The sequence below is a fragment of the Sarcophilus harrisii genome, chromosome 5, assembly GCF_902635505.1.
Source record: "Sarcophilus harrisii chromosome 5, mSarHar1.11, whole genome shotgun sequence".
Taxonomy (NCBI): domain Eukaryota; kingdom Metazoa; phylum Chordata; class Mammalia; order Dasyuromorphia; family Dasyuridae; genus Sarcophilus; species Sarcophilus harrisii.
This window is the reverse complement of record NC_045430.1, coordinates 256,499,540-257,076,255: the sequence shown is the minus strand read 5'-3', so window position 1 is coordinate 257,076,255 and position 576,716 is coordinate 256,499,540. Positions and strand designations below refer to the sequence as shown.

Here is a 576,716-nt window from a genome sequence, read left to right as displayed (position 1 = left end):
ATGCAAAGATAATTTTTAACATTCACCTTTGCAAAACCTTATGTCCCAAACTTTTCTCCCTCCCTTCCCTACCCCCTTCTCTAGATAGCAAGTAATCCAGTATATGTTAAACATGTGCAGTTCTTCTATACACATTTCTACAATTATCATGCTGCACAAGAAAAATCAGATCAGAAAGGAAAAAAATGAGAAAGAAAAAAAACAACAACAAAAAGATGAAAACACTATGTTGTGATACATACTCAGTTTCCATAGTCCTTTTTCTAAATGAAGATGGCTCTCTTCATCACAAGATCATTGGAACTGGCCTGAATCACTTTGCTGTTGAAAAGAGCCACAACTATCAGAATTTGTCATTGTATAATCTGGCTGTTGCTGTATACAATGTTCTCTTGGGTCTACTTACCTCACTTAGCATCAGTTCATGTAAGTCCCTCCAGGCTTTTCTGAAAGCCTCCTTCTGATCTTTTCCTCCTTCTGATCATTTCTTATAGAACAATAATATTCCATAACATTCATATACATAACTTGTTCAGCCATTCCCCAACTAATGGACATCCAACCGGTTTCCAGTTTTTAGGCAACTTTTTAAGACTATAATGGAGGAAATGATGACTTGTATGGTTATAAACAGTTTTGTCTTTAGGAGTTCTTACTAATTAAAGCTCAAGTGTAATCCCTTTCACTATTCTTAGTGAGAAAGAATATTGAGAACTGGGAAATTATTGACCTTTGGGCCTCAAATCCCTCATCAATAAGATAAAAAGCATGCACACAGACACAGACATAGACATAGACACAGACACAGACGCACACACACAACCAAGTAACTGTCATGCTCAAAGACTTATAATGCTCCCTATTACCCCTAGAATGAACACAAAGGATGTTACAATCTAGCTTTGGCCTACTGTTCCAGGCTCATTTCACATGAATCTCCTTCATACCTTTGATTTTTCAGTCTACCTGGCCTTCTTAGGATCCCCCTGAACTTTCCATTCAGTTTCTTACTCCATGTTTTGGCAGAGATTAATTCTTATGCCTGGAATTTCTTTCCTCATCTTTTATACTTTCTCCTCACTTTTTACAATGATTTGTACAATGTTCAGCTCAAATACAATTTCTTAAATGTTTCCTGATATCTCTAGTTAATTCTGTTTCATTTTGTGTTTCTCCAGTAGAACGTAAGCTTGCTGAGGGCAAGAATTATTTTTTGCCCCACTTTTTTGTATCCCTAATGCTTATGCAATATCTCGCATGCTGTTGTTGCTGACCCTATGGACTGTTGTCCACGGAGTTCTCTTGGCAAAGATACTGGAATGGTTTGCCATTTTCTACTCCAGTGTACCTCCATTTTACAGATGGGGAAATGGAGTCAAATAAATGATTAGTTAGGATCACACAGCTAGGAGGTGTGTGAGGTCAGAAATGATCAGATCCCCATTTCTTTGAAAAACCCAATCAGGCATCTAGTCACAAATTTATCAATTTATAGTCTGCCCATCTTTGTTCACTCTGACATAGGTCCAAAGGAGTGTGTGTGGAGGGAAGTGAGCTTTGTTTTTTGGGTATTTTAATCTGTTCAAAGACTATAAAGTCTGTCTCTGAGGTTCAGAATGGGGTGGAAGTATGCTTAACAAGGACTGATCAAGTGTCCCCTCCTGGGATAAGCCTTTTAACAGCAGCTGCTATCAAGCATGCCTAGAGTTGATTTCAGTGCTATTCAAGTGTCATGCTAATTCTCTTTAAGTGTGAGCTGATGGAATGTAACACTTTGGGCCCTCCTGCCACTTCTAAAGTGGTGTTTATGCTATATCGTAATTTGGTCAAATTATCTTTAGCATCATTGAAAACGTAAATTCCTAGAGAGAAATATTGGAGGGATTCAACATTCAGATGCTATGGCTACAGAGTCCAAATCATTCACCTCATTCACCGTTACCCATCTCTCCATGCTTTCCCCCCCTCTCATTCAGAAAAATCTCTGGAATCTAACCAAGGAGTAGTACTCTGGAGAACTAGGCGAGTAGTGGGTTGGGAGGATGGCGGGACTGAATGGTGGGTTAACAGTGTCAACTGTATTAACTTTGCTACAGATGAGAAAACATTAGGTCTGCTTTGGAAGCAGTTTCGTAGACCTACTGATATGAGGATATTTAGAAAGGCAACATGAAGTAATAAATCAAGATTGAACCTTTCAGTCACAAAGGCTTGGTTTAAAGTTCTGCTTTGATGATATCTTAAACTCATCATGTCCCAAACTAAGTTATTCTTCCCATTTCTGAACTTGGCTGTTACTATTGAAAATATCACCATCCTCTAGGTCATCTAAATTTACAATCTAGACGTCATCCTCAACTCCTCGCTACCTCCCAAGTTCAATATGCTGTCAAATCTTGTTGCTTTTAATTTTGTCATCTTTCTGGAACATGCCCCTTTTTCCTTTACACTGCCCCTACTCTGATGGAGTCTCTTATCACCTAACATCTAGATTATTATAATAGCCTGCAGGGTAATCTGCCACTAGTCTCTCCCCGCTCTAGTTTATCTTCCACTCAGCTATAAAGTGATCTTCCTAAAGCACAGGTCTGACCATGTCACTACCCATCTTCTCTAAATAAATTCCAGTATTTCCTTATCACTTGCAAATATGAAATCCTCTGTTTGAGATTAAAAACCCCTTGTAATTCAAAAGAAGAAAGGTATGTGACAAAGAACTATTCAGCACCATGAGCAGCACCATGAACAGAGATATGAGCTCCTGGGATCTTCTCTGATGGAACAATGGACTAGAAAGTTATAGATTACAAATAAGAAAGAAAAATCCCAGAATTCCTCAGCCAATTCAGTCTATTAGATCTGATCTAGAATAAACCTCAAAGCTGGATTTTTCTAGTCCTCAAATGAGTCATAGTTTTTTGGGTATATTTTCTGGGATCATGAACTGTGTTCTAGATTCATAAGCCAAAGCTAAGCAGGAATGAAGGGGAAAAGAAGAATCTTTTTTTGGGAGGGGTATAGCCATAGCTTTTATCTCTATTTTCAATTTTTGAAGGAAAAGCATAGACTCAACCATTGCATTTTCACAATAGAATTTAATATTTAAAAATTCCTTGAACATCATTGTAGAAATTTTTTTTCTAACAAACTGAATTACTATTCTTTTGAAACATCTCAGTGTAATAAATCTATCTTGATTTAGTTAATAGCCAGTGATTGCTCCATCTCTAGAATCATTTTACTGATTAAATTCCAACTTTTTTTGTTTTTGTTTTGCTTTTTTCAAATTAAATTCCAACTTAACTAGCATCTTGAGAGAAATATGATTTAACACTAGCATCATTGTCTGGGAAGTATAGTTATATAGTATGAAGTTTTTTTTTTAAACCAATATAATTCTTTAATGACTGTTTAAAATTTTGTACTTTGGGACAATGATGACAGATACTTACAATGTGGTTTATAGTTTATATAGTGTTTTAAAAGTTAGTAGATATAGAACAGGAAGGGATAGTTGAAGATAATTTAGTCCAGTTTCCTCATTTCTTGGTGAGGAAACTGAGACCTTAAAAATTAAGTAGCTTGCACAAGATCTCACAGATATTCACAGTATCAAATCCAACTTTTCTTTCCACTATAAAATTCTTTCGACTCCCCTTAGTTTTTCACATACACTATTTCATTTGAGCATTCCAGCAACTTTGTGAGATAAACACAGCTCATATCCTCCTCCTCCTTTTTTTTTTATTAAGAAGAAATTAAAAATATCAAAGAACATGCTTGAAGTCACACAGCTAATAAGTGTCAGAATTGGGATCAGAAACCAGATTTTGTAAATCTTGCTCTAATGTTTTTTTCTATTACAACACATCTTAGTTGGCTTCATTTGTGGTTTTATTAATGTTTAAATATTATGCAGAAAAATTTAAAAAAAATTTGTTTAACATAATTTTAGTTTTAAATATTGTACCTTTTCTCTGTCCCTTTCTGGAAAAAATATTTCTGCTAGTATTTTATATTTATCTAAGATCTTAAAAGTTTGAAAAATACTTCCCCAAATAGTATAAAGAAGGTATAATTTTTTTAATCTATATGTTCAAGATGAAGAAACTGAGATAAATGAAATGATTTGCTCAAAGTCCCACAGTTAGGAAGTATCCAAATTGGAAATTCAGGACTTGAAGTTCAATGCTCTTTTGGCAACAAGTGCGACTACAATGAAATCAACTCTGTTGGTAGTCAGTATAAGCTTATTGATTATTTGACCCACTCTCACCTTCCAGGCAGCCAGCCCAGCTTCATCTTTAATAATTTAACAAATTTAATTATTCCTATTAAAGCATTTGAACAGTGATTTCCTGTATAATCTAGAGTTCAGAAAAGGATAGGTTTCTGTGCACCCTAAATATCTTTTCTTCCAAAATGATACTTTGGAGTAAGTTCTTCTCTTCCCTATGTAATTATCAGTTTCCTGCTGTCTCAATCTCTTTCCTCATTTATTGGTCCTGTGACACTACTTTTCCCAGGTTCGAAATTCCCTAATTAAAGTTCTAGTAAGTTCTCCCTCTCCTATCAGATCATAGACCATTTATGCCCGTCCATCTTGTGGAATACTTGTGCATGTACCTCTCATAAATCTGACAAAGGATTTCACAAAACATCTTGCTTTCATGACAATATTCCTTTAGGCATATCTGGGATAAAAGAAGGCCTTAGATCAAAAGCAGCAGTCAAATGAAATTGAGATTGGAAAGAAAAGAAAACCATAATGTGATCCTTAACTGGGATCCTTAATCGTTTGCCTGCCACAAAAAAACCAGGGCAGGTGGGACAGTGATCAACATTTAAAATCCTAAACAAGAGCTTGGGTATTAATTTTTAAAAAGACAAATCAATGATGCTTCTAGAAAATAATTTTATGAATACTTTGATTGGTTTGTTATTATAATGTTAAAAAGGGACTAGTTTTAAGATATAACATCAAAGAGATCTATAGTTATTTTAGAGACTGACCTCGTTAAATAGAAAAAAAAATGGATGGAAAATGTACATTACACAAGCCTTGACACATCTTGAGATGGGCTGCCCAATGTGTTAGTCTTTCAGTATATATATTTTAGGCAGATATTATAGAGAGATGAGTTATGCTCAAAGCTGAGTATAAAGAATTGGATTTAATTTGGAAAACTGGGCAATATTTTAATTCTTGCTGGGATAAAAGCTTATCTTTTTAAAAAATAACATCACTGTTCTCTGAGTGTAGTTATATAGTTTCAAATTATGAAATACCATTGTAATTGCAAGTGCTCCAAAGGACAATTGGAAAGCAAAATGTGATGGACATAGATAAGATGCAAGATAATATCAATAGTGACTTGCATGCAATTAGAAGAGCAAGTAATAGTTTGCCTGCCAGATTTACAGGTAAGGGAAAAATTTATGAACAAAGAAGAGTTAGAGAATATTATGAAATGCAAAATGGATAATTTTGATTAAATTAAAATTTTTTTACACAAAATACAACCAACATTAGAAGGAAAACAGAAAGTTGGGGAACAAATCAGAAACACTGATAAAGGTCTCATTTCTAAAATATGCAGAAAAATGAGTCATATTTGTAAGATTACAGATCATTTCCCAATTGATAAATGTTTAAAGGATAGAAATAGGTAGTTTTCAGATGAAGAAATTAAAGCTATCTATAGTCATATAAAAATGCTCTAAATCACTATTGGTTTGAGAAATGCAATAAAAATAACTCTGAGGTGTCACCTCATACCTATCAGATTGTCTGTAATGACAGAAAAGGACAATGATAAACATTGGAGAAGATGTAGAAAAATTGGAAAACTAATGAATTATTGGTGGAGTTGTGAACTGATTCGACCATTTTGGAGAGCAATTTGAAGCTATGCCCAAAGGGGCTATAAAACTATGCATACCCTTTGATCCAGTAATACCACTACTAGGCCTGTGTCCCAAAGAGATTATTAAAAAGTGGAAAAGGGCCCACTTGTACAAAAATATTTATAACAGCTCTTTTTATAGTAGCAAAGAATTAGAATTAGAGGGATGCTTATCAGTTGGGGAATGGCTGAATAAAATGTGGTACGTAGATATAATGAAATACAATAAGAAATGGTGAGTAGATGGATTTCAGAAAAATTTAGAAAGACTTGCAGCAACTGATACTAAGTGAGTAGAACCAGGAGAATTATCTATTGTAACAGCAAGATTATGTGATGATGAATTATGATGGACTTAGCTCTTCTCAGCAATGTGGTGATCCAAGACAACTCCAATAGACTTGGGATGGAAAATGTGATCTGTCTCCAGAGAAAGAACTATGGATTCTGAATGTAGAACTATGGATTCTGAAGGTAGATCAAAGCATACTATTTCCACTTTTTAAAAATCAAACATGTTTAATATAATTGGACATGTAAAACCTATATAAGGTTGTTTTCCATCTTGACGAGAAGATAAAGGATGGAAAGAGAAAAAATATGGAATTCAAAAATCTTAGAAAAGTGAATGTTGAAAACTATTTTTACATATAATTGGCAAAAAATACAACTATTGTGACTTGAATGGGAGAAGACTTCATCAAGCATATGAATGCCTACAAGATAGACTAAATATGTAGTAAGAGTGAGGGATAAAAAATGAACAGCTAGTAGCATTGATATACATGAACCAGCTATAGAATCAAAGAATTCATAAAATCTTATGAGGACTTATGGAAAGACAGACAAAATTCACACAGAAGTAGAAGACAATATATGTGGGATGAAAGATAGCCCTAGAGAATGGAATCCTCTGGATTTGGAGGACCTAGGCACAAATCCACTACTGGTGCTTACTACCTATGTGACTTTGGGACAAGGAATTAAGGGAGCTTGACTAGATGGACTTGGAGGTAATTTCTAGCTTTAGATTTATGATTTAATCTGTACTTTTAGTGGCAATAAGCATAACTTTTGGAACCATAGATCTATTGAACTCCAGATAGACAGGCAGCTAGGTAGTATGGTGATCAGAACCCTAAACCAGTGTTTAGGAAGATCTAGGTTCAATTTTGGCTTCTGCTGCTTACTGGCTGTGTGACCCTGGGCAAGTCATTTAACTTCTGCCTGTCTCAGTTTTCTTATCTATAAAATGGAGACAATAAGAATACCTACTTCTCAATGTTGTTGCAAGGTCAAAAAAATGAGATAATGAATGCTTTTCAAACTTTAAAGCACTATATAAATGTTAACTATACATTAGACTGAACTTTAAAGTGGGGACTGCCTTTTGCCTTTTTTTTTGTGTGTGTATTTTTAGCACTTAACACAGTGTCTGGGACAATGAAGGCACTTAATGAATGCTTATTGACTGATTGAAATATTGAAATAAATCCTTTGGGTCAACTTTGGGCTCAGAAAAAGACATCATTTTTCCTTGTGATTACTCAGAAGCTTTTGAATTCCTGAAATGCTTAAGAAAAGTTTCACATCTCTGAGCTATAATATAGAAGCCTCATTTTGGGGGATAAAAATAAAATACTATTCAAATGAAAATCACCCTATTTTCTAATCCTTGCTGAGATGAGAAAAATAGAATTAGAAACTAAAACTTTTGTCTTTCCCTTTGCTACATTGCTTTGTGTTTCTTTGTTTCTTTTTATTTGTCCATTTACTCCTAAATGGAGCTCTAATCCATGAAATTTCCCTTTCCACAAAGCTGCTCTTGCTTTTCATTCATTCTAAGGATATCTTCCATCTACTCTGTATTTATTTTGTACATACTGATTCATATATGTAATCTCCCCAGTTAGATTTTAAATTGTTGGGAGACAAAGAGTCCTTTAGCTTTCCTATATAAACCCATTCTTCGCAAATCTCTGGCATATAGTAAATGCTTAATAAATACTTGATTAATTCATCTTGCATAAAACCAGTTTCCCAACTTATAATCACCTAACTCATGAAGGTTTCACACATAGGATTAACAGTGGTAGCTCTCAATAGATCTTTCTTTTCCATGACCCTTACACCACCTCTACCAATGTTTTTGGAGTTGTGGAAGGAGGAAAATTGCCCAGCTTTGGAAGTTGATAATGAGTACCATTTCCTTGCCATGCCAGGAAAATTCAAGAGTCAGTGCTCACTGTGGTTCTCAGACGGGTTCGGATTTTGGGGCACAGTCTTTAGGGATATTATTTATCCAATTACATCTATATATGAGTCAAATTCCTCTCCTCATCATGTTGTGAAGATAACCCTGGTTTCTCAAAGCTAGGTCATCAGATTCCAAACATTGGCAGGTACTAACGAGCGGAAAAGACATTGAGTATGGGTTTTGGCAGTAGATTATTAGTCATCCCTGAACCAGTCTAGTTAAATCAGGGAGAATCATTTCAGAAACTAGGTTTCTAGGCAGTGCTTTCTTTGAACAAACTAACTTGTGAAGCTGTCTATTAATTTTGTAAGGTACGGAGGAGTCAATCTATATCAAAAGAGAATATCCTCATTCTAAAAAACATCCAAACCTTTGAAATATTTGCAAAATTGATTTTTGTGGAGGCTGACATGGAAATCACTATGATGATTAAGGAATAAATTTAGGAAAAAACTTAAATGGAGAAAGACATGGAGTATATGAGTTGGTTTTAGCCTACAATCAACAATGAATTCCATGAAAGAAATGGTTCAAAGGACATCTCTAAAGACTCATATGATTGAAAAAGTAGGCCTTCTGGTCAGAGAGAGAGAAACAGAGAGAGGGAGGGGGAGAGAAAGATATATCATTAGCACTTACTATATGTTAGGTACTCTGTTAAATGCTGGGCAGGGACATTGATCCCATCCTTCCAACATCTTTTTGCGTTCTGTTTTTCCCATTCATATGTAAAATCCTTGAAAACAAGGTTTTTCTTATTTCTTATTCCCCATATTTGTAACCCAATGCTCAGTTTGAGGGCCAAACGTGTACTGTCCAAAAAGACTATTATTTTGTGGAGAACTCACATAGGGCAAGCTCTCACGTGGTGGTCAGAAAAAGCATACAAAGACATTCTCAAGACCTCAAATTGTTTGGAATTGATTGTGAGACACTAACACAGGACCACCCAGTATGGCACACCCTTATCAAAGAAGGTGCTGTGCTCTATGAACAAAGCAGAATTGAAGTAAATCAAAAGAAATGTGAAATGTGCACATTTAGAGACTGTGCCCCAAATGTTCACATGAACTATTTTTGTCCATCCTCTGGTAGAGCATTCCAAACTTGTATTGGTCTGATTAGTTATAATCAGTCATACTATAATTTGACTCTAACATAGTGATGTAATTTTGATCCTCTATGAGATTGATGGACAACAAACAATCCCAATGTTCAGCATGGTGCCGGTGTGTTGTTAAATACTTCTTAATGACTTTTTTATCCAAATTCTCTGTCTTTCAATGTCTATTTCTCTCTCTTTTTCCCTGTCTCTATATCTATGTATCCATCTATCTATCTATCTATCTATCTATCATCTATAGCTACATCTTTCTTTGTCCTCTTGGTTCTCCGTGTCCTCATGTGTAAAATAAGGGGTATTGGATTAGATGGTCTTTCAGGTTTCTTTCAGCTGTATAGTATACCCATGATACGATAGACATTCAAGTACTTCCATAAATATATGACTGTGAGAGCTTATCTTGATTTCATCCTGCTTTGCAATATAATTTTTCATCAAAGCAGTGTGCTTGGAATTTTGGTTAGATCAGGGTGTTGGTGATGTATTGTTAACATTAGAGAGCTTGCCAGGTGAATAAGCCTGGATTATTTAAAATCTGCAGAGTTGTCAGAAACCTAGCTCAAACTCTGATAGGGATGAAGAGAGAGGTAGTTTATTCAGATCTTTAAGGAGAAAGATGCTTCATTCTATCTCTCTGTTGTCTTGGCTAGACTTTGGTGGGGGGTGAGATGAAAGAGAACATGTTCACAGGAGTTGTAGCTGGTTTTTTTCTTCTTAACTACTTCTATATTGCTTTTAGAACATGACCAAGTGTATCTCATGAAAGAGATACTATAACAACCCTTCTCTTTTTGCATATTGAAAGAGAAATGTACTGAGTATTCAGATTTTATTAGAAAAGATGGCTCACATCTTAAAAGAAACAAAGGCACTTTGAAAATCCCCTGATGTATCAATCTCATCATTTAATAAAGAGGGCAAAACACTTTATCCTGGGCTAGATTTCACTTTTTTGTCACTGAAAGTTTTCCTTTTAACCCTCTGACTCTTTGGCACATATATAGACCCATTTTTCTGCCACCTTATTCCCAAGGAGAAGTTTTAGATATTGCTTGAAGCTTGACATTAAACAATTATTTTTCTTCCATCTGACTGTAAGCACCCATCCATTTCTTCAGATGACACTAGCTGTGTTTTTATGTCTCTTTTCATGAAGACATGAAAAGCTATGAAATATATTTCACCACCCCCCCCACCATCCACCTAGACAGATAACCTTTAAATCTGTCCTCCTTCCCTGGTGTTTACAATTGCTCTTCCTCAGAAGAGGTCAAATCTCCAGCACAGGAAGAAGAGAACAACTTGATATTGCAATTATAGGGAATACTATTACTGTAATTACTGTTCCATTTTGGAGCTTCCTCCTGCCCCCTTCATGTTTTTTCCCCCAACATTAGTATAATAAAGAATGTTTGAGATTGGCTTTTAAAATCCCAGTTATATTCCCCCTCATTTCCTCTCAAGAAAATGCCTTTTGGGTTTCTGAATAAGGGTTTTTCTGCATGAATTGAGCCTGATAGGAATGGGTGCAAACCAGTTCATCATTCTAGTTATGGTTAGAGATCCAAATGAAGTCACTAGATGGTACAGTTCAGAGATGTCTGGGCCTGCAGTAAGGACCTGAATTCAAATCTAGCCTCAAAAACTTGCTAGTTATATAATCCGGAGTAAATCATTTAACCTCTGCTGCAATTTCTTCAATTAGGGATAATGATAACATGCTTTCTCAGGGTTGTTTTGAGGATCAAATGAAATCCTCAAATAATTTGTTAAGATTTATATGTATATATCTCACTTAGAATAGTATCTGACACAGTAAATGCTAAAATGATTATTGCCCACTCCCTCCCTTCCCTTCTCCTTCCCCTTCCCATTCCCTTCCCCTTCCCATTCCCTTCCCCTTTCCCTTTTCCTTTCCCTTCCCCTTTCCCTTCCCCTTTCCCTTTCCCTTCCCCTTTCCCTTTCCCTTACCCTTCCCTTTCTTTCCCTTTCCCTTTTCCTTTCCCTTCCCCTTTCCCTTTCCCTTTTCCTTTCCCCTTTCCCTTTTCCTTCCCCTTCCCTTCTCCTTCCCTTCTCCCTTCCCTTTCCTTTCCCTTTCCCTTCCCCTTTCCCTTCCCTTTCCCTTCCCTTTCCCTTCCCTTCCCTTCCCTTTCCCTTCCCTTTCCCTTTCCCTTCTCCTTTCCCTTTCCCTTCCCCTTCCCCTTTCCCTTCCCCTTTCCCTTCCCTTTCCTTCCTTTCCTTTCCCCTTTCCCTTCCCCTTTCCTTCCCTTTCCTTTCCCTTCCCTTTCCCTTTCCCTTCCCCTTTCCCTTTCCCTTCCCTTTCCCCTTTCCCTTTCCCTTTCCTTCCCTTTCCCTTCCCTTTCCCTTTTCCTTTCCCTTCCCCTTTCCCTTTTCCTTTCCCTTCCCCTTTCCCTTCCCCTTTCCCTTTCCCTTTTCCTTCCCCTTTCCCTTTCCCTTACCCTTCCCTTTCTTTCCCTTTCCCTTTTCCTTTCCCTTCCCTTTCCCTTTCCCTTTCCTTTCCTTCACCTTATCTTCTTCCTTCCCTTTCCTTCCTTTCTCCCTCCTTTCTTTCCTTATCCGTAATCCTTTCCTTCCTGATTTTCACCTTCACATTAGATCACTTCCTATCTGTCCATTTCCCTTTGCCTTTCTTGCCTTTCCTTTTCCCATTCCCTTCCTTTCGACTTCCTAATTATCCTTCCCTTTCCTTCTTCCTTTTATCAATGAAATTTTGCCCAGATTTTGAAGACAGAAATCAAACATGTAAGTCAAGATTAGATTTTGTAAATTAATGGAGGATTTTGGTTTCTTAATCTTTCATGTCCTCTATGCTATAAAGGGTAGAATATTGATAACATCTAATTTATAGAGTCTTCACCTTTATGTTAAATCTATGAGAGTTGCATATGCACGCAATTCAAATGAAATTATGTATAAAGTTTCACCCTGATAGATTTTTGAGGAAAGATGGAAAGATCTGTTAGATTCCCCAATCCTCATCCTATCTCATGTTCTGGCAGAGTACTTATAATATATAACATTAATTTGGTTTAGTTTTTTTAAAAGTATTAAGCAAATACTACGTATACAGACAGTATGCAAGGCACCAGAAATGCAAAGGCAAATAAACAAGAAATTCAGTCTTTGTCCTGAAGGAACTTTCAATTTTGTGAGGGAATCTTTTTATTGGGTTGAGAAATTGTCAGGAGGCCTCTCTTAAATTAAAATCTAGAAAAGTGACACTTAAACACACTAGATTATAAGAGAAGGCACATCTGAAATGGGACTTACACTGAGAGTGTTGTAAGGGCCAATGATTTGGGGCACTAACTCATTTTGCTGGGCCAATTCCTCAATAATTCATTCTGTCATAGCTGTGTAGTTTTTGCCAATTGTCAGTTCTGGAAATAGTGCTTGAGGTTTACATTTTTGGGAAAACCAGGACTGAGTAAGGTTCAGCCTCTTGACAGTGGTAATTTCCTCTGAGAAGGGCATGTTTGTTGAAAGTACCTTCTACTGGCAGGTATTATGACCCCACAATGACTAGATATCTTAAGTTTGTGAAATAGCTGCCAAGGTTAGAAAACATCTATCTGATGATTGGTGTTTGGGCATTTGGGCCCAGGAAAAGAAATGCAAAGCCCAAGAGGCCACCCGAGAGTAGCACGTGTGCTTGCTGCCATGTGCGGGAAATCACTATTTTTGTTGAAGTGAAGGAAATGAGATCTCCCTAGAAATCAGTCACAGGAAATATAAGGGTGAGTTCAAATGGTCCCAAAATGATTGACAGGAAGAGAAAACATCTGAAAAAAATTTTTAAACAAAATAAGAAAAGTTAGCTTTCTTTGTTGTATAAGTTATTGCTCGTTTTTCCTTTAAAGTGGATGGTAGGTATGCGTGAGTCTTTCACATCTTAAAAAGCTTACAGTAATAATTCAATATCTCAAAGATATGTGATTTAAATGGTACAAGTTCTCCTTTCATTGACACATATTATAAATCCTTTAAGATTCAATGAATAGTCTTCACCAACATGGAATTATGATAGTAATATGTCTCTCCAAACTTAGCCAGATTGATCCTTGAATAATAGACATATAGCACATCTTTGGACCAGAGTTTAAAACCATCTTATCTTAGAAGAATTCTTCACAGTTTATGCTTTTCTAGTGCAGCCTTAGAGAATACATCATCATGTCCCAGACCATGAAGAAAAACTGCTATTGTAATAAACATATCAATATATTTAGCAGATTTTTTGGATTATGTTCTGAGTGTGAAGCAAGAAATACAAGGATACAAATAGAATCACATCATAAGGATACATTAATAGGATTTAATGTGTTTGAACAATTTCCAATCTCACTCAACATACCTACATTTAAAGGTCTATTATAAGACAACAGAAAGTATTTGCTATGATCCATACTTCTGATCAGATATAGTGATATATGTTGATGTTTTAATAAGAATATTGGTGATTCGAGGGGAATCACATAGTAACAGCACATTGCATGATGAAGAATTGTGAATAATCTAGCTATTCTCAGTAATATAATGATCCAAGATAATCCTAAAGAACTAATGATGAAATCCTAAAGAACATACTATCTGCCTCCAGAGAAAGAATCGATAATGTCTGAATACAGACTGAAGCATACTATTTTCCACCTTCTTTCTTTTTTATTCAATTCTTCTGTATAAAATGATTAATAAGGAAATGTTTTATATTATTTCATATGTATAACATGTCTGACGGCTTATCATCTCTGGGAAGAGAGAAGGAAAGGAGAAAGAATTTGGAACTCAAATGTAAAAAATGTTTTCATATGTAATTGGTGGGGGAAATATTATGTAAAAAAAGAAAATTAATGATTTGCATTGAGGAAATGTCATTAAGGCTAAAAACTATCTTTATTCATTTTTATAGTATAAGCACTGAAAAAACATTCATAATCCCCTGTAGCGACAATCAAGATCACATAAATGAATATTATCTGTGGTTAACACTTAGCCTGTGTTCATTTGGCTGCAGATAATATGTAGTTTGATGTATAGGCTTAGTGCCCTTTACACTGAAAAGGTCTTAAATAATTTAAGCAAGAGGTTAAAAAAAGAATTTATAGGATTTCTTCGGAATTTAAGAATTTAAGTTTGGTTCCTGCTGGGATGCTTTGCTAGGGAAACCCTTTGAAACACCAAAGGTTTGACAAGAGTTTGAAATCAATTCTTGGAAGAGCTGTGTTTTTGACCCCAGTTGCCTTCTGAAGCACAGAAGGGAAAAAAGGATGCCCTTAATATAAAGGTGGTTACTGTAGGCAGGGAGACATCATTTCATCAAGCAAGGAAAGGATGTTGTCCAGTTGTTTTTTTAAAATACCACAGTCCCTTGCTGAGTTACCTTAAGAGTAAGATTCATAGATCAAAATTACATGGAGAATGCTATGCTATACACATGGAGAATCCTCTAAGAGAGGTACACCACAACTCTCAAAAATAATATTTTTGGAAATCAGCTGTCCATTCATCCATTCAGCAAGCACTTATTGAGTGCCTTCTGTACACGAGATAAGGTGGGCAGTGAGGAAGATGCAAATATATATTTGGAGTGGTCCCTGTCTGGAATTTGTTTTCCATTCCATTATTGATTCATCATTATATATTATATGTTATTATTACATGTTATATTATTATTATTATTATATATTATTATACCATATTGGTATAATTTAATTGATTCTCACTCATATATATATCATAGGCACATTGATTTAGATTTGAAAGGGATTTACAAAGTCAACTAGTTCAGCACCCACATTTTATAGATGAAGAACTTAAGCTCTTGTAGGTTAAAATGATATATCCAATGTCACATAAATGGTATGCAGTAGGTCCAGGACTCAAATATGGATCATGTGATTCTAGATGTAGCTCCTTTCTATTGTACCATGCTTGCTGCAATCAAAAATAAGATTTTAATTAGACAAACTTAGCTAGGAGGTATACGACTTTAAGTAAATTATATCTTTTATATAAGCATAGAATTACATCCTTTTTTTCCAGCATTTATGTGAATCCTGAGAAATCTAGTTTCATTTGTCATGCTTTTGTTGTGGATTCTTCTCATGTTTCTTTATTCACTTTTCTTATAAGGTATTTATTATTTTTAAACTTTTAGTTACCCATTATTTTTTTCTAAAAATAGTTTTATTTTCAAAATATCTGATAATTTCACCTTTTTGGTGTTGCTATTACTATTTTAAAAGGGATGTTGAAGTGGTAGGTTCTCTTGTTACTTCTTATTCCTTTGTATTCTCAGTTAAAAGTTCATTTCTAAGATAACATAATGACAAATTGGTTCTTGGTATAGTTGGGAAGGAGAGTAGGAGGAGAAGAATTCAAATATTACTATCATGTTTTCATCAAGGGAATTCATTAACTAGAAGGGGAGTGCCATTGATAGAAACAGCAGGATTAACAGAGTTTGGTGTGAGAAGGTTATTCAATTTTGGACACGTTAGTTTGAGATAAAGGGATAGAGGTACACAAAATTTATGTGTGTGGAGACAAACTTAATAGCACACAAAATGAGCACTTAGTTTTAGGAAACTAATGGTATCAGAGTTGTCTGACTATCAAAGAAAGTTGAGAGGTCTAGGAGAATTAGAATGTAGGAAGTACTCTTGATTTAGGCAATAAAGAGATCATGACCATTAAGTAGAGCAATTGCAATAAAGTGGTAAGGATGGAAGCCAGACTTCAATAGACTAAAAAGTGAGTACATAGACTCAACAACAACTCACATTTCTATATTAGTTGTCTGATTTATGATGTCCTCCCCTCATAATGATTCTGTGATGTAGGAAGTACATGTGTGAATATTGTCATTTTATGGATGATGAAATTGAGTCACTGAGACATAAGATCTCAGGGTCACATAGTTGGTAATTATCAGATCCAATATTTGAAACCAGAACTCTTCTGTCTAAGTTGAAGTAGCAAATTTTTATCATTCCTTTGAGAAGTGTGACTGTGAGCAGAAAGAGAGACATCGGGGACATGGGATAATAGCTTGAGAAGGCAAAATGATTGATCACATCTTTTTTTATTTTGATGGACTGACTATGAATGCCAACTTAGGTCAGAGTAAGAATGTGCTGTGATTAGAGTCCTTTATCTGAATGTTCTAAATATTGTATTCATTGAAGAGCTGGGTCAACTGTGACTCTGGACAGGCGGCCAAAAGACAATATGATGTTTCTTGCCAATTCTGCAATTCTCTATTTAGATCATTTCTGTTCCCCACAAAGAAACTGTTCAGATTATGTTGTGTTTATGGAGGCTTTTAGCAATTCACAAAGGAAATCTGCAAAATGACATAGTTGCTGCTGGCTGTCTGAATATGGAGGAGATGGGGTATGATATATTAAAAGAGAGGAATGACTTTAGGGTCAGATTCTGCTGCAGGTGTTACCTATCTATGTCATCTTGGAGAAATCAGTTCACATCTCTGGGTCTCTGAATTTGGATTAAGTGGCATGTAAGTTGTTTTTTTTCCCTCAAGATTTATGATCCTATGACAAGAAAAAAAATGCTTTGGTACAAATATTGAAGAAAGTTCAATGGATTTAGATGACATCAGTGAATAAAGCACTTTGCCTGGAGTCACTAGTTACGTGATCTTGGGCAAGTCATTTAACCTTTATCTGCTGGAGAAGGAAATCACAAATCACTTTAATGTCTTTGATGAGAAAATTCCCTGGACAGTATTGATGTACTGTGGTACATGGGGTCATAAAGACTCAGGCAGGACTGAATAACAACAATAATAGTATAAAGCTTTATAATATTTTCTCATGCATATGTGTTATTCTCATTGATTATATTGTTTATATGTTATATCCCATTGATAGCTCTAGAAACTGACATTTTGAAACTTTCTCATTTCTATCTCCTCTTCTAGGATTTCACTTTTCTGTTAAATATTTTCTTTTGTTTTGCCTTTTCTAGAATGATGATTGTTATTTTTGTCAGAAATAACAGAAGTAAAATGAGAGTCGAGTATTTCTTCCTTCACTCAGTCATCTATTATTTAATCCTCTTTAAGCAGGAGATCTCTTGCTTTTCCAATCTTCTTTCCCCCAATATAGCACAAACAAAACAAAGCAAAACAAAACCTCAACTCAGAACTAATTTCCCCCAAAGTCATTCCCAATATAACTTTTGATTTCTCAATTTGAACCTATACTCTTAGTTGGCTCACCAGAGGATGGAAATTACTTTTTCTCTTCAGGGTTCTGGGACAACTTAAGGGATGGAAATTGATTTCTAATATTATTTCTCACATGCTTCCATCCAGTAGCTTCTCTAATCTAATTTAACCAGCTCAAATCTTCCCAATACCCATAAACCAATTAATATCAATTCTCCTTTTTATAGGATTATTTCCTGAGAAGATACAGGATGGACCTCTTCAATTCCTTGCTTCTTCCCTAAATCTAAGAAACAATTGCACACAAATAAATACATATGGTACTCAGAAGGAAGTGGGCTTATGCTTAGAGAGCACAAATAATAAAGGGCTAATTCAAAACTTTTGTTTTGATTTGATCAAACTTGTTGTTTGATTAGAGGGCTTTTTCTTTTGTGACGTCTTCATAATGTCCTCCTATAATATGCATAGTTCTCTGCTGAGCTCTAAGTGTCAGGGAGTCCTTGAAGAGTACTGAAACTGTACTTTTCCATGATTCTTAGTGAGCTAAATTGTTTTTTATTGGTTCAGTCTCTTTATGATAACGTGGTTTTTGTGGGATGAGGGAGAAAAAGGTAGGAAATGGAATCTGCATCTCTTCTCTTCTCGCTACAGCCTCCTGGTATAGGATTGAGGGATTATTGGAAAATGCTTACCATCACCTCCCTCTCTTTATACTGTCTAGTTCCCTCAGTTGATTATTCCATACATGTTCTGTAGTCCCAATTCACCTCTACCCCCACTGACCATTTGATAAAATAGAGGTGTCTAGGGATTGCCTACATCCAACCTGCCTTTGATTGATTGACTCCACAATTCAATCACAGAGATTGCCATCACATCTGACAGAAGCACGGAGAGACCTGTTAGTTATGTCAGATGGAGTTGGGGTCTGGGTCAAATCCTTCTTACATTAGCATCCCCATTTATTTTGTTCAATCCTTCATGATATGCTCTCCATTTAGAAGCTTCTTCCTCTCTATCTTTGCCTCTTGAAATTCTATGCATTCATTAGGCAATGAATGAATGAATGAATGAATGAAAAGCATTTAATAAGCAGTTACTGTGTGCTAAGTACTTACATTCTGATACAGGACAGTGCACATAGGAAAGAACTACAACATTCTCTCTCTTTTTCTCTCTCTCTGTCTCGTCTCTCTCTCTCTCTCTTTCTCTCCTCTGTCTCTCTCTCTGTCTCTGTCTCTCTGTCTCTGTCTCTCTGTCTCTCTGTCTCTCTGTCTTTGTCTCTTCTCTCTCTCTGTCTCTCACTGACACACACACACTCTCTCTCTTTCTCTCTCTCTCTCTCTCTCTCTGTTTCTCTGTCTTTGTCTCTCTCATATTTCTCTCTCTGTCTATCTGTCTGTCTCTGTCTCTCTCCCTGCTTTGTGTGGTGTGTGTGTATGTGTGTGTGTGTGTGTGTGTACAATGCTGAGAACAGAGTTGTGTATACAGTGGCACTCAACAAATGTAGAAACATTCAAGAATGAATGAAATTGACTTTACAGACCTTGGGCCAGTTAGTTTCAGGCACATTAAATATGTACTAGGCATAATTTGGTTTACTTACAAAATGATCATGTTTGATATATTTAATTTAAAAGGGGAGCTTGCTTTAGTTAGTGATTCCCAATTTACTAATTGAATTTGCTTTTAAATATTTTAATTTTTAATATACTTGGAGCTACCAGCTGCTGTATCTAATATTAACTTTTTTTTGTCAGTTTATGAGCAATAGGCAAAAACTGAAGTAGAAGGAACTATAGATATCATAACCTGGATTTAGTGACCTGTAAAGTGTCAAGTGTGTATATAAAGCAAGCAATTAAAAAAAAAAGAAAAAAATTCCTTCACTCCTCTCCTTTCACCTCCATGACGATTTTTCCCACCTGCAACTTTGTATAGTCAGTCTCATTCTGATCTATTTATGTAATCTATTTTTATTCCTTTTGATACTTTAATTTGATTATTACATATTTTTGAAAATTCATGCATGGCTTATATTGAAAGAAGCATCTCTACCCTTTTATAAACTAATTTGTTTCCAGATTTTGTGGGAATATTTATGTTTTCTTTTGGAGAAGATTGAAGAACCTGAAACAGGTAAGAAGTAGAGGAGCTGGAGGTTGTACATTGCAAAGGCCTTGCATTCTTTCTGGAAGGAATTCTGCCAAACATTTTCTGTATTACATCCCTAGGACACATGTTCTTTGTGCTTCAACATTTGGAAAAATCTTTCCCAAATCCAGTCCTAAATATGCTGCTTCTTTGGTTATCCTGCTCAGGTATAGGAATTATGGATATTTTATTGTGCTTTGTAGATATTTATAAATTGAAGGTTTGTTGCATTGGGCAAGTCTCTCAATACCATTTTCCCCAATAGCATGTGTTAATGTGTCTCATATTTGGGTAATTCTCACAATATTTCAAACTCCTTCATTATTATTATATCTATTTATGATGATCGTGATCAGTGATCTTTGATTTTACTGTTGTAATTGCTTTGGGGCATCACAAATCACTTTCATATAAGGCAGCAAGCTTAATCAATAAATATTGTGTGTGTTCTGGTTTTTATTGAGTGTTGTTTCCCGTCCCTCTTCCCCTTTCCTGTAGCCTCCCTATTCCCTGAGACACAATAATATTGAAATGAGGCCAATTAATAACCTTACAATGGCTTCTAAGGGTTCAGCTGAAAGGAAGAGTCAATCGATCTGGCAAATTTTATTGTCTTATTTTAAGAAATTATCTCAGAGCTACCCCAATCTTCAGCAACCACCACCCTGAGCGACAGTCAGCAGCCTTCAACATTGAAGCAAGATTCTCCACCAGGAAGGTTACTATTCAATGAAGATTCAGATAATGGTTAGCATTTTTTAAAGTAATAAAGTATTTTTTTAATTAAGGTATATACTGTTTTTTTAGACATAATATTATTATACAACAGTATAATAACTTTTATATGCTCTGGGAAACCAAAAAAATTCACGTGACTTTATTGTGATATTTACTTTATTGTGGTAATCTAGAACAGAACCTATAGTATCTATGAGGTATGACTATAATGCTCTTCTCACTTCCATTTCTGACTATGAATAGAGAAGATTGACAAGATCATGAATTATCTGAAAGCAATTCTTCTTATTTCTTGATAAAGTCATTTACTTTCTTTCATTCTTAAATTTGATAATAAGCATTTGTGTGAAGTATTTAGCAAATAATTTATCTAACAACATTTCACTGTTTGAGTCATATGTAGTGATCACTGGAGATTGTTTTACACACAAATCTTTGCATATCATAATTTTTATAAATCCTTTTTTTAAGAACAAGGATTGTAAACACTTTTTGAGAATAAGGGCTATAAACACTTACTCTCGCAATTCTTGTCATAATTCTAAATTAAATCCATAATGCCTTCTCCATTTTCAATGGAAAAAATGAAGCTTGAAAAAAAATCCTCAGAAAAGAATCCTTTTACCTTATAACTCATAACTTTATTCTGAGCAATGTAGCCGGGCTTGACGGTAGCTATGAGCTCTGGATGATGGTTTTCTTTGTTGCCTTTAATGGCGGTATACCGGCTTAAAATAAATTGCACAAGAAATTTTTTTTTCTACATACACCAGGATGAAAAAGTCTTTTAAAACTCTTGAATTAAAGGCTTAAGTTTAAGATAAATGCATCAGGAATCAGGTAAGTTATTGCTAAACATAGCCTTGCAAATGAATTTGCCACCAGGTCTATAGTTCTTCACAGGGCCAATTCTTGACAATTTTTCAGCTTGATAGGATTTTCAGAGCTTGCATTTGTCTGTGGAAACCTTTGAGAAATGGGGGTCAGCTTCACACTATTATCATAGGGAGTTGTTGAGACAAGGCTTCAATAAAGCTTGGTTCACTTCAGAGAGGCTCATTATTAGCTTGGCTGCAAGGAAATTATTTTTTTTTTTCAGTCACAGTCCCTCTTGAAGATCATCTAGTAAGTTACACCTGGGGTATAACCTATGTTTCTGGGAGAGTACTCACATATGTCCAAATGATACCATAAATTCCTGAGATCCTGAAGTCAGAAATAGCCAATTGGATGCTGAAGATGTGCCTTATCCAGAGTATTTTGCAAACTTGTGGTTGCTAATATTATATACCCTTTAATCTGAATCAATAAGGATACAACAATATTAACACCACCACCAGCTGGAGAATGTTTGGATAAATTATAGATTAATTATTTTCTTGCAAACCTTGGATTTATAAGACTGTGAAGGAGCCTAGACTGGAAGAATGTACCTTGAAATTCCACTCCTTTCCCTCCCCCCGATCCCTAAGGAAAGCACTGTGTACTGAAGAGTGGACTTGATATCCACTTGGAGAACAAGGAGAATCTGGGTTCAAATCCAGTTTCTGACAATTACCAGATGCATGAATCTAGGCAAGTCATCTCATTTCTCTGAGCCTCAGTTTCTTAGAGATAATAGCAATATTTGCTTGGATCACACCAACTTTATAGGGTTGTGGTGAGGACCAAATGGGACATATGCAAAGTACCTCAAAACACTATGTATTGCTTGCTATTATTATTTTGGTCCAAATTTATGATTTCATTGGTATCAGAAGATCCTGGTGAGTAAACTACATGTATCAATGCATGTGGGCAACTTGCTTGTAACTTACACTCTTTTTAAATAGGTTAAACCTATTTCCATATTCATCATGCTGAGCAGAAAAATCAAATCAAAAGGGGAAAAAATAGACAGACAAATAACAACAATAAAAAGGTTAAAATACTATGCTTTGATCTGGATTCAGTCCTCCATAGTTCTCTCTTTGGATATGGATGGCATTTTCCATCACAGGTCTGTTGGAATTGCCTTGAATCATCTTATTGCAGTTGAACATCATATAATCTTGTAACTGTATACAATGTTTTCTTGGATCTTCTCACTTCATTTAGCATCAGTTCATATAAGTCTTTCCAGACTTTTCTGAAATCAGCCCCCTGATCATTTTTTAGAACAATAATATTCCATTACATTCATATGCCATAATTTATTCAGCCATTTCCCAATTGGTGGACATCCATTCAATTTCCAGTTCCTTGCCACTACAAACTTTTTTTTTTTGCACATATGGCTAGTTTCCCTTCCTTTATGATTTTCTTGGGATATAGACCCAGTAATGGCACTATTGGATCAAAGGGTATGCACAATTTGATAGCCCTTTGGCAATGGTTCCAAATTACTCTGAAGAATATAGTCTTACTAAATAGCTGGCATTAATATAATATCTACTGTGTATCAAGTCCTATGCTTAGCATTTTACAAATATTGTCTCATTTGATCTTCACAATAACCCTGGAAGATTGCTTCTAATATTATCCCCATTTTATAAATGAGGAAATTGAGGCACAGAAATGTCAAATGTCATACAGTTATTGTCTGAGCTCAAATTTGAACTCACTTTTTTGTGACTTCAGGCCCAGGGTTCTATCCACTGCACGACTTAGGAGTTAAGGCACAGATCACACAGCCAGTAAGTGTTAAGAGTCGGGACTTGAAGTCAGATCTTGATTCCAGTTCTCCTCTTTAGACATTCCACCTGGCTTTGTAATTAACTCTGCAGGATCATAAGTGCTCTATAGATTTCCTGGCTTTCAAATGCTATCATTTATTTCTTAGAAATTTCATTTTAAAAGACGACAGTGTCTTTTGTGAAGCACCCTTTTCAGTAAAATAACTATGTGTAAATTTTCTTGCCCTTGATATATTATCCTCAAATAGGATTAAAATGACTTTTTTAGAATCACACAGTATTTATATCTCAAATCAGGTCTTCCTGAGTCCATGGCCAGTGCTCTTTGCCACTGTGCACAATGTTCATAGAATGAAGGCTGATAGAATTTGATGACTAGGTGATGATGAACAGGAGGATCTCACAATCTGTTCTCCATCTCTTTTAGTATTTTTTGCTTCCTGAAGAATAGCCAGTAATGTCAGACGTGAAGTGGGTACATTGCAGGGAGCTGTTCTTCAGTACCTAAAAGGAACTTTGAGCCATATGGAAAGGAAGGTTTAAATAAATGTTAAAGTGTAGAGGGCTGAAACTCTTGAGTTGATGCACTGAGGTCCAGACAACCGAGCACTTAAGGCTAATTACTCATTGGACAATACTCTATAAGCATATACTTGGAAAATGGCCCTTCCCACTATCCTGTGCTGGCTGGATAATTGGTGTATACAGACAATTGTAGGAGGGACTAGGGGGTGGAGTAAGACTAGCCAGGGTCACTTTGGCGGTAGATGAGGAAGAAGGAGATCGTGGAGATTCTGCATCCATCCAATTCACTCCTACCTCTAAAGACCAAAAATAAAGACTAAGGACTTTTGCTTATCCTGACTCCAGCTGATTCTAAGGTACCCAGGGTGCTAACACGGCCATCACATTAAAGCATTACTAATACATAGTTTTTGTCCTTCTCTGGGTAGTATTAACACTTTTGCTCAACGTGATCATTAGTTTGTACATTGTTAGCTACAGAAATTATTTGCAGAGATTTTGACTTGATCTAGTGAGATGAAGAGAAATTATAATTTTTCCTCCTATCCTGGAACTCCCCTGAAAGAAGCTGAGATGCCTCATGGATTATATTAGTATTTTACTTCCAACCATCCTATCTTTCTATGACATGAAATCACAAGTACCCCAAAATGCCTGTTTAGGCGTTCCTAATAAAATCCTGCAAATAGGTCATTCATCATTTAGAGAATCACCTCTGAGCACCTCCAGCTGCCATCTCATTTCCAAGGCTTTGTCAACATTTGGGCTGCCAGTATGACAGCAGTGGCCTTTGGCAGGAGCTTTGTCTATGATCCTGGAGTCAAATGATGTCCTATGAGCAGTCACCACAGCCCATACTAATCAAACTACCTGGAAGAGATGTGATGATGTTATCAGTATAGTCTAACTCCAACCACTGATGCTTCAAAGCTAATGCATTTTTTTTTAAAAACAACATCTTGATCAAGAACAATTTTTCTTGCAATCTGGCATGTTTGATAGTCAATCAGTTAACAAGCATTTAGCGGTAGGCTCAGAGAATGGACTTCTCAGATTCAGAGATAAAAGAGCATTGAATCTCACATCTGGAGCTGGAAGGACCTCAGAGGTTATCTAGTATTTAATTTGACACTGTCATTTTATAAAGCCTAGATAGTTGAATTGACTTTCCTAAAATCATACAGGTAGCAGCTGAGGGATTCAAATCCAAATCTAATAACTCATAAGCCTTAGTTTAGGATCCTCTTGCCATATGTAACATCTTAGAGATCAGCTAGTTTGATCCTTTCATTTTATGGTGGGGGAAAACTGAGGCACAACAAATGGGACAGTTGAAAGAATCCTGGATTTAGCATAAGTAGGTTTGGATTTACATCCTGGTTCTGTCACTTACAACTTGTGTGGACTTTAATAAATCACTTCTGGTACATCTTTATGGCTTAGTTTCCTCTTTTGTAAAATGAGAGATTTTAGGGCAGATAGATAGCCTTCTAGCTCTAAATTCTGTGACTCTAAATATCTTGCCAAGAGTCACATAGGATGTTATTTATAGTTTGGATTTTCAAAGATGGGAAGAAGGGTTAGAAAATAGACTCAGGTCCATTTTAGCAGGTTGGCGACTCCTACTCATTTTGCTATAAAGTACCTAGGTCCACCCACTTCTCCATCTGGAAAAGGATACAAGTCAAGTTTCCAACTTTTACAAAAAATTTCTCAACCCTCTCCACCCCAAATTTCATATCATGCTCTAAATATTTAAGTTGATCTAGGATCACATCAGTGTCAATGTTTTCCTATTTTGCCCATTCTGAGCAACCCTTATCAATGTCTTTCCATAAATTTTGTCACAGAGGAGTCAAGTCAACATGTGCTGGGCTCTCCTCATATTCTCATATTCTTGGGACCTTGAGGATACAAATGAAGCACACCAATTGCTTATCTCTTATTCTTGTCCTATGATTATTCTATCTTAACTTTTTATCATATATTTCTTTGACAATCAACAAAAATTGATAAAAATAACAATCAATGTGGCGCCTAGTGGACGGATAGAGGGTCTTAAAGCCTGAAAAAACTAGGTTTAAGTCCTGCCTCTGAAACATACAGGTCGTGAGACCCAGAATTCTTTATACCAGGGTTTCTTAAACTTTTTCCACTTGTAACTCCTTTTCACCTAGGGAGATTTTTACATGACTCTGGGTGTACAGTTATTTAAAACAGGTATACTACTGTATGATCATGGCCAAAAGGATGGTATTTTGTTGGTCTCATTAAGTCAATTTGGAGGGAGAAGAACTAGACTTGATTTCAAATCTCGAGTCTCCAATCATGAACAGTTAGCTTACTTTTCACTTCACTTTCACCCTCAATTTCCTAACTTCTGAAATTGGAGAAGTTGTATTAGTTAATAAAGTCCTCTCCATCTTCAAATCCTAGAAAACCCCATGCATGATCTAATTTCCCTTACCTAAGGATCTCCAGGTATACATTCATCTTAAAATTCAATGTCAGGAATAAGAAAAAAAATATCCTCTCCAGATAATGTTGGTATTGTGAATCAAATGGGTCAGATCATCGATCCAAGGGTGGAAGTGACTTTAAAAGTCATGTAGTCTGATTCCCCAGTTTTTCAGAGGAAAAAGGTGAGATCTTTAAAAGAGAAGTGACATGCTCAAGACCACACAGATAAGAAAGGGCAAAGCTATTCCTTGAACCCCTATATTCTAAATATAGTAGTATTTTTTTCTTTGCATCCCAGTGATCCTCATTGACTTCTTCCGTATGTTTTATAGAATTAAATAAAACCCTGACTAAAAACAATTTGGCTGTTGGAAAGAGGATAGAAGAAAAATTGAGGGTGGGGTTGGAAGGCTCTTGTGAAAGGTAAGCATCCAAAATATAATTGGAAGACAGTTACCTAGGTTACAATGAAATTCTACCTTCTTGATTCTATCAGTTACCATTTTTTCCTTCCACTGAATCATTTGATGTACATTATTAAGACTTAATGTTTGTCTACGGTGTAAGAGAAGTGTGAAAAATAAAGCCTACAGTTCCTCCTCTTCTCTACTCACCCCATCCCTGTCTCATTGCACCAAACCATCCAGGAGTCCTTTATTGTCAGTTAACATCTTATATAATAGAGTTAGATGCCTTTATCTTTCAATGACCTTGAAGAGACATGTACCTCCCCATCCCCCTTTCCCTCCAGCCCACACCCCCTGTTGTGTGTCTTTGCTTAATCAGGAGTAAAATTCTGTTTGTTTCTATGTCACCACCCTCTGTTCCTCATTGTATAGGGATGGCTTTCTTTGAGAGGGGCCGAAAATACCATGGGTCTGAAATTCAATCCCTGATGAGAGAACTGAAAAATAAAAGCCAAACCAAGTCTCTTGGAAGTTCAAATTCAATTCTAGAAACTGAAAAAAAAATCAGTACAGGATCTATTTATGGAAATGCAAACTGCTCGTGTACACCAGGGTGGACAGTAGGGGGAATTGTTCTGTTGAAAATGTGAGCACAGAACCTTCCCTCACTGTCTCTCGCTTTTAAATCCCCTTGCAAGCAGCTGATCTTTGACTCATAGAGTTTATTTACTACATTAGAGTGTACCATGTTCTGATGCAGGGTAGCTCCGATTTGCTAGACTTGTCATAATTTGACAGAGGCTGGATTCAAATTTCAGTTCCATATAACAGCAACAAGAACAACTATAATAATAGATATCACTTCTATAGTATTTTAAAGATTCCAAATACTATCTTTTTATTTTCATAATAACCCTGGGAAGTAGATATTTTTATTATCCCCATTTTATAAATGAGGACACAGAGACAGACCGAGGTAAGTCATTTAACCTCTTAGCTGAGATCACGTAGCTTATAAATGTCTGAACACTGGTGAACTTGAACTCAAGTATTTTTAAAAACAGGGTCAGTGCCTTATTCACTGCTTCACCTGGCTGTCTCATTGCATAAACTTGGACATTCACTCTCTCTCTCTCTCTGTGTCTTTTCCTTCATAAAATAAGGAGTTTAGACAAGATGCCTTATAGCTTCAAATTTGTGACCCTAAATTACAGTGATCTTAAGTGATTTCCTAAAGCACAGATCTGACTGTATTTCCTCTACTCAAACTCTAGGGAGATCCCTATTGTTTTTAACATTATAAATCCTTCTGTTTGGGATTTATGTACCTAGCACATAGTAGGAACTTAATAAACATTTGTTAATTTGTTGAACCTATTTCCTAATCTAGAAATAGATCTCCCCACCGTGGGGACATTTGCCCGACCGACAGCATTAATCCGAGTAATTTTCACACTAATGGGACTCTTTTAAACCTACTGTGAGAAAATTGGGACAAGGAATCACAGAACAGTCTGTCAATTTATATTGAGCTAAGGGAGTCATTTGGACAGTGGAAGGCTACTTACCGCTCCTCCAATTCCCCTGTCCCCACCATATTGCCATGACAGATTAACAGGCTTCTTAAGCTATAGTTTGACAGCTGGTCTCAAGGCATCATTAAAAAACATGGAGAAAAAGCTTCTTGACCTCATCTCTGTAGGGCTTCAGAACTCCTCTCTCCAGCACACCCTATTACTTTTCTATTATGCCATACCTGGCTGGAGTTTCGTGGTAATTGAAGGACTGTTCCATGTTCTAATAAATTGGTCCCATCCCCCTCCACCCCTTTCTACTGGCCAGGTCTCCATTGGTAAAGGGAAACTGAAGGTAGAAGCAAAATATTGATATCATTCATGGAAAAACAAAACCCTTCTGCCTGGCATGCTCTGGCTTCAGTTGGAGTATTTAATTTCATATTCAGTGCTCGAGATAATTTCCTCATTTACCCTGTTCACTTTGCTAATTCCCTAATTATTTTCCTCTTTTTCCATCCGTTGTTCGCTCTTTCTTTCTTGATATTTGAGTTTCAAATATTCTTATCTCCTCTCCTTTTTGCCCATTACCTGTAACCTAGGAAACCGACACACACACACACACACACACACACACACACACACACTTCATTTTCCTATTCCCTTTTAAATGCAGCCTTCACTTCCTTCTTTGTGTCTGATCAGGATATTTTTTCTTCTTCTTTCTTGTCACCTGATCTCCTGGACAATAATTCTCCTTTGAAGGGAGGAAAGATACGCTATATATAGGCGTGGGGTAAAGGTGGGTCAGCACTTTCTTGACAACAGATGGAATCACACTGGTTTTATGTTTCAGGAAAATGTAGTGTTCCGACCAATATGGTCTGTGCTGCAGATGGGAGATTCCAGCTGACTCATCTCATGGAATCAATTGAGCTTTGATTGCTCCTATGTGAAAAAAGAGAACAACATGGTTATAGAATATCAGAATTTCAGAGTTGGAAGGAGCCCCAGTGACCATCTAATCTAAAGCAAATCTGCAAATTTTCCCTTTCTATACCACACTCAACAGTTGATTATCAAGGCTCTGCTCAAAGACCTCCAGTAATGGGAAATCCTCTACCTTCAAAGCAACCCACTCAACCCTGACATAACTGCAATTGACAGGGAATTGGGCTTCCCTCATTTCTATCAAGCCTAAATTTACCTCTTGGCAGTTTTTACCTTTTGCCCCTAGTTCTTCCCTCAGGAACCAAGCAATACGAGTAGAATTTTTGTTCCACGTCAAATATGTCTAAGTCTTCAAACACAAATTTGTTCGCTGATTGATTTATCCAGTGGTGGAGGTGGGGAAGGAGATAGTGTATAAAAAAAGGATTGGTGAAAATTAATATCACTTCTAAGCTGTGGCTTATCAGCTCTGACAGCTAGCTTGAAGCTAAGAGAAGAAAACAATGAGGGGAGAATGAAAGACTTGTTTGTTTGTTTGTTCTGTGTCTGAAACTGGAAAGAGCCAGAAGGGATAGTGAGAAGAAAGGAACCAGAGAGAAAAGGAGGAAGGGAAGTTAGGGGAGGGGGGAGAAGATGCTGTGAAAGCATTACCCTCATGGGCTGCTGCCTTGTTGCTTTTGAGGTTGAATCTGTGGTGCTCTTTCATTTAGGTTTTTGTCTTCTTCCTGTCTCTATAATTCCTCCCACCACCAGAAATCATTGCATTTGATTTTTAAAGTGATCAGTAGAAAGCAAGGAGCTGCTTGAATAACCCTGCTAAGAACAATTCCTGGGATTTGATCTTTAAGGACAGGACACCCACACAGACTTTGGGTCCGCTCTCTGACTCCCTTTTATCACAGGTTAGACAGATAGAGAATCAATGAAGAAGGAGATTTTAAAAAATGGAATGTAAGTATAAAATCACTGATAATTATGCTTTTTGCAGAAGTCTATTGTTCGGTGTTATTTCCCCAAATATCTTCCCTTTCCTGTATTCTAACAAAAAAGCTCAAATTTCTTCGATTATCAAGCCATCCACATATTGGAAACATTTGTCGGAATAAAGAAAAGGGTTAAGATGGTCTTTTTACTATCATATCCACTATCCATTGTTTCCTTCATGCTAAGGATCATAAATCTAGAGGTGAAAGACACTGTGGAGATCATCTATCTTGAAAGAGCATCATCTTGTCATCTCCAATTACCTGAAACTGAAAAGAAGCAGAGGAGAATATTAGATCTGGAAGAGACTTTAGAAAAACCTAGTAGAGCTGCAAGGGTATTCAGAAGCCTTCTAGGGACAGAAAAGGAAAATGAGGTCCAAAGAGGTGAAATCACAGGTCCTGGGTCCCCCAGACAGTGAATGGTAGAGTCATAGAGGCAGCACTTGAATTCAGATCCCTTGACTCCAAATCATGTTCTGTTTTCATTAAGTTGCATCATATTATATGAAAATTAAGGGGGCAGCTAGGTGGTGCAGTGGATAGAGCACCAGCCCTGAAGTCAGGAGTTCCAAAGTTCTGAGTCTCAGACACTTAACACTTTCTAGCTGTGTGATCCTGGGCAAGTCACTTAACTCCAATTGCCTCAGGGAAAAAATTAAGGGGAAAACTCTTTCTTTGCTCTTCACAAAGCTAGCAAATGATTGAGTTGTGACTTAAACCCATGTTTCTTTACTCCAAAGCCGTGGGTGATAACACTTACCATTGCCAACTCATTTTGTTGGCTGTGGGCAGAAGGGATGGAGAGTTGGAGTGTGGGGGGAGAGACACAGAATCAAACAAACTGGTGTTTGCATTTAAGGGCTAAAATCTAGGGAGTAAAGATCAATTATGAAGAGATAAAAAGAATACAAATACAATGGCAATCCATTGCTACATGGATATCATTGGTTTATGTGTATGAGAAATCATAACCTGTGTAGAACTTGAAAAAAGGATCATAGGATGCTAAAATCCCAGCTGGAAGGAACCTTAGAAGTCATGCAATGCAACCTTTTCATTTTACATATGAGGAAACAGACCTAGAGAAGATGTGACAGGTCATATAGGTAGGAAGGAGAAGAGCCAGAATTAAAAATAACTGGCAAACTGAAAGTCATATAAACAGCAGAACAAGGAACAAATACAGGACTCTGTCTCTTATATTGTATAGCCCTCCAAATCTTAAAGCAATACTTGTGACTCAGAGCGGTTAATTGATTTGCCCATGAGCACACAGCTTGTGAGAGTTAAAGGGAGAATTTGAACTCAGATCTTCCCGACTCCAGATCCAGCTCTCTATCCATTTTACAACACGAAGATTACATAAATAACAGATCCTTAAAATACAATAAAATCATATAATGTCCCTCAAATTGTGAAATCAAAATTGCCATTTATTTCCTTCAGAATATTTATATAGCACCTATTTTATTTCATGTGATACAATCATCTTGGAGATAGATGTGATTATACTTATTTTTCTGGATGAGTAAACTGAGGCCGGGAGCTATCAAATGACTTGCTCAGGGCCAGAAAGGCCAGAAGTTATTTCCTCGACTCCAAATCCTGGGCTCTAACCACTCTATACTTAGCTACCTCAGGATGAAAAAGAGAAGAAAAGGAAAGATACTTATTTTTTTTTTCTTGTGAACCATCTTCCTACCCAATTCTGTAAACACAGAGATTATTATCAAAGAAGATATTTTTAGCACATCATCTTTTTGTGGAGGACCCAGATCTTATGGCTACATGAATGACCAAACCTGGTAGTAAAAATAACATGCTAAAAGCAAAAATCTTCTGAAGGGAGATAAAAAAAAAAAAACACTTCTTTAGTTCCCCTTTGAAAGGGAGAATTGTTCAGGGAGGCTTGAGGTTTAAAAAAAGAAATCTTCCAATTGACAGACTACAGAAAATCTATGGTGAAAGCCCCAAAAACCTGCTTTTGGGTCCAAACAGGAGCAGGCAACAAAGCCTAAAGACAATAGGATCCCTGAGTTCAGCTAAGCTTCTGTCAGCTCAACTATATTTTGGGGAATAATTAATTATTCAAGAGAATGGGTGTATTATCCCCTTTCGTTTTTTCCCCCTAAGTCTCCCTAGTAAAGAAGAAGATCAGAAAAGTTGCTGAGATAAGCAGACTTTCAGGGAACACACAATAAAAAGCAAGTCAATGAGCCAAGCGCTGTCTGAAGTTCGGCAATGGCCGATTTCTCCAGGGGCCGGAGCATCTTTCATCTGGGCCTTTTGTGCAGATGCTCAGACACCTGCCTCCAAACAATCAAAAAGATCTGACAGGCATTCAGGGGTCAGGCTGGAGCAATAGAAATGTCAGATCCCATATTCTCAGCATGCTACTCTGAGCCTCAGCTCTCTCATCTGTACAATGGGGATAATGATCACAACTACCTTCATGAGACTGTTGTATCAAATAAGATGGTGAATAAAAAGGACTTTGGAAACTTTGATGAGCTATATAAAAGTCAGATGTGATGAGTGAGTATTTATCCAAAGGCAGCATGGCCAGGTAGATGGAAAGCTGACATTAGAGCAAGAAGACCTGGGTTCAAGTCCTGCCTCAGACATCTACTAGCACTTAGCCTTTCAATTCTTTCAGACCATACATTGCAGAAAGTTGCCTCATTTACAAGATCCAAATCCTTTATTTATTGTTCTTAATCAATTTAATAAGAATAATATAGTAATTATTTATTAATTTAATATTATATTTACATTAATTAATTTAATAATTATGTATTAATTAATTATTAATAACTATAATAGCTAGCATTAAATATAACACTTTCAGATTTGCAAAGTATTTTACAAATGTTATTTCATTTGGTCCTCACAACAATCCTGAAGATAGGTGCCGTAATCAGCCGTAGTTTATAGATGAGGAAACAGAGGCAAGCAGTGGTTAAGTGACTTTACATACACCTAGTGTCTGAGATTAATTGGATTTGACCTCAAGTCTTGACTTCAGATCCAGCACTCTTTCCTCTGTGTCACCTACTGCCTTTCAAACATATTGACACAGGGTCAGCTAGATGGTGCAGTGGATAGAGAATTGGCCCTCAAATCAGGAGACTTGAGTTCAAATCCACTTTCAGACACTTAATACAATAACTGTGTGACCCTGGGTGAGTCATTTAATTTGAGTCATTTAACTCAAATTGCCTTGCAAAAAGAAAACAAGCATATTTATACAGCACAAGGCACTGGTTGGAGTCAGTTCAAAGAGAGTTGTTTGGCTTATATTGAAAAATGTTGGAATAAATCTCAGAATAGATTATTTTGTTTGTGGAGATGATGTTTGAAATCAGGAGAGGATGAGATTTATGACAAAGGAATGGAGAACAAAAGACATATTAAGAACAAAAGACACATTAAAAGAAAAATCTGAAAAATTGTAAGTGATCTTTTCAAATTTTTCTTTTCAAAGGGTTTTCCTCATAACAATGTAGAAAAGCACGTTTTATTTTATTTTTCCTTTTCTAATTTCTTTTTTATTTTTCCAAAATTTATTATTCATTGAGAAATCACAGGCCATAGAATTTAAAGTTAGAACAATCTCAGAATGCTTCTAACCTAATCAAATTGTTGTCCAAGTCCCTCAGGTAGTTGGATTATGATTCAGACTGAGAGGGTCTGATTACAAAACTATTGCTGTTTCTACTATATACCACATTAAAACCCAACAGAGTTAGGAATTATTAGTAGGTTTGTCAAAACATTTTAATTCAATAAATATTTATTACTAACATTTATAGAACGCTTTAAGGTTTGTAAGGGACTTTACAAACATCATCTCATTTTATCCCATAAGAAGCAGAGAAGGAAGCTGCTAGAATTATCACCATTTAACCGATGAGAAAACTGAGGCAGAGAGAAGTTAAGTGACTTGAGCTCAAGTTACATAACTAATAAATGTCTGAGGCTGGATTTGAACTCAGGTCTTCCTGATCCATCCCATTTTCTATCCACTGTGCCATTAGCTGCCTAGTACGTATACAAGGGAATGTACTAGGTACTGGAGACAAAAATGGCCATTGTTTTTGAAGAGTTTACATTCTGCTGAACATTAGGGGAGATATGTAGGAGCCATCATGTTACCATGGCATGATGGGAAAAAACACTCAACATACTATATGGAAAAGAACACCAGATTTGTAATCAGAGGTCCTGGATTCAAATCCAAACTGTCATTTTTTTGTGAGCTTAGGCAAATCCTTTAACTTCTTTAGGCTTCAGTTCCCCATCTGTATCATGAGGGAGTTAGACTGATAGATTCTTACTTTTGAGTTTTAATGACATGTTCCTATAAAATAATATTAGCCAGATGCCAGAGTCAAAACATTTTAGATGCCAGAGAATCTTAGGAAAGTTTAACAACAAGTGGGATCAAGGAAGACTTCCTATAAGGTTGAGGCTCAAAGATCACAGGAGTCTAAGGGGCAGCATTAAGTAGGGAGACCATTCTAGTAGTTCAGGATAGCTTATGGAAAGGTTTGGAAGTGGAATATTTCAATATCACTCTCTGAGATGGCAATCGTCTGTTTAATTTGAGCAATGTTAATTACTAAAAATTACAATTTCTCTGTTAAAAGTTAATTGTCAAATTTCTATTTCACCTTCTGCTGTGCAGACTCATTGACAAATCCCCAAACTGGGCTGTGAGGTTGAATAAATTGGTGTTAGTTAAAATTTCATGTGTTTTCCTTCCTTCGTTTCCTCTTTTTTTCCTTCTCTCTCTCTCTCTCTCTCTCTCTCTCTCTCTCTTTCTTTCTTTCTTTCTTTCTTTCTTTCTTTCTTTCTTTCTTTCTTTCTTTCTTTCTCCCTTCCTTCCTCTCTTCCTTCCTCCCTCCTTTCTTCCTCTCTTCCTTCCTCTCTCCTTCCTCTCTCCTTCCTTTCTTCCTTCTCTCTCTTCCTTCCTTCCTTTCTTCCTCTCTTCCTTTCTTCCTCCTTTCCTTCCTTTCTTCCTCTCTCCCTCCCTTTCTTTTTCTTTCTTTCTTTCTTGGTCTCATTTATTCATGGTATATACTTTTGCAAAATTGTAGTTTCGTTTATTTTCATCAACTCTAGTGGGAATCTTGGTAGAATAAATACAAGAGAGTCATATTTCTACCAAGACTCCCATTCCCTTTCAGCTTTGATATTATAATAGAGAGGACTGAACATTATGCATACAAGTCTCTTTGTATTAAATCATCAGTTTTTGTGTGTGTGTATGTGTGAATGTGTACAAAAAGAAAAGTGCCTTTGGGAAAAAAGACATGACCAGATGAATTATTTCACTTGAAGCCAAAGATTTTCATCAGTGCTCTTTGACACTTTGAAGGATTCATGTTTTTGTCATTGTGGGGACATTGTCCAATGAAGCAGATTGCACCTTCCTCTGTTTTTCTATTTTGTGCATTGTCTTGGCCAAAAAATTTCTTATCTGGTAGCCAACCTTCTGGCAATGAACTTTTCTGTATTGTTCTGGGCTGTTTCTTGGATAATAGACATGCACTTAATTATTTGGTCGACACGAGCATTTTCCCTGTTTGGTAAGAATTTGGTTCAGAATCCATTCACCTTCCTTTCTAAAAGCCAGATCACTCCCATGCTAAAGTAGAAAGAGAATTTTTATAGTGGTTAATCTGAAACTGAGATTAAATTCCTTATAAGAGAAATAATATTAGAACAGTTCCTCAAGATCCTCATGGTGACTTTTGTATTTTATACTGAAAGGATCACATCAGGGCAACTAGTTGACACATAGGGTGCTAGACCTGGAGTTAGGAAGAAGTATGATGAAATGCAACCTTATGCATTTACTAGTTGTACAACTTTGGGCAAGTCACTTAATCTCCATCTGCCAGAGTTTCCTCATCTGTAAAATGAGTATGATAATAGCATTCATCTCCCAGAGTTATTGTGAAGACAAAAAAAAGATAATATTTGGAAATCACTTTGTAAGCTTTAAAGCTTTGTATAAATGTCAACTATTATTACAGAGAACCCCTTTGCCTCAGTTTATAAATAAGAGATTATAAAAGTTAATATAGAAAGACCATATAGTAAAGCAAGTGGAACATTGGGCTTGGATTTAGGAAGACCCAGAGTCAAGTTTTACCCTCAGACTTACTGTCTATGTGATATAGGGCAGGTCACTTGATTTTTCTGAACCTCAGTTTCCTCATATGTAGAATAAGCAATTGGTGGCTTTTAGAATCTCTTCCAATTCTAAAGATATTGCCTAATGCTCTAATAAGAGTGATTTTTCTCTCGGGCATAACTGAGCCACCAAGAAATAAAGTGAGGGGTGTTTCATTTCTTCCCCCTTCCATTACACTTCTTATGTACTTGTTAAGATCGATATAACTTTTAGTCTGTACCCATTGGTTCTTAGAGTGCATCTCTTGCTGTCCATTAAACATGGGAAGGGACAATTTGAAAACAAAATGGCAGTTTTTAATGGCTGTTTTCTCTAACAGTTTTGTCATGGTTCTGCAACCTCTGTCTTACAGGAATTAAGAGTGGCTTATAATGAAGGTATAGTTAAGGACAAAGCAGTCACTTATCTTGTGCCAGTCTTCTTTACCCTAAACCTTTCTTGTGCTCTATGTGTAAGACCATAGGGACACACACACACACACACACATACACACACATACACAACATAAACAAGCAGCAAATGCAAAAATAGAAATATATTTGTCAGAACTATAATGCTGGGACATAAGGAAATCTCACCCCTCTTTCTTTCTGTCAGTATATTGCATTATGCTCAATTCTGCAGTCCCAGCAGAAGAGCCAGCTTAAGAGATTCCACCCAGAAGATTTGGATTAATTAGTACGAGTGTTTCTCTTATCAGTATTATGAGTATCAAAGAAGCCCATGATGTCTTTTGTGAGGGTTCCTGCCATGAGCTGCTCTCCTACTCTTCTTTCATATCAGCTGCCATACCTTCCTGATCATAATAACAATGGATTAGATAAATTAGTTATTAATATAATAAAAGTAGCTCAAATTTGCCAGTAATATCAGTTTTTCTCTCCTACCCGACAGAATTATGTTTAATTCAATAAACATTTAAGAAATATCTGCTTAATAATTTTCAAAGTACTATGATGAGTCTTTGGGATGTGAAGATGAAAAAAAAAATAATGAAACAGCCCTTGTCCTCAAGGAGCTAATATTTTACTCTACAAAAATTTATTTGATTCCATTCTGATGTCTTCCAATGGAAGGTTCCCTACAGATCAGCTTACTGGGCTGAAAGAATGTAGCTTGATATTTAAAAGGTAAATGTAATCATGAATTGGAATCAGGTAATACATAATTTTTTTGAAGCCTGCCATTCGTTCAATAATTTGCTTTATTTCAGGAAAGCTAAAAAGGCTTCTTGGGGATAAAATGAAAGGTAAAAATAACCCCAGTTCTCAAGAATTTGTTCCACAATATTCTATATCTTATTATTTTACTAATAAGCTGAATTCATTTTATATCTATTCAATGCCAATTAAATAAGCAAATATCTGTGCTTGAAAGATTAAGGAGCTAAATCAACCTTTGGAGCAGATTTGATTCAGAGAGTGAATTAGGATACATGGATCAAATTATTTAAATGGAAGATTGAAAATAAAGCAAGTATGAAAGTAGTCTATAATTAAACTTCAATTTAATTAAAACAACATTTATTAAATGTCTACAGTGTGCAAAGTATTTTTCTAAGTCCTACAGAAACAATGCAATCTAAGAGTTAAAGATATAGTAGGGAGGATGGCACATATACAGATAATTAAAACATACATTAATAGTTGCATTATCTTGTATCATTTTCATACAACCCCTGAAAACAGGAAAATTATTATCTTCACTTTACAGATGAGGAAATTGAGGTACACAGAGATTAAGTGACTTTCCTAAGATCATACATCTAGTTAAGTGTTGAGGCTGGAGTTGTATTCAGCTCTTGACTCCAGGCTTAATTCCTTATCCATTGTGCCCCCTCTACCATGAAGATTATCTTGCTATCTTTCTAATCATTCTCTTCACCTGGATCAATATCATCTGGACCTGATTTTATCTGTAGAAACCATGCCCAAGTCCCCAAGGAACTCGGTTTTGGAAGTCCTGTCATAACGCTGAATGGTTTTGATTAGTGGGCAATTACAAGACAATTTATTTGGCCCACTCATCATATCTGACTAACCTAGACTGGCTCATGTTTCACATCCTAGTCATCTACTTATCTGTCCTACCACACTTAGCACAATATTTAAATCAAAACTAATAGCATTTTTGAAAAAGGCACGCCAATCAACAGTCCTATATATCATTTTCTTACCCATACTTCCCCAGTCTCCTAGACTCAGACCCAAAGTCCCTGCCTGGGCTGATGTTCCCCTACATATGTTCCTTGAGTCAGGGTTTATCACAGTTACTAAATTCTTGTGGCTTGCTTGATAAAATATGACAAAAATTATACTTTTCTAATGGCATCAATACTTCTTTGATAAAATATACATATAGATGGATACACATATATGTATAGATATACATATGCATATATACTATATATAGATACATATATGCATGTATATAAAATGTATATATAATGTGTATATATATATATATAAAACCTAGAAGTAATCCTGTTTGAAGGAGGGACATCATAGACTTCTTTATATCAGAGGAAAGCTAGTTGCTTCTTCAAACACAAATCACACATTGAAAATCAATGTCCAAATGCTTTATTTATGCTTTTCATCTTTTTCATCATTCTTTCTTCCAAGCATAGTATAGTACTTGCTGACTATTCCCTTGGAATAAGGAAATTGAGCAAAACAAATCCTCACAGTAACTGAATTTGACAGCCTGTATAATTTCTATAACTGTATTCTACCACGTCTCTACTGAAAGTAGGGAAATGTGTCATGTTCTGGAACTAAGGTGGGCCACTGCATTCAAGCGGAATTCAGAGTTCATAGATTTAGAGTTGGAAGGGAACCTAGAAGCCATTAAACCCAAGCCCCCTTGCTTTAATAGATGAGGAATCTGAGATAGGTTAGACAATTTGGTAGGGATTACAGTTAATAAAAGTCTGAGTTGGGATTTAAACTTAGGTCCTGCCTGACTTCAGTTCTAGAAATCTCTCTACTGGGCCACCCTAATGCCTTTTAATGATGTTTTATTTTCCATTATTGTGATTATTACAAGAGTTGTCCTTATGGTTTTGTTTCTTTCACTTTGCTCATTTTATGCAAATTTTAAACTAATGTTTTCCCAATCTAGCCGTACAATTTCTATCCGCGATACAATTTTCAGAGCCATGAAGACTCATCAAGTCCTAAGTAATGCTATTTACCTCAGCAAGATTGTTATATGGTATTCTGATTATCCTGTTTAGCATCTCTTATTTCTTACCATTATGTTAATCAATTAGTATTTGTTAAGCTCCTACTATGTCCCAGACACTATGCTAAGTTTTAGGGATACAAAGTAAAGTAAAATAGTCCTTACTCTCTGGAAGCTCATGACTGAATGGGGGGAGACAGCATGAAAAAGATATGCACAAGCTGGATGAATTCAGATAACCAAGAGAGGGAGAGACCAACCTCAAGGATGATCAGGAAAGGCTTCTTGTAGAAGGCAAGAATTTAGTTGGAACTTCAAGGAATAGGAGGAATCTAGGAGGTAGAGCTGAAAAGGAGAATTCCAGGCCTGAAGAAGAGCCATTGAAAATTTCCTGGAGTTTGGAGACAAAATGTCAAGTCCGAGGAGCTGCATGAAGGCCGATGTTAGTAGATCATGGAGTATGTGGGGGAGAGTAAGTTATAAAGATGTTGGTTAATGGACCCAAAGAATACAAGTAGATGCCTGGAACTGTTATCCTCATCCTTTCCCCTCTCCCACTCGATGCCCAAGGCAAAGGCATATTTCCATAAATGATAAACAAAAATTAAATAGAAATGAAAGGCAGAATTTATGAAAATATCCTGAAGTTAATTTTTAAATTTTTGTTTGGCTGGTCCTGGTTCTCCTAGGCTCAGAACAGAGCAGCCTGTTTTCCTGCTGCAAGAGACAGGCAAAGGTGAAAGGCAGGTGTGTTCTCTGGCTGAAAAATGAATTATCTGCTTGTAAACTGATTTTTACATCTCCATATATATATATATATATATATCTCCTTTATATATATATATATATCTCCTATATATATATATATATATCTATCCTATATATCTCCATATATATCTCCTTTATATCTCCATAGATTCTATCCCATGCTGCCCATCCTAGCATTTATTCTGCTTCTGTTTTTCACTGGGATCAGTTTAAAGTTGTGGTTTATCTTTAAGGAAGAGTTAGAGAGTTGTGTGTGTGTGTGTGTGTGTGTGTGTGTACACACACACACACACTATATATATATATATATATATATATATATATATATTGCTTTGATTTGAGCCTTAGATGTGGATTAATGTAGTGGTTTCTGGGGATTTATGGGCAATCTCTCCTGGATCTATTATTAGCCCTCACAAATCTATGACAGGTATGTGCAGTCACATATAGTTCATCCAAAATATCACAAATGTGAGGGCAGCCTCAGATCTTACACTTTTTCCTGACCCTCATTGAGGCTCATGCATTATTTGACTCCATAAACAGCTGGTGAATTGACTTGAACTTCTAAACCAGAAAAAAATACTGCAGTTAGGATGCTAGAAAGGATGAAAGAGGTTTACATTTTTTTTCCTTCCACTGGATTCAAAGGACGCTTCACTACCGAGAATTTGGGTTGGGCTGGACAATCTGCAGACTCTGTCGAGAGCTCTCATTTCTGCCTTCTCATGCTTTCCTCTCAAATTATTTCTATTCTTATAGTGCCCCCTCCTCATGCACATGGCAAGCATACAAACATACATACATACACACATATATATAAAGAAACATGCATAAAAAAGACACAAATATCTGTCTCTGTACTAGAACTTCTTCACCTTTTTCACATTTTTTACATGATTTTTACAAATTTTTACATGACCTAAGGTATATAGGGCCATAAAATGGGCATATGAATCAAACATTTACTGATAATAAGTCATAAAGAAATTTGTTTTAAAATAGTTCTCTGGCGTACATATAATTTTGTCATTTATTAAAGAGAAAAGCAAATGTGCACACTAGTGAGATAGATACATTTGTTTATTTTTACATAAAGAATTAAATCCTGGTAGAATATTGGATACTTTAGAACAGAGAACACTCAGAAATCTTTTACTGTTGTCAAACTTTTTACTACTCCCACATTCAATTACATGACTCCCTAAGTAGAAGCTTTAAGAGTATACGTGTTTGTAATATATATTACATATAAAACTATCACTATATATTATATTGTATATAAATATAATATGTATGTATATGTAATATATATGTATATGTGTATCTAATATATATAATGTGTATATATAATATATATATAAAATGTGTATATATATATATATATATATATAAAACTATCTATCTGAAAACTGGAGAATTATGATCACATATTAGGTAAAGGAGGACTTTGTGTGATCCTAGATATAAACAAGGAAGGACTTCATTGGTATCTAGTCCAACCCACCATACTATATAGATGATAAAACAGGTCCAGAGGGGTGAGGTGAGTTGGCTAAGGAAGAACTGGAATTTTCTTAAAGCAATTAAGTGCATCTTGAATCCAAGGAAGCAAGTCTTGAATGGGTCTGAGAAACATTCTGGGAAAGAATAAAAGAGAATAAAGAAGGAGCAAGAAAGAGGAGAGAGTAAAAATAGGAAAAAAGAATGGGTAAAAGAGATGAAGAGTAAAGAATATATACAGCAAAGGTGCGATGGGGGCATGTAGGAGATTAATTTAATCAGGCTAATGATAAAAGTGTTCTCTGAGTCTTCTTTAATGCTTGGTATAATTAGCTGTACCTGTTCAGATCTTTTAAATCAAGAAAATCACATGAAAGAATGAAAAAAAAATCCCTGAATAGCACGGTTCCCTTAAGAGTGCTCAATGATCAAAAAAAGCTACCAACGAGTAAGAGTATGAAGGCCAAGGAAGACTTCTGAAAGAAGAGTACAATGTGATAAAAATATCTGGGTCAAGAAATGAGATTTAAGTCATCCTCATTTTCTTTGGGCAAAAGTCAATAACCTTGATTCAAATCATTGGGTGTAATTTCTTTTTCTCAGAGGAGTTAAAAAAAGATCTCAGAAGACCATCTAGTCTAATCGTCTTATTCTAAAAATGAAGAAATGAAGATTCCGACAGACTAAATGAGTTACCTAATGTGACGATTTGATCTGAGAGTTCACTGCTATAATGAATCTGCTTAAAAAGGGAGAAAACTCCCTTTATAACTAATAGTCTTAGAAATTTTCTTAGGTCATTGGAAGGTTAAGGGATTTGCTCAGGGTCAAATAGCCAGCATTAAATGAAGGGAAGATTTGAACTAAGGTCCCCCTGGCTCTGAGACCAACTTTCTATTCATCACACTAGAGTTGCTAACCACATGGGTTGAATACTCCCAAGCGCAACCCAAACCAGATTAAAAAGTATGGGAATATGTTTCAGAAAGCAAATAAGAAAATAATATGATATGTTAGTTTCTAGATTGATGTGTCATCCAAGGGATTCTTATGTATGGTAATTCTTCTATTTGTGTTTGACATTCTGCACTCACTATAACATTTACCTTTTGTACAGAGTGATAAAGTGGTAAATAGGAGTGCAGGTGTGTAAATCTAGATCAGCAGACTTCAAAGTTTCTTTTTCCTCATCTCCCAGGGTCATAATGCTTCCTAGTTGTTTTCATTTTCTACAATTTGATTCAATTCAATAACATTTAAGCACCTATTATGTGCCAGACAGTTTGCCAAGTTCTAGGAATGCTAAGCCAAAAACCGAAGAAACAATTCCCTCTCTCAAGAAACTTATATTCTTTTGGGAAATCTCTTAACAAAAATCTTTTTCAACATCCCCCAAAACATTTAGGATGCATACATGACTTAACAGAATGTCTAGTCTAGGTGCAGAAGAAAGACTCTTCTGGTCAAGTACTTAGTGAGCCAATTACCCATTTAAATACATTATTAGATAGCCCTAGAAATAATCATAAAACATTTGACATATAATTCAGTCAGTAAACTTTTAGTATTATGTGATCTACCAATAATCGAAGGTCCCTCAGGGAAGGTGTGTCTGGATTTCTTCACAGGCTCCCTCACCTGTCACAATTTTGCAATCAGTCAATTAATTAATCACTATACAGGCATTTATTAAGGAGCTGAAATGTTCCAGGGAATGTACTAGGTTCTAGAGAACATAAGAGAGAAAATAGTCCCTAAACTCCAGAAGCTAACATTCTAATGGGGAAAACAGAACATACACTGATAAGCATAAACAAAATGGAGACAAAATAAAAAAGGCTAATTTCAGAGTGGGATATGGATGTAAAAGATGTGTGGAGTTCAAAGTCATAAGTCATAACTAAATGCATAACTGGGTGAGGGAGAGTGAAGAATATGGGTAACTTCATGATGAACTTTGTTTTAGAAATGTTGAGTATGCGATATCTATAGTTCATTCATTTAAATATATATAATAGTCATTTGGTAACATGGCAATGACATCCAGGAAAGAGATTATGCTCTCTGAATTTGATTTTAGAAATTAGCAGAGGGGGTTGCTGGGGAAAAGCCTACAGGGGGGTTGTTGATGCAATCAGTCAAAGTTGTCACAAACTCTTCTGGAAAGATTTCAGAAGAGAACAAATTATTTTTTTGGGAAGCTGATTTTCCATTCCTTATTCTATTTGAGACTAGTTAAGCTCAATGAAAAAGAGGTATTTTTTTTGGAATACCCAAGAGAGCTCCTTTTGATGTGCCCAACTTCATTTTTTCTAGAGGGTTACAGTGGTTTCTGTTTCATGGAAATGGTGCCACGTGATCATTTCAACTGATAGCATAGCACTTCTGTTCCATTTTTACCTTTGGATAAACTGAGAACCAGATAAATTTAGAGCAGAGTGGTATGATGGGAAGAGGGCTGGTCTTATAGTAAGGAGTTTCAGGTTCAAATCTGATAATGCTATTTATTATCTCCATGTCCACAGACAAGTTAGTTATCTCTTTGTGCCTATTTTTCTTCAAATGGAAAATGGGAATAACCAAAGATTACCTAATTTATGGAATCATTGTAAAGAAAGCATTTTGGCACTTGCAAGGGATTAATTAAAATTAATTTTAAAAAGAATGAATAAAAATGAATTAAATAAAATTTAAAAAGAATGAAAAAAAGCAAGGACTAATGTGAGTTATTCTGCCTTTTATTTTCTTGGGTAGTCCCAAATTCTAGGCATGCATCCAAGGCTCAAAGAAATTTTAGGACATCTGTTGTTTTCTTCTCTGAATTTCTATATTGTCTGTATTATTGCACTAATAACAAATGCGGCTGTTGGTTGCCCTAAACACCATCTCTGTCCCTTTTTCTGAAATGTATCATCTAATAGTATTTACATTAATTATGTGTGGTAAATCAGTCACTGAGGACAACATTTAATGGCACTTCTAGGTACTTAAATATAGAAGAACTTTTCCTGAATGTCAATACCCATTCCTAAACCCTAAAGGACAATCATATCAGCATCAGAAGGTACCTGATTGCTCTGAGATAGCAAACTTCAAACTTCTTTTTTGTTTTCAATTAAAAATATGAAAATTAAATTAAATTAAAAATATTAAAAATATTCAAGTTATAATTTTCCTCCCTCCATTCAGGCCCTTCTCCACCCACTGAGAAGGCAAACAATAAGATACCCATTATACATATGAATTCATTCAAAACATAGATTTCAGATTCTTGATGGACATAATTATCCAGAAAGGAAAGTTTGAGGGATTTGAAATGCCTAAGTATAGTAGCAAGTCATTTTTACAAACCTTCGATTGTGGTGTGATGTACAAAAAACAATCTTAAGGGATCAAGAAATCCAGGGTTCAAGTCCTTCCTTAGACGCATAAAAACTATGTGAATCTGGCCAAGTCACATGAAATTTATATTTTCTGGGCAGCTAAGTTGGAGAAAACCTGCATTAATAGGAAAAAATGTCCTTATTCAGAAATCTTTATATCAATGGAATCATAGGCTCAGTCCTTATTCTTTCACTTTCACAAATGAAATTGAGTCATTGTTGTGATAGTCTGTCCATCCTAGGTTCTTGTTAAATCTAGTTATTTTTAGATGTATTTACCTTTATGCCCTCACAACCAAATCCCAAAACTCTTTAGAAATAAATACAAAAGAGACAGTTTTTAGACTTCAGTCATTTATATTAAAATTGCTTCTGTACATAAAAGAATCTAGCTACTTCTTGACTAGAGAGCAGACACAGCTAAGAACTGCTACAACACTCAAACAATCTGAGCCCAGTTTTGTTCTTAGCAAAATATTCCTGTCTCATGTCCTGGGGAAAACAACTGTGGGATGATGATTAAGGTTGTGTCATCTGAGACCTGTAGATAGGTGCTATGGGATTAGAGTAGAACATATTTTCTTAACTGAGATTTATATCCATACAGGTAATTAATAACCTACTTTATTTCAGGCATTAAACTAAGAGTTAGGGATATAAAAATAGGCAATGGATAAGGTTGGCCCTCAAGGACCTCACAATCTGTTAGGAGAGACAACTAGAAAACAAATAAAATATGTACAAATATTCTATGAACAAAATACATAGGAACTAATTGATAGAGAGAAAGCAGTAGAATTAATAGACTAGGTGATTAGTAGATAGAATGTTAGATCTAGAGTCAGGAAGAAATGAGTTTAAATTTGGCCTCAAACCTTATTTAGCTAAGTGATCCTAAGTAAATCATTTTACTTGCCTCAGTTTTCTCATCTATGAAATGGAGATAACATTTATCTCTCAAGGTTGTTGGGAGAATAAAATAAGATATTTGTAAAATGCTTTGCAAACTTTAAAGTGGTATATGAATGCTACTATATTATTATGATTACAGCTGCTACTGTTACTATTACTACTACTTCTATTATTGCTACCACTTTTTCCTCCTCCTCCTCTTCATCCTCCTCCTCCTCCTTCTTCTCCTTCTCCTCCTCCTCCTCCAATTATTCATTTCCCTTATGAACCACTGTCACCTTCACAGATGGCTTTCCAAGTACAAACTTTTCTCTGCTTCAGGCCTCAAACTGAGCACAGCACGATTCAAAAGTCAAAAATTGTGACCATATCCACATAGGAATCTGTGACACTTTGTGCTTCTCGGTCAATACAAATTCTAGTTTCTGGAATCTGTTCACAATGCAAGTCTTCAGCCCACTGGAGCTGTCACATTACAAACTAACAACTTCCTTCCAAAGCCTTAAAAAAAGTTCTGTTTCTTTCTCAATTGCTGTGCATGTACTCCACTTAGGTGAGGTATTATGATTTAGAGCTTGGGAGAATACCATTAATAGGAAAAGATGGAGAGATGTGGGATTGTCAAAAGTACAATTAGATAGAGAGGGAAGGAAATAGAAGGGAATTTAGGTTAAATAAAAACAGAAGATATCAATGGAATTTATTTTAAAAATAATACAGTTAGGTAGATTCAGAACTAGTTACATGATCAAAATCCCAAATATCTGTGATTTGAAAAACACCAGCTTGAAGAAGGTATCCATATGGAAATGCTCCAAAGATTTGTGCTATATTATGGGCCGCCTAAACATTTTTATCCTGACATGATTGGACATTTAAAATAATCGGACACTTAACCTCCATGTTTTCAGAGGAGAATTCTTATTTAGATATGGCTGGGGCTAGAGGACCTTTGCCTTTTCTTTCAACTCTGAAATTCTGTGATATTCCTTCTTATTTATAGGTTGCATGTAAATCACATTAAAGAAGAAATCCCTCCAAACCTTGAGGAACAAAAGAACAAGTCACTTTCTGTACTTTTCCCCACCTCAACTTTTAAAAAATCTTTCTTTTGAGTTTCTTAAAACATTAAGAAATATAGAAAGTAATGCATATCAAAGTTCTATCAACTAATTGCATAATTTTCACAGCAAACAGTGACCTTGAATTCATGTCATATCTTGTTTACCATGTTGTTCTTTTTTCTCTTGCATCTGGCCCTTTAAGTGGGATTTTGATGGGCAATGGTACCATGTTTCTGATGCATTTCATGTTTGGCTTTATGAGGGAACACTTGGCAGGGGGACCTGGCAGTGACTGAGCTAAATCACAAATGGCACTTCCCAATATATATTTTTCCACTGTGCCTAAGACCCTGGCATTTTCAATGTAGTTATCCTGTGTCCTCAAGGCAGGTGATAAATTTGTCAGCCTTTGAGACCTAGAAGAAAGATTTTTGGGGAAGAAAGACATGTGATTTCACTAGTATAGAGAATTTCCAGTGGGGAAAAATTCCTCCATAAAAACAGGAAAATTATAGTCTTAAGGATTGCCTTTAGCACTGAGAGTTAAGTAACATACAGGATCATTCAAACAGTATGTCAGAAGCAGGATTTAAATCCAGATTTTCCTGACCCGAAGGGCATTTCGGTATTACTTTAATTCAACAAGAATTTATCAAGTACCTATTATGTGCCAAATGCCATATTTCTTCTCAAAAGAAATTTAAAAAACCCCCTCCAAATGCCCCCTACTCTGGTCCCCTTCGATTTTCTATGACTGTTTCAGAATAGCAGGAGAAGATACTAAAGAATCTCATAATTATACCCTGTTCAGACTGTCTACACACATTAATTTAACTGTTGGTATGATCAATCAAGGTAGACAGACAGAAAGATAGGTAATTACATAGAAATACAGAAAAATATATGTATATAGATAGGTAGGTAGATAGATTAAAGCATTTATTATATACTTACTCTATTCTAGACACTGTGTTAAAGTTCTGGAGATACAAATACAAACAAAAAAGGAATCCCTGAATCAAGTCCTGCCTTTGATATATACTGGCTGTATGAACTTGGGCAAGTCATTTTTACTCTGACTGAGAATTATTCTATCTTGATTGGTCAAACAACAGTTAAATTAATGTGTGTAGACAGTCTGAACAGGGTATAAGAATTCTCAGGGTATAAGTTTCAGTGAAAGTATAGACTTGCTTTTGTAGAAGGATTTCCTCCCTGGGAACTCCCTACACCAATAAAACCAGAGATCTGGCTCAAAAATCAAAATGAAGAAATTTGAAATGTGAGATTCTTGGGCTGTATCAGTATTTATATTCTTGCAACAAATAAAAGCTGATGATAGAAGTTGCTGCTTAGTGGCAAGATAACTTAAAAAGTCTTCTTGCAGAGGCAAATAAGGGTATTAGAAGAGTTCATTTTGTTGTGCCACCAATGGCAATAAAAAACAAAATTTTATGGTGTCATATGATTAATAGAGATCAGGATACTTTCATAATATAGTTGCAGCTCACACAGGAACACATGTTACAAAGGATGAAGAAATAAACAGTTGTATGAAGATCATATTCTTCAAATCAATACATATGTCACTATACTATGACTTCACTGGGAATGTAGGCACCGTGGAGAATGATAAAAGCATATATTTGGAAATGCCATTTGTGAGTAAGAAATGAAAGAAGCTAAAGGTTGGTCTTTTGCTTAGATATTTCACACCATATCATGAATATTTTCTTCAAAAGTAGTCAGAAGACACTGGGTATAATGAGCATGAGCATCATCAACATCAGAAGAACTGAAATTATGATGTATTGATGGGAAATTGTGTGGGAATGCATTTTAGGATACGCTGTCTACATGCAGTGAGGTCACTGATCCATTAAAACTAAATTGGAAGAAAGATCAAGTGGGAGAAAAAGCCACTGAACACAATTACAAGAATTTTGTTTCAATCTCCTAAAAAAGCTCTGTTGATTCTGATAAATGAAAAAAAAAAGTTAAGATAGAGTATTATTTGAAAAATTTAAAAGTCGTAAAGTAGTCATAACAAGAGAAAAGACAAAAGTATCCTAAACTTCCTCAGCAAACACACGCTTTGCTACTTTGCTAAATAAAGGAACTTGGAAGCCCAAAGGAATAATAGTGAAGAGTACAAATTAATTGGTAAACTAATTCAGAGGTATGATGCTATAAAAAGAAAACAGAAGGACAAAGGGGAATATGTGTTTGAAAATTGTGGTTTAAATTCCAATTAAATCAGACCATAGTTATGTTAAATGTTTGAGCTTGGACAAATCACTTCCCTTATTTGGGTCTCAATTTCCTTATCTGTACAATAAGGAGAATGCATTAGATAATCACTAAGGTGTCTTTTAGCTCTAAAGCTATGACTTTATGATATTCAACAACATCCTGAGAAGGAAGGTCTTGATATTACAGCAATTTATCAGTGAGATTCACAATCATATAAAAGAAAACACAAATGTATATTGAATGTCATGATTATGACAGGTTCATAAGAATGGTCCATTGATTTCATTTGTAATATAATAATAAACATATCTTGGAAGACACTTTAGGAGTATTGAGCTGGGATCTTAATTGAAAAGGACAAGAGTGAGCTAGATCAAATTTGGGGAAATTGATAACGATTCTATGCTACTTTCTTCTCCTAAAGCACATATTTTTAACAGTAATATTCCAATGAAGAGAGGTAACATGACATTGTGAATAGAGAACTCACAGTGCTTTGGGTGCATCCTCTCTTTTTAAAATTTAATATTTTACTTTTTTCCAACGACATTTATAAATTCTACTTACCTAAGTCTAATCATTAAGGCTATTTTCTTCAGTGAGTTTTTGTGTATCCTTTTTACCTTTGGTCAATTTACTTTTTAAATAATTCTTTTCTTTTGTGAAATTTTGTACATCTTTTTCTATGTGGACAGTTCTGTTTTTTAAGACATTATTTTCTTCAGCAGACTTTTGGGCCTGTTTTATCATTTGAATGAATTAATGAATATATCCATGAATTAAGAATATACAAGTGATGAAAACACTGATCATTTGGGAAAATATGGCCTTAATATAGTCTAATGTACTGAAGTATTGGGAATGGATCTTGATTTCATTAGTATAAAAATTCCCAAATAAGGAAATTTGCTCATCCAATGGTGGTTAGTATTTTTTTCTAAGACTTATGGTCCTAGAGAGCTATCTGAAGTACTAAGAAGTTACATGATTCGCCCAGGCTATCTATCTATCTATCTATCTATCTGTCTATATTGGAGGCAGCTATTATGCCAAGTTATCTATACATTATGGCCCACTCATACTGCTTTTATAAAGACTGATAGTTTCCTTGAATTGGATAGCAATCAGTTTATAGACTTATGTTGGACTGGATTTTAAGATTCTGAGATGCAGAATGCACGGTGATATTTCTGAAAGAGGTTATGCTATTGATTATGTACAACATCTTGTCTGGGGACCTTTCTCTTAAAAGAAACATACCATGTATTGGCGAATCCATTATGTCAAGTGATTTCTCTAACAAGTCAATAAGTCAATAAGTATTTTCTAAAATCCTCTATGTGCCATACGTTGTGCTAAGCTCTTGTAATGAGAAAAGCAAAAGACAGCCCCCATTCTCAAGGAGACCCTTGGAAAGAAAGCATTCTATTTCTCTGATGGAATGGACCCTTGAAGACCATGTCCTGAGTTTGTGCCATATAAGAATTGGTTGAAAGAAATGGGGAAATATGTAATCCAGAGAAATGAAGAATTGAGGAGGGTGAAACGTGATAGTTGTATTCAAATATTGCGAGGGTTGTCATGTAGAAGAACTTTAGATTTATTTTGTTTGATTCCAGAAAGTAGAATCAGAAACAAAGGGTAGAAGTTGTAAAGGGACAGATTTAAACTTGATGTCAGTAAAAACTTCCTTATAATTAGAGTTATCCAAAAGAGGAATGAGCTAGCTTTGGAGGCAGTGGGTTACTACCTATTCTTCTAGGTCTTCAAAAAGCACTGGATGAATACATGTCATCATAGTACTATGATGATGTGATAGTAGGCAAATCTTTTTGGATGTATATTGAACGAGATGGACACTGAAATCCCTGTTATTCTGATTTATCTGGTTCTATTAAGTGAATCTTTTCGATTCAGGTAATTTGTATTTTCTTCTAATAAAAATCAGCAAGCTGTTTGAATCCATCCAAGAATACTGTATTCTCCCAAGTCATCAAGAAATTAATGTCCTATTCTTTCTTTCCCCCTTAAGTAATATTTCAACTTATTATAGTTTAATGATGATCATGCTTTCATAGCCCCAGAGGGCTTTTCTAATTGACTCCCTCATCATTTTGTTTAGAAAGCACTTTTATCTAATTCTACCCTCAGATTAAATTCCCAGACATACCAACATGCAAACGACTTGTTGCTTTTTCAGACCCAGAAGTAATTATAGCTAAGGTAGATAATTCTAGTTTAGATTGAGAATACCACCTATGGTTTAGAATTCAAGATGTTTTCTTTATTTTGGAGAAAGAACGAATAAAATTGGCAAAGTAGAAGTGACCAATCTAGATGAACCTTTGTGTAATATCGGGCTGGCTTTCTGGAGCTCCTCCAGATGGGTCTCTGTCTCAGCAGGATAGTCACCACAAGGATGGTCAGGAATAGAGTCTAAAGTCTTTATTGTTTCCTTCACAGTCTGTATCTGTCACAGTCTGACCCAGTCTGACTCAGTCTGTGTCCCCAGTTCTCTCAGCCCTTAAATACCTTATTACAATTATATCATTACAGCATACTAAGTACATGCCAACTAGTGATTATATCATTACATCAAACTAGAGTGATTATAACATTATATCATACTAGATATATGTGAACTAGAGAACCATCATCTCATCAATTCCAATGAGTTAACACCTTATTGTAAGTATCCTTGTTTCAAGTACTTATCTCCAGAGTTCCAGCCCTCTATACCTTTAGACTCCAGAAAGTCAAATTTCAACAAAATTCAACAAAATTCAAGATTTTTAAAGTTCCCATTTTGTCCTAGGAACTTTAATAGTTTCTAGAGATGCAGGCACAAAAAATGAACAATAATCCCTACCCTTAAGGAGTTTATGTAAATACAATATAAGTATAAAGTATATAAGTAAATACAAAATGAGATGAGGCAGGAGAGAGAATTAGTAGCTATGAAAACAACTGAAAAGTATGAAGTCCTATTTAAATGTAGTGTTATTAATTCATATAACCTTTCTTTACCCTAGGCTCCTCATTTGTAAAAATGGAACAATAATTACATTTACCTAGGCTGTTTGAGGACCAAGTGAGATATTTATAAAGTGCTTTGCAAATCCTAAATGTTATATAGTTACTATATATATATATAGTAACATATAGATATATATATATAGTTATATATCTATAACTATATATATGTTATATGTTTTATATATATATATATATATATATATATATATATAGTTACAGTTAATATGTTTCAAGTTTGATTTTGAATTCAGGTCCTCCTGAATCCAGGGCTGGTACTCTATCCATTATACCACCCAGTTATCCAGCTGCTCTGTATTTACATTGACTAAGTTCAATTTTGAAGATATCTCTCATAAATTAGTCTTTTTTTCGGCTTGTTCTATGACCCAGAACTTCCCTTGTAAACTTCATACTATGACTTAGATTTGCTTCTATTATCGATGAATGGCCAGGCTAGGCTTTGTTCCTCCATGTCACAGCTTGGCTCTTACTTTGCCATGATCCCATCTTTTGTGTGGACTGGGGACTCATAATAATTCAAGAATATCTCCTTCCAGAAAGCTTGGTTCAGGAACTCCTCCATGGGGCGTTTTTGTCATTAGAGATTCTTTGTTACTCAGCCATTGACTTGTTATGGATGCCATCTCTGGGACTGAGAGGTTCTCTGGCAAGAGCTAAGAAAGATGGCATTAGTTCAGATTCTTTCCCCCCTGACAAAAGAACAAGTCTACCCTTTGTAAAGCCTATCTACTTTTCTTATTTACTTTTCTTTTCTCAAAGAATAACTTCATGCTTTTTTCCATCCTTTATAACTGTGAGGTCTTTGGATGCAGAGGGAAGAATGGATTCCTTCATATTCTCAATAGGGACATAGTGACTGCTTCCTTCAACTGTGCATTTGTAGTTTAGGAGAGGACTTAGCCATCACCAGGAAAAGGCCATTAAATGAATCTCAACTGAAATAACTTTTTGGCCACTGCATATTTTTTTTTTTGTATGCTCAATAAAAGAGGGAAATTGAAGTTTCTCCTGTGCATGACAGATTTAGTGAATTACTTTTCCTTTAAAGAGACTACAAAGCTGGAAGAATAAGGGAATCCCTTTCATATTTTATATAGAAGTTATTGCTATATCTTCAAATACTATAAGTTTATTATTATGCATTTTCTATGCTTTAGAGCTAGAAATATTTTGCCTATTTGATTCTAGTTATCATAAAATTCATCATAGGAAGTATTTTCCATTTCAATATAATTCAGGGGTTCTTAAACTGGGATCCATGGCCTTGTTTAAAGTTATTAAAGTATTAAATATTACAATCCATAAAATGTTATTAAATGTTTATAAAAAGAAATATTTTCCTTATTTCAAAACAATAGCCTTTCTTTGCAACCCTATCTATTCTATTCGGCATATCTGCAAACATTATTTGAGAAGGGCTCCTCCACATGCCTCACCAGACTGCCAGAGGGATCCATGACACAAAAAAGATTAAGAACTGCTGATCTACTCTAGTCTATGCCAGATAAAGAATTTTTATTATGCTGTCCTTGATAGCTTTTGTTTGAAGACTTCCAATGAAGGTAAACTTATTACTTTCAATGGCATACCATTTCTCTCTTGGAAAGATCTGTTTTTTAGAATTCTTTTCTTTATGTGTTTAAATGCTTTTGTGGAGGCCTGGAATTGATCGGTGGAGGAAGCCTTTATTCCTTCACTCAGAAAATGATTGGATAAAAAATCTTGCAGACTACAATTGTCTCTGTCCATGGTATTTGACTCTGAATGGGACTTCCCTTTTGGCCACTGCTCTCTATTTTTCCTTTGCGTCCACTCTTTTCTCTTGTAAGGTTGGGAATTGTCTCAGTATCAGGCATCCTCTCTGGTTGGAAATGATGACAGTTTAGAGGCAAAAGAAAAACATTGGATCTATTTAAACTTAAGTTTTTGGGAACCCAGTTTGTATAAATCCACAAATTATTAATGAAATCATAATAGTTCACCAACACCCCCAGGCAATCTTTTGGTTGCCAGACTGCAAATGAGACTTCTGAGGTGGGTAGATTCTGCATATTCAAATAGATACCGGCTTTTGCAAATTCATGCTTTCTGGTCCCCAACTAAGATGCAGATAGAGTTGTATTTGTGATTGCACATAAAATTTATATAAGAGAAGACACAGCTTGAAGAAATGTGGGCAAATAAAGGTATGTCCAGTAACAAAAAGGCACAGAGAGGAAGAAGTTGCAGAGAGAACATCTTTCCAGAGCCTTCCCATAGTTCTTAAAGAGGAAGAGTTACTTTCTGGTAAAAATCACTCTGTGTTCTTTTTTCTGTAAATGGGCTATTGAACTGCTAAACTGACCCTCTATCTTTCGTTTACAATTCCAGTTACTAGAGCAATGGGACTTTTGTGTCTCATTCCTCTGCTCCTCTCTTTCTCTGTGTCTCTATGTCTCTTCCTCTCTTCTCTTTCTTTCTTTCCTTTCTTCTCCTTTCCTGTTCTCTCTTGTCCTATCCTCTCTTCTGTCTCTGATTCTCTTTCTGTGGGTCTGTTTCTATTTTTGTCTACATCTGTCTGTCTGTCTCTCTCTGTCTCTCTCTGTGTCTTTCTCACTCTCTCCCAATTCTCCCTCTCTTTCACACACACACACACACACACACACACACACACACACACAGATATGTATGTGCATGCACACAAAATAGTTCAAAGACTCCCATTGTAGGAGAAAAAACCTCCTCCATGTACTACAGAATCTGAGATCATCTCTATAGTTCCATAATTCCTTTCTGGAATGGAAAAAGCTATGAAGTTCCAAGATGACTGTGACTGCCAGGTGCATTTCCATCTAGCCTAAGTTTTAGCTCTCTTTCTCTTTTCGTTTCTTTCTTGTTCTTGTTCTTTTGTTGTTGTTGTTGTTGTTCTTCTTTTTCTTCTTCTTCTTCTTCCTCTTCTTCTCCTCCTCCTCTCCCCCCCTCCTTCTTCTTCTCCTTCTCTTCCTCCTTCTCCTTCTTGCTCTTGCTGTTCTTGTTCTTGTTTTTCTCTTTGCTCTTCTTTCTTCTGCCTCCAAACATTGCTTCTAATTCTCCTTTCTGAAGCCAAGTGGAAAAAAGGATGATCAGAATGCTCCAAGCTGTAATTTGGACCCCTACTTGGAAAACTTAGAGGACCAGACAATAGTTGTACACATGGACAATAGTTGTTTGCACATGGACAATGAGTCTGGTCCATTTGGGAAACAACAACAGAAACAGCAGCAATAATAATTGTTTCCATTAACATTGCTTTAAGGCTTGCAAAGAACTTTACATTTGTTATGTTATTGACTCTCATGATACTTCTGGGAGGTAGGTGCTCACCTATATTATAGATAGAAAACTAAGACTTAGTCTTGTCAACAAGCTTTCATTAAATCCCTACTATGGAGGACATACAGTGCTAAGCTTTGGAATGATTAAGATGATTGGAGTTGCAGATTTTTCAGTTCATTGCTTCCCATATCCCTTTTTGTTCTTTACCACATGTTTGAAAGTTGAGGTAATGAATTGTAGTGGGTTTGAATGACCAAATTGAGTTGTTGTCTCTGGTCACAATGATGGGAATCAATATGATAGATACTTGTGTTCTCTATAAGGGGGAGCTAGATGGTGCAGGGGATAGAGCACTGGTTCTGTAGTCAAGAGGACCCATTTCATGAATTCAAATCTGGCTTCAGATACTTATTAACTCTATGAACCTAAGCAAATCACTTCACGTTCTTTGCTTTGGTTTCGTTATCTGTAAAATGAACTCAGAAATGAAATATCAAACCACTCCAACATCTTTGCCAAGAAAACTCCAAATGGAGTCATGAAGATTCAGTCATGACCAAAAAAAAAAAATTAACAGCAGCAGCAGCAGCAGCATCGCTGTGCTCTCCTGCAAAAATTTACTTTGTATATATTCATTTGTGTTCGTATTGTCTCCCTGATAGAATGTCAGCTTCTTGAGGGCCTGCTATTTCTCATTTTTGTATTTCTTAAGTACATGGAAGAATTCCTGGTACATAAGTAGCATTTAAGAAATGCTTCAGATGACCAGCAGGATGATTTCAGAGAGGCCTGGAGAGACTTACACGAAGTGATGCTGAGTGAAATGAGTAGGAGCAGGAGATCATTATATACTTCAACAATAATACTATATGATGATCAATTCTGATAGACGTAACCCTCTTCAACAATGAGATGAACTAAATCATTTCCAATGGAGCAGTAATGAATTGAACCAGCTACACCCAGAGAAAGAACTCTGGGAGATGACTAAGAACCATTACATAGAATTCCCAATCTCTCTATTTTTGTCCACCTGCATTTTTGATTTCCTTCACAGGCTAATTGTACATTATTTCAAAGTCTGATTCTTTTTGTACAGCAAAATAACTGTTTGGACATGTATACTTATATTGTATTTAATTTATACTTTAACACATTTAACATGTATTGGTCAACCTGCCATCTGGGAGAGGGGGAGGGGAGAAGGAGGGGAAAAATTGGAACAAAAGGTTTTGTAACTGTCAATGCTGTAAAATTACCCATGCATATATCTTGTAAATAAAAAGCTGTAATAAAAAAAGAAATGCTTTAAGAATAATTACTGTATTTTTATTCTGAAAGATCTAAAACAAACCCCAATTGAACCAGCCTTTTTTCCCTCTCCACTCATTACTGTACAAATTTTGGTTCTGCCTTCTTTTAAAAACCATTTTCAGTTCTGTATAGACATATAGAAAGGAAGGGGAATATTTCCAAGTCAGATGTTGGAATTTTGATAGGGTCTTAGCATTGCAGAGAGTACTTGTGGCAATTTTCTAAGCCTTCCTGATGAATGAGAGTTAGTAGACTAAAACCTTGTTATAATCCAATATCCATTTCAGTAAGCATCACTTGTCAAACAGGAACAGATTTATCACAGTTCAGAAAGAAACTTACATGCTGCTGATCCCTACCTGTCAACTCTATTTTTGAAACTCCCATCAATCAGAAAAGATGAGCCATGCATTTTACTCATATTTTTATCTTTTCGCACTATTCACTCAATTGCTTCTAAGATTCCCTTCTCTTTCACAATAATTAATGTACAATCAGATCATGGAGAGACCATTTAAGCAAGGCGAGAACATGGAGAATGTTTGGTATCCTCCCCTTTACTAAAAGAAGGGATTTTAAACTTCCAACTTATATATGTCCAGTAAAAAGAAAACCAACAGTTCCAAAATTTATTTTTTTGGGGGAGAGTTCATTTTGTTTTGTGGTTAAGAACCAATTAATTAAAAACCATGTGAACATATAAGCATCCAACAAACATTAAGTGCTTTCTAAATATAAAGTATTTTACTACATATTTAGAATATTGTTCAGCTCAATTATTTGTGGATAGAATGCCAGCCCTGAAGTCAGGAAAAGGTGAGTTCAAATATGGCCTCAGATAGTTTCTGCATGTGTGATCCTGAGCACCTCACTGAATCCTCAGTTTACCTCCATTCCTCATGTGTAAAAATGGGCTGAAGAGAAGGCATGCTGAAGCAGATGGCAAATTACTCTAATATCTTTGCCCAAAAAACCTCAAATGGAGTCACAGAAAATTGGAAATATTTGAACAACAAGAATAAAGCTCAGGCAATCCAGTACATTTTAGTGATAATTTTTCAGTAACTCAGTCTGTGCTCCTTCCTATTCTTTCAATTATTATACATTCTGTATGTATATGAACATACACACATTCTATGTGATTGTACTTAGTGCATATACTAAACTTCAGTTTCTTTTTCTTTCTTTGAATTAGTTCATCTTTCTGAATATTCCTAATATTCATCATTTAGCAGAGTGATACAGTGCTTGGTAATCCTGGAACAGCACTATATTTCCTTGACCTTTGTGCATTTTGGTTTTCAGCTGGCGGCTATTGTTTATAACTCGGCCTTTTTTCTTTAATTAGTTCATTTGGGTGAATTCCCAATAGGGGAATTACCAGGTTAAAAGGCAGGAACAGTTTCATAATCTTGCTGTGTGGTTCCAACTTGTTGTCAGGAAAGTACCATTTGGTGTCAGAGGATAAATGTGTTTGTTTCCTTCCCATTCACATTAGCATTTAGTTTTTATTGATTTTTGTTTAGTTGTTTAATTATGACTTTGTTTTAAAATGTGTTTTTGATGCCTTTTGTTTTTAATCATCATGTCTCTTAAAAACTAACAAACTTCTCAGCTTATCTTCCAGACTTATCCTTGATTCCTCTCAAAGAAAAACAAGCAAAATCACTCAATTTAGTGTCTACATCTGACAATTTATACATCATTCTGCCCCCTAATCTCATTGCTCTCTGGGAATATTATCTCCCTTATTGATTTCTAAATTGTTATTGATATTTAGTTTAGCAGCATTGAATCTTAGCACTTGTAATCTTGTATGGTCCTAATGAAGAGGGAAGTCTGTTTTATTATTAGTGAAAGAGTATAGTAAGTTGAATACTAGTCCTGGGATCAGGAATACTTTACTTTAAATCCAGCCTCTGAAACTTCCTAGCCATATAACTCTGATTAAATTATTTAACCTCTGTCTGCTTCGGTGTCTTCAACTATAAAATGGGGCTACTAATTTTCTTATTTTCTAGGATTGTTGTAAGAACCAAATGAGATAATATTTGTAAAGAACTTACTAAATTCAGTGCCTTGCACATAGTAGGTACTAATAAATGCTTGTTACATTCCTCCCTCCTTTCTCATTGTTTGCTCTCTAGGGCCATCCCTAGTTTTTCAGTTACTAGAAGTTTGGTTTTATTTCATTTATTTATTTTACATTCATTCATTCATCTATCAATCTATTTATTTATATTTTTATTTATTTAATTTATTTTTATATTATTATATTGTATTTTATATTATTTATTTTATGTATATATATATATATATATATATATATATATATATAATTTTATTGTAGTCATTATGTATGTTGTTCTTTTGGTTCCATTCCTTTAAACCATGCAATTCTTTTTACATTTAATGTGCAATTCTTACATGATTAACAAACCTGAATATTTTGGATGACTTTATTATTTGTGTTTCCTCCTTTGTTAACTGCTTTTCTGTATTCTTTGATCATTTTTCTGTTAGAAAGTCCAGTTTTCATAAATTTATATCAAATGAGAGGTATCAATTAGTATCAACTGGAGAACATTGAATTTGGAGTTAGGGATCCTGGGTTCAAATTCTGATTCTGCTACTTGTTACTTTTGTGACTTTTGTTTTTTTCTTACATCACAAAATTTTTCAACTGAGCCTTCTTTTCAACTCTGATGCCTTGAGAATGAAATTAAGGAGGCATTTTGCCTATTGTAATTTCCAGGGACATTCATTTTTTCCTCCAGTTAATATTTTTCCCCTAGACTTTTGATGCTACAAATCAGAGAATTTAGCTTTAGAAAAAGAATGGGGGAAAAGGCCATTTCAAAATGAAAGAAAATTTATATTAGCATTTAACACTGTCAATTTACAACTGGAAAGGAGCTTTGGGAACGGCTCTGAATTTTATTCCTAGATTGCTATCCTAATATTGAATGAACAGAAGGTCTGTTGTTGGCCATGGTCCTATCATGTCTTTGCTCTCCTCTAGGGTCTAGCCAGGAGTATACTCTTTTCCTGCTGCTTTCCAAATGCCTTCCATATACCTTAGGCAGCTACTAACAAATTCTTTACAAACAGCCATAGGAATCATCTGTCAAAGAGAAGATGCACCCCATTCCTGCCCTATTCCAGAAGGTCTTCCTTCTGCCCTTGGCACTCAAAGTCATCAATGAAATCAAACACAAAGGACTCCCATGATTTCACCTGGCACCTTGATATTGCATGAACATAATGGTGAGAATTCGTCCAGAAATGATTACCTCCACTACCCACCGTGTGGGGACTGCAGGGTTTTGTGCAACACATCTCCAAGCTGCTCCTCCATTGTTGCCAGTAGTAAGAAAAAACGCCCCTGCCATTTTCAGTGTCTATACCATGACACAGAGACAGATCTAACCTGTCTCTGATAGCTAAATGGAACCATTGGATGGACCATTTTTTGGTCAATTCTGTTTTTGTGCAAGTAGTAGTGGGATAGAAGGCTTGGAATATGGAAGACTTGAATTTATGTATCAGCTGTGACACTTTCTAGGTGTGTGGACTTGGGTTTTCATGTGCTTCAGGAAATTTTCCTCAGAATTATCTATTAAGTTATACTTAATAAGCTTATAATGTGTATTTATGAAGAGAATTTCTCATGATGGTGAAATTACAGATTCTTCCTTATTTCTGGATTATGTGTTATCTTGCTACTTGACTTCTGAGTTTAATCAAATTATCTCAGTGATAACTTGAAATCAGGCTTTAAGTTCACTCTTGCAGCTAAATGGCCCAGTGCTGGACTTAGACTCAGGAAAGACATGAATTCAGATTCTGCCATAGATACTTACTAGTTATGCATTTCTGGGCTCAAATTATCCAACAGGAACATCTGGAGAGCCTTGTAATGGAAAAAGAAGCCTTTTTCTCCTTGGGTTCTAAGTAGTATATCCTTCCTGATAGCATATGATTCCTTTCTTGATATCAATATTCAGTTTAGCAAAATTGCCTCCATCATGTGCCTTTATATCTACTTATGTGTGGAAGATTCCTTTCTTGAGTTCAAAAGATTCACAATGTGGGGTGGGGGTGGGCTAAAGGGCACTGCTATTACCAGCGATGACTTGCACATTAGAAGTGTCATAAAAGATGTCATCATGACCTTTTTAGAAATATATTTTTATTTCCCCCAATTGCATGTAAAAACAATTTTTAAACATTTGTTATTTTTTTTAGAGTTTGAGTTCTAAATTCTATCCCTCTCTCCCTTTTTTCTTCCCTCCCTGAGATGGTAAACAATCTGATGTAGGTTGCACATGTGCAATCATGTAAAACATGTCTATATCAGTCATTTTATGCAAAAAGACTTGAACAAAAAGCAAGAAATGAAAAAATGAGAGAAAGAAGAAAAGAAAGAGAAAAATATTATACTTCAATTTGTGTCCAAACAATATCAGTTCTTTCTCTGGAGGCAGAGAGCATTTTTTCAGCATGAGTCTTTTGGATTCGTCTTGGATCATTGCACTGTTGAGAGGAACTAAATCATTCATAGTCCTTCACTGAAAAAATCGCTGTTACTGTATACAGTGTTCTTCTTGTTTTGCTCCTTTTACTTTGTATTACTCCATGTATATCTTTCCAGGTTTTTCCATCATGACCATTTTGATCGGCAAAGGAGGTGAGCAATGTTGAAGGATAACAGACGGACAGTGTACATGTTATATTGGTATTCCTGAAATAATGGACACTAAACAGAATGGGGAAGTTTAGCTACTTGAGTATCTATTTAAGAGAGGATTTATAGGCATATGTGGACAATGCTTCAGTTAAAAAATTTTAAGTATGGGGAGACAGTATGCTTGATTCTGAGGATGTAAAAACAGAGATAAAACTTTACACCCTCAAGGATTTTACATTCTAATTACACTGAATGAGAATGCTCTGATGGATTCTCATCTTCACTGGTGTAGGAATATCTACTCTGAAAAAAATCATGGGCCTATTGAAGAATTAAAGAACTGTGTGCACTGGGAAAATAAAAAAAATGGATAATAATGTTATTTCTTTTGTGTTAGTAGAAGCCAATTAGAGCAGTCCTTAGATTCAGATATATTTTGATCAAATCATTTCTTGCAGTACAATAACACTAGAAGTCTAATAAAATATAGTTAGCCTATGAGTCACATTGATTAGAACACAGGTTACATTTCCTTCTGCAAACCTGGTTTCTGTAGAACTTGTGTTATTGCTTTAACTGGAATTGTTTTTCAGAATGTATGCACAATATTGAGACTCCTTGACACACACATATAAACGCATATATATTTTCTTTCAAAGATATCTAAGATGACTTATATGTTGTGAGGATCTACATACTTGGAACAATACAATCATGTTCTTAAACATCAGTATTATAAATGGATTTCATGACATTAATGGTATACCAATACTACAATTATTTAATTAGCTTTGATATCCATCAGCTCAAGATAAAATGGAGAAATAATTTAAAAGTTGAATGATTTGTAGGTGATAAATGGTCAATAGATATCTTACACTGCAAAATAGTCTGCTTTTTAGGTAAATTCCAACAAATTCCAAATTTCCAAAATTCTGAATTAGTACAGAAACTACTGGTCTAGCTCCCTAAACCATAGTTTGGAGGATAAGACTTTCAAAAAGTAATTAAATATTGTGTTGATGCTCTTTTTTAAATAGCAAAGTTATTTACCATTGTTTTCCCCACAATACTCTTGTAGGAAAAAAAATAAGCAAAACCAACAGACCATGAGTTTCTGACAGTGTATGCAACTCTCTGGGTGTGTAGACCACCACTTCTTTAACCCAAAGGAGGAAAGTATTTTCTCTCCTTGATTTTTTTTAGAACTTGGAATGATTTTTACATTTAATCTGAATTCTAATTTCTTTTGGTGGCATTTAAATATAGTAATTGTGCAAAATTTTCTCTAAGCTTTTCAATCCATAGACATTCAACTTTTGTTTCTGGTTTTCACTAGTACAAAAAATACTGTTCTGAATATGTTGGTATATAAGGTATCTCTTGTTCTATCATGATCATTCCATTTTGTCTTCTCCAGTAGTGTGTCCTCGCTACCATCCCTATTCTCTCACTAATCTTCAATCTCTTCCTGTCTAGTGCCTGCTTTATTATTATCTATAAACATATTATGTCCCTTTCCCCTCTCAAACTCTTACTTGATCAGTTCATTCCTAATTCTTTCAAGTCCCAGCTAAAAGTCCATCTTGCATCAGCCTTTTTAGTGCCCTCCCTCTGTTGATTATTTCCAGTTTAATCTGCATATAGCTTGTCTATAAATTGATACTTACTCTAAATTGATATTTTAGATTGTGAACTTTCCAGGAACAGAGATGGTATTCTACTTTTCTTTGTATTAGTTCATGAGGAGGCTTGGACAAGAGGTGCTCAAGATGGGCAGTCATAAATAGATGTGTGATTTACATTTTTGGAGGGCAATCTAAGAGATCACAAATTCATCAAAGCATTCAAATGTGATCTTTGCTAATTGTCATAAATAGTTACTCTTTTTTTTATTTTATTTTTTTATTTAATAGCCTTTTATTTATAGGATATATACATGGGTAACTTTACAGCATTAACAATTGCCAAACCTCTTGTTCCAATTTTTCACCTCTTACCTCCCCCCCACCCCCTCCCCTAGATGGCAGGATGACCAGTAGATGTTAAATATATTAAAATATAAATTAGATACACAATAAGTATACATGACCAAAACGTTATTTTGCTGTACAAAAAGAATCAGACTCTGAATTATTGTACAATTAGATTGTGAAGGAAATCAAAAATGCAGGTGGGCATAAATATAGGGATTGGGAATTCAATGTAATGGTTTTTAGTCATCTCCCAGAGTTCTTTTTCTGGGTATAGCTAGTTCAGTTCATTACTGCTCCATTAGAAATGATTTGGTTGATCTCGTTGCTGAGGATGGCCTGGTCCATCAGAACTGGTCATCATATAGTATTGTTGTTGAAGTATATAATGATCTCCTGGTCCTGCTCATTTCACTCAGCATCAGTTCGTGTAAGTCTCTCCAGGCCTTTCTGAAATCATCCTGTTGGTCATTTCTTACAGAACAGTAATATTCCATAATTTTCATATACCACAATTTATTCAGCCATTCTCCAACTGATGGACATCCATTCAGTTTCCAGTTTCTAGCCACTACAAAAAGGGCTGCCACAAACATTCGTGCACATATAGGTCCCTTTCCCTTCTTTATAATCTCTTTGGGATATAATCCCAGTAGTAACACTGCTGGATCAAAGGGTATGCACAGTTTGATAACTTTTTGAGCATAGTTCCAAACTACTCTCCAAAATGGTTGGATTCGTTCACAACTCCACCAACAATGAATCAATGTCCCAGTTTTCCCACATCCCCTCCAACAATCATCATTATATAAATAGTTACTCTTGATAAAGTTTACACATTTTCCTTTGCTTTATTTCAATAGCAAAGACACCACCCCTTACACCAAACCATCCCTTTCACCTTTGAGGAATATACCCCAAAGACTAGCATATTTTAAATCACTAACATTGTATGGAAGAAGAAAAAAAGACGGCTAAGTAGTGGTGCATAAAGTGCTGCGATTGGAGTTGGGAAGATCTGAGTTCAAATATATCTTCATATATTTACTAGAAGTATGATTTGGGTAAGTCACTTTATCTCTGTCTTATTCCATTCCCATAACTGAAAAATAGGGATATACACTTACCTCAGAGGGTCGATATGAGAATCAAATGAGATGGTATCTGTTAACCACTCAGTAGGATGTCTGCCATATAGTAGGTGCTTAATAAAAACATGTTCCCTTCCTTTCTGTTTCAAAAAACTCATTCAAGGAGCCAATGAACTGTGTTCCCTTTCCTCTTTGTCTAGCTATCATCCAAAATCCAAATCATTCCCGAGACTTTTAGCTCATTCTAAACTTCTATTTTCTAATTTGCTTTACAAAACCATTTATATATACAACTCATAATTTAATATCTGTTATGTTCTGCTAGAAGTTTGCTTTAAGTAATGTCATACACAATTAACTAATATTGCCACTATAATTCTGCAATAAAGTCAAGATCTGAGCTCCCCAATTACATCATTCAGTTCACTGCTCATGTAGTAAATTAATTTAAATACAAGAAGCATTTTCAAGTTCTCATTGTGTCCAGAGCTCTGTGCTAGGTACTAAGAGAGATAAAAATAGATAAGATATGATCTTTTCACTCATGGAAGTTGCTGTGATGGGGGATATAATTCATAATGGAAATGCCTATAATAATAAAAGTGTAGAAGTATTGGAGAGGTAGAAAAGAATAATTAACTCACATTTCGTTAGTTCTTTAATGTTTACAAAGCACTTTCATGTAGTGTAAGTAGTTTATGATCTCACAGCTAAAAAGCCTGGGGGTCAGGCTCACATTCAGGCATCTGACTCCATGTTTTCCAGGAGTGACACCATGTCAGCTCCTCTCTCATTACCATTCTATCTTTTCTCTTCAACTGTATCCTTGGACTAAATCCTCATGTTCCCTAGGTCTTCTAGGTGAGCTTTGGCCTTGATTTTTTGGGGGCCCATTTCATTTCTAGGATACTATTTTCTTTCCTTGCCACCATAACAATATCCTTGTGCTTTTCTAGCTTCTTTTCATGTGCTGTCTCTCTTTAGAATGTTACTTCCTTGAAGGCAGGGACAATCTTGTTTCCTGTATTTATATCCATGCATCTATAGAATACAGAACTATGTATCTCTTTATCTATCTACCTATCTGTCTTATCTATCATCTATCCATCTATTTATCTGTTTATCTTTCTGCCCATCTGTCTATCTATCTATCTATTCATCTTTTCATGTATGTATGTCTATATATAGAGACATGTATGTATGTATATATCTAATCTATGTATCCTTCCATGTATGTATGTATGTATATACATGTTTATATTTATATAATATTATATTACATATAATATAATATTATATATATATTTAATCTATCATTTACCTACTTATTTACCTACTCATTTATAATTATCCATTACTCATTCTATCCTCTATACCGGGTTGTCAAATGTACTATGTAAAGTCTTCAAGCAGGAGAGTAGATGATAAGTTGAGTTAGGTTTAAAATGAAGGGCAGAAATTTAACATTTGAGGACAGGGAACCAACATATTCTTGACTCAGGAAACAAGATATTAGATTCTATGTCATCAATGAATCATACAACTTTCAGACCAATTCTCCATTTCATTTTTGAGTTCCTGAGGACCAAAACAAATTATCTAATGGTGACAAATGAATTTAGGACTATTCACTTATATCAAGTTCATTCCCATTATTAACATTTTCCTTATGGAATTAATGGTATCTTGTTTTGTCATTTTACTAAATATTGTATTTTGTCAGGGTATAGTGACAGCACGTGTGTATGTGTGTGTGTGTGTGTGTGTGTGTGTATGTGTTCTCATTTGTTATTTTCACATACTAAGCCTTTGCAATTGAATTGTAAGCTTGAATTGTTCTTAAAGTTCTTTGGAAGCTTTCCAGTGTTTGGAATGTTATAGGTGAAAGCAGAAAAAACAAAAAATAGAAAAAACATAAATAGAAGCTAGATTAAAAAAGTAATAAAAATTTTATTTTCCCCAATTTCACAACATTTTTTTGGTTATAAATGTACATTCATTTTTAAAATTTCCTTTTGAATCTCTCTTTGGATATGGATGTCATTTTTCATCAAAAATTTATCGGGATTACCTTGGATCACTGAATCATTAAATCTGTCATAGCTGGTCATCACAGTATCTTGCTTTTGGTGTTTTCCTAGTTCTGCTTGTTTCTGAATCAGTTCATGTAAATCTTTCTAGGTTTTTCTAAAATCAGCCTGTTTATCATTTTTAATAGAAAAATAATATTCTTTTACTTTTATATACCATAACGCAGTCAGCCATTCCCCAATGATGTCATCATTGATGATGACACCTACTCATTTTGCCAATTCTTTATCACCACAAAAGTAGCTTCTACAAACATTTTTTGCATTCATGGGCCCTTTTCCCTCTTTTATGATTTTTACGATCTCTTTGGGATACAGACCCAGTAACGGCACTGCTGGATCAAAGGGTATGCACAGTTTTATAGCCCTTTGGGCATAGTTCTAAATTGCTCTCCAGAATGCTCACAAACTCCACCAATAATGTATTATTATCCTAGTTTTCCCCACATCCCCTCCAACATTTATCATCTTTTACTGTCACCTTAGACAACCTGAGAGGTGTGAGGTAGTACCTCAGAGTTGTTTTAATATACATTTCTCTTATCAATAGTGATTTAGAGCATTTTTTTCATGACTTAGATGGTTTTAATTTCTTCATCTGAAAATTGTTCATATTCTTTGACCACTTATCAATGGGAAATGACTTATATTCTTATAAATTGGACTCCATTCTTTGTATATTTTAGAAATAAGACCTTTCTTAGAAATACTGGCTGTAACATTTTTTCCCCTTGCTTTCTGATTCCTTTCTAATCTTGGCTGTGTTGGTTTTGTTTCCACAAAACCTATATAACTTAATGTAATTAAAGTTGTCCATTTTTCATTTCATAATGTTCTTTGGTTATTCTTTGGCCATAAATTTCTCCCTTCTCCAAAGATCTGATAGGTAAACTATCCCTTGCTCTCCTAATTTGCTTATAATATCATTCTTTTTTTTTTTTGTCATGCTTTGATGTCCTTTTCTTTTTTTTTTTTTATTTAATAGCCTTTTATTTACAGGATATATACATGGGTAACTTTACAGCATTAACAATTGCCAAACCTCTTGTTCCAATTTTTCACCTTTTACCCCCCCCCTCCCCTAGATGGCAGGATGACCAGTAGATGTTAAATATATTAAAATATAAATTAGATACACAATAAGTATACCTGACCAAAACGTTATTTTGCTGTACAAAAAGAATCGGACTCTGAAATATTGTACAATTAGCTTGTGAAGGAAATCAAAAATGCAGGTGTGCATAAATATAGGGATTGGGAATTCAATGTAATGGTTTTTAGTCATCTCCCAGAGTTCTTTTTCTGGGCATAGCTAGTTCAGTTCATTACTGCTCCATTAGAAATGATTTGGTTGATCTCGTTGCTGAGGATGGCCTGGTCCATCAGAACTGGTCATCATATAGTATTGTTGTTGAAGTATATAATGATCTCCTGGTCCTGCTCATTTCACTCAGCATCAGTTCGTGTAAGTCTCTCCAGGCCTTTCTGAAATCATCCTGTTGGTCATTTCTTACAGAACAGTAATATTCCATAATATTCATATACCACAATTTATTCAGCCATTCTCCAACTGATGGACATCCATTCAGTTTCCAGTTTCTAGCCACTACAAAAAGGGCTGCCACAAACATTCGTGCACATACAGGTCCCTTTCCCTTCTTTATAATCTCTTTGGGATATAATCCCAGTAGTAACACTGCTGGATCAAAGGGTATGCACAGTTTGATAACTTTTTGAGCATAGTTCCAAACTACTCTCCAAAATGGTTGGATTCGTTCACAACTCCACCAACAATGCATCAATGTCCCAGTTTTCCCGCATCCCCTCCAACAATCATCATTATTTTTTCCTGTCATCTTAGCCAATCTGACAGGTGTGTAGTGGTATCTTAGAGTTTTCTTAATTTGCATTTCTCTGATTAATAATGACTTGGAGCATCTTTTCATATGACTAGAAATAGTTTCAATTTCTTCATCTGAGAATTGTCTGTTCATATCCTTTGACCATTTTTCAATTGGAGAATGGCTTGATTTTTTATAAATTAGAGTTAATTCTCTATATATTTTGGAAATGAGGCCTTTATCAGAACCTTTGACTGTAAAAATATTTTCCCAGTTTATTGCTTCCCTTCTAATCTTGTCTGCATTAGTTTTGTTTGTACAAAAACTTTTCAGTTTGGTATAATCGAAATTTTCTATTTTGTGATCAGTAATGATCTCTAGTTCTTCTTTGGTCTGAGAGGTAAACTATCCTGTGTTCCTCTAATTTATTAATAATTTCATTCTTTATGCCTAGGTCATGAACCCATTTTGACCTTATCTTGGTGTACGGTGTTAAGTATGGATCAATGCCTAGTTTCTGCCATATTAGTTTCCAATTTTCCCAGCAATTTTTATCAAACAGTAAGTTCTTATCCCAAAAGCTGGGATCTTTGGGTTTGTCAAAGACTAGGTTGCTATATTTGTTGACTGTTTTATCCCTTGAACCTAATCTATTCCACTGATCAACTAATCTATTCCTTAGCCAATACCAAATAGTTTTGGTAACTGCTGCTCTATAATATAATTTTAGATCTGGTACAGCTAAGCCACCATCATTTGATTTTTTTTTCATTAATTCCCTTGAAATTCTTGACCTTTTGTTTTTCCATATGAACTTTGTTGTTATTTTTTCTAGGTCTATAATATCATTCTTTATGTCTAAATCATGTGTGAGATGTAGGTCTATGTCAAATTTCTGACATTATTTTTCAGTTTTCCTGGAAATTTTTCTGAAATAGTAAGTTCTCATCCTAGAAGCTGGAGTTTTGGGGTTTATTAAATACTAGATTACTATAATCATCGATTATTTCATGATGTGTATTTAATCTATTCCACTGATCCACCACTCTATATCTTAGCCAGTACCAGGTGGTTTTGATAACTACAGCTTTATAATAGAGTTTTAGGTCTTGGTAGTGCTAGGTTACCATTCTTTTCATTTTTTCATTAATTCCCTTGATGTTCTTGACCTTTTTGTTCTTCCAGATGAATTTTGTTATTATTTTTTTATATCTATAAAGTTCTTTATTGGCATTTTGATATGGCAACTGAACAAATAGACTAATTCAGATAGAATTTTTAGTTTTATTATATTAGCTTGGCTTACCCATGAGCAATTGTTTTGATCTGTCTATTTGTGTGAAGTATATTGTAATTGTGTTCCTGGGTTTTTCTTGGATGATAGATGCTCAAATATTTTATTTCATCTGCAGTTATTTTAAATAGAACTTCCCTATCTCTTGCTGTTGGGCTTCATATAGAAATGCTGATGATTTATGTGGGTTTATTTTATATTCTGCAACTTTGCTAAAGCTGTTAATTGTTTCAATGTATATGAATGTCTAGTATCTTGCAATTAGATGGACAATCCTTTGAAAACACTGAGTTACTCTATTGAATAAGTCTTTTAGTATACGTATCTTGAGCAGATAGCAGTGAGTTAAGCCCAATATTGATTAGGAGGGAAAGAGAAAGCTGGTTTGCATTTGGAAATCTGTACAATGCTTTTGAAAAGCCCCAAAGCTTCCTGACACAAGCGTTCATTTTTATAACACCAATATTCTTCTACTGAAGTTATTTAGCTCTGAATCCTGAAACACTATAGTTGTTGAGGAATCTAAACCAAATTCCCCAAAGGGGAACCCTCGAAGGACAGATATGATGGTTATAAGTAGGCTATGATATATTACTAATAATTACCTCTGTGCAAGAAATAGTGGAAAAGTTATCACCCATGTAACTTTTGTTTGGGAAAGGAGAACAAAGGCTGATGGATGAGTAGCACATACATTGTGCTAGAATTCCCCTCCACACACCCCAACTTTATGAGAGAGAAAGTAAATCATCTGGTTTTGGATCTTGAGGAAGAGAAACACAGTCTTGGTAATTACCAGGTTTACTGATACTCTGGAAGCTAATCAATACTGTTATATGAATAGGAATATCACTATGAGAAGAATACAAAGATATAGATACTGATCAGCTGCACCAGCCACTGAAGTGTTAGCTTTATGTTCTGATCTTTGAAAGGCTAAACAATTTACATGGTCAGTTGTGGAAATTCCCCTTGCTTGGAATTACAAGCAGAGCTAAATTGGCCCAGGAGTTAAGGAGAGTGCCATTTTATATTCAGGAGAGAGACCCTTTTTCAAATTCAATAAAATTGAATTCAATAAACATTTATGAGCTAATAATATATGAATATAATGAATATATGAAATAATACATAATTATATGATATAATAATTGTGAAGTGCTTAGAACAGTGTCTGGCACATAGGAAGTTTTACATTAATGTTGGCTGTTGAGACAAAGAATCTGCCCCCTGCCCAAGGCTGAGTAGAACACAACAGGCTTCCCCAGTTGGGTAGGATCTGCACAAGATTGAAGAGAAAATAAATATAATCTAATTATTGGCAATGTTCTTCAGATGCTGACTGAATAACCTATAAGGAGCTGATTTCTAAATGAGAAAATGTGAAGAGAAAAAATCCTGGATCTTTCTAGGAAATGGTTATCAATATAAGAGAAATAATCATTTCTCACCACGGTATGCTTTTGGCAACCTTACAGAAGAACATGCACCGGAGTGTGCAGGATGGACTGAGCTGGTTAGGTTGCAAGTGCTATCACTGGAGGAGAATATTCATACGAGACCACAGATTTATTGGTGTCTCTGAGTTAAAGGGAAAAAAAGTAAATGGCAGGTGTTATGAAAATATTAATAACTTGAATACAGGAGAGGCTCAGTTTCTGAACATTAGCTTGTTTGTCTTAAAACTTGCAAAGTAGCTTTATTAACAGTAACTTCATATTCAGTTGCCAAGTTTGAGTAATATTAATTATAGGAATTATATCATAGAACAATGCAGTGCAGCTCTTGTCTCAATTTGCCAGAAGACTGAAAGATGCTAAGAACAAACTGTGTAAAAATAAACTCATTTTTTAGAACTGTATACAGACCTATTCAGCTAATAATATCAAGCAGACAGACTAATGAGTGTGATGTTATTAGCGTGAGCTATTGAGAGCTTACTGGTTTCAAAAAATGAAAGGGAGTAAGTTTTTGACTAATGAATGCTGCACTTTCTCTCCCCCTCTCTTTTTCCCTCTCCCTGCCTGTCTGTCTGTCTGTCTGTCTCTAAATCTCTGTCTCTTTCTGTTTCTGCCTGTCTCTGTCTCATTATCTCTATCACTTGTCCTTCTTTCCTGTCTGTCTGTCTGTCTGTCTCCCTCTGGACTGAGATTCTTTTCATTGTGTGACAAAGAAACACATCGATTCAGTTTTAAAATGCTTTGACAAACACGTAAAGTCTTTAGAAATGTTAAGGACATAAGGCAGAGAGCTGTGGAGTGTGCTTTTCTCATGGAACTATGGAGCTAAAGAAAATAATATTCTCTGTTAAGGGCCTGCATATGTGGTTAAAGAGAGAGTTTTTCCTTCCCCCTCACCAAACAAATAATGACCCTGTTTTGCTGCTTCCTAATCTGCTTAACTCTACAGAGCTTTCCAGATCTGCCTTTACTGGAGTGGGCATTTTACCCAGAGGATTAAATTAAAGAAAAACAAGATTGTCCAGGTCTTAGTAAGCAATGCAGGAATAGGTGAGGTTTAATTTTATAATGGCAGACTTCTCAATGGGAAGGGGGTGGGGGGAGAAAGGGAGAGAATCGACTACTCAAAGTTTTAAAAAATTGTAAAAATTGTTTTACTTAACTGGGGAAAAATAAAATATTAAATTAAAAATAAATAATTTCTATTATATATAGAGAGAATATAATTATAATGGCAGAGTGAAGAATATTTTCCATAAGTTCTGAATCTGTCCTTTTGAGGGACCCCTCTAAAATAGTATGTGTGAATTCAGATGAAGCAATCCTGTGTGAAAGTGTTTGGTAAACACTATACAACCTAACAGGTGTGTGTGTGTGTGAGTGTGTGTGTGTGTGTGTGTGTGTGTGTGTGTTGTGCTCCAGAAAAAAAAAATGTCATATGCCACGATAGATAACCAGGAAGTTTGACTGTTTAGTCAAACCTTTCCTCTGAGAGATGTGCTTTTAATCATTTGTCTTGTCTTTGCCTTCTATTTTTATACCTGGGCAGCTGCTTTCTTTTCCTGCCTGGTGGAAGACAGATGTTGTAGCTTTTGAGCATCACACGGGGTTTGAGGAATAGCTCATGATGGAAGGGGACAGGAATCCTTTTGTCACCACTCATCCCTTCATGGAGGTGACCTTGGACTCTTTTTCAGAATCTCTCTCCCCAGGATGGTGATATTTGGCTATTGAGTTATTCATCTTACTGTGGGATGACAGCGCTGTTCTGGAGGAAAAGCATTTTGAGAATTTAGAGTTAAAGATTTCAGAAATATTTACTTCTTTTATTTTTAAAGTACTTTCCCACCTCCCCACTCCTCTGGAAGTGAGCTGTGGATTCTCTCAATCAATGCACTGTTCTCTACATTCAGAAGTTCTGGGAAGTTTTCTTGTATTATTTATTGCGTTATGATATCTAGGGTTTTTTTATCATGTTCTGAGAGAATTAGTTATAGTTATCTCTTCACATGTTGTCAGAGTCAGTTGGTTTTACTTGTATACAATTGTTTTTTTTTTTTAAGATGTCTCTTTTTTTGATTTTTAGACAGCCATTTCTTTTTCAGATTGTTGTGGACTATGGTCTGGGTGAAGGAATTTGTGCGCCATAATGAAAAGATTGATTAGCTTTGAGTCAGAAGGCCCAAGAGAACTTAATTAGGGTGGAAATCTATATTTTCTTTCACGACATGACTTTTATGGGAATGTTTTCCATTGCTTTGAGAGAAGATCCTAGCTGTGGTGTGTAAGACACTTTACCTGTCAGAGTATCAGCTTTTTACCTGCATGTCATGCTTGAGACCCTCCTCACTCTGGAATCAATTATAATCTCTTTCTGAATCATGATCTTTTCTGAACATCGCTCATGACCTCCTCCTGATATGTTTACGTTTACTAGCCAAGCCAGAGGACACTCTTGACAATGAAGTATCAATGAAGAAGCATTACAGCAACAGAACATAAATCTCATAAATCTTGAGTCACTTTTCTCACATGGACACACTTTTAGTGCATTAAGAATAGAAAAGTATAGGGTTAATGCATGGACCATGCACATGTATGAACATGTATTACCAGAGCAACTCTGTGAAGGAGATGGACACACAAGGAAAACATGATCAGAACATAGACACACACACACACACACACACACACACACACACACACAGAAGGTTAATTGACATTTCCAATGATGTAAAATTGCCAACATCTCCCATAAAAAATAATCATGTTGGGCAAAAAATTGGAAATGGTGTCCATCAATTGGGGAATGGTTGGATAAATACTGGTATATGATTGTTATGAAATATTATTGTTCTATGGGAAATGCCAAGCAGAATGCTCTCAGGAAAAAAAAAAACCTTGGAAAGTCCTCCATGAACTCAAAGTGAAATGTACTGTATATAAAGTAATAGCAATGTTCTGGGAAGACCAGCTGTAAATGACTCTGCTATTCTTAGCAGTACAATCATCCATGATTGATACACAGAGAATAAGCTAATTGTCTGAATATAATTTGAAACATATTCTCTCTCTCCCCTCTCTCTTACTCTCTCTTTTTCTCTTTATTCTCTCTCTTTCTACTCTCTCTCTTTCTTCCTCTCTCTCTGTCCCTCTTTTACTGTCTGTTTTTCCCTCTCCCCTCTATTTTTCTGTCTTCCCTCCCTCTTTCTCTCTGTCTGTCTGTCTGTCTGTCTCTCTCTACTCTCTCTTTCTCCTCTCTCTTACGCTCTCTCTTTCTACTCTCTCTTTCTTCCTCTGTCTCTCTGTCCCTCTTTTACTGTCTGTTTTCCCCTCTCCCCTCTATTTTTCTCTGTCTTCCCTCCCTCTGTCTGTCTCTCCTCTCTCTTTCTCCTCTCTCTTTCTTTCTACTCTCTCTCTCTTTCTTCCTCTGTCTCTCTTTTATTGTCTGTCTTTCCCTCCCCCCTCTGTTTTTCTCTTCTCTCCCTCTTTCTCTGTCTCTGTCTCTCTGTCTCTCTGATATTCTCTCTCTCTCTCTCTCTCTCTCTCTCTCTCTCTCTCTCTCTCTCTCTGCCTCTCTCTTTCTCTCATCCAACTCTCTTTTAAATTTTATTTTTCTTGAAGGTTTTTAAAATTAGGGTAGGAAGTCTACATTTTTTTTTCACAACATGACTTTAATGGAAATATTTTATATAACTTCACATGTGATTTCTTAATGGGGGCTGAGGGTAGGGATAAGGAAGGGAATCTGGAACTCAAAAGTTAAAATAATTGTTAAAATTGTTTTAAATGTAATTGGGGAAATATCAAATAAATCAATAAATTTAAATAAGAAATGGGCATTTTGTTCTCTGTTGAGTCTTTTTACTTCCAGGACCAGCATAGTCTTTGAGGACTCTTCCTTCTTTACTTCAAAGATTGTATGAACCTAGGTGTCTCAGCGGCTCTCTCCTAGCCATCCCATCTCTGTTACAGCTGTTTTAACTATCTATCTTCTGGTACACCTAATCTTATGTAACAGCCTCCAAGGCCATTGTGGTTAGCAAGCCTCTCCTGCAATGGAGGGTTGTGACTGTTTCAACCAAGTTTTTCAGCTATCTCCACCAGTTAGTACAAAATGCTGCAGCTAATAAATCTCTTCTTCTGACTGGTCTATATACTTTTTAGCCCATTATGATGATTCAGATATATATTTAACTTAATTTCTTGCTTTAGAACACTTGTTACATTATTTTTTATTCATTAGAGACATTCAGCCAAAAGGTTATGAAGATCTTTTTAAAAGTTCTTTTACAAGTTTTTAAAGACCTCTCAAAATCTATAAAGCTCTCTTCAGTCATTCTTCTCAGTAAATGGCTAAAAAGTTTTTCCTTGAAGTCAGACTAATCAAATTGCGAGTCTTAAAGATATTTATTAGAGAAATAAAATGTGATTGAGTTCTTGTCAGTATTCCCAATTACTTAATAGCAAATAGTTTTTAAATGGATGATTTTGTTGTGAACCAGTAACCATACCAGAAAAATGAAAGAGAGCTCCCACATAAAACTTTACTGTTTGAGACCAATAACTTATATGGTGCAGAAATGACCTTGGCTTTTAGAAAACTATGCCAAAAGACTACAAACTCCTGCCAATCTAGAAAATGTTCAAGTATATATTCTACAACAGATGGCATGTCTTTTATTCAAGGACCACCCTAACTCATTTTGGAGAGACTCATCATTTAGCTAGCTGCAGGGTGACAAAACTTTCTACTACAGAAACTCTTCTTTATAATTTAATTTAATTTGATTTTCAATTAACAGGCTTTTTCCCCTCTCCCCTTCCTCCTTTTCCCAAATTAGAACAGAAAAACCAAACCATTTTTAAATACATTGACTTAGATGATTATAAAAAATTTGAGCATCAGTCATATCCAAAAATGTATTATTCTACATAGCGAATCCATAATCTCACTTTCCTCTTTATACCCTTGCAAGAGACATGTAGCATGCTTTATCATCAATCTTCTAGAGTCACAGCACAGGAACTCTTAAAGATTATTTACTAAATTATTGAGGACTTATGATTTATATAACTAAAGATAGTATCCACACTAGCACAATCACAGATTTTTTTCTGTAAGAACTGAAGAAATTTGAAATCTTGAGAACATTAAAATAACTCATTATTATTGATATCATTCAAGGGTTTTCACTTTTCTAAGATGACTCCTAGAAGATTGGCTAATATGATGACAAAGAAAAATGTCAAATGTTGGAGGCATGTGGAAAAATTGAGACACTGATATACTATTGGCAGTTATGAACTGATCCAACCATTCTGGAGAGCAATTTGAAACTGTGCCCAAAAGGCTTTATACCATGCATGCTCTGATCCAGCAATACCACTACAAGGTCTGTATCCCAAAGAAAATGTTTTTAACTGGAAAAAAAACTATTTGTAGAAAAATAATTATAGGAGCTCTTTTTGTGGTAGCAAAGGATTGGAAATTGAAGGGGATGCCCATCAACTGGAAAATGGCTGAACAAATTGTGGCTAGAATGATGGAATACCATTGTGCTATTAGGAATGATGAGCAAGATGCTGTCAGAAAAACCTGGGAAGTCATTATATGAACTGATGCTGAGTAAAATGAGAAGAACCAGGAGAATATTGTACATAGTAACAGCAATATTGTATTATGATCAACTGTGAATGACTTAGCTATTCTCAGGAAAATAATGATCCAAGATTATTCTGAAGAACTTATGATGAAAAATGCTATTCTTCTCCAGATCCAGAGGAAAAAAACCTGGAGTCTGAATGCAGATTGAAACATACTTTTTTAAACTTTATTTTTAGTGGGTATTTTTGGGCCTTTTTTTCCCCTCAAAATATTAATATAGAAATATGTTTTGCATGACTAACCATCTATACTCTACATAAAACTATTTGTTTTCTCAATAAAGAGGGAAAGGCAAGAGAGAATTAAATTAAAAAAATTAAAAAGTACTAAAATTATTTTATAATATTATTATTATTAATATATTAAAATTATAAACTATATTTTAATACTATAAATAAAAAATTAAATAAATATATTAAAATAAAATATTAAAAAGATGATTCCTAGATAACTGCTTGTTGACCATCAGGGTCCCTTGTGTCTCTCAAAATATGTGGCTGTACTTTTCAACTAGCTGGATTTTGAACATGTTTTCTCTATCACAAAAAAGGGATAAGGAGGTAGAAGTTGATCTGTGATTTATTTATACAAGCAATAATAAAACTATCAGTTCAAATTGGCATTTTTGAGGCAATTTACTGTCTTAGCTGCCTGGGGCACTGATAGATTAAGAAACTTGCCCAGCATCACACAGCCGGTATGTATCAGAAGGATTGAACTCAAATCTTCCTGGTTGGTCCGTCTACTGTCATGCCCACAGAGGCACAAACACATGCCTAAATATATGCTAATTTCAGCAACTAGCATAAATCAGAGATGCTGCAATAAATTTTACAACTATCCTGGTATAGACCTGGTGCCATATTTTCCAGATATTTTCATTGTTTTGCTGCTTCCTAATCTGCTTAACTCTACAGAGCTTTCCAGATCTGCCTTTACTGGAGTGGGCATTTTACCCAGAGGATTAAATTAAAGAAAAACAAGATTGTCCAGGTCTTAGTAAGCAATGCAGGAATAGGTGAGGTTTAATTTTATAATGGCAGACTTCTCAATGGGAAGGGGGGGGGGAGAAAGGGAGAGAATCGACTACTCAAAGTTTTAAAAAATTGTAAAAATTGTTTTACTTGTAACTAGGGAAGAGTAACTCACTGTTGAGCCAGAAAAGACCTTAGTAGTTGGATCAGGGGAGGAGTCACGAGAGTAGAAGAGAGGCAGCAACAGAGCTGAACTCTCCCAACATTCCCCTCCAAACAACTTTAAATTATGCCTCAAATCAAATTTTGGAGTGACAGAATCACAAACAGGTAGGAAGAACAATTTGGAGATTCATTACAGAATACCAAATAAACCAAAAAGAACTTGATATCCCAATGCTGCTGTCCCAAAGGCCATTTCTCTTCCTTCTTCAATAAGTTTGTTATTTGTTCACAAATTTTCTCTTCTCCCCAACTCCTGACTTCTACTAGGGGACTTGTATCTATGCATAGACGGATGCTCAAACACCCTAATTACTCGATTCCTTAACATTTTCACTTCCCATTAGCTATTTCTCCATTCTAGCTCAGTTGCCCACAAAAAGATCCTATCCTTGATCTTGCCATCACCTACAAATATATCACCCTTATGTTCAAGAATTTTCAAATGCTCTTATTTTACCATAATGTACTGGCTTTTCACCTCTTCCTTTGTCTTCCCTTACAAAATCCTACTCTATCCACACAATTTAATCCCTTGATCCCTTAATTCTCTCCTAAGACATTTCCTTTGCACTAGCCACTCTTTTCTCTCTATTTTGATCCGTTTGTGAATAATTCAACTCTACTGTCCTTTTCTCTTGAATCTCTAAGCTTTTTTTTTTTTTTTTTAAATCATACCTCTAATTCCACCCAACCAGACCTCAGTGTTGGGTCACTCCCATTCCTTGCCTTTACTACTACATATACCTATTGAAGAGGTGCAACAGACACCAGGAGTGGTAAAGGTGAAATAGATTCACAAGAGTATATAGTTAGCAAAGAAAGGGCTTTTTACCAATTAACAAGAGGAAAGACATGTTTCCTAGTGGAACTCACAATTAACTAGGAGAAAAAGAATGTGCCATGAGGTGGGGCAGACTAAATCCATAGAAGAATTTAGCACTCAAAAAAGAGTTAGCTATAATAAGGAGAGAGACACCATGAAACATGGAGGGAGCGGGTGAGAAGAAAGATATCATGTGTCAATATTCTATGATGGTGTGTGGAGGGATTCAGCAAAGATGGCATAGGCCAGTGTAAAGGGGAAATTTAACCTTGGAAGTTTGACATTATAATTTAGCTTTCTGATTGGAGATAATAAGGTGGGATTTTCCAAGACTTTCACAGGGATGAGACTGTAAGGCTGAACTGATCCCATTGAATGCCCTTCTTCCCTGTTTGCCTCAGGAAATCTTATCTGTGCTTTAGGCAAGAACCTATTGGCTGGGTACTACAGAGGTTACATCCTATCTGGAGAGCCTAATTCCCGCATCTGAGTCTTCACTTCTGATTACATCACTACATCTTCCCTTCCATTTGTGAGTGAATCTTCACCTCTTATTATATTTTATAAGGTGTTTCTTTTTATAAGGTGTAACCTCTGATTATATTTTCCCCTCTATAAAATTTTTGTTTCCTTGTTTTGCGTTAGCCTAAACTCCATTTCTTAGGTTTCAACTTCATTTTTTTTTTATTTAAGTTTCATACCTCTGTGGAAACTAAACCCTCATCCAATTCTCACATAGCACATCTCTTCTCAACTCAGCATCCCACTCTCTACAGTGCCTCTTTCAAAACTTTTCACCCCACTCAAACTATAAATGACTGCCCTTCTCCCACTTTTCTCAGATGAAAACCTTGCTTCATAATTTGCAGAAAAAAATGAAATCATTTACCATCAACTATTTCTTCTTCCCCTATTTCTCATCTCCTATCACTTAGATGCCTTTTGTCACTTTACTCATGTTTCACATGATAAAGTACTCTTGTTTTTTTTTTTTTTTTGACCAAGGCTAATCCTTTTACTTATAATCAATCTCATTCCATCTTGTATCCTCCAACAAGTTGCCTTCTCTGCCCACTCTTTACTTATTTTCAACCTCTCTCTTTCAGTTGTTTCCCCACTATCTACAAATATGACCATGTCTCTCCTATCCTGAAAAATCCCTCACTTGAGTTATATAACTTTTGCTCTTTGTGGCTAAACTCCTGGAAAAGACCATGGACAATGAATGCTTCCATTTTCTCTTCTCTTACTCTCTTCCAAACCCTTTAAAATCCAGCTTTCTGACCTTATTTTCCCCAGATACAAGTGATCTGTTAGTTGCCAAATCCAATGAATTTTTTTCAATCTTCATTCTTTTTGACCCCTTGAAGCCTTTGAAACTGTTGATCACTTCTCCATGATACTGTTTTCTTTTTGATTTTGAGGTTACTATACTCTTATTCTCCTCCTACTTAGCTGACCACTTTTTCTCAGTTGCCTTTGCTTAATCCTCTTTCATTTCATACTCTCTAACCTCTGGAAAACCAGACTTTGATAAAGCCTATTGGGAGTCAAATGGATTTACTTGGCTATGCCTCTATGACTCTGGCTCTCACTGATTGACCAGTAATAGGTCCCAGTCCAAGCCTCACTTGGTCATTGTTTGAATTTTGATACTCAGAGGGAGCCTAAATAACAGTTGGTTCTATTCTGGACAGAAACCCTGAGGGTCTCCACTTCCCAGATTGATTTTTTTTGAGTAGGCAAATTAGGCCATTTTTTGCTTCATTTCTTATCTAACTTTAAATCACTGAATCACTGAATGGGTATTGACTCAGATGAATTGTGATTTGGGAAAGACTTTTACTTAAAAAGACCAATGTCTCTTCATTATATATGGGGCCCTCAGTCATTCTGACTTATGTCTTGCTACTATTCTGGAGGAGAGAGTGAGACTGATGACTTTGGGTAGCCCCGTTTCACATAAATCCAATGCATTTGTAAGTCAAGACATTACCTCTTGAAGTCATTGTCTTGGAAGAAGAAAAAGAACAGCAAAAAGAACAACAAATGGCAACAACAACCTAACCTTACAGGTTCCTCATTGTTCTGTCCCAAGTCCTCTTTTTCTATACTGCTTCACTTGGTGATTTCAATAGCCCTCTTGAATTTAATTACTATCTCTACACTAATGATTTTCAGATTTACCTCTTCTGTCCTAAACTCTATCGATTTCCAATTTCCCGTTTCTAACTGCCTACCAGACATCTTGAACTGGATGTCCAGTTGACATTTCAAGTTCAATATGTCCAAAAATAGATTTCATTGTTTTGCCCTAAAATCCTTTCTTGCTCCTATCTTCTTTGCTACTTACTGTAGAGGGCAACACTATCCTCCCAGTCCCTCAGGCTAGTGACCTAGGTCTCATCCTGAGTTGCTCACTGTTTCTTACCTGTCATTTCCAATCTCTTCCAAAAGCCTATGGATTTTATCTTTGCCACATTTCCATATAGACACACAGATGTATATATCTACATACTTATATATCAGTATTTATATCTATCTATCTAGGTATATTTATAATCCAACTGGCTGTCTATCCTTGTGTCTGTCTGTCTATGTATCTAGCATCTATCTATCTATCTATCCATCTATCGGTCTGTCTTTCCATCTAACTACCCATCTGTCTATGGAGCCTTCCTTCCTTCCTTTCTTCTCCAGGAGGAATACTTTGGTTCAAAAAGTTCTAGGATGGTGAGTAGGCAGCATATCTATGCAGGATGAATTGTAGTACAGAGAACCTAGACACAGGGGTCTTCAAACTATGGCCCGCGGGCCAGATGCAGCAGCTGAGGACATTTATCCCCCTCACCCAGGGCTATGAAGTTTCTTTATTTAAAGGCCCACAAAACAAAGTTTTTGTTTTTACTATAGTCTGGTTCTCCAACAGTCTGAGGGACAGTGAACTGGCCCCCTATTAAAAAAGTATGAGGATCCCTGAAAGTAAAGTCAACTTATTCTCTGTTTCCAAGTTTAGAGCTATTCCATTAGGTCTAAACAAAGAAAATACTGCTGGTACTGATTTTGCCCATAGTGCCTTCAAGCAAGAAAGCAAGCAGCAATATAGTTTACTTTAACACCTTTCATTGGTGTGTTTCTGCAGTTTTCACAAATGCTAATCAATAGTTCACTTTGGCAATACAGATGTGTGGTGGTTGGTGATTGTTAGACACAAATTAGCTTTTGAATTAATCAAGCAATTTTTTGGATGTAAAAATAAACATCGACTGGCCTAATGAAGTTTAGGATTCAAGGGTGAAAATGAGAATTTGGTGTATCCATAAGATCCTAACAGCAGGAAGATATCAATGGCTTAAGGTTTAACTCCCAATAGGAAATACTCCCTCATGTGATAAGTCAGCAGTTCTTTCATCAATATAGCCAAGGTTTAAAGTGAGAGAAAGTAGACTGTAGAATGGACTTTTAAGTCAGTCTGTCCACTGTTGAGACCTCCATAAAATGACTAAGATGTAGTCTGTCTTACACACCTGACAAATGCAGTTGTTAATCTGTTTAGTCTTGATTGGAATCAGTGGACCCCATGGAAATGCACGGGAGAGTGTACTCTGGTGTTGCTACTTAGCAGGACCATTTTTAGAGATAAGTGGATGAAATTAGTTTTTAAGCCAATGGATGTGATATAGAAAATGTATGTGTGTTTAAAAAAGACATCACCAACAAACCAATAAACCCTGACATTTAAAAAAATAATGCTGAATAGAAAGAAAAAAAGATGTTTACACAGAAGCCGTGATAACACCCAATGAGGGAACAGTGGGTGGGCTGAATAAACAGCCCAGCAAGCAGCAGGCTTATTGGCACTGGAACTGGAAAATAGAATGAATGCCAAGCTGTTTCTTGTCTCTGCATTCTGCAACCCAATCAGTGAAAGAAAATTGTCACCTAGGGTCCCTTGCCAATCTCACATTCCTAGGAAATTATGGGTAGTAGCTTCTTTTGTTTATGCTCAAGTAAATGATATTTGTATTAGGTTAAGAATGAATACCATACATAACAAGGTCTGTGCTGCTTCTACAAAACTCTCATCACATCATACCCCTTCTGCAGAATGTGCAATGGCTCCCCATGGTTTAGTTGATAAATTTCAACTCCAAAGTCTTATAGACAAGGTTCTAGCTTCTTTATCCAACTTAATCAGTGTTATTTCTATCACAGATGCCTTGCCACTTAGTGAGGTCCCCTAGTACCTCAGTCACACACCATGGGTTTCCTTTTTTCCCCCCTTTTATAACTTATAATTTAAGAAGTTCCCAATATACTTGAAAAACTTATCATATAGTGACGAAGACTAGTGGTAAAAAAAAATGAAGCAGAATCCAAACACTGGACCCTCAAATGAAGAAATACCATTTTAAACACTGGATCCCAGAAAGTTTCAGTGTCATAAATCTGCATCTAACAAATGAAGATTTTGTTGAGAATACATAGTCACTCTTTGTTATAGGTGGTGACATATTTGTTCCTCCTCATCAAACCTTTCAAGAATCCTTTTGGGTTTTAGTATCTCTATGGCCCTTCACAGTTTCACCAGTTCAAAAGTTCTTTTCAATACAGCCTTTTCTTGCATATTCAAGACCCTGCGCTTGATTTCAACTCTAGAAACAGTTCATTTCCTGAGGTTTTCTGCACCTGTAATTTTGGAGCATTGTCGGTAGGCTAGTGAGGTTTAGAAGGGAGACATATTGTATTCAGCTTGTATTCAAGAAATGGTTGTGAGGGATGCTATTGCCCCATTTGGTGTTATAAATATTTATTTGTGCTGTACCAAGCTCTACAGTGCCTAGTGAATTATTTACAATGATTCTGGAATAGTTTTCAATGAACCTACTTGAGAAATTTTCTCTTTGGCTCTGGTAGAACATATAGTATGTATTACCAGCTGGCATATTGATGGCAAGCCTAATAACAATAATAAGATCATGAATGTAGAACTTTAAGACTTTCAAAGCACTCACTTGATTATCACAACAATCTAGGTAGGTAAATCTTATTATTTCCCCATTTTACAGAAGATGAAACTGAGGGAGACAAAAGTAAAAGGGTCACAGAGTCCGAGGCAAGATTTGAACTCAAGTCTGGCACTTTATCCTTTTCTCCCTAGATGCCTTATGCTCTTCTCATTCAAATGACATTTCTGCTATCAGACTCAATGTTGTGGACCTGATGAAATCTGACTTCTAGGGTGAAAAGAAGAATTTTCATTCTTCTCATCCTTTGCCTCCTGGTCTTAACCATCTCTCCTGACACATCTAATGGAAGCTCAAGCTCAGAACTTTCCACTAATTTGTCAGCTACTGGATAATTGTATAAATGTTTTTGTTTTTCAAAAGCTTTCATATTTTGGAGAATGGGTTGTGTGGATATAGCGTAGTTACTTTCAAGGACTCTAATGTAACAGATCTCAAAAAGCGTACCACAGATCCAAGGCTGTTTGGAGTTTTGCTAGACATCCAGGAAAACCCCAGCCTTCACTCCCAGATGCAGTTGGCTGCTTGAACTTCCTGGCTTGGCATCGGGGAGATTATGAGAACAGTAATATCTAAGAAGTTGAAAATGAAACAGGGGAGCTATCTGCTCCCCTGTGAATCAAAGAAAGAAGGAGGTGAAGAGGTAAGGAATGGAAATAAGAAGCAAGGAATCTTTCTAAAATAGCAAATTGAATTTATTATGTACTTAAAAAACAAGTTGTACACAATAGAGATTCATGATTTCATATATCATCTCTTTTGGGGATGCTCTCCTTTTTCTATGGAAATGTTCTCTTTTTTCAGTAGTTCATTAAATTCAGAATCAGAAAATTAAAAAGATGCAGAAAACAAATAAATTAAGCACAAAGAGATCAAGCATATCTCTGAGGTACTTTCCTAAAGCCTTCCTTTCATACTGATCGACTAATCATGAAACATGAAATCTGAAGAGCTAAGCCATAGACATGGAGACCTGATGGTTTATATTGCCAACTTAAAATGCTCAGCATGCCTTGTTAATGGCAAACAAAAGGCTAGGTTATAAGTAAAAACAATTTGAAGTCCTCTAATAGTGCAACGGAGTCAGCGACAGTGACATAGAGTCCCCACCTTGGAGTCAGGAAGACTCATCCTTCTGAGTTCAAATATAGCCTCGGACACTTCCTAGCTGGGTGACTATCACTGGGGAAGTCACTTCACCTTGCTTGCCTCAGTTCCTCATCTATAAACTGAACTGGAGAAGGAAATGGCAAGCCATTCCAGTATCTGTACCAAGGAAACCCCAATGGAGTCATGAAGAGTTGGACATGACTGAAAAATGACTGAACAATATTGGAGATAATGAAGGATTCAGTGGGCCCTTATGGCAACCACTCATTCCCAAGTGTCTGATGCAGAGTTCTTTATTACATAGGAATGGCTCAAAAAGAACAGCAAACATGATTGAAATATTATGCAAGGTTAAGTCACAAGATGGCACTAAAATGGTTGTACCTACTCAGAAGAGCCCTTGATATTAGTTTGCTAGGGCATTATGCTCAATTCTGGGTATCACAGTGTAGGAAAGATGTTTGGAAGCTGTCAAGGAGGGAATTCAGGGTGGCAAAGAGCCCCAGGATCATTTCGTATCATATGAGCATTCACTGAAGGAAAGAGAAATGGAAAATTTTAGTTTGTCACCTCTCCCCACCTCCATTCAAAAAATCCCTTCCTCCTAGAAGCATTCTAAGCCCTTTGTAACTTATTCCTCTCTTCCCTTTCTCATTTTCTTTCACCTTGCCACCTACCACATACTTTTTGAGCTAATGACACTGGCCTTTGTTGTACCATAAACAAGACACTCCAGCTCTTGGTTCTGGGAATTTTCCTTGCCTGTTCCTTCGTGGTTGGATATACATGGTGGACAAATTTCTCCATCATTTTTTAAAGCCTAGAAATCAAGTTCTTTCCCTCTCTGCCTTCTGGCTTTGCTGGATTCCTTTAAGTTTCAACTAAACTCCCACCTTCCATATTAATTCTTTTTTGATTCCTTTAATTCAAGTGCCATCCTTCTGCTAATTAATTCCTAAAACTCTACCGCTGAGAGTGAACTCTGTTGGGGTAGCCACGTTGTTCAAATGCCCAATGTCTGTTTGCCTAAAAGACTATTTTATGGAGAGCTCACACAAGGAAGCACTCCCATGGAGCTCAGAAGAAGTCATACAAGGACACTTAAGGTTTCTCAGAAAAACTTCACAGTCAATTGTGAGATACTGGCATAGGACCATCCAGCATGCTGGGACTACACCAGAGGGTATTGTGCTCTATGAACAAAGCAGAATTGCAGTAGTTCTGTGAGATGGCCAAATTTAGATATCTCTTCACTCTAACTGTTCATATGGGCTATTTGTGTCTGTCCTGTGGCAAAGCCTTCTGAGCTCAACTGGTCTGATCAGCCACAGTTTGAAGTATTGTACTTTGACCCCAACATAATGACGTTATTTTGGTTCTCTTTAAGAACACAGTTTAGGGGCAGCTAGGTGGCACAGTGGATAGAGCACCAGCTCTGAAGTCAGGAGGACCTGAGTTCAAATCTGACTTCAGACAATTAACACTTTCTAGCTGTGTGACCCTGGGCAAATCACTTAACCCCAATTGCCTTAGCAAAAAACCCCCAAAAAACAAAAAACAAAACAAAACAAACAACAACAACAACAAAAAACAAAAACAAAAAACAAATAAAAAAAAAACAGTGCAACAATCAATCATCACCTATTTTCTATGTGGCTTGTTTGTACATATTTGTTGGCTTGTTATCTCCTCCTCAATCTGTGAGCTCTCTGAGGCTTGGGGACTGTCTTTTGCCTCTTTTTGTATCTCCATTGCTTAGCACAATGCCAGACATTTAATAAAAGTTTATTTATTGGCTGACTTGAACAGATTTAGGAGGACACTAGTAGCTGTTGTGAGGATTTTTATCTGGAAATAATATTAGACTTATTCTACTTGGCCACATGGGGTAGAAGCAGGAGAACTGTAGAATTTGTAGAGACAAAATTTGGTTCAATGTAAGGATGAATTTCATAATATTAGAGTTGTCAAAGACTGAAATGGGCTTTGGGAAGGGAAAATTGAATGATCCCTGAAGGATTTCAGAGAGGTAACTTGTTCTGGTGTGGGTCAGACTAGATAGTCTCCAGGATCACGTTGAGTTCTGAGTCTGATGGATTCATCATTGTACCAATCCAGAAGTGCTCTTTTATATTTGGTGGACATTTTAAGTGAAAGCCTTTCTTAACCTAGAGCTCTTAGTATTTGAAAAAAATGTAAGCAGGTTTCACATATGTAAGCCCCTGCCTCTGGGAACCACTCAGCTCTGGGATCCTAAGCAAAGATCACTGGATCTTGCGTTGGATCCATTGCCCCAATGGATGCCCAGATGAGGGATCTGGAAGAAGCTGCATAGATATACAGGATTTTTTTTTGATACTTATTATTTGGCACAGTTTAACTGCTTAAACAAATGACTTATTTACCAGCTTATTGACTGATTTCACTGTTGATTTGTTTGCTATCAATACATTATTGTAGTCAACTAACTATGAGTAGCATTTTTCTTTTCATTTTGAGGAAATCCTAATTGCTTCATATCTCAGATTCCTCATTTACAAAATAAAAGAACATTATCATTTTCTGAAAAGCTTTTTCTCCAATACATTGTGAGGATAAAATAATATAGATTTGTAATTCTAGGGTTAAACCGATTAAAGGCTGGAATGAATAAATAAGACATAGCAGAGTTTCTGAAATACAAAGTTTGATAACTCCTTGGGTTAAGAGGAACATTATGTTCTTCCATTCTCTCCTCAGCTATTGCTTGATTCATGACTAGTTATTTGGAATGGACCTTAGAAAGGAAGAGAGAAAAAGGAGAAAAAGGAAATACTGAAGAAGTGCATAGTTGTTGATAAGAGATAAAGAGAAGGTGGAATCTAGATGAAGTAGGAATTCACTTAAAATGCACTCTAGGGACTATAGGGAATGAAGGGAGTATCGTAAAGAGAAAGATACTGCCAAATTGTGGTTAGGATTTATGAGTGGTAGCTTTTGGGGAAATGTTAGAAGCAAGAGTGTGATTGTAAATGTTTAATGACCAGCTCTCTGAAAAAATGTATACACAATACAGTTTTAAGTTTAATTTGCATTGTTAAAATTTTTCTCCATGACTTTCTTTTAAAAATTATTTATTTAGAACTTAAATTCAAAATAAAAAAAGAGAAAAGAGAAAGAAAAAAAATAAAACAAAACATTGTCATGTGCCTAGAAGAACATCAGGAAGGATCCAAAATACAGAACTATAAATTTCCATTTCAAGAAAGCATGTATAATAATAGAAGATATTGCATTAATAAGTGTCCATATTTTCTTTGCTTTCTTGTAGGTTTTCTTTTGTTCTCTATGATGCACTTTTTACTTTATTCTTTTTTCTCCTTTCTTTCCTTCTATTTCCCCAAAGCAGCTTATAGTTAAGCACAGATGCATTTATGCTTATATGAATATATCCACACCTACACACACACACATATACCTATCTACCTACTACATACATACACATACACACATACATATTTGAATGCACATCTAAAGCAATATTAAATATGGTTGACATATAATGTTGATTTTACTCTTGATTGAATCTTTGTTATTTGAATTTGCCTAATGATTACTACTTTTTTTTTTTAACCAATTCTACTCCTGATCATTGTTATTATGCTTGTGTATGTCTCATTTCCCATCTCTGCTATCTTTTTCTTATTTTCTACCTGTTAACTTGCCTTGCTTTTTCTCCCCAAGGATCCTTCCCTTATCTTCTCCCCTCAATCTTTTTACTCCTTTTTTATCCTATTTCCATTAATCTCCATACTTTTTCCCACAATAACTTTCTTAAATCTAGAAATCAATAAAATAACAATCTTTTTTTTAATAGCCTTTTATTTACAGATTATATGCATGGGTAACTTTACAGCATTAACAATTGCCAAACCTCTTGTTCCAATTTTTCACCTCTTACCCCCCACCCCCTCCCCCAGATGGCAGGATGACCAGTAGATGTTAAATATATTAAAATATAAATTAGATACACAATAAGTATACATGACCAAAACATTATTTTGCTGTACAAAAAGAATCAGACTCTGAAATATTGTACAATTAGCTTGTGAAGGAAATCAAAAATGCAGGTGTGCATAAATATAGGGATTGGGAATTCAATGTAATGGTTTTTAGTCATCTCCCAGAGTTCTTTCTCTGGGCATAGCTGGTTCAGTTCATTACTGCTCCATTGGAAATGATTTGGTTGATCTCGTTGCTGAGGATGGCCTGATCCATCAGAACTGGTCATCATCTAGTATTGTTGTTGAAGTATATAATGATCTCCTGGTCCTGCTCATTTCACTCAGCATCAGTTCGTGTAAGTCTCTCCAGGCCTTTCTGAAATCATCCTGTTGGTCATTTCTTACAGAACAGTAATATTCCATAATTTTCAGATACCACAATTTATTCAGCCATTCTCCAACTGATGGACATCCATTCAGTTTCCAGTTTCTAGCCACTACAAAAAGGGCTGCCACAAACATTCGTGCACATACAGGTCCCTTTCCCTTCTTTATGATCTCTTTGGGATATAATCCCAGTAGTAACACTGCTGGATCAAAGGGTATGCACAGTTTGATAACTTTTTGAGCATAGTTCCAAATTGCTCTCCAGAATGGTTGGATTCGTCCACAACTCCACCAACAATGCACCAATGTCCCAGTATTCCCACATCCCCTCCAACAATCATCATTATAAAATAACAATCTTTTATGACATTTGCCAATTTCTGAGATGTGAAAACCTCCAGTAAAAATTTAATAATTAGCTCTCTGGGCCAATATGAATTGGCTTGATCACAGTCATGTTTGGAAGAATGGTAGCTAAAAGGGCTATGTGTACTGATGTCTATTGTGTTAAAGGGAAGGAAGGCACAAGGGATCTTATGTGACTCTAGAAAGCTGAGTTAGTTTGTAAGTTTACAATATCACTCCTTGGACCTACAAATATATTGAATTATATAGAATAGCAAAGATTCTTAAATACTTTTTAAAATCTTGATCTTGATATAATTCTATAGTTTTCCTTATGTATGTAACAGCTCTAGTTCTTTATGTGATGTGGCAGGAGGCAGTGACCAGATTATGAGTTTAACAGCTAATATAGTATGAAACCTGCAGTATTAGAATATATGCAAGGTATAGTATATTCTATCAACATTATATAGGGTCTTCCCTCTGTTAATTATTTTCTGTTTATCCTGACTATGGCTTGCTATATACATACACACACACATATATATACATACATATGTATATATATATACACACACACATATATATATATACATACATATGTATATATATTTACATGTTGTCTCTCTTTTTAGCCTACAGACTCCTTGAGGGCAGAAACTTATTCTGCCATTTTTTTTTTTTTTTGTATCTCCAGAACTTAGCACAGTGCCTTACACATAGTAGGAGATTAACTGAAGCAGATTCTCTAATGGGGCATCTCAAGTTTCTTCTGAGCTAATTCAGTTTTGCTTTGCACATAGATCACAGCACTTTCTCTGATGAAGGCCATGCTCTCACGGCTGGATGGTTCTGTGCCAGTGTCTCCCATGTCATACAATCAATTTTAAAGTTCTTAAGAGAGACCTTGAGAGTGTCCTTGTATCACTTTTTCTGACCATCAGGTGAATGCTTGCCCTGTGTAGCAGAACACTCTGAGTTCATATTGGTCTAATCAGCCACAGATGGATCCACTAAGCTGACTCTAAAAATACTCATTGATGTCATTTGGGTTTTCTTGAAGAATGAAAAATAATAACCAATCAAGGATGTTATAAAATATTATTGATTGATTTAGCTATTTTCTAATACATGAGCATTTGATTTATTTCTGTCTTTTTTTTTTTGCTATCACCCACAATATTGCTATAAATATTTTAGTTTATGCAGGGCCTTTTAAAAAAGTTACTGGCCTCTTGGAGTGTATGCCTAGTTGTATAATATCTGAGTCAAAAGGAATGGACATTGTGCTATTCACTCTCTGCATAATTCCAAATTGTGTCTTAAAAAATGACTGGGTTGAGGGGTAGCTAGATGTCTCAGAAGATAGAGCCTGAATTCAAATCCAGCCTCAGACTTAACACTTACTATCTGTATGACTCTGGGCAAGTCACTTCAATTGTTTCACCAACCCCCCCCCCCCCCCCCCCCCCCCCCCCCCCCCCCCCCCCCCAAAAAAAAAACAAAACCCACAAACAAAAAAATTAAAATTCCCCTCAAAATGGTTAGGTCAATTCAGTGGTCTATTAGCAACTCATTAGTGTGTCCATCTTTCCGTACTGACTTCAACATTTATGATAGCATTATTTTATCATTTTCTCCAATTTTCTGATTGAAACTTCAGTCATTTTGATTTTTATTTCCTATTTGGTGACTTTAAGACAGTTTGCAAATCTTTTGAAAATTTTTCATATACTTTGATTATCTATTATCTATCTGGGGAATGTGCTTGGACTTACAGATGTTTTAGTTTCTTGTGTAATTTCAATATTACTCCCTAATAGAAAATATTTAATGTTAATGTTTTAGCAGCTTCTTTCTTTTTTCAAATTATTTACTTTAATATTGTTTATGCAAAAGTTACTTAATTTCAGGTAATCAAAATTCTCTATCTTATCTTTTGTAATCACCTTTGTCCTTCAACTTATTGAGAATTCATTGTCCAGCTATAACTTGAAAGATCTGTTTCTCTTCTAGTTTTTTTATATGATCTTTAATATTTAGATCATATATTCATTTAGAGTTTATTATGATATAAGGTATTAGCTGTTGGTCTAGGTCTAATTTCTACAGAACACTTTTTAGTGTCTCTAAAAAATTCTTGTCAAATAGTAACTTCTTTTGTAGGCAATTTATGTTTCTATATTTTTCAAATATTGTGTTATTGAGTTCAATTTTTATTGTTGTTCTTTTTCATTTATTTCAGTCATATCTGACTTTTTATAGACCCCATTTGAGGTTTTCTTTGGCAAAAATACTGGAGTGGTTCACTATTTCTTTCTCTAGTTTGTTTTATAGATGAGGAAACTGAGGCAAACAGTGGTAAGTCACTTGCCCAGGGTCACACAACCAGGAAATGTCTGAAATCAAATTTGAACTCAGGACATCCTATCTCCAGGGCCACTGCTCTATCTGCTGTGCCACCAAGCCACTCTGATTAACTCTAGCTTCATATGTTTTGTCTTCATCTAATTTTGTATTTTTAACTGATACTAAGGAGTTTTGATGATGCTTGTTTTAAAATATATGCCTATAGAGGCTTATTGTTTCTCCCATTAAGTTGTAAGGTCCTTAAAAATATGGAACATTTTACCCATTGTATTTGTTTTCCCCACTTCTAGTACAGTGCCTCTTAATAAATGGTTGTTGATTAATTGATTATAATATCATTTGAGATCTGGAAGTCCTATCCTTATTTTTATATAATTGTTTCACTTGATAGTCTACATTGCTTGTTCTTCCAATATCTGTTTACTTTGTTTAGCTCTGTATAGTATCTTTCTTATTTTGAGGGCTCTGGTACATATTAAGTGCTTAATAAATGCTTCTTGGCTAACTAACCCTATACATTGATTTTGATAATATTGTCATTTTTATCATACATCAGTATGATATCTTGACATGACTGTCACTGTTCTGTTCATTGTGCCATCCTGTCTCTCATTTGAGCCAGTTTCTATGGAGTTGGAGCACATGTTGAAGCTGTAAGTTTAGACTCCTCAGGATGTTACTCATTTGAGGACTGCTCCATGGTCAAGTGGTGAAAGCAGTAGGGAGAGTTTGTAAATTGCTTAGACTCATTTTCAAAACACTAATCAACATAAGAGTCATGGAAATATATTTTCAGATGAAAATTCTAATTTGGCCTAATTATATTTGAGAAATACTATGTATCTTTCCATAGCAACTAATATTGATGAAGAAGTGAGGATTTTGACCCACTAAGGACTTTAAAAAAAAAATCTATATATTGTAAAATATAAGGTCACCAAACTGATACTTAGTGGGTATGAATAAAATGCTCAGAATGATAAATTAGATCTCTCAACTTTCATTGAGATCTTAAAATCACATTAATAAAGATTTAATTTAATAATAAAGTGACATAGATGTGAATCTACAAAAATCAATTTAAAACAAAGCTAAGGAATGGCATTCGTAATGTTTTATGACACTTGGCAATTAACTGAAGATATCTTACAATCTGAATAGAGGCTAATAATTTGATTTAATTAAAATCACTTCCCATACATCATTAGGTAGCCTGATTCTAGTGGGTGGATTTAATTTAGGTAGGAGAAGAAAATGGGGACTACATAGAAACAAGATTCAGAATATTCTTCTTTCTTTCTCATAGCTTTTCAAGACAGTAAAAGCTTTCTTGCTATTCTGGAACTGACATATTAGTTTTAAAACTAGGGTTATAGGTATTAATCTGGCCATCACCTTTGGAAATTGTACTTCAGTGGAAATCAAATTAGATTGCTTTTTGGTTAAATTAATGGAAATTATAGGCTGATCTCTAGGATATTTTCTTTGTCACATAAAAAATCCAGTCCCCTGCTATGATGTGGAGATAGTTTCTGTTCATTTGGGAATGAAGAGGAAATTTCATTCTATAAATATTTATTTTTATTTGAAATGTTTTAATTAAAAATAGATGCACATTAAACACTAATTATATTTACATTTGATCATAAATGAATGTACAATTGAATTAATTTCAATGCATAAAATATTTTAACAATTTTTACTCATTCTCTCTCATGTTTATCAGGATTCTTTACCTGTTCATTCTCATTCATTTTTCCTCTTATATGATGATAGCTAGCATGCATTCCATTCTTTTGGCTTAGCTTCTTGCTTTGCATTATTTCGCACAGGTTTTTCAAGTTTTCTTTGTATGCATCAAATGTATTAGTCAGTTAAACATTATAATATTCCATTTTGTCAATGTATTGTTCTTGTTGTTAAGTCATTTTCATTTGTGTCTAACTCTTTATGACCACATTTGAAGTTTGGTTTTTTTTTTTTTTTTTTTTTTTTTTTTGCCAAAATACAGGAGTGGTTTTCGCCATTTCCTTCTCCAACTCATTTTACAGATGAGGAAACTGAGGCAAACAAAATAAAGTGACTTGTTTAGTGTTTTAACACTAGTAAGAAGATGTCTTCCTGATTCCAAGTCTGTGTTGTATCCGTTGCACCACAAACTGCCCATTTTATATCATGCCCATTATTATATCAATATACTATAGTTTATTTAGCCATTTTCCTACTGTCAGATATTCAGGTTTGTAGCATATTCTGGGGTCAGGATGTTCTGATTAGTGAAAGCTCACCATATTTAGCTGGCACCAGACCTAATTATATTTCACCTTGGTCATCTTTTCTCCATCTACCTTATCATATGCATATTAATCTTTTCTTCTCTTTTCTTTCCTTTCCAAACCATTTTGCTCTGGGAACAGTAATTAAACCAACACTACCATTACTTCTGGAATTAGCATGTCACTCAACATGTCCACCCACCCTTTGATTTCCCATATCTCCTTGACTGCTATTCTTCTGAATATGTTGCCTTTTCTAATTAGGCTATAAACTTCTTGGGGAGGGGAATGGAGATTATTTAATTTTTTATTTTGCATTCTCAGAGCTTATTACAGAGAAATCACACATATAGCATATGTGTAATTAATGATTTTAATAATATCACTGGGTTAAAATATTTTCACACTGTTACTCTGCCTGTCCAGATTGCTTTACAAAAAAGATCAGGCAAATTTACTGTTCTACTAGGAGACAATGAATATACCTACACTTTAGTTACATGGAATTTTGCCTAATAAGTATGAGTATTATGTGTGAGGATTAGGATTGTTATTTATATACATACACATAATATATAAATTTAATAATATAATAATGATAATTAATAACATGTAAATGTTATTAATGATTTATATCACTAAGGTAAAACATATATATAATAAAATTATATATATTGATATAAAAAGATCGATACATAGACAGATAGATAAATGAATGGATGGATGGATGGATGAATAGGTAGGCAAATAGATGGATGGATGGACGGAAGGATGGATTGATAGATAGATATCTCACATCTAACCCATTACTTATATTGTATGGTGTTGTGAAGATATGTTCAGTTTGTGACTGTCACTAAGACACTTGGCAGATTTGAGAAACTCTAGAGTACTATACAAACATAAGCATTATTTAGAGAAACTCAGGAAGACTTGTATGAAGTCACGATAATATGTTGGCAAATGAACAGAGCCAAAAGGAGAATATAAAGAATAATAGTACACAGTGGAGAGATCCGGACTTGGAGTCAAGATGATCTGGATTCAAATTTTACCTTTGGCATTCACCAGTCGGGTGATTTTGGGAAAGCCATTGTACCTTTTTTGGGATGATAGAGTTCCTACTCTTTCTTGACCCTGCCATCCTCTCAAACTGGCATCCTTAAATGTCTTCCTTTTTTTTCATCAAACTTATAGAAAAAGTTCGATGTCTGTGCCCACTGTTTTCATCTGATCTTTTTCAGCTCTCTGCAGTCTACTTTCTGACTTCACCATTCAACAGAAACTATTCTCCCATTACTAGGAATTTCTGGGATTCAGTACTTTGTTTTCATAATCTATGCCTATTCAGTTCTCCCATGTAGATGATCATGTGGATAAACAAGAAAAAGCTAAGCTCAGGGAGTGAGGATATATATTCTCCCATCATTCCCTGCATCCTCGGTTTTTTATAATGCAGATACAACTAACCTAAATTTACATGGTCTTGGAAGCCCTCCTTTAGAACCATACATGTCATTTCTGATAAAAAGTGAGCTCCTTAAAACCAGAAATATTTCAATTTTGTATTTCAATCTCCATCATCTAAGCTGTAATAGCACAGGTTAGGTACTTAATAAATGCCTATTGGTTCATTGGTCAAAATTTTTTGTTAAAATGTTTTCTAGGATAAATAGGTAGGAGGAATACTCTATAAGCCATATTAAAGGGAACTGAGGAAATCGTACAGCTTGTGTATGGGGGTACAGCTTGGGGAAAAGCAGCTTAGGAATACTGCCTAGAGACATACCTGGGGTGGGTTATTGGGTGTTTCATTGTTAATGTTTTATTTCCTTATCCACCAAATTCTACCAGCAGTGCTAGGAATATTATCATACCTGCTTTTCAGTTCCAACAGTAGTGACTGAGTAATTGGCTTGCGAGTTCAAGGAAAGGGCTACATAAACTAGTAGATTTTTTTTTTTTTGATAATGAAGTGACTCATTTCTTCATTTATAGTGATTCATTTACTTTGCACATTTTAGCAACTTTTAAACACCCTGATAATCCAACATTGAACAGTCTTTTTCTCCCCCAACCCTTAAAAAATGTTTTGGCATTTTCTAGAGACACTAAGAGTGATATGAATACATATGCTATGATAGGCAATGGATGGGTGGTCAATTTGATGATGAATAGTATTTTTAGATTTTGGTAAGTTAGTGCCTTATTATCTATATTATATTAAATTATATTATATTATATGTACCTGGTGAACTAATGAGAAAGATAGAGAGGGAAGCAGACTGGAAAAAGTTAAAGAGGCTTAGGTTGGTAGTCAGGAGACCTGGTTTTGCGTCTCAGTTCTATAGTTACTTTGCTACCATGACCACAAGGAAGCCATTTCATCTCTGTGACTCTTGGTTGTTCATCTACAAATTGATGGCATCAAACTCTATGACTTTCAAGGAACTATCCAAGTTTTCACTTTATGACTCTTTGAATTTACTGGGCTTGAGAAGAAAGAATTTCTTGGATGGAGTATATGTTTGTAGCAATGGAGGAGGGAAGGCATGAGTTAACCCTTCACAGACCCACAAAACAGCTGGGACAATGAAAGGCAAAATTGTTGTGTCAACATTAGAACTTTGGTTAACTTTGCCACTGGGTGGATTGACCTAGGACTCAGATTGTGGGTCCTTTGTGAATGAGGAGTATAATAAGAATTTTTAGACTCCTGAAATTTCAGGCAACTCTTTTGCTAACTTTTTACCCTTCTTGCCTAGTAGTTTTTATACATTTGTAATCTCCTTAAGCTGCTTTTGACTGGGGAATATTGTAATTCATTTTTAGTAAAAAGATTGAATATATATATATATATATATATATATTTAACTCTGAGACTCTGAGTGTCCTACTGAATCAGATAGAGAATTATTGGGAAGGATTTAAAGCTAGAAAGTGATCCAAGAGATTATTTACTTCAATGCTCTTATCTTTATATATGAAAAACTGTATTCTAGGGAGATGATATGACTTTTTTTGTATTCACTAGGATTTAGCTCCATCTGTTAGTCATCAAACAGTTATTAAGTGCTTGCTCCATGCTAGATGCCAAATTAAGTACTGTGTTTAGCATAAAATAATAAATATCTTATTATATATAAATTATAATTTAATTTATAAATGTTTATTCATTGTTATTTTGACTGGTGACTTTTGACTCCATATGCACCATTCTACCAATTATACCATATTGTCTATGTCCCCCAGCCCTCACAGGTTTTAGATACCTTTGTGTCAGGGGAACCACTTTTTGCAAGGTAGATTTAAATTTCAGGTGATATTTTATAGCCATTTCCATGATCCATCTTATTGATGCTGAGTTCATTCTTGATTTCCCAGAATTAAATGGCTTGATGGTAAAATTTCTTTTCCTGATCTAAAGAGGCTGGTAGAGCAGCATGAGCCGGAGGATGATGGGTAGGGTTTGAAGCTAGAGGAATTTTGTCCCTTATTTCCTATGTGACTTTGGAGTCCTCTCTGGTCTTTGGTTTCCTCATCCACAAACAAGGGGATTAGACTAGATGATCTCTCTGCACTTTATATTCTAAATGTATCATTCTATGAAACTCTGGGTATCGAAGATGACTTTTTACCTACCTTGGAGGGTGCAGTGTGTTTTTCCAAAAAGAAAGTTAGACCGTGCTTTCTCCTTCTTGTAAAATAAACTTTGCTGTGGAATAAAATGCCACACTTTATGCCTGGGTTTAACCATTACAATTTGTTTATCCTCTTTGTTAAAGCTTCTTTCAGGCTTTAAATAGAAAAGGATCTTCTGTGTGGGGAGAAGCATAAAAGGTAATGTTTGCATTTTATTGTCCTTTCCTTGCACAGATCTGAAAATAATCATGATGGGACTACATTTTGGGCAAATGATAGAAGATACACCAACATCTGCACTTGCTTGAAAGACATTTCTTTTTGTGACTTTCTTTCCCCTAGTTCCATGTCTCTGAATTAAACATTTTGGCTCCAGGGCAATTATCTTTGATAGTAAATCTGTCAGGAGCCCAGATTTCCCAGTTGCAACAAAAGCCATGTCCATTTGCTCAGTTTCTGATTTTTGAAGATTGTTGTTTGAACATGATACTTATCAGTGGTCTCTTGAACTTACATAATACTTCCCATTCTTTGAGGAGCTTACCTCATAGACTCTGTGTATGATTTCATAGAGCCTCAGAGACCACCAAGTCTTTTTATCTGAACAAAGATTCCTTTTACAATACCCAAATATCTGATAGATGGTCATCAAGCCTCTATTTGAATACTTCTAGTGATGGTAGTAAGAGAATCCTTTTCATTCTTCTTATTCATGTTTGGTTGTTCTTCAATCATGTCCAATTCTTTGTGACTTCATTTAGGTTTCCTAGGCAAAGATACCATAGTCATTTGCTATTTCCTTCTGTAGATCATTTTAGAGATGAGGAATTGAGTGGATTAAGAGGATTAAGTGACTTGCTCAGGATTACACAGGTAGTAAATAGCTGCATCCAAATTTGAACTCAAGTCCTCTTGATTCTAGGACCAGCACTCTATCCACTTCACCATCTAGCTCTTGGACAATCCTAATTGTTAATAAAGTCTTCCTCCCATTAAATCTAAATCCATCTCTGTACTATGACTTCTCGTTGCCTTTCTCTGGTTGCCAAATTGAACAAGTCTCATCCTCCCACCGCATTACAGTTCTTGAAAAACTTAAATTCATCCCACTGTATTTTCCCAGGAGCTTCTCTTCTCTAAGCTACACTTCTCTAATTATTCCAAATGTGATGGCATACTAGTCTTCATTATCTTCCTTAGGACATACTCTGGTTTATCATTTTCCTTCTCAAAATAGAGTTATGAGCCAGAGGTGATCCTGACATTCCAGATGTGTGTCTAGCTAGGCAATCTATAATGCCGGGATTCTCTTCTTTTCTTATATCAAGCTTTGTAGCTCTTTATTTCCCTCATAGAGTACATTACTCACAGGTAATTCTCCCTCTTGCCACATCAATAAGAAACCATCCACACACAATTTCTCTTTTTCAATATTTTTTGTTTCTATTTTTATCATTTTCTTTTTCAATTTCTGAAAAAAAGACATTTCTCCTTGATAATGCTAAATCAGGGAGTGGTATGATGGAGAGAGAACTGGTTCTGGAGATATTCTGTAACTTCTAATCCCACGTATGATTTTCACTATCTGGGTGACTTTGAGTGAGTCAGTTAACTTCTATGGACTTCAGTTTCCTAATCTAGAAGGTAAAAGGGAAGGATGTTAGAAGTTAATCTCTTCTAACTATGATTAATGATATGCTAAGGACATTTGTGCTCTTGATCCTTGCTAAATGCAAAAAGTCAGTATCTCTTTTTCTACTGGGTTGCTAACTCCATAAGAGTTCCCAGCATTTTCACTATCTCTCTTTTCCCACTTTTTTTCTTATATTTTCAAATATTTAAAAATCTCTTTATCTTGCAAAAAGGATCTTTACTTGAGCCTGTTCACCCCCTCCATCTATTTTCCTGTTTTTCTCCTTTAGAATGAAAATCAGGACTGGAAAAAAAATTGACTCAAGTCAATATGCATTTATTAAGTATGTCCTCTGTGCCAGGCACTGATAAGCACTGAGAATACAGATATAAGCAGATAAAAGACAGTTCTTGTTCTCAAGGAGCTTTCATTATAATGGAGGAAGACAACAAATAAAAGAGATAAAGGTAATTGCATCAGAAGAAGCAGCCTATACTAGAGAAAGATTATTAGACTGAAGAGGGTAATTTCCAATGTGAGAAATCTAGGGGAAACAAAGCTTCCCAATCAAGAAGTTTCTATGGCATTCTAGAGAAAGTCCAAATCAAAAGTATAATAGTATCTTGCCTCTTATATTTCAAAAGAGGAAATGGAGGCCCAGAGAGGTTGTGATATGCTAACGGGGTCCAGAACTGGTAGTCAGAGTCTTGATTTATGCTTTTTGCATTGCCTGATATCTTTTAGACAAAGAGAAATCGTTGAGTTCTGGGAACTGTTTAATTTTGGCTTGGGTAATGAGGCTGGAGGGAAAAACGGACAACATGATCCCTGCATGATCCATGTCCCACACTGAACTTTGTTGCCAATGATCAGAGTTTTCCCGTAAACCTAATAGAGAGCACTTGAGTTATTAATGCGGTGGCTTATCTTTGGAAAACCTGACAGCATTCTCTCCATAATCTAAGGCTATTGTCAGAGTGCCCCAGTGAGGGTGTGGTAGGAACTAAATATATCTCCAATCCATTAGCCGCCTGCACTCATTATTATTTTCAAATTGTTTTCTTTTTCCTTTCAAAATGCTTGAAGGTCATTCAGAATTTGTCAACCCTCTAAAACATTCAGGGCTTACTTCACTCCTTGAGACAGCCATCTGTGAATTTACACAATTGTTCCACTTTCCCTCTGTTGATTATGTCTTATTTTTATTTACTTATTTTTTCTAATGGTTGCCGGGCATTATTTTTCATCTCAACTTAATTTGTGCTATCCCTGGCATTGTTGGCTAGCAGGTGTACTTAGTTCTGAAGTAGGTTATTGTCTTAATTCATCAACCATGTGGCCAATTAATTAGCCTAAATTCTTGAACACCTGTCAAGTCTTGCTGAGTTGGCTGTTTCTCCTCCCTCTGTTCTTTATTTCTTACTTTATCTTTCTGACTAGTTCTTGGTATAAGATCAGCTTTGGGTGATCTAGAGTTTTGAATCAAGTTACAGAGTAAAAAGAAAATGGAAATCAAAGCATCCGAAGTCTATGCGTTTTAGAAGACATTGTGTTGAACTCAATTGGCATGTATTTGTAAAGTGGCTACTATGTACAAGGTATTTTGTTGTATGCTGAGAATTCAGAATGAGAAAAAAGCACAATTCCAGCTCTCAAGAGGTCATAGAGAGGGATAAACCAATACATGAGAGCTTACATTTATATAGTGCTGTAAGACTTACTGAATTTGTATAAATTCAGTATATTTGTCTCCCCCCATGCAATATCCACACAAAATTCTAGAACACTTACTATTATAAGTTCATAATATTATTTGGGTTAGTAGTTATATATGCCCAAATCTAAGGCACAACCATTGTGTCTCTATGTCAGATCATCCTAGTTGGATTAGTATTTATATATATTCAGATCTAAGCTATGACCACTGTACCTCTGTTTGAAATGTACAAACCAATTCAAAGCTAAAAAGACATTTTAAAAAACTGACTGATTGATTCTGTTCTTCAAGATATAGGTCACTTCTCCTGCCTTTAAATTCCTTTCTCTTCAGAGAGCCAAATCTTGTAACAAACAAAGGATGTTGAATTTATTAAAAATATTTATTTATAAATTCTTATAATAATTATTATAATTTGTATATGTTAAATATAATCATATATAATAATCATCTCCTTGAGTTTTAGTTTCTTCATTTGGAAAATGAGAATAATGGCATCTATATTATTTCCCTCACAGGACTATTGTAAGGATCAAGTGCGCTGATGTATGTGTAGAGATGAATGATTGTTACTTGGGTTTGCCAAAATTCTAGAGGCCCAAAGAACCCAAAGAATAAATAATTTGTATATATGCATTTACATATAATATATAAACATAAAATTATACATTTTATAATTTGAATAATATTTGTATATTTATTTATATATTAAATCTAATATTATTTATCTATTTATAAATTTATGGGTCATCAATTTAGGATTTGAAGATATCTTAAGAGAATCAGCTAATCCAGTCTTCTCAATTCATTGACCCAGAAAATGAGACCGAGTGATTGACTCAATGTCACATGGATAGTTTTCATCAAAACTTGAATACTCATCCTTTGACTCACAAATCAACACTATTTTCACTACATTATATTAAAGGTATTGAGTTAGGTAATAAGGGTTGCTCAGCAAATATCCAGATAGCTACCACTTCCCATGCTTTCAAGGTAGACTTCAAGCCAAATTGTTTTAATTTAATTAATAGAAACTGAGACTCAGAGAGATGACAAGTTTTGTCTATGATCACACAGCTAATAAATTTCAGAATCAGGATTCAAATTCAGGTCCCTTATACTTCCAAATTCATTGTCATCCCCACTCTTCCATATGGTCCCTGAAACTAACAGGTAGAATATAGGGTCGAAAATGAGAAAGCAAAGGAGTGATCCAGACAAAATGATTCAAGAAAGTTGGAGAAATCTCAAAGACTAAAATGTTCAGCTGATGGGATTGAGGAAAGTTTCAGGGAGAATATGACATCTGAGTTGAAGTTTGAAGCAAGGGAATTTCAGCAGGCATTGCTGTGGAGAGAATATGTCCTAGAGATGTAGGATAGCCTATATGAAATGGTCGTATATAAGTAAGGGCAAGAGTACTAGTCTGCTCTGCTGGTAATTTAAGGGGCTTGAAGAGGAATGTAATAGTGGAAGGAGACTCCTCTTTCCAATGTATAGAATGTGTGATTTATTAAGGAGTGGAGACATTTGATGTCATGTCCTTAGGAGGCTGGATTTTGTGAGGGATCGTAAATCAGAACTGGAAAGGATTGTAGAAGAAATCTGGTCCAAACCACTTACGTTACAGATGAGGGAACTGAGGCCCAGAGAACTGAAATGACTTGTTTAAGATTGTCCAGAAGGTAAATAAAGAGATTGAATCCAAAGTCAATGCGCTTTCCTTTTTCCTATGCTGTTTCTGCATGAGATTCATAATTCAGCAGCTCTGTCAAGCACCTAGTACAATGGTGGGTATATTGGAGACACTTAAATATTATTGATTGCTTGGTTGATCTAACTACAGAGAAAAGGGGAAACTCCTTAAATTCCCACTGAAACAGAGTGATAGGATAGATCAACTTTCAAAGACCCCAACAATAAAAGAGAAGCCTAAGTACAGAGTGATTCTTTCATGATATAGCTCTTTGAAGATTGTTATTTTTGAATTGGGATTCTGAACACATAGATTTAAATAAAGCCTAATTCAAAGATTACGGGGAGGGTTATAGAAATGTCTGGCAGACTCATATTTTCTATGCCTTTGTTTTGCAAATAAATAAGGATTTCCTTCATGAGAAGTTTCTGGAAAAGGTAAATGGTAGGTAAAAATTCATATAGACTTTTTAAGGCTGTCTGGCCCTATTCTAATCAGGGACAGGACATATTCTCAGGGAGGACTGTCCTAAAAGGGGTATGGTCAGTAGTACATCCCTAATGAATTTCTTAGGTACCATATAAACAACGGGGCAATTGATGATTAATGGAGCTTTAGTTTTTTTTTTTTTTAAACTGTATGGGACAGTTAGGTAGTGCAGTGAATAAAGTCAATATTAGTATCAAAAGAACCCCAGTTCAAATCTGGCCTTGGACATTTAATAACTGTGTGCCACAGTCATTTAACTTAATGTCACTTAATCCCTGTGCTTCAGGTCCTCATCTGTAACATAATCTGTGGAAGGAAAGGTAAGAAAACCCCAAATTGGGTCATGGAAATTTGTACCTGACTGGAATGACTCAACAGCAACCTTCCTCTATGCTCGGCTCTGAAAGGAAAAGGGAATCAGATTAGAGAACAGTCTCAGAGTCCATCCTGACTTGGTTACTCTCCACTTTGGTTTGGGCTGGTAGCTTGTATTGCTCAGTGGTTGTTTAGGCTCACTGTTGTCGATTTAGTTTAGCACTTTTCTATATTGATGATCAAATCATCAATAACTAGTTTACTAATGAGCCTTTGCAGTAACATCCAACTCCCCACCACCACCCCAAGGCAACTGGGGTTAAATGACTTGTCCAGGGTCATACAGCTAGGAAGTGTTAAGTGTCTGAGGCCAGATTTGAACTCTGGTCCTCCTGACTTCAGGGCTGGTGCTCTGTCCACTGCACCACCTCGTTGCCCCCGCATCAAGCTTTCTAAAAGTATATATAATAAGATAGGCCCAGATTTCTGATTTAATATTCACTGAGGCTTCAGAATAAACTGGAATATTTTACATGAGTTTTTGCCCCCACTGAAGGGACACAATCTGTTGGTTGGAAGGTTTGGATCATACATAGATGTCCAGAGTTTCCTTGAACTTCTCAAGGAAATTTGAACATCATCATGCACTAGAAAGTTACTTCCCAAGAGGTAAGAGGCTGCTGAATCTGTTAAATGGGAGACCATGAAGACTATATCATCCCAGGGCTCTTCAGGGCACAGTTACTTTCCAGGGATGTAGATCTATGAACACTTTATACTGGGTTAAGAACTCTGGGATATCTTCCTGGTAAAAGAGGAGATTCATAGTACGGATTCATAGAGATATTTATAGACTGGGAAACTGCTTCTGGTCATGGCTAGTGCCAAGCATTCTCTTCTCATTCTCTCAGCCTCATTCAGCCCATCTGCCAAAATGGTTTTACTGGGGTCTGGTCCACTGTACATGCTACAGCTTCTTGAAGTCATAGGTGAGAGTTAGATGATGGGTGGACACAAAAGGTAGATGACCAATGCTGAAAAGGGCTCAGCAAGCCCTCACACCAGAGATGCTATTTCTCCTTGAACACTCCATAAATCCCTGTTGATATGTCTATCCCAAGTATATGAAGATGACTTTGGGTAGAATGGTCTGATGAGAACAAATTGTTCCAATGGCCAGTAAGGTACCTGAAGCAGCTATGGCAGGAGTCCTCAAATACGGTCGCAGGCCAGATGCAGCTGCTGAGGACGTTTATCCCCCTCACCCAGGGCTATGAAGTTTCTTTATTTAAAGGCCCACAAAACAAAGTTTTTGTTTTTACTATAGTCCTGCCCTCCCACAGTCTGAGAGACAGTGAACTGGCCCCCTATTTAAAAAGTTTGAGGACCCCTGATATGGAGTACTTAGAACTTACTCAGACACTGAAGACCCCAAGATCATCCATTGCCTTCTAGGACATTGAGAATCTTAGCTTTTATCTTGCCTCTGGACTTTATGTTCCCACTGTATATATTTATATATGCACTAATTGAATCTACTATGAGAATGTGAAATTATCTCTTTGCACTTGTATCCCTCATGCTTATTATAGTCCCTGGCACACAGTAGGCACTTAAATATATGTTGATTAATAGAGATGGACTTTGAGGTGCTTTCTATTTGTAGATATAGCATCCTAGGAGTGCTCCTTGGTAATTAAAATCAATAAATGAAGTTGCTTCTCCTTCATTTGTTGGTTTTCTCTCGTGTTTTCTTTTTCTCCCTCCTACTTTTGTTCTCTGCTCTTCCTTCTCTCCTTCAAACCAGGCTGTGCTAAGGACAGAAAGGGCAAGAAACAAAAGGCATGATGGGTAAATACTGTTCTATTTTGTATTTTATCAACCATTTTCAGGCTGTTTCTTCTGTTGAGTTGGGTCCTGGCTAGGAAGTGAGTGACAAGTGTTTTCAAACACTTTCATCTTCCTCAAATGCATGAGAATCAAGTCACTGGAAAAATTCATTGACCCCTTAGCCTCAACTTCCTATTACTATAGCTTTTCTTAGAATTTTTCTCCCTCTGCCCCCTTCCTTTCTTCTTTTTTCCTGGAATATGACTGAGAAGCATCAAGGTAGCATTTTCTGCTTCAGAGAAAAGTTAAACAGCTAGTTCTTTTTGTTTCCATGGTGCTAACATTTCTAACATGAGAGGTAGCTAAAGCAGATATTTGGGATCTTCCTCTTCCTGGTCTCCCCAAAAGCTAGTTGGGGAAGCTGGATTGATGACACATAATTGAGATTATCTCTATTGCCCTTTTAGGCTTGTTTCTTGTCCGGCTTTTCAGAAGCCAGGCTGTGCTTCTGTCTCAATCCTTTGCTCTTTGTTCTTAATAATCCTGGGCTGATACCCAGGAGCCAGTTACAATTCAAATGAAAATCCTCAACTTTCAAATTTATTATTGCATTGGTTCAATTAAGGAAACCAAGATGGGGATAGCAAATTCACAAGTGGTATGGAAGATTCATGACCAGCAAATAATTACAGAGCCCTGTAGAATCTTTGTGCTTTTAAATAGGAGAAGACAAAGCTTGTAGGATCAGCTAGTGATATGAAATGACCATCAAGGCACATTTGTCTGGAACAAAATGACACATGGCACATCCAGACATGTTCAATCTGCCTTGGCTCTCTTGTCCCAGTTGGATGGTCACCCCAGGATCTCTAGCCTTCCAGTGCTGATGAGAAAGGATGATTCATGGGCTTGCTAAGGGATCACTTTCAGTTTGATTGATTTCAGCGGGAGAGTGTCTTCCTTATGCAGGAAATCTTACATTAATTTATATTAAGATGTCCTTATGTGGGAATCAGTGATTTTCTAGCTATCAGAAGGGCTATGTTCTTTGGCTGATTTACTTAAATCTCTTCCTGTCATATTCTTGTTCTGGTAGGTACACAAAAATCCACTCCTATGGTGTATGTTTTCATATAAACTATGTGTTTTATGGGCAATTTACTTAACTTTTTACTTCTCTCTAGCTAACTCTCTGGGACTGTAAATTGAAGAAACAGTGCTGACCTTTAGTATTAGAGAAACATCTTTACCAGGAACTCACTACATCAAAAACATCACAGTTAGAGCTCCTGCCTGGATCAAATATAATTCAATAAAGATTTATTTAGCACCTACAATGTGCGAGGCTAGGAGCTGGATGATACAGTGCATACAATGCTAGGCATAAAAATAGGAAGATTCATGTTCCTGAGTTCAAATCTGGCCTCGGACCCTTATGAGATGAGTGACTCTGGGCAATTCACTTAATCCTGTTTACCTCAGTTCTATAAAATGATCTTGAGAAAGAAAAGAAGTGGCAAACCACTCCAGCATCTTTGCCAAGAAAAGCCCAGATGGGAGTCACAAAGAGTCAGATATGACTGAAAAACAAGTGAACAAAAAATATGCAAGATGCTGTATGCTTAGTGCTTTGCCAAATTTAAATTGCTATATAAATATTAACTATTAGCTACCCTCATTATTTCCACCAATGATAAAAAGGAAATAATAATAGTTCAGATTTCTATAGCACTTTAAGATTCATAAGGCACTTTAAAAAACACGAGCTTGGCAAATCTGGACCACTCTATGATGATGGTTCTGTTATTAATTCCATTTTATAAATGAGATCACTGAGGCTCAGTGATCATGTGCTTCCTGAAGAGCTTAGTAGTGATAGTGTGTGACAGTACAAAAAGCACTAAACAGTGTCTGAGGACCTGGGATTCAAGTTCTAAGTGTAATACTTCCTAGGAAATGGTTGCTCCCTCTAAGTGTCAGAAAGCAAATCATAACTCGTTTAATAATATAACTACTCATCTTACAGAGTTGTGGAGAAAATGCTTTGGAAATTTAAAGTGCTCTTTTGCATTAGTTATTAGCATATTCAAGCTCATTCTGTGTGACTACCTTATTGAAGATATTACAGAAAGAGTCATGCGACAGGGAGAAAGTTGGATTCAATGACTTCAATGATCTTTTCCAATTTAATATCCTATGATTAGGTAAATGAATGTATTCTAAGGACTCTTCCAGAGATGCAATTCTACATGCCTACAATTGCAGAGAGAGAGGTAAAAGTCAATCAAGTTGACAAAGGCCAGAATTTTGATGACATAAAAGCGCAGATATCATCACATTTCAAGGAAGGTGCAATGGGAATGAAAGGAAGTGTGTAGGCTATTTGACTTGGAGTCAAGACTCAGTGAGCATTTATTAAGTACTTATGCTGGGCATTGTGCTGGATGCTGCTGATGCAAGTCATAAGTACAAGGTGTTTATGCTCTATATGTGAATATATGCAGAAAATGTATATATGTACAAAATAAACTTAGAATAAAAAGTTAAATACAAGACGGTCAGGAAAGACAATAAAAGAGAAGCTGAGAGTATCAGAAAAGGCCTCATATAAAAGGTAAACTGTGAGTTATATCTTGAAGGAAGAGAGTAATTTTGTGGTGTGAGGAGGGAACCATTCCAGGAGGGCCAATGTAGAGATGGATGGGAAATGGAATTTTATTGTGAGGAATGGAGAGAAAGCAAGTTTGACTAGACTAAACAGTGAAGGAAGGGAAATAAGGGAGTGATATGTAATATGAGAAAACAATTAGATTGAGATAAGTTGTGAAGGTCTTTTTAAAAAATAACATTTTATTTTTTTCCAAATACATGAAAAGATAGTTTTTAACATTCACCCTGTGTTCCAAATTTTTCTCCCTCCCTCTCCACTTCATCCTTCCCAAGACAGCAAACAACCCAGTATAGGTTAAACATGTGCAATACTTTTGCAAGAAAAAGCAGATCAAAAGGGAAAAAATGATAAAGAAAAAAGCCCAAGTAAACAAAAACAACAAAAAAGGTGAAAAATGATGCTTTCATCTACATTCAGTCTCCATATTTCTCTCTCTCAATGCAGATCACACCTTTCATCTCGTCTATTAAAATTGCCTCTATCACCTCATTATTGTAAAGAACCAAATCCATCACAGTTGATTATCATATAATCTTGTTACTGTGCATAATGTACTCTTGGTTCTGCTCTCTTTATTCAACATTAGTTCAGGTAAGTCTTTCTAGGCTTTTCTGAAATCAGCCTGCTTATAATTGCTTATAGAACAATAATATTCTGTAACATTCACATACAATACCTTATTCAGCCATCCTCCAGTTGATGGACATCCATTCAGTTTCTAGCCACTATGAAAAGGGCTACCACAAACATTTTTGCAAATGTGGTCCTTTCCCCTTTTTATGATCTTTTTTGTGGGATACTGACCTAGTAGAGACACTGCATGATCAAAATGTATGCATCCTTTGATAATCCTTGGGCATAGTTCCAAATTGTTCTACAGAATGGCTGATATACAAAATAAAGAGAAGAAGCCACAGGATAGAACTATAACAAGCATCCAGAGTAAGAAGATCCAACATAATTATAGTTCAGCAAAGGAAGGAGCTTTCAAGTCAGAAAAGAAACAGGAGAGAATTGTTAGCTACTTTTCAGGGAGGACAGAGAATCCAGAAGAAGAACTGAATGCAGCAGAGAGGGAAAGAATGATGGGGGAAGAGTAAAGATATAAAATTTGGCAACTGGGAGATCACTGGGAACTTTAGAGAGAACAGTTTTAGTTGTATGATGAAATTAGAAGTCGGCTTGCTAAGTAATAAGGAGAAAAAAGGAAAGGCAAGGGAACAAGCATTTATTATTTTATTATTATGTATCAGGCTCTGTACAAATATAATCTCATTTGATGAAATGGAGGCAGTGAATGTATAAATGGTTTTTCTAGGAATTTGATTACAAAAAAAGACTTTTGTTCAAAGTCCATGTCTTATACTTACAACTATTTGACCATATACAAGCCATTTGGTCTCTCTGAAGCTCAGGCAATTTTCTAAGATTTTTTATCTTACTAAATTATTCAAAATTCTAAGATTTCAATAGACATCTTGTTCAAGATGTTCCCATGCTGATCAAGCTATAGGTCCCTGATGTTTTGATGATGGGGCATTATATTCACTATAACTAGTCAACTATGTGGTTTTTTTTGTTTGTTTTTTTAGCAATCTTTAAACTTCCTTGCTTTTGGGGTCTAGCCAAGAGCTCGAGCTCTTACCTTGGGATCTTCTGTTTCTGATTAGTGAACATTTACTGTTCACCAGCCTTACCCTAGACCTACCATATTTCCTGATGATTTTCATGACATTCTTTTTGAGTGTGGACCCCTTTTTTTTCACAGAATCCACTCCCCTCATCTTCCTTAACTCCCTGTTTTGTAACTCTTACTCTGAGAATAGTAATCAAATCAATACTACCACTATCAGAAAGGACAAATCAAATAATTGCGCTATGGCGGCATGGTGGTATGTAATACCACCATTGTATTTCTTTTTTTTTTGTAAAACATCCCTCTTAGGTCACCATTTTCATACGCATATATATGTCTGTACATACATATGTATACACATACATACAAACATACAGATATATGTATATACTTTTTCCCTATTAGAAATCCAAATTCCTTGAAGTAAGAGATTGTCTTTGCTTTTTGTGTTTGTGCTTCTAGTGCTTAATACATTGCCTAGCAAATAGTAGGTACTAAATAAATATCTTTCATTCATCATTCATAATAAAAAATGAAAATAATAATTTTACCCAAGTACTATTATATAAGTGAGTATAGCATTCTAAGTCTTATATTGATCTTTTCCTTTTAATTTTCTTTCAAATATCAATTGTAAGCACACCTCATCTCCCTTTATATTTGGTTATACCTTTTGTCCCAGGAGAGTCTTTGCTCATTTGGTTTTCCAACTTTTGTACCCTGTAGCCTCTATGTCTGCATGCATGGTTTCTTTGCCTGCTGCTACAAGCTGTTGTACCAAGCTGTTTGGCACTTTGGGGCCTTGTTCTTGTCATTCCCATCAGATAGGATCAGGCTGAATCTGTCTGCCAGACTTCATTTGTATTTGGTCTTCCTGCCCAGATATTTCTTTGCCTTATGGTTCTTTCTGTTTTCTTCTACATATCATTTGGGCCTGGGGTCCTTTTAGTCCAATCCTGTTGTTTTTCCTTTTTTTTTCTGCAATGGGACCTCAAATTTTGCATTGGTCATAGTTTTACTTAGCATTTCTTTTCCTTTCTTTTAATAATATATGTATGTGTGTGTGTGTGTTTGTGTATATGTATGCATGTGTGTAAAATCATCAAAAAGGGGGCAAAGTAGATAGAGCATCTACATTGGAGTTAAAAGGACACAAGTTCAAATCTTCTCCTGGATACTTTAAAACTGTATGACTCTGGGCAAGTCATTTAATCCTATTTGCTTCACGTTATGATTTATAAAATGACCTGGAGAAGGAAATGGTATTGAATCCCAAATAGGGTCATAGAGTTTTGGACCTGATTCAAATGACTTGACAACAATAACAAGTTTACTGCAAGCTGTGCTATGAAAGGAAAAGAGTCAGAGTGACCCCATTAGCTGGTTACCTTCTCTTTCTGCTAAGCTGGTAACTTGTATTATAAAGTTCTCTTAAGCTCTCTTCAGTCAGTCCTCTTAGTAAATTGCTAAAAAGTTCTTGGTTGAAGTCAGACTACACTGGAAGATATTAAATTGGGGGTCTTAAAGAGGCTTATTGGAGAAAGAAGCTATGATCACTCTCTTTTCTGCATTTTCAATTATTTAATAGCAAACACTTTTTAAGTGGATGATTTTTATCGTAAGCCAGTAGCCACACCAGAAAAATGAAAGATAGCATCCAAAACTTAATGTGGTTGAGGCACTTATGGTGAAGAGATGACCTTGACTTCTGGAAAACTGTTCCTATAGCATACAAACCCCTACCAATTTGGAAATTGTTCAAGAATGATCATCCTTTCCCCCTTTAATTCTAAAAGGACATTTAAAGATCCTCTTCTTCCATGGAAGCTTTCCAGAACAATGTAGCCATCAGTCTTTTCCTTCTGCTAAAGTCCAAAACTAAGTATTGGCTATATTCTTCAAAGACCACTTAATGATCTTTTTTCTAATTTTATCATTAATTTTTTTCATGTGCATATTTATTTTGTCTCCCTAACTAGAGTGGAGCTCCTCAAAATCAGTGATTATCTTATATTTTCTTTGCATTTATTCATAGTGCAATGCCTATGGTAGTTCTATTATATTTTATCCTCAAACCATCACTTCCCTCCAACTTTTAATTTATAATCTCTTTATAACCTCTCCAATTCATTCCCTTCCCTGACTCTGCCTCTCCCCATCTATTCAATTTCTTTCTTAGTTTTGTCCTTTCTTTCTGTCAACATCTCTCAAACATCTGTTTCTTTCTATTCATTCAGCCATAACCATAATTCAGGTCCTACTCACCTCTTAATCTATTCCAATGCTCTTCTAATTAGTCTCTGCTTCAAATATCTCTCCTACTCTTACCTAAGAGATTTTCCAAAAGCATAAATATGTCTAATCACCTCTTCAGTAAACTCCAGTAGTTTCCTATTATTTCTAGAATGAAATTTAAAGTCATTTAAAGCTCTTTCCATCTTTACAGCTTTAATATACTTTATATACTTACATACTTATATACTATATATATATATATGCTTATGTATTTTATATACTTTGCTCTCTTCTGCTTGTTTTATGATTTAGTTACATTTAGCTATGATTTAGCTATTTTCTGACTTCCTTGTCATTCCCTATATAATACCCCTTCTACCATCTCTATGCCTTTGTACTGGGTTTTTCTTATACTTAGAAGTCTTTTCTTTCTCAATCTCCTTCAATTAATTAGCTTTCCCCATTTTTCTTCAAGGCAAGTTCAAATCCTTCCTTTTGGAGGAAGTCTTTCCTAGTCTCCCCAGCTGATTGTGACATTCTCACTGAAATTACCTTCCGTCTAGTTTGTATATATCTTGTATGTACCTCTTTATTTACATATACCCTATAGTAGAATTTAAACTTCTGGAGTTCAAGGAGTATTTCACTTTGGTATCTCTATACCCAGAACTTAATAGTGCTTGGCCCATAGTAAGTTCTTAGTCAAATATTTGTTGAATGAATTATAGTAATAAATATAGTAAATATAATATAATAAATATAGTAATAAAAAGCCATTCAGAGACTCCACTAAATCTAGTCTCTTTTTATAGCCACCCCTCAATCAGAACAGCAAATAATACTGGTACTAGATTACTAAAAAACATTGCAAGAAGTCTGGTTCTTACAACTGTATATTAATATATTTCTCAAAAAAAAATTGGAAGGCTGGGAAGTGACAAATTAGTTGGTGATTTTATAATGAATAAAAAAGAGATTTTCTTGTACAAATGGGTAATGTATGGAATACACTGTTTTCTGAGAGATGACCCAAGGATGAAATATAGCAAATTCACAATTCAAGTTTAGATAGTATAAATAAAGTCATGAAGATTTGGAATGTCTTGGTTCCAATGATACTATCATAGAATACAAAAATTATCTCCATTAGTAAATCTTTAGTTCAATTCAATTCTATTGAATCATAAGCAACTAGTATGTCCAAAGCACTGAACTAACTGCTGAGATTACAAAAACAAAATCAACATATTTCTTGCCTCCAAGGTGCTTGCTCATATTCTACTGAAGGATAAAACATTTAAACCAGTACTTAAACACACAACAATTTGAAGTGGGAGAAGATACTAGGAGGAAAGGGAATTGGAAAAAGATCCTAGTAGAATGACACTTGAATTCAGCCTGGAAGGAAATGGAGGGTACTCAGAGGTTGAGGTGAGGAGGGATTGTATTTCATGCTTGTCAGGTAGTTCCAGCAAAAGCCCAGGAGCAGTAGTTGAAATGAGATTTTGATGTTTAGAGGATAGTAAATAGATCATAAAAACAATTTTCTCTATGGTCTTTTCATGATGTGAAGATGATGGTGAGTTCTTGAAAGCTATATCAGCAGACTCAAAGCTTCAGCAGGTTTTACTAAGTTAGAAAATCCTGAAATGCTGGGTTTTATATTTGTGCCAAATAACCATCTAATGAAGTCTGAGGAAGTTCATTAGCAAGTAGACTAAATGAGATGTTTTTTTTTTTAATTTGGCCACAGGAACTTGCAGATGAAAATGGGTGTGCTCAGAATCAATGAAATGAGTGTCCATACTGATTAGATAATGATTCTTAAAGATCTTGAAGTATTGTTGCCAATATCAAAGAAAAAATATTCATTATTTGAAGAAATTATTGGTCTGATTCACTATGGCATTATTGATAGATGCAACTCATGTAAAAATTAAATAGAGCAAGGGGATATCACTTCTTATTGTATGCAAGATTCATTATAATTCGATTCAATAAGTGTTATTTTTTAAGCACCTACTATATGCCAGGTACTGTTCTTTGTATACTAGGATGTAGGTTATTTGCTTCAGTCATGTCTGAAACTTCATAACCCCATATGGGATTTTCTTGGCAAAGCTACCAGAATGGCTTCCCATTTCTCTTTCCATTTTGTAGATGAGAAATTCTTGTCCAAGGTCACATAACTGGTAAATGTCTGAGGTTGGATTTGAACTCATGCAATGAATCTTCCTGACTCCAAGTCCACTTCTGTATCCACCGTACTACCTAGCTTCTCCATGTGTGCTAGGTACGGAGGTAAAAATGAAATGATCAATATGTCAAAAGAGCCTATGACCTAGTTGGGGGATATAATACACACATATGATTAAATACAAAATATGTAGATGTAATTTCTAGAATGGACATGGCACTGACCATGAGGGACAGGGAAGTGGATCAGGAAAGACCTCATGTAAGAGGTTGCTATGTAGCTGAGCCTTGGAGAAAACCAGTAGTTCTAAGAGGCAGATAAATGTGTGTGTGTGTATGTGTGTGTGTGTGTGTGTGTGTGTGTGATGGTATTTCAGCAATGGAAATAGTCTATTCAAAGGTATGGAGATGGGAGAACTATGCTGTATATAGGGAAATAACAAGATAACTGATCTGGAATAGAGTATTTGAAGGATATTAATAAAAAATAAACCTGGAAAGATAGGTTGGAGGAGGCAGAACATATTGCAATGCTGACAAAATTCCTTGGCTGGTATCATCCTTAAATCATTATAACAATAATGATACTGACCTTGAACTTACCGAGTGGTACAGTGCCTCATAAGACTTATCACTGATTATGAAATCAGTGCAGCCTCCCTGAGCTGTCTTGTGAGAGAAGTTCATGCTCTCAGACCCAGACTTTTAACTCAAAGGGATCAGAAACTAGGAACCATGTGATTCTTGGTTGCTATAAATCAAAAAAGGTCACAAGGGTGATGATAAATGTGAGGGAAGATTATGGGATGAATGATTTGATTAATTCAAATCAAGCCCATTATCCTTTCTGTAGTGGGAGTTTGACTGTTAATAGTTTTTTTTTTTTAAGATGTCTGTATAGTGGAAGATAACTTACCTATAGCTATAATAATGATAAATCTTTATTTCATTTCTCTTAACTACATAAATCCCTTTAGGAAGGCAAAATTAAAACCAGAATAAAGAAGAGAAGAATTAAATTTAGCCCAGCGGGGACCACCGGTGCGTCCAGGGTTTCCTCTACCCTTCTGAACTGGAACAATATTAACTTTTCTTTAGGTAGAGCATTAAACTACTCCATCAGAAGTGCTCTGGAGAAGGCATTTTATAACATTTTGTTAATTTGGTGGATTTAAAGCAGAAGAGTTACAAAGTAGTGGATAGAAAATATGAATCACAGAGTTGAAAGGAAATTCAGAAATCATTGAGTCCAACTCCTCTCATTTTACAGATGAGTAAAATGAGACCTAGGAAAATTAAATGTCACATCCAAAGTCACAGAGGTACTAAATCATCAGGGATAGGAGATGAAATCATGTCGTCTAACTGAAAAATTGTGGTTTGTCCATTACATTATGTTGAATTGAATAAGAGACAAAAATTGCCATGTAATACATAAGATTTCTGTAAGTGGTTTCATGACCACACAGGTGAACTAGGTCTAAAAGGACAAGAAGAAGAATGAGTAGGAAAATGGAGATTCTAGGCAAAGGAAAGGGAACGGACAGAATCATGGAGCTGGGAAACTACAGAATGCATTTGGGGGATGATGAGTAGTCTTGTTTTGGTGGAAGATAAAACATACGGAGTATGTCATATCGTAGAAGGCCTTGATTATAAGGCTAAAAAATTTAGCCTTATTCAGGAAACAATAATGAGCCATTATGAAGCATTTTTGAATTGAGAAGTGACATCTTATTAACTGATCAGATTTATCACCAGTGAAATGAAGGATGAATCAGTGACGAGGTAGGAATATAAAAAGTCCTGCTACCCACCAAAAGCCGAGTCTGTTTGTAGCTCCTTAATAGACTATTTTTGGCTAACTTAAAAGGTCCAATTGGATTGACTTCTCTTATGATAAAGGGGAGCTCCTGGATGCCTTCCTTGTTACTGTTTTCTCCCTCCTCGAATTATTTTGGATTTAGTCACTCATTTACATACATATCAAACCTCCTGGACAATATAAGCTTCTTGAGGACAGATGTTATTTTTTTTTTCTTTTATATCACTAACATTCACCAAAGTCCCTGGCACATAGCTAGTTCTTAATTAATGTCTGCTAAAGTGACTTTGCTCCAGTTTGGCCTTCATGACAGAAAAATCGAGTTGCATTTGTTCAGATGTGTTTTATTTAATCAATAAATTAATCTACCTGAGAGCATTTATTAAGGATTTATTGTATGCATGTCAAGAACTCTACTGTGTGCTGGGAAAACAAAGACAAAAAAAGCCTTGGTCTGCTCACAAGGGACTTACCTTCTAGCAAAAGAAATAACTCATTTGCTTGGAAGTTGTTGAAAACTATGAATAAAATAAATTAATATAAGAAAATGTTGGTGGGTAGGCACTAGCAGCTGGGATCAGGAAAGTCTTCATATAGGAGGCAGTGTTTGAACTGATATTGGAAGGGAATTTAGGATTCTAAGAGACCAAGATGAGGAAAAAGTTTATTTCAGACACTATAATAGTGTCATCAAAAATTAGGACAGCAATATATTGAAATTATGGGATACAAACTCAGAGAGCTACTTTATCAGAAGAAGGATCCTACATATTTCCATAAAGGAAAATCTAACATCCAGAAATAATTCATAAATAAATATTTATTAAGTGACTGCTTGGAGCAAGATATTGTACCACTTGCTTCATCCATCTGATGTTAAAGGAAATTTTCATGGCGTGTAAGGTTCCTGAGGGCAGGGACTGTATTTGCCTTTCTTTACATCCCCAAGACTTTGGCCCAATGCCTGGCAGAGCCAATGCTGAATAAATGCTTGTTCACTTGACTCAACTTGACTTGCTCTTGGCTCACCACCCCCAGATATAATGAAACCATGAGATGTTCAAGAATTGCCCAAAGGCCAGATCTTATGAAATCTTATAAGTAAGTTATCCTTTAAACTGTCCTGTGCTAGGAGGTGGTTTCAACACACATGACTTGAGCATGTGATGAACACTGGGGTAATCATTTCCCTCTATGATTTGATATCCTTGACACAGTTCCTTAGCACTACTGGGAAGGCATTTGGAAATAGTCAGAACAGCAATAGCCCAGCAGCATTACTGGCTAAGGGACAGAGGCAATCACACAAAGAAGCAACATAGGAGCCATTGCTAAGGCAAATGAGAATGAGGAAAAATCACGTCACTGTCTGACTTGGAAAACCAGAACTATCATCCCCCAAACACTGAATCCATGAATTAAAAAAATGGAGCAATTCCTTAATTAGCACTAATGGCCTCAGTGCCATCTTGGTGCTCCTCCGACTGCTCAAGTGTAGACAACAGATGTCCATAGATAAAACAGTAATTATCCAATTCCCCCTTCTGTGCCATTACTATTTAATTTACATTATATAATGATACCATTATACATAGTTTAAAGGGCCCTTCAGGTGTGCTAGACTATATGGTTTATCAGGCATATAGAACAAAAATGAATACTTATAGAGATCTTTTTTTTTTCCTGATTGATCCGCAGATTTTTGTCCCTTGAAATATTTTTGTTCCAACGTTAGCATCACAGAGTTAAAGAAAGAAGGGTACTCAAAGCCCATCTGGTCCACTTCTCTCATTTTATAGTTGTGGAAAACCACTAAGTGACTTATTCAAGATAGCAGAGGTAGTGAGTGTAGAGCTGAATTTCAAACATAATTCTTGTGATTTTTCTATTAATCAAATCAACATCATTTTGTATGCAAAGCAAGGAAGAGAAGGTGATTGCGTTTGGGTTTCATTTGTATTTGTGGCTAGCCATATCAATTTTGGTTCGAATGGAAAAATCCTGTTAAAAGTAATATTTTTAAAAACTATGTTTTTTTTTTAAGTTGAAGAGATGTTTTTAAAAAGTTTTTTATTTTAAAATGTTTTATTGATGCTTTTTATCACTTTAATTTCTGAATATTTTTCTCTTTCTCTTCCCTTCAACTAGCTATACTTTGCAACAAAGAATTTTTAAAAAAGAGTAAAAATTCATAAAGTCACCATTACAGCGATAATACCTGAGTAAATACACAGTATTGAACTCCATAGTTTTTCATCTTCCTAATAAAAGGAAGGGTTTAATTTTAACGTATACTTTCCTTGGGGCCTGTTTGATTTTTTTTTATAATTAGACAATATTTCTTTTTCCGATTTAGTTATTGTGCATATAGTTTTCCTCATTCTTTACTTTACTGATTATCCATTCATATGTCTTCTTATGTCCCTAAATTCTTCATATTTGTCATTTCTTATAATACAGAAATATTCTATTACAGACCTGTATTATAATTTTGTTAGCCGTTCTCCAATCCATTGGCATCTACTTTGTTTCTAGCTTTTTGCTACCACAAAAATGTGATTCTATGAATATTTTAGTGCGTATGGCATCTCTCTGTCTTTGGCCTCCTTTGGGTATATCTAGTAGTGGAATGTCTGGGTCAAAGGGCATGTAAATTTTAGTAATATTTAAAAGCAAAATTCTGATTGCTTTATAGAATGGTTGGACCAATTCACACCTTCACCCACAGTGGCTTGTCTCCTCCAATATTGACTGTTTTCATATTTTGTCATCTTTGCTAATTTGCTGAGTATGAGGTGAAACCTCAGAGTTGTTTTGATTTGAATTTTTCATTATTAAGGAGGGTGAGCAATTTCGCATATGGTTGTTAATGGCAGTTCTTCTTTTGGGAACTATGTGTCCATATCCTTTGACAACTCATTCACTGGGGAATGACATGGACATTACTCTCTTAAAACTCAACTTTTTGAACCAATTCAATTATAATTTTGATATTTCTGGATTTTTTTCTCTCTACTTCAAAGTTTTTTTGATCACTTCTTAATTTCCAGTAATAATTAGTGGATGGCTAAGTTGAGTTATAGATGTTTATCTATATAAGTAAGATATATCTAAGTAAGGTATATGTAAGTCAAGGATTTTCCCTAAAATTATCTTCTCTAGATTCAGCACAAGTAGTGATTTGTTGTTGTTCAGTTATTTCTGACTCCAAGTTCATGGGGTTTTCTTGATAAAGATACTGTAGTGGTTTGCCATTTTCTTCTCTAATGTGTCTTCATTTTACAGATGAAGAACGGAGGCAAATAGGGATTATGTTATTGCCTAGAGTCACAAAACTAGTAAGTGTGTGAGGCCAAATGAGAACTCAGATATTCCTGACTCCAAGACTGATGCTCTATCCACTTCATGACCTAACTGCCCTGTAGACAGTTAACTCTAGGATTAATTCAACAAACTGAGTGGGATTTTTTTTTAAAGTAGAGCCAGTACCTGGTTTACTATTCAGATTTACTCTTATGAGATTTATCTAATGCACCCAAATGATTGTCCTAAACCCTTGTATCTCTCTTCCCATCTCCAACTGCAAGAAATCCTCTACATTTAAATAAATGCATTAGCTTCCTATTTTTCTGAGAGATTGAGGTTATTCAATATTAATTCTCTCCATAAATCTTTTCAATTTCCCAGAACTTCTTAGTATCATAAGTCATTCTCAAGAGAGATTTCTACTGTTAAGGCCAATTGCTCTACCTGTCCCCTTGATCTCAATTATTTTCTATCTGCTCTAGATCTTGCTCTAATAATCATTCCTTTCTCCTGTGCATTTTCAGTTATTCTGTTTTCACTGATTGCATCATGTCTACTTACAAATATATTAAAATCTGTGTTCCTTTTTATTTTAAAGAATGTATTTTCATCTTGATTAGATTATAAATATAATACCTAAGAAGGGGGCCCAATCCCACTACTAATTAGTAAGATCTTTGATTTTCTCCCTTTTTGAAGTGGCCGGTTTATCCCTTCTTAGACCTGGTGACCCTTTTTTAATGTGGACTCAGCATATCAATAGTGCATTTAATGTGGATTCCTGATCTGCAGAACCCACTGCAGCTGAGGACTCCTGAATTCAGGAAATCTACCAGCCCCAATTTTCTCATTATCTGTGATTATAGGCACACCATCTCATGCCTTGTTCCTATTTCTTAAAAAAAAATTAGACTTCCTGTGATCTTTTTGCCCATCTAGCTATCTCATCCTTCCTTCCCTTCAAAGACAAAATTTCTTTAGCCTATGTGTTTATTTACTTTTCACATTCCTCTTCTTCTTAAGCCCTCCTGAAGTTAAGCTTCCATCTGTACCTCTTTATGGAAACTGCTCTTCCAATGACTCTAAATACTTCCTAATATCCATATTCAATGGCAAATTTTCCTTTCAGTTTTTTCCTTGTTGATCTGTTATTGCATTTGAAACCTTTGACCAATACTACTGAAATTTGGCCCAATATTCCTCATGCTCTCTTGCCTTCCTCTTACCTCTTTAGCCACTTTTCTCCATCTCCTATGCTGCTTGAAAGAAATGTTCTGCAAATTTCTGTTTACTTACCCCTCTACTATTGTCTCGATTTTCTTTCCTTTGAAGCTATGAAGTCTCATAGCTTCAAGCTATCACATCTTTATGAATGACACCCAAGTTTTGATCTCCAAGACCAGGCTTTCCCTATCACTTAACATGGTGCTTGGCAAATACTAGGTGCTTAATAAATGCTTTTTCATCAATTAACCTATTTTTTTGAGCTCTGTACATATATCTTTACTTGAAGTTCCCCACAGAAGTAACATGGTCTCAATCAAGTTTATCTTTCCTCTCAAATTTTCTCTTTCTGACTTCCCTATTTCTATAACTGGCACAACCATTCACTCAGTTTGTTATGTCCACACTCGGTACTATCTTGGACTCTCTTTATTCCTATCACTATAGATTTGCTTGCTATTCCCAGTACTTGCAATGTCCTCATTAACCTTTTTGTACACTATTGCATCCCTACCTATTCTTTAAAGACCAATTCAATTGTCATCTCTTTTTATTTAAAAATAAATTCCATAAATCTTCTGTTGAGTTTCCTTCCATATTCATTCTTTTCCCCTTCCCAGTGAATCATTCTTTGTAACAAGGATTTTTTTTAAAGGAAAACAAAAGAAGGGGAAATTTTTTTTAAAAAAATGACAAATTCATTGGAAAAAATCTCATAACATATATAAAGTTTGACACCCATGACATTCATTTATGCAAAAGTATGGGGAAGAGATGTCTATTTATATTTCTGTATTTGAGATGTTTGTTGTAATTTCATAACATTTAATTTTTATTGTTTTGTGATTGGTATTCTTTCCATTTAAATTGTTGCCATGCTTGTGGCTATTCTTTTCTTGGCTCCGCTTATTTTATGGTTCATGGATACACATATGTCTTTTCATGTTTCTCTGTATTTGCTTCCTCCCTCTTGAACTTTCCTTGATCCTTCAGGTCAATAATGTCCTCCCCAAGTGCTTACACAGCCCTTTGTTCTGCATCTCTCCAACACTCTTATCATAGACCACTGTAAAATGCACTGACTTCAAGTCAAGTGTTTTTAAGAGAGTGCAGGACTTGAGGCTTTGCCTTTGGCCCTCAGTGACCTGGAATATAGCTGAGTCTTCAGAGAAGTTTAACCTTATGTGGATACAGAGAATATAAAGTGAGAGAATAACCAGATTTAGAGGTTGAGGGACTTTGGAGACTGCTGAATTTAACTTACTTCTTCTCATTTTATAAAGGGAAATGGAGATACAGAGAGAAAACTTCTTAGCAGAGCTAGGGGGTCTCAGGATTAATTAAAATAGAGCTCCAAGAGACTTTATATTCTCTGGAAATTGAGATAAAGAAGCTGAAGCAAATGTCTGTGATGGAGACAGATAAGATCCAAGTAGGAGAAGACGTCAAAACTGGAAACTTAGGACAAAAGAAAAAACTACTTTTCTTTTCTTCAAGGAAGATATTCACATGGGAAACATTCCACTTTGCCAATATAATCTGTTTAATTCAGTTCCAAATCACTCCATTCTTTCCAATTTACAAAGGAAAGACTATAAGGAATTGAAATTTTTGATATTTAATGTTCACTAGCAAGACAAGTTTGACTTTACATCTATGTAGTAGACCAGAGCTTTTTTACACACATTTAGAAGAACTTCAGCTTTTTTTTTTGACTTGTTGCTGGTGCAGATCACAGGCATCAATTCGGTTCAATTTAACAAGCATTTATTAAATGCCTTCAATGTTGTCAGGCATAGTGCTAGGTGCTGGGGATAGAAAGAAAAATGAAATAGCCTCTGTTTTTGAGGGGTTTGCATTCTAGTGGGAATTATAATATGAAGATAGCTCTTGTAATTAGATTGTTAATTCTATTATCCAAGATGAGTATTAATTCTAAACTTAAAGTGAATTTCAACACACCTGCTGTTTTTGTGGGTTGTGATAAAGTAGCTCGAGCTGCCACACAATCCCTTTCTTATAAGCTTCAGAAATTGAAGCGGTTTTGTTGGATTTCCATTCTTTGAGGTATTTATTAGAGAGACAAAGAGCCAGGTGCCAAAGGAGTAGGATACAAGGAGGAAGACATGTTCCCTGTCCTCAAAGAGCAGATACTATAACATAGAGACATGTGCATAGGAGATAATGTGATAAAAACCAAATGAGTGCTCATTGGAAGGAAGGCTCATTTTAGACTATTATTAGAGAAAGAAAGATTTTTGAATGAAGTGGCAGATAAGATTTCAAAGATTTTTTTTAATTCTAAAGTTTTATGACAGATTTTTTGGGTTCATTTTTTTTTATTTCTTAGAAAAGGAGTTGCATGAGATAATCCCAATGATCCCTTCCATTTCTAATATTCTATCAATTAATCAACAAACATTTACTAAGTAAACTACTTTGTGCCAGGCATGGAACTAGTCAGTAAAGATAAAAATAAACTAACCAACCGATCAATCAACACGTGTTTATTAAGTGTTTATACATGCAAATGAGATGAACAGCAATATTGTAAAAATAACAACTTGGCCACTCATTACACAGTGGTCCATCACAACTCCAAAGGATGATGAAAAATGCTCTCCTCCTGCAGATAGAAAACTGATTGATTCAGAGTGTAGCATTTTTTTTTCTTTCCTTTCTTTCCTTTCCCTGGAATATGGTTAAAGCAGAAATGTGTTTTACATGGCCATTTGTATAATAGCTTTTGTGTTACCTTTTCTGTGCTCTGGGGAGCAGACAGAAGAAGGGAGACAGTTTGGAACTGAAAATTTAAATGCTGAAAAAATTGTCTATTACATATTTTGCAACAGAAATTCAGAACCATTAAAATACTTACTATGTGTCAGACACTTTACTAAGTATGGGATTGGAAATTTAAGCATAAAATATAGTCTTTGCCCTGAAGAAACTGAATAGATTAGAATATGGGCGAATGTAATCATGAAATAATTGACATATTCTATCCAGAGACATGTTTTTTGGATGAGAACATTGGTTTAATTACTGTTCTCAGAACTACAATTGGAAATGAAAGCATAGATGTAGAATTACCGAAAGAAAAGTATATGATCAAGAGCATACCTGAAATATTACTGTTCTGTAAGAAATGACCAACAGGATGATTTCAGAAAGGCCTGGAGAGACTTACGCGAACTCATGCTGAGTGAAATGAGCAGGACCAGGAGATCATTATATACTTCAACAACAATACTAGATGATGACCAGTTCTGATGGACCAGGCCATCCTCAGCAACGAGATCAACCAAATCATTTCCAATGGAGCAGTAATGAACTGAACCAGCTATGCCCAGAAAAAGAACTCTGGGAGATGACTAAAAACCATTACATTGAATTCCCAATCCCTATATTTATGCACACCTGCATTTTTGATTTCCTTCACAAGCTAATTGTACAGTATTTCAGAGTCTGATTCTTTTTGTACAGCAAAATAACGTTTTGGTCATGTATACTTATTGTGTATCTAATTTATATTTTAACATATTTAACATCTACTGGTCATCCTGCCATCTAGGGGAGGGGGTGGGGGGGTAAGAGGTGAAAAATTGGAACAAGAGGTTTGGCAATTGTTAATGCTGTAAAGTTACCCATGCATATATCCTGTAAATAAAAGGCTATTAAATTAAAAAAAAATAAAAAATAAAGTAAATTATAGATAAGACAAAAAAAAAAAAGAGCATACCTGATCCCAAGGCTTTCTCTGAAACAAAGGCACATCTTTTTAATACTAGTATTCTTTTGATTTTAAGGGGCTTTTGAGTCAAAGAAGCTGACAGTTTCTGAAAAACTGAAATTAACTACCATCCAAAGGGCGATAGTAGACATGAGCAGGCTGCTACATGTTATAAATAAAGTATCATGAAGGAGAAGTGCTATAAAGGAAATCATGCAGGAATGAAAAGAATGGACTTCTGTCATGATCAGAGTGAGGCATAAACAAATAAAAATCCCATGTCATGAAAATGGAAAAAATCAAGAGAGCCAGCCAACACAGAGGACTGATGATGAAGAATAGTATCAATTTTCTGTCAGAGAAGTGATGGATTAACTGTGCAGAATGAGATATTTTTGGAGATGAACATCATGAGAATTTGTATTTCTTGATTATGCATGTTATTCACAAGGTATTTCCCCCTCCAGTATATGGGAGGAGAAATGAGAAAATAAATGCTTGTTAACTGAAAATAAACATAAAATTATTTTTTAAAAAGCTCTCAGTTCATTGAGGGCTCTTTCCCCTGTCTCCACAACTGTGGTAAAATTATGAGAAGAGATGGATAAGAGATACATGGAATAGTCACATACAAATGGGTTACTTAACTATTTTTGCATGTCAGTCTCAAAGGGAAGCCATTAAGTTTATTTTTTTTTTGTTTTATTTTATTATTTTCTAATTCTTTTAAAATTATTTATTTAATATTTTCCCCTTTATTTAAAACAATTTTACATCTCTTTTTAAAACTTTGAGTTCCAGATTCTCTCCTTTATCCCAACACCAGCCCTGATTAAAAAATCACCTGTGAAGTTTTGCAAAACATTTACATAAAAGTCATGTTGTGAAAAAAACCATATATCTCTCACCCTAATAAAAAAAACCTTCAAGAAAAATAAGGTTAAAAGACAGAAAGAGAGAGAGAGAGAAAGAGAGAGAGAGAGAGAGAGAGAGAGAAAGAGAGAGAGAGAAAGAGAGAGAGAGTATGCTTCAATCTGTATTCAGACACAATCAGTTTTTTCTCTGGGTATGGATGGAATTTTTTTCATCATAAGTCCTTCAGAATAGTCATGGATTATTGCACTGCTGAGAATAGCAAAGTCACTTATAGCTGGTCATCCCAGTACATTGCTATTATTTTGTATATACTACATTTCATTTTTCTTAAGTTCATGGAGGACTTTCCAGGTTTTTTTCAGAGAGCATTCTCCTCATTCCCCATATTCCATGACAATCACATGCAACAATTTATTCAGTCATTCCCCAATTGATCCCCTCAGTTTCTAATTTTTGCCCTGAGGAAATAACTGCTACAACATTTTTGTACATATAGATCCTTTTTTTTTTTAAATGTTTAAATCTCTCTTGGTATTCATGCCTAGTAGTGGTACAGTTATGTCAAAGAGTATGCATGAATTTATAATATTTTGGGCATGGATAATATCTTTTGATCATTATTTATTTATTTATTATTTATTTTTATAATTATTATTTATTTTTATATAAATATATAAAATATATTTATTTTTATTATTTATTTATTTTTTATAAATTTGACTCAGTTCCCTCTATATTTGAGAAATAAGGCCTTATCAGAAAAAATTGACTCAAAATTCTCTTTATAATTACTATTGCTAATTGTATTTTATTCTATTCTCTTTCCTTTCTCTTTGTCCCTTCTCAAAAGTATTTTGCTACTGACCACTCCTTCTGCCAATGTGCCCTTTTGTCATTTTCCCCTTTTTCCATTTTCAATTCCCCCTCTATTTTTCTACATGCTAAGATAAATTTCTATATCCATATTGACTGTGAATGTTATTCACTCTTTGAGCCAATTCTAACAAGAGTAAGGTTTACTCACTCCCTCTTGGATATCTTTCAAGAGGTGATCAGTGGATTCTTTCAATTTCTATTTTACTCTCTTGTTCTAGAACATCAGGACAGTTTTCTTTGATTATTTCTTGAGATGATGTCCAGCTTTTATTTTGATCATAACTTTCAGAAAAACCAATAATTTTTAAATTATCTCTCCTGGATCTATTTTTCAGGTTAGTTGTGGTGAGATATTTCATAATTTTTCCTATTTTTTGGTTTTGCTTTATTAGTTCTTCATTTCTCATAAAGTCATTAGCTTCCAATTGCTCAATTCTAATTTTTTAAGGAATTATTTTCCTCAGTTTCCTTTTGTATCTCCTTTCTCAATTGGCCATTTTTTGCTTTTTAAGGCATTCTCCTCCTCTTTAACTTTTTGCATTTCCTTTTGCACCACTCTCAATTCTTTTCCTAATTTTTCCTCTATCTTACTTGTTTTGCAAAGTCCCTTTTAAGCTCTTCCATGGGCTGAGCCCAATTCTTATTATTTTTCTTGGAGGCTTTGGATATAGAATCTTTTGACTTTGTTATCTTCTCTGGGTATGTTTTTTGTCCTTCCTTGTCACCATAGTAACTTTCTATGGTGGAAACTTTTTTAGTTGTCTGGTCATTCTCCTAGCCTATTACGTGACTTTTAACTCTTTGTTAAAATAGGGATCTGTTTCCAGGGAGGGTGCATTGCCCATCCTTCTATGGACCTGATCACAAGCACTGTTTTTGCCCTGGAACTGTGAGGAGTGTCCCTGACCCACTGTAGTAGTAAGAACTCCTGTGCTAAAGCAACAGAGTGATATTTTGCTAATATTGTGGCCAAGTTAGGGCTGGGACTAAGGCGTGCTCACATGGTCAGTACTGAGATTATGTGCTAGATTCCCATCTTGTTTTCACAGATCTTTTCTGCTGTCCTTCTAGGTCCTCCTTGGTGTTCCTGGGCTGAAAGTCCAGAAGCCACCAGTCCTGCCCCTGATTCAGAGGTCCTGCTATGCTGAGGCTGGGGCTAGAGCTGGGGCCAGGGATGTACTGGCATGGCCTGCTCCAGGACTGCACACTATCCTCCCTCCCTGGTATCACAGACCTTTTCTGCTGAACTTCTAAGTTGTTTTCAGCTAGAAATGTTCTACTCCACTTTTGGAGTATTCTAATTATCTAAAATTTGTTTAGAGTCATTATTTAAAGGAATTTGGAACAGTTTGGGGGAAGGGTTGGGTGAGTTCCTAACTTTATTTTGCCATTGTAACACCATCTCCCTACTTCATTACTGTATTAGAGGGAATTATAAGTACATATATGTCAAAGTTCTATTATAGTAATTGAGAAAGCAAGCATAAGCATTTTTTTCCTGTTTTATGTGTGTGAATTATAGAAGGCTTTAGGGAAGCTGAAAACAATGATAAGTTGGATGGATTTACCACAAAAATATATTTCTAAACATTGTTCTATGGCAGTGGTCCTCAAACTTTTGTTCTCAATATCTTTATCCTATTAAAAATGATTGAAAATCTGTCCAAAGAGTTTTTGTTTATGTGGTTTATAGTTATAGATATTGATCACATTATAAATAGAAACTAATTATGAATTTGTAGACTCTGAAAGGATTTCAGAGATTCCCAGGATGCTCTGGACCAGACTTTGAGAACCACTGTTATGGTTTTGGTGATTTTATTTTATTTTGTAATTTCATTATCCATAGATAAATATTTAAGTTAAATATTTAGTTGACTGTATAGTTGAGGGGACAGATGCTATGCTTTATTAATACCCACAAAATGTGAAGAAAATGAGAGTCTCCCACTTCCTATCCCATATTGACTGTTTCTACTGTGATGGATTTGTGGAAGGATGTAATAAACACTGGTATAGGATAGGCCGGCATGGAGGCAATATGTACCACTTGAAGGAAAACTGACATTGATGAAATATAATGAATTCCATTCTTTAGAATATTTAACTATATAGGCAGTTAAATATTTAAGGTATAGGATTACCCATACATTTGCAAAATCAAAAGCTGACCCAACAATTTGTTTATAATCACAAGTCCTGAGCCAAAAATTTTCCTTATCTCCTGTTGAGAGAACTTTTAATTTTCTTGGATAGTTTGCCCATTAATCAACTAATATTTAATATATACCTCCTGAGTGCCAAGCCCTGGGCTATTCACTGTGACAAGCATGGAAAATATATGGAGTTTCCTTCTTTCAAGGTCTTAGAGAGACCTTTCCTCCCTTTCTCTTTTTCTCTTGAGACAAGTCTAGTTGAAGAGGATTGGAAGAATTCCCCTAGATTCATGAGGTTAAAAAAAGTTCCACTGATGATTCAGCAGGGGTCACTCTCTACTTAGAGTTAATTCTGCTTATTCCTAGTAGGACCTTGTCTTTGTCTTAGAATCACAGAATGTTGGAGCTAGAAGGGAACTTGAAAGGTCATCCAGTCTGACATTTTATACAAGGGGAAACTGAGATCCAGATAGAGGAAGTGATCTTCATTCCCATATAACTCGTTAAGGTTAGAGCAGATTCTAGAATCCAGCTCTTGTAATTAACTTATCCATCACCCTTTCCAATTTTGCATAAGAACAATATTTTTTCTTTTATCAAATCATCTATCAAATTTTATCAAATCATAGCATCTTAAAGGTGTCAAAAATCTTTAGACTCACCTGGACCAATTTCTTTATCTGATAGATGAAGTTGCTGAAGGCTTGAAGCAGTGTTATATAACTGAGGTCACCTATTCAGACAGAGATGTGAAATTAAGTAAACATTGGGTGGTAAAGAGAAGAAGCCCTTCTCTGAGAAGGAATGTGTGGGCAAGAAAAGGAGAGCCTCTTGGAATCCTTTACTCTTTACTTGTCTGGGAGAGGAGCTTGTAAGATTTGGAAATATTGGAGAATTTTGGACTTCTCATCTCCTCATGTCCGTATATTGTCTACCAAGATAGATGCTAACAGCAGTCTCTGTCCTGGGAGCAGGAAATAGACTGGATGCAATGAAGCAAGGTAGATTCATGGCTCCACAAGAAAGAAGCCACACCATTATTAGGAGACCTTCTTGAGTACCCCAAGGAAGAGAAGAAAAGACTTTCAGGATGCAGGAACTCTCCCTTTCGTGACTTGTGTTCTTTAAGCTGGAGCCCATTTTTCTTTGTACTTTGCATGTCCTTATGGGAAAGAATGTCACAAACTTTTTGGGGGGAGGGAAAGATGTTTGGACAATTATGATTATTTTACCACTTAGTAAAAAAAACCACCTTTTAAAAAACTGTTTGAGTTGGTTAATTTATTTGGGAGGGGGAAGCACACCAATGGGGACTTACAATATTACATACACATTAATGATCCTTAGAGCTACCCTTAGAACCTTAAGGGAAGGTAGTGATCAAGTCTGGGGACTCAATTTATCTATAGAATAAGAGTTGGGATATTTTCCTCACAGATGTTTTACATTTTACAAAATATAGTTTTTAGTAAATTGTATCTCCTAGAATAGTGGTTAGCCAATCGGAGTGTTGGAAGTTAGTATGTGATTGTTGTTGCTTTGGTGAAGGGGGAAAAAACCCCACAAATATTTGTAGGATGACCATGTTCCCTTCACTTAGACTAAAATAACATTCTGGTAAGACCAAATTAGTGAATTGGTTTGAAACAAGGGGAAACTCAGTCTGGGTTGATCTTTTTAGTTTTTATTTTTTGAAGATTTCATTAAGAAACCATTAGCTAACAGGAGAGCAGTTACATTGCCCTAATTATAGAAAAAGAAAATATTTGAGGTTGAATTAAAAACAACAATGAGCTCAGATGCACCTTATTGAATACTTAAAGTGTTAAATGTTTTCATTTAATCTTTACAATTACTTGCCAATTCTACTTTTATTCAATGGAATCTCAAAGAGTTTCCCTATGTTTTTGCCTTAGAAAATACTGAGGCTGAATGGACAGGAAATGCGAGCCAATATTCCAGACTCCATTATCATAATCATTGAGAAATGAGAGAGAATCAAGTTAGTCCATTGAAAGCTCCTCAATTGATAAAACTTGCTCGGGCAGTCGTAGCTCTTGGATAGATGGGAGTAACATCATCATCAATGAGACCATTTTGTTCCAGACATGCAACATAATTTACTTCTGAGTCTCAGTTGCATGGTCTTGATAAACACAGCAGAAGAGCCGTATTTAGCTGCTACCACAAACAATAATTAGCCACGGTGAGCAAGAGTAATATGTGTTAGGGATTCTACTGTTGCAATTCCGGCAGCTGATTATGCAAATAGGATGCAAATGCTAGAACAGGTGCTTTAGAAGGATGGGAAAGCTTGCTCAAAGATTGGCATCTTTGCAGAGGGATGACTAATATGTTTAAGATATGTATTACCAGTCTTTATTTTCCAAAATCAGTGAGGGAGGGCTTCCTCTGACTGCCCTTTCAGCAACATCTGCTAGAATGTCTACTTTACGTGAAAGTCTAAACAAATATTTGGCTATAGATTTTGCAGGCTGTTCAATCTTTTTTCCCCTCTCCTACTTTAGAATATAGTTCTTATGAAATTTAAGCACTTTTGCCATTCCTGCATTAAAAAGAACAATCTCTGTAGTTTAAAACTAACTTCATTAATGAATGTGATCCTCTATTCTAGGCTTCTTTTGGTCCCCTTCTCTATTTAACATTCCCTAGTAAAAACTGTTGAACATTAGTGTCTGAAATAATCTATTCTTATATATTTTTGAAAAAGTCCCTGTTCTGTTTACTCTTTAATAGTTTTACTTTATATTTTTCCAACCTATAAGCCCTCTAAGTCCTTTTGGAAGTCGATGGGCTATAAGACTTAAATGAACCATAATATTTTTGGAAGAAACTCTGGTCATCTAGAAAAAATAACAACAAAGTTCATATGGAAAAACAAAAGGTCAAGAATTTCAAGAGAATTAATGAAAAAAAAATCAAATGATGGTGGCTTAGCTGTACCAGATCTAAAATTATATTATAGAGCAGCAGTTACCAAAACTATTTGGTATTGGCTAAGGAATAGATTAGTTGATCAGTGGAATAGATTGGGTTCAAGGGATAAAACAGTCAACAAATATAGTCTTTTACAAACCCAAAGATCCCAGCTTTTGGGATAAGAACTTACTGTTTGATAAAAATTGCTGGGAAAATTGGAAACTAATATGGCAGAAACTAGGCATTGATCCATACTTAACGCCGTACACCAAGATAAGGTCAAAATGGGTTCATGACCTAGGCATAAAGAATAGAATTATAAATAAATTAGAGGAACACAGAATAGTTTACCTCTCAGACCTGTGGAAGGGAAGGTCTTTATGACCAAAGCAGAACTAGAGATCATTACTGATCACAAAATAGAAAATTTCGATTATACCAAACTGAAAAGTTTTGTACAAACAAAACTAATGCAGACAAGATTAGAAGGAAGCAATAAACTGGGAAAATATTTTTACAGTCAAGGTTCTGATAAAGGCCTCATTTCCAAAATATATAGAGAATTAACTCTAATTTATAAAAAATCAAGCCATTCTCCAATTGAAAAATGGTCAAAGGATATGAACAGACAATTCTCAGATGAAGAAATTGAAACTATTTCTAGTCATATGAAAAGATGCTCCAAGTCATTATTAATCAGAGAAATGCAAATTAAGACAACTCTAAGATACCACTACACACCTGTCAGATTGACTAAGATGACAGGAAAAAATAATGATGATTGTTGGAGGGGATGTGGGAAAACTGGGACATTAATTCATTGTTGATGGAGTTGTGAACGAATCCAACCATTTTGGAGAGTAGTTTGGATCTATGCTCAAAAAGTTATCAAACTGTGCATACCCTTTGATCCAGCAGTGTTACTACTGGGATTATATCCCAAAGAGATTATAAAGAAGGGAAAGGGACCTGTATGTGCACGAATGTTTGTGGCAGCCCTTTTTGTAGTGGCTAGAAACTGGAAACTGAATGGATGTCCATCAGTTGGAGAATGGCTGAATAAATTGTGGTATATGAAAATTATGGAATATTACTGTTCTGTAAGAAATGACCAACAGGATGATTTCAGAAAGGCCTGGAGGACTTACACGAACTGATGCTGAGTGAAATGAGCAGGACCAGGAGATCATTATATACTTCAACAACAATACTAGATGATGACCAGTTCTGATGGATCAGGCCATCCTCAGCAACGAGATCAACCAAATCATTTCTAATGGAGCAGTAATGAACTGAACTAGCTATACCAGAAAAAGAACTCTGGGAGATGACTAAAAACCATTACATTGAATTCCCAATCCCTATATTTATGCACACCTGCATTTTTGATTTCCTTCACAAGCTAATTGTACAATAATTCAGAGTCTGATTCTTTTTGTACAGCAAAATAATGTTTTGGTCATGTATACTTATTGTGTATCTAAGTTATATTTTAATATATTTAATATCTACTGGTCATCCTGCCATCTAGGGGAGGGGGTGGGGGGGTAAGAGGTGAAAAATTGGAACAAGAGGTTTGGCAATTGTTAATGCTGTAAAGTTACCCATGTATATATCCTGTAAATAAAAGGCTATTAAATTAAAAAAAAAAAAAAACCAAAAAAAAAAAAAAAAACTCTGGTCATTTGAAAAATATTGTAGCTAGGAGAGACTTAAAGAAGATGAACTGGAGAGCATAACTCAATCAGCATGTAGTCTATAGGGTAATCAAAATAGAAGTTAGACTCACCTTGGGCAAAACTGAGGGCAGCCAGAATGATTTTTGGGATCCCTTATTGCCCATGATATCCAAAGGCTTCCTGAATTAATGAATGAAAAAAGCATTTATTATATTCTTATTATGTACTAAGAACCATGATAAATGCTAGGTGAGTAAATAAAAAAATAAGATGATCTCTGTTTTGTAAGAGTTTATATTCTAATGGGGGAGCCAATCCACAAAGGACAATGGTACCAGGAAAGAGTAAGCTAATGGGTTGTTGACCTTCATTCTCCAAAAGGACCTCACTGTTAAGAGTCAAGCTTATGTCTGACTGTGGCTGATCAGGCCAATATAAGCTGGGGATGGTTTACCACAGGCCAGACACAAATAGAACAGGTGAACGTTTGACGTGGATTCTCTAATTTTGCACATCTCACATTTCTTCTGAGCTAACATTTCTATTTTGCTCTTAGAGCACAGCACCTTTTCTGATGAGAGCACACTATGCTAGACAGTTCTTGCCAGTGTCTCCCATGTCATACAATCAATTGCAAAGTTCTTGAGAGAGTTTGAGAATATCTTTCTATGACCTTTTCTAATCACTATGAGAGCATTTGCCCTGTGTAAGTTTTCCATAAGATACACTTTTTGGCATTGGAACAACATGGCCAGCCAATCAGAGTCACACTCTCTGCAGTAGTTTGAATGCTTGGCTATTTAATTTGAGAAAGATCTCAGTGTCTGGTACTTTATCTTGCCGGGTGAGCTTCAGAATCTTCCAAGATAATTCAAATGGAAGTGACTCAGTTTCCTGGCATGGCACTGGAATATGTGCAAGTATCCTGACTCAGATGAGCAAATGGAATGCTGTACACCAAATTTTTGAAAGCTGCTTATCCATTTCTGCTCCACTGTTACCAACTGTGTGGGTTCAATTTTTCTTCCAAACTGTTCCTGCTCAGAGAAACACTCTGTTGACATTGGGGAAGCTAGGTGGTGCAGTGGATAGAGCACCAGCCCTGAAGTCAAGAGGACCTGAATTCAAATCTAGTCTTAGACATTTAACATTTCCTAGCTGTGTGACCCTGGGCAAGTCACTTAACCCCAATTTCCTCATCAAAATAAATAAACAAAGTAATCTGTTGACATTAATTTTTCTGCATCTATTGAAATTATCATATAGTTTTTGTTGGTTTTGTTATTGATATAGTCAATTATGGTAATAGGTTTTGATTTTTTTTTTGATATTGAACCAATCCTGCATTACCGGTATAAATCACATGGTCATAGTGTAGTATCGTGTTATTAAGCTGATGTAATCTCTTCACTAATATTTTATTTAAAATTTTTGCATCAATATTTACTAGGGAGATTGGTCTGTAATTTTCTTTCTCTGGTTTGATTCTTCCTGGTTTAGGCATCAGTACCATTTTTATGTCATAGCAGGATTTAGGCAGGACTGATTTACCTGTTTTTCCAAATAGTTTACATAGTATTGGAATTAATTGTTTAAATGTTTTGTAGAATTCACTTTTGAATCCATTTGGCTCTGTAGGTTGTTTTCTTAGGAAGTTTATTAATGGCTTATTCAATTTATTTTTCCAAAATGAGACTATTTAAGTAATTTATTTCTTCTGTTAATCTGGGCAATTTATATTTTGTAAATGTTCATCCATTTCATTTAGATTATCGATTTGCTACCATAAAATTGGACAAAAAAGAAAATATTCTTCTGGTAGTCATTTTGTTTTGGGGCCACCATTTTTGCTGAATGTGAATATTTGGCTTGGAAAGGATTAGTATATGATCATCCAACACTCTGCCACACATTGTCTTCATCACTCTTGCATCTTGTCTTTCTCTTCTGCTTACAATCACAGATTTTACTAAGTGCTAATGTTTGCTGCAAGGATGCATGCATGAAACTTTAGTGTGTTTCGGTAAATGGCAAGGTAGTTTTGGTGATGAGATCACCAGATGCATAAGTTTTCAGTAATATTTCCAACTCCATTCCTCCCAACGACTCCTTGTCATGTTTAGTAATCTAAGTCTACTTGATCATTAAGGTAACTGAGAATTATAAATGTCCTCTTTTAGCACATTGATAAGTGAGGAAACAGGTCTTCATAAAATTTTTCTTTCACCTCGTCAGGGTTCATCATGGTGAAAGTGTAGACACTGATGATGGCATGGCATTTCTTAAACAATTAATTTATTTTTTTATTAAAGCTTTTTATTTATAAAATATATGCATGGATAATTTTTCAATATTGACCCTTGCAAAACTTTCTGTTCCAAATTTTTCCATCCTTCCTTTCACTCCTTCCCCTAGATGGCAGGTAGTCTAATAATACATGTTAAATATGTTATATGTTAAATCCAATATATGTATACATTTTTATATAATTATCTTGCTTCACAAGAAAAATCATGTAAAGAAGGAAAAAAAAACCTGAGAAAGAAAATAAACTGCAAGCCAAACATCAACAGGAAAAATGAAGATGCTATGTTGTGCTCCACACTCAGCCCCCACAGTCCTCTCTCTCAGTGTATATGGCTCTCTTCACCACTGAAGAACTGGAACTGGTTTGAATCATCTCATTCTTTCCTCCTCCACAGATCTGAGAGGTAAACTATCCTATGTTCTTCTAATTTATTTATAATCTCATTCTTTATGCCTAGATCATGAACTTATTTTGATCTTATCTTGGTGTATAGTGTTAAGCATGGATCAGTGCCTAGTTTCTGCCATTCTAATTCCAATATTCCCAGAAATGTTTGTCAAATAATGAATTCTTATCCCAATAGCTGGGGTTTTTGGATTTGTCAAACATTATATTACTATAATTATTGATTATTTTGTCCTGTGAACCTAACCTATTCCACTAATTAATGAATGTGTTTCTTATCCAGTACCAAATGGTTTTGAAGATAGCTGCTTTGTAAGTTTGCTTTTGATGACCACCTCCCTCAAACAGCCTTCCCCATTTAGCAGCCCTTTCCTTTTTTTTTTTAACTCCTTTCCCCTAATTCTTCTGTTTACCCTTCTATTAATCTTTCCCTTTCTTTTCCCACTTTCCCTCCTACTTCCCTGTAAGGTGAGACAAGTTTCTTTATGATACCAAATATGTCTGATATTCTCTCTTAGAGCCAAATCTAATGAGAGTAAGATTCACATAATGCTCATCTACCTCTCTTTTTTTTCTCAGTTATAATAGGTCTTCTTTGCCTCTTCGTGAGATGTAATTTCCCTTATTTTACCTCCTTTTCCCTCTTTTTTCCAGTATGTTCCCCTTTTTACCTCTAGTTTCTTTTTCATATTATCATAATAAAATCAAATTATATCCACATTCTCTAAGTATACCCATAACAGATATATAGTTCTCAAGAATTCTTTTCTTTTTACCTTTTTATGTTTCTCTTGAGTTCTGTATTTGGAGATCAAATTTTTTGTTCAGTTCTGGTTTTTTCATTAGAAATAGATGAAATTCACCTATATCATTGATTGTCCATCTTCTTCCTTGAAAGATAGTGACCATTTTAGCTGGATATGTTATTCTTGGCTGTAATCCCAGTTCCTTTGCTTTTTGGAATATCAGATTCTAGGCCCTTTAATCCTTTAAAGTGGAAGCTGCTAGAAACTGGGTAATCCTAACTATGGCTCCTCGGTATTTAAATTGTTTCTTTCTGGCTGCTTTCAAATTTAACCACGATATTCCTTGGGGATTCAATTTTTGAGTCTCTTTCAGGAGGTGATCAATGGATTCTTTTGATACCTTCTGATTCTAAAATATCTGGGCAGTTTTTCTTTTATGATTTTCTGTAAGATAATATCTAGGCTCTTTTTTTCATCATGACTTTCAGGAAGCCCAATAATCCTTAGATTGTCTCTCCTAAATCTGTTTCCCAGGTCATTTGTTTTTCCTAGGAGATTTTTCATTATTTTTTTGTTTTTGTTTGGCTGATTCTTGAAGTCTTATTGAGATTCATTCCCATTTGTTCAATTCTATTTTTTAGTGTATTATTTTCTTCAATTATCTTTTTTTAGCTCCTTTTGTATTTGGCCAATTGTATTTTTTTTGTTCATTGCATTCTTTTTCCATTTTTTCCATTCCTTCTTGCAATGATTTCATTTCACTTCTCCATTTTTCTTCTAATTTTCTTTTAAGATTCTTTACGCAATCTTCAAAGAAAGCCTTGTGAAATTGGGACCAGCTCATGTTTCCCTTTGGAGCTTCATCTGGAGTTGCTTTGCCTTTAGAAACCTCAGAATTTGAGATCTGTTTTTCTCTCTCTCCATAAAAATTGTCTATTGTGAGAGTTCTTTTTGTTTTTTGTTTTTATTCATTTTTTAAAGACTTGAGTTCTGTTCAATGCAAAGGAGCTGACAGCTGCTTTAATGGGGTAGTTCTGCTGATTGAATTCCAGTGCTGGGTAATGGTGGCTAGGTCCAACATTCTTCCAGGCTCAGGAATTTACAATTTGCCTTTAGTAGCAAATCTACCAAATCACCTGTTTGCAACCAGGACAGAGTAGCCTAAGAGGCTTACAGAAGGTTGCCCGGTGTGTGGATGCAGCAACACTCTAACTCCCCACCCTAGCTTCTTTTTTTTTTTTTATTTTTATTTTTTTTAATAGCCTTTTATTTACAGGATATATACATGGGTAACTTTACAGCATTAACAATTGCCAAACCTCTTGTTCCAATTTTTCACCTCTTCCCCCCCCCCCTCCCCTAGATGGCAGGATGACCAGTAGATTCCACCCTAGCTTCTTGACCCAGTCTCCCTCTGCTGCGGTCTGAATTCCACAGATTGTCCCCATGCCCGATTGAAACAAATCTGTTCTGAAATTCTTCCAAGGTAAATTCTTCTAGAAATGTGTTGTACTCCAAATATTTGTGGATTCTTTGACTTAAAAACCAGTTTAGAGGCTTAATCTGCTGTTGATTTCAGAGGTTAGAGTAGGTTACCTAGAGCCATGTCTGCTCTCCACCATCTTGCAATGGTATGGCATTTTCCTGCAAGTGGCACTCTCATTGTCATGAATTGATTGTCCACTTCTTTTGGTAGGCATACAAGTCTGTTGACAAGATTAATTTAGTTTTGTTTGCAAAATCTGCACTAGCTTCCTGACACTGCCCTTCACTGTGCCCCCCTCTAGAAAGATGTAAATTTAGCTCTGATTTCAGTAAGCTGGCCTTGTTTCACTGAGGTATTTTATTTGGATGTGGTATTGCTGAGTTCTCTTGCAGAAAATGCTGTTCATCTTTTGGGTCTGCTGGATTTTGTACTGTTTGTAAGTGTATGCAGATTCCATGTGCCAATGGTTAATGGAATCATCTTAGTAGAAGTTTGTGTCTCTTTTTTGTGTTTTGATCACAGGTAGGATCCCCACCTGCTGTGGGGATCAAGTGAGGGTTGATTAAGCACATGATTTGGGGCACCTTTTCTAGCTCCTTCCTCACACTAAGAGGTGAGCAGTGTGAGTTTCCACTAACCCTATAACCTGGGCTGTATGTCTACAGGGTTGTGACCACAGCTCCCAGTGTATCTGCAATATCAGTGCCTTGTTTTTATGGGACTTTGGGATAGGCAAAAATGGTAAAATTATGTGGGTGATATCTTTTGAGTTGTTTGCTAATTGCATTTAAGTGAGGCAGACATCACTGACCTTGCTCTTTTGCAGACTCACCATAATCCAGTGGCAGGACAGAGTCAAGGCAACTGGTTCTGACACAAGATGCAGTCAGTCACCTTGGCATCTTTGATGTTTAACCAAGATAATACAACTGCCTTCATGATTATTGGAACCAACTGTTCTTATTTGCCTGTTCTACCAGGGGAAGTCTTTACATGCATGGGGTAGATTCTCCCTAACCTACCAATGAGTATGAGACCCCTTTAGTCACCCTCAACTTGGTTTAGCCTGTCTGCCAAAATAGTTTACTAAGGATGTGGTCACTGTGATACTACAGCTTCTTGGAGCCACAAATGAGAGCTGGTGGATCAAGTGGACACTGAAGATGGAAAGCAGCCTGGAAAATAACTCAACAACCCTCATATCAGAGATACAAATCTTCCTTGAACATGCTCTATACTCTTAGGGGAAGTTACATGGATAATGAATGGTGCCTTAAAACCCATCTGACCCAAATTATTATTATTATAGAAATATTATTATAAATATTATTATAAATCATTATAGATATATTATAGATTGAAATTAAAGTTTAGTGACAGATTAATTAAAGTTTAGTGACTTGCTCATGGTAAAAATATGTGTAAATATGGACTTGTATCAAGACTTTCTGATTTGAAGACCAATAAGCTTTTGCATACACCATTGTTCCTCTTGTTCATAGGATAAATATTGTTTCTAAGTGAGCATCTACTTTAACCCTCTCATCCTAAAAATATTAGAAAATGGACATGCAAGCTACCATAAATTTTCCATGTGATTCCTGCTTCATCTTCTTCAGTAGAGTTCCATTTTCCATATTTGACAATTTTAGTGTTGGACACTTGGGGTAGATTTTCTTGCCCCTTATCTACAGTTTAAAGACTGGGGCCTTTTACGTAGAAGTGGTGGCAGTGGCCAGTAAGCATATGAACCATTCTGTTTGGGGTGGTTACTGATAATTTTCTGCAGGACTTAGGATTGTGTTTTCCATAGGAATACTTGAAGGGTTTGAGAAGAAGCTGAATTTGTCTTGTAATGATTGATTTACCTAAAAATTTAAATGATTCATGATTTACTTTGTGTGAAAACTCCTACTTCTCTCATTGATCATAGGATTATAGGAAAGAGAAAATAGACAATATTCGGAAGAAAGGCATCATAGCTACTAATGCACAAAGGTGATAGAGGACAAATCATTTTTTCTTTATTTTTTATTAAAATTTCTATTTACAAAACATATGCATGGGTAATTTTACAACACTGATTTTATTAGGAATGGTTCCAGTTTATCCCCATTACACATGGTGGTTCCTAATGGTTTTAAATAGATGCTACTAGCTATTTTAAAGAAAAGTCCATTTATTCCTATACTCTCTAGTGTTTTAATAGGAATGGCTGTTGGATTTTATCAAATGCGTTTTCTGCATCTATTGAGAGTCATATATTTTTTATTAATTTTTTATTGATATAGTCAATTATGCTAGTAGTTTTCCTAATATTGAACCAGCATTGCATCTCTGTTATAAATCCTACTTGATCATGGTGTAATATCCTGGGAATGATTTTCTGTAATCTCTTTGCTAATATTTAAGATTTTTGCATCAATATTCATTAGGGAGAATGATCTATAATATTCTTTCTCTGTTTTAATCCTATATGATTTAGATATTAGTACCATGTCTGTGTCATAAAAGGAATTGGTAGGAGTCCTTCATGCCCTCTTTTTTTCAAATAGTTTATATGTAGTGAAGTTAATTGTTCTTTAAATGTTTGGTAGAATTCACATGTAAATCCATTTGGCCCAGGAGATTTTTTCTTAAGGAACTGATTAATAGCTTGTTTTATTTCCTTTTCTAAAATGGGACTATTTAAGTAATTTATTTCCTCTTCTTTTAATCTGGGTAATCTGTATTTTGTAGGTATTCCTCCATTTCTCTTAGGTTATCAAATTTCTTGGCATAAAGTTGGGCAAAATAATTCCTAATTATTACTCTAATTTCCTCTTCATTGGTGGTTAAGTTCTCCCTTTTCATTTTTTAGACTAACAATTTGATTTTGCTCTTTTCTTTTTCTAATCAAATTAACTAAAGTTTGATCTATTTTGTTGTTTTTTTTCATAAAATCAACTCTTAGTTTTATTTATTAATTCAATAGTTTTTTTAACTTTCAATTTTATTAATCTCTCCTTTTATTTTTAGAATTCCAAGTTTAGCATTTGATTGGGGAGTTTTAATTTGCTCTTTTTCTAGTTTTTTTAGTTGAAAGCCCAATTAATTGATCTTTTCTTTCTCTATTTTATGCAAGTAAGCATCTAGAGAGATAAATTTCCCCTTATTACCACTTTGGCTGCACCTCACAAATTTTGGTATACTATCTCATTATTGTCATTCTCTTGGATGAAATTATTAATTGTATCTATGATTGCTGTTTTATCCATTCATTCTTTAGGATGGGATTATTTAGTTTCCAATTACTTTTGGTTATATTTTCCCCTGGCTTTTTATTGAATGTAATTTTAATTGCATTGTGATCTGAAAAAATGCATTTACTATTTCTGCCTTTTTGCATTTGATTTTGAGGCCTTTATGTCCTACTATGTGGTCAGTTTTTGTATATGTTCTATGAGTTGCTGAAAAGAAAGTGTACTTTTTGCCTCCACTCATTTTTTTCCAAAGAGTTATCATAACTTACTTTTAAAATTTTCTATTTACCTTTTTAACTTCTTTCTTATTTATTTTGTGGTTCTGCCTCCTAGAGGTTTTGCCTCCTAGAGGGCAAGTCATAAGGAAGGCACAGAAAACAATAAACATATTGAGTGGAGGGGATTTATATAATTAAAAATGGCAAGATATAATGATGATGGTAGACTCTGGAAAAACTTGAGTATTGGGCATAAGAAATCTTTGTAGGAGGGAGTAACAAGTATTTTTGAGCAAAGGATCAACTTGATTAGATGTCTACAAAAAGAAGATTATTTTGGTAATATTATAAATGATAAATTGAAGTTGGAAGAGATGAAAAACTTTTTATCTGTAGAACTTTAAAAAGTGGATTAAAATTTTTAGGAGGGAGTTGTGCTCTGTTTACTGGAGGTGTTTATACAAATATTGCATGGTCACTTGTCACATAGGTTGTATCTGGAGGAGTTTTTTTTTGGTGGAAGTATATGTTGGATGACTGCTGAAGGGTCTTCAAATCTGCAAATCAGAGATGGAGAGCTGAAATGGATTTCAGAAGCCATCTAGAATATATTCCTCATTGTACAATTGAAGGAAACTGAGGCATATGTAGGTTAAGTAAATTGCTCAAAATCTCCCAGGCTAATTTCAGATAATAGAGGCTTTTAAATGCTGAGATGAGAATTTTTTATTTTATCCTTAAGGCAATAGAGAAATAATGAAGTTTTCTTCCAGGAGAGCAACACAAGACACTGTGTATTGGGAGCAGTAACAACTGTCAAAAGGTGAAGTGGAGATAAAACAATTATCCTGTTAATTTGATCAGTAAAAACAGACAAACTGGAAAAGTTCAGTCCCAGAACAGTTATAGGGGTGAGACAGAGCACTCAAATTGCCGGTATTTCTCATAGATTTTCTGTCCAATTCTCCACTGCCACTGGTCATAGAATCTCCTTGCTGTCCTAGGTACTCCTTATTGGTGCCAATTAAAGGGACAGTTTTTTTCCAGGATACTGAGGGACCATTTATTATTCCATAGCACTCTCTTACTCTCTTAAAGAAGTAAGTTAGGCATTGGAGAGAATAAAATATATGTTGTCTTAAATTTTTTTTCTCTTCCCTCAATTCCCTAGCACTAAACAAATTATAAGATATTGAATAGCTCTCTCATGAATGATTTCAACTTTTCCTAAAAGTAAAGCTGGAATTTAAGATTTGTTCTTCAAATTAGATACATATGGGATTGAGGACATGTCTAAAATAAGGAACTCTATTACTAAAATTGATTTCAAATCTCAGCTTTCTGAAAAGCTTCTAAAAGCTTTTCCCAAGTCTACTTTTGAGGGGACCAATTTCTCTTAGATTACTCCTTGCATATCTACTCTATCACAATTTCTCTTGAAATTCTGTACATATTTGCAGGTGTGTTCCAATCCCATTTCTTCCAGAAAACTGGGATGAACCCCTAGAGGGACTCTCATTCTGAAATATGAAAACACATCCTTCTCTTCCCTCATATCCTTCATATGATACTTATCATACAACAGATCTTAACTGTTGTGTATGTGTATTATCTGCCAACTCTGTTTAAACAACTGGAGATCAGAAACAATGAATGTATTCATCTTCAAGTGTCCCAAGAAATGTAGCCCAAGTCTTTGTACATGTACATTATATAATATATATTTGTTGCTTAAATTGGGACTGAACAAACAAGAATAATTCATTTATTTAGGTAGATAAAAAGTTGATTTCTGATAGTTGATATATTCTGAGCTTCAAGGGACCTCAGAAATCAAGTTCACTTTTCTTCTTATTTTATACAAGAGCAAACAGAAGTTGAGGGAGGACATATGCTTTGCTCAAGTTTACACAGGTAATAAGTGTCAAAGGTAGGATTGGAATCCAACTTCTCTGACATCAAATTCAATGCCTTTCCATCTGAATATAATAATCATCCTGAGAACCTGCTCTCTTGATTGGTGACTCTCATGAAGAGATTCTTATTTTAGGAAGGGCCACAACAATGTTTTATTTTATTCATTCCTCTTTTTACTCTCCAAATTTCTTCTTTTTCTCATCTCTTATGTCTCTCATGCGTATTCCCTTTTAATTCTCCTTTATGTCTGCCTTCCCTTTTATACTCAAAATTTATTACAGTACTTAGTACAGTCAGAACTTTAACTCCCCTATCTTTCATATGCATCATGATAATAATAGTAACATGATATTTCAATATTTCCATTAGTTCACTATCTCACATATGTGGTCAATATAGTCATCCATCCATGATATCTTATCCTATGTGATTCTTTTCCCCTTGTGTTTCATATATATATATATATATTTCATAAAGGATCCATTATACTGGAAACCTTCCTCTACGTAAAGAATTTTTAACCAGGGGCATCTGCAATTTTTGTAAAAAAATAAAACAAATACAAATTATCACTGTTTTTCAATATAACTGCTTCCTTTAAAATCCTATGTATTTAATAATAATGATGATAACATTTAATTTTATATTACATTCTACTTTATATATTATATTTAATATTTATAAATGTTGATATTTAAGGTTTTTTACACATATTATCTTATTCTCAGAACTATCATAGGAGGCAAGTGCTTTTATTACCCATTTTATAACTGAAGAAACTGAGACTGAATGAAATTAAATGACTTGTCCATAGTCATCTGACTAGTAAGTATGAGATAGGATGTCTTCCAGACTTCAAATCCCAAACTCTAGTTATTGCATCAGCCAAGTGTTTCTGTGAAGTGTTTTGCAAATATTAAAATTATATATAAATGCTAGCTATTTTGTTTAATGAATTTAAAAGAAAAGGCATCCATAGGTTTCACCAGCCTTCCAAAGGAGACGATTACCTAAACATGGTTAAGAAAACATCTGCTTTGGATCTTCCAATATGTAGTGAATGGCAAAAATGGATTCAAACCCAAGTCTCCAACTTCAAATCTTATACTCTAAACCACCCTGTCATATACATTTCTACATAGGGCATTAAAATCTGAAAAATCAGAAATTAAATATTATGTTTCCAATATCATCACTAATAAAAATCGGTTACTATCAAAATGCTAGTGTTTTTTAACTGTATTTGTTCTTTCAGTTTTATTTCTAAATGATTTTGAGATGTTTATTTTTATTTAGACTTTGACACAACATACCTTTGCTAAATAAGTATGAAAATTTTTTACATTAAAGGTTTCTGACATGACTTTTAAAGAAGGATTTATTATTTAGTTTAGGGCATGAAGAGTAATAAATGAAATAACCAATGAATTATTTTGTTACTTTTATTGATTGAGAGGAGAATCTTTTGAGCTGTCCAAGGTCCTCAATTCATTTTGAATGGTTTAGGTAGCAGTGGTGGAGAGTGTTCTGGTGTGGTCCGACCTAAAGCTATCCATGGGGAACAGCTCCTTATCCTGGTCTTTTCAGAACCTTTCAAGTTGGTCACATTTCTTTTATTTTCTAACGATTTTTCTCTCTTGGGCTTTATATGTCTTTTTGTTCCATGATTCAGGAAGGAAAAGGATCTATAGTCCTTCAAGTGTAAATATAGCATCATAAATCTCCTCATTCATCTCTGCCTTTATCACTTTAGGAAATTATTCATTCTTCTTGCTGCCCAACAAAATTTCCCTTTAGATATCCCAATTCTTATTTCACAGACATCTCTCTTGGCACTAGGGTTGAAACTGGATGATGTGGCATTCCTCAGATGGATTCAGTCCTTTTCCCAAATAGTTCAAATGGGCAACTATCTCAATCCCTTTTCTTAAATTTTCTTCAGGGAACTCATACTATCTTACAGCAAGGTTTGCAAAGGGCAACTAAGTGGTTCAGTGGATAGATTACCAGGCCTGGAGTCAGGAAAACCTTAGTTCAAATTTGAACTCAGATACTAATTGGTATTGTGATTTTAGTCTAGTTTTCATCCTATTTGTCTCAAGTTTCCTTCTCTGTAAAATGGGCTGGAGAAAGGAATAGCAAATCACTCCAGTATCTTTGCCCAGAAAACCCCCAAATGGGGTCAGTCAGTTATGATTGAAACAATTGAACAAAACAAAAAACTTTGCAAAGTGCTTTACAAATATCATCTCATTTATCCTCACAACAACTTCAAAAGGTAGGTGCTATTATTATGTCCATTTTATAATAAAGGTAAATAAAATATCTTAAGTGATGTGCCCAGGTTCATATAACTAGTAAGTGTCTGAGGTAGGATTTGAACACTATCAACTGGGCCACATAGATATTAATTATATTGGAAATAGTACTAAATTTTGGTGTTTGCAATGAGATCAGTTCAATTTTTAAACTACAATGTGAGAGTTTTTCTTCATTATTTTGCTTCTGCCTTAGAAACATTCAACAAATCACAGGATTTTAGATTTGGGAAGAATATCAGTGGTCATCTAGTCCAATCTTCTCGCTGCCTCTCTGTCTGTCTCTCTGCCTGTCTCTCTTCCTCTCTCCCTCCTTCCCTTCTTTCCTCTCTCCTTCCCTCTCCTTCTTTTCCTTTCCTCCTTCCCCCTTCCTTTCCTTCCTTTTTTCCTACCATCTAGTTGCCCCCCAAATCCATTCTTAAAAGGAAATATCCCATATAATGTACTCTAGATAAAGACCTCCATTGAGGAGCACCCCCAGCTCTGGTGGCAGTTCATTCCACTTAGCAACAACCTGAATTGTCAGGGAGTTTTCTTGTTTTCAAACCTAGATTTGCTTCTTTGCAATCTATTGTTCGTGGTTCTGCCCTTAAGCTTCAGAACAAATTTAGTTGTTTCCTGTAGTGATATCTCCTCTTATGATGCCTATCATGTCCCTCTTTCCCCATCTTCTCTTTTCTAAACTAAACATTTTCAGTTCTTTCAAGCAAACTTCATATAATCAGGATTTGGTAAAAACTACTCTTTTACCAAACTGCTAGCTCTTCTCTGGAAATTCTCCAGCTTATCAATGTCTTTAATGTGCATTTATCTGTTTTTATTATATTACAGAAATGCTGTTTTATTCTATAAATTAAAAAGAAAATAAATTAAAATTCATAAAATTTTATAAAATAAATTATAAATTATGAAATTTATAAAAATAGTTCTAAAATTATAAATACAAATAAAGAAAATTTTAAAAATTGTGGTGAATCAGAACAAAGATCTACTCTAGATGAATTCCAACTAGGAGAGAAGATAAAGGGTCAAGCATCTCCTTAATCCCGGGATCTATCTCTGTGTTAATGCAACCTTCATTGACTTTGAAAATCAGAACATGTCTTTTTTCCTGGTTTTGCAGTACCTCTCTCATGACTATTCAAATGTTACTGATAGTGTTAGTAATCACAACTGCCAGTCTTTTTTAATTCCAGTTCTTTCAGTGCAAGGGAACACGGATTCATCAAAGGCTAAGGAGTACTCTCTTACTATCCCCTTACTTATCTTTGGTGTATCAGCTCTCTGTTGACCATTTTTCTTTTGTCAGTTGTCACCATAATTATCATCCTCCCCTGCAAAGAAGACAAGAAAATACAAATTGAGCATCTCTACCTGCTTATAATTAAGGGTTATCACCCTAATCTTTATCTCATTGTTAAATTTCTTAATTAGTTTTGGAGTGACAGACCATTTTTGTATGTTTCTAGCTTGATTTGTTTTTTTTTTTTTTTTTTTTTTTACAGAACTTTCAAATTCATTTCCCCAATGCCAATAACAATAACTCTTTAGCTTTATGTAGGGTTTTAAGATTGCAATGTGCAACATATATTTTACTTCACCAAATCCTCATCCCTACAATAATTTTCATTTTGTGAATGAGAAAACTGAAGTCAATAAGGTTAAGTGATAGACCCAGGATCACATACCTGGTTATGTACCTGAAATGGGATTCCAATCCAGGTCCAAAAACACTTTAAATCCACAACACCCTCTAACCAGTTTCTTAAATTGTGGTTTGCAGCCACATATGGGATCTCATAACTGAATGTATTGTGAAATGATGGTTTGTTTTCAGTAAATGTTTGATTTATATGCCCATTTTATATATCTATATGCCTGGGATCATATAAAAATTTCCTGGGCAAAAAGGAGTCATGAGTGGAAAAAGTTTAAGAAGCCTTCATTTAAACCACTTCATGATAGTGTACTATCATGCATTTCAACAAGTTTAAGCCACCTAAAGAGGTTTTGGTGAAGACAGAGGTGTTGCTGTCCTTTCCATCACAGCATCATTTGTGGAACATGAAACTTACAGAAATTTTAAATACTGAATTGCATTTTTGTGTGTGCAAAGTCTTTCTATGGCCATTGGTGTTCATTGGATGGTAACACATCTTCCTCTCTCATCAGATTTTTTTCTTGGCAGGCTGAACTGATTTAGTGATTTTTTGGGACTTTTTATTCTTCATCATTTCCATTTTGACTCAGTCTTCACTCAAAACAAATTGTTCCAGTGCCTATGGGGTTTGCAAGGAAAAAGAAAGAAAGAAAAAAACAAAGGAAGGAAGGAAGAGAAAGGAAGGAAAGAAGAAATAAGAGAATGAATAGAAGAAGCAAAAGAAGGAAGGAAAAACACACTTTATAGAAAATTTCCAAATTTTAGGCTAATAGAGCATGGGGAGCTCCAGAGAATTCCATTTAGCAAAGAATTTCTCCTTCATTAATCAAAGCCCCTAAGAAATTCAAATGGTCTGACCCTTGTTTTTGCCTTCTTTCCCTCTCTCACCCACGAGACTAATGTGTTAACAAGCAGGGAAATAAGCCAGGCAAGATATAAAAGGAACAGTGTGCTTCTGTGGGAGCAATTCCTTAGGTGTGGAACAGATAGTCTGGAACAGAGCTTGCTCCAAGTAATACTATACTTAAGTATTAAGGAATTAATCATATTTCCTGGACAGAGAGTTTCCTTCTTTTCACTAGTCTCAAGTGAAATTGTCTTTTTTCTCCCTTCTTTTCAATGAGTGGTCCAAAATGTCACTGTTTCCTTGGCCAAAAGCCTTGGCATAAATGAATGGGTTCCATTTCCTTTTACCACAGAAAAAGCAAAACCAAAAACAAATATTTGTACCCCCTGATCTCTGGAACTAATTTTTTTTAAAAGGACAGAAGGCTTTCATGTGGTCAAGGGCCATACAAGTTTTTACCAAATTGTGTGATTTTTATAGCCCCCATGGAGCTCTATCTATAATTGAGAAAAGCAACATGATATAATGGGAGAAATCTTGGATTTGGAAACCCAAAGAGTCTTTTCATTCCTGCTCATTTTATAAATTAGAAAATGGAGGCTCTTAGGGATTCAAAGATTTGCCCATGGTCACAGAGTTAGGAAGAAGTGAAATTCCAACTCACTTTCTTTGATGAGTCAAGGTGCTTTGCCTTCTATAATATGTTGCTTCTGGACTACAAAATGCAGCGTATGGCTCGATGACCTCTACCTTTCAATCCCAAATCCTGACTTTTGAAGAGTGAACAACAAATGATATGGTGCTTTGGAATGATTTGTTTTCAATAAGCTTTCTGAAGATATAGTATAGAAGAAATGGAAACTAAGTTAGCAGTTAACTAGATGCTTTTTTTTCTCACTCTGGTTTTCCAGAGTGATGGTAGATGAGAAGGGATTTGCTAGAAGAGCAATTTTGCCTCTTGGATTCCAAAGCTATGGTTTGGAGCCTGTACTTAGTGGGTGTGCGCAGTTGGTGGTAATTTACTATGTTGTGAGTCTCCACTTGTTTTGGGCTCATTTTGTTGCTTCTGGACCAGCAGGTTGTCTGGATGGATGATAAACCATCTCTGATATGGTTTACAGCACATGAGCCAATGGGTTGGAGAACAGAATAAAGTAACACATTCATTTAATCTTTTAGCAATATCTCCATGTTAAAAGAATGTTTTATTGATATGTATTTATTATTATTTTTTGTATCATAGTTATTTACTAGTACTCTTTTCTCCCATCCAGTAGAACCTCTTCTTGCAGCAAAGAAAAATAGTTGTCACAATAACGTCATTTGACAGTGCATATAATATTTCATAGGTTTAAGGCCATCACCTATGGTAAGAAAGTAGATTATTTCATCACTATTCCTCTACTAATCATTTTTAAACAAAATTATGATGAGCAAGTGAGATAAAAACTTCATAGACTCATAGAGGTAGAAGAGATCTCATAAGTCATTTAGGGTATCTTCCTTATTTTATAGATTAAGGAAATGGAAGTTAAATGGTTTGCCCCAGGTCACTCAGGTAGCCACATTTGGAGGTTTTTGGTTTTTTTTTTTTTTTTTTTTTGACCAAGAGATTAGAGAGGTTTTTCACTTCTTTCTCCGGCTCATTTTACTGAGGAAACTAAGGCACATGGTTAAGTGATTTGCCCAAAGTCACACATCTAGTAAGTATCTGAGGCTAGATTTGAACTCAGCAAGAAGAATCTTCCTGATTCTAGGCCCAGCACTGTGGTATCGTTTGTCAGATATTATCCCTGTTCTCTAGATGAAGAAACTAGGGCTCATAAAAGTCAAGTTACTTGGTTAGACTTCACAGATCAAGTAAGTATCATACATGGAATTTGAATCCTGGTCTCTCCTGGCTTCTAGTCTAATATGATTTCTCACTCATTATATCATGATGATCATTTCAACATTTTGAAAATTTCTACTTTCTCCTTTTAATGAACTATTTCAAAACTTCTCTAGGTTCAGGCTCATGACCTAGTGCTTGAAGGAACAAAACAAGAATATCACATTTCTTATTGACTTAAGTACTTAAAGCAGGTACCAGTTGACTTCATATTCTAGTCCAGTCCAATCCAACAAACATTTATTAGTACCTGCATTGGGGAAAGGTCTTCTCCTAGTGCTGGAGATACAAAGATGCTATGAAATAGCTCCTATTCTTTCTAGAAGCTTATCCTTTATTAGAGCAAGAGTAAGAGATGTAAACAGATGAGTTTACTTGATAGTTTGATGAGCAAGTAAATACTATCAATAAAGGTGCTTAAAAAGGCTTCCTGTAGGAGAAGCTAAGCCTTGAAGGAATTGTGGGATTTTAATAGGCAGAGGTGAGGAGATCGTACTTTCCAGATATGGGGGAAGAGCCTATACAAAGGCATGGAGGTCAGAGAAGAAACAGTGAACTCTGGGAACAGTAAAATAAGTAAGTTTTGTTGGAGCTTAAAGGGAAAGGAAATATGTAGTCTAGCACCAAATCATAAAAGTCTTTAACAATAAATCAGAATTTTTCATTTTATAACAGAAGCAATTGGGAGTCATTAAAATTCTGGAGAGAGAACATGAAAAGACTTCTTTTTTAGGGATATTATTATGGCAGCCACATGAAGAATGATCGGAGAGGGGAGAGACTAAAAATAATTAGTATAATATCTATTGTAATAGGTATTGCTAGTAACCTAAAATATGGAGTATAAATATTTCAAAATCAGTCGATCAATCAATTGCTGATAATCATTTAGCAATCATTTGCTAAATAATCATTTAATTGCCTACTATGTGCCACACACTCCATCTGCTAAGGCATGGTAAAACAAAAGGGAAAAAAAAGTGAAATAGACCCTACCCTCAATAAGAGTTTATTCTAATAAGGTTACACAGCTAAAATGAACAAAATTTAGAAACTAATTGAATATTGAAAGGTTCATAATCTAAGATGATCCTGAGGTTCTGAAAGTAGAAAAATTACTTTTAATATGAAATAAAACATTACTTAAAATGAAGCTGTATCATTTCTTTATTGTATTTTCACCAACTTACCAGTTAGATAATTAGCAGAGATGGGGAAGAGGGACATTGTTTTAGTTATGATGATAAGAATAATAGTAGTATTAAAACTAATATTTATATAGAATTTATTATGTGCTAGATATTGTGCTAAACAATAATAATTATTCCATTTGATTCTCTAACTGTCTTGGGAGGTAGGTGTATCATTATCATCTCCATTTTACATATGAGGAACCTGAAGCAAACAGAATTTGCTTGCCTGGGTCCACAAAGCTAATAAGTTTTTGGCACTGGATTTGAACTCAAGTTCTTCTGACCCCCAGCTTAGCAATCATCTTGTTATTTAACACTACCCAGTCCCTTGGGATGAATGTCTGTCAGCATCCCTCGACTCCACAGTATGATGCAATATTTATTGTCATGGTTTCTTCCTCATCAGTATCCTTTTGATCTCTGCACCATGTGTTTTGGGTTCCAAGTTTATGTGAATATTGAAGACTCCCTTTTATGGCCATTGTTACGTCCGTGTTCTATGTAACTTTGGTTTCTTCATCCTTCCTACCTTGTAATAGACCATAATCTTCCAGAGGGAAAGGACCATTTCTTGCTTTAGTATTTGTAACCCAGCACACACAGAGTAAAGATTGGACCTGGGGAAATCCTACATAAGGAAACTTCCTCTTCCAGTTCAAGTTGTTGCCTTATCTATAACTTACAGCCTCAGAAAATTGTTGATGATACTTATGTTAATTGATTTTCCTTGGGCAACACAGCCCAGATTTGTCAGGGGCAACACTCGAACCAAGATTTTCTGGACTTTGAGGCCAGCTTTCTCTTCATGGGACCATAGTACTTTGCACATTGTAGGTGCTTAATAAATTCTTGTTATATTCAATTGAATCCCATAGACTTTTCCCTGATATTCAGAAAGACTGTCTGTAGAGTTAAAAGATTATAATTTCAGAAGCCATGGAAGACAGCCTCATGATGTGCCTGACAGGCTGGACATAGAGACTTACAATCTGCACTCTCGCTCTCTCTCGCTCTGTTTCCCTCTCTCTCCTTCTCTCTCCCTCTCTCTCCCTCTCTTCTCTCTCTCTTCTCTCTCCTCTCTCTCCCTTCCCCCCTTTCTCTTCTCTCTCTGTGTCTATGTCTGTCTCTCTCCTTTTTTCCTTCTTTCCCCCTCTTCTCTCTCTTCTCTGTTTCTCTTTGTCTGTCTCTATCTTAGTACCTTGTATCTCTGCTTCTCATTCAGTCTCTTTGTCTCTAAGCTTCTTTCTCTTTCTCTCTGTCTCTGTCTTTCTCTGTCTCTCTTCCTTTTTTTCTTTGTCTCTCTTTTTCTCTCTGTTTCTTTCTCTCTGTTTTTCTTTTTTTTCTGTCTCTCAGTTTCTCTCTCTCGGTGTCTCTGTATCTGTGTCTCTGTCTCTCTTCTTTTCTCCCTCTCTCCCCCTCTTCTCTCTCTTCTCTCTTTCTCTTTGTCTGTCTGTCTCTACCTTAGTACCTTGTCTTTCTGTTTCTCATTCAGTCTCTTTGTCTCTAAGCTTCTTTCTCTGTCTCTCTGTCTCTGTCTTTCTCTGCCTCTCTTCCTTTTTTCTTTGACTGTCTTTCTTTTTCTCTCTATTTCTTTTTTTTTGTCTCTTTCTCTTTGTTTTTCTTTTTTCTGTCTCTCAGTTTCTCTCTCTCAGTGTCTCTGTATCTGTGTCTTTGTCTCTCTCCTTTTATCCCCCTCCCCCCCTCTTCTCTCTCCTCTCTGTCTTTGTCTGCCTATCTCTATCTTAGTACCTTGTCTCTCTGTTTCTCATTCAGTCTTTTTGTTTCTAAGCTTCTTTTTCTGTCTCTGTCTTTGTCTTTCTCTGTCTCTCTTCCTTTTCTCGTTTTCTTTGACTGTCTCTCTCTCTCTGTTTCTCTTTCTTTGTCTCTCTCTCTGTCTCTGTGTTTTTCTTTTTTCTGTCTCTCAGTTTCTCTCTCTCATTGTCTCTGTGTCTCTGTCTCTCATTTCTTTTCCATTATACCTTTCCTCTGACTCCTCTGAGCTCTGACATTATCATTGAGGGTGAGGAGAATGAGAAAGAAGAAAAATGTCAGGAAGGTGCTGTAATGCTGCTGCCAATTGCCAGCCACTAGAACTGTATTCCACCCCAACCCCCAACTGGAAATTATGGGCTGCCTTTTCATGGCATCTGGTAGAGTTAGGGCAGTCTGCTTTCCACATAGATGGGCAACCTTGGCATTTTCCTCTGCTTGCTCTTACATCTGTCTCCCTTGATGTCCCAGAACTAAACAAACCAGATGAGTGATGACGTACTGTATTTTCCTTAACTATGGGAGAGGTCAGCAGAGTATCACTCTTCCTGACAATATTCTCCATACAGGACTGCAGAGTTACACAAAGCAAAGCAGGAGTGAGTAAAGAGCTACATTTATCTGGGTGGTGCCAAGGGACAAGGATATCACTCTCACTGGAGGGTGTGTGTGTAGTGTGTGTGTGTGTGTGTGTGTGTGTGTGTGTGTGTGAGAGAGAGAGAGAGAGATTGATTTGCAGAGATACATGGCAGACAATTGAATCTAGATTTGAATCCATGGTTTCTGAATCCTTACCTCCCTTTGAGGCTTAATGTCACTGCCACATCCTATTAGAAGCTTTTCCTAATTTCTCCCTCTCGTTTCAGCTCTGATCCTTTTTGAAATTACTTTAATGCTGGATGTATGATTTGAACCCTTGTCTTCCTAACTCTATCTCAGATAATGAGTAGTGGTAGGACCTTCAACAAGTCAATTAATCTTTCTGAGACCTCAGTTTCTTGGTCTGTAAAGTAGAGATAATAATAGCATTTAAAAAATGGGGATATTGTGAAGCTCAACTAAGATAACACGGGAAAGCACTTTGCAACCCTAAAAGCAATATATAAATGATATCATCATCATCCTGACTTACTAATATATGTTATCTTTGTAATTTTAAGCTATCATGGGGTTTTGATCACAAAAATTACATGATCTCAGAACTGAGAAGGATATCAGGGACATATAGTATAACCTCACCCTAGCCAAGAATCTCTTTTATAGTTTTCAAATCTTCTAGTGAGAATACAACCTCTAACCTCCCAGGGCATCCAATTCCATTTGGGATAACTCAGTATTAAGATTTTTTTCCCTGAAATCAAGCCTGTATCTCTGAAATGTGAGTTTTTATTCTTCCCTCTAGAACCAAGCAGAAAAAAATTCTAATATATCTTTTACATGAGAGCTATTCAAATAACTGAATCAGTCATGTTCTCCTGAAATCTTCCAGTTGAACATCCCCACGTTCTTAAAACAACTTTTGTATGGCATAATCGCAAGGTCTTGTCATCCTGGAGCTTTCCACTTTATACATACATATCTGTCTGTCTGTAATCTGTGTCTGTCTGTCTATCTGCCTGTCCATCTGCTTATCTCTCATCTATCTATCTAACCTTTCTATCTTTCATCTCTTATCTGTCTAATCTATCTATCTTTTTATCTCTTATCTTTCATCTATCTATCTAATCTTGTATCCTTTTAGAATATAAAGATTGTTTCATTTACTGTACTTAAATTCCCAACCCCATGTCTGGCATATAAGAGGTGCTTATTAAATGCTTGTTTGTCAAGCCTCTTTTATCATAATATGACCTCTTTGAGGATAGAGTCATTATTTTTCTCTTCTGTTTGTATCTCTTAAGATTGACGCAGTGCTTGGCACATAGTAAGCACTTAAAAATTTTTGTTGACCTGATAAAATGAATGCCCAAGATGAAATTCGAACCCAGGACTTTCCGACATTAAATGTAGTACTTTATCTATTGTGCCATGTCTTTTGGCCCCAAATGTCACTCACAGCTGGGCTATAGGATCTGAATCCCTCCACTCCATCATTTCTTCAGAAAAGTCAGAGCTGTGTCCAGATGGGAAGTAGCTAGCTATGTGTAACCAGGAGCTTCTAGGGCCTCCCAGGAGAGAGCTAACTAAAACATAACGTTCTGCTCCTTCCTCAAAGCCGAAGGCTAAAGTCCTTCATTTAGCTGACTGGGGAGCTGAGGAGCTGCTGTTGGAATTTCAGAGTTGTTGATGGGTATTTTAACAAGCTTTCCAGCTGGACTCTATGTAGCACAATAACATTAATCAGTGAGCTCCAGAAAGGTTTTGGCCCCAGGTGACAACTAATCAAGGCCTTTTCTTTGCCAGTAGAAACCCGTTCCTATTGGCAGCTTATTATGACTAGAAAACCTGAAGTTGGTGATGTATTCAAAGGGCCAATTGTTGGGTTTTTGGCATAAATTTTTGAAGATTTACTAAGACTGTGCCATGAAGAGATGAGTGAGAACTTTGCGCCTCCATATTGTCTGTTTCTACTATGGTTAAGACCAAACTTTCTTTCTTTCTCTTTTATTTATTAAAGCTTTTGATTTATAAAATATATGGATGGGTAATTTTTCAACACTGACATTTGCAAAGCCTTTTGTTCCAAATTATCCTCTCCTTCCCCCTACCCCATCCCTTAGATGACAGGTAGTCCAATAAATGTTAAATATGTTACAGTATATGTTAAATCCAAAATATGTATACATATTTATACAGTTATCTTGCTGCACAAGAAAAATCGGATCAAGAAAGAAGGAAAAAACTGAGGAGAAAAAATGCAAGCAAACAACAATAGAAAAAGTGAGAATACTATCCTGTGGTCCACACTCAGCTCCCACAGTCCTCTCTTTGGGTGTAGCTGACTCTCTTCATCACTGAACAACTGGAATTGATTTGAATCATCTCATTGTTGAAGAGAGCCACGTCCATCAGAATTGATCATTGTATAATTTTGTTGTTGCCGTGTACAACGATCTTCTCATTTCACTTGGCATCAGTTCATGTAAGTCTCTTCAGGCCTCTCTGAAATCATTCTGTTGGTCATTTCTTACAGAACAATAATAGTCCATAACATTCATATACCACAATTTATCAGCCATTCTCCAATTGAGGGACATCCACTCAGTTTCCAATTTCTTGCCACTAAAAAAATGCCACAAATATTTTTGCACCTGTGGGTCCCTTTCCCTCCTTTAAGATCTTTTTGGGATATAGGACCAAACTTTCAAAGTTTTAAAAGAGCAACTCAGTAGATAAGATATGTCAACAAAAGTGGAATTAGTTTGGAGGGTTCCCTGAAGTTGGATGAATAATTATTTCATTGGGAGAGAATTCCTAAATCAATCAAGAAGCTTAAAAAAAACCCCCTTATTGTGGGCTAGGTGTTTTTGATTTTGAAAATTCAAAGACAACATCCAAACAGTATATAAAATGTAAGCCCTCAAGAATTTTCATTTTCTCAAGATGCCTTAGGGTATCTTTCTAAAAGACTCAATTTCATAAATTATGTAAAGTAAGTCAAGTTGACAATTATTTATTATAGCACTCACTATGTGCCAAAGAGTTTGTAAATCTTAAATTGCTCTATAAATTCTAACTATTGTTGTCCTTGTTATTTACAATTTAGAATTAGATAATCATATCTTGAAAGAGAGAAAAGGCATTATAGGTCATCTAGTAAAATTATTTTAAGGATGAGGAAATTCAGATCTAGAGACTTTGTCACTTACCCAAAGTCATCAGTTGCCAAGGATCAGAATTCACTTGTAGTCTTCTAATTCTCCACTATATCTCTTATTTCTTTTATTCTTATGGATTTTAAAAATAGAAAGCATTTGCATGTTATATATGCAATATGAAGATAATTTTATTCATCCTCTTTTTTCCTTTGAATAAGATTATAAAAACACTTAAGTAACTATCTCATGATTGTATCCCCTATTTCTTGTTCAGTAATTTCAATTGTATCCAGCTTTATGTGACAGCATTTGGGGTTTACTTGGCAAAGATACTGGAATGATTTGCTATTTCCTTCTCTAGCTCATTTTACAGATGAAGGACTGAGGCAAATTGGGTTAAGTGACTTGTTTAGGGTGACGCAGTTTAGTAAGCATTTGAGACTGGATTTGAACTCAAGAAGATGATTCTGCCTGAATCCAAGTTTAGTGCTCTAACCATTGTGATCCCTTACTGCCCTCATTTGTTATACACATATTATGATGGGAATTTCCTTTGAGCATTTGTTGGACTACACTCTCAAATCTGTGATTCTAAGATTTAAACCCTTTCATTACCATTGGTTAATGGTCTCAAAAAATCTTACAGCAATATGCTCTGAGTCTACTTTTCTCTGTGTCTCTTATGGGCTGTCTTGAAAGCTCTGTCTCTTAGAATTTCTAATTTCCTTCAAAGTTCATCCTATATTTGGCAGAAAGTCTTTCCTGATTCCCCAACTGCTACCCTATTTGCTAGTAATTAACTTCCTATCTACCAAATAAATGTATTAGTTTTGTATGAATATATGTATTATTTGTGTGGGTGTGTGGGTGTGTGTGTGTGTTTGTATGTGACTTTCTCTGACGGAATGAACAGATGAGAACAATTTGTTCCGACAGTCACAAAGCTGGTCACAGTATGAACTGTGCTCAGTTAGAGCTTGGTCAGACTTAGAAGACACACTTCAAGGACTTTGGTTTTGCCACTGGATTTTGATGACTTAGCAAGAGAATGTGAGGTTGATGGCTTTGTATAACTTTCCCTCACTTAAATCCAGTTCATGATCAGGTAAAAACATCACCTCATGATGTCATTGATCATATTCAAAAATGGATCCAAATCCATCCAAATATAATAGATATCTCACAAATGAGATAATCGGCTAATGATGGAGTGGCTAGAGCTCTGAACCTGGAGCCAGGAGGATGTTTATTCAAATACAACTCCAGACACTTACTTACTGTGTGATCACAGGGAAATCACTTAAATTCTGTTTACCTCAATTTTCTCAAATATAAAATGGGATCACTTGCCTCTCAAAACTGTTGTGATAATCAAATGAAATAATATTCATGAGGTGATATGGGCAGTACCTGATATATGGCAGGCCATTAATAAATGCTTGTTTCCTTCCTTTGTTAATTGATTTCTTTGTGCTTTATCCAATTTTTTCTTTTCATTTTCCAAACTGGATCATTAAGGCACAGGGAGGTTCTCTCATACTAATAATGGCAGAAAAGTAAAAATGCATGCTCTAAAACTCTCTATTTGGGAATCTTTCCAGGAGATAACAAAGTAAGAAATGTTGATTGTTGGCCATGTAGTCCAACTCATACCTGGAAGTGGAAATCCCACTCCTGGCCTAAATTACTAGGATAAAAATAAAGAGCATCTAATAGAAAGCTAATTTTGAGTATGCTCCCAAATATCAAAAACTTGGTTTTAAAGTAGGAGAAGCTAAGCATCATAGGATTATAGTAGGAAGGGCTCTTAGAAATAATAGAATCCAACCCCCTTATTTCATAGATGGGAAAACTAAGGAATCCAGAAAGGTATGAATGTCACACAGGTTGGAAGTTGCAAAGCTTGGATTGGTACCCAGGTCCTCTGGCTCTACATCTAGCATTTTCCCTCCATTGTAACACTTAGGTAGAAAATGAATAGAGAAAAACTTAATTCTCTACTCTCAATTTCTTTTAGCTTTCTATTAAATTCAGCCTTATGATTATTACTAAGACATGAAATGGATAGATCTGGATGAACTTAGTGGAAGTATAATGAAGAAACTGGTTATTTTTTCTTTGACTTTTCTCATTCTGGTTATAGCTCAAAAACTTCAAAGGAAATGTTTCTGTCTTATTACTTCCAGCTAAATGGAGGAATGGGGAATGCTGTTGAGAAGACAAAAGGAAATGGGATGAGCTGTTAGAGCCTGAGAAAATAAGCAAGTAATTACTGCCTTTGCTCAGTGGGAGGACTAACCTTAATGATGTATCGCAGGCTAAATTCAATAGCAAGGAATCAAACTAGATCAGACTTCACCAGAGTTCCTTTCCAAGGAAAGTTTAGATTTGAATGGGGTTCTGCAGTTTTTAATCTCATGGGGTTATATTGGGAATGTTTCCTCTCTATAGAAAAAACAATGATAATAACAACAACTTACAGTTTCATATTCACTTTAGAGATGATGTAGCATTTTACATCTCATTTGGCTAACTACAACCTTGTAAAATAGGCTCGTGTGAGCGTTGTTGTACCATTCTATAAATGAGGAATCAGGTTTAGGGAGATAAAATGGTCTCTATCTTCACTGGGCCTCGCTTTCCCCATTTAGAAAATGAAAGCATTGTATTGGATACCTTCTGAGGTTGCTTCCAGTTCTAAATCTATGTCCATAAGCTTGAAGTTCACATGATAAGTCTGTGGCAGAATCGGGACTCAAATTTTGCAGATCCAGAGCGGACCTTTGAGATCATCTCGCCCAATCCAATTATTTAAAGTTGAAGAAAGAGACCTGGAGAGGGGAAATGATTTTCTTGAGATCACACAGTACATCAATAACAGGCCAAGGATCAAAGGCAGGTTTTAGACTCCAAGGTCCAGCGTTCTTCTTGATACATTGGACTCAATTGCATTTTTTAGCTGCTACATCTCTAATTTTCCTGGTGATTAAAGTAGAGCCAGTTAATGAGCTTGGGGGCATTGTGCCTCAGTGGCTGAATGAAGCTATGAGCCTAATCCTAGTTCTGCTAGTAACTTTCAGTGTAACCATGAACAAGTTGTTCAAGTCATTCGATCTTTGAGAACCGAGGATGGGGGAGCTGCATGTTCAGCTACCATGACAACATCTCTCTATACCTGGGAAAAGTCTCAGTTAGTTTTGTTCTCCAAGCAGGTATACACAGTGGTGGAAAGGAGGTAGGGGGTGTAGACAGGGAATTTATTGTTCCAACCCTCTGGCCCTACCGATATACATAGGATTTAATGGTAAGAATCAGAATTCTCAGAGTAGGGAATTTCCATTCCCTCTACTAATTATAGCTGAATACAGAGAAAGTGATTGCTGAGGTATTTTAAGGTCTTCAGTACCCAATGTCCTTATTCATTTCCTTCTGAAATTTGGCTAGAGGAAAAAAAAACAGTAACTTACAATAAAAAAGAATGGCACGATACAAATAAATATTTTAGAATACCAATCATGGCAACTCGAGGGGGGAATTTAATATATTATAAAAGAACATCAACTCTCTTGATCAGCTTTACAAAAGGATGTGTTAAGTGGACAAGCCTAAGCAATTAGTATGTTTCAGACACTGTGCTGATACAGACCAAATGATAGCCTATCTCTGCCCTTAAGGAATTTACATTCTTCCCTCCTGTCCATTTATATAGCATTTTATTTCCCCTCAGTTATATTTACAAACAATTCTTAACATTAGTTTTTAAACTTTGAGTTCCAGATTCTCTCTCTTCCTTCTTCCCTACCTTCCCTCACAGAGAAGGCAAGCAATCCAATATAGGTTATACATATGTAGTCATGCAAAACATTTCCATAATAGTCATATTGTGAAAGAAAATCTAGATGAAAAAGAAAAAACCTCAAGAAAAATTTAAAAAGTTAAAAATATATTCTTCAATCTGTATTCAGATACCATCAGTTCTTTGGGCACTAATAGAATCTTTCATTATAAGTCCTTCAGAGTTACCTTGGATCATTGTTTGCAAAGGATGACTAAGTCATTCATAGTTGATCGTCTTACAATATTGCTATTACTTTGTACACGGTGTATTTCACATTGCATCAGATCATGGAAGTCTTTCCAGGTTTTTTTTCTCTGAAAGTATCCTCCTCCTCATTTCTTATAGCATAGTATATCACAATTTGTTCAGCCATTTCCCAATTGATGGGCATCCCCTCAGTTTCCAATTATTTGCCCACAGAAACGATCTGCTCTAAATATTTTTGTATATGTAGATTCTTTTCCTTTTTAAAAAAATCCCTTTTGGTGTATAGACAGTAATGGTATTGCCAGGTCAAATGGTGTGTGTGGTTTTATGGCCCTTTGGGCATGGTTTCATATTGCTCTACAGAATAGTTGAATTAGGTCACTATTCCATAAACAATGAGTTAATGTTTCATTTTCCCCAACTCCTCCAATATTTGTTATTTTTCCTTTTCTGTCCTATTAGTCAATGTAATAGGTATGAGGTAGTACCTCAGTGTACTTTTAACTTGCATTTCTTCTATTAATAGTGAGAATACTTTTTAAAAATATGGCTATAGTTTAATATGGCTTTGGTTATTTCTTCTGAAAACTGTATCTTTTGATCATTTGTCATTGGAAAATGGCTCTTATTTTTATAAATTTGACTCAGCTCTCTATATGTTTGAGAAACGAGGCTTTTATCAGAAAAACTTGCTTCAAAATTTTCTTCCTAGTTATATTGCTAACTGTATTCCTCCCTCACTCCCTTCTATGTTATGGGCCAAAACTCTAAACTTGAAATAAGGATTCTTACCAGGTGCTAAGTCAGTGGAATTGATAGAGACAATGGTTATCTAGTTTAGCATGGTTCAGTATGATAGATTTAATCTTACAACAAAAAATGGTTTCCTAATGATTGGTTTATACTCAGTATAGAGCATATAAGCAAGGAGCATCAGTCAGGATTGATTTGGAGAGATTCAGAGGGCAGAGAAGATAGGTGGGAGCTCAAGCTCTCGGAACCAAGGAGAGAGAGAGACCCCTAAGAAAGCTAACGGGGCCCCAGTAAAGGAGACAAAACTTTGGAAGAGATAATAAAGGATTTGGACTTTAACCCCTGGCTACCGTGTGGTGATTACTGAACTGAAACAAAGGCTGCTCCCAGAGACCCCAAGGAAACCGAACAAGAGAACTTTATACTTCTCTGTTCTCTCTCTTCTTTCATCCTGTCCCTCCTGAAGAGCTTTGTTTCTGATTAACCCCTCCTCCAATCTGTCCTCCCTTCTATAATCCCCCTTTCTTTTCTCCTCATTTCCATCTTACTTTTCTAGAGGACAAGATAGATTTCTCTACCCAATGGGGTGTGTATATTTTGTGTTATCCTGACTGTGATTCCATGATACTTGAATAGTTTCTTTCTGGCTGCTTGCAATATTTTCTCCTTGAACTGGGGGCTCTGGAATTTGGCTCTCATATTCCTTTGAGTTTTCATTTTGGGATTTCTTTCAGGATGTGATGGATAACTTTTTTCAATTCTATTTTTCCTTCTGATTCCAGAATATCAGAGTTTTCCTGGATAATTTCTTAAAATATGACATCTTTTAAATTTTATTTATATATAACATACAAAATATAAATACACATGTTTATAAGCTCTTTTTTATTGTAGTTTTCAAGTAGTCAACAACTTTAAAATGATCTCTCTTGGACCTATTTTTTAAGTTAGTTATTTTTTCCAACGTGATATTTCAAGTTATCTTCTATTTTTTTCATTATTTTGGTTTTGTTTTAGTTTCTTGATTTCTCATAAAGTCATTAGCTTACATTTGTTGAATTCTAATTTTTAAGAAATTATTATCTTTTTTTCAGTGATCTTTGTACCTCCTTTTTCATTTGGCCAGTTCTGCTTTTTAAAGCATACTTCTCCTCATTGGCTTTTTGTGTTTCCTTTACTATTTAAGAGTCTGTTTCTTAAGGTATTATTTTCATTAATATATTTTTGTGACTCCCTGTTCTTTATTATTTTCTTGTATCAAGCTCATTTATCTTCCTAATTTTCCTCTGCTTATCTTACTTAATTTTCAAAATCCTTTTTGAGCTCTTCCATAACCTGAGATCAATTCATATTTTTCTTTGATGCTTTGGATGTACAAGCTTTGACTTTGCCATCTACTTCTGTGTATGTGTTTTGATTTTCCACATAACCATAGTAACTTTCTATGGTCAAAAAATTTTCCTATTGTTTGATCATTTTCCCAGCCTATTTTTTGGGCTTTTATCTCTTTGTTAAAGTGGAGCTCTGTTTCTAGGATGAAGAGTATTTTGTCCTAAGCTTCAGGGATTTTGTGTGGCTTTTTCCAGAGATCCTTCTAAGGACCTGTACATTTTCAGTTCATCCAAAGTTGTATGATCCAAGAAAGGTGTTTACTACTTTCTTGACCTGTGCTCTCATCTATGAGTGTCCACAAGCACTCTTTTATGCCCTGCACCTATGAAGAGAGTGCCTCCTTTTCTGTGGCTACAAATGCTGGTGTGCTAGTTTCTTTTTTTGCCCTGGGACTGCCATTCAGGACTGGGACCCAGATATGCATATGGGCAAAACAACCGAGTCTCACCTCAGTGCTAGAAAAGAGACCTCTGCAATCTCCTGATTGTTTGTTCAATCCCTTTATCACTTGTGGGCTGAGAGCCCCAGAAGCTGCCACTGCTACTGCCTTTTCCTGGTTTGTGGGGGGCCTGGTTTATATTGGAGTGTATCTCATTCTGGTGCAACAGACCTTTTCTGCTGACCTTTTAAGTTGTCTTGGGCTAGAAAAATATTTGCCTTTGTCATTTTGTGGGTTCTGGAACTCTAAAATTTTTTGGAATCATTATTTAAAAGTATTTAGAGGAAGGTATTTGGGGAAGAACACAGTTGACAATCTTTACCATCTTGGCTGGACCTCAAGCTTATATTCTAATGGGGAAAGAACATGTCAAAGAGAATTGGAGAGAGAAAATGGGGGCAAAGTTACTTGTTTAGGAGCATGATAGAGAAGTCTATCTCCAGGAATGGAGTGGGAAGAGGACTGAAGGAGTGAGCATAGCTAGTTTTGGTACTTCCTCAAAATGGAGATTCTGGGAACAATTCACCAATCAGAAGAGGGTGCTGCAGGGGTACCGTATGTACTGCCGTGGGTGTTATTCTAGGATCTGATGGGTGCTAAGAAAATAAGATTATCTCAAGAAATTCTCTAGAGTTCTATGATGACTTCATGATGGCATAGTTATTCACATCAGAATTGACAGTATTTTCTTCTCTGATTCTTAATAGGATGAAGTGAAGGACTCTGTCTCTACCTCTTGCTTTTCTCTTCCCCTCTCCATTTCTACTTTCTTTTTTCTTCTTCTCTTTCTCTTTACTGATTGTTCTCTCTTTTTCTTTTCTTTCTTTCCAGTTTTCTTCACCATGGTAAAAGACAAAACAGGGGATGAGTTGTTCAATATGTTTCCAGGATTTGGGGAAGATCTTTCATTTTGTCAATGAACATCACAGGTAGTCTTTGGGTAACTATCAAGCAACTGTGTATGTGAGTGACTTCCATTCTGAGTGCTTAAATGAGAAGAAATAGACTTATTGAATGTCAGAAGTAGAAGCAATCTTAACCTTTCAGTATATTGGATAGAGCACTGAGTCCATAGTTAGAAAGACATGAGTTCAAATATAGCCTCAGGCAAATTGTGCATTGTGGTCCATGTGACCACGTGCAAATCATTTAAAACCTGTCTGCTTCAGTTTCCTCAGCAATAAAATGGGGATAATAACACCAACTCATGAATTGTGAGAATCAAATGAAATAATATTGGTAAAGTGCTTGATATAGTGGCTTATGGCAGGTGCTTAATAAATGTTTACTCCATTTCATTCCAACTCCATTTCACAGGTGAATAAAGTGAGCCTTATAGAATCACAATCTGTAAAATGGAAGTAATTTCAAAGTTTTTCTAAGTCTAACTGATACCTCAACAAGAATCCCTTCTCAACCAAAAATGGTCTTCCTTTTTTTTTTTTTTTTTTTTTTTTTTTTTTTAAGACTTCTAGTGACGGGGAGAACTCATTACTTTCTGGGGCAGTTCTATTTTTGACAGCTCCAATTGTCAGGTATTTCTTCCTTGCATCAAGCCTACATTTTCCTTTATGATCTACTTCTTGCTCTTTGTTCTTCCTTCTGTGGCCAAGTAGAGCAATTCTGAATTCCTTGCCACATCACAATCCTTTGAATGCTCGAAGACTGCTATCCTGTCTCCACAGAGTTTTCTTTTTTTTGTAGGTAAAACATCCTAGTTCCTTCAGCATACTCTTATATAATATATTCTTAAGGCCCTCCATCAGAGCAGAGTTTATGGGTGAAAAGTAAGACTGGGAGACTGAACCAAGTACTGAATTTTACAAGCATGGAGGAACAACACCTTGGAAGCTATGTTCAACTGCAATTAAGAACTAACCAAAGTCCAGATCATGGAGTTACAGATTTAGAGCTGGGAGAGAACTTAGATAACATTTTCCAACCCTTCATTTTACATATGAGGAAATTGAGACCCACAGTGGTGTTTAGTGGGAGCACCAAGGTTTGAATCTATTTTCCCTCTCTCCAAATCTTGTCCCTCATGTACTTCATCATTACTTAAGTTCAGTGTTCCCTACAATCCTGTCATCAGACCTCTTCTCTTTCTATATCTTAACCATTCTACACCTTACAGGTTTGCTAAGTCCTACAACTATCATAATCACCTCCATGAATATAATTCCTAAATTTTTAAATGTCTGTCCCTGATCTCTTTCCTGAGTTTCAAAATATATGTAAAACATTGCCATCTGGATGGTTCACTAGCACTTTGATTTTTAATCTACTTAATATTCTGATTCCTCCCCCCTATATTTTATCCCATTATTTGTCCTAGTGTTAACCTTTCTCAGAATCCCATGTTCAAAACTTGTGTCATTATCATCTTTTTATTCTTTCGTATTTCCCAACTTAAATCTGATATCTTATGGATTCATTTGAAAGTTTTATCTAACCCATTCATAGCTGCCTATTCTCCAGTACACAAGTCCATGTCCTCCCATAAATTCATCTCAAGAGGTAAATCTAATGTGCTGAAGGCCTAATTTTTCTTTCACAATTCTTCATAACCTGCCCTTTCCTATCTTTCTTATCTTCTTATAAATTATTCCTTGACAATCACTCTATGGTCCAGTCATACATGGTTTACTTGCTGTTCTTCACATATGTTCCTCCAAACTTTGTATCTTTGTACCTGATGCTCCCATTCCTAGAATACACTCTTTCCTCATCTTTGCCTCTTGAAATTCCTGGTTTCCTTCAAGATTTAAATGAAGTGGCACCTTTCCTCGTCCCTCCAGGAGCTAGTACCTTCCCATTCAAGGTTACCTTGTGTTTACTTTGTATGTTTTTTAAAACTATACCTATAATTGCATATGCTATTTTCCCTGTTGGAATCTAAGCTTCATGAAGCAGGAGTAATTTTACACTGGACTTTGTGATCCCAGGACTTTGCATAGTGACTAGAACATCATCAGTATAAGGATAGGGACTAAATTTGTGATTTCATTTGGTATAGAGGATTGCTGGATGAGGAAATTACTTCAATCTATGTTGGTCAGAAACTTTCCTGAAATTTATGGCCTTGGAGTATTATCCAGAGAAGTGAGAAATTAAATGATTTACCCATGATGTCTTAACCAGAATGTCAGAAACAATATTTGAATCCCAGTTTTCCTGATTCTGAGATTGATTTTCTATTCATTCCAACATGCTGCCTTTTATATAATTAGGAAGAGACTGAGCCTGTGATTTCATTGGTATAGTGAATTCCCACATGAGCAACTTCTCTCTAGCAACACAGGTACCTGCTTTGCTATTTAAAATCTTAAGAGTTAGCTGGGGAGATGAGAGAACCAATGATTTTTCCCAGCATCACCTAGATAGCACATATCAGAAGCAGGATTTGAACCAGGTTTACCTGACTTTAAAGTTGATGCTCTGCCTTTCTTGAGTTCTGGCTTTTGTAAATGTTTATTGATTCATTGTTGAGAATGAATCCCTCCTGGAAGGGAGGGCCTGGTAATTTTCTGTTCAGTGGATCTGATTACTTATTATTTGGGGCAATAAAAAAGCATTCTCTAGCACCTTCCTAATTACCACCCAACACAATAGAACTTTCTCCCCTAAGACCTGCTCTACCTTCTCTGAACAGACCCCAGTCTTCCTTGTATTGTGGCTTTCAAAGTAGATTTTGAATCCACGTGGGTCAACAACTTTGATATTTAGCAGTGGTTCTGAGCTGATAATGGAAATATTTCATTTCACATTTAGGTCAACTTGACTCTGTTGATATTTCAACTTACTGTACAAGATTGAATTGAGGGACAAAGGAAAGGGGGGATACACACAACAGGGGGTGGGTGAAGGGGAAATAAGAGGAATCCAGAGAGGCTTTTAAAAGCTCCAGGCTATAGAAATGGCCAGGGGCCTCAGCTGGCTGAAAAACACAAAACATGTGAATGAGGGCCTCGATGAAAAATTCATGTCAAGCAAAGAAAAGTCTGAATAGGACAATAAGATCCACGTCTCCAGTAATGACAGGCCAAGGGAAGGGGAAGACAATGTGCCTAGAACATTTGTTGGGGAGTCCCACTCTGCCACTAAGACTGGGCAAAGTAAGAAAGCCAGTCCCCAAGAGCTGATTTCCTTCCCTGAGATCTGCTTCAGTGGCAGCTATGGCTCCTGTGCTTTGTTTCCAGAGAACAGAAAGTTATTGGCTTATTGCTCCTTGAACTGATGATGCTAATATTTGTGTCTAGGAAGCCTCTGTGGTGAGTGGTCTAACAGAACTCTGGACCTGGTATCAGAAAGCCTCCATGGTTCAAATCTGGCTTTATTCACTTACGAGCTTTGAGATCTCAGGAAAAACCATTGAACCTCTGTTTCTTAGCTTCCTCATGTGTAAAATGAGTCCCTTGATTTTTGAGGGCTTCCAAGATTGCTCTTGGCTCTAAATTTCTAAGTGTAAAATCAAAAAGCTTGATGATGCCATTTTTCTGATCATACATCAGACATTACCTCTATGGGCCTTGGTTTTCATTTTTATACCACAAATTAACAAGCATTTATTAAATACTTGCTATATGCCAGATACTGTTCTAGATGTTGGTGATAATTATAAAAAATGACAGAATTTCTATTCACTATATATATTTAATATATTCTATATTCTTTTTTTAAATAATGTTTTTTATTTTCAAAACACATGTATAGCCTTCAATATTTACCCTTGTGAAACTCTGTGTTCCAATTTTTTCCCTCTTTTCACTCCACCCCCTTCCCCAGATGGCAAGCAATCCAATATATATTAAAATGTGCAATTCTTCTACATAAATTCCACAATTATCATGCTGCACAAGAAAAATTGGACCAAAAAAGGAAAAAAAATGAGAAAGAAAACGAAATGCAAGCAAACAACAAAAAGAGTGAAACTACTATATTGTAATTCACACTCTGTCCCCACTTTGGTGGGTGCGATGGCTCTCTCTATCACAAGACCACAGGAACTGGCCTGAATCACCTCCCAGATGTAAAGAGCTACACCCACCAGAATCGATCATATAATCTTCTTGTTGCTGTGTACAATATTCTCTTAGTTCTAGGGAACATACATTCTAATGATAAAGACAGAAATGGAGTCGGAGTCAGTAATCCCTGAGATTCCTCCAGTTCTTAACATTGGATTGTGGTGCTCATAATCAGCGTTCTCCTTCCAATGTTTAAAGCAAGGGTCTCTTCAATGACTTACACTGTCTCATAAAGTTCAGGAGGGATAACAGAAAAATAAGCACTAATTAAGCACCTACCATATGTCAGGTAAGTACTCTACTAAACACTTTACAGGAGGGAATAGAGATGTCACAATGGCAGGGAGAAAAAAAGACATAGTAAGAGAAGGAGCGATGTGAGCATACAGCTTTTCTCTGACCTCTCATAGTTCCTGTTAACTGCTGGGCTTAGATAACATGCCTGATGACAGGTAGAAACATAACTAAAAACAGCTGAAGAATATGACTCCAACTCTCCTGGAAAATGAGAAAAAAGCAAATGTCTTTATTTTAAAAATCTGCAAATTATAGGCTAGTGACCTTGATTTTGAATCCTGGCAAAATTCTAGAGTATTATTGAAGTGATAGTGTTCTGGGTTGTGACTGATTCAAGCCAATCCCTTGGTATTTTGGGTTTAGGTTCAATGCTGAAATAATATAAGACGCTTATAGAACATTCAAAATGTAGGAAAAAAGGTTTACTTAGCCATAGAAGGAGAATTCAACCAGAATAGGCATTGAGAACCCCCTTACCCCCCTTTTTTCTAAGGCAATTAGGGTTAACCCCCTTATCCCCCCTTTTTTTTCTGAGGCAATTAGGGTTAAATGACTTGCCTAGGGTCACACAGCTAGGAAGTAGTGTCTGAGGCCAGATTTGAACTCGGGTCCTCTTGACTTCAGGGCTAGTACTTTATCCGCTATACTAATTAGCTGCCCCGAGAACTCCTCTTTTTCATTTAGCTCAACAAAACTCCCATTACAATCCATGAAGAAACAAACATCTGATCTCTCCCATCCCTCCTTATGATTACTTTATGCCCAGGTGCTGAGGAAGAGGTATCAGTAATTTGATTCCTTAACCCCCTGGGTCAACCAAATATTGAGAGATGTTTCAATATATTTTAGGGAGAGAGTAGCATAATGCACTGTATGTGAGAGTAAGAAGATAGAAATGTAGATATCAGAATTTATTGAGAATCATCCTAGCCTCATCATGAACACTAACACTAACTATATTTCATTAAAGATCTGGCTCAGAGTTAGGAACATAAGTTTAAATCCTATCTATGACAAACACTCTCTATTAATCCATTGATATTCTAGGCACCTTTCTAAGACTTCAAATTATTAAGCAGTTATCTCTTCATCCCTGCTAAAAGGAGATCCTTTTATTAAAAGTAGTATTTATTTTAACATTTTTAAAAAATGAGTTCTAAATTATCTTCTCTCTAGTATCTTTCCCACCTATTGAGAAGGCGAGTAATATGACATCAATTATGCATATGAAATCACACAAAACATTTTCATAGGTTCAATTTCTCTGTCTTCAATCTCTCTACAAAAACAAGCTGAACTTTTTTTTTTTAAACCAGAGGAATGGTGTGGAAATAGTATCTCTGTTTTAGCTTGACATTCAGCAGTCTCGTGATTTTCTTGTGGATATAATGGGAAAATGGGGTCTAGATTATTGTATACTTAAGTGAATTCAGAACTGTTTGAAGGACCAGATTTTAAAAAAATGATCATTAATGGGTCTAATATCCATTTATACAGTGCTGTCTAGTGGAAGGACACAGATAACTTTCTGTGTATCATTGTCATTCATCATTTTTATTGGCAACTTAAAAGTATGGATCATGAGTTTATAAAATCTTCAAATGAATTAAGTTCAGAGGCATGGTGAGGCAGAGTCATCATGGAAAATGATCTTGATAGGCTAGAATAATGGGTCAAATCTATTAAGATAAAATTTATAGAAGAACAATTTTTTATAATTGGGTTAAGAAAAAAAATCAGCATTAGAAAAATAGATGGGGGGAATGTATTAGATGCCTAACGATTAGCTAGAAAACTCTGGGGGTTTTAGTGAACAGGAAGCTAAATATAGGTCAAGTATGTGACATATATCAATACTTTGATAAATTATTTAATTAATATAACTCTCCTCCATGAAGATGACAGTTCATTAAGATCTTCCTATTCGATATTATTCTTTTGTCTTCCTAGAACTCTTTCAGAAGAGAGTCACCCAACATGCTAGAAGCCTTCATCTAGTGTATTTAATTATTTCCTGGGCACCAGGATAGTACTTAACACTGTTCAACTATTCTCTATTGCTCTTCACACTCACTTGACCTATCACCTTTTCTGATCATAAGTTGCCTTAATGATATCTCTTCCTCCATTGCTTCTTCAGGAGTGATTTTTGACTATATTCAGTAACCAAATTATACTCAGAATGCCTATTTGTTGTCTATAGAATCACCCATAATTGTGATTCTTTAATGAACATGTTTTCCATCATTCAGAGTCAAAAAGTAACAATGAAAGAATGGTAGCATTAAAAAGAAAAGGTTGTTTTGTTGGAAAGCAGTTTGGGATAGTGAAAGTACTTATGTAGGTTTCTGAATGCAATCTAATCCATGTGATATGGCAGCCAAAAAAGCTAACTTGCTTGGGCTGAATTAATAAAAGTACAATGTCCAGAAAAATAGCAAAATTTGATATAGTGCTTTAAGGTTTACATTATACTTTCCTAACAAGAACCATAGAATTACAGAAAGAGGCTTAGGGGAATCTAATATCTCTTTTGTCATATTGGGAAACTGAGGCACAGAGAAGTCAAGTGACTTGTTTATGCTCTAATAATCAGTAAGTATTGAGGCAGTATTTGAATTTAATTCATCCTGATTCCCAGTCCAGTGCTTTATCCCTTGCTGCTTCTAAAATGTCTGATTTTATTGTGCTAGGAACTCCTAAATGAGAAAAAAAATTCCTTCTGTCACTAATTCTTTTGAGTAGGTAGATAGTCTCATTTTACCATGCCTTGGTAAAGCATTGTTTTAAAGTATAGAAGCCATATTAGAGACTGAAAAACTGAAGTGTGTCCCCATGAGGGTAAAAGAAACGTGAAACTCTACCGATTGGATAATGGTTGCAGGAACTGATAATGTTTCTCCCTGGAGAGGACCATAGGCAGGATATACTGGCTGTCTTCAGGGACCTAACAGGCTAGGAAGAAGTCACATTTGTTTTACTTCATTCATCAGAGCACAAGCGATGGGTAGTCTTTGCATTCTCGATAATGAAAGGCTATTCAACAACTAGAACTACTGAAACTGGAAGAAGCTATCTCACAAAATGGTAGATTCTTTACCCCTGGAGTTCTTCAAGAAGAGGCTGGATGGCCAACTCTGCATAGAACAGAGCTATTTCTCCTGAAATCTGGGGTGGATTCAGCAGCCTCCGAGGTCCATTTCTCCTCTGAAAATCTCTAAGAATGTCCAGGATGGGAGATCACTGGGCTACTCAACATAGCTATTTTTTCCTTTAGCTGCCCTCTTTTTCATTCCTGTCCACTTCTGGAAAGCAGTGGCAAGGTCCTGTGGTAGGTCCAAAGCTCCTGTGTCAGAGAATATACAGGGCTTATCTACAGTTTTAATATTCTATTATTCCTATGTAATGTACTGGGGAGGGGAAAAGGCAAATTACAACTTCTCTGAGCTCAGGTAGCACCGTAAGAATGAAAGAATGAAAAAAAATTAAGTATTTATTATTATATGCCAAACATTTTATTATGCCTCAAGGCTATAATTATAAATGCATATAATCTCTTCCCTCTAGAGCTTACACTGTAATAGGGAGAAACAACAAAAATAGGAGTAGTAATGGTTTAGAAAGTTATAGAAATGATGAGTAGAGCCCCAGATAGTAGATTTACACATTGGGATTTGCCTCAGTGGACCCATCTTTGTTGTGTTGACCATAACAAATGTGCTGCCTGATTTCTTCAGGGGACCCAGCAGAATATACACATGCTACTCAAGTAGCTAACATGCACTTCTTTCTTTTATACTGTGACTTTTGTTACCACAGTCTATCCTCCCATTTATTATTTCTGATCACTTTAACTCTTGTAACAATAAATTTCTATGTGGGAGCCAAATATATATGAAATATTTTCTTTAAATTCACTTTCTTACCATTTCTCCATGTTTATCTCCTTTCATTATAATAATACCTGATCAGTTTCATTATATATTGCTCTTAGAACTTTCTCACTAAATAGGGAGTTTCAGATTATAATCTCCATTTTAAAGTTCCAAGTTGTGACTTGACTTGTATGAGTCAAGGTGGAAACTTGAACTCAGATCTTCAACCTCTTGATCCACTCTCTCATTTATATCACTGCCAGTGCTTCTATTCCAAATGTCTGTCACTGGGTAGGCAGCCTGGTTCTCAGAACAAGGTCATCCTCATTCCTGTCATTTGTAATATCTTGTAAGTCTTATGTCCTGTGTATTCTTTTGGGTCACATGAACATCAGTTAGAAGAACCTGTGATATTTCCTGCAGTGATGTTGAGGGAGAAGAAAGACAACCCATTAAAGTCTCTGAAGCAGTTAAAAATTGCATCCTAAAATTAAAAAAGAAATCCATGTTGTGAATTGAATGCATTTGATCCTCTTGATGGGAATTGAGAGCAGATGACAAAATAAGAGGGAGGGATAAATTGATGGGTCAAAAGATTAATTAAATATATGTAAGGTTAATTAATTAGATGGCATTGTGACAAAGATGACCAAAGAAGACAGTTTAATTTATTGTCACTATGAGGACAGAAAAGGATAACAGTATACAACATTAGAGAATTTCATCTTTGCAATTTTGATCATATTGAACCCAGATTTGGTGCAATTCAGAATTAAAGATAGCAATGTGTTTCTGAGCATACAGAAAGTTCTGCTGGAGTATAAGTTGGAGTGTTGGGTTCTGTAAGGGGCGCATCTCTAAGGTATAAGCTCCAGGAGTCTATCAAGGAAGAAGGGTTTTGAGTATCGGTCCAGTGATGGATTGCTTAAGGATCACTTATCTAAGCTTGGAAAGGCAGGCTTATTTTCAGGTCCGTGTCAGGATGATAATTCTTTTGGCCATAGAAACTTTCTGACACCATTTATTATATTTATAGAAGTTGCAATTTGGGGAGGTAGGTGAACACATAATGATGAAATCATTAATTTTTCAGGGATTAAAATAGGTACAATGTACTTTTTCATCACCCATGCTATCTTGTTCTTACAAGAACTCCTTAGTGATTTTATTGAGTACTGATACTATCTTGGTAATGAAATCATGTCTATAGTGGAAAAATTCATAGGATGCAGAAAGAAGGAAGAGTGCATGCAGTAAAAATACTCCCAGTGGGAAGTGTTGTGTGCAGCTGCCTGGACTTCATAAAAAGAGAAGGAACTTTTTTGTGTTGTTTACCAAGTGCGGCATTTTTGGTACTCAATAGAATATTCTTATTCATTGATGAAATGCCAGGAATGGACAAGAAAACTAGAATTTTGAAATGTCTTTGCTGCTCCGAGATGCCAGTAAGTTACAAATGCACAGTCACATACAAATGGGGAAAATTAGAAGGCTTCATGTAGAAATACATCATGTTTCATTATCAAGAAACTTCAGAAATAAATATGCATCAACACAAATTGAAACTTGCCCCCTAAGTAGGATTAGAAGAAAAAAAAACTGAATAGTTAAAGAGCTGGAGGCTGAACATGGCATCTCAAAGTCAATGTCTCTCAACTTAAACACATCCTTCTCTTCTTTCCCTAACCTTCTCACCCACATTTCCTAATTTCTATCACCCAAAAATAAAACTTTGGGGTTATAGGATCAGAGTGATGTAGATTTAGAACTGAAAGAGATCTTAAAAATCAATTAGTGCAAGCCTTTCATTTGACAATTGAGGAAACTGAGACTTGGAGGAGTTCTTGCCATAGTAGTGTACTTTCGATTTCCTACATATATCCAAAAGATGACACCCTTTATAACCTCTGTACCTTTTCAAAATACCTTTTCCATGCCTGTAATCACTTTTTAAAAAAATCTTAGCACTTTACATCTTTCACATAAGGTATTTGCTTGATTGTCCCAGTTATTTGTGAATGAGTGATCCCCACTTCCATCAACTGAAATTATTTTGTATTTACTTTGCCTATATTTTATTTCTACTTCTCTAGGTACAGGTGAATTCTTCCTATAAGATTGTAAACTCCTTTAGGGTGAGAGCCATTTCATTTTGGTTTTCGTCCCCATCACCAAGTACTTGTATATAGGTAAGATGAACACTAGCTCAATTGAATTGAATTATTTGACTTTGGATAAGTCACTTCCTATCTATGTATTTTGTTACCTTCTCCAGGAAAGTGTGGAGAATTAAATTAGATGACCTCTGAGATTTCTCACAATTCTGAACTCTTAGAGAATTTAGCAAGATTCACCTCAAAAGAATTTATCAGGGGATCTGGCAGAAATGCCAGATACATGTCCCAGATCTGAGTTTCAAACTATTTTTTAGTAGTTGAGAATCGTCCCCTTTTCTCTACCCCAGTTCCCGTGTTGCATTCAGAAATAACTCTCCCCTTAGTTCCAATTAGTTCAGATGAGGAATAGATAGAAGGTGTTGGATGACATGTAGTCACGGTCATTTTGAGAATGCTTGGACTTGGAATTTTTCTTTCAAGAGTTCATTGGCCATCTCAGTAACGAGCTTCATTATTTATTAACAAACTAAACCAAACCAAAGGGCTTTGTGTTAGGAGAAGCAAGATGGCACAGTGGATAGCCTGCTAGACAAGAAGTTAGGAAAAACTTACGTCTAATCTGACATCAGATACTTATAAACTTGTGATTGGATGAGTTAATTAACCACTATTTATCTCAGTTTTCTCAACTGTAAAATGAAGATAATCATGGCGCCTAGCACTGAAGTTTATTGTGAAACTCAAATGAGATAAAATGCAAATCACTTAGCAATATCTGGCACATAGTAGTTGTTTCACAAATACTTTTTTTTTTTTTAACAATTTATTTTCTGTCCTTAAGAAATGCCAGATACATGTCCCAGATCTGAGTTTCAAACTATTTTTTAATAGTTGAGAATCTTCCCCTTTTCTCTGCCCCAGTTCCGATATTGCCTTCAGAAATAACTCTCCCATTGGTTCCAATTAGTTCAGATGAGGAATAGCCCTCCCATTGCAAATTATTCTGCTATGCTAAATTCTGCTATGCTAAAAAGTGTACTGAAGGCAGGTGAAGGAACCAATTCCCTTCTCCCCAAGGAGTAAGTCAATCAATAGGTTTTATTAAGTACCTTCATATTCCAGGCACTATGCTTGGTGGTCAGGATACAAAAATATAAATGAGATGGTCTAAGCTTTCAAGAAGCCTATATTCACAAACTCACACAAAAGGATATACCAAATATGCATATGCAAAATATATGAAATAGTTATGAGGAATTTTAGCTTGATGTGGAGGAAGTTTCAATTGGGAATCATGAAAAACTTTATAATATAAGTAAAACTTTGAATGACACTGGGGATTTCCCAATGAGCAAGTTGTTTTTCTTCAAGCTGGAGACATGGACTCTGATGAAAATTAAAAGCATAAACATCTTTTAAAATTATAGCAGCCCCTCTTTTCTTTTTTTACCTTTTTACTCAAGGACATAGTATATGTCCAAAATTTTCCATTTTCATTCTATTCATAGTTGGATAACACTAAAAGCCCAATGTCAAAGTTGTACTTTTTCCACTTGTTGCCACCTGTTCCCTTTTGTCCCTCATTGATGTGGGAGGATGGGGTGAACAAACACTGTTAAAATCATATTGGACAAGGGATAATTTGATCTTTAAAAGGCTGATGTGGCTCATTCTGCTTGATTTGGCTCATGTTAAGCTTTTTAAAATTCAAAATCAGCTTTTACAATCTGTTTGAATAAGATTTTTTGAGCTGTTTGTGACAAGTGCGCCAATCTCTGATTTCCTTGCAATGATTCTGGTGTATTTTAGGAGACATTAATCATTACAACTTAGAAATGGGCAATAGGTGGTGCAGTGGAGAAAGCAGTGCACTTGGAATCAGGAAGATGTATTTTTTTATGAGTTCAGATCTGGCCTCAGACATTTATTAGCTGTGTGACTCTGGGCAAGTCATGTAACTCTATTTGTCTCAAGTTTTTACCTGTAAAAACTGGAGAGCAAAATAACAAACTTAGAAATCTATCGAACACTAATCAAATTATATATTCTTTTGGAATATTGTAGACATTTGGCTTTTCTATTCTACTTATGTTGCCTTTGTAGAGGCAATATCAATTTGTCAATCACTAAATATAACAATAATTGTAATTAATTTTCAATAAAAAGATGTCTATATTCACATTCAAGGATATTTTCTTTTGAAGTCAAGATAATTTTCTAACATCATAAAATATAACAGCTGAAGGGGGCCAAAAAACCTTTTAACTTGAACAAGAATCCCCCCCTTAAGTAGCCTTAACTAGTAGACATCTGCTCTCAAATGAGATAAAATGCCAAATTGCTCAGGACAAATCTTTCCATTCGTGGATTATCTTTTTTTTTTGTTTTTGTTTCTTAAACCAAGTTTAATCCTTCATCTCTATAGCTGCAGGCTAATATTTCTAATTCTCCCCAAGGCCAGGCAGAACAAGTTGAATCCTCTGTCCACATATCAACCCTTCAAATACTTGCAAAACTTTCAGGAAACCCCAATTCATCTTTTTTTCACTTTGCTAAACACCTCTGGCTTTTCAGTTGATTTTCTTAATGCATGACTTTTTTTTTTTATCATCCTAAACAAGCTTCAAACATAGTGCCTAGAATTAAAAAAAAAAAGACTCTGTATGTGTGAACTCAAAGAGCAGAGAGTAATGGAGTTATGACTTTCCTTATTTATGGGTATCATGCTTTTCAGGATGCAGCCAAAAAGAGCATCAGATTTTTGGCTGCCATGTTACACTATTGACTTTTATTGAGAGTGAAACAAAATAACCTCTCCTTCTTCCCTCCTAGGTATATTAAAATAATAACTAGTATATGTACATCATTTAAAATGTACAGATAACTTTACAAATATTATCTTACTTGATTCTCACAATAGCCTTAGGAGGTAGATGCCATTTTTAGTCCTCATTTTGCAGCTGATGAAACTAAGGCAAACAGAGGTTAAAGTGGCTCACTGAAGACTAGACAGTTTGTAACTATGTGAAGAAGAATGTGAATTTATATGTTCCCGACTCCAAGGCCAGTACCCTAAACATTAGAGTAATTATAGTTACTATTTATATCTAATTATAGTTACCTAGATGGTCTTTTTCTAAAGAATTATTATCCAGTGATGCATCATCTATTGCTCTGTTTGTATGAAGTTGATTTTTTTTTACATACCCCAAAGAAATTTATATTGATTTATTAACCCTTGCTTCTTCTTAAAATTGGTATAAAATTTGGATAAAAATAATAGCTAATATTTATATAGTGTTTTAAGGTTTGCTAGGTATTTTACATATATGCATATATATTTTTATGTATCCTTCTCTCCATCTCTCTCTGTCTCCTCTCTCCCTCCCTCTTTCTGTCTTTCCTCTTTCCGTATTCCATTCCTTTATGCTCATTCACTCTGGCCATCTCACTTTGTCTCTCTCCTCCTTGTCAATAGATCCTCACAGAGTTTGTAATTAAATATATTGTGATTCTGCCAAACTTTTAGTATTTTTAATTCTAACAAGTGAACTTTTTTTTGAGGGGGAAGGGTCTGTGCTTTAATTATCAACAAGTTTTCAGTCTTTACCAATGCAGATACACATTAATTCTTGATCTCATAGTCTTGAAGAATCAGACACTGTGGGGCACTGAAAGTTTAGATGAATTGCTCCAACCATGCAATCAGTACAATATGTGTCAGAGATGGGACTATGACAGGCAATGTGCTGCACTAGAGAGAATTTTCCTTTCAAAAGTATGAGAGGCAGAGTCCAAAGCTTACTTTTATCCACTTTGTACTTTTGTGCACATCTATAAAGCACTTAGTTTTTTTGCGCTTCCATTTCCTCATTTGGAAAATTGAAGGATTAGAACAGATGGCCACTAAAGTCCCTTCCACCACGAACTCTTTGACTTTATAATAAATATTTGTGTAGGTGAACAGTTGGTTAAAAATCTATCATATATATTCAAGAACAAATTATGGCATATGAATGCAATGGGATAATATTGTTGTGTAGTGATGAAAGAAGGAGTTAGTTTCAAAGAAACTTGAGAAGACTTAGAAGAATTGAGGCAGAGTGAAATTAATAGAATCAGTGGAACTGAAAAAAATCAGTACATGAATAAATCAAGACAAAATCAAGAACATAACCTGGACTCTTTCATTAGAGAACTCTTTTCTAGTTGTTTTGTTGTTGCCCGGTCTTCTTCAGTCATGACTTTATGAATCCATTTGTGGGTTCTTTAGCAAAGATACTGGAGTGTTTTTGCTATTTACTTCTTCAGTTCATTTTACAGATGAGGAAACCAAGGCAAACAAGATTAAGTGACTTGATCAGGCTCATACAGATAGTAAGTGTCTGAGGCCAGATTTGAACTCAGATCATTGTCACTCCAGAGCCAGTGATCTATCCACTGTGACAGATATCTGGCTTCCTTCCTAGTTGTTACTGAGCCCCTAATAAGTATTCCTGGGTCTTGTTATTTGATAATTCCCAAATCTTACTGATTTATAAATGAAGCTAATATTTTTCCATTTTACCAAGAAAGATAGCATGCAAAGTAAAAAACCTTGTTTAAAAAAAACCAAAACAATAACCGGAATACTGTACCCACATTCTCCTGACCTATCCTATTAGTAAGCTTTTCAAAAATTGAAATGAGGTGGATTTGGTATAATTGATGAAGGCATGCTGGCTTTAATGATCCCTAACTTCTATTTCCAATTGATCATATGCCATCCTTTTTTGGAGGAAAATATTTCATCTTTTTCCATTTTTTTGTTTTTGTGTCATCTGTACTAAGTACACAGCAGATATACTATGAAAGTTTGTTGGTTTTTTAAATAGAATTTAGAAAGCATAGAAGCTTTATAGCTTTTGGTCTATCATTTGTAGACTTGGTTTACTTCTCTTTTTAGAACACTGGGATAGTATATTTTCTTTAGTCTTTTGTCAACTTTTTCATTTTGTAAAACCATTTTTTTCTTTGACAATGGCTCACTTATCCTATGAGTATTTGAGGATGTAGTCCAGGCCCACTACATGAGGCAGATAAATGTTGCCATATCATTTTCTATTTTATCCTCATTTCTAGTCTCTGCTGACCATTTTTGTTCTATTTTCCCAAGTCCAAAGATTATTCTCTTTGCTGGAGAAAGCTAACAAAATAAGAATCGAATAGTTTAGTATCTCCCCCATTATCCATTATGATTATTCTGTCAATCACAAGTAGTTGCCCTCTTTCTTTGAGCATCCTTTTACCTCCCTATGACTTAAAAAAAGCATCCTCCACAACTTTTTATTGTTTCTGGCATTCATCCCTAAACTCACAACATACTGGGCTTTAGCACTCGCAAAGCAATTCCCAAAGAATTATGTAGCTTTTGTATTTATTCTCAGTGACTTTCTCTTGCTTCAGTCTTCTAATGCCTTTTCAGGGTCTGAATTTGTGAGTTCCCTGTGTATCCATATTCGTCTCTTTAGATTTTGCTCCACTTTTTCCCTCTCCGTAAAATGCTTTATTCCCATGTCTTCAGAATTTGAGAGCTTCCTATATTATACTTGGGCTCAATCCCCCTGCAAAATATTAGTTTACTGGATCAATCTAACAATTAATCACTAACCATTTGTGAAATACCTGTCAAAAGCCAGGCACTATGATAAGTTCTGGGGATACAGAGACACAATCAAAATAATCTCTCAAGGAACTTACATTCTTGTGTAAAAGGCAATATGTCTATAAATAAATATATACAAGACATAGAATGCAACCAAATACAATGTTAAAGAAAAGACACTGTATAGCTAGGAAGACCAGAAAAGGATGCTCACAGGTGAAGCTATTTGAAATGAATCTTAAAGTTAGTTCAGAATTGCAGGAAGACTGTAGATTAGAAATAACCTCAGTAAAAATCTATTCCTTTCCTCTTATTTTACAACTCAGCATAAGTTAAGTATAGACTAGTTAAATGATTTGTTGGCACATGAGGGTTTGAATGTAGGTCTTCTGGATCCCAATCCAGAACCCTTTGTATTGCCCTACCTGGAAGTGAGGAAGCTGAGCATTCAAGGTATGGGAGGCATACTTTGTAAGATGGAGGGTTGTGTATGAGGTGCAACAATAAAGCAGTATGATGAGGTCATGAAGGACAAGGAAGGCAGTGATGGAGAACAAGACTGGAGAGTTAGGAAAGGATCAAATTATAAAGCACTGTAAATGACCAATAGAGGAGTTCCTCTTTGATTCTAAAAGTCATTTCTCCACTGGAGTTTTATTAATTTATTTGTTTCCACTTATCTATATTTATTGTTTTATTAAATAAATATTTATTCATTTTGGATTTTATACAGCTGAACTGTTCTTCAGAAAAAAAACATTGGGGATTGAGTGGGGTTTTCTTGTTCTACTTTTTTTTTTTTTTTTTTGCTGAAATGATTGCTAAGCTAAATCACAAATATATCAACTACTCTGTTTTTGAATGAAGCTATATGGTTGGTTAAAGTTCTAACCATTGCCATGATACCATTCTATACTACATTTGGAATTTTCATCTCATCTCTTCTTATGGGATATCTTTACCAATAACATCAATCTTTCCCTTTCCCCTTTTCTCCTTCTTTTCCCTCCTCTTCTTTTTTTCTTCACCTCTAGTTTCCCCTCCTCCTTTTCTTCCTTTTCTTTTCTTGTCCTGTCTTTACAGCTAGAGGATACTGTAGGGTAATTTAGCAATCTGACTTTAGCTTGCCATTTGGTACTTATTGCATATTCCGTTGAAACCCATATATTTGCTGTTGCTCAGATCTTCTTCCTCTATGCCTTTGCACAGACTATTTCCCATGTTTCCAACATATTCCCTCCTCATCACTACCTCTTAGAAGTCCTGCTTTCCTTCAAAGTTTACCTTAACTTTTGTCTTCTAAGGCAAGAATTCATTCTACCCTTTGGCTTCTCTAGCACAACCTTTCTGAGTCCCCTATTTAATCATAAAAGAAATAAATTCTAAGATTCCATGTACATATATAGGTATAACAAATAAAATGAAATTAATTTCTGTAGGTCCATTACTTATTTGCCCTCTTTTCTTGGTACCCATTTACAAATTTATCAAACTGTCTAGAAGTATATCGGTATGCCACTTTTGTAGGTCCTGATCTATGGGAAGACTTTTTGTTATTAGGGCTTACTCCCCTATCTTCTCTTCAAATGATTATGTATGTTATTTTTTGTTTAGTTATTATAACCTCCAGTAGAATATAGGATTCTTGAGATCAAATGCTGTTTTATAGTTTTTTTTTTTTTAATGAATGCTTGTGGATTGCATGGTTAAATTAGCCAAGGCAGGGCAATTGGGAAGTAAATTATTAAGATAATTTTCTTAGATAAAATCATTTATCTAGTTATATATCAAGGACATGTGATTTACAAATATTTGGCCAAAAAACTGAGGTTTTATTTGAGGGGGAAAACTGAGTTCCAGTAGCGATGGATCAAGAATTACTCATGCAATGGTAATTATGTGTTTATACTATCAAAGAAACTTTCTTTTTTCTCACTTGTCTTAGGCAGATTTAAGGAAGAGAACCTATATAATTTCTAAATAAATCTTTGTTCAGATGTGTTAAGACACTGAATTTCCATAGTCTTGCTCATCAAGGGTAGGGAATAATGTGGAAAAGTCTGGGAGCTATGCATTGAATATGGCAGCTACTTGGACCTAGAGCATTTAGATGAAAATTACCTTAACTGGAAGTACTAGGTACATTGATTGACACAAAATTTGCTTGGGCTTTTGAAGTATTCTTAAATTTTGATCCTTCTTATGTACATAAAAAGAAAACAATTTTAAAGGGAGGTTTATATCTTTATGAGTTAGAGCAGATGTATTTATACTTTTTCATAAGATGTATGAAAGTAATCAAAGAGGGAACAGATCCCTGAATTGGATGCTACTTGGCACAGGGAAATATCTGAGGCAGGAAACACCCAAGTTTCTTAAGTATGAAATTCTATCAATTAGTTTCCTTATCTTATGCACACTGAGAGAGTTTTAATGGAATCAACTAGCAAGGGCCCCTGTGCATAAAGGGGGTACCACATCACAGCATTTTAAGGTGAATATATTTGACTTAACATTGTGTCTGACATTCCATATTTTTATTTTATTAATAAAATATTACCCTATTTTCTTATTGGTATTCCACCAGTATGGTGATACATTTGTCCCAAACAGCATGCAGATAAAAGGGGATTCCTTCTTAAGCTACATCCTCTTAATAATAAATAATTTGATCTACTATACACAACAGTAGGGCATTTCTTGTTAAAACAGCAAGCTTTTTTCTTTTTACCAAAATGAAAACAAAACATTAATTTCTTTATAAATATTTTAAATATTTTAAATACATATTTCATACCAAGGATATAAAAATAGCCTTTTTTTTTTTGATAAATAAAGAAGTTTCATTTACATGACAAATAGCGTGCAACAGCTAACCACTGGCCACCAACTCTATCTGGCTGATTGTCTGGATGGCATGCAGGGATAATTGTCTCTTTGCCTTCGAATAACAGAAAAAAATATATATCAGCAGGAGCCAGGAGCACCCGGAGCCGACAGCGCTATGGATATTGTTCAGGAATGACAAACAGGCACTCAGGAAAAACCTTTGCTTTAAGCCACAAAAGGCTCCCACGACAAAAAGTGAGCCAGAAAATTCTTTTGTCCTGGACTTCCAGCTGCTGTAACCCCCTGGGTGTTTGGACTATTGCCAGAGTCTGTGGAACAGACCAATAGATTAATACCGATAGAGAAAATGCTTTCCACATGCTTCTAGAATCTAGAAATTGTTTTTTATGGTATGTATGAGGTTACACCTTTTCCTACCCGCTCGGTCTTTAGTATCGGGTGCCCCGCCATTGCTCGATCTCTGTCATTGGTAGAGAAAAGGCAAACCAAAGCAGTCATGCAGCAATGAGGTGGAAGTGGGGAGTCCCGTCCTATATGCTAAAGGTCCCCTCTGCAGACCAGTTATTATACATTGATGGCCTTGTTATCTTTCATGTCCGTTGTGCTTGTTACGATTTCCAGAGGGAAATCTTCTGAGGGTTTGATGGGATGGGATGGCATGCCCTCACGGTCCCAGGAGCCAGGCAAATTTTCCAAGCTGAGAGAACTGACTGCCCCTTGACTGAAACTACCTTCCTCCGATCTGCTGGGGAGCACGAGGTGCAAGGATGTCTCTGAGGAAGAACATGCTGAGGAGGAGAGAGTTGCTGAGATAGACTGAAGGGGGGTCAACGTGGTATCTGAATGGGGAGAAGTGCACCTTAGAAATTGCAAAGGACCCTCTCGGATGACCTGATAATGGGACGGGGAATAGTCAAGGCCTGAACAATGATAAAGATCGCTGTCCAAAAGGTTTTGCTCATTGGCTCCAGTTCTTTGGGGGCTGTTTCCAACAGAGGCACGTTCCATTTCCCAAATGCCAGACACGCTGTTACCATGACAGAGGTGTGCTTTGGTGCAGGAGGCCTTGCTTGCTGGCTTGTGCATACAGGATTGGTGAGCTGTCCAAGTCATTCGATTCTGTAAGCTCTCAATGGAGGGACACATGGATGCACTGTGAACCGAGCAAAACCCTGTAGACTTTGGGGCCATTAATACATTTTCCAGAAGATTCATTATATTCTTCATATCTTTGCTTAATTGTGAGACTTCTTGGGTTAAAGTCATTACCTGCAGTGATGAAACAAAGGAGGAGAGGCTAGTTAACTGTGTGATATTGAAATGGAGCTTCTATAGTCAATTCAATTCAAGTGGACCCATGGAAGTTACCTTCTATCCACTGTATATTTCTCCTGTATGGTCTGAGATTATAAATCTCTCAATGGCAGAGACTGATTTTGCTCTTTCTTGTTATTTCCAGAGCTTAGCACAGTGTTGGGCATATAGTAAGTATTTAACTAGTGATTTCTTGTTGATTGAAAGGTTAATTCTGGTGTCTCTCTAAGGGTGAATGGAATTCTGGAGCTGGGCTCTACTTCCAAGTCAACCTTCAGTGACTTTACTCCTCTAGAACCAAATATGACCCTTGGGTCCATGACAAAATACCATTCAACTGCAAGCAATAGCCTTAAATCCAACCCTGACACATCTCAAAGGCTCTCTGAAGCAGAGATGTTGAGGAATTAAGCAAAGCTTTCAGTGTCATTTGGGACCACAATGGATACTTTAGACATCTAGCTAGTTGAGATGAGCTGTTCCAGAATCAGTCTTGTCTCATATAGAGAAAGTAGGGGTTTGGATGGGGAGAAGAGCCACCATTGATCAAACTTATGGTTCTTTATTTGACATATTATTGGACCTGATTATAGTTCCATACTCCCGACTGGGCACAGGCTATGTGACCCCATCTTGCCTTCAATGTCAGTTTTACAAGAACTTTGGCCAAGAATTAAACTACAAAATATTATTTTAAAAAATAACTTGCATGATGTAAGAAGCTGGCTAGTCAGTTAATAAGAAACTACTTATGACTGTCATATCCTCTTCACTGGAATCTTTTATTCTATTATGCAAGCCTCACTACAACAATTGCTTTCAAGCTCAGGTTATTAATCACATAATTAAGTCTTCAGAGAAAAGTCAGACACATCCTGCCCATTAGAGATGGGATAAGATTATTTTTCTATCTGAGATTTTGATTTTTCTTTAAATAAAAGGACCTTATGATGACAGATTTTGAATTGGAAGGGACCTTGGAAGTAATTCTGTTCAATCTTGCCCCTTCACCCATTTACAGATGAGAAACCTGAGGCTTTGGCCTGATATCTAAATGAGTTCAGCTGTCAATTGGTTCATGAAATGTAATGGGACCCACATGGCAATGTAGAGGACAAACATCTTTCACTGGCTAATTTTAATTTACACATATATTTCTTTTTTATTCATTCATTCATTTATCTTTATTAAAGCTTTTTATTTCCAAAACATATGCATAATTTTCAACATTCACCCTTGTAAAACCTTGTGTTCCAAATTTTCCCTCTCTCTTCCTCCCTCCTTTCCCCTAGATGGGAAGTAATCCAATAACATATATCCCTTTTAAAAATGAACTAGACATATGGAATTCCAAATTTGTGGCAGTGATGATGCAGACCAAGAATACTTTTACAGATATTGAAATCTAAATTCAGAGAATTTGCAAGTTTGGAATAACTTTTGAGAACACTGGCTTTGAGTGTCTAGAACACTAGACATCAATTCTAGAATGCTTTTTACTGTATTAGATTGTGTGACCATGAGCAAGTCACTTCATTACTTTGGGTAAAGTGAGAGAGTTGCAGGTGGTGTGGTAAAGTGCAAAAGATCTTTGGAATTAGAGGACTTGTATTCAAATCCTGCCTCTATTATTTGCTACTTCTTTGACTCTGGACAAGTCATATAACCTCCCCTAGCCCTAGTTTCCCCATCTGTAAAATGTGGAGATTGGACTAGATGTCCATTAAGGTCCTTTCCAGAACTATGACCAATCCAATGCAATTATGAAAAAAATGGGATATTATAGACTAGTTTCTATTAATGATCATTTTTGAAGGGGAAGTAGATGGTAAAGGGAGTAAACAAGAGAGGGCGAGGGAAGGATATATCTGGAATGATAATATGACAACACTGAGAAGAAGAGAAAAGAAAGAGAACAAAAAGAAAAGAGCAAGGAGGAGAAAGAGGAGGAAGAGAGAGAAGAAAAAGGAGGAGGAATAGAAGAGGAGGAGAAGGGAGAGAAATAGGAAGAGCAAGAAGGAGGAGAGGAGGAGGGAGAGACAGGGAGAGCAAGATGGAGAAGAGGAAAAGGAGGGGGAGAGGATAAATGGGGAAATTAAGAGAAAAGAAAGAGAGAGAAAAGTTAAAGGATTGTTGTTACAGAGTTAAAGGAAAATTGTCATGGTTGCCTAAGGGAAAGCTGTAAAATATTGGAGGAAAAGAAAAAGCATTGCTAACTGATGGCACAGTCTGCTGGTGCTAATATCACTTCACGTTCTCATGTTATCCTTCTCCCTCAAACTTTCAGCTAAGTTTACCGGAGTATTTTCTTTCTTGCTCTTCCCTCCTATGGGGCATTTCTCTCATATTACCATGGAATTCAATTGTAAAATGGAATTTGCTGTGGTGTATCTATTCCACATGATGAAGTGAACCTATATCATATTGACACGAGGACTGGGAGCATCTGGCCTTTGGGTACTCTCTGACCCACTTGGAAGTTGTGTGGACATGCTTGCTATGCTCTCTACATGGTAGGATACCAAGGGAGAAAATTGAGTTTTTACAAAGGCAGGCAAATTTTGTGACATGTTCTGAGATTAGCAAAGGACAGCACCATGTGTAAATGGCAAACTAAAACATTTATTAAATATCCAGCAGGTAAATAGCATCTTCTGCAAACAAAGTCAAAGTCTGTCTACAGTAATACCCGGTGGAATATCTTGATAACATTCTTTTCTCAAAGGCCTATGAAAAAAAGTTTACAATAGGAGAAAGCTAGAATCCTGAGAATTTTTGAGACTGACACATTTCGATCTATCTATGTTCTTACAAGCAATTGGTTTAGCAAAAATACAATTTAACTTTTCTTGGACATTTATTTAAACATGTCAACTTTTGTTTAAATGAGATTAGTTATATGATTCAATAGATCATTTGAAGACAATGGAGAGTAAAGAATAAGGAGGCAGAGTTGGAGTTAGTAAAACTGGGGTTCAAATTCTGCGTCTGATATATACCACATGACCTTGGGTATCATTGTGATGGGGTCTTCAATGTCAGACATGGTTAGCACAGAAATTGATAAAAATGAATCACTGAGGCAGGTAGGGAGAAGGTGCTGATAGAGATCATGTTAGTTCTGTAGTCTCACCCTTTGGGAAGTGAGAAATCTTCCAGTCAGAAATCTGAGTTATGTCAAACTCCTGAGAGCCCAGCTCTGTAAGGGTCTTGAGCATTCTCAAGACCATGGCTTGTTAGAAATCCAAGTCATATCCCTGAGTCTAAATTTTCACCATAAAATCTACTTATGGGCCATCCTATGACTGCTGCCCTCCTTTGGATCAGTCCATCATGGCACTATCTCATGGTGTCTTTCTCCTTACCTTTCCCTCATGCTCCATGATATCTCCCCAACTCCATTATGCTTTTCAATCCCATTTCTCCTATTATAACTAACTCTTTTAGAGGGCTAATTCCCTTTTAGGATTTAACCTGCCAGCTAAGAACATGCCCCGACCTCATGGGGTGCTCCCTTTCTAGTGGGTAATTGTGAATTCCACTGAGGAACTTGCTTTTCTATGCTTTCCCACTCTATTTCATATTTACAATTCCTGGTGTCTACTGTATCCCTTCATTTTGTCTGTAACCTATCCCCCCTAACTAAATCTACCTTTTTGCCAAAGAGAATGGCCATTATGATTGTTCACATGACCAAATTTTTGTTGCCTACCATTGTCAGGTGTCTACATCACCCACATCAATTGAACTTTCCACAGTTCTTTAAGACTAAGTTCCAGAGCAATTACTGATCTGTTTTAATAAAGAAAGTTTTCTCAGTGAGTAACTCCCTACACCAATGAAACCAGAGGGCCAGGGGAAAATGACACTAGAAAACAGGATCATGGATATAGGGCTGGATAGTAGTTACATCTAGCCCAAGATCACATAGATCACAAGATCTTTGAGGTAGAATTTGGACTACACCATTCTTGATACCAAGTCCAGCACTTTATGCATTATCTACACCAAGGATCTCTGGTTTCATCAGTGTGGAAACTCCTTTCACCAATTAGATGATTCTGTAGATGGTCTCGTATTGCTGCTATGATCAAACAACTCACTCCATTCTGGCCAACCTTATAGTGAGTTTCTAAGGTCATCTTGCTTGATTCTCAAGTCATAGAAACACATTTTAGCAGTTCATTTTCAGAACTTTCCCAGCTTGGTAGGGCCTGCTGGAGCTTGTATTATACTTTCTAAGACTTTGAGACACCATCATCATTTAGTCAGTCAGTAAGCATATATTAAGCACTTACTATATACCCTACTCCCAGTGTTAAACATGGGATAAAAAAGGGAAAATACTTTGTTCTTGACTTGTTCTTAAGTCCTTGACTTAAGGAGTCCATAATCTGGCACATTCAACCAATGCACACACAAGGTATACACAAAGGGAGGAACATTGAGAAAGGACAATTGCAGAAGGTAAGATTTGAATTTAACCTTGAATGAATTCAGGGAAACCTCTAAGTCAAGATAAGAAGAAGAAGGGGATATTTTTGAGGGGAATGGAAAGTATATAACAATTACAGCGCCAGCAAACAACTATTTTGGGTCTTGGCATTTTAAACACGCACAAAAGAATGTTCTCATTTCAAAGTAAACTAGTTAATTAATATGAACAACATGAAGTAATGAAGTGAGTGAACAGAGATGTTTCCTCTACCATCAGTGTTTGGGTTTGGGATTTTTTAGGTGGTAAATTACTGTCATTGTGCATGTAGGAAGACAGTCATGAGTGACGTGAGGGGGAATAACCTGCTTACAGCAGGGCATGACTTCTCGTTCCCTTCAATAGGACAAAACCATCTATCAAAAGAAAAGAAAACATTGCTCCAGAGGTTGATACTTTTCCCCACATGAAGGAAACAACTTACTTGTTATCTGCTCACACAGGATCCCTGTTATCAGGAACTGAGGACTCATTACTTTGACAGTGAAAGGAACCCTCTGAAAAATGGGTATGTCAGAGTATCATTTAGCCCGGATCTCCCACTGCACGTTAGGATATCCTGCTGGAATTGTAAACACTGTATTCAAAGATAGGGATGACCCTGATGTTCTTCACCAAATGAAAGCATTTATAAGAGGGCCAGAATGAAGGTTTTTGGCTTTACAGGGATGCGAGACTTGGGGTTTTCCCATGTGTGGAAAGATAAATTCTCTTTAGAATTCTAACCAAGTTTTGTTCACCTGAGATCTAGCCACCAGATTTAGGTAAGAGGTAGGTGGGTTGATGCAAGGCTGCCTGGGATAGTGGGTGAAGGTTGGCTTTCTAGTCAGGGAAACCTGATTAAGATACTGTCTTCTACAAGACCTCTGGAAAGAAACCTGACACTTTTGTGCCACAAGGCAACTCTGTAAGTTACAGACAAATTGCTGATCTGTCTCATTTTCTACCCAGGGAGTTCTGGGAAAATGATGGGCTCTGGAGTAAGAGAATCTAGGTTCAAATCCCCTTTTTAATACTTCCTATTTGCTTGACTTTGGTAAGACATTTTATTTCCTAAGCCCCAATTTCCTTACCTGTAAAATAAAGGAATTAGTCTGGATGGTCTCTGAGATTTTTTTACATCATTAAATTAATGATTTTATGATTTTTTTAGATATTGATTTAACTCATATCTCTCTTAGAACTGAGTGGACTACAAATGGAGAACTCAGATGAAGATGCATTTTTCAGAAAACTTTATGGAAATGCACTGTGGAAAACTCTATCTTAATTCTATGGTTAAATGTTTTTCTTAGCATAAAAACTATTTGATTTGGAACAACTTTCAAAGAGGAGAAACAGAATCCATATCATTGAAACAATAGAAGTGAGATCAATGATTCTCAAAGTGTGGGCCAGGGACCTCTGCAGGTGCCCAAGACTTTTTCAGGCCATCCACCAGGTCAAATTTATTTTCAAAATAATACTGTTTTGATTATTACTACTTATTTTTATGATATTAGATATTCTATTAATATGGTAAGCATTGGAAATAAAGCTATTTTAGTATTACTAGGAAAATAGTTTAATACTTTTATTTCTAATATTTGCCATATTAGAAATAAAAACATTTTAGTAGTGTTGTGGATAAATATTGATACATATATCAACAGATATAACTCATTTAAGCAGAAATTCTTTTAGGAGTTCTGAGTAATCTTTAAAAGTTCAAAGGAGTCCTGAGATCAAATGATTTAGAATTGGTGATCTAGACCAAGATGCTATAGAAATGATAGTAATAATAATAATGATATAATGATGAGCATAGTTAAATAACTTAACTCTTCACCAGTATTTTCAATTCATATTTAAAGTTTTTGGCCTCGAGAAATTTTTTGGTTTTGATTTTATTGCCATTCACAACTTAAGTATAAACCTGTAGGGGAAAACTACCTGACTGAAGAATATGAAATTGTCGATTTTATAACAGGCACTCTTTGTTCTGTCGATACAGTATGAGGAAGTATTACTGTTCTTCAAACTTAATACATAAATTTGCTTCTACCCAATCTTTGAGTATTCCCCAAGTTGCCAAGAGAAAGGAGTGATTTCCCCAGTTAAGAATCCCCTTTCATTGTGCTTCCTTCATAATTACAGACATGGTCTCTTCTGACCATGGGTTCTCTTAGTCTTCATTCTTTCCCTTGTTTTGTCACTTGTCCTGACAGGATCTTGATTTCCTTTGGTATTTCTACTTCCCTGGGAAATCGATTTTCCTACCTGTTCACTTCCATCTCTTATAACTCCATTATGAGAGCCAAGTGACAAATTCATTTCGATTATGATTTTATGAGCTAGGGGTTGGTGTCCTATCCTGTACCTGCTTATGATTCTGGCCCTCAGTTGTGTGTGAGACCTTCCAATGATGTCTGATGGAAAGGTTCAGGGGGAGGACAATAATATCAGCTCACAAATTTAATCTTTGGTTGAAATAGGGCCACCTGAAAATATCTCATAAATAAGAGGTATATTCAAATAATTATTCTATCATTCTTATTCCCTATACAAAGTGAGGGGGAAAGGGAACAAACACTTATAAGTATTCACTGTGTGCCAGATACTGTAGTAAATGTTTTATAAATATTAATTATCTCATTTGATGTTCTCAACAGCCCTGTGAGTAGGCAATAGCCTTGTGTTATTATTATGTTCATTTTAAAATTGAAGAAATTGAGATACAGAGAGTAAATTATCTTTGGAACATATAGTTAGTAAATGTCTGAGGCTGTCTTTGATCTCAAGTCTTCTAAACTTCGGGCCTGGTGTTCTATCCATTGCACCATCTGGCTAAGATTGGCCTATGTAATTTTCTTGTAATGAAAGAAGGAATGATGCCATTATGGGTAGGCTTAGACTCTGTCAATCACATAAATACAACTCACTTTGAGATTTAAAACCCAAAGGAAAGTATTCAGACAATTTGCAAAGTTTTGTTGATTCCATCCAAACATATTTCATATCTATCCTACCTTCTCATATTCTAGTTTGGGTACTCATCATTTTTCATCTTGATTATTGTGGTAGCATCCAAATTGGACTATAATTATTCTTCCACAGATATCTCTAATTGACATTTTAAAAATGTATACCTGATTATGTTACTTCTTACCCAAAAATCTTTGGGAGTTCAATGTCATCTCTAGAATCAAATTCAAAATCTTCAACCTGGTATTGGAAGTTCTCAACAAAAAAACTTCCACCTAATTTTTACTCATATAAGTCATGGTTGAAATCATTATTTTAGTAAAAAAGAATGACTATTTCCTCTAAGTGACATTACATCTCTCTCCTTATCTTTTCCACAGGTCCCCCTCCCCATGTCTAGAATGCCCTCTTCCCTTATTTCTGCCTATTAGAATCCCCACTTTCCTTAAAGCCTTAAAGCAAAAACTATCTTTTCATGAGTCCTTTCCTATTAGAAATGTTCTCTCCCTCATGATCTTATCTTGAGTAATTGATTTGTATTTTTTGTGCATATGTTCTATTTTTCAAGAACAATTCAACCTTCCCAAGGCCAGGGACTATTCTGTTTTTATCATTTTTTCCCAACAGTCTACATTTCCCCCAAAAAACTTACCTACATTAAGTGAATATTCATTAAATTGGATCAAATGTACTAGAAGACCAAAGTATTTGAGGCATCTTTTTAGTTACTCATTTGATGACCTCTTTTTAATTTGTTTTTCTCCACAGTAAACATTATGTAGAACATATTAGAAGCAGTTAAGAGACACAGTGGATGGAGGCACTGGACATTTCCTAGCTGTATGATCCTGGACAAATCATTAACTTATATGCTTCCACTTTCTTATCTGTAAAATGGGGAAAGTAATAATACCCATTTTCCTGTTTTTATAAAGATAAAATGAGGTAATATTTATAAAGCACTTTGCAAACAATAAAGTGCCATTTAATATTTATTATTATCATGAGTTAAACTAATAACAAGCATCTTTCCCCTTGACTGATTTTTCCCCTTGACTTTGAGTAATGTTTTATGCTCATATGACTTGACATTTGAAGGGTTAAAGAATTATGTCTGTCATATGCTATGATACTTGTTAGAGCTCTTATTATCATTTAGTTATTTTTCAGTAATGTCTGACTTTTTGCAACCCCATTTGGAATTTTCTTGGCAAAGTTACTGGAATTGTTTTGCCATTTTCTTCTCCAGATCATTGGAGATGAAGAAACTGAGGCCACCAGGGTTAAAGGACTAGCTCAGAATCACACAGCTAGTAAAAAGCTGAGAGCAGTTTTGAACACAGGAAAATGAGTCTTCTTGACGCCAGGCTTAGCATGCTATCGACTATGTTCCGTAGCTGCCCTGTTTGAGATCTAGAAGTGGATATTATATAGGTAGGTCTTGATTAGATTGATTTATGGAAAGATGTGGGAAAGAAGCACACAGGATGGGAAGATGTGGGATAGTTTGCCTGTGACCTGAATGAACAAGATCATGGCAGCATCTAAGGCGTTGTTGCTGTGAAAATTTTTTATTTTTTCCTACTAAGATTGTCTCTCTCATGGTCTTCAGGCACAGAGTTTCATCCCATATGGGGAGAAGAAACTTGTTATTTTTCTCCAGTAAGCAGATGGGGGAAGCATCTGTTGACATAATCATCATAGTTCAAAAAGTTCTTGACCCATTGCACAGTTTTTTGCCAAACATCATCCTCATTTCCTTGCTGGAGACAATTTGCCTCAATTCAGTGGTACTAATTACAGGGACTGGAATTCCCTCCTGCCAGGGATACTCACACATTTCACAGGCTCTGATTCAGGTAATTAAGTGCTCTTTCATTCCAGCTTTTGTGGTGGTATGGAGTTAGGAGGGAATTCAGAAAAGTTCATTCAATCTCAATAAGCTGGCCAAAGCACAAAGACTATAGGGATAATTCTATCTTTATGTCTCTTGATTCACAAAGCATTCACTAAACAAATGCATATCCTTTATCCGCTAACTAAAGTAATAATCATCTTTCTGTAGTCATGTAAATTTCTTCTGAATGAAGATCTCAAACATTTCCTTAAAAAAATCATTCTATGGACAGCTGGAGATCCCAGAGCCCAGGCAGTTGAAGGGGGTTTGGGGTCACACAAGAATAAAACATAGGCCTCTCTATGTTTCCAGGTGCAGCCAGTACCTCAAAACAATAGTGTTTTATTGCTGGAAGAGACCTTGAGATTGTCAAGTCATGTTCTCCACTTTATGGGTCAAGAAACAAATCCAAAACACACAGCGATTTGAGAGTCAACAGAGTATAGGTCCAAGAGTACTGAACTTGAAAATGGGAGAGTCCTGAGGCTCAAGATAAGTTCTAAAAACTGCTATTTGTATGTGTGCTCATGTGAAGTTATTACCTTTCTCCAAGCCTCAGTTTCCTCATCTGTGAAATCAGGATGGTGATACTTAGTTTGCCTACCTTTTGGGGTTGTGAGGAAAACTTGTCAATCAGGTCAACAAGAGATTATTAAGCACCTGCTATGTACCAGGCACTGATTGGGGATACAAAAAAGGGGGAAATAGCCTCTGCCACCAAGAAGTTCAAATGGGGGTGGGGAAGATAAAAGGCAAATCCTGGACAAACAAATGAATGTATATAGGATGTACTGAAATCTAGTCTCAGAGGGAAGGCTAGTATTGGGAAGATAAGAAAAGATCGGCTGCATAAGGTAGAGTTTTAGCTGAATCCTGAAGGAAGTTGGGGAAACCAGAGCTGGCGATGAGAAAGGAAAGCTTTCTATCCAAGGAGAACAAAAAGCCTGGAAAATGCACAGCCGTGAGATGGATTGCATTGTGGAGGGAACAGCAAGGAGGCCAGCATCACCGGATTGGGTATTTTATAGAGTGGGGCACAGTGTGAGATGAATGGAAAGGTAGGAAGGGCACGGGCTATAAGGGCTTTAAAGGCAAACAAAAGGTTTTATATTTGATCCTGGAACTAGGAGGGAGCCAATGGAATTTATTGAGTGACTGTGTGTGTGTGTGTGTGTGTGTGAGAGAGAGAGAGACCCAAAGACATAGAGAGAGAGAAGGATGGAGGAAGGAAGAAAGGGAGGAAGATGGGAGAAAGATGAGAGCTGGAGAGGGACAGAGAGAGAGAGAGACAGAGAGAGAGAAAGGAAGGCAAGGGAGAAAAAGAGGGAGAGGGAAAAAGAGAGAGAGAGAGGTCAATTTTTAATTTCCCCATTTCTGTCAAGGGCACTGCCACTCTTCTAGTTACTCAGGTTCATAACTTTGGTGCCATCCTTTCCTCCTGTCTCACTCTTATTTCTTTTCTCTAATATGTTGCCATATTCTTTTAATTCTGTGTTCACAACATTTCTTACACATACCACCCTCTCCTCTGTGACATTGCCATGATCCTGGTACAGGCTGTAATCACCTCATACTTGAACTATTGCAATAGACTTTGAGTTCTTCTCTGTGCCTCGAGTCTTTCCCTACTCTAGTTCACCCTCAGCTATCAAAGTGATCTTCCCAAAGTGAACATTTGACCATAAATCTTATAATCTCCAACAACTTCCATTTACCTCTCAGATCAAATATAAAATTCTCTATTTGGCTTTGAAAGCCCTTCAAAATATGGAGCCTTCCCACCTTTCCTTTGTCCTTGTCCTTCTTTCCCTTCTGTGTACTCTGCAGTGTGAGGACACTGGCCTCCATACTGTCCCTCACAATGCACTCCATCTCCTGAATCCATGCATTTTCATTGGCTCTACCCCATGCATGGAATGCTCTCTTTCCTTAGCTTGATCCCCTGGTCTTTCTGGTTTCCTGGTTAAAAATCCCACTTTCTGCAAGAAGCCATTCCTGCTTCCCCATAATGGTAGTCACTGCTCAATCAGATTGTTTCTAATTTATTCTGTATATACAATGTCGCTTGCATGTTGCCTTTGTCATTTGATTATAAACTCCTTGAAGTCAAAGCTTTTTTGTCTTTGTTTCCCTATGCTTAACATAGTGTCTAGAACATAATAGACACTTAATATATGTTTGCCAACTTGACTCGGTCTACTCTAGAAAACCAAGTGGAGAGTGAACTGGAGGCAAGGAGATAGATCAGAAGGCTATTACAATAGTCTGGACATGAGGTGATGAGGGTCTGGTAATGTCGGAGGAGGGGGCTTATATGAGAGAAGCTGGGAAGGTAAGCTTGAAGGGATTTGGCTGGTGCAGGGAGCTGAGGATGACATCTCATAAAAAGGCTTTGTCAGCTTTTATCTTTGCCAACCTTTGTGAAGTTAGCATTATTAGTACTTCCTAAGGTTGCAGAATGAGCCAATGCCTCTTAAATTCAATTTAAAAAAGGATTGCAGCAATGGCATTACCAATACAAAACGACCAGTTTTGGCCCTGGATGGTTATTGCTTGGAAGCTTATAGTGAATTCTGCAAACTCAGACCCTTATGGGCAACTTCATTCCATTTTAGATGGCTTGTTATAATCCATTATTTATAAGTATTCTGGCTGTTTTGTTCATCTGTTTTCTGGTCTCCTCTGACAGCACTAAAAGGCCAAAAGAATCTCATAGCCTTTAGCCAAAGTCAGGTTGAAAGACCCTGCCCTCTCCAGACAGCAGCCTTCTAGACTGCTGATTCATTAAGGGGTAGATATCAGGGGAAAGAGGGATTTCCTTTAAAAAACCATCTCTTTCCAGTTCCATCTTTTCCACTCCTCAAACCCAAACTATACTGGATACTGCTTGGACTGAGGGGCTACATACAAATGTGGAAAGTGGTAGAGTTGGAGGGCCAGAAGCAAAACTTTGGTGTCACCATCAGTGGCTCCAGAGCTAAGAAATACTTAATTAATCCCCTATCTCAAGAGCAGCCCCACAAAGAAACTCTATTGCATCCAGACATGCATCTGTGCTCCAGATCTTGAATAACATTGAGTGAAATAGAGGGCCTGAAAATGAGCAGGATTCTAGTAGAATAACCATGGAAATAACCCGCTATTATGGGAATTCTCCCCAAATAACTTTGGGTAGGTAAGTTCATTGATCATTCCTGTCATATATCCAGAAATGCCCAGACAATTGCCAACTTACTTCTACTGGGATGTAGGCAGTCTGAGTCATTTATTACTTTGGGAAGAAATCCTTCCTGTGTGGTTCTAGGCTCTGTCTTTGGATGGCCTAACTTTTAGAGGCTCCACTTCATTTGTGGTAAATCAGTCCTAACTCTGACACAAACTGGCTGTGACAAATCACTTAAACTCTGAGTCACCTAGTCAAATCTCTGAGTCTGTAAGTGGTGAAGAAGGTACCAACAAGCATGGGTAGAGTGTATTTCCTCTTCTAGGAATTCCTTATACAGACAAAATCCCAGTGGTAGACTACAGCTAGTATCTCTCTCCTATATCATCCCCAGAGCCAGCATATCATGGTGGATAGAGTCAGGAAGGATTGTACACATACTATCTGTGGGACCTTGGGCTAGTCACTTAATCTCACTCAACAACTTTTCAATACTATAATTCAAAGAAATGATGTTGATCTGCATTGATAAAGGACCTCTCTTTGTTGTCGGATGTATTAGTTCCCTAAATTGATGTAGGTAGGGTTGGTTCAAACCAGTTCCAAGAATATAGCACAAAGTACTGTGGGAGAATGATTTGTTTGGGGATGGGGGGAAAGCTGAAAGAGGGAAAAAATCAATGGTTTGGAACCATAAGAATTTGATTATAACTATTGTTCTGCTACGTGCTAGCTGTGAGACTTTATACAAGTCACTTTCTGGGTTCTACATCTGGAAAACTGAAGGGTTGGACTATCTGACCTCTAAGTCTTCTTCTAGCTTAAGAGATGAGGAATAAAAATGCAGAAAATCTCCCTCTCAACCTCATGAAAAAGAAAGCATTGATGATAAGATCCCCAAACCAAAAACTAAAGCAGAAACAAATTTGAACACTGACTATTTCTCTCCTTGACTGTCAGTATTACAACAAAAAATAGAAAGAAAGGAAAAAAGGAATGTGGAGGAAAGGCTCTACTAATAAACACTTTAACACATGCTGATTAATGTGAGGCTCCCTTTTATCATACTGAGGATCTGAGGCAAAAGATGGGCAAATGAGATACATAATCCAGCTGAGAATATATATTATGGAGAGCAGAAATTGGCGTAAGCACAGACAGGAGTTTAAAAAGTCAAGGAAATGAATTAGGGATGAATTGCTATTACTATTACACAGTATGTAGTTACCAATCATGAATTTTGGGGCTAAAAAAAGCTTCGTGACAATCAGGGAAAATTACCAGTGGATGGATATATATATATATATATATATATATATATATATATATATATATATATGTATTTTAAAATCTTCCTTGCAAGTCTTACAAATAGGCTCACCAAAGATTTTTGTCAGTGGCCTAGAGGATATTAAAGGTAGAGTACAAATGAAAGGGGGCTTTATTTTATATAGTAAAATTTTTCAGACGTTCTTATTTATAGAAGACACCATCTTGCATGAAGTCCCCAAAGCACATCCTCAGTGAGATCCATAATCACTGAACAGAGTTTGGCCTAAGAATCTACACAAGAAAAATCAACTGGATGAAAAAACAATCTATTTTCCAAACCATGACAGGTAGTTGGATGAAGAATTCATAATGCTGGTCTATCTACTAGTCATCTCTTAACACAAGTTAGTAAAGAGTTATTTGAATTCAACTGGATTATTTTCCTCTAAGCTGGTCTGTATATGTGGATATGCCCTAATTCACTATGTACTAGAATAAGAGGTAACACAGAGAAAATAATTTCCGATATACATGTAGCTATTCAATCCACTTTCAATCTCAGTTCTATAAACATTTACTAAGCATAGACTATGTTCAAATGACTTAATTTCTCAGAGTCCTTAGGTAACTCTCTAAGCTTACAAATTATATAAGAGTTGCAGATCTGCATCTATGAAGCATGTTTCCACACTGGGAGTTCTCTATATGATTCAAATTACAAGTTTTAACTTGAGTCTTTCCCTTTTCTAAAAAAAGGGCAAATCATTATTTAGATACTTAAGGATGTGAAGACATTCTCTGATGTCAAAGAAACTTATATTCTATCACAGGAAATAGGGGACCCAACATGGACACCAATATGAGTCATACAAGGAAAACTGAGAGACACTAGTAACTGAGGGGATAGGAGACAATTGGGAAAAGCACAAAGGAGTGAGTGTCTGAACTGAGACTTTGAAGGGATATAATACATTTGAAACATGAGGATAAAGTACATTGCAACCATAGTGAATAATAACTTGTGCAGATACCAAGAGGTAGGAGATAGAATTAGCAAGTTTGGGGGATGGCTAGTAGTATAGTTAGGTTGGAATTCATAAAGGGAAATAGTGTGAAATAAAGTACCAAAGATAGATTGGAGCCATATATGGTGGGAATTTAAAAAAGAAGTTAGAGAGCTTAATTTTGTGCTAAAAGGTGACTTGAAGTTATTTACTTTTTTTTTTAAATGTTCCTATACTGTTGTATTCTGATGTGATCTTAAAATTGTCTTTACATGCTTAGTAGTTTGTCAGACTTTGCATGCTGGTTTACCAAATATACATGATGTTATTGAGAAGGATATTCATAGAATACTTTCACAATTTTCAGTCAATAAATATTTACTAAGCACCTACTATGTGCCAACCATTATGCTAACTAAGCACTGGGAAAACAAGACGAGGCAAAAGATCATCCCTGTCCTTGAGGAGTTCATAATCTAATGGAGAGAGATAACATGTAAGCAACTATGTTCAAACAAACATTTATAGCATAAATTGGAAATAACCAACAGAGAGAAGCTATTATAATAATGAAGGATTGGGAATGACTCTCTGTAGAAGTATTTTATTGAGGACTGAAAGGAAGCCAGCTAAGCCAGGAGCTGGAAATAAGGATGCAGAATATTACATGTATGGAATATTTCACAGCCAGTGAAAATGTCTTGGATTTGGAGTTGGAGTCTTATTTGAAGATCAACAAGGAGGACAGGACCATCAAAGCACATGGGATAAGAGATATATAAAGACTAGAAAAGTTTTTGGGGGCTAAGTGATAAGAATTTTGAAGTTCAAAGAGAAAAAATTATATTTGATTCTGGAGGTGATAGGGAATCACTTCGAGTTTAATGAGTTAGGAATGTTAGGAAAACCCTTTTGGCATCTGATTCATTGCACACACATCAGGGAATGACCTATATTTGATACCCCAAATATGTAATGAATAGCAAATAAGCATATATGTAAAAGTTACAAATAAATCCATGGGATCTGAAAGTTGTAAATTATGTTCTCCTCATCCCAAATCAGTTATCTTTGGTCTTCCTTTCCACTTGGGTGAAGGAAGTTTCAGGGCAGCAGAATTAGACTGGAGGAGACTGTCAATGTCTATGCATCCCAGAAACCCCAAGATTCTCATTTTATGCCTGCTACATCATAATTCACTCATTCTATAGACTAAGGGAGAAGTTAAGAATTGTATGCAATGCATTTCTCTAGGATCAGAGATCTAAGAGCTAGAAGAACTTCAGAAACCATCTAGCCCAATTCTCTTACTTTATGGGTAGGGAAACTGCTTCCTGATTTTTCATAGGTCCCACAGATAATAAACCCTCAGAAGAATGACTTGAAGCCAAACTCCTGACTCCAGAATTAGTATTTTTTTTCTCTATTTGGCAGGCATGACTTCTGCTTTACATAAGTGACTTACTTCAGTATTTTCTCCCAGAGCTAAGCAGGGTGTTTCTCATATAGGAAGTACTTAGGTTGAGTTGGATTGAATTTGTTGATTCAAAATGTTGGATTGCATTTCTCTCAAACTTCTTTTCAGAAATTAGCTATAAAATCAGAAGTATGCAAAGTCCTTCAGAAAGTCAGTCAGTAATTGAAAACTAACCTTGATCAATCTTGTTTTATCTCTTCTACCCAGCAGGCTCCATTGTCCTATCTAAATGCATCCAACACACTCACACCCACTACCTTTCCAGGTGTCTCCTAGACAACATTCACAAAAGCTCTCTCTTGCTCTTCTCCTTTGCCAGGCAGCTGTTTTTGTTAACTGGGCACTATCTACTACAGAAAATGCTGACATAGTGGGCATCCTTGAGCTATCTTTGAGCAAAATGTGATACAGTCTTATCCTATTAATTTGTGGATACCAGACTGAACAGAGATGGCTTCTTCTTTTAACATTGTAGAAGCAGGGACATAATAAGAGATAGGGAATGGACTTGTGATTTCCTAAATATAGGGCATTTTCAGATGGAAATTGTTTCTATCAATATAAGGTGATATCTTTCTATAACTTTTAGTCTTGGAGAGTTACTTAGAGCAGTGAGCAGTTAAATGACTAGCCCTGTGTATGCCAGTGGAAGGAAGTAAAGCTTGGTCTTTCTGACTTTAAGTCTGCCTCTCTATTCTTTATGCCATATTATCTCAAAAAGAAACAATAAGGATGGAAAATTAAAGAAAACTTTTGGGGTTATATTCTCAAATCTAAACTTCTTTCTTTTAGGATCTTGAGAACTATGTAAAGTGATTTGTAGTAGAATGAGCATGAGAACTAGATTTAGAAACAGCAGACCAGGGAAGGGGTGATAAATCCCAGCTTTGATACTTACTAATCATGTGACTTTGGGAAAGCAATTTAACTTCTCTGGGTTTCAGTATTTTTATTTATAAAATGAGGTAGATTAAGGGTTCTTGGTCTCTTTTGTTTCCCGTACCTCTTTAGATGTCTGGTGAAACCCATGGACTTATTTTATGAATGATGTTTTTAAGTGGATAAAATAAGATGTCTAGGATTACAGAGGAAATCAATTATATGGAAATTCAGTCATCAAAATATGTAAAATATAAACTCATGGACCTCAGGTTAAAAACACCTAGATTAGATGATCTGGATCTTTCTTACTCTAATTTTATGAATGATACAGTCTAAGAAAAGGAAAATGAAACAAAAGGATTATTATTGTTGAGTGAGCTCTGAAGGACAAAGGACAATTTTTTTGTTGTAGCATGTCATATAGGCATGTGATCTGACTTGCAAGTAGATAACTCAGTGTTGAATTCAATGGCAATTCAATGTACTTACTGAAATGGCTTACTGTATCTCCCAAAGTTAATTTATAAGTTGGGCCATTGAAGTCCAGGGAAGCAAAATGATTTCATTGAATGAACATTTGTTAAGAGCTGATGGCAAGATGGTGGTCTGAACAGCTAGATGGGACATGAAGTCTGCTTTGGTGATTGGTGCCTGATAGGTGGCAGAATAAGTTATATTTAGAGCAGGAATAGACCTCAGAGGCCATCCATCCCAACTATATTACCTTAGAGATAAAGAAATTAAGGTAAAAAGAGGTTTAGAAATTTGCCCAAGGTCACAAATCTAGAAAACACTAGAGATGTATTTAAAGCCAAGTCCTCTGACTTCAGAATTGGTATTCCTCATACTACACACTCAGTTACCAATTTATAGGGTTTTCTTCTATTACTATCACTACTATTATTACTAATAACACTACTACTACCATACTACTCCTATCATTACTACTATAATTACTATCACCACCACCACCACCACCACTACAACTACTACAACCACTGATACTGAGTAATATCAATATAACACTATAACATTTGTAAAGCATTTTACAATTTTTTTCTCATTTGGGTCTCACAAAAGCCCTGGGAGATAGGTGATCTTTTGATTCCCTTTTTGCAGTTGAGGAAACTAAGGCAGACCGAGTTTAAGTGATTTTCCCAGAATCAAACATTTCTTAAATATCTGAGGCTGGATTTGAATTTAAGGATTCCTGACTTTAGGTTTGGTACTCTACCTCCTATAATATCTAGCTCCTTCTGATCTTTTGGTAGATTTTAAACTTGTATCTTCATGAGCTATATATTTTTTATTTTCATCCAGCTGCATAGTATCAAACTTTATAACAAAAGCAAAACATAAAGAGAGCCAAAAACATCCTCAAATTGACTCAGTGTTTTTTTCTGGTTGAACTATTTAGTATAGACCACCCTGGGAAGCAATGGGTTTTATCCTCTTAGGTATAACCACCCAGACACTGAGCTACGTGCATCCAGAAGTGTGTTTCATTATGAGTTTCCATAGCTTTCCCTCCAAAGGGACTACCCTGGAGTTGCAACATTACTTACTCCTTTGTAAGCAATGGAAATGACATTAGAAGTGTTGTTAATGGTAGCAGCTGCTTTGCATCTTTCTAGAGGCACTTAACTGTGACTATGGGTTATTATGAGTATTTATTTCTTTTTTCTTGCTTTTCCCATATTTAGCCAGTTGATTATGAAATCTACATATCAACAGAGAATTGCTTTTTTTTTTTGCACAGCTCAAGAATTTTCAGCATGAGTTTTCTTATTAGAGAATCTTTATTCTTCAGAAAACTTTTCAATGTACAGATATCATGCATTTTCCTAACCTTGAAGGGTATGTGTACCTGAAAAGTTCTAAATAGCTCAAAAGATCACCATATCCTCGTGAACCATTAGTGATTCTCTATTGCCTTTAGAATAAACCATGAACTCCTCAGTTTGAAATTTCTTCCAACAGATTATTCACTTTGTCATTTCCACTCTACTATTTATTTTCAAATTCTCCCTCTCTATTGTTTCCCTCCCTATTGCCTGCAAACATACCCATGTCCCCTCCCTTGTATCCTCAAAAACCTTTCATTAGATATTTCTATCCTTGCTAGGATTCTATAGCTCTTCTGTCCTTTGTGGATAAACACCTTGAAAAGACCATCTGCAGTAAATACCTCCAATGTCTCTTCTCTTAACTCATTTTTAAATCCTTTATAATCTGATTTTCAACCTCATCATTTCACTAAAATTGCTCTCTTCATTGCTAAATCCATTGATCTTTTCTCAATCCTCTTGACTTCTCTTCAGGCTTTGAGATTCTTTGCTTATCTTCTTTTCCCTGATACTTTCTAGGTTTTTCAGGACACCACTTTTTCTTGGTACTCCTCCTTTTTCTCTAACTATTGCCTCTCAAATTCTAATTTTGCATCCTCTTTTCCCTCTATACCACTTCATGTTGTGATTTCACCAGCTAGCATGGATTTAATTATTATCTCTAAGCTCTCCAGGAGTCCTCAAACTTTTTAAATAGGGGGCTAGTTCACTGTCCCTCAGACTGTTGGAGGCCGGACTATAGTAAAAACAAAAACTTTGTTTTGTTATGTTAAACATGTGCAATTCTTCTATCTGTATTTCCACATTTATCATGTGAATAAAGAAACTTCATAGCCCTGGGTGAGGGGGATAAACGTCCTCAGCTGCTGCATCTGGCCCACGGGCCCGTAGTGGGAAGACCCCTGCATCTTGACTATCTCTATTCTCAAATGTATCTTGCCTTAATTTCTCTGTTGACCTCCAATCTTGAATCTCCTTTCTATTTTTCAGATGCCTCAAAATGGATGCTCACTAGAATTCTTAAACTTAATTGCGCAAAACTGAACTCTTAATTTTCCCTCCTAAATCCTTTCCTCCTCCCAACTTGTCTATTACTCCTGAGGGCAACACCATCCTCAGGTTTTCATTCTAGGTGTCATCCTCAGCTCCTCATCATCCCTTACTCTCCCACATCCAATTTGTGCCATTATTTGTTGATTTCATCTTGATATCTCCTCCCTCCCTTCTTTCTTTCCTCCCTCCCTCCCTCTATCCCTTCCTTCCTCCCTCCCTCCCCCTCCTTCCTCCATTCCTTGTTTTTGTATTTCAAATACTTCAAGATTGCTTGCTTAATCATTAACTGTAGATAGTAGGGACTCAATAAATGCTTTGTTTAATCAGTGGGTTGAAATAACAGAAACAGGTATGTAAGACTATTATTTTCAAAGATGGATGACCTTGAGGATGCCAACACTTTTAGAGGACTCTGGAAGAAATGAACATCAGGGTGGATCACGGTAAATTTTCCATACCGGAGTGGGTTTTTTTTCATGATTTCTGTAGGTCTTCTCTGTGCCTTACTACATTACTCAATGGGTAAGGACTAATTGCAAATTCAATTAGGTATAAAGAATGAAACCACTGAAGAAACCATATATATATTTTTTTTGCCAGGATGATAAAGTAATTCTAAGGGAGAGAGGGAAAACTAGCTTCTCTATCATTTTATCACCCACTGTGCACAGCAAAGTTAAGGGATTTATGCAATTTCACTGGGAAAGTGATGATAATCAAGTAGAGAATGACTGTAGGGGAAATATTTGTTTGTTTTTTCAAGTGGATTTCAGCTTTAATGGTCTGTCACTGGACCATGTTTCTAGCTTTTCTTAAACCTAGTATATTAATTTATATGCACCAACTTTGAAAAGAAAACATCTTCTCCTTTTAGGAGGCAAAGAAATGAGCAAGTACATTGCTTTCCAAAAGAATCATGAATACTATTTTTTTCTTCATTTTTTTGTTGAGTTCAATAAAGGATGTTTAGTCTGGCAATTTCAGGTGAGAGAAAAAATTCAATTGCTCTTAATGGGAAAGTTTCCTTGAGGAATCTATCAAAATAGAGGAGATTATGAAACATAATGGAAAAGATGCTGGGCAAAAGTGGTCAAGAGAATAAATTGTCACTAAATAACCATCTGTGTAGTTTCATGTCTTTGATCTTCACATACTTTATAGAGCTGTTGGGAGTGAAGAGCTTCATAAAGAAGAAAGTATTAAAGGAAGATGAGTTAGTATTTTAGGATTCCTTAGCTGAAGTCAATGGACTATTAATGCTCAGTACTCCACAACGTTTATATCGTTTTACTTTGGAGATATGGTCTAAAACCAATTTTCAGGGATTCAAATTATTGCCTTTTGCTCCTTGCAGACAGTTTTTGGATGATTTAATTGCTTATTTTTAGTTTATATTTACTGGTCTGATGGAGAGGTCATTGTACCTGAAGCCAGAAAGATCTGAGTTGGAATCCTACCTCAAAAACATTTTCTGGGAGACCCTGGGTGAGTCAACTAGTCTCTGTCTGCCTCAGTTTTCACATCTGTAAAATTGTTGATAATAATGAGTGTCTCCCTTCCCAGGATTGTTGTGAGGATCAAATGAGATAATATTTGTAAAGTGCTTAGCAAACTAGGAAGTGCTACATAAAAGTATTATATTATTATTATTATCTTTAGGCTAAATATGTATGTATATTATAATCACGTCAATGTTTTCCCATATATGTAGACCATATATAAATAATATTTGCATGTATCTATCTAGCTATATATTTAGTTGTTCAGTAATTTCCATCATGTCTGACTCTTCATGACCCTATGTAGGGTTTTCTTGGCAAAGAAATAGAAGTAATTTGTCATTTCCTTCTTCAGTCTATTTGACAGATGAGAAAACAGAGGTAAACAGTGTGAAGTGACTTGCCCAAGGTTACATATCTAGTAAATGTCTGAGGCTGGATTTGAACTTCGGTCTTCCTATCTTAGGCTTGATGTTTTATATACTGTGTCACATAGCTGCCCATGTACATACATATGTACATACATGAATATACACACATATATATGATGTAGGCATATTCTTTATGTTTTTAATCTTAGTTTGAGTATTCATTGTGTTGTAATTCATTGTAACAATCCTGTTAATATGGATTAAACCCAACCCTACCTGCGCACTTGCCAGGAGTCTCATTCTTGTTCTCCTATAAATTCTCTAATGAGAATCCACTTAATTTACTGGGAAGCCTTCCTCTACTCTATGGTTCCTTCTTCACACTTTTTAAAAAAATCATATTCCCCTTTGATGAAGCCCATGGATTCCTTTTTCACAATAATGGCTTCAAATAAGTAAAATAAAATGTGTAGGATAAGAAACAAAATTGATTATATTGAAACAGTTGTCAAAACATTACCCAAAAATCAACCCTTCAGAAATCTTGGGTAAAGAACAACCGAGTCCTAGCCATTTCATGGATAGAATGGAAGGATGTAGCGGGATCCTTTGCTTTCAATTTCTGGTCCATCTTATTTATCCTTCTGGTCATACATTGATTTTGTATATTAATACTCTAGTAGAATTTCTCATTTGCCTCAAGTATTTGCTTAATCATTTTCAAACTGTCTCCTCATCTATAAAATGAGGATAATAATAACACCTAACTCTGGGTTATTGAAGATTAAATGGGGTAACATATAAAATTCCTTGAAAATGTTAAGGTTCTTTATAAATGTTAAGAATTTAAAATTATTATTAATGTATTACAACCTACTTGTGTCACCATTAATTAACTTCTCTATTGCCCTTTAGGTGACCTTTAAAAATAATGTTTCATGATTCACAGACATGCAACAACATAAATAAAGCACTGATTTTAAGAAGATGGACTCTTGTTTCAAGGAAAGCTTGGATTCATTTTTCCAAGGGCAAGCCAATTTACTCTTTCACTCCACTCATTCAATCTGGAGCCCAATTTATTCTCCATTTTCAGCATCTATCCAGGATCGGATATGCCAGTCCTATGGGTTGTCCTTCCAATGCTTGTCAGACATAAGTAGGATAATCGATATTTTTATTCACTTGGTTTTTGACATGTATGTATGCATCAACTTTTTTTCTTTTTGTCCTCTATCTCAAGGCATTACATATGCATGTGTGAATGTATATATGTACATACACATATGTATATGTGTATCTGCCTATCTATCTATGTACTTATCTGCTTATCTATCTATCTATATCCCTTCCATTCCCCCCAAATGCTTATCAAATGAACAGAATTCAGAATTGACTAGGAAGAGCAGGAGATTATAGTAGACTAAATCTGCTTAAAATGTAGGTCACAATCCCATTTGGAGTCTCATCAATGAACATGGTGGTGAAAAATTATGATTATTATCAGTGAATGTTTAATATATATATAAATATAGAATATTATATAGAATATAATTAATTATTATATATATATATATCCAGAGTCACATAAAATTTTCTTAGGCAGAAAGGGGAAAAAGTTTAAATAGTCTTGTACTAGACTGCAGAAGGGAAATTTGTTTTTTGATCCCAAGTTTTAATGATCCCAAGATTCTCATTGCTACAGAAGTTAATTTTCATAAGCCTACTACGATTCTACTGATAGTATATGGTAAAGGATGATGATATATCGTGAACTCAGAAGTGTCAGAATAATAGGATACTCAGAGGCCATGGAAAAAAACACATGGTTGGATGCAGGCAAACTCAAAGAAAATACTGGGAATGGTGAGCATGTGAGTAGTGCTGTATAATACAACATCAAGGATGTGTGAACTAGAAAAGAAGGTGGGTCATCCATGGAGCCTGAGGAAGGCATAAGCAGTAGATAAATGGAGGGTTGCCCTTGCAAGCACAAGGTATGAAAAGAACTAAATAAAAAAGTCTCCAGAGCATTGAGTGTAACCTCTTTAAAAGATTTAAAAAAGGATAAAGAAGGATCACTTAAGATAAGAAGGCTTAGAGGGAAAGGTTTTGATCTGTGGTTCTAATGGTCTTGTGATAGAAAGAGCCATCTGTAATGAGAGAGGACTGAAGGGACTGAATATGAATTACAACATAATATTTTTGCTTATTATTGATGTTTGCTTGCATTTCATTTTTTTTCATTTTTTTCTTTTTTGATCCTATTTTTCTTGAGCAACATGATAAATGTGGAAATACAGATAGAAGAATTGCACATGTTTGACATGTATTGGATTACTTGTCTGTCTAGGGGAGGAGTGTAGAGAAGGAAGGGAGGAAAAAAAAATTGGAACACGAGGTTTTGCAAGGGTGAATGTACTAGGTGCTTTTTTTGAGCTGCATCTTTTATTGAAGTGATCTCTGTCACTTTTTCTCATGTTATCACAGACAATCAAAAGTTGTCTTAGCTTCCACATTTCATGGATCTCATGGATTGTTTACTTTTCCCTTAAACTCATTAACTTCTTTAATTCTAATTAGTACCATCTATTAGAAACAAGGGAATTAACAAGGATTAAAAGAATTTAGAACAGAAATGATCATAGAGATTATCTAAAACAGATTTTTACAGATGACAAAACAGGCTCAGGAAGGAGGAAGTAACAAAGACAGGATCACAGGGGGTATTATAATGGTCAGTCTAGTACTTCTAGCACTATGCTGTATCATCTCACAGAATGATGAATTTTGCCTTGTTTGGTTGTCATTTAATTGCTTCACTTGTATCTCATACTTTGTGATCCTATTATTTTTTTTTTGCCAGAAATACTGGAGTGGTTTATCATTTCCTTCTTCAGCTCATTTTACAGATGAGGAAACTGAGTCAATCAGAATTAATACATAGCTAGTAAGTGTGGATAGATTTTTGAACTCGGGTCTTTTTGATTCCGGGTCTGATGCTTTCTATTATGCCTTATTTTATTTATTATGCCTATATTTACCTTAGACATCTTAAAATTCAGATGAGTCAAAAAACACGTTAAAAAAACACACCCACACACATTACAACCTACTCTCACACACAGCACCAGTTAAATAAATCAAAACACTTTGGGTATTGCCCATAACTCTCCCTGTCAATCCCAGGTAAAATGATTCTCCTTACCTCACTATTCAGCTTACTGATTTGTTGTCTGGTTTCTTCTGCCTTGATAAATAGAACTGCTGCTCCAAGCTCAGGGTCTGGAAGTGACACACACATGATAAATGCATCCATTAGAAAGAGGGTCACAGTCCCAGATTTAGGTGATTTAACATGGGGAAGGAAATCTGGGTTATTCCTTACATTCTGTCCTGATGTTGGGGGAGTGTGTGTGTGTGTGTGTGTGTGTGTGTGTGTGTAAGTTGGGGAGAAGGGAGAGTTCATCAACAACTTTGATTGTTAGACACTGACAAATTTTAATGTCTTAATCATGGGCTACAGACCTAGAATGGAAAGATACCCCAGCAGTCATTTAATGTTTCATTTTTTCAGATGAAGAAACTGAGCCTCAGACAGACAAAGTGATTTGCCCAAGATTGCACTGGTTTTAACTGTCAGACACAGGTTTTGAACCCAGGTGCCTGACTCCAGAGTTACTGGTTTTTTTTTTCCTATCATATCATGAATATACTCTATATGGTATCTAACATTGCTGGCCATTGCTATGCATAAAAAACAAGTACTTTCATTTATTGACCAACTGACATTTGACATAAGTTCATTGAAATATTTTTTTGGTGAGGAGGGGGGCAGTTAATTCAGAACCATGATTTCATATTGGAAAGAATACCTTCTACTAAAGGAGATTATCAACTATTATGCAATTTATAGTCTTAGAAAGTTGGGGGGGGAAGAAAGAAAGAACGGGGGGGTAAGAGATGTGACTTGCTTGAGATCACATAGAAAGTACCGTACCTGAGGTAGATCTTTTTGCCTTTGACATTGGTTCTCTGGCCCTGCTTCATACTGCAGTTATGATATCAACTCCAGTAAATAGATGCCCTGATGGCCAATAGCCATAGGGGCACCAGTGTTACTACGGTAGATAAATACATTTTCTTCCATTTTCTCCATATTGCTCTTTCTATTGAGCATTCTGAGGGGAAAGATCACAATGTACCTTGGAGAGGAAACATCTCAGGAACTTTCTATTCCTTTTTTAACCATATTTCTAATTCTGAGGACTCAGAATTCTGAACACAAGTCTTGGGAACAGCAGTCCCTCCAGACCACCAGATCTAATTCCAATGCCAATCCTCACATCATCATTTAGGAAAACAAATCATATGGAGGAAGATCCAGTTGTCTACATCAACTGTTAACCAGAGGCCAAATGGGTTGGGTAAGGTAGTCTATCTGAAGTAGCAAGACATCTTGAATGTGAGAGAAGGGATCGTGTGCCAGGTAAATCATAACACCAACACCAACTTGACCAACATCTTCCCTCAGACTTTGATGGAGACAGCTCAGAACCCTAAAGTCAAGGACTTTGCTACGAGTCCATTGCTCTCATCCATCATCCTGGAAAGCAGTCCCTGTGGAGATGTAGCCTGGTAATTTCTCCTCTCTTTGTGTGTGTCCCCAATGCAATGCTCAGCACATAGCTTACACTTAATAAAAGCTTAGTGAATTCAATTCACTTGAACTCTAGATCATCTCCCATGAAACCAGATCAAATAGAGAGAATTTGATTTTCAGGATCATTGCTATAGCTGATACTAAATAAATTCAGTTAACTGAGTGGTCCCTGCAAGAAGTTATCTATCAAGGGAAATCTTCATAGAATGCTTTCTTGCTAACTTATCACACAGACCTATCCACATTTGAAATCATTAGAAAGGTTATTTTGGGTTAGCGTTTTCTATAAAATAATTCTAATCATGACTACTGCATTTTACAGAAAGAGGCAGAATGGGATTGGAGTAACTGGGGAGGCTCTCACATTTGGAAAAAGAGAATAGGAATGGAGGATCAGGTTCTACAACAACCTATTCTGAGTTATCGATGCTACTTCAGCATTTAATCATTCTTCTTACATCACCAGATGTATATAATCTCTTCTTTTTAGCCTGATTAAAGCCATCACCTGCTAGCTATCTCTTGACAGATTTCTTTCTACAAGCAAAAGTACAAGGGTTGTCATGGTCAAGCTCTCCCAAGTCCTTCTTGATATAGTTTAGCTCCTGAAAAGTCCAATTAAATGAGACATCACCAAATAAACTGCCAAGGAAACCTGTGCTCCTACACTGCATGGCAAGCATGCTATTTCCTCCAAGTAACATTGTTTTCACAGATTAGATTTGTCTTTAAAACAGGGAAACAGGGTTAGCACTTGATAAATGATAGGCTTCCATCCCTTATAAAAACCACTGCATCAGCTGCTAAAATGTAGCTGAGAATAGTGGCAATGGCGGTGTGAGTGTGGAAAAGGCAAAAGTAGACCAAAAAATTGATCAGTTTATAATCTTGACCAGTTTTTATCTCTCTGAGAATCACCTAAGAACAGGAAGAAGTGAAGAGAGTCCTCCAACTTTAGATTTTAAAGACTGATCACTTCTTGAAAAAAGAACTAGGCAGATGACTAACCTGCTGTGGGAGGAGTTGCTCGCGGATCCTGCCTTGTTTGTTCCGGACCAAAATCAAAAGTCTGGCTTTCCTCATTGGTAATTCCATCTTCTGTTCCATCCACAATCCTGTTTAAAAAGACAAGGGAAAACATTTGAACAGGTGTATAAACAAGCTGTCCTTTCTATCAAAATACTCAATGTTTGTAAAAGACACAATTGAGAGTATTTTTGATAGTAAATCAATATGCTACTTCAACCATTTGAAAAAAGAAAAGAAATCCAGTTTAGTTGATGGGTAAGTGGACTTGGAGGCAGGAAATCCTGGCCTCTGATCTATAGCAATGAAAGGATCCTAGATCCAGAATAGAAAGGAACTTAGACCTCTCATTTTCCAGTTGAGGAGACAGATGCTGAGAGAGGTCAAAGAAAACTGAAGGCATCTTGGAAGGCATCTATTTCCAACTGTCTATTTTACAGATGAAGAAACTGAGGGACAATTGAGTAATTGCTCAAGGTTTTACAAGTAGCAAGTGTTTTCAACCCAGGTCTTCTGATTCCAAATACAGTCTATTTTCATGCCAAATGGATAGCCAGGGTCTGGTCTTTGAGTTTCAGTGTCCAAAGGTAATTGTATAGTTTTTTTTATTAATCTATTAATTATTATTAATCGAAACCAGGTTGCCAATTTGTATTGGTGAGGAAATTTCCAATCTGGGAGTTCTTTACATTAAAGAAATCACACGACAATTATCTCTACAAACTCTCAAAAGTTAACAAATACAACAAGGGCATATGTTTTTACAGTTCGGGCACTTCCAGTGTGAGAACTTATTCCACCCCTGTTTATTATAGCTCCCCTAGCTTCTAGTCAGAGAGAGCTATATTCCACTCAGAGAGGATTAAGGGGCTTACCCATAGGCACAAATGTAGATAATGCCTTGAATCTGCATCTTTCCAGATCCATGCTCAACACTCCATCTATTATACCACATTGCCTTTTATATGTATTTTTAAACAATAGGAGTAAGATTTCAGAATTCAATTTTAGAACATCAGATTGCAAGATTACACTCACCTGAGAACTGGACTTTTTCTCCACGTCTGTTTTACCCAGAAGGAAAATGTTTAGCTCCCCAATCATAGCATTCCCCAAAACCCGCCCAGTAGCCCCATTCTGACTTCTGGAAGTTTTTAAGGTCAAGTGTAAGGTCTTCACAAATGACTGTGTAGCAGGATGGAATCAGTGTCTCCTGTGCTTCTGACAGCTGAGTAGCTGCGCCAAACTGAGTTACCTCTATTCCTTCCTATTAATTTCATCTTCCTCAGTCAGTTGAAGCAGGATTGTTAATAAGGGATTCTCTTAGACAAGTGCTCCCAGCCTCCAGGAGCTCAGAGTTCATCTGAAGAAGAATGGAGATAGCCACGGTCCTGCTCAGTGCCTGATCATTAGCTCGGTGGCTGCACCAAGCATGACAGATTGTTGACTAGTTTTTTGATTTAAAATAGCTAGTGAGATATAATGAACTGAGTTTAATAGGTTTTGGTGTAAAACCTTGCTCCTTGCCCCAATGTAGATGCTCATTGTTTGGAGATTAAATGTGTTATAATATATGAATGTAATGAAATACAATTACATTGTGAGAAGCAATGAGAGAGATATATTTTAATGGCTGGAGAATCTGCAACAGCTGAATTCAAGTCCAGCCCCTGATGTATACTGGCTGAATCATTTCATGTCTCAGTGCTCTAGACAGCTTATTAAGATTATACGACTTAAAGCACTTCCAAATCTACACTGGTATAAGCAGTTGTCTCATTGGGTATTACAATGAAAGCCCAAGTCTAATTGCTTCCCCCCCAAAAACCCCACAAACATATCCAATATGAGTATTGTAGAAATAAGGGGAAATGTGTATGAACTGACAAAGAATAAAATAAGGGAGAGGTACAAGAACAACATAAGCCATGACTGCACTCACTAATTTAAAAGAAGGAAAAAAGACCAAATATAATGGTTAATAATGGTTTCAAATGATTAATGTTGGAACACACTGACTTTGTCTTGGGGACCTGTGGATATGGAAAGCTACATAGTTATAGTTGTGGTGGTGGGTGCTTTTGCTGAGTTAACTTTATCCTTTTTTCTTTTACAAGTAATGGTACCTTTAGAAAGGGTGATGAGGTCTTTTTTGAGGGAAATCAATGTGCTCAAAGAAAAAATTTTAAGAAAACATCAAGAATAAAATTAAATACATCATATGCAATACTTTTATAAAGATGTACACACAAATGCAATGTTGTCCAGGTCTACATGACTTCTCTCTTTTTATCGTTTTATGGTAGTAGGAACAGATGGGAGGTTCTCTCAGGAATGATGTCCTCCCCACTCTTTTCTGCCTTTTGAGGAGACCAGGTGGCCTTTTGATTAGAATCCATTGGATCTGGAGTCAGGAAGACCCGAGTTTCAGACTTTTATTAGATGTGTAACCCTAGATAAGTCACTTAATTTCTTTGACTTTCAGTTTCCTTATATGCAAAATAATAATAATAAGATAATTACCTCTTATGGTTGCTGTGAGAACCAAATGAGATATATTTCATGTCAAAAACTTTGCAAATATTAAAACACTATAGAGACGGTAACTATTATTATTATTATTATCCATTCTTGAAAATCCAGCTTTAGTCTCACCTTGCTTGTGAAACTTTCCCAGATAAATTTGTTCTACAATGAGTTCCTTTAAGACTGAATTGATCGGTACTTATAGCATGCATCTTACTTCTGTTAATCAGCACCAACTCTCTTCTGATATCTCTAATGATGTCATTTCATTAGTGTTCTGTGATTTTGCTTTATTTTGTTTTATTTTGACAGCTGGCAATTAGTTTAACTTGCCAAGTATACCCTCCCAGAGAACATTGCTTTTTAAAAATCATTCTTAGCATCATATTTTCAACTTATCATTTTGGCATTTACAGGTGGATGAGAGAATTCAAGTCATCTTAGGGGCAATGTGGAGTTATTTGAATAGAACAAGTAGGACTAGAATCAGTCTATTTGCTGTTAAGGCTCAATACTCCACTAAATCTTATACTCTGTCCCCACTGGGACACTCATCACAAGGCCACACAGGCAATAAGTACTCAATCAATGCCTATTGACTTATTGGGGCTTAGGCAGAGTAGCTTTTGTTCCTTCCTAAGAAAAGTTAAGGATGACTTGTTTCCATCCCATCAATTGCTTACCCCCTATTGCCCAGACTTTATTTTCACTTGCTTCTTGCTAGAGTATTATCTAATTCCTCTGCCATGAGGTTGAAAGACATTTTTCACAGTTCTTCCTGACTCTGAAATGATCTTTATCAGTCTTATAAACAAGCTTCCCAAGCAGGGGGGTCTGGAAATACTCTTTCAAACCAGGGAAAGCTCAAAGCCTTGCCAAAGGGGATCTCTTTGTCTTTGACAGTGGTGACCACTTTGAATGTACTATACATATCTGTCTGTCTATCTGTCTCTGTTTCTCTCTTTTTTCTCCCTCTCTGCCTCCTTCTCTTTGTCTCTCTCTTCTCTCTCCCTCTCTGTCTGTCGGTCTCTCTATCTCTCTTCCTCTCTCTGTCTCTGTCTCTGTCTCTCTTTTCTCTCCCTCCTTCTCTCTCTCCCTCCTTCTCTCTCTCTCTCTCTCTCTCTTCTCTCTCCCTCTGTCTGTCTCTCTCTATCTCTGTCTTTCTCTTTTCTCTCCCTCTCTATAACACATATATATGTGTGTATAGCAATTTAAGGGGTGGTAGAGTGCTGCATTTGAAGTCAGCAAAACTTCACAAATCCCACTTCATATATTCAATAATTAATGTAACAATAAGTAAGTTACCTGCTTCAGTTTTCCTATCTGTAAAATGAATAAGTTGGATTCAGCAGCTTCTAATAATTTTTCCAGGTCTAAGTCTATGGTCCACTGAACTTATACCAGCAAACACACACACGTGCATGTGTGTATGCATACATATATGTATATAGATACAAACACATGTACATTGTGTTGTGAACATATATGCACACACGTGTGCATTTGTAGTATATTTATATAAAAAAAGTTTCCCCTGATATAGCAAATATTCCTTGAGAGTGGACCTCACTACAGTTTCAGTTTGTATTTTCAGCATCTAGCACTGTTTGTGGCACATAATGTTAATTGACTGACAGATTCTAATCCTTTCCATGAGCAGGCCTTAGGTTAAGTTTTAAGGTCATCAGAGTCTGGAGCTTTGCTGACAAATTCATACCTATTTACAAGGTGGAAGCACAAACTCTATTCCAGGCTCCTGAGTTGAGACATTAAACACACCTTATGGGGGGGTATCTAATTCCTGTTTAATAATCTTACAAAATATGGATTGTTATAAATCAAATGTCAATGTGATGTGGGTTAAAGGATCTTAGCTTTGTAGTTGCCAGGGCCCTTAACATCATAAAATCACTGACTCCTAGATGGAAGGGAAGAATAAACCTTATTAAATCAAAGTTTTTAATCTGTGCGTTGTGACCCCACATGGGATCACATAACAAAATGTGGGGTTCATGAAATTATGATTTATTATCAGTTTGTTATGTACCTATTTGATATACCCTTAAACCTGGGGACACATAAAAATTTCTTGGGTAAAAAAGGATCTTGAGTGGAAAAAGTTTAAAAACCATTCTATGTCCTATTCTATCAGTGCTCATCCAGTTTTTGCGTGATGCTTTTCAGTGATGGGGAACCTACCACCTCTGCATGCAGTTTATTCCACCTTGGTATGGCCCTCCTAGTTGAAAAGCTTTTTCCTGACATCAAGCTGAAATGATCTCTTTGGAGCTTCTAACTTTGCCCTCCAGGACTAAACCAAAAAAGTAGATACCTCTTTTCACATGAAAAACTCTTTAAATACTTGAAGACAACTATTGCCTCCCTGCTGGGTCTTCTCTTAACCAGATTAAACGTTTCCAGGTCCTTTATTCAATTCTCACATGACATGAACTTGAGGCCATTCATCATCCTGATTGTCCTCCTTAGGACATGTTCCAGCTAATGAATTAAAAGATGGCACCAAGAACTGAACAAACAAATAATAAATAACATTTTCATAGAACTTTAATATTTGCAAAATGTTATATATATATATATATATATATATATATATATATATATATATATATATATAAAATCTTGGCAACCCTATTGGTATTATTATTATCTCCATTTTATAAATGAGCAAATTAATTCCAAGAGTTGTTGAGTTAACCAGGGTCAAATAGTTTGTTAAAGTCTGAAAGACTGAAATTCTGGTCTCCCTTATTCCAAGTCTAGCATTTTATCCATTATGCCACGGAGCTAGCTGCTTCCAGATGTTGGCTGACCAAGGCAAAGAACAGTTGGGCTATCTCCTTCTTATCACTGAAGGCTTCGCCATTTTTCATTCAGCCTAAGATTGTATTAATTTTCTTAGCTACCATATCACTTTGTTGACTCATATTGAGCTTGTGAAATCATGGTTATGTGACCTTGAGTGTGGCTAATCTTGCTTTCATGATGGTCTGACCCTTCCATTTTTGGAGTGTTATTTTTTCTCACTTCATTTTCATCTTTGTGTTTATATATTTTATTGGTTTGTTTTTAAGATCACAACATGTTATGCTGCTCATATATTTTATTTTGTATTGACTTCAATCAGGGAAATACACATATCCCTCTCGTTTACATGGACAAATTGGATCCATACATAGGAATAGATTATTGAAAAACCATTAGTAACTAGAAATCCTTCACATTAAACTTTTTGTTAGACCTGCTAACAAGGCACACTCACTGAATAGTGAAACCATCACTGACATTTATCCCCTTTGGGAGAGTGTGACGGGACTTTGGGTCAATCTACCTTTGGTTCTATAAAGAGGAGTTTGGAAAAGTTGATCTTTATAGTTATGGACTTGAAAGCAATATGAACTTTAGGGATGTTCTTATCTGCCTCTCGCTCTAGTTCTAGACTCCCTTGTCCAGTTACTAGTCTAGTTCTCATTTTACAGTGAGAGCCTGAGAGAAGTAACTTATCCAAGATCACAGGCCTACTTAGTAGCAAAGCTAAGATTCCACCGAGGTCCCTTAACTCCAAATACAATGCCCTAAAGTCCTTTCCATTAGGAATATGTTTTGCTTCTAAAACTGATTTAAAAACGGTAATGAAATAAATTAGAGACTGAATTATTTATCATCTTGACAACTACGTGAATCACAGAGAGTCAAATGATCACAAGATGAAAAGGAAGATATGAGTTAACGATTACCTTGGACTGAGATCAGGGGGTCCTGTGGTATTGAGGGTTGAAAGGTGCAGCTTCAGGTTTTTTTCCTTCCTTTTGCTGTGTAAATGGAGATCAGTTTCTTGTTTGGATCTTGGAGGGTTTGAGCCACAGACTCTTATAGGTGAGTGGAAGGGCATGGTTCCTGAGGCTAATTGCTTTAAGCTTATGCCCAGATAGCTTTTATTGCTTCCAAATTTCTTGTTGCTTGAGGAGGGGACTCCTCTGGTGTTTATGGGGGAGAGAGAAGCAGTTTCCTCTTCTTCTCCTTCTTCATCTTCTTCCTCGTCTTCTACTATCGATGGTAGTCTCCTGTTTATGCTGCCATTTCCCTTGGGTTCCGTCTAAATTAGTGAATAGTACAGATTAAACAGGAATGCAAAGCATTCTGCAGAGGTACATTGTTCATGCTAATTTCCCAGTAGAACAAAGTCAATTCCCTTAGAGGTTTATTTCTCATTAAAATTAATATCATTTGGGAGCCTACTGTTATTTATCTGGGAGTTTAGTCCCCAGAGGATGTCCACATCAAATGACAATCTGATCTTCATTCAGTTTCCTCTCTCTGCATTCTTGCTGCCAAGAGATTTTTTTCCCCTCTTAGTTTTACCCTAATTCTTTGAAGTTTCCTTGGGAAGATTTTTTTTTGTCAGATTCACCTCTTTTTTTCTGATTGCTTAGTTTCATGTAATACCTTGGCAAAATTCTTGAGGTATCATCAATTTTAAATGACTAATATGTTGTTCTGAATAGAGCTCTAGGAGTATGTTTAAAAATAGTTTGGTAACTAATTTCAGTATAATTGGTTTCCTTTGCAATTTACTTTATGCATTTAAAAATATGATTTTGGGAAGGAGTCCATTGGCTTCTGGTCTGGTCTAGCTTCACTAGACTGGCAAAGGGGGTCCATTAGGAAATGAATTAAATTATTAAGCTTATAGCTAGCTGGAAGACTGAAGTGAGGCCTAAGGGAAGGTACAGTAGGCCCAGTAGAATATACCATTACTCCAGAAACATTCGAAACAGGATCTGGGCTATGATGGACACCATAGTGTGGGAAAGGAAGAAATGGGATCAACAGCTCTCAAGAGCATTTATTATTAGATAAAGTTGCAAATAGTTAACACATGGGGCTAGTGTACAGAAGGGATTTCTGAAGCAGACATGATGTGAGATAGTGGCAAGAATATATGGGGCAGCTTTATCTAGTACTGGTACAACTGCAGTCAGCTATACCTCAATTGCCTTTGATGTTGGCCCAAGACCAGATACATGAGAAAATCACTTTAATGCTCTAAATCTTAGTCTTCTCCAATCTTAATACATGTGTCACCTTGGAGTTAGGATTGTTGTGAGGAAGTCACTTTATAAACTTTACATGGGAGTTGTTAATTCAACTTATTTGTGTGACCTTATTGATACTGCTCTTGAGGATAACACCTTCTGATTCTTCTTGCTTCCCCAAGAGGTTAGAAAGATGTAGGAGAAGAAGGGAAGGAGAGAAGTGAAGGGGAAGAAGAGAAAAGTAGAGAATAAACATTTATGTAGCATTTATTATGTTCTAGGCACTGTGTTAAATGCTTCACAAATATTATCCCATTTAATCCTATGATGAATAAAAATTTGAGAGCATAGTTTCTGGGTAAGTATGTTTATTAATAAAAGCCAAATTTGATCATTTGGCTGTCCCTCTTAAAGTCCTCATGGTGGTAGGTTCACAGTTAATATGCCCTTAGAGAAGTGAGTGTTCCTGAAGGTAGCAATCAACTCTGACAGAACAACAAATTAGAAAATGAATATTATAATGAAAGGCTGGGATATATTACAATGAGGACTTTGGGGTACATAACTTGGATCACCCAAATCTAGGTTCAAGAGATTTAAGCAATTTCCATATTACTTGTCAGACAAAAGGGAAAATCCATGCTTCTCCAGAATTGTCTGAGTAAACACAATGACCTGAAATGTACTCACTAGTCCAAACTTAGAATTTCTTGTACTGTCAGATTAAATCTTGGCCTGGATAAATTTTTGAGAGATTTCCTGCATTGGTTGATATTTAATGAAGAGAGAGAAGCACTCATTTTTCAGAGTCCTCATAGCCATCCTGAGATATAGATACTGTTATAATCCTCATTTTACAGTAAGGGAACTAAAGTAAACAGATTAAATGACTTATTCAGGATTTGAGCAAATTGTGTCTTACATCCTATTTGAATTTGAATTCTAGTCTTCCTATTTGGGTATAGGACCAGCATTCTGTTCATTGCAGGTTCAAAAAGATCCTAAGCATAAAGGATCATACATAAAGAGCTGAAAGGGAACTTAGATATCTAGTCTCATTTCCTCATTTTACAAATGAGGCAACTGAGGTCCAAAGAAATTAAATGATTGATCCTTCTGACTCCAAGGCTTGTGCTCTATCCACTACATTATCTAACTGCTCCTAAATGAAATGATTGACTCAAGGTTATACAACTATTATGACAGCCATTATTTGAACCCACAATCTCTGACTCCAAATTCAATGCTATTTTCATCCTATCCTCTTTGAACACTATGCAAGAAAGAATTAAAACCTTATTTATTTATATAATATATATTTTTGAGGGTATTAAAGTGATAGTCTTCTAATGACATTTTACCCTTTTACTTGATGATTTTGGCCACTGAACAAAACCAGAAGCTGCACAGCATAATAGAGAGCTGGGTCTATAAGTTAAGAAGACTTCTATTCAAGTCTTATCTCTGACACATACTCTAATTCCCAGCTTCTTAAATTGTGGTTCACGATCCCATATGGGGTCTTATAATTGAAGGTGGGGACCATGAATTTATGACATCACTAAATGTTTATTTCTATAAATATTTTATATACTCATATATCCATAAAAAATTCTTGGGCAAAAAGGTGTCACAAGTGAAAAAAATTTAAGAAGTCCTGGTGACTTATTTAATTTTTTTATGCTCCAGACAGTTCTCAAGATGATAAATTTCAGCAAAGATGCTGATCTGGATGGTAAAAGGAATTTCCTTATTAGATAGGTCCTTGTGTCAGTGAAATCAGAAGTCTAATCCATATACCTATTTCTTCCAACAAAAAAGCAACATTGGAACCTGACACCGAGGTTTCTACATAGAGAAACCAAACCAAAGCAAACCAAACTATTCAGATTGAGGACTACTTCTCTGTCAATTCTCATATCATATATCATTGTTTAATAGAAATGAATTAAAAATCCCAACTATTATTAGATGCTCATACACACATATATTTCTATACACATATACATATGTATCTGCCTCTCTTTTAGGACTATTGTGAGAAAAGCCCTCTGTAACCATTTCAGAGCTAAGGAAATGTCAGTTTGCACTTGGGTTGGGCCATTTCATTGGAATGCCTATATTGATATATGAGAATTTATAGACTAAGGTCATCTTCTCAGTAAAAAGGAAGACTTTAATTAAAAACTAAATCTCTGGGAAATGTTTCTCTGAAACTTAGTATGTTTTTGAAAGCAGGAAGGTCATCAACTTGATGATATTGAACCAGCTTCAAATGGCATTTTGACCCTGAATCCAGTTACTTCTTACAAAAATGATGAGTTATACAGATAGATCTTAAATCTGTCATTCCCTTATCATTGGATTTCCCTCTACCAAGGTAGATCTCAGTTGGCCAAAAATTAATTAAAGGTTGTAGAGAGATATTAGAGGCTTAGAAAAATTGGCTGACTTGCCTGAGGTCACCTAACAAATAAGGGTCAGAGGTGGGATTTAAGTCATCTTGACCCCAACTCCAGCACTATCCATTATAGACCACATGACTGTGTGTCATGGCTATCTGTTTTGTTGTTGTTGTTCTTGATATTTGAGTTATGATTTTGATAACTTTACTCAAAATATAATCTAGTCATAGGAGACCTTAAAATGACTTTTCTATTTAAGATATTCAGATTGTGACATGGCTTGGTACTATTAGGAGAAGACATTTTTGTTCTGGATTTGAAATAATATTCATGTATTTCTAAGGCTAATTCACCATAGACTTATTTTTTTTACAAATGTAAAAATTGAGAAAAACTGTTTCTACTTGAATGAAACAACAGCAACAAAATCCTGGAGTACAGACTCCAGCTGAAGCAATTTTTGGTTTTCCAAATGCTAAATATGATTTCTGAGAAATTGTGTTTGCCAAGGTCTACATGCAGGGGTCCTTAAACTATGGCCCGTGGACCAGATGCATCAGCCGAGGACGATTATCCCCCTCACCCAAGGATATGATGTTTCTTTATTTAAAGGCCCACAAAACAAAGTTTTTGTTTTTACTTTAGTCCGGCCCTCCCACAGTCTGAGGGACAGTGAACTGGCCCCCTATTTAAAAAGTTTGAGGACCCCTGGAGAGGGTCAGGAGAAATGATGGTCCTCTTTAGATGCCATGGGGTAGTGGACAGAATGATAGTCAGGAGTAAGAAGATCTGAATTTGAATCTGGCTCACCATTTACTATCTGGATGGGATCCTCTCTAAGCAACTCTCTAAATCACTGACTGGCTAGAATCTGCATCTGTTATACAAGTTCCCATGCAGGTCCTCAATGGATTAAAGGGGGATTCTTGCAGAGTAATATAGAGAACCCTGATGCAGAAACCTAAAGACAAGGGTTTGTGACCTGGCTCTGTCTGTAACCTTGGACACCCAAGGCTTTAGTTTTCTTATCTGTAAAATGGGGATAGTGATGTTTGCTCAGCCTACTTCCCTCAGAAGAGGAATTGCTGTGAGGAAAATACTCTATATAAACTTTATAGCTGTAGAGAAACATATGCTATTATTTTTTTCTCTCACATCAATTTTATAAATGCACTTTTTATACATACACACATACCTGAGAGAGTGTGGATTTGTTTGATAGCCTTGATATAACCTGCAGGAACAAAGAACAAAGAACTATGTTGTTAATGATATCAGAGAAAGAGATTAGGAACTGGAGAGAACATTAAGTGTGGGTGAAAAGTATTGTCTGTTTATTAAATTGAAAACAAGGTAAACAGTCTCTCCCACTACTCACCTGGGGCCCCTGGAACAGAGTTCACTGAGCAGAGGCCGAAACATTCAATTTAATATGACATGCATTTATTAAGGACCTATTGTACTATGAGCCCTAACACTGGGGAGATAAAGATAAAAGAGAAATGTTTTCTATACTCGAGGAGTTCACATTTTACTGGAGGCATATGTCACACATAGACTAATAAATGCAAAATCTACATGAATTAAAAACAAAGTTCTTTTCCAGAGGGAAGGGACCTGTGACTGGCACAAGGGGCTGAGCTTTGAAAGAAAGTGGGGATTTCAAGAAAAGGAAGGGAGCAGGAAATATTTTCTAAATATGGGCATAGAATTGTACAAAGACATGGAGATCAATCATCATGTACGCTCTGAAAAGTCATGGAGTCGGCAAATAGAACAGCAAGTACACCTCACTAGACCTAGGGTGTGTGATGAAGTGTAATGTTCAGTGAAAGATAATAAATCTGAGAGGACTGGTGAGAATCAGGTTTTAAATATTAAATGGAGGAGTTTGTCTTGTGCCAGAGGTCATTTGGAGCCACTGAAGCTTATCAAACACAGATAGTACGTGGCTAGCTTTGTGTAGGAGAAAGATCAATTTGTCGGTTTAGTGGAAGAGAGATTGGAGATAGGATAGAGTGAAGGCAAGGAGACTCAGAGGCAATAATTCAGGATAGAAATGATGAGGATCAGAACTTGGGTGAAAGCTGTGAGTGTAGAGAGAAGGGAATAGATTGGATATAAAACTCTACTGGAGGTGAATTAGATAAGACACAGGAACTGACTGGATAGTGGGTATGGATGCGGATATAGATAGAGTTAAAATGCCAAGGGGGAGAACCTAGTTCCTTGAACTGATTTTAATGGAAAAAGGGAAGTCAGTAGAGGGAAGAGTTTTGGAAAATATTTATTTTGTCTTTGTTAAGATTAAGATATAGCGGAAGTGTTAAATACATTTCTAAAACACTCCAGAATGGACCCAAATCAAACTGAAATGTATTTTGAAAATCAATAAAATAAAAAAAGTTAGAATATAGATAATACTAATTTTTTTCTCAGCCAATATACATGCTAATGGGCAGATGAGAATACTTTCTTCCAATGGCCATGAAGGCCGGTGAAGCAAGTGCTATGGAACTTATAGAGCTTAATTAGACATCAAAGACCCCAAGGTCATCCACCGTATCACAAATCATCATCAGTCATCTTGGTTCTGTCCTGACACTGGACAGCGATGATTCTGAAAGAGTGACTTTGACAAATTCGTGCAACTCTTAAATCCAATTTATGCACAAACCAAAAGACATCACCATGGCATTTTATTGTTTTTCTCTGTCTCAGAGACCTGTGGTGATGGGTAGTGATGAAGCAGCAGGTGTCGATACATTGGGAGCAGTAAGTCACAACCCTTCACACAGTTAGCCCAGGCTATAAGAAAATCTTATTGGAAGCAGCTGGAGGATTTGGCAGATCCCTGGGTGTCTGAGCAGCCTTTTAAGGATTGTACTCTTACCTCCAGATGTGGGGGAGGGATTAGAAAAGGTGCCCTAAACTCCAGGATTAGAAAACTCCTTCATGCAGTTACATTGGTACCTTCTCTAAGTACCTAGAGCACTTAAAGGTTAAGCTCCCATATCAGTATGTGTCAGAAGTGGGACTTGATCTCAGGCATTTCAAAAGATTTGATAGTAATCCTAAGTACTTACATTTAAATATTGAAGCCTATTTTATAAATACTCACCTACATATTTTATTATTGATATTCCATAAAATTGTTTCTAGTGACTCCACAGACAAGCAAAAAGAAATGTAATGCTTATAGTTTTTGATAACCACATTAATACAAAATGTTATTATAACTTTATTTAGTAGACAATGTAGCCTGATGAATTTATTTTCCTGGTATAAGAAAAAACTGATAAAGGCCCCTTTTAAAATAATGCTATTATTAAGGAATAGGATTAAATCATTTTGTAGGGTAACTTACAGTAGACTTTTAATATATCCAGCTGTGTTTCAAAAAATATGATCTTAGTAACAATGGCATAATACTACATATTTCCCTTTTTTACACTGAATCAGAAATGAGACCTAAAGAAAAGGTAGTATTTAACAAATAACACTCACATATAAGTATGCAAAACATATTTTGATTTCTTTGCCAAAAATGCTATGGACTACATATCCTTTTGCAGATGGGAGATAAAGAAAATATTGAAATGTAAAAATACTCCTGGTATGGGATGGGGTTGGGGATCTCTGATACATATGCATTATTCCATTAAGTACTCTTAATAGTAATTCTCTTTGCTTTTATGGAAAGAAAACAAAAGAATAATATATGTGAAAGCACTTTGGAAATAAATGTGCTATGTAAGTGCAAGGTATTATTGTTATAGCCACTATGAGAATTCCCTATAATTCAGAAATGACCATATACTTTTAAATTTACAAATATCTTAAAAGAGAAAAGATGCCCTAAAAATTGTCTGCTTACCCCACATTGGCCTGATTACTGCGGCAGACAGGGATACTATCCTTTGGTCAAAACACTAAAAAATGTACAAAAACTGCAAAGTTGATTTTAATCACCATTGGTACATGGAACATGCACATACTTATAGACAACACAAAATATGGTAGACCTGAAAGACCTGAGAGATCAGGAAAATGCCATACCACTAGTAGTATACAGGCACTCATCGTGATCAATCCTGATGAGGTCAAAGAATTGATTGCATGACATTGGCACTGGACCACTCAACATGGGATGCCCTTCTCAAAAACACTTTGATTAAGTGTAAAAAAGTGACATATATAGTATTATTTCATTGTTATGAAGAGCATATTCTTCGAAACACGCAAGTGCATACATTAAAAGCATACTGTAAGTTACCCTACAAAATGATTTAGTCTTATTCTTTAATAATGGTGTTATTTTAAAAGGGGTCTATATCAGATTTTTCACACATCAGGAAAATAAATTCATCAGGCTACATTGTCTACTAAATAAAAACATTCTGTGCTTCTATGAACAAAGCAGAATCGAATTAACTCGGAAGAAACGAGAAATATCCAAAGTTAGAGAATCCACCCCAAATGGTCACAGAAACCATTTGAGTCTGACTTCTGGAAGAGCATTCTGAGCTCATGTTAGTCTGATCAGCTCTAGTTGGACCCACTAATTGGACTCTGACATAGGGATATCATTTTGGTTCTGTTTGAGAATGAAGTATAATTGACCAACCAACTGACCCCTGTTTCTATTTGAGTTGACACTACTGTCTTATAGGACAGAATATCTAGGTGTAAATAACCAAAAGTCAGTTAATTATGCAAGACCAAAGCTGAGAAGAGATGAAGGAGTCATCTCTACAGAGATGATAGGTGAACAGTGGGGAGTTTGAGATTATCATGTGAGAGAATATAAAGAGAAAGAAGAAGAGAGCCTTGGATGGAGCTTTGGGGGACAGAGCCTTAATTGGTCAGTCAATAAGCATTTATTAAGCATCTACTATGTGTTAATCTCAGTTAGTGTGACTTGGAGGGAGATCCAGCAAAGAAATGAGAGGGAGGAACAGAAAAAAGACCAAATCACAAAAATCCCAGAGAAGAGAGAATTTCAGGGGAAGATGGTGGCCATTAATGGCAAATGCTAGGGAAAGGTCAAGAAGGATGCAGAGAAAAGGCTGTGAGATTTGGTAGTGTTACCAAAATAAGGAAACAGTTTCACTCTGCCCAAAGGGCTATCAAACTGTGTGTCTCCTTTGATCCAGCAGTGTCTCTACTGGGCCTGTATCCCAAAGAGATCTTAAAGGAGGGAAAGAATCGACATGTGCAAAAATGTTTATAGCAGCCCTTTTTGTTGAGGCAAGAAACTGGAAACTAAGTGGATGACCATCAGCTGGGGAATAGCTGAATAAATTATAGTTTAAGAATGTTATGGAATATTATTGTTCTGTAAGAAATGACCAGCAGGATGATTTCAGAGGGCCTAGAGAGACTTACAGGAAATGACACTGAGTGAAGGAAATAGAACCAGGTGAACACTGTACATGGCAACAAGAAGATTGTGTGATGATCAACTGTGATGGATGTGGCTCTTTTCAACAGCAAGGTGATTGATTCAGATCTGGGATAGAGAGAGCCATCTGTATCCAGAGAGAGGACTGGGAGTACTGAATGTGGATCATACCATAGTATTTTCATGTTTTTTTTTATTGTTGTTTGCTTGTTTTTTTTTTCTCATTTTTCCCCTTTTGATCTGTTTTCTTGTGTAGCATGATAAAAATGGAAATATATTTAGAAGAATTGCACATTTTAAATTTACATTGGATTACTTGCTATCTAGGGGAAGAAGTGGGGAGAAGGGAGGGAGGAAAAATTAGAACAGAAGGTTTTATTAGGGTGAATGTTGAAAACTATCTTTGCATGTATTTTGAAAATAAAAAGCTATTATTTTTACAAAAGAAGGCAGTTTCAGTTAAGTGATGAAGTTAGAAACTTATTATAAAGGGATGAGAAGTGAGAGCAGAAAAAGTGTGATGACTTTAGATAATTTTCCCTCCCCCTCTTTTCTGGAATGTCTAAAATGAAAAGGAAGACAGAAAAATAGGATGATAGCTTATAGGGATAAGTGGAAGGTTGTTTTTTGTGTGTTTTTGTTTTTGTTTTGGATGAGGGAAGCTTGGATATTGTGTAGGAAACTGAGAGGGAGCCAATAGATAGGAAAATTGAAATTAGAAAGAGGCCAGTTGGGCAGCTTGGATCCATGTTTCCCAGTGATATCACTGATAATAGCTGCAGAGAAAGAGCCCCAACCAGTATTTGGTTCATATTCTGTAGCAAAGACCCTAGAGATGAAAGTAGTGGGCCTGAAGGGGAGATATTTGTTATGTGCCCAGCTCCTACTACAGAACTTTTACATACATATTTAATTGATTTTCTTGAATGACTGAATCTTCCTCTGTAAAAACCCCTCTCCCCCAACATTTTCCTTTCTTCTTCAATGTCCTTGGTCTGACTTACTTGTTCATATTTTCTTCCTATTAATTGCATTATCTTCCACATTTTCTTACTTTACTTTTACACAAATTAGAAAAGCAAAACAAATTTGTTAAATTGTGGGATCTTATTTTGACTTAAAAATATATCTGTTTTTGCAACTATCCCTCCCTTCTCCAACTTCCTTAAGATTTAAGGAAAAAAATATTGTATTCCCATGCTTGTTTATTATTGAAAATTCTAGCTGTGGATCTTACATGTGGAATCCTAGATAGAGAGATGGACTAGACCTCAGATGTCATTCTGGGAAATTCCTAGTCTGCAGATAAGGAAATGGAAGCCCAGAGATGTGAAGAAACAAGTTAGAAATCAAAAAGGTAGTAAATGGTAGGGACAGAATTAGGAATTCTTTCCTTCCTTCCTCCCTTGCTTCCCCCTCTCTCCCTTCCTTCTCCCATTCCCTCCCTCCCTTCTTGACTTCCTCCTTCCTTACTTTCCCAACCTGTGAACAAATCTACCTCCAAACCCAGAGCACTTTACACCAATCCCATGGTAGACAAAGCCTGTGTCTTTTATTTGAATGACAATTCTGTGTTGCAACCTGCAACCTGTGCACTAAGGAGGTTAATAAACACACCAGACTGAGTCCTCAGGGCAGTTCAGACCACACCATCATTTGTAAAGGGTGTATTAAAAGTGGAAAAAAAGAACCTTCCTTTTGAACATAGGGTGAGAAGCTCTGGAAATTATGACATATCTTGGAAAAAGGCTTCAGGTCACATCTAAATTACTTTTTGCCTGAATGTGTTTCTTTTATTTTCAAGCAGTGATAAAATAGTACAAAATTAGCATCATCTTAAGTTGAATTAAAAAAAAATAAAAAGAAAGACTCCTGGAGGAAAAGAAAAAAAAAGTCTTCCTAGTGAGACAGACTGAGATTCTGTAATTATGTCAACCTCTCCCTGTTTTTTGAGTTGATTAGGGAAATCGTTCTGTTATTATTTATACCAGTGTAAGCCTCATTATTGCTGTGCAAATATGCTTCATCAATGTTTAATTTTATCGGAGCAGTCAACCCATTCTACATCTGCTTTGCTGTCAGAATGTGCCTTAATCAGAAGTATTGTACACATACGTTTTGTAATAATTCCCCAAACAGTGACAAATAAAACAGCTGAATAATTAAAATGTGAAAAATAAAACAAAATTAGAGTCCTGTTGCAACAATGAGATGTTTTATGGGGTTCTCACTTAGAGGGAGCTGTCCTGGCTTAACAGAAGAGCCTTTCACCAACCATTTAGCCAGAAGAATGGAAACTCTTGGAGGGCAGGTAGGGGTTTTGTGTTTGTCTCCATAGTCTTAGCCACCTAGCATAAAAGTGATGCACATTATAGGATCTTTATAAAAACTCACTGATGAAAGTGATTGAATAGTGAATTGCTGAATAGTGACCAGAATGAGTGTGTAAAGTGCTTTAAAAACCTTAATTTCCTCAAGAAATAATAACTGCTGCTCCTGCTGTTTTTGTTGCTATAACAACAATATTGTAAAAACAGACAATTGGAAAGACTTGGAAATTCTGTTCAACCCAATGACAAACTGTTATGTTAGGGTTCTAGTAATGAAATATATTGTCCAATTTCTAATAAAAAAATGATGAGTAAAAAGATGCAGAATGGCACTGAGGTTTTTTTTTTTTGGTGTAATCAATAAAGGTATTTATTGTACTTGTTGATTTGTGTGCATGTCTATGTCTGTGTATGAATGTGTATATATATATGTGTGTATATATCTATGCATGAGTGTACATATTATATATATGTACGTATATTCATTTATTTGTTTTTATATGCATTCATTATTTCTTCCTTCTACTTCCCCCAACTGACTGAATAATTTTTTAAAAAAGAAAGAAAACCCTTATAAAAAGACTGAATATTTGTTACAAAGGTTTCCTTTTTTTTTCAGCTGGGGGATGTGGGAGGAAGAGAAAATAACATAAATTATTAAACATTTTTAATAGTAATTAAAATAATTTATAAGAGAAATAACAAATACATGTTTGTTGAGCTAAATTGTGTGTAAGCAAAGCACTGGGCTAACCTTTTGGAGAACTTGAATGATTGTTAGTGGCTGCTCTGATAGAATCTTCTTCCTGTGAAATATGTATAAGACTAAGACAGGCAGATATCAATACCATCTAAGGAATAAATAACAAGTGTTCCTTGACTCTCCTTCATTTAAGTGCTCCTCTGATTCCTCATAGTATGGAAGGGTCTTTGACTTCTTGAAGGCTCAGCCAGTGGACAACAAATTCTGCAAGATCCTACCACAGCTGGAAGAAAAGGTATTACATATGAACCTTGTTAATTGACTCTCTGCTTTTGTTCTTGTGACAAGCCCTGAGTAGAAGTTCATCACCATTATGGCTGCAGAATGATTTTTTAGCCAAAGAAACTCTCAGAGATCAAGTTATGAATCAGTTGTGACCTGTGTAGCTACAAACAGAACTCAAATGGACAGAATTATAGATCCTTGAAGTGCACAATAATTATCGTTCAGAAAAACCTAATGGGGATCCTAGGAAAGGTACAAAGTAAAGCCCATAAACGTCTGCTTGAATGTTCACCCTGTGCTCACCTTGCTGAGAGCAAGGCAAAGATTAGATAATCAACCAACAGGCTTTTAGTAAGTGCCTGTTGTGTTTTAAGAACTTTTTCAGGCCCTGGGAATATGAAGAAAAAGATGAAACATTTTCTGCCTTCAAAGAGCTTTTGCTCCACTTGGGAAGACAATAAAAACAAATAAAATATGAAGCTTATAGTCTATGGGCAAAATATTGTAATCAATATTATTATTATGTAAGTTAGTTATTAACATTTCCCTAAAATGGTTTTTTCTGACAGATCATTCAGTCATGTATTCACATATGCATATGATATATAGAGATTTGTGTAAAATAGGTTGAATTCTGTTTTTTAAAAGATAATCTTCCAATTTTCTACCTTTTTCAGGACTTTTTTTCCTCCTTAAGTAAGCTATGATGCAAAAATACATAAGGGGATAAGTATAAGTGAATAGATATTTATACTTTAAACACATCCATACTAATTTGATCTTATCTTTTTATGTTTGGGTTCAAATCCCTAAAGTACAAAGCCACTGAATTTGTAGGGCCTTGGGTCAGGTATGTAGATAGGAAGACCAAATATGGTTTCAGACACTTCCTAGATGTCTGATCCTGGGAAGTCACTTAATTCCATTTTTCTTGGTTTCCCCATCTGTCAAATGAGTAGGAGAAAATGGCAAATCTCTCCAATATCTTTGTTAAGAAAACTCACCAAATGGGGTCACAGAGAGTCAGACACATTGAAATGACTGAACAACAACAGGAAGTGTCCTATTTACTGGAGATGTGGGAAAATCAGGACACACTGAGTGAAAGAATTATTGATTAGTGTCCAATGACTTATATTTAGTTAGGGAAAAAAAGGAGAGATGATTTCTTGCCATAGATATGGAAACTTAAAGAACTCAGCCTGGTAGGGATATTTCCAGAGGCAATGGCTTGGGACAGATAATTGCAACTAATGTTAATGGAATTTGTACAGTTCCTAGCCCTCACATGGAGCGGAGGTTTACTATCCCCCCTCCCATGGCCTGGTTTTGTTTCCAGTAAAATGCCCCTTCTCGAGCTTGCAAAATCAGCTACTGGGTAATTGTAGCAAAGGACAATGGTAAATTTGACAAGATTTTCCAGTTGCATGCTGAGGATTTGTGCTTCCAAAGCAGGTCTATTGAGACAGGCATTCAATTTGATGCAAGAGGTTTGATCAACAATGCTCCCTCATGCCCTGTTAAAGTTAATGCCCAATGCTGAGTCTGCTGCTAGAATACTCTTAACCAATTATGTACCCTGAACCAGATGTGGGACCACTGCCAATTCAGAATGGGGAGGCAGTGGAGTGGAGAGTTCTGGAGATATGAGACCTGAGATCAGTTGAATCTTAATGCTAATTCTGCCAAATTATGTGACCTTGGACAAGTCATCTAAAAATTGGGAACCATGATACTTTTCTTGCTTCAGATGGTTGAGAGGAAAGTACTCTATGGATCTTTGAACAAGAAATATCATCATGGGAGGTATTTGTGGCACAATGCAGAGGACAATGGATTAAACTCAGGAAGATCAGGGTTTAATTTCTATATTAGACATTTACTACCCGTGGTATAGTGGGAAGAGCCCTGGTTCTGGAGTCAAGGAAAATGGATTCAAATTTTGCTTCTGACACACTACCTGGATGACCTTGGGAAAGTAATTTTGTCTGAGATTCAGTTTCTTTATTTGTAAACTGAGGGATAGTGGGAAAACATACTGGGTTAAATAAATCATCATCTTGTTACTTTCTACATGTCTATCTGGCAAAGATAGCTCGAGACTGTTTTGATTGTGTGAAATTCTCTGATGTTGGCCAAGAAATCACTTTACTTTTTGACATCTCCATTTCCTCACCTGTATAACATGGGCACCATAATAGCATAATACAGTAATAGTTCAATGGGTGATCATGAAGATCAGGTAGAGAATCTATATAAAGTACTCTAGACATTTTAAAGGACTATAGGAAGGTGAACTCTGATGATACTGTCATGTGAAAGGGATGACTATGCTCTTCAAAGGAAGCTTTTTGTTAATATTCTCTGAAATTCTATTATGCTAAGAAACGATAGCAGCATTGAACAAGCTGAAGATAGTCTCTCAATTAACGACAACCTTCTCATTGAGTAATTCATTCCTTATAGAGAATGTTTCAATAATAACCACTTTTTGTTGTTCAGTCATGTCCAACTCTTCATGATTCCATTTGAAATGTTCTTGGCAAAGATGGGAGTGAATTGTCATTTCCTTCTCTGGCTCATTTCATAGATTAGTAAACTGAAGCACACAAAGTTAGGTCACATAGTAATCTCATCATGCATTTGAACTCGGGCCTTCTTGACTCAAGGCTTAGAACTCTATCCACTGTGCCAAGTTCATTATAACATATGTATAAACATAAAACTTACATAATAGATGTTTATGATTATACATATTATACAAGGCAATTGTATTATTTAATAAGCATATAACCTAATTATATTGAATAACTATTTAATATTATATAATCATCACATATTATATAATTATGTATAATTATATGCTTATATAATATTAATATCATAATATAGAACATGTATTAATTATTAAATTATATAATGGAGTCTCAATAGTAACCACTATAAATTACAAAAAGTTATTACTAATAATAACTTTATTGTTATAATAATTACCTTAACATAATTAACTATTGCTTTAATAATAATTAGTTTAAATGATTGTTTTAATTGTTAATCAAAAATAATGTTTTAATAATTATTATTTTATAGTAAAGGTATTTTACTTGTTGATTAAAACTATTGTTTTAATAATAATTGCTCCAGTAGATTTTTTTAGATGTTCCTTCTAAAGTACTTCTCTCGGTTTCTTTGCGGAGGTGGGAGTCTATAGATGTAAATATCCATGAAGCAGCAGACTTTTTTGATGCACTGTTAAATTTTGCCAAAAATTTCCCCTCTTTTAAAATTCTTTGATATTAGGAATTGCTTTCTTGGAAGGAAAAGAAGAAAGGATACTGGAAAATAATTTTAAAATTTAAAAAGCACTAAACATTTATTTAATGTGTCTCCTATTTAGTAACAAATTATGTCATTTTGATGTTAGGGAAACATAAAAATAAACTATAAATAAAAATGCAGTCTGTTTTCTTTTTTTTTTTTTAATGAAACAAACTATTGCTGCTGACAAAGTGTGTGTGAGTGCAAAGCATGTTACTAAATATAGTGTTTGATTAGACTTGAAGTACCAGCTAAGTCTTCACACAGCTTTGGGGTTAGGCAAGGGGACTGTACTTCTCTGAACATCATAATGTCAAAGTTTTAGAGAACTGGATACTAAATTCCTTGGGCAAGTCACTTCACATATTTTTGCCTTATTTTTCTCATATATAAAGTAAGGGAGTAGTGGTACACAAGACTAACAGGTAGCATTTTATAAAGCCTTCTAAGATTTGCAAAGTGCTTTATAAATGTTAACTCATTTGAGCCTTAAAGCAACTCTGGAAGATAGATGTTCTTATTATTTCTATTTTACATATGGAAAAACTGGGGCACAGAGACCTTCAGTTACTGCAACACTGAGAGAAGTCAGTATCTGAAGCAGAATTTAGCTTAATTAGCCCTGACTTCTAGAGTTCCTCTTAGCTCTCAATCCACAGCCCCATATTTGAATCATAAAATCACCTGGGTTGAGTGAAGGAATTCTCTTTACACACAAAACCATTTCTTGGTTCTGGACTAGCCAAAAGTAACATGTGCTAAATTATAATGGTGGAGCTCCTTTTGATCAGACTGATTAGGATCCTGCGAAGAGGATTTTACGTATACTTCCATTCATATAATAGAAGAGTTTCTGAAAAGTTACATGAAATTCCTTATAAATAAACTAAGAAACATAAAAGAATTCCAATGGATTTCTCTAGCTAGAGAAACATCTAAATAAATTGTGGGAGATTGAAGTAGAATCAAGATGGCAGAGTGGTGAGCTTGAATTCTTTTCTGCCAAGATCTTCTATAGCAATCTTGATGATAACCCACATTGAATCCTGATGGGGAGATTCAGAAAATATCTAGATGAATAATTTCTCTAGTCCAACTTGGCCCCAGGGAAACACAGAGGGAGATCTACAGACACTGGAACTTGGGCTAAGCCAGAATCTCATCTTCAGATCACATCCAGTGCCCAAGAAAAGACTGTGTACCAGGCCAAGAGGAAGTTCCAATATCTATCTATATTTGTCTTTGTCTATATCTACATATCTATATCTAGGTAGATATAGATATACATAAATATATATTAAATAGATAAAAATATAAATATAGACAGTCTTCCACCAGATCCACATCAAAGCAGTGGAATGGGGACAATTGCCAATTGGCAGCTTTGTTGCCTACTATCCAATTCTGGGTCATAAGGGGTCCCAGAGAAAAGAAATTTAATTCAGAAGTAAGTAAACAAGTAGAAGTTGAGCACCTGAAATTCTGCTATTCTGCATGCCCAGAGCTTTCCAGTTGGCTTGTGGATGCTCAATCCAACAACAGTCTCCTTTTGCCTAGACATAAATTCAGGTCAGATAATTGCAGAGCTCACATCAAGGGAGCATCAATGAGACGTAATTCTAGATCAGATAATTTAGAGAATACTGAAAGCTTGGACGCCCTCCAGCTGGTCCCAGAGATTAAGGAACAACAACACAACAGCCCCGAGAAAATAGCCACAGAATCAGCTCAGAGAAAGGCTAGAGATTTTCGCTCTTGTGCTGGAAGAATGGCAAATTTAAAAAAAAGAACAACACTATAAAGGACTATTATAGTTGCAGGCATGCCCAAGACACAAACTCAGAATAAGAGAATGACTCCCAAACATCTACAAACAAAAATATCCTAGAATAACATAGCTTAGACAAAAACTCAATTGGAATTTCCGAAAGAGATGAAGTAAAATTTGTTTTTTAAAAGAGATTTAAAGTGCTTTTATAAAAAGAAGAAAAAATACAAAAGAGTGACAGTTATATAAGAGAGAATTGGAACAGGAATGAACAGCTTGGCACAAGGATTTGAAAACTTCCCAAGCAACAAACTCCCAGAAAACTTGAATGATGCAAGTAGAAGTTGGTGATTTTATAAAACAAAAAAAAACATTAAAATATCACAATACTGACAAAGAAGAAAATGTAAAGCATTTCATAGGAAAAACGACTGATCTAGAAGACTGAGGAGAAAATATTAAGAAACATTGAACTAACTGATCATCACAACTCGTAAAAGAGCCTAGGCATCCAATTTCAAAAAAAAAATAAAACTGCTCAGATTTCTTAGAACTAGAATTTAGTGCAAATAAAAAAGAATCCACAACTCTCTCTTGAAAAATAAACCAACAAACTTCAAAATGAAAATTCCCAGGAGCTTCATAGCCAAAATCCAGAGTTTTGAAATCAAAGAAAAATTACTGCAAAGTAGCCAAGAAGGAAGAATTCAAGTATCAAGGAGTCACAATCAGGATTACTCATTGTTTAGCAACTAGTTGAAGCAAGAGTTGAAGATATGGAATATAATATTCCAGAAGGCAAAATGTATGGATTTATAGCTAAGAATAACATACCCACAAAACTGAGTATAATGTCAAAGGGAAAAAAGGGATCTTTAATGAAATAGAGGATTTCTAAGAATTCCTGATGAAAAGACAGAACTGGATAAAAACTTTGAATTTCAAAAGAGGGGTTAAGAGAAATATGAAAAAAATAAACATGAATAAATGATACTAAAAGACAAAATGAGGATACTTTTTTACATTAAAATTTGGGGAGATGATATATGTGCACTTTCGGAACCTTATTATTATTGGATTCTAGAGGGAATCCAATTCAATATTCACTGGGAGTGATTCAGATGTGTCTTGATGATCTTAAGAAAAAAAACTAGAAAGGGGAAAAGAGAGGGTGGGTAGAGGAAGCGAGAAAAGAAAGTTGGGGGAGATTATAATAAAAGTGAACAAATTGACATCTATACAAACAAGGAAGGGATGGGGGACAGCTGACACTTGAACACCACTCATTTGAACTAGATCAAAAGAGGGAAAAAATACACATACACAGTTGGATACAGAAATAGATTTCACTCACCAGGGAGGTGGAAGACAAAAAGGAAGAGTGAGGAAAGGGGAATTTGAGAGATTAATCCTAAGCAAAACAAACACAAAAATATGTATAACTCTATAGGCTAACAAAGAATGAGAATCTGAGGTGGGGCATAAATTGGGGGATAACAGCCTGAAAGAAAAATTAGAAATGAATAAACCAGAATATTAATATACTTAGTACTAAGAGGATCTGGGAACTACTAATGAGTGCTGGCAAAATGTAGTGAAATAGATTGTGTACCATATGTCCTGCTTTCTGGGATCTTATTCAGAGAAAAAACAAAGCTCTCAATGAGGAATTACAAATCACCTCTAAGCTTACTGTCTCACAGATGTTCCCCTTTCAATTTTCCTTAATCAGGGAGTTTCTCAATGACATGAGAACTAAATCCCTTAAGTCCAAACTCATTGACAGAAACATAGCTTCGATGATCCCATGACTTCAGTGTTTAGCTAAACTAAGCAGTGCCCTTTCTGTTCACAATTTGAATGGATTTTTCTCTCCTGGTCTCTTTTTCGCTTTAGATTCATGAATTGTTTCCTGCCTCTTCCCTGACTTCTTATGATCATAGATTGGAAGGGAGAGTGAAAAGATTGCTGTCATCTTACAGGCATTCTGGGGTTCTCTGGGAGATGTTCCTGGCGGGTACAGCCTGCTCCACTGGGTTAGCAGAAGGCTTCTACCAGATGGCATCATCTGCGCAGTCTGTGTTCTTTGGGGGGAAACTGCCCTGGCAAATTGTGATTCAAGATGTTCCAGCCTGGGATTTTGTAATTCACTTTTAATTTTCATTTAATTTTGATCATGTTCACCATTTAGAAAACTTTAAATCCACCAACTACTGACTGAGTACTATATGTGTTTGACACTAATTATGATTTAGCTGCATTAGACCCGGCCATTTATGTGCTGGGGAACACTCAGGGAAGCCTTAAGGTTGTAGAGAGGGCATTGGATTAGGAGTCCAGAAGATAAGGATTCAAATAATGCCTCTGTGACATACTATATGTGTGCATTTGGCAATGCATTTCTTTGGGACTCAGTTTCCCCATCTATAAAATGAGGGAACTTTGCCTAAAACTTTCTGATTCCTTGAAGATATAAATAGCTATAAGTAGTTTAGCATAGCCAAATGGTGTGTAATACAGTGGAAAAAAGCAATGACATTCCAGTTTGGAGAGCTTGGTTATTTTTTCTAAAGTAGTGAATCAAGCAATGGCTGGCCATCTTTTATTTTTATTTAAGAGTAACATGGTCAAGTTAGCTTTCAGAATGAATCACTAACTTTTATTTAGTAGTCTATGCCACATTGAAGTTGCTATTAAGTTCATCAACAAGGATTTATAAAGCACCTACTATGTGGTAAGCAGTGAGAATACAAAAATATGCAAAAGGGTGTTCCTGCCCTCAAGAATCTTACAATCAAATGGGGAAGACAATATTAAACAACTATGTACAAATAAAACAATACGTAGGATAAAATGGAAACAATTAACAGAATAAAGATACCATGATGAACAAGGATTGAGAAAAACTACCCATAGAATCCCTTCAGAGCAAGACAAGAACTACTTAGGTACTTTTGCAATTGATTAAACGTTCAATGGTTGAACATACAAACTCTATCGATTTATAAAAAATCCATGAAAGGACAGAGGAGGGGAAGAATGCCAAGGAACAAAAGGAAGCAATTATCCTCCCTGCCTCCTCTCGAACTGAGACCCAAGTTCTGTTTTATTTAGAAGGCCACACAAATACAAATGGTGATTAAATTTGTCTGAACTTGAGGGAAAAATCATTATTGCCATGAGTGGTGCAGGGATTCCCTCTTCCCCCCAACTAACCATTCTTGCATTAAGGGCTTCTCTTTCAGATTTCCAAGACCATAGAAATTAAGCAAAATTATTCAGCAGTAGGTTGTGAACATGTTTAATAAATTAGGCCATCTGGGCAAAAACCAGATTGCTAATCGCAGCCCCAAGTTCAGACTGTGGCCCTGGCCCACATCACTCACACATGCCAAAGCAAACTCCTCTGAAGCTGTGAATGCCAAAGGGCCTGAGTAGAAGTGCTCATGGGAAAGGGTCAACATAGTTCTGTATCACAGAGTCGTGGATTATGCACTGAGCTTGGAGCCAGGAGGAGGGAGGTTCAAATCCAGAAACAGACACCAGAACAAGTTGCATTTTTCTTTTTTTTTTTTTTTTTTTTTTTTTTTTGAACAGTAAATGGAGGAGGCAGCAAACCCAGAATGAGATATGTTGCCACCTTAAAGCATCCAAATAAACACAAATGTCACATTTTTTAGTTCGAAAAGACCACGAGAAGACAGAAATCAATATGGAAAATGAGCTCATATGCATCATTTTAATTTTAGAAATTAGGTTTTAGTTTAATTTGAATTTGGCATATGAAGAGATTCAATTATTCAAAGTATCATATGATTGGTCATTAAGCGGGATTAATTGCCACATAGATAACTTTCCATTATCTGAGAGCATTTCAAGTGGGAAAATAGGGGGCATCTGGATTACTTTTCATAAGCCCTTCACCAGAGCTTTTGATCAGTTCTAACTATTTTGGAACCTTCTTCCCTTCTTCCCTATTGTTCTTTCACACACACATACATGTACCTTATTCTCTTTCTTACCTTCTCCCTTTCTCCCTTATGCAGAAACTTAACTGTCAGATCTCCACCTCATGCCTACCCCAATTTCTACCTAAGACACTTCTAAACAACTAGAGAAGTGAGAACCCTTCCTCCTTTCCATCCACACAAAGGGTTAGAAACCATCACTTTAAAGGTATCATGTTTTCCAGTGGCACATTGATAGGAACTCTTAAATCCAGAGAAGCACGAGGATAAATAGGGTAAATAACTCATGGGCTTACCCTATATGTTTCGAGAAGGTCAGCCATTAAGTCAGGGAGGCTCATCTAACTTCAAGTTGTGGCTAATCCTTCCAACGAATCCATATGATTCACTAAATTCATTAAATCACAAAATTTCAGGCTTATAAGGGACCATAGTATCAATAGGTGCAAAGAAATATCATTTCAAAGTAGCCAACAACATTCATCCTCTGTTTGAAGACCTTTCCTGAGAAAACTTATTAGCTTCCAAAGATGATATATTTCTTTTGGACAGCTCTGTCAGGAGGGGAATGGTTCCTAAGAATGTCAAGTCTACATTTGCCCATGTGCTTCTAGCTTTGCTCCTATTTCTGCCCTTTGGGACCAAACAGAACCAATCTAAACCTTCTACTTGACCATTACTCATACATCTATTACATCACCCCCAAGTTTTCTCTTCTATAGGATAAGTTTTCTCTGCTCATTCTCCTTTGGATTCAATTCTTCACATCCTGATTGTTATTTTTTAGATGGCTGGCTGGCTCATTGATAATGATAATGCCTCAAAACTTAATAAACCCAGTTCAATTCAGTCAGCATTTACTATGCATACTGTGTGGTCAGCACTGGAGATAGGAAGCAAAAAAAAAAAAGTAAAGAAAAAACAGTCCCTGTTCTTGAAGAGTTTATATTTATAACAATAAATAAAGTAAAAACAAAATAATTTTCCATGGGTAAGGGAGGGTACTCTGAATGATTAAAAGCATGATATGATCTGTCCAGCAGCTATTTTAAAAACGTATTTTTGATAATGATGATGTTGATAATGATGATAATGATAATTGAGGCAGCTAGATGGGACAATAGAGTGCCAGGCCCATAATCAGAGAGACCTGATTTCAAATCTGGCCTCAAACACTAACAATGTGAGTCTGGGCAGACCACTTGGCCTTTATTTACCTCAGCTTCTATATCTGTAAATGGAAATAATATCACCTACCTCTCAGATTTGTTGTGAGGATTAAAACACATAATAATTGTAAAACACTAAATACAGTTCAACATGTAGTAGGTGCCATATAAATTAAAGTAATGTGCAATCCTTAAACTGCTTTTATTACTATTTATAGATGAGGAAATCAAGATTCCCACCAGTAAACTTGCCCAAAGTTCCACACCAGAAGTGATCAGAATCACGACTTGAAAAAAGGCATTCTCCAAGTTCAGAGCTCTTTTTCCAAAGGCACATTCCTACAATGATTAGAATGTTAGAATGTATTTTCCCCATAGAACCAAAAGGCAAAACCCAACAAATGGCAGGTTCTCAACATAGTTGACCCCAAGCAGAAACAATCATAGCCACCCAGATAATGCCTAATGATGCTTAACTATAGTGTACATAGGAGACTATTAAGTAGAATCTAACCTCCTCTTATAATGTAGATTTTTTTAAAAAATCAACCTAAACTCCCATTTGAACATCCAGCTTAGGGGCAAAAAAATCTACTTCCAAAGAAGCAATCTAAAACTATAGGAACTAAAGCAAACTATAAAGCAAAACTATAGGAACTATTTAGCAAACTAAAACTGTAGGAGGTCAAGATTCCTTGATTCCTTCCTACTCTTTCCTTCCTTCCTTCCTTCTCTCTTTGTAGTTTGCATGAAGTGCAAGGAGGGAAAAGGGAGAAAAAAGAGTGTCCTGAGTGACTGTGGCCCTGGCAGGGAGGTGATTGCTGACCCTAGGCTAAATACACAAGGGCAGCAGGAGAGAAGGGAGAGGGAGTTTTGATAGCTGTATTGGAGAAAAGAGTCTTTGACCAACATCATCTTTTTTAAGTGTAACTTGGTGTTAGAAAAAATTCTTCTCTGTGATTTTTACTAGCTGTGTGACCATAGGAAAGTCATTTCACCTGAGTCTGAGTTTCCTCATCTCTAAAATGGGATTAATATTTCCAGTATTTCCTCACAGGTTTGTCTTAAGGAAAAGCTTTGCAAACTATAAAGCACCAAAGGATGCTTTCTATGGTAAGCAGTTATCCTTATTACTGTATAAAGGTTGTTTATCACTCAGGTATTCATCAACTGGGAATTGTCTATATATTCCCACACCTACAAACACATATTTCCAGATCTGAAACTTTCCCTTTTAAGTGGAACATCTGCTATGCCTTCTAGGATGCAAGCAACCAAGGAAGGTTTAAAGGGAAGCCCCCCTTTTGGAGATTTTGTTTATTTAATAGCAGGTCATCTTTCTTTCTACTAATGTAGCAGTCCACTCCCTCTAAAATCCCACCCCCTTGAGGGGAAAATGCTGCCTATTGGCTGTTTAGCCTGTAAATACAAACTGAAAAGGCCCAGATGCTACTGAACTGCCGCTGCTTCATTTACAGGGCCTGCAGCCTGCCAGGTGATTGGCATATGGCTGCCTCGGAGAGTATCCAGTGGAGTCCAAACACGACCCTCTGCTAGCCAGCTTAACACAGTTGGGAACTCTCTACTGGGTTCAAAACGTTTCATGCTAATGTAAACAGCCTTGGTACCACCTTCTGAGAATTTTCTTTTGGAAGCAGGCTAAATGTGCCCAATTTTAGGCATTCAGTCAGAAAGATTAGTCTCATTTTCTCATTAATGGAAATTATGGGGTATGCAAGGGTGGAGCGTTCCATGTTTTGTTATGGGCAGTCTGCTCTAAGCAACAGTTCTGGGTGTATATTTGAAGTTATTTTCATTTCCCAGTTCTTCCTTCCTCTTCTCTCACACCTTCATGGAACCTTCAGATCAGTTTCACTGCCTATTCCCTATGGGACACCTCCACAAAATAAATTGTGTTTCCTTTGGCTGTTGAGGAGAGAATGAATATAATATCTTGTGTGTCTTTTTTTTTTTCTATTTCCAGCTTGATCACTTTTCTAGGGAAAGAAAGGAGGAATAGGAATAATAAGGGAGATGCTTAGTCAGAGGCTCAAAGGCTGATGGAAGGGTGGACAGAGAACAGGCAGTGTCCAAGAGGAATCCAGGTAGATGGTGTGTCTGAGGTCATTAGAAAGAGATCATATGTTATGAGAATAATATTCTATGTCAGAAATCTCCAATATAATTTAATTATAGAAAGCATAATGGTACTTTGACATAAACTTTAATTGAAAAAAAACTGGAATTACAATAGGCATAAGAATTTAAAGAACTTTCAAGTAATAGTGTTAATATTAAATTTTGATCATACCAACAGATGATCACATAAAGTTTCTTTGGCAAAAAGCTAGCCGTGTCCCTGTGGCTCTCAAGATTTCCCTTAGAACTCTCCTGAGAAGTATCATGCAGGGAAGATTTTTCTATTGCTTAAAAAAAATCTAGGTTGCAAACAGTTAAAAGGCTCTGAGACTTTGTTGGATATGAAAAGCACTTCACGACAAGCTCTTCCAGAGAACACTTTTTTTTAGTGCCAGAAGAATATTTAAAAATGCATGACTGACAAACAAAAATATCTGCCAGTTCTGGATGTAAGTGAAAGCTGATGGCAAGAAGTGATATCCGAATCCTGAAATACACAGTTTTCTGGGAAGCAATGATCTCTGCGAGGTGCTGAGATAATCATGTGTGCTAATGTGCACACCTCCATGCAGATTCCTATTGGAAAGAGGAATATGTGAGATCTCAGAGAAGAGTTTTAAATGACTAAGTAATCTGTGATACAATTTCAAGAAATCACTTTGTAAGACTCTAATTTTAGTTTAGCCTGAATATAGGAGTACTAAGAACAAATTTCAAATCAATTCACCCATTAAGATTGCCTTTTTGGGGGGAGTTGTCCAGATAATATAATTAACAACAATAAAATGTATCTGTTTTTTGTATTTTCAGAGAAGCATTACATGCAATTTTAAAAGCAAGGGGTGAAAACCAAATGTCAAACAACAGAGGGATGGTTGTCAGTTGTGGTACATTAACATAATGGAGTGTTCTAATGACATTAAGGGTGACAAGCATGAGGAATAAAAAAAATCTGCAAAGATCTTTATGAAATAAAGCAAATCAAGAAGAAAAGAAAACAAATATGGATGATGGCTGAATAATAAATTGAAAGGCAGCAGTGTTTGTGGCTAAATAAGCCAAGATATCTGATGAAGAAACTGAGGGAATGGCTAAAAATTGTTTTGGTTATTTATGCCTTGAAATGAGTTAAAATGTAAATAGTTACTAATTAATCAGAATGCATTTATGTTCCAGGAACCATATAGGCACAGGAACTAACAAAGACAAAAAGGAAACTGGCTTTGCCCTGGAGTTTCCAGTCTATGAGGAAAAAATATCATGTACACAGGTAAATAATTATACAACACATTCCAAGTAATTTCTGCATTAAATAAGCTCAGGGGTATTTGATGTTATTAATGACACTTTTAAGAAATAAAAAATATTTCTTTTTATGTAAATTTGCATGCATTTTGAATGCAAGAAACAATCTCAAACCACAGAAATCTATTCACTGAAATCAGGTGCATTTCTTTTAAGCAAAGGGGGAAAAAGCATTAAAATTTAGAACTGGAAGAGACTCTATGGGTCACTTACTCTAAACCTTTCATTTTTACAGATGAAAGAACTGAGATCCAGAGAGCTTACATGATTTGCCAGCCACATAGCTAATAAATCTGGGGCTATATATGACCCCCATCCAGCACCTAATCTACTACTCTGATTACCTCAAGACAATTCTTAACATCATGTTCACAGACCTTCTATACACAAAGCTTATCTTGTATCTAGCAAGAAAAGTTGTTGTCAGAAATTCTTAGCCCCCTGATATTGATTTAGGAAGTTTCTACCTAGATGAATAGATGGTTCAGAAGATTGGGCAATGGGTTTGGAGGTAGGCCGTTCACATTCTCACATACTTAGTAGCTATGTGAACCGAGTGATTCTTCTGGCTCTCAGTTTCCTCATTTGCAAAAGGCAGTTGAATTGGAAGAACTCTTCTGCCTTGAAATGAATTAAAATTTAAAATTTAATTTATATGCACGAGTTAAATCTATGATCCTACATAAAGACATCAGATTGTACTTCACGTGTTGGGACAGAGCACTCGAGATCTTATATTGTACTTTTTGTCATGCAACATTTTAACAACAGAGATGAGTTGTTTTGGATTTTTATATGTTAGATCATCCTTTTCCTCCAAGTTAAGACCTTACAATGTCTAGAGAGGAAATCTGGAAAATTCAAGTGAATTTTGGCTTCTGACACTTCACAAGTCTAGTTCATTTCTCACCCATCTGACTACTCAAGAAAGAAAGAGCTGAACTTCCTGATGATTCCTTGCATCTGTGATCAGAATGCATCCTTTCTGACCAGTCTGCATTATTTATCACTGAAGGGAGGTGATATTCCAGGAGAGACTTATGTAGACTGTGTTATTCATGATGGTAGGTTTTGTCTGGAGAGCAGTGAGCAATAAAAATAAGATTTGTTCATTTCAAAAAAAAAACAAAAACAAACAAACCCTAAAACATGATAAATCTCTTTTCCTCAGATACACTCAGAGATAAGCTCAGAAGTACAGCAAGCATCCTCACACAACAGATCCGGAAAACTATTTGGCATGTCCAGTGAGATGAGAAGAGTAGTGATTCTGGAGTCAGAGATCTGGATTCCAATTGTGTTTCTGATGTTTTCTACCTGTGTGATTTTGGGCAAGTAATTTAATCTTACTGGAGCTCAGTTTCTTATTTACAAAATAGGAAGCTTGTGCTCGATGATCTTCACGTCCTTTCCAACACAACGAACCCATGATCTCATCCAAACTAGATTACACGTAGGGATGCATTTTGAAAGAGAATATATCTCTACTTGGATGAATATAATACAACTAGGAGGGAACTTCCTCTGATGAATCAGATCATAGTCTACCCTTGCCATTTCACCTCATGAGATTACAATCCAGGTTATTTTAGAACCCTTCTCTAGAGGATTATCCAATAAGCTGGAGGCCTAACTCGTTGTCTATTAATTTTGAAGGGATCTATTATCGCTTCTCCAATCTTGCATGCCCAGTCCATTTCTGTTTCCATCCATATTTGTCAAAAATAAGATCTTTCATACTACTTCTTTTGTACAATAATGGGAAGAAGCTGTGGCTTCCTGATCCCTCCATTCCTATTACCTTCCATTCTGTTGAAATTTTGTATCAGAGAGAAGAAATCATATGTGGATTATGAATTGATCCCACAGAAGCCACTATGAAAAAGACTCTTTTCCAGTCTTCCAGAAGACTCTCCTTTGAAGATAATCTTCCACTCACATCTCCCTCGAATGCCTTGTTATGATGTGGAGATGAATTTGACTTCTCAAAAATTATGGCAGTGGGATCCCAATAGTGGTGGAAATTACTGGACTGAAAATAATTGTCTAGTAAAGACTTGGTGATCCACTTTATATTTGTTTTCTAAAAATCAGCTTCAATCAATTCTAGGAAGCTCATCCCTAGGTCAGAGGCAGGGTGACAAATTTTTTAGCTCCTATAGTTCTAAGATATAGGGAGTCATGATTGGCATTAATGGAGTACCCACAAAGAAGAAATCTCAGGTTCATATAAGATTGAAATATTAAGGGAAGGCTGAACCTACAAAAGGGAGCTAGGCAGTACCATGGATAGAAGACTAGGCTTGGAGTCAGGAACATCTGAATAAGTCACTCAACTCCTATTTAACTCAGTTCCTCATCTATAAAATGGGATCACACTGGAGAAGGAAATGGCAAGCCACTTTATTAAGAAAACTCCTCTTGGAATGATGTAGAGTTGGATATAACTCAATGACTGAATAACAATTAAGAATACACTAATTGAGAAAGCTGTTTTATGTCTCAAAGAAGGCCATGATAAGAAGCACCCGGCTCCTTTGAAACTAGAAAAAATGTACCATTTAAAAAGTAGAATCCCATCTTTAGGGAATTCATGAAAGTGTTTGGAGTGGTACAATGAGCTTGTCATCACTCCTTAAGCATAGGCAGCAATCCTTTTTATTTAGAGATATAACTTAATCCAAGAACAATTTTATGATATATGAAGCTAAAACTCTAGGGAAGATTAGTGTCATGATGAAAATGTCAAAAAATTATACCAATGTTTCTTTGAGAGGAGAAAATGTAAATGCAGCTCATTAAAATGGTCTGTAGAGATCAGGCTAGTCATCTTTTCACCTGGCCACATCTATTCATCACTATGAGGTATTGCTTCATTTTTTTTGTACCTGTACTTAGTGCATTGGAAATGCTTAATCAATTCTTGATTGAATCTTAAAAGGCTATTTTTCTTCATCTATTCCCCATTTTACATTTTTGAGTACCATCACCTTTCCTTGTTTTCAGAAACAAAAAATGCGGTAACAAATTTGGAGACACAGCTTCTTAAAAACAATAAATCAACTTAATTAAAGACAGGGTGTCTTAAAAATCTGCAGTTTCTAGCAATTAAAGCTTAAATTACATTAACACAATTAATAATTAGAGTTTAAAACTCCACTAAGGCTTTTAGAATTACCTTATAAACTAAACTAATATAAACTAAATATCTACTGGGTATAGAACACATGGGAGAGAAATGAAATTTAGGAAAAGAACAAGGTCCTTGTCCTTATGGAGTTTATATTATAGGAGGGGTAAGTCACAAGCATAAATAATCATAGTGTGTAATGATATGTAATAAGGGCATTGGGAAACTGTAAATAAAATGTTATGTGGGGTTTGGGGGTAGAGAAAAGTCATTATAAGTAAGTGGAGATGATGGCTGTAATAGAAGGAAGGGAAGTTTCCATGGAGACAGTTACTGTTGAGTAGAGTTTGAATGGATGGTGAGGAATTCATTGGGCAGGGAGAATGCCCCATTGGCATTAGGCTAGGGAAAATATTGAGGGGGCAATATGTGGGAGGACAAAATAACATGGTACAACAGAAAATAAAGATAAAATTGCAATCAAAGGCCCTGAGTTCAAATACTTTGCTTTGCTACTTTATACCAACTTGGATTTGAATGAATCCATTTTTCTGGGACTTAGTGCCTTAAAATGTAAAATAAAAATGAATTAATTGACCCAAAAGGTCCCTTTAAGATCTAGAATTATAATTCTACAAATAGCAGACAATTTTGGAAAGGTAGGATGGGCCAAAAGAGTAAATGACTTTGAAGGTCAGTAAATAATTTCATCTTCACCCTTGTGACTCACCAATGGGTTTGAAGTCCATAGATTACCCACAACTTCATTTAGCCCATTTGAGAGACAGTTTTACTAAAGTGTGGCTGCTGCACATGCTAAGGTTTCTTGGAGTCACAGGTGAAAGTTGGGTGAGTTGTGGGCACCAAAAGTGGACAGGAAAAGGAACTAGAGGTCACACCATATACTGCCAAAATAAATACAGTGTAAATGAGTGATAATCTTAAAAGAAAAGAGCTAGAAGTGGCTGTCGGGGAGAGGAATAGGAAAGACTTCCTTTAGAAATTGAATTTGAGCTCAAAATCAAAGAAGACCAGTGAAATCAAGAGATATGATAAGGAGAGGGACCATTCTAGATATAGGGGACAAATAGCAAGGAGTCAGTAGAGAGTGTCGATTAAAAGTGAGTGCAAGAATTCTTTGCATCCTAGAATACATGGAGAGGAATAAATAGTAAGGAGACTAGAAAGGTAGCAAGGTCCCTATAACAACTAGGGATTATATTCCAAAGCTCTACTGAGATCCTTTTTGGATCATAAGAAGGGTATACATACACACAATATTAGTAAGGGGACACACATGGAGAATATATATACATGTAGATATACTTCTATATCAAGATATTCATGTTATTTTCTCTACTAGAATATGAAATCTCTAAGAGACTAATTTTTCTTCTGTTGTATTTCCAGAACTTAGCAATATATCTGGCACGTAGTAGGTATTTCATAAATACTTGTTGACCTTCTGTAAGAGGAGAAAAGAATGAATACATGTAGCCCTAAATATCTCACTTGGATGATGCCTTCAAGCCTTTTTCCAATATGTCCTGTGGATGCTAACTGTTTCATGTGATAAAAAACAAGAGGTATAACAAGTGTTTGAGTATTCCTACAAATACAAAACTAAATATGCCAGAAATGGAAGATAGCAACACAAGTATGGCAACACATCGCCTACGTGGAACTCAGCTCTCTGGAAGTCTTACCTAGCTCAAAGAAGATAACAGATGTAAAGTACTTAGTAAACCCTAAAGTGCTAGCTGAATGTTATCTATTATTGGGATGATGATGATGAGAACAGCCAAGAATAGGAAAGACTTCCTTTGAGTAGTCAAAATAAATGAATGGATTAAAAAAAAAACTTGTTATATATCAGGCACTATGCTAAGGTACAGATATCTAAGCAAAACAACAACTACCCTCAAGGAGGTTACTTTTTTTTTCCTGAGGCAATTGGGGTTAACATAGCTAGGGAGTATTAAGTGTCTGAGGCCAGATTTGAACTCAGGTCCTCCTGACTTCAGGGCTGATGCTCTATACACTGTGCTACCTAAGTACTCCCAAGGAACTGCCATTCTAATCGAAAGATACAGCACAAATAGGGTAGTGATGACCAGAGAGACTTAAGTTGGAAGGATTTGAAGTGGAACAATGAGAATAATTTCAGGAACAATGTTGGTATCACTTTTATTATTGTTCCACACCTGGAAAAGAGGGGAGCAGGAGAAGGATGCATGCTTAGTGGCAAGGTAGCAGTGAAAAAATGGCCAGGAATTTTATCTTTACAATATCCTAGGAGGACGATGTTGTTATTGTGCTCATTTTGCAGATAAGGGAAATTGAGGCTGAGGGAAACTAAATGACACTCTTAAGATCATGCTTGTGGCAAGCATTAGTGATAGGATATAGATATAGGTCCTCTGACCCTCATATTTTTTCTTCTGTCCCTTATGATAGTCTTTTTGATACACTGAGATGAGAATATGTCAGTATTTTTAGCTTGTTATATTACAAATGGTTTTTTGGGTGATATGCAGTCATTTTAATAATTCATCATAAATTTAAAATATCATTTTCAGGCAAATTAAGTTTTGTCTACCAACAGAAAAACAAATGAGTTGGCACTAAAATCAATTTGATCAAGTTTAATGGAAGAAGTTGGTGAAGAAAATTTGTTCAAATCTGCCCAGACAGAAATGAATGTTAATCTGTTCTGTGATTAAGGCCATCCAGAAAACTAAATATAGGCAAGCATTAAAAACCCACACAGTGCAGAAAATTCACAATTAGCATGAGACCAAAGCAGTGGCAGCTGATTTTCTCTCTGACCTACACAAATATTTTGTGTATTATAATTAATTTTCCTATGAGAATTAGATTAACAACAGTGTTGATACTGCCAGGTAAAGATGTATAATTTATCACTGCTCTAGAAGATATAATTCTCTTTATATATATATATATGTATATACACATTCCCTCTCTCTCTCTCTCTCTCTCTCTCTCACACACACACACACACACACACACACACACACACATATATATATATATATATATATATATATATATATATATACACACACACATTGACTTGTCCTTGAACAAAGTCTTTACTGCACCATTTAATGGGTAGATTGCCATTCCCAAAATTTATCCAAAACTTTTTGGCTTTTCCAGTCAAAGATGAAGGAGAGAGAAGACTAGATAGTAAACTCTAATAACTTATTTGTTAAAACACTGAAATTTCCATTTCAAAGAAATTTCATTATTCCATGTCAGATTCCATCCTCAATATAGACAATACCATATAAATATTTTATAATATGGAATATACATTATATAATATTTGGATTATAGTAGTAGAATGAAGATTAATTTCACATCAAAATTTGCTTCTTTCTAGCTGATTGACCATGGATAGACTTTACTCTGGGACATTTTCTGCAAAATAAAGAGATTACAGGGCTTTTAAAACTTTTTCTATTACTGACCCCTTTATGCTTGAGTAAATTTTATGTGACACCAGGTATATAAGATAGGTATGTAAATCAAACATTGACTTATAATAAATCAAAATTCTGTGACCCCTCCCCGCCACGTTCATTTATATGACCCTATATGGGATCATGGCCCATAATTTTTAAGAAGTTTTGGAAAAGATGATGTTTTAGATTCCTCCCAACTCTATTACTATGCTCATTTTATATATGAAGAAGATCAGATAGTGTCAAAGATACTTGGTAGCTTTGTGATTTGGGGACAATTCAGTTTTTTAGTCTCAATTTTCTCATTTGTAAAATGTGGATAATAATAGCACCTTACTTACAGAGTTGTGAGGATCAATTGAGATAACTCATGTAAAGTGTTTTACAAATCTTAAAGCAAAACATAAAAATTATCTAATAATAATGATGATGATGATAATGAATATTGCTCACATTTTCAGCAATTGGTACTCATTAATATGATCTCTGATCCCCTAAATTATTCTGGCTTGCATCCTTCAATGTTCCTCACCTTATCATATAATGTCCTTCCTAAAATGTGTCCCTCCAAACTGAATCATGATACTCCAAATGTACTCTGTATAAATTATAGAGAGATTGTGATATGCCTCTACTTGACTATGTTTTTTTTTTTTTAAGGGAACTTAAGCGCTAGCCTTTTTTTGAGCATCCATAGCATCCTGCTGATTTGTTTGAGAATGTAACTAATTAAACCCTCCATTTTTTCACACATAAATTTATTGGTTCACCATGTATCTCATATTTGACCAAAATATAAGATTTAATCTTTTTTTTTTCCTGTGAAACTTCATCTTATCATTTGGGCTCACCCATATAGCCTATTGAGATTTCTTAGGGGAAATTCTTCCCCTAACATTCAGATGTTATCTTCCCTTCCTATCATTGTATCATCTGCCGATTTGATGACTCATTGAAATTCTTTAGAAACAACCATCAATAAATTTTCACAGAAGAAGCCACAGAAGACATCTGTGGCTGTGAAAAATAAAAGCCAACACAATCTACCAAAATATGAACAGAACAAGTCATTAACTCAACACATGGAGAGAATTCTAGGATTGGTACAGTGCCTAGTACAGATATTCTGAATCATGAATCTCAGAATGGAGGCCTGCTGTAATTACCATTAGCCCAATCCCTAATGTGTAAAATGAAAATTTAGGTAGTGCCATTTTTCTGCCAGAAAATAGATTTGAGGTTCAAAGCACAAGGCCAAAAAATAAAAGTCCCCTGGGAAAAACCCCATGAGAATCCTGATGTTGCTATGGAAATGGAACCCTAATAACTAACAAAACAGACAGAATCATAAGTAAAAAACAGAGGTCCTGGGCTTCATGAAGACAAATAGTCACCTAAACTCAGTGAAGCACGGTTGCTTTTACTCAAACTGGGCCATATCACTCTTTCTGCACTTGACAGCACATCCACCTTGTGGTTGCTAAACAATGTTATGTTTGCTCTGGTATGCCTTTCAACAACCATTTTTATTAAATCATCTGTCTCTCTGACACATCTAATGAAATCATGTTTGTGATCAGCTTAAGAAGCAAAGGAACACATATTTTGACAGCTAAGATGCATGTAGAAACGGAAACGTGCGTCTGCTATATAATTTTCTGTCTATGATATCTTCAACGCCCAAATCATACTTCTTCCTTTCTTTTGTGCCTTTGACTCATTTTTTGCACAGTCAGGAGTTAGAAGACCCTATGACATAATACTATCTGTAGCTGTATCTGTAGGCAGCTAGGTGGTACAATGTGGGTAGAGTGCTGGATTTACAGTTAGGAAGACTAAGTTCTAATCCTTTCTCTAGCTATATGGCCTTATTCAAGTCATATAACCTCTGTCTATCTCCTTATCGATAAACTGGAAATGATAATAAGTGTTTCATAGAGTTATTGTGAAGATAAAATGAAATAATATTTGTAAAACTGAACTGCAAATGCATTTTATAAATTCTGGCCATTATTATTATTAGTTACATTTCTTGATCATCTTTACACATTCTTATTACTTCTTCTTATCTATTTACACTTAAGGACTGTTGTTTAAAACACACACATATGTATGTATGTGTATATGTATATGTGTATATATAGAGAGAACGAGAGTGAGAGAGAGAGAACCATCTAGAGGGTCCTCAAACTTTTTAAATAGGGGGCCAATTCACTGTCCCTCAGACTGTTGGAGGGCTGGACTATAGTAAAAACAAAAACTTTGTCTGAGGTCACATTTGAACTCTGGTCCTCCTGACTTCGAGGCCAGTGCTCTATCCACTGTACCATCTAGCTGTCCCTACTCCTAATTTTATAGAAGCCACAAATATCTATCTCATTGGTTAAATGTCTTTGGGAAAGGGAGGCTGCAAGTCTTTTCACATATCAGCACATAAAAACAGAGAAGAAAAAGGAGCTGAATTCAATTGTAAAGACTTTTTTGGAGAAGGCAAATGAGAAACTACAATCACAGTATCTGGCCATTTAATCACTTAAGTAGTGACTAAATCCTTCCATCCAATGTAATTAGTTGGTATTTGAAAAGAGGTCCCCACATCTGTTTTTGTGGCGATAAATGAAACCAGGCATTCTTATCAGGTCCATGACGTTAATGAAAATTGTAGATGTATTAAAATACTTACATCGCTCTCATGACCTTCACGAAGGTTGTATGTGAGATCATGCTGAATATCTTCCACAAATTTGTGAGCATATTCCGGGTAAAGGTCTAACACTTCAAAGAGTCCTTTGAGGATAATGCATTGGAGATCACAGTAGGTAAGCGCCTTCACATCTGCATTCGTTTTAATAACTTGGTCCTTAATTGAGAGGTTTGCTCCAATTAAATCGCCTTTCCCTAAAACACATGAAAGGGGGGGAGAAAAGGCAGAGGGATGAAAAAATCTTAGACAAAACTCAGACTTTGAACTATCAACCTTCAATTCTCTGGAATAAATCTAAACATTAAAGAAGGATTTTTTTCTTCCTAGTACATAAGAACACAGTATAGAGAAACAAAAAGGGATCTAGCTGTGGTCCTGACAGGGTTTATTAAGAAACCCTAAGAGTCACTTGGTCAAAGAAAATGAACAAAGAATTTACAGAAAAAGCATTGTAAATCATCATGTACTGAATTGGAAAAGGTCTCAAATTGTCATGATGTGATAAATGCAAATTAAAGCTCTAGGGTTTCATCTCACAAATCTTCAAAATGACAAAGATAAAGATGGAGAAGTTGTAGAGGCCCACTAAGAGAATATTATTTTTATTATAGTTCCAACTATAAATGGGTTCAATGATTCTTAAAAATAATTTGGAACTATAGCAGAAATGAAGTTGCCCCTATGTCTCTAAACAAATACCCCCTGAGCCTCAGTATCTTCAATTGTAAAATAGCAAGGTTAAACTTTTAAATTAATATTCCTTTGAAGGCTAGATTTTATGATGTTTTAAATTGTTCCTATTCAGTTTGAAACAGAGGATCTAAGAGTCAAGGTTAAGTGGTGTAGTTAAGGTTGGAGAGACAGAAACAGAGAGAGACTCTTAGGGTTTCTTAATAAACCCTGTCAGGACCACAGCTAGATCCCTTTTTGTTTCTCTATACTGTGTTCTTATGTACTAGGAAGAAAAAAAATCCTTCTTTAATGTTTCTCTAGCAGATTGCTCCCTTTATTTATCCTCTCTCTTACTCATAGTCAGTATTTCTTCCTGTCTACTGGCAGATTCCCTTTTGCCTTAAAAAATACCTGTATCTCTTCCATGCTCAAAAAAATCTCTCATTGGATCTGTTCACCTTTTATACTTGTCATCCATTAGCTCTACCTGTTTTTCATTGTTGTTTTTTTTTTTGACATGAAATTCCTTGAAAAGGTCATCTACACTTGAAGCCGCTATTTCCTTTCATCTCACTATCATTAAAACTTTTTATAGTCTATATTTTAAACTTATCATTTAACTGATTTTGCTCTCTCCAAAATTACCAATGACTTTTTAGTTGGCAAATATAATTGATGTTTCATCTATCCTCATTCTTTTTGACTACTCTGCAGCTTTTAGCATTGTAGACCACATCCTTTTTTCCTTAATATTTTCTCATCTGTAAGTTTCCTTGATATTAATTATTCTATTCTGCTTCTGCTATCTGCCTAACTGCCCCTTCTAAGACCCCTTTGATGGATCATCATCCAGGTCATGCCCATTAAGGGTGTATCTTCACTGAGAATTTGTTCTGGGTCCTCTTCTCTTCTCCCTCTATATAATTTCACTTGGTGATCTCATCAATTCCTATGGATTCAGTTATAATCTCTATGGTAATGATGCTCAAAACTACTCATTCAGCCCTAACCTTTCTCTTAATCTCTGGTTTTCTATTGCCAATGGCATATTGGGCATTTCAAAATGAGCATCCTGTAGAGAGTTTAAAAACTACACACCCAAAACTCTTCCTAACTTCCCTGCTACTGTAAAATATACCACTATTCTTTAGTTCCCTGGATTTACAATTTAGATGTCATCTTTCACTTCTCAGTCTCATCCCTGTTATCCAACTATTGTCAAGTCCTCTTCATATAAATACCTCTTTCACTTCTCTTACCCTGCTACTACCCTGATATAGGTCATCATCTGCTTATATTTGGACTATTGCAATAGCCTGCTGGTTGTTCTGAGTTTTAACTCATTTGACTGACTTTGCTCTGTCCAAAATTACTAGTGATCTCTTAATTGGCAAATATAATTTATGTTTCATCTACCTTCAATCTTTTTGACCACCTTTAGTACTGTCCATTTTCCTTAATACTTTCTTCTCTGTAAGTTTCCTTGACATTACTCTATCCTGTTGCTCCTATCTACCTAATTGCTCCTTTTAAGACTTATTTGATGGGTTAACATCCAGGTTAACCCTTCACTGAAAAGTAATCAACATCAAAAACAGCAACATCATCATTATCACTATCAACAACTGTTGAAAGTATTTATATAATATTTTACGGTTTTCAAAGAGCTTTACAAATATCACATTTTATCCTCAAAAAACCCCTGGGAAATAAAGTTTATTAATGTCTTCCTCCCTAAAAAATTCCCCAGGAATGAAATGCTATCATTATCTCCATTTTACTGATATGGAAACTGAGGCAGAGATTCAGTCAGTGGCTTGCCTAGATTCACACATTAAGTGTTTGAGGCTCAATTTGAACTTAACTCTTCCTGTCCATGAGCTCTATCTACCACATCATTAGAAAATGCCTATGGTCTTTCTAACTAACTGTATAAATTTATCTTCCTATGGTAAGAGAGAACCAGCTCTGAACTCAAAATGAGTAGATGTTTATTAAAGATGCTGCCTCAGTTCTTCATTTTAGATGTTCCTAGAGGCGTTGTGTCTTTCAAGAATATTCTCAACTTTCTATCTCAATTCATTTCATAAAGATGTACAGTACTATGCTATTTCCAGAACAAGATAAAAATCACCATTCATATTAAAGTAGCTAGTATTTGTAATTTCTTTGGGGAGAAGGTGAATGGATTCAATTTAGCCATAAATGATCAATTTAGGAGTACAGTGATTAGGAAGTATAATAGTCATATTTTTCTCCTCAATCAATCAAGAAGTATTTATTCAGTCCCTACTTTATATCAGGCACTGTGGTAGATGCTAGGTTTAAAAAGACAACAGTAACAAATCCCCTTGTACTTATGTTAGAAAGAACAGTGGGTCACAAGTCAGAATGACAGAAATGAATTCCTTAATTTGTCTTTAAGTAGCTGACATTAGACAATTTATTATGCTTTCCTAGGCCTCAGTTTACTCACATATAGAATGAGGGAAGTAGACTGGATAATGATGGCTGATGTTTACATACATTATTTTCCATTAATTATTTCTTTGGATATTGTGTAATTTTGTAAAACTGGGAGGTAAATGCAACTGGTATAAAGTAAGGCTAGAGAAATAAAGCATTTTCCCTGGGTCACACAGCTGGTAATTATTTTAGATAGGATTTGAAATCAATGCTTCCTGACTCCAAAGCCATCCTTTCTGCCTCATAGTTCCTCAAAAAACACATTGATCTCTGATAACCTGCGTGATTATATTACTTTCTTCTCTTTCCTAATTAGAAAATTATCTGTTGGATAAAATGTATAAAAATGGTACATCTTTGAGCTATATAACCTTCACTTATAACTCATGCTTAGTTGCAATTACACAGGCAAATGTTTATTTCTTAAAAGAAAGTACCTTATAATAAATAAGGAAACACCATTACTTTCAAATAAAATGAAAACGTATAGGACACTCCAATCAGCGACCACCATTTTAACATATGCTATTCCAATAAGCCAGATTATGTGGATACCTTCTGGTATGGACCAAAGATCTGGGTGGTTTGGGCAGATTTATGGTATGGCATCTGTTTGCCAATACTTCTACCCTGCAATAGTGAAAACAATCATTAACTTATAGTGAGGATAGCTCTGTAGTTATAGTGCAGAAAGTTAGGAGAACTAAGGGATAGTTTTATCTCTGAACATTAAATGTGAGAACTTGGGACTGTCATTTCAGGTTTTTTGAGCATCAGTTTTCTAATTTTTAAAATGGGAACAATAATGCTTGCATACATTGCTTTAGAGAGACAGTGTTTTATAAATCTTAAAGTGCTATAGAAACGTAAGCTATGAAAATATTCCTGGCTGCATTACCTTGAAGGATTAACTTCTCCACTTGGTATCCACAGGTGACACTCTAAGGACATAAAAAAAGGTACTTATCTACTTTGGTAGAGAGAATTTTCTCAAAAGGGAGCTTTCTTCTACCAATGAAATTACAGATTTAATCCCTATCTCCATAAATCATATGAAAGTACATTTTAGAAACTCAGTCCTATCTTTGTTTTTCTTTCTGAAAAATGGCACAGCTAACTACCTCACGATAAAGTCATGCATTACACAGTAAATAAATGGCTAAAGAATATAAACAAAGGTCTTCTCTAGAAAAACAAAAGTCAACAACCATATATGTTGATATTGCTAGAAAAAATGTTTATCCATAAAAAGAAAAATGCAAAATTATACAACAGTGATGATGATGAAAGATGGGAATAGTGTTGGAAGGACTTTGAGTTGACAGGAAGACTATTACATTGGAGCTGTGAATTCACCCAACTCTTATGGAAAACACTTTGGAACTAAGCTATAAAAGAGACTAAATTGTTTATATCCTTTTGTGCAAAGAATCATAGATTTGGAACTGGAAGGAATCTTAAAATTTATTAAGTACAACCTCCTCATCTTCCAGAGGAGGAAATTGAGGCACGGACAAGTAAAGTGACTTGTCCAGGGTCATATAGCTAGTGAGGATCTCTGAGGCAGGTTGCTTTTGAGATGGCCAATAGTAATGGGAGTTTGCTTCAAGGATGGAATAATATCCCATATTTATCTTTCAGCAGGAAGGTATGGAATCAGGCAGATGCAATCTGTCTCAAGATGTGTTGATTTGTGTAATTTCTTTTTCTAGAAGAGAGGCTTCTTTCTATAGGGAATGGGGTGGAATTGAGAAATGACAGCAGTGTAAAATAAATCAATCAAACATGAAAAAGTCAAGTACTCATCAAATGGGAAGAGTGTTCTAAACAAGGAGAAATTGTTGTGCTTCCTAGATTGTACTTTTCTTAGTTCTGAAACATGGAATTAATCAATCAATTATGCTTCTATGTTCCAAGCACTAGAAAATAGTGATTCAAAAAATACAAAGCATTTGTAAAATCTGTGTACAAATATAAAATGAAAACAATTGTCAGTGAGAAAAGCAAATGTGTAGAAATTTCTAAAAGCAAGGAAAACCAGTATGTGGGTGGTGTGGAGAACTCAGGGACAGAATCATGTGGCAATTTATTAAAACTTTCCAGAGAAGGCAGGGAATATATTTAACAAGTAGAAAATCTAGTAAATTGTCGAGCACAAAGAAGGGCATTTCTGTGGAAGCTTACAAATTTGCGTTACATTGTAATAATCTTTTGGTATTTCATTATGATACTTTTCTAGTTAATCAAATTTAATGTTCACAATGTCAAAAAACTATGCTCTTTATTACAAGAGGACAAGAAAATATGAGCAAATTGTAAAGTTTGCAGTTTCAAATTTTATTTATATTTTTAGGAAGGTTGTTGATAGTTTATTAAGTTTATAATAAAATTTAAAAGTCATGTTGTATTTTGTTTAAAAGTTGTTTTTCAAATGTGATGTAAAAGAAAGGAATCTGTCTCAATAAAAGCTAGGTTTTGTTACTCTTCCTTGAAATATAAAAATAATCCTTGCTACTTAATAGAATTATAGAGTTAGCAGGGCCTTTGCTTCAAAGGTTATAGAACTAAACTTAGGAGAGGTAGTTAGGCAGAAGAAAATCTAATATAAAAAAAAGATAAATAAAAGGATTTATTCTCCTGAAATGTAAACAAATGGCAAGGCCACAATAGTTATCTCTTCTCTTGTCATGGTGGGGAGAAATGGGCTGTGAACTAGCAAATTAGAAAGAGATCAATGGATGGACTTTCCTTTGAGGAACTATAAGCAAGGAGTTAAAGAGAGAGTTTTAGGACTAGAAACAATGATAACTCCACCAGATTCTGACATTAAGCCATAGTGAAATTCTAAAAGGCTTAGCTGAACTTGGGGAATATCCAAGAAAGGTTTTGGAATACACACACATGCACACACACACACACACACACACACACACACACACACACATAAAAAACCCTACATTTTGCATATGTCTGTGTTTTCTATGTCTACCCAGGGGAAAATAGCCTTGGAGTTAGGAAACTTAAAGGTTGGTGAAAAACTTCGTATTAGTCACCAGTATTTTTTAACCCTTGCTCTAATTTAATATTTTAAAACTATAGCAATTAATAAGTATGAACTATTTAAAAATTCTATTTTTAATAAATAAAACATAATTTAGTAGAAAACCATGCTATGATTTTGACTTAATCATCCCTATGAGAAGCTTGTTATTTATTACTTAACAACGTCACTTGGATATCATCATCTACTTGACAGCTTTTTACAAAAATTGTTCATTGGATTCTCAGAGAAGGTGACCAGCTTTGTAAATGTAAAAGTATAGCTTGATGGTAACCCAATGACAATGATGTCGATGATAGCTAAGATTTAGATAGAACTTACTCTGTGCTAGACATAATGTTTAGAGCTTTACAAATATATCATTTGATTTATTTATGATTGGCATCAAATGTCTTTAAAATACAGTGCATAATTTCTGATCATATCAATGATTAAATACAAGCAAAATAAAACCACTGATATATTACTAAAAGATGGGATGGTTAGTGACAGAAGAATATCTTTGGATTCAAGAAAACCTGAGTTCAAATCTTTTCCATGACACATTAGGTGTCAAGTCATTTAGCCTCTCAGTGACTCTATGAGAAATGTATATAGTAGAAGGCTTCCAGAACAGAATATTCCTCAAAACAATGAAATCACAGGTCTAGGTAAAAATGTATTTTACTATATTTTTAAATGTACTATTAAAAGCAGCACATAAATTTCTTTGCAAAATTTTTGCTCCTTTTGTTCTGACGATAACCTAAAAGATCACCTTTGATAAAATGTTCCTATTTCATTGATGGACAAAATACTTCTTAGAAAATTAGGAAGTTGATTATTCTACAGCCAATTTTCACAAATTGACCTGTGGACTTGCTGTGAAAATTATAAATCAAGAGATCATATTACCCCCATGATGAAGTTTCCTTAATGACTGCCACAAGTACTCATTATTCCTAGAATGCTAGCATACACATGCTTTGCTGCTTTCTCTACTGAATCTTAATTCTCTAATGAGTGGTTAGGACAGTTTGACTAATATTTGTATAGAATAGAGGAGAATTATATCATAACCTGGTTTTTTACTGTATGCATTTTGATATAGTTTGAGTCAAATCATATAGCTGTAATGAATGAAGCTTAAAAATGTCATTTAATCCAAACTAGAAATGCAGTCATTCTTTCTATGAAATTTTCAACAAGAATCCTGCAGGAAAATGATACTTATATACATAATGATATGGGAAAACTTTCCCTAAAATTAAGCCAAAATCTGCCTCTTGTAAACTTTTAATTATTTACCCTATACAGAGTGTAAATTGGCTTCCTTTTCCAGATCAGCTTTCTTTAGAAACTTGAAATAGATATGCTTTTTTTAGTGCAGCAATGTATAATTTCTCAACAACAAAAAAAAAGCCTTGATAAGTTAGAAACACTAACTTTTTGGTAGAAGGGATGAACCAGTCCCAAGGAGGTTGTTACTATACTATACTGTATACTATATATACTATACTTACTATATAAAGAGAGGATTGCTTACTTTGGATACTGTAGAGGCTGAAACTCCAAAAAGGTATGCTTGAATCAGACTTAAGACTTAAGGCTAATTACCTATTCAATGTGAGATAATTGCTCTATTAGCATATATTTGGATAATGGCTCTGGTCACCATTGGTGCTTGCTGAATGTTTGGTGTTAAGATAATCATAGGCAAGGATTGGAGGGGGGCAATGTGGAGAGAAGCCAGAGGCATTTGGTGGCAGGACAAGGAGGAGAAAGGCTGGAGACTCTGGACTCCAGAATCCAGGATTCTGCTTGCCTGCCTTCTCCACTTCTTCCCCTTAAGACCAAGGACTTTAATTTATCCTGACTCTGGCTGACCCCGAAGCCCTCCAGGGAGCTAGCCTGTACTTTACAGGATACATTCTCATCTGTCAAGCAAGATTACTTTTAAGATCTTCTACATGTAGCATGATCAGTATTCTGAATGTGACAATTCTATTTATGAAATTAAGGTTACGTTGTCTTTTTAGACGTCATATTTAATGTCAACCCATATTTAGCTTAAAAATGATGATGGACACAAACTGAACTATTAATCCAAGTCTCTGCCATTTTATATTTGTATAATACTGTTAATATTGTTTAAAGACTGGATCATCCTATCTTGCTCAGGCTAAAAAGATAGAGCTTATTTATTCATGGAACCATTCAACAACAAACTTCTGAGCTTGAGACCTTTTAGCTTCAGCTTCCATGGTACCTGGAATTACAGAATGTTTCATCATATCTGTCCATAATTCATTTTTACTAAATGAATTAAAGGCATTATGTTTGTCCCTGTTAATTGTCAAATCACTGATGACTTTTGGCATGAAATCCTGGTTGACCTGGTTCTAAATTTAGTCTTTTCCATCTCAAAATAACTAGAAGTGTAACAAATAAATTAGACTAAGAATATGTAAGAGAGAGAAAAAGAAAGAAATCTCTTCAAGGAAATTCTCACTGAAAACTATCAGGTAATTTGAAGAAGTGAATAAGCCTAAAGAAAAGTTGCTAATATATTGAACAAATACTGCAAGACATAATATTTCCAAGAGAAATCTCCAGAAAATGCAATACTTTTTAATCAGCATAAATAGAATTCTTCACTAAAAGAGAAGAGAGTGGTTAAATAACAAAAGAGTGATTGGAAATCCTAATAAAATAATGGAATGAGGAAAAAAAGGGAAATTAGAGTTTACAAAGAAAGGCATGGAAAAGAATCAAAGGCTTAAAATATAACTTGAGGAAATTTAGCAAATCAGTGGATATTTTGGAAAAAAGCCCCAGAGTACAAGGAAGTCCAAGATTCAGTGATAGAAGAAGAATTTAATGAAGCAAAATCAAAAGAGCAAAACTGTAAGGATATATCTGTATAATAAAAAAAAGTTACTGGAAAAATGTATCAGAGAAATACATTTTCTCTTAGAAAACACAGTGGACAAAAAGTCTGAAATAGCCTCTTAGGAAATCATAAAAGAAAACATTTTGGAGCAAGAGGCTAAAGTACAGTTAAACAAAAGTTACAGAATGCTACCAGAGAGGAACAATGGATTTAATTCACTATTAAGTGTGATTACCAATCCCCAGAATCCTTTTATCAATGAGAAGATTTTGTAAATAGCCAGCCATAGAAAGAATGTGTTTCAAATAACTTCAGTGAGAATTACTTAGGATTATTATGACTAGAAAAGAGCTAGACAAAGATATGTATAAAGTTAAGTTAAATTTCTTATGTCAAAGAATAATTTATCTTGCAAAATGAACATAACTATATGGGAAAAATGATTTTCATAGATTTAGTATCTATGAAGCATTCCCTAAAAATTCGATCTTTTGAAATGAGAATACATCATACATAATAGCTCAATAAAAATAAATTAGTTTATGTTGAAAAGAACATAAGATCATAGATTAGAGCTAGAAGCAAGGTTAGAGACTATATAGTACAATCATTTTATTTTGAAGTGAAAATCCTACCTTGTCAAAGGGTTATTGAAGAAACAAAGATATAAATTCTGAGTGTAGGTTTTAAAAATCAGTATTCCAGAGGCAGCTAGATAGTGAAATACCTACCACTAGATAGAGCACCAGCCCTGAAATCAGGAGGACCTGAGTTCAAATCTGTCCTCAGACACTTAACACTTCCTAGCTATGCGACCCTAGGCAAGTCACTTAACCCCAATTGTCTCAGGGGAAAAAAAATCAGTATTCCTTCCTCAAACCCTTCAGTGAAGGAAAGATATCCTTATAACTCAGAAGGCAGAGTAGGGAGAAGGTAATCCTTATGAATGAATAAATAGCAACAACAGAAAACTATTAGGCCCTTATTATGTTTTAAGCATGATGATAAATGCTTAAGATATAAACATAAAAGTGAAACTAACTCCTGCCTTTAAGGAGTTTTTATTAAAAAGGGAAAAAATTACACATAATGAGGAATTGTAGCTAAAAAGGCTTATTTTGTAGTTAAAAGTTATAAGGATGTTGGATAACCAGAAGAATAAATTGACACATCTTTCCAGTAGCAGAGACAGTATTGATATAATTATGGCTCCAAAACTGGAAAGTAGGAAAGGAATTGTGTGAGGAACGTATACGTGTAGCCAGAAGGCAGTTGGCAAGAAAACAGCATAAGAAAAGGAAGCATGACTGAAGCCAGTTTAAAAGAAATAGTCCATGTGAGGTAAACACTGATGAAGGCAGTAACCCAAATGAATTCAAGCATTGAAATCAGAGTAATATCCTCTAGGACAAGGTCTCTAGCCTACTAAGATGGCATCAGAATCTATTATTAAAAGAATAAATTTATTTGATTGAATCTAAAGAGAGATGATTAGTGTTCTAATTCTTCCTCTCTACCAGATTTTCTACAAGTATCTCCTTTTGAGGAAAATGATAAAACTATATTTAAACTTCAAATCAAAATGATACTATTGCAATAAAGATGTAGAACAATAAAAGAAAATAATGAAAAGGGAGGTCCCTTTGCCCTTCCCATTACCCCATTTTGGTGACATGTGTCTATTTGCTTCCACCTGCCAATTGAGACCTAAAATGATGACTAAGAATTAGAAAGAAATGGACTAGTAATACAGACACAATGAGAGGTTAGTGTTAGTTCTATCTCTTAATACTGGTGTGATAAAGAGGTTTCATTTCATCCTATGATGTAATTCTTACAATAACCTATTGTAAAATTGAGAAATTGAAGCATATTAACAATTTTTTTCCAAAGGTTCTTGGGAGCCTCAGAATCATTAGCCTGAGATTTGCAATCATATTTTCAAATTCCTTGTTTCACAATATTTTATGTTTATCCTTTATATTTATCCTCTTATCTTTAATCAAAACATTTTTTTCTTTTCTCCCCACCCTCATCAACAAGCTATGAAGATACAAATATCTGACTGATTATAATAAACTCTTGAAACATATTAGAGACAAGTTTCTTTCTCATTTAAGCATTTACAGATTGTAGCATTAGTGTTTAGCAAAAGAGAAGATGTCTTAGAAGAGATAACCTTTGAGGTTGTCAAACTGGAATTAATTATGTGCAAAATTACCTGTAAATTTCTTGATATTTCTGATAAAACCAAGGAGAGGTGTGGGTGTGTGTGTGTGTGTGTGTGTGTGTGTGAGAGAGAGAGAGAGAGAGAGAGAGAGGGAGAGGAGAGAAAGAGAGAGAGAGAATGAAAGAATGAAAGAGAGAGGGGGGAGGAAGGGAGGGAGGGAGAAGGAGAGGGGGAGAGGAATAGAGGTAGAGAGAGAGGGGGGGAGAAAGAGAGAAATTAAGTTTAGGGGGAATGGGGTATTGAACCTGTGAATTCATATACCATATGGCTGGTAAACTCTTTCTTCCAGATTGATATGTTTCATAATTTATAATCTTAAAGATTTTAAGTGCTGAAGGCATTTAAAAACTAAAGGGCTTACCCAGTATTGAATGAATGTGTGTCAGAAGTAGGGCTTGAACCCAATCTTTTAAGTAGTCAGAATACATTAAATTTCTCACTTATATTATTTCTTAATTCTCATTAGGGGCTTCTCACCCTACAAAAATTAAAGGAAAAGAAAGCACAGCAGATAGGTGAATAGCACAGTGTTAATTCTCATGGCTATTTTTTCCATATAATTAATCTGAATTGGAAAATTGAGAACGCATATATACGTATGTGACTGTTAAAGATAAACATCATCCAAGACACATACTACCAGAGAGTAGGGACAGTTTGGATATTGAACTGGTATCTGGCACATTACAATCTCTCTGGAAGATTTGAGGGAAAATGTTGAGGAGATTCACAAAGAATTAGAAAAAAAAGGCAGTTGGCTGTACAATCCTATATTGTAGAGATTCACAATCTCATTATTATTTATAACATATATTATGAATCCAATTAGGTATTCAGTGATTTCTTTTTACTCTTTTTAGAACCTGAATATATATGTTCTTACACAAAGTACATATTTATACATGTTTATGTGTATATATTCATTGTGTATATGTATTACATATATCTATACATAGGAAAAAATAATTTTTTTTCATATGTTCTTTCCTAAAAGTCTTAGCACTTATTTTTAAGTCATTACAAACTACTAAAATGGTTGTGTGTACATATGTATATACACACAATAAATACATGTCTATATATATACATATACAAACAATATACATGCACATGCATTTATATAAATATCTATACACACATACATGTGTGTATGTGGAGAAATAAGTATGTATTCATACACAAATATATATGTTTGTACATACATATACGTACACATACCTGTAGGTGTATATATGAAATAATTGTTTTGAAAGTAATCCTTGAAATTGAGTGAAAGCAATAAGGTACAGATTGCTTGTCTTTCCAAGGACAACTCAGAGAATTCTAGAGTTCACTAGAATCCACATGGTCTTCTCTGAGCTTGGGAATGAAATGAAAGTCAGGAGGTCCTAAATTCCAATTCTGTTTTACTGAGTGTGGTCCTGAATCAGTCCCTTTGCCTCTTTTAATCTCAATTTTCTCATTTGCAAAACAGGGTTAATAATAACATCTTCTTCAGAGTGTTGTTGTGAACATCAAATGAGATTCAGGCTCTACAAACCTCCCAGTACCACAAACAAATGAACTAATTTGACTTACAAACTGACTTACAAACACAATGTGATCCCTGACTCAGCACTCTTATTAACACTTTGCATCCAATCTGTTGTCAAGTCTTACACTTTCTATCTTCACAGATCTTTCGCATCCATCAATTCCTTTTCACTCACATTGGCTGACCGTCCTCACCTTGCATCTAGACTACTTGACAGTCTTACTATTGTTCCCCCCTCAACTCTAATCTCTTTCCATCATTCCAACTGATCTGCTCAGCTATCAGTTTTTCCTAAAGTTTAGGGGTACCCATGATAACCCCATGCAATAAACTCCTTAATACCTTCAGGAAAAAATCCAAAATCCTCTGCTTCCATCTGAAGATCTTCATAACTTAGTTCCTTATCTCCTTTCTCTTTCTTAAATTTTATTCCTCTCCGTGCAGTTTTACAATCCAGCTACAACAGCCCTGCTTGCTGTTTCTAGACTGGAACACTTGTGTTCTCATCTTTTGCCTTTGCAATGGTTATTTCCCTTGCTACCTCCTAGACTTTTCAGCTTCCTTCAAGATTCAACCCAATACCCACATTTGGGAGGAGGTTTTTTCCAGTCCCCTCCAAATGTCAGTATCTTCCCCTCTGAGAATATATTCTCTCTATTTTGCAAAAATCTTGTATGTATCTGGTTATTTGTATACTGCTTTGTGTTTAAGAATGGGAGTTCCCCGAGGGCAGGGATTATATTTTTGCCTTTCTTTATATCCCTTGAGCTTCATACACAGCCTGGTTCATAAAACTATAAAACACCCAATAACTGCATATAACAAATGATTTTTGAATAATTGAATTTCCTTATGTTTCATACAGATATTTATTCTTTGGGGCACGCGCCATTCCCAAGGACACAATTTCTTCTCTTTCTCCACAGACATACCTAGTATGGCCAGCACCATGCTGTCTTTGAGTACTTCCATAGAACCCGAGCACACAAAGTAGATGGCCTGCAGGGCATCCCCCTGCCGCAGGAGGTACTCCCCAGGGGCACAGAAGGAGGTTTTGATGTGTAGAGACAGCGACCTGAGGCAACCTCGACTTGCACACTCAAAGAGGGACAGCTGCAGGATCTCCTTGTTCAAGTGCATGGTGATATCTGAGCGCAGCTCATCAGGAAAATCCTTTAAAAGCTGTAGAAACAAGACACATAGGAGGAGACCAAGCTGCTGGGATGGCAGCTTGGTGGGTACTGTCACTTATTACTTATGTGTTTATGGGTAAATTAGAAGCAATATAAACCTCATTTTGCTTAGGCTATATAACTATATATATATGCATCTATAAAATATTATAAATATATCATATACATGTCATATTATATATAACATACATATGTACATGTGTATATAATATATACATATATTATTATAGCCAAGTTATCCTCACAAAGTTATTATATGGCTTGAATGAATGTTCCATGAATATAACTTATTATTATTATTTCTCCTTTCACTTACAAATAACTGAAAAAAGAGCTAATGATTCATTGCTAAGACAGATTGAAGGGAGTAGACAAGATTCTGGGATCCCAACATCTGACTTTCACTATAGAGTGAAAATGGAATATGTCTTTATTCTCCACCTTGAACTCTGACTCCTGATTACCTCATCCAGGTATCCTCTCATATATCCAAAAGAACATTCATGATTGTCTAGTCTTTGGAAGGTGCCTGAATGATTGGAAACAACTAGGTAGTGAAATGGAGAGAGGGGTGCAGTTGGAGTCAGAAATACAGAAATTCAAATCTTGCCTCATATACTTACTAGTTCTATTACCCTGGACAAGTCATTTAACCTCTCCCAGACTCAGTTTCCTCATCTGTACAATAGGATTCATAAACAGCACCTAACTTTTATCACTGTTGTGATAAAAGATAACACACATAAAGTCCTTTTCTAACCTTTAAACATCCTCTGAATGTTAGCTAATATTGGAGTGCTATGAGTTGACCTATGGGATACTTCTGGAAGAACTGACCTTTGCAGCTGCCCAAGAGGAATTTGCTGTCTTCAGAATGTTATAACAATTGGTCAACTGGGTTAATTCAAACAATTAAGTAGTGAAAAATTTAACTCCAAATAGCTATTGAATGGGATTGTTTGGTCAATTTAGGCCAATGGCCAAGTCAGGCACAGGGCTTTGATACAATCTAAATAAAAACTGATGGCAGTGTAAGGAGATAAAATAGGATTTATCTGCTTCTGAAGAGTTCTAAAAATAAATACTACCTTTATATTTGTGCCCTTTTCCTTGTGTATTGTTGTGGGAATTGATCTTTATCTGTAATGCTCTCCATTTTGGAAAACAAACAGGAAATATGGCTTGTGTCTAAAAGGGTAAATGGATGGAGGGTGCTTGTTACCTCATTGGAATCAATCCCATTATTGACCGACCAAGTTGTTTGGAAATATTCCAGCATCCTTTGCTTTAACTGCTGTGGCAGGTGATGGACACGGATGAAGTCCTTCAAATCCTTTGTCCTTGTGTGGTAGAGAGACCATCTGGAGTACATTCGCTGTATGATTGCAGTTACATTCCCAAAGACCAAAGCATGCATCAAGGCTGGGGGGAAACAGAGGTACATATAGCAAGATGGGTCTCCATTAGTCTTACTAAGCTGTTGTCTTTGGGTACTGTGTTGTGGGGTGCTGTTAAGAACAGACTACACCATAGGTTTCATAAAGAAGCAGCATAATATTTTGTGGTCTTGACTGTGGCACTAATATGACTATGGATCTGTGACAGGGGACTGATAAAATGACTTTTACTGTTTATTTTATAGGATTATGAGGAAAGCAATTAAAAACTACAGAGGGCTATGTAAATGAGCTGTTATTTCATCCTCACTGACCCTTTCTCGAATATGATCTAGGAGGAATGAGTCTCACATGAAGCAGCTAAGTAGTCCAATGAATTGATCACTGGACTTTGAGTGAACTCTGGATTCAGATACCTACTTCCTTTGTGATCCTGGCAAGTCATTTAGCCACATTCTACCTCAATTTCTCCATCTGCAAAATGGAAATATTTACTGTATATACCTCATAGGACTATTACGAGAAGAAAGTGATACTACCTGCAAAATTTTTCACAAACCATTAAGTACTTTATAAAAACTAGTTATTTATTATTACACTCAATCCTTCTTACTATGAACAAAGTTATAAGGAATGTCTGGATAGAAATGAACATGATCTTAGAAGAATAAATCATATATTAAATCCCAATAATCTATTATGAACAACATTACGGCAAAGATACAGGTACCAAGCACATAGATACCCATTGAAACAAAATGCAGAAAATAGAGAATACTATTGTTTAATAGCCTTTTATTATATAAATGACAATGAGGCTTTGTAGATTCATAGTTTTATGGAAATAGAATATGCAAGAACCTCTGAAATGATTTAATACAAGTCCCTTTTTATATAAAGTGACTTGCCCAAGATCCTATCAGAGGTAGAATCTGAACTCAGGACTTCTGATTCAATAGTCAGCACTCTCCAAGGTACTACAGTGCTTCCTGACTTCTTGATCAAATCAACAAATAAGCAATAAAATACTTATGAGATATCAAGGCATGGTGCTAAGAATTTGAAATACTCAGGGTGATCATAGACATTCTTTTGTTCAGTTTCAACCATACTCTACCAAAGCTACCACAATGTTAAGGAATACATCAAAGGGAAAAAACACCACCACCAATTTCAATATTTTAAAATTCATTGGTGATTATTCAAATCTGCATCCCTAAAAATGAAACAAGTCACTAATTTTTTTAAAGTTCCTATATCGCATAGTTATAAGCTCAACCCATTCTTTTTCAAGTTTGTGTGGTCTTTGTGTGAGATTCTGGCTTCATTTGTGTGAAAATTCTTAATCCAAAATGTTGTCTGATTACTGAAGAACTTCATTTGTCAGTGAAGTAATAAACGATTCTGCTACAAGTCAATGAAATTAAATCCCAGTTATCAGATCCCTTAATATCCTCATAAGCTAAATGTTTGGAAGCTCTGCCATCTTTAAAAATATGTAATAGCCCTTTCATGGAGATTAAATTGGCTACTGAGAACAATCAGATTCCATTATTTTAACTTTGCTTTCCTTAATTATGTAGATGATTTTAACTCTGCTTGCTTAATTATAATGTGCATAAAACACTTAAAAGTAAGAGAGGTAATATGTTCAGATCATTTAGCATCATAATTGTACATTATCAATAAAATGAATTACTGGATTCATTGTAGCATTCATGAAGGGTGATGGGGAAGGACTATTCTTTATTTGAATCACCATAATTCCAATGTCTCATTTCCAACACAAGGAAAGACTTAGACTTTAGCTGGTAATTTTTTAATGTACTGTCTTACAAAATTTCTTGATTTTTTTTTAAGGCTACTGTGTTCTCCCAGTCCCAGTTTGTAAGTTTTATACCAGGAAAAAAATAGAATGTAACTGTCATCCTTAGTCATCTAAACTACATTTCAAAGTTTGTTTTGGGAATGTCTAAATCCTTGTCAGTTAGGAAGTACTCTCTCTTTTTCCCCAATTTATTCCCAAAGGGCCTTTCTCACATGCTTAAAAATATACTTTGACGTTCAGATAAATTTTCAACCTATTATCTTATAACTTATGATCAGATGATAACTTCTCAATTACTTGACGAAAAAAAAACAGATCACAAAGACAGTAAGGCAGTTCTGCTTATTTCATAGCATCATAGCTTTGCAGATGAAAAGGATTTCCGAGGCAATCTTTTCGAACTCTTTAATTTTATAGATGGCCTACCAAAATAAAATGACTTGTCTAAGACCATATGAGTAGCTCCAAGCAAATCTGAACTTCCAACCCACTGTGCTATTTTCACTGACCATAGAAGGCTTCTTTCAAAAAGCTAATTGAATAGGGTGCTAGACTTGGAGGAAAAAAAAAAGAATTGTTGTCAAATCTTACCTCTCATATATACTAAGTAGTTGAACTTACTCCCTCCTCATATTTAAAAAATATGGGATATTAATACCTGTACTGCCTTCCCTATAGGGTTACTTTGAGGTTCAAATTAAATAATAGGATCAAATATTTAGGGTGAAAAGAGATTTTTGAGGTGATCTAGTCAGAGGTCCATGAACTTTAAAAAAGTTCTATTTCAGTATAATTGATTTATTCCGTGATCCTACATATTTTACTTTATACAATTAAAATTGGTTCTGTGAAGGAGTCTATGAGTTTCAGTATATTATCAAAGGGGCCCATGATACAGAAAAAGTTGAGAAGTGATTTAATCTAATTTGCTTATATCACAGAGAGGAAAATGAGGCTTAGGGAAATTAAGAGACTTTTGTTACATTACATAGGCAGTAAGTATCTGAGTTGGAATTCAAACCCAGATGCCAAATCCAGTACTACTCTTATTATACTACATTATACTGCTTACTCAGGGAGAGAACTTCACAACCTTTTGAAAGTTGACATTTTCCTCAGAGTCCAAGTCTTTGTGACTCCATTTGGATTTTGGAGGGGCAGAGGTACTGAAGTGGTTGACCATATCCTTCTCCAGCTCATTTTACAGATAAGGAAACTGAGGCAAATAGGGTTAAGTGACCTACATAGGATCACACAGTTAGGAAGTGTCTGAGGTGACTCCAGGCATAGCACTTTGTTTACTGACTCTCCTAAAGGTGTCATAAGTACCAGTTATTATATATTATTTTATCATTATTATAATTATTATTGATATTATCTTACCATATCATTCCCTTGTGAGGAAAAATTATTCCTGTTTTTTATTTTCAGGATATTCAGGTCCTTGCTGTTTCTATTTTGGAGCTGTAGTATACTTTCAGTCTTCACTTTCATAGCTGAAAGCTACAAAACCATTCTTGCCTTCATCCTTTTCACTGGTGTAGCTATGTTGGGCCAAGGAGAGAAAATGGGCCACAAAAGGAGGGAAGCTTTTTTTTTTTTTTTTTAAGTTGTGACACCTGGGTACATCAGCTTAGGGAAAATAAATTGTAGGAATGTTCTACCTAGTTGTTAAGTGGTTTCATTTACATGCAACTTTTTGTGACCACCCCCCCCACCCCCCATTCAGGGTTTTCTTGGCAAATTTACTGGAGTAATTTGCCATTTCCTTCTCTAGGTCATTTTACAGATAAGGAAACTGAGGCACACAGGACTAAGTGGCTCGTACAGCTAGTACGTATTTCAGACTAGATTTGAACTCAAGTCTTCCTGATTCCAGGCTCAATGCTCTATCTGGCACCTAGGTGCCATCTTGACTAGTTAACAAGTATTTTTTAAATACTCACTATGCATCAGGCACAGTGCAGGCAGAATAGGATAGAAAGATAATAATGAAATTATTCCTGTGCTCAGGCTGTTTTCATTCTGTGGATGGAGATACTACACACACACACACACACACACACACCCCTCCCCCATACAAAATAAATACAGAGTAAACACAAAATAAATAATCAGGGCAAAGAACATCAACAGTTGGAGGAGTAAGGGGGGGTCATGAAAGATTTCATGTTGAAGATGATGTTTGAAATGAACCTTGAAGGAAACCAAGAATATTCATTCTGCCTTTAATTATACTTTACTGAGGGCATACAACTATATGGAGAGATAAGAACACAGAGAGATAGAGATATAGATAGGTAGGTAGATAGATATATAGCTAAATAGGCAGATGATTAGAAAGGTGAGAGAGATGGAGGCAGAGATAGTGAGAGAGAGGGAAAGAAGAAGAGAGAGAAAGAAAGAGAGAAGAAGAGACAGAGAGACATACACACAGAGAAAACACAAGGGAACTAAGATGGCTTTCTATTATAATTATCAGACTATTTCATCATCGTCTAATTCAGATATACATTTATGTCATGCAGAAAAATTGTCCAAATGATATCATAGCTTGAAAGAGTTAACACTGTTTCATAAACTGCTGTGCTTGCAGAGAATGGTTTATGCACTAGGAAAATATGAGTCACTGACTGTACAGAAAATAGTGGGTAAATCAATGGAGAACAGACCAGCATATCTGACAGATACTGCAAATTCTAATTCATTAGGCTTAAGTCCTCAGATCCTTAGTGTTTCTCAAAACTTCCATCAGGAACTGAAGGATATGTACAAAGTACTTAAAGGCTGCAGACTGTATTTACTCTTGAAGTGGCTTTCCTTTTAACATTGGTTTCATGAATTCAAAAAGTAGACCATTCAATAAATGGACTACAAAGCTGAAGTAGGATGAAGTATGAATTTGGTATCAGAGACCTAGGTTCAAATTCCAGTTCTGCTACTTTAATCTTGGACAAGTCACTTGATTTTTCTGGGCCTCAGTTTCCCTTTCTATGAAAAGAAAGATTGAAAGATTTCTTCCTACTCTAAATGCAATGCTAAGACTTTTCTACTTTACAATTCATCAAGCTCTTGTTATGTTTTTCTAAGAAACGGGAGTAATTTAACACCACTGCCAGCCCATTTCACTATTTAAGTATCTTTCTTTAGGGCACACCACCCAATTTCTCTTCTTTATGTTAAACATGGTAAAAAATATATATATATATATATTAAGTGCAATATATGTATACATATTTATACAATTATCTTGCCTGAAAAAAAATAGGTCAAAAAGGAAAAAAAATGAGAAAGAAAACAAAATGCAAGCAAACGACAACAAAAAGAGTGAGAATGCTATGTTGTGGTCCACATTCAGTTTCCACAGTCCTTTCTCTGGGTGCAGATGGCTCTCTTCATCACAAGATCAGAAGTGGTTTGAATCATCTCGTTGTTGAAAAGAGCCATGTCCATCAGAATTGATCGTCATATAGTCTTGTTGTGTTTAATGATTTCCTGGTTCTGCTCATTTCACTTAGCATCAGTTCTCTGAAATCTCTAAAATCATCCCATTGGTCATTTCTTACAGAACAATAATATTCCATAACATTCATATACCATAACTTATTCAGCCATTCTCTAATTGATGGGCAAACACTCACAAAGAGAGCTGCCACAAACATTTTTGCACATGTGGGTCTTTTCCCCTCCTTTAAGGTCTTTTAGGGATATAGGCCAGTAGAAAGACTGCTAGGTCACACAATCCAATTTCTATTCTACAAATTCTTTGTCTTCACGAAGTCAGTTTTTCTTGATAATGCCAGTCCCAGTGATCTCTTCCTTCTCTCTATATTTCACTCGTTTAACACTTCTGTGTTACCTGATATTAGAAACTATTTTATATTTGTGAATGTTCTATGACCCCATCTGGCCCACAAACTTTATGAGAGTAGTAGGTGTTTGTGCCTTCTCTTTGTCTTCCCCATTTAGTTTAAAAATAGAACTTAGAGTATGTATTTAATAAATATTGCTTAATTATTTGAAACTTCACAGCCAATCATCTTCATACAAAGTCTTCCTAAGTCTTTTCTGAAGCAATGGTTAAAAAAACATAAAAATGAAAATTATAAAGAGTAAGTGTTGAAAAAGAAGATGAGCCAGGAATATGGCAAGAATTAGGGAAAACAGATAGAATGACCATTTAGATAATTTATACCCATGCAAAATTAAGAGAACAAGAAACTCTTTTGCATATTGGGTGGACTGTCTACAGGAACCTTAGGGGAAGACATGAGGTAAAATCTCATAGGAAAACAGTCATGGATTACTTATAATCATAATTAAAGAATATGCTTATATGAAGGAGATCATGGAATCATAGATGGTTCGGAATATTATAGCATTTAGATTATCATTCATAAGGAAGTCATAATGTAGTATGGCTTGATCAGATAATATCCTAACAAGAACTTTACAAACTCTAGCAAACGTTCATATAGTTTTCCTAAGAAGTGTAAAAATTAATTTCTGAAGTGATCATGTTATTCAAATTTTCCACTGGGACTGGACTAACTACTACATTTTACATATTAAATGTATTTAATGATGAATTCAAATACATGTGATCATATCACAGGATTTGTTATTTTCACTAATAGGAACCTAACTATACATTCTGGCCACTGAACTTTCTCAAATGTAACTGAACTACAAAGACTATTACTTTTTCAAACGACACATTCCAACCTTCTACAAGCTTTGAGATTGACAATGTAAGGTAGGGAGGTTTGTTTCTTATTATTTAATTATGGAAGTTCTCATAGTTCATTTTTTTCTTTCAGTATTCCTCTCTAGCTGATCCACTGCAATCTTTATTACATTATAGATTAACAAAATTTGACATCATTGACTGGATTGCAAGAATGAAAGATAATTTGAGATCAAAAAAACTGTTCAAACTTAGACTTAGAATCTTCTTTACTCATAACCACAACAGGTTTAAGAAGTTGTGATTACAGTTATATAGAGAAAATGAACAAGTTCCTAATTGTTTCCTAATTGGCTATTATAGATAAACTTTTCTTCCAAATGGAATTCCCTGACATCATTAGTGTGTATTAGCATAAATACTGTATACTAAAAAATGATCACTAGAAAAAGTTGAATTCTTATTGTGAATAATTCCAACTGAAACTTTGTTGTTTCATGTGTTGTAGTACATAGTACAAAGGTTAAAGGACAAATAGTTTGGAGAGTAGCTCGTTCCTGCTTAGGGAAAAAAGGAAAATGGTTTACTTACCGCCAATTAGCATGGTGCAGATGGAAAAGATCTTTTCTGCATCTGTGTTGGCAGAGACATTCCCAAATCCAACACTGGTGAGGCTGCTGAGGGTGAAATACAGGGCTGCAATGTAGGCACTTCGGATGGATGGGCCTCCTAAGGTGTTATTGCCACCATAGTATGGAGATTCCAGACGTTTTCCCAGCTCATGAAGCCATCCTACAGGGAAAATAAGGGAGAAAATTTCAAATGGGAAAGGAATTCTGTACTGGTCAGGCCATGTCATTATTTAGTTATTTAATAGTTCTCTTAAAATGTCAGCATGGTGTAGTGGCTAGAATAATAATGATGTTGATAAAAATATTAACAATAATATCAAATATCAATTAGATGTTACTTTTAGGTTTGCAAAGTATTTTACATTTATTCTTTTTGACTCTTAAAACAACCTTGAGAGAGAGGTACTATTATTATCCTCACTTTACAGTTGAGGAAACATGGATAATAAGGTTAAATTTCTTGTCCAAGTTCTCTCAAAGCTTGGGTTCAAACTAATGCTCTCTAATTCCAATTCCAATCTACTTCCTACTGTACCACATTGACTTCCATCATCTTTGCAGAAAAGAAATAAAAATGTTTGCTAATTGGAGAATACCCTAATTTCTAGTTCTATTGCCCATGACCCTTATTTCTATATTCAGATGTTTGTGATTTGTCTAATAGACATTATGAGCCTCCCAAAAAGTTACATAAAACTTTATTTTTGTTTCTTGTACTTATAGCCACAAAATATTTACGGCAACTTTTTGTGATGGCAAAGAATTGGAAATTCTTTGTCCATCAGTTGGGGAATGGCTAAACAAATTGTGGTATATGATTGTGATGGAATGCTTTTTTGTGTTATAAAAAATGATGAGCCAGGATACTTTAAGAAAAACCTGGGAAGACTTATATGAACTGATGAAGAGTGAAATGAGAAAAGCCAGGAGAACATTGTACACAGTAAAGCAATATTGTATGATGGATCAACTGTGAATAACTTAGTTATTCTCAGCAATACAGTGATCCAAAATAATTCTAAAAGACTTAGGATGAAAATATGATGAACCACAATGGGTTCAAGACATTATTGATGTGGATATAGTACACAACAGAGAATATAGCAGATAATCTTCATCAATTAATTTTATGTGATTCCTAACTATATTAATCTACAATTCCTTCACAAAGGATTTATTGCACTTGTTGCATAGATGGGTCATTAAAAGATCTTTTTCTAGGTCTTGTAACATTTCAATGGTGTTAAGGAAGCACCTCCTGAGGTATTCTCACTTTCACAACATGACCTACCCATCTCTTTTTCTGATTGTATAATTAATTCTTGATATCTTTTATGGTACTTCTTAGATACAACTCATTGTTTATAATATACTTTAGCCTACCTATCACCTTCCCACCAGTATCTCTCTATTCCTATGAAATTTTGAATTTGGGGAGTGTGGTGCCTAAGATTTGTAACCATAGTATCATTGAAAGAGCATTGCTATTAAAATGATATGTTTTTATACAAAGGAACAACTTAACCTAATGGCTTGGCACAAAAGGTACAAAATTGTTGCTCCAGCAACAAATTCCCTCAAACGTAGAATGGACTAAATAAAACCTAATGATTCCATGAGATAAGAAATATTAAAGTAAAATCAAAAGACTGAAAAAATGGAGGAAAATTTACAGTATTTCACAGTGAAAACAGGTATGTGGAAAATAAAATGATACATAAGATGAGAAATCACATGGATCAGCAAAGACAAACAGTTTATGTTCTAATATGGGGAGCTAATATATTTGCCCCTTCTGAATCTGTAATTATCAGGGGTCATAGAAGGTGTCTAATTAGATAGAAGGTGTCTAATTAGATAGAAGGCTTGGTTCTTTTCCATCTCAATGATCTTGAAAAGAGGATGGAGACAGAGAAGAAGAATATTAAGGAGAGGGAGAAAGAGGAAGGTTAAACAAAATTATCTCGAATAAAAGAAATATGCAAGTAGAAGATTTAACAAATAAAGTAGAAGGGGAAGGACGAATGGCCAACATTTTAACCTTAGTGCCATCTGAACTAGTCAAAGGAGGGAAGCTTTCATACATCTAGAATTTTACTCAGTAAATTCTTACAACACAATGAAGCATACATTTTATGTATATGAACAATGCAGAAATTTATTTTCCTTGAATATGAATGTTTGATGTAGGAGCTTTTCTTTCTTTCTTTCTTTTTTTTTTTTAACTTGGGAGTGGTGGTGGTAAAAGAGAAAGAACACAGATTTTTGCAAATTGGAAAAAAAACAACATCAATTAAAAATGTTAATTAAATCAATTAAATCAATTAAAAAATCACGATGTGATGTGGTCTTTACAGAGTTGGTGTCAGAGTCCAAAAAACCTGCATTTAAGTTTCAACTCTGATTCCTACTATGTGCAATTTTGGAAAGTTATTTAATTTTCCAGTATTCCAGCAACACTCTAAGAATCTAAATTTCAATGTAGGCAATGTCCTAAACTGTTAATGGCAGTTTTCTTTCCCAGAATTCTCTAGATCAGTGAAATTACAAGTTTAATTCCAAATCAAACCAAACCAACAGAAAAAAAAGTGACAAAAACTCTGCTGTTGACTTGAGTTTGTAGTTAAAGCACACACACATGCATATATCCAAAAAAAAAACCCCAGCAATCAGGAACATCTGTCCAAAACAGAAACAGAGCAGTCTCTAACTCTGGGGAATTCCTGTTACAGCTTCTTAAATAGCATTCTATGGAAATTCTTCTCCTGTACTTAGAATATCAAAAGGATATGTCAGTACATTTGCCACATATGGAACTATAAAGACACCAAACAAATATTATTATCATTATGCAAAAATCCCACTACAAGGCCATTTTTTCAAATGTTCAATATATATATAGTCACAGATAATAATAATGATGATAGTTGTTGACATTTACAAAGTATTATGTGTCAGACATTGTTCTAAATGTTTTACATTCATTTATCTCATATGATTCTCATAACAACTCCGGGAGGGAGATTCTGTTATTATTCCCTTTTATAGATGAGGAAAGTGAGGCAAATGGTCATTATGCCTAATCCAGGGTCACACAGTAAGTTTCTGAAGTCAAATTTGAACTCTGGTCTTATATATATATATATATATATATATATATATATACACACACACACACACACACACACACACACACACACACACACATATATATATATATATATATATATATATATATATATATATGTATACACACACACATACAGCTTAATGGTAAGTGGAGAGAATGAAGAACCTGGATTGAGGAAGACCAGAGTTCAATATATATATATATATAATATCCTTAAATGTTTATTAGCTGCCATTCTGACCTCTACAATCTCCTATCTCCCCCCGAACATTTATTAAACAATGTCTGAAGAGAAATGACACTTTCCTCCAGTATTTTAATTCTGTAAATGTACGTATGGTAGCCAATATAAAAAGGAACCATCTTAACTACTGATAATGTAATTTGAACTGATGTTGTCCTTGCTTCTATATACTTATGATTTAAATGAGATAACATTGAAATGGCAAGTGATTGTATATTGATTCTGTTGTTTGTTCTTGAAGAGGACCATGACATCAGGGAGGAGATGCCATGACTTGCAAATGAATTAGATTTAGTGAGAGAGGGCTGTATAAAGTCACCAGTCTCACTTTCTCCTCCATCTGGTTCGGTAGTAAGATATAGATGAAGATTACTTGATCACTAAATGGGTTTTGCCCCAGTGAAAATGACTCCTATTAAAAATATTTGCTTAAAAAAGGTATTTCCCACTGTTTTGACTCTAGGCAATGAAAACTCAGTGGCAGAATCTATGAAACAGAAGACAATAATGGGCAGTAAAAAATAAGACCTTATTTTATTTCTACTCTCTGGGAAAAGCCTTGAACAGCTTGATTTGCTGAAGTGATTGCTTGCCATTTTGATAAGAACATTAAATAATGGTACACTAGTTTTTTTTTTTTTTCTTCAAAAAGGGCCATGAATCATTATGACCCAGTAAGAAGATAGCACAACAACTCAGTTTATGGTGGATAGATAAAAGGGGATTTGTATTTTTCCAAATTGATTCACTCTGATAATTGCAATAAGGTTTAAGCGAATAGAAGATGTTACTTTGCCCCATAGAATAGATACTGTATGACCCAATTCTCATCTTTGCTACACTGAGGGACAAAAACAAATGCTTGTTTCTCGGCGCAAGAATATAATAAAGTACCTGAATAAGAAACTGGAACTAACTGTACTAATTTATTACACTTTGAACTGAACTCAAATAGCTTTTGTACAGACTTAAGAAATAACCTCAAACTCGGGTTTCCTCAGTTTCTACAAAAAGATACACTCTTAGCCTACCACACATAGGTGCCATCTTTCCAGAAAAATTCTGATGAGTTTTAGTATGTCCAGAAGAGGATGCCTAGCATATTGAAGGGAGCAGAGATCATGCCATTTGTGAGGATGAGTAGAAGGAAACTGGAATAGTTGCCACCAAAAAGAAAAGATTTCAAAAGAAAAATCTTCAAATAGTTTAGAGACTATCAAGTGTAAAGAAGGGCGAGTCTTGTTCTCTCACATGCTTATTAAATGCTTTGGGCTGAGTGCTTTAGTCAGACTGAATCACTGCACAAGACAAAAGCAAGAACAATGGGTGAAAGTTGTAAAAAAGGCAGATTCATGTTTTATAAAGAAAAAACTCCCTAATGCCAAAGTTGTCCCAATGCACTGCATCAGGCAGAAGTGATTTCCATCTCCTGGGATTCTTGCAGTCTAGTTTGCTTTTGCTATCAGATGGGATCCCTCCTTGAGTTATAGACCAGATATTATATAAATCATAGAATATATATATTATATTGTAGAAGTAGAGCATCTGAGAAACAGAGGGTACCACAGAAATTATCTGTGATACTTCCATGATTCACCAATCCCAACTTCTGGTCAGAAATTCTCCATTTCTCTGATTACGATTCCCCATCTTAAATTAATGTACACGAGGGCAGCTAGATTATACAGTGGAGAGAATGCCAGGCCTGGAGTCAGGAAGACATCTTCCTGAGTTAAAGTCTGGCTTCACATATGTAATAATTATTTGATCCTGGGCAAGTCACTTTACCCTGTTTAACTTGGTTTCCTCATCTATAAAAGGAGCTGGAGAAGGAAATGACAAACCACTCCAGAATTTTTGCCAAGAAAAACTCAAAAGGGGTTACAAAGAGTCAGACATGATTGAAAACAATTGAATGACAACAACAATGCAGTATATTATAATATAATGTATAATACATATACATATATATATATAATGATATATATTTACAAAACAAGAGAAAAACATTTCTAAAACATTGATTAGAGCATAGAACTATTGTAATGTAGTCACCCTAAACTGAAACTAAATTCAAGAATATCCCAGATAATATTTTGGAAATAAACTTTATGGTAGGAGAGTTAAATTCTCTTTAATGCTTCATTATCCATACATTTGCACATATATCAATGTGTATATCTGAACTAAAGCCAAAGTAAAGAAACTCCGGTGTGAAAGAAATTACAGATTGCACATCAGACCCAAGAGAGGGGAGAGTCAGACCAGGATGGGACAGTTGGAAGTGCATTGACTATAGGCAGCTATGTGGGTAAGAGCACCAGCCCTGAAGTCAGAAGGACTTGAGTTCAAATCTGACTTCAAAAACTTAACACTTCCTAGCTGTGTGACCCTGGGCAAGTCACTTAACCCCATTTGCTTCAGGAAAAAAAAAAGAAAGTACATTGACTATGATGTCAGAGAGCTTAAATTCAATTCTTACTCTGATGCTTATCATCCATGTGAATTCAGGTAAATGTCTTCATCTGTGAAATGAAGGAGTTTGAGTGAATGGCCTCTGGGTTCTTTCTAGGTTTTGATCTATGATCCAAGTTTTATTGATATCACTCTCTCTAGTGATCTATTCTAACCAACATATGGTAGAACCATTTGCAGGGCTTATTTTTAATATGAGAAGGCTGGTACTAACTCGTGCTGTAGTCAAAAGAGCAAAAGATGTAATGATCATGAAAAAAAGAAAAAAAAATTGGTGACACAGAAAGTATGTTACATCCACAAAGTCTGCTATTGACTCTGTCAGCTAAATAAAACTTTTTTCCCCTGCACAGCACAGACTTTCCACAATGAGCACACATGTTCTATTATAAGACAGGATGTCACCATACTGTACCAAAGGACGCAATTTCACCGATTTGGAATTTGTTCCCTCCTCCCCATTAATGCCATGGAAAATCTTGTTTCTAAAAGAAAGCATGCCCTAGAACATCCTGTTCCTGCTCAATTTCCCTCCTGATGGACATGTGGACAATGCTTTACATACAACTTAATATAGGTTCCATTGCATTGAAAAGAATTCAAGACGTGACTAAAGAATAAAAGGAAGTAACAGTAAATAATGTTTATGATTAAGACAGATTCATTCATTAAAATTATCTTTTTTTGAAAATAAATAAAATAACGAACACGCTGTTTGTTGGCCCAAATGTTAGTGGAGATAATAATAAAGTAATACTATTCTTATAAAGATTATCTCTCTTATCTAATATTCTGGTATTGCCATATGGCTTGTAGTCCCGGGGTACCCAGAAACGTCACAATTGCAAGTGACCCAAAGGACAATGGGAAGACACCTGGTGAGTATAAGCAGGCTGTAGCACCATGCCAAAAATGACTTGGGTGAGAGAAGTAGAATAAAAGCTACCATCAAGGAAATGGATGCTTGGAAAAGGAGATGGGTCTGTCTGGTAGAAAGCGTGAAGGACAACAGATGGACTGCCTGAGTGCATCCCTGGGAGCCATGAAATATTAAGAAGCCCCAAAGGAAGGCCTCCAGCATGTGGGGAAGATTCTCCCTGGGGGATTTATGAGGAGGATGTGGACAAAGGGCACACAGGAGGACAAATCATGTGTCAGTTGCAAAGAATACCAGAGGAAGATGTGGTCTCCTTGGTGAGATCACACTACCAACATATCGATGTAAAATACTTTAGTATTTCACTATTTAAAAAAATCAATAAATGATTTTTAAAAAACTGAGACCCTACAATGAATTCAGCACCATGTAAGATCCTTGAGGGACATGAACTATTTCTTGCATTTTTCTTTTTTTGTATCCCCAGCACTTAGCAGAGTGTATGGAACATAATAAGTGCTTAATAAATTTTGTTGACTGGCTGACCTGCTTAATTCTTTCATTTTCACTCCAACTATAAATCAAATATCTATCTACTCTTGATTGTTAATATTAGTGCGTTTTGTTTCTGTTTCTAGACACTCCAATATACACACACATATGCATTTACATATGTAACTTGCTTTACACAATAAATGGGTTTCTGAAAAAATTTTGTATAATTTAAAAATCCAATCCTATTTAAACTCATTAGTGCCAGTCTATATTTCAGTGAATTATTTTGTAATTCAAATATCCTTTTTGTAGTGTGGATATTTATCTAGTAAAGTACCTTACAAATTCAGCCTTATTTACATGCAAATGGATGTGGTTTCTTTACCTGTCAAGTGAGTTGATTTGGATTGAATAATCTCTAAGTAGGACTTGGACTAAGTAAACAAGAATGATAACTAAATAGGGTGTTACTGCTATTGTTATCATTGTTCTTCAGCTGTTTAGTTGTGATTGCTTTTTTTCATCTAATGTCCTTGTAAAGACAATGGAGCAGTTTTTCATTTCCTTTTCCAGAGTGTCCCCATTTTACAGATGAGGAACTGAAGAAAATAGGGGTGTAGTGACTTGCCCAAGGCCACACAGCTTTCAAGCATCTGAGGCTTTGTTTGAACTGACTCCAGGCCCAGTGCTCTTCCCACTGCACCAACTAGCCATGTGGGGAAGGGATGGGATACATAATGAGTGGAAAAGAAGGAGCAACAGAAGACATCTTTTAATAGTTTTTAATTTGTAGTGCAGAAATGATTTTATATATTGGGGTCAATCCTGGGACTTCCTTTAGAATGCCTTTAATTTGTGACCCTGACCAAAAGTAACATCAGAATTTCACTTGGTTATGATGACAGCACCAAAAAAGAACTGGGACCTCCTCCCCATGCAAGCATTCAGGCTAATAAGATTCAGAAAACAACACTATCAAGTGATAAATGTGGTGGCCATTGTAATCCACTGAGACAACATGCTGGTTCATAATGGGGAAGTAATCTACACTGGCATGGACCCATTAAACCACTGAAAAAATGAATCCTTGAAATATGGAAGCAACTATGAAACATCCCATATTGTCTCTTCACAAAACCGCTTTTTGGGTAAGCTGCTTCTGCTCGCTTTCATGCTTTCTTGAACTTGCTTCTCATCGACCTTGAATTATATGAGTGATGAGATTTTCTCTGATAACATCCCCCAGTATTCCTGGGATAAAGGCGGAGAGTTTTTTTTTTTTGCATTTTGCTCTATCTCTTCTGCTCTATTTCTACTGTTTGGCTAGCCTGTTCTTTAGGAACTTGGCAGATCCAGGATTACTATGCAGAGTCAGAACTTTCCCCAAATGAATGCACCACTTATGCAAGTACATTGCAGAGTGACTTTGTATAGTAACTGTCTGGATTAATGCGAACAGAAAAATGGTAATTTGCCTTGGACCAGAGACACACCTCAAACTATTATTTAATGGTCTAAATATGTCACATTTCTTCCTTCTTTTATGTATGCACATTCCAGAAGTGCACAATTATTTCATGGCAAGACACAATGACCCAATTAAACAATGACTTTTGAATAATGCATAGCATTTGCCCACTCGTAAATATGATTGTGGCATATATTTAAGCATCTGAGAAAACTGCAAACTTCCTGGATTGCAATTGAGCACCCCGGCATCCCTAAGTAGTCTTCCTGATCATGATTCTAAGAAGTATGGCTGAGCATCTGCTCACTACCTACTGGGACCTAGAATTATAATTACCAATTCTTCCACACAAGGAAAATCACATCAATGTTTATCCCCTTCTTTCCCCCCTTCTTTTCTTTCTCGTTTCTCTTTGTTTCCTCCTTCACCTCATCTTCCTCCTCTTCTTCCTGCTCTTTCTGCTACTGCATTCCCTTGGTGTGCCCATCTCAATGCCTGTTTTTTGAAGCAAGCCCTCACCAAGAACTGATTGAGAAGAGTGGGGAAGCAGTTAAGACTGAAAACAATGCCCGTTTTAGTTTGAAAGTAGCAGGACAGGATGGCTCAGTGGTGCAGTTTAAAGTTAAGAGACACATAGCACTTCAGAAATTACTGAAAGCCTATAATAAATGAAAGTTTGTCAATAAGGCAGATCAGATTCCAATTTGATGGGCAGTCAATTAGTGCAACAGACACACCTGCAGTTGGAAATGAGGATGAAGATCTAATTGATGTATTCTAGCACTGGGCAGGAGGTGTTTACTAAAAAGAGAGTCTGCAACTCGACTCCAAAACCATGCTCCCAAGAAAACAATACATTCACAATTAGAAAACCAAGAGTTTGTTTATCTAGATTCTGACTATTGTAGTATAGTTTTCTCCCTCCCTCCCCAACCTCATCCCCACCAATTCCTTTATTATATCAAAAGTAATTGCTATATATATTTTTGAGAGACAGTTGGGGTTAAGTAATGTGACCAGGATCATCCAGCTAGTAAGTGTTAACTCTCTAAGGCCAAATTTGAACTCTGGTCCTTCTGATTCCAGGGCCAGTACTCTATCTACTGTGCCATCTAACTGCCCTTATAATGCTGGATGGAGATAAAGAGCCCAGTGAATGTGCATAGAAAACTTTGGGTTTGGCAAGGCATATTTTGTTGGTTCAAAATAAATGGACACGCCAAGTTCAAGGTAAATCATAGATCATCAGTATGAACAGCCTCCTGTCATACAAAGATAATGTTAGGAGAGATTCTAAAGTAGAACAAGGAAGCAGAGCCAGCTACTTAACCAAAATGATCACGCTACAATTCGTATAATACTGGTTCAAAACATTTTCTTTTGTTTCAGATGGTATCATTTTAGGTATTTGTTTCCGATTTTTTTCACACATGATACTATTGTGTCATAATATCAAATATACATTTCCCAAAATTGGATGCTCTCCTTGGACCCTACTTGGGCTCTGAGAGGTGGGTGTTCACCTGATCTTTGCTGACACCAGGTTCTTCTATGACATCCCAAACCACGCCATTTTGCTGACACCCCATCTTTTCCTTTCTAACTTCTCTATGTTGTCTTCCCCTATTAAAATGTAAACTACTGACAAACAAGAACTGTTTTGGTAATCCCAACTTTTAGTCCAGTGGCAGGCCCGTAGAAGTACTACTTTTTTTATGAATTCAAACTTGGTGAGGAAACAGGAAGTGGACTTGAAATCAGAAGATGTGGCTATGGTCTCAGCTTTGGCATTTCCTTGACTTTGACCTGGGAAAGACAGATTGCTTCTCAAAGGAGGCTGGAAGAGATGATCTCTAAGATCTTTCAGGCTCTAAAAACTAAATACATCATTAATACATCATTTCCAGAGTATTCGTCCTCTTCAAGCTTCATTGCTATTTTCTTTGGAATGCTTAACAGATTGTTTAGAACAATATTAAGCCTGGGATCAAGAAAATGACTATAATTATAATTAACCACATTGTCAGATTCTATGCAGGTGAATTCACTTTGGCCTATCCAGACATACCTACAATTCTTTGGAAAAGAAGCCTCTTTTTTCATAAAGCGCATTAAGATCAAGAAGAACATTAACTCCTTGGTTACATGAGAGTAATATTTGTACTCCCTATCTCACAGGACTGTTGTGAAGAAGGTACTTTGTTAACTATATAAATGTTATTCTTGTTTTTAGGTTTGGACTTGCAATCTTATCAGCATAGGGAATGACACATAATGAAATGTAGTAATAAAACTTTCTACCAATCCAGATGACTAATTGTAATTGTTCTATATTTTAAATATTTTGATTCAGTGGTGACAGGACCAGACCTGGAGTTAAGAGGTCCTGAATTAAAATGTGGCCTCAGACACTTACTGGCTACATGATTCTGAGCAAATTACTGAGCCTTTCTTGACTCAGTTTCTCATGTAAAATGGAGAAAATAATAGTACTTATCACTAGAGTTGTGAGGATCAAATGAAATCATAATAATTCACTTACTAGCACCTTGAACAGCACCCTAGTCAGTACAGGATGCTCTCTTTATAGTTATCCCTTAATAAACAACCATCTCTTTTCAGATTCAATCAAGAGGCTTCTAGCCCCATGACTAAATGGAAGCAAGTGACCCTCAGTGAATAAAAATCCGGTTTTTTAAGCTGCCATATTATTTTTCTGAATTTTATAAAGCAATATCTTTATACTGGTAGAGTTACAAGTAACAGTATTATATTTTCTCCAAGTAAATCATAGTGCACTTCTAAGTACTACTATTTTAAAATTGCCATAAAATAAGGGAACCCAGGTAACATAATCAGGAAATCCGCGTACCAGCTTAGGACTATGTAGAATTTCAGTTTCGTTTGCCTTCCTGGGATACTGGAAATAGACTAAAGGCTCTTCTGCAAGTTTCTAGGGAGTTTGAGAGGCATGAAATTAAATACCGACTTTGAGGTGTCAGCTTTTGTTCTTCCTTGGAACAGTTCTGTTCTGACTCATCTATCTAGTCTGTGCATTTAAAAACATATAACTAACTTTGTTTGATCGCTTGATGGGGTGTGAAATACAGTAAGTAGTGGGAGTCTGCATGAACATTCCAAATTAAGTTTTGAGTCAGTGGGTGGTTGAATGATTGGTCTTGAAGTAAACAGAGCAATGGAGTTGGGCTTGAGAGGTTTAAAGAGTGGTATAGAGAACAGGGTAAAGGTAATGGATGACAAGGGTTAAAGAGAGGTGGTTGATGGATGGATGGATGAATGGCTTGAAATACAGATGGATGGATGGATGGATAGTTGAGAAACAGGCACTTGGAGTTCCAAAGAGAAAATATTGGTCAATCAACTAGCATTTCTTAAGTGCTAACTGTGTTCTAGGCATTGTGTTAAATATTGGAGATACAAATAAAGGGAAAAAAAGCCAAGCATTTCCTTTTCTCAAGGAATTCACAGTCTAATAGAGATGGTTGGAAATAATCAGGTGAATGGAGCTAAAGTACATGGCAGCAACTTGATTAACTTGACTGACTGGGGCCTAGAGCTACATGAGTGAGATAAGGAAACAGAGATGCTCTAGAGCTACAAACTTGAAATTTATGGAGCTGTGGAGTGAGATGAAGAATCTAGGTGGACACTGAGTTGTGAACCTAGGTGATAATGGGGAAGTTTAGAGAGAAAGATTGAGCTTAAAGATATGAGTTGCTTGTTACCTCTTATGGCCTGATTCAGAGGCCCAGAGAGAGTAGAAGTGGGGAAGCTTCTGCCCGGTCTAGAAGGAGAGATCTGATTATTTGGAAAAGGGTTGAGAGACCTGTAGGAAAGGCTGCATTGGAGTCCAAACAGCAAAAAGCAAGGCCAGGTAATCCAGTGGGAGCTCCAGCTAGCATAATAATAACTATGATTTATGCTTTAAGTTTTGCTAAGTTTTCTCTCTCATTATATATAGATATACATACATATAAAGAGAGGGAGAGAGACAGACAGAGACAGAGAAAGAGAGAGAGAAAGAGAGAGAGAAATATAGAGAGACAGAGAGAGACAGAGGAAGAGAGAGAGAAATATAGAGAGACAGAGGAAGACAGTGTTACACACACAAAGAGACAGGGAGACAAAATCAGTCTTGTTTGCTTATCACAATAATCCTGTATCTTGCATATCTACTTATATAAGATGAGGACCCTGAAGCTGAGAAATGAAATGACTTAGCTGAGTTCCTAACTGTGTTAACTATTTATTTCTGAACTCAGGTCTTCCTGCCTTTAATCCAGCACTTTTTCTCTTATGGTACCTGGTTGACTAGAGACAGTTCTACACAATTCTTGCAGAATCAGTGTGCAAGTTAAGGACCAAACTGAGTCACATAGCAGGACTGCCCACCCATAAAAGCTCTCCAGATTACTGGAAGCAGTATGAAGCTATCAGAAATAATAAAAAGGCCCAAAGACACTCTTTGCTTTCCAATTTTCATCCACAAACGTCCTCTTCCTGAGACTCATAATGGTGGGGAGAAGACCACACCAACTACTATCCAAACTGAAAAGGCTTCAAGGATGAGCTGCGCCGGGGCAGAGTTTCTAAGTCTTTAAGGTGGGGTCACAGTCTAATCAAACTCATTCCCAGGTTAACTTTAGAATAATGATTAGGGGGCCCTAGTAGCTCTGTCTACTAAGTTGGAAGGAGCAGGCAGGAAAGATTTGTATCAGAAATCTATAAAATAAGTTTCAATTTTACTTGAAATCTTCCTAACTTGAATTGGTCCATTTTTTGCTTTCAGGATCTATTCTACTGCTATTTATTATTATCTCTGTAGCCTGTGTATCTTTCCTCATCATTCTGAGTATCAAGCTCATATTTTAACCCTTAACCCTTCTCATCATCTTGTCTGTCCTCTCCAGGCAGTTTCTTGTCCAATGATGAAAACGGGTTTTAGAGTCAGAAAATCCCCAGCCAAAATTCCCCCCAAAATGGGTATCAGCCCTGTGACTTGGGTGAAGTGTTTTTGTGTCTCAGATATCTCATTTTTTAAAGGAGAGGGTTATACTCAATGACAACCAGGTCCCTTAATTGTCTAAATCTCGGACCCTGTGATTTCTCCCATGTGATCTTTTTCTTTTACTTTTCCTGGGAAGGAGGCTATCACTGTACATTCACTCCACCTCCTGATGGCCCCTCAATTTGGGAAATTGACATCTCTAGTTAAGACTAGCCAGTTTTCAATTCCATGATTGATATTTTAAGCTCCATTTAGATCAGGAAATTAATAAAGAGGAATAAAGAGAACCTGGAAATGATCAATAATTGAACAAAACAAGGGATTGATGGTAGAAAATAAGATACATGAAGGGAACTAGGGTTATTTAATTAAAGGAAAAGGGCAAGGGAAGGGCATGATGATCTAGAACAGGGGTGGGGAACAACTGCCCCATGGGTCATATAAGGCTTGTGAAACCATTTGCTACGGCGACTGCAGGTGACGGTGAGCTGAACAACTACCTCCCATTGCTTGAGTCCTAGATGGTGATAATTTTGTATGGGCCATGAATGATGTTATAAATATCCAAATGGATCTTGGCAGGAAAAAAATAAGGTTTTCACCCCTGATCTATAAGGTTAAAAGAATTATTACAGAGACTACAAACAGCTGTTCTCCATCTCTATGGAGCACAGAACAGGAAAAGTTCGACAAAAAGACTTAAATTCTAACAGCAGTGATTTCAATTAGATTAGAAGAGACATCTCCTGACAGGAGCAGTTATTGATTTCAATGGTACCTGAAAAGGTAAATTCTAGGAAGGTTAGGACATCATTTGCAGAATGAGAGAGGTAATAATTCCACTATTTTGGGACCTGGTCCAAAGACATCTGGAATAGTCTATTCAATTCCGGATGACACATTTTAGGAAGAATGAGCTGACTTGCATTTAGAAAAGGAAGTTCAGGATGCTGGAGACTAGGGTACGTAGGAGGAACTATGAACATTTTTCCTGGAAAAGAAAAGCTTTAGGGATGCATAGCAATAGCATTAAAGTATTTGAAGGGCTTCCATTTTACAGATGAAGAAACTAAAGTTGAAAGAGGTAAAGTAACTTGCATATAGTCATTTAGCTAGTTAAGTGTCTTAGGCTAAATTTGAATTTGAATCTTTTAACTTCATGTACAGTGCTCTGTCCTGTATGGAAGTTCTAGAAAAGCAGATTTCATCATAATATAAAGATAAGCTGTCTATAAATTGGGGTTCTCTAAAAATAGACTCTGTTTCCTTGTAAGATGCCCCCCTCTCTAGGATCATCAAACAGACTGGTTGAGACTGGAAAGTATCCAGATTAGGGTCAGACTTTTTGGCCTCTACAGTCCCTTCCAACCTTGGGATTCTATAATTATTTAGGGGATTTATAGAATTAATTTCCTTGATATTCTTCATAAAAAGAATACCTGTTTGGGGCTGATTAGTTATGATTTATCCTAGCCATTTTCTTATAAGGATTACTAGATTAAAGGTTCATACTCTGGGCCTGTCCAACTTTTAAAAAAAGAGTTTAATGATAATTTTAACAAAAGTAATTCCCTTTGTACTCATATTTATTTATATTTTATACATTTAAAAAACATAATTCTGATCCATAGGTTTTGTTAGATTCTGAAAGGGAAATGCCATATAAAAGTTTAAGAACTTCCTCTCTGAAAAGATTCTATCATTCATAAATCAAGCAACCTTTGTTTCCATATGACTTAAAGGAAAATCTAAGTTTTGGGATTTTTAGAGTAAACAGGCAATGAAAAGCTGAGAAGGGCTAAGGAGAATTCTCAGGGTTTCATCGTAAATAAAACTGAACACATGAAGGATATAAAGTTGAATATATCAAATTTAAGATTAAGAGAATTTTTTTTTCTTGCACAGAAAATCATACACTGAATGGGCTTTCAATTGCTCATAACCAATCAATTTCCTGAGGTAGATAAAAATAGTGTCACTGAATCATTGACACCTCATTCACATTCAATATTTAAATACATTTTAAGAGTTTTCTATTACTACACATAGATTATTTCATTGTCTTTCCACTGAAGATGAATTCAGTCGGGGCAGGGAAACCTCTGTTTAGACAGTCTCATGCAATCTAGAGTGGTGAGAATGTTCATTTTGATTCAATATAATGGATGTTTTCTGTTTGTCCATTACATGTCAAGTACCCCATTACTGCCATATGTTGGTTCAATTGGAAATCCTAAGGAAAGAAAGTTTTCAGAGGTACCTTTACTCAGTTTTAATTAAAAGAGCACTTTCCCAGCAAAATGACAAAATTCTACTTTTAAAATAGTCACGTGCTTTTTTGCTCTGAAGAGAAATCTCATTATACTCAGTTCCAAAGTCATACTTTCAAATTTTCCAGCATCAAACAGGCTAACTTGTACTAAATGCCAAAGGGACTCACATGGTGAAAAGCATGGGAAATACCATGTACTTGAAAGAAATTGAACAGGAGCATAATTACTTAAGAACCAGTGTCAGGAACAATAAAATCGAAAGTCATTAAGGGGCAGCTCGTAAGTCTACCTCTAGCATGTCAGTGGCTTGGCTAAAAATATTCAGGGAACTTGGTTCATATATAATAATATTCTCTGTTGTATGTGTGTATAACACACACTAGCTAATGTTGTTATATGCCTAGCAAGATGATAGACTTTCAATTATGTTCGTCAATACAATTCATGGATACTTCAGCAATGGGGAATCAATTACGGCAATGGTACAGGAAAGTCCTAATGTGTCCATTGATACACATGGAACACTTGGGTGAGATTTTGCAGTAGCAAAAAATAGGAGAAAATGAATGTTTGGAGATTGGGTAATAGGCAGAATGAATCATGGTACATATTGGTATAGTGTGGTACTGGTCATACATAATTACAACTGTGAGTAATTCAGAGTAATAGAAAAAAATGAAGCAGAGCTAAGGAAATAGAACTAGCAAGAAAAAATATAAATACATACGTATATCTAAACAAATATATAACATATATACACACATATTTAGTATAGTAATGTAAATAGAAAAAGAACACATACAAATAGGCAAATTCTGGTTAATCATAATGACTAATCAGAGGTTTGAAAAAGAGATGATGAGAGATTATATGGGGCTATGCAGATAAAATGTAATTTAAGCTGTTATAGGAGGACAAAGTAATGTTTAATAGTATTGGGGAAACATACTGGGGGAAATGATTGTGATATACAAACAAAAAGCATCAATTATTTTCTATAAGATAATGTTGCAAGTGATGAATAGTCCACATTCATTTCACAATAAAAAAATTGGTCATTTAAGATTATTATTATTTGTAGGCACAGCTATACTTGCAAAGAGTCCAATGGACGAGAACAGCAAAATGATGATGATGATAACTAATTAGCATTTATATAGTGCTTTAAAGTTTACAAGAATCTTCTCATTTTTTCCTCACAATAACCCTAGAAGATAGGTGCTATTATCTCCATTTTACAAAGGAGGAAACTGAAACGGAAAGGTTAAGTAATTTGCCCAGTTTCAAACAAGTAATATTGGAGGCTAGATTTCAATCTATGTCTTCCTGACTGTGGGCAGCTAGGATGGCACAGGATAGAGTGGTCTGGAGTCAGGAGAAGACTCCTCCATGTAAGTTCAGATCTGATCTCAGGCACTTACCTTTTTTGGTCTTGTCTCTGTTTACTCTTCTGTCAAATGAACTAGAGAAGGGAATGGCTATTTGTATCTTTGCCAAGAAAACTCCAAATGGGATCAGGAAGAGTCTAATTATGATTGAAAAATGACTACCACAGTAACTTCCTGATTTCAGAGCCAGTGTTCTTAAACTCTCAATTCCATATCTTTCCATGAATATCTTTGATGTTCTGAACTTATCTTACCTCTAATTTCTCCATTTCCATCATCTTATTTTTGGTGGGTGGGGGACCAGGATGCTGCTGCTTGAAACAAAGATTCTCTTCCAAATCATGCTTTATTTTCATATACTGATCACACTATATGTACAGTTAATTCTCATCTACATCCATTTTCTGGAGTAAAGGGAATTGGTGTTTTAGCTTAACAACTCTGAGGAACTCTCAACTTCTCAATTTCCTCATCTTTATATAAGAATTATAATAATAGCAATTTCTCAGGTTGCTATGAGGGGAGCAATTCATGAGTAGTTATAAAATACTCAGCTAGTATAAGTTAATATTAATGGGAAGAACATGATTCCCAAGGTATTCTAAAGAGACCAAAACATTCATCTCTTTATCCTGAATAAGGTAAAGGTAAACAATTTATGTTCTCTTCTAGCTAGGTGACAGGGTGAATACAGCACTGGCCTGGAGGTGAAGTTCTGAAAGTCAGCCTCAGAAGTCTCTGTGATCTTGGGCAAGTCACTTCAACTATCTCATCTGTAAAATGGAAGTAATAGTCACACTTGCCTCCCAGATTTAGTTTGATGATAAAATGAGAGACTATTTGTAGTGTTCTTAGCAATCCTTAGTAGGGGTCCTCAAACTTTTTAAATAGGGGGCCAGTTCACTGCCCCTCAGACTGTTGGAGGGCCGGACTATAGTAAAAACAAAAACTTTGTTTTGTGGGCCTTTAAATAAAGAAACTTCATAGCCCTGGGTGAGGGGGATAAACGTCCCCAGCTGCTGCATCTGGCCGCGGGCCATAGTTTGAGGACCTCTGCTTTAGAGAAATATAGATGTGCAAAGCCTTTCCTTCACCCATAAAGGATATTTAATAAAACTGCAACTAGCTTTAGCTCACTCTCAACTATGAAGAGCCTTTGATGCAAGGATTTGAAGAGATTACCATTTATTTGGCCAATATGGAATGACTCTCAAACTGAGTTTGATAGGGGCCTGGAGGCTTGATCCTAATGGCCCAGGTCTAGAAGGGAGGCAAATTGTTCTGTTCCAAAATAGCTTCTTACAATAGGATATTATAAGCAATTTCCTAGTACATTTTAGCATCAGAAAATGGCTACTTCTAATTAATTAGTATGGATGTACAGCAGCTTAAGGTAATAATTTCATTTTTGAAAACCTGCCTATTTCTCACTGACATATATGATAAAATTGGAGGTGTGTCCTTGCAATACCACCAACCTAAATGGTGAGCGAGGAAAAGATTAAAATAGAGTCATATCCTAAACTGAGCATGCTAGCATTCCAACAATGGAAGAACTTGAGGAGTGACTGTTTGAAAACTGTGAAAGATGGTACCAAATGCATTGAGATTTTAAGCCAAAAGAGAATTTGAAATCATCTGATTCAATCTTTTCACTTTACAGGCAAGGAAACTGAAGAACAGAGAATTTAACTGACTTGTCCAAGGTCAAACAAGCAATAATTAAGAGAGTTTACATTTGAACTCAGGTTCCTTTGACTCCATAACTAGTGCTTTCTCCTATGCCATATTGCCTCCAATCCTGGGTCCTAGCACTGCAAATGGTAGAGGGCTGGTTGTGTGTGTGTGTGTATAAAAGGGTAAAATTACCAAAAGGATCTTGATAATTTTATAATTCAAAAGTTCAGAAGTCATTTCATCTCTCTGGGCCTGAATTTACTAATTGACACAAAGAGGAAATTGGACTTGATAATCTCTGAGGTCCCTCCTTGCAGGTCCATGATTCCAATTTATACAAGAAATACTCCTTTGCATCCTTCATCCATTTCAGAATATCTGGACCTGTAACCTTTATGCCCAATTGAATGAGTCTTCCCAGAACTTCTATTTAAAGAGGGATCCAGTCATGTCTCATTTCTCTCTAGATTATAGTCCTGACTTCCCTTCTTCCCATTACCTCCTCTCACTGCCCCCTTCAAACTTCTTTTTATGTATTTTCTTCTCCCATTAGAATATAAGGTCTTTGAGAGCAGGATCCATATTTTAGCTCACAATTGTATTCTTGGCCCTTAGCATGCTGCTGACCCTTGGTAAGCACTTAATAAAAACGCCTGTTGACATTGACTGACTGAATAATAGTACATTTTCATATACTGGGTTTACTTTTAGCAATGGATCAAAGTTACAGCAGCAGCTATAGACTCAATAGAAAGAAAAGCTTCCTAGCAGTTGGACTTATTTTAAAATGCCATGGATGAGTGACCTCAGGATATAATGGCTTTCCCTTCAATAGAAGTCTTCAGAAAGACTAACTGACTATGTCTTGAGTATATCATACAGGCCATTTTTTATTCAGGCACATGTTGGGCTACCTGGCTTTGGACGTCCCTTTGTATTCTGACACTGTGATTCTGATACTGATGATAAATGATATCTATGTAATCTTAAGGTATCTTCTCCTGAAGATAAGTAATTTAGCTTCTTAGATTTACACCCCAGGCATGGAAGCTTTCAGTGAGAAAATGGCATTGAATTCTCAAGCAGGAAAGGATCTTAGATTCAATTACTTTCAATGGATTTAGTATAATATGAGTATTGTAATAGATTCTGGGATTTCAGACAGTAAGAAATGGTCCCTGTCTCTAAGGAACTTACATTATGCTTAGAGATCTCCTAGAGATCTTAGAGATCTTATTTTTCCAACCCAGAAGCCCAGAAACATTCCATGACTTCCTTGGGAGTCACACAGCAATTTAATTAATAAATTGGGATCTGGATTTGTCTTTCAAATGACTTTATGACAAAAATAATCTGAACTTATTGGGACAAAAGTAACAAATGATTAACAACAAGCACCAACCTGCGGGACAAGATCAAGGAATGTTTGTCATCTCCTAGATGTATAGACACACATTGTTAGAAAATTGGTTTTTACTGTATTTAGGAGTTTTTTTTTGGGGGGGGGGCGGAGTTTGAGCAAGAGAAAGATTCAGTATGCTGACTCCCTCTACACAAATTAGCAAGGTGACGCAATGAATGGACCTAGAGTCAAGAAGGCCTGAGTTCAAATCTAAGTGCCGTTATTTACTAGCTGTATAATCATGGGCAAGTCATTTAATTTTTGTCTGACTCAGTTTCCTTATCTGTAACCTGGAGATAATAAATTCATCTACCTCCCAGGGTTGTTATGAGGATCAACTGAGAAAACATTTGTAAAACACTTTGCAAATCTTAAGATGCTATAGAAATGCTATCACTCAGCTCTGGAAAAACCAATAGCCAAGATGCATGGTTTCTAAGTGACAGTACAGATATAAAAGTAAAGCAGTATCCACAGAAGCTATAGCCTGGTGGGTTCAGGATGGCCTCTCCCCCCTTTTAGCCCTCTGCCTTCTGAAATCTTCATTCTCCTAGGTCTCCTGATGGAATCATTTTAAAGGATAAGGGGAGGATGACAAAACAAAGAAACTATTTATTTGTGTTTGTTTTTAATGATAAGCAAGTATGTCAAAGTAATTATGTTTATTCATAAAATCATTTCATCAATTTACTGAAAATATTTTATAGAGATCAGTGATCATTTCACTGTTTTTATCCTGTCTGTTCCAAAGTCTTTTTGTCATAATTCAGGCATTAATGAATAAAGATTTTTCCAAACATGTCGAAGGGAAGGGGATACAACTTATACACATAATCAAAGTATTTATATTAGGAGGGACTTTTAAAATGTAGCTCAACCTTCTGATTTTACAGAGAAAAAGAACTGAAGTTCAGGGATGGGACATGACCTGCCGATAGTCAGACTTACAAAAGAAATGCTTGTAGAATATGGGGATCTCAGAGTTGAAAGGGCCTTCAGAGATTATTTAGTCTATTTTGGATCTACCTGAAATGCTCCTCTTCAACATTTCCAAAAGCAGTCAAAACACCCTCTAGAATATACCTAATAAAAACATCATCCCAGCTTTACTTGAAGACTTAATAGTCGAGGAACAAAGCCAAGGAGAAATCTTGCCAAAATATTCCAGGAAAATTTGAGGAGCTAGGGAACATTTTCATGTTTGGGAGAGTGGAAAAAGAGAAAATAGGCTTGAGGAATGATAAGGATTTCTAAAAAATCAGAAATAAGAATTCTTTATTTCTAGATATGGGGGATGGGAAAATGGATACTCTCTTCCAGTTTACAGAATTGTAAGATGGACAAGTCAGAGTCGTAAGGTGGTAAGTTGAGTTTGGACAACTAGTTTCCAATTTGATTCGATTGTTGAGTATGTGGATGAGAACAGCATGCAATAAAGTTGCAGAGGTCATTTGCAGTGATGGAGAATCTTCAATTCCATGCTCAGAAACTAGGATTTTACTTTAGAGTAAATAGGAGGTCATAAACACCTTTTAATATGTAGCTAAGACATAGTCAATTTACCAACAGTACTCGTATTTTGTTTCCTAATTTGGTACTAAAATTCCAATTAGGCTGGTATAGTGGACACAATACTGACTCTGGATTTAGAAAATCTTGGTTTGTATTATTATTAATAATGACCTGAATCCCATTTTCCTCATCTATAAAAAGTGGGCCTTGAACTACATAAGCTCTAAGGCTCTAAGTTTCCTTTTAGGTCTAAGACAATGATACTAAGATCCCATGACAATCTCTGCTCCTGAAGATTCCCACTGCTGTCTGAAACTCATGAATTTTCGTGTTCCAAAGGAATCCTGACTAGTCTTTTGTGCATGTTCACTGTAATCTGGAAGTAAAGAAAGGGATCCCCTTCAAGCCTCATTGACTACCTTAATCAATAGCATTTTATCATATGCAGCTCTCATCCCCAAAGGAAACAAGACAAGTCATGTAATCAACTAAATGTGTTAAGCACCTACTGTGCCAGTTGTGCTAAGTACTGGGGAATCAAAGACAGGTTAAAAACAACTTCCTTGCCTTCAAGGAACTCATAGTTCACTAGGGAGTACTGTACAAACAAGATCTAGATAGGATTAAATTGAAATAATCTAGCATTAAGGGGGATCAGAGAAGGTAATATTTTAATTAAGACTTGAAGGAAGCCAGGAAAGCCAATCATGGAGAAGAAAAGGGAGAGAATTCTAGGCATGGGAATGGTTGGTGAAAATGTAGAAAGGCTGGAGAGAGTGTGTATTGTGAGAGGACCATCAAGGAGGACGAGTTCACTGAAGGAAGGTATAAAGTAGCCTGAAAAGGTAGAAGGGGCCTGGGTTATAAAGGGCTTCAAACACCAAGCAAAGGATTTTTATATTTGATCCTAGAGCTAACAAAGAGCTCCTGAATTTTATACTGGCTTCTTTAGGACATTAAAAGAATAAGAAAATAGTATTCAAAACCATGAGTAGTTCTATGACAAAATTTAGACAAGAAGGGTTGCCATTTGTATTAACAGGAAGAGAAATCAAACCAAGGAAATCATGGCTCTATACAAATTTTTTGAATTTGTCAAAAATTCTAGTATTTCTAGTATTTCATGGTAGAGACTTTTGTGTTATATATACCTGCAATTTAATTATAGAGAAAGCTTGATGGTTCAGTGGATAGAACATTAAACTTGGAGTCAAGAACTGATTTCCAATTCTGCCTCTGACATTTCCTTATGGGTGGCCCTGGACAAAGCACTACCTGAATTTCTTTATACTACTTTCATGTAGAACTCTTTCCTCAATGTGGCCACTGAGTCTTTTTGTGATCACATTTTTGAATGAATAATATGTCTCCCTGGGATTTTGTGCCACTAGGCCAGTCCCAAGAAGGATTATTTGGTGTATTGGCATTTGCCTTTATTTGTGGAGAATGAGGCCTCTGTTGTGGAATTTTAATAGTATGAACCAACATGATATAGTAGGAAAAACCCTGGATCTGGTTTCAGAAGACCTGGGTCAAACCCAGCTCTATTATATTCTCCTATGAAACCTTGGCCAAGTGGATTTCTAAATTTCCTCATTTGTAAAATCTGGGAGTCATATTACAAGATAGAATCTACTATCCAGCTAAATTCTAAAATTCATATACAGAATTACACCTGGAAGGGACTCCAGAAGTTATGTCATCTTAGATATGATATCAAAATTAGTAGGAATCTTGGAGGTCACCTAGTCCAATCTCTTCCTTTTACAGAAAAAGAAACTGAGGTCCAGGAAGTTAATAGGAGATAATATTTGCAAAGCCCTTAGCATAGTATCTGGCACACAATAGGACTGTAAGTAGGAACTTGCTCCTTTTCTTTCTCTTATATGATTTGCCCATGGTCCCATAGGTAGTAAATTTCAGAAGTGGTATTTATGAACACCAATGCTTGTCTACTCAACCATATTGGGGCAGATGGGGAAGAGGGAAGAAGCCCAAGACCAAATGGAGCCTCATCAGATAGCAATACTAAACTATATAGACTACAAGTTTGTAAAAGAGGAAGGCATCTGAAGGTGTGATTCTAAGGTTCTTCTCTTCCTTGAAAAAATTACCTCTGAGAGAAATGAACAAGTGCTTCATTTGTTAGGAAGCAAAAATTGAAACCTGATGGATGAATTTACTAAGTGTTTTTTTTCTATTCATGATATTATGTAACTCATGCTTTTTCTTTAGTATTAAGAAAATCAGAAAGACAATTGTGAGTTTCATAAATCTGGATTCCATGGATTTAAATGGGCTGAGGGGAACCAAAGTAATTTGCTTGTTAAATGTAAAAAAAAAGATGCAGAAAAAATACATTAAAACAAGATAGATTCAATAGATGCAGAAAAAGCATTTGATAAAATCTAATACCCTTAGAGCATAGGAATAAATGCAGTTTTCCTTAAAATGATCAGTAGCATCTATCTAAAACCACCAGCAAGCATCATATGTAATGGGGATAAACTAGAACCATTTGCAATAAGATCAGAGTGCAACAAGGTTGCCCACTATAACAATTATTATTCAGTATTGTATGGGAATAGCTTTAGCAATAAGAGAAGAAAAATAAATGAAATGAATCAGAGTACATAATGAGGAATGTCATTCTTTGCAGATAATATAGTGGTATATTTAGAGGATCCTAGAGAATCAACTAAAAAACTATTAAAAACAACGAACAATTTTAGCTAAATTGCAGGATACAAAACAAATCCACATGAAACATCAACATTTCTATATGTTACCAACAAAGTCCAGCAGCAAGAGATACACAAAATATTCCATTTAAAATAAAAGTAGATGATATAAAATATCTGGGAGTCTACCTGCCAAACAAAATCAGGAACTATATGAACACAACTACAAAACACTTTCCACACAAATAAAGTCAGATCTAATCAATTGGAAGAATATCAAGTGCTCATGGGCCAGCCAAGCTAATATAATAAAAATTAAAATTCTACCTAAATTAATACACTTATTCAGTGCTATACCAATCAAACGTTTTCCCAAGAAATTACTTCACAAAGATAGAAAAAATATTAACAAAGTTCATCTGGAAGAACAAAAAGACGAGAATTTCAAAGGACTTAATGAAAAATGCAAATGAATGTGGCCCAGCTGTACTAAACCTAAAACTATATTATAAAGCAACAGTCATCAAAACCATTTGGTCATGGCTAAGAAATTGGTTGATCAGAGAATAGATTAGGTTCACAAGACATAATATTCAATGACTATACTAATCTAGTGTTTGACAGACCCAAAGAGCTAAGCTTCTGAGATAAAAACTCATTATTTGACAAGAATTCCTAAGAAAATTGGAAAATAGTATGGTAGAAATTAGGCACTGACCAGTGCCTAACACCTGAAACCAAGATAAGGTCAAAATGATTTAGACATATAGAGTAATACTTTAAGTAAATTATAACAAAGGATAGTCTACCTCTCAGATCTGTAGAGAAGGGAGGAATTTATGGCCAAAGAAGATGTAGAATAGACTATGAAATGCAAAATGGATAATTTTTATTATATTAAATTGACAAGTCTTTTGTATTAACAAAATCAATGCAGACAAAATTAGAAGGGAAGCAGAAAACTGGAAAATTTCTTTATAAAAAGGTTTTGATTTCTAAAATATATAGAGAATTTATTCACATTTATAAAAATACAAGCCATTTTCCCATTGATAAATAGTCAAAGGATATGAACAGAATTTTCAGATGAAGAAATTAAAATAATTTAGTCATACAAAAAATTCTCTAAATCACTATTGATCAAAGAAATGCAAATTAAGACAACTATGAGGTCACTACGCAATCTCACATTAACTCAGATTGAAAGAATATTCCAAATTGAAAATTTAGGATTATATTGTGAATGAAAGGTTTATTTATATTTTATTTTAAAGACAGGAGTAGGAAAAAAAGTCAGTAGCAATGTAAGGAATCACTTTCTAAAAACACTTCACAAAATGTAGAAAACAAAAATAATTTAAATATAGGCCATGCAAGTGTGAGCTGATTATTAATAATTTAAAGGTTTTTAAAGGTCTTGTGCAAATGATTCAACTGGGTTTCAGGGAGCTTTGAAACTGTTGTCCCCAAACTGACTTTTTGGCTTCTTATTAATTAACTAGTGCATTGTATACTTATAGCCATCTCATTTTTACCTATCATAATTTGGATAAGGAGTCATACACATTTAGCAGTGAGAACATTTTTTTGAATGTTTCTTTCTCTTCTGTGTCCACATCATTGAAGCTCACTATGTTATGTCTGGTGACAAGCCATAAGAAAGAATAAAATTTATATGAACCAATGTTACTACTATATCCCATTGATTGTAATGGAATTCTGCTGTTAAGAAATGATGAGGTTGGTGATGATTTCAGAAAAAAAATAGACTTGCACAAAATGCTGAAGAATGAAATTATACTCCAAGAGAACCAAGAGAAAATTACATACACTAACAGCAATATCATTTGAAGAATGACTTTGAACAAATAAATTATTTTGACTATTATATATATCCAAATTAATCACAAAGGATTTATGAAGAAATATACTGTCTCCAGAAAAATAACTAATAGAATTATATACATATACACATATACATACATATATATGTATACAAACATTTGTGTCTAATGGCAACCACTCTAGGGTGAGGAGAAGAGGGAAGAAAAAGGGGAGAAAAAGAAATTTATATGATAACTTTATCATGTATTTTAAAAATTTGCAATTTCATATATAATCATCTTTTAAAAATCTATGTTGCAAAAAATTAAAAAATAAAAAAGGGAAAATTTGGACAAAAATATTCATAGAGTTCTTTTTGTTTTGACAAAGAATTAGAAATTGATGGGATGTTTATCAATTAGAGAATGGCTGAATCAGTTGCAGTATTTGGTTGTAATGGAGTACTATTATGCTATAAGAAATGATGAGCTGACTGATTTATATAAAGATTTGTAGAAACTGATGCAAAGTGAAGAAAGCAGAATCATGAGAGCATTATATATATTAAAAGCAATATTGTAGAATGAATGAATGGCTTAATGATTCTTACCAACACAATAATCTGAGACAATTCCAAAGGATTTTAATGAGAAATGGTATCAACATCCACAGAAGGAGCTGATGAGGTTTTTTCTGGTCTATTTCTTATTTCACAACATGACTGATATAAATATATTTTATTATGATTCCACATAATCTACATCAAAATGTTTCTTATTTTAGGGAGGGGGAAAATTTGTAACTTAAAGTTTTTTTTAAATTAACATTAAAAATTGCCTTTACATATAATTAGGGAAAATACTATTAAAAAGAGGAAGCTTGAAAGAAAGGGGGATGAGCTCAGTTTTAGACATGGAAAGTTTGAGATGTCTCTGGGAATCCAGACATCAGTAATGCAAGGCTTAAGTTCAGGGAAGAAATTGGAGCTGGATATGTCTTTATCCTGTGTCTATATGTAGGTATGTGTATGTATGTGTGTGTACATACACATATGTAAATGTTTTTATGTGTACATACCTATAGGTGGATAGACAGATTGATAGATAGACATGCATAGGGATGGTAATTAACTAATATAAGTTGATAAGAAAATTTAATGAGATAAGCTAAAGGAACCTAGTATAGGACCTTGAAGAACACCAACAGTAAAGGGTTATGGTAAGGGGGATAATGTATCTGGAACATAGTAACCTCTCCATCCCACCCAGAGACCCCAACCTGGTCCCCCTAGCTGAATGTGGCCCCATGGGAGAGTTCTTAGCTATTACTCTATACCATGATGAAACATTACATTATGGATTCATCCAGATGATATCCTGTTTGACACTACCCCAAGGTTGTGCCTGCCTATTACATTGCCAGCTTCTAACTTTCACCCTCCCTCCCCTTCCATTTCATCATCTGCAACTTAACTACAACTTCCTACTTGTATGACTCTAGGTGAATTGCATCATCTACCTGGACCTCAGTTTCTTCATTTGTAAAAGAGGGAACTGGATTACATGGATTCAAGTTCCTTTCAGCTCTCAATCTGTGACCCTGTGAATTATTAATGAAGAATTCTGGGTTCATTCTCTATTTAAATTAACTATTCTATCTTTCTCATTTTTATTGTTGCCAACCTAGCCTCATTTGCTGTCCCAAATGTCCTAATTAGTCTATGGGTCTGGAGAAGGAAAGAAAAAATTTGGGAAACTTGGTTCTGCAACCCCAAACTGTACATTATAGCCCTAGAGAGAATTGAGATCCAATATCCCTAGGCTATTTTCAACTCAAATTAAGTATAGGCTTGCTTTGATGAAGACTGTTGGAGTATAATACGTGTTTTTTTTTTTTTTTTTTTAAGAGCTTCAATTAGATTTCTTTTTTGTTGGTTTTTCCTTTGCAATGTCTTCCATTGGAAAAATGATCTATAGATTGAGCTTATAAAGAAGAAATTTAAAAACCAAACAAGCAGAACCCTCCAAATAAAACCATTTTATATCCTTGTTGAATTATGTGGCTTGTTATATTATCTCCTTGTGAGAAATTGGAGGAGCTTGTTGAAATGATCAGACCAGGATACTCCAAGTCTAAGCTATGCTTCTATTCTTCCATATGCTTCTTACAAAGATTCAGATGAGAGAACCTTCAAAGACACTCATTTGATGGTGCCTTCACCATCTTTAGTTGACATTTGGCAGGATAAAATCACAGAATCACAAAATTTGAAATTCAGAAGGGGAATCTCCCAACTTATTCAACTTATCATATCTCAGTGCAAATGTATCGTATCACCAGGTGGTGCAATGGATAGAGTGCTGGGCTTGGAGTCAGGAAGACACACCTTCCCTTAAAATCTTTCTTCAAATGCTCACTAGCTATGTTATCCCAAACAATTCACTTTATCCTGTTTACCTCAGTTTCCTCATTTTAAAAATAATTTGGAGAGGAAATAGCAAGCCATTCTACTATCTTTGCTAAGAAAAGCAAAATGGGGTCACGGAGTCAGATATGACTGAACAACCAAATATATGAAATAAATTTAGAAGGGGAAAAATAATAACTTTCAATAGGAAAGACTTCTAATGAGGAAACATATTTTAAGTAATTCTTAAATTTGTGCAATATATAATGGAATCCTAACTGAAATTTATTATGATATCACACCCAGTCTAACCATATCCCATCAAAAATAATTATTTCATGCAATCTATAATAAATGTTATTCTGATTGCTCAAAACCAGCATCATACAGATTTCCCCTTTCAGCCAAAAATTCTTAGCTTTCACTTAATCTGCTAGACAAGATGTATATATTGACTTAAGCTGAAGAGAGAAAGCAAGTGAATATCCTATTTTTTCAGATACAAAATATATATGTATTCTCCTTCTTTAGCCTACTAAACACTCGTACAGCAAGCTTTCAAACCATTCTTTTGTTGCTTTGGGGAGGGGAGGAGGATTGATGGTAATTGAATGAAAATTTAAAATTGAAATTTAATGGGAAAATGACATAGAAAAACTAAATTAGCACAGGCTCTCAGCTGCCCCATTATGAAATTAAGCAGGGAATCTCATAATTATTTAATTTGTGCCCATATCCCAGCTGAACAAATTTTTAAAAACTATAATCTGATGCAGGTGCTTTTAGAGACAGGGAAAGTCAGAATGGCTGTTTCTCTCTACGTTGCAGAGTTGACAAACCAAACTTCCTATCTCTGGGCTTCAGTTACTCCTCCCATTAAATGTGAAAGGTGAACTAGAGCAGGAATTCTTAACCTGGGATCCAGGAACCTTAAAAAAAACAACTAATTGATTATCTTTGTAATTCTCTGTATTTTATTTTATGAATTTAAGAGCCTATGGGCTTCCCCAGACTATCAAAGAGGCCCATTATATATAAATGTTGAAGAATTCCTGGACTAGATCTATAAAATTTCTCTTAGACCCTTGTATATAATTGGGAATTAAGAAATGTGTACATGAAATTGAATTGATTTTTTTTTTCATCACAGTCCTATATCCCCTGATTGACTTGAGATATATATGGGGGAATAGTTACTAAGGGAAATTGTAGCCAACTTTAATCTAATTGAAAAAATGTCTCCAGTTCTATTCCATGCTTTGAAAAATGTTTGCACTTCCCTCTTTACCCCCCAATCTTCCCCATCCCCCAAGCTACTTTACTGGGTCCTTTAGCGGAAGGTAGAACCCAGTGATGGTGAGGACAGAAGAAATACAAAGATGAAGAGGATTTGGCTAATTCTTTCATAAAGTCAAAGTGTCAGAACTGGAAGATGCCATGTAATCTCACCCACTCATTTTACAGAAGGAGAAAACAGAAATTAAGAGAAGTGAAGAGATTTTCCAAAGATGCTACCGTTAGGGATAGAATCAGGACTTAAAGCCATTATAGGGACTACTTGGCAAAGTTAGAGTCTCTTATCATGGCTATGACCCCCCTCCCCCCAATTTCCAGTTCATTCAGCTGAACAATGACAGGGAGTTAGAAAGTTAGATTATGTCTTTTTTATTTAAAGGAGAAATCAATCAATGAGCCAACATTTGTCAAGTGCTACTGTGTGCAAGTAGGTTGGCACACCCCAGGTATACAACAAATACTAAGAATAAATCAATTCCTATGTACATTTTAATGGCGTAAGCAACAAATGGAAAGAGAAGAAATAGAAAAGGAATTGCATTTATAGAGCATCCACTATGTGTCAGACACGGTGCTAAATTATACATATTATCTCATTTGATCCTGAGAAGTAGATGCTATTATTATCCCTTTTGCAGATGAAGAAACTGAGGCAAACAAATTAAGTGACTTGTCCAAATCACATAGCTCATAAGTGTCTGAATTTATAATTGAGATCAAACTGTGTCTAGGCCCAAAGCTCCACATAGTCTTCCATATAGCTGCCTGAAGATGTAAATATATTCAGAATAAATACCCTATTTTCAAGATATTTTTTATAAAGAAATCTTGGCAAGAACGCATCTTTGTGTCAAGAGAGGGATGGTAGAAACAGAAGATAATCTTTTTCCACATAACTAAATTTGGCCTAAGAGGAATAATTTGTCTTTCTTCAGGAGTCTATCAGGCTAGACCAGTCAGACAAATTAATATGGGTTTATGGTCTTGGGGCCTGAAAGAAATTAGGTCAGGTCTAAAAGAAAACAGGTGACCACAAGTCAGTATTTTAATACACATTAAAAACAATGAGCACAGTCCTGGTGTTTTTCCTGAAGCCACATCATTGTGACATTAGTGAGGAGAAAGTGGGTGATAATTTTATGTGATAATAATGTAAAGAAAAACAGTTTTGAAGGACCCCAGAACCCTGATTAGTACAGTAATCCAATAAGATGTCAAAAAGATGGCTGATAATGTCAACTCCCCCCACCCTCTTTCTCAGAAAACCTTCAAAATACACTGAAGAAAGCAATAGGAATCCCCATAAAGATACAAATAGAGAGTTCATGTTAACAGACTTAAGATGTTCAATACAGGTAGCTAGGTGGCACAATGGATACAATAAAGGTCCTGGAATCAGGAAGACTTTTAGTCCAAACTGGTCACAGACAAGAACTAGTTGTGTGACTCTGGGAAAATTATTTGTCCTTGGTTTGCCTCTGTTTTCTAATCTGTAAAATGAGAATAATAGCACCTATGTCCCAGGGTTGTGAGGATCAAATGAAAAAAATATCTGTGAAGCACTTAATGTAGTGACTGACACATAGTAGATACTTAATAAATGATTGTTTTCTTCCCAGGGCTGTTGTAAGGATCAGATGAGATAGCAAATATAAAGGTCTTCATATGCTCTAAAACGCTAGATAAACGCCCACTATATTAAAATGAATTTGAAAAAATAAACTGTGTATGACAGAAGTGCAGAGTTTTATATAAAATTCTTTTTTTCTCTGTATCGAGAAATGTCCATATTGATAATGATGGTTAAGTTTATAACAAAAAAGGAAATAAGAACATGATTTTAGGAGGTGGCAAGAAATAATATTTCAGGGTCTAGATTCCATCAGCTTCTTTCAAAGCACTGCTCCCTCCATGAAACATCCCCCACTAATTAACAAATTTTAACTTGAGATATAATGCACTGATTTACTTGCATACATCAAAAGTATGACTGCTCCCATAATAGAATGGATGCTCCATGAAGGCAGGAACACATTCACTTTGTCATTTTAATATAAGACAGCACTTTTTGTATAGCAAGTATTTGTTAAATGCTTGTTGAATTGATTAGAAAGATGCTTTGAACCAATACAAAAACACACTGAAGTATGTGTTATCATATTTTAACCAATTTTATTGATAGAGAGTGAGAAAGAGAGAAGGAGAAGTAGAGGGAAAAGAAGAGATAAAAAGAGAGAGGGAAGGAGGGATAGGAAAAGAGAAAGGAAGTAAGAGGGAGAAAGGGAGGGAAGCAGGAAAGGGGAGAGACAGAGAAAAAACACACACAGAGACAGAGAGTAACACACAGAGAGACAGGGAGAGGGAAAGAGGGGGAGAAGGGGAGGGAGGGAGGGAGGGAGGGAGGGAGAGAAAGAGAGAGAGAGAGAGAGAGAGAGAGACAGAGACAGACAGAGACAGACACAGACAGACAGACACACAACACGAGTGTACTAGTTATCAACCTTTTTGGTCTCAGGATTTCTTTATACTCTTAATGATTTTTGAAGACCCCCCACCTCAGAGCTTTTGTTTATGTGGGTTATAGCTCTCAATATTTATTATACTAGCAATTTAAAGACTTGGTATTGTTAGGAAAATAGTGTGGCCCCACTAAAAAAAGTCTGGACATCCCCCAGAGTCATTGGTTCACATTTTGAGAACTGTTGTTATAGAGGATAGAAGGAAAATTAGATTCAAAGGCTCCCCAACACATACTATTTATGTGACACTGGACAAGTCATTATTAGGCCTTTAAATTTTCTTATTTACTTTGATGGAAGGAGTATTGGGATTTCTTACAATGATGAAATCAGACATAGAGACTATATATATTCCCCTAATTTTAGCATAATATTTTTTAAAAACTCCATAATCTTGCTATTTTCTACCTGAGTTCCCACTGTCTTCTATCCATTTCCCCCAATATTTCTGAGAATTCAGAAAGGGTTTATAGCTAAGTGGAATTGAATCCAATCCCTTCATTTTGCAGATGAGGAAATTGTGGTTAAGAGTAATTTTACATTTTCAAGGTTACCCAAAGAAGTATCAACCAGACTCAAAGCAAGTGATTTTTTTTTTTTGAGGGAAATGAGGAGGTAAGGTCCTAAACATATGATTTCCCCAATATACAAATTATCTGAGTATGTACATTTCTTTTTTGTAGCTCAAATATGACTTTGGCAATTAACATAATTCATACTAAAATTGCTACCAATTAGTTTCCCATTTATTCTTGAACTATTGTTTTTGTCCTTTGTTTCAAAGAAGACCGATGGCATTACAAGCAATGATTTGACTTTAGCTTGAATTGGATTTAAATGAATCATAATTCCAGTCATCAAACTCCAAGGAAAAGAAAAACTCAGAATGACTGGCGATAGCTAGGGATACAGTGGATGACCTTGGTATATTCCCTTTTGGACCAAGTTGTAAGCACTCCATAACACCTGCTTCAGCCTCCTTCAAGGTGGTTAGAATAAATTGTTTTCATCTGCTCATTCTGCCAAGGAAAGTATTCAAATGCTTGGGTAGACACCCTTCTAACTGGCTATTGGGATTAAAGCCTATCAGTGAGCCTCAACCTTGTTTAGCTTATCTATCAAGATAGCTTTATTTGGGTATAGCTACTGCTACATGTACTCTAGCTTCTTTTTTCCCCATTTTATTCATCCATCCATTCATCCATTTATTTATTTATTTAAAGCTTTTAATTTATAAAACATATGCATGGGTAATTTTTCAGCACTGACCGTTACAAAACCTTCTGTTCCAAATTTTCCACTCCTTCTCCCCACCCCCTTCCCTAACTGGCAGGTAGTCCAATACATGTTAAATATGTTAAAATATATGTTAAATACATGTATACATATTTATATCTTGCTGCAGAAGAAAAGTTGGATCAAGAAGGAAAATAAACTGGGAAAGAAAACAAAAAGCAAACAACAACAGAGAGAGTGAGAATGCTATGTTGTGTTCCATGGGTGCAGATGGCTCTCTTCATCACTGAACAACTGGAACTGGTTCGAGTCATCTCATTGTTGAAGAGAGCCATGTCCATCAGAATTGAATGTGGTTATCTTGTTGCTGTCTGTAATAATCTCCTGGTTCTGCTCATTTCACTTAACCTCAGCTCTTGTAAGACTCTCCAGGCCTTTCTAAAATCATCCTGCTGGTCATTTCTTACATAACAAGAGTATTCCATAGCATTCATATATCATAACTTATTCAAGCCATTCTCCAGTTGATGGGCATCCACTCAGTTTCAATTTTCTTGCCACTACAAAAAGGGCTGCCAAAAACATTATTGCGCATATGGGTCCCTTTCCCTTCTTTAAGATCTCTTTGGGATATAAGTCCAGTAGTAGCACTGTTGGATCAAAGGAAATGCACAGTTGGATAGCTTTTTGAGCATAGTTCCAAATTGCTCTCCAGAATGGCTGGATGTATTCACAATTCCACCAACAATGCATCGGTGTCCCAGTTTTCCCACATCCCCTCCAACATTCATCATTATCTTTTTCCTGTCATCTTAGCCAATCTGACAGGTGTGTAGTGGTGTCTTAGAGTTGTCTTAATTTGCATTTCTCTGATCAATAATGATTTGGAACACCCTTTCATATGAATAGAAATAGTATCAATTTCATCATCTAAAAATTGTCTGTTCATATCCTTTGACCATTTATTCAGTTGGAGAATGGCTTGAATTCTTATAAGGTTGAGTCAATTTTCTATATATTTTAGAAATGAGGCCTTTCTTGGAATCTTTGAATACAAGATGGTTTCCTAGTTTATTGCTTCCCTTCTAGTCTTGTCTGCATTAGTTTTGTTTGATGTACTATAGCTTCTTGAAACTATTTGCTGAGAATTAGGTAAAATGGAAGCCAAAGGTGAAGGAGTAACCTGAAATAGGCTCAGCAAATCCTCACACCAGATGTGGTAGTTCTTCTTGAACATTCCAAGATCCTAAATAATAATCTTAAGGTTGCTTCTGTCTTTTCTAAAGTACAATCATTAATTTTCTGAATGCAAACATAAGAACTAGTCTAAACAAATTCTGCATACAAAGAGAACTCTGGAGACTGAATGTGGATCAAAGCATAGTATTTTCAGTATTTCATAGTATTTTGTTGTTTCCTTGTTTTTTTTTTCCTTCTTGTATTTTTTTCCCCTTTGGTCTGATTTTTCTTGTGCAGCATGATGAATATGGAAATCTGTTTAGAAGAATTATACACGTTTAACCTATAGCAGATTTCTTGCCCTCTTGGAGGAGTGGGAAAGAGAAATGGGAGAAAAATTTGTATTGCAAGATTTTGAAAAAAATTATGTTGAACATTTTATTTGCATGTATTTGGAAAAATAAAATTCTATTAAAGAAAAAAAAAGAAAAAATACCAGCATTTTAATATTCCATTAATTTTTCTCCATAATGAGCACCCTTTTTATTTCCCACTGGAAGCTTGTTTGGAGAGCATGGTATTTTAGAAATCTTGGACTTTCAGTAATAAGGTGCCTAGCTCTGCGACTTTGGACTCTTATTTCTTGCTTATTTGACCATAGGCAAGTGAAAGACTCAGATTCAGTTTTTCATTTGCAAAGTGGGTATGAATATCTTAGCTTACATTTTTTGCTGGATTGTTGTGAGGGAAGGTTTTGTAAATCAAAAAGCACCACATAAAGATGACTTGTTTTTATAGTTATTGCCTCATCTTTCCAATGGGTACAATGATGTATGAACTATTTTACTAATAAATCAAATGCCTTACTAGCTGTGTGATCCTGCGCAAGTTAATCTCTAAATAGCTCAGTTTCTTAGGCAGAATATTAACACTTACCTTACAGGATAGTCGAACATCAAGTGAAATATTTGTAAAGCACTTGGGACCGTACCTGTCACATAGCAGGTACTTAATAAATGACTATTGCTCCCCCATTGCCTCTTTCCATTATCCCAGACATGATTACATAAATCCACAGTTGTACAATGAGCAAAACATGCCTCTCTGCTTTGTTTTACCACAGGACCAGCTAACCCTTAAAAATATACATTATACATATGTGTATTAAGCATGAAACTTTAAGGAATTACAAGAGGAAATATCCAAGTACCTCATAATTCCATTAATTCTCAAAGCTCCAAAATGAATAAGGCTTTCATTTCTTTGTACCTCCCATCCTTTAAAATACAAAGGAAAAACAGAATAACCCTTTGCTTCAGCTGTTTTGCAAATCCTTTTGTCATTTCTCTCTGACTGAAATCTTTAGAAAGATTGACAAGAGGCCTGTTGCCTAGATAAGATATGATTGCTAGAGTTGCTTCAGGGCCTGCCAAATTGGTGCCACAAGTAAGCATTTTAACACTTCTATAGAGACAATATTAATTTCAAATTGTCATCTTGATTCAAAGGGATTTTCTTTATTCTTTGGTAAGATGATGAGATGTTCCACACATTTCTTTCAGGAGAAATGACATCTTACAGACCAAAGTGAAAATTCAGAATGGAATAAGTTGGTGGACATTTTCTCACTCCTCTGTAATCTGCCGAGAGGCTCAGGCTACCTGAGTTTGAAACTCAAAAATAAAACAGAACAACAGAAGACATGGTGAGCATAGACCCTTACCAACTTCCCAAGACAGAAGGCTGTTCTCTTCCCTCTCCATTTTTCCAATGACGTACCAGATGCACGCCATCCAGTGTGCGAGCAAGGCAAACATGGACATCAGCAGAGTCAGGACAATTGTGCTGTGTTGGGAGTAACGGTCCAGCTTCTGCAGCAGTCGAAGAAGTCGCAATAATCGCACCGTCTTCAGCAGGTGAACAAGGGACACCTAGAACAATGATGAAAAGACCAAGAGATCAACTTCATTCCAGAATTCTTTTAAACCTATTGCTAAAGAGGAGGCACTTGAGCCAAGCATTTGGTTAATTATGTAACACAATTCTATAGGCACTTAACCTCCAGAATAAATTTATGTGTAGGCACATATATACAAACACATGTGTAGCTAAGTGAAGAGTATGTGATTTTTATCATCATGAAGAATTCTTGCATGGGGATTGTTTGTTTTTTTTTATTGCTGAGGCAATTGGGGTTAAGAGACTTGCCCAGGGTCACACAGCTAGGAAGTGGGGGATTTTATTTTTAAAACCAAAGAAGATCACAAATTCTCTCTGACTTAGTAGATAAATGGTCTTAGGAGATAAGAGTTCTTAATAGGTAAGTGGTCTTAGTAGATAGATAGGTGGTCTTAGTAGATAGGTGGACTTAGTAGATAGGTGGTCTTCCAAGTAGTCCAAGGAACAGAGAGGTTCAGGGACTTCCTAGGATCTCACAATTAATAACTATCAGAGGTGATTTAAATCATCTTCTTGATTGCAAAATTAGTATTTTACCCCTCTTGTCTGTCTGTCTCTGTGCCTTTTTCTGTCTTTTGATGTCTGTTTCTCTGTCTTAAAATTGTGATTATCCCCATCTCTTCATATGTCATGAGCTTAAGGCATTTATCTTTCTGGTTGCCTTCCTCTGGACAATCTTTAACCCTTGATTCTTTTCAGAAATATTGATTTCTATTCATACCTCCAATATTATTCAGGATGTCCTCAAAGTCTTAGTGTGGTTCTAAATTTCCAATAATTTAAATACACTCCAAGATTTTTGGAACACCTTTGTACTCAAATGTAAGACTTTATTTATCTCTAATGATATGTGTTCACATAGAGATAGGTTGGTCCATTGAAAGTACTGCTGCATGTGTGAATAAGATTGCATATGGATATTAGCTACTATAATTGTAATGCTTTGGGGTTTCAGGATCACGATACTAGGGAATACCAGGGGAAAAAAAAATCAAAGAGGTACCATGTTACTTGTAACAGAACAAGTATAATAAACACATACATAGTGTGTATGTGTGTGTGTGGGGGGTTTCCTCCTCTATAAAAATATGGTGGTTGGACAGATTATTTTTAAGTTTCTTTTCAAATTTAAGTTCTACAATCCTAAAAAAAAATGTGACCCATTCTTAAGATCTGAATATGATTTTCAAAAACCATGATTTCCACAATATATTAATCACTGCTACCACTGAGGTCTCAGAACCTTCTCAGTCTTCCCCATCCTCATCATGTTTTCAGCAATCCCAAAGTGGAATGGAGTATATTTGTAAGTCTTTGGAAAAGATTAGAACTCTTTGAGCAGAGACTAAACATTTACTTGTTATGGTATAGTGAGTTTCCCTTTTGGAAAAAAAAAAGTTTGGATTAGTAACCCAAACAACCAGCAATCATTCAACAAGCATTTAGTAAAAAAAAAAAAATGCAAGGAAATCAAATGAAGTATGAATGAGAGTTTTCTTGTAACCCCTCTCTTTTCTCATGTATGGATGGAGGGGTGGTATTCTTTCTATGTAAGGCTTGGACTAGTGGTTTCTAAATTCACTTATAACTGTCAACTTTCATGGTTTTGCTAGGTTTAAAGCACATTGAGAATTCTAGCATATAAAGAATCAGGGAAGCCAATTGACAATTGATTAGTCAACAAGCAATTCTTAATCAAAATGTAGGGAAATCAGATCCAAAAGAATGAATGACATTTATCTTACAGCTGCCAACCTTCTAGGCTACAAGCATACAAGAAGTAGTTTTTTTTTCTTATAATATACTATGTAAAATATCTTTTTTCCTTTTAATTTCAGAGCATATATCCATGGTAATATGGTTAAAACTAACACGATTATTTTAATGCCTTTTATGTACCCATAGTGTGCTGGAAGCTTCACATAATAAACATCTGGTCCCTGCCTTCAAGGAGTATCCCTTCTCAGATAAGACAGATATATCATGAACATAGATCAGTATAGGAAAAGTTGTTTACAAAATTTCCCTCTATTATTATTTTTCTCATTTTCTTTTACTTTGAAGCAGGAAAAAGAGAAATGATTTTGACATAAAAAAATAAAATAAGGCTTTTATGCATAAGAACATACTGGAATGATTTTGCAGCAGATTGGGGGATCAGTGTATAGACCAAACAGCAAATATCCTAATTAATTTAATTCTGTCTAAATGGGGATGCAGGTAAAATTATTGAAAAACATCAAAAGGATCTAGGATCACAGGTTTGGAGACAAAGAAACTTCAGAGATCTTTGTGTTCAACCTTCTCATCTTATAGATAAGAAATGATGCCGATAGAGAAGGCACTTTTCCAAGGTCACCTAATGGTGCAGATTGAGGAATTGGGACCCAGATCCTCTTCGATCAATAAATAAATAACCTCAGGATGGGTGAGCTGATTTGAGTAAAATTTTTAAAATGGTTCTTAAAAAGATTGTTAAAAGGGTCTCCAATAGGAGAATTATCAATAGCAGCCTGTTCTGGGAAGTCTCTCACTAGTTTCAGAAAGTTCTGGGACTAATGTAATGGCAGCATTAGGTACATAGCATCATTTCACACCCACATGGAGTTTATCCCTATCTGAAACTGATGGCCATCTCTCATTGTTCTAGGAAAAAGTCCAAGAATCTTTGATGTTACTATTCAGCATCTGGAATGTAGTATTCATGATGGATGATCTTTTCCATTATGTTCTCAGGCTTTTTGAGAAGGAAAGCAGTGCAATGAAAGTCCAAGAGTCTTGTAGGAACTCCTAGTGTGAAAAATCCTTCATGTCTACCAGAAGTCCAAGGGTCATGTAGGAACTCCTAGTGTGAAAAATCCTTCAAATGTTGCAGGTCAGCAATTCATTTATAGCTTATCATCTTGAGTGCTACTGTGATCTGTGGTTAAGTGACTTATCCATGGTCATAAGACTTGTCTCCATCAGAGAGGTGATTTGAACTCGGGTTTGTCCAATCGGCTCTCTAGCTACAGTGCCATGCTGCCTCTTTTATGGCAACAACAATGGTGACTACAATGATGAAGATAATAAAAGCTGGCATTTAAGTACCACTTTGAAATTGCAAATTGATTGACACACAATATCTTATTTTAACCTCAGCCATTCAATGACATCAGGAATTCAGGTTTTAGTATGTTTATTTTCCAACTAAGGAAATTGAGATCTCAAGAGAGTAAAGGGATCGTTAATTCTTTGGATTTGTTTCTCCAGTGTCTACTAATAATGCTTTTCACACAATTGATGGTTAATAAATATCTATTGATTGATGGATTGATTTGGCCAGTGTCACATCACTAGTTAAATGTAGGCAGGAGGTGTTGAGCCTGGCTCTTCCTAACTTCAATCCAAAAGTCTATTAAGGAATTGAATTAGATGCCATTTATTTTATGTCTCTTAATATTTCCTAAGAAAGATGCTTTTTTTCCCCTCATGAATCATATATTCCCTTTGAATGTTTTTTGAATCTCTTTGTAGAGCCTTGTCTTAAGCCATTACTTTCTTCTTTCTGGTACATTATCTAGTCAAATTTTGTATTCAAAAGCACTTTAAAGAAGACTAACAATTCCATGTGCCATTGATTGATATCATCCACTGGATTTCCCCCAGAGTCCTTCCCAGTTGAGTTAGAAGCCTCATTAGAATATGTTGACAATTTCCACTCCCCGACTAAAGAAAAATTCTATTGAATGAGGAATTAACAGATGTTCAGACTGAAAATGGCTGCTCAGTATTCTGGACTGGGCTTCTTAGTTCATTCCAAATTGAACAAAGACTTCTCTGATCATTTCATTTAATAAGGGAACAATGCCAATGAAGACTTGAGAGAGAAGTCATTTCCATGGGGGGTGAGCGGCATTAAGTGACAGTAAAAAAAAGCCCCATTTGAAGTAATGCCAAATAATTTTTACATAGTAATAAAATACATATTGACAAAGATAGCAACAGAATATATTCATAGTCAGAAAATATATGCATGCTTCTCCAGACATTTTAGTGATGATAAAAGCTAGCATTTATTTACCATTTCATGGTTTGCAAAGCATTTCACAAATATCTCACTCTAGCCTCATAGCAACCCTGAGAGGTAGCAAGAAAACTAAAGCATATAGCAGTCACATGACATGTCCGGGGTCACATAGCTTATAATTGTCTAAGGCCACATTTGAATTCAGGTTTTTCTGACTAAGTCTAGAATTCTATCCATGGTGCTACTTATCTGCTGATGGAGGTAGGGTTACATTTTGGGAGACTGGTATGGACCAATGCATGTTGGAAAGAACATTAAAGTCCAGGAGGCCAGATTTTAAATCTTATCTCAAATACTCTTTAGCTGTATATTCTGAGCAAATCCTTTATCCTCAGTTTTAGTTTTACTGTGTACAAAAGGGACTAATTATAATACCTATTTGACTATTATTATGAGGATTAAATGAGATAGCTTCTATGAAGTGCTTTACAACCCTTACAGAACTATGGAAATCATAGCTGGCTATTATCACGAATAATAAACCCAATGAATATAATAATGAAAAAAAGCACACAAAGAAGTAATAGAAGGAAGAAAAGGATGGAAAGAAGTAATCATTTCTACAATACCTACTAAGTCCCAGGCACTATATTAAATGCTTTTCAAATATTATCCCCTTTCATCCTCATAAGAACCCTCAAAGGGAGGTAAATACTATTATTATCACCCCAATTTTATAATTGTGGTAACTGAGAGAGAATCTAAGAGACTTGATTAGGATCATGTAGCTATTAATTGCCTGAGGCAAAATTTGACCTCAGATTTCCTTGACTTTAGGTCCAGGGTTCCATCCATACCATGAATGCTGAATTATCAGAGTGATCAATGTTGGTCCTTGGGAAAAATAATGAAATGTAACTCCCTCCTCTTAGTAAACAGGCAAGTATATATGGGTGCAGAAGTTTTTTTTTTTTTTTTTTTTAATCCATTCCTTTTGCTTAATATTTTACTTTGTAATAAGGTACTTTGTTACACTCCAGTTCTGGAGTAGAAAAGATCAGATGGAAATGATTATCATAAAAATAAAAAAACCAAAAGGGATCAATAAAATTTATTTTTATTATGCAATTATAATGATTACAGTTGACTTTAGAAAAGTGAGAAAATGCCTTTTCCTTGTGGAGGTAGAGCTCTATAAATATTGAAAACCGCATATGCTGTCAGACTGACAATTTTCCTTGGTATTAATGAATTGTTTTCTCATTTCCCCCTTCTTTATTGTTTTTATCTTTGTCATGAGAATGATAGAAGAGGAAGGACATATTTGGTGATGAAAGTGATTTAAAATTTATTTAATATATTGTTTTTAAAGATAAAAAGGAAACATTAAATTTTTTAAAAGATAAATAAAAATAAAGTCCTTTAGGTTATTAACACAATCTTCATATAATTAATCCAGTTTCTTTCTGGAAAAAGGATAAGAATGAAATTTGAAGTCGAGATGCTGAGGAAAGGCAGAAGGAGAATGATGTTACCAAAATTACAATTTCCAGGACACTTCCCAAATCTTATATCTTAATCATGTGGCCTAAGCTTCCTTCCCTCTCACCTTTTCCTCAAAAAATTACTAAGTGGCCTGTGAAGTAGTTTGAATTTTTATTCTCTCTTTTATCTCCCATCTGCCCTTAGCTGGAAAAACTAAATAGCCATTGAATAGATAAGATATCAGAGATAAGATGAAAAGTCTCCAAAGTAAATTCAGTTGATAGCCACAGATATACTTCTACCAACAAGGATTTTGAGAGAATCAGATTTTCTCAGTGTGTAACTTGCTCCCTGGAAAGAAGTTCAAATCTTTTGGAAGCATAAATTTCATTCTTCTAGGCTTGTGGCAGAGTGAGCACCATAGAGGTAAGTGCCCCAATGGTGTTCAAAAGTTCTCCTGATAGTATTTAACTTAATATTTGGAGCTTTTCATGAGTGTTTTTAAATTCCTTTTTCTAGACTTGCTAAACATCATTCCCTTTTACAAATTCAATGTTTCAACCAAACTGGCACCAGTTTGTTCCCCAAAGTTACCACTTTATCTTCCTTCTTTGAGCCTTTATATAAGCAGTTCTACATTTTTGAAATGTACCCCTTCCCATATTAAACTTAGAACTTTTAAGGATCTTTGGCTTTCTTCAAGGCTTACTGAGGTACTATTTCCACTGTTTTTTTGTTTTGTTTTGTTTTGTTTTGTTTGCTTCTGTTATTAGTGTTCTCTTCCTCCTCAATTTTCCTCATTGTGTACATCAACCAATCAACAAACAAGCATTCATTATGTACCTACTATGTGTCAGGTACTATGCTAGGCATTGCTTGTGAAAAAAAAAAATCAAAACAACCTTTGTTCCCAAGGAGATTAATTTTCTCTATAATATTCTTGATTCAATATTGAAACTTTCATTCAAGTTTGAGATATTTAAGTAAAAAGATTTTGAAGATTTGTAGTGTTCTCCTGCCTTCTTCCTAGTAGAATATAAGCTTTTCATGGACTGTTCCATGTTTATATTTATATTCTCAGAGCCTGGCACAGTCTCCTATACAGAGTAAATTTTAGCCATTCTGTTGGATCTAATGTCATTTAATGTTACCTCCTCAAAGGTTTCCATTTTTATAAAGAAGCACCTTAGTTATTTGCAACAATATAAGTAGGATTTCCTACCTTTTTTGGTTTGGAGGGTATCTTTTCAGCATCAAAATATTTGGTGTTTTCCCATGTGAAAGTACTTGTACTATTAGTGCTGGTCAATTAAGAAAATACATAATAACAGAGTGATTATGTTTCTAGTAATGTCTTTAAAAAATATATATATACACACACACATATATATATATGTGTGTATTTACATATATATACACTATATATATGTATTTGTTAATCTCAATTTTATTAAGCACCTAAAAGCATGTTATAATGGATAGGATTCTGAAGTTTAAAACAAGATGGTCAGATGTTGAAATAATAGCTTTGGTATTGGCTAACCATGTGACCAGTTAACTGTTCTTCAGAGCCTTATTTTCTTATCTGTAAAATGGAAATAATAATATTGTGGACTTGCTCTCTCATAGGGTTGCTGTGGAGAGAGATTATTGCAAACCACTAGACTTTATATCAATGTGAGTTGTTCTTAATCCGCTCCAATTGTCACATTACATATTTTGTTAAAACCAAATTAAGAGGCAGCTAGACAGTGCAGAATATAGAGCACCAGGCCTGGAGTCAGGAGAATATGAGTTCAACTCTGGCCACAGACAATTAAAACTTACTACCTGTGTAATCCTAATTGCTTTGTAAAAAAATTAGGAAAAAACAAATTAAGATTTCTCCTTGAGGCCAGGACGGTTTCATTTTTTAAATTTTGTTTATCCAGCCCTTATGCAATACCTAGCACATAAAAAGAAGCTTTATAAATGCCTTTTCCTTGACTTATACATCTAAATGGCAAAGTATGAATTGATTCATGGAGACTTGCAATGACTCAGATTAGCCATCCACAAGTTATCCATACAATGACATTGACTAACATACATTAAATTCTGTGCATTAGATAATAAATTAGAGCTTGGAGATCATCCCAAAGATTATGAAGATGTTGAAATAGAAAAGGTAACACGATTTGATAGTTAGATGTCACATGGGTAAAAGAAAGTGCTGAGATTCAAACACAGTTCACTAACTTCAAAATCAGCACTTCCCACTATAATAAATGTCACCTTTCCTTCCCCACTCTGATATGAAATAAGATTTCAGGAGGGCTGGATGTACAGCATCTACTTTGTATTTGACACTTGGGAAATTTTCTTTCATGAAAGTACAAATCTTCATACCCATTGCACCTTGGATATGAACCATGAAAATGAAAAGACATAGGCAAGCACATGCTAGGAGGGCAATTCACTTACCACAGTGACATTAAAAGCATAGAGGAGGTCAAAGGGCAATGCAGCAATCAGGTCAATGATGAACCATGTCGTGACATAGTGGATGCAAATGGATCTTGCTTCAAATATCACTTGTCCAGATTTGCTGACGTAGGTTGTTCGAAAATTTAAAATAATATCTGGGTTGTGAAGAAAGGAAAGAAAAACACAGAACAGAACTGAAGGAACATGGGATAACTCATTCTTAGCCTTAGAAGGAATCTTAGAAATCATCTGATAAAACCCCATGTTCTGAATGATGATATCTAGAACTAGAGAATTAAAGTGACTTGCCCCATACCACACAGTAAATCACCTTCAAAGCTGGGACTATAATTTAGGCCTTTTAATCCCCCCTCCCCTCCCAATCAGTATTCCTTCTCCTATATCACTTTGCCTTGTATGTCCTTTTTCTAATGTATTATGCTCATCATCCATTAAAGCAAATAAACATTAAGAGTCTGTCCTGCATAATGCATTGTCCATGGTCCTGGAGTCTCCTTAACTGATAGGAATATGTTATGCAAGAACACTTTGATTACTAAATCCTTCTCATGCTAATTTCAAGGTGAATCTGAACATTTTTTTTTTCTTGGATGAAGCAAACACTTTTAGTAATATAGGAATAGACATTTCTAAGATTTGTTACTTTGGTTTCCAAGTGAGTCAGACACAAATCACAAAGCATGAGTTTATCTTGCCCTTCTGACAAACGTATTAAATGACTACTATGTGCCAGGCACCTTGCTAAGCACTGTAAAAATGCAAAAAATAAAAAAAGTAAAAGGCAGTTTGTGCCCTCAAGGACTTGACAGTATATGGGGAAGATAACATACATATAACTACGTATATAAAGGAACGACATATAGGATGAATTTTAGAAAATAATCAATGGAGGAAAGGCAATAAGAAATAAGCAGAATTGGGAAAGGCTTCCTTTGGAAGGTAGAATTTTAGCTGGGGCTTGAAGAAAGATAGAAAAGTTAAGAGGAGGAAATGAGGAGAGAGCATTCCTACCATGGGGTATATAGCTAAGAAAAAATGCCTCCCATTGGGCTATGGAGTGTTTTGATCAAGTAATGGTAAAGAATCCATTATCATTGGATCATAGAATACACGGGAAGGAATAAAATAGGAGATTAGGAAGGTAGAGGAGGACAGTTTCAAAAGTCAATTAGAGGATTTTATATTTGATTCTCCTTTGGTATTGTGTCCAGTATACTTTATTATTTAGTGTAATTATGAATAAGTTACTTTTCCTCCATGGGCTTGAGTGTCCTCATTTGTAAAATGAAAGGGTTGAACTAGCTGGCCTCTGAAGGCATTTCTCGCTCTAAGTTAACAATCTTTTAATCCTTCCCAACTCGATAAATATCAGGAACCAGGATATACTTAGAATAGTGCAACTGACTTCCCTCATTGGGTATCATTTGATTTTGTTCTTTCTGAAATGAAAGGTGATCCCATGAATGAGATGGCAATTTCATATGACAGGTTTCTTATTTGAGCTTTTTTTAGGAAGCATGTGATCAAATAGACACACAGGAATAGAGTAGAGGAGGAACTAATGAAGTATTACTTACCACCTTACATGATTCCTGAAATGAGAAATAAACATACAGTATTTGAAGATGAGAATATGATATAAACACTCGATTCATCTTATATGAACCACTCAGAAAATAAAATCTGAATTGGGTCCCAGCAATAGCTGTGACATTGACAATCCTTGTGACTTTGGGCAAAATCATGTCAATTTTTGGACTCAGTTTCCTTATCTGTGAGAGGTTGGCTTAGATAATTTCTAATATATAATAAGTCCCAATTCTATCAAATTTTGGTTCCAATTCAAGACACTTTTGACAATTATTGAAGAAAAATAGATCTTTCCAAAAGATAAGTAAAGAATTTACTGATATGGTCATATCTCCTTAACATTCAATCAGAATACACTGTACATAATGCAGCCTCAGAGTAAACAAAACAATAGAAAAATTATCTTTTTAAAAAAGTTAACATTTTTTATTTTCCAGTATATTTATTTTCCTTTTTGATCCTCAGAGTGATTTTATGAGATCAATCACAGAACTCTGTAACCTTTGAGATTATCTATTTTAACACTCCTATTTTACTGATGAGAAAACTAGGGTCCAGAAAGAGAAAATGAGTTGCCTACAGTCAGAATCTAATGAGGGGTCCTAATCCTTGTTTTCCCAAATTCTAGTTGAAGACTTCACCCACAGTTGTTGGGCAGGCAGACTGGATGCATAATTATTGCTATATTGAGCAAAGAAACTATAAGAATAAGGACTGAACATGTAATTTCATTAGTATAATGAACTCTTGAGTGAAGGAATGCTCTTTAACAACATATTCTCTGCAATTTATGCTCTTTTGGAACTTCTTAGAGATTTTTACAACAATGAGATATTAAATGACTTTTCCTTGCCCAGATAGTCAGTAGAGGCAAGACTTGAACTTATATATTCCTAGTTTTAAGGCCTACTTTCCATCCCCTGCAAATTGTAAAGCTTGTCTAAGATCAAAGATATTTATTTCATGGAAGTTAGGACTAGACCCATATCTTCTGTCTTCTCATCCTTCAGTAGTTCCATTTGTCATTTTCTTTCTGTGACTTAGGTAAGGTGGGTCCAGATCTGTTAAGTAAAATCCCATGCCAGAAGTAAAGATAGTCCCATAACTCATTATGGGTGTTACATTTTTTTTTAATTAAAATGAAAGTTTTAATTAGCAACCCATTTCCCTCAAACAAAATTTCCTGAATCCTACATTATTACCATCTTTTATTAAGAAACCAAAAATTTGAAGAAAAACAATTTTAAGGCGATTTCCCCCATACAATATAAAGATATGGAGATGGCAAAAGTTAGAATCACTTTCAAAGAAGATTAGAAATAATTAAATAATCTGCTGAGCAAGGGGACTATATAAAGTGCTAATTAGGAAGATTATTTGTTCTCCAAGAATATATTTGTCATTGTCCAGTTTCATGGAAGATGTTCTTTGTAAGGTACAAATAAAAGACAGTCCCATTGATGGTGAGATTCTCAGATGTTGTTCTTTGTAGATAACATCTTACTAATTTGCACTGAGTTCCCATATATTATAAAACCTCCTTAGAGAAACCATGGGAAAGAAATTGGCTTAACTATTCACATGAAGATACCAAGTGGATGAATATATCTCTTCATTCTAAGATAGATTATTTTAATAGGTTGCCTGTCCAAATATATCAATATGTAGATTCCAGAAAAATGCTATGGAACGATCATGATTTGCAACAAGAATTGAGGAGAAGAAATAATAATCTATATTGCATTTGGGAACTTGCCCAGCACTGCCAGTGATCCCAAACTACCTGCCGCTGGGGGGAAAAAAAAAAAAAAAAAAAAAAAAACCATCTCTTTAACACATATTTTCTTGGTGAAGAAAAGCAATTAAAAAACAATATAACCTCACTCTCAGGAGAACTCAAATTATGAAGAATATCCTCATTGTCAGAAGAATGCAAATTATAAACATAATTATGATATGTATGAATAGTAAATGAGTTGTATAGGTCCTATGCAAGAATAAAAAATAGGGCATAGTTCTTATGGAAAAGTAGTTTTTCTTTTACCACAGAATAAGAAGGAAAGTCTCTGTCATATTGGATTGACTCTTTATTGAAGATTCATGAGAAAATATGGATGAGAATTACCATGAATGAGAAGGCAAACTTGTTTTCAGTCAGCAAAGGGAAAGGAATCACTTACTTTGGTTTCTTTTTTTGAGGGAATATGTGATTTTTTTTTTTTTTTGGTTTAGAGATGTCCAAGTATATTCCCTCTAACAATATAAATCAAACAGGTAGCTGTTTTACAACTGGTATCTCAGTTGATATTTCATAATATCTGAAGCAGTTGTAATTTACTTAACATAAAATCTGGCACATGGTAAGCACTTAATAAAAGATTCTTTCTTTCTTCTTCTCTCTTAAAGTCTTCCCAACTTGTTGATGAGCCTGAAAATGTTATATTATATGTTTATGATGACATAGTTAGTGTGTCAAGAGCACAAATTGAACCGGGGTCTTTTTTCTTTTTTTAAATTCTATGGCTTCCCATCTATCCTATCACACTGTTTTGCCTAGTGAAGAACAGGCTTAGAGGACACATTATGCTGCCACTAAATATTTAAAAGGTTGTCATATGGAAGAAATATTAGGTCCTTTCTGTTTAATCCCAGAGGACAGAATTCAGAGAAATGAATGGAAATTGGAATGGAGTGGTTTAAGACAAGGAAACACTTTCTAACAACTAACACTCTCCCAAAGTAGAATGGGATACCTCAGGAAGTAGTGGGTTCCATCTTATTAAGGTCCTGATATGGATGGTCTCATTTATTTATGCATTGAACTAGATATCTCTGAGTTCCCTTTCAGTTCTAAGAATCTATGATTAGGGAAGTCACAATCCAATGTAAGACAACTGTAGAGACTCTGAAATGGATACCTTTATTGCTCCCTTGTTCTTTTCTTTCCTTATCCTCTGACTTTCCCTCACTTCTTTTTTTCCTCCCCTCACCTTTTCCCTCACACTTTATGACACATGATTCTTGGGTGAGGTGTCTGGAGTATAGGATTACCATATCTTCTCTATGGAGGGTCTTAAAAGTTAGACCATGATGATGTCTATGATATAACTACAGTATAGTGGATATAAATTCATTTTTATTTGATGATTCTCAAAATAGTTCTGATATCTTGCTGTGTTCCAGGGGGACCTCATTGTACCACAGATGTGTAAATGCTGCTTGTTAGAATGCCAGATAATTGAAAGCTTATCATATATGTACTTTAAAGGCACATTATTAATAGCTCTGAAAACGATAGTAAATTTCATTTTCCCCCATGTGCTAAATAGCTATTAAAATAGCATTAAAAGGAAGAAAGTAAAATAAATTATTCCACCTTGAAATTCTTGAAAGCCCTATAATTAGAGTCAAGAAATATTAAATTTGACAACCCATGAATTTGTAGAAGATTTTTTTCTTTTACTAGCTAGTATGCCAGATAGGGAAGATTTTTTAAAAATCCTATTGACTTAATCAAATATAATAATGTAAGGAGGTGGGCAAAGAACAAGAAGATGTTTACTAAATAACAATAATTAATATTCTATTTTTGCTATCTTTTTAACAATACATGAAGCAAAAAAATGGGAAGAGTCAAGGTGACACAAACTAACTCAAAGGCCCCAGAATATGTTAGTCATACTCTAACATCCTCCATATGCACACACATTCATGTGTACATTTACTGGTTACTATTTAGCATGAGAATTTACTGAGTATGAAACTATCTTAAATTTGATGGTTAAAGAGAAAGAAACTAGTTAATCAAGAAGAATAGAAGAATCCTATAATCCATCAGTCTTGATGGTAAAAGTTGAACTTGACTCATGATAGAGTTGAAATAGGGAATCCCAGTGAGGAAACTCCCTCTTTCACAGTAGACCAACAGTTGCTTTCTAACTTAGAGCCTTAGTGAATTTTTGTTATAGTTAAACTCTTTCCACAGCATTTCCCTTACATAATAGGATCAAAATCATTTTAAGGAACTCACAGTGGAACCCTCTTATATAATTAAGAATAATCTCTAGAAGTTTAGAACGACCTGTTTATTTTTTACATGCTTTTAATTCCCTCAAATGATGTGAATTATAGCCCATACAAGCCTGCCTATCCATTGGAATTCTTATCTTAGACTCCTTAAAAATTATCCACAGAGTATCCCTGCAATTTGGAGATCTCCCTCCATTTTTCTTGACATTGTGAGAATATCAATGGAATACGGAGCTGTCCATCACTTATACCTTGCCTTTCCAATTTCAAGCCATGAAATAGATAATTTCTCAGTCATAATTAGACAGAAGATGCATAGTTTGCTGACTTTAAGGCTTCATTTCTCCCAATAATTTTAGTTTGTCCTTGAAAGTATTTCTCACTTCTTAATTGTTCTTTCTTTATCATGGAAATGTTCTAAAATATTTGGATCAAAATGTGATACTTGGAATAATTACTTCGTTATTTTAATTATGGAAAACCAAATATCATGACAGTGTATTATGTCTCCTAGAGATTCGCCAAATTTTTTTACTTTAGTGCCAGCAATTATTTATTTATTTATTTTTTTGTGGTTTATTATAATAACTTTTTATTGCCAGAACTCATGCCAGGATAATTTTTTACAACATTATCCCTTGCACTCACTTCTGTTCCAATTTTTCCCCTCCCTCCACCCTCTCCCCTAGATGGCAGGCAATCCTATATATGTTGAATATGTCGCAGTATATCCTAGATACAATATATGTGTGCAGAACCAAACAGTTCTCTTGTTGCACAGGGAGAATTGGATTCAGAAGGTAAAAATAACCCGGGAAGAAAAACAAAAATGCAAACAGTTTACATTCATTTCCCAGTGTTCTTTCTTTGGGTGTGGCTGCTTCTGTCCATCATTGATCAATTGAAACCGAGTTAGATCTTCTCTTTGTCGAAGAAATCCACTTCCATCAGATTACATCTTCATACAGTATCGTTGTTGACGTATATAATGATCTCTTGGTTCTGCTCATTTCACTTAGCATCAGTTCATGTAAGTCTCTCCAGGCCTCTCTGTATTCATCCTGCTGGTTATTTCTTACACAACAATAATATTCCATAACATTCATATACCACAATTTACCCAACCATTCTCCAATTAAAGGGCATCCATTCATTTTCCAGTTTCTAGCCACTACCAACAGGGCTGCCACAAACATTTTGGCACATACAGGTCCCTTTCCCTTCTTTAGTATCTCTTTGGGGTATAAGCCCAGTAGAAGCACTGCTGGATCAAAGGGTATGCACAGTTTGATAACTTTTTGAGCATAGTTCCAAACTACTCTCCAGAATGGTTGGATTCGTTCACAACTCCACCAACAATGTATCAGTGTCCCAGTTTTCCCGCATCCCCTCCAACAATCATCATTATTTTTTTTCTGTCATCTTAGCCAATCTGACAGGTGTGTAGTGGTATCTCAGAGTTGTCTTAATTTGCATTTCTCTGATTAATAGTGATTTGGAACACTCTTTCATATGAGTGGTAATAATTTCACTTTCATCATCTGAAAATTGTCTGTTCATATCCTTTGACCATTTGTCAATTGGAGAATGGCTTATTTTCTTATAAATTAGAGTCAGTTCTCTATATATTTGGGAAATGAGGCCTTTATCAGAACCTTTAACTGGGAAGATGCTTTCCCAGTTTGTTGCTTCCCTTCTAATCTTGTTTGCATTAGTTTTGTTTGTACAAAAGCTTTTTAATTTGATGTAATCAAAATTTTCTATTTTATGATCAATAATGGTCTCTAGTTCATCTTTGGTCACAAATTTCTTCCTTCTCCATAGGTCTGAGAGATAAACTATCCTATACTCCTCTAATTTATTTATAATCTCATTCTTTATGCCTAAATCATAGACCCATTTTGATCTTATCTTGGTATACTGTGTTAAGTGTGGGTCCCTGCCTAATTTCTGCCATACTAGTTTCCAGTTATCCCAGCAGTTTTTGTCAAATAATGAATTCTTATCTCAAAAGTTAGGATCTTTGGGTTTGTCAAACACTAGATTGCTATAGTTGACTATTCTGTCTTGTGAACCTAATCTGTTCCACTGATCAACTAATCTATTTCTTAGCTATATTATAAAGCAGCAGTCACCAAAAGCCAGTAATTATTTAACAAGATTGTGAAAATCTGTTTCTTTTTTTCCCTCTCTCCCCCCCATTCAGAAATAAGTCAAAGATCAAGTCATTGCTCTTTTTTCTTCTATTGTAGCAAAAATTTGAAGTTCTATCCTTGTATCTATTAAACACTAATTCAGCAATTAATTGTTCCTTTCATTTTGGCACAAAATGAGTTCCAAACTTGATGGGATGTTTTCATTTTGCTTGCAAAAGGAAGAGCTTTTGCATTGAAAAGTATAGGACAAAAGTCACTAACTTAGAATTGATACATTAAGAGGTCACATCATTTCTCTTGATAAATTTACCCACTTGGTTCAGATGAATTATGTCCCTCGGTAAACAAAAAATTGGCAGATAGGATTATTGATCTACTCTCAGTGATACTGAACAAATCGCAGGATATTAGAGAGATACCTATGAGATTGGAGCAGTGAGGTACTGCAGTGGACAGAATACTGGGTGTGGAATTAGAAAGACTCATATTTCTGAATTCAAATCTTTTCTCAGATACTAACTGGGTGATCCTGGACAAGTCACTTAACTTTGTTTGCCTCAGTTCCCTCTTCTGTAAAATGAGTTGCAGAAGAAAATGGCAAACTAACCTAATATCTCTGCCAAGAAAATCGCAACTGGAGTCACAAAGACTTGGGCCCAACTGAACAACAACAAAACCATGAGAATACTCTGATTTTCAAAGAAGGGAAGAGAACACAGTTTGCAAATTATATAGGCCAGTGATCTTCACATCTATTATGGGAAAATTTCAGAATGAATCATTAAAGAAATGATTGGCAAACACATAAAAAAGCAGCAATTACAAAAGCATAGATTCATCAAGTACAATTATACCAAGCTAATCTTATTTTAGTTATTTTGTGGTGATTAACAACAAATATACCAGGGAGATGTTATGGAAAGAATGTATATACATTTTAGCAAGGTTTTTGATAAAGTCTCTCATACAAGATTACTGGCTGGACTCAAATAACAGCTGTTTTTGGTTCAGTGTAGTAGGTTTGTTTTCAAGTATCTATGATGGGCCATGTGCTGGTAGACATGTTTATCAATGAATGAGAGGAGTGGCAAGAGGAAAAGAGAGAAGGAAAGGGGAAGAGAGAGGGGACAGAGAGACAAGAACATAGAGACAAAGAGAGAAACAGGGACACACCCAGAGAGACAGAAACACTTAGAGATATAGAGAAACAGAGGTAGGGAAAAGAGGGACACAGGAACGGGGAGAGTGAGATTTGGAGATCTGAGCGAACCATAAGTTCAATATGACTTGGCAGGATGATACAAAGGCTAAAAAAGCTAATGGAACCGTAAACCTCATTAAGAATACCATAATTACCCAGCAAAGTGAGGTGACAATCTCACTGTACTCTGTACTGGTCATACCTCATCTGGAGCACTGAACTTAATTTTCAGCGCCTTGATTTTAGAATTACATTTATAAATTGTGGAGTGTTCAAAGAAGGATAATCAAGATGCAGAAAGAACTCAAATCCAAGTTATATGAAGATTATTTGTGGATGTCGAGATGTTTGGAAAAGAGCGTGGGAATCTTTAGACACTGTCTTGAAATAGTTGAAAGAGTGGCACATACTGGGAGCATTCAGCTTATTCTGTTTGGCCTCAGAAAGCAGAATTGGGAGCAATGGGTCAAAGTTGCAAAGAGACCAAATTAGGGTAAATGTCTAACAATGTGAGCTGTCCAGACAAACAAGGGAGGCTGGAAAAGACACTGGTTCCTCCTTCCTTGGAGGTTTTCAGGTAGGGTTTATACATGCACTTGTTTGATTTGTTGCATTTATTTTGGATAAATGGATAAATGTTGGATTTATTTGTGTGTGTGTTTGATTTGTGCCAGATAGTTGCTCAGTAAGTCTTTCAAATTCTCAGATTCTGTGATATGATAAAACCCAGCTACACCATTCAAAGAACCTGAAACAGTTCATTCAACAGTTACTGTTAGATCCCAATCAAGGCCTGTAAATAATGATATGACCTGAGGGGGTTATATATATTCAATTTTTCACTATTTGAAATCTTAATTATGTAAAATATGGTAATCATTCTAGCGCAAAAGAAATATACAATATTAATTCAAACTAAACCGCCACTTAAAGGAGATTCGTTGTTTTTTTTTATTAATTGGGGGATAGCTACATTAACCTCCTACTCTATTCTAGGTACTGTGCTAGACACAGATGACAAAGACACAGTCTCCACTCTCAGGGAGCTTATATTGTATTTAAAGTCCTGTTTTAAGGCAGATATAATCTTCTCAATAGGTTTTCAAGATTTTAAAAGAAATTTTATTTATTCTTTTGAATAAAAGATGGATAAAGCACCCATGTTTGTTAGGTTTATTTATTATTTTTTGGCAAAAGTCCAAGTCCCTATTTCCATCAGGAAAAGGGCAGCCTAACTAGACAGGCCATCACAGGAGCATGATCTTCACCCTAGCATCCCTCATATTAATGGTTCTGGTTTCCCACTTGACAAGTTTTCAGAGCCTTGAACACATAAGACCAGTGATGTTTCTGGAATTGGCTCTCCCCAAGCAACACGGATGAAACACACAGAGTCCTAATGATCTGACTAAGCTGATGCTATTCCCAGAGAGAGACACACACATTCCCTATAGTTGCTTCTATACTCTAAACCCCAAAGCACTCCCTGATGTTTCACTTGGTAACTCTGCTCCATTCTGGTTTTAAAATGACAGTGAGGTAGCTTTGAAATTACCAGCAATCTTATGGTATTGAGGTTTATTTTAACACCTTGGGGGTAATTATTCTAGAGCACAAAATACAGGACATTCACCAAGGGCTATTTGTGGAGATTGCTTATTATAAATGCACATTTTTAATGCTAGAAATTCCAAACTTCTATGTGTGGAAACTTAATAATTTTATTAATAAGGCCATCACATTAAAAGTAAAAGGATGACATCTGGCCAAATCTCTTTGTCCAAAAACAATCATGGTAGTCCAAACTCAGGGCTTTTATGTTCTTTTGGAAGAAAAGTGGCAATGAACTCTAATAAAATAGGGGTGGGTTATATGAAAATGAGGGAATGAATGATAAATGTAGAAATATGTTTAGAAGAATCACACATATTTAACCTATATTGGATTGGCTATTATTTTAAAAAGGAAGATTAAAAAAAGAAGGAAAAAATAAAATGGAGGCGAGGATGACATCATGTCACCTTTGGATTGAGAGTCTTATCTTTCTACTTAGACTATATCCAGCTTTGGGCAACCTAATCAAAAAAAAATTATTCCCACCTAAATATGAGTAGAAAACAATGGGTATTCCATTTTAGATGAAATTCCTTGTAAGGTTGGATGAAGTCTGACCAAGGTTGAGGTGAATTAGTTCAATCTCATTATTAGTAACATCCTTTAAGAAATCAAACATTTTTCTTTTTAAATACAGGATTTTAAAAAAAGAGAGAGAACTCTAGATCTCCCAATTATTGGTTTTTAATAATCATTTTTCTCATTTGGAACAAAAAGACTTGCTATGTAATAAGTTCAATTATCCTGGGAGCCTTGGTATAACAGATAGAAAGCTAACCTCATTGTCAGGAAGATCTAGCTTTAAATCCCATACCTGACACTTATTACATGACTCTGGGAAAGTCATTTAACACTACAAGTGGGCTAGGTCAGTACTTGGCATTTATTACATGACAATGGGAAAATCATTGAACATGTCAAATGGGCTAGGTCAAATTTGTCAAACTGAGGAAACCACTAAACCATCCACAGGATACTTTCAGGCAGCAAACCAACTTAGAAAACCACATATTAACATCATCTATGACGTGTTTTTATTTCTTTTTGTTAAATATTTCCCAATTATATTTTAATTTGGGTCTTATAAGACTCTGGGGTGTTTGACTAGTGATTGACAATTTTGCTCTAGAAGTTATAGAGAAGCTGCCAACCTGAATTGGTAAAAATTGCTGTACCCAGGACTTCTCTATAGTAATGAATTCATAGGTTCAGACTATTTTTATACCCATTTTAAACATACAACGTAGGAGTGGCAGAGACTTTCAAGGTCCCTTCATTTATTCTATCCCTTCATTTTCCTAACCTAGGAGCTTGCTACATGAAAAAAAACAAAAAACAAACCCAAGGATTTGGGACCCTATTTCTCAGTCCTGTTGCATTAATTAAAGATGAGACTCAAAAACTTTGAAAACAATGGTATTAATATTGTCTGCACTTATATAGCATTTTAATGTTTACAAAATACTTTATAGATATTATCGCATCATCTCCTCTCTTGATGACGAAATGAATAAACAAAATGACATCTTGGATATTGGTTCACAAAAGCCTTGATCCAGCTTTTTTTTTTTTTTTTTTTTTTTTAGGAGTTGTTGATTGGAGAATTTTTTAATAAATGGCACTTTGAGCTTGCCATTAGTTTATCAAATACTCATTGGCCCTAGGTCCATATTATAAGTCTTTCAAATACTTAAGACTTGTCATTCATATCTATCTTCTGAATTCTTTGCTTTCTGGACACTCAATGAGACACAAACATCAACAGCTGACCAGGTTGATTACCATAATCCTCAAATTTTGATAAGATCCTAAACTCCATTACTTCACAGTTAAGTAGCAAGAGCCATCTGCCATGATCCCTAAACCATGCCCTATTCTTACAGTCAGGCTCAAAAGTCTAACTCTATGAGCCCTAAGTCCAGCAGGACCCTAATCAGCCATCTTCTCCCAAATCATTTGTATCTGAAAACCATTTGCCACTCCTTTGCTCAGGGATCACACATCAGCAAACACTCCCAAGGGTATATAAATACACTGACATGCAGTACTACAAAGAGAAATATGACTAACCATTCCTCAGCTTCTATATACTTTATTTACTTTTTTATACTCGACTCTTTTTCTTGAGCACTTAGTCATGACACTTTGGGTCTTCCTCAAATCACAATTATATCACGAAGAAATTTCAGATTAGTACAATAAAATCAATAAACATTGTTAAGCACTAACTACACATCAAGTACCATGATAAATGTTAGGGATATAAGGAAAGATAGCCCCTGTCCTCAGGAGTTTATAATTTAATGTTATAATACAAAGAATATAGCTTAAAGTTGAACAACCTTATTTGTAATCCCACCTTTATAATATATGACAAACACAACCTCATGCAAGCCAAACCTTGAGCTTCAGTTTCTGCTGTGATACGGGAGCAACTTGTCAGTGGCTGCCGGAGGTCTAACTGTAGAATGGATGTCTTCACGTGAGAGGACGATGATGTTACATAGAGAATGTTGCATTCTCTGACCTCTCTCCTCTTCCCTCTGCCTCCAATGTATTTTATTCCCAATCCACAAGGAACACCTGTGTCAGTAAAGGCTGCTTTGCAACTCCTTCAAGTTTATGATTCACAGCTGTGGAGGCTCTGGGAGAATTGACCTGCCCCTTCACTTAGGTATGGTCCTTAACAAGTTTCCTCAGCCTTAAAATGTATTTGTAAACAGCTTCTGATGTCCCTAATAGGTATAAATTTAGGATTCTTTTATAACCCAAAGGACTGGAGATTATATATATATATATATATATATACACACACACATATGCGTGTGTGTGTCTGTATATGTTGTGGCAATGGCAGTAGGGGAAAGGTGATAAAAATTAACCTAATCTACCACACTCTATTTGGTTCAATTCTTAGTGGCCAAATTCAGTGCTTTTATAAATGGAAAGTCTAAACAAGTGTCCTGGAGGCATTAGGATTTCTGATTTCTGAGAGATTTAGAAATTGTTCATAATACAACAGCTGTGAAATAAGTCATGCCTGAACAAGGAATAATCATAGCTCAGGGCAGTGTTAGAAAGACAAAAAAACACCTGCAGGTGCTGACCTTAGAGAGAGAACCCAGCTTACCACCTTCTTTTCTCATGCTTTTTCTTTGCTCTACTGCCAGGGAAACAACAAGGTCCCGCTGAAACACTAAGACAAAAACTCCTTGGAACAAGCTCTAGGATGTTAACAAATATGAATTTTACGAAGCTTTAAATTAATCTACCCATCCATTTATTCATTCAAATATTTGCTTATTTTCTTTATGATTGTTTTCTAGGTGATAGAAGTTATATATTATAGTTCATTCCATGACTCACTTTTTAGAATTCTTTACCTTTTCCCCAGGAACATTTTGCTTTCCTTGGCACTGAGTCCTGCCTTTTCAATTGAGATCTTACCCAGACTAGCAGTTCATTAAGGACACCATGTTCCCTCGATGGAATTCACTTTGACTTTGCATCAATAGTTTTGTCCTCACCCTTGTTTTCCATCTCCCGTTATGGACTGTTATCTCACTTCTTCCCCCATTAGAATGTAAGCTCCTTTGGTGAGAGACTGTTTTGTTTGTTTATATTTGTATCCCTAGCACTTTACCAAGTGTGTAACATATAACTAGTATTTAATTATTCTGTCTGTCTGTCCGTCTATCTATTTCCTTATCTCTATCATCAATCTATTCTCTCTCTGTGTCTCTTTGTCTCAATCTCTCTAATTAGCTATATCTACCACTTGCTACTATCTGGCCCATTTCCATAGACAAGTGTTGTACCATGTCTTCCCCAGTTTCAGTTCCCTCATAGATAAACAGAGAAATAATTATTATTATATATATGTATGCATATATACATACACACATATACACATATAATTTACTAAGAATATTGGGACAGGGATCAGATAAGATAATGTATGTAAATAGCTTCTAATTTTTTTCTGTGTTATATGCCAGTTATTATGATTTTCTCTAACATTAGTGATATGGAAAATTCATTAGAGAGGGTATCCTAATAGTTGGTGAGTTACTCTAATTGTTCTGGACAGGCAAAAAAACAAAGATTCTTCTCTTAGGAATTTGTGGGGAAGAGCTAAATAGAGACACATTTTCATTTTAATAATGTGAATACCTGTTTTTATTTTCTAATGTTCATTATATTCTCTTTGTAGCCATATTTGTGCAAAACTATAACTAGCTCAGGGTGAACAGAGCTCCTCTCCCACCAAGAGTGAAAGGAAAAGAGGCAGCTCTGTATTCACCTGCAGATAGGACATGTTTCTTCATGGTGCCCACCATCCTTGCACTTTTCCTGGTCACTATTCCCAGTGGGCCAAAGTTGCAGCCCTTCTCTCTCAAACTATCACTTCCTTGTCTCAATTCCTAAGGGAGAAAAGACCAAATTCCCTGGAACTGGGGAGGCAGGCAGTTCCCTCCAGCAGCTACTGCGTCTCTGCTACCCTTCCAATCCTATTCTTCCATTCAAATGATTTTGTTCCATTAGCTGTTATAGTTAGTCCAGGTTCTGTATGTCTATATTTGCACAAATTACCATCTCTGAATATATTGTAGGATTAAAGAGAGACACTCTCTCTAATAGGCTTTTGTTATAATTTTACACTTATTGCCATGATAAGGTATTTGCCAGAAATCAAACATACATCACTTAAATTTCAGTGCACATAATTACAATTTCAATCACAATAATTACAATTTCAAAATAATTCCATATACTATAAGGCAAATAAATATTCCCATCTTGTTATACATGCAGAAGAAATATGCTTGACTTTCTATAGAATTTTAGCCTAAAATTCAGAACACAGTCATGTGCCTCCTTTCTTCTGGCAGATAACATAGCATGTTTCTATAAAATTAAAATTTTAATTGAAAGATCTTGAAATTTTAAATGAACAATTATAACACTTCAAGTTTCAGCAACATGATAAAATAACATAACCATTATGCAGTAAGGTAGATAAAAATCTTGATTATAAGTCAAGTGATGTATTAATTAATCTCTTAAAACATTAATTAGGAGAAAAGTTTAACATGGTTAGGTTGATAATATTTCTAGTCATTAGCCGGAAAATGTTTAATCAATAGAGAAATCATTAAGGACATTTTATCTATAATTTTCTATTGTGTACTGTTCATTAAAAAAAGATTAATTATAGTGCTTTACTTCCTTTAACTGAACTAAGTATTGATTATTCAGGTGAGACTTGGTGCTTAGAGATTGGGATCATACTAGCATAGAAGGAAAACACTTTGCGATTGCTAGGGTTTGTCCTAAAAGAAAAATTCACTAAGGGCATGTATGTCTTAGAGATAAATGCCAAATTACATTATAAAATAAGCAAAAAAGATATGTATTTACAAGTATTTTAGAATAATTCCCCATCTATTTAAAATAGTTATTTTTAAAAATAAATATACACATCTGTCTGTCTGTCTAACTAACTATCTAACTTGACAACTAGAGGGTGCATGAAATAAAATTACTTAGAATATAGTGACCCCCACTTCTGTAACATTTTGGCACCATGAACCTACACTCAGCAAAACCTAAATTCAAATCCGGGCTTATATACTTACTAGCTATGTAATCCGAGACAAGTCATTTAAACATCCTGAACCTCAATTTTCTCAACTGTAAAATGGACCTAATAGTACCACCTACCTCCTATGGTTGTTATAAAGATAAAATAGATAATAATTGTACAATGTTTTTACAAACCCTAAAGCATTGTAATTGTATATTCTATAATATACATGCTATTGTAATTATATATTCCATGTTAAGCTTTTATAGTTCTGCCTCATCCAAATTCTATTTATGTACTCCCTTCATATGTACAGATCACAATCCAGTCACTCTACTTAATGTAAATTGTGCCCATGTCATTCAGTTCAATGCACTGGCAGTTTTTCGTTACCTTAATACCTTGTGGCCATCACATCAATTATCAGACTTTCACTTGGTTCTTGCTCTAAATCCACTGCAAGTTCTTTTATGACTATACATGGTGGGATGATGCCTTTTACTAGTTTCTAATGCAAAATGTCATTTTTGGCAACATATTATAAATCTAGTACTATCCACAGGCATCTTTTCATTATTCCCTTTAGTCACTTGTATTTATCAGAAAGGACAGAAAGGATGGCATTCTTTGATTCACAAAACTATAATTCCCAGAAAATATAATTGTTTAAAAATAACGTGATAGCAAGGAGAAGCTTGAGCTTGTTGACAACACTCTGGTTTTCCCAGTGTGGATTACTTGGCTGATCTCTTATATTGTCATATATATATATATATATATATATATATATATATATATATATATATATATCAATGATGATTTCCTAAGTTAATGCAGATTGCAGAGATCATTACTTAGAATTTAGTGGCCCCCACTTCTGTAACATTTTGACACCATGAGCATGGGATAACAACTCAGGAACTACTGGGAATCCCTTTTCCATATATTACACACACACACACACACACACACACACATATATATATTTAACATATTCCATAATATGACATGTTAACATATTCCATAGTAGGGTAACATATTCCATATTATATTAGCATATTTCATAATTAGAATGGACAGCCTTGGTAAACATATATTATATATATATATATATCTGCCTTATTCTCCTTTTGATATTGTAAATCAGAGGATTTTGAATTTAGTTATCTCTTTGGTCCATGTTGAAAGGGATTTTGTAGAATATTAATATGCTTTGTTGGAGGAACATCTTTAAGCATCTTTAAGCCTATATTTACTAAATCAAATGTTCTTTGGCAACAAATAATAAATACATAACTGGACCTTGTATAAGGATCCTCTAGAGACTTTTAAATGGCTAAAACACAGCAACCAAGTACAGGAACACTGGTGTTTACTGACCTACATAATAAAGCTAGGAATGGAGAATAGACAGGATTGACTACTTATCTTTCTTTGGGTTTTGCCTCAGATTCATTTATTTATTATTCTAGAGAAGATTTTGGGAATGAGTAAGTCAGATGGTTGTCTGGGACAGAGGGATGTAATATTGCTTTGGGCATAGAGATCAAAAGAAAAAAAAAGTTCATTATTTTGGGGAGAAACTGCTTGACTTTGTTAGCTGGGTATGTTAGCTGGGTTTCAGCCTGCTCATGTCCAGGGCAGATTTTCTGGTCACTCTGCCATAGCTGACTGGAGTGGAACTGGAATTAACTAGCAAGTGTACTTGAAGAGATGAAGCCCAACAAATAGTAGTAGAGAACAATGCTCCAAGATATAATCATGCAAGGAGCTACCATAAAAACTGGTGACTATTTGAGCAGTGATATCCAGTCATCACTATACATTCAGAAATCACTATGGGATCAGTAGACACTACAAAATGAATAACAAAAGGAGATACTACAATGGTTAAGAATCAGACCCATAAAGAACAGATAACTGGATTACCAGACAATTTTAGTGAGCTAGAAATAATGAAAACAAGCATTACTTCACTTCTTCCTCCTGTTAATCAGTTAGACGACTTGTCCAGCGGCACATAACTACTAAGTGTCTGAAGTTGGGTTTGAATTCAAATCCTCCTGACTACAGAGCCAATGCTCTATCTGCTACACTACCTAACATCCCATGTTACTTCTATCATACTGTGTCACAGTATCCCTACATTTTTTTTGCTTCTTTATATACATCCTTTAGCCATCCTTTTCCCATATTTTTGTGGCTCTCATGTATGATACCTATATAGAATCATCTACAAAAATAACTTTTCTCAGCCTTTTGAGATACCTTACAATGAATCCATGACTGCTTTTGAAATGGGGTCCTATGGTATAGATTTTTTTTTTCTGTATTTCTTCTGACCTGCTAATTACATGTCTTCCTTTTACTGGATACCATCTCTACTTAAATATAAAGACATCATTTGGTGAAATGTTGAGAGTTCAAATAGGTGGCTCTGTCAAAATCAGTGAGGATAAAAGATTGCTACAAATATAGAAGTAGATTTATTCCACTTCATATCTGTTCTTTATACCAATTACTAAGGAGGATTTGGCTTAGCTGACTCATATCAATCTCACTGTTGGCTTTTTTTCTTCATTGTTGCTTGTTCTTTAATGAAATATTATTATTCATTATATTTCCATATCCCCTACTCATGATGTTTTTTTTTTTTTTTTTTTTAACTTTTTGACTTGCCCCAGGTCACACAGCTAGTAAGTATTAAGTGTTTGAGGCTGGATTTGAACTCAGGTCCTCCTGATTCTAAGACCGGTGCTCTTTCCATTGCACCATCTAGGTGCCCCTATCTATGTTTTGGAATATTTCATCTTTGTTCTAACTGACCAATATTCTAACTGAAGACAGATAAATAACTCTGAATTGATATCTATGTCATTCATACCCATTTCTTGTCTGTTTAAATACATTTTATTTTACTTGTATGACATGTTTTAGAGTTTTACATTTCTTGTGCCTTCTAATTATCTTCTTTTGGAGAAGATAGTGACATAAGCTTATGAATAAGGTCTTTGGCTTCCTTCATTCTTAATCTTAAACCACATTTCCTAACATATCCCTTCATGTATCGTAATCACCAATAATCATCTTATATGTATTTGATTGAAAGGATCATTGTAATTCCTCTTAGAATCTTTTGATTCTAATATCAGAGGTTTGGAATTGCAAGTGGTCTTCGAAGCCATTTAGTCTTTTTTGTTAATTTTGTCAATTTTGCAAATGAAGAAACAGGCCCAGAAAGATCCCATAATCAAATTAAATTCATTAAATAAATGAACAACTCAGGTATGATTGGAACCCAAGACCTTTGTTTTTTGCTACATTAGATTGTTGGCACATAAATTACAACCAGGTATATAAGAAATTCCTTTTTTATGCAATCAAATTGAACTCCACTAGTTGACAAAATTAAGTGTTTCATGAAATAATGCTATTTCTTAACTGAGGGTTAAGTATGAATCCAACCCCACAAAACTATTTTATGTATCTTTTGAAGAATAACTTGGAGAGTCATTCAACTGAAATTTCCTCCTGTATTCTGATTTAATTTATCATCAAAATATCAAGCATGGATATGAGTTAGTTCCTAAGGAGCATATTAACTTGTTCAATGATGGACATAGATCTCATTTTGAGAGCTCAGACAATAATAGTTTGGCATTTGAAGATATTTAAAAAACTATATAGTTCATAATATTTTTGGCTCCTTTTCTCATCACCAAAAAACACTGTCACTACAGAAGCACACACTGCAGAAGCAGGTGTGTGTGTCTCTGTGTATGGTGTATTAATTTATTTCAACTAAATTACCAGCCTTAAATTTTATAAACATTTAAAATGAAGCATATTTAACCTAAAAACAGTGAAGGACTACATTATATTCTGACGACTTCCAGATGGATCAAATCATAGCTTGCAAAATCGAATCAATCCTTTTGGTAAACAGTATGGATGGATGATATTTTCTCTACTTCTTATTCACTGGAATTATGAAGCCTTGTTACATTTTTATGATTACAGATTAATAACAAAAAATCTTTCTGAAAATACAGACATTAGTTAAATATAACCTTTTCATGTGCATGGTAAAAAAATATTGTCCCCTCAAATGAATATTTGGCTATCCTAGAATTTTCTCTTGCTTTCACATCAGGCAGAAACATTCCCATTATATCTTAAATTGGCAGAACGTAAGTCTCTGGAAGGCAGGGACTGCTTTCATTTTTATCTTTGTGCTCCCAGTCCTTAGTACAGAATAGGTGTTTAATAAAAAAGTATGTTGATTTGTTGATTGAAGAGAAAAAGTAAATATTTAGGCTCTGATGTGCTAATACCTGCATATTATAAAGCCCATATATTGTCAATCTGAAGAGAAAATGAGCTCTCCAGGACTGTTCTATGTCTGATGGAAAAGACTGATAGATTGCATCAGGAATTAATCTATCAATTAATCAATTTGTTTGCTTATTTGTTTAAATAGTTTGTTATCCTTTATCCCCAAAGATGACCAAAGTGACACCACAATTTTGGAATTGAATTATAATATGTCCACATGTGGCTAATCAGACCAACATGAGCTCAGAATAGTCTGCCATAGTTCAGACACAAATAAGCCATATGAACATTCGGGGGGCTTCTCTAATTTTGTACATCTCATGTTTCATTTGGATTAATTTAATTCTGCTTTGCTCACAAAGCACAGCACCTTCTAGGGTGAGAAAACAGTGCTACAGGGACCCCCTGTTCAAATTTTAATAATATGCTGGGTAGTCCTGTGCCAGTGTCTTTCAAGTCATATAACCAATCCTACAGTTCTCATGAGATACTTTGAGAGTATCCTTCTATTGCTTTTCCTGACAATCTTGTGAATGCTTGTCCTGTGTGAGTTCTCCATGAAATATATGTTTTTGGCAAGCATATATTTGACATTCAAACAATGTGGCCAGAATTATTTATTTACTGATTGTCACTAGCTTTTTTTGAAGAATTCTATTGGTCAACTTGATTCAAAATAAGATTTTGACAATGTTTGAATTCAAATTATTGCTAATGATATTTGTAATGTAACACATTGAACAAGTGGAGAAGCAAAGTAGGGCAGAGTTTCTTAACATTTTTGTGTGATGGACCTTTTTGACTTTCAGTCTTGAGAAGTGCTGGAACCATTCTCAAAATAACGTTTTTAAATATATAAAACGAAATATAGAGGATCAGAAAGCAAACCAATTATATTGAGATTAAAGAACCAGAATATTAGAAAGAAAAGCAGACAAAAAAGGAAGGAAAGAAAAAAAAAGAAAGAAGAAAGGAGGGATAGAAGGAAGGAAGGAAGGAAGTTTATAAAGAACCTTGAATAGACATTAAGGGACTTGGAAAGAGAAGACTGGTTTGGCTGCTGCCTTGCTTTCTGACCTTAGACAAGTCTATTTAAATTATTTGATTTCCGGCTTTCTCATCTAGTTTGTCTCTAAGGTTCATTCCAGATATAAAAGTAAAAGCTATTAATCATATGTTGCTTTCCCAGATATCATGTTAACTCATCAAGGAAGGGGACTGTTTCATTTTTGTATTTCTATGCCCAGCACTTAGTGCAATAAGGATTTAATAAATGCTCATTGATTGATTTTTAATCTTTTTTCTGTTCCTGAGCAACAAAAATACAGTTCCTCCTCATTGGTATTTTTTTGCAGATTGTTGTGTTGGCCATTGATAGAGACAAATGTCTTCTAAAACTGGGGTTTATTTGTATAAGTTATGTCAACAGAGAGCTTGGGAAAATGATATGCAACTCATCATTATGGGTCTTCAAGCTGATGCAAGATGAGAATTCTTTCTGGGGTGTGGGTTACACTGAAAGGCCTTTGAATTCCCTTTTAATTCTCAAATATGTCATCTTTGTGGACTACGGCAGTGTCCGATATATCTGAATATCTAAATACTTAAAGGTTCCCACCTTCAGATCCTCTTGCTTTTTTACTGTCTTCTTACATCTGTAATGACCAGCTAAGTCATTCCTCTTTGTTTATCCAGAAATCTAACTAGTTGGGAAGAGCTGTTATTGTGAGTCAAAATCCAAATATCTCACAATACTTTCAGGCAGTGAATTTCTGAGCCCTTCATATGATTGTAGGCAGTTGCTGGAACATGACATTTTTTTTCCCTGTAGGGAGGAGTGTGCAATAAGTGTGAACCTATAAAGAAGCATCTCTTTTATAATGTACTGTGGGGAAGTATGATCTTTCAATGTCTTAAACACATCAAAACAAACATTATCTTCTCACTTCCCTCTCTGCTGCTAATGTCTCTTCTTTCCAGTCAGTTTAACATCCTGCACCCAAGTTAAAAAACAATCTTTGTAGGCTGCCATGTATTACCTTCCCCCGCAAGTCCCTTCACTAGTTTCCCTGTTACTGTGTGCATCTAATTGAAATACTTATCCCCCATCACTTCACTTCTCAAATCAACTCCTACTCACCCACACACATTGCTTATTTCTTCCTCCTACTTTGAGCATTCTGCCTTCTTACTCTTTAACCCCTAGGTCTGGAGCAACTTCTATTTCTATTCCCATTTTAATCCTTTTTGTAAAGAAAATCCTCATCCCCTTTTTGTCTACCTTATATCTCCCCTAATGGTGAATTGGAAACTCAGTTCAGAGCTTATTTAGATTACTTTGTGAAGAATGAGGCACAATGGAAAGAACACTAGATTTGGAACCAGAGGACCTTTATTTAAATCTCACATCTATTTCTTGTTTGGTGAGTAGTGGAAGGTGCTTATTTTCCTTCTCTGTTACTCAGTCTCTTCGGCCGTCAAGTGAGAGGATGATGTAGATCATTTCTAAGACTCCTATAATTCTATAATTAATTAAATGTGAGGTATCTTAATAGATTGACCTTCATCTTACATTGTGCTATAACTTCATTCACTGTATTCTGTTTTAAAAGATATCTTTACTTCCTCCTTTATACAGGCAGATAGATAGAAACTATAGTTTTGATCTTATCTCCTCTTGCTCTTTATGGGATCTTAGTTCCTCTCTTTTGGATTTCCATTTTGTTCTCTGTCCTCCTCAATAACTCTTCTTCTCCTCTTATCTATGTATATATTCCTCAAGACATTTTCTCTAATTCTCTTCAATTTACAAATATTCAGAAGTCTCCCTGTCTTAAAGGATATCTCAGTTATGGTATCTTATATTTTTTTGTTGCTTATGTAATTATATTTTTAGAAAAGGTAGTTGGTACCTTCTTCCTTTATTTCCTCATCTTTTACTTAATCCCCAATTTTCTTTTTTTCCCTTTTTAATTATAGCTTTATATTGACAAAACATATGCAATGGTAATTTTTCAACATTGACCCTTGCAATCACTTCTGCTCCAACTTTTCCCTTCCTTCCCTCCACCCCCTCCCCTAGATGGCAGACAGTCTCATACATGTTAAACATGTTAAAGTATATCTAAAATACAATATATGTGTACATATTTATACAGTTCTCTTGTTGACAAGAAAAATCGGATTTAGAAAGATAAAAATAATCTGGGAAGAAAAACAAAAATACATGTAGTCCACACTCAATTCCCAGTGTTCTTTCATTGGATGTAGCTGGTTCTGTTCATCCCTGATCGATTGGATCAGAATTGTAATGTCCAATTTTCTAAATTGCTTTTTATCCCATGCCTCTTGAAATTGTTTTCTCACAAGTTACTAAAGACCTAATCACCAGAATCCATTGACATTGATCCTTTTTCTTCTCTTTCTTGGTCTTTCTGCAGCATTACATAATGCTGCTCATCATTGCCCCTTTCTTTAAATTCACTATAACTATGGCTCTTAAACTGTGATTCCTCTTTATCTATTATAATTCTGTCTTTCTCACTAATTCCTCTCTCCTCTCTATGTTACCATTACCTAAGGTTCTCTTCTACAGTTTTTGCTCATCTTCCTTTGCCCTCAAAGAGCTTCAATCATGATTTTTATGCATGGCTCCTGAATCTTCAGCTCTAGCCAAAATCTCTCCTCTCAGTTCCAGACCTAGATCTCCAAGTATTGATCAGATCTCTCTACTTGGATTCCTACTAGTGCTTCAAACTGAATATGTGCCAAACCAATCACTTTCTACTTTATCAAATCATGTTTCTCTTTCTGATTCTTTTTATCTTTGAAAATGACAGTGTCAGGCTGGATCTCCCACACTCCTTATCTAAGCCATCTTCTCCCACATTTGAGCAACTGCTAGGACCTGTTAATGCTACTACTACTTTAGTTGAGGTCCTTCTTATCTCATATTTATACTATCTTTGTACTAAAACTGCCATTGTTCAAAATGTATGATGTTTGTTGAATTGAAGAATCCATACCAGATAATTAATACATTGTAACAATACACCTTCTTCCTTCCTTCTTAGAAAATTGAGGTTAAGTCACTTGCTCAGGGTCTCACAGCTAGGAAGTGTTGAGCATCTGGAGGGAGGGCGAGAGAGAGAGGGAGGGAGGGAGCAAGGGAGGGAGGAAGGGAGGGAACAAGGGAGGGAGCAAGGGAGAGAGGGAGGGAGGGAGCAAGGGAGGGAGTAAGGGAGGGAACAAGGGAAGGAGCAAGGGAGAGAGGGAGGGAGGGAGCAAGGGAGGGAGTAAGGGAGGGAACAAGGGAAGGAGCAAGGGAGAGAGCGAGGGAGGGAACAAGGGAGGGAGCAAGGGAGGGAACAAGGGAAGGAGCAAGGGAGAGAGGGAGGGAGGGAGCAAGGGAGGGAGTAAGGGAGGGAACAAGGGAAGGAGCAAGGGAGAGAGGGAGGGAGGGAGCAAGGGAGGGAGTAAGGGAGGGAACAAGGGAGGGAGCAAGGGAGAGAGGGAGGGAGGGAGCAAGGGAGGGAGTAAGGGAGGGAACAAGGGAAGGAGCAAGGGAGAGAGGGAGGGAGGGAGCAAGGGAGGGAGTAAGGAAGGGAACAAGGGAAGGAGCAAGGGAGAGAGGGAGGGAGGGAGGGAGGGGGAAGCAAGGAAGGGAATGAGGGAGGGAGGGAGAGAAAGATGGAGAGAGAAAGAGAGGGAGGGAGGGAGCAGGGGGACCAGATTTGAACTCAGGTCCTCCTGACTTCAGGGCTGGTGCTCTATCCTCTGTGCCATCTAGTTGCCCCTCAACACATTTTCAATAAGTTTAATGATTCAACATCAATTTTTTTCTAGTGACAAAAGTCTGTAAGATGAATGTTTTCTGAAGCTTTTAGAAACAAATAATAATAGTAACAGGAATAGTAAATACTACTAATAACAAAATATTTTCTTTTGTATTCTATTACAGCCATGCCTATTTCCCCACGTTTCCCAACTTAAAGAGAAATCAGATCATTCTAATGTGCATTTTGATTACAAATCCCAGCTATAGTGATTTAAATTTGAAATGTAAGCTATCATTTTCCTTATAAAGTCATTCAATGGTGCTACTAGAAAATAAACTTGCAAATGGCAGGTGATACGTCAGAATGTTTAGCAGGAGCCAAATTGAGACCAAAAAGTACAATAATCTTACATTAGGTCCTAAAATCTAGGGCTCATGTTTTCTTCTCTAAATTTAGCAAAATTTCCATCCTTAAGTTACTTACCTTGTGCAAAAAAAAGTGCTATTGTTTCATATTTCATGAGTATCCGCTCCTGGCCCATATTCTATTTACAGGAACACATAAGTCTCAGCATAAGATCTTTCCCAACTGTTCTGCCAAAAGTAAAATCTCTTCCTCCTGCTCGCCTACCAACCTTTCTGATTTAAACTTAAAGTCATTATTTTTCAGTGGCATTATAAGCCTCTGGGACACATTTGAAAACTTTTCATATATTAAACAAGTCAATCCCCCTCTCCCCCAGTAATAAATGACCAACCAATATTAACTACATTTCTCTTGAGTCATTCTCTTAAATTAGAATGGTATTGAACACTTTCAGAAACCCATGTCCATATCTGAGTCTCAGTGGGTAATTATTATTTGCAACACATTAGGGAGAATGCCTGCATTTTGATTAAGTCTATTGGGTAAAAGAAATGCTGTATGTTAATGGGAATTTTTTATTTTAAAATAGTTGAGAAACGTATTCCAACCAAGAATTATATAAAGAGGACACTGTCATTGGGCAACATGGATCTCCTGTGGGTAATAGTTTACACAATTTTCTGATTGGACAAAAAAAAAAGTGAGCACTTTTAAGCATAAAGCAAAATTGATGTTGTTAAGGTCAGTCTGAGCTTATTCAATCATGAAAATAATGATATTATTTTAAAATGTCTTCAATTATTATCATTCAGCAGCATACTTTATTTTGGAGAGATTAAAGATGGCTCTATGTCAATTCACTGATGTTTCAAAATATACTCTTTTTGTGTTTCCGGGATGATCTTTCTTAGACTTGGGGATAATCTTATAGAATTTCTGAATTGGGAGGGACTTCAGTTACCATCTAGTCCAACTTATGCCTGAAAAGATCTGCAGCAGCAAAATACTTGACAAATAATTATCAACATTCTGCTTAAAATTTTAGATGGTGAATCTAATTATGGGGAACTTGCTCTCTGCCAAAGTGGATCATTCCATATTTGAACAGCTCTAATTGTTAGGAAGTTTCTTTTCACCATTCCACTTTCAAATCTGAATTTGACCCTTTTTTAACTGTTACCATTTGTACTTTGTTCCTTCTTTTGAATCCCGTTATGACCAGGGATTTTTCTGCTCTATGATGGCCTTCAAATACTTGATGATATCTATCATGTCCCCACTGATTCTTTTCCTTTTCAGTCCAAATATGCCCAGTTCCTTCCATTAATCTTCATATAGCTTTGACTCAAAGACTAGTCTGGTTTCCTCATTTTAGTCCTTCTATAGCTTTTGAATTTCTCCTTTCCTCAAAAATATTCCTATTTTTCTCCCAAGTAAAATTCAGTATCTTCTTTCTAATATTCAGAACCTTTTGATATCAGGGGTTACCCTTTCTTTACCTCAATTCCTTTGTTTCTGGTTTTTTCCCATCAAAATGGACTGTTCTGTGCCACACAACTCTACAGCCTCATCTGAAAAATGAGAATACAATAGCATTTACCTTGCAGGCTATTTTTGAAGATTAAATGAGATGGCATGGAAAGCATTTTGAAAACTTTAAAGTGCTATATAAATAGCATCATTCCTATCATTCCCAGGGGTCAAAAGCCTCTCCCATTCCAGTGATCTTGTATTCATATTTTGTTCCATTTACTTAATTGTGCTCACATCTTTCCTCCCATGTAGAATGTCAACTTCTGAGGCAGAGAGTTTCTTTTTGTTACTGTCCCACTAATGCCTAGCATAGTGTGCCATACATAGGAGGAACATAATAGAGAATTTACTGAACCAATGAATGAATGGGATTTGTTGGTTTCAATCACATTTTTACAATGACATGGTCAGACTAGAAGAGCTCTGAGCTCCCTTAGAGCTTTAGCATTCTGTCATTCTCCAACTGTGCTTTCTGTGCCTCCTGGGATGTAGACAATTAAGAGGTAGCCTCAGACAATGCTATTGCCACTCAGGGACAAACTTTCACCTATATCTAGGTCATTCCACAGAAAAGCCTAAATTAAAAACATATATTAAGCAGACAGGACTGAGTTAGCAGCTGCAAAAATCCCAAGATGATGCAGCAGATTCTGAAAACGCCAAACAGGGACTCTGACCAAGTTTTTTTGTGCTTTTGTTGTGCTTATCAGAGAAAGATGACTTGCTTCAAGTCTGAGGTACTGACATGGAAACTAAATAGATGTCACATTCATTTGTAATTCATGTTTATTAATAAAGCAGGCAGTATCTGCCAACTAAACTAGGAAGAAAGAATTGTTTTCATTTGCTTGGAAAAGACTTTATAGATCACAGTTCACTTTGGCCACTTATTATTCTGAGGGTAATTTATGTCACATTTCTGAGCCTCAGTTTCCTCAACAGTACATTGAAGACATCAGATTGGATGACCTCTAAGGTTCACCAAAAAATACTTTATATACCTGTCTGATTTAAATTGTGGGGTTGTTAGGAGGATCAAAAGATCTTGGAGAGAAAGTGGTTCTGAAGTTAAAGAAACATTGAGCCCAATAAAAAGGTAAAACTATCAGGAAAAGATCACCATGCAAAAAGGGAAAATATAGAAGATAAAATGAATGCAATAAAACTATGAGAAATTGACCAGTGAAGTATGTGGAAACTATTGATTTCTCTGGTGAAGAGGAAGAATGGTGAATATGTAAGTACCTTTACCAACAATGCATTTGAACATTATCACAGTGGTGATAGAGATAAATTGTTAATTCATTCATTTATAGTAGCTGACACATATCTATAGATAGATGTCTTCTATCTGTAGATATATTTTCTTTTAAAATTATTTATTTTTAACATTCATTTAATTTTTTTGAATTCTGAATTCTCTTTTCCTCCTTCCACTCCTCATTATTAAGAAGGCAAGAAATGTGATATGAAATTATATATGGGAAGATATAGAAAACACATTTCCATATTAGTCATATTATCTTCCTCAAAAGCAAAAAAAAAAAAAAGTGAGAAAATATGTCTTAATTTGCATCAGATTCCAGGTCTTTCTCTGGAGGTGAATAGCATTTCTTTCATCATAAGTCCTTTAGAATTCTTTTGCATCTTTGTACTGATCAGAATAGCTGTCATTCACAGTTGATTATCAGACAATATTGATGTTGCTAAATACAATGTTTTCCTGGTTCTGCTTTCTTCACTTTATATCAGTTCACATAGTCTTTCCAGATTTTCTAAAACTGTCCTGCTCATAATATTTTTTATAGCACAATAGTGTTCCATTACAAGCACAACTTTTTCAGCCTTTCCCTAATTGATGGGCATCATCTCAGTTTCTAAATCTTTGCCATGATAAAAATAGGTGCAAAATGTTTGTATGCACACAGATCCTTTTTTCTTTTTCTTGGATCTTTTGGGGATGTAGACCTAGTACTGGTATCACTGGAGCAAAAGGTATACGTGGTTTTATAACCCTTTGGGCTTAGTTCCAAATTGTTCTCCAAAGTGATTGGATCAGTTCATAATTCCAACAGTGCAGCAGTGTCCCAGTTTTTCCACAACCTCTCTGACATTTATTTTTTATTGTAGTAATTATTTTTAGTACACATGGCTTCATGGGTCATGTTGAGAGAAAAAAAAATCAAAGCAAAAGGAAAAAAAACTAAACTAAAAAAACTAAAGGAAAGATTAAAAAAACAGAAAAAAGAAGTGAACATAGCATGTGTTGATTTACATTCAGTCTCCTTAGTTCTTTTTCTGGATGTAGATGGCATTTTCTGTTTAAAGTCTATCAGGATTGCTTTGTATCACTGAACCACTGAGAAGGAACAAATCTTATATAGTCCATCATTGTACATTCTTGCTGTTATTGTGTACAATATATTCTTGGTTCTACTTGTTTTGCTCAGCATCTGTTGATGTAAATCTTTCCAGGCTTTTCTATATTCAGCTTGTTCATCATTTTTTTATCTAACAACTGTATTCCATTATCTTCATATAGCACAATTTGTTCAGCCATTCCACAACTGATGGGCATCTATTCATTTTTCAGTTCTATGCTACCATAAAAAAGCTGGTACAAATATTTTTGGACATGTGTGTCCCTTTCCCTCCTTTATGGTTTCCTTGGAATATAGGCCCAATAATGGCACTGCTGGGCTAAAGGGTATGCACAGTTTTATAGCCTTTTGGGCATAGTTCCACATTGCTTTGGTTAGATCATTTTACAATTCCACCAACAATGCATTAGTTCTGACATTCATTTTTATATGACATCTTTTTCAGTTATATTAATCTGTTATGTGTAAGGTAGTATTTCAGGTTATTTCTAGTCAGTAGTGATTTAGAGCATTTTTTCATGGCTATATATATATATATATAGCCATGAAAAAATGCTCTCTCTCTCTCTCTATATATATATATATATAGCCATGAAAAAATGCTCTAAATCACTACTGACTAGAAATATATATATACATATATATATATAGCTTTGTTTTATTTTGAAAGAGGCTTTTCATATCTCTTGAATATTTACTAACTTGCATTCTTATAATTTTAATCAGTTCTCTAAATATTTGAAATAGAAGGCTTTTATCAGAGATATTTCCTGTAATTTTGTTCTCTCTAGTTCCTTGCCTTCCTTATAATTTTAACTGCATTTGGTTTTATTTTTATCAAACCTTTTAAATTCAATGTAACAAAATTATCCATTTTACTACCTGTGATCCTCTTTATATCTTGTTTGGTTAAAAATTCTTCCTTTATCCATAGATCTTACAGGTAAAATTTTCCAAGATCCTCAAATTTGCTTATGACAACAACTTTTAAGTCTAAATTTTAAATTTTAGGTCTAATTTTGCCCATAGTTTGTTAGATGATGGAAGATGTTGTTCTTTTATTAAGTTTCTTCCAAACCACTTTTCATTTTCTCAGCAATTTTTGTCAAATAGTGAGATCTTATCCCCCAAACTTGGAACTTTGGCTTTATCAAACATTAGTTTATTATGATCATTTGCTACAATGTTTTGTGTCTCTAATCTATTCCACTGATTCACCACTATTTCTTAGCCAATAACATATTTTCCCCCATGATTATCCCTTTTAATACAAGTTGAGATCTGTTACTGTTAGATTATCTTCCTTCACATTTTTTTCCATTGATTTCTTTGATATTCTTGATGTTTTCTTATTTTAGATATTTTTTCCTAGCTTTGTGAAATAACTTTTGGTAGTTTGGTATGGCACAGAGTAAGTAAATTAATTTAGTTACAATGTCCATTTTTATTATATTGGCACAGTCTACCCATAAGCAATTAATACTTCTATTTTTAGGCTCATCTTTTTATGATTCTCCTGAGTCTTGGGTTTAAATGTCAAAATTTCCAGTTAAATCTGATATTTTCATCAAGAATGTTTGAAAGTCTTCTATTTCATTAAATATCCATTCTCCCTCCAAAAAAGATTATACTCATCTTTTCTGGATAGGTTATTCATGGCTGTAATTTTAGTTCCTTTGATTCTGCAATGTCATGCTTCAAGCCATTCCTCCTTTAATATGGAAGCTGCTAAATCTTTTCGGATGTTAATTATGGCTCTACAATATTTGAATTATTTTTTTCTAGATGTCTACACTATTTTCTCCTTAATTCAGGATCTTTGGAGTTTTTCTATAATATTCATGGAAGCTTTCATTTTCAGATTTCTTTCAGGAGGCAATCAGTAGATTCTTTCAATCTCTATTTTGTCCACTGGTTCTAGAATATAAGGACAGTTTTCCTTGATAATTTCTTGGAAAAAAAATGTCTAGGTTGCTTTTTTATCATGGTCTTCAGGTAGTTCAATAATTATTATCTTGCCTCAATCGATTTTTTGGACTTTATGATGAAATATTTTACTTTTTCCTCTATTTTTTTTATTCTTTTAACTTTGCTTTATTGTATTTTCTTGTCTTATGGAGTTATAAGCTTCCACTTGCTCAATTATAATTTTTAAGGAACTGTTTTCTCCAGTGAGCTTTTATATATATTTTCCTAGATGATCAGTTATGCTTTTTAAGGAGTTCTCTTCAATGGATCATTGCCTCTCTTTTGACATGTTTTTAAAGTTTTATTTTCTTCAGTATTGCTTTGTGCTTTTGTGTGTGTGTGTGTGTTTTCTTCATAATTTTCTCGCACCATCCTCATTCTTTTTCCATTTTTTCCTCTACTATTCTTGTTTGATTTTCAAAATTCTTTGGGCTTGAGTCCAATTCACATTTTTTTTTTCCCTTTGAGTCTTTGCTTGTATCTATTTTGACAGTGTTGTCTTTTTCTGAGTTTATGTTTTGATCTTCCTTGCCACTGTAATAGCTTTTTAAAGTCAAGTTCTTTATTATTGTTATTATTTGCTCTTTTTCACTATACTGTTGCTTGATTTTTAACTTTATGTTAAAATTGGCCTCTCTTCCTGGGTTGGAGAAGGCACAGTTTCAAACTTCAGATTTTTCTTGCAGCTATTTTCAGAGTTAGAGATCTGTAAGTTTTTAGTGCTTCCAAGGTAGTATGATCAAATGTGTGGTCACTGTTCTCCTGATCTGTGTCTGTATTTATCTAGAAAGGGATTAGGTTTCCCTGTAGCCACAACAACTCTTGTTCCTTTCAGATTTGGAACTGAGACTAGCACCATGCTTCCTTGTAAATGACAGCAAGCACTCTTACCTGCCCTAGAAATATGAACAGAACCTCTGCTTCCCTGTAGCTTCAAGAACTCATCCTCCTCTTCACCCTAGAACTTTGGCTCAGAACTGTATTTCTCTTTCTGCCTATTTGTCAGATTCACTAACCATCACTGGGCTGAGAGTTCCTGATGTTACTGCTGTTGCAGCTGCCTCCAAGGCATGTGCTACATGCTTGACCAACCCCCACCTTGGTCTCAGAGACCCTTTATGCTAATCTCCTAAATTGTCTTGGACTGGAAAAGTATCTCACCTTGATCTTTTGTTAGTTCTGACAGTCCAAAATTTGATTTGAAGTATTATTTTAAGGTTGTCAGGTAATATTGAGGGAATTTGGTTGATTTGCTGCCTGTATGCTACCAGCTTCAATTTATAGGAGTCTGTCCAAATGCATGCTGATATCAAGGCAATTAACATTCTTTGTTCACCTGATCTTTCCTGTGTGGATGGTGTCAGCAAGATTTTTTTTTTTTAAGAATTACAAATATTTTTATATCAGACACTTAACACTTCCTAGCTGTGTGACCGTGGGTAATTCTTTTAACCCCAATTGCTTCAGGGAAAAAGAATTACAGACATTTTTAAGTGCAACATTACAAGGCTAACTGCAATCAGAAAAGAGAATATGAGGATATAAGTAAACTCATTTAGAGATGAATTTTTAAACTTAATTCTTTTTCTAATTTACCAGGCTGCCATTGAGTTCCTATCTTCAACTCCAGTGCTCTATCTACTATGCAACACTGAATCAGATGAAAATGCATGTGAAAACGTTTTAGAAAATATTACAAACATAATATAGTATATTGCTCTGACTCTAGTGAGATTACATTAAGGATGAAAAAATAATATGATAATTATTAATTTACTTAACTTTGAGCTATATCATACACCAACTCTACCACCATAAATTTCTCCAACAAAGCCAGAAATATACTTTCCTGATTTGGGGCTTTATGCCATTTCCCCTTAAAAAGTATTGATTCAATAGTACTTTGATTGGCAGCTGCCATTCAAATAAGACTTTATGGAATTTTTGGTCATGTTGGTACAAGTGATTCAAATCTGGGAGTATCCCAGTATATACAGGATACCTGGTCACCTTCACTTAGGATAATATTTTTAGCAACACTACCTAAATCTAATAACTTTTCAATTGAGAGGTATCTTTTAATGTTAATTTTAAAATTCTTTTTCCAGAAAGAGTTGTAAACAAACTTCAAATATTGTACAATGATGATGACTACGTTAAAAAGAACTTTATTTTTGATCAAGCAAGAACTTTTTGTAATGTGAAACAATTATGCCTAATATTTTTGTGTGTGAAAATATTCTTATATAGCTTTCCTGTGAAAAAATTCACATTTTACGCACACATTGTAAATATTTAATTAAAAAAAAAATCTAATGGAATAGCTTTGTGTTCAGTATCTTAATAATGAAATCATTAGTCATTGGAAAAGCAAGGATGATCTCTGTACAAGAACCTGGAATCTATGTCTATATGAGCTATAATATTTAACACAATGCCCATCATATAGTAGGTGTTTAATAAATATTTGTTCATTGAATTTTCTCCGTTTACTATTCTTCTTTCAATTACAAAATGGAAGATGACACAAATATATATTTTATCACACTATTTAAACAATGGAATAAAAAAAATTCACTCAATTATTTTTGTGGCTTTGAAAAGATTCTAGAATAGTTTTTTAAATCTAATCACACATTCTCATAATCATATTCACAATAACTCATGTAGCAAAGTAGAAATAAAATCATAGAAAAGTAGATGAAGCTTCAAAAGCACTTAGAAGAAGCCTTCATTTTATAATCAATCAACAAATACTGATTAAGGACCTACTTAAGGATGATTTCAGAAAGGCCTGGAGAGATTTACACGAACTGATGCTGAGTGAAATGAGCAGGACCAGGAGATCATTATATACTTCAACAACAATACTATATGATGACCAGCTCTGATGGACCAGGCCATCCTCAGCAAGGAGATCAACCAAATCATTTCCAAAGGAGCAGTAATGAACTGAACCAGCTATGCCCAGAAAAAGAACTCTGGGAGATGACTAAAAACCATTACATTGAATTCCCAATCCCTATATTTATGCACACCTGCATTTTTGATTTCCTTCACAAGCTAATTGTACAGTATTTCAGAGTCTGATTCTTTTTGTACAGCAAAATAACGTTTTGGTCGGGTATACTTATTGTGTATCTAATTTATATTTTAATATATTTAACATCTACTGGTCATCCTGCCATCTGGGGGAGGGGGTGGGGGGGTAAGAGGTGAAAAATTGGAACAAGAGGTTTGGCAATTGTTAATGCTGTAAAGTTACACATGCATATAACCTATAAATAAAAGGCTATTAAAAAAAAAAAGGACCTACTGGAAGGCAGCTAGGTAAAACATTGAATAGAGTCTTGGAGTTGGAATTAGTAAGACTTTAGTTCAGATTCTTTCTCATATGCTTACTAGTTATGTGACCCATAGAAAAATGACCTCAGTTTTCTCATCTGTATAATGGGGATAGTAATAACACTTAACTTACTAAGATTCAAATTCCATATCTTTGATTGTACTAATGGTAATAATGGCGAGAGTGAGATGGGGAAGCCAACAAGCACGTGTATTAAATATATACATACAAAACAACCAATTTACTTTCTTTTGACCTTTACCTTTACAGCCTTTGAGATGGTAAGGTCCCATAAGCTTTCTCTGAGGAATTCTCTTTTTCAGGACTATATCATCATGAAGTTATAAAAATGTGGATGGGAGTGGGTTCACTTATATTACTTCTAAGTCATTTAAATCTTTACCTATTACTCTATGATTTTATTTCTGTCTTTGACATTTGAGGCTGAACATTCCTGAGACACTGAAAGAATATGTATGACCAGATGAAAAACAAACAAACAAATGGCCCATTCTGAAATTCTTTAGAAGCCATAGAAATAGGACAGTGAAAGCATTTTCCATTCCATTATAAAATGAGTGAAATAAAACTTTATACATGTTATCTTTATTTTTGTATGTATTTGTGAAGAAGAAATTATAGAGAGTAGAATAGTGAATTAATTAGAATTGTGGGGAAAATTGCTTTGTTGCAATGAGGACCCAATATAGATTTAGGGAACATACATTTCTAGTGTACCCAGTCAGGAGAGTTTTATTCATTTTCTCCAGTTGTAGTCACATAACATAGCAGATGCCATTTTGCAAAGATTTATTTTACTCAGATTTGCCTACATTAATAATTTCATATCCCCAGTCCAAAAGAAAAAATAACTTGAGCATTTTGGCATCATATATGATTAAATACTCGTCAATAATGTCTACCTTCCCTAAATCATTATCAGTCTTTAGGCCCAAAACAAGACTGTAATTTCACTGGTATAGGGAACTCTTAGGTGAAGACATATCCTCTACTAATGGAGGATATCACCTTCTCTGTAAATTATAGTTTTAGAAAGCACTGAGAGGTTAAATGACTTTTCCAGAGTCTCATAATCACTATGTGTCTAAGGTAAGGACTTGAACCTAAGTCCTGATCTGAACCGGGATCAGGCTACATAACTTGCTCATACTATCAAGGATAATAGGTATTTGAGGTAAGATTTGTGCCTAGTTCTTATTGGCTTTGGGTCCGGCTCCCTATCCAGTATACCTCCCAGCTTACTAGGAATCAAAGAAAGGATAATGAGGATTTGCAATTCTAGCTGATTACATCAACAGGTTCTGAAATCGATGGCTATATCAGGGGAAGCAAAGTACTATGAAGTATTATACTTGATGAATGGAAAGTAATATCAGTTTATTTCAAAGAATATTCATCAGAAGCATAGGAAATGCAGAGGAAACAGTGGATACACAACAACAATAACACCACCACTACCACCACCAACTAAAACACCTTGTTGATAAGAACCTTACTTTTTATCAGGACCATATAACATACATACAGAGTATAGAGAAAATAATTTCTAGGATCATAAGATTACAGGTTTAATGAAATATTTGGAGAGGACCTTATAGGACATTTGGTTCAAGTTCTTCATTTTACAGATGATGAAATTGAGACCTAGGAAATGAATGACTTGCCCAAGATCAATTGGGCAATAAGTAGCAATGGCAGGATTTGAACCCAGGTGCTCCATCTCTCAATCTAGTCAGAGACCTGATTCTGGTTGGAAAGTCAGTACCTCCAATAGACCAATAGCAAGTGAAATCTCATGGCCAATGGAACAATGACTTCTAAAGCTTTTTGCTTCTTTCCAACACAAGAACACCCATTTTATTGTCACTAATGTTCTTGTCCTCTCCTTTCTTCTTTCTTCCACCCTAATGCTTGTTCCTTGAACCTTTGCTCATGTGTGCATTTTTTAAAAATCCAAAATCTTTTTTCTTTTCTCAAAGGATAAGATTTGAGATCCTATAACATGCAGTTTAGCATATGTGCTAAAACCCACTAATTTTTGAAAGTTCCTTTGTTTGTAAAGTTTTTTCCTTAATCTGATAGTTCTGAAATTTGGCCACAATATTCCTTGGGGTTTTTATTTTAGGGTTTCTTTCAGAAGGTGTTCGATGAATTCTTTCAATGCCTATTTTACCTTCTGATTCTATTACATCTGGGCAGTTCTCTTTGATGATTTCTTGTACAATAGTATCTAGGCTCTTTTTTTCATCATAGTTTTCGGAAAGTGAAAGTTCCTTTGTAATCTATTCTCTTGGAATCATTTTCTAAGTGGAAATAGGATGTATCCTTGACAAAGAAAGAATATTTCTTCTTGAATTCCCAACTGTGTTCTGTAGAGGACTGGAACTCTGGAAAAATATTCTTGAAACAAGGATACTTACAGCAGGGTGCTAACTCAGTGTGATTGATGAGATAATGGTTCTCTAATTTACATATACTTAATATTTAGTATGGTGGTGTAATGGTTCTACAGTTGGCACATGCTCAGTGTGCTGTAGTGATGTAATTGTACTAAGGTATAGAAGGGCAGAGAAGACTTGAAATAAGCAGACTCAAGAGAGACTCTAGAGTGTGCTTGAGCCTGATCTCAGACTCCAGACTCCAGAGAGATCCTTGAGAAAGCTAGCCCGGGCATTACAGTATTCCACCCCCTCTAGTGCTTTTACTTACTCAGGGGTCCAGAAGAAAAATACCAGGAACAGAATTTTGAGATAGCACAACACAGAGGAGGGCACTGGGCTTAGAGTCAAGAAGATTTGTGTTGGTATCCTGTCCTAGATGCCTAAATGGGGAATGACCCCGAACAGGTCCCTAAGTTTCTCTGAACCTCAGTTTCCTCAACCATAAGATAAAGGAGTTAGACTCAATGGCTTTAATGGCCTCTTTTAGTTCTAAACCTATGAGCCTAGGACACAGATCTTTTAATTGCCAAACTCAACCCCTTTTTTACTTCAATACTTTCACTACCTTAATGACCTTGGGTAATAAAACAGCCTTCCCAAATCTCAGTTTCCTCAAAAATAAAATACATTTGTGGGCTATATCCTTTCCAGCTTTGAAGATATAATCACATCTCTTCTTTTTTGCCCTTCAAAATGTTTTGTTCAAGACAGGATCATAATCATTAAGGAATTTAACTTTAATCAACCCGAGTAAAGGCAAAAGGGTACCCAAGGATATTTGGGGGACCCTGAATCTTAAGTGTGGAGAAGACACTCTGCTTCTTTTCATAGCCTTGTCACCATAATATCTTGGTCTTCTGACAAGGTGGTAACTCCATCTTTACGTCATTCTAAGGGAAAATAATTAAAAGCTTGAACCACCTTGGTAAAAAATAATTTGCTGGCTTCAGGCAAAGAAGCATATGATAGAACATAAACAAAGCAACTCGCAAGTCCTTTTCTTTTACTCCAGTTTTGATGAAATGAGGAGAGAAACACAAAACACTGGCAAGGGTTTATTTGAATAAAGGAACAGTGGAAAAGCTGAGGAAGGCAATTCTAAGAAATTCAAATATGTCCTTCTCTGAATTTGCATAAGAGGCCAATTCATGCCAATGCAAATGAAATCTGAGCTCATCCTAACTTCCCCACAAGGTCTGGATCCATACTCTTGTCCTTCCCTTCCCTTTGTCAATGGCATAGGAATGGCCACCTCTGATTCTTACCTATGATGAACAGAATCTCCACTGCAATGTCGCTGACCGTGGTGCTCCGTGTTGTGGACAGTTCATCATTGCCAATAAAGCAAACGTTGTAAGGTACAGTCACAGCGACATAGAACGTCGCCAACAGGATCAGCCAGTCCCAGCCAGCTTTAAAAGTGCTAAAATGCAAAAGGATGAATTTGGACTTTTTTGCATCCGAAACTTTGTACTCCGGAAATGCTGGTTTATCTACAAAAACATTCTGTAGACAAAAAACAAAACAAAACAAAACAAAACAAAAAACAAAAACAAAAAAGAGAGAGGAAGGGAACCCCATATTAGCTAATATACTCAGATTGCATTGCATATACTTCTATAAGTGTAGTATTTTATGCCTACAAAGTTGATATGTAGTGAAATGACTTCTTCCTTTCTTCCTTCTCTCTTTCTTTCTTTTCTTTCAGTGGGGAGAATGGAGCATAAATAGTATCCAGCATATTGAAGATACCATTAACACATCTGGAACCACAACTAACAACTTTTGGTAGCCTAAGGAAATAGCAAATGTTGTCTTCTAGGAAAAAGAGAACTAAAACTACCCACTTATTAACCAGAGTGGGATGAGGGAGACTGATATTTAGAATCAGTGAAAGAGAGATTCCCAAATACTAGCCTTGTGAAAGGAGAGATGCCAGAACACTTTCTCTTAGTGGGATAGAGGTTCTCAAATACCCCTAAACCACTGTTGGGGAGAAAGAGGACATGGTTGGATTGGCCAGATAAGGGAATCTACAAGCAACATTAAAATAAATACAAAATTTAAATTATTGTTTTTTATTTTTAAATTTAAATGCTCTAGAATAAAACTCCAACTGACTATCATAATTATGTCACTAACTGCCACAATAGTGTAGATATCTTTAATTAAAGGCAATTTCACTTAGATTTCAAAGGAGAAATCCATGTGTTGCGTTAGCATCATTCAATTAAGAAGCAGAGAAAACTTACTCATGTTGCCTAGAAATATTCACAATTGGAAATCATCACGAACAGCAAATGAATTTTACATTTATGTTCCAGTAAATAGCAATTCCAGGAAGAATCAAGCTCTCATTTAAAGCAAAAAACCAAAAACACCCTAACAACCAATAATGTAGAGGGTTTTGTTTTATAAGGAAGCGTTGGAAGCATTCATTATTTCAATAGTCAACTTGCAATGAAATCCTTCATTCTGACTTTACTAATGATGACAATGGTCCATGAACAACTTAATAAACTGCCTCTCGTTAGAAACATGATGTAACCATAGGCTCCTGTTCTGGATTTATAAGGGTTTTTTTTGAACACCTGTTCCATGGTGTTATCCTCTGAGAGCAGGAATTTGGGCTAGAGCCAATTCAAACATTTGGGGGAATCCCAATCCAGGACAGTTGATAACAAATTTTCTCCTAGTATATCCAACATTCAGCTCAGTTCCTTGACAGAGAAAGAACTTAATAAGATCAGAGGTAAGGATCTCAAGAGCTTTATAGTCTGATTTCCCCTCCCACATTTCATTTTACAGAATAGAAAAATGAGGACATTGGAGGACTTTTCTAAGGTCATAGCTAAGATTTGTGGAAATTCGGCAACAAATAGTTGATTAGTAATGAAATCCCAAATGATGTCATTCACTCTCTTCCCCTGTCAGGAAGAATCCCAAATCCCCTTCATATAGAATAATGTGAAATCAGAGTCTATTGTTAAATCATCCATCCTGTCTCCAATCTAGTTAGTATCTTTAAAGACATTTGGAGATTATCTAGATGGGAATTTAGCTTTCCCAGACTGTCTTTATGACCATGAGTTAGAGAGTCATAATGTAAACTCTCAACGATAATTGCATAGAAAAAGGAAGTTAGCTTTCCCATACTATCTTGATTGGCATATTTTTAAATAAGTCTGGGATCTGGTCAGTCAAATGCATTCCATCTAGCTCTCCAATTCTCTTGAGTTTGAACCTATGTGCCTGAGAAATTCCCTAAGGCTCTATTTCCCCTATAAAGGATCTACTTATGATGAAGATCTTTGCTAAATCCTTTAGGACTAAGCCCAATAATCTCTCTCCTCAGTATCTTTCCTCTAATGGCATCTTTCTCCTTACTCTGGCTACCTCTGGTTAGTCTAATTATATGCTCTCACAACTCTATTTCCTCTCTTCTCCTCTTTCCTTTCCTTTCCCATTCCTTTTCCCCTTCCCTTCCCTTCCCTTCCCTTCCCTTCCCTTCCCTTCCCTTCCCTTCCCTTCCCTTCCCTTCCCTTTCCTTTCCTTTCCCTGAGGCAATTGGGGTTAAGTGACTTGCCTAGGATCACATAGCTAGGAAGTGTTAAATGTCTGAGACCAGATTTGAATTTAGGTCCTCCTGACTTCAGGGCTGGTGCTCTATACACTGTACCACCTAGCTGCCCCAACACCCTAATTTCAATGCACATAATACAAACTTTTATCTGTCCTGCCTGAAGAAATCCTCAGGAACTTGTAGCTGATTGATGACCAAAAATGACCAACTTCTGCCTCAAATGGATTCTTTCTGGTCATACAAAGAATCCTTATGTAAGGGAAGGGTCCAGGAAGAAATTCAAAATTAGGTATTTCAGATGTATTGCTTTACTGTATGTTCAATATCATTTATTTCTCCTCACACACTCAGCAGGTCAACTAAACCTTTCTATTTGTCGCTCCTTGAATGAACATGCCAATTTCCAAATCTGTGCCCTTGGATAGACAGGTTCCTCCTTCCAGGAATACTGGTTTATCCAAACTCCATCATCTCCCATCCAGACCCAGCTCCACTGTTGCACCCTACAAGCGGCCTTTCTCTCCCTCTCCCTCTATTGTGTTGACACAGTGGATAGAATGCCTGCCATAGAATTAGGACACCAGAGTGAAATCCTACCTCATTGAAATTATTAGCTGGATGATCATAGGCAAGTTACACAACCTCTCTCAACCTCAACTTCTTCATCTGTAAAATGGGAAAATAAAAGCACCTAACAGGATTGTTGTTAAAATAACTAGGTAGAATATTTTAAAATTCAAAGTAGCATATAAATGATTATTATTCATTATTATCACCATAATCCCCAACCCTGAATTTTAATTTATATTTATTATGTATTTAAATGTAAATTCTTTAAAACCAAGGGTTGTTCCATTTACTTTTGTGTTCCTGGTGTTTAGAAAAGAGACTGGCACACAATAGAGGCTTAATAAATGTTTTTAAAAATGGAATCAATGTAAAATATAGTAAATGTTGATGGCCCCTTCAATTCTGAATAGAATCATTCATGCTGTCCATAAAAAGTTCAAGTTAATTTTAAAAAAAAACCTAATTTAAACAGCCCTGATTAAAACAAATAGACTGTATTCCAAATGCTACCAGAATTTTGATACAATCCCCAGAAAAAAACAATGACAATTGCCTTCCCATCCTCCAGGATATGTCAAAATGTCATCAAAGACATTTCTGATGCAAAATCAGTCCATTCATGCAGCTTTCAGAGAGGAACCATATGCTTTTGGAAGAAAGCAGAGAAAGAATGGCCGACAGGCTATTTATAACCCTTAACAATATAGAGTTTGTCTAAAGAATAATGCAACAAAGTCATTTGGATTTAGGTTGTCCATTATTTATTGATTATGATAAATATTTATTTAGTGCCTCCAGTGCTGTGGCTATGTGCTCCTCTGCTTTACAAATTATCCAAACACGGAAAATGAATGACAATAACAAGTCAAGGTGACTGAATTCCAATCCTTCATCCATATAATTTACATGAACACAAAACACCAAGGAAGTGGGTTTCTGAATCAGCCAGCTTTCTACTTCAGAAACAAACTGATTTCTTTAATCACTGGGCAGGGAAAGGAAAATATGCAGTGTCCTTTATGGAGAAAATTCCAGCACTGTGCAATAAAAGAATGGATTACTCTGGCCCTCCTTGAAAAGGTAACAGTCTTTCCACTTAGATCACTTCCCTAACTCTTTGAGTGATATGAAATCTTATTAAGTTAGATAGGGATCTGAATTATTCCAAATTTATAGCTGGGGAAACTGAGGCATGGAGAAATCAAGCTTAAGTGTTATTGGAAGAGAATCTCCAATGTAATGATACCATCTTGGAAGTAGCTGGGACTTGAGAGGCTATCTAGTTCAAGTTCCTTATTTTAGAGGGGATGAGTGACTGAATGCATGTACTAATAAATGAATGGAAAGTGTTACCAACTACTGTACGGCAAGCAATTTGCTAATTTTGTTCCATAGATAGAAGTACAAAAGCAACAAATCTGCACCATCCCCCTGCCATGGGTGAGTTAAGAAGTAAGTGAGGAAAACTTCCTGGATATGGAAAATGGGGACCGTTGGGTCCTGCTTTATTGGGTACTTTTTATGTCTTGATGCTTTGTCTAAATCCAGGGGTCCTCAAACTAAGGCCCACGGGCCAGATGCAACAGCTGAGGATGTTTATTCCCCTGACCCAGGGCTATGAAGTTTCTTTATTTAAAGGCCCACAAAACAAAGTTTTTGTTTTTACTATAGTCCGGCCCTCCAACAGTCTGAGGGACAGTGAACTGGCCCCCTATTTAAAAAGTTTGAGGACCCCTGGAACCTTTAAATGTTAATTAAGTATAGAGAAGAAAATGATTATAAAGTCACTGAGGGTAAAGATTGTTTCAGTAGTGTCTTTATATCCCCAGTCCCTGGCAGAGCACAAAAGCACTTACAAATACTTGTTGATTGACTGATCATTCAGGAAATGATTTTTTCATTTCCTCAACATTTCATCAACAACTTATGGGTTGTTTCTTAGGATTTGTATCCTTTTAGTGTCATAAATCCCTGTGGCAATCTGGTGAAGCTTATGGATCCATAAAAATGTTTTTGAATGCACAGAGTAAAATATATATCCCCAAAGAAACCAAATAAATTGAAATTCAGTTGTCATAACTTTAAAAAGAAAACCACAAGTTCACAAAATCCAGACTAAGAATCCCCTGGTTGGTCAATTCTTTTTCTTCCTCTACTTTTTATGACTTTCAGTGATTCAACCTTTCAGAATAATCTCCGTTTTCATCAGATTTAGCTTAGCTGTGTTACTCCAGGCAATTCATTTCAAATTCTTGAGGTCCTTGCTTCCTCTCAGTAGAAGATAACAATCAAAGACATTTTTAGCCCCCAGGAACAGTATATGAATCACACCCTGAAAGCAGCTTTTTAAGTTAAATGTAGCAGGGAAGGCAGATAGAGATGCTAGGACATTAGTCACAGTGGTCAGAAGTATCGTGACAATATGGGAAATGAATGATAGGGATGATGTAGAGAGGAGTTCCTATTGGATATAACCACTGGAAAGAGGAAAAACACTTCATAGTAGCTTCCTACTTTATTTCATTAGTTTTAAGTGACACACTTAGTTGTTTCTATGTTTCTGAATGAACAAAAGTGATTGTCATTTTTTCAATTTCTGTATCCTGAAAAGAATCACTGTACTTCCATCATCTCAGGGAGTTGTTGTAGGATAAGTGTTTTGTAAATTTTAAGTTGCAGTAGAAGTAGAAACTATTGTTGGTTTAGTCATTGCTTGATTAAGCTTCAGTTTTCTCCTCTGTAAAATAGGCTTAATAATCCATATCCTACCAACCTCAGAGAGTCATTGTGAGGGAAGCATTTTGTATTTTGTAAAATCTCATGAAATGTTGGTTGGCAGTGTCTCTGTGGCAAGACTAGTTAATTGGGAGTCCTGATTTTTATAAGAAATAAGTTAATGCCTGGTAAGTTCAAATTCAGATTAAATACACTTAAATAATTTACACCAGTATGTGACACTACACTTGGACTTCTGAAGCTTTTTAAATGACTAGCAATTAAACACATTAGCTAAACAGTAGGAGTTGGCGCTTTTTGAATCTAATTTTGAGTAAAGTCTATTTTAAAAAAATCCCAATCTAAAGAGAAAAATGGCATGTTCAATGAACAAATTTTAAGTTGATTTAATAGTTATGTTAAATTGAATTAAAAGTTTTAAATGATATTGCTTTTCACAATTAACTGTTTGGCCAACTATGTGTTCATAAGCTTGTTGTCTGACAGCACAAATTACACATGTTGGTTCCTTTATATCTTTCCCCTTCTTCCATTCTGAATACAAACTTAGCTGTATTAATTATTTTTGCTAAGAGATACACATAATTGTTTCCATGTTCCTGAATGAACAAAAGTGATTATGACATCTTTTCAATTTCTATACCCTGATTGAATGACCCTAGTTACAGCTCTGAAAAGAATCATTGTACTTCCATCATCTTAGGGGGTTGTTGGAGGAGAAGTGATTTATAAATTTTAAATTGCAGTGGAAATAGAAATTATTGTTAGTTTAGTCACTTTGCTTGATTGAATCTCAGTTTTCTTCTCTGTAAAACACTATAGGAAAGTGTCTTTATGATCGAGTACTATAACTCAGCAAAAAGGATAGGGATTGTTTTGTTTTGTATTTGTACAGTACTTGGCACATAGTAAACAATAAATGATTTCCATTATATCCATTCATTCGTTCACTTATATGTCCAATACTCTCTCTCTAGGTTCACATTCATCCACGTGGTAATAGCAGAAAATAGTCATTTGGACATCCATTCCTATAAGAAAAGAGTGTCCTTGGAGTGCATCAAAATGAATAGGGTCTCACTCATTATAATTATGTATTGAATTATGGGGTTATCCCCTAACATTCTGGGGCCCAAAAGATGCCTCTTATTCATGCTTTTCAAAAGGTAAGTTTCTGGAAAGGAGAATCATATCTGTAGCCTTTTTACTACTGATTTCCAGTCACATCTCATGCTTCCACAGCTAAGTACCACTTAGAAAACAGGAATGCAATATGATTTTGGTATCATCGCCTAGAAGTGGGAAAATCCAAGATACATGTGGAGACATGGAAATTTGTTTTTAACACATGCCCCCTATAAACTCTTTCAGTTTTTCAAGATAATTGTCTGATACATTGGCTGGCTCCCAAGATCTCTAGATTTCTTGATCAAAAGGAAGTTGAGGGGGGGGGGCAGAAAGATATCTCAGCTGTTCCTTGTTTCCACATGAATCCAAATATAACTTTATGTTTGAAGTTCCATCACAATACTGACACTTATTTTTCAATTAGTAAACATTTATTAAATATTTCTTATGTTTGCTAGTCAAATTGTTGCAAATCACCTGAATGATTATTGGTCTTTCCAGTATAATGTGAAAATAATTGAGTGTTTAAATCCAATTTCCCCAAATGGAAGACTGCAAATCTGTTATGATCATCTAGCAATCCAAATTCAAGATACTAAAGGTCTTTAAATATTTTGGTTTCCAATTTTTCCATCTAAATAAAGATAATAAGGATTCTCTACTTTTTTGTTTTTAAGAAAAAAAAACAGTTATAAAGTTAAGAAATGTGAAAAGTTGGGAAAAAAAAGGTGAAACAAACGAGTTACAAAGACCCATGGATTGTTTCAGAAGACACATATATTTACTGGGTTTCTTTGGAAGTACACATCAGGTTTCCCTAAATATCATTTAGGTTCAATTTAGCAAAAGTACATTGATTTATAAACTGCACTACAACATATCATTTCAAATCTCGGGTTATAATATGAAATTTTCATCTGTGTTTTCTATAAAATAGAGTTTTTAAAATATTTAACAAAATAACAACTTCAATTGAGTTATGGGCCCTCTGGCAAAATTCATTAAGTAAAATTAGATAAGGGAAAAATGAATGGAATGAAAATGAAATTTTGAAAAATTTCATTCTACATTTGTGGTTTAAACGCCCACAACAATTATTCATGCACAATGTGACTCTTTGTATTATCCTGTACTATAAACCAGAGCCAAAAGAGCATAGCCACAGCTGCCCCACTCTTCAATTGAACTGGGTTGCTATAATATTCTAATCTCCTTACAGCGATAACCAGCCATCAGGAACTGCTTTTCTAGCTATACCATATGACTGCTGACCTTTTCCAGTTCATTCTTTACAAGAAATCAGAAACCCAAAAGTTCAGCAAAGCCAATAACCAACCAGCCCGCACATTTTTTCTTCAAACAAATAAAACATTCCCCTGACAGACTTTGCCTTGTATGCTCAACACCTACATTATTGATTTTCAATTTGTTCTTTTCTCTTCTTTGCAGGTGTCCAGAGATATGATAAAGGACTGCGCGGCTCCGTCTCCGGGCTGTGTCAAAGTGGGACCCAGCTCTGCCTCTTCCTTTGGCTTTGTCTGTAGAAAAACAACACTCATTAAGCACAAAGAATGGGTTAGTTGGAGTTTGCAAACATCATGCCAATTTGATGCATCTACTCCATGTAGGCGTGTTTGTAGCCCTGGCAAAGGACATGCCATCTTCCTGATTATACTTCAATTGGGATTATTTTCCATTTTGTAGGATCATGGATTTAGAGATGTAGGAACCACTGAATACAGCTCATTTTAGGGTTGAGAAAACTGTGGCACAGAGAAGTTCTCTTTTGCCCAAAGCCACAAGCTAGTCTCTTAGGCAAGATTCCAAATCTCAACTTTTTAATGCCAAGTCCATTTGAATAAAAATGATTAATTGAAAGATATTAGGAGGTTAAACTTCACTGGAACACCAATCCTTATTCACTCAATGGCTATCTTACAACTAGACGATTATCTAAATGAAAATAACACAAAATAACACAAATATAAAAGCTCTAAAAAGCACCTTTTTGTATTTTGTTTGTTTGTTTTGGTTTGTATGTATGTCCTAACCCAGTTTCAAAGAGGAATAATTTGTGTTTCTCTGTTCCCCAATTCCATCCCATTAAGTTAACAAGTAGTTTTGTAATTTGGATTTAAAAGATGATTCTTCATAGATGAGTGGTCTTTAGGTCATTATAGAATAATGTACATCACTGTCCTTGACCAAAAACCTTCTATTGGAAGTCATCATCCTTAAGGATGATGCATTTGAAACCAAAAGACTTGGGTTTAAAATGCTCCTTGACCTGTGTAACTCTTGGAAAATTCTTCACCTCTCTAGCACCAGTTTGTTTATCTGCAAACTCAATGAGTAGATTGTCTCTGAAGTTCCCTTTCACCGTAATCTATGATTCAATTATCTTCCTAGGAGCCCTCTAAATAATGATTCACCTATCTAGATATGAATGCATATATGCCTCTCAAAATAACATAAGTGACTTTAAAAAGTTATTTCCTTTGTCTAAAGCAATGAAAATCATAATGATGATGATGGTGTGTGTACATATAAATAATTTGTTTATGTAATACCTACTATGTGCGAGATGTTGTGCTAAGCAATTTTCAAATATTATTTCATTTTGATTATCACAACAATTCTGTCATTCTATTATTATTTCTTTTTTTTATAGTTGAGGAAACAGAAAACAAGGCCATGGCCACGTAGTTATTAAGTGCCTGAAGCTGGATTTGAACTGAGATCAACTCCAGGTGCTTTGAGATTTATAACTCAAATTATAAACTAGTTTAATACACAATAATTTTGTTATTATAAAGCACAAAATATTACATATTAAACTATTATAAAAATAAACATATAGTTCAATTGTAACATTGTTATACTATTATTTTATATTGTAATAGTAATTCAGAATTATTAAAACCCAATAACTACCACAAACTGCTTCACCTTTACAGATTACATGAAATCTTAAGTAAATGTATTTCTCATAGCTGTCTGACAATGCAAGCACCATAAATATTATCCTGACCTTACAAGTGTTGAAGTTACTCTGTGTACCATATATTATCCTAGACTTGAATTTAAAATAGCAGCATAGAAACCACAAAATGGATCACTTTCAAAAGTTCATTTTTACTTTGTTGTTAGTGGGAAGAAGAAAAATGGAGACCCTTTAGAGCAACTTCTCTGTACTGCAAAACATGAAGATGTCTTCAACTGTCCATCTGTCTAGACCCACATAGTACTACTGTATTTTTCATTTACACATGTGATCTTTTGCTAGCAGTAAATTATTTCAAGTAAATGTATATATTGAGAGGAAATCTATTGGAGGAGGAAGGAGCAGTGTATGCAGCAATGTGATGAAAAGGTTGGCAAACTATGCCTTCCAAATCTGTTTCAGGATTGGAAAATGCAGGCCCTGAAAATCATAATTATTAGTTTATTCAGGTGAGATTAAGGCCTGGAGATTACTTCATATTTCATGACTGAAATGCCAACCCCATAATATCTAGCGGAGATTAGAATTTCCAGAGAAGGCTAGATAGTTACTTCAGTTATTTTCATGGCCATAGAGCAATCTAATCCAGATCTGAAGTTTGCTTAGTAAATAGACATAGAAAATTCAGAGCACATCTCAACCCAAGGATTGATCTCCAGATCACCAATCGAGATCACCTATAATTATTATAAGAAAAAAAATCAAGCATTTATTGACCTACTTAAGTTATCTGATCCCCATAACAACCCTGAGGTCTGTGCTATTACCCTATTTTACACATGAAGAAATTGAAATGAAAAGTGAATTGCTCAAAATCATAAAGCAAATAAGTTCCTTAGGCAGGAATTGAACATGATTCTCTCTGATTCCATGTCATGCATTCTATCCACTATGCCACCCAGTCACTCGATACAGAACATCTTAGTTCCCAGAAGCACAAAAAAGGTTGACCTAGAATAGTCCTATTGGGCCACCTAATTCAAGTTCTGATTTTATATATAAAGTAATAGGGATTAATGGCATAAGAATCATTGCTCCTATTTCATCAATGACAGACTCTGAGTACCTGCTAATAAAAAAGTAACTTGGACATCATCATTTGTGGCATTAGTTATTGATATTCAATATATAGTTGATTCTGCCATTCTATATTCTTATCTGAGATTTCTAGTATTCCTGGTATATAATAGGTCGTACCTTTGCCTTATCTTAATAAAGAATTTTATTACTAGCTGATTATCAAATATAGATGATTTCAGGAATCAGGGAAAGAAGGTATGTCACTGCTCATGCATTGCCCTTTTCACACACACAAAGGCATGAACATATGCTAAGTTTTATATTCGTCTTGACAGGAAGTAAGCTCCTTGAGGACAGATACTGTCCCTTTTTGTATCTATATCTCCATTGCCTAGCATAGAATGTAGTATTGATTCTCTAGAAATACATGTTGATTGATTAGCCACTTAAAGCTTCCTTTCATGTAGAAATACTTGATTAAATGCTTTTGGTCATAGACTCATAAGCTGGAAGGGACATCACAACTACTCTAGGGATAACCACCTCTGAGCACAAGTGAGCAAACGGAGGCTTGGAGCATTTAAGTCAGTTGCTCAAAGTCACAAATCTAATAATGGCAGTCAGGATTCCAACCTAGGACTCCTGATTTTAAGCCTCTTTAACATGCTCTCACTTGTCAACCTTTCTTCTATTTCTTCTTTCATCTAGATTTTTCATTCCAATCATATATTCATGCCTGGTTATGATGCCCAAGTTGATAGGCTAGTTTATTTCATCATTTATACACTAAGAGAGCAGTTTCTATGGCCAGAGGCAAAAAAGTAAATACTTAGAATAGAAATCCTTGGCTGGAGTGCTGTATTTCAATAGCATTTCAGTGACCAGCAGAATCAGATTGTACTTCTCGGGTGCTGCTATGCCATCTAATCTCCATTCTAGCCATCACCTCAGCATCTTTCTTATTGGAGCATTGGATTCTGCCTTTGGAACCATGCTGGGCTTCAATAGGCCATTTCTTTCCCAGAAATAGAACTACTTTGTGCTTCTAGGTCATTTCCATTTCATGTTGCTGCTCTGGAATTCCCTTTTCTCTCTCCTTTCCCACTCCCTTTTCAGTTCTTCTTTATGTGTTCTCTTCCTGATTAAGATATAAACTCCATGATTGCAGAAACTATCTTGCTTGCTTAGATTTTTGAACCCCTAATGCTTAATAAAATGGTACACAATAAACTTTTACATAGTAACATCTCTCTCTCCTCCTCCTTCCCTCCTCTCTCCATCTGTCTATCTGTCTCACTCACCCATCTATCCCCAGAAAAACTCATCTTTTTAAGTGTTTCTTTAGTGATATTTAATCTCGTTTCAAAAGAAAACAGATTTTTCTCATTATGCAGATGATTTAGGTACCTGTTTTCAAAGATTCTACTAAGCCCAAAGCTCTTAGTCTTGATGTTGTATGTCATGAAACCCTCTGGCAGTCTAGTGTAATCTAGTAACCTGTTTTTAGAATAATATTTTAATTATAAAATATACAGGATTACAAAAAATCAATTATATAAAGTAATAATGTAATTTCCCCACCTAAATTAATAGACCCCCCCCAGAATTCATCTGTGGACTACTTGAGGGACCCTTCAATCCCAAATTGAAGAATCCTTTGTTTTTCATTCTCTTGATCACAAACCTAGGATTGGTCCTGATTGACCTATCACTATAAGAAGATTAAGCCACCAAAGTTAGAATACTTTTATACAGTCATAAAAAGAGAAAAGAGTCGAGTGGGGAGTAGAATTTGTGCTTCTCTTGCCAAGCTCTTTCCTACCCACCCCAGGAAAATGGGAATTCATTGTAGAAGCTGGAATCCTAAGATAAAACACAAGAAGGAAGAAAAACATTTAAGTAGGCTCTCCTACATACTCCTTGGATTGAAAAAACAATCAATTGTCAGGGAGAATTTTATTAACAACAATAATGATTATAATAACATTATCAATAAAGTAATTAATGGCTAACTAATAAATTAAGGTTAGCTTTCATGTAGCACTTTAATTCTAACAACAACCCTGGGAGGTAAGGCAATTATTATCTTTATTTTACAGATGAAGAAATTGAGACAATAATTAAGTGACTTTATCAAGTTCACATAATTAAGAAGTATCTAAAGGTAAACTTGAACTCAAATTCTTTCTGACTTCAGGTTCAAAACTCTCATCCATCAACATCTAGCTACCTCCTTAATTTTGATACCAAAATAAAGTTTCTCTGTCAATTTTAAAGGCTTGCTTTCTAAGAAAACCCTATAAATAAAAAAGGATTTGGATAAGTGTGTCTTGGAATAAGAAAGAAAGGCATTTATATATTAACTTAAGATTTATTTTTAATTTCTCAAAAGAATTAACCACTTGGGTGTTTGTTAAATATACTATGATTGCATTTTTTTAACATCAAAAGAAAAGAAATATATAATTATAGATCTGAATGGGTTCAAGAAGAGTCCTAAACTTTGGAACTCTGGGAAAATCTCAGGGATAGGTCTCAGTATAAGATGGCATCTAATTGCCACATGGTGGCAGCATACTTTTAGTGAAGGGTCATAACAGACAAATTTTTAAAAATTGACTTTGTGTAAAATATTACATTTAATTCAACAAGGACTTACCAAGTGTCCTTTACATATTGGACACTATTTCTGTTGTCAAAATAAAAATGGAAGAGTTCCTGCCTTCAGGAAGCTTGCATTCTCATCATGAACTGCCAGCTATTTAACTATTTAAGGAAAAGTCAGAAAACAATAAGAAAAGTCATTTTTATGGATGTTTTAGAATTGGAAGGGTATAAACTGTTTTTCTGAATACTTTGATCATTGGAAGGAAGGAAGGAACCCATTCCCTGAGTATATGGAACAGTATCCTTTAGGAAATGAAATACTAGGAGTCATTTCTTTTCAATGACAAAAACCTGGTGATGGTAGAATTTCTTCTGAATGAATTCTAAGAGTACATGGATCAGGGGTGTCAGTCTCCAGAAAAGACTCAAGAAAAAGCAGACCTCCTACGCTTCTGGATTCAAACTGAAAAAGTCTCAGTATGAAAACTGATGTAGCAAAAGGGTCACATAGGGTCTGGGGAAGAAGAGAAGATCAAGAGCTTAAGAGGTCTTGCAGGACATCATCCTAATAGAGTTGTAGTTTCAGTACCAATAACATCCCATTCTTTTTTCCCCAAGTCTTGTCACTGATATTTCTACTCAAAATACACTTAGCAATCTTCCATCATTTTTATTTTTTATTTTATATTTTATTTAACATTTTTCCCTAATTATATTCAAAACATTTTTTTCATTTATTTTTAAGATTTTTGAATTCTAGGTTCTCTCCTTATCCCCACCCACAATTAACAAACCACATGTGAAGTTATGTAAAATATTTCCATAAAAGTCAAGGTGTGAAAGAAAACATAGATCTCCCACCCTAATGAAAATAAAATCCTCAAGAAAAAATAAATTAAAAATAAAGAAAGAAAGAGAGAATGCTTTGAGCTGTATTCAGACTCAATCAGTTCCTTCTCTGGGTATGGATAGGATTTTTCATCATAAGTCTTTTAGAATAGTTGTGGATGACAATCGTCCATCTTTAATAAAGGCTCACAAAGTTAGTTTGAATAGTTAGCACAGCATATGATATAAATAGTATTGGATTTGATACCAGAGAATTTGTGTTCAAATCTCAGCACAGTCACTAATGACCTGTTCCATCATGGATAAGTCATTTCATTTTTCTGGCTCTCATTTTCCATATCAGTCAGTTGAGTGGTTTGGGCCTAGATGAGCTCCTTAGAAAGTCCTTTTCAGTTCCAGATACATGACAGTATTATGGCAAATCTATGTAATGGTTTTTAGTTTGTAAGCAAACTTGAGACTTTATGGAGTTTAAGTTTTGCTGACTATACCTATTGTATTCCCACAATGTAAGTTGGATGATTTGAATGGGTTTATGAAAGGAATAAAGTGCTCTCAAATGTCAATAATTTTTATTTTTGCTGAGTGTCAAGTAAATAAATCAGAAACATAAAATTAAATGTTCTGAGCAATTCCCTTTAGTTTAAAGCAAGTATTTAGTAAAATATGTTTAGAAGGCAGTATTTTGGAGGGGGTGTGTTAAAGCCAGTCTTTCATAATGACAATTGAAGGTGATTAAGAAGGTAGAGTAGGGAATTTGGGAAAGACAAGATTTTCTGAAAACATCCCCCTTTGAAATCTATTATGTCTATTAGAGTGTAGGACTTGGAATCCAAAAGATTTCATTTTAAATCCTATTTCAGATTCTTATAATGAGAAAGCCATTTATAGTTTCAACCTAAGTTTTCTCATAGATTAGAAAGGAAGAGGAAAAAAAAGAAGGAATCAATGAATGGAGGGAAAGAGAAGCAGATGAAGAAAGGAAGGGAAAAGTGGAGGAAGGAAGAGAATAAAGGAGCAATAGAGGAAAGGAGGAAAGAGGAAGGAGAAAAGTAAAAAGAAAAGTATTAAGCATCTACGAAGGACTAAATTTTATGTTAATTGTTTCACAAATATTAATTCATCTGATCTTCATAATACCTCAGAAATGCAGGTGCTATTACTTGCCTTATTTTTCATTTGAGGAAACTAGGCTGTTAGTGTGAAGATGACCTATATACATTGCCTCATGAACTGTGAGCATCATGGGTTAATCATAATAACCTCCATGAGTCTCAATTGCCCCATCTATCTGAAGGGAGAGAGAAAGATTAACTACAACCTACTATACAAGATCATTGAGTACCTTAACGTAGATAACATTTGAAATGATTTATAAATTTTAAGGTACCATACAGTGACAGGTATTAATATTTTCACACCCATCATTGTAGTCAGCATTGTTGATTCTTTGGTCAACTTTTAGATCTTTCACAAGTAATGGAGGCTTTGGTCTCTAGAAGAAAACCTGTTCAAAGAAAGCAGTGTCTTAAATAGCAGTTCTGTAAAAATGTCTACTGACTGACTATAATTTATTTTATTGGCTTATCTTTAAACTGTTTTAGGGGTTGGTGATCTTTTTTCCTCTTTGTATCAATACTATATTAACATCAATATTTGGTGTATCAATTTTCTCATTTTTCAACTTGTCCAGAAATTTCAACAATGTTATTCCTATAGTCCATTGGCCACAAAGAAATTCATTCATATCATTGTTACCTCATATGTAGAGTAATTAATCAAAAAACATGCTGCACCCTAATGTGTATCACGGACTGTGCTAGATTCTGGGGATACACAAAAAGAAGCAAAACAATCCCTGCCCTCAAGGAACTTATATTATAAGTAAATATGTAGCTATATGTGAAATAGATAAAAGGTGGTTTGGGAAAAAGATGTCAACATCTAAGAGCTCAGTGGACTCAGGGATGTTGATTTGAAATCTGGAAATCTGGTTTCAGACTCTAGATATATAATCCAGAGCAAGTCACTATTACTTTCTTTGCCTCAGTTTCCTCAACAATAAAATGGTATGTAAATCTTAATGATGATGAATGCTAGCTTTTACTCATTTAGGTATAATGACAAAAGCCTTCCTTTAGAAGGTAACTTTTGGACAGAGTTTTGATGGAAAAATCATGTGGTAAAATTTTGGAGTTCTGGACTTGGAGCTAGGAATACCTGAGTCCCTATGTCCATGCTTATATTTATGGTAAAATCCTGGGCAAATCATTCATCCCCTCTGTGTCTCAGGCAACTCATTCTCTAGGACTTCTCTACTGAGTCATAGACAGGTTCCAATTGATAGATAAAGGAGGCTTCAATATCAAGAGTTTGTCACACTCAAAAATCACAGATCCTTTGTGTAGTCATGTACCAACTGAATCACTAATTGACTCTGGTTTTTAGTAGTTTTAAAAAGAGGACTTAATGGAAACAGCAGGCTCTGGGGACAAATCCTCAAAAGACTTCAGTGGTAGTGATGATGAATCACAGAATGGCAGAGCTGGAAGAGACATCAGAGAACATGGAGCACAACCCCCTCATTTTACAGTGAAGGAAATCTAAGACCAGAGAAGAGTAAATAACTAACATTTAATCTCTGTGTGACCCTTAAAGCACTTAACCCTGTTTATCTCAGTTTCCTCATCTATAAAATGAGAAGAAGGAAATGGCAATTCCTGCTAGTATTTTCCCCCCAAAATTAACTAAAGATTCATAGTCAGATAGGATTGAAAAATGACAAAACAACAACAAAAGATTAGTAGTTTCAGTGGGCTATAGGTTAAATATGTGTGGTAACAATGGTAATATAGTAAGGATAATTTAATTTTTTTGGCACTGCACACAGTAATAGCTAATTAGTTTGAGCATGAAATAATAGAATAGATTAGAACCAAACATATGGAAATTTAGTGTTTGATAAATCACAAAACCAAGTACTATCATGGGGAAAAGATAAGAATTGCTGAAAACATTAGAAAAGGATGTCGTGAAAAGCAAAGGGAGAATAATGTTTTAAAATATATAATACAATAAATTCCAAAAATGGATAAGCAATATATTTAAAACCAGGCCATGGAATTTAAAGAATAAAAGTTTGTATCATTCACAGTTTTGTATAACAGAAGTTATTACAAGACACAGATGAAAAGAAATCATAAAAATAAGAGACAATTTTGATTGCATAAAATTAAAGTTTTTGCATAATCAAATTCAACAAGAAAAATGAGTTTGTGTTAAATTCTCTAACAAAAATTTAACATCAAAAATATATAGGGAATTTATTCAAATCTATGATATTAAAAGCCATTTCCTATATCTATCTATCTATCTATCTATCTATCTATCTATCTGTCTGTCTTTTCTCTCTGGTTCTGTCTCTCTAACTCCTTCCTATATAGTAATACTATTAAAATAGGAAAAAAAACCTAGAAACAAAATACATATGCAGTATTTGGGAAATATGGGGACCATGTATAGTATTATGTACTTAAATGTGCACTCTTAAAAACTATAAATTATATTAAAAATCGTTTCTAATCTAATAGATATATTCAGTATGAATTTAAGTAATGCAAATATTTAATGGGATTCATTATTCATTAATCAGGATCTAAATAATACCATGGCATATATGACCATGTGAAGAATCCAAGAGAGATAAAGAGACAAAGAGAAAAAGAGACGGAGACAAAGAAAGATACAGAGAGACTCCTTTGAACTGATCCACAGTGGAGAAAAAAGGACCAACATAAAAATATAATTGTAAGGTATATTAATGTCAACAGTCACATGGCATGCATATATGATCAAAATGAAGAATACAAGAGAGATAAAGAGAAATAGAGAGACAGAAAGACACAAAGAGACTTCTATGAACTGGTGCATAGTGAAGAAAAAAGTACCAAAATAAAAATATGATCATAAGTATAATAATGTCAATGAAATCAATGCTAAAAGTCCCCATATTACCATATTTAAAATTATGCAAGAATAAATATCTCTCTATGTGTGTATGTATTTCTTCTAACAAATTAAGCCCAGTTCTTCTCAGCAATGAATGATTCAAGACAATTCCAATAGACTTTGGATAGAAAATGTCATCCACATCCAGAGACAACTATGGAAAGTGAATATAGATCAAAGCAGCATATTTTGACCTTTTTTTGTTTCTTTCTTTGTTTGCTTGGTTTTCCTTTCTCAAATTTTTTTTTCCTTTTTTGATCTGCTTTTTCTTGTAAGGATAACAAATGTGGAAATATGTTTAAAAGGATTGCATATATTTAACCTAAAAAATATAAAAACCTAAGCCCAAACTGGAAAGTGACTTGTATTATCATCCATAATCATTTTATTAGGCATTTTAAGGCTTTCTTTTCTTTTCTTTTCTTTTTTCTTTTTTTTTTGATTATGGAGTTGGGGCTGAGGATGAGAAACTGTATGTTCATTAAGCACTATCTGCTGTGTCAAAATAAAATATGGTAATTAAAAAAAATGGAAAAGGCCTGTTTGTGATGAACAAAACAACAGAGAAAGTAGCTAACAATTTTAAAATAAAGAAGAAATTTTTCTTTATTTTTCCTTGGCTTTTTGTCCATGTTTTCTTTTACAATATGGCTGATATGGAAATATATTTTACATGATTGTACGTGTATAATCTATATCAAAATGCTTGCTTTATCAAGCAGGGGGAAGATGAGGGTGGAAAAGAATTTGGAACTCAAAAATTATGTTAAAAAAAAACAAATGTCAAAATGGTTTTTACATATAATTGAAAAAAAATAACATTCTTAAAGAAAATCAAGTGGAAGCTGAAATATGACCTAAACTGTAATGCTTCTAGAAACATCTCAAGATATCAGAAAATCCAAAGATTTCCTTCTCAGTGATACAGAAATAATAGTACAGAAGAAACTCTTTTGTGGTTTTCTTTTTTTGGCCCAGACTTGTGATTTCATTTCTGATGAGGATGATGAGCCATTTTTGGAGGGATTTATTTTTGTAACTTTGAATATCTTCCACTCATTTTATGAAATGGTTCAATGGAAAGTACACTAGCTCTGGATTTAGAGGGTCTGAGTTCAAGTATTTACTAACTCTGGTATTTACCAGCCTTTGATATTTACTAATTTCTGATATTTATTAACTGGGTGACCTTGGTCAAGTTTTTCAGTCTTCCTGAGCTTCACTTTCTTAAAGCAAAGATAAAGGGTTTGGACTATCCGGTCTTAGAGATCCCTTCCAGTTACAGATCTATGATTCCTATGAGAAAGGTATTAGCATTTTAGAGATGAGAAAACTAAGAAAAAAGTGATATGCTCAAGATCACAGAACAGATAAGACAAATTATATGTTTATTACAACTGTTTTCATATTTTATAATTTTAAGAGATAATTTCCTAAAAACCAGCAGATTAAATTTCACAGCCTTCAAAAGAAAGCCCAGTTTCACATGACAGATCACACTATGGTACGGACTTAATGAACTCAGTCTCATTTCATTTCCATTTTTATACTTAGGCGTATACAGATACATGGCCCCTATATAGATAGTTTAATCACATCAAATAATGCATGAATCAAACAAAATGATGTGTTTCCCTCAGTTTTGTCCTTTTAAAGAGTGTAACCACTCAATCATCTCTAATCCTTGCTATTAGCTTCTATTTATAAGGCTGACATCATTTGTCTGGCTGTGGATATTGTAGACTCCAGTCTCTTCTTTAGGATAATCAAGGTCAGGGGCCCAATGCCTTCTGGGAGGTTACTGGGATAGATGATTGACATCTATTACCCCATTCTGACTATGCAGTCTACGCTCCAATGGCATGACTCCCTGCTGCTCCTCAAACAAGACAGGCCAAAATGACCCTAGTCACCTTCCCCATGTCTGGAATTTTCTCTCTCCTCATAACTTTTTCCTGGATTATTTGAATCTTTTCTGGTCCCAGATAAAACCCCACCTTCTATAGAAAGAATTCCTCCATCTTCCTTAATTCTACTATGTTCCCTCTTGTCATTCTAATTTATCTCATTCACAGTTTGGTTCTACATACTTGCTTATATGTTGTCTCCCAAGGATTGTCTTTTGCTTTTCAACCTATCCTCAACACTTACTACAGTGCTTAGTAGATACATAGTTGAAACTTCAATTTTTACTGACTAAATGATTTAGATTGATTTGAGTGAACAAGAATGGATAAAATTCTATTTAGCATTATTTGAAGTAGTATGGAAAACAAAGTAGAATTATCAACCTTTCTCTGTGGAGCTTGCAATCTGATAGAGCCAATCTGGTATAAAAGCATGGTAGAAAAATATGAAACTATCTATGATTCAGTGGCAGAATAAATAGAACAAATAGCAGCAACTCAGAATCAAGAAGAACTTGGTTTGAATTCTATTTAAGACAATTACAATAGCCATATGGCTGATGGAAAGTTACTTCATCTCTTACTGCTGAAATTTCTTCATTTTTTTTTAATAAATAAGGAAAATTAAATATGTATAATTTATCTCTTAGATTGGTTCTTTTGACAGTTAAATGAGATAGTACAATTTGTAAGTTTTGCTAAATTGATAGAACTAAATAAAAGCCAGGTTTATTATTGTTGTTGTTATTATTGTGATGTAGTTTTCATCAAGTTGGACAGAGCTCAGAGACAAATATTTGTAGGATAATTCATCATCCTATAATTATTCTTATATGTTTAATAGTTTGTGGACAGTTGTTTAGGCAAATAATAGACTAAGCAATGTATTCTTATAATTTATATATTACATCTAATATATACTAACATAATAATATGTGTTATATGATTATGCAATCCCAGATTTTAAAATGGATGAAATTTTATAAAGTGGTTGAGCTAGGACAAGAGCTAGGAAGACAAGAGTTCAAATCAGCTTTAGACACTTGCTAAGTAACACAGGGTAAATTATTTAAGCTTGCATCAGTTTCCTCATTTGTCAAATGACAATAATAATAGCAGTGATTTTCTAGCATTGTTGTGAAAAGAAAATGAGATAATATCTGTAAAACATTTGTAAACATTAATATCAGACCAAATGATTGCTTTGCAAATTTGAATATCATCATCATTAATAACAATAGCAACAGTGTGAAGGAGACACATAATAAATCCGTTGACCTAGATTCAAACACCATCTTTACTATAGATAATACTTCACAAGTAATCTAACCTTTCTAAATCTGTTTTTTTTTCATCTGTAAAACGAAGGCATTGGGGTTATATAACCTTAGAGGGCTCTTCCAACTCTAAAATTATGTCTTGGATAGGGAGGCAGAGAAACACATGGTTTATGTTGTCCAGAATATTTTGGGCAGTCTTAAAATCTAATCTCATTATATTTACTCTAAAAATTGAAGAGATAGAACTCCCAAATACATGCTGTAATTATTAATATAACAACAAAATCAAAAGACAACAAATCAAGTAAAGAAGGGGAATATGAGTATTCTTGAAACCAAAGTAACTGACCATGAAGATAGGGCATGGCAATACTATAATCTAGGAATTTTGGGGTTCCCCAAAATTCAATGCAACAAAAATCCAAAATACCATATTTTCATGAATATTTACAGAATATAAACAAAGTTATTGGAATGACAATGAAATACATATTGATAGATTTCATGCGACAAGAATCCTAAAGAATCCCAGTTTTAACTTATTAAGAAATGTATTTAATAATCTCCAGAGCTGTTGGATAAAATGGGAAAAGAATAATATAAATGGTCAGGAGGAGACAACTCATTTTTCAAGGGACATCAGTTCTAACTACCAAAAGTGATAAATGAAGGGAAAAGGTGGACTATAGTAGTTCAAAAAGCAAATAAAGATGAATTTCACCTAAGGATATTGCTCTGCAAAACTGAGACTAATTCTAGAGGAAAGGATATATTTTAAAAAGTCAATGGGGTATAATAATATTTTTTAAAATTTAACTTCTATATTTTTCTTAATATATCAAGTTATTAAATTATACCCAACTGAATTATGATCTGTTCTTTCTAGTTTTTGATGTATTTTATTAAAAAAAGAAAATTAAAAAAAGAAAATGAAACAGAACAAAAGAGAACATTGTCATGTGCCCAACATATCATCAGACTAAAAATTTCTTTAGGTAAAACTCTCATTATACTGACTTTGAGATGCCAGTGCAATAGAAAAAAGAGAAAAGGTAAATAAATCCAAAAAAAAAAATAAAAGAGAAATATAAAGACTTAATGATTCCCTACCACAAGATGGGCATAAGGATATTGGCAAGGAATAAGGATGGGTGAGGGGAAGGAAAGAAGGATTCAATAAGGTAAGAGATTAGTTCAAGAAAAAAAAAAGATTAGTTGCATTTGCTGAGTGCTTATAATACAAAAATCTGGGGCACGATATGTAATAATGAGGACTCACAGGGGTGAGAAAGATGTACCTGAATAGGATAGCTTCTTGAATTATATAATTTTAGACACAGGAAGCTTAATAATATTTGATTTAATTTAATATTTAAATAAATAATAATTTAATTAAAAATTTAATATTAAAATCTTATAAAAGGGAAGAAACTCCCTTTAAAATTATAGAGCTAAATGTTATTAGTAAACTTAACCACAAAAGGGAAGAGAGTTGCAGAATGGATTAAGAAAAAAAAAACTGACAATTTTCTTCATAAAAAAAACCACACTTAAAACAAAAATATACAAGGCTAGTTCTATGTCCAGATCTATATTTAGATATAACACTAATTGAAAATATCAAAATGTGGTTATTTTTATTTCATAGAAGGCAATCAATATTTAAAGATATCAGAAGGAATATAAATTATGAAACAATATAAATAATATAGATGAACTCACTGCTATAACATCAAAATATAAGAAGAGTTATCTGAATTTCAAAGGGACTTATTTATTCATATAATAATTTTAGGTGACTTAAATATGCCTCTTTCAGACTTAGACACATCAACAGAAAGATAAACAAGAACTACATAAGTAATTTGAATGGAATGTTGAAAAATCTGGATTGTAGATCTTAGTTATGAAATAATCCTAATGTAATTATTCAATGAGACCAAGATAAATGCTTATTTTTTAATATTTCATTAGACTTCTAAAAACATGAGTTATTCTAGTACATAATGAACTCGAAAAATTTGAAAAGGCAGAATAGAAAGCAGATATTTTATAATTATCAAAAATTATATTTAATAGGGAAAACAGCAAAAGAAATTTGAAGGCAAACTAATTTTACATTAAAAATGAATGGCCAACATGCAAATCATAATAATATTAAATAAATATGCTAAAGAAAATAAAGATATGACTTGTCACTATTTAAAGGATGTGGCTAAAGCAGTTCTTATTTAAGAAATATATCTCCAAACACATACTTTAAGAGATATTTAAAATTTAATCATATGCACATGCAACTTGAAAACCTCACAAAAAATAATAATTGCAGAAGTAGAAAATTTAAAAATCAAAAAAGAGAACAAAAAGTGAAAAGAAAAAAGTTATTGTCTATAAGAACAAAAAATGACCTTTAAAATGAATAAAAGAAAATAAAGTCAGAAAATTATAGTTCAATTTGTACTTAGAATTCATCAATCCTCTCTCTAGATATAGATAACATTTTTTTTTTATCATGAATCTTTTGGAATTGTATTGGATTTTTGTACTAAGCAAAGAAGCCAAATCTTTCATAGCTGATCATCATTACTATACTGTTATTACTGCGTATAGCGATTTCTTAGTTCTTCTCACTTCACTTTACATCAATTCATATGTCTCTTCCTATGTTTTTTTTCTCCTGAAACCAGCTCCTTATCATTTCTTTTGGTGAAATAATACTCCATAAATCATATTCCACAATTCATTCTGCCCTTCAACAAATGATGAGCATGCTATTGATTTCAAATTCTTTGTTTCCACAAGGGCTATTATATTTCTGTACATATGCTTCCTTCCCTCTCTTCATTCCTTCTCTCCCTCCCTCCCTTTCTCCCTCCCTCCCTCCTTACTTCCTCCCTCGCTCCCTTCCTCCCTCCTTCCCTGCTTCCTCCCTCCCTCCCTTCCTCCCTCCCTCCCTCCCTGCTTCCTCCCTACCTCTCTTCCTTCCTCCCTTCTACTCCTTACTACTACTAGAATGAATGGGTCACAGGATATGCAGTTTTATACCTTCTAGGCACAGTGATTAGACTAGTTTACTACTCCAACAGCAATTCATTACTGAACCTATTGCTTTTCCTTATCCCTTTCAGTATTTGTCATTTCTAGTAGGTGTGAAGTGCTACTTCACAATTGCTTTAATTTGCCATTTTCGTTTTCTAATTAATAGTGCATTCTAATCAACAGAACATTTTTCCAATGACTATAGATAGCTTTGATTTCTTCTAAAAATTATCTGATATTCTTCAATCATTTTTTCAATTGGGGAATGGTTCTTATTTTTATAAATGCAATTCAGTTCTACATTCAATATATATTTGAGAGATGAAGCCTGTATCAGAGAAAATCTCTATAAAAATTTTTATCACTTCATTGTCTATGGCATAATGTACTTTCCCTGATTGTCACTTTTAATTTAATTTTATTGCTTTTTCTGAGTTCATGATTGCTACCTCTGCATTTTTTTTTTATACTTCAGCTGAAGCATATTATATTCTGCTCTAGTCCATTATTTCAAGTCTCTGTGTGAACCACCTATAAGATTGGTTAAGGTGACAAAAAAGAAAAGTGATAAATGTTGGAAGAGACATGGGAAAACTGGAATGCTTATATAATATTTGAAGGGTTGTGAACTGATCCAACGATTCCGGAGAACAATTTGGAACTATGTCCAAAGGGCTATAAAACTCAGCATATTCTTGGACCCAGAAATACTGCTTCTAGATTTATAACCCAAAGATATTTTTAAAAGGAAAATAAAATCTGTCTTTTTACAAAAAAAATTATAACAACTCTTTGTTGTAGCTAAGAAATGGAAATTGAGAGGATGCCCATCAATTGGCGAATGGTGCTTACTCTTTTGGTGGTTCTGATCCACATCTCCATCATTCAATCTTGCCCTTTGGTTTTAACATCTTGGAGAAATCTAGGTTGAACCCAAATCACTCTGGTTTATTTTTTGAATGCAATTCAGCCCATTATCTATTTTTCCTAAAAATGTTTCCTTCCCAGAGTCTTATTTATTAGCTCTTCAATCATACAAGATGGTCAATCATTCTACAAATATTTACTAAATATTCTAGTGCCAAGCATTAGAGAAATTAACAAAAGCAAAAACAGAGTGCCTGTGCCACTTTATATCTATCAGATTGGCAAAGATGACAGAAAGAAAATGATAAATGTTGGATAAGATGGGGAAAATTAGAATACGAGTGTATTTTTGTAAAGTTGTAGATTTATCCAATCATTCTGGAGAGCAATTAGGAATTATGCCTCCAAAGAGCTATAAAACCTTGTATACCTTGTGACCATAAGAAAGGAGAAAGGATCCCCACATACAAAAATAAAAGAGTTCTTTATGTGATGGCAAAAAAATTGGAAATTGAGGGGATGCTCATCAACTGGAGAATAGCTGAACAAGTTGTGCTATAAAAGTGATGAGCAGGCAGATTTCAGAAAAACCTGGAAAGACTTACATGAACTGATGCTGAATGAAGTGAGCCGGACCAGGAGAACATTGTATACAGTAAGAGCAATATTGTGTGAAGATCATCTATGTTAAACAGCTCTCCTCAATAATACAATGATCTACAAGAATTTCAAGGGTCTCATGATGGGAAATGATGACCACATTCAGAAAAAGAAATGGAGTCTGAATGCAGATGAAAATGCAGATGAAAACATAATAATTTCACTTAAAATTTTTTTTCTCATATTTTATCTTTTGTTCTTTCACAACAAGACTAATGTGGAAATATATTTAACATTATGGTAATGGTATGACCGATATCAGATTTATTGCAGTCTTGGGAAAAGAAGAGGGAAGGAAAGAAGAGAGAGAAGGAAGAAGGAGAAGGGAAATTATGGAGCTCAAAATCTTACAAAGATGAATGCTGAAAACTATCTCTATATGTAATTAGAAAAAATACTATTAAATAAAAAAACAGCTCCCTGAGAAATGATGAAAATAACTGGATACATACAAGGCAAATACAGAATAAATTGAATGTAGTTTCAGAGGTGGTAAGGTGTGGCGACAGGAAAAGACTTCTACAGAAGTCAGGATTTGAGAGAAGTCTTAAAGGAATGCACAAAACATAGATTAAGGAAGAGAATGTGCTAGATATTTAATCAGATTCTGAAAAGTCATGGATCTGGAAGATAGAGTATATACTATGTGAGGAAGTGGGGCAGCTAAATGGTATAGTGAATAGAGTATCAGGCCTAGAGTCAGGAAAACTCATATTCCTGTGTTCAAATTTGACCTTAGACACTTAGTTGCTATGTGATCCTGGGTAAATCATTTAATCCTATTTGCCTCAGTTTCTTTATCTATAAAATGAGCTGGAAAAAGAAATGCGTAAACCATTCCATCACCTGTACCAAGAAAACTACACATGGAATTTTGAAGAGTCAGATATGACTCAAAATAACTGAACAAGAAAAAAAAAGAGTGAGTAACAACCTGATTAGGTATAGTTGAATCAAAGAATGTACAGAGTAGTCTAAAATAAAAACTGGAAAAACACAGGAAGGAACTAGATTGTAAAAGGCTTTAAATGCTAAAGAGAAGATTTCACATTTGATTTTGGAGCTAATAGGGAGGTACTAGTATTTATTGATTGGAGGGACAAAGTGGCCTGCACTTATCACTTTGGGCTGCCAAATAGATGATGAATTGTAATAGGAAGAGACTCAAATCAGAAAGAACACTTGAAAGGAGATTGCAATAGACTAGGCTACAGGTAGTAAAGGTTCTACAAAGACTATTTGCTTTTTGAATGGAGAGAAGAGGATAAATTAGAGTTGTTAAAGAAGAAGATAGATTGGCTATACAGAGTTAAGTGTTAATGGACAATTGTATATGGCATTGAATTATCAAGCCTAGTGATTGGGATAAGGGCAGTGCCTTTGGCAGTAATAGAAAAGTTGTCAAAAAAGATTGGAGAGGAAGCAAAGAAGATAAGAGTTTTTTTTTTTTTGACATGTCAAGCTTGAGATGTCTACATAGCATAAAAGTGAACATATCCAAAAGGAAATTAGTGATATTAGATACTAGAAAATAGCAGAATTTGAGGTACAGAACATGATGACTAACTTCATATTTTTGAAGGGCTGCTGTGTCTAAGAGAAATTTGATGTGTCCTGCTTGGCCCCAGAAAATAGAATTAGAAATGAGGATTGGAAATTGTTGAGAGATTTCAGCTTGATATAAAAGCAAACTTTTCAACTACTACAGCTTTAAAAAAAATAGAGTGGGCTGTTTCTGAAGAGAGTGGATTCCCAAACTTCCTTTACTGACGATCTTTCAGAAAAGGTTACTTGATTATTTCATGAAATTGGTATAGAAGGGCATTCTGTTCAGTAACAAGTCAGACCAGATAACTCCTGAAATCCCCTCTTTCTAGGAGCTCATCTGGTCCAAACATCCATTTTATAAACACATGATTGAAGGTTCAAAAATATTAGTTAAGTAAATTTCCCAAGTTTTACAAGGTTAGATAATAGCAGAGACAGAATAATAATCTGCTTTAGCATTTTTCAATTTTTACACTCTGCTAGTCTAATTTATATGTTTTTTTCTTGGCTATTAAAACTTCTATATAAATGGTTATTTGCTTCAGAATTAACAATTGATTGCAGATTATTGTTACATTCATTTATGAAAGCAGAGCTCCCATAAGTAAGTCTCCTTAGCAATATTTTTTTCTGGCATTGTTCTAGTTCTAGTCAGCTTATGAGATAGATTTTAAGGTAGAAGTATCTTTAGAAGGGAGCTCATCCTACTTCACACTCCATCCTACTCCCATTTTATAGTTGGGAAGTCAAGAACCAAAGAGGTGATTCAAATCCAAGTGCACCAATTCTAATTCCTTATACTTTTACTGTTATGTCACATCTCTATTACAGCAAAATGGCTGGGAAGATTTGATTTAAAATCTTTCCTCAGATACTGTGTGACTCCAACTAAATCATTTAACATCTGTCTGCTTTAGGTTTAACTATTAAAGGAGGTTAATATAGTATCTATCCCATACGGTTATCATGAGAATCAAAACAGGTAATATTTGAAAAATGTTTCACCTGGCCTCTCGTAGGCACTTTATAATGCATGCTTTCTTCATATTCTACTTTAGGTTTAACTGTGAAAGGAGTTTAATACAGTATGCACCCCATACAGTTATTGTGAGGATCAAAAAAGTAATATTTGAAAAGTGCTTAGTCTAGTGTCTCATCCTTAGTAGGTGCTTTTTAAATGCATGCTTCCTTCATTTTCCATATGATGCTAAAATGCACCTCTTTTATACTAACTTAAAATTCATTTCATGCTGTCTTTTTCTTCTTGCTCTCTATTGGCTCCCTAGCTTTGAGAACAGATTAGTGAGGTTTTAATATATTATATTTGATGGTCACTGACCAAAATAGAAATGTTTTCCAGTCACAATGTTTTTAATCACAGTCTAGCAGAAAAAAATATAAAACCTATGGTATTCATTGTCTACCTCTTGTGGTCATGTCTACACATAATTGATTTAGAAAGCACTTCATAAACCACTAAGGGCTAAATAAGCATGAACTGTAATGGAGAGAAAAGTAGATAGGGCAACAAAAGGCCTTGATACAATTTCCTACTCTAAATACTCACTTTTGACATTTTTCTCTTGTTCAGTGCCAATATGAACACTGAATAGGAATTTTTTGAAAGGGAAAGGAGAGTACCTCTATGATTTTATATTTATAAGGAATATATATATGCATATACACTCTCTCTCCTCTCTCTCTCTCTCTCTCTCTCTCTCTCTCTCTCTGGACCCCTACATCCATAGTAATTTTCAAAATTTATTCAATTTATAGGCTTCCAGAGTTACCTGAGGCACTAGGGTACAGAATAAAAGTTGATGTTCCATGTCTGAGTCATTCTTTAGTGTTAGTGATCTAGGACAAATTCAAAATCATTGCACTAGCATCTTTCTGACTCTGCAGATATTTCTCTTTCCAGTAGATCATAATAGGTAAATTTAGAGCAGTAAAGGGCATAAGCAGCCCACCAGTTCAACCTCTTTGTTTTCACAAGTGAAAATACCTAGCACTTTCACTCTGTGTTGCATTGCTAAATTGTAAAATCATAAAATCTTAGATTAACTGGTATTTTAATGATCATCTTGCCTAAATCCCTCATTTTACAAAGTGAGGTTTTGAAAGACCAAGGAACTTTCTGCAAATCACAGATAATTAATTGCAGGGTCATTTCTCTAGACTAAAAGTGAAACATATACTGATGTGTTTGGTATAATATTTTGTTTTATTTATTTCAATAGTGTTTTTCTGACAATAACATAATAACAGTTTATGGGAAGCAGCTAAATCATTTGAGGGGGTAATTTATACCTTTAAATGCTTTTTCCTTTTTTTATTTTTTTTTAAGTTTTAGACTTTATCTCCCTATTTCACCTAAGCTAAAAGAGGCACTTGATGGGTAGAAAATCCCACTGTTACTTGTTATGGAAATGATACATTTCTCTGACTTGGACTGCCACTCCCTGCCTTAGGCAGTGCAATGCTCCTCTACTCTCAGGGATTCATTATATTAATGGTACACTTACTGAGGGTATGTGATCATTGCTCATCCTATTGCAACTCAGAAGTCTTGAAACCAAGGAATCCATTGAACTTAACTTCCACCCAAGATCAGGGATTATAGATATATGCCACTCTGTTTGACATTTGACAACTGAGGCTGAGAGAGTTTAAATGATTAGCTTTGTTAAGGATTAAGGCCATCTCATCATGTGAAACAGGAGTGAAGGAGGAGAAAATGGGAGAAAACACATGATGTGAGATAAAGAAAAGCAGAGAAGAGAGAGAACCAAGGGTAATAATGGGGGGAGGCAAGAAGATGTGATGGAAGGAGGGTGAGAAATGTTTATTAGTACTAGAACTTAAAGTGTATTAAAAATATTAGTCATTAAAATGATTTGTACGGGTTAAAATTGACTAATTAATGGAGCTATGTACAGCACATGCACAAGTCAATGAACATACTATTGCATTTAGTAAATCCAATGACCCTAGTTACTGGGGAAAAAGCTCATTATTTGACAACAATGTCTGAGAAAATAGGACAGCAGCCTGGCACTAAGTAGTTTAGACTAAAATCTCAGATAATACTCTAAGATATGCTACAAATTATATATAACAGACACAAAAACTCACTTAAGGAACAAATTAGAAGAGCAAAGTGGGGGAGAATTTATAAATAAGTTAAAAAGGAATATGCAATATAAAATAAAAAATAATCATATAAAATTATTTTTTGTACAAACATATAATTTAGTAAAAATTAGAAAACATACATGTACTAAGAAAAAAATCTTTGTGACTAGTTGCCCCCCAAAGAAGTCTCCTTTCTAAAGTAAAGATCCGCTTAAATTTTATGAGGGTAAAAACTACTCCCCAAAAGATAAATATTCAAGGATATGAAAAGGTAATTTTAAAGGAAGAAAGATGACCCATCTTCCGTGTTCTCTAGAATGCAATTCTGACTCTCTGGACTTTAAATACCAAGTACCTACATTAGATACTTTCACCTTTAAAAAAATTCCATATTGTCTTTTCCTATTATAATGTCAGCTTCTCAAGAGCAGGAATCATCTTTCTATTTGTATTTGTATCCCAACACTTAGAATGGTACCAAGCACATAGAAAGTACCTGATGAATGCTTGTTGACAACAATTAAATAAAAAATTCCAAATTATTAACAATTAAAGAAACAGCAATTAAAACAACTTTGACATTATACCTCATAACTATCCTACTGGCCATAATAGTAAAAGATACAAATAACAAATGCTGGAGAGATTGTAGAAAATTAGGCACATTAGTGGAGTTAGCTATGAATTGGATGCCATTTGGCAAAGCAATTTGGAAACATTCCCTAAAAATTACTAAATTAATCCCTTTCACTCAGCTATACTACCACTAAGTCTATAGCCAAGGGAAATTTTTCCCCCTGAGGCAATTGGGGTTAAGTGACTTGCCCAGGAACACACAGCTAGGAACTGTTAAGTGTCTGAGGCCAAATTTGAATCTTCCTGACTTCAGGACTGCACCACCTAGTTGCCCCCTAAGGATTTATTTATTTATTTACAAAAAAGGAAGTAAATGATCTATAGATATAAAGCATATTTAAAGCAGATTTTTTTTTTGGGGGGGGTGATAGCTCAAACTTAGAAATTAAGGAGGTGTCTTTCTATTGGGGAATTGCTAGCTAAACAAAATGTGGTATACAAAACTAATAGAATATTATTGTGCTATAAAAATAATGAAAGGATAATTTCAGGCAAAACTGGGGAGGTTTGTATGAACTGACAGAATAAAATAAACAGAACTAAAAGAACAATTTACATAATTACAATATTAGAAACAATGACAAAAACAACAAAAAATCTTTTAAAGACTTTAGAACTGTTATTAATACATCTATAAGATACAAGACCAAAAAGAAAGAAGATGAATCTTGCCCCTCACTTTCTAACAAAGAAGTTATGAAATTAAAATGGAAAAAAACATATATTTTTTGGATACTATGAATAGTTTTGAGAGATTTTTGGTTTCTTTTTTGAAATTTGCTCAGTTGAAGAGGGATAGTGAAATAAGTGAAGAAAAACAACTTTTAAAAAAGTTCATGAAATTGAACTTCAAACAAATTATAGACTCAGGTAGTCTGTGGTAGAATTATAGGAGCTAAACAAGGCTTTTTGAAGTCTAAATTTTTCACAAGCCAGCTTTTTCCTTATATCATGGACCGAACAACTGTTAGTCTGTTTATAGAAGGAAGGGCATTTGAAAACCAAAACACTTAAAAGCCAGAATCAAAATGCAATTCCTACTAAATTCAGCAAGGATTTGTCTATTTCTTCCCCTCCTTAGTTCATCAGTTCACAGAACCATAGACTGAATAAGTATCTTGGAAACTTTCATATAAAATTATGTGACACCATCCCTAAAGCCCCCCTTTTTAAAAAAATTGGCCCCAGAATTGTTTATCTAGCTTTTCCTAAATTCATCTACAGGGTGGTCAAGTTAAAAAAAGACCTGTTTTCATTTCCTTAGCTGTGTCAAATGGAACAAGGAGCTATTTTTGTCTAAGCATATGTTTAGTAAACACATACTCCATGTTCTCTGCTTTTGTGAGTTCTGATCAAAAATTTAAAACCAGATCCCATATCACTTGATTTTAAGCCAAATAATATACCCACTTGTGCATGAGCTGACAAGATTATTTTGTCAGAAGGACTGATTCTAGGCAAAAGTATATAGGCAACCAGAAGTTTGGGATGCCTTGTAATCATTAATTGATGCATTTGTTTATTCAAATGTTCAGGTTTCTTTTTTCATTTTTTCATTTCTTATTTTTTCATTATCTATTTATTTATTCTCCATTTCTTCATTTGTTCTTTCAATAATTCATTATTAATTTAGCACATTTTTATTCAATTCAAATATTTTAGGGGTATGGAGTGTGCAAAAAACATTATGCTAGGAGCTGAAGATATGAAGGCAAAACCAAAACCAAAATTCATTCCCTACACACATAGAACATACCTTACTGGGGATTATGGTACGTTCATAGATGGTATAAGATAAGTTGGGGAGAAAGAACTAGCAACTAGGGCATACAGGAAGATTTCATGGAAGAAATGGCATGTGGGCTGAGCCTTGAGAGAAGTTAAGAGTTCTAAAAAATTTGGGAAAGGTTTATTTGATTACTATGAACAATGCACAGTGCTAGGTGCTAGCTAGAATACAGTAATAGATGGAACATGGTCTCTGTCCTCACTGAGTTTGAATTTTTTCCAGATTTCCACCCTCAATGTAAAGTTATCTTCCTCTCTTAATCTTCATCTCAGTTGAATCTTGTGAACTCATGATTGAACAAGATCTTCACCTTTGTAGGCTTTTCTGGATTTATTGTACTGTGTGGTGTCCCAAAGCACTTCCTGATGCTTTCTCTCTTGACAAAACTAATGATATTCATGTCTAATTCCTTCAGGTCTCTTTTAGATCACCAACTAATTCTGATTTTAGCTTTTTAATAGCTCTATGAAATAGTAATCACCAAAAACCTTAAAATTACTCTGAGGCTCTGAGTCGATTTTGCCCACAACAAATGACTAGGTCAGATGCTCTGTTGGATTAGTCATCACTTCTTTGCTTCTGCTTCACACTACTTTATAGTTATTTTACACAATTGCTCTCTCAAGGAGACTCTTTTCTCTATTCTCCAATTGTTGTCTTGTAGCATATGACTATCTACTATTTTGCTGAGAAGAATAGGACCACTCATTAGAATCCCATCCCCAACTTTTCTACTCTCCTCTATTAATAGCATAATAATTTCTGTAGACTCCTAAGCTCTTATATTTGGAGTTAATAATAAGACTTACTTAGTTCTTCCTCCTTATCTTAAAAATGAACCCAAATGAGAGTATTTTGTTCAAGGTCATGTGATAAAGAAATCAAAGCTGTCATTTGAATCCACATCCTTTGCTTCCCAATCCATTATTCTTCTTCCTATACCACCTAGGATATTGTGTCATTGTTCTGACTAAAGGTGTCATTTCCTTGATAAGAGAACAAATAATTGGGCACCAGAGAAGACTGTCTCACTGTCTTCAGGAAATTAACACCAATTGCCACCTGCTGGATGTGGGTACTGAGTCCTAAGATATCAGCCCTTATCTTCTAGGAGACTGAGTAGTCTCTCATCTTGCCAAAGAAACTCTTGTCCTTTGGCAGCACTGAGAACAAATATGAAAGAAAGACCACCTCAGGAATCCTAACTATGATTTATTTACAGGGATACAAGTTCTGGGAGAATCAGCACCAAGGACAAGGGAGAGGACAGATTTCTAGGGGGCACCTTCCTATATTCTCAAAGAACCCTATGTGGTCAAGGGCATTTTAAGCTAATGTCCCATATCTAAAATGCCCTCCCTCTTGATGTCTTGGAATTCCTGATTCCCTTAAAAGCTACAGCCAAAGGTAACATTTTAATAGGCTCCCTGAATTTCCAATTTTTAGTGCTTTTATGTAATTTTCATAGTTTTGCGTTATTTTTTGGGGGGAAATTCATAATTTCAAGTCTATGTAATTGTTTTTATCAAATTAATTATATTATAATATCTTTAATTTTCTTTATAATTTTATGTGTTTAAAAACATTATTGTGGGAAGGGACTCATAGACTTTACCAGGTTATGGCAAAGGGATCTGTAACAGAAAAGACTAAGAATCCCACTTTGGATATTATTTATATTTAAATATTCATATTTTATGTAAATACACATACATATATGTGTGTAGATATACACATACATGATATAGGTACATCTTTTCAATCCATATATGTTGTTTCCACAGTCCCCACCCCATGCCCACCTCACAACACCTTGTAGAATACATTGGTTTTGAGAGTAATGACTTTTTCATTTTTGTTTTTGTAACATTGTGCCCAGCACAGAATCTGGCAAATAGCAGGTGCTTTTAAAATGCTGTTGAATTGAAAGAAGTTGAATTTAAGATCCTTTTCAATTCTGAATATATTCAAACTTACATCATGGTAAAAGATTAGAAGGGCAAAAAACTAGATTGTTAGTCATTTCCAAAAGCGCAGAAGAGGGTTAAATAAACTTGGATGAACTGTGATCTTTTTGATGCCAGAATTGATTCTCTTTTTTCTATTGGTCTCAGATTTGGAAATAAATATTTTGCAACAAAATCTTTAAGGTTAGTGAAGCTTTGAATAGTAAATTATTTCATATTAAGCCTATATATACACATGTGTGTATATATGTGTGCATGTGTGTGCATACATATGCACATATATTGTATATATGTACAAATACACACACTCACATAATACACCTATGTGTTCATATATGCATACATATACACACTTGTACACATGTAAATGGGTGTATAATAGACATGTACACACATTGTAAACCATGTACACATGCATATATATATCCCCATGTATATGAGTGTATATGCACATGCATGTATATACACATGCGTGTATATCTATATCTAGGCTGCAATTGTCAATACTGCCCCCTTTGAACTTAAGAAAAAAATGCACATTTCAAGTCTAGATCCCTAGTAAGTTCCCAAAGATTCTTCTGCTATTGATAACTAATCTCCTACATTCCTGTTAATCTCATCTCCCAGTCAGTCTTTCAGTTGTTTTGCTAATGCAGTGATGATACGATTATCATTTTATGAAAATCCAGAAATAACCCCCAAAGATAATTCTCTTGGCTTTGCAGTTTCATCATATTTCACTTGTGAGTCTTCAATAATTTATAGCGTACAGGAAAATATCATGCAAGTGAATCAAAGACCTTTGGGAGTTTGATGAAATCTCAGAGTATCAAAATCCAACCTCCTATTTCACAGTGCAAAAAGAACTAAAGTACAGTGAATATGAACTTTGCCACTAACTTTACTCATCATTTGCCAGTTAGTAACTGTCAGAATGATTGAATTTGAATTCAGAAGAAATGGTTTCCTCAATAGTAAAATGAGAGAGTTGGACTAGATGTTCTTCAAGAGTTCTTCTAGATCAAAGCCAATGATCTTATTACTGGATGATCTCTCGGGTCCCTTTCAAGCCCCAAATCTATGATTCTATGAAAAACTGAAGTGCCATTTACAAGACCGTGTACATAAAAGGTATTAGAGCTCAGATCTGAAACTCTGTCATCTATTTTCTAATGTACTTAAAACTTAGAAGGGAGAGGGAATCTTCAAATTCTTCTTATTCAAAATAATACAACAATTCCATGTCCCTTAATCAATCAATTAATGAACACATTATTAAATTACCTTGAGTTATTTATTTATCAGTAGTCAGTGAACATTTATTAGGTACTTACTAGATCCAGGTATTGTGCTAATGGTTCTTGTTTTCACAGAATTCATAGTCTAATGGGGAAGGGGGGAACCATGCAAATAACCAGGTATTTACATAAGATGTATGAAGTAAACATAAAGCAATCTGAAAGGGGAAGATATTAGCAATGAGGGTTGGGAGTAGACAGCTCTCCTATGGAAGATGGGATTTTACCAGAGTCTTAGGAAACCTAAGTAGGGAGGGGAAAGCCAGAGCAAAGGCACAGAGCTGGGGGATAATGTCTGGGTTATTTTGGAGGGAGCAAACAAACAAACAAAAAACCCAATGAAGTCCACAGAAGTCACCTTGGCCGGTCCCAAAGGATTGTAAAGAGTCAGAGCAGAGATGAAGACAGAGGTTATTTGGAGGGCCAACTGTTTAATTAGAACATTGTGATATAGGCAAACACATAGTCTGTATCCAAACACTTTTACTCTACACTTGATCCAGGAATTAAATGTTTGGTATCTCTTAATTTGTTTTTAAACAGGGAAGATCTGTAGTTTTGCAATCTGATGGTTTAAACACACACACACACAGACACACACACACACACACACACACACACACACACACACATTCTCCCTCTTCTCTCTTTTTCTCTCTTTCCCTCCCTCCTCTTCTGTCCCTCTTTTTCTCTATTTCTCTTTTTCTCTTCCTCTCCCTATGACTCCTCTTCTTCTCTTTTCCCCTCCCTGTCCCTTTTCTCTTCTCTCTCTCTTCTCCCTCTCTCTCCTCTTTCATTCTCTGTCTCTTTCTCTTCCTTTCTCTCTCTCTATCTCTTTCTCTCCTCCCTCTCTCTCCTCTCTCTCTTCCCTTCCCTCCATCCCCCACTTCTTTCTCATCCCCATCTGTTCATGGGCTTGGACTTCCTTCTCAATATGCTAAGAAAGAATCATTGCTGACTCTTTCAAGATTACTGATTTTAAAGAAAACCAATGAAGGAAGGCAAAAGTTCCTTGGAATTCCCTTGGAGTGCTGCATTATCATGGCTCTCCCTCTTTAACTACAGAAAAGATTTAGGTGTTTGAGTCAATTCAAATTAATCTTAATTAAGGCCTTCCACAAGCAGTAGCACCCAGATGGGCTCTGGATAATGTGCAAAATTTAGAACAGATACTGGGTCCCTGTTCTGTTCCGTTGTTTTTCCATTCTGATTCTTGGTGACCCCGTTTTGGGTTTTCCTGGCAGAGATACTAGTTTGCCATGTCCTTCTTTAGCTCATTTTGCAAACAAAGAAAGTGATGCAAATCAGGTTAAGTGACTTGTCTACATTGACATAGATAGTAAGTATCTGAGGTCAGATTTGAACGCAGGAAGATTAGTCTTCCTGATTCTGAATCTGGTGCTCTATCCACTGTACCACTTAACCACCCGACAAGAATAAGGAGGCTGAAATGGTTTTTTAGTTGTGTAAGTTTGTTGACCCTATTTGTGACCCTAGTTTTCTTGGCTAAGACAGTGGACTGGTTTGCCATTTCCTTCTCCAACTCTTTACAGGTGAGAAAACTGAGACAAATGGGGTTAAGTGATTTGTTTAGAATCACACAGCTAGGAAGTGTCTGAGGCTGGATTGAACAGTTCTTCCTGCTTCCAAACCTGGTATTGTATCTACTGTACCACCTACATGCTGCAAGATCTCTACCCTCATGGTATTTAAAATCTAGATTTCAAGTTAAAAGAGAAATTTGAAATCCTTTAGTTAATACCCACCATGGCAGACCAGGGAAAGTGACTCATTCAGGCTCACACAGCTAGGAAGTGTCTAAGGGTACTTTTGAAGTAGGGTCTTTCTACCTCCAGGTCCAGAGCTCTATCCATTGTGTCACTTAGCTGCCCACTTAGATAAGATAAAGAATTAAGCTCTCACTATGTGGTGTTGTGCCACAGTTCTCTTCTAACTGTCCTGACTCAGTTTCCTTAATTGTTCTTCCTCGTTTCCCTAATTGGTTCTGCCTCAGTTTTCCTATATTGTTCTGTCTCAATCTCCTTGAAAAACACCCCCGCTGTGGTTCATGAAGACTGATGTAACTCAGCTATTTGCTCTAAGGTTATAAACTGTCAATGTGTAAACTCAGAAAGGGGGACTCCAGACTGTGTCTGTGGTCAAACATTTTAACTCCCAGTTTACTAGAATTTAGCAACCTGTCAGATGTTGATGGCTCCTGTCTGGAGATTCCTACTCACCAGAGTTTGGACTCCACCCCTTTGCCTTTGTTTAGCTACTATATATAAGTATGTCATTGAGAACTTGCATTGGCTGCTGGATTCTTGGAGATGATAGTCTCATTCAGCTCTGGGACCATTTGGTCCCAGTAAATCTCTCCCTTTTAAATAAAATATTAAAAATGCTCTAATCTCTATCTTGCCTCAGTTTCTCTGGTATTACAGTGCCACTATTCTAAGCACTAAACCAAAGAAATAAAAAAAAAGTCTTAAGAAGTTCACCTGGGGAAGGCAAACTATTCAAAGGAGCTTACTGGGGAAGCCTCTGGTTGGGAACAAGACAGAAAAGAACTTGTGAGATTCATGGGCTGAGCCTGGTTAGAAGTGAACATAGAAGGCTTTGGATCTCCCTTGAGATTTTAGCCTTGCCTGAAGGAGAATGCTGGAGCAAAATGGAAAAGGAGCACTTGGGAACTGGGTCTTGATGTGATTTGGAATCTAGTAAAAACGTTATTTCTTCTTCTAATTAGACTATAAGCTCCTTAAGGGCAGATCAGATTGTCCATTATATTCCTAGCATTAGCTCAGTGCTTCAAACTTCAAACGTTCTCACTTTTAAAAATAGAAATGGACTGAACAAGAGATTTGCCAATGACTTCCTTCCTATAGTGGATGGGGTCTTGACAGGGCCTTGAAGATCTCAGATGTATTCATTCTTTTAGGGAACAGCAGAAGAGCCTCTGACATATTTTTGGCAAAGAGAAAACTCCAACTTCATTTTAAGAAATCAAGCCTAGGAAATAAATAATTTTACTTAATTGATGTCATTCTGACAAGAGGAAATAATATGTTTATAAAAATAAAAATAGCTTTTTTTGTGAGTATCACCATCCTGAACTTGACAAGACAGAGTCCAGTCTGCCATTTGCTGCTAGTTAGGAGTTTGGTTTCCAGCCTTGTCCAGACTACTCTGAAAACTCTCTCTTTTTATTTTATATTTCTGGAGAGTGTGTCTATGCTAGGAAACAAATGGGACCTCTATTGGCCTAGCCTCTTGTCTTCTCTTCTATTTTGCAGAAAGCTGACCTGAAATCTTATAAATCCTTCTTGTTGATATTTTGTGCCTTCTAAAAATAAAGCATCTTGTTATCAGTGATCTTCCTAACCAAAAAATAACTGGAAACTCAGAGGTACTTTCCCCATGTTACAAGGAAAACCTTTAAAATAGGTGAATAAACTGGGGAAAGTATGTAGCTTTTTGTTTCTGAATTATTATTTAGCTCTATTTTCCATTGTCATTATTAACAGCAAGATGGCAGAGTCGAAAGATTGTTGGACATGGAATTGGGAACGTTTGTACTAGAATCCTGACTCAGCTACTAGCAATATGACTCTGGAACAGTCATTTACTTGCTGTCTGCCTCAGTTTCTGCATCTGTAAAATAGGGACAATAACAGCACTTCTTAAAGTTTCCGTGATGATTAAATGAAACAATATTTGTAAGGTGCTTTATAAATAAATGCTAAAATGCTATATAAATGACAACTGCATTCTTATTATATCATATGGCCTAGTTCTCATATTCTAATTGAGGAATATATACACGAAAAGAGGGGTAGGAATTACCTGAGTAGGTGTAAGATAGGAAAATATATTGGAGAGCCAAAGGCTGAGCTAGATTGGAAGTGAAAATGAATGGCATGAGTATTTCCTCCTCCTTCATTTGTGATTCTCCTTTATATTTAACCTTCATTAGAATGTAATCTCTTTGAGGTCAGGGACTATCTTGCTTGCTTGTATTTCTGAAGTGTTTACCACAGTTTCTGGTAGATAATAATTGTTTAATAAATGCTCTATCATTTATCTTTTAAACACTAATTGTGGGGTTCTGTCATAATTTATGTTCTCTGAGACATGATATTTTCCTTACTATTGATTCTTTTCACAATCTCACTTATTTCATATACTGGAATATATCTCGATGTCTTTTAAATTACTTTAATCACTGGTTTTGAAGTTTCTAATAAATATTCAAATCAGTTAAATGCATGCTGCTCACACAGTTATTCCAACAGGGATACTTGAGTTTCATTTCTACCTACATACAAAGATACAAGCTAGATAGTTTCCCAGAGTCCTTTCCGGCAGCATCATTCCCAGACTATTTTTCCTTTCAAGTCTTGAGTCAGAGTTAATGGAAAAACCTTTTTAACAAATTAGAAAGTCAGAGTCTGAAGAGATCTTTCAAATATAACATGAGATGAAGGCACTCCATATATATGAATATATTGGCTACATTTTTACAAGCAGTTAAATAGTTTTTGTCTATAGGCTGTATTTTCAAAGCATTCTAATCAGTTCTTAATCCCCCTCTCTTTAAATCAAAACACACAAACAAAAGGCAAACTTACTTCTCTTCATTTTAAAGGGAAAAAAAATCCCTAGAGTCTCTACTTTCACCAATGTTAAATCAGAAATATATTCTTTAAACCTAATTTTGTTTTATCATTCTTTTTTCTCTAGGGCAATGAACTGGATAATCTCTCCTTATTTTTCTAACCCATTTTGCCAACTTCACAGTAGTCTTTTAACTGTTGACCTTTATTTTATTTTATTTAAATGGATCCTCCTCCACTTCTTTAGTTTTCACCAAGTTCAAAGGAAAAAGAAGTGATTTTTTTTTTACATTCATTGTGGTATCCTGAATGACTGAGAAGCCTCCAACTTTCAATTTGCTATGTGGTTTTTATTACTCCCTTTAAACTATCAAATTTAATATAGGGGCTGAATGCAGAAATATTATGATTCATTCTTTCAGGAGAAGTTCGTTAAAGAATGTGATGAGGAACAGATTGTTTAATAAGTCTTTATGTAAATAAAACTAACTTATTTACATATGAATTATAAAATCATCCTTTTATCTAATTGATGTTCTTTTTATTCTTTTTTTCTGCAATTCTATCCCAATGGTTGCTGTATGTATTTATTGATATTAAAGAGAAGTGACAAGAAAAGAAGGCATGATGATGATATAGTCAATTCAAGTCAAGAAGCATTTATTAAACATTTACTATGCACCAGGTACTGTGATAAATGCTGGGAATATAAACATTAGCAGGAAGACAATTCCTAATCTCATGCAGGTATCTTAAATATGAAGCCCAGAGAAAAATGAAGACAAAAAGGAACTGAAATCTAACCAATCAAATGAAGGATCCGCAGAGGCAGAGCATATTTCAAGTGTAAGAAAGCTGTTGTGGTGTTATAGAGAAATTCCTTTAAACATTAGACTTGGAAGTGGAACCCAGAGAATAATGAAGAGAGATCAAAAATAATATTCTGGATCAACACTTGTGCAATTAAAAATGTTTATTGGGATCTTTTATTTTTATATCACCAACCTTTTTTACCATATCTTTTCCTTCTCATCCATCATATACTCCCTCTCTCAGAGAATCATCCTTTTAAATAAAGTATTATGAGAACCTCCATTCCATGGAACAAATTTATTCCTACTTCTAGGAATAGGCACTTTGGGACGTCTAGCCATGTTTGATTCAGAACTAAAGGTCTTATATTCCGATATGATGAAGAATCCCCTCGTGGGTTGCAAATCAGATCCAGAAGAGCTAATGGCTCAATGAATGTTAAAAAGGGAATGACCCCATTCCCATTAAGGAATCTCTTCCTTTCTTACAGTACTGTTTTGAGTGGCTATCTTAGAGAAGGTGAGAAAAAAGATGGCTTGATCTATTTACCACCCTAACCTCTATTCAGCTATGAATTCATAGCATTTAAAGGGCCTACCTTGCTCTGATAAATTTGGACTTGAGTTTGGACATCCTCTTTTTCTATTTGTTCCTTTCTGATTCGAGGCATTTGATTATATCAAGATGGACATGCCCAGATTTGGAGATAATTATTTGAAGTTGACATATTCAGACATTCCAGACTCAATTTTTTTGTTGGTGGCTATCTTTTTCAGTGAAGATATTTCTAATATCAGCCAGTTCACTAATTGAATAGAGAATCCCTAGCTATCTCAAACTCATTAGTTCATTTCTGGGCCTGATCATCCACCCACATAATAGGGAACAGAAGAATGGCCCAGCTATGAAAGTCTGCACAGTGTCCCTGATTCAATTTCCCTGATGGAAGAAATTGGTCGGGGTGGGGTTGGGGGGAAGGCTATTTTGAAAACTATTATAATTACATATAATTGAAGTACTGTAGGGAAACTTTGGAGCACGTATCAATATACAAGAACTGCTCCCCCTGAGCTAAAGTGATAGATAGCATCTTCTTTGACTGCATTGGTATGTCCAAAACTGAGAAGTATTCAGTAGGGCCCTACTTGATGTAATCCTCCTTATTATTTTTCTTTATTTTTTTCAGCTGATTTTTTTCCTGGATGTTGCCATCAAACGAGAGACAATGCTTTAATGAGAGCGATCTCTGGTATTCTCCTTAGTCATAGGCTATTGATATATGCTTGAAAACATTTTTATGTGTGTAGTTTAGGTGAAGGAAGTTGGAGATTATGACTTTTGTAATTTCAAATGTTTGGAAAAATAAGCTAAGTTCAAAAACATGTGAATCAAGTAGTCGAGGACTCAAGTCCATACAGGGTTTGATAGGCGGTATTGGTACCCAAAAGAGCAAGGAGTAATGGGTCTTCTGGACCTAATCCAGCAGTGGGTGAGACAAGGAGTCCTCTAGTAGGGAACCCTCATTTGTATGTGAAATATAGAAACTGAGCTAAGAGTGAACCGATTCTCCCTAGAAGGTGTCCCCAAGGTACTGAGAAGAAATGACAATCCTTTTCCTGCAACCTCTTCAAAGTTAATATCTATTTGGAAAAGCTAATTGATGTTCATTGATTACTTGGGACTTGGGCCTAGTCACTGGTCACTAACAGTTGAGGGAAATTCTGGATATATCAGAAAAGATAACTCTTTTGCGTAAATGTCAAAAAAAGCACACAAAAGATGCCAAAAGACCCAAATCCAGTTTTTTTCCCTGACTCATGCTTTATATTCCTTGTCTTCATGAGTACTTAGAAGCTGGAGAAGGGGATATTCATCAGGGTGCTGGAAAATGATTAACAAGTGGTTCTCTGGAGTCATAAAGATTCATCTTCCTGAGTTCGTTTGGCCTTAGATGCTTACTAGATTTGTGACTTAAACCTGTTTGCCTGAGATTCTTTAGATGTAAAATGAACTGGAGAAGGAAATGGCAAACCAATCTATTATCTTTTCCAAGAAAACTTTAAGTGAGGTCACAGAAAGTTAGACACAACTAAAATGATTCAACAAGAACAAGAAGAACATTTCAACAATTAATGTGTATTAGCATTTCGTCTATAACTTTCAGAGGACTAGGAAATCAAAACAATAAATCAAATCCTGATTTGTATCAGTTAACAATTTTTGAGATGTAAATGCTCACACTGTAAATTCCAATAATTGCTGTCTTGAGCTGCTTTGACCTTATTTGAGCACACTATTGTAGATTTGCCCCTCAGAAAGAGTTTCAAAACAGACTTCACATGATTTGTAGCAGGATAGAAAGGGAGTAAATTGAGTCATCAGCTTTTCTATCTCCATGTCTAAACAATTCTTCATCATCTCAAGTACAAATCCTATAGTCCTGAATCATGCGTGGTAGGAAGCAGACTCCAAAGTTCAACAAGTGGTCACCTAAAATTGGGAACAGCAATTTTAAGGATCCCATGGAAAGGTACTTGTAATAAAACAACAAAACAAGACAAGAAAAAGTTTAAAAAATAGCAGAACTTTAAAGCAGCTTATAAAATTCAGATGTTGTATTTAATCTTTTATATTCATGGTACCTCACTTCTTCAAGGAGTGCAAAGAAATTATATTTATTCTTTGGAGCAAATTTCGGTTAGGTGATGATATTTTCTTACCATTTGACTTGAATTATTTCTCCTAGTAAATGTTCTATTTTGACCATAATAGTCATTATGTCTATTGTTTTCCCAATTCTGATTATTTCAATTTGTGTCAATTTTGTATGTCTTTCCAGGCTTCTTTGTATTGATCATGTCCATGTTTCTTATACTGTAGTTATATGTTCATTGCATCCATGTATATCAATTTGTTTAACTGTTTCCCAAGTTAGGGGTATTTGCTTTATATTTAGTTCTTTGTTTTCCTGCCCCCATCAATAAAAAAAGTCTGAGCTTAAGGATATGAACATTTTAGTCTTTTCCAGAAGAAATGGACTAAATCACTGCTGCTAAAATACATTATTGAGCTCATATTGCTTTATCTGTTCCAAATACCAATTATTCCCATCTAATGGAATCTTTACTATATTTTTCCATGTGAAGTGAAACATTGGGATTATTCTGATGTGTACTTCTCTTATTAACAACTTGGAAAACTATTTCATATGGTTGTTAATCATTTTCAATTCTTTTTTGAAAACTATTTACATTTTTGATTACTTCTTTATAAGAGAATGGATTTTATTAGCTATCTATATATCTTGAAGATTAAATCCATCCCAGAAAATATTAAAATCTTTACCCAAGGTGATAATTTCTTGTCTCATCATGGTTTAACTTCTTCATGTAAATCCTATTCATTTGTATAATTGAAATGGTGTCTTTAATTATTTATAATTAATTCTATCATATGTTTGGTTAGGTTTCTATCCTTACCAATAACTGAAAATGGCTTATGATTTACTCTTTTTAATATTATAATCTTAAAGATATAGGTCACATGTCCTTTTTGAATTTATATTGTAGAATATGGCATGAGATATTAGTCTATCTATAATTTCTTTAAGACCCTTTTTAATTTCCCCAAACAATTCTTGTCAAATATGTACTTCTTTCATAGGTGATTTATATTTTAGGAATTGTTAAACACTGGATTTTTGAGTTTAATTACTTCTGATTCTTCCTTGCTGAATCTGTTCCATTGATGTACTTTTAAAAATTAACTATTAATAAATTATTTGGATAAATACTGCTTTAAAATATAGCTTGAAGTCTGGAAATGCTATTCCCTTTTACTTTGATTTACCTTTTTTCATGATTTCTCTTGATAGCCTCAATCCTTTAACCTTCTAAAGGCATATTGTTATTATTTTCTCTAACTTTTAAGTCATCCTTTTGGTAACTCATTGATATAGTTGGTTTACTAAATATGAATGAACTTTGCTAGTACTGCCATTTTTATCTTCAGCATGAGTTAATATAATCACTGAATCTTCTTCTAGCATTTCATATTGTTCTTTATAAATGTAGATCTTGGATGTGCTTTCACAGATTGGCTTCTAGATATTTTATGCTTTGTGTGTTATATTGAAAGGATCTGCCTTTTTTGTTATTCTCTGTTTTGCTTTTCATTTCTATGTAGAAATGCTATTGATTTTTGCGTGACTATTTTGTAGTCTAGAACTTTACTGAAACAATTGTCACTATGATTATTATTATTACTTTTTCTGATTCCCTAAAATTTCTAACCAGACTACCATGCCATTTGCAGAATTTTTTTCTTTGCTTTTAATTTTATTCTTTTGTCATTGCTATTACTAGCATTCCTAGAAGTGTATGAAAGGACAATGAGGAAAGAGCATATCTTTGCTTTGCTAATGTGTTTTTTGCGAAATCTTTTCATTGCATATAAAGCTATCTTTTGTTTTCAAATAGATCCTTTTATTTTGTCTTTTGTAAAAACGTACTAAATATAGTCCTAAATATATATTTTAGAAGCTCATTTTTAATATAATTCATTGTAGCAATTATTTTCTTATTATTGAATTATTCTTCCCCTCTTTGCATAAATTAAAATCATCATATTAAATTATTTGGGGGACAAATTCCTATAATATTTTAGCTAGTAGATTATGTGAATGTTTTGAATAGATAATAATGATAATTAACATACAGTATTCTTCTTCATACCTTACTAGTGTGGAGATTAGAATTATATTTGTTTCAAAGAATTTGGTAGAATATTTTATTTAATTTGGATGATTTGTTCTTCTAATATCAGTAATAATTATTCTTTAAAAGATTCTCCTGAAAATTCATCTGGTCAAGATTTTTTAAAAATTAGAATTATTTTGATATCCTAAGATTAGATTATTTAAAATCTCTATATATAATTCTGTGAATTTAGATAATTTTTTGAATTTTTTTTGAATTCTCAGTTTGGGTGGCAAATGGTTGTCTAATCATTGTTTTTATTTCTTTGGATTTGTTGTAATTTTGCCTAGTTATTTTGATTTTCCTCAACCTAAATTTTACAAATTTTGTTAATGTTATGATGAACCAGCATTTACATTTATCACTTTTATAGCCTTTTTTTCCAATTATGTTATTTCTCTGATTTTTCAATTTTTTCTTTTCAGATAAGTCAGATTTCCTTCTTGTCCTTATTGTTAATGGTATCTTCAGTTCATTGGTCCTTTCTTTTTTTCCTTCTCTTACATTTATATTTTAGGGACACTGCTTTTATGCTTGGGACTATTTTTAGCTACATCCGAAATTTTTAGTATCCTTGTCTTTCAAATAACTTTCCCCACTTTTTGACCCACTCATTATTTAGGATTTTATTATTTGCTCCTCTAAAAATCTATGTTTTCTGCTATTGCTCCCTCACAGTTTATTACCAATTTGAGGTGCTTTGGTCTGGAAAGCATTTGATGAACATTTTTGCTTTTATGTTTATTTGCAACTTATCTGTTTTTTATTATATTGTTTGGTTTTTTGTAAAGAGTCATGTGCTGCTAAGAACATGTATATTCTCTTAATTGCATATTAATTCTTATTTTTCTTATTTCTCTATTTTCTTATTCCCTATAATTGTCTATATATCTCTATTAATTGTCTCATTCTTAAGGCAGCAGAAATCATTTACCTTTAAATTCTTAAACATTGTCATAAATTTAATATTTTTCATTCTATTATGACACTATTTCAAGAGTTCGAAATGTTTCAAAGCTTCATCTAATCAGTACAATGTCATACTGAAATGTGAACATATGGATGTTCTCACCATCCTTAAGAAATCTCTTTTCAACTTCATTTCTGTATTATATATCATCCTAGACAATGACTAAAACTTTCAGTAAACATGTTTTATCAGATTCTAAGATAGCAATCTCAAACGTTTCAATAACTAAAGGACTGTCACTTTAATATGACTAGTCTACTAATGTTGATATGTGATAGTAAGCATGAATACATTGATATCTGAAGAACTGAAAATGAAAGCAATGGAGAGCTATATGGTGGGTGTGAGTGGCTGCAACGAATAATAAAAAGAACTTACAAAAATGGATTCTAAATATGTCATCAGGGAAGTGCAGCACTGAAAAAAATAAATGGGATTAGCATTTGACAATTGATAAGAGGTAGCTCAAGTGCTGTTCTAGTGTTCTTATGACATCTAGAAAAAGTGAGGATAGCTCCTAGTGTATTAGATGGATCCCCAATGGCAAACTTATAAGAGGAAATGGACAAGAGTTACACAGGATAGTATGGACAGGTTTGGATGAATTGCTCTATTGCTGGAATGGATATCCAAACCAGTGAGATGATAGGTAGATTTCAGTGTTTTGAGTATTTTACTAGTGACACATACAGTTATACTGCCACCATCTTTCTCACGTTTTGACTTCTCCAGTTCATCATCACAATCTCATTCTTTTTGATCATACTTCTGGCATTTCTTAATGATCACATCACTTTCCCCTTTCTTATATATCTTAATCTTTCCAGTGTCCGATCTTAAACCAAGATATCATTAGCAAAGACTTGATTTCCCATTCCACTGAGTTGGACATGATGCTATGGTCTGTGGGGAGACCAACAAGGACTTGATTTCCCCCATTCCACTGAGTTGGACACGATGCTATGGTCTATGGGGAGACCTCTTACTCCAGGTTCCATTAAAAGGCCAGCTTCCTCATTTATACTGATGAATTAAAAAAACTGAAAAACTTTTGTATCTGATGGGGTTTGGTAAAATATCCACTATTTTGTTTCTTGACATCCTTCCCTAACAGTTTTCTGTTTGATCAGCTTTTCTGTATATAATTGTATATAATTTGTATATAATTGTATATAATATACAAAATATAATTTTGTATATAATTACTCTCTCTTTTATTACACCTCATTTTCTACCTGATGTATTCAAATTGTTGCTAGATTTTCTTAACTCAAAAGCTTTTATTTGTATGCCATTTCTCTAAACCCTTCAAAAAGTCATTTTATTCCTTTACATACCCAAACAAAGAATGTGTCATCTCTTTTTACCTTTGTAACCATGTTCATCAAATTTCAATGTATTGATTGAACCAACTTGGCTATTAAGGCAATTTACTAATAATATGAATATGAAAAACATTCTTTAATGTTTATTGACCATTTCTAGTGCTAAGCCAATATCAAAAGTAGATGCTAAAAGCTATTACCTATGTGGAAGAATTCTCTTAAAAATGACATATTGAGGATGTTAAATATTGAAATGGACGCCAATGAAGTATTTATTCTCTCAATTATATGAATAACAATTCACTCATAATTCACTATTAGATGACTCTTTTCCATAAATTTCCATATATTTACTATAGATGCCCACTCAGCAGACTCAAGGCCTTCTTCAATTTATCTTGCCACTGAAAGATAACAGTACAGTATATATAGTTCTTTCCATCTGTCTTGTACACTTTGTTAATATTTTGTTTGGTGATATCCTTTACATCACTTCTTTAATGAATGAATGACATAGATGTTAAGCCATAAAAAATAGAAGAAGTAGTGATCACAGAAAAAGAACCAGGAGAAAGTTATTCTTTGAAAACCCAAAGAATAGAAAGTATTCAGGGTGGTGAATAATGTTAAGATATACAGATATCAAATTTATGAGGAATAAGGGAAGACAGTTGGAAAAAGTAGGAAGCACTATAGTCTTCAAAGAATAGCCATAACCCAGAGGCCAATGAAAAGGCACATGGTGGGTGTGAATAGATTTCCTTACATCCATTGTTGTTGTTGTTGTTTAGTCATTCAGCTGTTTCTCACTCTCCATTATCTCATGGACCATTGCTTACTAGATTCTCCTATCTTCCCCTATCTCTAAGTCTGCCCAAGTTCATGTTCATTGTTTTTATGATATTATCTATCCATCTTCTGCTGTCTCCTTTTCCTTTCAGTCTTTCTCAATATCCAGATCTTTTCCAATAAGTTCTATCTTTTCATTATGTGGCCAAAGTATTTAAGCTTAAGTTTCAATATCTGACCTTTCAGTGAAGAATTTGGATTAATTTCTTTAAGTATCAACTGATTGATCTCCTTGTTTTCCAATCTAGTCTCAAAAGTCTTTTCTAGCCCCACAATTAAAGAGCCTCAATTTTGTAGCACTCAGATTTCTTTATATCTCAGTTCTCACAATCCTACATTGGTACTGGGAAAAGCATTACTTTGGCTATATGGACATTTATCAGCAATGTGATATCTTTGCATTTTTTATGCTTTCCAGATCTGCCCTAGTATTCCTTACAAGGAGCAAGCATTTCTTTTATTTCATGGCTACAGTCACCATCTGCAGTGATCGTTGAGTCCAAGAGTGTAAAATGTGACACTGCTTTACATTTCTTCTCCTTTTATTTGCCAGGAAGTAATGAGACCGACTTCTAAGAGCTGAGTTTTTTCATGTTAAGCTTCAAGCTGAATTTATTCTTTCTTCTTTCTTCCTTATCAAGAAATTGCATTCATTACAAATGGGAAATTCCCTAACTATCTCTCCTGGTTCAGAACTGGCTTAATATTTTATAGATAGTCCTTAAGACATGACCAAATCTCCTCGGGCAATCTTAATAGCTTTCCTATTCAGTGTCTCCTCAAGTTTATCCAATGACTCATCAGAGATCTCTAACTTGATTGGTCAAGCATTTGTTTACACTCAATTGGGATGTCTTTGATTTGATTCAATTGAAGTGCATTCTTACCTACTAGAGTGTAATATTTTATCATGTATTTTATAAGGAGTGTGGTAATTTGATTAATTTATTCAAACAACCTCTATACTCCCAATAATAAAGGAAATCATGAAAAAAAATAGATGACAAATACCCTGGTCGTATGGCAATAAGAAATATAAAATGGATCACCTATATGATTATCTAGATGATTTCATCAAAATAAAGTGATGATATGAAGAAAAAGTAAGGGAGACCTTATGAATTTCAGGTGACTTTTTTGTGGCAAACTAATTAGAAGATATGAAGAAGTGTGACATGAAATGGATAGGCATGTAAAGTTGTGACATCACTTAATATACATTTAGATATCACAGATTATTTTGAATAATTTAGATTTAATAGGAATTCTAAGCAAGTAATATGCCAAAAATGATCCATTGAAGCAAAAATATTTATGTTTTCCAATATAGTTGTAAGAGCTCAGGTTTAAGTTACAGTGAAAATGGGTCTCCAACCTCATGCTAGTAACAGACTGAAATATAGCAGGACAGTAAAATAAGTGTTACATTGCTTTTGTCTTGAGCAAAACAGAAGAAACACAACAAGAAATCTATTAGAAGCACAAGATCTATCAGTTTGGGGAATTTTGTTTGAATTATTTGGAAAGGCAGAGAAAATTAGAATGCTAGAATATTACTCATCTTTTAGTAGATAGATTTCCTATATTTCTCGTTAAATGTGATCAATAATATATCAGCACAATATATTGGTAGGTTTTCAAGGACATGAGAGGATAGAGATAAAGCTGAATTTGATGATGTTATTTAGGGGTATAATGGGACCCAACCCTTCAATCCCCAAACGTTGAAGACTCCCTTTCATCCTTTAAAAGACAGTTAAAAATACAAAAGAGGCTAGATTTAACACTTAACATCTTATTGACAGTACGCCTATTTTTACCTACTGATAATTATCATTCCACCACAGAGTGGAATATTTCCACACAGAAGCATCAGTAAAAACAATACAAATATCTGATAATAGAGACTCTATTTGAAATAGCCAAATCCTGTCTTTCTTCATCTCCAAGAAATTTCTGTCACAAGACTTTAAAGTACCATCACTGTTACCATTAATGATCGTTTCATTTGTGCCTAAATTCTGAAGTTGAGTTTAAATAATCTACTTGTTTTTTGAAAATGTAATTAAAGTTTCTTTCTACTGGAACAACTTGTGTTGTTATTCATATATTTGACAAAAGATTCTTGCAAATCATCCATTTAAACCTAAATCTGGGATACCCACAACAACAAAATCAACTAAACTGGGCTAAGTGCCCAGATACTAGTCATGTGCCATTATACTCATATGGAGTGAGTGAAAAACAAAACAGCAACTGATAAAATTCGGGGGATGAGGAGGGGAATGGGAAAAGTGAGAAATTGAGCTGAGTACAGAAGCTTGGCAAAATTTTGAAGGGAAGACAAAACTTAAATATGATGTAAAAGGAGCTCTTTAACCAGATATTTATTGAGTGTCTGCTGTGGGGAAGTTTCCTTGTTCCTCCAAATCTCAGTTTCCTTATTTGTAAAAAAGTTAAATAACTAAATATTTCTGGATCTAACATCCTATGATTACAGGTATGGACCAGTGGGAAACACTCTATCTGAAGCAAAAAGATTAAGGTTCATATCACTGCTCTTATACTCTTATTACTAGAATGCTTTTGACTGAATCACAATTTCTCTGGGTCTCATATATTAAATTCATGTATTTCATAAGGGAGTTAGAATACTTGGAGGTTAAAATTTTTTCAAGGTATACATCTATGATTTTTTTTGACTCTATGACTCTAGGAATGCATATAACTATATTTATATCATCTATATCTATAAAAGATAGAGTAGAAAGCACACATTTAAGTACCTTTAAAGTATTCATAATCTGAAGATAAAGGACAAAATTTGAATATATAAATAAAAATATAAGAAAAATGGTTGTTCAATATTAAAAATGTCACAAAATCCTATACACAATAAGGCTATTCTAATTTGAATGAAGAAATGGTCACTCTGGATTTGATCACATGAAAGCTTAAATAAAGTACTCCAGTTGACATGAGAAAAACACAAATTTGAAAAAAAGTGATGTATGAGATTTTTATAGGATGAGAAAGAGACACACACACACACATAGAAAAGGAGATAAAGAGAGGGGAGAGGGAGACAGAGAGAAGGATTGGGGGGAGAGGGAGACAGAGAGAAGGATTGGGAAGAGAGAGAGAGAGAGAGAGAGAGAGAGAGAGAGAGAGAGAGAGACAGACAAAGAAATGGAAGGGATATTGGAGTTCCTTGTGTTTAACTCCTTCCTTTTACAGAGGATTGAAGAGATTAAGTGAAATGCGGAAGGTCCCTCAGATTATAGGACGTAACAGATGTTCAATTTTAACCCAGATCCTCAGCCTCCAAAACCAAAGCTGTTCTCATTGTATCATGCTGCTTTTTTAATATGTTAAATAGAGACTGTTTAGACCAACTCAACTGTACCTAAAGAGTTCAGGAAGGAGAATGGATGGAGACCAAACTGAAAAGTCATATGAAGCCAGTCTGTGGATAAACCAGGGAATTTGGACTCTCTGCTATAAAAAGTGGGAGACAAAGGTTTTTGAGAAAAATGACACATGGTCCTAAATACTAGGAAGGTCCTAAAATATTAGGAACATCAATTTAATAGTGGCATATAAGATAAATAAGTAGCAAGGTAGTGTAGGGATAGAATGCTTGGCCCTGTAGTAGAGAAGATTCATCTTCCTGAGTTCTAATCTGGCCTCAAACACCCCAGGCAAGTCACTTAACTTTATATTCCTTAGTTTCCTCATCTATAAAATAAACTGGAGAAAGAAATGCAAAGGACCCCAGTATGCTTGCCAAGAAAATCCTGAATAAGAAGAGCTGTATAGGACTGAAATGATTGAACAATAACAATATATGTTAGATTAGATGAGACTCTTAGAATGGAACCTCAGTCCTCCCTAATTGAGCATAAATACTGAAACAAGTTCCTACTTCTAGATGCCAAATAATTAGCAATCCAGCTTCTACCTGAACATGCTCAATGAGGTGAACTATTCTATAAACTAAGGGATACCATTCCACTTTTGGGAAACTCCATGTGTTTATAAATTTTCCCTTTTGTTGAATCTAAATTGCCCTTCTACTCATTATTCTTAGGTTTTTTTTTTGGGGGGGCACAAATATAAGCAGTCCCTTTTCCACATAATAACATTTCAATGAGTTGAACAAAGTCATTATGTCTCCTGTATATCCTCTTTTCCAAGATAAACCTTCTTGATTTCTTCAGCTGACTCAGATGGCAGAGAGTCAAGGCTCTTCATGTGGGTTGTTCATTGCTGGATGTTCTCCAGCTTATCAATCTCCTTTCTAAATACTGACACTGAGAACTGAACACAATACTCTGGATTAGTCCTTACCAGAAAAGCATACAGGACAATGTCTTCCCTATTCTTGCAAATTAATGCTTCTCTTAAAAATGCCAAGTTTGCATTAATTTTTTTTTAAATTTTACTTTATAAAATAAAAAAGCATTTTCATATCATAGCATAAGAAAAAAAGATGACTGTACACGAAACTGCAAATATACTATATATTCCTTTCAAATATACAATATTGACTTGTAAATATAATTTTTTTTCTTTCCCACTTCCTGTCCTAGAGTTGGCTACCATTAAGCACAAATGTGTTTGTATGTGGATGTGTGTTTGTGTGTGTGTGTATGTGTAGATGTGTATAAATTAGCTTCTAAATTATCCTGCATATTAAGACTACAATCCACTAAATTCTGAAAATCTTTTCCATTCAATACACTGTCCAATCACACCTTCTGTATTTTTTACTCATGAATTCCATTTCTTAAATTCGTTAAATTTCATTCCATCAGTCAGCCGAATGCTCTAACCCATCAAGCAAGTATTTTTCTTAGATCCTGAATGTAATTCATTGTATTAACTATACTTCCTTGATTTATAGCAATTATATATTTTATAAACATGTCATTGAAAAAAAAAAGTTGAATAACATATGGCCAAACATTCAGATTTCTGGGTCACTCAGTAAAACCTCCTTCTAACTTTACATTGAACCATTAATAAGTATTGTTTGAATCCAGCTATTCAGCTAATCCTAAATCCATCTAATTGTACCAGAAGCTAAAATCCCTTTCTAGCTTTTCCACAATAATTGTAGAAAATGCTGAGATAATTCATCAATGACTTGCTAAAACTAAATAAAATATATTTATGGTATTCCCCTGAGCTAGTGGCTAAGTAATTCTCTGAAGAAAAGATAAAATGTTATGCAGGTATGACTTATTTTTAATAAACACAGTCTAGTTAATAATAATAGTATTAATGATGATCATGATGATTATAAGGGGATTTATATAATGCTTTAAAATTTGGAAATTGTTTTACAAATATCATCATATTTTATTCTTCCCATATCCCTGGGAAATAAACTATCATTTTACTCATTTTATAGATGAAAAAAAATCTGAGGCAGCACAATTAATAAGCATTTAAGCCTGAATTTGAATTTAGATCTTTCTAACTCCAACTTAGGTGATCTATCCACTAAGGTATCTAGTTCCCCCGTAGATGACAACTAGGATGGAATGGGAATCCAGTTGAAGGTTCCCGTGCCTATCAAGGTATTCACTTCATTAACCATGTTATATTATATACATGTATATTACATACACATGTACACATTACATATACATATATATTACATGCATATACATATATATATATATATATATATATATATATATATATATATACATATAACCATGTATAATTGTGACGAACACTAGAAGAGATTCTGAATTTAGGAATGAACCAGTGTGGTGGTGGTAGAGATGAAAAAAAGACTTGCCAGAAGCAAGAGATATTTTTTTAAGAATGAAAAAGACTAAATGAACAATTGGAAGTAAAAGATAAGAAGTAGGATGGGAAAGGAGTCAAAGATTACAGGATTAAAGTTTGGATCTATTTTGAATGTGAGAATGAGGATACAACAGAAACAAATCAAGAGGAGGAGCTGGATTTTTGATTGACATAGGTGTCAGAGTTGACTCAGCTTTAAGTCTAGACAACAATTTCAGAGGCTCTGGAGAAGAAGTCAACAAAGTACAATATAACCAATAACATATATTACCAACTTGATGTGTCTAATCTTTGATCTATTAAATTAGAGAATAATTCAAAAGGATTTGCTTTCAGAATTATATGTAGGGTGTAATGTAAATAATAAAAAATAAATAAATTGAAAACATTTGGTTTAAATGTGATAAATCCAAGAAAATTAATTACTTGAAGAAAGTCTGCCTTTTTGACATTTTCAGCTTGGAAAACTGGAAAAAGAGCTTGATATAAATTAGCTTTAGAAATCATACAGCATACCATAATAAACTGACATGAAAATGTGGTCTGTAAATAAAAGGTCATATTTTTTAAAGTGTAAGAATTGGAAATGCAAATTGTTCATATAAAAATTAAAAAGGTGAGCTAACAACACTTGGAGAGATAAAGGTAATTATTGCAGCTATTTTGCCCAATTAGACCACAAAACAGAGGAAATAGATGAGTACTTATAAAATATAAAAACCCAGATTAACATAATAAAACATAAGACATTTAAATAACTCAATGTTAAAAATAATTTGAATAACTCCCAAATGAACTCCCAAAGGGAAAACAAAACAAAACTCTAGAACCAAAAGAATTTACAAGTGAATTCTATTAAAAATTCAAAGCACAATTGATTCTAATATTGCATAAAGTCTTTGCAAAAATAAAAAAGGCACATTTCTAATAGCTTCTATTATACAAAAAGGCTTTGACATCCCAACCAGGGAGTGACAAAGTAAAGAAAAAAGAGATACCTTTCAAAATTATGGCATAGGGAAGAATTGTTACTCAAACCAGGAATAAAAGGAATTATAAAAGACAAAAGAAATAATTTTGATGATAGAAAACTTAAAAGCTTTTCCATGAACATAGTCATTAGAAATGTTTAAGTACAAAATATTTGTATCAAATATCACTGATTAAAAAAATCTGATGTCACAGATGCATAAATATTGTGATATATGTGAACATGTGCATATATGAACACAAATATATATATGCAATACATGTATTTGCATGTGTATATATATTTAAATAAATATAAAATTGACATGCTAACAACACTCAAAACATCTGAAGTGCCATGTTAGTGGTGGTAGTTGTGAATAAATAATTTTTAAAAAGCAGCCTTCTTTGTTCCTTTCTGGTCTCATTGCTGTATTGGAGATTTCTTGTGAACAATCTGCTCTGTTTTGATTATTTTCACCTTATGTTAGATCTTACTTGGATGCACTGTGGATTCATTAAAGTCAAAATAAGGTATATAAACAAATATCTGCAAGAATATACACATGCAGATTTCATAAATTCACAACAATAAAAAGTGGGGCCTCAGAAGGAATAATTTCAGAGCAATGAAAAGATTGAGAGTTTCAAGGAAGACAGCAAGTTAAACTTCTTAACAATAAGAAGTACACAAAAGTAGGACAGGTTGACCTCCATGGAGGTCTTAAGTGAAAGGTAAATGGCCATTTGTAGAAGAGAGGACACTTTTCATGTATTAGTCAGATCCAGTGGTCTCAGATGGTCTGTGATGCTCTAAAACTCTATGACTACATAAGGTCAGCTTGGTTTGGTGACTAAAGAAGGAGTTACAAAGCTAGGAAGACTTGACTTCAATTCCAGCTTCTTGGCTTTGTGATTCTCAATACCCCAAGAAACTCTCTAAGACCATAAATTCCAGATAAGTTGCCAAAATACATTTGGCAGAATTTTCCTTAATCTCAGTTTCTTTAAATCACTTAGCATATATACGGTACTTGAAAATTTTCAGTGTGGATACTATTTTTATCTCCAGTTTTAAGGTGAGAAAACTGAGGCACAGAGAGTTGAAGTGAGTTGCCCAGCTTTTCATAGCTAGGGAACATTTGAAGAGGATCGGAACTAAGGTCTTGATGAATATACTGGACATTTATCTGCTTGTAAAAAAACAAATGCCTATTTGGCTCTTTTCAATAATAAGGTGATTCAAGGCAATTCCAGTAAACTTGTGCTGTGGAAAGTATATTTGCATTCAGAGAGAGAACTGAATGTGGATCAAAGCATAGTATTTTCGCCTTTTGTTGTTGTTGTTTTCTTGCTTGTTTTTTTCCCCTGTGGTTTTTCCCTTTTGATATGATTTTTCTTATATAGCATGATGAATATGGAAATATGTTTAGAAGAATTGCACATGTTTAACCTATATTGGTTTGCTTGCTAACTAAAGGAAGAGAAAATAGGGGAAAGGAGGGAGAAAAATTTGGAACACAAGGTTTTGCAAAGATGAATGCTGAAAATTATCTTTGCACATATTTGAAAAAAATAAAAAAAACTATAAGTAAAAATAAAAAAAATCACAGTGCATAAAGTACCAGATCTGATATCAGGAAGATTCATCTTTCTCAGTTCAAGTCACTTCTCCTGTTTGCCTCAGTTTTTTCATCTGTAAAATGATCTGGAGAAGAAAATGACAAACCACTCCAGTATTTTTGCTAGGAAATCCCAAATGGGATGAAGAGTCAGACATGACAAAGAATGCTTACTCAAATCATATCACAGCGTCAGCCTCTATCCTTAGCTTCTCAGTATAGTTTCTATTTTTTTTTTTACTTTAAAAAAGCTACAGAGAGGGTGACTACACTATATTAAATAAACCTCTCCTTGAAGTCAAAGGCTCAGATCTCTCTTTAGAAGTGTAAAATAAATATTCTTCTCCAAAGTCAGAATATATGTTCAAAGTTTCTAAACCCCCCCCCATGTCAAAATACGTTCTTGTAAATATCCAGCCCTCTTCTGAAGAACATCCCCTTTGACATATCAGCTGAACTTCACAAGGCTTGCACATAGTGGTTTGTAATTGCCTTGAGCAGCTAATCCACCAAGCATTCTTTCTGTGAAACAGGTCAATGATACTATTCTAGCAATCTGTTGAAAAAGAAAAGCCCCCAAAGCAGATAGTGTGAGAAAATAGGTAAGTGTTTTATATGTCTAACTAGTCCTTTCTCACCTATTGTCTTTCCAAATTCCTCATTTATAAAAATGGAGGAGGATGGCAGAAAGACAGCCCATCAGGCATTTCTAAATATATCCTCCTTCATTTGTCTAAAGAGCTCTTGTCTCCTAGGACACATAATGGTTGTTCAATTGCTTTTAATGGAGGTTTGGGGGATGGAGTGATGCTCAGTACCACACAATACAGAACAGATCTCCATCCCATAGAGAGAGTGCTGGATTTGGAGTGTGGGCACTTGGATACAAATTCCTGATTCTTACTACCTGAATGATGTTGGGAAGATCAATTAACCTTTCTGAGACTCTGTCAAAACAAAGTCAAGAAGCATTTAAGAAGTACATACTATGTAATACCAGGCATTATGCTAAGCAGTGAGGATACAAAGAAAGACAAAGCAAATTTTTGTTCCTGTTCTGAATTAGCTCACAGTCTAATAATGAAGGCACCATGAAACAACAATGTATAAACAAGATATATAGAGAATAAATTGGACAGAATCTCAGAATACTAAGGAGGTCTGGGGAGGGCTTCTTGGAGAAGGCAAAACTTGAAGGAAGCCAGTGAAACCAGGAGGTACAAATAATAGGGAGAGAATTCCAACCATGGAGAACAGTCAATGAAAATGTTAGAATTGAGAGATGGGGAGTATCTTGTGAGAAACAGAAGGAGGTCAGTGTTATTGGATGTCAAATTATGTGTAAAGGAATAAGATATAAGATGACTGGAAAGGTAAAAAGGAGTGAGGTTATGAAGGGCTTTGTAAACCAAACAGACAATTTTATATTTGATGTTGGAGTCACTAGGGCATCTTTGGAGTTTACTGAATTGGGTTGGGGAGACAACATGGTTATACCTTCCTTTGAATAAAACACTTTGATTTTCTCATTATGTAAGATGATGGGGAAGAAGTTAGACTGGAAACCCTCTAAAATCTCTTCCAGTACCACATTTATGAAGATGAGAACATCAGAAATACATCCCCCTACAAAATCGCATGTGCCTTTAAGAATATTTTCCAAGAATTAGCTAAGCTTCAGGAAAGACAAAGAAATGAATGTATAATAACTGAATAGCTTTTTGGGGGGAAGAAGAGTTTCAATCACAGATAATACACAAGACAAATATATTTTACCTTCCCCTGAGCTACTGGTTAAGTAATTCTCTGAAGAAAAGATAAAATGTTAGGCAGTTATGACATTTTTAATAAACACATTCTAGTTAATAATAGTATTAATGATGATCATGATGATTATAATGGGATTTATATAATGCTTTAAAATTTAGAAATTGTTTTACAAATATCATCTCGGTTTATTCTTCCCATATCCCTGGGAAATAAGCTATCATTTCCCTCATTTTATAGATAAAAAATCTGAGACAGCACAATTAATAAGCATTTAAGGCTGAATTTGAATTTAGATCTTTCTAACTCCAAATTAGGTGATCTATCTACTGAGGCATCTAGTTCCCCCTGTACATGACAACTGGTATAGAAAGGGAACCCAGTTGGCGGTTCCTGTGCCTATCAAGGTATTTGATTCATTAGTCATGTATAATTGTGACAAACTGGGGGTGGGGAAAGTAGAATCTTTGATAGGTCAATCACTGGCCCATTCAAGGTCCCTTTTGGAAATCTCTTCCCTGTCATGGGATTTACTAGGATGCCTGAACAGAACACAAACTTTTAGCTTTAGAAAGATGCATCATCAGCATTTGTTAAAGGCAAATTTCTTGGCTGGTAGCAAAACCAGTGATCTGCTTATTGAGCTAAAGAAAATGATGACATAAGGGAAAACTTACAAAGCCTGGGACAGAATCTCAGTGAAAACTGTTAAAAGTTTTTCCCAATGGTCCCAAATTATTACAAATGCCAATACAGTATCTCTTCCCAATTACTTCCAATGGCAGAAGAAACAAATCTCCATTACAGTGAATAGGCTGCTTCCTTGGTCTCTCTTAAATTTCAATATCTCTTTAAATTGGATCTATTTCTCTGATGAAATAAAAGCAGTTCTCTTAAAGTGAGTTTTCATTTAGAATACTTTAAAGGGAGCCCACAGAGTGTTATTTTATTTCTCTTGTTTCCTATAAACAGAAGGTATAAACAAAGGTATTTGTCCTTTGTTCTGGAAGAGGACAATGACATCAGGGAGATGATGCCATGACATACATTGGTCTCAAATCCCAGCTCTGTCCCTTACCACCTATATGTGATCTTGGACAAGTCACTTCAAAATCCTCTTCTCATTTAGAAAGGAAGGGTATGGAGCAGACGGTCTCTATAGTACCTTCTAACTCTAAACTGATAGTACTATCCCATAATTCACTGATTATGAGCAGACTGAATACTCACAGTCAACAATCGTACATATTTATCATTGATGCACTAAAATTATATTCCCCATAGTAAACAGTCTTAAAATGCATTCCATCTGTTAATGTTTTCCAAAAACCGTACAAACCTTCCTTTTTGTCTTCTGGAGTCAGCTTCACTTTTGTGTCTGTTATATCCTTGAAGGAGGCCAGGAAAAGTACTACATCTCCTTTCTCATTTTTGATAGGGACAATGTCTAAGAGGCACCAAAATGAAGACCCTGCAAAAGAAAAAAAATCATTTAATTTAATGTTAGCTTCTCTCTCTCTCTCTCTCTCTCTCTCTCTCTCTCTCTCTCTCTCTCTTTCTCTCTCTTTTTAAGGAAAAAATAAAAACAAGGCATAAGAACCGTCTTTAACTGATATAACTCTAAAGAGGAAAAAAACTATTTTAAAAATAAAGCATCAAGATCAATAGAAATTTATTTCATTCAAATCACCAACTGCATAATCAATTAGAATACTACCTTTGGAAATCAGTCATAGAAATACAGCATTTATCTTCATCATTCTTGCTTTTTTCAGTCTCATTCATTTATTTTTTTTTAATTTCTGCTTGATATTGGGACACTATTTTAAGAAACTATCTTATACTGAGCACACCTTGACTTATGAAAAATCCTGATAATGAGGTGAGGTTTTTTCTTTTTCTTTTTATGAAATAAACAATTAAGCCTAATTCTTCCATCTTCAGAAAGTAGATGGACCAAGGCAACATCACCATCATCATCGTCATCCTCATCCCCATTAGCATTTATTCACTTTTGTATGGTGTCTAGAATTTTTACTTAGACTTTATATTTTTGTTGTTGAGTTGTTTCAGATGTTTTTATTTGGTGATCCCATTTGGTGTTTTCTTGACAAAGATCCTGAAGTGGTTTGTCATTTTCTTCTCCAGCTTATTTAAAGACAAGGAAACTGAGGCAAATACGATTGATTTGTTCAGAGTCACAGGGTGAGTAAATACCTGAGACTAGATAAGAACTCGTGTCTTTCAGACTCCAGGCCCAGCACTCTATCTACCATGTCATCAGCTACTTTACATAGGTCATCCCATTTGGTATACATAACTATTTATATTATTATTATTATATAACATATGATAATATAATAATTATTATATACTAACATAACATATATGTATATATATGTATGTATACACATATTATTCCTTTATAATAGATGAAAAATTGAGATTGAGAATTTAAATGGTTTGCTCCTGGTTATAAACCAGTCATATTCTGTGGCAGAATTTTAGTCTTGTTCTTTTTAACTATAGATCTATTGGGCTATCTGTCCTACCATACTGCTTCTCTAAAACTAGAGTGGTACAAAAATCAAGCCAAAATATCTCAGCTTAAATGCAGATTTCTCTATTTCTAGGCTTAGGTTATCCAAGCTTTGTCATCAATTTCTTTGTGATCTCAGGGAAATCAATTCACTTCTCTAGCTCTTCAGTTTGGATTTGGAGTCAGAATACCTAAGTTCTGCCACTTACTATCCATATGACCTTTTGAGTCACTTGAAATTCTAGAACCTAACACCTCGGCTGTAAGATGGAAATAATTGTCCATTTTTTAAAAGGTGTTTTGATGGATCAAATGAGAGAACTTCTTGAGGGTACAAAGCTCTAGTCATATAGTAGATACTTAATAAATTAGCTTTATAATTCACAATGCAATGAGAAAATGAAGAAGAAGATGATGATGATGATGATAAAGCTAACTCATATTTGCATAGAATTTTAAGCTTTACAAAAATATTTCTGAATGTTAGGGAATACAAGTATTATTGTACTTTTTGTAGACTAAGACCTTGAGGTTCAGAGAAAATTAGTAGCTTGCTTACTAACACATACACATACGCTGACAGTAACAGAGTAAGGGCTTGAACTACATTATTCTGACATAAATAACTTCATTTTGGGAAACGTGGAATTGGACCTTTGATTTTATCCATGTAAGAAGCTAACAAGGAGGAATTCTTTAAGAGACAATTCAGATCTGAACCAGTTTTACAATTAAGGCTTGTAGAGTTGTCTGGGGGTACTGAGATGTCAAAAAAATATTTCCATGGTCATACAGCTAATACTCAGGACAGATTATCAATATTCTTTCCACTCCCTGCACAGATGTTCTATAAAAATGTGAGCAATTATTATTGCTACTTAGTTGGCACTCTGATAAAGGAGTTGGACTTGAAGTTCTGAAAACGGATTATGAATTCTGCCTCAAATACTTAGTATCTGTGTGGATTTGGATAAGTCACTTAACTCCTTTTTTTAATCTATAAAATATTATTACTTATACAATAACTAACTTAAAAAGGTTATTGCAAAGATCAAAAGACATAACATGTAAATTGCAAAAGTAAGAGTGCTATATAAGTGTTAATTATTATTATTATTATCTGAATTTAATGACATTTAGTTATACATCCTAAAACTTGACCACCAATTACTCTTCTCACTATCAGTCAATTTAGAGCCAGGTGTGATCCATTTTCTTGAAAATATACTCTATATTTTCAGGCTAGAGTCAAAAATTTCCAAAAGTAAATTTTTCTAAAAAAAGAGTTAGAGAGAGAGATAAAGGGGAAGAGAGAGTGAAAGTGAGAGAGAAAGAGACATAGAGACTAGAGACAGAAACACAGAGACACACACACACACACACACACACAGAGAGAGAGAGAGAGAGAGAGAGAGAGAGAGAGAGAGGAAGAAGTATGTGTCATAGTACCAAATGAAATGAAGACTGAATAAATAGCTGACCAGAAAAGCAATCTTCTCTAAACCAGCACTTAATAGGCTTTCTATCTTATATTTCACCTTTTAAGAAATTCCAGAAATAATCTAAGACATGGCTCTTAATTTTGATTGTACTATGGTCTACAGCAATTTGCAAAAACAATAAAAATCTTATGAACTGGGGTTTTACCAATTTCCATTTTGTGAGTTTGATTTGACTTTGACAGACTCTTACCTTGGTATTTGTCTATGGAAGAAGAAGTTTGCTAAGTAAAACTGCATGGATAAAAATGCATAGGGCATGTTTAACCTGCTTAAAAGTGCAACTTGCTTTTTAAAGACTCGGTTCATTAATTATTTGTATGCAGTTTAATGTAGAAGTACAGCTGTGGAGTTTAAAAAGCTGGAGGGGAAAACCCAAAATTTTCCAGTCTTGTTTCTCAATATATCAGGATGAAATCATGGGAGTCAAAAGCCCCAAATCAGGTATTAAAGCCTTTGTGTTACCAAGGCTGATGAAGCTTCTATATTAATTTTCCTTTTTGTGTCCCAATATTAGTCATGTGCATTTAGCCTGCATGTTCCTGACTTCTTTGAAACTTCTTTATCTGAGCTTCAATCTCTCCATCCTGGCATTAAGAGAGTTTGAACACACTTTTCATTCCCCAATGACCTTTGTATTCAATGATGCAGACTGACACTAAAGTATGTGTTGCCATGTTCCCCTCTCCCATCCTGTGTGACTTTTGTTCATATCTCTGGCTTCCAGGATTCTAACTTTAGATCTAGGTGGATCTTTAGACTTTGTTCATTCCATGACATTTTCCATGATTTTGTCAAAATAGAAGAGTCCGTCTTTCAAGCAAACCAGCAGAATACATAGATGATCCACACCTCATCTTTCATGTTATCATATGACCAGCCTATCATTTCTTTTGATCAGACATTTCCCTTATGTCATCTTTTAATCATGATTTTTGAAGTTTCTCATTGGCAGGAAGAAATGAAAGCATTTATTAAGTCCCTAGTGTGTGCCGAGTCCTGTGCTATGTACTTTACAAACAAAATCTCATTTGATCATGGATAGCTCCTATTACTACACTATTTCACAATTAAGGAAACTGAGGCAGGTAGAAATTAAGTGACTTGTCCAGGCTCACATGACTGTGAGCTGTTCTGAAGCTAGATTTGAAATCAGAGCTGGATTTCAGGACCAACACTCTATCTACTGTTCCTCCCATCTGGTATATGTTACAGCCCACTCAAATCCTTCTGAGAAAAATTCATTTACAATTCTTTGAAAACTATTGAACTGCAGGTCTATCAGCTATATAAGAACATTTCATAAATTTCAAGACTGTTAACACTGCATGACCTTTCCTTACAGTTTTGTCTCAGAGACTCAAGTTCTCATCAATATATCTCACTTTCACACCTTTTTCTGTAAGATTTTTTATTTCTTCTTTTTATTTTATTATAGCTTTTTATTTACAAAACACAGGCATGGGCAATTTTTCAGCACTGATCTGTTGTGTTGTGTCCTGCTTTCTAGAGCCCCCAAGTTGGGGTGATTCCTGCTTTCTAGAGCTCCCAAGCTGGGGTGACAAAACATACCATTGCTTTCTAGAGCCCCCACACAGGGGTGATTAATGTATACCTTCCTAGTGGAGAAGTGATGAGGCAGAACTCCTGAGGATGGTGGGAAAATAGAGTCATTTATTTCAAGGGCTTTCCCCTTTTTATAACATAACAAAAACAACTCTGAGCTCGTAGGACCACATAAACAACTTGCTATGTAGTTTGGCACCTGGTATCACTCTGCTTCAGTCTCAACACTGGTTGTCACTGCCCCCTGACTTCTCAGGAAGACTGAAAGCCCTAAGGGGAGATGGGGAGCTGAACCAAACATTGTCAGCAGGTTTCCTCTGGGCTGAAGGGTTTTATACCTTACCCAGAGTTTCCCCACTGACTGCGACCCTCTACATTGATCCTTGCAAAACTTTCTGTTCCAAATTTTTCCCTCCTTCCCCCCTCCCTGAGGTGGCAGGTAGTCTAACACATGTTGAATATGTTAAATCTAATATCTATCTATACATATTTATATACAGTTATCTTGCTGCACAAGAAAAATTGTGTAAAAAAGGAAAAAAAATCTGAGAAAGAAAATGCAAGTAAACATCAACAGAAAAAGTGAAAATGCTATATTGTGCTCCACACTCAGCCTTCACAGTCCTCTCTCTGAGTACATATGGCTCTCTTCATCACTGAAAAATTGGAACTGATTTGAATCATTTCATTGTTGAACAGAGCCCCATCCATCAGAATTGATCATCATATAATCTTGTTGTTGCTGTGTATAATGATTTCCTGGTTCTGCACATTACACTTAGCATTAGTTCATGTAAGTCTCTCCAGGCCTCTCTGAAATCATCCTTCTGGTCATTTCTTACAGAACAGTAATATTCCATAACATTCATACATAATTTATTCAGCCATTCTCCAATTGATGGACATCCATTCAGCCTCCAGCTTCTAGCCACTACAAAAAGGGCTGCCACAAACATTTTTTGCACATGACTTTCACACCTTCTTAAAAAGAAGTGTGCATTTAAAAGCATAGAGGCTTTATTATCTTGAATTCTACAAGTATAAAATAAGAACCATTATTTTTCTCTCAAATCCTTTCTCCTAATTTCCTTATCTCTGTTGGGAGTGTCACTATTTTCTCCTTTAACCATCTTCATTACCTAGCAGTGATTTTTGATCTCTTTTCTTCCTTATCTCCCTTCCTCCATACCTAATCAATTCTCAAATCATGTAGACTCAGATCTTAATTCTATAGCACACTTCAATTTACCTCCTTCTTTTCATTCATTCAAATATCACCACTTCTTAGTTCTAATACTGCCCTTCTAGACTCTTACAATAGCTTCCAAATTGGTTTACCTGCTACTGGTCTCTTTCCTCTCCAATTTATTCCAAACCATCTAAAATTCATGTATGCTTGGAACAGCAAAATTCCTATTCCTTTGAGGTCTCAGGTTTACAGTAGGTTTTGGTTGCAGCTGATGGCTTGCTTCAGATCTCAAGCTTCCATGTATAGAGGTCTTGTCTTTGCATGTAGGGAGTCAGGAATTAAAAGCTGACTGTGTGTGTTATGGGTATATAGGGCAGGTAAGTGATGTAATGGATACAGTGCTAGATTGGAAGGCAGGAGTACCTGAGTTCAAAATTGAATACTTACTAGCTATGTGATCCTGTGCAAGTCTCTTAATCCTATTTGTCTCAGTTTCCTCATCTGTAAAATGAGCTGGAGAAGGAAACAGCAAGCCATTCCAGTATCCAATCCAGTATGACAAGAAAACCCCAAATGGAGTCACAAAGAATTGGACACCACTGAAAAACAACAAATTTATATATGCCCAAATATCTTAAGATAAAACCCTTGAGAGAATGTAAGGTATGAGTTCAGCCAAGTACCACAAGATGCTATCATTACCTTATCAAAGTTTAAGAATTAGCAGAGACATTAATCTTTTGGGGGAATAGAGACAATGAGCACTTGCAGTCACCACATTCAATGTCTGCTGATATGAATATGTTCTCCTATCACTTCACCCTATCTTTTTTCCTACTTCTCTATGATCCATGTTATCCATTATCATTCTATTATACCTTCTAGGATCTCCTAACTTCTGTTTTAGTCTCTTCATTCTACTCTGCTTTATTCTAAGTCTCTTGACTTTACATTGTGGCATTCTGAAGAACTTCAGGAGTTAATCTATAGTCTTTAGAAGTTCAGCAGTTTTTTTCTCTGTTCAAATTACTTATCTCACACTTGAGAACTCGAGCACACATACATAGTACTACCTCACTGAACACCTTACCCTTTTGATTTATCAGTATCCTAAACTTCCATAACTTCTACCTTTATTTCAACTCACTTATATACAGTGTATATAAGTATACATTTATACACTTATGACTATAGTCTTGATTTCATCATTACCTAGGATTTATTCCACTGCCATGATAAAGAATCCCCAAAGTTCCTTTCATCAGTTAATACTGGTTATCCTTCAGTCTTTTCTGTTTCACCTCTTCTGAATCTATTTTAATCTTCAATATGATTCAGTTAATCTCAACCACTTTGTCCTTCTCTCTAACATTGATATATGAGTCCCCCTCTATGAGTTAACTTCTTTAACAGTATATTGCAAATTACTCTGCACTATTATGCTTTGGGTTATCTACATCATCCCTTTTCCATTTTTTGTAAGTGACACTAAACATCCCCTGAAGGAGGTTATAGAATCATACTGATTAGGTTTATTACGAATTTATGTTTGTTAATCTCAACTAGGCCCTAATATTCTTTTCTTGTTTTCCTGAATGATTCTCTATTAGACCTTACTATTCACAACATTTCTCTCCTTTGTCCTCCTACATCACCCCTCTCAATTTTCTCAGTGATAGACAATACTTTTCAGTACCAGCATCTCCTCAGTTCTCTTCTTATATTTCTTCTTCATCATCTCTCATTCTCTCTTCCTTTCCTTTTTTTTTGATACCATTTCAGTACATCATTCTATAATTTACCTTCTCGTTTATCTTTTGCTCCCCTTAAGCCTTTCTTTATCCATGATTCTTATTAAAAATATTTATTTATTTAAAACTAAATACAAAATAAGAAAAAGCCAAAAGAGACAAAAAAAGACAAAAAAGAAAAATTAAAAACAAAACAAAACATTATCATGTATCCAGCAGAACATCATGGAGGATTCAAAATATGTAATAATAAATTTCCATTTCAAGAAAGCATATATAATAATAGAAGAGATTATGTTCATGACTGTGCATTTTTTCTTTACTTCTTGGCTAATTTTTTTATTTTCTGATGTACATTTTAAAAATGTTAATTTTTTCCCCTTTTCATTGCGTCTTACCTCCACTAAGCAGGCTACATTTAAGCACAGATATATTTACATGTGCATTTATATCCACATATCTATGTACATTTATATTCAAACATATGTCTCTCTATACACACATACACACTTACATGTATATACATACAAACATACATATGTATGCATTACATATATGTGCACATGTATCTAAAACAATATTAATCTGGCTGATATATAATGAAAATTTCTCTGTTGATTGAATATTTAAGTTTGGCTTTGTCTGAGATAAATGATTACTAGCCCTATGTTTGTTATGTTTGTGTACATCTCTTATTTCCTATACTTTCTAATTCTTATACTTTAATTCTACTCCTGAACTTGGCTTGCTATTACTTTCTTTCTCCCCATCCATGAAGCCTCCCTTATTTTCTTCCCCACTCTTTCCCTCCCTCTTTATTACATCCCCTTTAATCTACCTACTTTGTCCCACTGCCATATATCTACACACCCTTCTATACTCCATTTAATTCCATTCTCTCTCCTTTTATTACTTTATAGATTTTGGAGAGTGATGTCACTCTTAAATATATGATTTGTATTTCCATATAAAAAACATAAACAACTTGTCCTTGTCAAGTTCCTTGAAATTAATCTTTGATGATGGCTCTTAGATATTAAATTTTTTATTGAGTTCAGGTTTGGTTGAAACAAAGTCCTTAGAATCTACAAGTTTGCTGAATGTCCACTTTTTTATTCAATATCATAGCTAATTTTGCTGGATATGATATTTCTGGCTATTGTCCTAGTTCTTTTGATTGTCAGTATATAATATTCCAGAACCTGTGATATTTTATTGTACTTGTTGGTAAATCCTGTACAATTTTAATTGTGGTTCCTGAATTGTTTTCATTTGTTTGTTTGTTGTAGAATTTTCTCTTTAATCTGAGGGGTTTCAAAATTTAGCAATAATATTTCAATGTGTTTTTCTTTTGAAGTAGAAGAAGCTTTTTTACTTCACTGTTCCCCTAGGAAGATGAACCCTAAACTCCCCATAGTAAGTTTCTATGGTTGGTTTCTTTCTTCTTTGCCTATTAATCTTTTAATGAGAATTATTACTATAAGTACCTAATTTTGAGGTGATGGGTGATGTTGCATCTGGCCCATTGCTTCTGCACTCCCAGTATTTTTGTTCCTCCTTCTTTCAGCCACAATGAAGTTCCTAATCAGCAGAGGTTCCTTCAGTCTCCCTGCTCTTTGGGAAGTAAAAGGTCCTGTGATTCAAGGGGAGGCTTCTTCTGATCCCAGCTAGCCACAGAGCACTCAGTTGATACTTTCTGCTGAAGTAATCTGGAAGTGTTATACTTTACAGCAGTTAAATCCTTTAAATTTTCTCCAGTTGTCCCAGAGGACATCTATTCTTTCCCAAATCTTATTTGTCTTTTATCAGTCTATATTCACCCTGAGATGCAATTTTGTTCTGTTTGTGGGGGGGAATCTGGAAAGTGTGGAATTTTCTGATCTATTCTACCATCTTCCCAGAATGCTCCCCCATTCATGATTCTTTCATTTGCTGCCTATAAACACATTCGGATCTTGTTTTGGCTTAAAAAATGAAAATCATAGGAACTTTTCTCATGATTTTATCTTTCATTCAACATATTGTCCTTATATATTCTCCCTTTCATGTAGAGGATTTCTAATTAATGTCTATATTGAATCTATATATAAACATTTCTATATTTATATAATTAATTTCTATATAAATTCATAAGCTCTTATTCATTCCTAAATTCCTTCCATTTTGTTGGGATCCCAAATTTGATTGAAACTGCTTCTTCAAGATTGCTAATGGTTTTTAAACAACAAAATTAAATGACTTCTTTTCTTAGTCTTCTTCTTTCTCAACTTTTCTATAGCCTTTGACAGTATGAAGCACTGTCTCCCTTTGGGAGACTTTCTACTTCTTTGGCTTTAGTACTCTGTCTTTGTCTCTCTCAGTCTCTGTCTCTTTCTCTCTTATTGATATTTAATTTTTAATTTTTCCATTTAGCATTTTCTTCCTAATCATTATGATGTCCCTAAATCTTTATCTGTCCTTGACTCCTTCTTTATATTTCCATCCCTGGGATTTCATCAGGTCTCTTGGGCTCAATGATCATCTCTGTGAAGATGACTCTGAAGTTAAGAGAGTGTAGTGGAAAGACTACTGGATTTTAAGAAAGAGGACTTAGGTTTTAATCCTACTCCTATCTCATTTTACCCAAGTGATTTTAACCTCATGAATCCTCAATCACCTCATTAGTAAAATAAGGAATTGGAACTAGAATATTCGTAGGTCATTTTCTCCTTTAAATTAAGGATCTTCTGACTCAAATAATTATATCCAATCTTAATCTTCCTTCTGGGCTATACTCCCATATTACCAAGTATATGTAATCTCTAACTGAATGTTCTCTGGGCATCTCAAGTTCTACTTGCTTGATACAGACCTAGTCATATTTTTCTTTGAACTTATCTCTATTCTATATGTATATGTTTACATATCTGCAAATCACTTTATGATACCATCAACCCCAGTAACCCACATTCATAACTACATAAAAATTCTGGATTCTTCTCTCCTTCTTTCAAATTCCATATTAAGTTTTGCCCATCCTTCCTTTACATTATTTCTCAAATGCTTCTTTTTGAATATAGCCTCTACTCTAATTCAGCTCCTCATTACCTCTTATAATGACCTTCTAATTGATCTGATCACTTCTGTCATGCAAAATGATCAATTGTAATACTAAAACTGAGATTTAATTTGATTCCCTCACACCCTAAGATCTTCATCAACTTTCTATTCTTTCTTAAATAGAGCACGAAATTCTCATTCTGGCCTTTAAAAATAACTACACTATGGTCCCTGACTACCTTTTTCAATCTCATTTCATATTATTCCCTTTAGTTTCATATTACTCCTTTCCATTCTAGTGAAACCCATCTTTTCACTGTTCTTCTTCACTCTGTCAAGAGAATATTCCATCTTGGCTGGCATCCCTTTGTTCAAATGATCCTCTTTCTGAAATATTCTCCCTGATAATTTTCATCTTGCATTATCCTTTACTTTCTCTAATCTCAGCTTAAGATCCCCTTGTTATAAGAGATCACTCCTGATCCCTCCAGTTTCTTGTACACTCTCCTTCTTGGAATTGTTTGGTTTTACTTTATATATAAAATTTATTTTTACTTAGTTGTATATATGTTGGAGCCTCCCAATAAAATTCATGTTCCTTGAAAGTAGCGAGTACAGAGTAATGTTCTTTTTTGTCTTTGTATCCCCAATGTCTAACATTGTATTTCACACAGTGCTTAGTGCTTAGCAAGTGCTTTATATTTCTTGAGCTAAATTTGGAACCCAGTTGCCAAAATTATTTCTTAAAACAAGAGCTTGACTTTGCTCATCCTTTGCTCAAAAACATTCAGTGGGTCCTTATTTCTTTTAGGAAAAATCCAAGCTCCTTTAATCTTGCATTTAAAACTTCTATTCTCTCTCCAATACTTTGTCTTTCCAACCTGACTAATTACCTTTCACATGACTCATCTTTATATATCCTCTGTATCATACACTGTTTTCACTGTTTTCTGAATTTTACTGCCTCTATGCCTCTGCCTAAAGTGTCTCCTCTATCTGGATTGCACTCATCAATCCATGACTACTTTTTAGAACCTTACCTTTCCTCAAAAATCAGCTCAGGTGTTACTTTTTCCATGAAGCTTTCCTAAATCCTCCCACTTATTAATCTTTCTACTCTTTTTTTCCTAGAATATTTTATCTGATATTTTCTTTTTCTCCCATGATGCTTACATTATGCTTATCAGCATTATGCATGCATCATTTCCTCCCAGAAGAGTACAAACTCTTGGAGAGCAGGGATTGTTTAATTTTTCTCTTTGTAGTCTCTTTCCAAATGTTAGCTGATTGGAATAGACAGGTAGAATGTTGCTATTCAGTTGTTTAGCTCTATCTGACTGTTATGACCCCATGGACAAAACTGTCCATGGAGTTTTCTTAGTAAAGATACTGTAAAGGTTTCCTCTTTCTTTCTCCAGTAGATTGAGGTAAATCTAATTTATGTGACTTGCCCAGACAGGTCCAATTGAATAGCCTATAGAATTTCTTATAATATCATCAAAAATCATACTGTCTCGTGCACAGACTATATAATTATTGTCATGACAGGGACAAAAAGTATAACAATTATCACCACACAGACATACAGTAATCCAGAGCTGATAAAAGATACTTTGATGGTGGGGCTTTATGATTGAGTGACAAGATTCTTGAACTTAATTAACACTTGTGAAGATCAGCAAGCAGGAAGTCTGTGACTTCTAGTCCTGGAGAAACTTCTAAGGCAGCAAGAAGGTAATGACTTACCCTACACAGCTAGGAAATGTCAGAAAACTTCACCACTCTAAGGCTGGCCCCCAATAAACTATCCCATTATGCTTTATGTATTCCAAATAAAACAGAGCATTTCTATCCTCTATGCCTCTTTTCTCAATAACTTTTTTTTCAGATGCCAAGAATTGAATTAAAATTTATACTTAATTCATTTGAATAGGACAATGTATGCTTTTATTAATTACAAAGTCCTTGAAAGAGGTGATTGGAGAAATACTAAAAAAGTAGATAGTTTTATTTTGACATGATTGTGTATAAAGAAAACAGTCCCTAGGCTCTTCGTTAATGATATCACTGAATTTCGGAGTTAGAAGGAACTTTAGCAGTCACCTAGCCCAATTCATATGTGAAAGGGATTTTCACTATAATTAACTGGGCCCAGAAAAGCAGGAATAGGCCAGTGGCTGTGATCTCCAGATCTCTAAGCCCACAGAAGTCAAGGAAAATTCTGCAGGTAAGATTTGGTGCACTAAAGTCTGAGGGGAGTTCTAGCCCAGGATCAGACTGTGAGAGTCACTAAATCAATTGCAGAGGCAGCAGTATTATGATAGCAGCAGAAATACTAGCTGCAAGAGCAACTTCAGCGGCTTTCAGAGATCTCAGCATACAGTTTTGTGTATGTGTGTATGTTTGTGTGGCAGAACAGCTGGTCAGAGGAACACTGCAAGGGCCCCTTTGCTGGCACTGTGGCAGGACTCTGTTGCTTTGCCCATACTCAGAATTGGATAGCAGTGCTAGCTCATAGTATAGGTCTCTAGAACAATCTTTAAAAACAACTGCACAAAAGCACAGAAGCCCTCCACCCTGGAAACGGAACCCTAATTTAACAAAAAGTTAAAAGCCAAGTAATAGGCTGGGAAAATGAGGAAACAGAAAGATATTCCGACCAAAGAAAGCTACTATGGTGATGAGGAAGTTCAAAATATATACTCAAAATATGATAACAAAGTCAAAGGTCCTACCTCCAAAGCCCTCCAAGAAAAATTAGAATTGATTTCAAACCATAGAAAAGCTCAAAAAGGAATTTGAAAACCAAGTAGTAAAGGTAGAGGAAAAAAATGGAAAGAGAAATAAGACTAATGCAAAAGGATATACAAATGACTCATTCCCTTGACAGGAAAATTAGGCCTTAGTACCTTTAAAATCAATTCTCTAGACCATACTCCTGATTTTAAAGCTCATTAACTCTGTGATTCAATAACTTGCCAAGGCTAGTCAATTCTATATCACTCTTATTCATTTAACATCCACTTCTATAATCACCATACTAATTCATTGCCTCATCCCTCTTGCCTGAAGTATTGCAATGGTCTCTTCATGGTCACCAAGCTTTCCCATCCAATTCATTTTCTACATGGTTGTCAAGGTCTGGGAATGTCAGTCTTCAACTTAAAAATACAGGGGTTTCTAGGATAATATAGTTCAAAAAAACTCCTTATCATATAAACCAGCTTACCTGTCAAGTATTATTTGATCAATAATGATAAATTGGGGGTTATGCAAAGCAGTAAAGTTGCAAAATCAAAAAGAGAATAGCTTATATTCTAATGGAAGAGACATCATGCATATTTCAAGATGAATAAAATATGAAGAAAAATTAATGCATGGTAGTTTGGCAAAAGAAGATGTTAGCACCAAGGAGATTCAACAAAGGCTTTCTCACTTTGCTACACTCTATGTCCCTGCCAAACCAGACAATTCAGCTTCCATTTTCTTGTTTTGCAGTCTGTTTCCCACTTTTGCTTCATTTTTGCCTAAAAGAAGTTCATCTTCCTTCAAAGGCCAGATCAAATATTTCTAAATCAAAACAAATTATTATGAAAACAACAGAAGTATAGGGTTAAATTTCCCGAGTGCTTTACCAAAACTTCCTGGACACATTCATCAAGGGGGAGCATTTTCTTCTAATGGTGAGCCAAGTCTTGTCTCATCATAGTATAGGGATGCCTCTGACTCTTGAAAGGTATAACAGAAGGGAAAAACTTCTTTTAGGCTCTGAAAAAAGCTTTGAGGATTTAGCCTGTGGTATTCATGCTTCCCAATATAGCAATGATACAGAACCCATCACTTATTGCTATGTTTGTTGCAGGACAATGAATTTTATGGTCACTAATTCTTAATTATTATTAGGTATAGAAAAATTCCTATCTGTAACATTGCTTGAATATTCTCACAAATCAGATCAGAAGTTATTGTGATATAGAAATGTGAATATATTGCTGTTTTTTGAGTTTTCCTATCATCTACCTGCTTTTTCTACCTACCTACCTATATACTTATTTATCTTTGTGTATTTCTATTAATGACACATCAATTTACTTATATTATATTTATATATCTATTTACTATCTGTAGTAGATAGTTTACTATCTATATCTATTCACTTATCTACCTACTTATCTATTAATGGGATGAACAAAAGGTAGAAAAATGAGAGAAAAAGGAATCCCCTCCTGTTCAGAAAAATCAACAAATTATACTATCAATTCTTTAATAATCCTAAATTTTGCTACTTGGATTGGGGCTGAATTCCTATTCTACTCCAATGTTGCAACATAATAACTCATATTTTAAGAGTTGAGAGAATCTGTCCAAGTGTCTTCTAGATCATTAGCAAAACTGAGGCAGTTTACAGGCACCCTATTGACAGAGGGAGAATGTGACCATCTAGGCATTATAATTACATAGTTTCCAAATGCAGCCCCCTATGGTGATAAATAGACTCACAATTACTCTTTTTAAATTCCCATGATCAGACTCCTACCTCACTCACAAAGTCCTTGTCTGACGCTCTCTTCCTCATGTTTATCCACTTTGCATTCTCTTGGGAGGATTCAGATTGGGACTCATGTGTTATAGTATCCTTATATAGGGCACATATCAGCAGTCCCCTAGGACGCATCTCATCTAAGACAAGATATGGCAAAGTGAACTGAGTGTCCAGTAACAAGAGGAGCCTTAGCATTGTTGACAGTTGATGCTCTGGGGAGTGAAGAAACCACTACTTGGTTGCCCTTGCCAGCAACTGTTAGTGAGCAGGAAACTCTCTAATTCCTTGGGGAAAGGAAGGATTCTTCATTATAAGTTACAAACTACTCCTTTCCCAGAATAAATTCATGAATGCTCAGATTTTAGCAAAAAAAAAATTTGACATTTCCATGGAGTTCATTAGTAGCAGAGAGAAAGAGATTGCTTTAAAGGATGACTGGAAAATCAAGTTACTATCATTTCCTAGTTCTGTAAGATTTCATATGGTCATGGCTAGAATGATAGAAATAAAGTCATGTGTTGGTACTACGTAGGGGAATCAAATACAGGTAAGAAATAGAACCTAGACAAATCAAACAAAGGAAGTAAATGGTTTATTTTAAAGTAGTATTATAAACTTCAAATCTCTTGAAAGCCTGAATAAATTAAGAACTTTGTGAAGTAGGTGGGGTTAGGATAGTGTTATACGCCTTGGTTTTTGAAAAGAGAAGTTTTAAACCAAGACAGATAGAAGATCCACTTTCAAAAAACAAAACAAAACAAAAGGACTCATTTATCATAGCTTATAGAAAACATATTAATATAACTTCAGCAAACTTATTTTGTAAGAACTGAGAAGACCAAAAATACTTCATAATAACAAGATGTTTGTGTGTTTGTGTCTATGGGTTTTTCTTTTACTCCTCACTGATATATGTGAAGTGATTGAGAGTTTTCTCATAAATTTTACAAAAGAAGAAAAGTTGAGCAACTTTGTGTTGACCAGGAAAGAAAGAGAACTTATCGTGATTTGAAATTGAGGCTAAATTGGGAGAATGAAGTGAATGGATGAAGACTGAAGGAAATAGACCTCAAAAGGGAATAGATTAAAAGATAGTAATCTAGAGAGATATTACATGGAATATTTTGATTAAGTGGTTATTGAGATATTCTGGGAAGAATATAGAAGTGAATTAAGTCATATATAGCCTTTATAAAATAGAGGAGAATGAGGGAGAGACACTTAGGTGCACAGAAAAATGTGTGGTGGGAAAAAATTTGAAGAGGATTATTGGAGACAGAAATAAAAAGGGATTACAAAATAGCTCCTTAAGAAATAAAAAGGGATTATAAAATAGTTCCTTAAGATAATTCATGGTATAGTAAAGAAAGGAGCTGAGAATATAATACAATATTTACAAGAGGAGAAGAAGATCTGGGATTGGAGGAAGGGATAGAGAACATGTAAGGAGGGATGTAAGGAACATCAGAATGATCTTCAGGAGAATGCGAGAAAACCAAGAGGGTATAGAAGAAGAAAATGAAGAAAAGTTCTCAGCAATTGAAAGAAAAGGAGAATTAAAGGCCTGCAAGGAAGTAGAACAGTGGAAAGGATGCTGGATTTCGACTCAGAGGACATCAGTTGAAATCTTCAATATATTATTTAGCTATGTGTCCATAATTAAAGAACTTCACATTTCTAGGCTTAAATTTCCTTCTTTGGGGATTTGGCTAGATCAGTGAGTGGTTGTTCCCTAACTTTCTGGTCTCAAGACCTCTTCAAGAATCCTGAATTCCTATTAGAAACAATGAACAACTTTAGCAAAATTACAGGATACAAAAATAAATCCACATAAACCACCAGCATTTCTATATGCTACCAACAAAGTCCATCAGTAAGAGATACAAAGAGAAATTAAATTCCATTTAAAATAACTATAGATAATATAAAATATTTGGGCGTCTACTTGCCAAGACAAAATCAGGAACTATATGAATACAATTACAAAACAGTTTCTACACAAATAAAGTTAAATCTAAACAACTGAAAGAATAGCAAGTGCATCTGGGTTGAGCTAATATGATAAAAATGACAATTCTACCTAAATTAACCTACTTATTCAATGCCATATCAAACTGCCAAGACATTACTTTACAATGCTAGAAAAAAATAATAATAAAGTTCATTTGGAAAAACAAAAGATAAAAAAATTTCAGTGGAATTAATGAAAAAATGCAAAGGCTGGAGGCCTAACTGTACAAGATCTAAAACTATATTATAAAAGTGATCATCAAAACCATTTGGTATTGGCTAAGAAATAGAATAATTGATCAGTGGAATAGGTTAGGTTTGCAAGACATAATATCAATCACTACAGTGATCTAGTATTTGATAAACACAAATAAGCCCAACTTCTAGGATTTAGAACTTATTATTTGACAAAAGTTTCTGGGAAAATTGAAAAATAGTATGGCAAAAATTAGGCATTGACCAATAGCTGACACGTCCATACCAAGATAAGGTCAAAATGGGTTCATGATTTAGACATAAAGATTGACACTATAAACAAATTAGAAGAATAAGGGTTAATCTACCTCTCAGATCTGTGAAGAAGGGAGGAATTTGTGGCCAAAGAAGAACTAGAATTTCATAATGAAATGTAAAAATGGATAATTTTGATTATATTAAACAAAAAAAAATTAGGTACAAACAAAATCAATACAGTCAAGATTAGAAGGAAAGCAGAAAACAGAGAAAATTTTACATCCAAGGATTCTGCAAAAGGCCTCATTTCTAAAATATATTAAGAATTGATTCAAATTTATAAGAATACAAGTCATTCTCCAACCAATAAATGATCAAAGGACATGAACAGACAATTTTCAGATAAAGAAATTGAAACCATTTAAGTCAAATGAAAAAATGTACTCTGTTGATCAGAGAAAAACAAATTAATATAGCTCTGAGGTACTACTACAAACCTCTCAGATTGACTAAGATGATAGGAAAGGACAATGGTAAATGTTGGACGGGATGTGGGAAAACTGGGACAATAATACATTGTTGGTGAAGTTGTGAACGGATCCAACTATTCTGTAAGCAATTTGGAGCTATCCACAAAATTTTATGAAAGTTTCCATACCTTTTAATTCAGTAGTATCTCTACTGGGTCTGTATCTCAAAGAAATCATAAAAAAGGGAAAAGGACCTACACATGCAAAAATGTTTGTAGTAGCCCTTTTTGTAGTGGCAAGGGACTGGAAAATGAGTGGATGCCCATCAGTAAGGGAATGCTGATTAAGTTATGGTCTATGAATGTTATGGAATATTATTGTTCTATAAAAAACAATCAGCAGGATAATTTCAGAAATGTCTGGTGAAATTTGCGTCAACTGATGCTAAGGGAAGTAAGTAGAACCAAAGAACATTGCATAAGGCAACAAGATTATGTGCCGATCAACTCTGATGGGTGTGGATCTTTTCAACAATGAGGTGATTCAGGCTAGTTCCAATCGACTTGTAATGAAGAGAGCCATGTGCATCAAGAAAGAGGACTGTGGGGACTGAATGTGGATCACAACATAGCATTTTCACTTTTTTGTTGTTATTTGCTTGCTTTTGGTTTTCTTGCTCATTTTTTCTTTTTTTGATCTGATTTTTCTTGTGCAGCATGATAAATGTGGAAATATATATAGAAGAATCACACATGTTAACATATATTTGAATACTTGCTATATAGGGGAGGGAATAGAGGAATGGAGGGAAAAAATTAAAATGCAAGGTTTTACAAGGGTGAATGTTGAAAATTATCTTTGCATATATTTTGAAAATAAAAAAAGGTACTTTAAAGACCTCTTTAAATACCTAAAAATTATTGTGGATATCCCAAATAAAAACTTTTTCCCCATGTGCATTATATCTATTGATATTTACTATGTTCAAATTAAAATATTTAGAATTATTAAGAGAATAGTTTTGATCATCCAAATCCTCTTGGATACTACTATGGATCTCTAGACTACATTTTGAGAACTGGCAGGCTAGGTGATCTCTGAGATTTTTTCAAGTTGTAAATCATTTGATTATGTTATATTGATGAAATAGATAATATGGTTCAATAAAATAGAATATTGATTAATAGAGAAATGCACAAATGACTGAAGTATTACTAAGAGGGTGGCCACCGTAGAAAGAGAAGAAAAGGTTAGGAATTGAAATAGGCCATAGGCAATAGATGAGTCATTTATAGAGATATTTATAAAGCAATTACTAGACTGAAGTATATTATTCACAATGTGGCACAAACTCATCATGAGATAATTCTCCTAAACTGGGCATTGGTCAGCTTCTCCTGAGGCTATTATATTCAATTTTAGTCTTTGCATTCTAAAAGGTTGTGGGGAAACTGGAAATAGCCCAGAAAACAGCAATCAAAATGACTTAGGAGAGGAAAAATAAAAACCCAGAGAAAAGGAGAAAAGTTGTAGCTGTTGAAATTAGAAGAAAGAAGTCTAAATCTACATTTTAAAGTAGGACTTATTTAGAAATTGCTTTTAAAAAGTAGTTCTTCAATTCCTAAATAAAGGCAACAAAGAGAGGACTTATTTAGAAATTGCTTAAAAAAAAGTAGCTCTTCAATTCCTAAATAGAAGTAATGAAAGCATTGGCCTGGATTCTACGAGACCCATAATCAAGACCTTTCTGCTAGGCAGCAAGTCATAGCATCATTTCACTGCTTGTAAAATGGTCTGGATGAAGGAGCCATTCTGAAATTCTGATTTTCTGAATTTGGTTGCAAATATTATCAACTTTTCACTTTGGAAGATTATGGGAAACAATAAATATTTGAAAGTTTTGTGTCCTTTGTATTTTGAACCTCCTAAAGATTAACCATAATTCTAAAAACAAAAAAATTGCCTTCTAGATTTCCACTCAATAGGGAAGCTGCCACTGCAGTAAAGAGAACAGAGTTCTGTAGGGGTATAGAAGTTGAAATAAACCCAAATGACTCCTCATTCCAGCCTAGGGGACCTTTCCCATGCCACCAAGACTGAGAGAGATGAGGATAGAGATTTATTGTGTCAAGTTAGCAAAGAATCTAATAAAGAAAATGGAGCCAGTGTATCATAGTGATGATCAACATGTGAGAAAAGAGTAGATAGGTAAGTTTGATGTTAGTATTGATGATCTTGATGGTGGGATTTCAGAACTTCTCTCATTGTATAATTTCATAAATTTGTTGCATTCATAGGAGTCTATTGATATGGGATCATGGCCTAAACTATTAAAGAGTCTAGACACAAGACACACCAGAATTAGGAAAGATAAATAACAATGAAAGATTATGCAAATTCAACCTAGAGCTTTCTAACTCTATTCAAAGAAATTTATTTAATTCTCATTCTTTTTCTCCTGAAAATGTGGAATGCCTTTCAAATGCCTTCTTCCATTTTGCCCTTTCTTTCTCTTGAAACAAACAGAGGATAGCAGAACTGGCATTTTGCCCAAATGCCCATATTAAGGAAAAAGGTACTAGACTAGAATTGTTTTATTTTGTTCATCTAAATAAAGACTAGTACTTCTGTAAATCTGAGGTTTAACTGATATAGCACTTTCATCATTGGTGCAGATTTCAAGCTATCTGTGCTTTTTACCTTTGAAAGACTCTTATTATCCTACAGATTCAACTTTTTGAATTATTGGACAAATATCTCATATTCTGACTAGCACAAATTAAGGCAATGTTTTCAGATGCTTTAAAATCTGATCAATTCTTATGACTTTCCATCCCATTTTTCTAATATTCTACGAAGAAGATCATACTTTGGGGACTATTATCTATCCATCCATCCATCTGTCTATCCATCTATCTAATCTATCTGCTTATTTATCTATCTAGTCATTCATTTACTTCTTAATCATTTATTTATCCATGTATTCATTCATTCATTTACTGATTCATTAATTTATTTGTTATGCTTTCCTTCATAGGTAGTTACGGCCAAAAAATTCATTATCAAGTGAAAACAAAGGGAAACTTTTATTAGGATGATGCTCTAATTTTTTCCAATATGACAGACATATCAAACAGAAAGTTTGATCACATGTTAGTAGCATTCTTCAAAACATTCTCCATAAAGCAAATATTTTTATACTAAATAATATTCTGTCTACTAACTTCCATTTAATTTCAGAAATATATTTCCAAGTGGAATAAGTAGTATTTTCCCCTCCATCATGTAATAGAAGTCACAATGTAGAGTGATCCTTGGGAGAGCATTTTCCCATGCAAACCCCTGCAGGAAAACTAATGGCAAAACAGCCCACATGATGTTGGAGCATTCATTAAAAAGCTTAGGCATTCAAATGAACCACATGGTTAATTCTCATTTCAGGGAGAGTTCTCTGACTCCCCAGGATTTAAGCAACTATTATGGTTATGCTATTACTCTAGGTATTCAGTACAACTGGTTAGCTAGGAAAAAAACATATGGAGATTGTTTTTCAGTCAATCTTTGGAAAATGAAAGCCCCAAGGACTTCTTTGGCAAAGGTTCAGCTATCCAATTCCATATTCCTATTATTTTTCCTTAAAGGATATAGTCAATTTCTTTCCTATTTGAGAAAGGAAAAGTTCTCAAGTATATTTTAACTGATAAGAGATATTTCTAATATGGATTAACTCAATGAAGTTCTCTCTGAAGATATTTTTATAGACTCTTCCAACTTTATCTTAGTTTTATGACTAGACAGTGGAATTTTAAATTTGCATCTTGAAGCAAAATATACGCAAATTGTTTCTCTATTTTGCTTCCCTGAGGGAAGAAAATTGGAAATTGTGGTTAGTGAGCATATACTCAGGCTACAATTGACCAGTAGTCATAGAAAGTTGGTAAACTAGGTACTAAGCAATCTCTGTGATAGAGAAAAGATGGGTAGCTTTTAAAGTCATTCTAAGTATTACATTCGTTAATACAACTTCAAACAACTATGCTTGTTACGTTCTCCTCCTCCCCCACAAAAGAGCATCTTTTAATTTTTTGATCTTGTGATTCTAAAGATTTACTGGTCCTCACTCTATTGCTTTTGAAAACAAATTGAATTTTTTGCTAGATTTATATATTCTTAAGAGTTGTCAGGAATCTTAGAAATCATCTAGTTTAACTCCATTTTATTAATGAAGAAAGAGAGTTAGAAAGAGGGGATGATTCATGATCACAAAGTTTCACAGTGGCAATATTTGTTCAGGTTTAGACTGCTATATCATAATTCTTTCAACTACACCAACTTGGAGCCCTATAAATCCCTAGAGATGATCTTTTGAAAGGAAGCCACTAATCAATATTTGAATCCATAAAGAAGCCAAGATACTCTCTATAACTGAATAATAGATCTTTCACATTGACATAAATATTTTTCAAATGTATGTAGTTGTTATTGTGATTAATAAACCATAAACTCATTTTAAAGATGTCTCTTTTTCATAATAACTTTTATTATGAATAATTTTTGACAAGCAGATCCTAATAATATGACTACCATAAAATGATAATATATGAGCATTTGTTTTTTATGTAAAAAAGAGTACCCTTACACCAAATGTTTGGTGGCCACTAATATATATTATATTCATTTCTCCTGGATTATAGTAATGGTCTCATTGTTTCTATTCTCTTTCTAATCCATTCTCAACATGAGTACTAAACTGCAGTTCTAAAACACAGATTTGTATACAGTAACATTATTATTTTAAAAACTAAGTAACTAAGTATTTTGACTATTATAAATACCCAAATTAACTACAAAAGACCTGTGAAGGAAGATGCTATCAGCATCAAGGGAAAGTATTGATAAATAGAAGTATTTAGAGTTTATTTTACACACATATACATATATAGACATTTGCAACTAATGGTAGCAATCTCTGGGGCAGGGGGGGAAGAGGGGAGGAAAGTTCCAAGTTAATTTTATTATAGATTTTTTTCTGATGTATTTGGGGTTAAGTGACTTGCTTAGGATCACACAGCTATAAAATGTTAAATGTCTGAGGTCACATTTGAACTTGGGTCCTCCTGACATGAGGGCTGGTACTCTATTTACTGCACCATCTAGTTGCCCCTTTATTATACATTTTAAAAAAAGCAAGTTGTACATAATAGAACTGCAATTTCATGTGCAGTCTTTTTTTCCCTATTTTACTTCTTTTTAATGGATATACTTATTTTATTTCTCAAAATCAGAATGAAAAAAATAACTTTTAAATAAAGAAAATACAGGTTTGAACAACAAGCACATGTTATTGATTTTCTGTCCTGTTATTTATGCCTTATTCAATTTCCATCTAACTTCAGTTCCTGCTTTTTGGGTCACCTGATTGATAAAAATTTACTACATCTAGCCAGCTCAGATAACTCAAATATGCCATCTTCCCATCCATTATGAGACTAATTCTCCTTTGCATGATCCTAATTATTACTTTAGGATCATGATCCAAATTAATGCTACCATTGATTCTGGAAAGACTCTATCATTCAGCTGCCCTATAGCTCCACACACCTTCCCTATGATTGTTTTCTACTGAATAATGTTGCTCCCCTATTCCTGCCATATCCTGTTAGAATGTTAGAGTTTTGAAGAAAAGACAGACTTTCTCTCTTTTTTTTGTAAATTATCATTAACACAGTAGTAATCGCATACTAGGTTCTTAATAAATATTGTTCCTTCCTCCGTTCTTCCCTCTCTTCTCTCTTCTTCTTTCTTTCTTTTCTTCCTCCCTCTATTCCTCCCTCCTTTCTTCTTTCCTCTCCCTCCATCTCTCTTTTTTTCCAGTGTTCTCAAAGTAGTATCTAAAGATTTCCATAATGTAGCTACTACCTATCTTTCTAGCTTTATTGTATATTGTTCCTTTTGTATACATTCTGTTCTAGTGAAATGAGCATGTAAACCACCTCCTTTATACCACATTTTCTCAACTCTATCTCTTCTCATTTTCATCTCCTAAAATCTCTATCTTCCTTTAAAACACAGTTCAGACACTGTCTTCTATTTGAGGCTTTTCTGGTTCCTCCAGGTATTGTTACTGTGCTCTTCATTTATTCCTGTGTATTATTTTGTATTTACTTGACTGATTATTTATGATATCCCCTGATAGAATGCAAGCTCTTGGAGGATAGAAACCTTTATTTTTATTGAAATTTCCAGTTCCTAAAAATAGAAGTAACTTGATAAATGTTTATTGAATTAAATTGAATTGTTCTTGTCTCCTCACACTGAAACATGAAGGTTCTTAGGGTCGAGGAAACCATTTTGGGAAGATCAACTAGAGAAAAATGAAACAAAACAAAATAAAATAGATTGTATAGTCTTAATAATGAAATCCATTGAGGAAATGGAAGGGAATAAGAATTTATATAGCACCTAAGCTGTGCCAGCTGTATATTTAGCACTTTAGAAATATTATTTCATTTGATCCTTATAACAATCCGTGGGGTAGGTGCTGTTCTAAGCCTTATTCCAGCTAAAGAAATTGAGATAGACAGAAGTTAACTGACTTGCTCAGGGTCATATGTCTAGTATCTGAGGCTAGATTTCAACCCAAGTTTTCCTTTTCCCAGGCCCAGCACTATCCATGGTGTTATCAGTAATAACACCATATTTCACATAAAAAATAATGTTTGCAAAATGCCACTTTCTTTTTTTTTCTTTTATTTTACTAGAAAACATTTGGAATTACCATTTGTTTATCCAAAATTCTAATGTTAAATGTTCATTTCCCTTGATTCTCATGAAAATCTTATCAGTTGAGGCTTATTCATTGAGAAATGAGTGGGCATTTGTAAAATACTTTTAATGTCACAGGCACTGTGCTAAACTCTAGAGATGCAACAAAAATTGACTTTGTAAAATACTTTTAATGTAACAGGCACTGTGCTAAACTCTAGAGATGCAACAAAAATTGACTTACCAAGATTATTATAGCTAGTGCATGTCACATTTGTGGTACAAATCTTTCAACCCAAGTCCAATCATGCTGTCTTTCTTCAGATGAGTGTTGGATGATTTATTATATTTTCCCACTCCATACTTATTTTCTACTACCAATTATCTCTTATTAGGTGGGACCTTAGTTAATTCAGATATTGATTTATGATAATTATTAATTTTATTCTTCCATCCATTTTTTCTTTTTATCCTTATAGCTAAACTAAATCTTTATTGAACATTTAATAAAAAAAAAAGTGGTTACACTTACACAACTCACATTTTACTAGGCAGTACCTCTTATCTTGTTTATTAGAGTATAAGCTTCTTGATGATGAGTGGTATTTTTCTTGTCTTTGTTACCCCACCAATGCCTACCACAGTGATGTGCATACAATACGCTTTAATGAAAGTTTGCATAATTGAGTGGCTTTTATGATTCTCTTGTAACTACTAGAGATGACAATAACAAACTGAAGTTACATTTTTCCTTGGAAAAAGAATGGACAGGAATTTCCTTTTTTTAAAAATTCTATTTTTGAGAGTTTATAAACTATAAAGAAATACTGATACATATCACAATATATGTCTGCACCCACATAAAAATTCTTTAACAATCAACCAGGGATTCCCAATCCTAAACCATAAAGGAACTTCCCACTTAATATTTTTTCCACATGGTTAGAACTCTAGAGCTGACTTAAAGCATGAAAAGTGTGATACAAGGAAATGCATATATCTGGACTGACCATGCTTTTACAGGAAGAAAACAAGTACAAAGAAAATAGCATATTCCATATTATGAAAACCACCTGCAAACCAAGCAATTGGATGAACAAGCAATCTCAAGAAGAGATTGTTTCTTTCTTTCACTTTCCTTGCAATGTATCTGCTCTGGTCACCTAGAAGGAACCAGACTTTTTAGTTGCTGGCCATAGTGCTACTATTGATTTTCAAATTATTCTGACCTTATTTCTAGGTCCAATGGACAACCAATTGTGGGAAAGATGAGAAAATCTCTCTACAATCACCTCATTACCCCTCCCCAATCTCACTCTTCAAGCCCTCTTCTTTCTACTTCAGCACATCCTTTACCTTTTCCCCACTTGGCCAGGAATATGAATTTAGGAAAAAAGAAACCCAACCCAAAATACTACCAACCTCAGAATATTCAACTAAGGTTCAAAATCTTCCCTCATGAGATTTTAACACAGTACCACAGTAAGAATAAGAAAAAATCTGATACAACCAAATTATATTTACATTAAGGGCAATCTTTATCGCCTGATTCCATGCAGAATACTTAGGAGCCAGCTAATGGACATAAAGAGGATTTCCATTATATTATTTTATGACCATAATTACTTTTTTCATTGTTACGTAACAAAAAGAAAGAGCCAAAATATACTAGACTGCTTTGGGAAGTAATGGGTTCCTCCTAAGTAATCTTCAAGTAAAGGCAAAATTGACCAATCTATAAAGGCTTGCTTCTCCCAGTATAGATTAGATAAGTTAATATTTCATCTAAGTTTCTATGATTTGAAAATATTGATACATTGCTATTCTGAAAAGTTGTTAAATGTATCCTACCCAACGATTGGGATCAGAGAACTTTTCAGTTAAGAGGACGTTTATTCCTAAGTTTCTCCCTGGGACAAATCATGTCTGATTTACATTCCTATGTAAAAGTTTTCCACTGTTTCACATCACAGGTGTATGGAGGGGGATACCTGTTGCCTCAGTCTACAAGCCAATTCTCAGTATTGTTTGCAGGCTCTAGGATGCCTTAGTTGAATTCTTACTGCCCTGTATCTACCACATTCTGCAAGGAGGCCTTTTTTCTGGTCTCCTTTGCCTCCCCTTTTCAGCCAATAAATCATAACTTTTTATACCACCTTCATCTCTTCCTTAACCTGTAAAGGGATAAAGTGGAAAAAATGTGATAAGGATGAGAAAAGGAACCATTCATCCCATAGCAGAGCAACTGGACTCTTCATAAGCAAAGAGTATTTGGTTTATCAATTAAGAGAACATTTAAAATTCCAGGAATAAGTTTTTTCCTTTTAATCAAGATAAGCATTGAAGGGAATATTTTAGGGAAGGGTAAATGGATTTTAAAATTTATAATGATAATCTTTTAGTGAATATGAGAAAGAGATGGGAAGTCTTTCCTTTGGGGACCACAGAATATAAATCCCAATGTATTTGCAGAAGAAAAAATGCTTTACAAAGTTCTAGAGGACTAGAACCCCATTTTTTGCTGACATACTTTTGCACTACTGATAACTATCCACAAACTTTGTTTTTAAAACCTTTTACTCCAAGGTCCAAATGTCACCAAGAATTACCTTGCAATAATGAAGCTAGATTATAAGGACTAATATATTATTCGAAGGATGTGAAAAATATTTAAGGAGGCAATTTTTACTTCAGGTCCTTAACTCAATAGGCAGGTAGGAGGTGCACAGGATAAAATGCTGGACTAGCCTCAATCATTTACTAGCTCTGATTCTGGATAACTCACTTGGTCTTCATCTACCTCAGTTTACCTCCTAGGGTTGTTATAAGGATCAAATAATATTTATTTATCTAATATTTATTATGTTCTTATCACTTGTAGAAGTAGACACAATAAATTGTTGTCCTGTTCCCCATATTAATACAGTTGCAATGAATGCAGTGTTAAAAAAACACAAAACAGCATGAACTCTCTCATTGTTTTATAAATCAATCCCTAGTAGAGTATAATATGGAGGAAAGCACACCAAATTGTATGTCAACAGCCCCAGGTTCAATTCCAAATATACAGCTTACAACTTGGATGAGTTTAGGTGAGTGATTTTACTTCCTTGACTTCAGATTCCTCATTTGGAAAATGAAGGGGTTGAATTTTCTTAATCTTTATGGCATCTGTGATTCTAAAATTCTGAAAGAAATTGATCTTACTAGAATAGTTTTATCACTCACCTGACAAATAGACTAAAAAATTTACCTGCCTTTGATGATAGAAACATAGATTTTGACTTGGGAATCATAGTTTTTACAGATTAAAAACCAGGACTTGGGGAGGTTAAAATTTTTCCCCAAGGTTACACAACTAGTGTCAAAGATGAGATTCAAACTTAGCTTCCCCAACTTCATTAGCAGAACTCTCTCCACTATATCACAGGGTAAAAGGGAATTGCCCAGAGTCCTATAGTTTGTCAGTGTCACGGTCTTAATTTGAATCCTGCTCTTTTCTCCCCTAATCCAGGGCTTTCTCTGTTAAACTGCACTGCCAAGGATTGATTCCATAATAAAAAATAAGAACCCTCATACCTGAGACAAATAGATCTTTCAAACATGAATCTAGAGCAGAAAAAGAACCTCAGAGGTTATTTAGTCAAACTGCTCTCAAGTTAGAAATCAAGGAACTGAGGTCTACTACTAAAGGAAAGTGATTTTTAAAATATTACGTGAATAGTAAGCTAAAGAAGACTTAATCTCTTTCTAAAACTTATAGCAATTATTCAGGTTATCCTTAAAATGAACATTTTAAAGCAGAGTTCATGTGACATTTCTAATTCCCTATGATATCTTCCAGGCTTTCCAGTTTGCATGAAGAGAAATTTCAGATACAGTTAGAAATTCTTAATAAAGAATAGAATCCCTATGGAATAAGATTTTTTTTATTTAATATTTTGTTTTTTTTACTAATTACATATAAAATTGCTTTAACATTCTTTTTTTTCCCAAGTTTTAAGTTCCAAATTCTCTCTCCCTCTCCATCCCCTCATTGATAAGGCAAACAATTTGGTATCAGTTTTACATGTGCAATCATGAATATATTTATATGTAAGATACAATGTTTTTTTACAAAAAAGAAAATTACCTTAGAAAATCAAAAAATCATGAGTTTTAAAAATATTCATAAAATGTATTTCATTGGCTTTATTAATAAAAATTACTTATGATTTTTAAAAAATATCACTTTTGGGGGTGGGCAGAGCCAAGATGGCAGAAAGTAGACAGGTTTTTGAGCTCTTCCTGGCTTCGCTCAGATCAACACCAGATCAAGTCTCTGAACTGGTTTGGAATGATAGAACCCACATATTGGAGTGTAACAAATTTCCAGAAAAAATATTTTGGAAGAATTTCAGGAAAGGTCTGTCTCAATTGGGCCAAGGAGGGGACTTTAGCCTTGGGTAAGTTCAGAGCAGCACAAGAGAGACACAGGATGGAAAGGCTTCAAAACACTAGGGGAATCTAAGGAGAGCTCATAGGCAAAATACAGCAAAATTTGCTACTCTGTCTGGGTTTAAATGCAAGTGGATCAGCAATCTGGGTGTGAGACCTCCACTACAACTACAAAAGGCAAATAGTGAGGCCCTGAAACCAACATAACAGGTGAGACTTGTCCAAAGCCACCCAGCATGAGAAAGAAGTGGCAGCACTGGCTCCAGGGCAGTGTGAAGTCACAGTGGCCTGTAGTGAAGCTTGGGACAATCTCCTCTTTGCCCTAAGAGAAAAAATGTGCAAAAAAGCAAAAAGAGCTCTGACCATAGTTTTTTTTTTTTTTAGAAATGGGGAAGAGCAGACCTGTCATCAGACCCTGAGGACAGTAAATGCAAAACATCTCCATATGAAGCCTCAAAGTGTGATATAAGTTGGTCTCCATCTCACAAGGCTCTCTTGGAAGAATTAATAAAAGGATCTTAAAAGAGAGAAGAAAAATGCAGAAAGGAAATGAGAGCTCTGGAAAAGGAAATACAGAAATTGTCTGAAAACTTGTCCTTAAAATAAGTTTTGGAAAAATGGAAAAATAAAACAACTTGTTAAAAAACAAAATTAGTGAAATGGAAAAAAAAATCCAATGAACAAAAGAGCTCATTTAAAAATTCAATTGGCCAAATGAAAAAGGAAATAAAAAAGCTAACTGAAGAAATCAATTCACTAAAAATTAAAACTGAACAAATGGAAGTGAATGACTCAATGAGACATCAGTCAAACAAAATTTTTAAAAAATGAAAAAAATAAAAGAAAATGTAAAATAATTCATGAGGAAAAACAACAAATCTGGAAATAGATTCAAGAGAGACAATCTAAGAATTATTTGACTACCTAAAAACCATGATGAGAAAAAGAACCTAGATCATGTCTTTCAGGAAATCATCAAGAAAAATTGCCCTGATATTCTGGAATCATAGAGTAAAATAATTTTTGATAGAATACATCAATCACTTCCTAAAAGAGACCCCAAAATAAAAATGTCAAGGAATATTGTAATTAAATTCCAGAATTATCAGTTCAAGGGAAAAAATGCTGCAAGCAGCCAAAACTATCTATCTATCTATCTATATCTATATATACATATATATATATATATATATATATATATATATATATATATATATATATATATATATATATATAAGCCACAATCAGAATTACCCCAGGACCTAACAACTTCCACTTTAAAGGATCAAAGGGCCTGGAATATGCTATTCCAAAGGGCAAAGCAGCATGGATTGCAGCCAAGACAGCAAAATTAAGCATTATCGTTCAGGGAAAATGATGCACCTTCAATGAAATAGGTGAATTTCTTTTCTTTTCTTTTCTTTTTTTGAAGAAAAGACCAATTTTATCTTCAAATACAAAACTCAAGAAAAGAATTAAAAGAGAAAAAGAAGGTTTGTAAAAGTTCAAATGTTTACATCCCTATATGAGAAGATGACATGTTTAACTTTTGAGAACTATTTCTTTGATAGGATATATTTAGAAAGTTTAGGTATAATTTGACTTTATTATAATGATATAAAAAAGTAGGGGTGAAAAAGGGATTGTACTGGAAGAAGAGGAAAAGTGAGGTAAAATGGGGGTAAATTACATCACATGAAGAAGCAAAAAAGACCTACTACAGTAGGGGGATAAAGGAATGGGAATGAATATTCTGTGAACCTTAATCTCATTGAATTTGGTTCAAAGGGATAATTATCAAACATATTCAATTTAATATAGAAACTTGTCTCATACTATAGGGAAGTAAGAAGAATGAGGGGAAAGGAAAGGGACAGGTAATAGAAGAGAGAACAGAAATAGGAGGGAAAAGGGATAAGAAAAGGGAGAGAAAGCTTTAAAATGAGAGAGCAGATTGAGGGAGATGGCCAAAAGTAAAATCCTGGTGAGAAGGGAAAGGGGAAAGGAAAGAGAAAAGTGTAACTGAAGAAAATAAGATGGAAAGAAATACAGTTAGTGATTTTAAGCTGTGAATATGAATGGGATGAAATCTCCCACAAAATGAAAGAAGAGAGATTAAGAGCTATTTTGCTCAACTGTATGTCAATAGATATAATACTCTAAGTGACAAGGATGAATATTTACAAAAATACAGATTGTCCAGATTAAAGAGGAGAAAATAAATTACTTAAACAGTCTTATTTTAGAAAAAAAAAATGAACAAATTATTAATCAACTCCCTAAGAAAAATCTCCAGGGCCAGGTGCATTTGCAAATAGATTCTACCAAACATTTAAAGAACAATTAATTCAAAACTATGCAAACTATTTAGAAAAATAGGGAAAGAAAGAGTCCTACTAAATACCTTTTATGACACAAATATGATACCTAAACCAGGTAGGGTCAAATCAGAGAAAGAAAATTATAGATCAACCCTAATGAATATTGATGCAAAATCATAAATAAAATATTAGTAAGATTATAGTAAGTTATCAATAGGATAATACACCATGACCAAATAGGATTTATACCAGGAATTCAGGGCTGATTTAATATTAGGAAATCTATTAGCATAATTAACTATATCAATAACCAAACTAACATAAATCATATGATTATTTCAATAGAGGTAGAAAAAGCATTTGCCAAAATCCAGCACCCATTTCTATTAAAACACTACAAATCATAGGAACAAATAGCGTTTTCCTTAAAATGATCAGTAACATTTATCTAAAACCATCAGCAAATATCCTATGTGATGGGGATAAAACAGAAGTATTCCTGATAAAATCAAGATTGCCCACTATTCAATATTATATTAGAAATGTTAGCTTTACCAATAAGAGAAGAGAAATAAATTAAAGAAATTGGAGTAGGTAATGAGGAAAACAAATTGTCCCTCTTTGCAAATGATATGATAGTATAAGAATCCTAAATTATCAACTAAAAAACTACTAGAAACAATAACTTTATCAAAGTTGCAAGATAAAAAATAAATCCACAAAAATCATCAGCATTTTTATATGTGACCAACAAAGTCTAGCAGCAAAAAAATAAAGAGAAATTCCATTTAAAATAACTATAGATAATCTAAAGTATTTGTGAGTCTACCTGCCAAGACAAAGTCAGAAACTATATGAAAAAATTTACAAAACACTTTCTATGCAAATAAAGTTAGAGCTAAACAACTGGAAGAATATTGAATGCTCATGAGTAGGCCAAGCTAATATGATAAAAATGACAATTCCACCCAAATTAATCTACTTATACAGTGCCATACCAATTATATTGCTAAGAAACTATTTTATTGAGTTAGAAAAAATAATAACAAAGTTCATTTGGAAAAACAAAAGATCAAGAATTTCAATGGAATAAATGAAAAAAAAAAGTGGCATAGCTGTACCAGATCTAGAACTATATTACAAAGCAGTGGTCATCAACACCATTTGGTAATGGCTACGACATAGAGCAGTCAATCAGTGGAATAGGTTATGTTCACAGCACCCAATACTCAATATTTACATTAATCTCATATTTGATAAAGCCAAAGACTCCAGCTTCTGGGATAAGAACTCAAGGTTTGACAAAAATTATTGGGAATTAATATGGCAGAGTAGGCATAGACTCACACCTAAAATCCCATAATGTTGAAATGGGTTCATGATATAGACAGAAAGTCATACTATAAGCAAATTTAAAGAACAAAGGATAATCTACTTCTCAGATCTCTGGAGAAGGAAGGATGTTGTGGCCAAAGAAGAACTAGAGAACATTGAACATGAAATGCAAAAATGGATAGTTTTGATTATATTAAATAAAAGCGGTTTTGGTAAAAACAAAACCAATAGAGACAAGATTAGAAGGGAAGCTATCCAAGGGTTCAAATAAAGGTCTCATTTGTAAAATATATAGAGAATTGACTCAAATTTATAAGAATACAAGCTCTTCTCCAATTGATAAATGGTCAAAAGATATGAACAATTTTCAGATGATGAAATTAAAACCAATTTAGAGTAATAAAATACTCTAAATTATCATTGATCAGAGAAATGAAAATTGACAGCTCTGAGGTACTACTATATAACTCTAAGATTGACTAAGATGACAGGAAAGGATAATGATAAATGTTGGAAGGGATGTGGTAAAATACACTGTTGGTGGATTTGTGAACTGATACAATCATTCTGGAGAGCAATTTGGAACTATGCTCAAAGGGCCATAAAACTGTGCATACCCTTTGATCCAGCAGTGTCTCTACTGGGTCAGCATCCTAAAGAAAGCATAAAAAAGGGGAAAAAAAAGACCCCAGTGTACAAAAATGTTTGTAGCAGCCCTTTTTATAGAGGCAAGGAACTGGAAACTGAGTAGATGCCCATCGATTGGAGAATAGCTGAATAAGTTATGGTGTAGGAATGTTATGGAATATTGTTGTTCTGTAAGAACAGATTATCAGGATGATTTCAGAGAGGCCTGGAGAGACTTACATGAACTGATACTAAGTGAAATGAGCAGAACCAAGAGAAAATTGTACTCAGCAAAAATGAGATTATGTGATGATCAAGTCTGATGGACATGGTTCTTTTCAATAATGAGGACATTCAGCCCAATTCCAATAGATGTGAAATGGATAGGGCCATCTGCATCCAAAAAGAGGACTGTGGAGATTGAATGTGCTTCACAATAGTATTTTTACCTTTTTGTTGTTGTTTGCTTGCTATTTGTTTTCTTTATCATTTTTCCCTTTTTATCTTATTTTTCTTGTGCAGCATGATAAATGTGAAAATATCTAGAAGAATCATACATGTTTATCATATATTAGATTACTTGATATCTAGGGGAGGGGATGAGGAAATGGAGGGAGAAAAATTTGAAACTCAAGGTTTTGCAAGGGTGAATATTGAAAACTATCTTTTCATGTATTTTGAAAATAAAAAGTTATTATTAAAAATCCATTTTTGTGAGTGCAATCCTCACCACAAATTTGGAAAATAAATAAAAGATTTTATTAGTACCCTATTTTACCAGTGGCAATTAAGGGCCTGAGAAATGAATTGATTTGTTCAAAGATACATAGTTATGAACTGGGAGAAGGGGATTTTGAATGCAAATTTATTGTCAAACCAGTTCTCTTTCTGTTCTTCATAACATCTATATGTTTTTGGTAATAGAATAAAAAAGATACACTAGAGAATCAACTTTTCTCTGGCAAAATTTTTGGCAAAAATAAACATTAGTTATCTTTTTAAAATGTCATGCTTGGGGTTATACTCAACAGCATAAACTTCAAAGTGTAACTGAAACTACAATTCTGATAGGTAGCCAACTTAGATGCCACCAATGTCAATTACAGAAGTCAGATACTCTGTATGTTTAAAATTTTAATTTCCAGCAAAGCCTGACTTTATTATTCATCCTTGATCCACCCCCAAGACTTTGCATTTTTCCTACATAAGGGCCTCATTTAAAAAATACCCATAGGGCATAATGAAATATTCTAAAAATGATCAGCTGTGTCACATTGATGAGTGTGGCTAATAATATACGCCACCAAGAATACCTCAAATATTGACTGATCATTCCCGAGTGTTACATTTCTCCCTCTATTCTCCTTCACCAAAAAGCTCATTGCAAAAAAGAAACAATACATGGAATTTTACTTTCTCTTTTCTTTTAGCATTCATTGCATTTTCCCCATTTGTTTTTTCTTGGGCCAGTCTTGTGATGTGATCTAGATAATGCCAGTATGAAAATTCTCTTTTCCACTGCAGCCTAGTACTTGTTGTTCAGTTGTTTCAGCCACATCCAACATTTTATGACCTCATTTGGAGTTTTCTCGACAAAGATACTGGAGTGATTTGCCATTTCCTTCTCCAGCTCATTTTATAAATGAGGGAAACTGAGGCAAACAGAATTAGTGACTTAGCCAGGGTAGAAACTGTCAGCTAGTAAGTGTCTGAGACCAGATTTGAACTCATGAAAATGATTCATCTTTACTCTACTATGCCACCTAGTTGTAAAATACTTGCTAGGCAACTGGGACACTAATTTGTAACTTGTGGAGGATTACATGTTCAGTTTATGCCAGGGGCTGGATTGAACTTTGAACTTCTTGATCTATAGACTGGCTGTCCACTCACTACATGATGAATTTTTCACCTTTGTTTGTGTCAGTGATCCTTTTGCCAGGCTGATGAAGTCTACGGACCTCTACTCAGAATATTTTAAAAATATAAATATGAAATAATTGAAATAATGTGAAATATGTGAAATAATCACCAAAAATATATATATTTTAAAAGCACAAGACCACTTTAGGCATTAACTCATGCCATTATTCTATGGAGGCATCACAAAATCTTTAGCTGCCTTCATTCTAAGACAATTGTTATATGCAAGTTAAATAGGCCATAAATATACTGAAAATGTACTCCTCCTTTCAAAGGCATGTCACACACTCTGCTCATTCTCAAAGGAAACACATTCATTATTGCATCCCTGAACCTGTGTCTCTATAAGAACTTTCTATCTGTTCTTCCGACCTTCTAGATAACATATATTAGATAGTCAGAGGACTTGAGTTTATAGGTGACATCCTGCTGAGAATGATAACTGATATAATGGGTGACAGTCAGGCTCCCAAAAGATTTTTATGGGCTGCAGGACTGGACTCATTCCTAAAAGATACAATTTGGAAGGAATAAATAAAAAGGTTTTTACTTTGTTTAAAAAAAACAGTTTCATATGTATACATGTTCATGGAATGAAAGTTTATTGTTGAGGATAGGAGAGACATGAGAAGTTATGAAAAATGATGTGAGGCTTTTGTAAATTCAATAAGAGTGTGATATGGTAACCCCTAAAATATATTGGGCTCCTGGGCTACATTATAGCTGTTATAGCTTTTAGGAATAGGGCAATGATTTACTCTGCCATCATTGAATGGTATCTGAGATATTGTGTTTAGCTCTGGGAGTCAGATTTGAAGGAGACTATTGATAAGCTGGATAGCACCCAGAGGAGAGCAGCGATGATAGAGAAGGGCCTTGAGTCCATGGTGCATGGGAATCAATTAAAGGAAATGGGAATGTTCAATCTGGAGACAAGAATCCTCAGAGGGGAACATGACAGCTCTACTCAAGTGTATGAGGGGTTTCATGCCTTTCAGAAAGTATTAAACTTGTTCTGTCAACCCCTAAAGGGAAGAACAAGAAAAAGTAGATGGAACTTGCAAATTTAAGACTGATGTCAGGAAAAACATTCTAATAATTCTAGCTGTGCAAAGGTGGAATGAGCTGCCTTAAGAAATGATGCATGTTACCCCTATCCCCAACTCCCCAATTTTTTAAACAAAAGCTTAAAGCATATGTGTCAAGTACAAAATAATGGGGTTCCTGTTCCATATCAGTTAGAGTAGAGGAATTCTGAGATCTTTTCCAACTCTCAAATTCTAGGATTATGAGTTTGAATTTAAGCTCTCCGTCCTCACCTTCACACTTCTTAAAACCTTATTTTCCCCTTAGCACAGTGTCCAGTACAAAGTATATGCTATCTAAGTACTTGCTCCTCAAGGTTCATTTTTAGGGCTACCTCCTGATAGGAACCTTTCAGCTTTTTGCATTTGTTTGTGCTGTGCCCTCCTCTTCCACAACTACTTTGTATATTATTTGAATTATTTATCTGTTTATATATGATCAGAGATTTTGAATAGTAAAGGACTCAGGGGTTGTCTAATACAAACTCCTCATTTTATGGAAGAAATATCTGAGAACTAAGGAGGCTAAATCATTTTTCCAAGGTCATATGGATATCTGAATATAGGTCATTGGATTCCTGAGCCAGGATTCTTTCTCCTTTATCTGTTATTTCTTACTGCCCCCAGGAACCCAGCTTTTGTGTTTGACAGCATATGATATCTGGCACTTTGTCCTTATTACAAAATTAGTTTAATTGAATTGAATATGCCCCATGCAGGACAATTCAACATAAATGTGAACATTTTTACTATATCTCTGAGGATCTTAATTATTGATTAGCTTCTTTATAACTTATCATCCTTGTGTTCACTATTGCATTGAGTTAAGATATGTAGGTAGATATTCCCTCCAATAAAACAGATTGTAACCTCTCTACACCTGAAGAAATGACAGGTTATTAGTCAGTTGTAGTATGGCTAATTCTATGTGATCCCATTTGCTTTATTTCGTTTGTTTTAGCAAAGATGCTGGAGCAACTTGCCATTTTCTTCTGCAGCTCATTTTCCAAATATAGAGACTGAGGCAAACAGGCTAAACCGACTTGCCCAGGGTCATACAGAGAAGTGTCTAAAGCTGGATTTGAACTTGAACCTTCCTGATTGTAGAATGAGTACTTCATCCACTATGCCATTTACTTGCTCAGATAAAAACTTATCAGCCCACTTATCACATGAATATGAGCCTCTTCAAAATTAATGAGCTTGGTCCTTAGAATATAAACTTCATGTCACTAGGCTCAGACTCAAAAGGCTATTGCCACCGAGTATAATATAGATAATTCAGGGTCATCTCCACCTTATAACATGGTACTGATGAAAAATATTCATGAAAAAGTGATTTTGTTTTGTTTTCCATTTTGCTTGGTAAATTGAAGGGTATGTCTGAACTTTTCTTATTTACTTAAGGAGGTAAATTATGTTCCTCATCCCAACTCACAGATGTTTTTTGGAGGGAGGTAGCAAAATAAACCATAAGGAACTGATGTCATGTTTCAAAGTAACTATGCTAAGTAATCAAAATTCAAGGGATTTTGTCCAGTATTCTTTGTGGACACAAAGAGAATGTGAGTATCTTAAGGATAAAGAAAATGTCACTATTTTTGTGTCCATAATACCTGACATATAGTAGGTGTGTAATAATAAATGTTGAATGAATGAAATAATTTTATTCATGAATAGATGGCATTATCCATTCTGTGTTCAGGACAGCAAATCACATGTCTTAGAATTATCAGCCATCCAAGAGAATTGAAATCTGTAAATACAGACTTAAAAAATGAATGATTTCAATCAAATTATCTACTCTTTATTCAAGGCAATAAAGACTCACAACAAAAAGAAATCAACCAGTCTAAAGCATCAGAATCTCTAAATATAAAAATTTTGTGAATGAATGAATGATTTCATCTGTGGGATGGGTAGTGTTAGGTAATCTATGTTCAGGATCATAAAAACTCAAATATCACAATAATCTATTATAAAAGAGAACTGACATTTCCAAAAAGAAAATTTCAAAACTATTCAACACCAGTTTGGGCATGACAGAAAACACTGGATTCATTATATCCTGAAAATGAACTGTCCTGGAAATTCCTCTATGAACAAAGAAAACAGTATTTGAAAGGGTTCCCCCACAGAGCAAGTCATTTTGTAAAAGATCTTTATTCCTAAAACTAGGCAAGATCTTTACCATTATTGCAATTTACTTGAAATCATCACATAATTTTAGAACCTTGGAAGTTAAACTACATTATAGATCTTTCTTTTTTTGGTCTGGATACCATGTATATTATCCAATCCGATGATTTTTTTTTTAGTCTGATGATTTGTTTTTAGAGTGTAGTACATACTAAAATCACAGAAGTGACAAATGGAATAATTCCATTATCTTCTCCCTATAAGCCACTTTCAGTTCTACTTTACTCATTTTCATCAGTAGCAACACCATGCTTATAATTACCAAGATTAGCACCTCAGAGACTTCTTCAATTTAATTTCCTTTATTTCTCTTCCCCACTCACCCCACACCAAATCCTCTTAGTTGCCAAATTCTGTTCATTTGACACTTCCATATCTGTCCCATTTTCCTCTACTTACATAGTTAGAGCACTTATCCCTTGCCTAGACTATTTTAACATCCTCCTAGCTCATCTCCTGACTTTCAATGTCTTCCCTTTCTGATCTACACTCCACATAGCCTCCAAAATAACTTTCCTAAATTTTGGTCTGGCCATATCACTTCCTTGTTTAAGAATCTTGAGTGGCTGCTTATGGCCTCCACATTTAAAATACCATCTCCTTCCAGACTTATCCTCCCTCAGACTATCTAGACTATTTATACCCAATTAAACTGACCTTCTGTTGATCCTGGATCTTGACATTTTATCTCTTGCCTCTATAAAAAGGCCTGGTCACGTGCAAATGCTGTCTGTCCTTCAGTCTTTGAATGCTTTCCCCTTCATCAACTTTGTCTTTTGGAAAGCCTATTTGCCTTCCTGGTTCATCTAAGTTGCTGGTAATTATGTAACACTTTTTACATTTTAATTCTCCTCAGGTGCCAGTGCTATTTGTTCCAAAATAACTGTGTATTTATTTAGCTGTATACATATTTTATCTTTTGTTTTTGTCTTATCCTTTGTTTTTATTTTTATGTATCCAGCCTTTAGCACAGAGCCTTGCTCATGAGAGCTACTACAGAAATTGCTTGTTGAATTGAACAGAGATTTTTTAATCTGCCAAAGCAGTTTGAAACGGTGACTTCATAGCTGAACAAATACACAGGATCCTAGGTCATTGGAACTGAGGAGGAAAGATGTATAGGAAAAACAACTGAATGAGTATCTTCAAAGTTAATGAAGTTGATCCTTGGACAACAGATTCAATGTCACCAAGCCCAGATTCAAAAATGTTTCCATCATAAGAAGATGTACTACTGGTTAATGCTACTGTCATAAGCCTAGATGATTCAGGGTCACTTCTACCTTATAATGTAGTACTGGAGAAAGATTTCTTAAAAGAAATTATTCTAAGAGGTGTTTTGTTCTCAGAGATATTTAGGTGCAAACTACTGAAATCCTAGACCAATAGACATTAAATTTGGTAGGATCTAGCAATATATGGCTCCTATTGGTATAATCTTTAAGAATTTTTGATCACCTCTATACCCCAAACAGTCACCAAAGGAGCACTGAAGTGTAGGAACTTAATATATTAATGGTTACAAGTTTTCTTAACATTTTCAGGCAGATTATCCTCTACACACTTATTTTGTTAAGAGTCAGAAGAAATTAGCCTTTAGCCTATTTTATTTCACTTCTAGGGCATTTCACAAAACATTACTCAGCTTGGATAGGGCTTACAGAGTAATTATCCAGTTGAATGATGTTGACATTCCCCAATGGATCCCATAAATCTGGTACTGATTTTAAAAAAACCACTCACCGTTCTTCTTGTAGAACATAATTTCTCCCTTGAATTCTGTTTTTTCTTCCAATGATTTTTCTATCTGGAGTGTCAACTGCTCATTTGTCTCACCACCAAAGAGAAACTTACAACTACAGCTCTTCTGCATGACCTCTGTGCGGGCAAATCCAGCCAGCTCACAGAAGCCATCGGAACAGTACACGATAGGGAAACCCTTGGCCACCTGGGCGTTGGCGAGGATGAAGTTACTGTCTGTTGAACAACATGGAGAGGAAACAAGAGTTAGAAACTGGCATGTTTACAGCATGTTTACAAGAGAACATATAGCACACTGAAACCCAGCATACATGGAACCAAAGAGGGAAAAAAAACAGAGGTAAGCAACAAAACCATTTAATGTGCCAGGAATTGCATCCATATTTATAAGCTGGCATTCAACAAACATTTATGAAGCATTTATTATGTACTGGGACTGCGCTAAGCCCTGGAAATACAAATAAAGGCAAAAGCAAGATTTCCATTTTCAAGGAGCTCACATTCTAATAAGGGAAGATATAATGTCTATAACTGAATATATAAGATGTTAATGGAGCAAATGGAAGGGAATCTCAAAGGGAATGATAATAATAGCTGAAATTTACATAGTGTTTCATTAAAGTCTGCAAAGGACTTCATATGCATTATCTTCTCTCATTCTTATAAGAATCCTGGCTATTATTATCCTCATTTATGGTGGTAGAAGTTTAGAGATGTTTTTACTTGCCTGTCCAAGGTCATGTTTCCAAAAAATGTCACCTCTTGGAACTTTTAGTTTTATTCAAGTTTAGCTCAAGTGCCAATTGCCAGGCAAGAACCTTCCTAACATTTCATCTCTCCAAAAAGTTAGGGCTTCATTTTCCCTTCCAGCTATTACTCTTTATGTATTTCATATTGACTTGAGTACATGTTTTTCCTTACTTCAGTCAATTAGTCAAGAAACATTTATTAAACATTGATTATGTGCTGGGCACAGTGCTAAGGGCTAAGGATACAAAGAAAGGCAAAAACAGCTCCTCCCCTTAAAGAGTCTATCTTTTAATGGAATAGATGACATAAAGAATAACTGGGTACATGATAGGTATATACAATATAAATTATAGGTAGTTTTGGAGGGTATTCCCTGGGGAAAGGAATGGAGAAGAGTGATTGGGAAAAGCACACTGCAGAAGGTGCTAGGCTTGAAGAAAAACAGTTGGAAGTGAAGAAGAAGAAGTAAAAAGTGAACTTCTTTTCATTCTTGTCCTTATATTCTTAGCCTAGGATAGTGTTTGGCACATTTGCTATTGTTGAATCATTTCAATCAGGTCCAACTCTTTGTAACCTCATTTGAGGTTTTCTTGGCAAAGGCAATGGTTGCACATCTTCTCAGCTCATTTTAGGAGATGAGTAGCTGAAAAAAGCAATTAAGTGATTTGCCCAGGGTTACACAGCTAATAACTATCTGAGTTCCACATTTGAACTCAGGTCCTCTTGACTGTAGGGCCAGTACTCTATGCACTGTGCAACCCACTATCCATCTGGCACATAGTAATCATTCGATTTATTTTTGTTGTATCAAGTTGAAATGTCAAAGACAGAATTGAAACTGATATCTCCCAACTTCAAGTCTAGCTCTATCTATCAAATGCTAGCACATCTTAGTTTTGTTATTTATGCTTTGGTTTCTCTTCAAATTGGCTGCATCTTTCACTTTTTATTGGCCTATTTTAGGAACTATAGATGATATACATATAAGATACAATCCTTGATTCAAAGTGCTTACAAGAGAAAAAAGACTAACATACATAAACAGAGCAATAATAATAATATAAAATTTAAAAATAAGTAGTGTATGTAAATACACTAATATACTAATTATACTAATATACTAAATATACTAAAAATAAGTAGTGTAAAAATAAATAGTGTAACCAGTCTGTTATGGTGGTAGTGAGAATTTTGGAACTTCCTTCACAAATGAAATGAAATCACAAAAGAAAGAAAGAGCAAGAGTGAGAACAAGAATGATAATGAGAGTAAGAGCGGGGAGAGATAGAGACAGAGAGAAGAGATGGACATACAGAGACAGAGAGAAGAGACAGACGGAAGGAAGGAAGGAGAAATCATTGGATACTGCAGTAAACTTCATATAAGAGTTCATATTTAAACTGAGCTTTGAAAAGTAGCTAGAGGTTAGCTATGTGGAAAAGATTATGAGAATATGCCATGTAAGGATCTAGGAGCAGACAGTGGGTTCCATTGTGAAAAGGAATTTTAGTTAGGGTACAAATTGTAAGTCATGTGACAGAGTAAATACTATTTTATTCAAGCTTCTTCACTAACTATGGAGGTAAAAAGCAGTGCATCTATGTAGTGAAGTAAATTTTCAAGATTTCACTGCTGAATGGCATATAGTATATGTGAGTGCATATGTTTGTATATGTGTGTACATATGTTTGCTTCAATTAAACCATTAACATACTCATGGGCAGCAGTTTGTGAGTGGTCTTGGCTTGGATATAACACACCAATTTGTACTGCTGAGACTCTTCAAACGCTGGATGTCTTTAGAGAAATCTTGATTTATCCTTTATTCCATTGTGCTCTAATGCAATGAAATCTGAACCTGTATTATACAGTATGTATCAGGAACTGTGCTCAACATTGAGCATACAAATATATATAAGCAAGACAGATCCTGTTCTAAAGGAAGTCACATTCCATATGGGAAGATATAATATGAATGGGGTATTGGAAAGGCTGGGGAGATAGGGAGAAAGATACATTTGAGGTAGGGTGATGGTGAGGAGATAGGTAGGAAGGGAGGGAAACAAGATTTACTTATATACCAAGAAGTGGGTAAGGGGAAGCCACTGACAAGAAAAGCAAAATCTAAGTGCTGGGGATGACATAGTTCAATGAAAAGACCAGTTGATTGGAAGCAAAGGGAACATTCAATCCAACTGAGGAATTGATGGAAAAACTGCTAATTGAGTACTTTGTGCCAAATATTTTGCTAGACACTTGGGATAGAAAGGTCAAAATGAAAAAAAAAACAAAGGTCCTGCCTTCAAGGAACTGACATTATAGGGATTTTATATATATATATATATATATATATGTGTGTGTGTGTGTGTGTGTGTGTGTGTGTATTTATATATGTACAAACATAATCCAATGAGTAGCAACAATAATTATGAGGTCAGTTCAGTGAAAGAAGAAGATGCATTTGGATGATCAGGAAAAACTTCTTTAGAAGATTGTGTCTGAGGTGAACTTTGGGATAAACTGACAATTCTAAGAGGCAGAGATGGGGAAGAGGGAATGCATTGCAGGCAAGAATGAGTGTGCAAAGGTACAGAAATGGAAGGATGTCTCTCTCTCTTGCTCTCTGTGTGTGCGTGCGTGTGTGTGTGTGTGTGTGTGTGCACACGCAAGTGCAGGTATGGGAGATTCTCAAGAAAATCAACTTTGATCAATAAAATTCAGGAATAAGAATAATGAATAATGTACTGGAAATGTAGGTTCAAACATTACACATTATGTTTTATTGGGCTTATGGTCTGGGTTGCAGAAAACAACAAGTCAAGGTCATTGAAAGAGAGGAGAAGAAGAAACTAGAGATTCTGCTGTGGGGAAGAAGAGGTCGAAGAGGGAGTGAGAAGGAGAGGGAGAGGGAAAAGAAAAGGGAAGAAGTGAACAGCATATTGGTCACCATGCTAGAGAATTCTAAGGACTCAACATGAAATCAATAAAAGAAAAAGTCACATTTGATAGGCTTCTACTTAAATTTGAACACCATGAATTAATGAGATGCAGTTTTTCAAGTATAAAGGTAAAATCCTGAGTTTAGGTTCAATATTATGTTTTAGGAAGTAAATTTTACAAGTATATTAAGGGAGAGATGGAATTTAATAGCAGTTCATAGGGAAAAGGATTAAAGTTTAATTGGCTACACTATGAGTAAATGTGGATATAGCCACTCAAAAATTAAATCAAATTGCAGATGTATTAAAAGAGGTATGTTTTCCAGAGGAAAGGAAGTAGCAGTCTATCTCTCCTCTTCAATGGTCAGAGAGCATAAAGTAGGGATGATACATTTCAGATTCCCTAGGCAACAGAATGGCGAGGGGCATATCGGCTAAATGGGACGCACATCACATGAATAATGGGTGAAAAAACTGCTGGAAATTTAGCCTAAAGAAGAAAAGTCAGAGAGACATGATATTTGAAGATTTATTCCATGGATGACAGATTGGCTATTGATACATAAGAAAGAGAACTGTGATCAATAAGAGGAAAGAGACCGAGATCTAATTTCAAATTGAGCTAAAAATTATTTTTTAACAATTAAAACTGAAGAAAATGGGTGAATGACTTCATAAAGCAGTGAGGTAGCTAATTGTCATATATTGTAGGAGAGATTCTTTCACAGGGGCATGGGAGAAGAGAGAAGATTCTATCAGCCATGTTAAACTCAGATGGGAATGAGGGTCATTTAATCATACATAAGAATCCTTGAGGGCTGAATAAAGATTTAGAAAGCCACATGCTAACATCAATGAATATTATGTATATTCTACTGATTTTTCTTTATTTCCAGATTATATTTTAAACTAGTTTGACTTTTACTTGGGAGGGTTGTGGGCACACAATAACATTGATAGCTTACATTCTCAGAGAATTTTAAGGTTTGCGAATCACTTTACATAATATTATCTCATTTGATATTAACAACAACCATGAAAGGTAGGTAAAGAATATTTTCATTTTATGGATGGAGAAACTGAACCTGAGAGAGGATTTTACTGATTTACCCAGGCTCATCCAACAAGTCAGTGTTTGAGGCAAGATTTAAACTTCAATTTTCTTGACTTGGTCCAACAACTTATTATTCCTTGATGAATTTGTTATTTGGGACAAGTCTGGACAATTGCATATTTTCCCCATCCTATCTGATGTAGAAGAAGGCTACATCTCCTCAATCATTAGAAGTATCTACTTCATGAAATTACCTTGAATTACTTCATATTCATGATATTAATCTAAATGTTATAACTTCCCTAGTAAAATGTAAGCTTTTTGAGGGGAGATATTAGATTTCTATCTTTAATGCTAAGTATAGTGTTCTTTATAAAGGAAGATCTTATTGAATGAATAATTATTAAAAAGAATGGTAGCTATTGCATTTCCTGAAAGGGACCCCTAGATACCATTTATTATAATCCTTGCATTTTACAAAGGAAGAAATTTTGGTCCAGGGCAAGGGGCTTGCCTAAGATCTCATTGTTAATTACTGACAAGGAGGAAACTGGCATTCAGATTGTCTATTCAGTGAGTTTTCCATTAGGGAACTCTCTTTCTTGGGAAATGGCTCAATCTGGTAGAGAATACAGAAAGAAAGAAAGAAGAAAAAAATATTCTCTCCCCAGAAATCATGGTACTTGAAGACTAGGAAAAAGGGAAGTTTTTCCCCTTTGACAGTTGATGTAAGAGATGGTGTAGTCAGTCTCAGGCTCATAGATTTAGTGAGTCAGTCAATATGATTGTATTAAGCACTTAATAAAGAATGACAAACCCTATATTCAAGATGCTTACATTTTGATAGGGCAACACAACACAACACATACACACACACACATACACACACACACGCACACACATCCCCAAACCAGAAAGTTAAAAAAGATGGGAAGAGACTTCAGAGGCTACCTAGTCTAATTCTATCATTTTCAGATAAAGAAACTGAGTCCAGAAAGGTAGAATTACTTTACCAAGGTGACAAATATTAAAAGACCTTTGATACTAAATGTGGAGTACTTTCTAATACAGCGCTATTGTCATCTCTCCTTGCCTGACATGACAATAAGGACTTTTCCCTCAACTAGTAGTGATGGTAAACAAGTACCACAGAAGCTCTGCTATAACTCTAGCTTTTCCAAAGTATTCCCTTTCCCCCATGTTTCTCCTTTATTATTCCTATGAGTTCTCTGGGACCATCTTGGCAGTTTGGCATACTAGATTTAATCTGAGAACAATTTAAAGGCAGAAATGTAAAGTCTCAAATTTAGGTTCAAAAATCAATTTTACAAATATAAGAGGAATACATTGTAAGAATGTATTGTGTGAAAAAACATCTGTGGCTGTTTGTGAATTGTATGCTTAGTAAAAACCAAGTGTGATGAGGCAGCCAAAAATTAATGTAATTTTCAGAAAGATATTGTTTCCAGGAATAACAAGATGATAATCCTCGTGTCCTACCTTTGCCAGATCACATCAGTCATACTGTATTGAATTTTGGTTAATATATTTTAGGAATATTATAGACAAACTTCAGAACTTTCAAAAGCGAACAATGATGATGATGAAATGCCTCAGGTCCAAGACATACAAATGCCAGCTTACAGAATTTAAGGATATTTAATTTGAAAAGTAATAGATTAAGAGAAAGAATGAGAGTTGCTTTTTAGTATAACTCTATTTGAATAGAATCGTAAAATCACATATTTAGAGTTTGGAGGGGGCAGATCTCAGAGACTATTGAGTCTAACTCTTTCAGTTTATAGATGAGGAAACTGAGGTACAGGGAAGTTAAATGGATGACACAAGGAAATACAGATAGTATCAGAAGCTGGATTTGAACAGAGGCTCTCCATATAACTCCAATACTAAAACTCTATCCTCTCTGAAGCGGTATTAATCTAGTGCTGTTTGTCCTCAGAAGGTAGAATTAGTAGCAATTTATAGAAATTTTATACTAGCAAATTATAGAAACTTATTTGTAGAAATAGCACATTAAGATCTAATGGAGGGGAAATCTTCTCAACAATTACAGTCCTTCTGAAATTGAATGAGCAGCCTTGGGATATAGTGGCATTCCTAATTGGAGGTCTTTAAGCAAAGACTAATACCCACTGGTCTAGTGTATTATAGTGGGGGTTTTGTTTTAGATGTGGGTTCTACTAAATGGCACTCAAGATTTCTTCCAACTTTAAAATTCTGTCCTTTAATAATTTTCTTGGTGACTCAGTCTAAAGGACCAGAAGGCAGCTAGTGGTTCCTAGCTCTACAACTTTAAAATAAACACTTGGAACCACTTTGCTTTTCCAGCCACAAACACTATGTATTGAATTTTCACCACAGGGAAATTGCTACCTTGGAAATTCAGAACTACCTTCATCTGATTGCAATTGTCAATCTTATACAAAATCCTTTCCTAGTGACTCAGAAAGGCAAGTTATTTCAGTCTCTATTGATGAATGATTGAAACATCTCCACAGAGCTCTGAACTGGATTCGGGCTGATATAACAGGGAGCCATTCAACAACTCCCCTCACTCTTTTTTTGTTACCTCATATTATTCTTTACAAGGAAACCATAGTGTTATTTCTGAATTTTGATGTAGCAGCTTCTATTAGAGGTACTCATTATGAAAATAGCCAAACGAGCCCAAATACTCAGCTCCAAGACCACTCCTGAGCAGTGAGGCCATTGAATATGTCCTTTGCCTGTAGTTAGTTCCCCCATCCAGATGACTCCAAGAAAATGTATAAAATAGAAAGGCTGAGCTAGATGACCTTTTATATTCTAAGAATCTATGAAATCCATTTACTTATCCATTCACTTCTTTTTATAAAATTTTACTTATCTTTTTTGTCTTTAGTTTCCAAATATTTTTAGATGATTCCTACTTTATAAGAGATCTCATAATAAAGTAAAGCAGTTTAGTAAAACTAAGGATATAATGACCTTGGGGGCAGCTAGGTGGTGCAGTGGATAGAGCACCAGCCCTGAAGTCAGTAGAATCTGTGTTCAAATTTGGTCTCAGACACTTAAAACTTCCTAGGCGTGTGACCTGGGCAAGTTACTTAACCCCAATTGCCTCAAAAAAAAAACAAAAACATGTATATATACTTTACTTGAAAGTACATACATTGTGCATTTGTAGTACCCCATCACATTATTTAATATATATATATATATATGTATATATATATATATATATATATCTTTTCTTTTTTCCTATTGGAAAAAAAGAAAAAATATTTTAGTGTAAATATGCATAGTCAAGCAAAACGAATTTCTTCAATGTCTGCAAAAAAATTACATACATTCACACATACACACACACACATTCACACGTATATAGTCACACACACATATTTCTACATATTTTAAGTGTATATGCATATATATACACAATATACATATCTAGTATGTGTATATGAATGCACATACATGTTTCTACATGTATATGTATGTGTGTGTGTGTTTATACATTTTTTAATGTTGCTGCCATCGGAGAATGTACTTATTTGAGCTTTGAACTATCCATAGTTCACAGATCTAGCAGTGGAATGGACTCTAGAGGCCATCTAGTCCAACCCTCTCATTTTGCAAAAGAAAAAACAGTCTCAAAGTAATTAAGTGCCTTAAAAGCAGAGTTCCAGAGCTGGAAATAACCTAAAAGGCCATTTCTTTTGCAAAATATCAAGTTGAGTTCCAGAGAGATTAAATGACTTAACATAATGATAGAAGGGACCTCAGAAGCTATCCTATTTAATCTTCTCATTTGCAAAGAAGGAAATTGAGGTCCAGAGACATTAATTGATTTAGCATAACTTTTGTGGACAATAAGCATCACACGTGGGATTTGAACTCAAGCCCTCTCATTCCTAGTCAGTTTTCTTTCTACCATACCATGGTGTTTCATGGCAGGTGACACCTTTTAACAATACCCTTTTAAAAAAAGCAAATTTAAGAGTTGTTCCACACTCACCCTGCTCCCCCATTCTAATCTATCAATTGTCTTTACTCCATAAGAGCATTCATTTCCAGGAGTATTTCATTGCAGGTAGCCCCTGATAAAGTTCAGGGAACTCACTGTATGAATAGTGCCTTATTTAGAAAACGCAGGGGGCTCCTTTTGTATGATATCTGCTTGGAAACACATGTTTAATTGAGCACCAGGACTCTATTCCCCAGAGAAGAAATATGACATTTACTTTAGAATGAGGTAAAACAAAGCAGGCCCAATGGATGCCAAACTCACAATGGATTCAGAGCGATTCTTACATATGCTAAAGGTATTTAACCTTTTAAGGAATCAATTATACATAAGGAATCAGTATCTAAACACTGTCCTTAACCTTTCTCAGCTTGCTTCTACCTTGCTTTTTTGTACACATTAAGCTCAAAATATCAGTAAATAGTATTTTGAAACCCATTTACATATATGAGAAACAAGAATTTCCCTAAGTGTGTTTTTTGGGAAAGCATGTCAACACCATTGACCGAATTCTTTGACTTCCCACTTCATCCAAAATTGATTCTCCCTCCTATTATTCCAAGTGGACTTCTGAGCACTTTCAGTGGGCTCCTTGTTCTCTCATTTTCACCTGACATGATATTTATGGATGGCTCTCCTGAATTTTCCAGCCTTAACCACGTTCAGATTCCCTAAGGGCAATTCATCAGACTCTTTCATTGGGAGAAGGAATTCCCCTTACCAGAAATTCACAAATGGAGACTATATGATCATTGGTGGGGTGTAATCAGAGGGGATTTTGGGTCAGGCGTGAGTTAGATTTGAAGTCACTTCCATCTCCAAGATTCAGTATTTCTGGATGTCTTTCCTGTATCTCCTGTGTATTTTATTTCCTTGGTGGTGTGATGGCCAAAGACTTTCCTTTATATCTTAGCATTTCCAAAAGAAGCACAAAGCTACCATAATCTCATTACATTCACCATAGCCTGGTTTGCCCACAATTGTGAGAGTTAATTATTATTTTTAGTGTTGGAATAATTATTAGTGGAGGAGAGAAGTAAGCTGGGAATAGCATATTAGTCTCCTTGGCCTTCTTTCCAATAATGCCATTTCAAATGTTGGCTATCACTGAAAACATATGAATATTTGCTTTTGTTTCATAAAATATGACTTTTTGATGGATTCTCCACACATATAATTCATATTCCTGGTATCTAACACAATACTTGGCATATAATAAGGTTTTAATTAGTATTTGTTGATTGATTGATGGTTTTGATATTGCTGTCACAAACTGGCCTGATCAGCGTAAACTTATAGACTTCAGTGTAGAAAAAAATAATCTGATCATAACATTCAAAATAATTCATATTATTTTCAAGTTTTTAAATTATTTAAGGGTACTTTATAGTGTACTGTTTTCAGATTCAGTTTCCAACTTAAGCACGATCCCATGACGATGATACTTGGTACAATCATTATAAATTTAAATGACAAATCAATGAAATTGACTTGTCTATTCCTTCATTCCTCTAGGCCTAGAAATGGAAGAAATGATCTTAAATTGGGAGAGGAAGGACAGGAGAGAATGGGGCGTATTTTCCATCACAAAATACAACTTTTAAAAATAGGTATACAATACTCATGACTTTCCCCATCTACAATGACATTTCTACTTTTCTCAAGGTACTCATGGTCAATCATATGATCATTCTTCATTATTTCTTAAGTATTATTATTTACAAAAAATATTATTTGCTAAATATTTTTAAACTAACAAGGGATAGGAGAATTCATATCTTCAGTAACAATTGATGTCAAGGACTATTTTCTTTTTGTCTGAATCACCTAACTCAGTCTCTGTCATATAGAAAATACTTCATCAAGGAATAGACCATTTTCCAAAAACATACTGGGGATTGGTAAGTTGTTCTAGGACACCAGAGTACATATTACTCTCTTAAGAGCAGTCATCAGATGAGAACAGACATGAATATGAACAAATGTATAAGATTATCCATCCATTGGGCAGTGGCCTGTAGAGATATTTGTAACATAAATTAAAGTGTAGCTTAATTTTCCACTTTATAGATTTAAACTTTTACATTAAATGATCCTTCACTTCTTCCTTCCAAACATAGAACTCAATTGGTTTTTACTAAAACACACAGCATTGAATGTCAATGAAAATTTTCTGGCTACATTAGTCAGCTAACCTACTTTGTCTGTTGCTTGGCAGAGACCCTTTGTGAAAGATCAGAATCATGGATTTTTAAAAGTCTGCCTTGAGACTTGCCAATATTTTTGATTTAGCCATTTCTTAAACAGAAATCAAAAGTTGTCTTTTTCTTTATTTCCCCCAAATACTATTTGTTTGCTATTCAAAATGCTTTATAACCCATCTTCCTCATGTCTTTCCACCTTACACTCTCTCTCCTACTCTTACATTCATTCTTCGATCTGTGACACAATCCTCTTTTTTCTTGTTTGAACAAGAAACTCCATTTTCTAATAGGCATCTTCACAGACTGTCTCCCATGCATAGAAAGTTCTTCTTTTTCATATCTATTTCCTAACTTCTCTTCTTCTCTTGCTTTTTTAGAATACACTTCTCTCTATGTGTTTCTCTCTCTCTCTCTCTCTCTCTCTCTCTCTCTCTCTCTCACACACACACACACACACACACACACACACTCCTTTCTTTGAATAGCCAGTGCTTATAACAGTTCCTAATAAGTAGCAGGATCTTGATAGATGTTTACTGACAGATTGGCTAAGGATATGAAAACTATAAGTACCAGACCACAGCTCTATGATGTGAGTTTACGTCAGTGTAAATAAAATGTTCCTGAAACAACATAAAATCTTTTTTTGCAGATAAACAAGTAAATTTGAACGTAAACTCAATTAAGATGAGCGGAATGACAAAGACACAAGAGAGCATGATTCCATTATACTTGGTACCAACTAGATCATTTCTGGGTCACTGTGGTCAGTTCTGGTCACTGCGCTCTCTAAATTATGGTGAGACTGATAATCCCAAAGAATGCCAATAGGATAGTGAGAAGATTAGAGATCATGCCATAATTTGATGAAGGAACTAGGGATGCTCAATCTGGAGAAGAAAAACTCTAGCTTTTTGTAGAATGCCATAATAGTATTCAAGTACTTGGAAAGCTGTCACCTAGGAAGAGGCATAAATTGATCTTAGCTTGGCCCTAGACAAGTGATGGATAGAGGTTGTAAAGAGGAGGACTTCAGGAGGATTAAACCACTTTAGAAGGGAATGATTTCACCTTCTCTAGAAGTTCTCCAAGTACAGTTTGCATGACTGCCTGGGAAGGTCATAGAGTTGATCCCTGTTTAGGTGTGGATTGGACTAGATGGCATTCAGGTTTCTTCTACACCTTAAGTTCTGTGTCTCTTTCCAGATGTGAAGGGCCACTTGGTGATGTTTCATTCTACATTCCCAAACACTCTGTACTATGCATCAGTATCAGAGAGAATACCTAGTTAGATCTATAATTAATTACTCATCAGAAATTCCCATAACAGATGAGAAGACAGGAAGAAAGTGATAAAGAAGATAATACTTTGTTTTTTTGTCAGAAGAGGATTGAAAAAAATCAATAAACAAAAAAGCAGAAGAGAAATCCATAGGATGCATGAACTTTTGCCTTTAGTACTGAAAACATAATGAAAAGAAGTGACCAGGATTTCACCTAATTTATCTCCCTTCCTTTTCCTATATAGGTATGGCTTATGAAGGAAGAAATCACTTAGAAAAAACATGAGAAAAAGATGCCAACAGAACAAATTATATTTCAAGAACAACAAAATTAAATGGTAAATATACATAATGCATGTATGAATTATGAGCACACTTCATGAATACATGGACATATATGCATATAGGTATGGATATATATGCACATATGTGTATACACATGCATTTTATATATCCATTAAATATTTAACATATCTACTATATATATAAAAACATCCATATCTATGAAGATAAGTATAGATATGCCACATTCACACAATATTTCCTAGTATTTCTTTTCCCCTACCAAGTACAAAATATTGGTTCACCTGTTAAGGAGGAGCCTTTGACAGTTGAAAACAAAAAAAATTATGCATTTAGCTTGATCTCAAATAGGCTAGATAGGTATTTTGCTATCAATGAACAAAGGGATATGAAAAGTTCAGGTTTTTTTTAGTTATTTCTCTAAATTTAAGAACTCTTGCAAATTCAGGATTCTGAGGTTAAAACACCTGAGTTAATAAATGTGACCTAGCAGAAAAATGGACTGACCTTTCTACTTTAGGTTCAGGCTTTCTTTGTACCCTGCTGATCTAACATGATTCAAATCCTTTCCATAATTTGGTAGCATTTCTCAGACTCATTTAGGTACTGCACATTCCTTTCTGCTCCATAGCACTCAGGTTGGATTAGACAGGAAAGATTAATAGCTCTACAGTGGATAATTGTAATTTAAGTAGCAGGGAACCCAGGAGTAAACAAATTTGATAGTTATAGATATTTTATAGATATGAAAAATTATATCTTTTTATTGTAGTGTCTCATGGGAATGCCAGGAAAATGAATCATGACAATTATAGACATTCTGCTTAAAAGAAATCTCAGGGAATTTGGGTACTAGAGAAACAAAAGCTTAGGAGTGCTCAGTCGGCATTATCAATCCCAAATGAGAAAGGGGTCAGTCAGCTGGAACAGTTGAAGAATTGTGAGTAAACTAGGTGAACTATAGCATCTCCTAAGTTCAGACAACACATAAGAGACATTCAGTAGATGGAACCCAGAGTTGTACACTAAAGTCTCTAATAGCCTCATAGACAGGAGTTGAAATTGCATTTTTCTCCCTTTGTGGAACTTAGCACCCCACATTTGGATCTCGATATATAATAGATTTCTAGGAACTAGGGGGTACTTTTTGGTCCATAGGTACTGAATCAATCATTCAGTGAAAAGGTCAGAGTATCTGCTATATGTTTGGATGCTTTGTAAGATGCTGGGAACACAGAGAAAAAGGAGGGAGAAGGAAGATTCTAGGAAAATGGTGGAGTAGGTTGGTAAATTTCAAATTCTCCAGATTTCCCCTGCAAATAGAACACATTTGTGCCTCAGAATGAACACAGACTGGTGAAAAATCAAGAAGACGTGGGACAGAATAAGGGTCCTCCAGGTACAACTCAAAGAGATCTGAAGAAAGTTCCCAGGCCAGGGATTAATCTGTGTGAAATACAGATATCTCCAGGCTAGTTCTGCAGAAACATTAAGTGGGGAGCCCTGAGGCAAACTAGTTTGATTGGAACCTCAGCAGGAACCACAGAAACTTTCACCTCTTGGACTGTTTATGGAGTTGGGGTGCAAGTAGGAAAAGACTGAGGGAACTTCAGGTAATCAGGAATGACAAGCACAGGTGTGCTGCAGGGATGTAGCACTGGGTAAGAAAGAACTAGCATACTGGGAGTGAAGGGGGTGGTGGTAGGTATGCTGCTGGCTGCCAGTACTTATAGAAGAAAGAGCTTTTGGTTTGGGGTTCTAGATCAGAGAAGAGAGCTGAAGTGAAGCTAGAGCCGCCAATTCCCCACCCTACAATTAGAGAAGTTCTTATTTTTAAAAAAGAACCTGCATAGAAGAAAGAACTCCACCATAGAAATGTATTATGGGAACAGGGAAGACCAGGGTTCATTTTCAGAGGAAGTCACTGAAGTAAAAAGAGCTGTTTCTACCACAAAGAGGAATAGTAAACAGTCTCCTACCCAGAGAGGATTTATAGAAGAACTCAAAAGATAACTTAAAAATCAAATGAAAGACATTGAGGAAAAACTAAAAGATAAAAACCATACAAGAAAACAAGAAGATTATTTTTTAAAAGTTATCCAACTAGAAAAGGAGATATATAATCTTAAAGACAAAACTAATTCTGAAAATTAGAATTGAGCAAGAGAAGTGAAGCTGTGAGAGAAAAAGAAATAACAAAACAGATTATAAAGAATGAAACAAATAGAATGTGAATCATCTTCTAAGAAAAATGACAAATGTAGAGAACAGATCAAAAAGAGGAAATAAAAATAACTGGCCTGAAAGTTATAACCAAAAAGATAACCTTGATAGAATAATGCAAGAAATGATCAAAGAAAATTGACCTGGGTGATAGAACATGAGAAGAAAGTAGAAATAGAAAAAATCTACCAATCACCACCGCAATGAGATCCTTTGTGGAAAATATATAGGAATATTATTGCCAAATTTCGAAACACCAAGATTAAAGAGAAAATTTTTCAAGAAACAATAAAAAACATTTTAAATATGCTGGAGCTACAATTAGAATTGTACAGGACTTAGCAATGGCCCCAATAAAAGACTGCAGATCCTGGAATCAATTCTACTGATAATCAAAAGAGCTATACCTGTGGCTACAAGTATCATATCCAGCAAAATTATTTATAAGACTGAATAAGAAAAAATTGACATTCAACAAACTTGCAGATTTTCATGATTTTCTATCAATCAAATCTGAGCTCAATAGAAAATTTAACATATAAGAGGCCATATCAAAAATCAATTTCAAGAAATTCAACATAGATAAATTGTTTGTTTTGTTTGTGTTTTTAACATGGGAAATGTATACCACATGTTTAAGATTGACATTAACAAAAGGGTGGCTCAAAAGGAAGATTAGGGCAGAGTAATAATATCATACAAATGAGGTGCAGAGGAAGCATAGACACAGAGGCATTAGAAGGGGGAGGAGGGTTTGTAGTTATGAAAGCCTACTCATATCAGGAAGTGGTTAAATAGCAACATTACTTATATAAAGGGTAGAGTACCCTCTAAAATCTATAAGAAATAAGAGGGGAGGGATGGATAGAAGAATAAGCAAATAATGAAGAAATACAAGGAAGGAATCCATGGGTGGGTGAAAGTTAAGTAATAGCAAAGCAAGTCAAAGAGCAGAATTACAGCAAAGGGTTACCAAGGATAGGAAAGATGCGAGTTTGGGGGTGGAGGGTGTGTGCATGTGTATGTATATTTACATATGTATACATAAATATAACCTTTCTCAACTATAGCCTGCTTGGGGGTGGGAGTGGGATGAAAGAGGGAAAGAATAAAGTAAAAAGCAGCAGAGAATAAAAGAATAATTTACAAAGAAGCAAAGAAAATATGGGTACCCATAAATATCATTTCATATAAATATATACTTTCTTGAACTGATATTTGTTGTTATATATTTTTAATACTCCCTGATGTTCTTCTGGGCACGTGACAATATTCTCTTTTGTTTTGCTTTATTTTATTTAGTATTTCTTTTCTTTTTTGTATTCTGTTATTTAAAATAAAATATATTTTTTAAAAAGAAGAGGAAAAAAAAGAATCTTTTGATATCAAAGAATTTACATTCTATTAGGGAAAATAATACCTGCATATATACACATGTGTGTATATGTACACACGTGTATATGCATATATAAATACACACACACATATATACACACATACACATATAAAATGTGGAGCAAAATTGTGCCTTGTATGTTCTTAGTCTCTTTTTCTGGTCCTTCATACCTTCCTATTCTCTCTCCATTTCCTGAGAAAGTTCAAAATTATTACCAGCTCCTGATACAGTAAACTCTGCTGGAGGCTTTATTTGCATTCCCTGGACTGCTGGTCTAACAGCTGTTGCACCTGTCTCACCTCCTGTAGCCCTGTGGATCTCAGTATTTTGTCCTTAAAATAACATCAGTGATTTGAGGGCACTGCTGTTTCTCAGAGCCAAAATTCATCCAAGTAAATTTTATCTTCAGCTTGGGAATCTAGACTTTGGTCCTATGTGGTTCCTAAGTAGTTAAAAGGTAGTTAGCCATACCTGAGGGAAATTTTCTAAATGTTGGAAAGTGGCCTCAGTTATATGTTCTGAGCTAAAATTTTAATGACTATAATCAGTGTTGCAAAAGGTCTCTGCAGACTATTGGGCTCACACAAAACAGCAACAGTTGAATTTCTCAAAGTCACAGAATGCAAATGTTGGAAGGGTCCTCACAAGGATCCTTCTGCAAAGGGGCATAGCTACAATGTAGATGAATGTGAATCACCTCTAAAATAGAAGATATTAATAGTCATCCAGCTTTGTTTCCAGATTTTCAGTAATGAATAATTCACTCTTTCCTGAGATAATGTGTTTTATTTCTGGACATTTCTTTTCAGATGTTTGTGTCTATAGTAAGCTAAAAAATGTCTCTTTCACCCAACCTTTCTCCCAACCTTTTGAGTCTAAAACTAACTAAAGAAGAAATCTAAAGTAAGATTTGTCATTCCAGAACTCAAATCTACTACATGTACATGGAAAAGGAGATCCACAAAATAGCATCCTTGAAAATCACATAATCCTTCAAGTTCTTATAAAAAAAACTACAGTAGCCATTATTCTCTTAAAAGATATAGCAGATGTCTTTTCACTCAAGTCCTCTCAAGCAATAATTACTATTGTACCTGGCACAGAGTGATAGTTTAAACCCAGACTTTTTAGTCTTTTCATCCTGCACAAGCCACTTAACCTATGTCTCAGTTTCCTCATCTGAAAAATGGAAATAATAATAGCACATATCTTGCAGACTTGTTGTGATGATAAAATGTGATATTTGTAAAATGCTTTACAAATCTTAAAGTGTTATAAAAATGGATTTGTATGTATTTTAATTTGACATAAGTTCCATTTGATTTAATTCCCAAAATTTTTTACTAAACAGCTATTGTGAGAGGTAGCAATATTATAGTGGAGAGAGGGGTGTCAAGAGTCAGGAAGACCAGAGCTTACATCCCTTCTTTGACAGAGAGTATCCTAGGCAACTACTAAAAGTTACAGATGAGTTCTTGATCTGCACTTGTAGATGAAGTTTCCACACCAATGAATTTGGAGGTCTGGAACAAAATAACAATGATGATAATAATATAAATTTTTAAAAAATGAATCTTGGAAATGGTTTACTTTCCTTTTGAAAAGATCCTTCTGCACTATTCATCATCCCCAATTGGAAAAAAATTACATTTTCTTAGCTGTTGATCACATCAACAGACAATCTATCATTTTTCTCAAAGCACTCTTCTCTCAGAAAGAGAAAAAAGGGCCATTTAGAGCCTCAGATGCTAAGAAAATGTCCCATTTATAAGTTTCCTAATCATACATCTTTTTTCTTCCTCCATTTTAAGACTGAATCCAGGAATATGCTTTCAAATGGCAAGCCTGATCATTCTTGATGAACCAAGAGGAGTCATGGTAGCAATTTTCACATCTTTACAAAATAGTGGCTTGTGGAGGGTGAGTTTTTTTATACTCCTACAAGAACTAATGGGAGGAAAATATGTGGAGATAGATGTTGATTCCCAATAAGATTATGTTAAGAGATAGATAGGGCTGCCTTAGGATGAGATAAGTTCTAGACCCCTGAAGGTATTCAAGCAGACATAGTATAGAAGAGGAATGATACTAGGTCAGTATAATTAATTGAAAACCATCCATTCTACTAAAATCTCAGGACACAAAGTAAGGCAGAAAGAGTTCATTCTACTCTTAAAAATATCACATTCTTTAACATATATTGGATTACATGCCAGCTAGGAGAGAGTGTGGGGGGTGGAATTGGAACACAAAATTTATCAAGGGTCAATGTTGAAAAAATTATCCTTGCATATGTTTTTAAAGTAAAAAAAAACCTTCAATAAAAAGATAACAAATATCACATTCTAATGAAAGGGACACAATATGAATAAGTATGTGCTCTAAAAGATATTTACAAAATAGATGACTTCCAAAGTCCATTCTAAGATATGAAGGGACGTTCTCTCTCATGCAACTTCATTCTCCTTCTTTCTATTGACTTATTTATCTTTTTTTTTTAAACATGCTTAGTTCTTCCCTGTTCAAAATGTAAAACTAAGCAACCCTTCCCCCATGATTCTGCTTTCCTTTAAAATATCTTCCTCTCTACCCTCTCAAGTCATTGACAGACTCCTAGAAAGAGCTTTCTATTTTTGTTCTATCCATTTTCTTACAACATATTTTGCAATGCCTTCCACTTCTCTTTCCCCCCATTCTGTATAGAAATAGCTCTCTAAAATCACTAATGACCACTCTCTCACTAACTCTAAAGGCCTTTCCTTCTTTTCTCATCCTTCTTGACCTCTTTGTGGCACTTGGAGTTGTTGACCCTTAATATATGCTTGGCTATCCATTTCTATGCTTTTCCCCTGTCTTCTATTAGTAGTGCCTTATCTTCTCTAGTGTGGCTATACCAGAGCTACTTTTTCTTCTGTTACATAGTTTCTCTCTCTAAAGACAGATAATAAACTCCTTGATAGGAAGGACTGTTTCATTTTTGCCACTGTAACCCAGAACCTGCCAAGGTTCCTGAAACAAAATAAGCCTTTCATGAATTCTTATTTCATGTTTGCTTGATTGTTGATGTTACCCACTTACATGACTTCATGATATAATTATTGTAAAGCTTTTTGTACAGTATCTGATGCATAATAAATGCAAGCTATTATACTTATTAAATATATTATTATTATTACTATGCATCCCATATGCAGATAGATGGCTCTCAAACTTATTTCTTAACTGCAAAACTCCCTCCAAAATTATTTTCTGAATATCTCAATTTTTATAGAAATTCAGATTCAAAATGTCTCAAGATCTAGGTGGAACAATGAATTGAGTTCTAGGTCTAGAGTCAAGAAGACCTGAGTTCAATTCCAGACACATACACTCATAATCTGTTACAATGAGGAAAATAACTTAATCACCGTTTGCCTCTGTTCCCTCATCTGTAAACTGGTGATAATAAAAGCTTGCTTTCAAGGGTTATTGTAAGGATCAAATGAGATAAAAATTGAAAAACACTTAGCATAGTACCTGGTACATGTTAAGTACTAATATTAAGCACACATATGCATGTACTTATCTTAAGCTCACCACTTTCTTCTCTGTCACTTGCTTAATTAAAAGAATTCTTTCCCCCTGTCCTTCAGTATACATAGTATTTTGCTCCGTCTTCTTCTTGGACCTAATTTTATCCTTCTTTGAATTGTAACTATTAGTATACTTGTCTTCCTCTTCTTCTTTCACCCACTCTGGCAAATTAGAGCAAAAACTTAGGTCATATTTATCTTGGTATCACCAGGGCCTTATATGTAGCTAGTATGTAATAAATCTTTCTTGAATGGAAATTTACCACTCTTTTAGCAGGGCCTCCTCCTTTTTAAGATTTCTCCCTCACCTACATTTTCCCCTGCCCTTTTGCCAAATACTTGTAGAGCTTTTTGACTAATAGCCAAGCACTATGCCTGTGGGTACATGTAACGATCATATAGTCTGGGATACTGGAAATTAAAAAGGAAAATATAAGACATTCCATCTTCAGATGATCCTATCCCTACAATAGCCTTATTGGGGATTTTTAATGAAATAAGAAAGTGATTCTAGTTTCTCAAATGTTTTGTTCACTGAATGCAAGTTCAAGCAGGCCCTATAAATCCAGAAAGGCTTTAAGGAGAAGTTCTAAATGTGAGTCTAAAAAAATTCAGAAGCTCATCACCAAAGGACTGGCCATTAAGTGTTGAAATTTCTTTTCTTCCTTGGCCACGGTTAATTATTAAATCATCTCATGAGAGAAGTTTTTTTTTTTTTATTGATGTCCCTACACTGATGAAATCAAAGATCCTTAAAACAATAAAGTAAGGTTTTCCTGGATTTTTTTACAGTTAAAATTTATTGAAGGATCTGGCTATTTTCTTTTTAGAAATCAAAGGCCACATTCAATAGCAAAACCTAATGAAACCAATTAGCATAATACTAATGTACAGAGATTTTTAAATATAGAAATAACAAAACTGCCATCAGAAATTGGAAATGCATCGTATATACATTATCTTATTTGAGTATCACAACAACACAGTGAAGCTGGTACTATGGGTATGAATGCCCTTATTTTATAGAAGAAGAAATACTTTAAGAGAAATGACCTATTCTATTAATGTTAAAGGTGGTATTTGAATCTGTCTTTATGAAACCTACATTTATATCTATAGTACTATGAAGGTTTGCAAAAAAAAAAAAACACCCAAAAAACTATCCACCCCAGGGGTAGGTATGACTTGTTTTCATTTTATGTGGCAATGCTATTTTCCTAGTAAAGGAAACTCTCAATGTGGAGAGTTTCTGTACTAATGCAAATCAGCAACTCAATCTATAACTTGTAATAATACAGTTTAACCATAGAAAAGCAATTTCATATTTAAGGGCTCATGGGAACTCACAGTTCATATATGAAGATTGTCACCTTCATTTTACAATGAAATGACATTTTATGAACCAACTGAGATTATGAGAAATAGAATAATCTCCCATGGTTAATCAGTCAATGGATAACTTAAGATGGAGTCCCACCCAAGACTCCTGATTCCAAATTTTGTCTTGGTGCTATCCATACTGCCACTGTGAATCTCACAGTGTTTCTTTCTGTCTTTGAATCCCAATGCTTGATATATTGTAGGTTCTTAAATGCTTGCTCATTTGTTGATTAATTACAGATTTTCAGGCTTTTCTTTTTTTAGATGATATCCAATTTAATAAGTATTTATCTGGGAGCCTATAAAGGATAAGTCTTTAAATAGCAAGATGACTATCAATTTATAACATAAATTCAGCCAGCCTTGCTAATGTTTGTGTAATTTCTTATCTAATATACTCATATAAATCCATTTAATTAACACTAACACTTTCATACTTTGAAGTTAGCTTAGAAAATTTTTATTCCACAAAAATAAAATAATTGTTCTCTACATAGTTTTTAATCAGCTTTATCTTTTACAGAGAATAAAAGACTATTATTTGCACCGATTAATATCCACTGATTATAGTTCATTTTCTCCCTGAAAATTATAGTTTACTCAGTATTGTATAAATTGTAATCTAGTTAAATCCATCTGAGTTATTGCTAGCTCTTGAAACAATTATAAAAATAAAACTTTTTTTCTTCTTTTTATAGTACTATCTAAGTAATTTAAAAAAATCTGTGGGTCTCCATTAGACTGCTTTTGCAAATAATTCATATATTTCTGAATATGTTTGTAAATATTTTCATAGGAACCATTTATTGTTGTTGTTGCTCATCCTTTATTCTTGAAGAGGACTATAACATCATAGAGGTGAAGTCATGACATGCAAGTGGATTGGATTTGAAGGAAGGAGGGCTGTGCAAGGGTGCCTTCCCCACTTTCCCCTCCAGAGCCATCTGGGTCCAGTGACCAGAAACAGATCAGGATTACTGGAGATGGCCCTGGATGCAATGAGAGACCTTGACCTTTTTAAGCTAAAATCTTCAACAGGTCTCAGTTTGACTTTGGCAACATCCATTCAGTGTGACGAAGTGTTAGTAGAATTGAAGCAAAGAATTTCCTCTTTCATAGAGGTTGTTTAGTGGACAAAGAGGAGGCCTTGAAGTCAATGAGACTTCATTGTTCACATGCTATGTCTGACACAAACTGTCTGTGATCCTGGACAAGTCACATAGTGAATCAATTCTCTTAACAAGGGGTTGGGCTTCTTTTTTCCACTCATGACTCCTTTTCACCCAAGAAATTTTTATGTGATTCCAGATATTAAGGTATATAAAATTGGGAATGCAAATCAAACATTAATTGATAATAAATTATAATTTCATGATCCTCTTGTTATGATTTATTATAAGTTAATAGGGGAGGCAAACCACAGTTTAAGAAGTTGGGTTCTAAACAACTTTTTATGACTAAGTTTCAGGGTTATCTGCCTGCATTGGAGGAGAGATTTTCCATAGTGGGAAGCTACTTAAACCAGTGGAATTGCAGGTCTGTTCTCTATCCTTATCCTCTAATTCAGATTATTGTCATGTTTTGACTGTTGTCAATAATAAATATTTTCCAGGAAGGGCTGAGTCACTTGTCAAAGATAACAAATAAAAACTCAAGACATGCTTAGAAGATAGTTGGCTTCAAATCCCACCTCGACACTTGTCAGTGACATTATCTTACATAATTTGCTTACCCTCTATGAGGGTTTTCTCTTCTACAACATTAGTATAATTAATTGTACCGCTCTTTAATATTTTTAGCTTAAAACTGTGCTTAATATTTTAGGATACCCTGTATATATATATATATATATATATATATATATATCTGGGCAGAGGTGTATATATGAGGATATGAGGATGAAACAAGATAAAAGGATTTTGCCATGTCATTTATTATTGGCCACTCAACAAAAAGTATTTATTAAACCCTCATTGTATGCCAGACTCTCTACTAGGCCCTTATAAAACAAAAAGATTGCAGTTATCCTAACTCTCTTTTGCCAAGACTGAGATTTGTAGCTTTCCAGTATTTTGTGTTTTCTTTTGTTTTTCTCCTTCCCATGATGTCATGCTCTAACATCATTAAGATATAGGGTAATAATGTCAGACCTGAGTAATTACCATTGTGAGTATATTACTGGTGTGTGCATCTGTTGTCTCTGGACTAGTCCAAGTTCAGATAAGCAGATTGGCTGCAGGCTGGTGAAGTTTCATCAATAGCCATTCTATGTCAAGGAGGGTTTCTAACCCGCACTGGTGGGATTATATTTGCATCATTGGTGTGTGGGTGTGCCGCAACTGGTGAAATTACTAAAATTTAAAGTATCAGAAGTATTGCCATAAGGATACTACTACATATGTATACATATTAAACACATGTATATATATATATATATACACACACACGTGTTATATAGTGAGAATGTATGTGTGTGTGTGTGTGTGTGTATGTGGAGAGAGGGAGAGAAGGAAAGAGGGAGAGAGAGAAAAAAAGAGTATTATAAATCTTTCTCTTCCTCCACTTTTCATCTTCCTTTTATGGATTGTCTTTCCTGATTAGATTTTAAACTTCTTGAAGGCAGAAACTGTCTTTCTTTTTCATATATGACTCTGTAATGTTTAGTATCTGGCACAGTGTATAGTATCTGGCAAAATGTAAAAGTGCTTAATAAATGTTTATTAATTATTACATATGCAGCAAAATTGTTGAATATGTATGTAAATATATTTAATACCTATATACCAAATCCTCTATGATCTTTTTCTAGCCCATTTTAGTCTTTTCGATTTAGGTCACATGACTTCTGTAAATGGGCAGATGGATGGAATCCAGGGTGGCAATAGGACTCGATCTGTGCTTGGATTGGGCAAATAACTACATGAAGGCATCAATGTATCTGGTCATTATTGAGTTCTTCTTCTATCAGAAGAGATGGTCATGCAGTCCTTTGAATGTAGTATTACACACTCCTGTGACAAGTGCAAAGTAAGACCTACTAATGTCTTCAAGCACTAAGAGATAAAAATGCTCAGAATATGAGACAGAATGTTAGAAAGAGTTCTAATTCGGAGACAGGAAGAGCAGAGTTCTAATCCTGCCTTAGATACTTCCTAGCTGATTTTACTCTAGGAAAATCGCTAAATATTATATTATATTTCCTGTTTCTGTCACCATCATTGACATCACCATAATCTAGTATACATAAGCATCCCAATTAGCTATCCATTTTTGCATAATTTTTCTTGTATGTACATAGGATCATAGATTGAGCTGGAAGGGATTATGAAGGTCATCGAATCTAAACCCTCTCATTTGGAGGGAGATTATATATCTATATATCTATATATAGATATATAGATATAGATATATAAATAAACAGGATCAGGAGAAGGCCAATGTTAGAAGCTGAGAGATAAGAATTAAGTTTTTCAGGGCATAGAATGTTCTTTTTCCTTTAAATCCCCAGTACCTTGCACATAAAAGGTACTTAATAAATAATTTCCTGTTGAATTGAATGGAAACCATGGTAATAGAAGAGCTACAGACTGCAAAGTCTTTCTGATACTCATAATGGCTAAGTAGATGCAAGTCAGACAAATTGGTCACCTAGTAAGAGTATGAAAGAGATGGAGTCTTTAAGTAGAAAAAATGAAGGACCAAAAATTATAAATAAAATGAAAGTTTTTTGAGGGCAAGGCCTATTTACTTTCTCTTTGTATACCTAGTGTACAAATAGTACAATGCCTTACATGAAGTACGTGATTAACTCATACTTCTCCAATGGAATTAACTCATAAGATACAAAGTCAAGCCTTGACTTTTTCACGTTCTTTTTATATACCAGGTTTCAGACTTAGCCCCTTTCTGTCTACACCTATATTTGCAGAGCATTGCCTAAGGTATTAAATTCAATGCTGGGAAGTATCATGGGTCAGGTGAGTCTCTTGGGTTTCATATGGTTCTAAAGCGTCACCTTTTCCAGTGTACTAATGTCTGGAATGACTGAAGTATAGTCTGCCTGAAAGCATGGATATGGATTAAGAAGCATTATAGGCTCTTTTAAATCTGTTTTTGTCTGGAAGATATAATGATTATTATTAATTGAATGAACTTTTCTTAAAAACACAAATTTGAAATGTTGCCCTTTGCTACTCTCCATGATTTTTTGTTATATGAATAGAAGACTATTATTATAGTTTATATTCCTATTATGCAGGCTTAATATCATGTGATTTTTGGAAGGTAAGGAGTTATTCTCAAGCATCTAAATCATTTCTTTATTTCATAGCACATGAAACACCCTGAATATTTTGTCCAAATGTCATTCGGCTACAAATTTAGTCATTTCAATTTTGCCGTACGTTTCTTAACAATGAGACTAATCATTGTGGGTCAAAATACATCAAAGCTATGCAAACTAGGGTGAGATCCTTTGCATGACACATGCTAGGTATGTCAACATTGATGATGATATCTACATGAAACTTTGAGTAACATGGAAAGCCTAGAGCAAGCTGCATCCCTAGGAGCACTTGCCCCAACTTGGGCTTCGGCCCTTTGTGAAAGCAGGGGAAGGGGAATTAGGGAACTGAATAGGGAGGAGTGAGGAAAAGACATCAGAAATGAGCTAACCAATAGAGATATGCTGGACCTTCAGTTACCTAAAACCCCAGTTTCTTAAACATGAAGGCTCCTGTAACCGAATGCAGGGTTTGCAAAATTACATTTATTATCAGTAAAAACTGATGATTTGTATATCTATTTTATATCTCTATATATCTTCAGCTGAATAAAAAATTCTCAGATGAAAAGAGATTGTAAACAGAAAAAAGGTTAAGGAGCTCTGACTTCTCTGATGAAAATAGACCTGGGCTTTTTGTCTCTAACTAGGTACCACTCACACTTTGCTAAATTAATGCCTAAATTAAGACAACAAGCACTTTTAAGACATGTAAACTTATTATGCTATTTACACATCTCATGGGCTTGCAGTAACACATATTGACAGATTGAAAATCTGATAATTACTGGATGTAAAGGAACTTGATCAATGGGACACATCCTTCAGCTATCTCAATCAATCCAAAACATTGGTTGTTTTCACTGTTCTTCAAAACAACTGGGTAAAAATCACTTTCTCCATCATTCCAAGGTTCTAAAAATGTTTAGAAAAGGAATCCAGAGCTTTACTTTCCATTAGACCTGAATGATAAGAATTCCAGCATCCTCCCACTGTCAGTGAAAGGAAATGTAAAGTCCTATTTGACTTTCAAAGAGCCTCATTTCTTGGCTTCTTTCTATATTTCCTGTCTTATTACATCTTCTCCCCTTCCCTGTAACTCTGTGATTCAATGACACTGGCCTCCTTGCTGTTCCTCACACACAATACTCAATCTCTCTACTCAGCACTTTTACTGATTGGCCCCATGTCTGGAATTTTCTCCCTCTTGGCTTCCCTGGATTCATTCCTCCAAGTCAAGCCGGATTTTCTGCAGGAAACTTTTTCCTGTGTCCTGAATCCTTGTGCCTTTGTTCTGAAATTGCCTCCAATTACCTCCACAGAAGGTTCTTGCTCCATGAACAAAGCAGAAATGGGGTAACTCAAAGAAAACAACAAGTTGTGCAAATTTAGGGACATCTCCCTTCCCAATGGTGTTATGGACTGTGTGTGCCCAACTCTTGGTAGAGTCTTCTGAACTCATATTAGTATGATCAACCACAGCTCGGACACACCGTACATTGACCCTGACATCATGTTTTTATTTTGGTTCTTTGAGCACAAAGGATAAACAGCAATCTCCAATTTAACCTGTATATATCTTGTTTGTGTATTCCATTAGACTCTTGTATATTCCATTTTTGAGAACAGGGACTATCTTTTGCCTTTAAAAAAAAAATCTTTAGTGCTTAGCAAAATGCTTGACATAAGGTAGGTTCCAGTAAATCTCCACTGAATGAGTGATTGCATAATTGTTTGCATGTTGTTCCCCACATTAAATTGTGAGATTCTTGAGAGCAGGGACTGATTTTTTTTCTTGGTTATTTTTGATGTTTGTGTATGTGTTAATTTTGGTATCATCAGTAATTAGCACAATGGCTGACACATAGAAAGCACTTAATAAATGCTAGTTGACTGACTTGTTGAGCTAATCAAAAGGGAAAACTCCCTTTCAAGTGAGGGTCTTTGTTTTCCTCCTGATTCAATTCTATGTATGTGGAATTGATTTTCTGACCCAATTTGTTGAGGGATTTTTCTGTCCTAGATTTGAAGTTGAAGACCCAGTGAGGGGGAAATGAAACCAAGGACCAGATTATCTTCTAGGCAACCACACAGTGACAAAATATTAAAGTTACATTAGGGCATTTGCAGCCTATTGATTGACTGAAGTAAATAGACAGGCAAGGAGTGTTTTGTTTGCATGTCAGATGGTTTTGTAGTGTAGCCCTTCAAAAGCCTCATTTTAAAGGGCTCTCTAGCTTTGGTACAACTGACCCAGGCTAATTTACCAAAAGAGATATGCAAAATCTTGGAGGTGAAATGAGTTTAATGAGAGATTAAGGATAGGATATTATGGCTGCTTATATCAAAGATAATTTTCTTCCTTTTTGTTATTCAATTATGTAAAAAAAAAAAAAAAGAATTCTAGAACCTAGGAGTCTTTTATTCTAATATGGAGCCCATAAATCCCCAATGAGTCCCCTGGATAGACTTCAAAAAGTCCATAAAACTGGATTAGAAAAAATGTATATCTCTGCATATATATGTACATACACATATACACACAAAATACATATATATTTAATATAAAAATATATATAAAATATATATACTCGCATCTATATATGTGTATATATATATATATATATATGATGTGTATTTCAATACTTACATTAAACTTCAACTGTAATTTAGCATCACTTGCACTAATTTCATAAAAACATGACTTTAAGATGTCCATAAGCCTTTACCAGACTAGCAATGAGGTCGAATACACATAAAACGATAAGAACCACAGCTTCATTCCCTTTTTTTGTCAATTACTAACTTGAAGCATTAATTTGATAAATCCATTCTGGGGATTTATTTATTTATTTAACATTTTTATCAGATGAATATATTTACCTGCCAGGGCATTGTGGAAAAGAAGTCGTAACTGAGGGAAAAGAGAATGGTTTACAAAGGATGATGGGATTCTCAGATGAAAAGGGCTAGATTTTTTTTTAAAATAATTCCTAATATTCGCCACTGTTGAGAAGAGTTAGAATTTGGTAGAATTCAAGTCTGAGCCTGTAATGAGCTGAGGCTTGAGTTGATACACTGAGGTCCCAAGCACATGAGGCTAAATAGTAATTGGACTATACTCTATTAATATACATGATTGGATAAAGAATGGCCCCCACCCACTCTCTGTGCAAGTTCTGATGTGTTGTATAGGAAATGAAGATTTTGGTGGGGGAGGCAGAGAGACAGGAAGAGAGGCTGGGAAAGATTGGGCCTGGATTCTATGCTCATAGCTGCTGGTCGTGTGGCTGCTGGTCTAGCTAGCTTCTTGACTCAGCTGCACATATTGCTATATTGCCCATTCTCTTCCACCTCTGATCTTTCTTCACTGAGAATAAAGATTGATGATTTTCCCCTAACCTGAATTCCTGACTTCGGCTGATTTTAAAATATGCGGTCTTCACATGAGCCAAAACACTCTTTACTTCAAGAAACTCTCAAAATAGGAGCTAATAATAAACTGGTATCGCATTGTTTCTGTTACTTTCATTCTATGGAAGAATACCTCTGGGTAGGAGATAAGCCAATTAAGGCAAAATACTACTGCAGGTTTGTGCATTGAGGAAAGTTTATAAATTGGGTCCAATTCCAAATGAATCATATTTTGCATTTTGGCATCATGTTATCTCAAGATATCTAGAATCAATTTTTCAATAGTTAGGAAAGAAATGTCATCTCATTTCTTGTTATCCCTGATTATACTGTTTACTTGACAAAAATTAAGGAGGATAGGCAGTCCATCTGAATGCCATATAAAAGGTGTGGCAAATGTAATATGACTAGATTTTATTATTACATATATTTGTGTGTATACACATATATATACATATGTGTATATTTATATATATATATATATATATATAATTTCTGACTATAACAAGGAAATACAAATAACACAGAAACAGAAATGATGAAAAGAAATGATTATAAAGACTCCTAGAAATATGTACTGATAAAAGAGTGAACAGAATCAGAAAAATAATTTATATAAGAAAACAACATTGTAAACATAACCCATTTTTTCAACTGAGCCTGGGGCATTTTCATGACTAGATTAGTAGGGAGAATGCAATATGGGCCAGGACTAGTGCAGGAGGTCTGGAGAGCAGAGCAATTATCTTCTTGCAGAATCATTCATGATTCCAGACTCTCTCTGGGACTGACTCCAGATGTGTGAATGGAAAGCAAGACTGCTTGCTTCAGAAATACAGGGGAGGCTGACCCCTCAATATGTCCTTGATTTTCAGATTACCTCACTCCCTTGGGAGAAAGCTCTTGGTTGAGCTGAGATCTCATTTCATTGTCATCTAAACAGTCTGTTTACTCTTGTGTATTTTCTAGTGTATTTCAATCTGTTTAATTTTTCCAATCTCCTTTTGCTATATCTCTTAAATGGGTTGTATTCCCCATTTAGCATTTGAAATAATCTTTTGTATAACCAGCCTTTAGTGAGAATTTAAAACTCACATATATATAAGGTAATCCTATTCCCCCCAATCCCTTAATGGAGAGTGACCAGGGAAGCAACTTTTTTTTTTTTTTATTCTGAACCAATATATTTACCCAGAAATATTTAAGAAAAAGATACATACAATTCTTGTCTAAAACCCTTCTCAGACTATAGGAAAGAGCCTCCAGCCTCAAATGCTCAGGGGTCTCCCTTACCCTAAATTCACAAAAATTGTGATAAATACTCCCCCTTTCCTTAGAGATAGCCCAGAATCTCAGACTTATCTGTCAAGTGCTCCCATGTATTATATTTATATGTCACACACACACACATTCTCCGATATATATATATATGTAAAACATATACATATATAATATATAAAAATATATTACATGTATTGCCCATGTTTTATATATATATATGTATATATATTCATGTATGTGTTTGTGTATTATATGGACAACAGAAATCCTACGTCATTTTTTTTTGTTTTGTTTTTGTTTTTTTGCTAAGGCAATCAGGATTAAGTGACTTGCCCAGGGTCACATAGCTAGGAAGTGTTAAGTATCTGAGGCAGGGTGGGTGCTCTATCCACTGTGCCACCTAGCTGCCCCCATCCTACACTATTTTTTTTTTAAAGGATCAACTTGAAATGCTTGAAAACTCTTATCAATAAGGTCTTCAAAAAACCTAAATTGTTGAATTTAGAAAAAATTTAGAATTTAGAAAAAAAATTTAGAATTTAGAAAAAAAAAATCCTCATAGAAAGATGATCAGTGATCTCAAGGTACAATAAGAAGCATTCATTTTTAGATATGATCACTATCTTAATTCATTTTATTTTATGGTTCTCATTTGTTGCAAGATTTTTGTTTTATTTCTCTTTTTGTTGGATAGTTTGAGAGAAAAGGGAGGTATTATTAATACCAACATCAGAAAAATAAAAAAGAGCCATTAAAACTTTTTTTTTTGCCAATAAAAAAACCAAAAGTTCAAAAGGAAGCACAGACTACTAGTACAGTTTTGAAAGTAATGTCCAGAATTATATATTTGGAATATATCAAGCAGTTTGAAATGGAGATACATGGTTTCATAGACAATCCTCTTTTCATATTCTGACATGTATATGGTTATATTCATTTTGAGTATTTAAGTTCACATTAAACAATAAAATAAAAGAAACCCAAAGAGAGCAGACCTTTTTAGTGAAATGTATGTGAACCTTCCTCATCACCATATGAGGCTACTGTGTTTCATATTAGTCACTTAGCAAAGTGTTTGGCACATGGTAAGTGCTTAATAAATGTCTGACTCATGGACTAGATTATTCTCCTTGAAAAAACAATGCAGAATTTCCAGGCTCTCATAACTCTCTTCTTCACTGAATTTTGTTCATAAAAAAAAAAATTTAAACCTGGCTCCTTAGGGTCTGATAAAAAGTCATCTTGTTAACTTTTTTTATCCACTCCATACTCTACATACATTCACAAAGCACCTACTATATTTAGTCCGTTTTATTTGCTATTTTATTTTAGTAAAGAATTAACAAGACTTATTACAATGAAAACTTAATACAAAAATGATATACACATATTTAGAAACCATGACATCCAAAGAGAAAGGCAACTTGGATATGTTTATAGAAATGGCCTAGGAATAAGAAAAGATCTGAGTTCAAATCTGCCTCTGGATTATTTGCTGTGGGACTATAGGCAAGTTATTCAACTTTTAAAGTTTCAGGTAATTCCTCAAAAGTAAGCTCTAGATTGAAAAGAAATCTTTAACATATTGATTTATTTATAGTAACCTGTCCAATTGCTTGGAAATGGAATAAGGTCATTGAAATCTCTAAGCTAGGTTTTGATTAGTGGAAATAATAAACATTAAATTGATGCATTTTTTAAAATTTCTATCGCATATTTCTATTGGGCTGAAAAATTTGCTTTATTTTCCATGAAATTTCATAATTTCAAACAGTACAGATTTGAATAGAGAGCTCTTCCAGATTTCTCATTTGTGCTATTAGCTAATTCAAACTAGTTCATTCAGTTCAACTTCAATTGGTAAAGCAGTATGATAAAATTGAAAGAATACTTGTTCTACCATCAGAGAACTTGGGTTCATATCCCACTTGTGGTACTTAGCACTTTCATGACCTTGGCCATTCATTTCTGGACTCAGTTTCATCAATTCTAATACAAGAAAAGTTTCCTTGAGGTCTCTTCTAGGCTTGATCTCTGAGTTACCTGTTCCTCTACCTAAAGCACTCTGAAACATTAAAACATTTTTCAGAGGAGTAGGTTAAATCTCACTTCTTTCTCTATAGCTTGGGTGAATATAGTAGTAACAAAGAAAAAAGAACCAAAAACAATGAAATGAAACTGTTGGATCAATAGACTTTGAATTACCTCTCACTCTTAGAATTTCACTTTCAAGGACTCCAAATAGCATTCATCTTTTGCATATGTCAGTGATTCTGTTGTCCAGAGTTTTATCTTTATTAATGTTCTCAAAACTTTTCAACTCAAGTTTTGTTTTCATCTATGTTGAAGCATGCAATGAAATGTATAATTAATTTATATTTTTACAAATGTATAAATGTTTTATAATAATAATGTATAACAATATTTATTAATAATATTAATAAATATATTATTTTAAATAATAATAATGTTTAATAATAAAATGTATAAATAATTAACATTTATATTAAAATTTGAGATGTGAGTACCACAGAAATCAAGCATAATTTTAATTAAGAAAGGCAATGTTGAATAATGGAAAGTTGTTGGACTTGGACACAAGGGGTAGCTTCAAATTTTGATTGTAACACTAGCTGGGTAATTTTGGGCAAGTCATTTAGTCTCAATGAACATCAATTTAATTCCCTATAAAATGAATATAATAAAATAATCTATTTCACAGGGTCATTATGAAGAAAAATCTATAGAAAGTACTTTCTAAAATTTGAAGAACTGTAAAAATTTCTTTCTTTCTTTTTTTTTTTTTTAAATGAAGATGACTTTTTTTTTTGGTAAGGCAAGTGGAGTTAAGTAATTTTCCCAGGGTCACACAGCTAGGAAGTATTAAGTGTTTGAGGCTGGATTTAAACTCAGGTCCTCACCACACCTCAAAAAATATCCTTGAAAAAAATGATAATCTAGCTAGTACTTTAGGACAGATAAATCCCCTATAACAAGATAAGGTAGAAATGCGTTCATGATTTATAAATAGAGGATGATACTATAAGTAAATTAGGAGAACAAGGGATAGTTTACCTTTTTGAGCTTTGAAGAAGGGAGCAATTTATGACCAAGAGGAACTAGAGGACATTATAAAATATAAAATGGATAATTTGTATTACATTAAATTTATAAAAAGATTTTGCATAAACAAAACCAATGCAGTCAAGATTAAAAAGCAACAGAAAACTGAGAAAGGATTTTTACAGCCAGTGTTTTTGATAAAGGCTAAATTTCTAAAATATATAGAGAACTGATTCAAATTTATAGCAATAAAAATCATTCCACAATGCATAAATGGTCAAAGGATATGAACAGATGAAGAACTGAAAAAATACTCATATGAAAAATGCTCTAAATAACTATTGGTTAGAAAAATAGATTAAAAATACCTTACACCTCTTAGATTGGCTAAGATAACAGAAAAAAGATAAATGACAAATGGGAAAACTGGGACCCAAATGTATTGTTGCTAGAGTTGTGAACTTAAAATAAAAATATTTAGATTTTTAAAAAATTAAAAAAAATGATGAGCAGACTGATTTCAGAAAATCCTGGAAAGTCTTACATGAATTGATGCTGAGTGAAGTAAGCAGAACCAGAATGACATTGTGCACAGTAACAGCAAAACTATATAATGATCAACTGTGACAGACTTGGCAATTCTTAGCAATACAATGATGTAAGACAATTTCAATAGACATGGGATACCATCCACATTCAAAAGAGAACTATGGAAACTGAAAGCAGATTGAAACATACTATTTTCACTTTTCTGATTGATTTTTTTCATGTTTTTCCATTTTGTTCTGATTTTTCTTTCACAGCATGACAAATATGGAAATATGTTTAAAATGACTATACATGTACATCAGATTATTTCCTTTCTTGGGAAAGGGAAGGAAGACATGGAGAAAAAAATCTGGAACTCAAAAATCTTACAAAAATGAATGTTGAAAAATATCTTTTCATCGGAATTGGAATATATTAGAAATTGGAATGTAATTGGAAAAATAAAATACTATTGAGAGAAAAAAAAGAACAATCAATGATCATAGCATTTAGAACTAGAAAACTCATACCAATAATGGGGAATAATAATAATGACAATAATGATATTTCTGTATTGCTTAAGCATTTAAAATGTTATACATAATTTTATTAGATCTTCAAAAGAACTCTGGGAAGTTGGTATTCTTACTATACCCATTTTACAGATGAAGAAACAGAAACTGAAAGAGTTGAAATAATTCATCCTTTGCCAGAGACCATTTTATTTTGGCTTTTAAATCTCTAGTGCCTTGCTTGATGATTGTTTTTATTTAAGGTAGTGGGTTCAAGAAACCAGAAAGAATTGTAGATTTGTTTTTATACTCTGGAAGACCTAAGTAGAGTTTGCTCTATTAATCTACTCAGTGTATGAGGCAATCAGTTGACATGCCCCTTCTGGAAACAATGGTGATACTGATTCAACTATAACTCTCAGAAGGCTGCGCCAATGGAGCATAAACTCTGAATGGCATGATCAAACTAGAAAAATGTTGACTCTGGGCCCAGTGATATAGTTGCATGTACTATGATGTATATTCTAGAGTACCTGATCCATTCTGAAAGAACATTTTTTTAAATGCAGAGTTGTCAAATATGGGCCCTGGAGAGAGCAAGAACCAAATTAAAATGTATTTGGGAAATACTTAACAGAATAAATAAAAGTATAATAAAACTCAGTTAATGTTAACAAATGTGGTTTTCTAAGTCACTATGATTACACAGAGATTCTTATGTATGGTTTAGTGGCTTCCATTTCCATTTCAGTCTGACATTACTATATGTAAGTCATAGAAGGAATGAGTTCATGCCTGTTTGCTAAATGTCATAGTGTGAATAAAATGGAAAAATCTTGAATAACAAAAAGTATATTAAATGAGATGATTTTAATTGTCTGATAAGATGGAATCAGCCTGAGAGCTTAAAGGGATCAAAAAGACCATCTAACCCAAGAACTTTATTTTAAAGAATGAAAAGTAATGTTCAGAGAAACTGAAACTGCTCAAGATATATTCTGACTCTGTCGTTTCCTAAAGCCAGATATATTGGCCCAGGACCCTGATCCTCTTGGTGCATGATAATCTGCCTTCCATATGTGACAAAGCATAGGGAAAGACAGAATACAATGAGCAATTTTTAAAAGTCTATTTATTATGCCTAGAGAATAAAGATAGCTATTTGAAAATGCCTAAAAGTGTGTCAAACTAAAGAAATCTTGAAAGGATTAGTTAATATCCATTTCACAAATATCACAGTTGATTTCTCAATGTTTTGGGAAAAGATACATACTTATATGTTTATTTATGTACATATATATGTGTATGTGCATGTGTATATACATATATAGTATATATACATGCATGTTAAATATATAAACGCATAAATATATAAACAAATGTCAAGTCATTTTCTGTTATAGCTCATAAGAAAAGTCATACTCCTATATGGGATTATGGGGACAGGGATCCCAGCATAATCAAATTTTGTTTCTTTCCCAGTGATAGACAGCTAAATGATAGAAATGATAAATATATAGAAAGAGCTATCTGTACTAAATACATATATGTATATATGTATAGATAGATGTAAACATAGGTGCATATATCTCTGTGTGTATATATACATATATATACATATACACACATATGCATATATACTCAGACATTTATACACATACCCAGACACACCCAGACACACACACACACACACACACACACACACACGTACGCACATATACTCAGACATTTATACACATACCCAGACACACCCAGACACACATATATTCCTATGATTTGATCTATGCAAAGGATTTCAATTTTGAAAACAACCTTCTGAGACAGAGTCATTTTCTTGGGGAAGTGATGGGGTGGGTAAGTTACCTGTCCAAAAATCCAAAGCTAATATTTGTCAGAAGCAGGATTTAAATCCAATTATTCCTGAACATGAACTTGGTCCTTTCTTAACTGTGCCATGCTTTATTTAAAAATACACTCACTTGCAAAATGTACAAGAGATACTTTGAGTGTAGAGATGAAAATACTGAGAATTAAGCAAACTGTGCCTTATGTTCAGCCCATGAAAAATGGACTAAGCCCAGCCTTGAAGGAAATAAAATGGATTCATTGACCTTTGGAAAGTTGTTCAATTCATTTTAATGACCCTTTCCATTTCTAATGCTTCTTTTTCCTCATTTTCAACAATATTCTTCCATGGATGGTATTGGCTGTGAATCATAGAATACCACAATCTCTAAAGGATTAAGAGTTGAGAGTCACTCAAAGTACAATGGAGAGGCTCCAGGTGGGTGTTAATAGATTGTAGTATATTGTCAACAAAAGGATTGTTCAAGAGAAGCAGCATAAAGGATATTGCCAGTAAGCTGTATGACTGAAAAGGGATTTAGGTTGGTCACATGGAAGGAGCAAGAGATATGATGGGTAGTTAGTCCATATGATAACTAATAATAATGGCAATAATTACAGTTAGAATTTATATAATATATCAAGATTTGCACAGCACTTCACAAATATTTCATTTCACAGCAACCTCAGGATGTAGGTTCTATTATTATAATACCCATTTTACAGAAACCGAGGCTAATGTTTAAGTGACTTGCTGGGTCACACAAGTAGTAGAAAACTATGGCCAACTTTGAACTTGTCTTTCTCACTCTAGGTCCAGCAACTCATCCATTTCACCACCTTAGGATTAAGAGAGCTAGAAAAAGAACTTCAGTGGATCAATGCAGTGACAGGGTGTGGAAAGATAGAAGATGTGCATATATGTACACATATATAAAGGGAAAGAAATTGGGATTAGGTATATCTTATAAATAACTTGATCCATATTGAAACAGAAAGGTGAAGTGACTCTATGTATGTCTCTTTCTAAAGACAGGCAGACAAACAGACAAATACTGGGTATATACCAATGTAGGTCACAACTTGGCTATTCCTCAGTATCACCAAGTACAAAATGGGAGGTCTGAAATCCATAAGTAAACATTTTGACATTTCAAGAATAGATAACTTCATCATTCTGAGTCCATCATAGATAGAGATCACATCCCATCCATGTCTTTCCTGGATGATCTTTATGAAATGCTGAGACCAAAAAGTTAACACACATTACTTAGGAGCATACTGTAGGGAAGAAAGTCTTTTGAAATTTATTTAATTTCAATGGAAATACTATAGTTTACTGCTTGTATTCTCTCAAAATCTTTCTATCTTTCATTGGCATAATATTTGGAAGCTCAAGGACATTTCCACATCATTTTGGGGATTCAGGAAAGGATATTAAACAACAATTAGTTTATGTCTGTAAAGTGATAATAATTAAAACCTTTTTTTTCCTAAAGAGCATATTTTCCCTTTTCCTTCTAGGAGAAACCTGTAACCCACATGTCTTATAGAATCTTAAGAAGTTTTTTTTCTTCTGTTCTTCACCCTGCCAAACACTGAATTGATAGTCCTACCATAGGAAGTAGATGCCAAGTTCACTTCTCTCCAGCAGCATTACCCTATACAGAGTGCCAAACACCCCTCCTTCAACCACTGGGGAAGAAGTTGAGAGTAGCAGATGTGTTCTGCTGGTGTTACAGCTCATCTCCTTCCTCCACACTTTTCTCAGAACACAGAATTGCTAAGAATTAACCAAAATAGATCAGCCAGAGTCTTTGCCCACAGGTTCCATGCTGATGTCAGTTTCCTAAGTCCAGTTCCACAAATCTGTGCATCTCACATTTAAGGGCGTCATACATACTCCCCTTTAATCTTTTCCTTTATCTAAAACTGTTTTTAATGAACAGCAAAGGAAATTTCTCCTCTAAGACAAGACAGCTATTGAGAATTTTTATCATGTATATAGTGTGAGCTTACAATTTACATATTTATACATTTATATATTATACACAGTATATAAATTTGCATGTGTGTATATATCTATATAGATATCAATATCTATCTGTATTTATCTATAGCTATCTGTCTATCGAGAGAGAGAGAGAGAGAGAGAGAGAGAGAGAGAGAGAGATAGAGAGAGAAAATGGATAAGACCAATATGGGCATTTGTTTTGTGTATTAAAAAAGTAGTCATTCAAAAATATCAGTTTGGCCAAATCATCCAATGAAAATATTGGTTCACTCAGCAGTTTAATGCTGTCACAGCACCTCTCCAACAATGCTATTCCCACCACTGACACACCAACTTCTCTAGTGGGCATACAAAATGGAGAGTACCCAGCAAGTATACAGCAAACACTATTCTGGAGGTTGGAGATTGCAGGGAGAGTCCTTATTGTGGTGGTGGGGGTGATTTCCTTGGGCCTGGAATTGAATTCTATTCCAGACTCATAAAAGTCTGACCTTCCATAAGCCATTTCCCTAGTACAGTAGGTTTTTTTTTAATTATTTTGCTTTTTAGAAGAAAATCCCAAGGTAGTCATGGATTCCTTCCATTACATATAGGTATAAGAAAGCATATTGTAATTCTCCCTTGCCAATAATAACTAAGAGCAATTCTTGGCCAAACAATTATGTCTCCCTGTCCTGCTGCTGAATGATTATACCAGAATCCATCCTAATGAGGCTTCTAAGCACCACAATCTTAGTAGGGTGTCTGGGCTATTCCCTATGGCACTAGAGATGGAGGTTTGTTGTAAATTCAGCATTTTAAAAAGGGTATGTGTCAGAGTGAGGGAAAGGAATCCTACTTTTGCCCATATACATTTATTAGCTTGGGAAGGTAAACATCAGGATGCTTAGGAAAAGTAAACATACCCTACCCATCTAAGCAGCCCCATTCCCAACCTTCACCCAGAAATAGAACATCACAACAATGGCAAAGCACAGAACTTATATTGCTCTGTCACATTTGTAAAGCCTTTCAAATAGATGCATTATTTCATATGACTGCGACAAGAACCCTTTGAGTTGGTGCTATTGCTATCCCCATTCAGTAGATGGGAAAAGTAAATTCAAGGAAATTACTGGGACAGGATCACACAATTTATAAATATCTGAGAAAATTAAAACCCAAGTATTCTTAACTCCAAGTGTGCAGCTCTATCTACTATGTGCTGGCAGTAGTTTTAGCCTTAAGCCAGTACCTTAACTTATCTAGAATTCACCCAAAGAGTTGGGTTATAGGAACTTAAAGGTGCCTCCCATGCACTTATATCCTATAATTTTATTTTATGGACTCTTACTCTTCTCTTTCCACATTCCACAATCTTTTCTTTTAAAATAATTTTATGTTTATTGGTGCTATATTTTTAAACATTATTGAAACTTCTCATTTAATTCTCTCTGCAGCATCGAATGAAATTAATTGGGTTAGCAATACCCTTGCAGTATTCCCATGAAGCTTTGTAAAAAAAATTGCTAACATTGTTTAGATTATTTTGTTGATGATGGAATGTTCCCACATCTCAAAGAAGGAGGAGTGAGCTTTAATCATGGATACATCTTTCTGAAACTTAAGATCAAGTTAAGCAAGGTTGTAAACCATATTTCCTCTCTCCTTGCTTCTTTTTCACAAAAATCTTTTAAAGGGGAAAAATGAATGTCATTTCAGAGCAACAATTATTTTAGTGTAAATTGCTTTTTTCCCCCATCAAAAATAGAATAGCGGTGTCTCACAACTGTTATATTATTAAAATAGCTAGGCTAATCGCCCTGACCAGGGCCCCTCCCTTTCTGCAGACAGACCAACTCCAAAAGGTTGCCAAGTGCCCTAGAGCTATCTTGTCAAGTGCCATGAAAGCCAGTTACTTAATGGTTTGGTGGTTGTGTGCCTCCTCAAATGGAACAATATACTGTCCTCTTCCTTCTGCAGATGCTACCCAATTTACCTTTCTTTAAGGTCCTGTCTAATTATTCTCTGATTTCAGCCAGGCCATTCTATTTCCTACTGAAAAAAGATTTCACTTTGAAAGCACCAAGGGAGATCTTACCATGGCAATGGACTGTAATGACCACCTTGGTTTGGTTTCTAAAAAAACTGCCTGCTCGTTCCTGCAGTGACGAACAAATCAATAAAAGAATTTCCAATCGTAGGCTTGAATATGTTGTCACTCTTCTCCATTAGCACCAATCATTTTTTCCCAGATTACTTTTCCTACTATTCCCCTAAATCCAACCTCTGCAGAGATTTCAATTTCTTTTCATTCTTTTAAGAGAAACAGAGGATTAAGATGGTAGTCAATAAATAAATGGCTATAGGATCCAAATCAGGGACATCTCTATTGTTGGGAGACAAGATTAGAAAATGATCACCATCTGAATTGGAAGCAAAAGAAGGTCAACATGATAGAAGACCTCTTCAATTTATCTTCCACCTTTCTTTCTAATCTTATTGTATAGTATAACCTGTCTCATATTCTTTATATCGGTTGATGCCTTACATAATATTCCATCTGCAGTCTTTGCCTATATGGTTACCCAGGTCTGGAATTCACTCCTTCCTCATCTCAGTCTCCTAGAACACCCACTTCCATTAAAGTCTAACTCAGGTGCTATTTTCCCTAACAGACATTCTATGAGCCTTCATATGGAAACCACCTTCTTCCTGAAATCACTTCATAATACTTTACAAATGTGTTTAATATCTACTTACTTGAACATGTCTTCTCCCCCAGTCCCTACCTCAACCCATGTAGAATATTAGTGAATAAAATATTCGTATTCTTTATTCCAGTACTATTCATATACCGAAAGGAGGTCGAGAACAAGAAGTCTCATTTATATTACAATATTTATGCAGCATTTTTTTTGGTAGAAGCAAATAATAGCAAAGTATAAGAACTTCCATTAGGAAAATACTAACCAAAATGTAGAATCTCACTATCCTAGAAGAAATCATGAAGATAATGAACAGCTACAGTCATAGTCCTCTAGCAGTTAGTAAGTACATGCATCCACTCATTCAATATACCAGACATGGAGTACTAGGATATAAGGAAAGACAATTAAAAATAAGTCTTCGCTCTCAAGAAGCATGAGAAGACATATGAACAATAGAAGAGTAGGATAAGCAGAACCAGAGAAAACAAGCATAACAATATAAATGGAAACAACAACCAAAAAACAAAACCTGAATGCTGTGAAATTATGATGTTCAAGTTTTACCCCAAAGATGAGATATGAAAAGTATCCTCACCTCCAACCAACTTCTTTCTAGAAATATGGAACTGTGTATGACACTCTTTTCAGAATGTTGGTTAGCTTTTTAGAAATGTTCTTTTCTCATTCTTTTGAAACTCTCTGTTGTAATGAATTGTTCTGGGGGAAATGGTAAATGATGTAAAATAAATTATATTAATAAAATTATTTTAATAGATAAAATGGATTGCTTTGAATCTCATCAAGAGACAAGTTCATAATTCTAATGAGATAAGATTGATGATTATACTGGGAATTACAGGATATGTGGGATAAATGGAAAGAAATTGTATGAATCTTAGAAAAAGAGGAATCAAAGAGTAAGATTATAGTGTTCTTTTGTGACGGTATCATGATTGGTTGTCCTAACAACAACCATATTAATAACAATAACTGATATGTATATAGTGTTTTAAAGTTTTTTTTAATTCTTTATAAATATTAATTCATTTAAGTCATGGGCATGTATCTCATTAAGATATATTCTACTTGGCAAGTATCTATGGAGTGGTACATTTGGCTACTATTGCTTAATTAACATTGTTCATTAAGATCATCTAACTCCTTTCTACCTGACCTATAGTAATCAGGCAACCTATTATTAATTTAAATTTTGTAATATTGATTTTCAATACAAAAGGGTGAGGAAATTCCACAAATATTATTGATTCCACATCCTCTCTGGTATGTTATGAATAATATGATGGGATGTTATATGAAGGTGGCAGAGGATGGCATGATAGGGTGAACCTTAACTTAAAAACCATGTCACTTCTCTTCTCAAAAACTCCCAAAGACTACCTTTGGGATAAAACACAAATTTCTCACTTGAGCGCTTTACAAACTGGTATCAGCTCTACCTTTCTAGACTTATTTCTCATTATTTCCCTTTGATCTCTTTTGCATTTTTTGCCAAGTTGTCCCAATAGTTGTTTCCCAAACTGGGTATATTTCTTTGATTTTCTCCATACTTTCATATACTTGCTATAAACTCCTCTGACTTTTTTTTTGAATCCTTTGATTCCACCCAGGTTCTCCTCAAGAAGCACTTGCTAAGGGATGAATTTCCTGATTCCTGATGGTTCCAAGGCCTCTCTCCTTGCTCCACTCATTCTCAACTTGTTTATCTACATATATAGTTTGAATCCCTTCTCCCCAGAAAAAAAAAATATATATGTGCCACATAGTAAGCACTATACAAATGTTATGATTATTAATCTATGATCTTATGTTACCCAGTGCCCTAGGTCATAATCTAAGGCTAATTTGCAGAGGAAGTACCAATCTGGTGGAGGGAATTTTTACCCAGAGTTCCCTGCAGAGATAAAATTACAGGAGTAGATACAAATGAATGAATGTACAAATAAATAAAACAATGATTTAGTGAACAGATAGTCAAATCAACAAAAATTCTATATGCGAGGCAATATGCATTTCTAAAAGTGGATAATATAAATTCAGGGAAATTATTAGTCCCATGTGAGATCCAGATCAAGCTAATGAAACATTACTTTTAAATCTAGGAGGACCTTGAGAGTTTACATAGTGCTAATGAGCAGACACACTTTAATGAAGGGCCCAGTGATTATCTACAAAACTGCAGTATGAGAAGCAATCTAAGGAGAGAGCTTCCATGCCCAAGAGCTGCCAACAGGTGCTAATTTTGTGGTCACAGTAACTCACAAAGATCACTTACTGAGAAATAAAGTCATAGTTTGCATCAGTGAAAGGCATATCTATATTGATGAGATTGCCAATGTTTCAATTATGTGTGATATGCTACATTAATCTCAGAAAAAATAAAGAAGAAATATGACACTCCCTAACAATAAAGAATTTGCAGACTAGTGGGGGAAGTTAAAACTCTATACATCCTAGATTCATTTTATAAAATATGACAAGTGTCTGAGAGATTCAAATAAAATTTAAATGTAAAAAATTTCCAAGAAAGTGTTCTCTTATAGTTGAAGAGAGGGAACCATGGGAATAAAAGAAGGCTTCTTGAAGAAGAATCACTTTAGAAAACATTTCAGCAGGTGGAAGTATTGGGAGGAAGTAGTATAGGCTGGGGGACTATAGGTGAAAATACATGCAAGTAGAAAAAGACAAACAGTTGGTCATCTATTGAATATAGAATTTGTGAGACTATAATATGCGAGGATTTCAGGGAGGACTTTGGATCTCAGTACAAGGAGTTTATATTTTATTTGGTAATGTGACAGCATGGAAAAGTAAACTAGAAGGCAGAAATAACTGCATTGGCTCTAGTTTTGTCTCTGACACATACTGGCTATTTAACCTGGGCAAACAACTTTACCTCTTGGTGCACCTAACAACTCCTTTAAAATTTAAAACTTAAGAGAAGGCATTGATCTGGGAGCTATCTACATAGCAGTTCCCTAGATTAGTGAGTTCCCAAATTTAGTTCCTAACTAGAATAATAGGCAGCACTGGATATTTTGGGACAAAGGAATGATGTAGTCATAGCTAGACTCCCTGACAGGGATGAGGAAGAGTTAGAAAGAGAGGCTTAAATAAAAAAGTTAGTTAGGAAGTTATTACATCAGTGAATAATAGTAATAATGTTGGGACTGGAAAGGAGGAAGAAGACATCAGAGATTGTCTCTGGGTAGTTAGGAAAATAGGAGGATTGAGCTTGACACTAAGGTTTTAATTGACTGAGAGAGTGGTGGTACCATAAGCAGAAATAGGAAAATTGGGAGGAGAGGGAAGGAAGATCACACTTTCATCTCTGTTATTTGACATATCACAGGCAGACTCTAACATGGCATTATGGATGTCTCCTGAAACCCATATTAAAACAGATTCTTGCTGTCCTTCCAGTTCTAATTGGATATGCCAGAGAAAATTATCCACTCACACACACTCATAAAATATGCTTTGACCTAATGTAATTAGCCATTTCTGGCTCTGAGCATTGATTTAAAAGTCCTCTATCATCTTCCCTTGCATAAAAAGGTGGATCATTTCAGCTCTTTGAAATAATCACTCACTTAGAAGAAGCTATTCAGAAAAAAAATACTGTGCAAAAATTCAGCACATCTACCACAATATCTATTAATTAACCAAAAAAAGCATTTTCCTTTTATTTCTAAATGGAGAGAAGACTAAGTCTACCCCAAAGATGTGACCTTTGAGTCTAATTCTGACATTCTTGAATGCTGGTGGTGAGTTCAGGCAGATATGTGACTACATTTTCCACATGCTTATGGGTTTGGGACTGGATCTGTTATTTCACTGGCACAGACATTTCTCAGGTGAGTAAACTCTCTATACCAACACAATGCAAACCTTGTACCGAAGTCTCCAAGGCTAGCTGTCTATTCTTTAGGTCGCTATGACCTTTCTTCCAAGTGCTTAGTGGCAAAAATTATATAGATCCCTTTTATAGGAACCTGAAAATAAATTTGTTAATGTGTTCATGAGATTTAGCAGTGGCTAAGTATCATTATTTGAAAGATAACAGTGGAGGAGAGATTAGAGATTTATATTTATGCAAAAAGGAGGCAATGTTGGATTGTGGTAAGAGAATAGATACAGATTTGAGAAGACACAGGTCCAAGATCTTATGTCATTACAAAATCTTGGCTGACTTGATGCCTCAGTGATTCAGGAAACTCAGTAAAATGGGATTGAGGGAGCTTTCTTATCAATAATTCTCTCAATAAAATCACAATTCTAGTTTTATACACACAGTATCAACCTATATGTATGCCCATATCTCTCATTTATCATATATATACTGTCTATCAATATATTTACTTAGCTATCATCTCTATCAATCATCTTTTACATCTATTTATTCATTTGTCCATCTATTTACCAATCAACACATATATATAATATATATATTTCTTTATTCATCCATCTATCTATTTATCTACCCTTCTCTATTGATCATTTCTGACATATCTTATCTATTCTGTCCTACTTATCTATCCATTTTCATATCTATCAATCATCTCACACATCTATTTGTCTATTGTTCAACTCATCTACGGATTAATTAATTCATCCATCTACTTATCTATCAATTATTTCTCACATATCTATCCATCCACCTACTCATAATTACCTATCACTTTTCAGATGTAAGAAAAAAGCCTTTGAAAATTGTGTTAGTTGAAATTTGACAAAGGGGAAGCAGAATATGACAATGGAAAGCATGATGAATTTTAGGGTCAAAAACCCTTGGGTTTGAACCCTAGCTTACTTTCCTACATGTGTGACTTTGCATAAGCCATTTCAAATCAACTCTAATGCCTAAATCTGATTTTAAGGCCTTTATATTTTAAGGTGTATCATTGATGGTGCTACTATCCAAGAGGGCCTGTGCCTCACTGTTGTGATAGGACTCCCCAACATCCCCAGGCTGTAGTATTTAAAGTTGGAATGATACTTAATCTTATTTTGTGCATGGGAGTCTATTGGTTTTAGATCAGGGGACTCATTCTCTGCTATTTGTTATAAAAATGGATCAAGATGTAAAAGGGGTCTCAGAGGTCAACTAGTTCAACCCTGTCATTTTACATGAAACTCGGGAAGATTTGGTGATTTCTTCAATGTCACATTAGATGGCTCAGTAGATAGAGCACTGGGCCTAGAGCCAGAAAGAGCTTAGTTCAAATCCAGCCACAGATACTTAATAAATGTATGACCCCAGGCAAGTCACTTAAGCCTATTTGCCTTAATTTCCTATAGTATAAGGTGTAGCCTATAGTATTCAACTGTAAAATGGACTGAAGAAGGAAATGGCAAACCACTCCAGATTCTTTGTTAAGAAAATCCCAAACAGGGTTGAAAGAGTTTGATGTGACTGCAAAATTAATTAAACGACAACACAAGTAGTAAGAATCAGAGATAAAATGAGAGTTTTCTGACCCAGAGCCAATGCTCTTGCCTACTGTGGAACTGTTAAAATCACTTAAGAATCTGGCTATGACCATAGGTGAAGTACTGCAGCCTCTGAATAGCATGCACTTCCAGAATTTAGAGATGATATCTGGAAATGTCTCCTCTTCATTGAAGCTAATCAAAATCAACAATGCACTGATGGAATTAGACAGCTGTAGAAATAACCACATGAGATAGGGCTCGTAAATGTACTGCAGATGAGCACAGATTCTAAAAGGTAGGAAACCAATTCAGAATATAATTAATAAGGACTGAGTTGGTACAGTAGATAGAGCTGGCCCTCTGAATGAGGAACACTTGAACTTGCTTGGCCTTTGACTCATATTGACTGTATGACCCTAACTAGGAGACCCTCGGGGCTCCTGGAAAGGCTTTAAGATGATGAGAAGTTGCAGGACAAGTCATGATCTGCACTGGCAAAGCAAGTTTTCTCATTGGAAATTTCCCATATCAATTAAATAACTAAATTATAGGAGAAAGAGAGGCAGAGACAGGAGCAAGGGGAGAAAAGAGTGAAAGAGACACAGAAAAACAAAGACACACACACACACACACATAGAGACAGACAGACAGAGACAGAGACAGACAGATGGAGACAGAGACAGACAGACGGAGACAGAGACAGAGACAGACAGAGACAAAAACAAAGAGAAAGACACAGAGAGAAAAACGAGAGAGACAGAAAAACAAAGAGAAAGAAACAAAGACAGACAGAGACAGAGAAAAACAAAGAGAAAGACAGAGAGAAACAGACCTAGATTCTGAGAGACAGACACAGAAACACAGAGAGACAAAGAGAAAGAGGCAGAGAGAAACAGAGAAAGAGAGAGGGAGGGAGAGAAAGAAACAGAGAAACAGAGATACAGTCACAGACACAGAGAGACATTGAAAGAACTACAGAAGTGAAGTACAGAAGACACACAGAGAGATAGAAAGTCAGAGAAAGAAACAAACAGTCAGGATGAGGCAGAGACAGAAAACAGACATTGATACACAGAGAAACAAGGACAGAGAGACATTTGCAAAAGAATTGTAAATAAATTAGGAGTCAAAAAAATTTAAAGCATAAATAGTACATGATAAATTATAGGCTTGCAATATTTTCTATGTATATCAAAAAAAGGGGTTCTAATTACATATGAAGATGCAGAGGAACTGAGTTCCAATTCTGACTTGGCTATTTGTTACATTTGAAAAAGCTGGGTGATTTAATGAATAAAAATTCAAATAACTCAAGTTCCATTTCTCAGACATTCAGTAGTTGTATAACCTTGACAAGCCTTTGTACTCTTGCTTTTTCATCTAAAATCAAGGTTGGACTCAGTAGCCTCTGGAGTTCTTTTTAGCTCTAATTCTCTCTCTATAAGATTTTAGTCAAATGCTCTGATTGCTATGAGTTTCCAATTACTCTTTTTTTTTCCTGAGGCAATTGGGGTTAAGCCACTTGCCCAAGGTCACACAGTTAGAAAGTGCTAAGTGTCTGAGACCAGATTTGAACTCTGGTCCTCCTGAATTCAGGGCTGGTGTTCTAGCCACTGTACCACCCAGATGCCCCTCATTTACTCATTTCTAAAATTAAAATGTGCACAGTTTGCTCCCAGCTCTTGCCCTCATGATCCTAGAGTTTGTAGTGACTGCTAAAGACCACTGAAAAAAGAGAGCTGGCCAATTGGAAACTATTTCTACAGAATTATTTGGGAAGAAGGTGCCCTAAGCCTTCTTTTGGGTGAAGTATCTGATTCATGGAGAAGGACAATTTTGGAAGCTGCCTGTTGGCTTCAAACCATGATGTTCCGCCAGAAGTCAGGGCTACCATACTGCCATTTGTCAGTATTCCTATTTCCTACTTTTTTCCTCTTTTTCCTCCCATACCATATACTGTCACTTTAGAGAGCCAGCAGAAGGATGAAGGGGCTATGATTTGACAGCAAAGGGACAGCTAAAGCTATTTGTAAATTACAAGGACTGCCAATAGGTTGACCAAAGGCAGACACACTTTATTAGCCAAACTGCTCATTCATATTATCCATGCGATGGATTTCTGAACCCATAAATGCTTCATTGTAAACGTGCCTATTATTCTCAGTTCCTATTAATTTCTCAATTCCCAGATGTATGAGGCAGCTTCTGAGGCACTTTTCCATTTTCAGACAATCTGTAGGGAAGGCTAATACACAATTCCATTTATTTTCGAGATTACTTAAAACATGACTGAATCAGTTTCTCTTTTACTTCATAAAAGGACCAGATAAAACATAGCCATACTCAGGATAGTGACATTGTAGCTGGGTTTTGGAGTTATTGCTATTGGCTTTGGGTAAGTGATTTTGATGCTAGAAAGCCGAAATCAAATGAGTTGAAATTCAAATTATCTCAGGTCTTTAAAAGAAAATATATGGATTTCTAAAATAATCATGACCATAGACCAAAGTAAATTTCAAATCATTAGCAATCCAGACATGAGTATGGTGTTTAACAAATTTCCCAAGAGAATTTTCAGCTAGCTCTGTGATGCTTGATAAATAAAAAATGAGACCAAATTACTTCCTCGGGTCATGATGGGGAAAGAGACAAAACTACAGACATTTTGAAGTTATCACCATTCTCTTCAGGTCTCATATAGGGAAAATGGGATGAGCTCATCGGAAGTCTTCACTCCCAGGCAGTCCAATTATCTCAAGTTTGAGACACCAGCTCTTCTGGCCCCTTGTAATCCAAACTCTCCTGGTAACTTCAGCAAACAAACACAATTCATGACAGAGACGTGTCAAAAGACATTATAAATAAATGAGCTACAAGAACTCAAGTAACAATAGGTGGTTAAGTAAAAATATTTGGGTTTACTTTCTACATGAGATGGACTCAGTACAAGTTGAATATTCAACTTCAATGAATAGTCATTAAATTTCTGTAACATAGTAGGTGCTTTATAAATGTTTCTTCATTAGATAATTGATTCAACATCAAATAGATAAGAGGTTCTAAATGAAAGGTGCAAGTAATTGTTCTTAATCCTGTACTGTTTGATTTTGTTTTTATCAGTGATTTGGATAAAAACTTACATAACGTGTCTATCACATATTTAGATGATGATAAACTGAAAATGACATTGGATCATGGAATCAGGTTCCAAAAAAATTTCAGCATACTAGAACACCAGGTCAGACCTAATAAGTTGATATTCAATTAACATAAATGTAAAATCTTACATGGGTTCCAGAAATCAACTTCAAATATTTAGGATGAATAGACATGTTTAGAAGGCAGTTTGAAGAAAAAAAAAAATATTGGGACTTTTAATGGACTAGAGTCTCAATAAGTCAACAGTGTAACATGGAAATAAAACATCTAATCTGATCTTGGGAATAAGGAGTTGATAACCTGTACTCCTCTTTGTCTGTCATTACTGGAGTCCTATGTTCAATTCTAGAAAAAGTAGAAAGGACACATAACCTGGAGAGTATTCAGAGATGAGTAACAAAGATGATGAAGGACAGGAATAGAGGTAAAAATGGAACTAGACCTGTAATGTCTCTATTATCATGACATAGACACTCCCTGGTGAGGAAATGTAGGTTGGTGCCTTCCTTGAAAATTTTAATCATTTGAAGATCCATTGAAAGAACTGAGGATGTCTAGCTTGGAGAAATAGGAGCGCTGAGGAACATGATTTGGAAGGAAATCGAAGAAGGCTTAAACTTTCTTCTATTTATCCTAGACTATTTGAGTATGCCTTTAAAACCAAATCACTCTGGCTCTCAATGACTGGCCAATACTAAGTCCCATCCCAAACTCCACTTGCTCACAGTTTACATCTTGATGGCTTCCAAGTGAGTATAAATAGCAATTGTTTCTGCTTTGGTTAAAACTCTCATAGTCTTCCCCTCCCAGATTGGTTCAAACTATCTCAGTTTTTGCCTCTATTCTTGCCTCACCTTTAATCACTGAATGGGTGTTGCCTCAGACAAACTGAGACCTGGGAAAAATTTTAGTTTAAAAAGGCCAAGATTTTTCACTTTCCCATTGGCAGTCATCCTGACCTAGGTCTTGCCACTGGAATCCAATAAGAAGATAGAAAGAGGCTAACGACTGTACAGCCCCGAGTCATTAAAATCCAATTTATTTGCAAGTCAAGATCTCACTCCCCCAATGTCAAGTGTTGTTTTGTTTTGTTTTGTTTTGTTTTTGATAACAAAGGACAAACAACAGCAAAAACCTAGAGGACAGAATCAGGAGCAAAAAGTAGAAAATGAAAGAAACAAATATAGATTTTTTTATAAGGAAAAAAAGCACAAATCAAAAACTTCCCAACAGATATAGCCAATCAAGAGTCAAATAGGCTGCCTTGGAAGGGAATAGATTTTCCTTCTTTGGGAAATTTTACAATTCACATACATAAAACCATAGAATTTGGAATTAGAATAGACATCAAAAGTCATTTAGATTACACATACCCCATTTTCCAGATGGTGAAATTAAAGTTTATAGAAGTCCAGTGACTTGCTCAAGATTTGAATCCAGATCCTCTCTGACTCTACCATCATTGTTCTTTCTACTGAATTATGATGCTTTTATTGAATTATGATGATAAAGGCAAGGCCTAATTATCCACTGGCCTCTGGGATATATAGGATTTATCCTTAAGGTCAGGTATCTGATCATTGAGGACACAAGCTGTAAAGGGAAAATCATCCAAAGATCACCTCAGGGGAAAGTAGTCCAGTGCTTTAAAATGTGTAAATCCACATTAATCATTGTTCTTTCTACTGAACCAAACTGCTTTCCCAGAATGACAAAGGCAAGGATAGAGATAAAGGAAAGAAAGGATAAAGATAAGGAAAGAAAGGTATCCAATTGTTTTTTGGTTATATCCTAGAGCATCCTAAAGTCAGACTCTTCTCTCACTGAACATGCAAGATGGAGAGGGAAAGTCTAATGCCCTAATGGGAAAAGTACATCGGTGATTAAGATGCAAAAATATCACACACACACACACACACACACACACACACACACACACATACACGCAAACCAAGTCAAAAGAAGAAGCCATCAGGATGTCAGCCCATTGCTTCTTCCTATCATTGTTTCTTCTAAAACCATTTGGAGTAGAGCTTAAATCAAAGGGCAGACACATTTTTGACTACTCATGAGTCTATCTCTGCTTAGAGGGAATCTTCATAGAGCTCTAGTCATCTAGCTTTCTGAGGCCCCTACATTGTTAACAAAATCAAATGACCCAATGTGAACATTAAATGAGTGCATTAGAAGAATCAGTTAACTACAACATCAGCAACAATAAAAAGCTTGTGAATTTTAATCAAATGAAAGCTCTTCCGATTGTGCAATGGAATAGATTAGCAATAGAATAGGTTAGCAGAATGTAAATTCATTGAGAACAGCAACTGTTTCATTTTTTTCGGCACCTAAGGACAGAGGGCCTCTAAAAAAAATCTGACTTGAGACTTATAATAATATACTATAACATATAATAATAATAATAATAATAATAAGTTACATTAAGTTAACATATATACTTGTTTATGTAAATTTATTATTATTTATGTATACATATGGATATATATAGATACACATGAAATTTTATATTTAGAACAATTTTGGAAGGTAGGTATTATTATTATTATTATTATCCCTATTTTATAGATGAGAAGACTGAGGCTTAGCTAAATATAGTGGCTTATTAGTAAGTATCCAATTTGAATTTTTCATGTCTTGAATCCACATCTTCCTAAAATGTAGTCAGTCAATAAGTATTTAGTAAATGCCTACTACACACTAGGCAATGTGCTAAGTTCTGGGGAAATTGGTCCAAAGTTAGATCTCCTATATCAGGCTGCCTCTAAGGCAATACAGCCCCTGAAGTTGTGAAAACTAGGATCAATAGAATCAAAGAGATCTTCCAGGGCAGCTCTGATATTGACCTTCTGTGGATCCATGGAACAGTCACCCACATCATGCCTCAGAACCTCAGTTCCCTCATCTAAGTACATGAGGGAACTCCCTCTGGTTTTCCCAACTGGTTATGAGGAGAAGGTTCTGAAAACCTGAAGGCCTCTTGAGGGCCTAAGTCCATTCTCTCATTATTATTACTGTGACCCCACTGATACACGAGTCTCTATATACCCCAAAGCTTTCTATTTTCTCATATTGGGGTTCTGTGAATACAGCTCCAGGCTTGAAGAGATACTGATTTCCAGTGAGCTCATTAGCTACCCACTATTGAAGTTCAAATCTTCAAACGTTTCCTTGGAGATCTATGAAAATTTAATGAATAGCTTAGATACCAGCCTCCTAGAAGTCAGGGAGGCTTTTATTTAACTCACATCATATAAAACCTAAACAGTATATGTTCGACATATATTTTGCTATGTAGATAAAATAATTAGGACAAGACAACTGAGATTTTCATAAATCAGCCAGATATACCCAAGGCCTGTTCTTGTGTCCCAGGATAATGGGAGTCAACTGCTACTTTTCTCCCCTCTAAAGAATCTAACCCCATTGCTCCTACCTCTTTCCAAAGATTGAAGATTTTAGGGATGTGCCATTTATTCTCTAAAATCACTTATCTAGTCATGGGTGATTAAACCTTCTTCTTTAACCACGGAATTTTCCACATCAGAGATAAAGTCCTTTCTCATCTATTTCTATATTATTTGACACAGTTTTAGTATTTCTGGGGGCATTTTTGTTTCTAAAGGCCATATTTCAATAAAGTAAATATTTGTTTCCAATTTCCATTCTTCAGAATTCCATTCTTGCCCCAGAATGAGAGCTGTTAATGAAGGTTCTTATTCACACAAAAGATTTGCCCCCCAAACACCAATCTCATTAATTGTCTCCTCTACCAATTTGTACTAAAATGTTGTAATAATGAAGGGATCCATTCATAGGTGAAAGTGGCCTTTGTCCATGTTCTATGGTATTTATCCTCTTTGTGTTTATTCTATACATATTCTCATACATACTTTTTTTGACTACAGAATGTAAATTCTCTGTAAGCAGGAACTGTTTCATTCATTCTCTTTGGCACATAGTAGGTCCTAAACAAACACTTATAAGATAATTGTCATTATAACTTGAGAAAACAGTCCTCTAAACACCTTTGTTCTGTCTAGAAAGTATCATTTGGCCATATTCCTGTAAAGATTCTTGACTTTTCCCCTTTTAGAATGACTTGTACTTTAAATAGCCTCATGTACCTGCTAAAAGGTTAAAAAGAACAGTTTTTGTCAGATCTCCTGGTACATAACAACATTCCTTCCAGGAACATACAGACTGTCTTGAAAAAAGAAATGTCAAAAATAAACACACACACAAACACACACCTATCTGCTATGAGAGAGGCTGACTAATGCATGAAAAAGAATTCTCTGTCCAGATGATGTGCTTTTTAATCCTGACATTTCATAGGATTTATAACTAAAAAGGAAAGGGGGCTTTGTTCAACACAGGCTGTTCAGTTCTCACAACATTTCCCTTCAAAACTTATGGACTGATCAGGATGTGAATTACTAGACCACATAGAAATTTGGTGTAGAAGAATCTCATTTCATTTGGGGCTTTGGGGCACTACTATCCCTCATGGTCAAATGAGATAATACTTATGTATGCTTAACACAGTACCAGATACATAATAGACGCTTAAGAAGGGTTTGGTCCCTTCCTCTTGCTCCTTTGTAAAATTTACATAAACTAGAAAGGAAATTGAAGCAAAAGAATAAAAACAGCTTAATAGTGATACATTTAGGGCCCTATTGGAAAAAATAATCCTCTTCCTTTGAATTGATATTTAGTTTTATTCTAATCAGAAAAGTTTTAGCTAATTATTTCCCCAGAAATGTGGGACTAGACCCCAGATTTACTGGCATAAGGGACACATAGGTCAAGAAATTCACCCTACCAATGCAGGTTGGTACTTCCTCTATAATTTATTACCTTTGAAAGTTGCCTGTGACACAGAGAATGACTTATACAGGAACCCACAGTCATTATGTGTTGGAGATTAGTCTTGACTCCAATGCTTGCTCTCTGAACATTAAACTACACCACTCTCTTTTAAAAACTATTATTTTATTCTGATCAAAACATGCATTTCCCTAACAAAGCAGAATAGAAAAAACAAAGCATTGCACCTTAAATTGCAGATCCATTATATATAACTTGCTATTCCTTTCAAATATACAACAAAATCATCATCTAACTCTTTTCTCTCCTCTCCCTAAAAATTTCAAGATGGCTACAATAAGACACAAATCTCTAGGTCTCTCTATCTATCTATTGCACTGTTTCTGGATACAAACAACATGTTCCTACATGGGATTTTTGCGATCAGTTTGGGTATTTATGATAGAATGACAGTCACTCAAAGTTGTCCTTAAAACAATATGTCTCTCCTTGTGTACAATGTTCTTTTGATTCTGCTCATTTTGCTCTCTATTATTTTTATGTAGATTTCCCCATGCTATTCTAAAATCATAGACATCATTATTTCTTATAGCAGAGTAATATTCCATCATGAACATAGACCACAATTTGTTTAGCCATTCTTCAAATGATGGACATCTCCACAATTTCCAGTTCTTTGCCACCACAAAGAGAATTGCTATAAATACTTTAGAAATATGGTTTTTTTTTTTCCTTTTTCCTTAACTATCTTAGGAAATAGGCCTAAGTCCAAATCTCTCTGAAAAAATGATTAGACCAACTCATAGATCCACCTAACAATGAATTAAGGTCCCAATGTCTCCATACCTTTTCTAATATGTTATTTTCTTCTTTTATCATTGTAGCCAATCTGAGAGGTGTAAAATGGTACTTCAAGGTTTCTTTAATTTGCATTTCTTTAATTAATGATGATTTAGAGCAATTTTTATATTACTAAGAATTATTTTATTTTCATCAGAAAACTGCCTATTTCTATCTGTTGAACACATTCTTATAGATTTGGAAAAAATTCTTTGATAAAATTCATATATTTGAGATGTAATACCTTCATCTGAGGAACTGTATATAATTTTTCTCACATTTTTCTGTTTTCCTTATGACATTTGTTTTATTTGTACAATATCTTTTCAATTTAATAGAATCAAAATTATCCATTTGTTATCTCACAACTTTCTATTTCTTGTTTGTTCATAAATTATTCATCTATCCATAAGTCTAATAGATACGTTCCATGCTCTTCAGATTTTCTTGTAATATCTTCCTTTATATCTAGCTCATGTGTCCATTTGGACCTTATCTTGGTAAATGGTGTAAGATATTAATTTCTCCATTTTTCCATAAACTAATTTTTTTTTACCAAATAATGAATTCTTATCCCCAAATCTTACATCTTTACATTTGTTAAACATTAACTTATTATGCTTACTTGCTGCTGAAAATTGCATGTCTACTCTGTTTCAATGACCTATATCTATTTCTTATTTGATACCAGATAATTTTAATAATTACTGCCTTGTAATATGGTTTAGGATCTAGTACTGCTAAACCTCCTTCCTTTTCATTTCCCTTTAGTTCCTTTGATATCCTTGACCTTTTGTTCTTTCAAATGAATTGTTATTGTTCTAAGTCAGTAAAATAATTCATTGGTAATTTAATTGGAATGACATTGGAAATATATATATATATATATATATATATAGTAAAAATTTTGATAACAAAATCAAATAGAAATGGGGTGGGCATTAATCTATAGCTAAATATTCCTGGGCCATAAATTAACTTAATATTACACCATAAAATTATCTGTTTTATTGAATTTTTGTTTATTTTGTCAAATATTTGGCCAATTACATTTTCATCTAGTCGTGGGGACTGTGTGTTTGGTACTTCTGGTCTAATTTTCTCTAAACAGAGCAGGATATGATTAGGGATGTCCAATCTATCAGAAACATCCAATTGAATAATCTGTTCTCAACCCAAATAATAATGGGTTAGCATACCCTCATTTCGAATTCCACTTTTAATGTTGACTTCACATAACCCTATGTCCAAAAGATTTTCATATTCAGGATCTAGCGCCCTACACTGTGAGAAGTCATACCAGATGTGGGAAACCAATAATTTGCTTATTTCTGAAGTAAATTCAAATTTCTTATATGATATGAGCTCATCCACATCACTGGTTTGAATATTTTACAATACGAAAGTCAATTTGATGGGTATTTAATGACCACCACTACCCCTTCCCTTTACTCAAGTCTGAAATAAGTAGTTATAATATTATATGAAAAATTTAAGTGCAAAACATTTGTTTTTACTTTCATTTAATACATTTTTTCTAGGTCAATTGACTTTCTCTACCTCAGTTGCCTGAATGTTGAGACATAGGGGGAAAAACACAAAAAAAATGTTTGTGTCTGTCTGTCTATCTTTCTCACATACAAACACACACACAATCATACATCCATTTAACATTACAATCACATAATATACCAAAAATGAATCTATTTGGTTAACACATTTGCATTAGTTAACTTCTGTAATTGGATCCTACTACTAATATGAACTAACACATTCTAAGCTACTAAGAGGAACTAAAGTTTTCAAAGCTCACTTCTTTCAGCCCTCATTGTCTATTCTAGCCCACATGAAATTTCCCCTTTCTGAAACTTCTAGTGGATCTAGAATTTCAGAGGCATAATGGTACAGTATGTATGTCCTGGGAAGAGACTCAGAAAGACTAGATTCAAGTCCCATTTCTGACCCAGATTGGCTATGTGACTTGGGTACATCAGTTAACCCCTTAATGCCCTAAGAAATTCATTAAGGCTATTGCAATAGATGAGTTTTAATCTGCATTAGTGAAGATAGTTTCTACTTCAAGAGTCTCTTAGGTTGATGAAATCACAGCTGATAATAATTACTGATGAAATAATGAGATGAAGTTGATAATATGATAATTATGATGCCAATTAGCTCACTCAATAAAGATTGGTCCCAAGCCAGAAACTTTTCTAGGTTTCTCTCTGAGAACCATTTTAGAAAAACTGCCAACCTGAATTGGCAGAGGGTGTTTACTTCCCTGGTAGTTTTGTATACTGTCCCTAACCTTATGCAATTAGTAAAATTTAAATAAGAGTTCTATTAAATATTCAAAGGATGTTTACCACATAATCCTAGTAAAATATGCAATAATTAGCATATAATTATTATATTATTATATAGTATAGTAGCAATAGTAGCAATAATAGTAACAAAAATAGTAACAAAATTAACAATAATAGAATTTATACAACACTTTAATGTTTGTAAAGTCCTTTCAAAGTTATATGATTACATTATATTACTATCTACCTTGTACTATACTGAGTGACTCCAAAGAAGGAAGTTTTTCTGGGCCTTTTAACATTGTACAGGTACCAACACAGACCAGGAGCTGTTATCTTTTTGTTATCATCCTTTTTTTCTTGTTACATGATAAATTCAATTTTCTTTTCTAGTCATACATCTTTTTGCTATTTCTTCTACATACTTGCTATTGGTGATTTATAGCTATCAGGGATCTAAGGATAACCTCCAATTTGGATGCATGCAAAACATGTATCATGATTCAGTCATTTACCATGAGTGAGAGGACAACTTACATACACACACACACACACACACACACAGTGCTAAATGAGACCTAAGAGACCTTACTGGAAACCATCCCACTGGAAACCCTCCCATTTTCCAGAAGGAGGAGACCCCAGAGAAGTTATGAGACTTATAGGTATAAGTGACAAAGTCAGACTTGGATCCCAGATCTTCAGATTCCAGATGCACTCTTTCCACTGAACTTGGCTAGGTGAATATGTAACAGATGTTTGAACTTGCAAATGATTGATTAAAATATCCATTTTTCTACCACCTGAATCTTAGGAGTGCTAAAAAAACTTAAGTCTAATGAAATAACAACAAACAAGAAACAAAACTATTTCTTCTCATTCACTGAAATAAAACTTTTAGACAGCTCATTCCTATTATCAGTTTATTCTGAATGGAAAATATATGATGTGAATAAAGATGACTATACTTGAAGTGTTAAAGGTATCATGTTGCCTTAGATTGATCCAAAAAAGTAAAAATTTCCCATTATATAAAAGAAAGCTCTTTAGGCTTTTACCCCTTGAAAAAGCTTATATTATGAGATAGTTCCTGTCTCTGAATGCTGCCCATGAGGGTCAATGACAAAAAGTCCGTTTAACTAAAGAAAAGAATTACTGTTACAGCTAGTTAGCATATGACAAAAATGAAAAGACAAAACACATAAAAATGATACAAATTACACTTGGACTCTATTTAACTGTTAGGCAATGCATGTAAAAAATGAATTCTCATGAAATTAGGAAGCAAAATAAAGTGGTCAAATGTTTTTTTAATGAGAAGTTGTAAATGCATGTGCTAGATCACAATAAAAGGCAGTTGGTACTTACTACCCATGAAGAAACATTTTGAAATTACATGCAATGAGCAGTCTCATTTCCAGAGGACTAGTGATGAAAAGCATTCTCCTCATCTCAATAAAAAGATGGCGGAATATAGATGCGGTATAGTGCATATGCTGCCAGATACTATCACTGGGATTTTTTTTTCAATCTTACTGATGTATTTTGTTTTTATGTTAGGTATTCCCAGATTGTTATGAGACCTCTCAGGAAATGGGAGCAAAGTAAGCAATTAAGATCTCATCTAGAAGTACATGCCATATTTCACATCAGTAGCATCCCCTCTGTATTTCTAAAATAACAAAAATCTATTTTGCTTCCTTCCTTTTCCATCCCTTTACAAAAAAGAAAAAACATTCTTCTAACAATTAAGCATAATTAAGTAAAAGAAAAAATCCCTCAGTGGCTGTATACAAAAATATGTGCACTGGGCACTTTAGCAGGAATCAGGAGTAGAATTTAATGGAAAAAAGAGGTGGGGCTGGTGATTGTTGATGTTGGACAAAATCAAACTGAAAGATTCAGTCAAGAGAGAGGTTTATATTCCATGTCAATCATATTGGTATTGTTTTGGATGCATGTCTACATATGTGTGAATGTATATGTGTATGGATGTATATAGATAAATACTGGGATATGTATATGTGTGAATATACATAGACACTCATAGAGGGGATGGACACTCATGAATGCAGTATCTTTGGTTGTGTATGCTTTCTTGAAGTGGAAATTTGTTGCATGTTTTGGATCCTCCCTGGTGGGCACATGGTGATTTTTTTTGTTTATTTTCCTTTACTGCCTTTTCCCATTTTGTTTTCTCTTATTTTGTGTGTAGTTTTAAATAAATATTAGAAAAAAAATATATATATCTTATTCTGTATCCTAAATCTATCCCCTATCTCCTGTCATGGATAGCATTTTTTTTATCATCAGTTCTCTAGAATTATAAAAGCTCATTGTATTGTTAATAGTTCTTAAAGCTCGCAGTTATTTCTTTTCATAATGCTGTTGTTATAGGATGTTTGTTTGTTTGACTTCCAAGAGAATCTGGTTCACATGCATGATCTAATTTGAGTTTCACCCAAAGTTATGAGCTGGATGCTACAGATATTTCTCTCCTCTGTTATTGATGAAGAAATTGAGATACAGAAAAGTTAAACAAATTGCCCAAGGCCACATAAATAATGTGAAAGGATAGATGTGAACCTACTTTTTTATTCTAAATATAATTTTAAACTGTATTTGCAGCTACATTGCCCTCATTGATATGATCCAATAGAAGTATTAAGAATCAAACATAGAACTGATGGCAAGCAGCCTGGTACACAGCACATCTAGCTCGAATTTGGGCTTTACCACTTATCATTTGTTTAGCCAAGGGCAAGAGACTTCTCTCTGGGTCTCATCTGTAATCTAAATGATGTCTAAGGGTTCTTCTAGTTCCATACTTTGTCTTGAGTACATGTGGGTAATAGGGGGCAAGATCTCTAATTTCAATGATGTAGAAAACACTTGTGTAGAACCTCCCTTCATCACCCAGATCAACAACCCCTCTTTATTTTACACTCTTACAAAATTGTCTAAGAGATTGAATGATATGTCTAGAAGCACATTATTGGTATGTCACGGAGAGGGGCCTTGATACCAAGGTCAGTCTTCTAAATCCTAAAGCATATTGCCTCCTCAATAAATGCATCAGAGAAATGCAAGATTCAGTGGTATTTGAAGTTTCAAAGCTAAAGTTCTTCGCAACCAAAGGGATCAAGGAAAAACTTTTTGGAGGAGGCGGCATTTGAGTTGTGTAAAAATACAACATGAAAGATGTTAGAAGATCATCCCAGGCATAGGGATCCAAAAGCAGCAAAGGTACAGCAATAAGGGAATAATTTTCTTTGTACTTGGTATTTGTCCATATGCCTACAGTAATCCCCCTGTCTCTCTTCTTCCACTGATGTATTTCTAGGACAAAGAGTAGACCATTTTTAGACAATAGAACATAAAGTCCATCAATAACAAAAGGGACAGACGTTAAGTATCTCCAATGGATTCATGAGGTTATCAACTGAATTTCATTGTATCAGAAAAAATACACTAATCTAGTCTCATAGGACTATTTCTTAAAAATGCAACATGCCTTTGAGCTTTCAATTTCTTCTTGACATGTATTATTCTTCTTACCAGTTGCTTTTTTCCAACAATTAAGAAATATATACTTGATCTCTTTGGATCTCTGTATCTTTATTTGTAAAGTAGGGAGGTAAGACCCGTTACATTTATAAATCTATGACTTTAGAATATATTTTGGACTCAGTTTCCTTACCTGTAAAGCAAAGCTTCTACCTTTAAATCTAGGATACAATGATTTCTCAATTTCCTATTTTTAAAATAAGGGGGCAACTAGAGGTACCATTGTGCATAGAGTACTAGATCTAGAGTCAGGAAGACTCATCTTTCTAAATTCAAATCTGGCCTCAGATATTGATTAACTTGTGTAACTCTTTTTACCTCAGTTTCCTTATCTGTAAAATGAATTAGAAAAGGGAGTGGCAAAATACTTCAGTACCTCTTGACTCCAAATGGGATCACAAAAAGCTAAACATGAATGAAAATAACTGAACAACAATAACAATAATGACGACTTCTAATGTGATTCTGGACAAAGTTGACTGTAAAACAGAGTTGGAGAAACATTAAGATATTTTTGAAACAAACTGTGAATAATAAGAATAACTTAAAATATTTCCCAATTCTGAGGTACCACCTCATACCTCTCAGATTGGCTAAGATGATAGGAAAAGATAATGATAAATATTGGATGGGATGTGGGAAAACTAGGACACTAATGCATTGTTGGGGTAATTGTGAAATAATCCAACCACTCTGGAAAGCAATATGAAACTATGCCCAAAGGGCTATAAAACTGTTCATACTCTTTGACCCAGCAGTGCCAATACTGGGTCTATATCCCAATGAAATCTTAAAGGAGGGAAAAGAATTGACATGTGCAAAAATGTTTGTAGCAGCTCATTTTGTGGTAGCAAAGAATTGGAAAATGAGTAGATGTCCATTGATTGGGGAGTGACTGAACAAGCTGTGGTACCTGAAGGTAATGGGACATCATTGTTCTATAAAAAATGATGAACAAACTGATTTTAGAAAGGCCTGGAAATATTTACATGAACTGATGCTTAGTGAAACAAGCAGAACCAGGAATACATTGTACACAATAATAGAAAGAATCCATGATGATCAACTATGAAAGACTTGATTCTTCTCAGTGGTTCAGTGATCCAAGGCAATCCCAATAGACTTTGGACAGAAAATACCATTTCCATCCAGAAAAAGAACTAAGGAGACTGACTGTAAATTAATATATGCTCACTTCTTTCTTTTTCCTGTTTTTTCTCTTTCCCAACATGACTCATATAAATCATTCATGTGATTCATATAATAATGTGTATTAAAATAAATAAATTTACTAGAAAAAAATAAAATAATTGTTTCCAGTAAATCTAAATAGATCATGATGGCAATATAAAGCATTTTACTCATTTAAAAAAAAGATCAGTGAGCAGAATGGCTTCCTTCTAGAAGTTATATAACCCCTGCTAACTATCTTCATCTATCAATGTGTGAAAAGCATTCAAATTATAGTTCAAATTGATTTGTCTTAAATTTATGTTGGGAAGTGTCAAGAAAATTAGATCTATTGTTTATGTTTTTATAGAAATCCTCATCTGTGATTAGTAAATTCATTGCTATTCAGTTCATTCTGACTCATCCTGACCCCATTTTGAGGTTTTCTTGGCAAGAGTACTGGAGTCCTTTGCTATTTCCTTTTCCAGTTCATTTTACAGATGAGGAACTAAAGCAAATAGAGTGAAGTGACTCAACCAGGATCATACAGGTAATAAGAACTCGAGTCCAGGTTTAGTGTTCTAAAAAATACTGCCTAAAGAATTCTTGTCCCATTTTTACACATTGGGTACATTTTGGATATTGTTTATTAACATTGTTAATTTAATTCAGCTTTGAGTTAACAGGTGTTTTTTTTTAATATTAAGGAAAAATATGTGTGGTCCTTTTGTTCTTTTTCCACTCCAGGATCACACCTTCAAGTGATTTGAAATTAGGATTAAAAACATCACTAAATATTGATCTTCAAATCAACTACAGTTGTCAATTAGGTAGAGTTTCAAGATTCCAGGTTTCACAACAACTCTTTCACCAAATGACTTAGATCTCCTAGTTCCCTGAAGCTCCAAGCAACTTCGCCATTAGGTTGTCTCTATGGTGACTTTAGGATTATTATTCAATTCTCCTGGGTCATATGCTACTTAATGATTCCTTTACTCTGATGATATTTTCCTTTTCTTCTTTGGTACCTCCCATTTTTAAAATCAATCTAACATAATTTAAAATTTACAGATATCACATATCTAGATTAAGTGATTGAATCTGGAGATCATAGAGGAAAGTCTACCTCATTACGGAAGTACTCATGCTCAGAAAGAATGGTCCAAGTCTAGCCCTTGTGCTCATAGGGATTGAAGGGGAAGACAGATCTGGGAGAGGAGTATCATCTGGGGATAACATTGGAAACAAGTAGCAGTGTCAATCAGAACATCATGAAACAAAAGCAGGACTATAGCCATTAAAGAAAAGTATAATGTGCAAGCTACAGGGAGAAATCAGTCTCTGAATGTACCCATGCCAGCAACCTGATCAAAGCCTCCTTTAAAACAAGCTAACTGTAGCACTATTAGCATTTGCATTTTATACTAGATCTAGATAAGTCTCACAGACAGCTGATTCATTGAAGTCTTTATGAGCCTTTTTTTTTTCTTTTTCCCTATTCCACAGACTCTTTTCCAGATTTCTCCCTAGGTGACATTTTGGAAAAATTCCTGATGGTTTGAAAATCTCTACACTATTACTGTTCTCACATCTTATATTTATTATACCTTCATGTTGCAGAAAAATTAATGTTGAGCAGTTTTGTGGTCTCCAACTAGATCCAAAAAAGGAAGATAGTAGAAATCTAGGGATATATCTTCTGTAATCTAAAGAGTTTCTTTGAGTTAGCCTTGTATACAGTCTGACTCAATTCCTGTATCTCCATTAAAATTGGATGAACTTCCAGCACTCTGTAATACTATGATTGAATTTTAAAAATTAAATTGAATTAAAATGTTTTTTCCCTTCCTTCCAAACTGTCCCAGTGTCCCTATACTACCTTCTGGCATTTAAATCTATATTGGTTCTTCCACTTCTTGTTGTTTTTGTTGTTATTCAGTCATTCACAAAAATTCTGGAATGGGTTTACCATTTCTTTCTCAACTTATAGGTGAGGAAACTGAGATAAAGAGAGTGAAATGATTTGCACAGGGTTAAACAGCTAGTATGTGTCTGAGGCCCAGATTTGAACTCAGGGATTTTTTTTTTCTTTTAAATTCAAACCTACTACTCTATTCCCTGTAGTACCTAGTCACTCCTCTTTCACCTAAACCCCTGCAAAACTTCCATGTTCTGCATTCTATTCCTTCAACATCCTCATAGTAATTGTACATGATCTCCAATGTTACCTTTTCAGCTTTAAAATTTAATTGAATCCAAGATCTAGAGGTAAAATAGACTTCAGAAGTCACCCAATCCAACTTCCTCATTTTACAAATGAGGAAACTGAGCATCAAAAAGATAATGTTACTTGCCTAATACTGTCAACTTAGTAGAAGGCAAAACTATTAGTAAATCACGTAGTGAAACTAAAAGGAGGCATAGTAGCCAGAATAGAGTTTCTGGTAGAGATAACCACGTGAAGTCACTCATACAGTATTAATGATAATAAAGCAATCATCAGAAGCAGATCTGAATGTTTCAGAGTCTGTTAATTATATAAAGTTCTTATGGTTGTTAAAGAATTCATATTTTAATACTTCAGACAATTGATTTTAAAGAAATGCTTCCTGAGCATAAATTATAAGGTTCTATTGATTTTTCCTCCAGAAGTCTCTTACATTCATGCATTCACTACCATTTATATTCTACCAGGCCATACATGTATTACCTCATATACAGATTATTAAAATCTTACAACTGTCTCCCCTTGTATAAGGCTCTCTTATCCAATATATCTTGTATGCCAATTTCAAAAAGAAGCAGAAAAGAAAAAAAAAAAGAGAGATTGTGTCGTGAAGGTCAGTTTTGTTAGATTATAGAACATGGGAAGAAAGTGAATATTTAATAAGACTTGAATGGAAGGCTGGAGCCAAATTTTGAACAGCAGTCAAAATTTCTATTCGACTGTGGTGTATCCATCAGAAATATTTGAAAGTCCTCTATTTCATTAAATTTCCATTTCCCCCCCAAAGGATTGTATTCAGTTTTGTTGGGAAGGTGAGTTTTGGTTATAATCCTAATTATGGTCCCATGATATTTAAGTTGTTTTTTCTGGCTGCTTGCACTATTTTCTCCTTAACCTCGTAACTCTAGAGAATTTGGTTATAATTTTACTGGGAGTTTTTATTTTGGGATACCTTTTAAGAGGTAACTAGTAGATTCTTTCAATTTCTATTTTAGTCTCTGGTTCTAGAATATCATGACAGTTTTCCTTAATAATAAATTGAAATATGATGTCTAAACTTTTTTTCATCATGTCTTTCAAGTAATTCAATAAATCTAAAATTGTCTCTCCTCAATTTATTTTCTAGATAAAATCTGATTTTAATAAATTTTTTTCTGGTTTTTTTCCATTCTTTTGATTTTGTTTTGTTCTTTTTTATATCTCATGTAATTCTTAGTCTCCAGTTGCCCAATTCTAATTTTTAAGGAATTATTTTCTTTAATATGGTTTTATATATCCTGTTCCATTTGGCCAATTTTACTTTTTAAGAAATTCTTTTCTTCAGTGATTCTATTTATGTCTTTTTTGATATGGTTAATTCTGCTTTTTAAGGAGTTTTCTTCAATAGATTTTTGTGCCTCTTTTTATTATTTGGCCTATTCAGTTTTTTAAGATTTTATTTTCTTCAATATTTTTTATGCCTTCTTTACCAAACTTGTTGACTTTTTTCACCATGATGTTCTTGTATCATTTTCATTTCTTTCTCTATTTTTTCCTGTCTCTCTTATTTCATTTTCCAAATTCTTTTTGAGCTTTTCAAAAATTAATTTTTTGGTTTTTTTTCATTCAAGTCATGCTTTTTTGAGACTTTGATGTAGCAGTTTTGACTTTGTTGTCTTCTGAGTTTTTGTTTTAATCTTCCCTGTCACCGCTGTCACTAGAATCAGATTCTTTTGTTATCTATTCATTTTCCTGATGATAGCTTGACTTTTAACATTGTTTAAATTGGGTTTTGCTCAGGGGGAAGGGGAGCTCTGGAACTGTGAGGAGAGTCCTTGCTTGTGGTAGTGTTTCTGCTTTTTCTGAGAACTTGACCCAGATCTGCATATAGGCAATACAACAGAATCCCATTCTCAGTGCCAGTGAAGGATGCCCTAATCAGTTGTCCAATACCCTTTCCATCTGTGGCTTAAGAACTCCAGAAGCTGCAACCACAGATACACAAACCATTAATGCTTACTGCTAGCTTGTCAAGTGTGTCCTGTGTTCTACTCCCATTCTAGGGAGATCCTACCAACTTTCTAAGTTTTTTGGGGCTATAAAATTATTTCATCACATCCTTTTCTTGGTTCATCTTGAGGCATTATTTTAATGTTGTTTTGAGATGAATTTGGAAAAGTTCAGACAAGATCTTGCTCTTACTCTGCAATGGGCTGAAAACTCTGAGCAGATGTGCTGTCAGAGCACTTAAGGCCAATTACCAATTGGACAATATTCTATCAGTGTATGCTTAGAGAAAAAATGGCCCTGCCTACTACGCTGCAGGCTTGATCTGTTGTGTAGGAGATTGTTTTCTCACTCCACCCACCAAATCCTCCACCCAGAGTCACTTCTGGCAGATTTGTGTAGCGATTGCTCTCACTTCATATTGCCACTCAGTTCACCTCCACAAAGAATAAAGATCAAGGACTTTTGCTGATCCTGACTCTGGCTGATTCTAAAGTACCTAGGCTGCTAACTCAGTCATCACATTACTCTACCTTCTCACTCCTAATTATCTTATATATAGCTGGTTTACTATAGGTTTGTTTACTTGTTATGTCATCCATTCTATCGTTAACTCCTAGAGATCATTGACTGTCTTTTGCCTCTTTTTGTATCCTTACTGCTTATCACAGTGCCCATCACATTACTATGTGTACTTAAAAATGGACATCAAATGTCCAGATAAAACAGAATAATAACAATCAGACAAGTGATAGAATCATTGAAATGCTATGAATTCAGAGGAAGACAGCTGACTGGGGATTGGATTGATCTGGAAATACCTTCTAGAACAGGTAAGATTTAAGCTAAGCCTTCAAGGAAGGCATAGGATGGGGAGAGAGAAAGAACATTTGATACACTTACTAAGCAAAGGATAAGAAATGAAATCTTGGAGTACATTTGGAAGATAGAGAATAGTTGATTAGATATAGGGGATCAGTAGGAGATAAGGCTTGTGTAAATGTAGTTATGGGAGCCAGAATATGGAGTACTTAAAGAAAAGGCCATATAACTACTCCCATATACTAGAACAATAGGAGTAGAAATATACACCTTAAAAGTTCTGATTTCATTGGCATAAAGGACTTGCAGTGTGGAAACTCTCTCTACTAATGTGGGTCAGGACTTGCTCTGCAACTTAAGAGTCTTAGAAAGTTGCCTAGGGCACTGAAAAGTTGATCTCTCAGCTAGTATGTATCAAAAATGGGATTTGTACCCAAATCTTCTTGAATCTGAGAATTCTCTCTGGCCACTACACCAGATTGCCTCTTTCTAAAGGTATAATTATTAAAAAAAAAAAAAAAAAAACAGACCTCCCTTCTGTTATTTCACTATAACCTTTATGGTCTCTTTTAAATTCTTATCATATTTGTTGTCGATTCCTAACATATTTGTTGGAGTTTGTATTCTTTAGTTTATTTCTCAAACAAAAGGCTTTTTTCATGAACCAAATATAAACCCCTGGGATATTATCTTGCATGCTTTTGTTACATTCCTCCTACCCACCCCCATCTACTGTCTAATACAAGACTCGACATATAGTAGCATTGAACAAGATTTGTTCGCTCTCTTATCCACGAAGAGAAATAACTCTTTGAGGGAGTGAATTACTATACCGATAGGAATTTTTTTCAGTCAAGTAATAAGGGAGAGATGTTATATAGGGTCACCCCCCCATTAGGCTTCAAACTAAAGTTTCCCTCTTTGTTAATGGTGCTTTTAGATAAAAATGCCTTTATGTTTCTGAAGAGGAAATCCTCTAAAAGGTGTACCCAAATCAGAATTTGGAAGCTACTCTGGGCTAGCTCTCACTTAAGCAGGGAGGTTTTGGAAAGAGCACCTCTAATACTACAAAATTGGTTCCAAATTCCTAGAAAATCCATATCCATCAGTGCTTTAGTCTGGAAATAAATGAGAACTATATTTGAGTAGTTCAAAACACCAAAAAAAAATATAACCAGAATTTTTTGTGCTTCTTAGAGAAATGGAATTTTGGCATTAGATTTTCTCAATAAACTGTTCTTTTACACATCTAGAAGTTGGAAGCTTAAGTGTAATGGGCTGAGGTTTGAGTTGATGCACTGAGGTCCCAAGTATATGAGGCTAAATAGTAATTGGGCTATACTCTATTAATATACATGATTGGATAAAGAATGGTCCCTGCCCACTCTCCATGCAAGTCCTGATGTGTTGTATAGGAAATGACGATTTTGGTGGGTGGAGGCAGAGAGAGAGACAGGAAGAGAAGCTGGGAGAGATTAGGCCTGGGTTCGAGACTCCGAGCTGCTGGTTGTGTGACTGCTGGTCGAGTTAGCTTCTTGACTCAGTTGCACACATTGCTATCGCCGATTCTCTTCCATCTCCGATCCTTCTTCACTGAGAATAAAGACTGACGGTTTTCCCCTAACCTGAATTCTTGTCTCCTGCTGATTTAAAAATACACGATCTTCATACTTAAGGACAGAGAGAATTTGGGATGTAAGCTTCTACAGGGCAAGAACTGCCCATTTTTGTCTTTGCATACTCAGCACTCAGAATGTACTGCTTTGACAATAATAAGTGCTTTGCTGATTTGGATTAACGATACCAAAAGCGTACCCATCAAACAGATTTCACCGAAAAGGTATGTGAACACATTTTAACAAAATTGGTTGTGATGTACATTTTCCATATTTGTTCCTTGTTTAATGGATGATATTCCTGTTGCATCTATTCCTTAATGAAAACATTGCATTACTAGATAACTGAAGTAATAACAACCAAATGAAAGTATAAAGCATACCATCCCCTTGTGCACACAAGCAAGCACAGAAAAACTGATAGAGGAGAATATGACAAATAAAACTTTAAGAAATATTCTTGTCCTAAAACACTCCTTTCTCTATTTAAACTCCTATGCTGAATTTTCCATCCCTGAATTCAAACTCCTACCACTTTATGTGGTATAGTGGGTAGAACATTAAGCTTGGAACATGAGCCATTTCCTAGGCCAGACACTTGATAGTTAAGCAACATTAAGCAGTCTTTTACCTTTTGTTAGCATTGTTTTCCTTCTCCCCAAAAAATGTTGATAATAATAGCATCTATCTCATAGGGATCATTGTGAGAATGAGATCCCCATTCATTTGAAGATCAAGTGAAACACTTTAATATATGTAAAATGCTTTGCACACCTTAAAATGATATATAAATTAAATATAATTAGTAATTTTCAGCCACAGACCTTCCATAAATGAGGTGGAGGGTAGTTCCAAGGAAATAAGGTTGAGAGAATTGATAGATGTTCCCAAGTGAAGATGGCTGGGGCATAGTGGTCATTTTGGGGAATTCAGAAGCAAAGCCCCAGTTCCCATAGATTTTATGTGTCAGAGAGAAGTCTTCCTGGTTCCAAAGACAGTTTCCTAGCTTTAATGTCACGCTGCCTTTCAGATGAAGAAGTGCAATGTGAAATAAAGTTGAAAAGTAAATTGGTACTAGATAATGAATAGTTTTAAATATCAGCCTATGGAGTTTTTTTTTTTTTTAAACCCTAGAGGTAATAGGGAACCACTGAGAGTTTTTAAGTAAGATAGTGACATGGTCAGACTTATACTTAAGAAAGATTATAAGAGAAACTTATATCAAGAATAGAAAAAAAAATGGAGGATATTTAGTCTGGAGAAGATTGAGAAAAGGGAATAACTTTCACATTCATTTCACATTCACATTTCAATATTCACATAGAAGGATTAGATTTTTTTTTTTCTGTTCAACATAAGAGGAAAGATTTGGAAACAATAGCTGCAAGTTGAAAAGAGGCAGATATTTAGCTAAATGAAAGAAACTCCTCCTAAATTTGGAATTTTCCAAAAATGGAATGAGGTAGCTAGCAGGAGGCAATGGCTGCTTTCAAATGAAAGGTATTCAAGTAAAGTGAGGATGACCACTTACCACTTTGGGGGACTTTATAGAAAATATTTTTATTTTATTGGTGTTCAGCACAGTGTCTGTAACATAGTGGCTACTTAATAAATTCTTCTTAATTTTCTCAGCTATAGATTGTATTTGATTGCCTCTGATATTTTTCTATATACACAATTCTCCCAATTTTGCACTTCTGTAACATAGTACTATAAAATTTGAGAAAAAAATTATATTCTAAAGGAGAAGATTGGACAAAACATATACAACTATATATATTATCATTAAATGTCATGTCCTACCATTAAGTACTTAATGACTAATATATAAAGGAATTATTTGGTGAATTATTTTGTCAAATAATCACCACCTGATATGTCCTTTAAACTTAGCTTTTTATATCTAAAGTTTATTTAACACTTTAATGTTTTCCTTTAAAGTTCTGTCATATCATGAAGATGACCATGGAACCTAGAAAGTTATATTAGTAGGGCCCTCCCAACTTCTCTCTGGCAGGCTCTACCAAGTTCTAGAGATTTTCTGAGTGGTCCATTGTTAGGATCGAGATATTTTGTTTGAAAAAGTAAGAAACATTTAATGATGTGATTGGCTTCAAGTTGGTGCATTTTTGGTCACAGCAATTCTTTTTTTTTTTTTTTTTTTTAAAGAGGTTTTTAAGCGATCCCTAGATAATTACTTTTTATTTTTTTTTCCTTTTTTTTATTTAATAGCCTTTTATTTACAGGTTATATGTATGGGTAACTTTACAGCATTGACAATTGCCAAACCTCTTGTTCCAATTTTTCCCCTCTTACCCTCCACCCCCCTCCCCCAGATGGCAGGATAACCAGTAGATATTAAATATATTAAAATATAAATTAGATACACAATAAGTATACATGACCAAACCATTATTTTGCTGTACAAATAGAATCAGACTCTGAAATATTGTACAATTAGCCTGTGAAGGAAATCAAAAATGCAGGTGGGGATTGGGAATTCAATGTAATGGTTTTTAGTCATCTCCCAGAGTTCTTTCTCTGGGCGTAGCTGGTTCAGTTCATTACTGCTCCATTGGAAATGATTTGGTTGATCTCATTGCTGAGGATGGCCAGGTCCATCAGAACTGGTCATCATCTAGTATTATTGTTGAAGTATATAATGATCTCCTGGCCCTGCTCGTTTCACTCAGCATCAGTTCATGTAAGTCTCTCCAGGCCTTTCTGAAATCATCCTGTTGGTCATTTCTAACAGAACAATAATATTCCATAATATTCATATACCACAATTTATTCAGCCATTCTCCAACTGATGGGCATCCACTCAGTTTCCAGTTTCTAGCCACTACAAAAAGGGCTGCCACAAACATTCAGGTCACAGCAATTCTTAAAGACTAATTACCAAAATATTGGGGAGTCACAATCTGGAGCAGGACAGGGAAATAAATCAATAATGGCACACATCCTTTATGAAATGATTTTGGCTAGAGAAAGCTACATTTGTAGGTATTTTTGAAGGCTTACTGTATGGACATCATATTCTATAATTTGGTTACATAGCAATTCCAAGCCAACTCAAAATAAGGAGTCCAATCAGAACTAGTAGAGGATTTTCCATGTGAAGGATTTTTCTTTACACAATTGAAAAAAAATTTGCTGCATATGCAAAGAAAAGCATAAATAATGCTATTAAAAATACACTGCCAAGGGAATAACTCAAGCATATGTGAAAGAACTTCTGTTGTGTAATTATTCAACCCCTGTTGGCTTTTTTGTAATGTTTGGGAGAAGTGCAAAGACATTTAGCAGAAAGCTATAATATCTTGCAAAAAAAAAATGCTTACTAAAAAAATGATGAAAAGCCAATTGAAAAAAAAAGAAAGAAAAACATTCTCCATAAATAAAACCAGTAATGAAGAAATTAAGAAGGAATATAAAAGCCTATTAATGACAAACAGCAACCACATAAGAGTTGCAGCCTTGATGGAAAGGAGAGAGCTGTTCTTGGAGTCAGAAAAAGCTGGAATTTAATGTTACCACCTACACACAGTGTGTGACCAAGGAATACCTTAAGTATTCAAACAATTGTCTTAAGATCATAAACTGAGAGCTAGAAAAGACTATGGAGATCATTATTTTACAGATGAGGTAATAGGATGAGAAGCTTAGTCACAGCTAGTTAAGTGTTTTAAATGCGATTGGAGACCAGGTCTCTGTGACTCCAAATCCAGCATTTTCTTCACTGGATCAATGATATTTAAATAATGGTCTGTGTGTCAAATAGATTCACCACACTCCTAAGTGTAGACTGAGCCAGACTAAAATATAATTGGGAAATATTTAACAAAAGAAACACAAATGGATATCACATTTAAAAACTACACCAAGATATGGCTCCTAAGGATTCTTACATACAGTTTAGTGTCCTCATTTCTATTTGAGTTTGACACCAATGATCCATACTATGCTACCTTACTCAAGACTGTGAAAAATAATGGAAGATCTACACTGGTAGAGAACTTCCTGACCCAAGAATTCCCTACACAAATGAAGTCATGGACTCAGACCAGAAGCAAAGTAAACTCCAGCAGCTTAAAATTTATAAAATTCTCAACCAAATCAGAGAATTACAGTTTCCATTTGCAATATGCCTTTAAAATGATCATTGCTAAATGCTAAACAGCTTCCAAGGAGTGCAAATCTATTGCCAGAGTATCTGATTCCACTCTGAAATGGCTCTAAACTGGGGACTTGTTTCTGATGTTTTCTACTTTGCAGCTTCCACCCATTGATTTTGCAGTACTTTGCCCCTCCAGGATCAAGCAGGATGAGTCTCAGCTTTCTAACACATGGCAGTCGTCCAAATACTTAAAGATAAGTTTGTTTGTTTGTTCCTTCTGAGTTGAGCTCTCATGATTCCTTCAAAATAATATCATATGCCCAGAACTCAGGACTTTCCACCATGCAAGTTGTCCTCCTCTGTCTGCTCCCCAGACAGAGCAATATACTCTAAAATGTTTAGCAATATACTTCTAAAATGTGGTGGCTAGAAATGTGCATAGCATCCCAACCATGTCTAACTGGAGTAGAGTAGCACAGGATTATCATCTCCTTACTTCTGCACTAAGCCTCTGTGTGTGTGCAAGATAAGATGTCATTAGCAATCATCATTTATAGACCACTGTATATACATATTATCTCATTTGAACTTCAGAATAACCAACCCTCTGATGTATTATTACATGCAAATAATTTTATCTCAGTTTTATAGATGAGGCAAATAAGGTACATCAAAGTAAGGGCTGGCACAGAATAATTGGGGCAGCTAGATGGCACAGTGGATAGAGCACTGGTCCTAGAATTAGGAAAACTCATCTTCATGAATTCAAATCTGATCTGAAACACTGACTAGCTGGTTATCCTTCCAAGTCACTTCACCTTGTCTGCCTCAGTTTCCTCTTCTGTAAAATGAGCTGGAGGAGGAAATAGCAAACCACTACAGTATCTTTGCCAAGAAAACCCCAAACAGGGTCACAAAGAGTCAGACATGACTGAAAAAACTCAACAACAACTGATTAATAAAATAGGATATGAGAACTGTGTTAAACCATTAGGGCTGAAAAGCAAAGTTGACTATTCACTCGCATAGGATTAGGACATGCAGATCTAGAAGTAGAAGGGTCCTCAAATATTTTCAAGTTGACCTCCCTAACTTTATAGATGTGTAAACTGAAGCCAGGAGCAATTAAAAGTCTTGCCCAAGATTAAACAAAGTAAGGTAACAAAAGACAGAGAATTATTAAGGAAATCTATTTGCTTGCCACGATTCAAACAGATCTCTAAAGGTGGTTACCAAGAAAGAATGTCCAAACTATCTTGAACAGTATAATGGAGCAAGATTGTAGGATTTGGGAGGGACCTCAGAAGCCATCTGGTTGAGTCATTTCACAGATGAGAAAACTGAGGCCCAGGGAAGTTCAGTTACCCATTTAAAGCCTCACAGGTCACAAATGCCCAGGTAGAATTTGAGACTCCAGAGTCACTGTTCTTTCCCCTGTTGTAAGCTTCCAGTAGATTGAGAGCGGGAACTATCTTTTGCCTTTTTTGTTTGCTCTACTCTTAGCACAGCCTACCTAGCACATAGAGTTTAATAAATATTGTTTAGTCTCCAAGGTAGTCAGATCCTTTGAAAAGTGCCTAAATCATATCATTCAGATGCATTAAGTCCTGGTATTTTAAAGCTCATGTCATTACCTTGATTCACATGTCAAAGTAAGTTTTTTAAATGGCATTTATCAGAAGTTGTATATACATATATACACACAGAGGTGTATATGTGTGTGTGTGTGTGTGTTTTGACAACCCCCTACCTCAAGAAAAAAAAAAAACACTCAGCTATTTTGGCCTTTAAATAAAAATTTTACCCTGCTCTACTTTCCAATATATAAATGGAAGATGAATGAATAAAAATTTCATTTTATTCCCTGAAGCTTTCCTGATATAAGACCTTTCAGTTCCAGAAACTACATGAAAATCATAATATTGACTAAAACTTTAGCATTACTTCTACATTAACTAGAGATTTCAATCGTGAAAAAGTGAAATGCTGCTTGTAGGATGAAATGCCTTTCTCAAATAATGTCCCGATAGTTTAAAGACTTATTTGTAAGACGCAACCATTTAAAAATTCAATTATTGATGGAAAGGAATTTGGAATTCACCTGGTCACAGGGTAATAGATACAAAATAAGAAGACCTCTCAGATACCCTGTTTCTACTTCTTTCTTTTATAGATGAGGAAATTGGTGTTCAGAAGTGACTTGTCCAAAGTCATGCCTACAGTGTAGTGGAAATGGGATTCTAGCTCAGATTCCGAATGCAGATTTCAAGATTTTTGATAAGGTAAAATTCGGACAATTCTAAAATTAAAGTAAGAGGATTTGTCAATAACCAAACTACATTCAGATTTCTAATTTTTATTAAACTTCTAACCTTGAACAAAATAAGGAATATAGTTTCACTTTTGCTTTGTTTATTTAAAAAAATCATACTGCTACTGTAATAAATGTAGAAATGAATAGCGACAATGATAATATTATTAACATCTATATGGGGCTTTAATATACTCACTATCCCCACAAAAATCTATTATATAGGTAGTCTAAGTGTGCGTATCTCTAGTTCATAGAGAAGGAAACTGGGGCTTTATAAAAACCTAAATGACCTCTTTATGGTCATATTACTTGTAAATGTTAGGGCTAAGAGTTACTGGTGTTTGAAGAAATACTGGTTTTCTCAACTCCAAGCCCAGTATATTTGTATATCAAGATTTTAATGCCCCTCAGGCAACTTTTATGACAGATTCAACACTAACCAGAGACAAAAGCTAAGAGAATCCCTTTCTTTATCCAGAAGCATATCCTGGTGTTCTGATGTTGGTTTGGAGAGATTAACCATACATACATATACACGTTTGTGCATGTATATATACACACACATATATTATATGTATGTGTGTGTAGCCCCCCCCCCCCCACACACACACACACATATGGTATTGTGTGCTTATTTGATTAAGTCATGGACAATTATGGCCTAAAGAATTGAATCTGAGCATTATCCAAGAAGCAATAGAGAGGCAACCAAGATGGCTGAGCAGATTGCTATGAAGAGTGTTTCAGAGACGTGTAGGACATAGAATCAAAGAAATAAACGTAGGAACAAATTAGAAGTCGAGATAGTCAGATGGCAGAAGGAAGGATAGCAGAATAACACAATTGGAACTGGAAAGGGATTTAGAAATAATCCAGTCCAACTCCCTCAGTTATAGAAGCAGAAATTGAATCACAGAGGAGCAAAGTGGCTTGCCCAGGATCACAAAGCTACGATTGTTTGAAATAGGATTTAAACTCCAGTTTTCCTGCTTCCAAGTTTGACACTCTAGCCAATATATCCCACTATTTCTCAAGTGATAATAACCTTGTGCAGTATTTTATCCTTACAATGGACTCCACTCCAACACACTTGGGTGGAACTTTGTGGCAAATGTGTGAGGAAGAGTGGGCAAAGGAGAGGTTGACACGTATAGAGCATGATTCTAGAAAAAGAAAACATTGTCTTATTCTGTTATCATTTTTTCTTGCCATGTGACCACCTCAACTTCTTTTTTGTTCCTACATTTATTTCTTTGATGACATCTCCAACATCAATTCTCTGAAATGCTTTATTTGTGGGAATCTGCTCAAGCATCTTAGTTGCCTCTCTATTGCTTCTTGGATAATGCTCAGATTCAATTATTCAGTCCATAGTGGTCCACGATTCAGACAAATAAGAAGGCACACAATGCCATACGTGTGTGTGTGTATTATATACATATATACACATGCATATATATGTATATGTGTGCGTGTGTGTGTATAAAAGTTTCAGCTCTCAAAGGTACCAAGGGGATTGAAAATGGAGTTTTATGAAGTATTAAAGATGAAGCTGTTCCATTATATTTTAACAAAGGCATAAGCTTTTCAATAGTGAAGATCAGTTCCGAGACAATTTAGGCTTTATACTTTGAAATGTCTTGTGGATTACATTGGAACTATTTGATATAATTTAGGATAATAAATATATTCTCACTAAGTAATCGACACTTTTGCCTGGGGTTTCAATAACTCCCTATGTCTTCTCATTCAGTCCACACTTACTATCACTGATTCCACATCAGAATAAAGCAAACCTAATTTCTACTGCATTATATAACTATTTTCTTTTCTTTGAATTTTTCTCAAGATGATCAGTTAGCAGTTCCCAGTCTTTTACTCAGGAAAAAAATATTATTTCAGAATACTTGGAAATAAGATCATTCAAGTGACTCCTGCTTCTGTCTCCTCTAATTTTTCTCTGTAGATTCAAACACTTAGTAAATGATTATGTGCCAGGCATTGAGCTAGACCTTGGGAAAGAAAGACTCTAGGTTCTCAAAGAGTTTATAACCTTCAGAACTGTTTCCCCTTCTCTTTTAATATCCAAGTGTTTTGAGTAATTGTAAACATTTGACCATCTCGGGGGAATAAGTAGAACTTGAAGGCTTTAGATCCCTTTGAGATAGTCCCAGAAATTTCCTCCATTCAGGTTTAGGGCATCTTCCTGAGCTTTATTTATAGCAAAAACTAATAAAGCAAAATGTCATCCTTCTTTATATGTAAATAACACCCTTTTCATTCTTTCCACTTGGAATAAGAAAAACTTTTGGTGCTATCTTTTTTTTTTTTTTTTTTTTAAACAATGTTAAATTCATTGCAGCTTCAGGAAGTACACAGAGATATTTGTTATTTAAATCATCTTAGCAAAATTTCCTTTCACAATTGCTCCTTACTCCAACCCCAGTCTAGACATTCATAATCCCCAAGATAACGTTTGAAAGATCAAAGAAATATATGGAAAAGAAACTTGTTGAAAGTATTACTATGGGAAGATGTCACCTAAACTTTCAGAATCTCAGTTTCCTCTTTTGTAAAATAAGAACAACAGTTATAATATTTAACTCACAAGGTTTCTGAGAAACATAAGTTAGAGTTGAGAGCACAGTGGTACTGTGGAAAGAACACTAGATTTTAAATTAGAAAACCTGAGATCAAATTTCACTTTTTATCACTTATAATCTTGAGCAAACAATTTTATTTCACTGGAATTTGGTTCCTTGATATGTAAAATAAGTCAGTTGGGGTACATGACTTCTTTTGCTCAAGCCTGGGGTGTTTCCGACTTATCCCACCCACCACCAAGAAATAACCCTGTGGAGCTAGCTACTTTATTTTATTTGGAGGGGGTGCTATGAGAAGAGGTTACATATGCTCACTGATTGGCTGAGAGAACATTGAGCTACAATCTCTCTCTCTCTCTCTCTCTCTCCCCATATACAAATGCATGCATATGCATACACACATGTGTGTATGTATCCATACATAAGTATCTATAAAGGTATACATGTGTACACACACACACACATACACACACACACACACACACACAGATTAAGAAGGGATTTCTTCAGAGCTAGTGAAAGGCTCCTGGGAGCCTTCCAAACTACACTCGTAGGATAAGTTGGGGCTCCATCATGTACCTCGACTTCTAGTATATATAATTCTAGAGACCAATAATAGTAACTCTCCTTGTGAAATTCTTTTCTTTCCTGGCTTGAGCTGTGATTTCATCTTGCTTCCAGTCCAAAAGCCCATTTACTTTTGTAGAGTCATTGGTCTGTTCTGTGTATAGCATCCCTAATTTATGTTTATTCCTTGCTTGAGATAAATGAGTTTATTAACTATTCATGATGTTTTTTTATGCAAGTCCAATTTTGTGGGAAGTATCTAAGCTGATGAGTATAAGATAATCATTGCTCTCTCCTTAGGGGGAATGATATTTATCCTAGGTCCCTTCCAAAGTATTATCTTCTTAGATTATCAGTATCCGAAATGTGATAGATAGATATGATTTTAACAAATGCTCTTCCTGGAGACAGATGAGTAAGGAAGAAAGTATCTAATCACAGCCCTCTCCCTGATACTCACAAAGGCAGAATCACAATTTCTGTTGAAGGGGGGTAGTTCAAAACCCAGAGAAATTAACAATCTATGCCACATCCAAACTAAAAATCCCAATATTTAGATCTCATCCACAAATACCTTACACTATGTTTGTTAGATATGAAAAGCATAAATTTTAAAGAAATAAATACACACATCTACACACACACACATATACACACACACATACACACACACACACACACACACTTGCCATCTATTATTCCCTCACTAATGTCAATTAAAAGCTCATGAACATAATGATGAACCTGAGGAACTGTGATCTTGTAAACTTCATTTGAGTGACCTAAGAAAATTATTTCAGCAGTATTATGTTGTCTTATATTCTCATTCTGAGAAACTTAAGCATTTCTGAATGGTAAATCATTATTAACTACAATATTGATTGAAATTAAAGGTATGGGGCAGATGATATAGTATACTATCCCTGGAGTCAGGAAGACTTGAGTTCAAATTCAGCTTCAGGTACTTAATTTTTCCTAGCTCTGTTATCCTGTACAAGTTACTTACCCTAATTACCTTGTAAAAGAAAGGAAGGATGAGATGTATGGGAGCCAACTTATATAGACTGGTATAAGTCAATTGTTAAATTTTCACTGTGAGCATCTTGAAAATTAGCAAAACACAATAAACCAAACCTAAATTTATTGATTTGTTGATTGTCTATGTTACAAAAATAATGGAGAAATTTTAATAACACTGATTAAACCTAACTATATTTTATGCAAATTCTTTTGTCCTCTAAGAGAGGAGAGTTATTAAAGTTGACCATTTCTCACTGTCAGGCATTGCTTTATGTACAGAGAAATGAGAAACACCCTACTGTGGTGGAGGAAAAAATTTAGTTGATTTGAGTCAAAAAGTCTAGGATATAAGCTCCATATCTATCACACATTGGCCGAGCTAGTCCTACCCTCTTTGTTCTCTCAGAGAGCTCTCTCTAAAGACTAGAAGTTGCATTGCTTGTACCAACCTGCCTTAGTAGAAGAAAATCTCCCCACTGGGAATTTCCAAGCTGGATTAATGAAATCAGAAGTCCAGAAAAAAAAAGAGAAAAAAGATTGATAAAAGATAAGTCTTTTAGAAAAATTGAATTATTGGTTTTAAAAAAGCAAAAAAAAAATTCACATATTTAAAAAGAATGTTCTTATCTACAAAAATTCTTATATTAAATTATATTGTACACAGTAAACACAGAGAAAAGCAGTAAATATTTTTATATTATTTACTGGGAAACGGATAGGAAGAATATCATCTCTCCCTTAACCATTACTCCATTGAACAAAAGAGAAAGGGAGAATAAGATAGAAAAGGAGGGAAGAAAGGAAGAGAAGAATGAAGAAAGAGAAAAAATAAGAGAAAAGGGGAATAAAGGATGGAAAGAAAGAGATGAAAAGGAAACAGCTGATAAAGAGAAAGGGAGGCAGAGAGAAAGGAAGATGGATATTCTAAAAAAAAATTCCAATTAGAAGTCTGTCTGAAGAAAAAAGAAAAATATCTGTGTATGAATTTTTCCCTCTAGAAAGGTCCAGTTTTAGATATTATTAACTAAGCAAAACGCAGTGTTTTCCTGGAATAGATTCCCTTATTACTGTATTTACTCTTTACTAGAAGGCATAAATTAACTCTGATAAATGAGTAAATGAGATTTGGAGTAGTGAAATACCATACATAGGCCTCCATGGATTTTCACCCTGGAAAAAAGAAAAACATCAAGGTTCTATCTTCTAATCTCTAATGGCACATTAATGAAAAAGGCCAGGAAAATCAGCAATGACTGAATTAAATTGTGTCACAGGGCAAACATTTCACTATTAATGATGCTTTCCTTAATGGGATGACTGGTTTAATGATGGAAGTTTATACAAAAATAATTTAATGATCAACAGAATAGGCTAAACCAACATTAAGTATCGCGAATCATCTTAGGGTTATTTAGTTCTTTTAAAATTTTTTATACATCTTTTATGGTGTATATAAAGACTATGGTTATTTTCCTCAGGATTTACAATAGAGTGTCTACCCCCTGAGGACAGGAACTCTTATTTTTATCTTTACCTTTCCAAAAAGCTAGTGTTGATCCCTTGTACACAGTAAATGCTTAATTGTTGCTGTTCTTTTTCCTTTGTTCTCAATGAGGAACACAACATCAAGGAGGTGATACCAGGACATGCAAGGGAATTGGATTTAAGTGAGGAAGGGCTGTGCAGGGTCACCTGCCTTACTTTTCCCTTCAGAACCATCTGGATCCAGTGGAAAGATATAGATCAAGACAACTGGAGATGGCTCTGGATGAAATGGGAGACCTTAGCCTTTTTAGGCTAAGGTCTTTAATAGATATCAGTTTGACTGACATTGCCCCTATTCGCTGATTAAGACTAGGAAGCAATTGGGTATCATACATACCCTTACTTACAGAAACACATAATAATGGCTTATTCATTGAAAAATTGCTTAAATGAGATTCTTTAAAATACTGCATCATGTGCCTTTAGTTAAATGAAGGACTCCACTATCTTTTTAGTCCTAGCAGAAACTGAGAGTTAATTACAAATATGTCAGAACAGATTATGGAAAATTTAAAAAAAAAAAGTCAGGTTAAAGATCCTACTCCTAAAGATCTCTGCGAAAATGTTTTTATTTATCAAACTTTTTTTTTAAATCAGACTCTCTTCATCCAGCCCATTTAAACCTTCATGGAACAGTGCAAATATGCCTTTCAAAAAGCATAAAACATTCTTACTACAGAAGAAGAAAGAGGTTTTTGGAAAGGTAAAGGCAAAAATAAAAGTGTTCTTACCCTCAGTGGACAGACAGTCTTTTACAATCCTAAAGAACGTAACAATAGTATTTATAGTTGCCATATTTAAGATATAGGAAAAAACAACAATAACTCTAAGATACTTGTGATATTCAGTGTAGATTTAAGCTATTATTTTTATAGTTTGATATTCCAAAACTGGATTAACCCCTTGTAAGACATAGATTTTGCTTGCTTGATTTTGATTTTAAGAGAATGCAGGTCAGAAAGAAAGCTATGTAAGAAATTATTCCCTATGAGAAAGTTGGAGTCTTGCCATGAATATAAAGTTAAATATTAGGAAAAATGATATAATTAGGCATGTTAAAATGAACATCTCAAATAACTTGATTTGGAAAAAGCCTTTAACAAAATACAACATTCATTTATGCTTTTTTAAAAAGCCATCTACAAAACACAGACATAGAAGAATCTTCTTGATAAAGTGCCTATCTAAATTCAAAGCATGGCATAATTTACAAAGGAAAACACTAATTTCCTATACAAATAGAGTAGTAAATCAGGGCTGTTTCTGTTCTCACTTTTACTTGACTATCTACAAATGATAGTGATAACTACAAGAAAAGAGAAAGAAATTAAAGGAATAAACATTTTTTTTCTATTTATTTACAGCACAATGATTCGCTTAGAAAACCTAGAAAATCAGCAAAAAAAAAATTAAGTGATATTATATATTGTAAGTAATATTATGCCAGTAAATATGTATCAGCTGACTCTACCAAAAAAAAACTGTATTTTTAATACATTTTGAAATTAAATCTGTATTTTATCATTTTTACAAACACTTTCTCAAGTCCAGTTAATCAACGAAACAATAAAACAAATCCTTGTTTGTAGTTTCTGTTAATTTCTCCAGTGCAAATGCTCACTCTGAAAATTTAACCATCAGAGAGCAGATTTGAGCAGGCTCCAATAGATCCCCAGATACAGTTATAAATCCAATAATATAGCATGATACAATATAAATCAATACAAGTCAATACTAATTCTTTATAGGAAAACAAAATCCAAAAAGAAAAGGGAAATCACTTTATAAAAACAATAAAATTTATGAAATATCTGGAAGTCAGGCTACAAAACCATAAAATCAAGATTATAGAAATGCAATTATAAAATACTCTAAAAAAAATAAAGAATGACAGATTATTGGAGGAATATCCTTTACAAGTGGTGGGACTATGCCACTATAATAAAAATGGTACAAGTTGGATTAATCTTCCACCAATCAAAGTATCAAGAAGATAAATAATGTGAAAATTCATCTGAAGGAACAAAAGATCTAGAATTTCAAGGGAAATAGTAGAAATAAAGAAATAAAAATGGAATAGTACATCTAGATTCCAACATATTAAAAGTAGGTACCAAAATTATTTGATACCAGTGAAAAAACAGAAATACTTTTAAAATAGTTTAGTTGCTAAAGAAAAAATAAAACAGAACTTATCTTAACAACACACTGTTCAATAAATGTTAGGATATAAATGATTTAGAGCATTCCTTATTTTTAAGAATTACAGGAAAAAAAAAAAACTTGGGAATGTCTTAGAAAGAATAAAATTTAGCCCAACAACATAAGCCATGTACTATGTTTAAATTGGTCATGTATCCTGAATATAAAAAGAGATTAAGTAACACATTAATAGAAAAGGTTATGTCATAATTCAGAAGAGCAGTAAGATGTGATTATCTTGGGCCTGGGGGTGAAACTAAGAGTTTCATGGAAATTTATTTTGATTCAATTTAAGGAAACACTTTGAGCAATTAGGTAGCACCATGGATAGAGCACCAGGCCTAGCATTAGAAGGATCAGAGTTCAAATGTGGCCTTAGACATTTATTAGGTATGTGACCCTAGGCAAGTCATTTAACCCTGTTTGCCTTGGTTCATCATCAATAAAATGACCTGGAGAAGAAATGGCAAACTGTTCCAGTGTTTTTGCTAGGAAAGTCTCAAATGGGGTAATAAAGAGTCAGGAAACACTTTGCAATTAGTGTTATTTACAAAATAATCTGGACTTTTTCTAGGGCAGTTTCCTGTCAAAGTATTCAAGCAAAAACCCAATAACTGTGGGTTAGATCTATGATGGATATGCTTCATTGTTTGGATAGCATTGCATTGGATGACTAATGTATTTTTCAAATTTATCAACAAAATAGAGGACCACTTTCTAGATGCTATGAAAAGGATTGCAATTTGTGTATCAGAAAGGATCCAGGAATCAGCCTTCAGATTATCTATAGAATTTGATTCCATATTCCACCAGAACATGCTTTTTTCCTATGTAGAATTCAGACATTCAGAAATGTCAGTTCTATGTTTGTTGACTATTTCACTGAGATTTCTGATATGGAATCAAAGAAAGCAACCAGATAAGCCAATAACAAATGCAATTATCTTACTTGCAGCAGTGATAACCTGAACTGTTCCAGGATAGTTCACACTTACAGATAAATAGTTGAAGAGATCCATTTATCTTTATTATTTGAATGAAGGTAGATTTTGCTGGATAATGCACTATTGTATAAAGCTTTAAGGTGGGTAAGTGGGATAGTGAAGGAGAACAGAGAGAAAGCACCAATTTTGTATGTTAAGGACCACACCTAAGTGGTCCTTATTAAAGAGGACTGTACCATTAAGGGGCATCTTGGTTCTCTGAAAGCCTCCACGGCTGTGAATCATAACACAATTGAAGGAATTTAAAATCAGTCTTTACTGAAGCAGATGTTGCTTGTGAATTGGGAATGAAATACATAAGAGGGAAGAGGGAAGAGGAGAGGGATCAGAGAATTCAACTGCTTCTAAGTTTCCTTATATTGTTATCATCCTCTCATGTGAAGGCATCTATTCTGCTTGTCAGAATTAGATCCCAGAAGCCATTAGCAGGTGGCTCCCCTAACACCCCACCCAAAGGACAGGCTCCAGGCCATTGGATAGATTCTTTAAGAAGGAATATTGAAAATTATAGTGAAAATTAGATACGGATTGTTTCATTCTCTACTCATAAGTCACTCACAATCACATGAATAAATAAATGAAACTTCAATATTTCAATGATCTATAAATTTCATTAATTTGGAAACTCTCTCCATGATACATAGTCCTTAAGACTTTTGTGGTTGAAACTTTCATCATGCAATCAACCAATGAAATTAATTCTTAATTTTTTTCCCCTTTTGTCACAATGGAGAAAAACTCAAGAGCTAGAACCTTTTCACTAAAAAGGATGGACATAGCCCTTTTTTGAGGACTATTTAGTAATTGATTATCTACCTTGCTGGTGAATAGATCAAAAGTTGAAACCAGGAAGATCTGCTAGGAATTTGGGCACCAAAACAAGTGGCAACTGTTAGGAAGGAAGCTGCCTGTGGATCAAAATCTTGGGCTATGCTCTAGCTAAGAGAAGGCTCTTCTTCCAAGAGAATAGGAAATCTGAACTAAATCATTCCATGACCAATAATAGTTGTAAAGACAAAATACAACACATGCCCAAGTATTTGCATTTCTTTAAGTCTTGGTCTAAATGGTAGTAGTAGTGGTAAGAATGATGATAATGGTAGTAATACTAATAATAGTTTACATTTATAAAGCAAATTAAGATTTGCAGAGCACTTTACTCATTACCCATTTGATTCTCACAGCAATCCTTGGAAATAAATACTATTATACTATCTCCATTTTACAGTTAAGAAACTGAAGATGAGAAAGGTTGAGTGTCTTATCATGGATCATACAGCTAATAAGCTTATGAGGCAGAATTTAAACTTAGTTTTTCTGACTTCATATCAGGTGCTCTGTATTCTAAAGCACCTAGCTGCCTCCATATTGTATTGTTTTATTCCTCTCTGTCTCTCCGTGTGTGTCTCTGTCTTTGTCTCTTTCTGTCTGTCTTCTCTCTGTCACATTCTTTCTCTTCATTTTCTTTTTTCTTCATTTCTTTATAGACATATATAAATATCTAGTTAGATTATTTTATTAAATATAATAGTTAACTGATGTGTTAATTCAATAACCTTTATATTATGTAATGTATTTTTGTGTTTTTTTAAAAGCAAAATCCACCATACTTATACACTCTGTTATGCAACTAAACTTTTTTAGTTGCAACCCATGTAGCCAAAATCTAAGGTCAACTAATAACAACAAGGTCCCTTATGGTATTTTTATGTGCTGTAACTATCTTAAATATCTATAAGATTTTATATATTTCAATAAATAATCAGTGAGTTTTTGTTGTTGCTATCACAGTTATGTTTGACTCTCTGTGACCCCATTTGGGATTTTCTTGGCAAAGATAGTGAAGTACTATGTTGTCATTTGATCCTCTAGTTCATTGTCCAGATGAGGAAACTTAGGCAAACAGGATTAAATGACTTGCTCAAATTGACACAACTAGTAACTGTCTAAGGCCATATTTGAACTCAGGTTCTCTTGACTCCAGAATCAGCACTCCATCCACACCACCTAGCCACCCTAGTAGTGAGGATTGTTTGAGCCTTTTCAATTAAATGCCATGGTATCTGGCATAGTGCCTGCCATGAGTAGGTACATCTTTTTATCATTCAGTCACTTCAATTGTGTTCAATTCTACATGGTATGAAAAGGAAACATAGATTGTTGATAGTCTCATGAAGAAAATGATCATTCTTGCAGTTGGCAAAGGGACATAAATTAAAATTCTTTTTAAGGTATAACCACACACCTATTTGTAGCTTCATGTGCAGTCATTTTTTAAAATTGTACATAGTGTGGCAATGCTTGTTTTGTTCTGTAAATTGAAAAATAAAATAATTTTAAAAAACAATAAAAATGCTAAAAAGAAAAAAACAAGATAATTAAATGTAAAAATACAATATTAGAAGGAATTTAGAAAATAAGTATAGTCATTCATTGTTAGTAAAGTTGCAAATATGTAAAATCTTTTTCAAGAGCAATTGACACTATACAGTAGAAGATTATACTCTTTGACTCAATTCTATTAGGAATATATTCCCAAAGTATTATGCTTTTAAAAATAAATCATTTGGAGCAGCTAGTTGATGGAGTGGATAGAGCACCAGCCCTGAAGTCAGGAGGACCTGAGTTCAAATTTGACTCCTACACTTAACACTTCCTGGCTATGTGACCTTGGGCAAATCACTTAACCCCAATCACCTCAGCAAAAATAATTAAATAAATAAATCATTTACCAAGATTTTTATAGCATGATTATATTGCGACAAACTGGAAAGTAACCTAAAAATTAGGGAATGGATAAATAATCTCTTGTATATTCATGTCAGGGAATACCATAATGCCATTAAGAGGGATAAATATAGACTGTAACAAAATCTAGGAGGACCTTTATTTAATGATGAAGAGCTGAAAACAGAAATAGAGAATAGAATACATACTATAACCACATAAAAGGAAATACAAATTAGCATGAAAGAATAATCCCCCTTCAGAAATTACTGGAAAAAGAAAAAGTTGTCATGCATTATGTGCAGAAATTAAATTAAATATAAATAATTCTTGAGCAAGATTTGTTTGCTGTAATGATGCTAACTAAAGCACCAGTACAGGTCATGACCCTCTAGAAAGTATATCATTGCCTACTAAACTGTATATTAAGTCTGTACAATCACCAACATTTCTCAAAATGGGCATTTCTAAACTTATCTACACTAGTCTTTGGCCAATCCATCAAGACTGAACTTAAAGCAAAAGCTTGAAATTGGCATAGCCCTCAAAAACTAATAGTTATGTCTCAATACACAATGAGTAATCAAAGTAACAACAAAATTATTTTATACATAACAATTGATAATTCTTAATGATGTCATATAATTATTGAAATTATTTATTTTATTATTCATCATTTAGATATTTCGTCAAAGTTTGAAAATCAGTTTATATATGTTATCTTACTGATCTTCATAACAAACTCTATAAGTGCTAATTCCCCCCCCCCTTTTTTTTTTTTTTTTAACAGATGAGGACATTGAGACAGAGATTAAATGACTTGTTCAGGGCCATACAGCTAGTTAATGTAATTTTTTAATATACACATCACAAATATTGCCAGGTAATGCTGCCTTCATCCCAGGAAGTCAATAAAAGTTTTTCCTGATAATGAGTTAATTGATATCAAGGGAAAAAAGGAAAGCCTGGTCTAAACAGAAAAAAAAATTACTCATAAACAACAGCAGACAATGAAAATCAGAAGAAGACATATACTTTTAATAATATCCACTTTCTCCCTGACCTTCTGGGCCACTTAAATTTCCGATACTTCAGACATCGTGTTGGTCTAGTATTCAATCATATAGGATCACTAGATGAGTAGATAGAGAGATAGAGAGAGAGATGTATAGATACAGATAGAGACATAGAGATACATTTAATTTAACATATGACCAATTTTCCAAAGAAAAAGTTTAAACTATCAAGAACTATACACTCACTAATAGTAAAATAAATGCAAATTACAACACCTCTGAAGCTTTACTTTAAACTAATGAGGTGGAAAGCAGGATAAAAGACCGAGTCAATATATAAGGAAGACAAGACACACATTTTAAAAAAAGACTTGGTAGAACAGTGAATCAGTTTGACCACTTTGGAAAACAATTTGGAATTATGTAAGAAAAAATAACTAAACTGTTCATACCCTTTGATCCAAAAATCCCATTATTGGGCAAAACCAAAAGTTCAAATACCAGAAAAAAATACCATACTTCTATCTCCATGGCAGCACTTTGATGATAACAAAAAACTAGAAATAATATGGGTATTCATCAATTGGAAAATGATTATACAAAAGTGTCATATCTGAATATACAGGAATATAATGGCAACCTAAAAATAGTTATAGGAAATTCGGAAATTATTCAAAAACTTGATATGATGAAGAATTATGCAAGCCAAACTGGTAAAATTCATCAAAATAATCTAAAGAAGATAAAAAAATTAAAAGGCAGCAGAATTCAATTGAGATGCAATGATCAATAATAATTCCAGAAGACTTGTGATGAAATAAATCTCCTCTCTTTTTTAATCAACAGATAGCCTGATGACAAATGCCAAACATTACAATATGTTGACATACGTGGTTTCTGCGTATGTTTGTATTGTTTAAAGAGTTCCCTTTATCACTTGAGAAGTGTTTGGGAGTGATTAGATTTCCATAAATGGTGTGGGAAAATTTTTTTGAAAAAAAGCTTTCCCAAAACTATAAGCCTGATTAAAAAAATAAATGAAGTAAGAAATGATAACTCAGGGAGTAGCTTGGGATTACTGAAACCTCTGTGCAAGAATTGACCTAAAAGAAAAACTATCCTAGAGGAGATACAGAATTGAGAAAGGAAATAGGGCAGTCAGGAAATGACAGTAAAGAAGTGCTCAATAATTAGCTGATGACATTTTATCTATGGATGGAATTGGAATTAAACATCTCTAATATGTATACTGCACTAATGCAAACAGAAATCCAAAAAATATTTAATCTAAACAGGAATCATTCCAATATTCTGCTATTTTGTGTCTATGTTCTAGCCAACAAGGTTTGAACTTTCATACTGAGATTAATGTTTAGACTATTATCAGAGAGCAACTACACAGTCATATTTGTTGAATGTCTGAGTTGGAATCAAACTACTCTCACCCAGTTTAAGCCTTGAGCAAAAAAATTCTTGAGAAGCTATTGGGCTGAAGAAAGAAAATGCCACAGTGAAGTAAGATGGAAAAGATTTTCTATAATGCCCAACTTTCCTAGCCAGCAAGGTTTTCGCTTCAGTTCCTAATGGCCACAAATTTGCTGATACCCCAAATCTCTAGCTATATAAATTATTTCAGGGGGTGAAGAGGATTGAGACATAGTAGAGAGTGGAAATAACTATTGGGCCTCGAGGTACCATTTTGCCAATCACGTTCCACTTTTCCAAGCTTCAATACAATGCAGATGCAAGCATGCAGAGTTTCCTAAATAGTAGCTTGAGGCCAGAGAATTATTAGAGTTCAAAATTATAAAATTGCAGAAATCATCAAAAGTTTGCTGCAAATAGTTAAAAATTTCTGGGTAACATATGAAGTGAATCATTTGGATTTCAAAACAGGAAACTCCAGGTCACTGGCAAAAACTAATAAACAAACAAAAAAGTATACTAAGGAAAATGTTGAACGAATATATGTCCTGACAAATTTTGTCCACTATATGACATACTGGAATTCTAAAAGCATTTTAAAGAAATGAAATTTGATAAGTGACAAATGGTGGGAATTATTTTCTTTCTGAGTCCTTGTTTATCTCATGTCACCTCTGTAATGGATGCCTGAAAAGGGACTACTTTTAGACCCTAAAGACCCATTCTAGGAAGTTATTTCAGTGAATATCATAGACTTTACCTCAAATTAATTGGTTTCCTTTGAAATCCTACAGATTTTCTTTTATGCATTTAAAAAAAAAATTGTGAGAAGGGTCACCAGACTGCCAAAGAGATCCATGAAACACAAAAATGGTTAAGAACATTGTTCTAGTCTTAAGAAGTAATTGATTAACCAAGCAATCATCCAAGTCAGGTTAAAATGAAAAGAAGACAAAGCTTTCTATAACTTCCATAAACAATACATAAATACTCACATACACAGTATTCTACCCTTCGGGGAATCAAAATAAAAACATTTATCTAGTAAGCTTAAAGGAGAAAAGGCTGCCTACTTTTATCTTTAAACCATTATTCCCTCCAAAAGATAGTAAAGAAGCACACAATTAAGGCAAGTCTACCTCTTGTTGGCTGGGATATTTGACATTTAGATAACATCTGAATTTGTTATGGGGAGTATTCTATCTTTGGAAAATCCAATAACCCATGGAAAGACTGATAAATGACCCTGCTTCTAGTTTTCTCTAGTGCCCATGACCAGAATTAGAACATCTATTTTAAGTGACAAGATTCAGAAACTTGTAGAAGAAAAATCAAAAATGATAATGTTGCACATCAACAAAATGATGATGTTCTTCCTGTCTCTTGCAAGATCATTGTGAAGAAAAAATAAACTGATGTTTGTGATGGTCATGAAAGGCCTCAATAATGGACACTTTTATTTCTTTCAAAAAGACCCAATAGTTTGTATGATATCACAGAATCATGGCAAAATTGACTCATTACTATGGATTATTTTTTACTGTTAAAATCAAATAAATACATAGAAATTCATTAGACAACAAACAATAAGAATATTTCAGTGAAGATAACATTGATTTTTTAAATAAGTGCCCATTAAAAACCATTTTGAGGGATTTCAGATTAAACTGTTAGCCACTTGTTACTACATGCAAATTACATATGAATTTGCTATATGAACACACCTATGATGAGGCAGGGCATTATGTCCAAGTGATTTAATATATGTGTGAGCATATGACATTTCCAAGGAACTTTCACTGATAGTCTTTTGTTAAATTACTTATTAATATTATTCTATTCACCTCACTCATCTTCACTCTCTCTGAACCTCAATTTCTTTTTTTCTGTTGCTACTCTGGGAAACCTCTGCCATGGGACTCTTGTGTCTTTATCAGTGATTTCCTCCATTCATAGTTTGGATCTCACCATTAGTTGGTGATTGAAACAACAGCCGACTAATGTTGACTTCACTGAAATTGAAGTCTAGAAACAATGTCAATTCATAGTCCACATCAGAAGTTTGACTTTATGATAGAACACGAGTGCCTAACTATGAGAAAACAGAATACCATTTACAGGAAAGAAAACTGATATAGCAATTGTATCTGAATAGCTCCAAGAAAAAGAAAGATCATTTTTTCCAATTAAATGAAGATTTGAAGTTGATCTCTCCATATATAACAAGATACTAGTTAATAGATAAATCATACTTAAAATAGATGATAAAAGAGAATAGCTTATTGAGCATTTAAGGTTAAATGTTTTTCTCCTTCATGGATTGAATAACACACACATATTGCTAAGAAATAACGAGAAGCCAGGCAATTGTCTATGCCAGGACCTGTGCTAAGTTCTGGGATTCAATTAATTAAAGAAAGACTATCTCAGACTTCAAGGAATTTACAAATTATAGGGGGAAATAACACACAAAAGGAAGCAGGAAAGTGGGGAAGAGAAGGAGAGGAAAGGGATACCAGGTTTACCTGGTAAGAACACCTTGTTCTGTAGAGTTGAAATCAGGCAGAGCAGCAAATGCAAAATGGAATGATCTGAGAAGACAAATTCTGCCCTCTATAAAGGAAGTCCCTGGGAGGAGCTTGGTATTTTTTCCTCCAGTCCTCCAATCAAGTAGAGAAGACACTGAGGCAGGTGACGCAGTAAAGACTTGATTTAGCAGCACGGTGGGGAGTTTAGAAGTGAGTTTAATTTGATTGAGATGTCTTGTTTCATGAAGCAGATGGGGCAGCTAATTAGCACAGTGGATAGAGTGCTAGACCTAGAATCAGGGAGATTCCTCTTCCTGAGTTCAAATCTGACTTCAGTCTCCTGACTTTATGCTTTCATATAAATAGTATTCCAAATCTGGAAAGCTATTCCTCCTCTTGGACTACTGAATTCCTAATCATCTTTTAAAGCATGACTCAAATGTCTCCTTCTGAATAAAACCTTCCCTAATCTTCAGCCACCATCAACAATGACTTTCTCTTGCCAAATTGTATCTAACACACAGGCCTTTCTCTTATACTGCACTTATGTAATATCATGTCTTATGAATTAACATAAGTTTTCATTAAGCACCTACTGCATAACAAACAGCTCATCTGGAGAAGCAAATAGCCCCCAAAATGAAATGATACTTACTTGTAAGGAGTTGTATTTTAATCCCCTGTTAGAATAAATTCCAAAAGAATGTGGAGGTATTTTACCCAAAATTATATCTTACTTAGTTTTTTGTATACTCTAGTTATCTGATGTTTGTTGACTAAATGCATGATTTAATTGCAGCTGGGGTAGTCTTGATTGTCTCTGGAGACAAGGGATATATTTTGCCTCAAACTATTTATGGAAGAAAGGAATGAAGGAAGGAAGGAAGGGAGGGAGGGAGGAAAGGAGGGAGGTAAGAAAAGGGAATGGGAAGGGGAAAGGAAAGGGAAAAGGAAGGGAAAAGGAAAGGAAAAGGGGAAGGGAAGGGGGAAGGAGGGAGGAAGAAAGGGAGAGAGGGAGGGAGGGAGGAAGGAAGGAAGGAAGGAAGAATGTTAAATTATTATTTCTAATTATTATTATTATGTACTAATTACTGTGCTAAACATATCCACAGTTTTTAATCCTCATATCAATCCTAGAAGGCAAAGATATTATTATTATTTACATTTTACAGTTGAGTTAACTGAGCTGAGACAGACAGATGGTAAGTGACCTGTTCAGGTTTACCCACCTAATAAATGCCCAGCATTTCATTTGAACTCAAGTCTTTCTGTCTCCAATCCTAGAGCTCTATGTACTGTGCCATCTAGCTACCTCTAACAAGAGTAATATTAAAACATTTTTGACAACAGGACTGTTATCTAGTAATCCCAAAATATATTATAGATAATTGACATAGATTTTAGTGAAACGTTGAATAAAATATTTCATTCTATTCTTTTGGAAATAGATGTATCCTAGAAGACCATATAGTTAGATGGATTGAAATTGCTTGAATGGCAAGAATATAAGAATATTGGTTCAATGTTGATTTGGCAAGATATCTTCAGTAGAGTGCCCCAGGGCTCTATCCTTAACCCTGTTTTGTTTAACTGTTTTTAATCAAATTTACACTCTTTATAGCTTTATATACTAAACAGCAATGCATGTGACCACTTCTAAAATGACAGAGGGATTTTATCTGGCAAAGAATATATAATGAGAACTTTCCTGTACTGACCACATTTTTAGCATGGTACATGTATTTTTGAAAAGCAAATCAAATTTTGAAAAAAAAAGCAAATGATATTTTAAATGTATGAGGAAAATTGTAGGAAATCATTTTGTAAAATGAACAATTAAACTTTATTTTGGCAACTTCTTTTATTGGGGAAATTTTTTTTCTGAGTAGTGGTGCTTCAAGAATAAAACTCCTTTAAATGAAATTCTAGTGGATTTAGTGGGCAGCAAGGCAGTTCTAGTCTTCTTATTTTGGGCATGGTGAAAATGGTCATTAAAATTCTCTCAAACATAGGTTTCCCCTGGGTGAATCTTGCTACAGTTGGGGAGGCACTCTTGGGGATTATCCAGGATTATAGTATCATAGAACCATATATTTAGAGCTGGGAATCATGTCAGAGGCCACTGAGTTCAATTCTTTCACTTGACAGATGAGGAAGATGGGCATCAGAGAAATAAATTAATTTGTCTAAGGTCATACAAGCCATATGCATTAGAATCAGAATATAAACCGAGTCCTCTGATTTCAGAATCAGTATTTTAGGTATTGGGGGAGGGATGTTTCCAGAGCTATTATCACCTGCATCTGGCTGGTGAACAACTCTAAATTAATCAGCTATTCTTAAAATCAAAGGAAGACTAGGGAGCCAGAGACCTTCTTATTTGAATGGGAGATGAAAAAGGAATATACCAACTAAGCATGCTATAGACGACAGCTACATTTTTCTATTCATCTCTACCCTTTTTTATTTATCTCTACCTCTTGTATTGCATTTCCTTACAAGAAAATGTGGCATTAGAAGAAAAAAAAATTCTCTTTAATAATAAAATCATTAAACTACATAATTTGCTTAAAGCAAATTATACCTGTAATAAATTGAAAACATACAAGATTAGTAAAGTCCAGTGAAGTTGTCATTCTGTGATGAACAATTTTATATATGCGTCTATCAGAAAACATTTTGGGAGTTTTTACTATAGTATTAATTAGAAACAAGAAATGCTTTCAAGAGCCATGAAGTCACAGGATCTTAAACTATCAGAATTGAAAGAGAAATTTAGTCTAACCCATACCTGAACCAAAAAAAACTTTCTATATCAGACTTAACAAGCAGGCAGTTGGCTTTGCTTGAGGTTAGGAGTAATTTATTACTTCTGAAAATAATCCATTTTACTTTAAGATTGCTGCTTAGACACTTGCTAGCTGTGTGATCCTAGGTAAGTTACTTAACCTCTTGCTAGCTCAGTTTCTTCATCTGTAAAATGGAGATTAAAATAGCTTCTACATCCCAGAGCTGTTGTGAGGGCAAATCAAGATCATATTTATCAAGTGTTGTATGCATCATAAATGTTATATAAATTCTAGTCATTATTACTATTATTGTCATTGTATTTATTGATAAAAAAAATTCCTTCTATTCAGCATAAATCTACCTCACTGTAATTTATAGGATGAAAAGCTTATGATCTAGAGCTGGAAAAGAGCTTACAGTTATATATAGTCCAACTATGTCAATTTATAGATGAGGAATCTGATGCACAGAGTTAAGTTGCTTGCCTGCACTAGTCACACAGGTAGTAAAAGAAGTAACAATTATATTCTTCTGACTCCAAGTATAGTACTTGGAAAACTACAATTTGAGACCTCTCAATAGGGCAAGAAACTCATAATATTTTGATTATATCTTTCAGGAGCCTTCGAGGAACCAGATTACTCGGAGCATACATTTGTGTGTTTGTGTTTATTGCCTCATGAATGTTTGTGTTAGGTGACGTGTGTGTGTGTTGTGTGTGTGTCTGTAATATTATCTCTAATGGGAAAGTTTGTGTAGCTAGGTGTGGGCCCCATTATAAAAGAATTTCCTTCATTATCACTGAGCTTTAAAGGGCCAGTGCTTCATTGAAAAACAATTATATACCAATTCTGTTATATTTGTTTAAGCAGCATACTCTACCTATTTGGGTATCTGCTTCTACATAGCATATGCCATCCTAAAACTAATCTCACAATATCAGCTTCTGGGCATACAAGCTCACCAAAGGTAATAAAAAATTCCTGTTACTATCTATATCATCCCTTCTAACACTTCCCCCCAAGAAAAAGGAAATAAAGTCAAAACCGTGTTTTTTTTTGACAAAAAATCCAAAATAAGAATCATTACCACTGCCATTAGCACTACCACCACCTTGATCATCGTCATCATCATTGTCATCATCATCACTGTTAACTACCACTACCACTACCATCAACAAAGCCATAGACTTTAGTATATGGTCCCTACCTCTGTCTTCTAGAGATAAGCAAAAATATCTAATTTCTCTATGACATATTATAACATTTGAAATATCATTTCCCACCAAAATCTTCACTTCTCTAGGCTAAGCAACCATATTTGCTTCACATTGGAGGAAATGGAATGAGGAGATGAAAATTTATAGCATGCTAAGCACTTTATAAATATTAATCTCATTTGATTCTCACAGCAACTTTGCAAGATATAGGCTGTTATTATCCTTATTTTAGAGTTGAGAAAACTGAGGTAAACAGAGACTGAATGACATTTTTAAGCTCAAACAAGTAAATGTCTAAGGCAGAATTTACATTCAGGTCTTCCTGATTTTGGGCCCAATTCTCTATACACACTGCTAGCTAAAAGTCATTATATGGCATGATTTCATATGCCACCATCTTGTTTATACAATAGCACACTTCATGGAAAGAACTCTTGATTGGATCAGAAGGTCTGCATTTGAATCTCATTCTTGTTCCTATGATCTCATTGACTTTCAGAAAATCACACCCTGTCTTTGCTCTAGTTTCCTTATCTATAATATGAAGGAATTAGAATTGTTCAAGAGTTCTTAACTTTTTTAGTATGTCACAGACCCTTCAATAGGCTGATGAAATCAATGGATCCCTTTTAAGCATAAAATAGAACAGAGAATTATAAAGGAAATCAGTTACATTGATTTTATTTTTAATAATTCATTGTACCAAGTTAAGAATCTTTGGTCAGTATATTATTCTAAGGCTTCCTCCAGGTCAAAACATTCCCCATCTTCTCTGGCTGTTCAGAAATGGTTTCAGTATTTCCCTCCATTATGATATATAACATGCCCTTAGGAAGTGATATTTTCCTAATTTGAAAAAAAATAGCACCAGAATGCAATTCTGGGCAGGTAAACAAAGCCCTCTGATCTGGCCAAGTTGTTCAGATGAAAAAAACATTGTCCATTTAGCCCATCATCTCACTTATAAGGATATTAGACTTAATTACAAGCATAAAAGAAGGAACCTAAAAGATGATCTAGTTCAACATTTCCCTTCATTTTACACATGTGATCAAAATTTGAAATAGTTTGCCCCAAGTCATAGATTGAAGATTAAAATCCATTATTCCTGATTCCAATTGCAAAAGTCTCTTTATTCTGTTTTCTAACATTGATAGAAAGACACCTAAGCTTAGGAAAGACGCAAACAGGTCACTTGGTTTATGCAAAATATTTGCTTTTGTAAAGTTCTCTTTTATGAATACATGTAAAAATAAACAGTCTTAATATGAAGGCACACATTCTAAGAAACTCCCCAATGCCTTTCATGAGTGTTAACCAAGATTTTTTTTTAGTAGTATTCCTGATATGTGAGGCAGCGCGAATTTAGCTCTTACCTCTGTCCCTCAATAATAATGGTAAGAGCTAACATTTATGTTGTACTATGCCCCATGTTCTGGGCTAAGATCTCCTAGCTCTTTGTTATAAGTGGCACGTAAAATGAGAGTGAAAGAATAAAAAGGAACAGAAAAATTAAATCATGACCAACCTAAAAAAGAAATCAAAACTGAAAATCTAGGCATATTCTTTATAATCTATGTAGGCATTAAAAAACTATATGGAAATTATATGAAAATATGCAAAATAATCCTAAATATGAAGTGCATATACCCAAATGTGATATTCTTCTGGTGATAATGACAATTTCCTTCTAAAAGATGTTCTTATTAACTTTGGGAAAGAACTCATCTGACCAAATTATAATACATCTAGAACATTACGGGACAGTAATTTTTATTTAGTACATCTAAACATGTACACATATCTTCATACATATACATAAAAGGCAATGTAGCTTATTGGATAGAAAGCTAGATCTGAAGCAGTCAAAAAGACATGGTTCAAGCCCCTCTTTTGACATATATCTGGAATTTCATCCTAGGAAAATCTCTTGACGTTTGTAATCCTTGAGCAGCTCTCTAAAACTATGAATTGAAGAAGAGTTACCATTTTGTACTGGTAGATGATAAATCTTCACTAGGAGTTAATGGCATAAATATAAGGGAAAATATGATTGCAAGTAATATATTTTAAAGAAATTAGCTGTAGACACATTTTCCTCTTCATGGTTCACAAGTTTTATGTAAAGACAAAACAATTAGCTCTTCTAATTTCCATAATATTACCATTAAATATCAGTCAATGGAGAACCTAATTTTTTTTAAAAAAGATTTTAGCTACAAAAATATTGTTGGTGTTTAGTAATTTTCAGTTGTGTTTGACTCTTCATGACCCCATTTGGAGTTTTCTTAGCAAAATAACTAAAGTGGTTTTACAGTTTCTTCTCTGGCTCATTTTACAAATGTGGAATTGAGGCAAACAAAGTTAAGTAACTTGTCTAGGGCCACACAGTTAGTAAGTGGCTGGTGCCAGATTTGAACTCAGAAAGATGAGTCACGTTGGTTCCAGATCCAGAGCTATTCTAAGATATGAGGTAGCTTTTTTTGTTCTACCAAGAGAACTAGATTTTCCTATCATATGTGACCTCTAAACAGCTTTCACTAGAAGGAGTTGATTTTCTTTTCAATTAAAGATATACTAATAGATTAATTAATTAATTTTAAAACAAAGGATATACTTTTTGAAGTATTAACAGATATGGGAAATTAAAGTATCACATTACAAAGCAATCAACAAAGTAATATCAGGTTACAAAGGTTCATATTATCCATCTATTTCATTTTGTTATTTGATCAAGTCACTCTTTAGAATTAGATTATTTAGTTTCCAAATAATTTTTGGTCTATTTTTCCAAGGCTTCTTATTATATGTAATTTTTATTGCTTCATGATCTGAAAAGGATGCATTTACTATATATTCCTTTCTGCATTTGATTGTGAGATTTTTATGCCCAAAAACATAGTCAATTTTTGTGTATGTGCCACATACTATTGAGAAAAAGTATATTCCTTTCTATTCCCATTTAAATTTCTCCAAAGATCTACCTAACTTTTCTAAAATTCTATTCACCTCCTTAACTTTTTTGTTTATTTTATGGTTAGATATATCTCATTCTGATAGAAGGGGGTTGAAATCCCCCACTAGTATAATTTTGCTATTTATTTCTTCTTGCAATTCACTTAACTTCTCTAAAAATTTGCTTGCACATATGCTTTGCTTGGCACCTATATGGTTAATATTAATATTACTTCATTATCTATGGTACCCTTTAGCAAGATGTAGTTTCCTATGTCATTTTGACTTTTAGCAAGTACCCTAAAACATGGTACATATTTGTATTTTGTTGTTGAGGCATTTCAATTGTTTCTGACTCTTCATGACCTACCCCCTTTTTTTGAAAGAAGCTAGTAAGGTTGCCATTTCCTTCTCCAGCTCGTTTTATAGGTGAGGAAATTGAGGTGAACAGGGTTAAGTGACTTGCTGATTGTCACATAGCTAATAAGTATCTGAGGCTGTATTTGAACTTATGAAGAAGAGTCTTTTTGATTCAAAACACAGTGCTCTATCCACTGTTCCATCTAGCTGCCATACATTTTATACTTCTAGATTTTATTAAATATTGTCCTATTCCATTTAATAAATAAAATGTGATCTTTCATTCTGATTGGCTCATGACTATTTATTTTCAAATTAATCAACTTTTAAAGTTTATTACTATATGACAAGAGCTAATTGTATAGATTCACTGTTCATTAAGGTTGGCAGTAAGGTTTGATTGAATGCCTATTTTCTTAAAAAAAAATCATAATTTTCTAAGTTTTACTTTTCTTTAGAATTACTGAAGACTGCAAAAAAAGATCAACAATGATAGTATCCCTTATACTAAATTAGAAAATATGTTAATATATGTCACAGCATAATAATGCCATTTGTTTCATTGCAAGCTTTTGCTGGGGGGATAGGGATAGGAGAGAATGTAGAGAAATTGTGCCTACAACAATTACACATGAATAGAAAGAAGCAAAGAATTTTTTTTAACATGCCAAGTCCAAGCAGAGGAAAAAATGAACATCATAAGTTCTAGAGCAAGAAGGACAAGGACTGGAATGATTTTCAGATGCTGCTGTTATACTTAGCAACTAAATTATCTCAATACGGAAAATATGTTATCAATTCTAGTGAATGCAACATTCATCAGAAGATGCTACTATATATGTGATCCTGATTGCAGCAGTGTTTATGACTGAGTCTCTGCTTGTAGTGGTGTTTCTTAATTCTCATCTTCTTTGGAGTATTACAGTTCTTAAGAAAACAAGACTTACTAAGGGATATTTTTAGTTGTCAACATTGAGAAAAGAAGTCATTACTAAAGTAGATCTTCTAGATCATTCATTTTAAAAATTTGTGTCATTTGTTGTCAAGTTTCACACAAAGTTTTCCTAAGTGTAAGTTTCTGCAGCCCATATATTATTGGCCTCACCACTGCTATAAAGTTATTTAAGTGTGTTTGTATTACTCTTAATACTTGTGTGTTCTGAGACAATTTCCAGTGAAGAAATAGATTGTACATTACCCATGTTAAAATCATGGGGGTAGGTGTAGTGGTAGGGAAGGAAAAATAATGAGAATTACAATCTCCACTTCATAAGTGAAAGCCTTCTTGCCTCAACCATCTTAAAAATATATCTCTTTGGTTATGATGTTATCCTGCAACCCAGATATAGGAAAATGTATTCTTATAATAAAGATTAAATCATTACAAACCCTATCATTAGCATTAGTGCACTCCAAATTTATTCCCTGAAATAGGTAGATCTCTGGGGTGCTCTTGAGAGGATTCATCACATGGTGTACTCTTTTCAACTTTAAGCTTCAGGCAAAGAAATTATAAGTACTCTTTATTTTCCAATTATATTTTTTATCAAAAATGACTCTGTGGATCACTTTTTAAACCTCATAACTTCAAATTTATATGAATTATCAAAATAAATGTTATTATTTTGTGAAACATTGATAACATTCTAAGATAGCAAATATAATTCTGTGATATTGTGAATGATTAAAGGTACACATACATACATACACACACAATACCTGGGTTGAACCTTATTAAGAAGCAGTGGTGGTACAATGGAAAAAAAGAGCTGAATTAGGACTGAGAGATCAGGGATTCAGCCATTGCTTACTACCTGTGTGATCTTGGACATTAATTAATATCTTCTGGGCTTGTGCTTCCTCATAAAAGGAAGAAATTGACCTCTAAGTTCACTTGCAACTCTCAACTTATTACCTTAAACACCTAAAGGGAAATGGCATAACATAGTAAACAGAGAGTTAGTCTCAGAATTGGAGAGACACAACCTGACTAATGTGACCATAGACAAACATTTGTACTTCTCTGTACTCCGGGAAGGTTTATACTGACACTATAGGGGAAAATGTTGAACTGTATTAACAGAAGAAGTTCTTCATTGTATTCTCCCTATATTAATGAAATCATAAGTCTGGTTAAACACACACACACACACACACTACAACGACATGACACACACATGATGAAATTGAATTTTACTGTTATCAGTCCTTTTTCTAGAACATAGGATGATCAGTAAAATGCTAAAGGTAACATAATAAAAAAGGACTTTAAAGAAGGTAATGATATGCTAGCAACAATTGACGTGAAAACAAAAACTTATTTTTAAAAATCAAAGTGAACACCATGACCATTCTTTAATCTAAACTTTTCTACCCACTTTCTAAACAGTAAAGTCCAAGAGTTTATTTCTCTAATAGTGGTATGGATCTCCACTTTAGCAGTAGATACAGTACATAATTAACCTTCCTTATAAACCTGCTCCAAGGAACATAGAGTCCAAACTACAGGGCAATAATACTCAACCACTGAGAAAGCTACTGATAAATAATTCTCTGCCCATTTCAGAGCGAGAAGATGAGAGAAAGGTACAAGCAGAACATGGTATTAATACATGTGGAGGAAATCTGGGGTGAAGGGCTGAGAGAAATGGCTCAGGGGCGTTAAGTGAACTGTATTGGGGATGAATGTGCTAAAGAGACTGACAGAAAGCTCCGCTGATAGCACTGAAAATTAAGAGTCAGGAAGAACTGGGATCTGGCCATGGTACTGAACAAGATCTAGCAGCTGAAAGCCTTAGTCAACAAGTATGGGAGAAATATGCATACTTTTTCATTGTAAATGAAGAAAAATAAAACAGCTGTGATCTGAAGTAAAACTTCAGCTATCCTTATTTCCCCAAATGCCTGAAAGGTATTTCCCATAATCAAAACTTCCTAAAACCACCATTAAGGTTTGTAATGTACATCCATCTCCCTTCAGAGGCTGTCCTTAAGGGCAAGATAAATTTCAGTCTTAACCTGGCTATGAAAGGACTGGTATAGGGATTTTGAAAAAAAAAAAAAATACAAAGCCCTTTCCAGTATTCAAATACACTAGGAAAATAGGATTCAGTCTCTCCTGTAAGCACAGATGCGCAGTTTTACAGTACAGCAAAGAGCTCATTTTATCACAGTATTGAGAGGGTGGAAAGGGCTATGTATAAAGATCCCCAGAGTATATGTGTGTGTGTATGAGGGGAGGGGGGGACAACTATAACCGGTGTTACCCTAGCACGATTGGGAGAAAGATGACGATTAAATATCCTGCACAACTACCTTTGCTTCTTTATTTCACAAAACTGCAAGAGGAACTCCAGTTCAATGCCGAAACAGTTTTCTTGGGAGGAATCAATCCTGAGGGAGGCGAGCCTTCCCCGGGGTTGTTTTCAAATCCAAGAAGTGCAGAAAATGGTCCAAAATAAAATCATTCGAAAGTACAAACACCACATCATGCAGCTAAAGTCAAAGCTCAGCGCAAGAGAAGCCTACTTTAGAAAGGAAAGAAAACCACACCGATCCAGGAAAAACGGGGAAGGAAAAGTAATTCATGCCATGAGGTTGTAGTCTTAAAAAAAAAGAATACATTATTCATGGTTTCGGACCCCGAGACTTACGTGTTCCGTCAAACCGAGTAGCTATGGTATCAAGGAAGGTGTTCTGGGGTGCCAGCAATCCCTTCATAACAGGCATTTTTCCAGCGTGGTGTGAAATTCTCCATCAAAGTTTGTCTGGAAGGGTGGTTAGGAAAGAAAGTGAAAAGAAGGGAGGAGGGAGAAGTAATGACGGGAGAACTGGTGAAGGAGGGAGATTAAAGTGGGAAATGAAACGGAGAGAGAGGAAGGGAAGGCTGAGTGAGGAGCGGGCGAGGCGGTTCTTCTCAGCCGCGGGTGCGGGGCTCTCACTTGACCCAGCCCTGGGAGCGCTTTCCACGCCCGCCCCGCACATCCAGGCTCAAACCCGCGCAGACTCCCTCCTCTCTCCTCCTATGCCAGCTGCCAGAGTTCTCCACCTTCCCTCTCGCTGCAGCTGTGCCCGCTAGGCGCCGCCGCACGGCCAGCCCCCCGCCCACCCAGGACTGGCAGAGCAGGGCCAGAGGCGCCACGTCCCGCCTCCCCTAAGCGGCTGGAGTGGGGCTGCAGACTAGCCGGGCTGGCCGCCCTGGCAGCTGGGCAAAGAGCCCCTGGCTGGAAACGCGAGAGCGGCTCCCCCCGCCCCCGGGAGCCAATGAACAAAGACCCCTTTGTTTCTGCTCGGTCCCTCTCCCCGGGAGCCGGGAGCCTCGTGGGTGTGGTGTTCTGGAAGGGGAGGAGACAGGTTGGCTCAGGTACCCCAGCCTCCGCCGGGCCACTCACTACTGAAGTGTGGGCGGGTGGAGTGGGGGTGGGGTGCCGAGGCAGTGGGATGCCCGGTGGACTTAAGTCCCCTCCCCCTTCCAATAACGTGTCTTTGGAGGCATTCGTGGCCCAAAGAGGAGCTTTGCCGGACTTTGGCGTGAGGTTCCCACTCCTAGAACACCTGAGTTGGAGGGGACTTCGGCAGCGTCCACAGTAATCACGGCAATTATGGCGGGGCTTTTGTTTAAGTGCCGAAGTTCCTTAGCCAGGCGGCCAGCGGGAAGTTGGGGATCCCCTCCTGGGAGCCGAGTCCTAGCTATGCTGGGGGCCAGTTCTGGACTGAGACCTCGCTTTGCTCAGGGCTCCTAACCCCAGGAGGACCAAGTTCCAGGTGAGGGAAGGAAGGAAGGAAGGTGAAAGGTTTCTCCTAACAAAGAGAAACCCAACTTCTGAGAGAGCTAGATGCCCCCTCCCCAGTGCGGGACTTCCTCCTCTACTCCTCCTCCGTGGGGAACCCCCGTGGGAAGCAGCCAAGCCCGTGGGCGAGAGGAAAGGGGAGGCTTCCAGCTCTCCTGCGGGTGCCACGAGAGCGGACCTAGCGGAGCGGCTGGACTCAGCGATGAAATCCAAGAAGGAGGGGGGGGGGGGGGGGGCGTGATGGAAATGTGGCACACACACACACACACACACACACACGTGAGATATAAGTGGGGACCTGGGAGACTGAGAAACGAAAGCAAAGTTGCAGGTGCAGTCAGGAAAGGGAGAGAGGGCAGGTGGCGAGAACTCGTGGAGAAGAGGAGGGGCCCCTAGCTTCCCCCCTCCCTCCCTTCCTCCCTCCCTCCCGCTGGCCCGTGCTTTGATGCTTCGGTTCACTGGGTCTTTCGGTGCACCTCCACCCGAAGGCTCAAGGCTTTGTCCCTAGGGGAGGGGCGCTCAGGCAGAGCTCCAGCTGCTGCGAGCAGTCCCGGGGGGGCGGAGGGAGGGAAGGCCGCTTCCTCCCCGCCCCTCCAGGGCCGCCGCTCTAGCTCTCAGCACTTTTCCTCGCAGTGATGCATTTCCTGTGGCCGAGGATTCCCTTTGTGTTGAAACTCAAGATCCGGCCCCCGAGCTTCGGGCTCCCCTCAGTTGGTGGGAGGGAGAAGGGAGGGAGGGAGACCGAGGCAGCTGGGGGCGGAGCCGGGGCGAACCGGGGATTCCGAACCACGTAGCAAGTGCGGCAGCAGCTGCGGCAGTGGCGGCGTGGATTGCCAGGGTCAGCCGCAGAGCACTGGAAGAGCCCGAGCAGCGCGCAGCCCACGCTAGGCAGCCCCTCTACAGCTGTCCAGATGCGGCCTCATTTTACAGAAACCGGATTAATCCGCCTAATGGTGCCCTGGCAGAGTGCTTTTCGGGATGCTGGGTCCAGAAGCGCCCAAGCGACCGTGGGCTTTCTCTGGGCTGCCTGTGCCCAGAAAACAATGGCGAGCCTCTGCCTAAGAGGCCTTCCCCGGGCATCTCTTGAGAAGTGACCTAGGAAAAGTAGTGCTTCTTTCTAGGAAATCTCCTGTCTTGTCCTTTCTCCTCCCCCTCAAGCTGCTGAAGCCTTAGTTGTTAAACGGAGGTTGTGGTCACACTAGCCAGTGGGGTTCACCTTAAGGTTATAAGCAGATGACTGAACGTAAACCCCTCCAGGCCAAAAGCTTCATGCTTGGAGTTAGCCCACCTGAGTTAATGCAGCCTGTGGGATCTTAGCCAATGCCACACTGCGGGTAAGGAATGAACCTTGAAATCCAGGCGTTTCAATTGAGATAGATTCGCACTTGTCCCTCTGTCTATCTATCTATCTATTTCCGTCTGTCTATCTATTTATCTCCAGCCATTTATCTATTTCCCAGTGATGTGGCATTTTATTTGAAAAAAAAAAAACCTACAGAATTAGTAGTTTTAACATAAATGTGAATGGGATGAACTCTCCCATTAAGCGGAGATGAATAGCAGACTGGATCAAAAGCCAGAATCTTACACAGGAAACACATTTAAAGCAGAGTGATATATACAGAGTGAAGGTAAAAGGCTGGAGTACAATCTATTATGCTTCAGGTAAAGTCAAAAAAGCAGGGGTAGCCATCCTTATCTCTGACCAAGCAAAAACAAAAATTGATCTAATTAAAAGAGATAAAGAAGGAAACTATATCTTGCTATAGGGTAGCATAGACAATGAATCAATATCAATACTAAAATAGTGCATAAAGTGGTATAACGTCTAACTTCCTAAAGGAGATGTTAGTAGAGTTCCAAGAAGAAATAGACAGCAGAACTATAATAGTGGGAGATCTCAACCTTGCACTCTCAGAATTAAGTAAATCAAACCACAAAACAAATAAAAAACAAGTTAAAGAGGTAAATAGAATATTAGAAAAGTTAGATATGATAGATCTTTGGAGAAAACTGAATGGAGACAGAAAAGAGTACACTTTCTTCTTGACAGTTCATGGAACCTATACAAAAATTGACCATATATTAGGACATACAGACCTCAAAATTAAAGGCAGAAAGGCAGAAATAGTAAATGCATTCTTTTCAGATCACGATCCAATAAAAACTACATTTAACAAGAAGCTAGGGATAAATAGACCAAAAAGTAATTGGAAATTAAATAATCTCATCCTAAAAAATGAATGGGTGAAACAGCAAATCATAAACACAATTCACCCAAGAGAATGACAACAATGCAACATACCAAAATTTGTGGGATGCAGCCAAAACGGTAATAAGGGGAAATTTTATATCTCTACAGGCTTACTTGAATAAAATAGAGAAAGAGAAGATCAATGAATTGGGCTTGCAACTTAAAAAGTTAGAAAAAGAACAAATTAAAAAACCCCAATCAAATACTAAACTTGAAATTCTAAAATTAAAATTGAAAGTAAAAAAAAGAACTATTGACTTAGTAAATAAAACAGAGTTGGTTTTATGAAAAAAATCAATAAAATAGTAAACCTTTGGTAAATTTGATTAGAAAAAGGAAAGAGAAAAAGTAAACTGTTAGTCTTAAAAATGAAAAGGGAGAACTTTCTACCCAAGCAGAAATTAGAGCAATAATTAGGAGTTACTTTGCCCAACTTTATGGCAATAAATTTGATAACCTAAGGGAAATGGATAACTACCTTCAAAATAGGCTGCCCAGATTAACAGAAGAGGAAGTAAATTGCTTAAATAGTCCCATTTTAGAAAAAGAAATAGAACAAGCTATTAATCAACTCCCTAAGAAAAAATTCCTAGGATCAGATGGATTTGCATGTGAATTCTACCAAACATTTAAACAACAATTAACTCCAATGTTATATAAACTATTTGAAAAAATAGGGAATGAAGGACTCCTACCAAATTCCTTTATGACACAGACATGGTACCTAAACCAGGTAGGTTGAAAACAGAGAAAGAAAATTATAGACCAATCTCCCCAATGAATATTGATGCAAAAATCTTAAATAAAATATTAGCAAAGAGATTACAGAAAATCATCCCCAGGATAATACACCATGACCAAGTAGAATTTATACCAGGAATGCAGGGCTGGTTCAATATTAGGAAAACTATTAGCATAATTGATTATATCAATAAACAAATTAACAAAAATCATATGATCATCTCAATAGATGCAGAAAAAGCATTTGATAAAATCCAACATCCATTTCTATTAAAAACACTTGAGAGTATAGGAATAAATGAACTTTTCCTTAAAATAGTCAGTAGCATTTTTTTTTTTTAAACCACTAGTAAGCATCATATGTAATGGGCATAAATTGGAACCATTCCCAATAAGATCAGGAGTGAAACAAAGTTGCCCACTATCACCATTACTATTCAATATTGTATTAGAAATGCTAGCTTTGGCAATAAGAGTTGAGAAAGAGATTACAGAAATTAGAGTAGGTAATGAGGAAACCAACGTATCACTCTCTGCAGATATGATGGTATACTTAGAGAATTCCAGAGATTCTACTAAAAAGCTATTAGAAATAATCCAAAACTTTAGCAAAGTTGCAGGATACATGATAAATCCACACAAATCACTAGCATTCTTATATATTACTATCAAAATCTAATAGCTAGAGATACAAAGAGAAATTCCATTTAAAGTAACTGCCTATAGTATAAAATATTTGGGAATCTACGTGCCAAGGGAAAGTCAGGAACTATATGAGCAAAACTACAAGACACTTTCCACATAAATAAAGTCAGATTTAACCAATTGGAAAAATATTAAGTGCTCTTGGATAGGTCGAGCAAATATAATAAAGATGACAATATTACCTAAACTAATCTATTTATTTAGTGCTATACCAATCAGACTCCCAAAAAAACTATTTTAATGACCTAGAAAAAATAACAACAAAATTCATCTGGAAGAACAAAAGGTCAAGACTTTCAAGGGAACTAATGAAAAAAAAAATCAAATGAAGGTGGCCTAGCTGTATCAGATCTAAAACTATATTATAAAACAATGGTTACCAGAACCATTTGGTATTGGATAAGAAATAGACTAGTTGATCACTTAGGTTCACAGGACAAAATAGTCAATGACTTTAATAATTTAGTGTTTGACAAACCCAAAGACCCAGCTTTTGGGATAAGAATTCAATGTTTCACAAAAACTGCTGGGAAAATTGAAAATTAGTATGGCAGAAACTAGGCACTGACCCACACTTAACACCGTACATCAAGATAAGGTCAAAATGGGTTCATGATCTAGCATAAAGAATGAGATTATAAATATATTAGAAGAATATAGAATAATTTACCTCTCAGACCTGTGGAGCAGGAAAGAATTTGTGACCAAAGAACAACTAGAGTTCATTCTTGATCACAAAATAGAGAATTTTGATTATATAAAATTAAAAAAGTTTTATACAAACAAAACTAATGCAGACAAGATTAGAAGGGAAGCAATTAACTGGAAAAACATTTTTATAGTCAAGGGTTTTGATAAAGGCCTCATTTCCAAAATATTTAGAGAATTGACTTTAATTTATAAGAAATCAAGCCATTCTCCAATTGATAAATAGTCAAAGGATATGAACAGACAATTTTCAGATGAAGAAATGGAAATTATTTCTAGCCATATGAAAAATGCTCCAAATGCAAATTAAGACAACTCTAAGATAACACTACACACCTGTCAGATTGACTAAGGTAACAGGAAAAAATAATGATGATTGTTGGAGGGGATGCGGGAAAACTGGGACATTGATGCATTGTTGGTGGAGTTGTGAACGAATCCAACCATTCTGGAGAGTAGTTTGGAACTATGCTCCAAAAAGTTATCAAACTGTGCATACCCTTTGATCCAGCAGTGTTACTACTGGGTTTATATCCCAAAGAGATCATAAATAAGGGAAAGGGACCTGTATGTGCACGAATGTTTGTGGCAGCCCTCTTTGTAGTGGCTAGAAACTGGAAACTGAGTGGATGCCCATCAGTTGGAGAATGGCTGAATAAATTGTGGTATATGAATATTATGGAATATTATTGTTCTGTAAGAAATGACCAATAGGATGATTTCAGAAAGGCCTGGAGAGACTTACACGAACTGATGCTGAGTAAAATGAGCAGGACCAGGAGATCATTATATACTTCAACAACAATACTATATGATGACCAATTCTGATGGACCTGGCCATCCTCAGCAATGAGATCAACCAAATCATTTCCAATGGAACAGTAATGAACTGAACCAGCTACGCCCAGAAAAAGAACTCTGGGAGATGACTAAAAACCATTACACTGAATTCCCAATCCCCATATTTATGCCCACTTGCATTTTTTATTTCCTTCACAAGCTAATTATACAATATTTCAGAGTCTGATTCTTTTTGTACAGCAAAATAACGTTTTGGTCATGTATACTTATTGTGTATCTAATTTATATTTTAATATATTTAACATCTACTGGTCATCCTGCCATCTGGGGAAGGGGGTGGGGGATAAGAGGTGAAAAATTGGAACAAAAGATTTGGCAATTGTTGATGCTGTAAAGTTACCCATACATATAACCTGTAAATAAAAGGCTATTAAATAAAAAATTTAATTAATTAATTAAAAAAAAGAAAAATGCTTCAAATCATGATTAATCAGAGGAATGCAAATTAAGACAACTCTCAGATACCACTACACACCTCTCAGCTTGGCTAAAATAACAGGAAAAGATAATGCTGAATGTTGGAGGGGATGTGGGAAAACTGGGACACTGATACATTGTTGGTGGAATTATGAATGCATCTAACCATTCTGGACAGCAATTTGGAACTGTACTCAAAAAATTATCAAACTGTACATATCCTTTGATCCAGCAGTGTTACCACTGGGCTTTTATCCCAAAGAGATCTTAAAGAAGGGAAAGGGATCTGTATGTGCAAAAATATTTGTGGCAGCCCTTTTTGTAGTGGCTAAAAACTGGAAATTGAATGGATACCCATCAATTGGAGAATGACTGAGTAAATTGTGATATGTGAATGTTATGGAATATTATTGTTTTGTAAGAAATGACCAGCAGGATGATTTCAGAGAGGCCTGGAGAGACTTACATTAATACCTGCTGAATGAAATGAGCAGAACCAGGAGATCATTACACATGGCAATAACAAGCCTATACAAGGATCAATTTTGCATTAATTGCTTCCCTCTCTACTACACTTACTATTCCAACTGGGATATTCCAACTGGAGACTCCTATTTCCTTCCTCAATTTCATAATTTTTTTTCCCTTCAAAATACTATCCAAGCAATATTTGTCATGTAAATCTTTTCTTTATTTCTAGTGTTCCCCATTAAAGCTGCCATGTATAGATGTATCTCTGTGTGTGTATATATATATATATATATATATACACACACATGCATGTATATATACATATATGTGTGTGTGTATATATATACACAGAGAATATATAATACAATGTAATATAATATGTTATGTGATATATAATATAAAATATATGTATACATACATATACACATACATCCCCTTGTGTGTGCATGTGTATACACCTGTGTATATATGTGTGTGTGTGTGTGTGTGTGTGTGTGTGTAAAACACTTTATTCCCCTCAATAGAATGTAAACTACTTGAGAGCATGGGCTATTTTCACATTTTGCATTGTAACCACACTATCTAGCACAGTATCTGAAACAAAGTTGTCCTATAATATATGTGTGTTGCCTGATTGTTTGCCTGACACCAAGGTTACTTAGTCTAGAAGCAGATAAAGCCATTTTCTCTCATGGCTGAAAGTTACACACAACCCTTCTAGGCTATTTAAAAGACTGCTTCTATATATACCATAAAATACATACGGATAATAAAATAATAAATAAAAAGAAATGTGGAAACGTTTATAGTGGTTTTGCCCTTTAATGCTTCTTTGTGTTAAGATACTTGTAATTATTTATCATCCTTTGTACAAGTTTACAAAGTTGTACAGCTTTCCACACAAGTAACCAGTTGTGTGTGTGTGTGTGTGTGTGTGTGTGTGTGTGCGCGCATGCGCGCGCATCTATTTGGCAAGTAAGTCAGATGTTTACCAGCTTTCTGGGAAGCATTTTCTGGGATCTTTCGCCTTTTGTGGCAATTAATTGTCATTGGTTAAACTTCTGTTTAATTTTTATTATTCATTGTCCAATAAGGGCTTTTAATAACTTGTTAAATAATTCTTTCAATTGTATACTATATCTTTTTTGATACATTCTTCTCATTTCTCACTAATTGTGATCTTAGCTATTTCACTTGATGGTCTGAGTCTGACTCAATACAGATATTGGCTCAGGGATAATTCTTACATGACTAATAAGTCTTTACCTATCTGTTAAATATAATCTATTTAATTCTTCATAATATTATTTGATGTTAACCTAGGATGAATATTTTCAAAGAAAATATTTTGTCTATAGAGGTATGAGACTTTTTTTGTAATATGTGTCTTTGGCATAATACAGGGAAAACTAATGACAAAAGCCAAAGATTTGTTTAATAATCACTTGGAAAAATACTGAATCTCACCAAAGAACATTCCAAATAAAACAATTCTGAGATATCACTTTAAATGCTCAATAAAAGCAAAAGTTTAAAAAAAATAAAGCTCAATTATTGCAGAGAAGGGATGTTTAAATAAGTTGTGTTAATATGACACATAAAAGCTACATAATGAATGTATATCATTTGCTTTTCTAATATATAATACTAAAAAGCACATAAGATGGGCAAATATTAGTAATATAAATAATCTGGAATAACCTATATAACATGATAAAATTAATGGAGTATACACTACTAAGAGCATATTAAAAATACATTCAAATAAATGATAAAGAATTCTGACAGAGATTTGGAGGGAATGAATGGAAATTCATGATAGAGATATATTAATTAAATTAACAAATATACATATAAAATTACAAATTCATTATTTAAGAGTTGTACATAAAAATTTATTGTGATATTAATATTATAAGGAATTATTCTGAAATATGAGTAAGAGAAATCTCCTTGTTAAAATGAAACTGTTCCAATTTAGGTCCTTTTTTGATGCCTTTAAAAAACATAAGTTTTCCCCCCTGGGTGTTTTGAATATTTATTGAATACCGAGAGTCCTTTTAGTAGCCTTTTGTTATATGACTTCAGTTCTAGGATTTACAAAAATATCATGTTCTTTAAAAATGGAATTAGGATAATCTTCATAAATTAGATTCTATCCATTGGCCTAATCCAAACAAACAGTTCTTGCTAGATTTGGGGAGTTCTGTACACTCTAAGATGCTAGGGAAAGGGGAATTCTTGAATAACCACACCAAACTAGGGATAGAGTATTGAGATAAATGGAAAATTTGTGTTCAGAGTCATGGAATTTAACAAGGTATACAAACTCTATCCTCTCCTATGTAACTCAATAACATTAACTTCAAGAACTTAAGTGAATCTTTTTTTTTTAAAATCTATTTTCCTTAATTTAGTAGACTGTCTTTATGCATGTAAGCCAGACTCTTTTTTGTTTGGGATTTTATCTGGTGAATCACCAGTATTCAGTGTGTTGTCAGCACAACTCTGGGGGTGTTTGCTAACTTACAGTACCTCAGCAGGCTGATTGCATCCATGAAACAAAAATAGCGTAAGGTTTTTAAGTTAGGAGATCTGTTGGGGCTATTTTTATTTGTTATTTTGGTGTGGGAGGAGAGGAGATATTGGATACCAGGGTGCATTAATGAGGGGGAAAAGTCTAATAGGTTGTCCTCCAATTTCAGCAAAGCCATTTTATATGACTACTGTAGCAAACAAGCTTTCAGGAAAATAACACCCATGTTCTTCTAACATGAATGTGTTAAAACATGGAAGTACCCCAAAGGTTTTTCCAGATCAATGATATCTCCAGTTTAGGATATTCTTGGCAAGGAGATAAAGAACATAGGAAGACTGGATCATTTTAAATACATAAAATTTCACTTAAGAGATACTTTTTTAAAAAAAGACTACTAATCACCTAGATGCTGGGAGAAATTTCTGCCTCAGTATTAACATACAAATTTATTGATTTATAGAAATTGCTTATATAATAATCCTCAATAAATAAAATATACATACATCATGTTACCAGAATATAAGATCCTTAAAGGCAGGAATTGTCTTTTTTTTTTTTTTTGCTTCCATTTGTATTTCTATCACTTAGTCTGAAATAGAAGAAGCATTTAATAAATACTGGTTGAATTGACTTTATTTGACATGGCTGGGTATATGTACTTTGACATGAGGGGTTGCACACTTCCTAATTCTAATTCTTTCTGTGCCTCCTTCCCTCCTTTCTCCCTCCTTCCTTTTCTCCCTCCCTCTTCTTCTCTTCTCTTTCCTTCTCTTTCTGTTTCTTATGTACAATACAAACACACATAAACACCCACCCACCCAACTCAATAACATACTACCTATGAGGACAAATTCTTCTTCTTCTTCTAGTCATTCTCCACAAATAAATTGAGCCATGAAGATCCTTTCTGATCTTCCCATAGAAAAAGAGAAGATAGAGAAGTCAATTTCTATACCTTGCAGGAAAAGAGAAAAAGGAAGTAAAATCTACCTCTGTCCCTTAGGACAAAAATTTAGGGAGTGAGAGTCAAAAGTCCTCTGATCACAAGGAAAAAGGAAACAAAGAATCTTTAAATCCTATAAAGACTATTATTTTCTGCCCAATATCTTTATTCTAGTTTAAAGGATCATAGAATCACAGATTTAACATTGGAAATTCCCTCACATTATAAGGGTTTTTAATCCAGAGGGGAAAACCTTTTTTCCTTTTAAAAAATTTATTCTGATAGAATTTGTTTGCTTTGTAATCCAACAATTTTCTTTTGTGCTGTTCAAAATATTCCATAAAGGAATTCATAAGGATTTCTCAGATTGTAAAAGAAGTCAATTATGAGGGGAAAAAAACGATTAAGAACTCCTGTTCTAATCATATTCCTTTATCTCACAGATAGGGAAACTCTTTTTCTATGTCTTCTCAGCTTCTGACCCATGAATTTTGAAGATAAACTGTACCTTTGACAGCCTGAGCTCCAGACCATATCTGAGAGCCAGTATCTCCTTTTCCCCATCAAGAGGTGAGCAAATTTTAAATCAAAATGATCTTGTCTTCTAAGTAACATAATTGCCTTGATAAAACCACCTTCCTTAATCCAGTGGCTTACTCAGTCTCACCTACATGGTCAGTGATATTCACACTGTCTATAACCTTATTAGTGAAAGTTACTTCCCCACTTGAGGAACATCATTTTGGGAGCTTACTTTTCCCTTATTTATTATGCAACTAATTGGGGAAGAGGGAAATCATGCCCCTTCCTTGAAGCAACTAAGAATTAACAATATTTCTGTTAATTAATTATTCAAATGTTGCCAATGATGAATAAGTTAGAAGGCTACCACTGACTTCATTTTTAGATTTGAATATCCAGACTCAATTATAAACCAGCAGACTTTATTCAACATATATTTTGTCTTAAAGCATTTTAAATAAGGAAGGAACTTTCAAAACATACATTTTAGTATAATTGTCAGCTATAACAACTGTTTATAATAAAATTTCCATTTTCACACAAACGGAACTGGTAATATTTAGTTATCTATGATATCATCTACATGTGGTACTGAAATATAAGCCATGACATGCGTCTAACTCTATGCTATAATGTAGATGTAGATTTTTTTCATCCATTTTATTTTTCTAATGTGAAGTATAAATATAGCTCTTGAATGATTATCTGACTTCATCAAAGTTGTGTTCTACTTTCTCAATATCATGAGCAAGCAAATATGGCTTCTCCAAAGTTATAGTAGTGGTTTCTCATCTCTGGCAGCTCTCACCAAGCTAAAAGGCTTTGAATATTTCCACAGTGATGGAATATTGTTTCTGAGTATCAATCTAACAAAATATAGAGAAGACTTGTCATCAATATAGCTGTCTAGTGTTGAATTTCCCAGCTATAACAGTCTCATAGCCCATCTATGCAATCATAGCCAGGATGTGATCTTTTGATCCAATGAGTATGCATACTTATAGATTCATCAGACTTT

General features: G+C 35.1%; 1 protein-coding gene across 1 annotated transcript; it reads right to left on the bottom strand.

The window, feature by feature from the left end:
* Positions 1–183,302: 183,302 nt before the first annotated feature.
* KCNH8 (potassium voltage-gated channel subfamily H member 8) lies at positions 183,303–565,142 on the bottom strand. The gene is made up of 16 exons (XM_003772021.2): positions 564,401–565,142; positions 461,580–461,813; positions 421,425–421,556; positions 368,371–368,498; positions 360,209–360,449; positions 321,574–321,731; positions 313,381–313,588; positions 276,505–276,705; positions 269,224–269,423; positions 267,741–267,990; positions 253,953–254,167; positions 223,458–223,496; positions 218,559–218,917; positions 212,260–212,366; positions 209,797–209,873; positions 183,303–184,619 (listed from the first exon to the last, which is right to left on the bottom strand). Exons 1-16 carry the CDS (start codon positions 564,474–564,476, stop codon positions 183,915–183,917), a joined length of 3,330 nt encoding a protein of 1,109 aa, XP_003772069.1. The 5' UTR covers positions 564,477–565,142; the 3' UTR covers positions 183,303–183,914.
* Between the last annotated feature and the right edge of the window lie 11,574 nt (positions 565,143–576,716).

Bases quoted from the DNA above. Each gene is read 5' to 3' on its own strand.
- KCNH8 (XM_003772021.2), bottom strand. From the start codon at position 564,476: ATGCCTGTTATGAAGGGATTGCTGGCACCCCAGAACACCTTCCTTGAT. The intron at 368,499-421,424 runs GTTTGTACGGTT...GTTTTTCTACAG, and splicing joins TCCAGAAGACAAAAAGGAAG to ACAAAGCCAAAGGAAGAGGC. The intron at 223,497-253,952 runs GTAAGTATTTTA...TTGTTCCTGCAG, and splicing joins GTGAAGGTCATGAGAGCGAT to GTTATATCAAGGCTATCAAA.